Genomic DNA, 475,000 nt, shown 5'->3' on the forward strand with positions numbered 1-475,000 from the left:
CTCCTACCAAGCACCTTGAAAGTAGTCACAGACAATATGACTGTCTTGTGGTACATAAACAAGCGGGGGTGGAGGGTGGGGCAAGGTCTTACACTCTTTGCAGCCTAGCCATACAGACTTGGTCTGTTGCCTCATCTCTCCAAATCCACCTTCAAGCAGTTTACATTCCTTCAGCAGAGAATGCTATGGTAGGCACTCTCAGCAGAACTTTTGCACCCTCTCACGAATGGATGCTTCACAGAGAGATGTTCCTAGAACTTGTACACAAGTGAGGTATTCCTCAGACAGACCTGTTTGCCTCCTCCCAGAACAGTCAGGTGTCTCTGTTTTGTATTAAGGATGCACGTCCCCTGGCCTGGAAAGTGGACGCCTTCTCTTTCTCTTGGGCTGGGATGTATCTTTATGCCTCCCCCCCTTCACACTGATTCAGAAGGCCCTCCTGAAGATTCAGAGGGACAAACCAAAAATCCAGCTAGTGACTCCCTTCTGGACAAGACAGCATTATTTTCTCCTTCTTCATCTTCTAGCCAAGGGCAATTATCACAGGTTACCCCACCATCTAGACCTACTCACACAAGACAGGGGGTCCCTAATACACCCTCAGGTGAGCAGTCTCAGGCTCACTTTATGGGCGATAGGGTTCTGATCCCCTTCAGGCACCTATACTCAGAGGATGTACTCAATGTCCTGCATGAGGCCAGGAAATCCAGTACCAAGAGAAATTATGTGGCAAGATTCTCCGGGTGGTGTCATAAGAAAAAACAGGACCATTTATTCATGCCTGTACCCGTGGTCCTTTCTTACTTGTGTGAGCTTCTCCGTTCAGGACTAACATACTCTTCAGTCTGCCATTTCCACTCGTCTTCCTTTGGTACCTCCTGTGCCATCCAGATCGGAGGTTAAGTTCTTTGTAAAAGTGGTCCTCCATATCAGACCCCCGCAAACCAATGCCTCCTACACGGGACCTGAATTTTGTCCTGGAAAAACCCACTTTGCCCATTTTGAGCCAACTCACTCTGCTTCACTGAAGCTGTGTACCTGGAAAACAATAGTGCTGGTGGCCCTCACATCCGCCAGGTGGGTATCTGAAATCCAAGCCCTGATGGCCACCCCTCTTTACCTCATCTTCCATAAAGACAGGGTCTCCCTCAGGAGTAACACTTCCTTCATGCCTAAGGTGGTTAATGAGCTATCCTTGAATCAGACCATTAACTTTTCTGTCTTCTTCTTCTTCCCTCAACCTCAGAATTCCTGTGAAAGAACTCTACATTCCCTAGATGTCCACAGACAACTCTGGTATTATCTGGACAAGACCAAACTCATTAGATTGTCTGACCTCTCCTTTCACCCAAGGCCTTGGGGAAAGCAGTTTCTAAACAGACCGTCTTTTCATGGATATCTAAGGCTATCTCTGCATCCTACTCCTTTCATAGCAAAACCCTACCTGAAAGCGTGAGGGCTCATTCCACTAGAGCAGGTGTTCCCTCAGCTGCTTTCTTCAAGGGGGTAGACTACACTTCTATCATAGAAGCTGCTACCTTGGGTCATCAGTCCATACCTTTACCAGACATTACAAACTAGATTGGCTTCAAGGGCCAGAAGCAGTTTTGTTAGGTCCATTCTACATGGCCTAATAGACCAGTGACCTCCTCCCAGGCTCATACCTAAAGCTTTGGTACTCTCCCTACAGTAATGAATAATGCAACATGAGAATAGAAGGACATAGAATAGCTGTGCAAGAACTTACCATAACCTTTGATGTCCTTCTCTTCCATGCTGTAGTATTCAGTCCCACCCTCCTACCCCCTCTTTAGCCACCTGAGTGGACAGATTTCTCGCCATCTACCAAACCTCAGCATCAGGCATATGCTTCCAGGAGGCACCCTTTGGCTGGTATTACATGTGGGTCTGAAAAGCATCCTCCTTCCTCTTCATTGCTTCTATGGGTACTACTGTATGTGACAATCCATTCTGAAGTGGGTACGTGCAGACTTTTTTTATAACCAGCATTGGTTTATGGCTCTGACATCAAACATCGCACACACCGCTGCTCCTAAGACTTTGGTATACTGGCCAGATGCCTGGTGCTGCAGGCAGCAACCTCCTTACAGTAATGAATACTGCAACATGGAAGAGAAGGACATCTAAGGTTATGGTAAGTTCTTACACAACTATTCTATACTTCTTATAAGGTGGTTTCTGGTAAAAGAAAGAGGGATGCCTCTTTTCCTGCAGAGATTTAAGATTCTAAATCGGACAGGAAAATAAAGGGACAGATGCAGGGTTTTCTCCTCAGTTTTCTAATTCAGTCTCAGAGGAGATCTCAGTTTCTGATTCTCCCTCTGTGGTTTCTCTTTCACTGAGACTATTTCCAGAATGTGCCAGTGTTTTTAGTGGAAGAACACTGAGGTTTCTCAGTCCCTCAGGAAATAACTATGGGCTGTTACAGAGGGAATTACCAGAATCTGCAGCCATTCCTCCGTTTCTGTCAGCTTTGGGAGTATATGTGTGCCACAGGCTGCAGTTTATTTAATAGTCAGCCTGCTGTTCCTAATAATGCAGATAAAATGTGTAAAGTTCCTCACCCTTTTAAGTTTTTATCTACTTTTTCCAAACCTGACCCAGCAGCTATAGTTGTAGTTAATCCTACTGCTGCTAAACATTTGGTTATTTCCAGTTCTACTCTTTCTGGCAAAGATGGGAAGATTATGGGGAGATCTGTGGCTGAATGTGAAGTCAAGGTAGCATGTACTTGCTTTCTCCCATATATGGAACAGTTTTGAGGTACAAATGGTTGGTAGTGCTGTTTGTTTTTTTTTCCTTGCCCATTTTATAAAACAAAGTAAAACCTATTCAAATATTGCAAATGCAAGAACTTTACAAATATCCTATAAAATAAACTAGAACGGTCATTACATTCATGTGTAGCAGTTAAACACAGACTTTTCCAGAAGGTGCTCCTGACCTCCATTTTGATATTGTAATATAAGGAAGGAAAATTGACCAATAAAATTGCTAGTTATCTGTGCATCCGATGTTTTTTATTCATGGGAGAAAACTAGTGAAGGCTACTTAGACCTCACATTCCTTTACAGACTCTTCTCCAGTACAACGTTTTTGGATAGTCAAAACAAAAGAATGTAGTTTTCATGTAATCCAGTTACCAAACAGACACACACACACACACACACACACACACACACACACACACACACACACACACACATGTCTGCAGTGGATATAAAAAGTTTACACGCCCCTGTTAAAATGCCAGGTTTTTGTGATATAAAAAATGAGACCACAATAAATCATTTCAAAACTTTTCCCACCTTTAATGTGACCTATAACCTGTACAATTCATTTGAAAAACAAACAAATCTGTTAGAGGAAAAAAAAATAAAAAACGTACAATACACTGGTTGCATCAGTGTGCACACCCTTAAACTAATACTTTGTTGAAACCCCTTTTGATTTAATTACAGCATTACAGACTCTGTGACCGAGCTCAAAATAATTATTTCCTTAGTTACAACAGTTTGCTCCCCAACATTTCTGACAAAGTACTTTACATTCTCAAAAACATGTTACCAATTATTTCTTTCATTGCCATCACAACTCTAGCATTTGCTGTCTAATGGAGGAACAGTTCTCTGAAGTCTGCTTGGGGTATAAAAATTCCTCTACAAACACTTCCTTGCAAAATCTTTAAAAACAAATTTTCAAGATGCTATCTATGGAGTACCACCACCTGGACTATGATGGTGAATTTGTGCAACTCGGATCCAAAATGTAACTTTTGAAAAAGACTGCAGTGCAATATTTACAAATGGAATTTGAGAATGGCACACAGTCGTTTGATTGAAGAGGCCATAAAGTTACTACCCTAAAATGTGATAAAAAGTTAGAATCTTTCATATTTTTTATTGGAAACTGATTAAATATAAAATAGTGTCCTAACATAATTTTCACCTGATACCCATAACTCTGCCAGAACTTAAATTTTGAGTTTGAATTTTCACCATACAGTTTATGGACCACCACAATCTAAAATGTGATTCTGAATTTGTGCAACTCTGTTGCAAGATGCAGTTTATGAAAATAATTGCAAAATGACATTTACAAATAGAATTGCAGAATGGCATACAAGAGTTAAACAGAACTACCCTTAAGAGTCATACTATATTGGGAAAACAACTAGGAAGTTGAAAGAGCGTATAATAGAGCACAAATCTGAGATAAGGGCATGTGAGAACAATGCCTTATTTAAACATATTAATGTGCATGGTGTAGATCATAATTTTAGGTTTAGGGTGATTGATGATGTCTATGCATCCATTAGGGGAGGTGACATAGGAAATCTATTGGAAATAAGAGAGTTTGAATGGATCATTAGACTATCAGCTGACAGTCCACCTGGTCTGAATTCTGCTGTCTCTTTAAAGCCTGTATTGGCTAAAGTACAGCGTACTAAGATAAAGTGATAGGTATGATTATATTTTCCATATGTTTTTGTACATTTTATGTTATTATATGTATATAATGTATTGATGTTCTTCATCTCACATTGCTGCAGTCCTTACACTTGGGTAGTCCGCTGTCCTCGGTCGGCCCGAATATCAAAGTATAAGGCTGACGTCGGTCAAGGCGCATTTGACTGACATCAGGACGTCAGGGTACAAATGCGCATGACCGACGTCATATCCTCAGTCTTTTTTGCTGCATGGTCCGATGCAGAAGCAGCATTGCAAGTGCCGGTTGGCGTTCTGAGATTTTTCGATTTGAAGTTTCAGACCGAGTTCAAAGTTGGCTAAGTACCCGTTGGAATATTTTAGTTTTTCTTGCCTCAGTGATTTACCGGATGTCAGAAAAAGTCAATAATTGCATTTCTTGTGGGAAACAGATACCGCATAGAGATTATCATACTTTGTGTATTCCTTGCTTAGGGCCTGAGCACGACGTTGTTGGCTGTCGCTCTTGTGCTAGATTTAATAAACGCACTATAAAGAGAAGGTTGGATTGTGCAAGGTTAGTCTTTGGGAAGCGGTGTAATTATAAAATGCCGTCGGATGCTCCGCCCGCTTCTTCGAAGAAGCGCAAGGACAAGGCAGTTAAGCCTAGGCTAGAAGTACCATCTGTACCGGACGCCGGTTCTTTAGAGGTGTCGGTGGAGCCGGTGGCTCCAGCGGAGGTTTCTTTGTGTTCCCAGGGTGAGACCTTATTATTGCAAGATGTGGCCTCTCAGGAGGCAAGTCAGGCTGAGGGGCTTCTCAGGTTACTATACTCCCTTCCTAGGGTGGCTAGGCCCTCTCCTTCTGTTTCAAAGGCTTCTCCCAGGGGCAGGCCAGGTTTGGCTTCAGTTGGTGTTACCCCTAGCTCTTCAGGTACTGTGCCCAAGAAGCATATGCTTAAAATGGCAGAAGATTTGATTACTTTAATTAGGGGTTCTATGCCCCCTCCTGATAAGAGACCTAGGTTGGAGCCTGAGCTGGGGGGTTTTGAGCAGGTTTCGGATGTTTCAGAGTCTTCGGCTGAAGACTTGCAGGAGTACTCTCCTTATTCTGATTCTGATGTGGATAATTCTACTCCTTCTGCTTCTCCTCCTGAGGATTTTTCTTTTTCAGAAACTCTTCATTCCATGAGGGAGCATTTTAAGTGGGAAGGTCAGGACTTCTCGGATTCCAGGAAAAGGCTTAGGGAATTTTTGTTTTTACCCCAGCATAGGCCTTTGGCTATACCTCCTGTTTTGGATGTAGTAGAAGATGTTTTTACAGAGGCTTCTCTTAATCCTGATTCTTTGCCTCCTGCTCCTGTTAAGCGGATAGGTATTACAGGGTGCCTGAAGCTCATAAGTATCTTTTAAGAGTCCTAGGGCTGACCCAGAAACTGTTAGTCAGGGGCCTAAAGGTGTTAAGGCTTCTGTTGTTAAGAATCCGGTTCCTGCAGACAAAGAGGCTAGGGCCTTGGATAGATGGGGAAAGAAAGTTTATACTTCTTCCACTCTTGCTATGAGGGCTTTGAATTGCCAGTTTCACATGTTGAAATACCAGAACTATCTCCTTTCACAATTAAAGTCTAAGGTTGATGCTCTGGCAGTAGGTATTGATTGTAAGGAGTTGCAAGATTTAGTGCATGTTTCTGAACAGGTGGGTAAGCATTCTTTGCAATGTGGTTTTGATGCTGTACAGGCCTCATCTAGGGTGGCTGCCACTGGGTCAGTTCTTCGAGGCACGCCTGGCTAAGGGATCAAAATTTGTCTGAACATGTTAAAACAAGGATTTTAGATGCTCCTTTACAATCTGATGTGTTGTTTGGTCCTCCTGTTGAGTCAGTTTTAAAGAAAATGGAAGACAAGGCTAAGTCTATGCAGACTGTTAAAGATTTTTTGCAGGTCCAGCCTCCAAAGTTTAGTAGAAATTGGCCTACTAAGGGGTGGGCGTATCCTTCTTATGATTCCCAGTCTAGGGGTAGATCTAGGCGTGGTAGGGCAGAGCTCAGGGCTCTTTCAGGCCTAGAACAGGGAGTTCTCCTGCACAGTCTTCGGTGAGGGCAGGGGTCAGTCCTTTCGTAAACAGACCCAATGACCTACCTTTTCAGCTGCCAGAGCCTTCTCGTTTGGCAGCACCTTTGGGAGGAAGGTTGGCACTTTTCAAAGAAAATTGGGTTTAATTACCCAAGACAGATGGGTATTGGATATCATTCACCACGGTTACAGGTTTTATTTCCATACCTTGCCTCCTTTCAAAGGCATGCCAGACATTCCTCCTCAACAAAGAATAGAGGCTCACAAGCAAATTTCTCTGTTACTCCAAATAGGGGCCATACAGCCGGTCCCTCTGCCAGAAGTGGGCCTAGGATTTTATTCTCGCCTGTTCCTAGTACCAAAGAAGGGGAACACGTGGAGACCAATTTTGGATTTATCTACCCTCAACACTTATCTGGACATTCCCAAGTTCAAAATGTTGACGTTACAGCAGCTTTTACCTCTGCTGGGCAAAGATCATTGGATGGTAACTTTGGATCTCAAGGAGGCTTACCTTCATGTTCCTATCAGACTAAGTTGCAGGAAGTATCTGCGTTTTCGAGCTGGGACTTCTCACTATCAGTTCTCTGCATTGCCCTTTGGCTTATCTACTGCGCCCAGAGTATTCACGAAAGTTCTGGCTCCAGTGATAGCTTTCTTCAGGCTAAAAGGAATACGGATCTATCCTTATTTGGACGACTGCCTGATTCTGGCTCAAGGAAGGGAAGAGCTTCTTCATCATTTGGAATATGTGATAGCAGTGCTAAGATGCCTGGGGTATTCTGTGAACGAAATATAGTCCAGTCTAGTACCCTCTCAGGACATGTGCTTTCTGGGTGTGAGACTGAATACAGCATCCCAGATGGCCTTTTTAACCCCGGACAAACAAAAGAGTCTATCCCTTTACTTCCATCAGCTATCTCTTCAGTCCGGGCTGACTGCAAGGACAGTCCTTCAAGCCTTAGGGTTCATGGAATCTTGTATTCTGGTGCTTCCCAATGCCAAACTGCATATGAGGAAGCTGCAATGGTATCTCAAAATGTATGGACACAGCACTGCCAGGATCTAGACACTGTCATTCAAATAATACCTTGCATTCAAAAGGAATTTTTGTGGTGGGCTCAGGAATGTCACCTAAACAAGGGACTCTCTGTGACCCGGCCAGAGGCGAGTCAGATTTTAACGACAGATGCCTCAGACAAAGCTTGGGGAGCTCATCTAAATGGAAAGTGGATACAAGACAAGTGGCCTGCCAGACTACAACATCTACATATCAACCTGAAGGAGATGTTAGCAGTCCAGTTTGCATTGATAGCTTTCAAGAATTTACTTCTTCCAGGGCAGGTGTTGATTCTAACAGACAACACAACTGTCATGTGGTACATCAACAAGCAAGGGGAACGATTCTTATCCTCTATGCAGGCAAGCAATGATTTTGTGGGAGACTGCTCTCAGTTTACAGCTCAATCTTCAGGCAAGGTTTCTGCCAGGAGCACAGAACTCCTTAGCAGATGTGTTGAGCAGACGAATTATGGATCCCCACGAGTGGAAATTGGATCCTCATGTATTTCAGAAATTGACAGTGTCATGGGGAACTCCAGACATAGATCTGTTCGCTTCTCCACTAAACCATCAGCTGCCAAAGTTTTGCACAAAAGGTTTCATCCCACAGCTTGGAAAGTGGATGCTCTTTCTTTCAATTGGAGCAATCTTCATGTGTATGCCTTTCCTCCTCTGCCTCTCCTCCCAAAGGTACTTCTAAAGGTCAGACAGGACAAGCCAAGGATGATTTTAATAGCTCCAGATTGGCCTCGACAGCACTGGTACCCATTACTGAGAAGTCTGGTGCGGAAGCCTCCATGGCCTTTGCCTTCGATTCCACACCTGTTGTCACAGGAGGACAGCCATTTGCTGAATGTCAAACTTCACTCTCTTCACCTAACAGCCTGGCATATTCTGTTTTGAACCATAGAGGGTCTCAACTTCCACAACAAGTTTTGAATGTGATTTTGGAAGCTAGAAGGCCTAGTACAAGGAAAGTGTACGCAGATAAATGGAAGAGATTTTTATTTTGGAGTGCAGCAAAAGATTTTGATGTTTCTGAGCCTAATTTGAGTGTGGCTCTTCAATATCTTACTGAGTTACTGGACAAAGGTTTGTCTTTCTCTTCTATTAAGGTTCATGCTGCAGCAATTTCGGCTCACTATGATTGTGTCCCACCTTTGTTTTCTCATCCTTTGTTCAAGCAATTTCTTAGAGGGGCAAAGAATATAAGACCCCACGAAGAGCTCCTACTCCTGCTTGGGATCTCAATTTTGTGTTGGAGAAACTCACTCTACAACCTTTTGAGCCTGCAGCTACTTCTGAGTTGAAATATTTATCATGGAAGACTGCTTTTTTGTTGGCAATTACCTCTGCAAGAAGGGTTTCTGAATTGCAGGCCCTTATGGCAGTTGAGCCTTTCTTGATTTTCCATAAGGATAGGGTATCATTACGTACTAATCCTTCCTTTATGCCTAAGGTGGTTTCTAGTGTGGCTTTAAACCAAACTATTCATTTGCCTACTTTTTATGCAAATCCCCAAAATAAAGGGGAAAAGATTTTGCACACTTTAGATGTACACAGGCAGTTGCGTTATTATTTGGACAGAACTAAAGGGTTCAGGCAGTCTCAGCAGTTGTTTGTTTCTTTTGCTTTGAGTTCTCAGGGCAAGCCCGTGTCAAAACAAACTATTTCTAAGTGGATTGGGTTTTGCATTGCTTTCTGTTATTCCCATCATGGCAAGGAGGTTCCAGCTGGGATTAGGCCTCATTCCACTAGGGCTACTGCCACTTCAACAGCTTTTGAGGGGTGGCAACCAAGGATATTTTGGAGGCAGCTACTTGGAGTTCAGTGCATACTTTCTCTAGGCATTATCACCTGCCACTTTACTCTAAATCCAGGGCTGGTTTTGCCACTGCTATTTTGCAGGGCATGTTGGCAGCTCCTGCTTCCTTGTAATTAGCCATCCTCCCTTATCTCTGCTTTGGGATTCTACCCAAGTGTAAGGACTGCAGCAATGTGAGATGAAGAACATAGTACAGTTTTGTACCTACCATAAATGTAGATGTTCAAGATCCACATTGCTGCAGTCCAATTCCCTCCCTCCTTCCCTCTGCAGTTAGAGGTGGTTGTGTGGGTTGGGTTGTACATATTGTGTATATTGTATATTTTGTACATATAGTTAGTGCAAGGGTGGTTGGTTGGTTGTTTGCTGTCTTTTGGTTTTGACCTTTATTTTTAGGGTCTTCTGACATCTGGGGCAAGAAAAGACTGAGGATATGACGTCGGTCATGCGCATTTGTACCCTGACGTCCTGATGTCAGTCAAATGCGCCTTGACCGACGTCAGCCTTATACTTTGATATTCGGGCCGACCGAGGACAGCGGACTACCCAAGTGTAAGGACTGCAGCAATGTGGATCTTCGAACATCTACATTTATGGTAGGTACAAAACTGTACTTTTTAATTGATGATCATATGATGCTTGGGCTGCGCGTCATGTGATTCTCTATGACTCCTATTTAAACTGTTGTTTTTAATGAACCTGTATTAAGCATTGAGAAAGGGTGTATAACCTGAAAGCTTTGTGTTGTTATAAAGGTCTTTTTTGCTCAACATTGTTGTCATTCATTGGATTCATTGATACAGCTTTTTGTGCCTACGATTTGTGCCAGAGCATTTTTCTTTTCTTTTAAGCAACAAACTTATTTTCTCCAACAAACAATAACTGTAGAACATAGCTAATTAACAGTTGTCATAATTATTTTCCATTCGTTCATCTCTTATTTAATGTGGTGCAGTAACTACATCATTGGATGATAATCTTTCCTTTTTCATAATTCTAACACCTTACCCTTTCATATCAACTTCTTTTGGATCCATTTGTCCTTCTTAATATTGCAGATCCCGTTACTTATACTGTCTTCATATTATATAATTCAGTGCAAGTGTGACTATGGAGTCTGCTGTCTTGCAGGGGGGCAGACTAGCATTCCTGAGAACTTCTGTTTGATTCGGGTAATGCAGAACTGCATATTGATCTGTGTGGTGAGGTTAGCCTGTTAATTCTGCAATCACTTTCCACTTTTGTGGGTTTCTGTCTTTTGAGCAATGACATCAGTTCTGTAGGTATGAAAGCAATGGGATCCAAGCCTTTGTTTTCTTCAGGAGGCCATTTCTATGCAGTTTGCTCTATTGAGACGGATTTCCTAGCTCATCTATCTTGAAACTCCCAACTGTGTGTTTTTTTTGTAATTATCAAACCTGTATTCACAGTGAGCAAAACATACAGTTGTAGGCATAAAGTATGTTGTAGAGTCACATAAAGAACAAATAATATAGGGGTACATTTGACATCACTTTTTAGCACGTCATATAATCATACAAAATTCCACATGCCAAGACTTTACAATGAGTTGCAGTGCCAGAAAGAAAGAATAATCCCCAAAACCAAACTCGTTTCCATAAACATAGTCATTATATTAACTGCCAACCATGTGGAAACTTAAGAACATTATAAAAAGATCATCAATCGTATTTAGAATCAAATGAGTCCATTTTGCAACAGTCTTCTTTCAGTGAATAGAAAGTCTTTTATTTCAGTCTTGCAACAAGATTATTTCAGTTCTGTTTAATGTGTTTACATTAGTTAGAGTAATCAAAAATAAAAGACATAATAACATTAATCTTGCCTCGCCAGGTTCATTCATACATTCTCTGCAAGTCTTGTTTTAGTGGAACTCGCATGGGACATTCCTAAATTATATGGTAGAAATCATGTGGCATACTAGTGTTACACCTCCAAGAACTTGGCTTTACTATAGGCAACATTCCAGCAAGCCTGGGTAGAGTGCAGAAATGTTTAAACAAACATTGCCAACCAAAAAATGAAACCTTTAAGATTTGGTTGCATACCTTGAAATTACCATTTCTTTCTCCCATTTTTGCTGTGTTACCAATATATCAAGATCCATTTCTTGTACCACTCCAGATTTATAGGTCACTGAGTATCTTATACAAAGTGCTAATAACTTTGCCTATGTGGGTTTTGTTCCTGCAATGCCTCAAACCACCATCCATCCATAATGACCACCAGACCTCTTTCTAGACAGTATATAACCTGAGTTTTCTTAAAAGTAGCAACAATTAATCAAAGATTTCTGTAGAAAATACATTTCCATCTATAAATTCTGTAAATTGGTCTCACAGTAAAGGAATAGTACCCAGCATCAACTGTTCTTAATGTATCACTTTTGGAAAACTGTTTGAAATTCTTGTGATTTTCTGTATTCCCAATACCTTGGCTAGATTATTAGGAAACACATCTTCTAGCCATTCACCTATATTAGTCTTCTTAATCACCAGCTTAATCGGTGATATTTTAATAACTGTGCTAATTTGTTATTCGCATATTTTTAAATCAGAGAATGTAGTGCTGAAATTCTTCAAATAAGTTCTGTATAGGAATAATAGGGAAAATTCTGACACCACTATTGCTGAAATAGAAGTCTCCTACAGTACATTGCTACATTGAGCAGCCCATATAAAGGCATTGATGGTTAGATGCAGAGGACAAGGATTCCATTTCCACAAAACAACTTCAGGAGATACACACAGCATGATTTGTGAATAATGTGTGAAGATGTGTAAATTGTAGACTGAGGCAAGGAAACCACTGGTCAAATGTGTCGGGTATTTGCAGATCAGCCATATGGCTGGATTGCCATGAATGGTGGTTTGTTCCATGAGGCATTGTGCTGCTGATAGTGGCTTCTGGTGTGGCAGTAGTGATGTCAGCATTTTTTTTTGAAATTTCTATATAAATTGCTTTAAACACAGCAGGCTACAAATAATTGCACCATTTTGGAACTGAGGAGTATGCCCTGGGATTCAGAGAGATTCTGAGCCATAAGTGCTAATCTGCTAAAGTGGGTTGATAATTTAGAACAATGACAAGAAGTTGCAATTCAGGGACAGGATAAAGCTGCACAAGGAGCATCTCATTTGCAGCTGATTACCATGTCACTGAATCTAGCACATTGCAGTCAGTCCTGACAGTGCTAGTTTTCTCTCTAGCAGCCACTCATCTTGGTAGCATGGGCAACCTAACAAGCACACACATATCCGTACAGCTACAAGTCCTTCAGACACTCTTACAACCCCCCCCCCCCCACATACAGATATGCAAACAGAGATGACCATATGTATCTCCCACAAGGCACACGTCCAGGAAGACATGCACACACATCCATGCAGCTGTATTCACTCCCTTACAGACACACACTCGTGTGCGCGCACACACACATATACATACACACACACACACTCTGTATTGCCTACTTGTGCTTAATGTATGAATTAGTGCACACTATCTTGTACACATCTTTCCCTTTTTCCTTCTCACAAAAAATAATAGTAATGTGGTAGAGAGATTACGTGAATATCTCTATTATGTTATTCTGGTGTCAGCTCCATTTCCTGGGAGAGCTCTTGGGTAATTAATATTAGCTGCTCCACCAGCCTGCCTCACTTGGGATGCGGCTTCACCAGCAAGACTCCTGTCTGCTCTGTTTGCACTGTAGGCATAGGTCAGTAGTCTGAGAGCAGTCTGTGAAATGTTCAGGCTTAGCAGAATGTGGGAGTGAGGCTCTCTGAATCCCGGGGATGGTAATTATGTTCAGATTTTGAAATTCTAAATTACACAATTTGAAGAGTTAATGTGCTGTTTTAGTAAAAAGATTTTCAGTAGGTGTTTTTATATGGACATGGGAGGGGTGCTGCAACAGTGCCCATCTTACATGTGAATTGCTGCAACTCAGAGTTGAGCCCTCATCCCTATCTATTTTAATATTAGGCTTAAATATGTAATCATTTAAAACTTTGGGACTCCAGTATCATTATTCCAAATTCAGGACTTAATGGCCTTGAAGTACAGGAATGAATATGAAAGCTTGCTTACCTTCACATTGTTTATTTTGCATGATGCTTAATATAATAAGAATGAGATTACTTGTAGGCATAAAGAAAAAAAAAGAGCTGTCAGTGTTTGATAGTTAATGTAGAATTGTATTTCAGATTCACTACACGTTATTAACAGCAAAAATGATATTAGCTCTCTGTTTCTTATGGATGTTGTCTTATCTCTTTAGAGTACATCACTGAAGGTTGCAGAAGTTGGCAGGAATGTATAGAGCATTCATTATAGTTTAATAGTTACTGTTTTAAAATATCCATCCCTAGAATATGCTGTTTGTTTGTACTAAAAATAAAAATAAAATCAGGATCATAACCGAACTTCACTTAAGAAAAAGGTCGTAAAAGTCCCTAGCAGAATTCAGTAAACTAGTTGAAGAGTCCTGTAAGTAGCTACCCAAGTAAGTGGATTTGTGTGGAAGTGCATTTGTAAAGTACTGAGTAGTTCTACTATCAACTCACAAGTGACTGGTATTTAAAATGCATGATGAGATGGTGCATTTTTGTAGTAATATCTGAAATACATAAGAAAATTGTATATTTTGAACCACATTTAAGAAAGTTTCCCAGAAAACTTGATCATGCTGTAAGAGGTTGATGCACGTCAAAAAATTTTTGTTTATGTCCCATTTTCTTATAAAATCTTCTTTTTAGCTGTTAGAAAGACTGTATACAAAGAATTACATTTTTTAAATTTGTTTTGCAGGTCACATATTACAACCAAGCTAGCCCAGAGGTTCTTCCTTATATCACTACTGATATAGCAGGACTGTCATCTGGTTACTACACCACATTTGAAAGCTGCCTTAAATATATTGAAAGGAACAAGAATAATATCACATTATTCATGCAGGAGCATAAACTGTAAATACAACATTGCTGTTGAAAAGAACTGTGTGACGGAGTACGTACTTCTCAAGCCATAAGCCTTGGACTGAACTTTTATTCAGTAATGGATTTTATAAATAACATCTTCATACTTAGGGATCTTTTTGTGGGCTGCATTTGCCGTATGTCTCCTTTATAACTGTATGTAACCTGAGTTCAGTTATTTACTATAAGTTACAGGGTAGGCTAGTTAACTGCCATTTCTGTGAGCTGCACCTTACTTAGTAGCAGGTAGAGCGTTTCACTTTTGTGGTGCTCTTAGCCATACTCACTGTGTGCTGCAGTCAGCAGGGTCTTCAGAATAGAACCATAGGGCACTGATGCCACTGTGTGTGATAAAGGTTAATTTCTAGATTCTAGAGTCTTTAGAATGGGAGGTCTCGTTATGGATACCTTTTGTAGCTCTGTTTATGTATGTTTGTGCACTCTCTTTAAAGGTTGTTGCAATACAATGCCAGTACACTTTCTCTCGGGGCAATGATGTTATTCTTTAACAAATAAATTAATGTATAGGTGTCTCATGGTTAAGCAAAAGGTAAACAAATGCTATTCCAAGCCAGTTGCATTAAAACTAAGTGTGCATTCTTTCAGATGGAATAGTTTGAAGCTTCATATTTTGATGTCATTGGGACACTGTTTTGTTTCAAAGGCCAGTTGCTGTATACTGTTGAATTTGCAGCTGTATCTGCTGCAATAAAATGCAGCTGTGATGGCGTGACGAAATAAGCATGTTTTATCAAAGTTATAGTAAAGATGAAGACCAAAATAACTTTGAGGTTTTGATATTTCTTTGATTAAAATCTGCATGGGATGCATATTTGTTTTTTGGTAAGTAAAATCAACATGAAAATGTTTGCCTTGTGTGTAACTTTGAAAGCTTAAAATGGGCAAAACTTTGCGTCTAGTGACATGGGTACATAGTGTAGCTATTAAAAATTACCAGTGCATTCTCAGTCAGCTGGTATCTAAATAAGACATCAACCAGATGACCATCCAGCAGTAAACTCCTGAGTCATTTCATTTCTGAGACTATTGCAAGCCCTCCGTTGTTGTCATATCCCTAGCTTGGTCATACCTTTAAATATCCTGTAAAAGGAAGATGGTGGAAAGTTTTATTTTATATTATTCACTTAATTACATTACCAATCCCTTATTTTTCTCTGCTTGTTCAGTAACACAGGTTTTTATTTTATTTTGGTAGATGTGTCTTGTAATCGCTGTCATGTTTTTTTCTGTGTCATGTGTTAGCCATCTTGTTGGTTGATCAGCTAGTTTATTCCCATTGAGAAAGAGTCTATCAGAGGAGTCTGTCATCCAGACAGTCATCAAGATTATGTTATGCTTTTGTTTAAAAAAAAAAAAAAAGATTATGTTATGCTTTAACTCATAGCCTTGATGAATGAAGTGCTTGCAGTTCCGTGCTACAAGTATGTCTGCTTCCATGGATGTTGAGCTCTGGCTCTTACCTATGCTGCTTGGTGAGCACTCATACCTTGGCTGTTTAAGGTGCTTCACTGCAAAAGTCAGCCTCTGCTTGTTACAAGTTTTACAGAGGACTGGGCTGCCTCTCTCCCTTCTGGATGGATAGGCCAATGGCAGCGACTTACTCTCACCCTTCCCAGCCTGCTTTCCCAGTGCTCAGGCAGTCAGTCAGTCTTGGGCTGCCTAGATCACAGTTAGTAGTGTTATTCCTTTATGTTCTAGCGTGAGCTGTAATGTTGCGCAGGGCAGAGGAATGTTGAAATTCACATTGGCTTCTATTTATTAAGTCTTATCACCTCTGACAAAGGATGGTTGCTAACTAAAAGATACCACTGATACTCCATGAGAGGAGATGGTATAAACCATTGTCAAATGAAGTCCATTTTAGATGGCTCACTGACTCTGATGTAAAGAAGCAAGCATTTGCTGTAATGCTGTTTCTCATTGGGAGAATGGTGGCTGCAGCAAAAAAAAGTGTTGGTAGAAATCTTTTTTTTTTTTTTCGAACACCTGTATTGAATTATCACTCGTGACATGGGCAAATTTACATTCATATAAACATGATCAAACTATATTAACATAAACATTATACTTCACATATATTCTTATATATCATATAACTTAAATAATATTATATAAATTATTCAATTACTGTTTCTTGTTTTTAAAAAAAAATCTTCATTAAACCATTACTTACTACATAGGCAATCATACATTTATGTAAGTGAAAACAAACCACACCGACACAATCGTAATCACAAGCATTTTACATCACAAACCCTACTGACAGACACCCAGTTGCAAATGTTATATATTACTTATAATCTACCCAATCTTTCTCACTCAAACATTACATAGCGCATTTAAGTCCTGCTGCCTTTTAGGCTTCATTCCTCCCTTGTATGTACTGTTCCCACAATTCCCATTTTTTCCTATGTAGTTTGCTCCCACCCTTTTCTTAAGATCTCAGTTCCAGTTGTTTTATCTCCATTACTATATTCACTACTTCCAGTATGGTTGATTTATAGATTCATAGGTAGGTACTAGGCTATTGGTCCTAGGGCCTATATAAGCCTAGCCAAATGGTACCCTGGCTTTTACCACCCAAGAAAATTATTTTCCTGTGCCCCTGTCAAGCAGAGCCACAGAAGTGATCCTGGGGTGAATTTCCTATCTCCCATCAAATCATCAAGATTTTTCTTGAAGAGTGCTAATGAAGAGCTTTGTTTGATTAGATAGGTAGTTTGTTCCAGAGTATGGGAAGTTTCTGGGACATGAATCTATCTCTCCAGCATGACACTCTTCAGATGAGGATGGATCCTAGTTGTCATCTGACAGGAGGAGGGAGCTTAGCCAGCCCCTATGAGGATTCTGATGCTGAGAATCTATCGATATCCTCCCCCCCTCCCTCCCTTTCCTTTGTTGAGACTCTACTCTCTACACTCCATGAGAGCATTTTTCAATGGAAAGGATTCTCTGATTCTGATTCTAGAAAAGATAGGACCTTTTACATTTTGCCTCCCAACATAGGCCCTTAGCTATACTCCTGTTTTTGATGTAATAGATGATGTGTACACAATGATGTAGCCCCAGCCCCGACTCTCTCCTCGGCCCTGCCAAACCTGATAGATACTACAGGGTGCAGTTCTCATTTCCATCTGTATAAGGCCCATTCTGCAGATCCTCTCCCTCTGAGAGAGAGAGTCTAGAGCTGAGAGATGGGGGGAAGAAGGTATATACTTCTGCAACTCTTTCTGTCAGGGCATTAAATTGTACTTTCTGTTTACTGTGGTGACAAGGTTTAGTTCCCTAGAGTGTGTAGCTCAGAGGGATTGAGATTTCTTTACGTGGAGTATATCCAACAGCTCTGGGTTTGACATAGCTTTGTATGTTAGGCAGAGATCGCCTCTGAGTAGGCGATATGTGACAAAGTAAAACTGGAGTTTTTTGAGACTGTCTGCATAGGGCATCTGTTTGAGGCCAGTAATCCTCTTTGTGAGGTATTTCTGTGGCCTTTCCAGTTGTAGATGTCTTGTGAAGTACATATCAAAAGGGGCGCTGTGCTCTGTAATGGGTCTAGTGAGTGATGAGTAGGGGGGAACAATGACCTCTTTTTTTCCTGAATGAGAAACCTTTTGTGATGAGGTGTGCCACGTAGAATGTTATCCTGACTACTGTGGCGAAGTGATTATCAAAGGAGAGATTACTGTCCACCTGTGTCCCAAGGTCTCTTATCACACTTTCAGTGTTAAGTAGACTACCGCCTATGTTGCAGTTCATGGGTACAGAGCTTTTACCAAAAGGGATGATGATGCACTTTTTGTCATTGAGCTTGAGGCCATGACTTTGACACCAGACATCTGTCTCAGTGAGGCCCTTTTGTAGGATGTCCACATCGTTAGGAGTTTTGATTATGGCTCCTGGTTTGCAGTCATCTGCGAACTTTGTTAGACAAAGGCATTCTGTGTTAGCCTGTACTTCAGAGATGTGGATACCAAACAAGAGAGGACCTAGGACTAAACCCTGTGGTACTCCACTTGTCACTGGTCTGAAGTTGGATTTAGAGTCTGCTGCTTTCACAGTGTGGGTCCTGTCATTGAGTCAGTTAGCAACCCATCTTGTGACATAGGGATTTATACCTAGTTTAGTGAGTTTATCTATAGTTCCAAAGTGGGGGATGGTGTTGAAAGCCTTGGCGAGATCTAGATAGGCTGTGTGAACCACCTTACCCTCATCTATGGCTTTGGTGACCTCTTCAAAGAAGTCTATCAGGTTTAAGAGACATGATCTGCCTTTTACAGACCCAAACTGGTTAGGGTCCAGAGTTTGGAGCTTACCAATGTCATTGTTTATAAGTTCCATGATGATACATTTCATAGCCTGGCAGACCAGGCTCGTCATGCTAATGTGTCGGTAGTTCCCGGGGTCCGTGGTGGCTCCCCCTTTGTGGAGTGGGATAACCGTTGCTGTGCACCATTTAGTGGGTACAAAGCCTGAGGTGAGGCTATGATTGAACATGGTACTTACGTGGGGTGCCTGTTCATTCTGTAGTTCATGTAGAACGCAGCCTGGGACGTTGTCAGGTCCCATGGATACTGTGTTCTTGGCTTTGGAGAGTGTTTTTTTTACCTGTGCAGCTGTGATTACAGGAACTTTGCATTCTTCCGGTATAGAGATGGGCCCTTTAGAGGATGAGAGAGGGGTAAAGTTAGCACTGAACCTATCTGCCAGGATGTTGGCAATATTAGTTCTGTATATTTAGTGCCATTGGGCTGTAACTCAGAGCAGATCTGAGTGTTATCATTGAGATTCTTGACATAGCTATAGAATGCTTTGTGGTTGTCTTTAGAACCAGTGGCGATTTTGTTTTCGTAATTAACTTTGGAGGATTTTATGAGGGATCTCAGCTTCTTACTGAGGCTGACCACGGAGTTCCTCCAATCATGGGATTTTACTCTTTTTTGCAACAGTTTCTTTCTTCTGTTAGAGAGTTTTTTGTAGCAGGGGACCACCAGATTGGCTTCCTTTTTTTGGAGGATAGCATCTTGATTCTGTTAGGGATTGCAAGATCCATGCACTCATGTAAGTGCTTATAAAGTGCAATTGTATGGGATTCAGCAGTCGTACCTCTATGGTCCGTCAGCATGGGTGCCATGAAGTTTGCCACTTCAGTCTTAAGAAGCGTGAAGTTGGCTTTGGAGAAATTTTTTACGGTTGTTTCCGTAATGGGGGGTGGGGGTGGGATGTGAATGTCTAGGGTGATTTGCTTGTGATAGGATCTGACCAACAAGGAATTGACCTCTGGTGTGGAACACCGGTTGCCCATGTTGGTAATAACCAGGTCTAGGATATTTGGTGGAGGTGTGGATAAGTTGATCCAAGGCGTTGGAATTAATGAATTCCAGAAAACGTTGAGCACAAGAGTTGGTACATGAGTAGTTTTCCCAGTTAATGGTGGGGTAGTTGAAATCGCTCATTATTAGGGTGTTAGTTTGTACCCTAATATTTTCCAGTGTATCAAGAAATGAGGAGTGGGAATCCTGGGGCATGGTGGGGGATCTGTAGCAAGCTACAATTTGGATTGCGGTCTTGCCCAGAGTTAGTTACACTTGGATAATCTCGGATGGGTTATGCTGAGCAACTAGCCTGGAGGTGTGGATATCCTTAATGAATATGGACATGCTTCTGCCTTTAGTGTTTCGGTCCAGGTTAGGTGGGCCAAAAGGTGTGGTATGAATTATAGCCTGGTAATGCAGGGGTGCTCTCTGGAGCCTTGAACCAGGTCTCTGTCACTGCACAGATGTCGATGTTCTCCATTTTAAGGAGTGCCTCGAGTGAGTGCATTTTGAGGTTTAGACTTCTAGCATTAAGTAGCATTACCCTCAGATTTTGCTTGCTTGTACCTGTTATGGTGGTGAATTTGTCATTTGAATCTTGCCTAAAAAAGGCACTATAGGGGTGGCAAGAGCCTTAGCCAGTATCTGGAATCCCAAGGGCGACAGGTGCAGGCCATATCTGGCAAAGCATTGTGGTTTGTCGATCATGTCATCCCAGGCAGACAGATACTGGATCCCCTTAGAATGACACCAGAAACTTAGCCAATTGTTGAAGTCAATCATTTTGTCCTTGTACTCTGGTATCATTCTGGGTGATGGCAGGATGCTTCTCAGGGCTAGGGTCATGCCTGCCTGGGCTACAAGATCGGACAGCTCCTCCATGTCTCTCTTCATGTAGTCCAGGGAGGTACATCTCAGGTCATTCACACCAACATGGACAATGACAGAGTCATATTTGTACTTGTTGTGGAGTGACCTGAGTGCATGCGTTATGTGGCATAGCTTGGCAACTGACAGGCAGCTGACAGTAACTCTCTCCTTGTTTAGCCTGGTGAGTGGAACATCAGTGTGCCTGACTATAGAGTCACCTATGACTAGAGTGTTGGGTATGTTGTTTTGTCTTATGGGCTGTGGTTGAGAGGCACACTGAGTTTGTGGGCTGTGTGTCATTTGGGTTGTGTTGGGGGTGGAGGCTGCTTGCGTTTCTGCTTTGGAGGTCCCTGCTGCTTGGGTAGATTTTTTTTGAGAGCCTCCGAGAATGTAAGTGTGTGTTTTGTGTTTCTGTGTGTGTATTTTGGTGGTGTAGGTTTTGAGGGACTATCTGATGAGTGTGGTGTGGTGCAAGTGTTTACCTTCTCCTCTTGACTGTCTAATCCAGTCTTGGGTGAAGAGAGCTTTGCTTCCAGTTTGGCTGTATAAGTGCATCTCTCACAGGTTCTAGTGTTAGGTGGTAGGAAGAGATGGTAGTCTGTGTACATGAGGCAATTGCTGCATTGCCCCAAGATGCCCAGATTCATCAGGTAGACAGGAGAAAACACCGGGAGCTGACCCTTAGACATGCCTGGATAGGTGCTTATTTATTAAGTGCTAAAAACTGTTTTCCTTTAGACAAATGAGGAATGTTGAGTGCTATAGTAATTTGTAGCTTATTTAGTGCTTACAATGAGTTCTGAACAAGTGTTGAGCTCAAAGAAACAGATTTGAGTGCTGAAACTAGAAAACTGTCTAGTTCTAAGAAACAAAATTTAGCTAGAAGGCTTCCCTCCAACACAGAAAGGCTTGGGGGCTCAGAAGCTTACAATCAGTCCTGGATACAACAAATCTGTATCTGGACTAGACAACTTACAAGAAAGACAAAAAACAAGCTTAGAAAAAAAAAATATATATATATATCAGTTGTTTTTCATTTGTTTTGTTTCCTTGACTGATATTTAATACACAACAGTTTAGCAAAGCCTAGTCTGTCAGTAAAGCTTGGGCTACATTTAAAGTTATTTGGCTCCCTGCTAGAGTTTTAAAAACAAAAAATAAGTAAAGGAAATAATTGTATTTTCTTTGTTTGAGTCTACCCTTACTTTTTAGCCATTTAAATCTGCTTTCTGCAGTGTCTGTTAAGTTTTTCGTTTTATTTACTACATTGATTTCCTGTTTTGAGAAATCTTTAGGCCCAAAGTTTTCCCACCCGCACATTTGCTGTTGTGCTTTTTAAACTTTGTGGCTTTTGAGCTGCCAACCCCTGCTGTAAATGTAGCTTTAGAAGCCCCTCTGTTTGTTATCTCATCAACTCATTCTTTCGAGTACTGAAAGATAAAACTGGGAAGGATTTCCCCTTAGACCCTTAAAGCTCGTGGTAGATTTTGTTTCATATCATCCCACTCAGTCAGAGCACTCCAAGATATTTAGAGTGTTACTCCTTTCTTTTCAACATCTGGGACTTGACTACCAGTCGCTAGAGAGAGCTTGGGAACTGCTTTTCAGGAATAAGTTTGGTGTTTGTGCTTCTGTTTTACTCCTGGTGAGAGAAGGAGCAGAGGGACATTTTATTATTTCCTGAAGACTGCTGGTATATTTTCAAATTATTAATTGCATTTTTCTGCAATTTATCATATACATTATATTTGTGTTTCCTTGCCCTAATTGCTGCCAGTATGCTTTGTAATGACCTTTTACGTAATTGATGTTGTTTCCTTGCTTTATCTGTGCATTTCACTGATATTTTTACTAAACATGCGTCATCTATCACTGTTGCTGCTGTTGGCCTTGAAATTGCCTTCAGTAAGGGATTTCAAGGTCATTGTTTAAGTGGTTTGCTGTAGCATTACACTTATGAGATTCTTTTTACAGTGTTTTCACTTTAGGAGGACTGGGATTATTCAGTTTGTGGCACAGCTGGGATTATTCAGCTTGTGGCACAGGGTTTTTGTCTGGGCTGTCTGAGTTGGAAAACCCACAAAAGGGCTCAAAGTGTTGTTGTTTTATTTGCCAGAGGGCTTGGCAACTATTCCGTGCCTAACTGCTGATGAAACTGTACCATGTAAAGTATTAAGTATTGAGCAAGAACCTTGTGCACCAACAAGCTTAGAGCAATAGTTCGTACATCGCGTGACAATTCCATTAACTTTAGTAGAATTTAGTATTTTATAACTTAGTCTGCACCAGTAAAGCACTCTTAGTAACCTTCTATAAGCCCCAGTACATCACACCCTTGTAGCTCACCAATTAAAGGACTGGACAATATGCAATTTCCAAACTTCTCTGTAGTCAGCTTGGTGGATAAGGGTATCTTGAGACAATGTTGCAGTTTTCTCATATTTACTGACGGTCACTTAATCCTTAAAGTAATTGATATAGAATGTGAGAGGTACATGTACAGAATATCAGTGGAGGCTAAACTCTTTAATACAAGCACACAACAGGCTGTCAAAACCATGCATAGGAAGACCATCACAACAGCACAAACACACACACATAGCCCAACTTATGGTGACAGATTTAAAATGCAGTCTTCATAAACAACAAAAACCTCCTTGACCGCCCACTGGCAAAGTGTATCCTTAGCCAACCCAAAAGCAGTCAACAAGATCAACACTTAATACCTCACATGCAGCCACACTCTGTGAAGCCTTCAATACCAAGCCTATAAGGAAAGTGCAAACACTTCCCAGAACTCTGGTCATGGGGGACTCCATTGTAACGCATACTGATGCCCCTCTAACCAGGCTGAACAAGGAGAAGATAAGTTGCCTGCCTGTCTGGGCCAGGATCCACCAAATTACACACATACTCAAGTCATTATACCACAGGTACCAGTAGGATTCCATCATAGTCCGTGTAGATGTAAATGACCTGAGACACATCTCCCTGGACTATTTGAAGAGAGACATTATGGAGATCTTGGACTGTATGTCTTGGGCTGGTATGAGCCTAGCATTGTGCAGCATATTAACTTTACCAAGGATGATGCCACAATATGAACAAAATAAGATTGATTTTTAACAATTGGCTGAGTCTCTTGTGTCATTCCAAGGGGAATCCAATAATTGTCACCATGACAGGATATGGTTAACAGACCACATCCCCAGGAATGGTTTGCGCCTTTCCCCTCTAGGCTTTTGAATACTGGCTAAAACTTTGTCCCCTCTATGCAGCCTGTTTTTAGGCAATGTCAACATAATAAACTCAACTTAACTGAACCTCAAGCTGTTACTGCTCAATGCCAGGATGTTAATGCTTTTTAGCCCGGAGTTAGGTACTGCATCTGGGTCTGGGGTTTTCCATTTAAGAGCTTTTTTTTGTAAATTTTGTTTCAATCTCTCTGTCTGTTACTTCATCCCATTTCATACCCTGTACATTTGAACTTCTTACTGCTCTTATATTCATTCAGCATCTTGGTTATATTCTACAGGGTCTTCATAGGCATTTCTCCAAAATGTGTCTATTTCTTCTTTTTTTTGGTGGAATTTCTATTCCTTTTGTTTTGTTCATTCTTTTTTGGTGGTATTTCTATTCCTTTTGCTTTGTTTCCCAATTTTTGGATCATTAACAAATTGCTTATTTTGTACTTTTCTTATCTGTATATACTGTAAGTTTTCCTGCCTATGCTGATATCTTTAGTTTACTACTTGTAATAGCGTATGATAGATCCTGGTCTGTATGGATAAGATAGGATTCCTGTATGGATCTACTGATGAGAACTGCCTGGGGGTACCGCATTTGACATTGGGCTGCCAAATTTGCGCAACCTTTAACCCCCGGGCCCTGAGGGATAGGAGGAATAAGCTGATTCTGGCGGGTCTCCTGCCCGCAGAGTCAGCTTTCTCCTCCTCTCCCTCGGTGGCTACAGCTGCAGCTGCTCAGCCTGCTGTCACCTCTCCCCTGGCCAGGACTCAACCTCCCACTTCTTCCCAGAGAGAGACAGACTCTAAAAAAGAAAAGAGAGAGAGGAGAGAGAGAGAAAGGGAGAAAGAGAGGCATAGAAGCCACAAGCAGTGGGCTGATTCGGCCCCCTTGGCCCTGCCTGCCAAGCTGCTCTCCTCCACCCCAGAAGGTCTCCGGGCCTTCCTCCATTCTCCACGCTTCTCACCGGAGCTGGAGGAGGAGGCCCGACCATCTTCAGGGTCGTCGTGGCGGCCCTCCCAGCCAGCTTCAGCGGCCTCCTGTAGGTCGACCCGTAGCCTCTCTGACGCTGATATGGACTGGATGATGCGCCGTTTTCTCCAAACCCAACTGCAGATGGGAGTGCTGCTGCCTCCCCCCCTCCGGGGGGAGTTCAGCCCCACTTTTTGCCCCGATAGCTCCTTCTCTGATCCACTTTCAGGTTTCTGATCCGAGGAGTCTGAGTCAGGGAGTCGGCGCTGATGGTTATCTCTACCTCGACGCCGGCCATGCCCTGTAATTTGTCAGATCCTTTTCGGATCTGAGCTCACGGGGCTGAGAGCCATGCATTGGATCCAAGGGGGCCAGTGTGTTTTTGGCTCCATTTTGGTCGGAGCACACTTCCCTCTCGGGTCCGAGTGCTTTGGCTCCGACATTGATCCCCGCTGGATCCGAGGGTGTTAACCACGGAACCCAGAGAGATTGGTCCACCTTTGGCTTTCGATGTGGTGGAGAGGGTCCTCTCAAGAGGTTCGAGGCCCCCTGCTCTTTCTTCGGATTAGGCCCACACTCCCTTGCTGCTGGGCTTGTCTTCCATCATCCAGTCCCAGGGACAGCCTGCGTTGATGCCCCAGCCCGTTCCACTGGTGGAACATGACCCTGTTGGTGACCACTCCTCGGACAGTCCCACCGAGGAGGTCCCTCACAAACGTAAGTGTAAGAGGAGGCACTTGGACTCGCCTGAGTCCCTCATGGAGGACAATGATTTGGAGCAAGGGGAAGGTTCCCCCAGTCACCTCCCGAGGACGTCTCCTTTGGAGACATTATGGAAATGCTTCACCTAAAGGGGGGGGTGGTCAGCCCAAAAACCTTCCTCAGACAAGTCGGTGTTCCTGGAGGCGTTTGACACAGGCCCGTCTACCTCTTGGGTGTCCCCTACGGCCAACCTCCTGATTGACCTCATCACTACTAGGGCGTGGAAGGAACCGGACACTGTAGAGCCAATCCCCAGGAGGCCAGATAGGATTCTTAGTCTCCCTGTGGATAGGACGGCTTGGAGTAAGGGTTCCCCGGTAGATGCCATGGTGGTGGTGGCAGCCACCAAGAAGGAACTTGCCCGGAATAGTTCTTCGATCCATCCCCCTGATAAGGAGTCTCAGACAATGGATCATATTGGGAAGTGGTTGTTTGCTTCAGCTACCTTTTCCATAAGGGCGCTGAATTATTTGGTCCATGTAATTAGACTTCAGCGGGATCTGGTGAAAGAATACGCTGAGTCTCCCCCTGAGTCCATGTCGGCCGAGGACAAACGGACTTTCTCGGCTCGCATGGCCACTCTGAAATCTGTTTCAAACACGTCTATGTGGCTACTTTTCCATGCCACGGAGGGGGCCGCTAGAGCCAGCGGGTCCGGCATCACCTTAAGGCGTCACGCCTGGCTCCAGCTTTGTGACTTTGCGGAACCTTTCAAGGCGTCCTTTGTGAATGCACCCTTCGGTTCTACCCTGTTCGGGAAGACCGTCTGCGACACATTGGTTCAGAGCGAGAAAGACGGGAAGACGCTGTCTGCTGTTGGATTCCACTTCTCGGCTCTTCAAAGGTCCTTTTCCAGGAAGAGAGGACAAAAGAAGATGTGGTTCCGGAAGTCTCAGTAGACCTGTTACGCTCCGGACCCTTCGTCCTTCAGAGGCAAAGGGGGACAAGGTGGATGCTGGCCCAGAGGCAGAGGGGGGGCGAAAATTTTTGGGTCGCGGGAGCCTTTTGCTGACCGAGCCACACAGCAGCTCTCAGGGGTTGCCCGACTGCTCATCTCTGGAGGCAGTCGGGGGGCGTTTTTCAAAGCACTTGGCCCAATGGGAGTCCATCACAACAGATTGCTGGGTGCTTCGAATAATATCCAGAGGTTACTCAATCCCTTTCATAAACCTGCCTCCTCAGTCGAGGTGCCTCCCCGATGTACCACCCAGTCAGAGGGAGGCTGCAGCTTTAGTGGTAAAAAAAGCTGCTAGAAAAAAGAGCCATCCAGCACATGCCCTCAGGCCAATCCGGATTAGGCAATTACTCCAGGTACTTTTTGGTGCCAAAGAAGACGGGGGACTTAAGGCCGATCCTCGACCTTTCAACAATGAACCTCTTCATTGCCAAGGAGAAATTCCAGATGGTCACGCTTCAATCCATTCTGCCCCTGCTGCAGGAGAAGGATTGGATGTGCTTCATAGACCTCAAGGATGCATACTATCACATTCTCATGGACAGGCGATCCAGGAGGTTCCTCCACTTTCAGCTAGGGGCCAGTCATTACCAGTTCAGGGTCCTACCGTTTGGCCTCACCACAGCCCCCAGGGTGTTCACCAAGGTCATGGCAGTTGTAGCGGCCCATCTGAGACTTCAGGGAATACAGGTTTTTCCTTACCTAGATGACTGGCTCCTTACCGCCCCCACCAGGCATCTACTCTGCTTAGCCAGGGATTACTTCCTATTTCTAGCGTTCCAATTGGGGATCACCATAAACTTCAAAAAGTCATCCCTTCAACCAGTTCAAGTCTTGGAGTTCATAGGGGCCAGAATAGACACGCTTCAGACCAAGGCCTTCTTGACATCAGACAGACTTCGCAGTTTGACCTTGCATGTTTTAGCCTTTCTTCAGTCACCAGCCCCATCAGCGGAGTTAGTCCTGAGAGCTTTAGGGTCCATGGCAGCAGCAATCAATCTCGCGCCCTTAGCTCGCTTGCACATGAGGGTTCTGTAGTGGACTTTGCAGGTTCAGAGGTCCATCCTTCACCATCCGTTGGACTTACTGATTCCTTTCAGCAGAGTTTGAAGAAATTCCCTCATGTGGTGGCTCCAATCTCGAGAGCTTCGGGAAGGACGACCATTTGTTATGCCGCAACCCCAAGCCACGGTGACCACGGACACTTCTCGCCTTGGATGGGGGGGCATTACGCGGGCAGAACTGTCCAAGGTACGTGGACTCAGACAGAGACCATTCTGCATTTCAATTTTCTGGAGATGAGGGCGGTGCTTATAGCATTGCATCCCTTCATGCCTTTCTCCCTCCAGGAACTATTGCAATTCAGTCAGACAACATGTCAGTGGTGTGGTACATCAACAAACGGGGGGGGTGGACCAGGTCTTACCCTCTTTGCCGAGAGGCCATGAGAGTTTGGGATTGGGCAATATCCACCAACCATTTTCTGTTAGCAACGCACGTTCCGGGTCGGTCCAACATCCTAGCGGACAAACTGAGTCGAACTGTCCTCTCGCCTTACGAGTGGTCTCTGAATCCCTTAGTAACAAAACAGATCTTCCGCAAGTGGGGGTCAGCCTTGCTGCAATCTCTCCTCGTCACCTTCCAACGTGAAGTGTAGCGAGTTTTTCACTCTAATTCCCCCTCCGGGGGAAATCCTAGAGATGCTCTAGTTCATGCTTGGCCACCCGGACTTCTTTATGCTTATCCTCCTCTTCTGTTGATGACAAAATTCTTACAGAAAACTCGTCGGTTGGGGAACAAGATTATCCTCATAGCCCCATTCTGGCCTCGTCAAGGCTGGTTCCCGTGCCTGCGGTCTCATCTTATAGCTCTTCTCTGGATCTTGGATCCCATCCAGGATCTGATATCTCATCCTTCGGGATTGAAACCCCTGAATCTGGTCAATCTCAAGCTCTCAGCTTGGTTGATCCAGTTCCATTAGTTCCTAGGACTCCCGGTATCTAGTCTGCAGTTAGATCTATCCTGGTAGAAGCGCATAAGCCTTCTACCAGGAAAGTTTGCAATAGTAAATGGAAGCGGTTTTCCATTTGGGCGTCTCATAGGAATTTGGACCCTTTCACTGCTCCCATCCCAGTAGTGCTCGATTTCCTATCTCATATTTTTAGCAAGGGGCCAGTTCTTCTACTGTAAAGGTTCAAATGGCTGCCATCTCCCATTTTCACATTGGAGACAATCTCAATCCCCTCGCTTCCACCAAGATTTGTAAGACTTTTCTGAAAGGTATGTTTCTCTTGAGACCTCCTATTAGGAACTCCATCCCTCCATGGGATCTAACTTTGGTCCTTCAGGCTCTGACTGGACCACGTTTTGAACCTGCAGCTTCTGTTGATTTGAAATTCTTGTTCTGAAAAACTACCTTTTTGGTAGCTATTACCTCAACTAGAAGGGTGTTGGAGCTTCAGGCCCCCTCTGTATTAAAGCCCCGTATCTCCTTTTCCATAAGGACAGGGTCTCTCAGGACTAAACCATCTTTTCTACCTAAAGTGGCCTCCGAGGTGAACATCAATCAGTCCATTAATCTCCCAGTTTTTTTCCCTAACTATCGAAACAAAGGAGAGTACAAACTTCATTTGTTAGATGTTCATAGATAGTTACGTTTTTATTTACACACAACAGCTGCCTTCCACAAGTCTGATCAGCTCTTTGTTTCCTTTGCAAAGCCCTTCTTGGGTAAGCCAGTGCCGAAGGTGACTCTGGCCAGCTGGATTTCTAATTGCATTCTGCTCACATACAAGCTATCTGGCTGCCAGAGTCTATAGGGGTTCATGCTCATTCTACCTGCTCTATGGCTACATCTGCTGCATTCTGGTTGAGAGTTCCCTTGGATGACATTTGCTCTGTGGCTACTTGGGCATCCTCTCATACCTTTATCTCCCACTATAAATCGGATTTAGTGTCTAGAGGAAGGGCTTTTGGCTCTGCAGTGCTACGGAATATCCTTCCTTGAGGACCTCCCAAGTTTTTTGGTAGCTGGAGACTCAGTCCCACAGGTTGATGATCAAATGTACTCACCATAACATTCCATCTGGGTAGGTAACTTCATTTGTCAGCAACCGGCCCTCCCTCCTTCCCCCTAACCTGGTTCTTTGATTACCTGAACCCTAGGATGGGTTTTCAGGTAATTTGTTAATCATTAGATTAGGATTCTTCAGGTTGTTGTTTTGTTGTGAGGTTATATAGGTGGGCAAATGCGATTTGAGGATTGGAAGGAGGTAGCAGGGTATTATGGGTAAGAGGAAAGGAGCTTGGAGCTCGGATCTCTAGCTTGGAAAGCTGCCAGCTTGGATCCAGGTCGGATCCAGTACCCACAGGTTGATGATCAAATGAAGTTACCTACTCAAATGGAATGTTATGGTGAGTACATAACTTCTTTTTTTATGCAAAGAGCAATAAGAACAGGTTGCGCACATTAGTGGATGTTGGGTAAATGTTAATTGAATTACTGGATCTATTGAAAATTATAGTTTAAATGTAATGCTTTTTGGAACCAATGGCACTGCCACTACCTTACCCCTTGACAAAAATACAGAGAATTGCTGGAGAGTTCAGGATTCTCAACTTATTATGCATTTGCCGAGTTTTATAAAATTACACTAAATAGCTCTTTCCACTGAAAATTGACTGCTACAGGATGTGGTGAGGTAAGTTTAAATGAAAAAAATGGTGTACAATAAAAGAGTTGAATAGAAAAAACACTGGCATAGTGGTAGTTTTCTGTAGGGGAATAAAAGCAACTCTGGGAAGGTCACCAAAGGGCATAAATAATTAAAGGACCACTACGTGCTACTACACTTCTTTTCTCATTTCTGGAGTGTTTTTTCTCCCTATCTTTTGAATGTAGCATTATAGCATATGCTTTCTACTAGGGTAAATCATGATTTTGACTGTTTTTTTTTCATTCCCCGTTCTTAATCTCCGGTACTGTGAGCCATCTTTAAGCTTGAAAAGATCTCGCAGAGCTGTAGAGACTACATGGGCGCTCGAATAATTTGCTAATAACGCCCTTTATTATTTTTAACCTTTTCCTCAGTTGCTGCCCAAGGACCGCCCATAAACCGCCTTCCCCAGTCTTTTCGCCCAGGGAATGCCCGAACCATTAGCTATGCATGAGCCGTTTTCATAGCTGCTTCTGTTACCAGTAAAAATGATATGGTGACATACAGTGGAACAGCTCTATTCAGTGTCATTGCTGGACGAATTTGTTTTAATGAGGGATTGCTAACATACACAGTTCGTGAGTAAAGAGTTTTTTTTTTTTGTTTAGCTACAGGTACATGCATCACATTTTCTTTAGATTAGTTAATTTCCTGATAATGTGCAATGATATCATGCGATTCTGTAATGCGATTGATTGCACGCAGCTGTAGCATAATAACATGCTGAATCTGCTGCTGCATTGCGTTTCCTTACAGCCTATAGTCCTAGCATATGAAAAAGGCTTCTGAGAAGCTTTGCAACACGCCAGGTGTTATCCAGAGACTTTTTCCCACATATAAAACTGTTGCTGGTTTGATTTCTAATCGCATACTGTTATTCAGTATGTGGCTTCTTTTCCGCCCCAGTTCTGCAACCAATAATTATTTAAGTAAAGAAGGTAAGTGTATGGAGTACAGCGAGACTCCACCCCCACACATGAGTCTTAGACCATTTGAAGCTATAACCTTTTTTTGTCCAGTTTGAACCGATATCTTACTGAAATTCAAAGAAATATCAGGGAAGATTTTAGCTCATGCAATATTTGTTCCATTCAGTAATCAGAAATCCATCTCTGTCATCACCATGAAAAGAGAGTGGACAACAGATTTTTAACTAGAAGACTAACAAAGACAGTTTTTATGCTGGACTTTTATATGATTTGTGTAGCAAGGACTTTATGAGATTAAGTCCTTATTGAAAATCTTTATAGACTGTTGCAGTTAAGTATTTGGCAGCAGTTCTGTTTTAAGGCTAAACCAATAAAATATAGTGCTCTAAAACTGGCTCAAGATCTAGTTAATTTCTACAGTAGCACTATTTTTGTGTTTTAAGTACACCTATGAGCAAGTTTTTCTGCAACTTGTTTTCATCTGGGAAGCAAGATAGTTCTTCCCCTCCCCCACTCTATCATGATAATAAAGAGACACATAGAGAAACATAAAACCATATACAAATGCATGTCCAGTGTTAACACTTAGAATTATATTAGCTGAGGGAGCAAAGTGGTTTAGTTTATTAAGCCAACAGTATACAAAAAAAAATTCAAATGTTAGGCTACATGAGCTCCTGTTCTGTTAATATTAAATTGATGTATACAATACAGCCAGTAATTTCCCAAGGGAAGGTCAGGTACTCTTCAAACTTCAGCAGTTTTGTGTTTGTACCTGTCTGTTCGCCCCTGGAGATGTGTCACACCATTAACTTACTCTAGGTTATCAGTATGCAGAACAACAAGGCTTTTGTATTTCTTCCATTTGGCCAGCAGATTTTGAGTCAGTCTTGCCAAACTAATTTCATCTAACTTAAAAAGTCTCTTTTATGTTTTACTTTGTACATATGGAATGCAGACTGTATCTTTATTATATTTTATTTGAATAGGAATGTGGGCTGCCTCCGATAGTGTGATTCTCAGCCACTATCTAGTTACATAAATTAAAATACTGCAAACAGTGCCCTGTAGAAAACTGAATAAATCCAGATTTGTGTACTGCAAATGGGGGAGTTATTAATGATGACATTAACTGGTATCAGGAAAATCGGGGAAGGGCATTATTTTAGACAGCTGCATTTATATATATATATATATCTTGTGAAAAGCCTGGATTTTGGCAAAAGCATGAGCAGACCTAGTGTTGGAGGAAAAGAAATACAGATATTGGAGCTTATAAAAACTGGCTTTGCAGATACTGTGAAGCAAGTGAGAAGATATAGTCAAGAGCAGCTGAGATGAAGTTTAGTAAACCAGCGAAAAGTTAAATGATTGAAGAACAGTAAGTGTGCTACAGATGACTAGAGAGTCCTACAAATAACAGTTTATAAATGTTTGCAGTACTGTAACTAGGGTGGGGTGAAGGGTATAGCTGCACTGCATGCAAACAGTCAAGGTACAAACTTGGTAGTGCTGAAGAGATGGCAACAAGGCATGAGAGAAGTGCCAGTATTTTGATATTCTGTTGAAATTAATGCCTTTAATAGCTTAACTGTAACACTGAGCCTATTTTTAAGCATTCAGCTGTAGAAGATTGTTTTCTAACTTTTTGGTCCTCAACTTTGGGTTGGTGGGGGGTGCCATCCTGGAGGACTGCCCAGAGTACCAAATGGCCTAGCTACGGCTCTGAATGTGTGTACAGATTAACATCTGTACAGTTAGTAGAAACCAGTCATAGAGACAATAATACTCAGTTATTAATATTTAAAGAAGCTCATGACAAACCAACCAGTTTTGTTTTCCATTGTTTCTGTAGCCAGTGTAATCTGAGTGGAGTTTGTAGTGAAAAGAGGAGACCATATTCCAAAATGATGAATAGGAGCCCTTTATGAATTGCAAATTTTGCATCACTGCTCAGTGGTTGTGACATTCCGTAAGCAGCATAAATAAAGTCTGAAACTAAAGAGTGAGTCCTTTCAAGATTTAGATAAAACAGCTGTTGAAGTCATGGCAGAAGTCAAAATATTTGTAATTACCACCAGTTTTAGTTTTAATGAATGCAAGTGAAGACAGGCTTCTCAGTGCTTGGAAATTTTACTTATCATAGCAAAATATCAAAAATCATCAATTTGCTTTTATCTACATTTATAGTAGGCTATTTTGATAAAATTCCACCATTAGTAAGAGAGAAGGGAAGTGTTGACGGTGAGCATAAGCAATCACTACATTTGACTGATCAAGACCAGAGAAAGAACCAGATCATTTTTTGTAGAGATAAGTTGCTATAAGAATGTCAAGGGGAAAATAAGATAAAGAACATTGTAAACAGTAAAGAACCAAGGACTAGGACTTGAGGCATCCTCATGTGGATAGATACAAGCTTAAATGAGTAAATTAAGGTCTCCTAAATACATGTTGGGTCTAGAATATGTTATTAATGTTGAGATGGGATGTAAGTTGTACATGCCCAAAAGTTTCAAGCAGTTCTGCAAGTAGGATCAATGTAGCGATTCATTAATAGTTTCTGATTACATCCTTTTGCCCTTCTTTAGCAATAGGGGTGAAGTGAGCAATTTTCCAGAGCCGTCAGATGATGGCTTAATTTAAAGAGGATCTTACAAATAGCCACACCAGGGATGCTATCTGGTGGATGGCCACCTTCAGGATATTAATTGTGGAAGTCCACTTTCTCCAATGAGTTACATGTCCTTTTATAGTCAGTAATGGTTTCAAGACTGGACATTGCAAAGGAAGATAGAGAAGAATTTTGCAAGTTGTTGCAAGGTCCATTTGGGGCCTGCATAAGTAAGGGAGCTTATTGGGGTATCAAAGTAAGGGGCAAAGGTATTACTGATGAATTTATACCATATCTGGGTCATACATTCTTACCAGATTCCTCATTTAGCCATGTGCTTAGTTGTTACCAGAACTTTTTGCTATTGAAAAGGGATCATTATAGAAAGTCTCCTAAATGACTGCTTTTAACAGCTCTAACTAAGGTTTTATACTCCCTGCAAAAGGATTTATAAGAAAATAGAGTGAGTTTGACCCTGATGGTACAATAGACTAACCAGTGTCTGTCTCTTTCCAAGATCAGAACCTTGAATTGAGGTAAAAAAAACAATGCATTAAATAGGTTCATAGGTTAGTACTAGGCTAACTGCTCTTGCGAGCCATTTTAAGCCTAGCCAGTTATCCCCTGTGAGATTCAAACCCTGTATCTTGTGTTTGTAAGGCAAACACCTTAACCATTAGGCCACCCTCCCAACCCAAAAGGGCACTCCTCTCAAAGGAAATCACTCAGAAACATACACCCCCCCCCACACACACACACAAACACACACACTCAGCAATTGCAGGATTCAAACCCCTTTCTAACTATGTTATGATACTAGAAAAATACGCATCAACAGGACGCGCTATATGCCTTTTATCACAAGACTTCTTTTTTTTATAGCACAATGCATGTCTAGATTAGAGAACAGAAATTTCTGAAAGTAGGTAAGTGACTGGCCTCTGACAAGGGTCATCAGTTATAGAGACACTCTATGGTTACATTTATATACAAGAAGTCCTAAAGGTGTTTGAAGTTAAATTATCTAGATGTGACTAGACAAGGTGAAACTCTTTGTTCATTGTATTGATATATTGATCTCTATTATATCTGCTGGTCTAGTATGTTCATCATTTTAGCTTTAGGATGCACTGAGTAATGAAATGCAGAAATAAAAAGTGTATATCTTCATAACAATTGATGTCCAAGACATCCCTTTGTGTGAGCAGTTATAGGGATTCCCTCTGCTGATATCACAGTTCAGTACATTTCTGAAAATATTCTAGTGTTTGCATTCAAGGATCTCGCTTTGGTACATACAGAGAAATCAACTGTCAGGCTATCAGTGCACCCTTTCCCCAAGTTCCCAATTCAACTCCCATTTGTGGAGTCAGCTCAATCTGAAATAAATAAATAAGTACATAAACTGATAAACTTGCCCAACTTACAAAAAAATCCATCTGCAGTTACTGGATGAAGTAAACATTCAAACACAGTGGAGTGAGACGGTAGTAAGTCCATAATGTAGCTGGCCTTCTTTCAAATTAGTTGATGCATTTAGCAGCACAGGGGGCTACTTTCTGGAAATAATCCAAAACAGTACATATAGAACCCCCAGGAGGAAGGCTAAATGGTAGAGACTCAGCAGGCACAACCCTGACACATAAATTTGAAAAAAGGAGGTCTGCATTCCAAAATTGTGGTTAGTTAAGGTGGAAATGAAAATCAAGTGGTCATGGTACAAATGTCCTCAATGGATGCATTCTTGAAACAAACAATAAAAGCAGCCACATCACTAGTCCAGTGGCTTGTGACAACACAGTCTTGTGGCAAAAGACAAAGCAGTTAGTAAAGAAGACCTTGTCCAGGTGGATAAGTACTGTAAGCCTCTGTTTACCAAAGGAAACAAACAAGCAGTTTGTCTTTCTGAATTCAAGAAATCCCCTTCTGTTAGAACCTGAGCTGGCAGTACTCATCAAGAATGTGAAGGACTTATTCTCCCCAGGATACTACCATTGAAAACATAGGGAGCTGAATGACCGATCAAAGATTACTTTTAAGAGGAAATGCAAGTTAAGACAAGAGTACAGCCAGTCCTTTTGAAGGCCTTCCAAGGTTCTCTGCAACTAAGAACCTTTAGCTCAAAATCCAACAAGCATATATGATGACCACCAAGGAAGGCATCTTTCAAGAGGACAACTTCGGAACTGCCAAAACAAAGTGGAGCACATCCAACAGCTCAGGGTTTGACATGGCCTTGCATGTTAAGCAGAGATCGCCTCTGAGTAGACGATATGCCACAGAGTATAGCTGGAGTTTTTTTAGACGGTCAACATATGGCATCTGCTTTAGGCCTGTGATTCTTTTAGTGAGGTATTTCTGTGGCCTTTCCAGCTGTTGCAGATGTCTTGTGAGGTACATCCCAAATGGGGCATTATACTCTATAATGGGTCTAATGAGGGATGAGTACAGTGGGACAATGACCTCTTTTTTCTGGATGAAAAGCCCTTAGTGATGAGGTGTGCCGCGTGGAAGAATTTCCTGACTGCTGTGGCGATGTGGTTATCGAAAGTGAGACCACTGTCACCTGTGTCCCTAACTTTCTCATCACACTTTCGATGTTAAGTGTCCTGCCACCTATGTGGGAATTCATGGGTACATGTTTTTTTCCAAAAGGAATAACTATACATTTCTTGGCATTAAGCTTGTGCCCATGGCTCTGGCACCAGGCATCTGTTTCTGTAAGGCCCTTTTGTAGAATATCCACATCATTTGGGGATTCAATAATGGCTCCCAGTTTGCAGTCATCTAGTCATCTGTGAACTTTGTTAGCCAGAGTCTCTTAGTGTTGGCCTGTACTTCAGAGAAGTAGATGCCAAACAAGAGTGGTCCCAGGACTGAACCCTGAGGTACTCCACTTGTCACTTGTCTGGAGCTGGATTTGGAGTCCGCTACTTTTACAGTCTGGGTTCTGTCAGTAAGCCAGTTGGCAACCCATTGAGTGAAGTAGAGATTTATGCCCAGCTTAGTACGTTTATCTATGATTCCAGAGTGGGTGATGGTTTTGAAGGCCTTGGCGAGGTTCAGATAGGCTGTGTGGACCACCTTACCCTCGTCCACAGCTCTGGAGACTGATTTGAAGAAGTCAGTCAGATTCAGGAGACAAGATCAGCCCTTCACAAACCCAAACTGGGTGGGGTCCAGTGTTTGAAGGTTGCCAATGTCTTTGTTTATAAGTTCCCATGATAATGCGTTCCATGCCCTTGCAGATCAGGCTTGTTAGACTGATGGGACGATAGTTCCCGGGATCCAAGGTGGATCCTCCCTTGTGGAGCAGGATAACTGTAGCTGTGCGCCATTCAGTGGGCACGAAGCCTGAGGTGAGGCTATGATTAAACATGACACATAGATGAGGTGCTAGTTCATTTTGTAGTTCATGTAGTACACAACCTGGGATGTCATCTGGTCCCATGGATGCTGTATTCTTAGCTTTGGAGAGTGCGGTTTCTACCTATGTGGCCCTTATTATCGGAATTTGCCGATCTTTTGGTATTGAGATGGGCCCTTTAGGGGGTGAGGGGGGGTGAAGTTGGCACCAAATTGATCTGCCAGGATATTGGCAATATCCTTGGGATCAGTATATTTAATGCCATTCTGTTGTAGCTCAGAGCAGATCTGAGCATTGCCATTTAGATTCTTGACATAACTATAGAATGCCTTGTGGTTGTCTTTGGAATCTTTGGCAATTTTATTTTCGTAACTAGCTTTTGAGGATTTTATGAGGGATCTCAGCTTCTTGCTGAGGCTGGTGAGGGAGTTTTTTGCATCCTGGGATTTTCCTCTTTTCTGCAACAGTTTCTTCCTTTTGTTGTATAGTTTGTTTATAGCAGGGGGACCACTAGATTGGCTTCCTTTTTTTGAAGAAGAGCATCTTGGTTCTATTTGGGATGGCACGATTCATGCACAAGTGGATGTGCTCGTACAGTGCCTTAGTGTAGGATTCTGCAATCGCACTTCCAGATCCCGTCTGCGTGGGTGTTGTGAAGTTTGTCACTTCTGACTTCAGTAGCATGAAGTTGGCTTTGGAGAAGTTTTTTAAGGAGGTTTCCTTACTGGGGGGTGGGATGTGGATGTCAAGGGTGATTTGCATATGGTCAGACCTGACCAATGAGGGGGTGACCACTGGTGTGGAGCATCTATCTCCCATGTTGGTAATGACCAGGTCTAGGATATTGGAGCCCCTGGTGGGACAACGGATTAATTGATCCAGGGCGTTGGAATTTATGAATTCCAAGAACCGTTGGGAAAAGGAGTTGGTACCAGAGTAGTTTTCCCAATTAATGGCAGGGTAGTTGAAATCACCCAGTATTAGGGTGTTTGGTTGTATCTTAATATTTTCCAGTATGTTTAGAAAGGTGTAGTGAGAATCTTGGGGCATGGTGGGGGATCTGTTGCAAGCTACAATTTGGATTGCAGTCTTACCTAGTGTTAGTTGCATCTGGAGAATTTCAGATGCATTGTGTTGGGCAACTAGCCTGGAGGTGTGAATATCCTTGGTGAATATGGGCACTCCTCCACCTTTAGTGTTTCGGTCTTGGTTTTGTGGCCGAAAAGTGTGGTAAGAATTGTAGCCTGGTATTGCAGGGGTGCTCTCTGGAGTCTTGAACCAGGTCTCAGTTACTGCACAGATATCGATGTTCTCCATTTTTAGGAGTGCCTCAAGAGAGTGTATTTTGAAGTTTAGACTTCTAGCATTGAGTAGAATTACCTTCAGATTTTGCATGCTTGTATCTGCCTGAGGTAGACCATTTATACTTAAGTGACTGTGGCCAGGTTGATTGCGGACCTTAAAATTAAAGAACTGAAGTGTTTTAGACCATTGATAGAGTTTTATATTGCTATCTTTCTGTCTATAAAATACATTGTAAAGAAGTGTTGTCCATTACCATGACAAGCTCTCTTTAAAAGAAGTAATATTTCAGGGAGGTAACAGCCCATTTAATTGCAAGGCACTCTTTTTCAATCACTCAATATCTTTTCTCAGCATTGCTGGGCTTTCTGCTAAGGTAACTTATGGGATGTTCCTCCCCTTCGACCATTTGAGTTAATACACTTTGGAGATGTCATTATGTGTCGGAAACCATTTGCTGAACTCATAGACCATCAGTATTGGTAAGTTACTATTGCTGTAAAATTAACATGGTGCAAGAAATTCAAAATGTTTTGGATGTTTGGGAGATGTTTTTCTCAGTCTTCAGAGAATGTTATGACATCATGCATGTAGGCTGTAGCATATCTGGTATGGGATATTAGAGTCTTGTCCATCAAAAGCTGCAATGTCATAGATTCTTCAAGGAGTCTGAAAGGCAGAACACTATAGCAGACGAATCATCATGTGTGGAATTTACTATCTTTTCCTTTGCTTCTCAGGCTTAATAGAATTTGCTGCTAAACTTTGGTTAGCTACAAAGTGGATAGAAACCTAGTCTGACCAAACGTTTTAAATAGTTCATCCATTTTGAGCATATTAAGCCAGTTAAAGTTTGATACATTGTTCAGATTTTTAAATTCACTGCACAATCTTATACAGCCATCAGATTACAGAACCAGTAGTGCTGGATTCACTCAGTATGGGTTTCTTTTGTGATCCCAGATTTAATCATTTTCTGTACTTCTTCCCTACCTGCTTGTTGTTGGGATTATGGTTTCCAATGTGTATGTATATGTGTGTATATATATATATATATATATATATATATATATATATATATATATATATATATATATATATGTATGTGTGTATATATATATATATATATATATATATATATATATATATATATATATATATATATATGTGTTTATGTGTTTATATATATATATGAGGTAGAACCATATATATATATATATATATATATATATATATATATATATATATATATATGTGTGTGTATATAAAATTTACTTTTTCATCAAGCATAGTTTTTGTATTATGCTTGATTAAACTGGTCTCTAGGCAATTCTGAAAATATGTCCCTATTCACTTTGTTCTGAGATAATGTCTCCCTGTTTTGACTTCTGGACATGCTTACATTCTGCAAACATGAAGTTTCTTTCCAACATTTAGAACAGCTATGTGGTTTAACTAACCTGATTTCCTTTTTCTTAGCTGTCTTACGTAATTCACTTCATTTATTTTCTCTGCAATTCCACAATTTACTTCTTGCTCAACAAGAACCTTATTTTCGGGGTGGGGGGGGCACAAACATGTACATTTTCTCCTGGTTTTAATCCTGTAAGATAAGTACTTATGTTATATGCTCAGCGATTTGCCTCTTGTGTCCACTTTGTATGTTCTCTTACTATAGGCGATATAGTTCTCAGCCTGTTGGTGTTTCAGGTGTTGATTTGGCATCTTATTCGAGACTGCTACAACTAATGAACTCATCACCACTGAATTAGAGTCAGAGCAATGCACCACTAAGCCAAACCAACTCTAAATAAGCACCTCTGACAAGTTTTGAACTCAACGAATGTTATGACATCATGCATGTAATTCTGCAGCATATCTGGTATGGGATATTAGAGTCTTGTCCATCAGCTACTGCAGTATCATAGATTCTTCATGGAGACCAAAAGGCAGGACAATCTGTAGCAGAATAATCCATCATGTGTAGAATACACTATTTTTTCCTTTGCTTCTGAGGCTAACAGAATTTGTTGCTAACTTTTGGTTACCTGCAAAATGGATAGAAACCTAGTCTGAATTATGGCTCTAGAAGTTAAAATAAGTCAGGTTGAGATGGAAATGAACAACTTGGAAGATAGTTTTGTTCACAATGAGACTACATGCAGCAATTTAATTTTGCTGGACAAGATAATGTTTTCAAATGGAAAAAAGTCACGAGAGGTAAAATTACTGACTTTATAATTGCTATGATGTAGTTAACAGTCTTCCTTCTAAGGAATGGATTGTTTTGGACAATTTGAGTGATGAACAAAGTGATAATGTTCTAATTTAACTGATGTGCAGTTGGCTGTGCCTAATTTAGGAACTGAATTTATTCTTGCATTTTTTTGGCACTTTTACAGATTAGATATTGACTGCTTCAGACCTGCTAGAATGTTATGTTCAGCAGAGTATATTGAGGAAAAAAACATGTATTGGGCTAGTCCTTGTACAGTTTCTAGTATGGTTGAATTTAACAATTGTATTGAATATTTGTATTTTTTAGATAATTATTCAGTTTTATAGATTGAGGATGATACTGATAGTTTTTTTACTTGCCTTAACAATTGAGAGTGCTTATATTCCTAGTTTTTCAAATGATGGTGTTAAACCTTTGCATTTAGTGCAGAGCAAGATTTGGTTGGCTAATAGAAGTTAAAGGATATTGTTACCTCTCGTTCATACCAAAGGTGTGGTCCGAACAGAAAGGTTTCATAGTTGGTTGTCTTATCTTCTAAATGTTATGACTTAACTTGGCCCTCCGGTTGTCAGATGGATGACTCCTTGTCAGTTTGCCTTTGTGGGCAGAGAAAATTTGTATTTTAAAGTAACATGCTATAAGGAATCTTGTACAACACCTTCAAGAAGTGACAGTCCCATTGGTGATGATGTTGATTGTTAATGTTGGTGCTTGATTTTCATCTGGGATGTCTGTTGTGTAGAGTTTCCATGTTCTTGCAGTTTCCCCTAGAGTTTCTGGATTTCCTACTGCAATTTAAATATGTGTTTATTTCAGTTTCTAATTTTTCTAACTGTGGTGCATACTTGCCTTGTACTTTTGGAGCTTTGAGTTAGATGACTGCGAGGTTATAAAAGTAATTGAAGTTTAAGTTTTATTGAACTGGTCAGTAGTTAAAGTAGCAGGTTGCCTTTCTGTTGTTGTTGGCTGCTGTTGTTAGGGACTTCAACTTTATTTTCTTACTGTTAAGACTTGAGTAAGCCTGGAAACCACGAGTATAGTGGAAGGATTGAGTTGAATAAAGAGTTGCCTAAGTAATGCAAATAGTTATAACTGAAGGATTGGTTTGAAATGTAAAAATTAGCTAATGGTATTTATTTTCAAAGTTTATCGTACAATTGCTGGAAGGGAAGCTTCTGGATAACATTAAGCTGTACAGAGAAGAAGTTATTTGTTTCCAGAGGAGTGGAATAACTTGAGGGATTTGGCTGAACTGTTTCAAGTTGGTAGCCAAGGTCTATTTAGTTATTTATGTTTCTACAAATAAATGGACCATAACAGTTACAGTTTAGTGCATAAGGCTGGCATAATGTTTAAGGTGTTTACCTCACAGGCACAAGGTACATGTTTTGATTCTCACATGTGGTAATTGGCTAGGCTCACCAGGCAGTTAGCTAATCTAATTGATGAACCTATAGACTTCATGTTGTTAGAATTTCAGGATGTGTTAGCATGGATTTTAGGAAGGATATGAAGTCTGAAGCTCAAATTCATGTCTGCATGTAGTGAGTTCAATCGTCCCTCATCTTCTGGAAAACCACAAATTTTATGACGAAAAGACCAATAAATAGTATGCAGTAATCTGGATGTTCTGCAAACATCTGGACAGTGGAGTGGTTTGAAGGGGATAAAAAGGCTCCAAAATGGCAACAAATGTTAAATATTATTCTTATAGCAAAGTTGCTTGATTAACAGGATTTGTGTTGGCATGCATTTTCTGAATGACAAATGTGGGGTTTTTTTTGGCTTAGGGGAATAAGACTGATCTGTCACTAGCAGCAGTCAAGCGGTACCTCTTGACCTCCCAGCTCAAGAAATCTGTAAAAAGACAAAAATAAAGGGGGCACAAAGGCTCTAAAGCAGAATAACGTTTTAAATATTGCTCTTATAAGATTACAAAGTTCCTTGATTGACAGGATTTGTTTCTGAAATAAATACTCAAACTCAGTTGTATGTCATTATTTATTGACTTCACTCTACAATGACTGGAACAAACCACCCATTTTAGGAGTAAGCCCCCCCTCCAAAATTGAACTAAATATCCAGATTTTTTTTTTGTAATATTCTGGATGTAAAATACTTCCTCCAACACCATTTACATATATTACCTTATAGGTTCATAGGTGGTTACTAGTCTAGCAGCCCTAGAGCCTTTACAAGCTATGTTAATCATAAGTATCCCCATTTGTTCTTTTTTGGATAGCTCACAGAATAAATGTAAGAACAGAGCAGGTTTGTGATAGCACTGGGACCCCTATCATAACGGACATGAGTGCCACTCCAGGGATGAATTTGCAATCTCCCATTCGATTATCTAGGTTGCATTTGAATAGGACCTGCCCTTCTCTTATCTCTTTCTTCCTCCCTTTCTTTATAAATGATCTTCCTTTACCTGTTTCCTCTTCTTATACCCTCATTTCTCTTACATGTTTAAATTTTTTTTTCTTCTCCCTTTATAGTTTCCCTCCACCTCCCACGTCATTGTTGACGTTCTCTTATTCAAATATAAACCTTACTTTGAACCTTTTTCATTATGGAACCTATTTGTATTTGTCTTTTTTGTTGTTAAACTGCTTAATATCTCTGTAAGTATTACCTTACTCAGACCATTCTCTTAAATATGTAACCTATGTGTATTTTTCTTTTGATTTTGTTAATTGATAAATATTACTGTATACTGCATTTTAAATGTTTATCTGCTTGGAGCTTTTCTCCCCGGTCCTCCGCTGAAAATGGATACGTATCCAGTCAGACTTTCCCGGTTAACAAATGTAAAATAAATAAAATAAAATAAATGAAGCCATGGCTCTTCCCTGTGGTACATATGAGTTAATGTGTGGGCATAATCCTAAGTGTGAAGGTCCTGTGCAAAACAGCATTGAGATATATATGTATATGTATAATATGTGTGTGTATGTGCATATATATATATATATATATATATATATATATACACACACACACACACACGTCTGTGTGCATATACATATGCAGGTGTGCATAGGTATCTCTTTATATATGCGTGTGTCGGCGTGGCACAATTGACCAGGCCATGTGCAGATGTGGCCCAGGGGAAAACTCCAAAATCTAAATATGCACTATGTAATATATTATCAGTGAAATGTTATTGTTCAAGTAATAATCAGTGTCAGGCTATCAAATAAGACATCTGTATGCAGTTCTATAATAATTTTGTACAGTTAGTCTAAGAGAGATGCAAGTCATGAAAAAAACATTTCAACAGCAGTGTAAAATCAAAAAATAATACTCATTGAGGATTACAACAGATTGTTTTCCATATTTTTTATTAATCATATATACAGCCACAAAATGATACACTGAGTGAAAAGCCAACATAATGTACGCATGCTTTACTTATTAGCAAGTATTGTTCCTTTAAAAAAAGTTCATATGAAGCGATAGAAGTAATACATCATAGGCACTTGTGTATTAATTTACAGACACACACACACACACACACACACACACACACACACACACTTTTTATGTGCAATTTACTCAGGTTTAGACTCACTGGTCCTTGACTTCAGGAAGACAGGAGTGAACAGTTATTAAAAAAAAAAAAGAAAAAAATTGCTTTTATGTGATAAGATTTACTACAGGGGAGTACAGCACATTTCAGGATTGAGACAATTGTTTTGCACTTCCTCTACCTATGCCCAATATTGCTGTCTAGCTAATGGCTCACACAAAAATGTTAGCCGTCATTAAATGGCTGGTGTTGCCATGGTGGTATGCACGAGAGAAAAAAAATCTCATTAGAAAATCCTCAGATGTCAGCTACTGAGATATGTGGAGTGAGAGGTAAATACAAATAACGTTTGCACAGTCAGTAAGAAATGCTATTTTTTATTTTTTTTAACTGATGCATCATAATTGTGGAATCCTACAGGACATCAAGGGTTTGCCCTGAAATAGATGCCAGTCACCTCAAACCTATAGTTATAGAAAATGACAAAACTTGAGCAAGATAAGTTGTGGGTAATATGGTTTGTAACCAGGGAACTGCACCATTTCCATTTGCATCACCTCATTCTTCATAAAGGGCATTGTGTCTTTCCCACTAGAAAAATTGTTACTTGGTATTAGTGACTGTCAATTTGGGATGTTCTATAACTTACTCGGAATTACATAGAAAAACAGATCCACTTATTGGTGCATCAATTTCCCTAGATGTGAGATGGAAACTGTTTGCACTTGAGTCATTGGTCCTTCTACTTAGGCAGCACTAATTTGAAGAATGATTCTAGGACTTTGAACCACCACAGTTCTGCCCAAGGCAGAGTTCTTGGCATCTTATCTGCATTACCAAAACATAGGAATGAGGATTAGGACTCTTTTCTCATCTCTAGCTTCTTAGCAACTGTCTCACTGCAAACATCGGGTCAGTTGGGCTGCATCCTGATCTGAATATGAACTGCTCATTGCCCTTATTACATTGTACTACCCTGCGTATCCATTTATGAATCGCCCACAACTTTCATGTAAGGTGACAGCAGTATGATGCCTCTGTATGGATCACAGTTGTGGATGTCCCATTTGTTCTTGTTAACTGGCACAAGTAAGATTCTTTGACACTCACCTGGGGGTACGCCTTTCCCTCCACGCTGCTACAAGTAGCTTCAGGTGCCAATTCTCCCCTACCTCAGCCAGCATCTGTAAGATGTCCACTGTGACCTGTACAGAGCCTGCTGCTTTCCTTGACTTTATTTCCCTTAGTGAAAGTCTGACTTCTTCCAGGGTGGTATCCTGTTTGACTCTATCATAGCCTGTTTCTGGTGAAATACAGCATCTGTGGGGTTAATGTGATTGTTAAGCTGCTGTAAGTACTCCCACAGTCTGCCTTTGATGTCCTGCGGAATGATGAGCATGTTGTTTTGCCATCCCTTATGAAGTGTGTCTGTCAGTTTTCTTTATCTGGGTGTAGTGGTCTTGCAATTTGCTTTAGTGTCTTTGTGACAACTACAGAGTCTCTTTGCAGTAGCTGGTTGAGTGCCTCCAATGCCCTTTTCTGTGCTAATGCAACTGCTGTTTTACCTTCCTTGTTAGTCAACCTCCATTCCTTCCTAGCCTGCGTGGTTAATCCAATGTCCCACTCTTTCTGTACTCTGTATTTCTTTTGTGGAGATCCTTGACTGCTGCATTACACCACATGCTTTCCTTATGTACCTTATAGACATACATGGATAAGCCACAACTCTGTTCAGTAGTCCTGACACATGCTGGTTTAACGTGCTGCCATTCTTTCTGTAGACCTATTTCAACCATTCCTTAGGGAGGTAGAGGCATGACTGAATACTTGAACTGTCATAATTTATCTCCAGTCAACTTCCTGATCTTCACCATGGTCTCTGTTGACCTTAGCACCCTCTTTGTCCACTGCTTGCAGATGATTGTGGAAACCAGTGGCTTATGCTGCGGGCCACCTGTTTCATGGAGGAAGACTATACAATCTATGTTCATATCTCAGTACCCTTTCCTCACTAGGGGAACTTTACCTGATTTGGTATAGGCCACTCATGTACGTGAACTTGTGACTGTCTTTCTTAATGAAGCATGTTGTGGCTACTATCAAGCCATTTGCAAGACATATGTCTAGAATGGCCTCTCCATTATTCCTGTTGCCCCACCCATGTGGAGGCAGGCAGTCATGATTTCTTTTTCTGTCTGTCACGACATGTGCATTGAAGTCACCCATTATCTAAACCGATTCATGAAGTCCAGCTTTATGTAGTAGGTACTGCAAACTAATGTCTCGCTGAACTCTTTGGCTCACTGTCACAACTTGGCAGTGGGGCATAGGATGAGATTATGAGTACTGCACTCTTTGGCTCACTGTCACAACTCAGCATTGGGGCATAGGATGAGATTATGAGTACTGCACTCTGGCTCATTGTCACAACTCAGCAGTGGGACATAGAATGAGATTATGAGTACTGCACTATCATTACACTGGAGTATGATTGACATGAGTCTGTCACTTAGTCAAACAGTATCCCTCACTGCCTTCTGAACCCTTTCTCTTACCACAATTCACAGAGCATTTCTAGCCTATTCTCATACACAGAAGTAGAAAATTGTTATGGCTAGGCTTGTATAGGCCCTAGGGCCGATAGCCTAGTACCAACCTATGAACTGTGGAACCCAAGCCAAGTGCCTTGGCTGCACTGCCCTTCCATCTTGTCCTCTGGAAACAGTGGATGTCCATCCTCCTCCTCCATAGCATCATGTCATCCATTTCAAAACTGCGTCCTGTCAGTGAACCTACACTGAGTAGCAACTAACAGGTAATTTCTTTGCAGGTTCATTGGTTATGCATCCAGCTGTAGCTCAACACAGCTGCCAAAGATAACCCAGAATAGGGAACTACAGTCCGGACGGCCATTAGCTTATTCATGTAGGGCTGCTGAGTTTTATGGAAGTCACACAGCCAATAGAGGGCACATGGATGCTTTATGGAGTGCATTAAAACCTTACCATAATCTTTGTTTTTGGTAGTGGATAAACGCTAACAGGAGTAAGCAGTAAAATTCAGATTTAACACCTATTTTGATTGCACCAAAAAAGGGAGCATGGTGATGTCTTAAAAGGAAGAAATTTCTTGAAAATATAAACTGAGAGTAGAAGATGTTCTAAATGTGCAGTCAGTGAGAACTATACACATGACCAAGGGTCATATCTTTTCTCCCTAACTGTTCTTGCCCAGTTGTCATCAGTGATTAGAGACAATGATGCCAGGTTGTTAGACATGATTTGATGGACCTACAGTGATAGTGCAGAAGAAAGGGGTTTCCAGTGGTGCTTCATACAATTTTAGTAATGCTTTACAGGTGGCAAGTATGCACAAATGCACAGCAGTGGCTTCACTTCATCTAACATATTCCGGACAAGGCTTGCATGTCTATGTAGTCATTGTCAGGAAGAAGAATTTCTCATAAAGTGTGCATACCTGACATTTGACATTGTGCTATAAACTGTAACTGGAAGCCACAGTGATACTGCTATGTGGTCTAATGACTGCACTTTAGTATATTTCATAGTTGTGTGAACCTGCCACAGTGTGGTCTGAATAGTCGGTGTCAACCATAATGCCTGACATCCGTTTGTTGACGTGCATTACTTTATGTGATTTTCATGAACAGTCTGGAATTCCTGTAAGGAAACTTGTAATGTAAAGTCAGATGGTATAGTGGAATAGTAATTGCAGAAATATGGCTGTCCATTTGATTGTAGCTACTTTCTGGTGAGCTGTGTATGCTTAAATGTAACTGTTTGGTGACAGAAGAACCAGGTAATTACTGACATTGATTTTTACTTTTGGTTTAAAAACCTGTTTCCTAAATGACTCTGCTCATACCTCATCTGATGCTATTGTTAAGATTCCTGTGAATATGCTAAGCTGTTGTCTGTGACTTGGGGTTCCCACACATATGCATCACACCTCCTTCATCTTATGCTGCTCAACAGTCAATTGAAGTTACTCACTGAGGAGTCTTGATGCCTGCATAATGAATTCATCTCCTCAGCATGGTACCTGTTAGCTCAGCTTGCCCCTTCCTGTACTGAAAGCCAGAGACATTGTTATTCATCAGGCTTCACAGTTTATGCATTTGTAGATGGTAAGATAGCCGAAAGGTGTCTTATCAAACTTTAAAGAGTCTTTTATAACTTTGTGTTTATATAGTGCTGTTGCCATGCGCTGTTTGTACATTTGCTGGCTTGCCTGTACTTTGTTTCAGCTCAGCTATTTAAAACCCAAAGTTTGCCCTTTGCACCCTTTTTATTAATGAAGCCAAATTTACCCAGCCCTGTTACAAATATTAGTTGGTGTTTACACTTTTAACATCTCATTTGCGGTGTTTACACTTTTAACATCTCATTTGCTCTGTTGATCTTCCTTGGATAAAGGGCCTCTCATGCTTGATCCCTGCTGTAAGAACTAAATTCATGTAACAGTCACAATTACAGAAAAAAATGACTGTTTTGTAAACCATACTGTTAGAGGTAGTCTGGTTTACATAGCTTCCTGGAGAAAAGTGTTAATTTCTGTATATTGATGATTAGAAAAGCATGTTATGGCAACCTGCAAAAGAAAGCAATTTTGAGAGAAAGTAAGAACAGTGTGCACACTGCATGGAACAGTGAGAGTAGGCAGTGTACAGCATGAAGTAAAGAATATACCAAGTTGTTTCAAAAACATCACACCAGCAATGAATATGTGCACACAACAGCAGTAGTAACTGCAAATAGGACGACACATCAGTGACATGCCTTATGGGTAAAAATGCAGAGGACTGCAATTCTGTGTAAAGCAAATACGAGTATTCATTTTGGTTAGAGTATGAATTTGCAGTCATAGCCAAGTCTGTCAGTGGCGCAGATTGCTATCTGTGTATGTTACGGGCATGTTCAGAGGAATACATAAAAACCTTTACATTAGGGATTGCTAAAAGCATATTTCTACCATGACTTACTGTGAAAGAGCAATTCAGATGATAGCAGTAAGGAGAGAGGGAACAGTTTCAAAGGCACACCTGGCTGACTGCAATTAACTCTGATGTGTATTGTCATTCAAATTAGCTGAACCTTGCAGGGCAGGAAATGTGAAACTATTCTAAGTAAGAGTGGGAATATGGGAGGAGTAACTTGAGAATGAACTGTAACAGATCAAAGTTGAATGTCTAAATAAACTGTTATTTCAGCAATGAGCTGGCAGTTCCGGAAGATTTTTTCACAGAATGTGTAAGACAACGTAAGGAAACACATTTGTAAAAGGCACTGTGTGACAGTAAATGATACTTTTACTGAGGCCTGTCAAACTTAGCTGCTCTTTCCTATTTTTCCATTCTAAGTGAATGGAAGTTTTATATGACAGCCCAGCTATGGGCACTGTAATCTCAGAAACAGTGGTCTTACATCTTTAGAATAAAACAAACTCTCATCAGGATGTCTGCCCCCAGGAGGTCAGTCAGGGTTGCAAAAAGAATAAAATTAGTAGTAACTACTTCTGTCTGGTGCATACAGGTTTGCAATGAGCCAAACATAAGGAAAAGTTAAAAAAATATATCTTTTTCAATTTTTTTCCCGTAGTGGTCCTTTAACTGTTGAGGAAGCAAGATGAGAAAAGGATGATGTCCGATCATGGGACGTATTACTGCAATGAGGGCATTTTGCATTGAATAACAAAAAATGAAGAGGCAAGAGATCTGTGTTATTTAGAGATGCACTATTAGCTGGTATTGTAGAAATAAATTTTGTAGAAGTCTGGAATCTTTGGCACTCTCCCTTTATGGTAATTAATTTAGTCCATAAAACTAATAAAAGCCAGTGAAAAGTGACTGTGACAGTGCATCCCTGCAGAATACAGTACATAAACATTCCATGTGCTCTATATGTATTTTGCAGCTGTTGAGCTGGTTGTCTTACCCTACCTTAATTAAATCAAATAAATGGATAGTCAAATAGCCTCCTCTAAGCAATCAGAACAGTTACTTAAATAAAAGAGGTGTGAGAAAAGGTTCACTACCTACTACAGTAGAACAACACTATTGAATAAACATGGTCATTTACTGGCCTGTTTGCCTTCATAGGTGTGGCAGTTGTTTTAGCAGTTGTGGAAGTGAACACCATTCCTTTTGAGCAGGCTGCCTTAAAAAGAAAGAAATTTAAGAATGCATAAAGTTTTTATAACAGTGCTTTTACTACACCCCCTGCTAATCATATGTGTTATTCATCCTTTGGATGAGATGCTGAAGTTTGACCCCATCTGCCTGAGTTGGTGGTAGCTCAGGTAGATGTAAAAGATTGCAGTAGCACCTATCGAAAAGAGTGTTTTTTATTGATATATAAATTACATATTATTTACAAATCTCTATACATTAAAAACTTCAATTTAAGCATTCCGCCCTAACTCTTTTATTCACAACCATAACATTATTTTTTCCAAAATCTTTGTCAACGTCCATTTTCCATTGTATTTAATTTCATTTAGTCTCTCATTCAGTATAGTCCATGAAGCATAAAATATTACTCTGTCCATTTTCTACACTTCTTCCTGTTTTCGTGCACCATAATAACCAAATTCTATAATGCTCCAATAAAGTTTCCGCTATAGAATGAATCTGTTGAGATAGTAGTTTAATAATAAACTACAAAAACATACCGGTTTCTTCAAACGGTTCCTACTTTGCTTTTCAGTTACACACTTGCCAAAGAAGCAAGTTGGTCGGCAAAGGCACTTCTTGTTTGCTAATCTTCATATATCTATATCTCAACAGTTCTGCTTGAGACTTTTTGGTACAAATTCTATAATGTCCATATTTATTTTTCAAATTTTAACAAACTTTTCTCCCTATTATCTTTACATATTTCCTTCCACAAATTAACTCTTTCACATTTCAAAAACACATGCTCATTAGTCTTAAACTCTCCAGATTTGTTACGTATTCTATCTTGCTTTTTTTTTTGTACGGAATATTTGCCTTAACCAGCAATTTTCTAATAGACAATCTCCATAAAAATCATTATATTATTTAATATTTTTATAGTTATTATATCTCATTATGGATTTCTTCTTATCTGTTTCTAAATCTTTCCATGCATCAATGCAATAAAATGCTTTCATAATACTAAGTACCATTCCTTTCTATTTTTCTCACATATATTCTTTCTTATTTTTCATAACACAATTTTGTTTTGGTACTCTTTCATTTCTTCATTCACAATGCTTTTACTTAATTTTTAACTTCCATTCCTTCCTACAATTCTTTGTATTTATAATATAGTATTATTTCTATGAAGTTTTTATTTTCCTTCATAATTCCTTTTAGTACATTATATAAAATTAACGAGGCTACATGTACTGTTGGGTTTATTACCCAAACCTCCTTGCTCTTCTTTCATATATAGGATCTCTTTCTTCACTGGATTCAGTCTAGAGCCCCATATAAAAGAAAATATAATCATCATTAGTTCCTTTTCATACCTAATAGGAATCATATAGATGTTACCAATATAAGCAATTTTCCTATTGCCATGGTGTTCAATATGTGTGCTTTTTTCTATATGAAAATCTATATAAAGGAAAATAAAAACTTCATAGAAATGATACTATATTATTCATATTCAACAAATTATTAAGAAAACCCACCAAAAGCTAGGTATGCTGTATAGGAATAATCGCTTTCTCTCCAACTCTACCAGGCGAAATCTGGCCTCGACTTATCTTCTTCCTTCCTTATACGGAGCCCCTCTCCTAACCAACCTGTCCTCCTCTATCACCTCTAAACTAGAAAACTGCTACAACAAAATCTCTAAATTTGCCTCTAAGTCTAAAAATACCACCCATCACTGCCTAACCCTACAATCTGTGAATTGGCTTGAACTCCCAAACTACCTAGACTATCTCCAACTCACTACTGCATATAGACTCATATTTCACCCAACAAAATGTCTCGCTCTAACTAACATCCTTCCCCCTTATACACCCAACAGAGCTCTCAGATCTGAAAATCAGAACTTAATTACTATCCATAAACCTAAACGTCCTGCTGACCAACTTCTCCTATCTTTCTCACTAGGCAAAACATGGAATTCCCTTCCCTCCACACTAAGAACCATACTAAACTCAGAAAACTTCAAAACCCAACTATTCAAACACCTGTCCACTAAATGGAAATGTACCTGCCTTCAACCAACCTAATCAAAGGGGGTTCTATCTCTGGTTACCAAGCTCTGCAACTCTCATAGTTCTCTTCCTATGAGCCTATCTAAGCTTTCAACAATTTCTATAGCTCCTCTCTAAGCTCTAAACAACTCCTACAGCTACTCTCACATAGCCCAACCTTGTAAATATTGTAAATAGCATTCTACTGTTGATGTGTGTATGTAAAGCGTATTTACATTTTCTTAAAAGGTTTGTATGTAAACGCTTTCCACACCTAACACATCCGTTTTCCTCAAATGAAACTGTATGATCCCTACCTTCAACCTTAATAAATTTAACTATGCATGATATTGAATGCATGTATGAGTAACTATTCTACATAATATTATCTTTAATATTAACTATCAGTTGTATCTAAATTGTATAATGCATCTTGGAGCTTTTCTCCCCGGGCCTCCACTGAAAATGGGTCAGTTCGGCCCAGTGGACTTCCCCGGTAATCAAACTGCAAATAAATAAATAAATATGATTTCCAAAAATTAGTCATATCCTTTACTTCTTTGAGTACATTATCCCATTGTTGTCTATAGTCATTCCTTCCAAATGTTATTCCTAATATATCTGTATATTTTTCATTGAACTCAACACCTTCTATCATACCTTCAAAACCAAATCCTTTACTTTTCTCCTTATTTATACTTAAACCAATTTTTTTTAATTTATACTTAATTTTTCATTTACTTTTTCCATCCATACTTTGTTTTTAACAATTAATACATCATCTGCATAATTATACATTATTGGCAGTTGTACTTCCTTCAGCATTTTATATCCACCACTATTTGACATTTTATTAATTTCCCTCACTATCATTCATAACTAATGAGAACATGTTAATATATTTTAGAATTTCAATTCAATTCTTTCATTATTTAATTTTTCACCTCTATAAATTTGTTCTATGTTTTATTCTCTTTTAACAAGTAATTTCAATGCATATTCTTTCATTATTTTATATAGTCCTTCTTGCTGTCTTATTTGATTACCTTCCTTATTTTTTAATTCTCTTATTATTTTTCCTTATTTTATTATTTTACTCAAATATGATGCTATCTCTTCTTTCTTTCCTTGTAAACAATTTTTTTGCTTATATAACAAGTTAATTTTAATTTGATTCATTTTGTATATTTTCTTTTTCATAAAAGGATTTTTTTCTTCCCTAATAAGTCTCTAAATGTTTCTTGACTTAATATCTTATATTTCTCTTTTCTGTTCTTTATATATTCTAAAAACACTTTTTTTATATTTTTCTTTAAAATTAAGCCATCAAACAGTCCAATTCTAATAAAACTCTCTCGTATTCATGATTTTTCCATAATTCCATGTTCCTTTTTTTCTTCTAAATCTACTTCATTTTCATTAATTCTCTTTATTCATTTTCTTATTCGTATATATTATTAATTTTTCTGTACTTCAACCCATGTAGCCACATGATCTGAAAATCCAGCATACTTAATTTTCTTTTTTATAATTTATAAACTATCAGATATTAAATAGTCAGTGTCTGTCCTAATTTCATTCCTTTTATAGGTCCAGTGGTTATTCTCTCATATACTTTCCACTTCTCATAAGTTCTTTAACCATTTTAACATCACAATTGCTCTTATTTTCCTTAAATTACAGTTAAAATCACCACTATAATGTCCATATTTACACAAACATAATCAAGAATATTTTTAAACATCATTTTCTCTCTCTTTTTATTACATATGCATATAAAGCTGTAATTCTATACACATATGTTTTCCATGTCATGTCTATTACCGTAATTCATCCTAATTCCACTGTGGTTGCATCTAATATTTTAATGCTTTCTTGACATAATATACATATTCCCAAGCATGTTTATTTCCCCATGTTCCAAACTGCTGCACCTTTCCAAAGTTTTTCAGTTTGTGTTCTTTCTTCCTGTGTTAATAAGCTGATATCTTCTAAAACAATAATATGTGCATCTACTGCAGCACAACATTGTAATACACATATTCTCCTTTTAAGATTTTTCATACTGTTGACATTTAAAGCTAATATTTTCATCTTTTAAGAACAGTATAATAAACATTTTTCCCTTTCTTTTTTATTTTCTCTAAGCATTGTTTTTGAAATTTCTTTTCCTTTCTTTAACACTTTTCCCTATAGCGAGTTCTTCACTTGTCTCCTCTATTTCTTTTTCCTTGTTACTTTCTTTAACTTCATGTATAACCTCTTTATCAGTCACATCTTTTTGTAAATTTTCTTGTATAATGCATTCTTCAATCTCTTTCTCCTGTATAACTTCATTTTCTTGCACATTCATTTCATATTCTAGCCATGAATGACTAGTATTGCCATGTTTTACATTTTAAATTGCATTTGTTGCATTATGCTCTGTTTTACCACATAAATAACATCTTTTGTAGCACATTCATTGATTAAATGATAATTTTTTTTCCACAAAAATAAGTTTTTGGTTGACACCTGTATTTCACAAAATCCCTATTACCATGAACATTAATAATCCTAGGTACATGCATAGCATTATCATTTTCCATTTTCAGTATTACTCTACATTTTCATTTCCCAGTCCATAGTCCTCTTTCATCATATATTTTTGCTGTGTCCATTACTTCTTTACATATAGTTAACAAATGTTCTTTTGCTTCAACATCAGTTCTAAACTGGATCATTGTATTTTTTTGTCTGTAAAAAGCTTGCACCACACATTCTGACCATGGATAAATATTTTTCTTTGTCCATATGCACCCAAAATTTTTTCCATGACTTGCTCAGTCTCAAATAGCAAGTCACAAAAAGTCTCTTTATTAATTAAAATAAATGCTCTTACCTCTTTTGCTTTGACACCCAGAGGTGCTATGACAGAGTCCCAAACATCATACCTGTCCAAACTTTCTTCTTTTTTACTGCTCACACATACTGTATACTTCTTTTTTTATTTTTTCTTCCATTTTTGTTCCTTCTGCAACAGTCTGTGCATACGTTTTTGTCTCTGGAACTTTTAATGGCACAGTCTCTTCTTCTCCTTTTTCTTCTATTTTTTTTCCATGATGTCACTCCATGAAATTGTTGCTCCACTTTCTGGCTGACTTTGGTTTATCATTTCTTCCAAATAATCATCCTGTAATTATGCATTTTTCAGAGGTAAATCTCCTCTGAATTCATCTCTGTTACAGCTACAGTCTCCTTTTCCTCCAATGTCATTGGTTTTTCTGCACCCACATCATCAGAAAAAAACTTCTGGTAGTGATTCTACCATTTCATCTACATTTTCAGCAACTCTCACTCCAGTTTCAGCAAAAGCTGAATCAGCCATGTTTTCTCACTGTTCCTCCTGGCTGCCTCTGCCCCTGGACAGGAAACAAGAAGTCAGGATGTGTAACACACAAAGCCTTTAACCGACTACCAAGAGTAGGGGAAGTTCCCTGATGCTCTGACCAAATTTCCCCTTAGAAGTAAAAATACCACCTTGGGTTTTCCCTGAAAAGAGAGTACTAGCCTAGTGGGACTAATCCCATTAACAAAGGATAAATAAAAAAAAAAGTCTGAAACATATGCATCTAAAACGCTGTAATCTAGCAGCTCTATGTTTTAAAACACTCTATATGCAAATATTTCATTTACTTTTAGCTATCATAAAAATTATAATCTGTTTTCCCGTTCTCTACCTCTTTGAGATGTAATCACTTTGTCTAAAGAAAAAATAAAACTTTTTAAAGTTAGTATACAGTGTGAAGTGTTTTAAGTGTTACTATTTTTAATACAGTAGTTATGTTCAAAAACTGAAATTCTGTATTTGAGAGAAGAGCTAAAAGATTGACATTATCAGATGTCTATAGGCGTATGTATTAGTACCTTTTACCCATAAACTGAATCTTCCTCATAACTTCAAAAGAGACCATTTAGCTTTACAACCCCCATCAATGATTTTTAACAGGCATAGATATGTTACTGCCAAGTTGTTGGCTTTTAAAAAGAGAGCGTATTCTTCAAACTGCCAGACTAGCTAAGAAAATTATACCTTTGAACTCTCAAATTAGAACTGTAAAAACACAGCAAGCTGCCCAGGGTACCGACCCGATTCTGCTCACTCCTTCCGAAAAAAAGAGAAAGAAAAATCCTCCGTACAAATGATGTAGGAATTTAATCACAGACAGGAACACAATACAAATAACCAAAGCAGTGTCAGGGTTAAGCGCTTTCATCTAAGAATTTAGACTTCCTCAGAACCCTTAGCAAAAAAGCAGTTCAGTTATATACACATTTTGGCGCCAAAATTTTTAAAGCAGCACTATATGTAGATATAAAAAATGTAAAAAATGTATATATAATATATGTTAGAGCTGCCCGAATGTCTTCAACTAAATCAGTTATGATTATAGAATTGGAACTTATTAGATCAATGTTTCTGGATAGGGGCTATCCGAATGATATGTTGGGAGATATTATTTCATATGTCACACGTGAATGGGGTAATAAATTTTTCCCCATTTTAGGGAAAGGGGATTTAGTTAGGAAAATTTGTTCAACTTTTTCTATACAAACTTCAAGAGTTTGTGTTCTGACATATTCCCCTTTTGTACAATTTATCAAAAATATAATTTTTGAAAGTTGGAAAATTCTACAATCTGATAATGATTGTATGAATATTTTGGGTAATCAACCTAATTTTGTGTACATCAAAAATTTACTCGAATTAAAAAAGGTTCCAAGATTTAGTCCAGGTATTACTAAGAAATGTGGTCGGTGTGGTCAATGTTCATCCATTTTTGAAAGTAGTGGGGTTAGACTAGACAATTTTAATAAAACTTTTGTTAAGAGTTATGGTGGGGACTGTCAGACTCCCAGAGTGGTATATTTAGCAACATGTTCTAAATGCCCGGTGTTTTACATCGGCAAGACCGAGAGGCCATTTAGAAAACGCATTTATGAGCATTTATATAAAATTAAGAAGGGTGATGTTAAAAACGCTTTAGCCCACCATATTTCTTTATATGATAATACTCATTTTTTTAAGTTTTTAATTATTGATAGGGTTGACATTTACCCTTGTGGGGGGAACCGGAAAGTGGATTTAGCTAAAAAGGAGGCAATTTGGCAGTTTAGGACTAATGCCACTTGCCATCCAGGAGTAAATGATTTTATAAGTATAAAGCCTTTTTTATATACATAGGCAATATTCATATACATATTATATGTCAATATTTATATATATATGGTTGTGTTTATTATTGCAAGCATATGTTATTGTAAGCATATATATTATATATACATTTTTTACATTTTTTATATCTACATATAGTGCTGCTTTAAGAATTTTGGCGCCAAAATGTGTATATAACTGAACTGCTTTTTTTGCTAAGGGTTCTGAGGAATTCTAAATTCTTAGATGAAAGCGCTTAACCCTGACACTGCTTTGGTTATTTGTATTGTGTTCCTGTCTGTGATTAAATTCCTACATCATTTGTACGGAGGAATTTTCTTTCTCTTGTTTTCGGAAGGAGTGAGCAGAATCGGGTCGGTACCTTGGGCAGCTTGCTGTGTTTTTTGGTTGTGTACTCTTGGCTGATTTTACATTGTTGTTTCATGGCTAGCCCTTTGGTCGGGACTCCTGCTGTTCCAGTCCATGAGGAGATTGTTTCGCTTCGGGCGGAGCTTTCCGGGTTAAAGGATGAAGTAGCTCGCCTAATTGGTTTAGTTGAGCGTTCTTTGACGCTAACTAATGACTGTCATTCACGTAACTCAGCTAACGGAAGAACTGCTAATGCTCTAAGTATAGCTGAGGTTAATAACAATTTCTCTAGCCCTAGACTGCGTAATCACTCATTTTCAGGTGCAAGTGATCATTTTTTTAATTCCGAATGGTCAACAGGTTAACACCAAGGGGACACGCTCACCGCCGGAGGAATGTCTTGAACATCTTGACTTAAAAGAAGTGGCGTCTGGTAGAAATTTACTGGATAGGGATGAGGAGCGTGACTTCACATTTGATTTTAGTTTATTTCAAATACACGATGAGAACGAGAGATTGGGTGCTCGTTCTAAGAGACCTATGGCTACTAAAACATATACAGGTATGTGTCCTTCAGTAAAACAAACTATGGCGATTAATGCTGAAAAAACTATGGGGCAAGATGTACTTAATTCTTCTTCAGTTGTTATTAACCGTTGTAAAAATAAAAAGAAAGCAATTTATCCAGGGAAAGGCACTGGTGGGATTTCCACAAAGCTGGATACTTTGGATAATTTCCTAGATGACAACTTTGACTTTGGGGACAATACTGACAGGAGGACTGGTTTGGACACTAATAAAGGGGACAAAGTAGACATTAAACAAATGATTTTTGATCTTGGCAAAAAGTTGTTTACTATCAAATGTATCAAACTGGACAATGCATATTTGTCAAAATGCTTGGTTTTAAATATTGTTCCAAAGGGGCTTCGGTTTTTTAAACTACCCCTAGGAATTGACTATTCTGACAACGTCAAGCATAATTTTAATAATCTTTTTGATGGATTTGGTTATGAATACATGCGTTTATTGTTGAAAAATAATGATGAAAAACTGTCTAAATTGATTAACAAAGTGGAACAATTGGATTATGATGTTACACATGATCAATGTTTTTCTGAACGGTCTGATTTATACAACAAGCAATTTTATTCTGCGGAACAAAGGGTCAAGAATATATATTATAGGAAGTGTAGAAAAATTTCTAGGGATTTAGACAGTTATAACAATAAAAATGTTTACATTTGGCCCCAAGATAGGAAGGACATAGGTAGGAGGTTTAATTTTAATCAAAATTATGGGAGTAATAGGTACTGTGATGAGGACTCTAATTTTCAGGGGGGGCGCTTTTTTCCGGCCCCAAAGAAACGGTTACTGTCAAACAACAAGAGGTGGTAAAAAGTATTCAAAAAGTTGATGTTAATACTTGTCTAGTACGGACTTTATCAGATTTTTCTAATAAGGGTGAAAAACAGATTGTTTTTTCTCATTCTGGGTTTAACATCTTTAATTATGCTAGTATTGATATTACCCCTGATATGTTTAAACTTTTTTCTAAAGGTTTTAAATTTGTGCCTACTAATAAGATGAATTTAACTAATGTTATTAAGGATGTTAAACTATATTGTAGGCGCTTAAATTTGGCTATGTTTTTTAAAAATGACAACAATTGCCACTTGGATATTAACAGTAACCAATTGTCCCTAAATAAAAAAAGTACTTTTATACCTGCATACCACCCCAAGGTGGACCTTTTTGATCAAATGATATGTCAGGATATTTACAGACTTAATAGTATTAATAATCAGTTTTCCACCTTGAATAGTATAGATAATCTTACTAAGGATGAACGTGGATGTTTGGATTTTTTTCTATCTAATAATAACATCAGGGTTATGAAACCCGATAAGGGGGAGGTGTCTTTTTTAACAATGTGGACTATGTTAATGCCATGACTAAAATAGTGTTGGAATCAGGGAACTATGAAGTAGTTTCCCTTAATGAAATTAATATAGGGTATCGTAAAATTGACCTTGCCATTGAGGAATATTTACTTAACAACAGGATTTCTAAAGACATTTATGATTTTATTAAGGTTGATTTCCCTGTATTGGCAACCTTTTTTGGGATCCCTAAGGTCCACAAATGTGTTTCAAACCCGCCTTTTAGACCTATTGTTTCAGGTGGCAAATCTAAAACTTTCCCCATAGGTACTGTGATTGACCGGTGGACAAAACCCTTATATGAGAGAATTCCCCACCTTGTTAAAGACTCTTGGTCATTTTTGGGGAAATTATCACCTGAATTGTGGAACAAGGATTTAATATTTTTGACCATTGACGTCGTAGATTTGTTTTCATGTATTCCGAAAGAAATTGGTTTAAATTATTTTGAAAACAGTTTACGATCTATTTCAGATTTCACCTGGGATCGTATATGCCTATTGGTTGACATGATGTCTTTGGTCTTGGACCACAATTATATTAGTTTTGAAGGGGAATTTCATAGGCAAGTTCAAGGGGTAGCGATGGGTGCATCTTGTGCACCCATCTTTGCCAACCTAGTTATGTATGAGTGGGAGAAACAGTTTCTTTTTTCCTCCCCATACTTTTCTAAGATCACCTTTTATAGTAGATATCTGGATGATTTGTTTATTCTGTGGAATGGGCCTGTTACTGAGATTTCCGAATTTATGGATTATATCAATCAGACCACGGATTTTTTACGGTTTACTCATCAGTTTTCTGTCACAGGGATTGCCTACTTAGATACCTTTATTAGTCATTCAGTTAATGGGTTTGATTCTAGAATTTACCGAAAGAATACTTTTTCAAATAATTATTTACATTTTTCAAGTGACCATCCCAGGTACACTTTTAGGAACATATTCAAGGGGCAATGTGTTAGAGCTGCCCGAATGTCTTCAACTAAATCAGTTATGATTAAAGAATTGGAACTTATTAGATCTATGTTTCTGGATAGGGGCTATCTGAATGATATGTTGGGAGATATTATTTCATATGTCACACGTGAATGGGGTAATAATTTTTTCCCCATTTTAGGGAAAGGGGATTTAGTTAGGAAAAATTGTTCAACTTTTTCTATACAAACTTCAAGAGTTTGTGTTCTGACATATTCCCCTTTTGTACAATTTATCAAAAATATAATTTTTGAAAGTTGGAAAATTCTACAATCTGATAATGATTGTATGAATATTTTGGGTAATCAACCTAATTTTGTGTACAGAACAGGTCCTAACATCAAAAATGTACTCAAATTAAAAAAGGTTCCAAGATTTAGTCCAGGTATTACTAAGAAATGTGGTCGGTGTGGTCAATGTTCATCCATTTTTGAAAGTAGTGGGGTTAGACTAGACAATTTTAATAAAACTTTTGTTAAGAGTTATGGTGGGGACTGTCAGACTCCTAGAGTGGTATATTTAGCAACATGTTCTAAATGCCCGGCGTTTTACATCGGCAAGACCGAGAGGCCATTTAGAAAACGCATTTATATAAAATTAAGAAGGGTGATGTTAAAAACGCTTTAGCCCACCATATTTCTTTATATCCTTATATGATAATACTCATTTTTTTAAGTTTTTAATTATTGATAGGGTTGACATTTACCCTTGTGGGGGGAACTGGAAAGTGGATTTAGCTAAAAAGGAGGCAATTTGGCAGTTTAGGACTAATGCCACTTGCCATCCAGGGGTAAATGATTTTATAAGTATAAAGCCTTTTTTATATACATAGGCAATATTCATATTCATATACATATTATATGTCAATATTTATATATATGGTTGTGTTTATTATTGCAAGCATATGTTATTGTAAGCATATATATTATATATACATTTTTTACATTTTTTATATCTACATATAGTGCTGCTTTAAGAATTTTGGCGCCAAAATGTGTATATAACTGAACTGCTTTTCTTGCTAAGGGTTCTGAGGAAGTCTAAATTCTTAGATGAAAGCGCTTAACCCTGACACTGCTTTGGTTATTTGTATTGTGTTCCTGTCTGTGATTAAATTCCTACATCATTTGTACGGAGGATTTTTCTTTCTCTTTTTTTCGGAAGGAGTGAGCAGAATCGGGTCGGTACCTTGGGCAGTTTGCTGTGTTTTTGGTTTGTGTACTCTTGGCTGATTTTACGTTCAAATTAGAACTGTGACAGACTACTCTACTCTGTCTGTTGTTGAAAAAAGGAAACTACTGAGTTAAATAAGGAGAGAACTGATGAAAAAGGTATTAATGCATTTTGAAGTGAATAGCTGCACTATCATGGACGTAGACGGGAATAAAATGAGTTCAACTACCCTGGGGCTGCTAAAGCATATTTTAACTACTGATCCACCTGCAATTTCATCACAACATCTCCACCCAACTAGCATATCATAAGTGATGGTGAGTATGGTGTCCTTAATGGGACATGTATATTCACTCCAAAATCTTCCGCACTATCTTTTAAGGCGTATCCCTTGTCTTCCAAGGGTGTCAGATTACCCTCGCGTCTTAGTGCAGGCTTCCCCAGTCAGCTGCATTTTTCCATTCTTGTGAAGAACAGTTTCAAAAACTAATATTTGACACTGGAACTCTGATAAATCAGTTGACAAAATCATTACATAAAAAAAAAAAAAAAAAAAAAACCTCATACATGTCGTACTGAATTTTTTTGTCATGTTCTATTGCCATATTGTGTCTGCATAGCTGTTATACTGACAAGATGAAGTGATTTCTGTACTACTAGGCTGCTAGCAAGAAGGCAGTCCGTTATAACACCATACTCTTTGATCTAAACTAAGATACATACAATAACATGTCTAGCAGTTATCAGGAAAAGGTATGCTCAGATTTTCTCGTCATGTGCCCCCTTTGCTACCAGGAAAATTAAGTATAGTGTATCAGATTCTTAGATGTACTTTACAGGTTCATAGATTAGTACTAGGCTAACTGCCCTGTGGGCCATTTTAAGCCTACTGAATACCCCATGTGAGAATCAATCCTTGCACTTTGTGTCTTTGAACATTCTTAGAAAATCATCCTTGGTCATGTCACAAGCAAGTGCTCATGTACAGTACATTTGCATATTTGTATATATTTATATGTTATATTATTATATTTATGTATTTATTTATTTACATAGCTGTATTCTGTTATGCCATACCCAAATTTTGGATTAACCTTCCCCACTCTATAAGCTTCTTACCATCTATCTATCAGTTCAAGACTGCACTCAAGTCTTATTTAAAATTACACTGGCTCTGCCCATGCCCCTTTCCCGAGTAAAAAATCCTCATTCTCCAAATATTTTAAACTCTTATCTGTATGCTACAGTGCATTTGAGATCTAAGTTCTGATTTGGCAATATTATTACAATAAGTTCTATTTTTCTTACCCCTTCAAACTTTACATAATATATTCCTGTTTTATTGTATGGTTTTATTATTATAGCATATGTCTTAATTGTATATCATTATTTGTATATTTTTATTGCTCTGTAATTTACTGATGTTCTTCATCTCACATTGCTGCAGTCCTTACTTATGGGTAGTCCGCTGTCCTCGGTCGTGTCCGATATAAAAGTATTAGGCTGACATCGGGTCATGGGCGACAGCCCTGACATCAGAGCATCAGGGTATGAAATTTCGCTTTTGGAGTTTCAGACATACCAAGTTGGCTAAGTACGCTGGGGAGCATTTTTGTTTTTCTTGCCTCAGTTGTTGGATGTCAGAAAAAGTGAATAATTGTATTTCTTGTGGGAAGCAGATATTACCACGTTGGGTGTCGGTTTTGTGCTAGGTTTAATACTATTAAGAGAAGGCTAGATTGCGCTAGGTTAGTTTTTGGCAAACGGTGTAATTATAATATGCCAGATCCTCCGCGTAAAGACAAATCTGTAAAGCCTAGACAGGATGAGGTCCTTTAGAGACTGCAGTGGAACAGGTGGATCCGGCTGAAGTTTCTGTTGAGTCTCAGGGGGAAACCTTGATTTTACAGGATGTGGCATCACAGGAGTCAGGTCAGGCTGAAGGGGCCTCTCAGGTTACTATTCTCCCTTCTTTGCCTAAGGGGGTTAGGCCTTCTGCTACTGTTTCTAGGACTCCTTCTAAGGGCAGGACTGTTTTGCCTTCTTCTGGAGTTAGTTCTGGTTCTTCAGGGTCTGTACCTAAGAAGCATATGCTTAAAATGGCAGAAGATTTGATTTCTTTAATTAGAGGTTCCATGCCCCCTCCTGATAAGAGGCCCAGGGTAGAGCCAGAGTTGGAAAATTTGGAGCAGGCCTCAGATGTTTGAGTCTTCAGCTTAGGATATTCAAGATTTTCCTCCTTATTCGGATTCCGATGCAGAGGACTCTACTCCTTCTGCTTCCCCTCCAGAGGATTTTTCATTTTCAGAAACCTTACACTCTATGAGGGAACATTTTAAGTGGGAAGGACAGGATTACTCAGATTCCAGGAAGAGGCTTAGAGAGTTCTTGTTTTTACCACAGCACAGACCCTTGGCTATTCCTCCTGTTTTGGATGTTGTTCAGGATGTTTTTCGAGGCCTCATTTAATCCAGATTCTATGCCTCCTGCACCAGTTAAACCGGACAGGTATTATAGGGTACCTGAGGCTCATAAATACCTATATAAGAGTCCTAGGGCGGACCCAGAAACTATTAGTCAGGGGCCTAAGGGTGTTAGGGCTTCTGTTGTGAAGAATCCGGTTCCTCTAGATAAGGAAGCTAGAGCTTTGGACAGATGGGGTAAGAAGGTGTACACCTCTTCTACTTTGGCAATGAGGGCTTTAAATTGCCAGTTTCATATGTTGAAATATCAGAATTTCCTCCTTTCTCAGCTAAAATCTAAAGTGGATGCTTTGGCGGAGGGCATAGAGTGTAAAGAATTGCAAGATTTGGTGCATGTTTCTGAACAGGTGGGGAAACATTCTTTGCAGTGTGGCTTTGATGCTTTGCAGGCTTCTTCTTTAGTGGCTGCCACTGGTTCAGTTCTTCGTAGGCATGCCTGGCTGAAGGATCAGAATTTATCTGAACATGTTAAGTCTAGAATTCTGGATGCCCCTTTACAGTCCGAAGTGTTGTTTGGTCCTCCTGTGGAGTCTGTTTTGAAGAAAATGGAGGACAAGGCTAAGTCTATGCAGACTGTTAAAGATTTTTTGCAGGTTCAACCTCCTAAGTTTAGTAGAAATTGGCCTGTTAAGGGTGGTTCTTCTGATTCCCAGTCTAGGGGTAGATCTAGGCGTGGTAGGGGCAGAGCTCAGAGTACCTTTAGGCCTAGAACCTGGAGTTCGCCTGCTCAATCTGCTGGTGAGGGTAGGGGCCAGTCCTTTCGTAAACAGGCCCAATGACCTGCATTTTCTGCTGCCAGATTCTTCTTGCCTGGCAGCTCCTTTGGGAGGAAAGCTAGCTCTCTTCAAGCAAAATTGGTTTTTAGTCACCCAAGACAAATGGGTGTTGGACATTATAAACAAAGGGTACAAGTTTTATTTCCATACATTGCCTCCTTTCAAAGGTATGCCAGACATTCCTCCTCGGCAAAGGTTGGAGGCTCACAAACAGATTTCATTACTTCTTCACATGGGAGCCATACAGCCAGTACCTATTTCAGAAGTGGGTCTAGGGTTTTATTCCCGCCTGTTTCTAGTACCAAAGAATTTATCTCTCCTCAACACTTATTTGGACATTCCAAAGTTCAAAATGTTGACATTACAACAGCTTTTGCCTCTGCTGGGAAAAGATCACTGATGGTAAACTCTGGATCTAAAAGAGGCTTATCTTCATGTTCCTATCAGGCCCAGTTGCAGGAAATACCTGTTTGCTGAGCTGGAAATTTACATTATCAGTTCTCTGCATTGCCCTTTGGCTTATCTAGGGTGTTCACAAAGGTTCTGGCTCCAGTGATAGCCTTTTCAGGATGGAAGGAATACAAATTTATCCTTATTTGGACGATTGCCTGATTATTGCACAAGACAAGGACAAGCTTCTTCAGCATCTACGGTATGTGATGGTAGTGTTAAGATGCCTAGGGTATTCTGTGAACGAAACAAAGTCCAGTCTAGTACCCTCTCAAGACATGTGCTTTCTGGGTGTGAGACTGAATACAGCTTCCCAGATGGCCTTTTGACCCCGGACAAACAGAAAACTCTTTCACTTTATTTCCATCAAATGTCTCTACAGTCCAGGCTGACTGCAAGGACAGTCCTTCAAGCCTTGGGGTTCATGGCATCTTGTATTCTGGTGCTTCCCAATGCCAAATTGCATATGAGGAAGCTTCAATGGTATCTCAAAAATCTATGGACACAACACTGCCAGGATCTAGACACTGTCATTCAAATAATACCTTGCATTCAGAAGGAATTTTTGTGGTGGGCTCAGGAATGTCACCTAAACAAGGGACTCTCTGTGACCCGACCAGAGGCGAGTCAGATTCTAACGACGGATGCCTCGGACAAGGCTTGGGGAGCACACCTCAATGGGAAATGGGTGCAGGACATGTGGCCTGCCAGACTTCAACATTTGCATATCAACTTGAAGGAGATGTTAGCAGTACAATTTGCATTAATGGCTTTCAAGGATTTACTTCACCCAGGGCAGGTGTTGATTCTAACAGACAACACAACTGTCATGTGGTACATCAACAATCTTTGCAGACAAGCGATGATTTTGTGGGAAACAGCTCTCAGTTACAACCTCAATCTTCAGGCAAGATATCTACCAGGAGCACAGAACTCCTTAGCAGATGTATTGAGCAGACAAATAGTGGATCCTCACGAGTGGAAATTGGATCCTCAGGTATTTCAAAAGTTGACAGTGTCATGGGGAACTCCAGACATAGATCTGTTCGCTTCCCCACTAAATTACCAGTTGCCAAAGTTTTGCACAAAAGGTTTCATCCCACAGCTTGGAAGGTGGTCAGTTGGAACAATCTTCATGTATATGCCTTTCCACCTCTACCTCTTCTGCCCAAGGTTCTCTTGAAGGCCAGACAAGACAAGCCATCCATGATCCTGATAGCACCGGATTGGCCTCGACAACACTGGTACCCACTACTGAGGAGTTTGGTCCGAGAGCCTCCATGGCCTCTGCCTTTGATTCCACACATTTTGTCTCAGGAAGGCAATCACTTTCTCAATGTCAGAATTCAGTCTCTGCATCTAACAGCCTGGCATATTCTGTTTTAGATTCTGGAGGTTCTCAGCTTCCACAACAAGTTTTGAATGTTATTTTGGAGGCCAGGAGGCCTAGTACAAGGAAAGTTTATGCTGATAAATGGGGGAGATTTTTATTTGGAGCAAAGGGAAGGACTTTGATGTTTCCAAGCCTAATTTGAGTGCTTCCTTACAATATCTTACTGAGTTATTAGATAAAGGTTTGTCCTTCTCCTCCATAAAGGTTCATGCTGCAGCCATTTGTGACCCTCCTTTATTCTCTCATCCTTTGTTTAAGCAGTTTCTCAGAGGGGCAAAGAACATAAGACCCCACGTAGAGCTCCTACTCCTGCTTGGGATCTCAATTTTGTGTTGGAAAAGCTTACTCTACAACCTTTTGAGCCTGCAGGTTAAAGTATTTGTCATGGAAAACTGCTTTTTGGCCATTACTTCTGCAAGAAGGGTTTCTGAATTACAGGCCCTTATGGCAGTGGAGCCTTTCTTGATTTTTCATAAGGATAGGGTATCTTCTAATCCTTCCTTTATGCCTAAAGTGGTTTCTAGTGTGGCCTTAAACCAAACTATTCATTTACCTACTTTTTATGCAAATCCTCAAAATAAAGGGGAGAAGATTTTGCATACTTTGGATATTCACAGGCAGTTGCGTTATTATTTGAGCAGAACCAAGGAGTTCAGACAGTCTCAGCAGTTGTTTGTTTCTTTTGCTTTGGGTTCACAGGGTAAACCTGTTTCGAAACAAACTATTTCTAAATGGATTGGGTTTTGTATTTCTTTTTGTTATTCCCATCATGGTAAGGAGATTCCGACTGGGATCAGACCTCATTCCACTAGAGCTACTGCAACTTCTACTGCCTTTCTAAGGGGGGTAGCTACAAAGGATATTTTGGAAGCAGCCACTTGGAGTTCAGTACATACTTTTTCTAAACATTACCACCTTCCTCTTTATTCTAAGTCTAGGGCTGGATTTGCCACTGCTATTTTACAGGGCATTTTAGCAGCCCCTAATGCTTTATGATTTTTCCAACCTCCCTTCCCGTTTTTGCTTTGGGATTCTACCCATAAGTAAGGACTGCAGCAATGTGAGATGAAGAACATAGTACAGTTTTGTACCTACCATAAATGTAGATGTTCAAGATCCACATTGCTGCAGTCCAATCCCTCCTCCTCTTCCCCTCTGTAGCTTAGCATGGTTATATGGTTTGAGTGATGGCTGTTGGGGGCATATCTTTTGGGAAGGTACTCTGTTTTTTGGCTGTGGCCTTTCTTTTAGGGCCTTCTGACATCTGGGGCAAGAAAAGACTGAGGATATGACGCCGTCATGGGTATTCGCCGGGGTGAGGACAGCGGGCGGACCATAAGTAAGGACTGCAGCAATGTGGATCTTCAAACATCTACATTTATGGTAGGTACAAAACTGTACTTTTGTCATGGGCGGACACGATAGTGCAGCGGTTAGCGTTGTCGCCTCACAGCAAGAGGTTCTCCGGTTCAATCCTCAGCTGGGGTGCCTTCTGTGCGGAGTCTGCATTTCCTCCCTGTGGTTGTGTGGGTTTCCTCCGGGTGCTCCAGTTTCGTCCTACATCCCAAAGACTTGCTGTAGGTGGATTGGACACTCTAAATTGACCCTACACGTGTGTGTGTGTGTGTGTGTGTGTGTGTGTGTGTGTGTGTGTGTGTGTGTGTGCCTTCTGTGGAAGGTTGGGTGCTGGGCTGGCAACTCGACACCGTAAAACTCCACTGCCAATCATGAGCGGACAGATGATCTGCTGTGGCAACCCCTAACCGGGAAAAAGCCAGAAGAAGAAGAATTTACTGTTTGTCATGCTGACTACTGTAACACTATTTATATACTTGGAGCTTTTCTCCCCAGGCCTCCACTGAAGAAGGACCTGTGTCAAATCGGAATTTCCCAGTAAACAAATGTAAATAAATAAATAAATATTTAAGGATGTCTCTGCTATTACAGAAGTATCTTCTGTCAGTCTGACTTTTAATTGCAATTAGAAAAAGACGTGAAATCTGCTTAAAACTGGCGAATGTACATTACATAGTAATAATCTAATCACAAATGTTTAACAAAATTGTCTTGAGGTAGAATCATCTCCAAATGGCTCACAAAAGATATGTCTTTGTACTGTTTGCACTGAGGCTGCTATTACCAGTATTGGTACTAAAAGAAACCGATTAAGTTAATTATTTTGTATTTCTTGGAAATGACCTTCATCAAATTGTAATGGACTTTTTCTAACCATATTTATGTCTAATCATTCCCAACTAGACACCTGCAATAACTGTGTGATCTTTATACTCATCTCTTCAGGGTCACATGGGTCTGTTTTGTTTTTCTGTCCCTACTGACCTCTGTAGTAAACCATCTAAATCAACACCAGTCTGTGTATACAACTTACAGGCAGTTAATAACTGAAGCTTTATTTTGAAAGCAGCTTCTGGAAAAAAAAAGGTTTTGTCTACTCATTTTAGTAAGTATAGTTCACATATTTGGCACGAGGCAAGTTATTTAACTACTTCCTGATTCTTTCACAGTTTGCATGGTCTGAATGTCTAATTTGATTTTTTGAATTACCTTGAACATTTTTGTTTCATATATTAACAGTAACATTACAGTTGCATAAAATCAAGATTTTCTTATGTATACTGCCTAATGTACTTCTTTTTTGAAGAATTGTTAAAATATTGTGCTATTAGAACTCAGAGTGTTTTTGTGTATAATGTATTAGTTTACAGTCTTTCTGCTGTGTTTTTGTGTACAATGTATTATCATCAATGTATGCTTGTATTTTTGTGTGCAATGTATTATTTCATTGTATTATCACGGAGCTTTTCTCCCTGGGCCTCCACTGAAAACAGGCTTTCGAGCCCAGTGGACTTCCCCGGTTATCAAACTGGAAATAAATAAATAAATAAATAATTAAATATAAACCATTTGTGCAGTTGGATTTGTAAGCATAAGCTGTCATTTCTTAAGTAATTAGAAACCTGCGCTGTATGCTATCCAGGTTCCTATTACTAGATTGCAGGCACAATTTGTTGAAATGCATCTTGATCAAACCGAAAAGAGCGAAAATGCAAAATAGTGAAGTGCGATCTCAGAGTTGGTATATTTAAGTAGGGGGTGTGTGGTCGACACAGCCCCCCCCCCCCCCCCCACACACACACACACATTATGTAATGTTTTAAAGGGGTTTTTTTTGTTTTTTTTTATTTTGGAACAGTGAGCTGTTCTGGGGTTTTGATGTTGTAAGCTTTCGCTTACATGTTGTAGATTATTTATCGTTCGCTTTTGTAAGCATTCGATAATATAATATAGACCCATGTTATCCTGTCCTCAATTTCTTGCTAGCAATAAGAGTGAGGGAAGTTGCTTCAGTTAGGTATAAACTATAGAATTGTGATGAGTTGTTAATAGTTTGTTGTGTTATATACGTGCTTAAATAGGATAAATACTGTATATAACTTTAGCTCACAGAATTTAAGAGATGAGCAAGAGGCAGTTTTCTAAGTTCTAAAAGTATAGGCTGTAGAGTATTATTGCTGGAAGAAGTCATACTCAGAAAGGGAGCAGGGAGAAAGTGTTGCAGTAATTCTAAGAAGCTATTGACTACACTGTCGATGGTAAGGCACAGTGGATTTGTTACAGAGTAAGTATAGATCTGGTAAGATTCATTCTATTCAATGTGTATACCCTAATACAAACTGTACCTCATTTTCATTGCAGGGAACATGAGTCTAGCTTTAAAACTCAGGGCAAACCATATCATTGAAAAAACATCTTGTATAAGTAAAGTTTCAAAGAATATGTCTTTTGGATGTTTGGAGAACAATCAATCTGTACACCTGTGCTTTCACTTATTTTAATTGATACTCATTGCAGGAAAGCATATTAGGTTACTTCTTAGTCCTAAAGACTAAGTATCATAACATTCAGTTTATAGATATTCTGTTTCTTGTTTCAGGTCAAATTAACCTCTCTTTGAAGCTTATATAAGGGACATGACTGGATTTCCACTTTGGAGAGTAAATACTGCTTAAAGACCACGCTTCTTCATTTTTTTAAGATCAAGGGCTGACGGTCTTTGTATAGCAGGATCCATTTCATAATATTCCACCTCAAATTGCATGGGATTCACTCAGAATTGCTCTACAGTATTTCTGTGTTAAGAAGGCAGTATATGAATAGCAAAACACAAATACCAGGTTAACTGCTACAGAGGCTAATGTCTGTGTGAACTTGATAAAATGCACATTAAGAAATATTTTGAAATGAGCAGTTCATTATTCTCTTACATTAATCTGTTGGTCTCTGCATGGGTACAAGGAAATCAAGGACATTGCTAGCTGGTAGCATTAAGGCTGCACACTGACACAGACACATCCAAGGGTTGAAGGATAAATATGGACATCTCATGGAAATAAAAACAAAACAAAGCAAAAAAAAATATCACATTAGGGATACATTTTATTACAAAACTGTACTCCAATAATATGCTACCCATATTTTAGAAAACTGTAAAATATCTGTAGGGTATAAATCTGCCCAAGGTATACCTACAGCAAGATATTTCCATCTCAGTTTTGGGAAAGACTGGCAAGTTCAAACAACCCTAAAGAAGACCCCAAAAGGGCAAGCCTCTAATCCAGGTGTTTTTACTATATAACTGTATAAATCTGTGCAAGGTATGCTTCTGCTTTTCCTAACTAGCTACCTCCAAGACATATTTGAGACAGGTAAGATGCCACTCTTTAAACTTTCAGTTATCACTGTTGTTCCAAAATCCAGGTAAATGTCCTATTGACCAAGTAATTTACAGGCCTATCTCCTTACTATTAGCTAGCACTGTTTGCTAAAGTATTTGCTAACCGGTTAATATACATGCTACTTAAATCACAGACTGGTTTTGCACTGGGGATATGTTCTGCAGACTTTTAATACTGTACTGAGTTATTCTCAGAGCAACAATAATCAAAACTTCCCATCCCTAGCAGTTGCAGCTGATTTCAAAAATGTATTTATTTATTGACATTTGATGACGGGAAAGTCCATTGGGTCAGAAACCCATTTTCAGTGGAGGCCTGGGGAGAAAAGCACCAAATACAAATACAAGAAGTATATATGACCAAATTATATATACAGAAACATCCAAAGTTTTCATACATGTTGACAACGATTAAAATATATCGTGTAAAGTTATTCTACAGTATTATGACATGTAGAATATATGGGACTACTAACAAGTAGTACAGAGATTTACATAGTCTAGATAGGGTTAGTATAATACCTTCTAAATTAATAAACATAAGATGCATATCAAACACATTGACCCATTCTAGCCAGATAATGGCATTAAGAGAATCTAATATAAAGTAAGATTTTATTCAGAGGGAAAGATTATATTGGCATTGATAGGTGACATAATGTTGTGATGCATTGCACATCACTTAAGGTGGTCAATGCTTTTGCAGACTGGGGCATATCGGTTCATTAAGGGGATTTTTTAGAGTGAGCGTAAAGTTTTTTAAGTTATGTGATAGAGGGAGGAAGGCATTCCATAGTTTAGATACGGAGTATGAGTACAGGCATTGACCGTCCCTTTTATTTGGTTTGGAGACATGTAGGAGGAGTTTGTTTGTGGAACGAAGATTCCTGTTGGGGGTGTAAATCTGTAGGATAGAATGGAGTGAAGGGCATTTATTTGCATTGTATATTAGCTTATGGGCTAGTATTAGTTGGGTGTAATGAAGGAATTCAAGGCATTTTAAATCCTTAATGGCTTGAGAGTTTGATTTGATAGTCCAGTGGCAAATTTTGCTGTCTTATAGTAGCATGATTGTAGTTTATTACTTAGGGATGTCTGTAGGTTAGTAAAATTGAGAGAACTATAAAGAAGAGATGGGAGTAAGAGGGTACTTGCCAGCTTTATTTTTGTGGGTTTATCCATGTATGATTTCAGTCTATAGAGTTTGCCTAGTTTAAAGTGCGTTATTTTTATTGTGTTTAGAATATGTTGCTCAAAAGATAAATTATAGTTTTATAGTGATGCCTAATAATTTTGCTGACTTCTGATGCCTAATAATTTTGCTGAATTTACTACTTAAAATCTTTTCCTGTTGTGGGAGTAAATCATAAAGTCTTGTGGACTTGGTTTAGATGAAAACAGTAATATTTTAGATTTTTGGGGGTTTAGAAGTTGTGCATCATTTAGCCAAGTTTCTATGTTTGTAAAGGCTTTTTGTGTTATTGTTTGGAGGTCAGAGAAGTTATTGGAGGAGGATATAATAGAATCATCAGCATATTGAATGATACAACTTTGAAGAGAGACTGAATGAAGATCATTTATGAATACATTAAATTATTTTATTGACTATGTATCCTGATTGTTTATTTTGTCATTTCACTGATTGTTAGTGAGATAGTTAGAGAACTAGGTAAGGGTATGATGGGAGCATCCTAAATTTGCAAGTCGTTGAATTAGTTTAGGATGTGATACTGTGTCAAATGCTTTAGATAGGTCTAGCAAAAGTACACGTTAGTAGACCAGTATCCAAAGCCTTGTTCACAGCATCAGTAAAGGACAAAAAGGTTGTAATAGTACTGTATGCAGGTCGAAAACTATGTTGGGTAGGTGCAAGGAGATTGTTTTCACAGAGGTGCTTTAGTAGCTGACTTTGTATACATTTTTCTAGTATTTTAGATACTGGAGAGAGAATGGAAATGACAAGATAGCTTAAGTTGTTTATGGTTCTGCCGTTGTGCAGTGAGGTTATAAGGGATTTGAGACACTGTTTAGTGACCTTTTCTGTGAAAAAGTGCACCATTATATGGCTTCACAACCTTGTATTCAAAACTCTACTGCCTACGTTTGCTGTCATATAAAGGTCCTGTCTCCTTTCCCTCTAATTTGGGTCAAGAAGCAAGAAAAAGATGATCTGCATTTCAAAAATAAAACTTTGTTGATAGCTGCCTGATTATTGAATCTCACAGAATTATACTTTTTCAGTTTTAGAAAATAGATTTCAAAACTAATTTCACAAATACAGAGATGATATTCTTTTAAAAAGCTGATGAAACACTTCACCTCACTTCTGTCATCTTAGATATTCATATTAAAGTGCCTGAAAGGTAAATGAGAAACTTTTCGGTTTTATTCATGGCGTCATCTTAAATTATTTCATTTAGGCAAAATCAGGACCTTCAGTATGATGTTTTACCCAAAATATATGCCTTAAGGTACATAACTCTATTTCCATAAATCATGGTTAATACTTTACATAATTTTATTTTAAGTCTCACAGATCTCTCAGAAAATGCAGTATGGGGATATGAAATGGGGATTTGGTGCAACCAGACTTGATTTATATGCAGCAGCTTTACTGACACTTACCAGAAAAGATGCAAGAAAATATATATCAAGCTGCTTTTGTGGACAGCTTTGTTGGGCAACCCTTCCACCTGGTAGCTTTAAACATCATAAGGAATTCACAAGAAATGTGCAAAGTGGTATTACATTTTCTTCTAGGGCTACAGCTCGATTCATTCTAAACAGTAAATCCCCCTTAAGTCAGTATGACTTTTCCATGGCTTGCATATAAACAGAGATCTGATATTGTAAATCTTCATTCATTCCTTACTGATAGGACTTCGGTTCCATCCTCGGAACCGACGTGGCCTGTACCAAGCTCGCGCCAGCCCAAAAATTCTCAGCTAAGATCTACCCACAATGCCCCTCTCATAGTCTCTTCAGATCTCATTTTCCACATTCCTCGTTAGACATGCCAAGCCTTCTCTCAAGCTAAATGTAGCTTTTTTTTGTGGTTGTTTCTAGTTTGTGTCTTATTAGCCAGTTTTCTCATCTAAGGTTATTTCTCGTTTCTACTTTCTTCATTTCCTGACTAAACCCTACCCACTACCTTGGTAGTTATTTCATACCATTGTTGGTACTATTCCCTCTTCCCTACCTTAGTAGGCCCTTTTCTTACCTTTTTGGTATTTCTTAGTAACATTGTTGGTACTCCTTTCCTAGCTATCTGTATAAAAAAAAAAAAAGAGAGAGTTTTTTTTCACTATCCATTTATCTTCTTGTTTGGTAGATATAGTTTTATTGTATGGTAGGTACTAGTGTGTTATAATCTCAGATAAGGCCAAGCTTGGGTTCAAGCAGTGTGATAAGTGCGGGTGTAAGATACCTAACTCTGACGGTCATGCCCGGTGTGTTTATTGTTTGGGTGTTGACCACATTAACGTTTCTTGTGACATTTGTTCTAGTTTCAGCAACCATACTTTGGCTGAACGCAAGAACAAGCTTATTCTAAAGGGTATGCTGAAATCACCCTTTGTGGACACTGTTTCTGGGACAGAGGTCTCACCACCTCCTAAGCATAAGGATGTGAAAAAGCATATGGAGAAATGGAGTCTTTCGGTTCCGACATCCCCATCCTCCTCGGAACAGGGCTTCTCCCGCGCTGTTGATGCAGACAGCTTCGGCACCAGGGTCCCTGTCTTCTCCCTCAGTGCCGTCCTTGATTCTGACTCAGACTCTTACCACTGTACCAGCTTCAGCACCATCCTCCTCGGTGCCAACCTTGTTTATGACAGGCTCCGACCACTGTACCTGCATCAGCACCATCCCCAGCCATGGCGCTAATGTCTTACACAGTTCCATTGATAATGAAACCTTCAGTTCTAAAGATTGAGCACCTTCCCAGAACCAGGTATTCTCCCTCTTATGACCCATTTTGGAACAGCAATTTAGTCCATTCCTTGAGAGACCAGAATCTTCATCAGCAGCTTCCTTCAGATCCACCAGGAGTCTTTCAGAACAAGATGTAGTGAGGGTTGTGGACCAGCTTTTGGCAGCTAGAGGATTACCCACCTGGACTAGGTCTTCCCTTTTTCTTGGAACAGAAGTTCTCATGGTATATTCACCTGTCTATCCTCCACCAACCTCCTCCCAGGTCTCGGAGACTTCAGTACTGATGGCCATCCCAGTGCATTCTGTCTTGGCTCCGACAGCAGAGGCTTCCCTGTTGGGACCGATTACTCTTGGTGCCATGGCTCCTTTGGAACTGGTGCACTCTCAGAGCAGTGATTGGGCTGTCGGCACAGTGGCACCTAGTTTGGTGCTGATTTTTTCTGTGGCGCCGTCTACAGCCACAGCTTTCCCAGCAGCTACCAGTCCTCTCGGAGCTCCTCACCTGGAGGTGGGCTCCTTGGGGGCAGGGTGTGACCCCAGTTGCATGGTTGTCCTTCTCAGTTCTGGACTCCCATCCCTCCTTGGGCGGGCCTGCTTTCCAGGTGATGGAGAGGGTTCTTGCTTCAACAGGCTCACAGTTGGCACCATTGGCATCAGGACCAGAATGCCCCTCTAGAATGCAGCTGTCTCAATCTCCTACTCTGGGATCTCAAGCACGGGAGCCACAAGACCTTCCATTGAAGGGAACCCTTTCTCTGGAGTCCTCCTTAGAAGACCCCACTGGGGAGCCACCCCAGAAGAAACTTTGCAAGAGGAAGCATCTTGATTCCCCTGAGGAATCCATCACTGAAGACACCAATTATGATGAGGGAGCAGGGTCGCCACAGTCTCCCCCATAAGACATGTCATTTGGAGACATTCTCGAGATCCTCAAGCAGAGGGGAGACTAGAAGCCCTCCAACCCTTTAGAGGAATCTGTGTTCTTGCAGGCTTTCTGTGCTTGAACATCTACTTCCTGGGTGACCCCACCTGCGGATGAGCTCAATAGACTTATTGTGCAGCATCCCTGGAAGGCTCCGAACAACCTAGAAAATGTCCTCCGGCGGTCAGATAAAATTTTGTCTACTCCTGGAGACCAACCTAACTGGCCCAAACAACTGGTAGTTGATTCCATGGTCGTGGCGGCGGCCACCAAGAGGGAACTGGCAGAAGATAGTTCCACTGTTCATCCCCCGAACAGAGAGTCTCGGGCTATGGACAGACTGTGGAAGCAGACCTTTGCTTCAGCGATCTTTGCCATTCGGTTGCTGAATTACCTGGCACACTTTACTTACCTCCAAACAGAACTAATCTCAGAAATGTCTTCCTTTTTGGCAGGAGTACTGCCTGAGGAGGTGCATGATACTGTTGCCTCTCAGCTAGCTACCCTAGAATCTATCTCAAACTCCTCGATGCACTTGATTTCTCACACTACCGAGGGGGCAGCATGAGCAGCCGCATTGGGCATCATCATGAGACGGCATGCTTGGATGCATTTGTGTGACTTCATGGACACTTTTAAATCTTCCTTTGTCAACACGCCTGTTGACAAATCTTCCCTTTTTGATCCCAATGTAAGAGACACACTATCCGTAGTGAGAAGGACGAAAAGACCTTGTCTGCTGTGGGCATACGTTCGTTTTTCCACCCCCCCCCCCAGAGATCCTACAACAGGAATCAGAGGGGGAAGAAATTGTGGTTCAAGAAGTCCCAAGGATTTTTTCGTAAGACTGATGATGAGCAATCCCCCTGCGGCAGAGGGGGCAACTCATCCAGAAGATGGCCCTTTCGGGGCAGAGGGGGTCTGCACAACCAGACCGCTAAGGATTCCTTCTCTGGCCGACACTTCCTGCGCTCCTGAACAGCGGCCCAATTGTGGAAGCAGTCGGGATCGATTTTCTCTGCACCTACAGGCCTGGCAACTCATAACGGATGCATGGATGCAGAGAATTATATACAGAGGCTATCGTATCCCATTCAACCTTACTCCAAGACCTGTAAAACAAATCCCTGATGTTCCACCCAGTTAGAGAGAGGTTGCAGCCTTAGAAATCGAAAAGCTGCTAAGAAAAAGAGTCATCCAACCAGTCCCACCAGACCAAAGAGGATCCGGGTTTTACTCGAGGTTCTTTTTAGTGCCAAAAAAGACAGGGGACTGGAGACCAATCCTGGATCTCAGCTTTCCAAACAAATCAAACCTCAAAAATTCCAGATGGTCATGGTACAGTCCATTCTCCCCTTTCTGGGGAAGGACAACTGGATGTGCCCTACAGACCTCCAGGATGTGTATTACTACATAAAGATGGACAAATGCTCCTGGAGATTTTTCTGCTTCCAGCTGGGAGCCAGTCACTACCAGTTCAGAGTACAGCCCTTTGGTTTCTCAACAGCCCCCAGAGTGTTCACCAAATGTATGGCAGTTGTAGTAGCTCATCTCCGACTACAAGGATTCAAGGTGTTTCCATATCTAGACGATTGGCTTCTTACCCCCACGACCAGGAACCTTCTCATCCTCAGTCTCTCTTACACTCAAGGCCTTGCTCTTCGTCTAGGTATCACTATCAACATGGAGAAATCACACGTCTCCAACAAGAGCAGTGGAATTCATTGAAGCGATCTTTGACACAACGTCCTGTCAAGCTTCCCTTCCTCCTTACAGGCTTTCAAAAATAAGAAACCAGATTCAAGTCCTCCTTCTGCAGACATTTATACCAGCATGTCTTGTACTACAACTATTGGGCTCTATGGCAGCAACCATTACCTTAGTACCACTGGTGAAGTTGCACATGAGACTGTTGCAGTGGCTCCTTTCATCACAATGGTTGATCTTAACCTACACCCACCCACTCGACCACATGATACACCTTACAAACCTTTGCAAGAAAGACATGCTATGATGGTTGAAGTAAAAAAAAAATCTTTGGTGTCGACCGTTCTGTCTCCCCCAGACCAGGGCCATGGTGACCACACAGGGTTCTCTGTTATGGTGGGGGGGCATTTACAGGGAAAGACGATCCAAGGCACCTGGTCCCGCAAGGAGGCCAGTTTGCACATAAATGTCCTGGAATTGAGGGTAGTTCTCAGTGTTGCAAGCATTTCACACATCCCTCCCTTCTGGGACCATTGCAATTTAGTCGGACAACATGTCAGTCGTCTGGAACATCAGCAAACAAGGTGGAACCAGGTCTTATCCCCTGTGTCGGGAAGCCATGAGAATTTGGCATTGGGCGATGACTTCTAACCGCTTTCTCATAGTAATGCACATTCCCAGGAGTTCCAATCTTATTGCAGACAATCTGAGCAGGAACATTTTCATTTCTCATGAGTGGTCCCTCAATCTGACAATAGCAGCTCAAATCTTCCGCCGCTGGGGCAGGTCTTTCTGCAACCTGTTTGGTTCACCCCTAAACAACAAATGCAAAAGCTACTTTGTCCTGTTCCCCCCTCAGAGGGAGTCACCGAGGGATGCTCTGATGCATGATTGGCCCCTGGGTCTACTGTACGCCTTTCTCCCATTTACCCTGATCCTGAAATTTCTACAGAAAGCTCAAAGGTTGAGAAGCAAAGTGATCCTCATTGCCCCTTATTGGCCCCATCAAGTCTGGTTCCCATTCCTATGGCCTCACCTGATTCATAGCCCGTGGATCCTGGATCAGTCCCAAGGACTGCTGTTTCATCCTCTGGGACTGATTCACCCCAGTCTCCACAGCCTCAAGCTCACAGTTTGGTTTCTCCACTTCCATTGATTGCCAGGCTACGTGATATTTCATCCCGTGTTTGCAAGATCCTTCTGGCTTCGCACAAACCTTCCACCAGAAAAATTAATTCCAGTAAGTGGACTAGGTTCTCTAGATGGGCCAATTCAGAAGATCCTACAATACCTGACTACCCTGTTGCATGCAGGAGCTTCAGCATCGACAGTTGCAGTGCATTTAGCAGCTATTGCAAACTTTCACAATGGAATTGACAATTCATCTATGTCACACCGACTGCAAAACCTTCATGAAAGGAGTATTACATATTAAACCTGCTGTCAAGCCTTCTATAGACCTACGGGACTTGACTTTGGTGCTTCAGTCGTTAACAAGTCCTCCCTCTGAGCCTTCTAATTCCTGTGATATCAAATTTTTGTCTTGAAAAACTTTTCTAGTAGTCCTTACCTCAGCGAGAAGAGTATCTCAGTTGCAGGCCTTGAGTGTCAAGAGACCATACTTGAGTTTTCACAGGGAAAGAGTTTTTCTACGTACTGACCACGCCTTTTTGTCCAAGGTCATTTCTGTTTTTTCCACTAACCAATCTATTGACCTACCAGTTTTATTTTCCCACCATTCAAATAGAGGGGAATAGCTTCTGCATACCCTCAATGTTCATAGGCAACTTCGTTTCTACTTGGACAGAACTAAATCTTTCAGAAAAATGGATCAGTTGTTTGTGGCCTTTGCAGGACCCAGAATTGGTAAGCCTGTTTCCAAAATGACTTTATCTTCTTGGGTCAGAAACACCATTACTTTCATCTACCATCAAAACAAAGTGTCCTTGCCTTCCAAAATAAAGGCACACTCTACTAGATTGATGGCTACTTCAGTGGCCTTTCATTCTGGAGCCTCCACGGATGATATCTGCGCAGCAGCCACTAGAGCAAGACCTCATACCTTTATCACTCATTACAAATTGGATTTGGCCTCCAGGGGTCGAGCATCTTTTGGTTCTGTGGTGCTCAGGAATGTTCTTCCTTAGGACCATCCAGGACTCAAGTAGCTGGGGACTCTCGGTCCTATCAGTAAGGAATGAATGAAGATTTACAACATCAGATAAAGAATTATGTCTTACCATAATGTTCCATCTGTGTTGTAGATCATTCATTCATTACTTCCCGCCCTCCTTCCCCATGCCTGGACTCCTGGTGGACTTTAGGATCTCCTTATTAGTTAAGGTATCTGCTCAGACAGAACCTCCCAGTATCACTATTCTTATTTCTGTACTATAAGGGTGGGCAAACTTGATCCGAAGAGACTGAGAAGGGCATTGTCGGTAGGTCTTAGATGAGAGTTTTTTGGCTGACGCGAGCTTGGTACCGGCCATGTTGGTTCCAAGGACAGAACCGAAGTCCTATCAGTAATGAATGAATAAAGATCTACAACACAGATGGAATGTTATGGTAAGACATAACTTCTTTTTATGTTTACATTTTAGAAGAGGGCAAAAATAAAGAATATCTTTAAAGGGGTCTGTCTCTTTTATTCGAACAACTAAATGTTTAAAATTAAGTAGACTGAGCTGAAAACATAGAAACTCAAACGCTCAAAAACCAAATTAAAATAAAACCTGTTTTATGCATAGGGGTAAGCCTACTGCATCCCCAAGAATCTTTTGCATACCAGCTCTGAGATTGCACAACTTGAAAGGAAAGAATAAATGCCCATTCCTGCTTGTACCATGATTTCCTACAAACAGATGCTAGCATTCTTTGATTATTTTAGTCCTGCAGAAAACATATTCAATGTAGATTCATAGATACAAAGCATGCAGTCTAGTAGACCATTTCTGAGCTCAGCCCTTATTCCCAGTTGCTCCACAGCACTGTCCGGTTACATGACTTGCTCATGCTCGTGCAGTAGGCAAATGAAGACTAAGGGAATCAAGCCCAGTACCTCGGGAAGTAACTCATTAACAGCACATAGCCTTAATCTTCTGCACCATCCAAGTCTTTCAAATGTTCAACAAGAACAATGATTTCCTTTTAAAGAAATGCAGAACTGTGATTAGCATTTTATTAAACCTTTGCAGAGATAAAAAAAAAACAAGTTTGTGCGTATCTTAATCTGAGTCTAGGAAGAATGTGCAACTTTGAAATATCATTTACAAGTGGGAAACCAATAAGATATCCAATACTATGCAACAGGAGAGAACTGAGTGTATCAGTAGCTCAAACACAAAGTTCACAAAATTCCTCCCCAAAGAAATAAAAGTGTCACAAACATATAAGTTGTTATGAAAGGAATTTGATAAAGCTATTAGCAGAAGCTGGTATGTCTAAGTTGAGCAGAAAACATTGACAGTATGTCTCTAACAGCTGACCCAGTTGTTTGGAGTTTGGGAACTTATGTGAACAATGACCTAACTTTTGATCAACAAGTATCTATTGTAAGAAAGTCCTTATATATTGTACATCTTATAAACAAAGGGATTGCGTCTGGATCTACGAATGTCATTGTCCCCTTTACTCTGCCCTCACTAGGCCATAATGCCCCCTTTGGCATGTATCTGTCCAGACACATGTGACAACTGGGACCCACAGAGGTACCTTACTAAAAGGATCCAAAGCCTAGATAATGTGTTCTACATGGACTGACTCAAAGTCCTTTGACAGTACTCTGTATCCTACAGACTGCTAAGAGGTGACCTTAGTCTGGCATACAAGATGTCCTCTGACCCCTTACTGATGAATTTACTGCACATCACCAAGTCAAATGGCATCAGAAATATGTAGTCCAGGGATCTAAATCTCTTTCTCAACATCAACAGAACAGTTTGGAAGGACAGGTATATATCGCAGTGGATATTGCTGCTATGGAACAGACTCCCCATTCACATAAAACAAAGTTCATCCCTGTCCATTTTCAAGTGCAACTTAGATCTATGGATGAGAAACAGAAAATCTTCCCCAGGACTGCCCCCTATACTACTAATGGACAGATGCAGCTCCTAAATGCTTTATCTCATGCATGGGTCCCCTCAAATTATCTATGGTATGACCCTAGTTTTTCTCTTTAAGGGCATTGTATAATTATTGACCATAGGATGGGTAAGACCAATTTACAACCAAATGGAATATGTTATTTTGAGCACAAAAAGGGAAATTAAGTAGGCTTAAAATGGTCCTCAAGGGCAGCTAGCCTAGAATTACCTATGAACCTACTGCAACTAGAGAAAGTTATTTCCCTTTTCACAGCCATAAAAAATACTGCCAATGTTGTATGCGCTTAAAATATTCTACAAAGCATACTGAACCCCTGTTAAGTTACATATTGGAGGTTTAGCTCCTTTGCAGACTGCTTAGACTGTACCACATGTTTGGTGGCTAGTTTATTTCATAAAATATGGGTATGCTCCAAGGTTAAAATATTATGGAATAAGTTGATAGGATGGCTTCAGCATACCTACCTACATAATTTGAATGATACACAGGAATTTAGGATTTTCATGTAAGGCATTCATTGTTTCTGAGCATTATCCTGTATTGGTTTATTTTGCGTTTGTTTGTGATAAAGTATTGTTATTCAGAAACGGGTCCAATATTTATAAAGTATTTCAGTTCTTAACCTGCAGAGTCATGCAAATAAGTACATTTGTTATAAGCACTTTTCGCAAATTATTTGCATATGTGATGTTTGTCTTTATTGTGCTATTGCATTACTGAATATTAAATTAATTAATTATGTAAATTTATAATCATGCTTTTCATTAACATGTACTTGGTTAAAAAATACAATTATCTCTGGTCATACCATCAGATTCATCTATACTAAGCCTGTAACTGAGAGGATGCTACATGTAGCGATACACTGCATAAAGTAATGCAAGTCATTCTTGGGCATCTAAGTACCCCTAGTTCTGGAGAGTGGCAGATTAAGTAATAGCCCCAGTGATTTGCCTGTCGTGGATGTCAAAGTTTAAACTTCACCGTTTATATTATAAAAGGAATAAAGTCAGTTTTAAAGTTTACTTATTTTATATTATTCTTGCAGTTATGACACCATTCCCTTATGGTTCTGTACATGGGTAATATCAGAGCTGTAGTTAGATTATCCAGTGCCCTGGGAAGTCCCTGAGCTGGGGCACATAAAAAAGAAAAAAAAACTCCTCCAGTCTCTAAGACAGAAAACAGTAGTCTGCTTGAAACTGTAGAAAATTACTTGCTACAAAATGTAACATGGCTTACCTCAGCTGGAATGCATCCACAAAATGCTTTTTTTAGATGTGATTAATGAAAGAAACACAATGCTTTGCAAAGCTTCAGACACATGCTCCTAAGTTATGTAAATATTGTCCTTTCATAGTAAGTCAATAAACTGTTTAGTGGCCCAGCTTTGATGGAAATACTGTAATAGTAATAGTGTTCTGTATATGTTTGCGAAACTGCTGGTGTTTTACTCAGTCATGCCTAAAACAATGTTTTCTAAAAAGCAAGACAGAGTTTGATTCTAAGAGCAGTCTCTCTCAGAGGCCTTGGAGTGTAGAAGAGTGGACACCACAGTTAAGGTATGAAGTCTATTACAAAGCTGCTACAGAGTGCAACATGTGGAAACTGCTCGTGTAAAATAGGGCAATCTTTCTTGCACCTGCCACCTCACAAAATAGTTGAAAAGAGACCCACGTTGTGATCAGTAAGTTAATTAGTCATCGACACAGTTTCTGACTCCACAGTAATGCACATCAAATGATCTGAAAGCTGATTCACTGAGCTCTGTAGCAGAACTGCTAGAGCCAATGTTGCAAGTAACAACATTTTAAAAATTAAACTCTAGTTCCTATTAAAAAAAATGAATTTCTGAAACTCATTATTATGCATTTAAAGAGTTTTGATATGGATCTGAACCACTCACATCCTTGCTATTTGCATACTAATGCTGAGATCACTTTACTACAGAGATGGGGAAATACTGTGAAATACAGACATTTTGGAATTAAAGGTAATGTACACTTTTTTTTTGTTAATTTCTTTTTCCGGTAATTATGGCTCATCTTGTAAAGTGGCCGCTCTGGTTCTGAAATGCATAGTTTTTATTTTAGTTACTGCAACAAAACTATGCTTATTTAATATAGTTAGCACAAGCTTGGTGTACAGTATAACACAGATGTGACAATAATTGTTTACCATGAGTAATCACTTTTAGGAAGAATGCTAGAGTTTTGTGAATCATGTCAATGATGGCTCTACAGTTAAGGGCATTTGTGTTATCCATTGAATGGATTATTGCTGGAATAAAAGCTTTTGTTATATTCAGTGAATTAATGAAAATGTGATGGATTTGAAGATGATGTGAAAATGCTATGGTGCCAATGACAATATGACGAAGATGAAAATTTAGGTGATGAAAATGATGCCTTTTATGGTAAAGATGCGGTTAATGATGCAGTTGTGAAGGTGAACTATTATGGTTACATCTCTGTTAGTATACTGTATGTCAAACATTGTGCACTGCATAAAGATGCTTACCTTGTTCTGTTTTGCTTTTACTGGAATATAACTGCATTTATTTATTGATTGATTTTTGTCTGACTGACGGTGCTGCACATTTTTGCTGTATTCTGCTACAGACTACTGAAAATACCTACACACAACAAACTGTTCATTCACTCAGTTGAATCATCAGAAGTGAAATAACTTTATTTGTTTTAAACAGGAAACATCTTTATTGAATTATCACTTATGATATAGGTAACCACAGATGTGATTACTTATCTTGCTTCTACTGATCTATGTTTTGCATTTCCTGGAAAGAAAAATGAACTTACCACATTACCTTTAACTCCAAAATGTCTGTACTTGAAATATAGTTGGTTTAGATTTTGATTTCCATTTTCTAGTAATTGCTTTTTTAGGCAACCACCAGAATTAAAATTAACAAGGCCTTACTATGTCTAGGCAATTCAGATCCTGTATCTCAAAAAAAAAGAAAAAAATAATTTCCTTAGTTACACTTATTTGCTTGCCAAGTATTCCTGACAAAGGACTCTGTAGGGAATTTTTAAAGTCTGCCAACTCATTACACTCTGAGAACTTATGCTTCCAGGTATCTCTTTCCTCTCCATTACACCTCCAACATTTGACATTTATATGAGGAAAAATTCTTTGGAGTCAATTGTGGTATAAAAGTATCTATGCAAGTACTTCCAGGCAAAAAATCCTAAATCGTCTAGATTTTGTTACATATTTGGGAGCCATACCTATGTCCTTCAATTGTTTCTTTGTGAATTGCATGCCTAGTCTTTCTTCCCAATCTTTTCTAATCTCTTCTAATTGATTCCTGTAGTTGTTGTGTAATGTTTTATGTGTCCTACTAATTATCCCTTTTTAACAGCGCCTTCTGTTCTAGATTCAAGTAATTACTCAGCCAATGCAGGGCTTTCATTTAGTATTCCCCAACTCCTTTCTCTTTGTCTATACTCTGATATCAGTCCCTGATAAGGAAGGCAATCTCTAGCCTGCAGTCCAAATGTTTTCTTGGCCTCTTACTATTCCATTAACTTTCCCTCTCTGATTATTTCCAATAGCTTGATTCCTTTGCCAGCTTCCTTCAGTAAATTTCAACTCTCCCTTGCCTATTCTCTGTACCCCTAATTGCAGTCACCCCCATCAACAGAATCTCCTTTCCCCTCCAGTCCTATGTTGGCTTAGTTCTTAGTATATTTTCTGGTCCCTCATGGATATAATATTTTTTCTGTCTTTTTAATTTCTCCAAATCATTTGGGTTTCTAACACCATGACAGGAATGGACCCCATTCCTAAGTCAAAGCAGGATTAAAGTTCATGAAATTAGTATTGTTTCAATCTTTGATGTGAGCCAAAAGTGCTCTTTGCAGCACCTGCAATGTGCCCAATAATGGCTGCTCCTGTGATTCATATGGGGTTACATGTATTAGCAACATATCTAAATACGATTGTAGATTATTTTTTATAAGACCCGTTGGTCCTACTACTATTGGAACTGTCTAGATATCTTTCTTCCACATTGTTTCGTTTTTGCCTGCAGATTCTGATATTTTATGACTTTGTGTCTCTGTACGCAAGACACTATAGTCACTGGGTGTGGTGATTTCAGTGATCAATGCTACATTTGTCTTCTTTTCATGGACCACTATATCCGGTTTTCTAGCATCTAGCTTCTGAACTGTTGGAAATGGGTGATCCCATGTGATGTAAACTTCATCATTTTCTTTGATGCTTTGTGGCTCATGTTTCCAGTGTTTTTCAGCCACTTCAATACCATAATGTTTGTACATTCCCCAGTGCAACAGTCTTGCCACATTATTATCCCTTTCAGTGTACAATCCTTCTGCCATCAGTTTTTCACAACCAGCAACAAGGTGTGCAACTGTTTCCAATTTGGTTTTACAAAACCTGCATTTGTCTGTATCTCCCACATGTTCAATGGACTTTGTAAACCAGCATGTACATAGCCCACTATCTTGAGCTGCCAATATTAACCTTTCATCTCTTGGTTTGAATTTTCCCCTTCTTAACCATTCCTGCATTCGTTCCTGATCAATATGAGGTTCTTCCAGAAGTTTTCTATACTTGCAACTATATTTATACATTTTCCATATTTCTTGCCTTCTCGCCTGGTCCTTTGCCTTATATTCTTTCTTTAGTTTTTTTTTTTGCACATTCACTTGCTGCCTGATTTTTATCTAAATCTGATTTCTATTCCTGCTCCTGCTAGATTAAGCAGAGAAGTCATCTTAGATGTATTCTCCTCATGTTTCAAAGCTTTCACTATGTTTGGGTCTTGTTAGGTCAGCAGATATGTGTGGAGTCCCACAGTTGCAGATCTGTACATATAATCAATTTCAATGAGGCACACCCCTCCTTTGGAATGGAGAATATATGTTCTTGGTATGCACTGATTTTTATAAATCATTTGATGCGAATGAAGCATCCTTCTTTTTTACCTGTCTAATTTATCCAACACATTTTGGGACCAGTCAGTCACTGCAAAATTGTAAGTATGAGCAAACTGGTTTATAGCTTGGATTTTGTTCCTAGATGTCAATACTGTTTTCAGGATTAATTTAATTCTTATAAAGTATTCCTAAGTTTTATTCGCATTTGTTCATGTTTTATTTTTGATCCTTCATCAAGTCAATTCCCAAATATTTATACATTCCCTCTTGCTCAAGTTCTCTTATATCACATTCTTGTCCCAAACTGATGTTTCCTGGTGCTGCAATTTTCCTGCTGTAAAGGTTACTTTTGCACATTTATCAAGACCAAATGACATTCTTATATCATCTGAAAAAGTTTTGACAACTTGCAGTTGTGCTTTCAGTTCCTCATCTGATGAGCTATACAGTTTTAAACTATCGACAAAGAGAAGCTGAGAAGTCTTTACACTTTGTTGTTTTCTAGGAGCCAAATTATAGCCATGGCCTAAGCTGTTAAGTAGATGGTTTAATGGGTTAAGGGCAAGGCAGAATAGCAGTGGTGACAGAGTCACCCTGGAATATCCCCCTTTGATTTTTTATCCCTGGAATAATAATTTGTCCTTTATCATAGCTTTAATTGCAAAGTGGTCTACCACTGTTTCATGGTCACTGTAATATAATTGATCAGTGTAAAGTGTATCTTATACATTTTTAAGCACTCTTTTATCCATGAATGTGGGATACTATCAAATGCTTTTTTGTAGTCAATCCACGCCATACCTAGATTCTTCCCCTTTTTACAGTTCTCCTCTATGACTTTATTAAACAACAAATGATTCTTTGTTCCATATGACTTTCTTTTATTGCCATTTTGTTCTACTGCCATAATTGAGTTTTCTTCTAAATGACTATGAACTCTACGGCATTAATTCCCGTATGTAGTTTATACATCATTGGAAGGCAAGTTAGTAGTCTGTAATGTTTAGGGTAGCATGCAGGTTCACTCTTAAGTAGGAGCATTGTTTTTCCTGTTGTTAGCCAGGTTTGTGTCTGTTCAGGGTGCACGTATAAATAGTTCTTACTCATGGCAAAATTTTCATGCAAAGGTGCTAATACTTTTAACCAGTACTGAATCTGGGCCTGGGGGTTTCTAGTTAGAGGCTTTTCTTTATCAGTTATGAATTTAGCTGCACAGTAATTTTTATTTATTTTTATTTATTTATTTATTTAACATTTGTTGACCGGGAAAGTCCGACTAGGTTCCACAGAGCCTGTTTTCAGCGGAGGCCCGGGGAGAAATGCTCCAGATTTTATCCTGTAATGTATCCTGTTTACTTTTGCTACATCACATGGATCTCTATGGACAGCCCTAATTACTGTGTTCATTTCTTTTATCAAACTTTTGACTTTTGGGGTTTTATTAACCTTTTGTAGTCTATTTCTTTCATTGATCTATGTCTATCTGTCTCTAGTAAATCAAGCAACTCTTCTCTTAGCTTTTCTTCTAAACTGAGGGCAGAGTTTTTGTTTTCCATTTCCTGCGGGCATTATATAGAAAGTTCTATAGCATCTTCCTGTGGCATATTTCTTCAATTTCATCCTGTCCCATCCATTGTTCTGTCATATTGGAACTCATTAGCCTGTCACTCCTCAACATTGACTGCATCAGAGTTTCCACAGTTTCCTGTTCCTTCCCTTCCTGTCCAGCTTCAAATGAACATTTATACTGGTTTCCTGTGGAAAGTTCAAAAATATCTTCATGTGGCACCTGATCAATTGCTTCCCATTCCACTGATTTCCCCTTAATTTGGATATCCATTGCTCTGTCCTGTTGTGGTGCTTTCTGAATTAAATTTTCTACACAAAATCCTTCACTTTGCAGGTACTCCATAACCTCAGTTTCTGTTTCTTTAACTTCTCCATTACTAATCTCCTTTTCTACATTTCCTCTTTGTATTATTTTTTGTATTGTAAAGTTTTCCTTGTCCAGATTCCTTTGCCTGTATTTCTCTTCAAATATCTTTGGTGCTGCTTTTTTTGTGTTGGTTAGTTTTGCTTTCTCCTTTGCATAAATGTTATACCATACTAGATCTCTTTTTTTTTCCCATGCCCATATTTCTTCTTCAGATGTCTCCTGATCTTCCTGCTTCTCCTTACTTTGGGGACTCGCTCCATCATGCTGTGATGCAACCTGTGTTATACTTTCTGCACCAAATCATTCACTTTGCAGGGACTCCATAACTTCAACTTCTATTTTTTTAACTTCTACTTTACTAATCTTCTTTCTTACATTCCTTCTTTGTGATATTTTTCTTTATTGTGAAATTTTCCATATCTGGATGTCTTTGCCTGTATTTCTCTTCAAATATCTTTGGGGCTGGCTTCTTTATATTGATTAATTTGACTTTCTCCTTTGAGTAAATATTGCACCATATCAAAGCTCTCCTTCTTTCCCATATCCATATTTCTTTTTTATACTTTTCAAAAATATCTAGGTTTTGTTGTTTATATTTTTGCACTTCCTCAGATGCTTCTTTTTCCAAACATGTCAGAGTTTCTTCATCTATATACTGTTTTTCACAAATCTGTTGTAATTCATAAGTCATAATATTCTTTATGACTGTTGTTCTCCTTAAGGTTCTGCATCCAAAATCCCTTCCTTTCCTTATTTCTTGAATTACCTCCCACCCCGCTTCATCATCATCCCTTTCCACTTTGAATTGTAGCTTTCTGCTTGTGTTATGTATAAGAGCCTTAACTGCATAGCTCTAAGATATTCTTTCAAATTAGGTAATCCTAAAATTCCTTGTTCTATTCGGAGGTTCAGTTTATCACACTTGACTCTTGCCATCTTCCTCTCCAAAATAAAATCCATCAACTCTTTATTAATTACAATCTACAACTTCTCCTCTGGTTGATAAAAATATGCCTGACCTGTTTATAAAAGGCATGTAACATATTACCTTATAGCTGTAAGAATCAATTAGAGGAGGTTAGAAAAGGTTGAGAAGAGAGACTGGAAAGTCAGTTTACAAGTGAACAATGGGACGATATCTGTATGGTTCGCAGGTATGCAACAACGTCCAGAAGGTTTAGGAATTTTACTTGAAAGTGTTTGCATAGGTACATTTATACCCCAAGCAGACTTCAGAGAAATTGTCCTTGGGTACATACTACATAGTAAAGGCTGGCGGTGTGATGGAAAAGTCAGAGATAATTGGCAATGTGTCTTTTGGATGTGTGATGAGTGGACAGGTTTTAAAAATTCATTCCATAATACTTTATTAAAAGTGTTGGGGGAGAAATTGGTTGTAACTATGGAAAGTATTCTTTTGTGTTGAGAAAAAGGATCTGAATTGCCTAGGCCTTAGGCATATGTAGGCCTTACTGAGTTTAATGCTAATGGACCATAAATAAATAAATAAATACAATTCCTAGAAAACTGAAAAAATCTAGACCAACTGTAACTGAAGTGCTAAATACCATAAATAAGACAAAAAAACTGTAGGTGGGATCTTTAGAAAAGGGATGGAGCTAATTACATAGAAACAAATGGAAGTTGTGGGAAAAGTACATGCATAATAATGTTCAGGAGGAGGAGTGAGGTTTAAGGGACAGTAGGAATAGAGCAATTTATGTGATGTTGGAATGAATGATAATTATTAAAAATGCATGCTGCATTAAAAAAATGAGAAATACCACTAAGGTTGGTTTTCTTTTCTGTTGATGAATGTGTATGTGTCACTTTCACAACTGTGATGTAATAAAGATTTTTAAACAAGAATGTAGCATAAAATTTGCCTTGCCTGCATTTACTTAGGTTCGCCATGTGCTGGATGAATTACCTCTATTCTAAGTGCTGAACATCATCTTCACTGAGTAAATCCAAGACTTGAATTTATGGATGCAACTGTCTTGCTGGTCATACAAAGACTGTGTGAGCCCACCTTTTGTTCCTCTTGTTGGTCTGTGAGTGCTTAAGTGGATTTTATACTATCAATGGCTGTCAAGTTACCATTTCTTCTTGGATTTTCTCCTGATGTGTGCTTAATTTCCAGCCTTGTTTTGGGCTTTTTATTTTTTGCCTCTTGGCTATCACAGTCTCTCACATCACTTACATTGTTGGTAGGGTATAGAGCCTTCTTCAGGTCTGCAGTCATCAATATCAAAGAGTCATGAATATTTGATATGGAAGTTTCAAAGGGTAGTGTATCTAACCATTTAGGCACTGGAGATGCTTTTGAAGCCCAAACCACTCTTAGAGAGACCAGAAAACAGGCTGTTTGGTTCCCAAACAAAATGGGAGAAGTGCATTTTGCTAACTTCTCTGAATGAGAATGGTCTGGAATTGAGAGTGGGCCATCATCTTTGCTATTTTTAGATGATTGTCCTCATAATAATCAGATGTATTCATAGATACCATGAGTCACAGCTGTAGCCTCCTTTTGGAGATTTTGCCTCACAGGAGGTCTATGTTGTACTGAGGAGGAAATCTGCAAACTTATTTCTCTATAGTTTAAGAGAATGGAGTCTTACTCATGTTCTGCTGTTTTGAACAGGACTTTAATGTTAAGGCCATAGTCATGATTTTAATGAATTTCATTCATTGGATGAAACGTTAAACAAAATTTTCAAGCTCGGGTGGATGTAAAAGATCCTGCAGCACTTATGTAAAAGCATAGGGGAATGTCTCAGGTGCCCTAGCAAATTTTTCTTCTGAGTCAGTATGAATACTACCTTAGATCTGTCCTGAAACTTGGCTACAGACCTAGTGGAACTAGTTTGGTCTACAAAACATAAATGAAAATAACCGAGTAGAGAGAAATTCCTTTACAATCTGCCCCATCTCTCATCTGCTGGTTAAATTTCATCTGGAAGGTTCAATGTTTTTCTTGGCCTCCCTTGGGTAGCCAGAAAGAAGTACTGTTCAGATTGTAACTTTTCTGAGATTGTTCTGGTCCAAGTCTTGTAGGCTGTAGGGCCATGTCAAGATGAACATCTTCATTTTGGAGTGCAGCTGCTTCAGTATCTCTGTCTAGCTACTTGTCTCCTCAGAGAGATGTTGGAGATCTCAATAGGCTTTCAGAAAGTTCTTCACTTGGAGCACTTAGAAGGCCAAGTGGCAGAAGTTATGCATGTATGCAGAGCGATATCCTTTTCCTTTTCATTCTGTATTGCTCCATAATTTTCTGATTTGTATGAAGTATCTGTTAAAGCTTGTTCTGTTATTTTTCTTCTGTCAAAGTGTATGGTTCTGCTATCTTATAAACTGCATCTTAGTGGAGATCAACACCTGGTTGCAGACCAGACTGATAAAGCAGAATTTTCTGATGAAGTCTTGGTTATTAAAAAAAACACTAAATGCAGGATATCATTTGGTCTTTTTGTGTTTGTGAGATTATGAATGGATCCATCTTTTTTTTCCATTTTTTCAAACCAACTACTGTTTTTTTGAGATTTATTTGTAAACATGCATTGCAAATTTTCTTTTGTAAGTAAAAGGGAAGTGAAACAACCTTAAATATTTAATTATTTTTTTAGAAAACTTTGTTTTGTATGTCCACTAGAAAAATGTTAAAAAAACAAACCAATTTTTAAAAAACAAAAACAGAATGCATTGATGGGTTAGACAAAGACACTTGGAAATGGGTGCGGGGAGATCAGAGTAAGACAGTTATCTAATGATAATATGTCTACTACTTTGTCCACCTCAATGTAATTGTTTCCATTTGAGAACAGCTAGAACCTCTTGCAGAATCCATCTACTAAGTCATGTGATCTCTTTTCTATCAAAGGCATCAGTGGGTGGTTCTAATGGGTCTGTATTATTGTGTCAAAAGACATATTCGCCGAACATGTCTTAGTCAAAACAGAAGTATTGACCTGCTAAAATCCCGAACGGTCGAGTCAGAATTTTTTTTCCCAGGGGAAAAAAATACCTTCGCTGTACACAAATAAAAAACACACTTTCAAACCATACAACATGGGGGGCTTTGCCCCCCACACTCCCCTAACTAAATATATCAACCCTGAGATTGCACTACAATGGGGATAAGGGCAAATCCCAAATGACAGCGGAGTGATTTTTTCCCCCCCAGGAAAAAATTCACTGACTCAGCCATTCGCGATTTTAGCAGGTTGATATATTGGTGTTGACTGAGACATGTTTGGTGAACATGTCTTTCAACATGGTAATATAGACCCGGTCCTAATACCAAGGATTGCTTTATGGGTGACGTTTTAAGTTGACCTAATCTTTTTTGTTGTAGTATGATAGTGAATGGCTTCATGTTTCTGTAGAGGATTTGCAGCTTTTCTCTTTTTCTAGTTATTGCCTTTTTTGCTTCTATAGCAGCACAGCATGCAGTCTTTATGTTTGCCCACCTTCTTTTGTCATATAAGCCCAGTAAAATCAGCTGTGATATAATTCCATTCATAGAATAATAGTACAGATGATACTCAAAAACAAAATGCCACGGAATGCTAATAAGTGATCCAACACCTTTGGTTCGCTAAAATTCAGCAATAAGGCCAAACCTGTCCAAATAGTCAAAAAGAGATATTTGCAATAAAAACGTATAAATAATCCACAGTGATATTTTCTTCAGTCTTGAATGTAATGAAACAATTCTCCGACAATGCCAATACGATGAATGTTCCCCAAGAAAACAACACACGAGTGCCAGCTAAAAACTGATTTATTAGCATAACGTCAATTAAAACTGCTTGTACCTCTCCACACAATTCCGAGGTTAAGCAGATACAATGCTGAAGTGCATACTGATCAAACGAAATAAAATAAACTAAACATACATTGCACAATGCATTTGAAAATGCATTTTAAATAATATATTAAATGCGTTGTAAAATAACACGGACAAGATGTTACGGTTAAATGCTTTCACCCAAACCTCTTGGGCTTCTTCAGAACATCTTCATTGTGAGTTGTCCATCTTTTAAAACATCATTGGCGCCAAAAGCTAACTGACAAAATTTAAAGCAACAATGTATCCTAGTGTATTCCTTATAATTAATATACAACAAAGTAAACAAAACTGTACATTTCGCTCATTTGTATAGCCGTTGCAGTGACTTGTGTTATATTAAATACTGTATAACAATGCTAAACTAAACCATTTTGCATACACTAACAAAAAGAAAACATTCATAAATAATATTTTCAAGGGTCATGACGTGACCGCTGTAAAACTAGATATACTTCATGTATAAAGTAGTCCGTCTGCCAATTGTGCATGCCTAAATTTAGTAACCTCAAAAATAGTGCATACTGTAAATCCTTACAATAAAAGTTAATAAAAACTATATATATAATAAAAACTGTATATAAAACTGTATGTAACAGACTATGTATAAAACTTGTTGTTATTACTAAAATACTATACATCTGAAACACAGCTATATTACATTAAGATTGTTGCGGTCCACTTACTGCATACTCCATCAACTGTGTTGTAAATGGATCGCTCAAAAAATAAAACATGACTAGTCATTTCACAAATACAAACTGCAGAATAAGTGACTGAGCAATTTTCACCAATGTCATATCTGAATAATAACATAACAATGATAATTTTATATATATTGTCAACCACACGTGACCCAGTGTCTAATAACTGAAATACAAACTATGTATTTTATACTAAATAACTGTATAATAACTATATGTTAGCCTCAAGAATTGCCTTTAATGAAATATTATCATTAATTCCTGGTGGAGTGGTGGCATTAGTGTTTATTTGCCACCATGCTTCACGATAATTTAAAACTTTTTTAATATCTCTACCTCTGGGATCATTTTTAACCATATCCAACAACCCAAATTTAAAATGATGTTCATCACCATTGGTGTCTATATGTTTGAAAAGTGCACTCCTTTCATCCTTTTTCCTTATGTTATAAATATGTTCATATATATGCTTTTTTAGACTTTTCAGTTTTTCCCACGTAATAACTGAAACATTCTTGGCAAATGGCAATGTATACTACCATTTTAGTGTTACAATTCCCCTTCATAAACCTGATTTTTGATCTAAGGGTGTTGTTTAATATTATTTCCTTATTATCAATAATATAGCAGCACTAGCTACATGATCCACATTTTGTAGTATGTTGAATGACGTTCATAGATGTATCATTACTATATGTGTTTCCCATTTCTAATGATCGTTTAATATTGGCTCCCATCTTATACACTATACTTGGTTTGTCTCCTATTTTATTTCTTACTAAATAAAATGTACCAATAATTCTTAATAATTTATATAACATTTTCAGTTTGTGGATTGTACATCAAAATTAATGCCCTTCGCTTATCTTCATTTAGATATATATTTTTTTCCAACACTAAAATTACTTCCTTTAATAAATTTGTTACCTAATCCTAATAATGGTTTGTATTTGGCATTCCATAAGCTCAATACATATGTGTCCACATCGTCCAATAATTTTTGTGGATAACCCCTTTCAAAAAACATTGTATGTATGAGATTTATTTCATCTACTAGTGACGTGTACTCTGTAGTCATTCTCATAGCCCTTATACATTGACCTTTGTATATGTTCTTTTTTAATTTTTCAGGATGACAGCTTCCATATTGCCAAATAATCATTAAAAAAGGTTTCTTTTCTGTAGATTTTGGAATGTAATCTCCCTCCATCTGTGTATACTAGAGTGTCAAGGTAGGCCATGCTAACCTTGTTGTATGAATGTGTAAATTTCAAAAACTCACTACTGTGGTTGAGAAACTGAATAAACTCCAATAATCCTTATAATATAAATGTCATCCAAAAATCTAACGTAGTGAGCAATGTGCTCAAAATAAGGACTAGAAAAAAGAAGAGTCTTCCCAATCTTGCATGACCAGGTTGGCGTAAATAGGAGCACAGGCTGCTCCCATTGCCCACCCACCTGGTCTGCCGAAAATACTCTCCTTCATAATATATAAAATTGTTGTCCAAAATGATGTCCAGCATTTCCAATATTAAACTCACTTCATCCCATACAACTCCTGCATATTTCCTGATGCTGTTACCAAATGCTTTTAAACCTATAGTTTTAGGTATACAGGAAAAAAGATCAATGACATCAATTGTAACGAACATATATTCATTCTTCCATGTTTGTGTGGGGAAATTCCTCAAAAAATCCCAGGAATCTTTTACTAAATGGGATATATGATTGTAAATATGTTTCAATTTCACATCTATATATTTCCCCATAGTCTATGTTTTGGATCTACTTCCGGAAATAATGGGTCGAAATGGGGGGGGGGGGGTCAGTTATATTTTTGTGAATTTTCGGAATGCCAACAATAGTGGCCATTCTTGGACTCTTCACCTTTAAAAACTTATAAATATCTTTATCTATTCTACCATCAATTAAAAATTCCTCTATATAACTATCTATTCTCTGATATGCTATATTAATTTCATTCAAAGATGTAGTCACATAATTTTCTGATTCATATAGAATATGATGTATCTTATTACTATACTCTAAATTGTCGTATAATACAACCCCACCACCTTTATCCGGTTTCATGACCCTTATGTTGTTGTTAATCTGTAAATTCTTAAGTAACTCTCTTTCTTCTGGGGTTAAATTGTATTCCTGGGCAACTTGCTTGTGATCTTTGTACAATCTATAAATGTCTCTAGATACAATTTTTTCATAAATCTCTATAGTGGGATGTTGTACCGGTACAAATGTGCTTGGAACTTTAAGCTCTGATTCTCTATGTTGCACAATGGTACTGCTTGTATTACAAGAGGTTTTACTGAAAAAACAGATGGAGTCGATTACATTCCAAAATCTACAGTAAAGAAACCTTTTCCAATGATTATTTGGCATATGGAAGTGGTCATCCAGAAAACTTAAAAAAGAACATATACAAAGGTCAATGTATAAGGGCTATGAGAATGACTACAGAGTACACGTCCCTAGTAGATGAAATAAATCTCATACATACAATGTTTTTTGAAAGGGGTTATCCACAAAAATTATTGGACGACGTGGACACATATGTATTGAGCTTATGGAATACCAAATGTAAACCATTATTAGGATTAGGTAACGAATTTATTAAAGGAAGTAATTTTAGTGTTGGGAAAAATATATATCTAAATGAAGATAAGCGAAGGGCATTAATTTTGATGTACAATCCACAAACTGAAAATGTTATACAAATTAAGAATTATTGGTACATTTTATTTAGTGATGAGACAGTAAGAAATAAAATAGGAGACAAACCAAGTATAGTGTATAAGATGGGAGTCAATATTAAAAGATCATTAGAAATGGGAAGCACATATAGTAATGATATATCTATGAACGTCATTCAACATACTACAAAATGTGGATCATGTAGCCAGTGCTGCTATATTATTGATAATAAGGAAATAATATTAAACAACACCCTTAGATCAAAAATCAGGTTTATCAAGGGGAATTGTAACACTAAAATGGTAGTATACATCGCCATTTGCCAAGAATGTTTCAGTTATTACGTGGGAAAAACTGAAAGAAGTCTAAAAAAGCATATATATGAACATATTTACAACATAAGGAAAAAGAATGAAAGGAGTCTACTTTTCAAACATATAGACACCAGTGGTGATGAACATCATTTTAAATTTGGGTTGTTGGATATGGTTAAAAACGATCCCAGAGGTAGAGATATTAAAAAAGTTTTAAATTATCGTGAAGCATGGTGGCAAATATACACTGATGCCACCACTCCACCAGGACTTAATGATAATATTTCATTAAAGGCAATTCTTGAGGCTAACATATAGTTATTTAGTATAAAATACATAGTTTGTATTTCAGTTATTAGACACTGGGTCACGTGTGGTTGACAATATATATACAATTATATGTTATTATTCAGATATGACATTGGTGAGAATTGCTCAGCTCACTTATTCTGCAATTTGTATTTGTGAAATGACTAGTCATGTTTTATTTTTGAGCGATCCATTTACGACACAGTTGGAGTATGCAGTAAGTGGACCACAACAATCTTAATGTAATATAGCTGTGTTTCAGATGTATAGTATTTTAGTAATAACAAGTTTTATATATAGTCTGTTACATACAGCTTTATATACAGTTTTTATTATATATAGTTTTTTTATTAACTTTTATTGTAAGGATTTACAGTATGCACTATTTTTGAGGTTACTAAATTTAGGCATGCACAATTGGCAGACGGACTGCTTTATACATGAAGTATATCTAGTTTTACAGTGGTCACGCCATGACCCTTGAAAATATTATTTATGAATGTTTTCTTTTTGTTAGTGTATGCAAAATGGTTTAGTTTAGCATTGTTATACAGTATTTAATATAACACAAGTCTCTGCAATGGATATACAAATGAGCGAAATGTACAGACAGCTTTGTTTACTTTGCTGTATATTAATTATAAGGGATACACTAGGATACATTGTTGCTTTAAATTTTGGCAGTTAGATTTTGGTGCCAATGATGTTTTAAAAGATGGACAACTCACAATGGAGATGTTCTGAAGAAGCCCAAGAGGTTTGGGTGAAAGCGCTTAACCGTAACATCTTGTCCGTGTTATTTTACAACGCATTTAATATATTTTTTAAAACACATTTTCAAATGTATTGTGCAATGTATGTTTAGTTTTATTATTTTATTTCATTTGTTTATCAGTACGCACTTCAGCGTTGTATCTGCTTAACCTCGGAATTGTGTGGAGAGGTACAAGCAGTTTTAATTGACGTTACGCTAATAAATCAGTTTTTAGCCGGCACTCGTGTGTTGTTTTCTTGGGGAACATTCATCGTATTGGCATTGATGGGGAATTGTTTCATTATATTCAAGATTGAAGAAAATATCACTGTGGATTATTTATACGTTTTGATTGCAAGTATCTCTTTTTGACTATTTGGACTGGTTTGGCCTTATTGCTGAATTTTAGCAAACCAAAGGTGTTGGATCACTTACTGGCGCTCCGTGGCATTTTGTTTTTGAGTATAATTCCATTCATATTCACCCAGAACTCTCAAGTCATTCAGAAAATTTCCCACCTCAGCATCCTGCCCAAAAATATAGATCCACCCTTTTCTTGATGCTAGATCTTATAGTAAAGGACAGAGTTCCCTGAATAGTAAATGAGAGAAAACAAAACTGTGCATACATTGTCACAGAAAATAGTAACACAAGTCCAGTCTAGATGAGTCTAAGACTACCCTGCTTTGGTCTTCTGAGATTGCATACTTGAAGAAACACATCATCTGAAATATTCATGAAGGACTCTAGCCATTGCATAAAATGTTCCTTATTGGTACTGGCCCATTCCTAACTCTTAATGTAAATGTTACTAATAAGGTCACATTTTGCCTTTATATACTAATAAAAATGAGTTTGGGCATGATCTTATCTCATTGTTTCTTTCTGAAATATAGACATCTGAGGTGCACTCTCCTTCCTCAGCTGATGCCAGTAAATTAGACCCTTTTTTAAACAAGAAATATTTTATTAAATTGTCATGTATGACATAGGCAATCTTACAGTTATATAAATGAAAGTAAACCATAGTGACACAGTCTCAGTTGCAAATACTATATATTACAAACCATGCTGACAAAACTGTGGCTGCAAACATCATGTATCATGTTTAATATATCCAGTCATTGTCAGGCAAAATCTGGAACTCACTGCCCCCTGATATTACCTCAGCAAATTCTATCATTAAGTTTAAACAGCTACTAAAGGAACACCTATTTATCAATAGACGATGCCCATGCCTTCCCCCAGGTTGACCTTCTACACCTGCTTTTCCCTCAGATCTTTCTCTATCAACCTCCGCATATTAATTTACTGCATGTACTAGTTTTCTTAATACGCAAACCTCATCTACTAGGAGTTCTACTGCACTCCTGAAAGCTCTCTACTACTCACTGTACTCCCCCAACTCTTTCATACACCATCATATTCAAACAAAATATTGTACATTTACACATATCTATGGGTGAATTATACATACTCTCATTAATTCAAGTAGAAATTACTGGACGTACAACTAACGTGTCTTGCTACTACAGTCTGCAGCTAAAATATATATATTTTCTCTATATACTTCTAATATGTTAAGTTTTTGTACCTGGGCTCTGTATTTGTTAAATGACTCTGTATGTGTTTGCTTGCCTTTGTATATTTACAAACTTTGGAGCTTTCTCCCCGGGCCTCTGCTGAAAATGGACATTTATCCAGTCGGATTCACCCTGTCAACAAATGTAAAATAAATAAATAAAAATTACATAGCTCATTCAAATCCTGCCTTTTTTCAAACCTCATTCCTCTTCTGCATGTATTTATCCCAAATGTTCCTTTTTTCCTATGTAAATTGCTCCTACCCTTTTCTAAAGATCCCAGTTCCAGTTGCTTTATCTCTGTTACTATTTTTGCTACTTCTAGTAAAGTTGGTTTACACTTAGATTTCCATTTTCTAGTAATTGCTTTTGTGGCAGCCATCATAATTAGACTCAGCAAGGCTTTACTATGTGTAGGCAATTCAGATTCTGTATCATAGCTCAAAAAATCTTTTCCTAGTTACTCCAATTTGCTCAGCCAGCATTTCCAACAGAGCAGTATGCAAGGAATCATTAACGTCTGTCAACTCATTACACTTCCAGAAAATATGTTCCCAGTTGCCTCTTTCTTCCCCATCACACCTCCAACATTTGCTGTCTATCTGAGGAAGAATTCTTTGGAGTCTGCTTGGGGAGCAGTACAAGCTCACACTAATAAAGAAAAAACATCTCAACTAAGCTTTACAATATTCCTAACTGAATCTGATAGAATTATACTATTCTCTAGAAATTTACTTCATTAGAGCAACGCAGATGTGTGGTGAATGGGTCTTGTTGCAGTTGTCAGTTCCAAGACAGAATGCAGAATGCTTTGTCTCACTAAGGGACTTCTAAGCAAAGATCCTAAATCTTCTAGATTTTGTTACATATTTGGGAAGTTTTACTATCATAAATTCGAAAATCAGAAAAAAATGTGTCTGCATTTTCGAATTTATACATCGGAAATGAACATTTCCGAATTAACCTAAAGTCGAAAACAGCTGTGTATTGTCGAAAATGTCACTCGCGACATTTACGGCAATACACAGCACTCCCACCCGTTCCGTAACTACCTACTTACCTAGCCTAAACTCACAGTTATACAGGGGGGCAAGCCCCCTGCAGGGGCCCTGGGGGCTGTGCCCTCCACACCCCCCTACCTTAATATTCCAACTCCGAGATCGCACTACAGTGAGGAAAGGGATGTATTTCCCTAACCGCACTGTACCGCGGTCCCCTCACATGAGCGAACGTTAGAATTGCGAATGCACAGTCCATTCGCAATGGTAAAGTTCGCTCACATCACCTGCCAAAATATGAAGTATTCGAACATCTGTTGTTCGAATACTTCATAGCCGTGCAAGTGCACGTCGGCATTGTGATAGTAAACCATTTGGGAGACATACATATATCCTTCCATTGTTTCTTTGTGAACTGCTTATCCACTCTCTCTTCCCAATCTTTTCTAACCTTCTCTGATTGATTCTTATAGTTATTATGTAGTATTTTATATGCTCCACTAATTATTCATTTTTAATTACAGCTTCTGTTCTAAATTCTACTAAAAAGTCTACCAGTGCTATTCTTTCATTTAGGACCCCCTTGTTTCTTTCTCTTTGCTATACTCTGATGTCAATCCTTGATAGCAAAGGCAATCTCTAACCTGCAGTCCAAATAAATTGTTGACTTGGCATCTTCCCATTCTATCATCTTTTCTCCACAAAACTGCATTGATCCATATCTATCAATTTTGGAATCACTTTTGCCATTCCTTTAGCCCTTATAGACGTAAACACTTTATAGTCTTGATTTAGTATTGAAATGGGCCTGTATGAAGATGGATCTGATGCATCTTTGCCCTCTTTAGGTATTACAGATACTACCACTTTCTTCCAGGATGTTGGTAATTCTCCTCTTCTTAAAATGCTGTTAAACAAAACCTTCCAGATCTTTATCAGTTTTTCCCTCCTACCTTCCAAACTTCCACAGGAATACCATCCATTCCTGTGGACTTTCCTGTAGATCTGTAGGTTGTTTATACAACACCATTTTTATCTCATCTCCTCCTATCCTAACTGTTATAATTGAGCCTCCTCTGCCTCTAACCTTGGCATATTTAATTCTTCCATAAACATTTCCATTTGTACCTTTTCTTGATTTGCAGATTTTTCTGCTTTATAAAACTTTCACAGAATTTCCAAAATATTTATAATACTTCTATAAGAGCCTTTGTTATCTTCCTTGTTATAGGCTGCCTACACTTGGTCACAGCCCTTGCAATTTTTTTGTTGCCTGAGTCATTGTGCTAAAAGTTTTTATGCTCTAGAGTTATTATCGAAAACCATTTGCTTAACAGCAATCTTTCTAAACTCATACATATTATGAAGGTTGTGACAATCCTCCACGACCAGTAATCAAGGAGCCTCAATCCTCACCACTGGCAACAGTGGGGGACATTCACTGGGAAGATGACAAGTACACACACAGTATTTCCAGATGCAGCTCTCTGCATCAAGTGCAGTTTGACTTAAGAGCACACACGGACCACAGTCAATCTGGGGCAGGTTTCTCTGCCTTCCTCCAGATCCCCAGTAAGACTCCCCACTGGTGCAGCTATAGAGCTGAGATCTCAGCTGAGTGACCAAGCCAAGACCTCCAGCACCCTCTCTGTCCAACCAGTGGTTCATGTCCTTGCCCAAGTAGCTGACACACACACTCTTTGAGGTTTGATTTGCACACACACACACACACACACACACACACACACACACACACACACACACACACACACACACACCCTGGGAGAGGCTGGCACAGGTTTACTAGCTATGCTCCCTTCTGCCCAGACTATAAGGTAGTTATCACTGACACCAGTCACTCCTTATCAGCTACTTTAGGGCCCTTAACAAAGGGTGTCCAATCTTACTGTGTAATATTAATACTAATAGAAATGGTAGTTGGACCAAGAGCAAGGTTATTTATTAGGAGTAGCCCACACAGTGTCACCAAATAAATATGCAAGTACTCTTAGAACTTAAATATCTCTACACAGGTCAGCCACAATGAAAGGTTTAAATTTATTTAATAATAATAGAACAAGGCAATACTAAATATGTAATCACAGTGATGACAAAGTTCAAAACCACAGGAAATATTTAAAATAATGTAGCAGTACAAGCGCACACAAATAAACAAAAACATTGCAACTAAGCTTTACAATATTCCTGACTGAATCTAATAGAATTATACTGTTCTCTAGAAATTTACTTCATTAGAGCAACGCAGATGTGTGGTGAATGGGTCATGTTGAGACTGTCAGGTCCAAGACAGAATGCAGAATGCTCTGTCTCACTAAGGGACTTCTCAAATTAATATTTAAAATATTACTGCTGGGATAGCTTGCAGAATGACATAATTTCTTGTCATCTGACTTCTAGTTCCCAGGCTAAAACCCCTATTACTAGAAGCTGGCAACATTTAGCATCTACCTGTAAAAATATACAGATGAGGGCTTTTCATCAGATCTTTGGCAAATGCTGGAAGTCATAAAACAATTGCATTCCTTCATGCTTCAAAAATAGCAGTTAGTTCACTCCAAGGACAGTGCAGAAACCCTCCTAGAACAGACTTTGTGTCTCTAGCTGCATTGAAAACTTGAGAGATAGCTTTTTTATTGCATAGTCTATAAAGTAATTTAATTTCAGATATTTTTTCTAAAGTTTGCTGGACTGGAGTTAGCCCTCCAGTTTCTTGTGTTGACATATACATTTAAACAGTTACAATAATGCATGTACATTTCTGTTCTCATCCAGTAGGGTACTCTGTGGATACATTTTAAGCCCAAGAACTTTACAAAATACCTTTTCAACACACACATCTGTACAGTCAGTTTGATATACACATGACATACAGTTCTAATACATTTGTCACACAAGCATCTTATATAAATCATTTTGGTATTCACCAATGACATATAGTTGTATGCAAAATTCCAGCTAGCTGTGCTGGCAGTATCTCCTTTCATCACATAGGTAATCCCTTATTTTCTGTTTAGCATTCTGCAGTTGCTCTCCTTCTTGCTCTGTGAATTCCCCCCCTATTTTGCAAGACTTTAACATTTGCCAGTCCCTTTAAATAATTCTTGTTACTTCTCAACCATATCTCCCTTTCTTTTATTTCCACCCTATTTTTAAATTCCACTTTCATTTTATCCCACTCCCTGGCTATATTTTCAGTAGAAATTTCTATCTTCTCTAATAGTTCCTGAATAATTTCCACTACCCACTCCATACATTCCTCTCTTTTCAACGGATAGTTGGAAAAACACTAGTGCTTCATTTCTATTTCCTTACCTTGTGTTTTTATTTTAGTTATTATTGGCACATGATCTGAAGTAGTTATTGGGTGCATATCAAAACCTTAAATTAAATGCACGTGTTCCTGTAAAATATAAATTCTGTCTACCCTAGCCCATTTTTTGTATATTTGGGAATAATATGTAAATTCATTCCAAACTCCTAGTACTGAATTCACACCTTTCATGCCAAAACCCTCCTTTGTTATATTTCCCTTTCTGGGCCCTCCAGACACACCTTCTCTGTTACAAATAAAATTCCAGTCCCTACCTATAAGTAATATTCCTTGCTGAAAGCTGATTATTTCTCCCAGAATTTTCTTAAGCTCCATTATAGCATTTTTTGGTGGAGTATAAATACATGCCAGTGTAATCCTCCTCCCTTGCCAGTAGCTCCTTAGTACTACAAGTTTATCATTATTGTCTTTTTTATCCTCTTCTATTACTGTTGGAGCTCTTCTTGCAATTAATATAAGTACTCATGTTTTACTTTGCCCCAGGTGTTTCACTAAATAACCATGCTGAAAACCTTTCTTTATCAAATTCACATGTTCCATTCTTTCCGTGTGTGTTTTCTGTAACATAGCTATTTGCAGTCTACATTTTTTACTCTAGTTCATGGTCTGAAAGACCATTAACATTTAAAGACATTATAGAAAGACATATTCTTGAGGGATTATTATTCCCTCCTTTTATGTAGAACAGCTTTTTGTTAAATGTCTGGTTCCAGTTTTTGTATGACATGCTTGCACTGTTTGGCAGGATAATCTTTTATACAATTGTTTCTTGTCATCTCCATTTAAGCCTGTGTCACATCTTGCACAACTTTTTGTTTTACTGAAAACCCTCAAACAAAAATACACATACCCCAATACCCCCTAAAACCTATTAAGTTATAAACGTACAAAAGTGTGTACATCTTCAAATATTGAAGTTTTACTCTCCTAATGGGAACAAATGTTCCAAACTGACAAACACATACAGAGTTGAGCTAAAGAAAACGAAAGACTATCCATGCTAAGACTTAAGGTAGAGCCTGCATTTCTATTAGGTTTTGTCTGTCTTGCCTTATGTTTATAGCTCTCTCGGCCGGGAAAACACTTAAATGCTTTCAGAAAACATTTTCTTCAATCTATTTCTCTTTATCAAATTGTCTGCTAGAGACATGAGAACCAGATATAAAACTGTTTATTAGAATAAAAGCTTTATAATATTCAATACTCTTTCATTTATTTACTTTCTGTTAAAACTTGTTATTATATAAATTCAAAACAACAGCCACCAGGTACCAAAAGAAACTAGTAATACAATCCAAGGGACCACAGGACCAAGAATCAGCTGGAATTCTTTTAAAATCCAACTTTAAGCACAAAAGCACATAAACGCACACATTAAAACCAGCATTTTCGTTTGAATCACTTCATCAGATGTGGGTCAGAGAACAATTAATGCCTTTTATAATCCTCTAGGTCAATTATCCAATAAAAAACATCCAATTTAAAACATCATTGGTCCTCATGAATATTCTTAATTTTAATGAATAGACTTAATTTTAACTTTAACCACAAGAGTGTGCTAAAAACCATTTTACTTTTATTTTAACACAAATGGTTTTGTTTAAGTTACTTAAGTTATCCAAGATATTTAAGCATTTTATGGTTTTATAAATTCATGTGATGCATTTTTTAAGTTTGTAAAATGTATATCATGTTTTTTTTAATATTTATGAACATTTTATACAAAGTTTTATGATTAGTAGTGTTTTTTCTGCAAGCAAGGTTTTAACATGGATATTCATGAGGATTAATGATGTTTTAAATTGGATGTTTTTATTGGATAATTAACCTCCTAGAGGATTATAAAAGGCATTAACTGTTCTCTGACCCACATCTGATGAAGTGATTCAAAGGAAAACGCTGGTTTTAATGTGTGCGTTTATGTGCTTTTGTGCTTAAATTAAAGTTGGATTTTAAAAGAATTCCGGCTGATTGTTGGTCCTGTGGTGCCCTGGATTGTCTTGTTATTATATAAAGCTAATGGCCATAACCCAGTCATTCCCCTATGCAAGAATGAGAAAAAGCACACTAATTTTTCTTTTGTCATGGTATTTTAACCAGATCTTTTTTTAACATTGCAGTCCCCACATTTCTTAAATCTGAATTGGTCAAAAGAGAGAACGAAAAAAACAGAAACACCTATTTACATTAGTATCCCCATTACACATAAAAATAACTGAAAAAATGTAACTTATAACATGCACCATTTAAATGCTAATAAGAAATTTGTTTTACTTACAGTTAACTTTCTCCCTCATCTTCCCCTCTCTTGAGTAGTTTTCCTAACATTAATTACATGAAGTAGGACATATGATTGAGTCCCCTACAAGTTTAACAAAGTCCAAAAAATTCCAGTATTTCCAGATTTTCTTATTCTGTCCTGTTTCACAAACATAATTATTGATTTGTAGTCATACATTTGTCAATTTCCAAATTAGATGTAAACCACTGAAATTATCTTTGTTTTTTTAGCTAAAACAGGTTTAATGCTGATAGCACTATTTAAACCAGATTTTAACTCAGCCCCTAGTCTTAAGATACAATTATATTCGCTATGTTCGAAAACTTTGTCAATATCACCACCCCTAATATGTTCCTGTACTACATCTATTACTCTAAATCTAAACTCATGACTTTCATTATTGTCCAGAATATGTCTATTCAGGGCATTAGTTTGGATCTTCCTGCATATGTCATTGATTTACATTTGTTTATTAAAAGAACAACATTTATATATAATGTCTATTAATAATGGTCCTTGTTCAGTATGTTAATATTTAAAAAATCCAAAAACAATTCTCCTAAGAGTAGCTGTTGCAATTTGAATTACCAGTTCTTGTTGTCAGTTCTTGTAATAAAGCAGGAAAACAATTCTGGCAGAAAATAAACGTGCAGGCTCCAATTCTTTAAAACCACATCTTTGCATTCAAAAAGATCATTTAGGAAATGTTCTGTATTAAGTAGCAGTGTGTAGTCATAGTGATATCAAAGGTAGGACTGAAGAACTTGAGGCTAGGTGGATTATTATGTTGAGAGCTACCTATGGACATGGACTCAATGAGACCATTCCCATTAAGCCAGCCCTTAAGAAGAGGAAATTGCGTAGATAATTTATGGTGTACTTATTTTGTATACATGTATGTATGTTTATACATATGTATATGTATATATATTTTATATATATATTTTGTATTTTTAGGTATTCTTAAGAATCTTTCATGTATTCGTGTATTTTATTTTTACATTTGTGTGAAGTTTTAAATACATTCTTTTGGTAGTGGTATGACTTTAAAATGATAAGTCATGTGACCTTTTTAAAGTATTTAAACAGGTGTGTTTGATAAGAGAGTTAGTACAACTGATGAAGCTGTAGTGAAAGCGCTTGTGTCTCTCAATAAAGCATTGCTGGATGTGGTTTTAAAGAATTGGAGCCTGCACGTTTATTTTCTGCCAGAATTGTTTTCCTGCTTTATTACAAGAACTGACAACAAGAACTGGTAATTCAAATTGCAACAGCTACTCTTAGGAGAATTGTTTTTGGATTTTTTACATTTCTATTATATTGTCTCCAAGAGCTGAATAAGACTTGAGTGGCCATATTTTTTCTGTGACAATGTTAATATTTAAGTTTTTATTTGTTAACTGTTGTGTCTATTTTTAAATTATATTTAAACTGTGGCAGTTCTTTCAGGATTGTTAACACGGAGGAAGGGTTTCACCTGAAAGCTTTGCATTTGTTTGGCAGTCTGGCATTTCTTTAGTCACAGTTCTTTATTTGTTTTCTTTATTTGTCTAAAAGTTCTTCATTTTCTCTGACTTGGTTTGCCACAATTATCCATTTTTATATTTATTTACCTGTTTTTGGATCCATTGTGGGCGCTTAGCTGATTATAAGACAATGACACATCCTGTGATAGAACGATGATATCAGTCTTCAATAACTGTGATCCGTTCTTTTTATGACCTATTATCGAAAGCGGACGATCAACTTTTGAATTTGACCACTCCTGTTAGTGGAAATATGGAAGTTGTTGCCCAACAAACTTGACAATTTTGATAAATATATACTTTAGAGGAAGGTAGAAACCTATAAGAAGCTTCAGTGACAATGGCTAAGCTTTTTGGCTTATCTGAAACTTGGGTTTGTACTTTGTGTTTTACAAATTCTAAAATGCCAACATATACAAATACCTATCCAGAACTTCTGAAAAGATGGCAACAATTAAATTTAAGGTTAAGTGCAGATTCTATCTTACTCAGGAATGAGTTTTTTTTACTAGCATTCAAACCAGACTAATGGAGGATGTTACTAAACTGGTGAACTTGTAACCTTGCCATCATTTAAGCATTTGGTACATTTATATCAACAAATGATTAATAGGCTACAGACTTTAGATAAAAAAACTTGAATTTGTCAAGAAGCATAAGCTCTTGAGGGATACAAATGATTTCAAATGTGGTCACTTTTTGTGGCCAAAAGCCCCTAAACATATAAACCAACAGGGTACACCAAAAGGGGCAATGTATGAGTTAGATGGCATTACTATGGATCTAACAGATTCAGTAAATCAACAAGCACAATATGCACCTATAACCAATAAGAATGCATCTATTGAACCTCCACAACAGCCCCCTGCAGGAATATCCATGTTACCATTGGACAGTCCCATGTGAAATTCATTGGCTGAAGGTACATCCAATCAACATCTGCCTGCTGAAAATGTATCCAATCAAAGAGAGCCCAGTTGTTGTCAGGGATTGGTTAGTCAAGCCACCACTCATTCTATCAGGTCAAATGAAAGCCCTCATGGTCAGGAGGTTATTTTCAAGCCAACAGAGAAAGTTGAAATACGACCACAGAAGTATTCAAGGGGCCGATCATTACAGAGAGAAGGCTTGAATTGAATAGAGGAAACACAGCAATCCATGAATGCAAAGCAATTCAGTTTGTCAGAAATAACAGGACTGACAGCTATTATTAATTTGTCACATTACGAACTATCGGTAGCAAATATTAGCTTACTGAAAAAAGGACTTAGTTTTATTCCTAGCGGAACTGATACTATAGTTGATGCTTTGACAGATTTAAAGATTTTTACTAGAAATCTAAATTTGAAGTTAATTTTTAAGAATGTAAAGGGTGCGGAAAAAACTGTCTGTAAGAAGTCAAGCTGTTTTATTCCCAACAGCTGCCCCATTATCTCTGCCTTTCAGGATGTATGTGAACAAGAATTGAGAGCATTTTATGATGATACAGCTAAAAATAGGGTATATAACTTAACATTAGATGAGTATGAAGCTCTTAAACAGGTAGAATCTAATAATGATTTAATTATTAAGGAAGCCGATACAAGTGCTATTATAATTATGAATAAAACTGCTTATGTTGCTATTATGCACAAATTTTTATCTGAAGAAGACACTTTTAAGAAAATTAGCTTTTCAGATGTCAAAAATGCATAGCAGATGTTAATATAGTGATTTAAGAAACGCAAATTGACAAACGCAAATTGACAATGATATATCTATTGATTTGTTTAACATTTTTACTGCTTCATGCCGAACAATTCCACAGTTGTATGGAGTACCAAAAATACACAAGTCTCTGACCCACTCCCCCATGAGACTAGTTGTCTCGGGTAGGGGATGGGTCACAGAAGCTATATCGCTGTGTCTGCAAACTGTCAAGTAAATATCTTTCCCACTGTAGAAGTTATGTAAAGGATACAGGTGACTTTCTAACTAAGCTCTATGAGTGGCATTGCACTAACTCTGTAATTGATGTCCTGCTGGTTGCACTTGATATCAAATCCCTTTTTACAGTAATACCAAACAATTATGGCATTAATGCCATTTGTAATTTCCTTTGCATTAATACAGATATGCAAGCAAGAAATGTTGAAAATATTTGTCAACTTTTAGAGGTTATATTGGCTAAGAATGTTTTTATTTTTGAGAACCAACCATACTTGCATATTGCTGGCGTAGCCATGGGTACTCCCATGGCTAACAGCTGTGTGAATTTGGTGTTAAATCAATGGGAGAGTGAATTTATTTATAGTGACAAGAATGTTTTGAATGTTAATGTATTATTATATAGCATTTTGTGGACGACTGTTTTTTTGATTTGGAAAGGGAGTGAACAGGTGTTAAATGACTATGCTAAATACCTTGATAATTCTACAGATTTTCTTAAATTTAAGACAACCTGTTGTGCTGAATCTATTATTTATTTAGATGTGAGATTGGATAGGAAAGCTGTTCTAGATATGAGTGTTCATAGAAAGGAGGTACACATGAATTGATACACATACAGGCAAAGTATGCACACCCCACATATATTTAATAGAATTGTAAGAGGTCAGTTTGTTAGGGTTTATAGACTAAATACTAGAGAGGCTAAGAGTAAGGAACAAATGCAGGAGATGGCTTCAGAGTTTCAAGAAAAAGGTTATGATAAAGTAGCAGTAGAAACCACCTTTAATGAAGTTATTGATAGCAGGGGTAGTTCAGCTAGACCAGGAAGGATAGACTAGGAAGGATTTGTTCTGAAAGATACCCTATCTTTATGAAAAATGTAATAAGGTTGACTGACCATGAGTGCCTGTTCCTTAAAGATTCTTTTTGCAGATGCCAGAGCAATAAATAACACTGTTTTCCAAATTAAGAACTCAATTCAGTCTGAATATGGTTCAAATGGAAAAATTGTTAGAAAATGAGGATCTATGCGCAGACAAGCAGGAATGACTGAAAGACCATTCCTGAAAGAAGAGTAATAAAGGGTAGAGATAGTAACTCACACAACTATTCTGCAACTAGAGGAAAATGGGCCTTATAGGTTTTCTTGTTCTTACTATGGCATCAACTAAATTTTTTTCACTCACCTATACATTATTTTCTAGTAACAGGTTTCTTGGCCTCCTTTAATAATTGCAACCCATCCTCAGAAAATAGGTGCTTTAAAGGTATTAAAATGTTATCATCCAGTGACTGTTCTAGTGGCATAGAGGGATAAAGCCTTGAGTACAATCCAGGTGGCCCAGAGGGGCAATGAGGGATGAGCATTTTCATCCTGGGTGGAAAGGCAATTGTCAATGATGCTTCCTATGGGGAGCTTAGTCCAAAGAGAAGAGTTGTCCTCAGATGCACTTGATGAAAATGGGGGCAGGGAAAGTTAGTGGGTAAGGCATATAAAACCACCTCCCCAGATGAAAGCAGAGATAGCCAAGACCCTAGGACACCCATAGCATCCACAATCTGCCCAGTAATACAGAAGAAGTCTCGGGGCTGGGAGGATGGCTGGTAGTCCTGGCATGGACATGGAGCATTGGGGGCCAGGCTGGTAGGATGAGGTCATAGAGGACTCCCCAAAAAAATTCTATTATCCAGTCAGTTGAAGAGACGTCAGGTTGGAATGTATCGAACAACCTCTGTCTTGTTTGAGTAAGTCCAGTTTTGAGGAAACTTGTAATTGCCCTTGGCCATTTTCAAAAGAAGGAATAATCACTGTTGCCTAGGCTAAAAGAGAGTGGGTCAACATGATTATACTTGGGAAAGCCTTCTGAGTCTTTGCAATGATTGTGGAAATTAGCAGAAAGGGTAGAAAGGCATACAGGAACATTTCATGTCCATGGAAAGGAAAAGGCATTTGTGTTACAAGTCTGTCTGTTTGCTTGCAGCTTGCTGAGACTATTTATTTTGTGTCATGTAAAACAGTCCTGAATTGAAAAGAAAATTCTTAATAAACTTAGAGAAAGAAAGTTGAAAAATCTAGGCAACTCCCTGAATTAAAAATAAAGAAAAAGGAAAACGAATCCAGGCCAACACAGGTTTATTAACGAAACACAGACGAAGGTTTACCTAGGTTTCGTCCACATAGGACTTCTTCAGAATACTGAAGTCACAATTAAATACCATGTATATATATACAATGCCCATCAAACCAATTAAACAATTAAACAAAATTAATCAAATTTAAAGGTATACACATAGTCACTACATACTATAAAATGCTTACAATAGATAAATAGAATAAAAACAACTATTGAACATTCTATTTAATACTGCCTACTTAAATAAAAATATAAATATATAAATATAAATATATATAAATATATGAATAATGGTTACTAAAAATCTGTACAACAACTATAACAATGATAAATATATTATAACATAAAATGTTATATTAGTAAAAAATGTATATAAAAATGTGTACATGAAGATGTATGTATATGAGTGAAAATATATGTATAAATAAGGAAGTAATAAAAAATACAAAATACTAAATACATAATAATGTTTGCACTACCGCCCTAAAATATGTTTCAATTTAAGATAGGGCTTAATAGAACTAAACTCATTGATACCAGGATAATTGTGTGCATTTAATCTCAACTGCCACCTTAATTCACAAACATCCAAGTGAGCATCTGTAATCCTACCTTGGAGGTCAATCTTAACCTGCTGTAAAACACAAAACTTAAAAGAGTGACCAATATTATCAATTAAATGTATAGCTAGGGCATTAGTAGTTTTGTGATGCTAAATATCCAAAAGGTGTTCCCTTACCCTATCCTTAAAGCATCTACTAGTTTTTCCTACATAAAATGCTTCACAATCCTGGCACTTAGCAAGATATACCACATTATTAGTATGACAGTCAAAGTGACCTGTGACTGAAACAAAACACCTACCACATTTAAACGTGCCAGAAGGCCTGTTATTAGAGAACCTACTGGACATTGAACAACGTTCAAACATTCCTTAAATGAAAAATCCTTACGATAAATGAACGTAGGGTTGTTGTGAAAGTGTAACTTAAATTCATGGTCCATCTGTAGGAAAGAACCAAACTCTATTAACTATTTTCTTAATCATATCAGAATCCCCATTATATGTTGAAACAAACAATAACGGCTTAACGGTCAAAAACTGTGACCTGTTAGTTGATTCAGGTTTTTGATAATCAAACCCCCTTGCACCTATTATAGGTTGATAAAAACCTGCCTCCTTTTTACCTCTAATTTCATTAAAAACATTCTTACATAAACTCTCAGGATATCCTCTGTTCAAAAATAGAGAGATCATAAAATTTAATTCTTCCACAAATTCACTGAAATCACTAACCATTCAGGCTGCTCTAACCATTTGTCCCTTAATAATAGCCCTTTTCTGATGTTTAGGATGCCAACTATCAAACTGTAGGTAAGAATTAGAAAACGTTGGTTTCCGAAATATATTAGACTTAATTAACCCACTGTCTCTATCAATAGTTAATCTAACATCCAAATAAGTGATTGACTGTGTACTGAACTCATGGGTGAAATTCAAAAACCAAACAGTGTTATTTATGTGATGTAAAAATGCTTCCAACACCACATTATCACCTTCCCAAATGATAAATATATCATCCAAAAAGCGTGAATAAAATTTGACATACTTGTAAAACTCACTATAAAATAAATAGTGCTCTTCCCAAAAGGCCATGATGTAATTTGCATAAATCGGGGCGCAAGCTGCCCCCATGGCTACCCCAGTTTGCTGTTTGAAGTAATGTCCCTCAAAAAATAAAAAATTATTTTGAAGGACTATTTCCATCAACGTAACCATAACATTAATTTGTTCCTGTTCATACACTCCAGTTGCATATAATTGTTCTTCTAGCCAACTTAAACCCGTATCATGGGGTATAACCAAAAACAAATTACATACATCAATGGTTAAGAAACATATATTGTCACTAATGCCACATTCGTTAATCCTTTCCAAAAAATGCCATGAATCCTTTGTGATGTAGGGAAACTTGGTAATACCCAATTTCATATGATGGTCCAAATATTGACTAATAAAACATGCTTTACTTCATTTGCCGTCAACTATGGGTCTAAAACGCACATTATCCAATCCTTTATGAATTTTGGGAATCCCAAATATACCACTAACCACAGGGTGAGGGTTATTCATATACTCAAATTCAACTTCATTCAACTCACCCTGATATAGCATGTCTTCCAATAATAAATCTATTTTCCTATATGCGATATTGATTTTGTTAATACTTGTTTCCACGTAGTTGTCCTTCATCAACAGTGACATCATAATGCAAATGTAGTCGCTGTTATCAATAATCACAACTCTGTTGCCCTTATCTGGCTTCATTATTCTAATATTGTCAATACTATAAATATCTTGCAATACATCCTGCTCATTTTTAGTCAAATTCAAATGAATACTCCTCGTGTACTGTTTGAAGTGTTCCCTAATTTCAAATTCACACAGTCTGTCAAACAATGCTATCATGGGATTCAGGGGTGGGTTGAAAACACTAGGTTTAGAAATATCCCTACTATTTTGAGTGTTATCACAGTGGTTAGCTTTATCAAAAAATATATATCTGTAAGTTCATTTTCCTTGTGAATAATTTTAAATCAATAAGAGTTTCAACTAAATTACCTTTCCTACATGGGACAAAATTAAAACCCTTAGAAAAAAGATTGACATGTTCCGTACTAAAACTAGCACTTGAATAATTATATAGTTTAAAATCATGTGTATCATTAACCAAAATAATGGGATTACACAAAAGCCCATCCGTTGGCTCATTAAAACCAAAGTCAGCCAAATGAACATTATCAACAACACTAGCATTAAAATTTAAATAATTGTAAGTGTTAACATTAACTTCTGTCATTGCACAACCAAATAAATAATCCAAGGAACAATTGAGTGAAGCATTAGAAGGAATACTTTGGTTATTCACATCTAACTCATTTGATAACATTAGTATAGAGTCAGTGAGGGGAGACAACCCCATATGGGGGCCATGTTGCTGATTTAACTCAATATTGTCATTAATGGTAACACAATTGTCGTCAATGACAAAATCATAAGTACTTAAATTAGGTAAAGAGTCATACAATTGAATTTTGTCATCACCTAAACACTTAGAAAATGATGAAGATTCATAAATGTCTTGGGTGTCCATTATGTGATCCATACATGCATCGGACTCGAAGCTTAGATTGTTAATAAAATCACAACTTGTCAAATCACATTTCGGATGTGCAAAAATACACTTGCGACTGAACCCACAAGCATTCAGAGTACCTTCATGCCGCGCATGTCCAGCAACCACATCCCTAGTGGTGTCAACTGCTGAAATGACTCCCCCACTCACCTCACACTTTCCGCAATCCGAAATATCAGAATGACAGTCTGGACGACAATAGTTGTTAACAACTACGAATGATGTATTTGGCGTTAAAAACGCACCATGAAAAACGCTATTGTCTCTGGCTGACACATGTAGATTTCACTCATCCACACCGCCTAATGTTGTTATACCCGGATAGCAAAGGGAAAAATTTACCTGCGTGGCTTCCAAGCCCCTTGCTGAGCGTTGAACCCCTGGCGCCCAACTTTGGGTCGTGTCCCCAAACGTCCCACGTCGTTCTCGTCATTGGAGGATGGTTCCCTGTTCCGAATCCTCTTCGAACGCCTTACACCATCCTCTAAAGGGTATTCATCCTCGGAGCCACAACTAACTTCTGGATTAACCTCTGACATCATGATGCCACAAGCTTCCTTCGGATGATTGGATGTTCCTCCTCGAGTAGAATGTCGACGTAAATCCTTCTTAGATTTGGGGTAAACGCTACCAGCTTCGTAAATCTTCATATCCCTCTTAATTTTTTGTGATTTCTTGTTAAATATTGAAACACAACTATTGTCAATGTCCTTAATAATGTTAGTATAATTAGTGTAGTAGCGATCGAACAATAAATCTTGAACAATGCTTTCATTGATAGACAATCAGCAATAAATGCTTCAATCTTAATGTTGTTGTATTTGACCATTATATTCATAATGTCTAACCCAGTCTTATTGAAAAGATCATGTAATTCATCCAACATAGGTTTATTGCCATCAACCCCATTCGGGTATCTCCACACTCTCAGTCCTTTCGGTACCATCCCCAGCTCAATATTCCTAGTTAAATAGCTGTTTTCAAGCTGGGTTCTCTTCAGTTTAAACAATTTGTGCTCAAACTCTTTCAATAATTCAGCCAAAGTTTTACCAATAATAACATTATTTTGATTAATGGGTTCGCAGTCAGAAGCAAAATTAAAACTATTAGATTTCCAATAGGCAGTGTTAAGACCAATTGGCTGCTTGTTACCAATATCAAAGCGCACTTCCTTAACATTCCCATTAAACAATGGGGGAACATTACAATCAGTTGTAACCGGCACAGTACCTGTGTGAGGGGTTGCTTGAGTGAGTGGCAAGCCTAAACTCCCCAACGAAGGTGAAATAGATGTAGGCAAATGTCTCTCAGTAAGGCTTTTAATTTGAATGGAATGTTCCTCTAGTTGAACATTAATTCGTTGTAATAAATCCATAATGCTGGTCAAGGAACATTCGTTCTCCATAACAAAATCCAAACCAAGAACCAAACCTCCACAACGAACCAAAAATAAAGAAAAAGGAAAACGAATCCAGGCCAACACAGGTTTATTAACGAAACACAGACGAAGGTTTACCTAGGTTTCGTCCACATAGAACTTCTTCAGAATACTGAAGTCACAATTAAATACCATGTATATATATATACAATGCCCATCAAACCAATTAAACAATTAAACAAAATTAATCAAATTTAAAGGTATACACATAGTCATTACATACTATAAAATGCCTACAATAGATAAATAGAATAAAAACAACTATTGAACATTCTATTTAATACTGCCTACTTAACTAAATAAAAATATAAATATATAAATATAAATATATATAAATATATGAATAATGGTTACTAAAAATCTGTACAACTATAACAATGATAAATATATTATAACATAAAATGTTATATTAGTAAAAAATGTATATAAAAATGTGTACATGAAGATGTATGTATATGAGTGAAAATATATGTATAAATAAGGAAGTAATAAAAAATACAAAATACTAAATACATAATAATGTTTGCACTACCGCCCTAAAATATGTTTCAATTTAAGATAGGGCTTAATAGAACTAAACTCATTGATACCAGGATAATTGTGTGCATTTAATCTCCCTGAATTAACTTTACTCTTTCATCAAAACTTTTCAGGACTTCAGCAGCAGATGGGTCAAATAATACTTCTTTGTCAAGGGGAGAATTTAAAATCTCACATCTGATGTCAATTTTCATTCTATCCTCAACTGATGGATTCAGATCTGATCCGATTCAGCCATCGCTAAAGCTCATGGCAACCAAAAAAGTCTTGAGCTTCTCCCTTACCCATAATGCACCAACCGTAAGTTAACTCAGATCTTGCTTGCCACTTTACATGAAAGACATGGTTGACCATAGCTCTTGAGGTTTTGTTAGATAGGTGTTAATAATCTTTAAATCCAGATATTTTTCTATTTTCTCTTAAATTCTTAGTTTTTCCTATCCTTTTCCTTATTATACAGTTAGTACTTTTCAAAATACAAAGTACTATTGTTAGTATCTCTTCCCTACCTCCCTTTTTTGGACTATCATACAGTGCGTACCCTTAAATACTATTGTTAGTATTTACTTTCTTTCTACACTTTGTGTAGTTCATTTATCTAATATTGCTGGTAGTTTTTCTATTTCTTCTGTTTCTCCGGATATTAAAAAACATCTGTTCTTTATTAAATTTTGCCTGTTTTTATAGTATTTGCTATGGTAGAAAAAGGCCCCGGTGGGTTTAAAAAATGTGTTAAGTGTAGGCACAAACTTCTCATGTCTGATGCCCACACTATGTGTGTGTACTGTTTGGAACTGTTACATCTTCAGGAAGACTGCTTCATATGCCATGGATTCAACCCCAGGGCACATGTTGAATGGAAAAGCAAGCTTATTTTAAAATGCTTATTACCTTTTAACTTTGGAGAGGCTATATCTGGAAATCAATCTCACAAAACTAAACAATCAAAAACTTCTTCTCTGATACTTTCTACATGTTCCACAGTTCCGGAGCCATCCAAGAAAAGAGCCAAGATGGATCCAACCTCACCCTCGGATTCAAAAAAGAAAAAAATTGATGGACCCAACTTCCTCGGATCCAACAAAAAAGTGATAGGATCTGACTACTTCCAGCCCTACCACTTCAAGTGTTATTCACCTACCTAGAACAAAATACTTACCATCTGTGAATCCAGTGCCCTCAACTTTCTTGGAGTATCAGTGACCCAGATCCCCCTCCATTGTTTCCAACCATTCTTCCAGAAGTTTGATAGAGGAAGATGTGGAAAGAGTGGTGCAGAAGGTCTTCTTGGTGCAGAGTCAGATGGGTGTTTTACTGGCTCCTACCCATTTGAGTCAGGAGGTCCATTCTTTGACCACACCTCTACTACAGATTCCTCTTCTGATTCCTTCAAATGTCTCAGAGTCTCTGGATCTGAGTCATCCATTTCTGTCTGGCTCAGATCCAAAGATAGCAGTATCTTCTGATCCGAAGCTTACTCTGCATGCTCTGGTTCAGTCAGATCTGGAGAGGTCTCAGAGCCAAAGCTTCTCTGTCAGATCTGAGGTGTTGGAGTCAACTCCTAAGTTATCAAAGCTGTCTCTGCACCTCAGAATCATGGCACTGGATAGCACAGCTCTGGCTTCCACCTTGGGGAGAGATTGCTTTCAGAGAAGGGGAGGACAGTGATCCAAAAGCTTGTCTTTTCAGATCCAAGGTCTTCTCTTTTTCTAGGGCAGTCTGCCTTTAAGGCTGTAAAGAAAGTTTTGTCTGCCGCAGCAGAATGGATGGATCCATTCCCCATAGTTCTTCAGCCTTCTATCTTGATGTCTCTGCACTCCGAGCCTCATCAGTTTTTACCACAGGGATGGGCTACAGCCAGCCTAAGACCCCCCAGGCTTCCCAACAGGTATCTCAATTTCTTCTGATACCTTACCAGAGCATCCCTAGGAAGAAGACATGTAAGAGGAAGCACTTGAACTCCCCAGAGAAGTCAATCACAGAAGATACAGATTTCAATGAAGGTGAAGGGTCCCCACAGTCACCTCCTGAAGATGTCTCATTTGGAGACATCCTTGAGATCCTAAGACAGAGAGGTGGCTGGACACCCAGCAATCCTTCATCCAAGGAGTCTGTGTTCCTGGAGGCTTTTGGTACTGGCTGTCTACCTCCTTTGTTAGTCTGCCCACCAACAAGCTTATTGAGTTAGTCTCTCAGTGGGGATGGAAAGAACCTGACACAGCTGACCTCATACCTAAGAAACTGGACAAGATTATGGCACCACCTTTGGATAAGTAGTTTTGGTGCAAAGGGGTGCCTGTTAATGCCATGGTCATGGCAGCAGCCACCAAAAAGGAACTTGCTGAGGAAAGCTCCAATGTTCACTCCTCCTAACAGGGGGTCTGTGGTGATGGACAGGTTTGGGAAACATGTCTGTGCTTCAGTGACCTTTGCCTTAAGATCGCTGAATTATTTGGCACATTTTAAAAGATTACAGAGGGATTTGATTAAGGAGCTGTCAAATACCCTCTCAGAATCAATTTCTGCAGAGATCCAATCATCTGTGACTTTTCATTTGGCTACCCTGCAATCTGTTTCAAATTTTTCCATGAGGCAAATTTTGCATGAGGCCAAAGGAAGCTGAAGGGCAGTGGGTTCAGGCATTTCCTTGAGGAGACATGCCTGTATGTGCTTATGAGATTTTATTTGTCAATGCTGCTTTTGACAGCACTTCTTTGTTTGGCCCCAAATTGAAGGACACATTATCCAGGTGTGGGAAGGATGGAAAGATCCTATCTGCCATGGGCGTATGTTTTTGACTCCTCAAAAATCTTTGTTTAGGAATGAGTGAGGTGGTCAGAAGATGTGGTTCAAGAAATCCCAGGGTCTATTCCAGGACACACGTGGAGGAAGTTCCCCCAGGGGCAGAGGAGGGAACTCCAATGGTCAATGATGTCCCCACAGCAGAGGTGACCCACAAAACAAGGAGTACAGAGATCCTTTCTTTGACAAACCAAACCCTACCAGCGCTCCTGAAAGGAGGCCTGATTTCCCACCTCTGGAGGCAATCAGGGGTCAATTATCCCTGCACCAGAGAGCCTGGCTAAGCATAACAAAAGATACATGGGTGCAGAGGATTATTTCCAGAGGTTATATAATACCCTTTTCCCTCCCACCTCCAATCTCAAGAAAGATCCCGATGTTCCACCCAGTCAGAGGGAACAAGCAGCAATTCAAATGCAAAAGCTACTAGAAAAAAGAGTCATCCAAGAGGTCCCACCAGCCCAGATAGAATCCAGGACTTACTCAAGGTTCTTTTTAGTGCCAAAGAAGACAGGGGACTGGAGACCAGTTTCGGATCTCAGCAGCTTAAACAAGTCAAGTTTGATGCACCAGGTTTCAAATGGTCACAGTTCAGTCCATCCTCCCTTTTCTGGTCAAGGACGACTGGATGTGCTTGACAGACCTTCAGGATGCGTACTGCCACATAAAGATGAACAGATGATCCAGAATGTACTTATGCTTCTGGCTGGGAGCCAATCATTACCAATTCAAAATTCTGCCCTTTGGTCTCACCACAGCCCCCAGGGTGTTCGCCAAATGTGTGGCAGTATTAGCAGCTCACTTGAGCCTGCAAGGATTCTGGGTGTTTCCATATCTAGATGACTGGCTCATTACTGCCCCAACCAGGCATCAGTTAATAAGGGCAAGAGATCAGGTTTCCTAGATGTGTTCTCATCTGGGTATAACCATAAGCTACTACAAGTCTCAACTGAAACCAATTCACAATTTGGAATTCATACAAATACTGTTCAACACAAAGTCCATGATAGCTTCACTACCTCCCACAAGGGTTAAGACTATAAAATGACAGGTCAAAAAATTATCTGCAGTACCAAGATTTCAGCCTGCTTGGTCCTTCAAGCACTAGGATCAATATCAGTGGTAATAACACTAGTACCTTCAGCCAGACTTTACATGAGGATTCTACAGTGGATGTTAGCAGCACAGTGGTTGATAATTTACCAACCCATGTCAACACTAATATAAATCTCTCACATATGCAAGAACGATCTCAGGTGGTGGATGCAATCAGATCAGGTTCTACAAGGCAGACCGTAGTGACCACAGACACTTCCCAGTTGGGATGGGGGGGGTACTTTCTGGGGAAAACAGTCCAAGGCACTTGGTCACCCACAGAGGAGAATTTGCATCTCAATGTCCTAGGGATAAGAGCGGTGCTTTTAGAGTTGCAGGCCCTTCAAGATGGTTTCACTTTGGGGATGATTGCAATTCAAACAGACAATATGTTGGTAGTTGCTATATCAACAAACAAGGAGTGACCAGATCTTACCCCTTGTGTTGAGAAGAGCTCAGAGTGTGGCAATGGGCGATCTCATCCAACCCCTCTCTCATAGCAATGCACATTCCAGGGAAGTCCAGTGTTGTTTTTCACATCCCATTTTGCATCACAAAGTGGATTTTTCTTTTATTTATTATTCTTTCTCTGAGATTTGCTATGCATTTTATATTGTGAAAACTAACCGTTGCCTCAAGGACATAATACTTGAACATCTTAATGATATTAGGAAAGAAAAGCTTGATAATGCTTTAGCTCAACATGTCCATGATTTTAATAATAGCCATTGTTTTAATTTTTTTGTCTTAGAAAGAATTTCTGATAATGTACGTGTTGGTGATTTGAAGAATATAACTGAGGTTAGAGAATTACATTGGATTTTATATTTTAATACACATAAACCACCAGGTATTAATGCAAGTATCCCTTCCGCTCTGATAATAAATACCTACTACAAGTTTCTAGAGCAAAGAACTCAGCTGGGGAAGGCCTTTTCTCTAACTATACTGCTAAACTATGGAACACCCTCCCAACTGCTCTTGCTTCATGTTCCTCTTCAAGACGATTCAAAGCACTCCTAAAATCTCACCTATCAAAATCCTGGCTCTGCCCCTGCCTTCCCCCAGGCTAATCATCACCTAAACTCCAACCTCACTCACTACCCTTGTATAACTCAGCATGACTGCTCTCCAAACAAACAGTTAAAACTGTACCTTCACAAAAAGAATAATGTACACTCTCTCAGTATTTATCATATATTGTAAATACTACATGTGTGCTTACATCTCTACAGTAGGTAGTATGTATTTGAAATACAACATGTGTGCTTATATCTGTACTGCAAACTCAACAAAAACTATTATTGCTATAACTCGTATTCAATTATTTATTCACTGGTTAATTTTCAAATAATTCTCTGAATTGCTATTTAGGGTTGCCACCCCTCCGGTTTTTTTTCCGTTCTATCTGGAAATCAAACTGATTCTCCGGTAGTCTGTAAAACACTGTACAAACTTCGGTATTCTGTTTCAAAACGGAAATAGACTATCGGAGTTTGTAAATCGGCTGATTTACTATGCTTTTTTTTTTTTTTTTTTTTACAGAAAAGCATAGTAAATCAGCTGAAAGGAGGCAGCAGGAATGAAAAAAGGAGTTCCCCGCCGAGTGATGTCATCGTGATGTCACAAAACAGGCTTAATGTGGGCGGGAGAAGGGATGGGATGGGCGGGGTTACTGGTGAAGTGAGGGGTGTGGCTTTACTCCAGTTTTAGCCACGAAGGGCTCTTCTATGTATAAGTCAATGTATATACCAGAGTATATTAGACTGTATTGTAGATTTTGAAATTATCATTGTAAAACTTTGATCTTTTCTCCCTGGGCCTCCACTGAAAATGGGCACTTGCCCAGCTGGACCTTCACAGTAAACAAATGTAAAATAAAATAAAATAAAGTATCTCTTTAAAACCAGTCCTTAAGGCACATGTCTCTCCCACATTGACATGTAGGTTGCTGTTACATTTTTTAGGCGTAACTTTTAGTCTTACTTAGTTTTATTAAGTTTTTATATTATTTTTATTATATTTGTATGCGTATATACTTTATTGGTTGTTGAATAGTGAAGTTTTTGAGCTTTATTGGCACTTCACGTGACTTTGATTTATTATTTAAGTGTGCAGGAATTGAGTTTCACTAGGTCTAATGAAGCGGATGGTTGTTACTTTACCAACCCATGTCAACTCTAATATGAATCTCTCACATATACAAGAAACATGTCAGGTGGTGGATGCTATCAGATCAGGTTCTACAAGGCAGTCCATTCGATCCTCCTCAGCCCAAGGCCATAGTGACCACAGATGCTTCCCAGTTGGGGTGGGGGTGTACTTTCTGGGGAAAACAGTCCAAGGCACTTGGTCACCCAAAGAGGAGGATTTGCATATCAATGTCCTAGGGATGAGAGCGGTGCTTTTAGAGTTGCAGGCCCTTCAAGATGGTTTCCCTTTGGGGATGATTGCAATTCAGACAAACAATATGTTGGTAGTTTGCTACATCAACAAAAAAGGAAGGACCAGATCTTACCCCTTGTGTTAAGAAGAGCTCAGAGTGTGGCTATGGGCGATCTCATCCAACCCCTCTCACATAGCAATGCACATTCCAGGGAAGTCTAATGTTGTTTTTCACATCCCATTTTGCATAACAAAGTGGATTTTTCTTTTTATGCTGACTGTCATACTAAAACTGTTATTTATTATTCTTTCTCTGAGATTTGCTATGCATTTTATAATGAGAAAACTAACTGTTGCCTCAAGGCTGAATACTTGAACATCTTAATGATATTAGGAAAGAGAAGCTTGATAATGCTTTAGCTCAACATGTCCATGATTTTAATAATTGCCATTGTTTTCATTTTTTTGTCTTAGAAAGACTAAGAATATCTGATTGAGTGGCCATGGTGGGGCAGCAGTTAGCTTTGCTGCCTCACAGCAAGAGGTTCTCCAGTTCGATCCTTGGCTGGGGTGCGTTCTGTGTGGAGTCTGCATGTCCTCCCTGTGGTCGCGTGGGTTTCCTCCGGGTGCTCTGGTTTCATCCCACATCCCAAAGACATGCTATAGGTGGATTGAACACTCTAAACTGGCCCTAGGCATGAATGTGTGTGTGCCTTCTGTGGAAGGTTGGGCGCCGGGCTGGCAACTCGACACCGTAAAACTCCACTGCCAAACATGAGCAGACAGATGATCAGCTGTGGCAACCCCTAACCAGGAAAAAGCCAAAAGAAGAAGAAGAAAACATATCTGATAATGTACGTGGTGGTGATTTGAAGAATATAACTGAGGTTAGAGAATTACATTGGATTTTATATTTTAATACACATAAACCACCAGGTATTAATGCACGTTTCCCCGCCACTCTGATAATAAATACCTACTACAAGTTTCTAGAGCAAAGAACTCAGCTGGGGAAGGCCTTTTCTCTAACTATACTCCTAAACTATGGAACACCCTCCCAACTGCTCTTGCTTCATGTTCCTCTTCAAGACAATTCAAAGCACTCCTAAAATCTCACCTATCAAAATCCTGGCTCTGCCCCTGCCTTCCCCCAGGCTAACCATCACCTAAACTCCAACCTCTCTCTCACTACCCTTGTATAACTCAGCATGACTTCTCTCCAAACAGTTAACACTGTACCTTCACAAAAGGAATAATGTACACTCTCTCAATATTTATCATATATTGTAAATACTACATGTCTGCTTACATCTCTACAGTAGGTAGTATGTATTGGAAATACTACATGTGCTTATATCTGTACTGTAAACTCAACTAAAAGTATTATTGATATAACTTGTATTCAATTACTTATTCACTGGTTAATTTTCAAATAATTGTCTGAATTGCTATTCAATGTATAAGTCAATGTATATACCAGAGTATATTAGACTGTATTGTAGATTTTGAAATTATCGTTGTACAACTTTGAACTTTTCTCCCTGGGCCTCCACTGAAAATGGGCACTTGTCCAGCTGGACCTTCCCAGTAAACAAATGTAAAATAAAATAAAGTATCTCTTTAAAACAAGTCCTTAAGGCACGGTGTCTCCCACATTGACATGTAGGTTGCTGTTACATTTTTTTAGGCATAGTTTTTAGTCTTACTTAGTTTTATTAAGTTTTTGTATTATTTTTATTATATTTGTGTGCGTATATACTTTATTGGTTGTTGAATAGGGAAGTTTTTGAGCTTTATTGGCTCTTCACGTGACTTTGATTTATTATTTAAGTGTGTAGGAATTGAGTTTCACTAGGTCTAATGAAGCAGATGGTTGTTTGCTTCGTGAAAGCACTTACCTGATTTTACTGTTTTTACTATTAAACTAATTCTTACTTTTACATATATATATATATATATATATATATAGAGAGAGAGAGAGAGAGAGTTCCCCTTTATAATTGCGAAATACTGAAATCTTGAATTTCAGTATTTCGCGACCATAAAGGTAGATATTTAAAATGTCTAAAGTGCATAATCAAGAATTTGAATATTTCAAATTCGCAGTTATGGCTTTATGTTACATGACGTACGCTGTTTGGCTTGAATGTTGTTTAGCGTAGTGTATGGATTTATGTGGAATCTAAGGTAAGTGAGTGTTTTGTAAGGGTTTTGAGTTGGAGTTTGAGTGTATGTGAGATTGTTTGTAAGTTGTATGTGTGGGTTAGGGTAGGTAGGTGAACGTGTGCGTATGAGGGACTGTGGAATGTCTGGGTGTGAGTGTACTGTCCTTTACTGTTTGTGCAATCTCGGAGTTAGTATATATAAGTGGGGGGTGTAGCCCCCCTCATGGGGGTGCAGGGGGGATTGCCCCCTGCTTATGTGTAGTGTAAGTATGTGGATGTGTGGTGTTTTGTTTTTGTGTATTTATTTGTTTTGTAGTGTGTGTGTTGTGGTTTATGTGTGGTGTATGCTGTGTGTTCAGGATTTGTAGTTTCGGGAATGTGAAGATTCGGTATTTTAAGGTTTTGCCTTTATGGTCACGAAATACTGAAATTCGAGATTTCAGTATTTCACAATTATAAAGTGGAACCATACACACGTGTGTGTGTATATATATATATATATATATATATATATATATATATATATATATATATATATATATATTTTTTTTTTTTTTGGTATTTGCTCATTAAGTGATTTAGTATCCTTTACAACCGTGGCAACTGTTTCCGTTTTATTTTTTTCTGAACTCTGTTTTATCGGACGACTTTTACTTCTTGGCTGCTTTTTGTGTTTTACTATTTACTGGGTTTGTTGTGCCGCAGTAGCTGAAGGTATAACCGTCGAATTGGATTACAACCCACGTAATTTGAATAAGATGCAATACAATAATTTTAAACGGCTATTGGCTGTGGATGGGAATCCCCTTCTTGCTGCAGCGTATGGTAGTGAACAATCTGAGATTATTTCAGATATGAAAATCCCTCAGTCCTTGTTGTTTCATCTTGGAGATCTAGAGGATAAGCTTTTTAAGTTTAAATGTTTACAACTACAACAGCTACACTTGGAAGCTTCGCTGCTGTGATTCCTCAAGGTTTACAGATACTGAAAATGCCCTCGTATGGTGAAACTTTTCCCATTTTGTTAAAGCGGTGTCAAACTTAAAATATGCAGGTTAGTTTTGATTATATGCAATTACTTATTGATTTTTTTTTACTCCAACTGAAAGTCAGTTGTTGAGTGATATTAAAGCGCTACAAAAAGAGATTGTAGACACTTTTCCTCCTGATACTGTGGTTGTTAAACTAGATGAAGTATATGAGACCGTGTCTCATTTTGAGAAAAAGCTAATGGCTGTCAAATTTAAGAAACTACAATGGGACATTTCTGATTTCAGAAAGGGCTTTGTGTTTTAATGGCCGAAAGAACAGGTACAAGAGACTACAGTTGCAGCTGACTCTGTACAAGAGACAGCTGTACCTAAGATGAGTGAGACTGCAACTAATTTTTCTGTTATTACACAAACTCCACTCCACACACCTTCAGATAGAAACAACTCTGATCCAAAACAGTACCAAAACAGCAAAATCTTCAGAAGTCAGGAATCGAAAAACAGGAACCAAAGTCAGATCCAAAAGCAAATTCTTTATTCTCCAGCGCCTCGGTGTAACCACCTTTCAAGAGTATACATTCTCACTGAAAGAATGGATATATATATATATATATATATATATATATATATATATATATATATATATATATATACTCATAGCAATTAATTAAACAATTAATTAAACAATTATGTTCAAAAAAGTTTTAAAGCAGACACCTCCAGTTTATTTTATTATTCAGTCCACAGGGTGTCATTGTATTGTATTTCAAAATAAAAATACTTTCCTTATATTGTATGCTATATTTCAAAGCATTTTCATCATTACAAAGACATTTCACACTTTCTAAAACTGTTCCTGTTAAAAATGAAGCATCACTATTATGATAAACACTAAAATGTGTGGCAATAAATTTATTTTCCCTTTATGTCTTATGTCTCTAATGTGCTCACCTAACCTAATACAAAACTCTCTTTTAGTTTCACCTATATATATATATCCATTCTTTCAGTGAGAATGTATACTCTTGAAATGTGGTTACACTGAGGCGCTGGAGAATGAAGAATTTGCTTTTGGATCTGACTTTGGTTCCTGTTTTTCGATTCCTGACTTCTGAAGATTTTGCTGTTTTGGTACTGTTTTGGATCAGAGTTGTTTCTGTCTAATTTTTCTGTTATATCTGAAAAGCCTAATTCTGCTGAGAAACAGAGTGCTACTGTTACAGATAAAGCTGGAAATTGGATGTGGGCCTGAACACTAATATAGATAGTACGGGCCTACCAGTTTTACCAACCACCAGCAAAACACCAGTTACACCTATTGGCTCAAATACTAATACATCTTCTTTCTCTCTTCCTATGCCCCTTCCGACTACAAAAAACTTCAGGCAAGAGAGATCTCAAAGCCAATTGAGGTGAGGGAGGTTACAATACAGACAACAATCTGTATAAAGACAATCGAGGAAACATACGTGCAGCAGAAAATGAGGAATATGGTCTTTAATCTATCCTCTATCACACTCAGTTATGATGAGGTTGAGGTATTAAATAAAGGCCTTTCATTTATTCCTGCAGGGCGGTCTCACTTATCTGAAGTATTGATTGATTTAAGAATGTTTTCTAGGAATGTGTTGTTGTCCTTGATGGTTGGTAGCCAAGAGAAACACTCTAGTATTTTAAAAAAATCCTAGTACATTTATTCCTAACAGCCGTCCTGTGTTAGATACATTTGTTGCTGTCTGTGAAGAAGAGATATATGAGGTATAATGAATATAGACCATTATTTAACAACATGACATCTGGTGAATATGAAGCTTTACAGAGGTTGAAAAATTCATCTTTATTAGAGATATGTCCAGCCGACAAGGGGGAGGTGTTGTCATTATGGGCAGGTCCTCCTACCTTCAGGGTATGCATAAACTTCTGAGCAATGTTGAGACCTGTTTGCTTTTTCTAGAACACAAGTTACTTCTTTTATAGATAAAGTTTCTGTGTTTTTGTTTGATTTATTGGTTTCAGGCATGATCACAGAAGATCTTTATAGATAGTTTATTGTTGATCATCCAGTAATCCCAGTCCTTTATGGCTGCCCCAAGGTACACAAGAATATGGCTGAACCTCCACTATGACCTGTTCTTTCAAGTAGGGGTTGGGTCACTGAACCCCTGTCTATATATGTGGAGAAAGCACTACGTCCTATTGTGGATAATACTGAGACAGTCTTGAAAGATACAAAGGATTTTTTGACAGATCTTTATGAGAAAATCCTTTCTTTGACTGATGAGAATGTTCTGTTTGTCATTTTAGACATAGAATCCTTTTTCACTATCATTCCAAATGTTGACGGCATTGAGAGTATTAGGACCTTTCTATTGGGTACAAGGTTTTTCAAGAATGCAGATCGACGTGGTCTGCAGTTTACTTGAGATGATTTTAGAAAATAATGTTTTTTGTTTTGATGGTAATTTTTATTTACAGAAGATTGGTGTGGCTATGGGCACAGCTTGTGCCAATAGCTATGCCAACCTTGTATTGGCTAATTGGGAATTGAATTTTGTTTTGAAGAATAATGTTTTTGCTGAATATATTGTTTATTATAAATGGTTTGTGGACGATATAGTCCTGCTATGGAAAGGTCCACTCACCTTGTTTGAAAGCTTTATTGATTTTCTTCATTTCACTACTTCTTTTTTATGTTTCAGTGCTAATAGTTCTTACGATATCATAGAATTTTTGGATGTACTTGTATGTAGAGATATTTTGGGCTTTTTTAAGACCAAACTTTACAAAAAAAACATGTAAGAAGAACTCTCTTCTACATAGTAGAAGTATGCATCCTCGATATGTATATAAAAATGTGGTACGTGGTCAGGTTCTCAGGATCATGAGACTACATAGTGATGATTCTACATTAGAAAGTGCATTAGCCAAACTAAAACAGATTTTTTGTAGGGGATATGAGAGTTCTATGATTGATGAGAATATTGATATTTTAAGATCTGAAAGAAATGGGGTAGTGAAACCCTACTTCCCTGATGTTTCTAATTTAAAAAAAAAATTGTGAATCAGATAAATACATACAAGGAATGCCAGTTTCTATTGACCTATTGTAGTGATGTGAATCTGATATTTGATGATATTAGACATAACTGGAGTATTTTATGTACAGATGCAGAGTTAAGAAATAAGGGGGTGATGTACCTAATGTTTCTTTTTGTAATAATCTTTCACACCACAGACAGTTATGTTATAGGGGTTATAATCGGAGTAGACAGAATATTTTATCTGACTGTAAAGGAACTTTTCACTGCAGAAAATGCAAGTGTTGTCAATACTTATACTCTAATTGTTGTTTTTCACATCCCATTTTGCATCACAAAGTGGAGTTTTCTTTTTATGCTGATTGTCAGGCTAAAAATAAATAATTCTTTCTCTGAGATTTGCTATTCATTTTATATTGGGAAAACTAACCATTGCCTCAAGGACAGAACTTGAACATCTTAATGATATTAGGAAAGAGATGCTTGATAATGCTTTAGCTCAACATGTCCAGGATTTTAATAATAGTCATTGTTTTCGTTTTTTTTGTCTTAGAAAGCATATCTGATAATGTACGTTGTGGTGATTAAAAGAATATAACTGAGGTTAGAGAATTACATTGGATTTTATATTTTAATGCAACTAAACCACCAGGTATTAATGCAAGTATATCTTTAAAACCAATCCTAAGGCACGATCACTCCCACATTGACATGTAGGTTGCTGTTATATTTTTTATGCATAGTTTTTAGTCTTGCTTAGTTTTATTAAGTTTTTTTTATATTATTTTTTTATTGTATTTGTATGCATATATATTTTATTGGTTGTTGAACAGGGAAGTTTTTGAGCTTTATTGGCACTTTACGTGACTTTGATTTGTTATTTAAGTGTGTAGGAATTGAGTTTCACTAGGTCTGATAAATATATATATATATATATATATATATATATATTTTTTTTTTTTATAATATTATTAGTTTATTTTTTTTTTTATCTTTTCATTTTTTTTTTTTTTTGTATTTTTTTTTTTATTGGATGTTTTTTTTTTCTGGGCTCTTTTTTTGTGTTTTTTTTTTTTTTGTTTTATACTGGAGATGTTTAAGCTTGGGTTAAGTCCAATCAGATTCTTCACAACAAGAGAGTAGTTTCTTTTCAATTTTTTTCAGTCACAATTTTTGTCAGTGCTCAAAAATTATTTAAACAACAAATGAAGCAGCTAAATTTTCTTTAAACCTCCCAACAGAAGGGAATCCTAACTGCTGTACCTCTTGACGCGGAGGCAGCACTGCAGATGCTGATCCCCCACACTACCCTATGTGACTCCACCATTCCCGCATACAATCCAATTTGAAGAGCAAAAGTCACCAGCAAGAAGAGCAAAGTCATTTGATCCCTTATTTTCCTTTCTTTGGCTTCTTTTACTTCCTTTCTTTGGCTTTTGGTTTACCACCCTTGACTTCAGACCTCCTTCACTCACACCTGTTTCCTCAAAACAAAAGCCACCCACTGAACAAGGACAAAAATTTAATGTTGATAAAATTTAATGTTGTCACTTTTTACAGTTGACTTCTTTCTGACTTAAAGAAGATCAATCACAACTCCTTAAATACTCTTACAATACTCAAGCATAGCAGATGTGAAGCAGATGTGTGTTAAACACCAAATACATTTAAAGATCTCTTCTTCTGGTTGTGTGTCAGCTCTCTTTGTCACTTCTTAGTATAGTCTTTAGTAGTATTTTTCGATTGGGATTCAGTATGTTTCACTCCCTTTTCACCAGGCATAATCCATCCAAACATATCAAACCTCAGGCTGATGGCTTGGCTACTCCAATGCAGTTAATAGCCAGACAATCTGTGCTCTCTTCCCCTCTCTGACATATACTTCTATCTTCACAGAAACATTCAACACGTGAAATCTATCTACCTTTGTTACTCATTACAAATTGGGGATCGGATCCAAACCCATCAGCTGAGGAAGAATGAAAAAGGACAACACAGATGGAACATTATGGTAAGTACATAACCTTTTTTTTGTTATCTTCAGTTAAGCTTTGTGAATGTAACCATGCAAATGTCATAACCGAACCTGTAGCTGCTGCTCTTGATACGAATGAAAGATTGTTCATTGCCTGAGAAATAGAAGCAATTAAACAATTCAGAGAATTTTTATTCTCTGAAGAAGGAAGATTAATATTCAACTTCCTCATACTGTCAAAGGAAGCCAGCAGAAACCTTAACATGTGAAGTTAGCAGTTTAGAATTCTGAAGGTACAATTAGCAGAAAAGTGAACCTTTTCTCCACATCTATCAAAAACTTTCCCAGTCTTGCCGAAAGGAGTAGAATTAATATTTGTAACCTGTTTGACAGCAGAGGATTTTGTCAGAGAGATAGCTACAGGATCAGACTTGGGATTAGAAAATAAATATGTATGTGTCAGAGGTACCTTATATAATTGATCACACTTTTCTTTGAGGCAGGAGGTTGGCTGTCGGGTATACTGCAGGCTGCTAAGGAAATATCTTCAATGCTAGTAAAACAAGAGGAACAGCTGCAGGCTGAAGAAAACTCAGCTATAATAAAGCATAATAAATTTGCTGGGATACTGGAATTTCACTTTGTTCCACTGAAACAAATCTTTCATGTTGAAAATTGTTCCAGAAAAAGATAACTTTTCTGGGGAGGGGGGTTATGAAATAACACTCTTCAGAATTAGAATCACCTGCCTTGAGGAAAATTAACAGCTGAAACCTCCTCCCAGTCCAATCCCTGTTCTTTGGACTGGGAGTCACAATCACAAACAGTGGGAATTCTTTTTCTTCTACTAGACAGTGAGGAGTCAGACTTTAAGGAATTAAAGGCTTGAAATAAACCCTTAGCACAGTCTGCTAAATCTGCCTTGTCTATTGTCTATAGCCATGCAAACTAGGGAAGCCAAATGTTTAACTTTCTGTGGTTTGTTTTTTTTTTTTTTTTGTAGGAGACCTCCCCCCCACTACAAGCAGACTACTCAAGGTAGGGATACAACCCAGCAGTTGGGTATCTTAGCCTGGGTATGTGGTAAAACTTCATCTATCTCTTCCTGCAAGACTGACAAGTAGTTTTCCCATGCCCACAGAGGACTGTCCAACAGATGCAGATGACATGTTTAACCCTGGTCCATTGTGGCTTCCCAAGGAACTACACTAGACAGATCTAAGGAAAAAGATGCATGGTATGATGATCCAGCTTTGGACACAACAGATTCATTAGTTGCTGAGGCAGACAAGAAGCCTGCCTAAAGGACAGAAAGTCATCTTAGTATGTTGGGGGGGTAGAGGGAAGAACCACAGAGCTGGCATCCGATCCATGGTTCAGCCAGAGAAAGAGCCTGAAACATGGCTAACAAAGCCTGGAAGACTTGGTGAATCTCCTGACAGAAAAGAAAACCAGTGTTCTTTAAAAAATAATTTGTTTGCATTCTCCAAAAACACACTTTTCAGCCTATAACTACAATATGTTACACAACAGTTACATCATAAAACCGAGTTTTTACCAAGTTTTCCTCACAGAAATGAAAATGGAAGGTAAATTAAGTTTTTTGACAAAAAATGTCTTGTGACATTCCATGAATGATAAGTCCTTGTGAAAATAAATAATTTCCTTAAGAAATAATATAATTATACTTAAAATAATAGTTTTTGGTGTTTTTCCCCAGAAGGGTACTCATCTGCCCAGCCTTGAAGAAGTGTTAGCTGACCAGCAAAGTCTCAAAACCCACAAGAGGAGGGCACTTCAAATGGCAAGAAATCTCCAATATACCCTAACTACTGATTTTATGCATCTTCTCCTTGAGCCCTTTAGCAGTTAGGACACATTAGCGATGCCCTAAAGCATTGGGTACTGGCCAGTTGTCATATCACTGGCATTATAACCTACACAGCTTCAACTACTGCAACAGTGCTCTAATGATGAACATCACAAGTACTGAGGCGAGATGACACACTTGGCAAAATTGGACTGGAATCCAAGGCTGCGATCTGTCCATCAAATGACATTCAAAACCAACATGGGACTTTTGGACATCAACGCCAGCCTTTAGTTTAGGATCCAGAGCTCAGCAAATACAGTCCTTTAGTTATGCCATGTTTGCTAAGGCTGTTTCAGATGTTGCAGGACAGGTGGTGGTGCCACTGATTATGTGCCAGTACTCAAAGAGCTGGAGATGAAGAAATGTTGCTATTCCGACCTTATTTTCTTTTTTGCTCTTTCACAGGAGACTCAGGGATCAGAATGGAGAGATGATAAAATCAGCAAGCAAAGACATGTAGCATTGCTAGAGTTTAATTTATCCTCAAGTCTTGGTGAGTACCTTCACAAGGTGGACCCTGTTTTTACAAAATCTCACCAAGATGACACTAATGTACAGATAGTATTTTATATAGCATATATCATGGTCAGAAGTAGGCTAACAAAATAAGAAAAAGATAAATGTATGCACCAGTCTAGGATAAAAAAAAATGTCCAATCCTGGTAGGTGCACTGGTGGCAGGACTGGAAAAAAATGACAATGTGTAGAATCCTCAAGACACAGAAACATTCCTTAAATGAGGTGTTAGGCCAGACTCGGGGAGGATGGCCCCCTGATGTAGAAGGAAGTAGTAGTCCACAAAAAACACAAGCCATAAAGATAGTAAAATGAATTATTGAGGATAAAAAAGAAATTATACATTGTTACTATTTTGCAAGAAGCCCAGAATTTCTGGACAGAAGATTTATAAAAAGATTAAGAGAAAAATTAGAGGAAAGAAAAATAGTTGCACAAGAAAAAACTGTCAGAAGCTTCAAATACAAATTTGTGTTCATTAATGCAACAAAGTCATAGATTGTCTTCTGTGTGGAGGCATGCGTGAATGGGCGTGCCTTTGTTGAAAGTTGTGCGTCAGGGCTGGTAACTCGGCAAGTAAAAATCCACTACCAAACATTAGCGGACCGGAGTTCGCTGTGGCGACCCCTAACCGGGATAAGCCGAAAAGACACAATACAACAAAGTCATAGAAAACATTCTATAGACCAAGAAGCCTTGGGCCATTTGAAAAAAGAATCAACTGAGGAAGTGTACAAATATAAAGAACAAAATCTAGGGATTTTTGAAAGGTATAAAAAAGAAATCTAATATGGTGCAATATTTATGCAAAGAAGATAAATTAATCCGTACAAAAAAGCAGCTCCAAAGATATTTGAAGAGAAATATAGGCAAAGGGACCCAGCTATGGAAAATTTCACTATACAAAAAATAATATCACAAAGAGGGATTGTAAAACAGAAGATTACCAAAGCAGAAGTTAAAAAATAGAAGCTGAAGTTATGAATACCTGCAAAGTGAAGGATTTAGTGTAGAAGGTCTAACACAGGTTATGTCACAGCATGATGGAACAATAAATCCCCCAAGTACGGAGAAACAGGAGAAGTTGGAGACATCTGAAGAAGAAATATGGACATGGGAAAGAAAAAGAGATTTCATTTGGTGCAGTATTTATGCAAAGGAGAAAATAAAACTAATCAATACAAGAAAGCAGCACCAAAGAAATTTTGAAGAGAAATACAGGCAAAGGCATCCAGATATAAATAATTATACAATACAAAAAATAAGAAAACAAAGGGAAAGCAGAAAATAATATGAGTAATGGAAAAGGTATAGAAATAGGAACTGAAATTATGGATTACATGCAAAGTGAAGGATTTAGTGTAGAAAATCAAACTCTGTTGATATCACAGCATGACAGAATAATGAATCCCCATATTAAGGGGAAACCAGTGGAGCAGGAAGCATTTTATCATCTGCCATATGAAGAGAGTTTAGAGCCTTCAGTAGGAAACCAGTACAAAAGTTAAATTAAGAGTTGCACAGCAAGGGAAGGAAGAGGAAAAATGTGGCAACTCTGATGCCGTCAGTGTTGTGGAGTGATAGGCCAGTGGATTCCCATATGAAAGAGCAACAGATGATACAGGGTGAAGCTGAAGAGAATATGGCACAGGAAGATATTCTGGAACGTTTTGTAACATGCCAACAGGAAACAGAACAAAGAATGTTCCCTTAGTTTAGAAGAAAGTGGTCTAAGGGAAGAATTGCTTGATTTAATAGAAATGGATAGATATATTGGGATCAGTGAAAGAAACGGATTACAGAAAATCTGTAGGACCCAAAATGTTAGAAGTCTAATAAAATAAATGAACGCAATAATCAAGAGTGTTCATACAAATTCATGGAATATCACGGAAGTAAACAGGATATATTACTGTGCAGCTAAATTAATAACAGATGAAGTCTTACCACAAAAACACAGGGCAGTAAGGGAAAGGAAGGGGAGAAATCAAATGCTACCATGGAAGCATTGAAAAGAGAATACTATAAAGCAATTAAAAAGTGTTGCTGTTAGAAGAGTACAGAAGAGGGAACAGATCAACAAAAATACACAGAAAGATAGATATGATAAAAGCAATGGGCAGTATCAGAACAGACCAGGATATATAGCACACTATTGCAAACAATAAACTAAAGATATCAGCAGAGGCAGAAAAGCTTAGAAGATATGCAGATAAATATAAAGGAAAAGTACAAAATAAGCAATTTATTGATGACCAAACAAGTTTTATAGAGAATTGGGAAACAAGGCAAAAGGAATAAAAACACCACCACAAAAAAGAAGAAATAGACACATTTTGGAGAAGTATCTATGAAGAGCCTGTGGAACATAAAAAAGACGCTGAATGGATAGAAGAAGTAAAACAGGAAGTTCAAATGTACAGGATATGAAATGGGATGAAGTTAGAGCCAGAGAAATTGAAATAAAATTAAGAAAAGTTCCTAAATGGAAAACCCCAGGCCCAGATGCAGTACTTAACTTTTGGCTAAAAGTGTTAACATCTTTACATGCAGATTTAGCCATGAGTAAGAACTGTTTGCATGTGCACCAGGAACAGATTCCAGCCTGGTTAACAACAGGAACAATAGTATTCCTACTTAAGAGTGACCCTGCAAGATATGCTAAAAACTATAGACCAATAGCTTGCCTTCCATAAACTATACACTGGAATTCAAGCCAACAGAGTTTATAGTCATTTAGAAGAAAACTCAATCATGGTAATAAAACAAAAGGGTAACAAAAGAAAGTCATATGAAACAAAGGGTCATCTGTTGTTAAATAAACTTATAATGGAGAAGTTTAAAGAGGGGAAGAATCTAAGTATGGCATGAACAGGCTTAAAAAAAGCATTTGACCCTAGTGGCAGTATTGTGCAGTTAGAACTTGTCTGATTGAAGACTGCTGGAACAGGGCTCAGTTTTGAGCTTTTTTACTGGTTAATTGGGTAATTTGTTTAAATTAGTTTGCTCGTTTTCTATTGTTATATAAAAAATTGCACTTTATTCATCCGCTTTTACTGTATTTGTGTTTCTTCCTACTTTATTGCATTTATTCTGCTGCATTTATTACTGCTTGTTAGTAGCCTGATTAAATTGTAACTGTTATTCTAAGCCTTTGGTTGAAGCACTTGGGCTTCAGACCAGTTATTTTACATTAAGAAGGTTTGTGGTCTGCACTGTTGTGGCAGGACAGGTAGCTTACATCCTTCTAATTTGGGAGTTGCTGATTTAAGGCTTAGTGTCTGTTATTTTAAGAGTGTATTAATTCTGGTTTAAGCACTTGGACTTCAGGCCAGTTATTTTACATTAAGAAGATGTGGTCTGCACTCTTGTGGTGGAGATGGTAGATTCTGCCCTTCTGAGCTTGGAGTTTCTGGTTAAAGGCTTGTTGTGCCTGCTTATTTGAACTGTTTCTTTCTGAAATTGGTATGCCTTGTTTGCTGTAGCATAGACTACATTCAGACCTGCTGAATCTAGCTTGGTTTGTATAACTTGAGTACTAATCCAGCCCATCTTTTTTGGAGAAGATTCCCCTACACCCTAGTGGCAAGAGTGTGCAATTAGAACTTATCTGATCGAAGACTGCTGGAATGGGGCTCAGTTTTTAGCTTTTAATTGGTTAATTTGTTTAAATCAGTGTGCTTATTTGCTACTGTTATATTAAAAAAAAAATAAAAATACACTTTATGCAGCGCCACTTAGCTAGGGTTAAACTATTCCTGGCACCATAAAGTCTGCTCTTCAAATTTTCCCTTAGAGCTAGCCAGTTTTTTAGTTTTAGCACTCATATCTGTTTCTTTGAGCTCAGAACTTGTAAGCACTAAATAAGCTGCAAATTACTACAGCACTCAACTTTCCTCACTTGTCTAGAGGAAAACAGTTTTTAGTACTTAATAAATAAGCACCTTATCCAGGCATGTGTAAGGGTCAGCTCCCGGTGTTTTCTCCTGTCTACCTGATGAATCTGGGCATCATAGGGCAATGCAGCAATTGCCTCATGTATGCAGACAACTCTCTCCTCCTATCACCCAAAACTACAACCTGTGAGAAATGCATTTATATAGCCAAACTGGAAGCAAAGCTCTCTTCACCCAAGAGTGGACTAGACAGTCAAGAAGAGAAGGTAAACACTTGCACCACACCACACTCATCACATAGTCCCTCAAAACCTACACCACTGAAACACACACATAGCAGCACAAAAACACACACCTACATTCGTGGAGGCTCTTAATAAAAATCTGCTTAAGCAACAGAGACCTCCAAAGCAGAAACGCATGCAACCTCCACCTCCCAACACAACCCAAATAACACATAGCCCACAAACTCAGTGAGCCCCTCAACCACAGCCCATAAGGCATAACAACGTACCCAACACTCTATTCATAGGTGACTCTATAGTCAGGTACACTGATGTTCCACTCACCAGGCTAAACAAGGAGAAAGTTACTATCAGCTGCCTGCCGGGTGCCAGCATCCACCACATAATGCACACACTCAGGTCACTCTACAACAAGTACAAATATGACTCTGTCATTGTCCATGTTGGTGTGAATGACCTGAGACATACCTCCCTGGGCTACATGAAAAGAGACATGGAGGAGCTCTCCGATCTTGTAGTCCAGGCAGGTATAACCCTAGCCCTGAGCAGCATCCTGCCATCACCCAGAATGATACCACAGTACAAGGACAAAATGATTGACTTAAACAATTGGCTAAGTTTCTGGTGTCATTCTAAGGGCATCCAGTATCTGTCTGCCTGGGATTACATGATCGACAGACCAAGATGCTTTGCCAGAGATGGCCTGCACCTGTCGCCCTTGGGATTCCTGATACTGGCTAAGGCTCTTGCCACCCCTGTAGTGCCTTTTTTAGGCAAGGTTCAACTGACAAATTCACCACCATAACAGGTACAAGCAAGCAAAATCTGAGGGTAATGCTACTCAATGCTAGAAGTCTAAACCTCAAAATGCATTCACTGGAAGCACTCCTTAAAATGGAGAACATCGACATCTGTGCAGTGACAGAGACCTGGTTCAAGGCTTCAGCGAGCACCCTTGCATTACCAGGCTATAATTCATAACACACCTTTCGGCCACCTAACCTGGACTGAAACACTAAAGGTGGAGGCGTGTCCATATTCATTAAGGATATCCACACCTCCAGGCTAATTGCTCAGCATAATGCATCCGAGATTATCCAAGTGCAACTAACTCTGGGCAAGACTGCAATCCAAATTTTAACTTGCTACAGATCCCCTACCATGCCCCAGGATTCCCTTTCCTCATATCTTGATACACTGGAAAATATTAGGGTGCAACCCAACACCCTAATAATGGGCGATTTCAACTACCCCACCATTAACAGAGAAAACTACTCATGTACCAACTCTTTTGTTCAAAGTTTTCTGGAATTCATAAATTCCAACACCTTGGATCAACTTATCCACACCCCCACCACAGGCAGCAATCTCCTAGACCTGGTCATTACCAACATGGCTTACCAGTGTTCCATACCAGAGGTCAATTCCTTGTTGGTCAGATCCAACCACAAGCTAATCACCCTAAACATCCACATCCTGCCCCCACCCGCCATTGGGGAAACCACTGTAAAAGATTTCTCCAAAGCCAACTTCATGCTTCTTAAGAGAGAAGTTAAAAACTTCATGACACCCATGCAGATAGACAATAGAGGTACGACTGCTGAATCCTACACAAATGCACTTTATAAGCACTTACACGAGTGCATGGATCGTGCTATCCCTAACAGAACCAAATGCTATCCTCCAAAAAAAGGAAGCCAATATGGTGGTCCCCTGTCATAAACAAACTCTACAACAGAAGAAAGAAACTGTTGCAAAAAAGAGTAAAATCCCATGACTGGAAGAACTCCCTGGTCAGCCTCAGTAAGAAGCTTAGATCCCTCATAAAATCCTCCAAAGCTAGTTATGAAAACAAAATCGCCACTGATTCTAAAGACAACCCCAAAGCATTCTATAGCTATGTCAGGAATCTCAATGGCAACACTCAGATCTGCTCTGAGTTACAGCACAATGGCATTAAATATACAGAACCAACTGATATTGCCAACATCCTGGCAGATAGGTTCAGTGCTAACTTTACCCCCGTCACCCCCTAAAGAGCCCATCTCTATATCAGAAGAATGCAAAGTTCCTGGACTCATGGCTGCACAGGTAAAAAACCCTCTCTCCAAAGCCAAGAACACAGCATCCATGGGACCTGACAACAACCCAGGCTGCGTTCTACATGAACTACAGAATGAACTGGCACCCTACCTAAGCACCATGTTCAATCATAGCTTCACCTCCGGCTTTGTGCACACTGAATGGTGCACAGCAAGGGTTATCCCACTCCACAAAGGGGGAGCCAACACGGACCCCAGGAACTACTGCCCCATTAGCCTAACGAGCCTGGTCTGCAAGTCCATGGAACATATCTTCATGGATCTTATAAACAAAGACATTGGTAATCTCCAAACTCTGGACCCCACCCAGTTCGGGTTTGTAAAAGCCAGATCATGTCTCCTAAACTTGATTTGAAGCAGTTACCAAAGCCGTAGACGAGAGTAAGGTGGTTCACACAACCTATCTAGATCTCGCCAAGGTTTTGACACCACCCCCCACTCTGGAATTATAGATAAACTCACTAAACTAGGTATAAATCCCTATGTCACAAGATGGGTTGCCAACTGGCTCACTGACAGAACCCACACTGTGAAAGTAGCAGACTCCAAATCTGACTTCAGACCAATGACAAGTGGAGTACCACAGGGTTCAGTCCTGGGTCCTCTCCTGTTTGGTATCTACTTTTCTGAAGTACAGGCTAACACAGAAGGTCTTTGGCTAACGAAGTTTGCAGATGACTGCAAGCTAGGAGCCATAATTGAAACTCCTAATGATGTGGACATCCTACAAAAGGGTCTCACTGAGACAGATGCCTGGTGTCAAAGCCATGGCCTCATGCTCAATGCTAAAAAGTGCATTATCATCCCCTTTGGTAAAAACTCTGTACCCATGAGCTACCACATAGGTGACAGTCTACTTAACACCAAAAGTGTGATAAGACCTTGGGACACAGGTGGACATTAGTCTCTCCTTTGATAATCACATTGCCACAGTAGTCAGGAAGTCCTTCTACATGGCACACCTCATCACAAAAGGTTTCTCATCCAGGAAAAAAGAGGTCATTGTTCCCCTCTACTCATCACTCATTAGACCTATTATAGAATACAACGCCCCTGTTAGTATGTACCTCACAAGACATCTACAACTGGAAAGGCCGCAGAAATATCTTGCAAAGAGGATTACCAGCCTCAAACAGATGCCCTACACAGACCGTCTCAAAAAACTCCAGCTTTACTCCTTAGCATATCTTTAAGTGGAGCATGTCCAACAGCTCTGGGTTTGACATAGCTTTGTATGTTAGGCAGAGATTGCCTCTGAGTAGGTGTTGCATATCACCAACTCAGAGGCAATCTCTGCCTAACATACAAAGCTATGTCAAACCCAGAGCTATTGGACATGCTCCACTTAAAGAAATCCCAATCCCTCTGAGCTACACACTCTAGGGACCTAAACTTTGTCACCCCAATAAACAGAACATGCTGGAGGGATAGATTCCTGTCCTAGAGACTTTCCATACTCTTGAACAAACTACCTATCTATATCAAACAAAGCTCCTCATTAGCACTCTTCAAGAAAAATCTTGACAATTGGATGGGAAATAGGAAATTCATCCCGGGGATCACCTCTTTGGCTCTGCTCAACAGGGCACAGGAAAATAAATTTCTTGGGTTGTGAAAGCCAGGATACCTTTTTGGCTAGGCTTGTATAGGCCCTAGGGCTGATAGCCTAGTACTTACCTATGAATCTATGAACCAACATTCCATATTCATGGATAAAAAGAATGCTTACAAATGTGTAAGATACACCCTACATTGATCAGTTGCATTACAGTGAACATGAAACAGTGGCAAACCACTTTGCAGCTAAGCTATGATAAAGGACAAATTATTATCTCAGTGACAAAAATTCACATGGAGATATTCCAGGGATACTCTCTGTCACTACTGCTCTTTTGTCTTGCCCTTAACTCATTAAGCTGTCTACTTAACAGGTTAGGTCATGGTTACAATTTGGCTCCCAAGAAATAACAAAGTATAAAGACTTCTCATCTTCTCTTTGTGAATGATTTAAAACTTTATAGTTCATCATATGAGGAACTGAAAGCTCAGCTGCAAGTGGGCAATTCTCAGATAATATAAGAATGTCATTTGGTCTTGATAAATGTGGAAAAGCAACCTGTAAAGCAGGAAAGCTGCAGCACTGAGAAAATATCAGGCTGGGACAGGAATGTGATAAAAGAACTTGAGCAAGACGGAATGAATAAATATTTGGGAATTGATAAAGGATCAGCAATATAACATGAACAAATGCAAGTAAAACGTAGTAAGGAATATGTCAGAAGATGAAAATTAATACTGAAAACAGTAGTAAGATCTAGGAACAAAGTCCAAGCTATAAATCAATTTACCCTTCCTGTTATTTTGATGTGATTGACTAGCCCCAAAATATATTCGATCAGCTGGACAGGAAAGCAAGAAAAATGCTTCATGCTTATCAAATGATTTATAAAATCAGTGTATACCAAGATTATATATTCCCCATTCTGAAGGAGGTATGGGCCACCTTGAAATTGATTAAATGTATAGATCTGTAATCATACGACTATATATATCTACTAACCTCACACGATCCAATCCTAGTGAATGTTTTAAAACACGAAAACAAGTCTAACATGTCTTCTCTGCTTAGTTTAGCAAACGCATATTGGTATGAAGTGGGAATGGAAATCAAATCAGAAGTAGACAAAAATCAGGCAGCAACTTAATGTGCCAAAAAAGCAAATGATAGAATATTAGGTGAAGGAAAAGATTAGAAGTCAACTAATTTGGAAATTGAATAAATATAGTTACAAGTGCAGAAAACTCCTGGAGCGGCTAGAATCTCCATAGCCAATTCCCAGCTAATCTCCACCCTACTCTATGTATCCCCCATACTTACCAACCTTAGACAGTCAGACCTACACAAGCTGGATGCTTGTTACAACAAAATTGCTAAATTTGCCACTGGAACCTCCTACCGCAGCCATCATTGTATCTCCCTTAAAGAACTAAACTGGCTAGAACTCCCACAGCTTCTTCACTTTAATCAACTCACCCTCGCTCATAAACTTATTAACCACCCCCATAACATCCCTTCCCTTCAAACCCTTCTCCAACCCTATCACTCCATTAGACCCCCTAAGATCAAGCAACAAAAATCAACTCACTGTTATCAAACCCAACAACTCAGCAGGGTAAGCCATATTTTCATGTACCATATCTAAACTTTGGAACAATCTTCCACCCTCTATAACTACTCTACCTTCCAGCTGCCTTTTCAAGACTGTGCTCAAATTCCACCTAAATTTGCACTGGCTTTGTCCTTGTTCTAAACCAAACTAACCCCTCCCCCATCTAGACTCTTAACCCAACTATACTACCATCACTACTAACCACAGTCAGAATTAGCTAGTTGTCTTTACATACTTTAAAATCTTGTCTGACAACTTCGTTACTAATATTATAAACAACAAGAAACTATCTTAACTTGCAACATTTACTGTATATACTGTTGATAATCAATATCTTGTTATTGTATTAAAGCCAACAACCTGTAATGTTGTTTACTATTGCTGCAACTTTGTATCTCTATTTATCATATATATGATGTGGAGCTTTTCTCCCCGGGCATCTGCTGAAAAAGGACCTGCGTCCAGTCGGAATTTCCTGGTAAACAAATGTAAATAAAGAAATAAATGTCATTCAGGATCCAATGCAGGAATGGTTAAGGAGAAGTGAATTTAAACCAAAAGATGAAAGGTTAATATTGATAGCCCAGGATAGCAGACTACATACACAGTGGTTTACAAAGTTCATGGAACATGTTGGAGAAACAGACAAATGCAGGTTTTGTAAAACAGAATTGGAAACAGTTGCACATCTTGTTGCTGGATGTGATACACTAACGTCAGATGGCATCTATACTGAAAGGCATAATAATGTGGCAAGACTGTTGCATTGGGGATTGTGCAAACATTACATTATTGAAGTAGCAGAGAAGCATTGGAAACATGAGCCACAAAGCATCATAGAAAATAATGACGTTTATTTATATCACATGGGATCACCCTTTGCCAACAGTTCAAGAAGTAGATGTGAGACAACTAGATATTGTAGTCCATAAAATGAAGACAAAAGTAGCATTAATCATCGAAATTGGTACACCCAGTGATTACAGTGTCTTACGTACAGAGATACAAAGTCATATAATACCAAGATTTGCAGTCAGAAACGAGGACAGTGTAGAAGAAGGATACCCAGGCAGTTCCAATAGTAAATGAATAAACTAACTGCAAAACGTAGAACAATGGAAAAAACACTTGTAGGAAAAACCAGTTTAATACAAAGCAAAGCTTTCGGGCAGAACCCTTCTTCAATACTAATACATTCAAATCTACTAACTAAAAACTTATATACAGGTCTAAAATCACATGACCAGCAGCCAAATGAAATCATGTGATAACAAAACATAATATTAAAAACATTTAAAGATATATAAAAATATAAAATACACAGAAACAAAAAACAAAGGCAAAAAAATCAGCCTATGTTACTATTACGTAATTTAACTAATATAGGTTTTAAACTAACCATGCTATTGAGACCAGGTGGTGAATCAGCAGCCAGTCTCAGGATCCATTCAAATTCCTTATTTTCTAGATAATTATTAGTGTCACCACCCCTAGCATTAGGACAAATTATATCAATCACTCTAAATGCCTTTGTTTTTTGTTTCTGTGTATTTTATATTTTTATATATCTTTAAATGTTTTTAATATTATGTTTTGTTATCACATGATTTCATTTGGCTGCTGGTCATGTGATTTTAGACCTGTATATAAGTTTTTAGTTAGTAGATTTGAATGTATTAGTATTGAAGAAGGGTTCTGCCCGAAAGCTTTGCTTTGTATTAAACTGTTTTTTCCTACAAGTGTTTTTTCCATTGTTCTACGTTTTGCAGTTAGTTTGTTGCTGCTATTGGGAATACCTGCTTAGGTCTATCTCGCAGCCCTTAGCCTTATTATGGCAGTTTTAAAGGGTTCAAGTTCTCTTAGATCTCTTATTAACATCGAAACCAACCCACTGTTGAACTATACTGAAACAGTGAACTCCATTTGTATGGCTGAAACTGCTACTGACACTGAGAATATTGCTGAGTTTCATAGAGTTCTACAATTACTGGAAAGAAAAGTTACTGCCTTTAGGCGGCTGCAATGGCAACATTTCAGCTTCTTAGCTTATGTGGAGAAAGGTATTGTTCCACGTGGACTCCGAATCCTTAAAATGCCATCGTATGGCAATACCTTTCCTGAATTACTTAAATCATGGCAACAACTTAACATTAAGTTATCCTTGGATTGTATGTGCCTAATGAACGATTTCTTTGTCAAAATAGAAGAGGATTATAAAAATGAAATCTTTGTTTTGGAGAGTACCCTTGTGGAAATATCCGTGTTTTCTAAGGTTAATCACATTTACCAGCAAATGCTTGATAGACTACAAGCGTTTGATGTAAGAATGGAGGCTACTAAAAAACGGAAGCTTCAACGTGACATTGGTGATTTCCATAGAGGGCACATTTTCTCTTGGCCCAAATCAGAGAACCTTTTTAAAGTTAAGCATCATAATAATCCAGACAGAGAGGCATTAGACACTTTAGACACTTTTCATAACGATACACCAGTTATGAATGCTCCGATTACACAATCAATGAATGAGGCACCCCCAGCGTTGGCAGTTAGTGAGACAATCCAATTGACGTCAGATCTTTCAACTAAGAGTGCATGCTCTTCCACCGGACTAAGGAATAAGCATGATGGCGGCGATTCCGGCGTTACTGGAGCCGTAAAGAAAACACAGCAGCTTACCTTAAGTTTAACGCAAAAGCGTTTTCAACTGGAGCATCCAGAAACAGTGACAATTAGGTCCCCGAAGTCCAGAGGACCGTTAGTTACACAGGTCCCACAAGTCAATAAATGCAAGAATGAAAGCCCTTTAGGACTCAACAAAGTAAGTCGCAAGTAAATGTGGCACTGAATTTATCTACTTTAGAGCTACAACCTGCTCACTTTTCTCTTCTTAGTAAAGGTTTTAAATATGTACCATCTTGCAGTGATGATGTTGTCTCTGCTTTGATTGATCTAAAACTTTTTGTCCGCAATTTGAACTTAAGACTTTTATTTGGTAACTCTAGTATGTCTGGGGATAAATGTAAGCGACGCAGCGTTTTTATTCCAGTTAGTGTTCCAGTACTAAGGGCTTTTCGTGATATTTGTGAGTCCCAGATCAGAGAACTTTATTTACAACCCTTGAAGAAAAAGAACTATAATTTGAATTGGTCTGAGTATAAAGCTCTTAAAAGTCTGCAGTTTTCTGATAATATTGTCATTAAGCAAGCGGATAAAGGGGGCATGCCTGTCATAATGGATCGTGACAAATATTTATCAGCTGTTTCTTTGCTACTTGATGATGAGACTGCCTTTAAAGCTGTTACTTCCTTAGATGTAAAAAATGTGTCAGCTATGTGAATATGGTAATATATGATCTTCAGCTTAACGGTGATATTGATCTAGATCTCTTTCATTTTTTAACTGTACCATGTCCTTTAATACCCCACCTATATGGCATCCCTAAATTGCATAAATCTTTGGAGAATCCACCAATGAGACCTATAGTCTCTGGGGGGGGGGGGTTACAGAGCCGATATCTGTATACCTGCATAAACAGTTGCAACCTTATTTGTTTAAATGTAACACTATTTTGAAAGATACTTATGATTTATTATCCAAGCTACATGTATGGTATAATGATGTGAAAACAGAGTTAAGAACCAAGACATATTATCTGGTTACTCTTGATATTGTATCCCTATTTACAGTCATTCCTAATGACGATGGGATAGAACTTTTGAGAGAATTCTTGTCTTCTCAAACTAATCCTGATCATAAGTTTATTAGCAACATTTGCTGCCTTATGGATGTAGTACTGAACAACAATGTTTTTATGTTTAATAACTCCCTATTTCTTCAGCTCACAGGGGTTGCTATAGGCACTTCGGTGGCGAATACGTATGCCAATTTAGTTCTTTATCAATGGGAACAGAATTATTTGTTTAATGATAGGAATATGTTTGTCCACAATATCAGTTTTTACCAACGATTTGTAGATGACTGTTTTCTAATATGGAATGGTACATTGCATGATTTGAATGTTTTTGTTGATTATTTAAATTCTACAACTATTTGAAATTTAAAATGGAAGCGTCTGACAATATGATTTGTTTTCTAGATGTTAAGCTTGAATTGCAAGAAGGACTTTTAAATACTAGCGTTTATAGAAAGAATGTTAGCTGTTGTAAGTATCTACATTACAGTAGCATGCATGCACCGCATATTTTTAAGGGTGTAGTAAAATCACAATTTGCTAAAGTTAGTAGATTGACTACGGACGATGCTACATTTGTCTCACAGCTTGACGAAATGGTAAATGATTTTACATCTAGTGGCTATGATGTTCAATCACTTTTAAAATTTAAATTGGAAACATTGGAAGCTAGACAAACTTCATTGAAACCTACCTTCTTCGAAGGTATGGTTAATCCTTCTGTCTCTTTGAAGAATAGTAATAAGCATAATGAACCATCTTTGATTAGGTATATTACAACTTACAACAGAAGGTCTAATTCAATAAGACAAATTATTTCTAAGAACTGGTTAATTTTAATGGCATTGGATGAACTTAAGGTAATATTGGGCGATAGACCACACTTCACTTATAGAAACATGAAAACTATTAAGAGTCTATTATGTTACAAGGATTTCTATAAACCTAGGAGTCTGATAGCTACTGTAAAGCTTGGTACATTTCAGTGCTTTAATTGTGTTGTATATACTCATATTTTTGGTAATGGTAGCGACACTTTTATACACCCCATTAATGGCAAAATTTTTAATTTCAAAATTTCTGCGACGTGCAACACTTCGTTTGTTGTTTATTTGGCCACGTGCAATTCATGTACTTCATTTTACGTGGGTAAAACCACACGTAAGTTAAAGGAGCGTATTATTGATCACAACTCTGAAATTAGGAGATGTGATAAGAATGCATTATTTAAGCACATTAGCACTTGTGGCCGTGAGCATACTTTTAAATTTAGAGTGATATAATTTGTCCTAATGCTAGGGGTGGTGACACTAATAATTATCTAGAAACTAAGGAATTTGAATGGATCCTGAGACTGGCTGCTGATTCACCACCTGGTCTCAATAGCATGGTTAGTTTAAAACCTATATTAGTTAAATTACGTAATAGTAACATAGGCTGATTTTTTTGCCTTTGTTTTGTTTCTGTGTATTTTATATTTTTATATATCTTTAAATGTTTTTAATATTATGTTTTGTTATCACATGATTTCATTTGGCTGCTGGTCATGTGATTTTAGACCTGTATATAAGTTTTTAGTTAGTAGATTTGAATGTATTAGTATTGAAGAAGGGTTCTGCCCGAAAGCTTTGCTTTGTATTAAACTGTTTTTTCCTACAAGTGTTTTTTCCAGTTCCAATAGTAGTCAGAGCAATGGGTCTCATAAAAAAATAATTTACAGTCGTATTTAGATATGTTACCAACACATGTAACTCCATATGGATTGCAGAAGGAGACACTTCTGGGCACATTGTGGGTGCTGTAAAGAGCAGTTTTGGACAACATCAAAGATTGAAACAATACTAATTTCATGAACTTTAATCATACTTTGACTTGGGAATTGGGTCCATTCCCATAATGGTATTAGAAATGCAAAAGTCTTGGAGAAATTAAACCGAGACTTGGTGAAGAAATCTATCAGTGCTTATCAGTTCTGCACAATATACTGTCTGGAACAAAAGAGGGAGAAGTCTTCTGCCTCTTATGAACACAAAGGTATGCCTTTCTAATCAGATATGTGCCTAGATGATTTAAGCATGATTTGAAAAAAACAGGCAGATTTCCCTGCAGTCCTGAAAATCTTTTGCTAATTACTTGTATGTTGGCATTTGGAAAATTCCATTGCATGATACAGACATATTGGAATATTAAAGAACCATGGTCAGGAACTACCTTCAGGAGCTGGTGGAAATCCCAATGTCTGCACTGAACCTCCTGTGACTAATGACTTATAATAGAAAAATACCCAGTGTTACATGTCACTTGATAATAGAACATGGCATGAAGTAAAAAAAAAAAAAAGTTCTTCTAAACTTGGGACAAATTTCACAAAAAGCCCACAAGAGGATGACATTGTATCTTTGCAGGTGCAACTCGTTTACTTTTTTAGACAAAAAATGTGCAGATAAATATTCACTGTGGATTCATTGCTGGTAAGATTGCCATATTATATTTACTAGATGATCAAGTTCCAGAGGTCTCCAATTGAAGACACTGGAGAAGCCTGAGAGCACTTCATCCTTCCAAGCGTACCTCTCAACCTCTTAGCACAAGAAATCTGGACAAAGCCAAAACTAATGGGGGGAATAAAAGCCTAAAAATAGGAACACATTTTAAATATTGCTTTTATAAACTTATGCTAGATTAAAAGGTTTTGTGTTACCACACATTTTCTGAAGGAGGATTGAATTGTGAAATTGCAATGCTTATTATTATTTAGTGAATTTAGTCCTCATTGATTTGCCACAAAACCTCAAAATTAAGGAGAAATAGATAAAAAAAATCTGGACATTCTGTGAAAATCTAGACAGCTGAAAGGTGTTCTAAGAAATGTGTAATGCCTAACCCCTTCTGAGGACAGCTTAATTATGGTGGCTGCCAAAAAAACTAATTACTAGAAAGTGGAAATCAGAATTTAAACCAACTATATTAGAAGTAATGAATATAGTAACAGAGATAAAACAACTGGAATTGAAATCTTTAGAAAAGGGTAGGAGCAAAATTCATAGGAAAAATGTGAATTGTTGGAACAATAAGTAAAGGGGAGGAACGAGGTTTAAAAGACGGCAGGACTTAAATGAGCTATGTAATGTTTGACTGAAAATGATTGGGTAGATTATAAGTGCTGTATAATGTTTGCAACTGGAAATGTGTTAGTATGGTTTGTGATGTAAAATGCAATGAGGATTGTGTTGGTGTGGTTTGTTTTCATTTATATAAATGAATGATTGCTTATGTCCTACGTGATGGTTGAATAAAGATGTTTCTTGTTAAAAAAGGGGGGCAGGAATTGAATAATTTATGTAATGTTGCTTAGGTGATATGATATATAGCAATATATGTGAAATATAATGTTTATTAATATTAGTTTATTAATACAGTTTGATTACTTTTGTATAAATGTAAAATTGCCTATGTCACAAGCAATAATTCAATAAAGGTATGGTTAAAAAAAGGTAACCGATATTTCCAGAACTTTATATAAGTTTGGTGCAGCAAGTAGGTCAACAGTTTTGGATCTTTTGTTTACAGATGTATCTGGCTGAGCGTGTCCAGTACTGTAAGGGATTTTAAAGTAAAGATTATTGATGGGTGGTGTAATAGTCTTTGTTTGATGAGGTAATGTTGGAGACGATCACAATAATGTGTGAAAGAGGTCATAAGCTGGACAAGGTGACTTAAGTTTGACAAGCAGCTCAGATGGCAGATGAAGTTGACAAAATAATATGGGCAGTGCTCATTCTTGGGGACAGTGGTGTGGAACAGGCCACAGGAGGCCATTTTCCCTTAAAGATGGGACAGTGATATGGATTGCAGCCTGGGGGGGTTAGGTATTCAGCTCACCAAGGCACACCTTTATTATAGCATTCATGTGGGGCTCTGCAGTGATGCAGATCAGACTTCCCTCACTTAGTGGTGAGGTTAGGGTTATTATATATGCTGTTATAGCTAGAAGGCTGGGGGAGCACAAAAAGCCTTAATGCCTTCCTGAATGATGGCCCCTTTGAATGGTTGTTGTGGACACCCACCACAAATGAATGAGTGGACTCAAATGTGTTGGGGGGAGCTTTATGATTTCAGACCACTTAAGCATCACACAAATTAAAAATAGCAACTGAAGCAAAGAATGATTACAAGTCCTTCTTCAGTTATGTCAAAAAACAGACATAACTATCAATTCTACTCCAATCTTCTCCATAATGGAGCCTCTCACTCGACCCCCCTCCCAGCAAAAATAAAAACATTCTAAGCATATTTGTTAGTACATTTCCAGCAAATTTTTCACTTGGATCTGCCATCCACACTCAAACCATCCTAATGTCATCACCCCATCACTAAGGAACCCATTTTTAATGTACTCTCAAAACACTAAGGACACTTCCTCCTTGGGTCCAGACAATGTACTGGGTTGTCTAATATACAGTGTTAAGCATGCACTCATTGATCCCCTCCTCCAGCTGTTTAACCTAAGCCTTGCTAATGGTTATGTCCCTGAAAAATAGTGTACTCATGTAGTAATGCCCCTCCATAAAGATGAACCTACCATGGACCGCAGGAACTATAGACCAGCTTTTAGAGCCTTAACAGTAAAGTCATGTCATGGAGTGCATCATCACCAGCCTCATAAATCATGGAATCAGTAACCCGATTAATCTAGATCCACTGCAATTCAGCTTTGTGAAAGGCAGGTTCTGTCTGCTGAATCTTTTCAGCTTCTTCAAGAAAGTCACACAGGTAAATGGCAGTGATTATACCATCCATGCTATCTACTTTAATCTAGCTAAAGTATTTGATACCATGCCACATTATGGAAATGATTATAAGTAAATGGCCTTACACAAAAAGCTCTATGTGGTAAGACAGATGGCCAACTGTCTTAATGACAGAATGCACATTATCCAACTGGGTGAGGCAGACTAAAGGTGACCAGTGCTGTTTATAGGGGTCTCTGTTGTACTCCCTTCTGTTTGGCATCCATTATTCAGGTCTCCAAACTGATAATACTGATCTCTGGTTAGCAAAGTTTACCAACGACTGCAAGTTGGGAGTGGTTGTTAAATCCCCTTTCGATACATATATCCTCAAAAACAAACTAAATAAAGTCAGTTCTTGTTGCATTGAAAAAGGGCTCAAACTAAATGCCAAAAAGTAGTATGATTCCTGTCAGGAAGCAGAAACACTCTGCATCATACAACACTGAAGGGACCTCTTTACCATATAAATCAGGGATCTGGGCATATTGGTTATAGCTCCATCTCCTTTGGCCATCACATGGTGACTGTAGTTAGAAAATATTTCTACATTTTAAACTTAATTACTAGGGACATCTCTTAAAACCAAGGAAGTCATTGTCCATCTGTAGTCTGCCCTAATCAGACCTATTATTGCATATAATGCACCCTTCATCATGTATCTGGCTAGACTGTATTAAAAAAGTCAAAAAACACAGGTTTCTAACAAAAAATATCTCTGGGCTCAAACACTTTGGCTACCAGAAGAGATTGTTGCCCCCGTACTCAGTGTCAAACAGGCTCCTGAGGGGAGACATGTGCCTGACCTACTGGGCCCTTTGGGATCTACTTATTCTCAACTTCCTTTCCAGGACACATTAGATTATGCAGCCAACACTAGAAGCAGAGATCTAAATCTTCATCAGGAAAAAAATAAAACTAGATGGTGTGATATGATTATGACCCAGCGCCTCCTCTGCTCTGGAATAGACTCTGACAACATGAATTGCAGAATGATTCCTTGTCATCCTTCAGCCTGGTTTGGACAGTTGGATGTGTGCCCTTAAATGTACACCAGGACTTACAGGCATCATCCCCCTTTGCAAAGGGTAATATGGCCTGAGTGTGCACGTTGGAAAACTGTGCATAGCCTCTGGTCAGACTTGTCTTGTATATTCTATGATCCTAAGAGATTGTCCCACAATCCACTGTTCTGTCTTTCCACTATGCAAGAGTCCAGTTTCTTTGTCTTGGTTCTGCTTCCAACCCATCCAGGTTTTCTAGAAAATGTCTATGCTGGATCCAGTAAAAAGCCTTGGAAAAATCCAAGTAGACACACCTACCCATACTTGCTATCAAGTTCTACATGCCAGTCATAAAACTGGAAAAGGTTTGACTGACAGTTCTTTTTGGCCATAAACAGTTACTGTATGTTGTTTTGTAGAAAAGCAACCAACCTTTCCCTTGGAATTGTCTCCATGATCTCCCCTGCCACTGCTGTTAGGCCTATAAGCCAGTAGCCCTCTGCATCTTTTCAGCTTTCTCCCCTAAACATACACTGTACAAAGCTACCATACTTGTTGTATTAGTGAATAGTGATCTATTGCAGGTCTGCATCAGGGATCTGCCAGCACACTGATCGGAATTCTTGAGATCTCTGGAAGGCAGCTCACCAGATTCTTGTGATCTGCCATCCCTTTTCACCCCCCCCCCCCAGCTGGCATCTGTCTGCTGCTTTTTCCACTCTGGCTTGTTGCCCTCCTGCATGGCACCCTCTCCTTACATTCCTTTATGAAGTTCTGTGCTTTCTCCCAATCTTTCCTGATTGCCCTCTACTCTGCTGAGCCTAGCCAGGTCTGTTCTTCTCTTTCTTTTGTTCTTTTTTTTTTTTTTTTTTTTTTGCTATATACCTAAAACTTCTTTGTTCAGATTGTTGTCCTTTTTGTCAACTCCCTTTTGAGAAGCACATGTGCTGGCCTCACCTCTGTGGCAGTATTTCTGCTTGATTTCCTCTACTTTGCCTAGTTACATCTCTAGCCTTCCTCTCTAATGCTTATATGCCCTATCTTTTGCCCCAGTTGTTATCCTTGTATTTATGTGTAAGCACATTGTCCTTCTCTTAACTCCTTTTTGCCTGTTCTATTTCAGTTCCTTGTCCATAGCTTTCCGGCTCATTTCTATAGTTTGTTTATCCCATCAGTTTATCACAGGCCCCAACTCATTTTGATTGTTTCCTCATATCATCATAATTGACCCACCCAAAATCCCATATCATCATCTTTGCCTCTATGTTCTTACTGTATCCTCCCTAAAAAACTCAGAGGAATTACCTATACTGGCTTAAATTACCTTTACCTGGATATGCCCTGCTTCCATCCATCTTGGTTAGAACTGCATCCACAATTCTGTTTTTAATACAGTTCCATGCTAATTAGCTGAACCTCTAATTGTCTAAGACCCAGTCATCTCCCATTCTTCTGTTGTGGCGCTCAGAAATTCTCAGTTTTTTTCTGTCAGATGCAGATTCTCCATGAATATAGAAAGCTGCCTTTTACTCCACTTCTTTATTCTTTCTCCATTTTGTAAATCTCTTCCCTTGAAGGTACTGCATGGTATATTTGCAAACTGGTGGAGGATTATTACAAATCACTGCATGAACTAAGAAAAGGGATGGCTGACTTGTTGTTGCCAATGAAAAAAACCCATGGAATTTTGCATGGATTAATTACCCTGCTATCTTAACAGTAATATGTAAGATAAACTGGTATGGGTTCCACAGAGGGATAAGCTCACACTTTTCTTTAGGAGATTGAGCACAGCAGAAGATGGAGTAACAAACTCAAACAAATTAAAATGCCCACCAGAAATGGACTGAGAGACAAAGTTGCAAAGGACCAGAGAGGAGGTAGAGTTAAAGGGTCGCAGACAACATATGACATAAATGCACCTCTGGGGAAAAGAATTAAGAGGAATTAAAAGTTCATAAATTCATGTCAACAAGTTAAATGGGGTAGACAAGATCCTGGGCAGAGCAGATAATAGAAATGGAGGAAATATCATGATAAGAGAAAATCTGAGGGGAGAGCACAAAAAGATACAGTTAGAAGCAGAAGCAGGGACAGAGCTACAAGAAGAAGAAGATACCATGAAAAGAAGAGAGACTGCAACTGAAGCTTCAGGGAATTCAGATGAGATGCCCAGTGCTGGACAATGGAGGGCCTGAGCAGGCTGGACTGATCAAAGGAGGAGGGAAGAAATGTGGAAAATCAGACCATTGGAGGAGGTCAAGAGGAGGGAAGCCAACAAGAACTTGACAGCATTGCTATACAGGGAGAGAAGAAGAAGTGAAGAGCAGTGCAAGCCAAGAAAATGAGCGGATGCATTTAGTAAGCTCCGGCAGATGCCGGCATTGGGTCTTGACCCCATTGTCAACAGAACTAAGAAACAAAAGGTGTGGGGGACGGAGCAAAAGAGAATAAATGAGACAGAGGACTAATGGGTCTGTAAACATGGGGCACTATTCAAAAGTAAGTTTTTTTTTTAATGCACTGTGCTCTGATAATAACAGAAATGTACTGTGCAATGGGAGGGGCACAAATAAGCAGACTGCTGTAACATGGTCTTTCTTGCAATACATCATATTTTATAATGTTTGTATCTTCATATAAAAGTAAGCTTTCTCTTTGAATCAGTGGGCAAAAGTGCTGTGGTGTATCTGTGTGAAAAATGATGGAAGGAGAGAAAGGAATAATTATGAAAACACCAGTTTTAGGTTTGACTGCAATATATTAGAACATGGAATGTGTGAAACTGTCATAAAACTAGCATCAAATACAAAGATTATATTAGCGATTACGGGAAATGGGAGCCATAAACAAGCAAACAACAGATAGGTCCAAATCATGAAGGAGTGAATGCAAGAAGGGCAGGTTCAAAACAGAACTGGGAAAATAGGACAAGGGGAATGATCCAAGTCCAGAGGCATTCAAATTGCAGGCTCAATGGTGACAAATCCAGGTTTGAGGGTGGAGCCAAGTGCAGGCAAATGTCATAGGATGGAAGGTCCAGTTCGGCAGGGGAACCCAGGAAACAAGAGTCATTCAAAGGCAGTGATGAGTGGAGAGGAGGGGGTGCAAAACCAAAGAGGACAGAAAGGACTAAACAAAGACTGAAAGTGGTAACTTGGAACATAAGGGGGGTTTGGAAACAATCAAAAGGAAAAAAGTATGCAGCAGAATGAGTATGATACAAGGGGCTGTGGCACTACTCCAAGAGGCCAAACTAAAGGTAAAGAAGAACTGAAGATCATGACCCCACAGTATCCCAAGGGAAAACAAACAGTAAAGCAGGGAATGGCAAGAGGGACGTGGCCAGTCTTTTCAGAAAGGGATCACATGTATTGACTGAAAGGATGCTGAAAAGTGAGGAAGAGAGAGAGAGAGAGAGATCCTTTGGCCAGGATGAATAAATGGGAAGAGATGAACAAAAAGGAACCTGTATGTGCCCCTAACAAGGATACAGAGGATTTTTACAGTATATTCTTTGAAGAATGGGATCAGATAAAAAAGTTATGGAGAGGAAATCATTGTAGTGGACTTCTTTGTCAATTTGAGCCCAAGAAAGAGAGGCTGTTTGGCAAAAGATATCACAGTATAAAGAAAAAAGGAAACTTCAAAAAGATCATTAATGAAAGAGTGTGGAAGGATGTATGGAGGGAAAGACAACATAAAAAATACACATTTACAAGAAATTACTAGATTCACGGCAATAGGCTGGACAGGATACTTGGAAAAGAGGAATGACTACAAATGACAGAGGAGATAGAAATAACAGAGTGATACATATCAGACTATGCAGCAGCAAATTAGCAGCAGACAACCTCCCAAGTGAATACCTACAAATCGCAGCTGATGCTCTAGCCTACCCAGTATCCATCTTGATTAACCGATCTCTGTCAGAAAGTTACGTTCCCATACTATGGAAAGTATTACATATAATTCCCCTCCACAAAGGCGGCCCCTCCACAGAACTAACAAATTACCACCCCATAGCTATTCTTTCTCCACTCTCCAGAATACTAGAGAGATGCATTCACTCTCAGGTCTCAGACTACCTCTTTACTAACAACCTCCTTTCCAATACTCAGCATGGTTTCCATCCAAACGATAGCACCACCACTGCCTTACTCTCCTTTACTAACACTATACTTCAGCATAAAAACAATGACTATCTCTCCTCTGCTACATTCCTAGACCTATCTAAAGCATTTGACATGGTCCCACACAAACAACTCATCTCTGTCCTCAATAACCTATCCTTCTCTCAATCAGTCACCAACTGGTTTCAGAGTTACTTGTCTGACTGCCAACAATCCGTTGTATGGCAGAATGACATATCTCCCCAACTACCAGTCTCTATAGGGGTTCCCCAAGGATCCATCCTTAGACCCCTACTCTTCTCTATTTTCACCAATAATCTAGCCTCTGCCACCAAACATGGCACACTCCTACAATACGCAGATGACTCAACATCATCTGCTCAGCCCAGGCCCTACCCTTTTCCTCTGTTGAAACTTGGTTATCCGATGCCCAATTAATAGTCAACCCAAACAAAACTAAACTACTCATCTTCCAACCCACCAAACATACTCAAAACAACTCTCACTTTAATATCACAGCAAAAGACGCCACCACTCTACACCCAACAGAACACACCAAATTGCTAGGAGTAGAAATAGACAATAAACTAAAATTTGACATTCACATATCCATGACAATAAAAAAAGTCCACAAAAAACTAGGAGCATTATACAGAAATAAGCAACTTCTCACCAAAGCAGCAAAGATTTCAGTAGCAAATTCCCACCTTATCTCCACCCTACTTTATGCCTCTCCAGTATATACCAACCTAAGGCAATGTGATCTAAACAAGCTAGAGACCTGCTACAATAAAATTGCCAAATTCGCCACAGGGGCATCCTACCGTAGTCACCACTGTCTCTCACTTGCTGAACTGGGCTGGCTTGAACTCCCTCACCTCCTTCAATGGTATCAACTCACACTTGCCCACAAACTAGTAAACCATCCACTAAAAGTCCCATCCCTCCAGAATCTACTTCAACCCTATCGCACCACCAGACCACTAAGATCCAGCAACAAAAATCACTTGCAGGTCACTAAAGCCAATAACTCTGCTGGAGAAGCACTATTCTCTTGCGCCATAGCCAAATTATGGAACTCCCTCCCACCCACAATTACCTCTGTACCATCATGCACCCACTTCAAAACTTTACTAAAAACATGCTGGCTATGCCCTTGCAACTCCCCCTCTAATATCACCCACCCCCATCCACCCACTACCTTTCTTTCCACCCCACTAACTACCTTGATTATAGCAAGCTCAGATGCTCATAAGCCTAACTACTTATTATACAGCAGGAACTTCTTATTGTAACAAGTGCTAATGTCTGTTTATGTACTTCACAGATGATAAAGATTCTAGTTGTCTACTGATGTACTATGTTCTTCATCTGTAACTATGTTTGTAATTAATTGCTATGTTGATCGAATTGTTAATTGCTATCTAAATCTAATGTAACTACTGTCTGTATATTTTAACTGTGGAGCTTTTCTCCCCGGACCTCTGCTGAAAATGGACCTACGTCCAGTCTGACACTCCTGGTCAACAAATGTAAATAAATAAATTAAATAAATAAATATTAATACCACACGTGAGCCTGTCCTTTATTAACTCATCTTTCAAGTCACCAAACTGGCACGTTTTAGCCTTGTTTCTCAGATAAATTATATAAGCTGCAAAAGGTTCCCCTGATTTATGATCTCTCTAGTGTAATATTTGTCTGGGGTTGCACATTTCTCTGAACCTGCAATTCAAAAACTTGTGGTCTTCCCTTTGCTCAGCCTGTACAACAATACAATGGTTTTCACCTTCTCCTTCATACACAGCTGGTGGATACACAAATGAATGCTCACTTTCTATGGCCTCTGACCCAGCTAAGTTTAGCAAAATGAATGCCTCTGTGTGTGCATCTTTACCTGAATAAGCTGCTTGTATAAAAATATCATACTCTTGCTCAAATATTCTCCAATCCTCTGCAATATTCTGATCAAACATAAGAGGTAAGGGCTTTCAAAATCCGTCTGCTATATTAACGCATACTAGTGAAGGGGTTTTGCAAATAAGCACAAATACATACACACACACACACATATGCCAGAAATTTATGCCAGCACTTGTAACTTTGCTCAGTAGCACAACGAGCCTCTGTATAGCTGAACTTTGCGAAATAAGTCTCTCAGGCACTATAATACTCTTGAGATTACTGTATTGCATGAAATCACCTCTGATCAGTATAAGAAACATATCACAAAACTGCACGATACGAATGAACTTGGCAGGAGAAGCTCAAAGTCAATAACATTTCGAAGTAATGGAACTCTGCGAATAAACTTATTCAGAGAACAGTGAAACTTTCTCAAAATGGTGGTACCTTCCTCGGTAATTCTCTACAGTGCAAGGAACACTTTGTAATTGCGGCATTTTGCGAATAGACATACCCAGCACAAGAAACTTTTCGAAATGGCTATACTTTGACTGCACTTCATGAAACAGTCGCACTTTTCACACAAATAACTCTTTGAAATACATGCACAGTAACAAGCACACACTGTAAGCACTTTAACACACTTAGAGATAGTTTGAATAACTTTAGTTATGCCCTTGATACAATATGAAGCCGTAGTTATGCCAAAACACAGCACTTTGTCAAAAAACATGCAGTTGCCTTGCTTAATTTACACTTAATGTGCCCTTTTTTGCCCTTATTATATTCGTTTTGTTTGTTTAATCTCTTTTCATGCCCATTGTACTTTTCTTGTGCTTGTTTTACTCTAAACATGCCCCATTTTGTCTTAGGCATACTCGTCTCACGTTTAAACATGCCAGTTTTACTTTTCTGTTAATCGTTTCATCAAACACCTTTACTTTAAACATTTCCTTTAGTTAATAAGCCTTTTATGCCTCCCGCTTGTTTAATAGTGCATTTTGTGCCCTTGTAATGCCACGTTTTGTCCTTTTTATTAAAAAAGTAGTTTGTATGTATTCTCATTACCTTTGCTTCTTTTCTGGCTCTTTTTTGTGCTCGTTTCTCTTAGTTCACCTTCACTGCCATCTCTGCACCTCATTGATCTGAATCTTATTCTCTGCAATCCCAGTTCTGACACCATGTCACTCTCCTACTTTGGACACAATAGAAGAGTCTTTGTGGGTTCTGTTCAAGCAGCTTTATTTTATACAAACACATCACGATAGAAATTTACTGATTTTTTTTTTTTTGGAAATCTGAAAAAGAATATATGGAAAAGGACAAAATTCATGAGAATTTTGTATGTGGAATATAGGAAATAAAGATAAGTTTGACAGATAAAAGAAATGTGGGCAGTAAGACCAAAGTCAACAGATGTGAAGAGTGTAATAGCCAGAAACTGGAAAATAAGAGGCAAGTTCTGGAAAGGGGAGATAGACAGCAGCTTTCTAGATATTGTAATGAGAGGTATAAAACAAAGAAACTGAGAGGTGTAGAAGAAAAAGAAAAGGAATAATGGACAGAGGTGATAAGTAACAAAGTCAAAAGTGGGGTTGAGGGTGTGAAAGTAAATGAATACTAATGAGAAGAAGCGAATGGCTGAAAAAAGGTGCCATGCATGAGGATTGCACTGTCTATGATTGTGACTGGATAAGAAATGGGTAAGAAAAATAAATTCTTTATTAGAAAGAAAAAAGTGTGAGTGGGTTACTTCAAGTAGTATAAGCATCTAAACTGCAACTAGTGAAATAATCACAGGTAATATAAAGAAAGGTTAAGGTAAAACGGAAATTTACAAAATAAAATATTTTGCTTTAAAGAAATAAGTATCCTTGCTTGATCAGATAAGAAGTATGACTTTAGTGTATAGTTTTGACCTGGGAACTGGTATTTTCAGTGGGAATATGGATTATTTTATTTATTATTTATTTATTTAACATTTTTTTTACCGGGAAAGTCCGACTTGGAACAAAGCCGATTTTCAGCAGAGGCCCAGGGAGAAATGCTCCAGACATGTCTTTGTAACGTGGGAGGAAAGCAGAGCACCTAGAGGAAACCCACAAGAATGCAGGGAGGACATGCAGACTCCACAAAGAAGGTACTCCAGCCTAGAATTGAACTGCTGAACCTCTTGCTGTGAGGAGACAACGCTATTGCTGCACCACTGTGCCATCCGTTATGAATGTTTACCACTTTTATGATCAACATTTTTGGCCTGTGCCCTCTTGTATTAGTCAGGTAATATATAAGGGGAGGAAGTTAGGAAGCAATGTAAGGGGCTGGACTGGTAAAATATATAGTGGTGCATCATGTATGTGGAATGCATGTCTTGTGTGTTTATAATTAAACTGATTTTCATATTAAAATGTATTTTCAGAAAAAAATAGAGCATATCCTTCACACAGAGCTTCTCTCCAGTAGTCCTGTTATTGCTAACACCATGCCTTTTTCCCTTGTTCACTGCTACATTCAGTGATCATATTCCTTTCGACTTCCTCTCCTGGCAGCTGAAACCCATCTTTCTGGCCTTCCTTTCTTCCACCTCAACTGTCTTCTAGGAGAGGTCATTGGTACGTAGATGCATCACAACTTGTATTCAACCTTTCCTCTGGTTAAGCAGCTTGGATCACTCCTTTGAAATCTAAGTCTAAACCCCAGGATTATTTTCAGCATAATATAATCTCCAAATGTAAAATCAAAAAAATAGCTGGCAAAGGTGGTGGAATTGTTGTAATGGATGTATCTGACTACCTAGATGTGATGCATGTAATGTTAAGTGATGACTGCACTTATGTTAAACTAGATGTACAGAGACTAGAGAGATTAGTAGCTGACATCCATGGGAGAGTAGATCTTCTCATGGATGGGGTGATTAATGAAAAGCTTGTATGAGTATTTCATGGTAGAGAATGCAGTAGTACCAACAATTTATGGGCTTCCGAAGGTCCATAAAGATCCATCACATCCGCCTATGAGACCAATTGTGTCTGGTAGGGGTTGGGCTACGGAGCCTATGTCAATTTTTGTTGAAAAACAACTTTGTCCAGTCATAAATGAGATGGGGAATGTCTTAAAAGACACTCGAGATTTCCTCAGCAAGTTGTGTAGATGGTCCACGACAGACTTTAAAGAAGAGAGGATGCTAGTTATGTTAGATGTAGCTTCACTCTTTACTTGTATTCCAAATGATGAAGGTATTGATAGTGTCAGGAGGAGCTTGAATAGGGACCCTGCTTCTCGTAGTGATAAAGTCTATCTGGCACATTGCTAGAGCTTATTCTGGGACATAATGTATTTATGTTTGAGAGTGAATATTTTTTGCAACAAAAAGGAGTAGCAATGGGCATGGCATGTGCGAACAGTTACGCCAATTTGGTTCTGGCAGAATGGGAGCAGGAGAATGTTTTTTCTGACATTAACAGTTTCAAAAGTTCAATACTGTTTTATGGTCATTATGTGGATGATCTGTTTCTTGTTTGGGGGGACACAGAAAGAAGTTTAGATCAGTTTGTGTGTTATCTGAATAACCGCACTAGCTTTCTCCATTTTTCTTATGAATGCTCTACTGAGTCTATTTCGTTCTTGGATGTTATGGTAGTTAAGACTGCAGGAGGTCTGTACCCAAAACAGTTTGTTAAATCATGTAAGACCAACAATACAGTACATTCACGCAGTATGCACCCAAGACATGTCAAGCAGAATGTCCTTAGAGGACAATTTTTTAGAACGGCAAGACTGAATACAAGAGATAGCGATATGTATGACTCTTTTGATACACTTAGCAGTAATTTATTGGACAGAGGGTATAGTAGTGCAGAGATGGCGATAGCACAGAATGATGCAGTTATGCAAAGGGAGGCACGTACAAGACCCTACTTTGATTGTAGAGCAGAGGACATTACTCCCCATAATGAGGAGCGCTCTCACAAGATACGTATGAACCTTACATACTCAAAGGATTCATAGGTTCATAGGTTCATAGGGTAGTACTAGGCTAACTGCCTTTGCGAGCCATTTCAAGCCTAGCCAATTATCCCTTGTGAGACTCAAACCCTGCACCTTGTGTTTGTAAGGCAAACACCTTAACCATTAGGCCACCCTCCCAACCCTTATTCAGGATGTATATGTGAAATTATTAGAAAACATTGGAGAATTCTAACCTCTGATAAGTGTAAAGGGCTACTAGGAAACTCACCATCTTTTTGTTTTAAGAATTGCCCCTCATTAAAGAAAATGTTATGTTATAAACCCCCATCTGATGGTCAGAGGAGAGCCCCTAGCCAGAGGATAGGGACGTTCCCATGCCATCATTGTAGTGCATATAGCTATGTGGATTCAGATGACCAGTTTGTATACCCAGATACAGGACAGGTGTTTAGCATTAGATTACATGCTGACTGTAGTAATAAGAATATAATCTACTGTGCGTCATGTGTAGTTTGTCAAAGTTTTTACATTGGGAAGACCAACCGCTGTTTAAGAGAGAGAATTACAGAGCATGTTTATGGTATTAGCAAGCAAGATGTGAGGAATGCTTTATCAAAACATGTTATGTCAGCAGGGTGTGAACACTGGTTTAAGTTTATAGTTTTGGATATGTATATACCAGGCTTGAGAGGTGGTGATGTAAAAACTAAGACAGAATGTATTGAAATAAAATGGATGCATTTGCTTAAAGCCAATGAAGGTAAAGGGTTAAATGAAGTTATTCCAATTAGGCCTTTATTGAAATCATGTGACTTGAAACACTAGCCTGTGCATATAAAAATTCTCTGTGGATGCAGTATTTTATGGATCTGAAGAAGTACCTGTATGTACGAAAGCGCTTATCCTGTTTTTTTATTGTTTTGTTGTTTTTATTTAGTGTGTAAAGTTTTATTAAAATTCCTGTTTGTTCTACACTTCTGCCTGACCAGCTATTTTTTTGATTTTACATTTGGTTTTTGGTCTTTTGCTGGTTGCTCTTTTTATTTTGGACTTAATAATATAATCTCTCTTTTCTCCCTTGCCAAGACCCTTAATTCCCTTGGTGGCAGAGTCTATTAATTCCCTTGGTGGCAGAGTCTATGGTCACAGTTGCTGTCTTTTCTGCCCTCACACTGGCTGTCCTCTCATTTACTTCCTGCAACATGTCAAAACCCCTTCTATCTGCTTCTTTCCACCCCCTAATTCCATTGTACCTAGCCTGCCTCACTGGCTGTGTCACTTGTCTCTCTCTCAGTTTTCCACCTGATCATTTTCCATCCCTGTTGTAATATATGCCATTGACATTATGGCCTAGGTCATAGCTAAAAAGGGCCCACAGCGAGCCAGTTCACTTCACAGCTCTCAGATGTCTTGAGTTTTGCCTCATATTTTTATTCTACTCCCCATAAAATCTGAGTTTTTTTTCTGGAAAGTCACTGAAGATTGAGGTAATTAAATATTAGAGAATGGGTGACCTGTATATTGGCATCCTGATTATAGCACTAACGATCTCCCGCAGGGTGTTAATCTACAAGTAATGCCCACTGAAAAACGAGTCCAGCACTTCACAGCAGCATATTAAGCTGCCATAGAGCTCGGACTGAAACAAAGCTAAAGTCCGCTGTTATTTTACGCTCACTAAGCAGCACATTTGTTGTTTAGCAAGTGTAAAATAAAAAAAAAAGAAAATTAAAAAAAATTAGAAAAATGTGTGTGTGCGTGCATGAAAATGAGAATGAGATCAATCGAGCCATTATGTTACATTTGTTAATTAGCGCTTTTCCTGTTTAACGAGTGTAAAGGAAAGAAAAGTGTGTGCGTGTGCGTGTGTGTGTGTGTGTGTGTGTGTGTGTGTGTGTGTGTGTGTGTGTGTGTGTGTGTGGAGTGAGAATGATCGAGTAGTGGCAGCATTAGCAGTTAACAGGTTTGCATACCTGTCAACCTCTTAGTTTAAGAAATCTTAATAAAGCCTAAAATAAAGGTAGAGCAAAATTTCAAAAATAGGACAGATATTGCTATTATAAAGTTGCTTGAACAACAGAATTTATGTTAGGATGAATTTTCTGAAGGAAATAAAGACTGAAACTCAAATATGTGTCTTGAATATAGAACTGGAAAGAATGCTGCTGGAATTGATGGAAGCAAGACTTCACTTACCAGTTAACAAGAATCAACAATAGAAAGAATCCACATATTCGGTAGGTTAGGAGGTGCAACAGACAACAGTTGAGACACATATTAGCATGGGCCTGCACCGCAATAAACTTAAAGAAGAAATTATGAGATGTCAGTTTTGCAGACATTTTACTGCCAAAAGGGCACGAGTTTAATAATGGTTATGTGCATAATGCAAGTAGTCAGTTTGCTTACTTGCTGTCTTGAGTAGATTGCTGCCCCTGAGTGAGACAGGAGCTTTACACACACATTCATTCCAGAACCAAGTATTTTTTCACGTACTAAGGACCCTTACATTAGTCTATCCCCAATAGCCAGTAGCTAACCACACACTTTAGGAGTAAGGAACCAAAAAATAAAATAAATGTCTGGATAATTTTTTGAAAATGTTATATTTTGGATGTAAAATACACCCTCCTACACATTTACATATACTACAGCCAGTTTGAAACATTAGAGAGAGGAACTATTTTACATTAGAAATATATTAAAAAAATACTATAGTAATAAAAAAATAAATAAATAAAATATGTAAACCACACAGTTTTATAGACAACCAGTTCTCTAAGCCCAATAATGATCTCCAGGGTGTGTTACTGTGTAAATAATGCCCTTCCAGGGGTGTAGAGGCCCTCTGCTTGCAGCATCGGGTCTCATAACACCCCTGTGTAAGCACTACTTACACATAAAATCTCTTGTGCATTATTGCTTGCATGACAGACATTTGAGTTTCAGACTCATATCTTTTGGAAAATGTGTAAATGCAAAACCTGATGTCCTTCCATTTCAGTATCACAGTATTCATTACACTAGGGATCCCCTCCCAAGGGCAGCCCAATGTCTGGCCAGTATACCAAAGCCTTTAGGTTGCTTTAAAGTACGCCATTTATCACGTGTATGCTCCCTGTGTAGCATAGGTCATAGAAGTGATGTTCAGACATACCGTCCTCAGAACGTATTTGCTGCCGGTCCAAATGCCATCTCTTGATCATTGGTTTGGATGCCCATTCCATTGCTGGTTCACCAAGCCCTTTCAGATAAGTGCCCCATTGAGGTTTTGTTGTCTTATCTTTTTTTTACTATTTCATTGCTTGTGGGATTTCATGTTATCCAAGAAGGGAACATGCCTGTGTGGGAGACAGATTCCCCACAAAGACCATCACAAACTGTGTCTGTTTTGCACTGGTGCTTCACATGCCCATATGTCCTGTTCAGTCTGTCAGGTGTTTGTTCCCAAGACCTTCCATATTAGGCTTTCTTCTTTGACATTTTATCTTGAGAATCAAAGTCTTAAGCTTCTTGCTAAAGACACAATGGAGGGAACTTCACACTCCTGGGGACATCCGTCTGTGAAGAAGATAACGAAGAAATCTAAGCTGGAACCTTCTGCTGTACAGCCTCAGCTGGACTTCTCTCCCAAGGCAAGTGAAAGCCTGGAGGTTCACCCAGCTTCATCGTTGGATTCTTCTGCTGTGACCATGTTGGAGGCTGACAGGGCTCGTGACCTTAGGCATGTCTGAGGAGGCATTGCATTCGTCTGCATCGGATGTTCAGGAGGAAATGTGTCTGATTATCTCTGAGGTGCCTAGGAATGTTGCTCAAATTTTGGTCATTGAGGAAGTCCCAACTACACTTCTTGAATGTCATACTGGTCAGAGCCTTCTAAGTTTTATAAGACAGACATCCAATTAAACAAAAAGCAAAAAAATAAACATATTTTTCCAGCTTTTAAGGATCCACAGAGTGAATGGCAGTCCTTCACTCAGGGATTGTTTAGAACTTTGATGGCTTTAACACCTTCTCAGGGAGTTTCTGTCCCAGCCCCCCCTTGGTCCTCTACCCCCTTAAGAGACACAGAGAATGGGATTCCTCTGAGGAGGAGGCAGATTCAGATGAGGAATCCCTTGCTTACTCCTCCCAGATTCCATCAACTTTGAATTATGGATCTGAGGAAGAGGCATCTACTAGTCCTGATACTCCCTTTGAAGAGATTTATTTTGGGAACACAACCTCTAGAATGATGGAGTTCTTTAAATGAAATTGTGCTTAGGTTTCCAAAATACAAAAAAGGTATTATGAGCTTCTGCAGATGGATTCGACAAGACATGCTGTCCCTCCTGTTTTGGCTACTTTGTTGGATGCCTTTTCTAATGCCTCTAAAGCTCCAGATTGTCAGCCTCCTGCCCCCAAGAAACCTGATAGGTTCTATAGGGTACATGAAGATTGTAAATTCTTGTACAACTGTTCTTCTGCTGACCCCTCAGTGGTGTCTATAACGTCTGACAAGCAATCTCAATTGCTTCCTGTTTGGTTAAAGATTACTCAGGATTCCTAGGTTCTGTCCATTATCTGCCAGCATGGTCTGGAAGTCTCTTCCCCATTTTATGGGAATTCCTAAGCCCCCTCTGGAACAGCTGGCCTTCTTTCCGGGGTGCTTTGAGATCTTTTGATTCAGGGTACCATTCAGGAGGTGCCTGTGTCCCAAAATGGGAGGGAGTTTTACTCTAAGATGTTTCTAGTGCCCAGGAAAGAGGGTACTTGGAGACCAGTTATAGATCTCTCTCATCTAAACACTTTTCTGAAGGTGCTCTTCTTTCAAATGTTGTCTCTTCAGACTTTGTTCCCTCTTTTGCTTCCTCTGGCTTATATGGTGTGTTTGGATCTCAAAGATGCCTATCTCCTTATTACTGTTCATCCCCTTTTCAGGAAGTTTTTACATTTCTCTGTTGCTTCCAATCTGCATTTTTCCATTTCTCTTCTGCAAAGCCTGGGGTTCACTATAAATTTCAAAAAATTTTCTGACTTCTTCTCAGGACCATGTTTTTCTGGGGTGCAGGATCCACACTGTGCCTTTGCTGGCATCCCTGCCTCCTCCCAAGGCCTTAACTCTCAGCTCCTTTTTTTCAGACTCATCTTCCTCTGGCTTTAATCACAGCCAGGGAATTTCTCAGAGCTCTGGGGTTCATGGCCTCCACTATTCCTATCCTTCCTCTGGTCAAACTGCACATGAGAACGTTTTAGTGGTTTCTGAAGTCAAGTTTGGCTTTAACATGCTCATCCTCCCAACTTTGTACTTAATCTTCTGCCTTCTGTAAAGAAGGAACTTCACTGGTGGATTCAGTAGCTGTCTCTAAATCCAGGGCTCCATTTTCATCTCCCTCTTCCTTCTCAGGAGCTGTTTACAGATGCTTCAGACATGGGATGGGGAGCAGCATTTGGGTCCCTAAAGGTGCAGGGAGTTTGGTCACCTCATCAACAGAAAGAGCACTTCAATGTCAGAGGTGAGAGCTCTTCTGCTGGCTCTTCAGGCTTTTCCTCCTTTGTTCTCACCAGGACTGGGTGACAAGATCGCATCTTCTTTGCCAGTTGGCACTTATGGTGTGGGAACTAACTATTCAATATCAAGTGACTCTTCAGGCAGCTTACATTCCCTCAGGTCATAGCACTGTGGCAGACCCTCTGAGCAGGTCCATAACTCAATCCCACAAATGGATGCTTCACAGGGATATGTTTCTGGACATTGTCCACTAGTGGAGTACTCCTCAAAAAGATCTTTTTGCCTCCCCAGTGAACAGATAACTTCCTCTGTTTTGTGCCAGAGCCCAGGTCCTCTGGTTTGGAAGGTGGATGCCATATCTTTTTCTTGGAAGGGAATGTTCCTTTATGCTTTTCCTCCCATTCCCCTCATTCCAAAAGTCCTGTTCAAGATTCAGCAGGATGCTCCCAAAATCTTGTTGGTGACTCACTTTTGGCCGAGGCAGCACTGATTCCCTCTTCTTCTGCATTTAGCCAAGGGCAATCATCACACAAGACAAGGGATCTGTCATCCATCCCCACCTATCCACTCTTCAACTGACATTATTGGTGATAGGATTTTGATTCCACACAGACACCTTTTTCTGAGGACGTGCTTAAGGTCCTGCAGAAAGCCAGGAAAACTAATACCAGAAAATCCTACTTATCCAAATGGAATAGATTTTCTTTTTGGTGTCTTTTCATAACCTGGTTCCACTTTCTGTGGATGTTCCTTTGGTTCTCTCCTATCTGTGTGAATTGCTCAATGCTGGGTTGGCTTATTCTTCTATTAAGGCCCACTTATCGGCTATCTCTGCTTGTCTGCCTTTCTCTCATCCTTTAGTTTTTTAGATTTGAAGCTAACCAATTCCTTAAAGGCATACTTCATATTAGGCCTCCCAGGAAACCTGTTCCTCCTCTCTGGGATCTTAATTTTGTTTTTGGAAAAAAATTGACCCAGGCTCTTTTTGAGCCTGCAGCTTCAGCTTCCTTGCAGCACTGCTCTTGGAAGACTGTACTTTTGTTAGCCCTTACTTCTGCCAGACGGGTGTCTGAGTTTTAAGCCCTTATGGCTTGCCCTGCTTTTTTGGTGTTTCATAAGGACAGGGTGTCCTTGCATACTAATCCTTCTTTTATGCCCAAGGTGGTTAATGAGTTGTCCTTTAATCAGTCTATTCATTTGACCACTTTTCATTCTCCGCAAACTGCCAGTGATAAGGTTCTGCACATGTTGGATGTGCATAGACAACTCAGATTTTATTCTGATAAGACTAAGACTATTAGAAAATCTGATCAGCTCTTTGTTTCCTTTCATCTTAGGTCCTTAGGATTAGCTGTATCCAAGCAGACTATTTCTTCTTTGATCTCTAAAGCTATTTAATTTTGTTAATCCTTTCATGTTAAGAGCCTTCCTTATTCTGTCAGGGGTCATTCTACTAGAGCTATGTCTTCTTCTGGGGCTTTTTTCAAGGGTTTGGATACTACCTCTTTTCTTGAGGCAGCAAACTGGACTTCCATGCAAACATTTGCCAAGCACTACAAGTTGGATGGAATTTGCAGAGCTAAAGCTGGTTTTGCTAGGTCATCCTTCATGGCTTTCTAGAGGGCTCTGCTGGTCCTTCCTCCTTCCTGTCTTCTTCCTGATCTTTGCACTCTCCCTAATGTAATGAATATTGCAACAGTGAAATGTAAGGACATAGTACAGTTGTGTAAAATCTTATGATAATGGTAGATGTCCTTCTCTATACTGTTGCAGTATTCACTTCTACCCTCCTCCCCCTGGGTCCTTTTCTCTTCAGGATGTACTGGTTACCTCTTTTTTCCTTGGACTGGCATTCCTACTGGGGCTTTCAGTTCTGAGGATAGTACATTTGGACGTCATCTTTATGCCCTATGCTAAGCGAGGAGCATACATGTAACATATGGCGTACCTTAAATCAACCTAAAGGATTTGGTGCACTGGCCGGACGTTGGGCCTTCCTTGGCAGGGGATCCCTAGTGTAATGAACACTGCAACAGTGAAGATAAGGACATCTACTGTTATGGTAAGACTTTACATAACTGTACTTTATTCTAGCAACTTTGTCTAGAATTCTTCCACTAATAATTTGAGAGTTGTAGTTCACTTAGCAGGGTAACATATGAATAAATAAAAAAGGCAAAGCTGAAATAAAAAGGAATATGTGTCAGACTACATGCATCACTCAGAAGTGTGGACATTCTGATGTTTTGAAAGCACTTATTCTCAGAAAAAACAAAATATGCCAACTAATTAATCTCCTTATGACTGTGATATCAGTTTTGTAGGCAGTTAATTGCTAAAAGGCCACAAATCTTAGTATAATGCAAATAGTCAGTTTGCTTACTTAGTATCTTGAGTAGATTGCTGCCCCTGAGTGAGACAGGAGCTTTACACACATTCATTCCAGGCCAAATATTTCTTCATGTACTAAGGACTCTTAGATTAGTTACTTGCCTGGATTAAATTTTCTGAAAAAATCAGTACTTCTCTACTGTTGAGTTATTACCCTACTGCGATAGTTGAGTGAATGTTGTTTAAGTGCTATAACAGTCGAACAATGAATCAGTAACCTATGGTGCTAGAGCTGTTGTAGTAACATTTTAATAAATAAAATGAGGGGGGGTACAAAACAGTAGTATTTAGACTGTCTACAGACATGCTTTCTGAAACAATAATTAGTTATACATTATCCAAAACAATACAGTTTCTCTTCAGAATTACCTATTTTCATTCTTCTATTTGCTCTGTTACTGTTTTACATCTATATTGAAAATAGCTGTCTGGATAATATTGTCAAGCAGCCCTCACATATTTCACTCTGTTTTGGTCTGTTCACTAAGCTAGCAATGTTTGGTGTTAATCTGTTTTCTCACAAACAACACTGTTACCATAGCAGTTTCAGAAATTTCAAGATTCATTCATTCACTGGTTCCATAGGTAATGGCAAATGAAGTAGCGAGCAGTTGTTTTACCAAGTTGATTATTCCTTAAAAATAATGGCATTTGATTTTTAAATTTTTTAGTGAAACAAAGCTAATTATTTGTATTCAAGTTATACAGTTTATCATCATTTGTGGAAAGAAAAATAATGTAATACATCTCTTATTACTCTACTATCCAGAGTACCCTTGGCCTCTTAGTCTTGTATTATGAGTCATGTTTTTTTTTTCTTTTGTGGTAAAATAGAATACATGAATGAAGCAATAAGACACAGCACAAAGTGAGTTACCAGTCATTTGCCCATGACTCGTATTGTCATGAGATATAATTTAGTGACGTAAACGCATGCTAACTTGGCTTTAACCTGCTCTTTATTGCATTATTGTGGTTATAAAATAAACATATGTTTTGCATTTGTTTTGCCACTTCTTTTAGGTGAGAAGCATTTTTGGCCATATGTCTTGCTCTGAGTAATATGGTTAGAAGCTTTCAACATCCTTTTAGAAAACAGGCAGTAAATAATGGTGACAGACTATAGATATGACCTGGTAAAAACAGAGACTAAATATCTGCTTTTTAGTTCCGGTTCTCAAATAACATTCTAAAACTGTTACTAAAACACTTTCAAATTAAAAAAAAAAACATATGTATGTCATTCAAGAAGTTGTCAAGTCACATATGCCACTTTGTTGAGTCAGAATAATAAGAGATAGCAAGACATGCTTATTAATATAAAATATGATTAATCAGGAAAATGGGATGTTTGTATAGCACTGACTGCTTGAGACAGAGCCTTCTTGTGAAATATTTACTGAAGAAGTGTAATAAAATCATATGCTTTGACCAATATCTGTCTGCCTGGGATTACATGATCAACAGACCTCAATGTTTCACCAGAGATGGCCTGCACCTGTAACCCCAGGGATTCCGGATACTGGCCAAGGCTCTTTCCACCCGTATAGTGCCTTTTTTAGGCAATGTCCTGAAGACAAAATTACCACCGTAACAGCTACAAGCAAACAAAATCTGAGGGTTGTGCTACTCGACGCTAGAAGCCTAAATCTCAAAATGCATTCATTTGAAGCACTCCTTAAAATGGAGAACATCGACATCTGTGCAGTGACCGAGACCTGGTTCAAGGCTCCGGAGAACACCCCAGCACTACTAGGCTATAATTCATACCACACCTTTCGACTCCTAAACCTGGACCGAAGCACTAAAGGTGGTGGTGTCTCCATATTCATAAAAGATATGCACACCTCCAGACTAGTTGCCCAACATAACACATCAGAGATACTTCAAGTACAACTAACACTGGATAAAACTGCAATCAAGGTAGGAGCCTGCTATAGATCCCCATCATGTCCCAAGACTCCCACTCCATATTCCTAAACACACTGAAAAAATATTAGGGTACAACCCAATACCCTTATATTGGGAGACTTTAACTACCCCTCCATTAACTGGGAAAATTACTCATGTACCAACACACTTGCTCAACGTTTTCTGGAATTCATTAATTCCAACGCTCTGGACCAACTAATTCTTGCCCCCACTAGGGGTAGAAACATCCTTGACCTGGTCATTACTAACATTGGCGACCGTTGCTATACACCAGTAATCAACTCCTCCCTGATCAGATCTGACCACAAGCTAATCACCATGGATATCCACATCCCACCCTCACCCTCCAAAGGAAACCACCATAAAAAACTTCTCCAAAAGCCAATTTTGGGCTTCTAAAAACAGAGGTGGGTAACTTCATGACACTCATGCAAATGGAAAATAGGTGCCTGACTGCTGAATCATACACCAATGCACTGTACGAGCACATACACAAGTGCATGGAACGGGAGATACCAAACAGAACCAAGACGCTCTCCTCCAAAAAAAGGAAGTCAATCTGGTGGTCCCCCACCATAAACATACACTACAACAGAAGGAAAAAACTGTTCCAGAAAAGGGTGAATTCCCAAGACTGGAAAAACTCCCTTGTTAGCCTCAGCAAAAAACTGAGATCCATCATCAAATCCTCTAAAGCTAGCTATGAAAACAAAATTGCTACAGATTCTAAAGACAACCACAAGGCATTCTATACTTATGTCAAGAATCTACATGACAATACTCAGATCTGCTCTGAGTTACAGCACAATGGCAATATATATACAGAACCAACTGATATGTATCACAGCTACACAGATAAAAACCGCACTGTCTAAAGCCAAGAATACAGCTTCCATGGGACTTGATAATATCCCTGGCTGTGTTCTACATAGGTTCATAGATTAGTACTAGGCTGCCTGCCCTTGTGGGCTATTTTAAGCCTATCCAGTTACCCCATGTGAGAGTCAAACCATGCACCTTATGTTTGTAAGGCAAACACCTTAACCATTATGCCAACCTCCCACCCTCAAGTACAACTCTGTGTAGGTAAAACTCCTCTCCAAATTATCACCAGTTATAGGACCCCTGTCCATAAAGCAGGACACCCTCAAAGCCTACCTGGACCTCCTCGAGTCCCTCAATAGACCACCAAACACCCTGGTTTTGGGAAACTTCAACTGTCCATTAATAAATTGGTCTAACTACACCTGTACCAACTTGCCCAAAGATTCATGAAGTTTGTAAACTCTAACGCCCTGGTCCAGTTAGTGGACACCCCCACTAGGTGTTCAAAATTTTAGATCTATTACTTGCTAATATGAGTGATCATTGCACCACCCCAACTGTACAGTCATCTCTAGTATGATCGGACCACAGGTCAGTCACACTAGAAGTAACAATAGTGTTTAACCCTCCCCCAGCTGGAACTAGACTTTAAAAAAATTTCTGCAACGCAAACTATAATCTTTTATGAAACAATATTACTAGTTTCATTGCCCCTACCCTACTGCTGATAAGGATACCTATGCCGAGGTTTATACCAAAGCCTTGTATAAACACCTTCACAGGTGCCATCAACTCAGCTGTACCAGACAGGATAAAAGTAAGTTTCTCACGCAAAAACAAACCTGCTTGGTGGACATCCACCATAAACAGGCTATATAACAGGAGAAAAACTGCTGCTAAAAGCAGTAGGAGACTGTCTCCAAACTCAAAGGACTCTCTCCTTAGCCTAAATAAGCAAATAAGGCACTTAGTGAAAAAATCCAAAGCCAACTATGAATCTAAATTGTTCAGCCAAGGGTAACCATAAGGCATTATTTGGCTATGTCTGCAATTGCAAAAGAAAATCCCGGATTTGCACAGAACTTGTCGTAAATGGCACAACATATACTGAACCTGATAACATTGCTAACTTGCTGGCAGACAGGTTCAATGAGAACCCCCCACCCTGTCTCCGCCCAATATACTACAAGACATCCCTCCTACATGTCCTCCCCCAGAAATTTGTAAGGAACAGGTCCTTAAAGCCCTTTCCAAGGCTAAAAACACAGTCTCTATGGGACCAGACAACATCCTTGGCTGCATCCTAAATTACTTAAAGCAAGTGTTAGCTGTACCTCTGAGTACCCTCTTTAACCCTCTTTAACTACAGTTTAAGCACTGGGACTAGGTATGTTCCTGCAGATTGTAAAACTGCCATTGTCATTTCCCCAAATTAGACACCCAGTGAAAAAAATCCAAAGTCAGCTATAAATCTAAACTGTCCAACCTAGCCAAGGGTAACCACAAGGCATTCTTTGGGTACATCCGCAACCTCAAAGGAAAATCCCAGATTTGCACAAAACTTGTTGTAAATGGCACAACCTACACTGAACCCTGTGATATTGCTAACCTTCTGGCAGATAGTTTCACTGAGAACTTCTCCCACTGTCTCCACCCAATATACCACAAGAGATCCATCCTACATGTCCTCTCCTAGAAATCTCTAAGGAACAGGTTCTTAAAGCCCTTTCCAAAGCTAAAAACACGGCCTCTATGGGACCAGACAACATCCCTGGCTGTGTCTTATATTGCTTAAAGCAAGAGTTAGCTGTATCTCTGAGTACCCTCTTTAACCATGGTCTAAGCACTGGGTATGTTCCTGCAGACTGGACAACTGCCACTATCATCCCCCTCCACAAAGGGGGTTCCTCTGCTGACAGCAGTAGTTACAGACCCATAAGTCTGACTAGCCTCATATGCAAGGCCATGGAGGGAATCATCATGGACCTTATCAACAAGGATATAGGAGACCTCAAAACACTAGACCCATCCCAGTTTGGTTTGTCAAAGGGAGATCGTGCCTACTAAGCTTGGTGGACTTCTTTGAGACTATCATCAAAGCCCTAGATGAAGGCAAAACTGTGCATACTACATATTTAGATATAGTGAAGGCCTTTGAAACCATTCCCCACTCACGTATCATTGATAAACTTATCCAACTGTACATAAACCAGTACATAGTCAGGTGGGCTGCAAACTGGCTCACCGACAGAACACACACAGTTAAAATAGGGGACTGTTCATCCACCTTCAGACCAGTAACCAGTGGAGTACCGCAGGGCTCACTGCTGGGGTCCCTATTGTTTGGTATTTACTTTTCGAAAGTACAGGCCAAAACAAAGGTTGTGTAGCTAACAAAGTTTGCAGGTGATTGCAAACTGGGCTTGATCATTCAATCCCCTAGTGACACTGGCATCCTCCAGGATGGTCTTACTCAAACCAATGATTGGTGTCAACGTCATGGACTCAAGTTAAACACTAAAAAGTGCATCATCACCCCCCCCCCCCTTTGGCAAGGTAGACAGCCCTGCAAAGTACCACATTAAAAACAACACCTTAAGTACCCAATCCATATTAACAGATCTAGGCACACAGGTTGACAGGAACCTCTCCTTTGACCATCACGTTTTCACAATGGTAAGGAAAACCTTCTACATTGCCCATTCCATCAATAAGGACATTGCCTCCACAAAAAAGAGGTTATAACCACCCCTGCACTCCCTTATTAGACCAACTGTAGAGTACAATGCACATTTGGTATGTACCTCACCAGGCACCTCCAACAATTGAAGAGACCTCAGAGTTACTTTACAAAGAAAATTCAAGGTGTCCAACACCTGTCTTATGCTGACAGACAAAAATCCATGTCACTATACTTTGTGCGATACAGACTACTCAAGGGTGATCTTTGCCTAGTCTATAGGGCAACCGCAGATCCTACGTTGATGGAAATGCTACACATTAGCAAGACAAATTATACTTGCTGCACCCACTCTAGCAACCTCAACATGAGAAGTGACATTAACAGGACCAGCTGGCGAGACAGGTTCATCTCCCAGAGGCTCCCCCTACTCTGGTATAAGTTCCTAATCCTAGTAAAACAGAGTATATTACTTTTCCTGTGGCAGTGGCAACCTAGCATGTTAGAGAGACTAATGCTTAAAACCTTAATAAAAAAATGAAAAGCAGAGGATCAGGGGGCAGTGTGGCCCAAAAGTCCTACCTAATATAAATGGAAGGCAGTGTGCTTTCACAAAAATTAGCAGTGTGCTTCTTTAAGGGAAAGCTTCCTGGAGTAAGGTGAAGTTGCAACAACAACCTGGTATAAAGCATTGCTATACACTGCCATGCTCAAAATGTTGTTACAAGGGGAAATTAATTTCATTAACAAACAGGTCCAATGCACTCTTGAAAGTTGAACAGATTCAACCACCTTTGCCTAGACATATGTACCAGAAAGTTAAAATATGAAGACCTACAAGAGGTATCAAAGAATGACTTGTTACAGACAAATGAAATGGCATACTGCAGCACAACATTTTGTCACTGTTTGCAGAAGGTACAGTTGTGTAAAATCTTACCATAACAGTAAACATCTTTCTCTTCACTGTTGCAGTATTCTTTACCTTAAGGATCTCCTGCGAAGGACAGCCCAATGTCTTGACAGTATACCAAAGCCTTTAGTTTTTATAAGCATCCTACATCACACACATGCTCCCTGGGCAAGACGTACAGCATAAAGGTGAGATATCGATGCACACACTCAGAAATGAAAAAGCCCCAGGGGAAAAAGAATGCCCTTAGAGACAAGGATAACATGCACATCCAGAATGAGGAAAAAGGAAGAAGAAAACCAGCCCCTCTGCAAGGAGGGTAAGAAAGGTACAGGGCAAGAGGTAGAACAGAGGGGTTAGGAGGGAGGGAGCCAATACTGCAACAGTGAAAAGAAGAAGATCTACTATTACGGTAAGATTTGATACAACTGTACTGTGTCATTCCATATCACTTTTGCAGTATTCTTTACTTAAGGAAGAGTACTTGAGCTCACCAGGAAGCCTGGGAGGAGGAAGGCCCAAAAACACCCTCTACAAGCCCATGAAGGAAAAGCCTGCCCTGGCCGTGGAAATTTGAAAGAAAGACACAAAAGTTTTACCTAATCCCACAAATGCTCAAGAGTATCAGCTAACTGGGACCATTTCAGAAAGTGGCAAACAAAATCTGAGGTAATTAAGAGAGAGGGATTCTGGGTAGAGGTGAAGCTCAAGAGTTTTTGGTTGGCTCGAACTGTGGTAACGCCCGAGTCAGTTCTGATATTGCAGCCAAACCCATCTGTCAAGGATGGAATGAAGATTGACAACATCAGATTACAGGATTATGATCAGAAACCTGAACATGAATTACAAAGTGAACTGGCACCACACCTGAGTACCCTGTTCAATCACAGCCTCATTTCAGGCTTTGTTCCTACCAAATGGCACACTGCTATGGTCATCCCACTCCCAAAGGGGAAGTGACTACAGACCCTGGGAACTACCGCCCCATTAGTCTGACAAGTCTGATATGTAAGGCTATGAAGCACATTATCATGGACCTTATAAATAAGGACATAGAGAATCTCAAACCTCTGGACCCCACGCAGTTTGGGTTTGTGAAAGGTAGCTCATGCCTGCTCAACCTGATAGACTTCTTCGAATCTGTCACCAGAGCTGTGGATGATGGCAAGGTAGTTTACATAGCCTACCTAGATCTTGCCAAGGCCCTCAACACCATCCCTCACTCAAGAATCATAGATAAACTCACTAAACTAGGCATAAACCCCTATGTCATAAGATGGATTGCCAACTGGCTCACTGATAAAATCCACACTGTGAAAGTAGCAGTCTCCAAATCTGACTACCGACCCACAGGGATCGGTCCTAGTTCTTCTCTTGTTTAGCATCTACTTCTCTGAAGTTCAAGCCAACACAAAGGGACTCTGGCTGACCAAGTTCGCAGATGATTGCAAACTGGGAGCCATTATTGATTCTCCATGTGATGTAGACATTCTACAAAAAGACCCCACTGACACCAATGACTGGTGCCAGAACCATGGCCTTAAGCTCAATGGCAAAAAGTGCATTGTCATTCCCTTTGGAAAAAATTCAGTGCCTATGAACTACCACATAGGCAGTAGTCCACTAAACACAAAAGATGTGATAAGAGACCTGGGGACACAGGTTGACAACAATCTCTCCTTTGATAACCACATTGCCATTGTAGTCAGAAAGTCCTTCTGTGTGACACATCTCTTTACAAAAGGTTTCTCATCCAGGAAGAAAGAGGTCATAATCCCTCTCCTCATTAGACCTATTATAAAATACAATGCCCCATTCAGTGTGTACCTCACTAGACACCTACAACAACTGGAAGGCCACAAAATATCTCACTAAGAGGATCTTGGGCCTTGGACACATGCCCTATATGGATAGACTAAAAAAACCTCCAACTATACTCTATCTCTTATCGCCTACTTAGAGGCGATCTCTGCTTGACCTACAAAGCCATGTCTGACCCAGAGCTGCTAGATATGCTACACCTAAAGAAATCCCAATCCCCCCATGCCACACTCTCCAAGGACCTAAACCGCTTTACCACAATAAACAGAACATGCTGGAGGGACAGGTTCCAAACCCAGAGACTTCCCATACTCTGGAACAAACTTCCCATTCATGTCAAGCAGAGCACTTCACTGGCAGTCTTTAAGAGAAATCTTGACGAGTGGATGGGCAGTAGGAAGTTCACCCCAGGGATGACTTCAGTGGCCTTGCTTGACAATGGCACTGGGAACTAACTTTGGGCAGCATGATGCCAGAGAATCTTCTTGAGCTAGGCGTATATAGGCTCCAGGGCCATTAGCCTAGTACACACCTATGAACCTATTTGTTATGTCAGTCCCCAGTTTATCCAGTTTGCTTATTTTTCAGCAGTTGCATCCTGATGTGCAAATGTGTATAATGCTGGTATACTTAACTGCCAGCCAGTGCTGTAAGATGCTTTCTTTTTTTATTTCAAATACACTGTAGTATATATACATATGTATCTGTATCTATATTTAATATTTATAGGTTCCTAGGTAGGTACTAGGCTATCTGCCCGAAGGCATTTATAAGCCTAGTCAGAATATGTTGGCTTTCGCTGCCCCCTTATATTAGTTCCCCTGTGCCTCTGTCCAGCAGAGCCACTGAAGTGATCCCTGGAGTAAACTTTCTGTTTCCCATCCACTCGTCAAAGTTTCTCTTGAAGAGTGTTAGCAAGGAGCTCTGCCTAATGTAGATTGGAATCTTGTTGCAAAGCATGGGAAGTCTCTGGGACAGGAATCTATCCCTCCAGCATGTCCTATTTATTGTTGTGGTGAGGTTTAGATCCTTAGAGTGTGTGGCTCGAGGGGATAAGCTTTTCTTTAGGTGGAGCATGTTCATCAGTTCTGGGTTGGACATGGCCTTGTATGTCAGGCAGAAATCACCGCTGAGTAGGCGGTGTGCAACCAAGTACAACTGGAGTTTTTCAGTCGAGCTGCATAGGGCATCTGTTTGAGGCTAGTAATCCTCTTGGTGAGGTACTTCTGTGGTCTTTCCAGCTGTTGCAGGTGTCTTGTAAGATACATCCCAAATGGGGCGTTGTACTCTATGATGGGTCTGATGAGCGATGAGTAGAGGGGCACAATGATCTCTTTTGATCTGTATGCGAACCCTTTTGTGATAAGGTGGGCCATGTAGAAGGATTTTCTAACCACTTTGGCAATGTGATTATCAAAGGAGAGATTACTATCTACTTGGGTCCCCAGATCCCTTATTACATCTTCCGCATTTAGGGGACTACCACGTATGTGGTAGTTTGTGGGTACTTTGTTTTTTTCAAAGGGGATGACTATGCACTTTTTGGCATTTAGCTCAAGGCCATAATTTTGACATCAGGTATCCGTCTCAGTGAGACCCTTTTGGGGGATGTCTGTGTTAGCTGGAGAGTCAATTATAGCCCCTAGTTTGCAGTCATCTTTGAACTTGGTCAGCCATAGTCTTCCTGTGCTTGCCTGTACCTCTGAGAAATATATGCCGAACAGGAGGGGGTCCCAGGACTGAGCCCTGGGGAATGCCACTTGTAACCGGTTTAAAGTCAGACCTAGCTCCCGCAACTCTTACCATGTGGGTTCTGTCCGTGAGCCAGTTGGCAACCCATCTTGTGATGTAGGGGTTTATGTTCAGGCTGGTGAGCTTGTCTATAATACCAGAATGGGGAATGGTGTCGAAGGCCTTTGCGAGGTCTAGGTAGGCTGTGTGTACCACATTTCCCTCGTCTATAGCCTTGGTAACTGTCTCAAAGAAGTCCACCAGGTTTAGGAGGCATGATCTGCCCTTAACAAAGCCGAACTGGGTAGGGTCCAGTGTTTGCAGGTTCCCAATGTCTCTGTTAATGAGTTCCATGATGATGCACTCCATAGCCTTGCAGACCAAGCTAGTCAGGCTTATAGGGTGATAGTTCCTGGGGTCTGTTGTGGCTCCACCTTTGTGAAGCAGAATAACCATTGCTGTGCGCCACTCTATGGGTACGTAACCTGTGGAGAGGCTGAATTTGAATAGTGTGTTTAGGTGAGGGGTTAGTTCATCTTTGAGCTCGTGTAGGACGCAGCCTGGGACACTGTCCAGTCCCATTGATGCTGTGATTTTGGCTTTGGAGAGGGCTGTTTTAACCTGAGTGTCTGTGATTTCAGGGGCTATACATTCTTCTGGCATGGTTATGGGCCCTTTTGGGGGTGAGAGGGGGGTGAAGTTTGCACTGAACCTGTCTGCCAGGATGTTGGCAATATCGGTTGGTTTAGTGTATTTTGTGCCATTCTGCACTAACAGAACTAACAGAGCAGATCTGAGCATTGCCACTTAGATTCTTGACATAGCTAAAGAATGCCTTTTGGTTATCTTTGGAGTCCTTGGCAATTTTTTCTTTCGAAACTCGCCTTGGATGATTTTATGAGGGATCGTAGTTTCTTGCTGATACTGATCAGGGATGTCTTCCCTTCTTGGGATTTTACTCTTTTCTGTACTAGTTTCCTCCTCCTATTGTATAGCTTGTTTATGGCAGGAGTCCACTAGACTGGTTTCCTTTTCTTGGAGGAGTGAGTCTTTGTTTTGCTTGGGATAGCACGATCCATGCATTTTTGTAGGTGCCCGTAGAATGCATTAGTAAAGGCTTTTGCAGCTTGGACAACGTTATCCTTTAGCATGGGGGCTTTGAAACTTTCCACCTCAGTCTTAAGTAATGTGAAGTTTGCTTTTGAAAAGTTTTTCATGGTGGTTTCCTTGTCCAGGGGGTGGGGGCGGAATGTGGATATCCAAAGTGATTTGTTTATGGTCAGATCTAACCAGCGAGGGGTTGATCTCTGGTGTGGAGCACCGGTCACCCATGTTGGTGATGACCAGGTCCAATATGTTGTCACCTCTGGTGGGAGTGTTGACCAGTTGATCAAGGGTGTTTGAGTTTATGAATTCTAGGAAATGTTGGGCAAGGGAGTTAGTACTTGAGTAGCTCTCCCAGTTAATGTTTGGGTAATTGAAATCACCCAATATTAGGTTGTTTGGTAGGACCTTTATATTTCCCAGTGTTTCCAGAAATGCAGAATGGGGTTCCTGGGACATGGTGGGTGATCTGTACAATTTGAATTGCAGTTTGCCCATTGTTAGTTGCACATGGATGATCTCTGAAGCATCGTGCTGTGCCACTAACCTGGAGATGTGGGTATCCTTGATGAATATGGATACGCCCCCACCTTTTGTATTTTGGTTCGGGTTCTGTGGCCGAAATGTATGGCACGAGTTGTAGCCCGATAGTGCTGGGGTGTCTCTGGAGCCTTAAACTAGGTTTCTGTTACTGCACATATATCAATTTTCTCCATACTGAGGAGTGCCTCGAGTGTGTGCATTTTGAGGTTTAGACTTCTGGCATTGAGTAGCATTACCCTCAGTTTTTTGTTACTTGTGCTTTTTATGGTGGTGGGTTTGTCTTTTGAGCCTTGCCTAAAAAAGGCACTATAGGGGTGGCAAGAGCCTTGGCCAGTATTCGACAGCCTAATAGACAGGTGCAAGCCGTCTCTAGCGAAGCAGCCTGGGTTGTCGAGCATGTCATCCCAGGTGGACAGACACTGGATCCCCTTTGAATGACACCAGAAACTTAGCCAGTTGTTGAAATTGATCATTTTTTCTTTATACTGTGGTATCATTCTTGGTGAGGGCAGGATGCTACTCAGGGTCAGGGTCATACTGGCCTGGGCTACAAGATCAGAAAGCTCTTCCATGTCTCTTTTCATGTAGTCCAGGGAGGTATGGCTCAGGTCATTCACACCAACATGGACAATGACAGAGTCATATCTGTACTTGTTCTGGAGTGACCTGAGTTCTAGTGTTATGTGGCGGATCCTGCCACCCGACAGGCAGCTAATAGTAACCTTCTCCTTATTCAGCCTACTGAGTGAGACGTCAGTGTGCTTGACTATAGAGTCACCTATTGCTAGTATGTTGGGTATGTTATTTTGCCTTAAGGGCTGTGATTGCATGGCACACTGGTTTTGTGAAGTTTGTGTTTTATGATTTGTGTTGGGGGGTGGAGGTTGCTTGGATGTCTGCTTTGGAGGTCTCTGTTGCTTTTGCAGATTTTTATTTAGAGCCTCCGAGTATGTTTTCGTGTATTTATGTGTGTTTTTTGCCGGTGTTTGGCTGTATAATTGCATCTCTCTCATGTGTATATATATATATATATATATATATATATATATATATATATATATATATATATATATATAAAATGTTGTACTTGTTGCAGCATTGATCAGGTTATTTTGCATCACATCACACCTCTTGTGTTTTATCTGACAAATCTCACTCTGCTGTTCTGAAATGCTGCTGTTTACTGCCATCTGCTGGCTAGTTTTATAATGCAGTTTTCAGAACTCGGATGTAAAAGCTGTTGTCAATCAACACTTATTTGTTGGGAAGGTGCTTGTGAATTCTGCCTTGGGATGATTTGGCTGACCTGGTGCTTATTTGCTTGTTAAGTTGGTTCAGCGTCTGTGGCCCTGAGCTTCTACTTAATGTCTGTTGGACTTCTTACTTTGTTATCACTGAGGCATCTTGACTGTGCTTGGAGAATTTAGAGCATCTGTTGTGGACGTATGGCACTGAAATTTCATCTGCCCCCTTGCTCCTCTGTGATCACAGGCTAACTGATAGCTTTTTAGGTTGTGACAGAACTATGTACCTCTTAACTCGTGGCATGGGGGTTGTCGGTTTGTTGCCTGAAGGTTTGCATTGCCCCTTTCTAATGGAGCACCCAATCTTTCTGTTGTGTATCATCATTTTGTTGCTTCGATGATACTGTAACATTGTACTTTGGGTTTATGTCACTGTTTCTCCCAAATGTTACCTACCATTAACATCCCTGTGACCTGGCAGCACTGTTCTTCATTAAACTGCCTTCACTGACTGTTTCTTATGTCCTTTATGGATCAGTAGACTTGTGGCATTGAACATCACTAGTCTGCCCGTTACTTGTGATTCTCTGTTTCTCAGCTGAGCATTTTTGCGCATAACTTGTACTGGTAGCTGTGGATCTTTTTTTTTTTATGTTTCCAACTTGTCCTTGGATTTGTCTTCTTCTTGTATTGCTTGTGGTATATCCTGGCATCTTGGTCTTGTGCCTACTGCATGGTAGGAGTGCTGTTTAACATTAATATCTTTATTTAGTGACCCTGTTTTTGCTCGAAGTTTCTCCAACTAGATGAGACTATGCTAATTTGACTTTAGTGGACTCTTTTTGAAAGCACTTTAGCCTCTGTAGAGGCTTTCCTTATTTTTGCCAGGCAGTGTATCTTGATCTACAGTGTTGAATATACTTAAGCTTTGATGTTTGTGAAAAACTGCTGTATTCTGGTCCCACCTGTCTATCCTGAATAGTGAATTTATTGCCTTTTTCATACAAGCTGGACTTGTTTTAAGATTTCTTGTAATATGTTTGTGTTATTTAATTCTGTTTCATTTTATTTTAAGGTTAGACTGCTCCTATGATACTTTTAATTCCTTTAATTCTGTTTCATTTTAGTTTTTAGGTAAATTATTCACTATATTTGTTATGTTCTTCTAGATCTCAGATTTAGTTTGGATTTGGCCAGTTAGATAATACTGGTTTATTTATGTTATTTGTTATAGTTTTCAGGAGTATTAATTTAATTTTAGGTTCTTTAGGGTGGCCAGTTCTATTTCTTAGTCTAATTTACTTTTTATTAGTCCATATGCTTGGCTGTTTTCATCAATGTTTTTTTTTTTCTTTATTATTACTCAGCATGCAGGTTTTGCTTCCTATGAATTAGGGAATAATTGCTGCTTCTTGACCCTTTTGTATCTGGGTGACTACGCAATGGCAGATTTATGGCATGCAAAATACTTGGCCTATTGAAAAATGCTCAGAGCTGGTCATCATTTCACCATCATTGGGGTCCACAGGGGGTGAACTTCAGCTAATGCCAGTGCACCTTAACGTCTGCCATGTGGTAAGGCCACAGAGACCCAGCTCTATATCAGTTTTCTGCAATGTATCTGTAATTCTCTCTGTTCAAATGGGACCTGCTCTCCTGCAGGTTCAGCTGGAGTCCTCTATTTTAAAGCTTGATCAGTGCTCTGCAAGTCAGGTACTGCACTTGACCTGCTCCATGAGACTGACCTGCATCTACTGTATAATGGGAACCTGATTGGATGCTAACTATGGTCTAAGTATTGATCAGCAGTTATGCTCCTAGTGTTTTGAATTATGCACTGCCATTGGCTGAGGCAGAGTGAGGGGAGGGGTGTAATCTTTTGTCATACAGCTTTTGAAATTAAGAAGACAAAAGCCAGTGTTATTAATAACTTTTGAGTTTTTCTTGGGTGCGGGAGCAAACTATGGGTACCTGCTCATTTATCATCCAATTGGCAGTGCAGGGACATTTCTTCAGGAGTTCAGTGGTTCTGGGTGGCTTCACTACTATGGTTGATGTGGAGTTGGTAGCATTTGTAAAATAATTCTTCTGTTTAACAAAGGGATTCTAGTTTGCTGAAGTGGTTACCTCTGCTACCCTTTGCCATGACCACCGATTGTAGTTGGTCTTCATACTGGAGGTCCATACCAGTGGCCTGCTTATTGAATCAGAGAATTTTGTCATACTAATCTCTTTCAGTTCAAGACTGACATATATAAGGTAGACTCCATTGATCTGGGTCTGGCACAGTGCAGGAACATGAATCCGAAAACCCCAAATAGCACAATCCTTACGTTGCTCCAAAGCCTTTATGTTGGTAGCAGTGGGGATACCCTAGAGTTTGCTGAAGGTGAAAAATATGGCCTCTCTAGATTTCTTGACCCCACACAGGGCATGTTTTATTTTCCTCAAGCCATAACAGCCCTGGGTTGATCCTGAGCTTTGTGATTTGAGGAGGAATGGGTGAGTGTTGGAGTGCAGATGGTATCTTTCTGGCTCACTATAAATAATCATTATTTCTTCTGCCAGGCAAAATGTCAACATACTGGTCTTGGATGATCTCTGAAGTGATAAACCATCTTTGCTTTCACTTGGTTGAAAGACTGTGCAGCCTACATGACCTTGCTAAACAAAAATATTTTATATCTGAAGAATATGACCTGGATGTGTTTTTTTTTTCACCAGATTTGCCACTGTCAAGTTGGACCTTGTCAATAGTGTCCTAGTAAGGCAAATGGTTGAGATGTTTCTGTCTAAAATGACTTCACTATACCCAATTTTGATGAGTTCCTTTCTTTGGTCTTCTCCAGCCGCACAACTACTTGTGGTTTGGATCCCTACAGTATACTAGTTTTAGCCTATTGGCTGAACTGGGCCTATACCATAACCAGATCAACCCTGTCTTTCTACAAAAAAGGATATTTCCATCAATCTTAAAGGAGGCACTTACTGCTTCTATCTGAAAAATGTGGGTTTAAATGCTGGTGATTTTGGCAACTATAGACCGTTCTTAAACTTTCCTTTCTAGGTAAGTTTATGAAGAATGTAGTTTATGTGTACTGGATTGCTGTCTAGAAGAGAATAGTTTGCACAACACATTCTAGTCCCAATTTCATTCTAAGCATGGTACCAAAACAGTCTTTATGCAGGGTATTCACTGATCTCCTTATGGTGAGAAACAGGTGTCATTATTTTATCCTGATTCTTTTAGATCATTTATCATCCTTTTATAGAGGGGACCATGGGATTCTTTTTGACTGATTGCATTTTCAGTTGTGGTTGTGGATTGACTTACCTCCTATATTTTAGGCACACACATGCTTGGGATTAATTCCTCTGCGTACGTATAATGCTCCACAGGGTTCCATGTTAATCCCATTATTGCTTGTTGTATATATGCTTCCTTTTGGAGATATTATTAAAAGGGGAGGTTTATCTTAACATTATTATGCTGATGATAAGTAATTTTGCCTCTCCTTCCCTAACAATTCTTTGTCCATGATAATAAACTAGCTGAGAATATGAAATGTACCCCTGGCTGGATGGTTGATAACCATTTGATGCCTTCTTTCTCAAAGAGGGTTTCCATGGCAATATTTGCTTCCTTTTGGGAATTGTCTGCTCTGGTATTACTTCCCAACAGTATGGTGGGGACAAACTAAAATTTATGCTGAGAGTGTGAAATTTTGATGTTGTTCTTGATAACAGATTGACACTAAAGGACAAGATCTCTACCTGGTTTCACCTAAGGCATATCAACAGAATTAAGTACCTTATTTGAGCTGTAGAACTTCTTGTGGTGGTACATACCTTGGTCTCCTCCCATTTGGACTACTGCAGTGCAGTATACCTAGAGATACCCAACTCTGAACTTGACCAACTGCAGCTTGTTTTAAATATACAGCTTAGTTACTAATGGGGGCATCAGGTTATCAGCACACTACATCAGCTCTACACTGACAGCCAGCTTAACAGAAGATCATCCATAAAGTTCTGGTCATGGTGTATTTATCTCTGCATGACTTGGGTCCACCTACTTCTGAGATCATTTGAACTGGTGTTGATGTCCAGTGTCCTGCTGTCAGCCTTACAGGGGTATTGGTTTTGCAGGAGGGATGGTTTGAGAACTCTGCAACTTATGCCTTTGCCTTTTATGGTTTGTCCTTCTGGAATATGTTACCTTCCTGGCTGAGAGGTCCACCCACTAAATAGTTGGAAGGCCACCTTAAAGACTAATCTCTTGCATAGACTTTAGGTATCCTATCTCAGCCATGCTACTTTTACTCTTTGAAATCTGTACAATCTGTTATCTTCTTCATCTCTGTCCGACAGTTGTTTTAGGTCTTGTTTTATGTACCTATTGTTTTCAAATATTCTTTACCTGTGTCTGGTTATAAACACATTAATAAACTGAAGTTGAATGTGAATTGAACTACAACTGTGCCTCCAGACCTGGGCAATTTTCCCTTACCAATATTCACCAGCAGACCTTATTACATTAGAATAAGAAAACCTTTACAAACACGGGAAGGAAATCACCAGTAGTCACTTCTGATTGGACAAACAATTAAAGATTCTAATTAACAATTCATAAACAATGACTACTACCTTTTATTCAATAGGAGTTGAATAAATAAAATTTATAAAAATTTTATAAAATTGTAAAATGTTAAATACATGGTGTAAATACTGGATGGCAACTAATATTAAAATTCCATTAAAATGTTAATGCTCTTAACTTAAGGGCTCTTTAAGTGTGGTATGTGTCAACAGTGTTAATATATATGACAGATAATGAAGAATTATTTATCCCACATATAAATATGATTTTAAAAGGTACTTTTATAACTGTTTTGCTAAGGGGGTAGTATATTTAGCCTACTGCCTCTCCTGCTGGTCTTTTTATGTGGGGAGAACTGAATGAGCATTAAAACATAGAGTTTATGAACATTTGTAGGAGATGAGAAGAAAGATGGAAACTAATGCTCTATGTAGGCATGCTATTAAATGTATAGAGGCCAGATTTAAGTTTTGGGTGCTAGAACAGGTTATTTCACACAAAAGAGGTGGTCAGTGGGATACCAAATTAGAACACCAGGAGCTGATCTGGCAATTGCGTTTAAATGCCTGTTCATCTCCTGGAATAAATGAACATATATCCTTAGTTCCAGAAACATCGGCTCTGACTAATGAATTGAGCAATGGATTCTTTCCAGAGATAACATTGTGGACAGTATATTTGCATGATATTCTAATTTTAATATTGATCAATGGTTCAGTGTGGCAGATTTTGGTTCTACGCACCCTGGGGACAGCACGGTGTCATACAAAGGTATGTGTTTTAAACTGAAAGAGAAAATGGTGAGATACAAGTCTCATATGCTTGATAGCTTGTACCTAAAAGAGTGTACTGTTCAGAAACAAGTCCACAGAAGTTTGAGAGTTGTGAAATATCCTAATAACCAGCCAGGAAGTGATTTTCAACATGAACTTGTGGACATTTTAACAATTGTGGCATTCAGATTATGTATGCTGTTATTCGTAATAATGAAAGACTTTTGAGTGCGTTACACAATGACATTATTGTTTTAAATAAGCAAATACATGATGATTTATTATTTTCTCTCAATGAATACATGTAGATATTTTGGGATATTGAAATATGTAGATGATGTGGTAGAAATAATTAAGAAACACAAGCTTACTAAATTGGACAGGGATAAAAAAGAATAGGTTGAAGGGAGAGCCTACCAATTGCCTTCTGTTAATAAGAGGAGTTCAGCAGCACTGGAGGCTGCTGGAAACAATGCTATGCAGAACAATGATTTAGCCATTAATAATTCTATGAGTAGAGAGAATTTTCCTCTAGAGAGTATTGTTGATGACCAATTTGTAACCTTTGATCCTTTAGAATATCCCCCTTTGAGGAGGTCCGACCGAATCAAGAACCAAACTTCACATCCAACATACCACCAGGGAACATGGTCTTACAATGAAGGAGAGACCAAAAACAAAATCATGTGGTGAAAATGAAGGAAGAATAACTAACCAACTGCAACCCCTTATTTTTATGTGCCCCCTTTTACAATGGTAAAGAAAATGTTCTTGATTATCCTATAACTTCGGCTGGGGTCATTTATACTTTTGATAATTTTCACACATGTAATTATAATGATTTAGAATTAAATATAATTCACTTTTATATTTTTCATAAATGCTTTACTTTTGTGCCTACTAGGAAAGCAGACTTAAGTGAATCACTTCTTGATTTTAAATGTTTAGTAAGAAAGTTAAATTTGGAACTTTTATTTGGTCTTTCCCAAGTGGATTATTCCACTACTCTCCTTCATAGGAAAGGTACATTTAACCCACCTTTATATCCACTGTTATTACACTTTGAGACCCTTGCTGAAAATGATATTAGGACATACATAAAACCAATGGTATACTAGTAATTTAACTCAAGAAGAAAGTTTGGTTTTGAGAAACATAAGTAATAATAAAGATTTGAAAATTATGAAGCCGGACAAAGGGGGAGGTGTGGTTATTATGCAACGGTGGAACTATTCAGCTAAAATGCTTGAACTTCATAATAGTGATTTGGGGTATACCTAAGTTTTCCATAATGAAATTAACACAGCCTATAGAAAGATTGTTTTGGTCCTTGAAGATATTTTTTAGAAGGTACCATTGACAAAACACTTTGACTTTCTTAAGGTCACAAAGTCGGTAGTGCCTGGTATTTTTGGTATACCCAAGATTCATACAAATGTTGCAGACCCTGCTGTTTGACCAATAGTGTCTGCAGCAGGTTCTAAGAACAACCCCCTTGCGATATTTTTAGGCAGAAATCTTAAACCCGTTCTAGGACTATATGGTCATATTTTACTTTACTCTTGGGATTTTCTTACAAAAATGAGTAAACTAAAATATGATCCTAAATATTTATTCATCACTATTGATATAAAGGATTTGTTTTCTGTGATTCTACATTCTATTGACCCCCAATATTTTGAAGAAACCATAGTCACCTTTGATTTCCTGAGCAATAAGGATACTAGATTGGTGATAGAGAATATTAAAATGATACTTACCAACAATTTTGTGTTCTTCGAAGGTGAATATTATAAGCAAATGGATGTGGTAGCAATGAGTGCTGCTTGTGCCCCAGTATTTTCAATATTCTCCTATTATATTGGGAACAGCATTTTGTTTTTCCATCCATTTATCTTAAGAATATAGTATCTTACTTTTGTTATATGGATGATATATTTATTATTTGGGATGGACAGACTAATGAAATTGATGCCTTCATTTCCTTTATAAATACAATGGATTTCTTGTTTTTTAGTCACAATGTTGATACAGAAGATGCCCATTTTTTGGATATAAGGTTGATTAAGGATAGGGAAAATAACAGCTACAGCTTCAGGTTGTATAGAAAAGAGCACTTTTCTAATTCTTATCTATATTATATCAGTAATCATCCTTATCACCAAAAAAAAAATATTGTGAAGGGTCAAATGGTTCATTCATCCCGCATGACCTTTCTCCTCAATGATTTGGTGGATGAACTAGAGTTTATTGAGGGACTGTTTTTGTTAAGGAGCTACTTGAGGACTCTTACGGACCCCTTAAAGATGAAATACTAAAGGGCTGGGGTATTAAAGTTATGTCTTTGTTAAATATATGACAGGTACCCACATCAGGAATAACTTTGAACATTGCTGACCACACAGGGAAGAATGCAAAGGAAGTGAACAAAAATGGTCATTTCCTGGTTATAAACTATAAACAAGATATATGTGATATACAAAATTTATATCAAAATATTGTAATTTATTTTCTGAGATGCTGAATATCCCTAAGGTTTTTTCTAAGTCCTTGTTATATAGTTTTAAGAGAGGTTTTAACCTTAACAACATTTTAGAAACTGGTCCGATATTAGAATTACATCATAAGGTGAAAGGAGGAACCTTTAAGTATGGTATGTGTCAACAATGTTCATATATCACAGACAATGAAGAATTATTTATCCCACACATAAATATGACTTTTAAGAGGTACTACTTTTTTGCTAAGGGGGTAGTATATTTAGCCTACTGCCTCTCCTGCTGGTCTTTTTATGTGGTGAAAACTGAATGAGCATTAAAACACAAAGTTTACGAACATTTGTATGAGATAAGAAGAAAGATGAAAACTAATGCTCTTTTTAGGCATGCCATCAAATGTATAGAGGCCAGGTATAAATTTTAGGTGCTAGAACAGATTATTCCCCATGAAAGAGGTGGTTACTGGGAGACCAAATTAGAATATTGGGAGCTGATCCGGCAATTGTGTTTAATGCCTATATAACTACTGGATTAAATGATCATATATCTTTAGTTCCAGCCCTTAAGTTAAGAGCGTTAAAATTTTAATGGAATTTTAATATTAGTTGCCATCAAGTATTTAAATCATATAATGTAACATTTTAACAGTTTTATAAAAAATGTATACATTTTATTTATTCAACTCTTATTGAACATATTATTAAAAGGTAGTGTAATTGTTTATGAAGTGTTAATTAAAATCTTTAATTGTTTATGCAGTCAGAAGTCACTGCTGGTGAGTTATTTCCCCTGTTTGTAAAGTTTTTTTTATACCAGATGAAGTCTCCAGAGGTGAGATGAAAGCACTAAATCAATATATTTGTGTAGTTACTACATGAGGTGTTTGTACATTTTTGTACATGTTGCATGGTGGATTTAGGACTGCAACAGTTGCTGATGCATTCTGTTTTGGTTCTGAGTTTGTTGTATGTGCCTGAGCTTCAACATTGTTTTTGAGGACCTCATTACATCTTAGAATGCACATTTGCACAGAATGTGAGTTATGCAGAGTGTACAAAATAAAAGATAAAGTGTGAGTTTGACATTCTGTGTTCTGACTATTGTAATGTCAGACTATGTACTGTGCTGATGTCACATTAAACTAAATCTCAGTGTGCTACTATTGCTTTACATAATTCCATCTGCATGCATAAAACATGACCATGTTAAGCTATACTAAGAAATAATTGAGTGTATCTAAAATGCAATAGACTCTATGCTGATAAAGTGTATGTATATGCTTTTATTTATTACATTTTGATAACTGATCAAATACCTGTGGAGCTAGCCTATTTCCAGAGATGTATTTGCTTTTATTTATTACATTTTGATAACTGATCAAATACCTGTGGAGCTAGCCTATTTCCAGAGATGTCCTGGGAACTAGAAATTCAAGGGAGGAACATGTAAGGTGATTTCATCACTTGTGGTTATTCTCAGATCCAAGTAGAGTAACAAACCTAAACAGAAGTCATACAAATTCCATTAAGATGCAAATTTATAAATGTAAAAAGAGAAGTCATATAATTTTAGTAGTGTATTATAATATAATTTGAAGGATAAACATCTACAAATGTTCTATAAAATAAAGAAGTGTCTGAACAGTTCTTTCAGCAGAGAACTTAGGCCATCTGTTGTGTTTAATACATTGTCTCTGAATGGGGCAAACCATGTAGAGTTGTGCAAGAGGGAGAAACTGGAGATCCTTAGAACTTGTAATATACATGGAAAGTGGATGAAGAGAACTGGAGAAAAAAACTGAGAAGAATGTTAAGAGAAAGTCAGAATATCTATATGTTACCTTACAGACAAACAAATGGTATTGTTTGTAGGACTGTGTTTTAGAGCAAGGAGGGAGGAGATCTAGTGACAAAGAAAATGCAAGGCATGACTATTTACAGCATTTACACAGAGGACAGTCAGTTCTATCCTTCAAGTGTTGCACTAGGTATCCAGCAATACTCCTTTCAGTTTATTGCACTAAAGAGAAAATGGTCCTTTTGACATCATATCATTCCTGTAAAAGTTGTTATTCAGCCTGGCAAAAAAGGCTGCATGTGTCAAGTTGTCTTTCAGCTGTACTGAGAATATGGAGTAAGAAAAAAATTAGCAGTGCGGATATGCTAAAGATGGGGTGGTACATGTATTGTGGGGTAGGGTACATGCACGTACTGCTTGGTGAGAGAAGAGATAGAAATCATCAGTGCTGGAGCAAAATGCAGGAAAAGTCACAACTACTATATAAGCAAAGGAAAAATGATCACATGACAAAATCCTCAAAATAGTAATACTAATACTACTACTAATAATAATAGTAATCTTTGCAATATGTATATAAGCCTGCATATCTCAGGGACCCAGCCCCATGCTGGCTTTTAGTATGAGACACTGCTTCCTGGTGAGAGATAGAGAGAGACACAGGAGAGACAGAGTTACAGTATGTATGCAACATTCTTAAAAAAAGGTGCATTTTACAGTGCAACACTAGCAAAGTAAATATTTATGCAGGAACAATTTATATTCTCGGATGGTTTTAGCACAAAGCAAATGGTATCACTTTTGCTGTGCTTGGATAAAAACAAAATGACCAGAGGTTCCTAAGATGTGATAATGTCTTCAAAGAAAGTATTTAAATAATCCTGTGGAAGGTGATAGAACACTTTTTGGGGACCATAAGCTTGGATATCCAGTAAACCTTTAAATCCTTTATCAAAGGTGCCATCTTCATGTTCATGACCTATGGTTACACTGTAGCTGGGAGAGCTTTCTAACAACTTAAAAATGGGCTGCCATGACTTGTCAACAGCTGCAGCTTTCAGCTGAAATGATACCTCCTGCCAAACTCCACTGCAGAGGCTTAGCATATCCTCGACTAATGTATCTGTGTAACCTTGGGTTAGTGATTCAGCTGGCCAACCAATGGCTAGAGTAACAAAAGGAAATATTTTGTTGATGGTTCTCAAGAACTCTTTTCCTTCTATATATCCAGGAGCGGAGAATCGTCCATAGGACACATCCATGTTTATCCACACAGGGTTGTATAGGAGATTATCTCTGTATTTCTGTCTAAGAATATCAAGCGTTAGATTTAGTGCTAAAGGAGACTTGATATCAAGGTATAGTCCCCAAGACTCCTGAGATGCCAACAATATATCCAAAAATCTGTCTAAAGTAAGATCAGTGACAGATGTTGAGTTTACTACTGGTGTGGGTATGTCATATTTGTTTGATTGAAGACCAACTTTAAATGCTATAATGCCTCCATCATTATCTGCAAAAAGAAAAAAAAAGTTTTATATAAACAATTATCTGTAGCTTTAAATGTTTTATTATACAGCCTTCTTTTGTTTTCTTTTGTTCTGCCTTAAAAGCTGATACTGTTCTTTGAGAGCAGAGTGAATAACCGCTATGAAACTACATCATGCAATGGCCGTTGTAAACAACTTGCTTCAAACACTGGATTAGTTTAGGACATCAAAACATTTTCTAAGGTTTACAGCATGCTGAACTCTCTTAATTGCTCACTTACATTTGAACTCTATTTCAAACATAAGCTCGGTTATTCTCTTTGCTTTGTTTTTAGAACTGTAAATAGCATTTAGATTTATCCCATTTTTGTTTGTGCTGTTTAAAAAGCTCACTTTAGCTATATTACTGGAGGGAGAGGACTGCAAGGCCATACTGAACAGTAAATGCTGCATAAAACTCACAAAAATGTATAACTTATATGGTGATGTTAAAGCCCCAGTCCATACACACCAAGTTCAAAGTAGCACAAATTCCTGAATACATACTAGATTTTGTTGAGATATTTTGCTGCTTACTGACTGGGGTCATGTAGTTTCAAAACTGTCAGGGACTGAATTGGTCAGCATACTGCTCTAAGGTGGTTTCCACAGCGACTGTCATCTCACCTGCCATGAAATGTGGATGTACCTTGGAACAGTTTGATATATCAGTAACATGCTTATGACACTGCTGTAATATGTGGTTGTGGCCTCACGACTCATGCCATGGACCACAATGTGTAACACGTGGTCTAATATGAACTGGTTAGCACTCCCTTGCCCCTCTTAGCAGAGCCACAGTATAGTGGGTGTACACTCACTTGCCCCAACAGGTATCATCCATGTATCTTAAATGCCTGTAGCAAGACATAATTTTTGTCAGGCTTGAAACTTTCCAAACTCTGCAGTCCATCTAATCCTCTGCACATGCAGACACCAGTGAACATATGACACTGAGCTGGAGACTATATACTGCAGGGACCGGTAGGATGTCAGCTACCAACAAAGGGATTACATAGTTATACAATATATTTGAATACTGCAGCCCAGAAGATAGTCAGTTAAATGCATCCACCACAGCTCGGACACCAGGAATGATCTTTCTTCCGTTTATTTAACACAAAACAGTACACCATAAAACGAATTCCACAATATAACTAAGTTAACAGCTGTTGATGTTGGTTAAGCGCTTTCATCTGTAATATGACAGACTTCCTCAGAACCATGTTTAAACATAAAATAGTCCTATTTAAAGGAATTTTGGCGCCAATTATTCCCAAAACTTTTAATTCCATTTTAAAGGGCTATGCACTTTATCTGATCTGATTCGTATAGTATAACAGTATAACATTCAATTCTATACATCTGGTGGTTACCAATAGCATTATATAAACATTAATACAAATTCTAAATAAGTTCTGAATGCCATGTTAATACCAAGTATTAAAACAACAATATATAAGATATTTAATATTTAAACAGTGGATAGAGAGAAATCATCAACAAATTGACTACAAGAAAATCATGCCTTAAAAAATAAATAATAATGAAAAAAAGTGTTAAAATATGTGGTGTTGTATTTGATACCCTTTCTTCTCATAAGTTTAAAAAGACGGCTATTGACCGATCAAATTGTGATGTATGTCTTCAAAAATGTGTAAACATAGCCATTATAATAAATATATTCATGAATAAAAATGAAAAGCGACCATAATGGTAAAAACCGTAGTAATAAAAAATTAAAAAATCACAATTGTGGCTCTAACTCTAAATATAATCAGTACAAAAAGAATGGAATGATGTGACCTAATGGGATTACATAAAAACACAATGCATGTTTTAATTATAAAATGTAAAATATGAAGTATGAAATATGAAATGTAATGATGAAATGATGAGTGTAAGTGGGTAAATGTAACAATATGTGTATGAATGTAAATATATGTATGAGTGATATGTTAATAAATAATTAATTGTATATAAATAAATAAATATATGTATATATAAATTGATAAAATTGATGTGTATTAATATGGTAATAATATTAGATTGTGTTTGTATGTACAAGAATGTGAATACAATGGTATGAACATTAACAGTTGTGTGTAAATGGATATAAGGACAAAATAAGTGTGGTAGAACAGGTGTATAGGAGTGTATAATTGTTGTTAAAATACAAGTGAACCTATGCACCAATAAGTGTAATTGTAATGGATTTGCCATTGATAATATAAAATTAATATATAATTGACATGGTATAATAGTCTGTACAACCACTCAGTTCTCTCTATGGAAAGAATAAATATGTGAAACTGGTAGGAGGTAGTCTCATGAGTCCAACTGCAAAAAGGGTTTTATACTTATACAATCATTTAACCCAGGACTCGTTGTGGCATCACAAGATCTGCCATCTACTTTCTAATGCTGACAAACTTACTTTCCAATTCCCTCCACTAATTCCTACTTCAACTTGATCTATAATAGCGAAAAGGAAACTGTGAGTAGGACCTTTATCGGAAATGTGTTTACTCAATGCATTGTTGTTATTTTGCCTTTTTATTTTATATAAATGTTCGTATATCCTAGTTTTAAACTTCCTTTCGGTCTTACCGACATAGTAAGCCGAACAGGATATACATGTGGCAAGATAAACAACCCTCTGTGTGTTACAGTTAGTGAAACACTTGATACGTGTCTTGGTAACATTATTTAGTCTAATAATTTTGTTAGTATTAATATACTTGCATTGGTTGCATGAACCACATTTAGAGGTACCTTTGGTAGGTCTTTTATTTGCACTTCCCTGTTCCAATAAGTGCTTCAAATTGTGTGATGTTTTATACACTATTTTGGGACGGTTGCCTACACATCTACCCTCATTCCCTGATAGCATAAGAATGTCCCAATATCTATTTAGAACTTCCTTAACTATATTAGAATAAGGATTGAACCTAATCACACACACGTGCTTGTCACATAGTTCTTCCGATCTGTTTGTCTTAATAAAGGGAACACCTAATAGGGGTTGAAATTTTTTGCCCCACTCTTTCTTGACATAATCGCTGATGTTGTCTAACATACCTTTCGGATAACCTCGATTGACAAACATCTCGTAAATCCCCGCCAATTCCATTTCCATAACTTTTCTATTTGAAGACATACGAGCAGCGCAAATACACTGCCCTTTAAATACGTTACTGAATATGTGGGGTGGATGGCTGCTTTCTTAATTTAAATAATCGTTAGAGAAAGTTTTCTTTCTATAAATTTTGGACTCAAAATTTTTACCATTATTGCTAATATGTGTGTCCAAATATGAAATTCCCTCTAATTCAATGCAGTGTGTAAATTTTAAAAATTCCGTAGTGTTATTTATATAGTCCATAAATTTATGAATCTCCTCTATTGTACCATTCCACAATATAAACAAATTGTCTAAAAATCTAGTGTATAACACAATCTTGTTGAAGAATTCACTATTAAATATATACTCTGTCTCCCATTCCAGCATGACCATATTGGCATAAATCGGGGCACAAGACGCGCCCATGGCCACACCCTTGATTTGCCTAAAGAGTTCACCCTGAAATTGTAAGTAATTATAATCAAGGACCAACCCCATCATATCAACAGTTAAACTGATCCTATCCCAACTCAATGTAGAAAATTTGCATAAACTGTTATGAAAATATTCAAGACCTATATCTCTAGGTATGCTTGAAAAAAGGTCAATTACATCGATAGTGAGAAAAATTAAGTCCTTCCTCCATAAATCAAGGGTGAGTTTCCCCAATAAATCCCAAGAATCTTTTGTTAAATGGGTAACCTTCTGGTATACATGTTTTGTCCACTGGTCTATAGTTACCCCTATTTTAAAAGTCTTAGATTTAGATCCTGAAATAATCGGTCTAAAGGGAGGTTGTTCTAAACTTTTGTGGATTTTTGGTATACCTATAATGTTTGCCATTTTGGGAAATTCAACTCTAATGAATTGGTAAATTTCATTGGAAATTCGATTATCCAAAAGATATTCTTCAATGGCCAAATCAATTCTTTTGTGGCCTATATTAACTTGGTTGACTGAGATCAAGTTGAAGTAGGAATTAGTGGAGGGAATTGGAAAGTAAGTTTGTCAGCATTAGAAAGTAGATGGCAGATCTTATGTGATGCCACAACGAGTCCTGGGTTAAATGATTTTATAAGTATAAAACCCTTTTTGCAGTTGGACTCATGAGACTACCTCCTACCAGTTTCACATATTTATTCTTTCCATAGAGAGAACTGAGTGGTTGTACAGACTATTATACCATGTCAATTATATATTAATTTTATATTATCAATGGCGAATCCATTACAATTACACTTATTGGTGCATAGGCTCACTTGTATTTTAACAACAACAATTATACACTCCTATACACCTGTTCTACCACACTTATTTTGTCCTTATATCCATTTACACACAACTGTTAATGTTCATACCATTGTATTCACATTCTTGTACATACAAACACAATCTAATATTATTACCATATTAATACACATCAATTTTATCAATTTATATATACATATATTTATTTATTTATATACAATTAATTATTTATTAACATATCACTCATACATATATATACATTCATACACATATTGTCACATTTACCCACTTACAATCATCATTTCATCATTACATTTCATATTTCATACTTCATATTTTACATTTTATAATTAAAACATGCATTGTGTGTTTTATGTAATCCCATTAGGTCACATCATTCCATTCTTTTTGTACTGATTATATTTAGAGTTAGAGCCACAATTGTGATTTTTTAATTTTTTATTATTACGGTTTTTACCATTATGGTCGCTTTTCATTTTTATTCATAAATATATTTATTATAATGGCTATGTTTACACATTTTTGAAGACATACATCACAATTTGATCGGTCAATAGCCGTCTTTTTAAACTTATGAGAAGAAAGGGTATCAAATACAACACCACATATTTTAACACATTTTTTTCATTATTATTTATTTTTTAAGGCATGATTTTCTTGTAGTCAATTTGTTGATGATGTCTCTCTATCCACTGTTTAAATATTAAATATCTTATATATTGTTGTTTTAATACTTGGTATTAACATGGCATTCAGAACTTATTTAGAATTTGTATTAATGTTTATATAACGCTATTGGTAACCACCAGATGTATAGAATTGAATGTTATACTGTTATACTATACGAATCAGATCAGATAAAGTGCATAGCCCTTTAAAATGGAATTAAAAGTTTTGGGAATAATTGGCGCCAAAATTCCTTTAAATAGGACTATTTTATGTTTAAACATGGTTCTGAGGAAGTCTGTCATATTACAGATGAAAGCGCTTAACCAACATCAACAGCTGTTAACTTAGTTATATTGTGGAATACGTTTTATGGTGTACTGCTTTGTGTTAAATAAACGGAAGAAAGATCATTCCTGGTGTCCGAGCTGTGGTGGATGCGTTTAACTGACTTTATCTTCTGGGCTGCAGTTTCTTTAGTCGGATCTCTTGTTGAATATATTTGAATAGATAGCTACTGGGGCCTAGCCATACAATAGCTACAGGGACAGATATGGGAATACATACAGCAGATTTATTTGCTCCACGTTGGTGTGCATAAGCAGTCACCACATGGCTTACAACATCTGTAACAGACCTACAGGTATGTTTAGGCTGTGGCAGTCATCCCTGCTGCCAACATTATGGAACATCTTACTAAATGATGGCAACATGACCCTACCCTACTTCATTTAGGATGCACTTGTAGGCATAGGACTTCTGTACTCACTACCATAATCCACTATATTTATTATATAGGCCATATCCTCACCATCATAATGACAAGGATATGTGCGGGCAGCTGTTTCTGATATCATGAGTTACTTCATTGCCAGTGCAATCTGCAAACAATAGGCATGCAGGCACACATTGACATTGCAAGCTATTAGAAATGTAACATCTAGTGCAAGGGTGAACATTCTTAAGAAAGGACACATAGTGAGCTCATTAAATAATTTCATAGTAATGCACACCTTTTGGGATCTGTGTAACTGATGCTTTGTGCTATAGTTTTTGACACTGACTATGAAGGGCTTTCATAATTCAGGTGTAAATTAGACAAACAGGACTATACAGTATAATGAAAGAAATCATTTAGTGGTACTTACTGAAGCACTGTCTTAGCAGGCACTATTTGTTTTAGAGCTTTGCCCTAAACATTGCACCTACCTAATGCCAAAAAAAAAAAAATTGAGCTCTCTAATTTCATATCATCCACTGTCCTTTTTTGGGTAGGGGGATCTGTAAAACTGTTTATTGAAAAACTTTCTACATTCCAAGTTCCTGTAATGCATAGTTCACAAAGGAAATTACATGAATATTCAGCCTTTGATTTTTTTACAATAAATTATTTTTGCTTTTACCTTTAAATACTGACATCAGGTCACGGTCTTCATATAAGCTACTATACCACTTAATGTACATTGCATTCAGATCCTGAGGTTTAATGTAGTCAATTAAGTTTCCACCAGGATAAAATCTCCGTTTCCTTTTTTGTTTCACTAAAGGGTATAAAAACAGAAAGTTAGTATTTATGTCTTAAATCTTTTTTTTTTTTTTTTTTTTATAAAGATATAATGAATTCCCTCTGAAGGAAAGCAGTTATTTATCTCTAGTTCTATGACAGCCCTGTGACTGATTTAATTTATCCATTTACTCACAGCCCGATAATGTGCTGGATCCTACCTCCCTGAAATTAAAATTGCCAAGCTGTACTGCTTAGATATGTTTTTTTTTTTTGCTCTCTCTTCCCCAACTGGTAGTCACCTACATCAGCTCCTCACCTCATCCAGCAGACCAGCCTTAGCTTCTCATAGGCTCATGTCAGTTCACATCATCTAGGGCCAATGAGGAGCTCAAGGATGCTGATGCAGTATCATATTGGTCCTAGGGATTATCCCCTAAGCCCCCTCCCACCCCGCAGCAGCAGCTTTGTGAGGTAATCAATTTATGCCTTCAGGAGATGCATGCACACTTTGGCTCATGTGTAACATCTTGACCATGTGGTTCACCACATGAAGCACAGAGCCCACTATGCTCTTAAAACTGCAATTGCAGTGAAACTAGGCTGCCTGCCTCCCCTCAGGACGGTCGAGTCAATATCAGCCATACAGTCTTATTCTTCCCCCAATCTGGTCCCGCCAGCATCTGTGGCACTACTTGAGCCAGGGTCATCTGGGGTGCAGTATGGCCTTCATCCCTTTACAGCACAGGGACAGCCTGCTGCTTAGACAATAAGCCACTGATGTCCAACCTGTGGCAGCTGAGTTTAAACATGTGACACTGCTATGATAACGACAATTGTATAGAAACATTTGCTGAAAATTTAGTAAAGTATGGCAAACATTTCACTGACTTACATAAGACAACAAACATAATTGTTCTGTCAACAAAAGTAACAAAAGAATGCTTTCATGTATTTCTTTATATATATATATTTTATTTTGCTTTTGTTTACTGGGTTTGTTTAACTGGGTTTAGTTAAAATACCCTTTTCAGTGGAGGTGAGGGGAGAAAAGCTCCAACATATAACAAACATTTTTAAACATGTTTTCAGTAATATAAATGAACAGACATTCATTTGCTAATTAGACTGCATTCATATGAAATAAAGGCAACTATTCAGTATAAAAGATATTTATGCATTAGTAAGTATTGAACATTAAGTATTTGAAGGGGGTATTTAGTGGTTTTGTCAAATAGATAATAGATAGTGTGATTTGTGGTTAGACAATATGACAAGCTGAAGATCATAGTGGCATGTATTCTGGAGATACACAAGAGCAGATCCATTGATTTGATAGGTGAAGTTTTAGTTTTGTTTTAAATGTGTTTGCATTCTGAATGGATTTCATTGGTAGTGGGATGTGGTTCCATAGTTTAGCTACACTATTTCAGTATAGAGAGTTAACTGCAATACTAGATGATTTGGTTATAGTGAGTAATACTAATTTTCTAGAATGTAAAATTCTATGGGGAGTACTGTTGTATTAAGTTGTTATGGTCTGGGCTATTTTCTGGCTTATAGACACATCTGTGTATTGTAGTTTGCAGGGAAAGAGCTAGGTGATGTGGGCTAAGGAGTGTTGTTTCCTATTGTTAGAGTTTACTGCAAATTTGGTTATTTTATTATAGCATTTCTCAAATTTGGGCATTTGTACCTTGCTCATAGACTTACTTAAAAGCAACTCAATGATTATACCAGTAGAATAATGAGTATACATTTTAACTAAAACTACTTATGTCTAATATTTACACTACTTAAACTATTATATCGAAGGTTATATCCCATTTTTTAAATGTAATTTAACACGTCTTTTTTGTAAGCTGTAAATGCACTTTAAAGTCATTTCTCTATGCAGACAGTGTTAGGTAGCTTTGTAACTTTTAAATGTAAAGGCAGTTACTAAAAGACAGTACCTTAAGTATTACAGTGTAGCAAAGTGGTTTTCTTTACAGGCAAGTAAGCAGAGTTATTTCAAACACATTCCACATCCATTTGTTTAAAATTTTCCATAAGAGTGGTATATTCTTCTGTCCTGTAGTTCTTTGGAGCTGTAGCACTTGTTTAGCCTTCCAAATGTTGTTTTTGGATTAAAATATATGAAAAGAGTTGTCTCAGGCAGGATTTACTTTGAAGAGACACAGAAAGGTGAATTTTGCCTGGTCAGGTGTTTCCAAGGATATTTTTTCTTCTTTGTAATAAATTGTTAAAGTTGCAGGATATCTCATTTGGAAACTAATCTTATTTTCAATGAGGTAATTGCAGTATTTGATGAGTTTCTGTCGATTTTGTTTAATTTGTAAAGGAAGATCTTGAGTAATCATAATTTTATGCGCTCTCCATGTAACATTCTTTTTAATCTTATAAGCTGACAGTATCTGTTGAACATGTGCTGAATTAATCAGTCTGATATAGATTTGTCTAGTAAGATCACTTGTTTGTGTATGCTTTATAGCTCTGTGAGCTCTTTCGATCAGTATCTCATCCAGGAGATTTTTATTATCCAGAAGAGAGCTTAGTATTTCTTTTATTATTGGAATAAGTTGTGAATTATCAAAGCTCTCTGGAATACCTCTTATGATAAAATTATTTCTCCAGCTTCTATCTTCCAAGTCTAACATTTTTTGCTGTAATTATTTAATTATGGTGTCATTGGTTTGTGCTTTTTGTTGCAGTTCATTTATTTTTAGCTCATTGTCCATAATTTTAGCTTCATTTTGTTCAAGCCTAAGCACAATTTGGTCCAGAGTAGAGCCAAATGTAGTTAGCTTATGAGAGAAACCCTGCACTTCTGTTTGTAAAGGTTGTAAAGCAGTTTTCAGATTTTCCTGTGTTAAGGGTTGTTCCTGTTTTAATCTTTGAGACATTTTATCAGCTTCTTGTTGTTGCTTGTTAATTTTTTGCCTTTTAGAAGTGGTTTCTTTCTCAAGAGTAGTAATTGCTGACAGTTTGTTTTTTGTGATTACAGTTTCCATCCTTTCTGGCTGATTCTCCATTAATCTTGTATAGTTAGATTCCTAATAGTAGTGCAGAATTTTAAATGATAAGTCTTGTTATGAAAGTTGTTTTTCTTGTTACTTTCCTCTTATTAGGCCTGTTAGTCTTAAAGAATCCACACCATGCGGTTCAGGGCTCTGTTTCCAACAAGTAATTATTTTTCCTTCAGAATGAGAGAATCTTTGAAAAATAAAGATGAAACAAGTAAGTACTCGTATTTCTGCTTTAATCCATTGATGTTTGGTATACTTTTCCTAAGTGATGCTCTGGTTTGAAGTCAGATTACAGTATAGGAATGCAGGAGCTGCACTGTTAGTGTGCTTACAGGCTGTCCACCATTTTGGAATCCACAGTAAGTTTTAAACTTGAAGACAGCATTTATGTATCTCTCTTTTTAAGGGGTAAAAAATATTTAAATTTATCTGAGGAGCTAAACTCCAGTGACCACATAAAACAGAATAATGCTTATTGAAATCAAACAAAATTGAAGACATTAAAGGAAGAAGCTGTCTCTGTCATGACATGGTGCATCAAATTTGGGCATTTGTGAAACTTGAAGGTTAGTGAAGATTAGTGAAGATTACTGCTTTTTAATAGCCTCATTAATGGACATCAGTTCATTCCCTGCTACTGGTATGCCACCATCCTGGAAAACTGCATCTTGGTATTTTAATACAGGAATACATGTTGCAAAGAAAATTCATTGATATTTTCGTAACAAATGTAATCTCTGAAAAACATACATAACTAAAAAATGTATTGATTTAATCAAGAAAGTAGCCGAGTGTGTAGTGTACTTAATGAATGACCAGATAGTTCAAAAGGAGCCTGCCATTTGTGGTACTGATTACCAGATTGTAAGGTTACAGCCAGATCCTGAGAAAGATAACTGACATGAAGAAAGATGCTTGTAAGTGTAATCCTGTTCTAGGTATTGCTTTGGGAACTGTGGTTCCTGAGAGACTAGAAAACTATAGCAGAGGCTAGGAACAAAGGGGAATCTGAAAAGCAGCTAGATAGGAAATTATATGAGAAATACACTAGGTGAAGTGACAGCTTTGAAAATACTGTCAGCAGCAACATAAACAGCAGAATGCAAAACAAAGAGAAATCTGACCACTGCAGCAAGCAGAGGATGGTACTGCACCCTCTGCATGGGGCTTTAGTAAACAGGACAGTGAGTGGCTACATTGTGAATGTAGGTTAGCGTAATGCTGCCAGCTACTTCAGCATCAATGACTGGCTGCTCACCATATACATAAATACACGCCTAAGTATAGATGCACAGACGTATGCAGACATTCAGCTACAACACACACATACACACATGCAATGCATGCATGCACAGCGGTAACACAGGTGATACGGGACAGTTAGACTATGTAGATAGGTTAATCGGTTCATAGGTTGGTACTAGGGTATCAGCCCTAGGGCCTATGCAAGCCTAGCCATAACAATTCCCTGGATATTTCTTCCCACAATATTTACTTCTCTGGACCCCTGTCTAGCAGGGCGACTGACATGATCCCTGGGGTGAATTTCCTATCTCCCATCCAATCTAGATGGCAAAAAAGGACTCTGGGACAGTATCTACAGGTATGGGGGAACTTTGGGAAGTAGCTGATTATTAGACTATACGATTTGGTGAAGATCAGCTTTGCCAGTGATAGCTAAGAAATATGTGAATTTTGACAACAGTACATAAGAAAAATGCCTAAAAATGCTCAATCAAGAAAATACTGAATCATGGTATACATATTGCTTGGTGCTACCAAAGTACTTGTAAAAATAGCATAAATAGAAATTGCATTTTGGGTTAGAGGGTTCAAATTTAAGAGTGCAGCTTCAGGAAATTATATGTAACCTGTTAATATAATACTTTACTTTCATATTCTAGTTGAAGTTCAAGCAGAACATTCACTAAAGTCATATATAGAAATGTAGAACAAATCCCCAGTGTTTCTGAACATTAGGAATGTTTAATTCATACTGCAAAAGAAAAGAAGGCAGAAGAACTTACATGCAATTTCTTTGAACTGGGACAAAACAGGATCGTAAATGTCATAGTAAACCTGCTCAGGTCTGGTGTTGTCTCGTACAAACAGCAGATCTTCTATTGTGACAGGGTCTGTACTGCCTTGCCAGAGAGTCAAACTGTATCTAAAGATAGTTAAAAAAAAATCACATGACAGAGAGATCATGTATTTATGTTGATGAAATGTTCAGACAACAAACATTTTATTTTACCATCAAACAAACACAAAGTGTCAGGCTTTTAGAATTATACTTGAAATATCTATTCATTTTCACATATTTCTGTCAATGTAGATATTTTTATTGCAGTAAGGCAGTATTCACTGCACTCATTTACCTGAATTACAGATGCATATAAATCCATTTAATCTGAGAGCTGGTTCCCCAAATAAATTCCTCAGTCCTTGGTCCCAAACTGCGGGCATTCCTCCCTTCTTTTCGTAAAGATCATTGCTCTTACGCCATTTTCTGATCAGAACTAATAGCACATTAGAAGTATCTAGGAAAATACAGCTTCTATCTTTCTGGTCATATAACTTAATCTTTTCCTACCCTGCTTCTGTCTGCATAGCTTGCTCTGTCTTTACTTCTCATTTTGATTCTTTCAATATGCATACCTCTCAACTCAGCTGTCCAGATTTTCGCCTTATGTTTTTGGCCTGTTCCTCATAATTTGTTGGCTTTGTAACAAATCATTGAAGAATGAAGTCAGAAAATAATGACAAACATCTGAGTTTCAGAGTTCATAGTTTCATAAAATCCAGGCTAATCCAAAACCTGATTTCTATCAACTTTCTACGTTTATTAAAGCAATATTTAAAAATTATCCGTGTTTGCCACCCCCCCCCCATTATTCATGGCTTTGTCAAGATTTCTGAGGTATGTTAGCATGCCAACGTTGATATCCACTCTTTGTATAATGCATGTATGTATTGTGTTTTGTCATTCACTTGAAATATAATGTCATGTATCTATTGTCTTTATAGATTCAGTCCAACTATAATATTTACTATGTACATAGGATTTGTATATACTGCATTTTGTCATTCAGTCTGTAAATAATGTCATCTGCCTATTGTGTTTACCCTTGAGCTGAGACTGAAATAGATCCAATGGGATCAGCACTCTACTCTGGGTAGCAAATTAAAAATAAATAAATGTTCTGAGGTGCATGTTAGCAGTTTTTTCACACCCTTTTGATTCCGTGATGGTCTGAAATAGTCATGACTAAGGAATGAATTTCGGCCTTACTTTTCAATTTTGCTGTTTCCTGCATTCTTTCCACACACACTAATTGGAACAGACTGCATTATGATAACAGTTGTAGAAATAATTGAATTAAGCTATGTTTTTTCTAGATGTTCTGAAGGTGCATTTTAGAGTTCTTTTCCCCATCTATATGATTCAATGAAGTCCTGAAGAAAAATTATGGCTATTGAAAGATATTCAATCTTAACTCAACTTTGCTTCTTCCTGCATATTTTCATCACACCCTGATTGAGGCAGACTATGCCATAATAACAGATGAACAAATAACTAAATTAAACTGGGTGCCACCAGATTCCCCAGAAGGGATATTTTTTCTAGCTGTTCCGAGGTGCATTTTAGAGTTTTTTTCCCAAACTTTTGATTCAGTGATGTCCTAAACAAAAATAATGACCAAGGGAAGAAAATCAACTTCTCTGTATCCTTCTGGTTATAGACTGAGATGAAGGCAGAAATGGCCACAATCATATATTTTAAGTAGCTATATATATATAGGTTCATAGGTGTGTACTAGGCTAATGGCCCTGGAGCCTTTACAAGCCTAGCCCATAGGATTACCCTGGCATCATGCCACCTGACCTTAGTTCCCAGCACCTCTGTTGAGTAGAGCCACTGGAGTGATCCCCGGGGTGAATTTTCTATTTCCTATCCACTCATCAAGATTTCTTTTGAAGAGGGCCAGTGAGGCCCTCCGCTTTACATGTATGGGAAGTCTATTCCATACATGGTCAGTCTCTGGGTTATGAACCTGTCCCTCCATCTTGTTCTGTTGATTGTGGTAATGAGGTTGAGGTCTCTGGAGTGTGTAGTGCGGAGGGACTGAGATTTCTTTAGAAGTAGCATTTCTAATAGACCTGGGTCAGACATGGCTTTGCAATTCAAGCAGAGATCGCCTCTAAGTAGGCGATATGAGACAGAGAATAGTTGGAGTTTTTTGAGTCTGTCCACATAGGACAAGTTCCTAGGATCCTCTTTGTCAGGTACTTTTGTGGCCTCTCCAGTTGTTGCAGGTGTCTAGTGAAGTACATGCCAAATGGGGCATTGTACTCAATGATTGGCCTAATGAGGGAAAAGTAGAGGGAAACAATGACCTCTTTCTTCCTGGATGCAAAACCCTTAGTAATGAGATGTGCCACATAGAGGGACTTTCTGACCGCAGTGACAATGTCGTGCTCAAAAGAGAGGTTGCTGTCAACCTGTGTTCCCAGATCTCCTATGACGCCTTCTGTGTTCAGTGGACTACCATCGATGTGGTAATTTATGGGAACCGGGTTTTTCCCAAAAAGGATGAGGACACATTTTTTTGGTATTGAACTTAAAGCCATGGTTCTGACACCAGTCGTTGGTCTCAGTGAGGCCTTTCTGTAGGATGTCAACATCACTTGGGGAGTTAATTATGGCTCCCAACTTGCAATCATCTGTGAACTTTGTCAGCTAGAGTCCATTTGTGTTGGCCTGTACTTCAGAGAAGTAGATGCCAAACAAGAGAAGACCCAGAACTGAACCCTGTGGGACTCTACTTATGACTGGTCAGCAGTCTGACTTGGAGTTAGCTACCTTCACACTGTGGGTTCTATCTGTGAGCCAGTTTGCAACCCACCTAGTGATATAGGGGTTGATGCCTAGCCTAGTGAGTTTTTCTATGATTCCTGAGTGAGGAATGGTATCAAAGGCCTTGGCCAGATCAAGGTAGGCTGTATGAACCAGCTTGCCTTCATCCACAGCTCTGGTAACTGAATCAAAGAAGTTGACTAGGTTGAGCAGGCATGATCTACCCTTCACATAACCACACTGTGTGGGATCCATAGTTTGGAGATTCCCTATAGCCTTGTTTATTAGGTCCATGATGATGCATTCTATAGCTTTGCATAGCAGACTTGTCAGGCTAATGGGGTGATAGTTTGCAGGGTCTGTAGTCACTCCTCCTTTGTGGAGAGGGATGACTGTAGCAGTGTGCCATTCGGTAGGGACAAAGCCTGAGGTGAGGCTGTGATTGAACAGAACACACAGGTGAGGTGCCAGTTCACTCTGTAGTTCATGTAGCATACAGCCAGGGATATTGTCAGGTCCCATAGAAGCTGTATTTTTGGCCTTGGACAGTGCTATTTTAACCTGTGCAGCAGTAATACTGGGTGCCTGGTATTGTGATTGGTCCTTTAAGGGGGAGAGATGGGTAAAGTTGGCACTGAATCTGTTGGCCAGTATATTGGCAATATCTGTTGGCTCGGTATAGGAGGTGCCATTGTGCAACAGCTCTGAGCAAATCTGGGTATTGTTGTGGAGATTCCTTACATAACTATAGAAGGCCTTGTGGTTGTCTTCACTATCTGCTGCAATTCTGTTTTCATAGCTAGCTTTACAGGATTTGATGAGGGATCTCAACTTTTTGTTGGGGCTGATAAGGGAGTTTTTCCAGTCTTGGAACTTCACCTTATTCCGCATCAGTTTCCTCCTTCTGTTGTAGAATTTGTTTATGGTAGGGGACCACCAGATTGGCTTCCTTTTTTTTGGAGGAGAGTGTCTTGGTTATATTGTGTATGGCGAGATCCATGCATTTGTGTACGTGTTCGTACAGGGCATTAGTGTATGATTCAGTGGTCATGCAGCTGTTCTCCAATTGCATGGGTGCAGTGAAGTTAGCCATCTCTGTTTTTAGGAGCCCAAAGTTAGCTACCTCTGTTTTTAGGAGCCCAAAGTTAGCTTTGGAGAAGTTTTTTATGGTGGTTACCTTTGCAGGGGTGGGGGTGGGGGTGGGAGGTAGGTGGATTTCCAAGGTGATTAGTTTGTGGTCGGATCTAACCAGGGAGGCGTTGATTATTGGTATAGAGCAACGGTCGCCCATGTTAGTAATGACCAGGTCAAGGATGTTGCTACCTCTAGAGGGGGTAATAACCAGCTGGTCCAGGGGATTGGAATTAAAGATTTCCAGGAAACATTGGGCAAGTGTATTGGTACATGAGTAGTTTTCCCAGTTAATGGAGGGGTAGTTGAAGTTGCTCAGTATGAGTGTGTTAGGTTGGACCCTAATATTTTCGAGGGTGCTTAGGAACGTGGATTTGAGAGTCTTGGGACATGGTTGAGGACCTATAGCAGGCTACTACCTGAATCGCTGTCTTAACCAATGTTAGCTGCTCCTGAAGTATCTCTGATGTGTTATGTTGGGCTACCAGTCTGGAGGTGTGTGCATCCTTTATGAATATGGAAACACCACCGCCTTTGGAGCTTCGGTCCAAGTTCTGGGGCTGAAAGGTGTGGAATGAGTTATAGCCTGGTAGTGCAGGGGTGCTTTCTGCTGCCTTGAACCAAGTCTCAGTTAATGCACAAATGATGTTCTCCAGTTTAAGGAGTGCTTCGAGTGAGGGCATTTTGAGATTTAGACGTCTAGCACTGAGCAGCATGACCCTCAGATTGCATTTGTTTGTAGCTGTTACTATGGCAATTTGGTCTTTGGAACACTGTCTAAAAAAGGCACTATATGGGTGGCAAGAGTCTTGGCCAGTATCTGGAAGCCCAGGGGTGACAGATGCAGGCCATCTCTGGCAAAGCATCGAGGTCTGTCAATGATGTCATCCCAGGCAGACAGATACTGGATCCCCATAGAATGACACCAGAAACTTAGCCAATTGTTGAAATCAATCATTTTCTTCTTGTACTGTGGTATCATTCTGGGTGATGGTAGGAGGCTGCTCAGGGCTAGGGTTATACCCGCCTGGGCTACATAATCCTAGAGCTCCTCCATGTCTCTTTTCATGTAGTCCAGGGAGGTACATCTCAGGTCAATCACATCCATATGTACAATGACAGAATCATATTTGTACCTGTTGTTGAGAGACCTGAGTGTGTGCATTATGTGGCGGATCCTGGCACCTGACAGGCAGCTGACTTCTACTTTCTCCTTATTCAACCTAGTGTGCGTCACTATCGAGTCACCTATGACTAGTGTGTGGGGCATGTTGTTTTGCCTTAGGGGCTTTGGTTGAGTGGCACACTGTTTAGGAGAGTTATGTGTCTCGTGATTAGTGCTGTGTTGTGGTCGAGTGCATTTCTGTCTTGGAGGTCTCTGCTGTTTGGGTAGATTTTTATTGAGAGCCTCCACGAAGGTGGGTGTGTGGTTTGTGTTTTTATGTGAAGGCAGTGCTGGTGCATGTTCTGGAGGGCTATGTGTTCCATGTGATGTGGTGCAAGTGTTGTCTACCTTTAATAGCCAGTGTTTTAAATCAGATCTACCTGTTTGCTGAGCTGTTCTAAGCTGCCGAGAGACTGACACACACACACACACACACACACACACACACACACACGTGTGTGTGTGTATCTATATATATCTAGCTCTATCTATATATATATATATATATATATATATATATATATAAATATATATATATGGTTTCCTATGAAACCGTCGAATTGCCATTATGTCGAGTCTGAGAACATCGAGACTACTACATCGACAAGTAAAATCAGCGAAAATAAAAATCGTCGATTTTCAGAATGTCGAGATTAACGTAAGAACATAATATTGGTGTATTCTTGTTAATCCTGTACCATTCATAAATATACATTCTACTTAGTGTAACCTAAATAGAATAAACAACGCACTTCATATCCGGTATCTGCAGGCATTTAACAGGTGTGCAAATCAGTTACTGAACGTCAAAGTGCAATGGCGGAACAATTAATGTATTCTCCTGGTGTAATAGGTATGTTGTACACAGTTAGCAAATCTCAGCGAAACAAGGATATACTTACTATAGATGGATTTGTATATAATCTAGAGTGAGCTGTAAATGTTAAAAGATATTGGTGTTGCAAGCAGAAACATGTTAAGTGTAAAGGACGTTGTGTAACACTCTCTTTGTCTGATGGTGAAAAGTTATGTAAAAGTAATCTCCATAGCCATACTGGAGATCCAGCAGAGGTACAGCGTTATGAGATGTGCACTTATTTGAAAGAAAAGGCTCTAATGTCCCGTGATACACCATGTTTAATAGTAGATGATGTTATGGCTACTACTAGTTTAAATAGCATTACAAGTCTACCCAGTCGTAAAGCATTATTACAACAAGTGAGAAGAGTCCGACGAATACACAGTGCAGGGTCAAGTAGCAATTCTGTTACACTTTCTAACATTGACATATCCAGATTTGAGTTAAAGGAAGGTTGTTTCATCAGCAAAAGATTTGTAGATGAAGCTACAGAGTTGACAGTTCTCGTATTTACTACAGTGAAAAACCTGTCTGACTTGAGCAAATGCAAAATATGGTTAGTGGATGGAATATTTTTCTATAAGGGAGTAATTTGTAGACAGCTGTAAAGTTTGCACGGACTTGTGTCATTCAGTTCTAATAGTAGAACTCTTCCATTGTTGTATGCACTAATGCCTAGGAAGTCTTTAAAAAGCTATAACATTATGTGGCATTGTATATTGGCTATGTTGTCTGAGCTTAAGATTGTACCTGCTGTGAAGTTCGTTCAATGCGACTTTGAAAGTTTAAGTGTCATGTTTAATCACCTAAGTGTCATGTTTAATCATAGCCTCACCTCAGGTTTCGTGCCCACTGAGTGGCGCAGAGCTATAGTTATCCCAATCCACAAGGGGGGATCCACCTTGGATCCCGGAAACTACCGTCCCATCAGTCTGACAAGCCTTATCTGCAAGGCCATGGAGCGTATTATCATGGAACTTGTAAACAAAGACATTGGCAACCTTCAAACACTGGACCCCACCCAGTTTGGGTTTGTGAAGGGCCGATCTTGTCTCCTGAACCTGATTGACTTCTTTAAATCAGTCTCCAGAGCCATGGACAAGGGTAAGGTGGTCCACACAGCCTATCTAGACCTTGCCAAGGCCTTTGACACCATCCCCCACTCTGGAATCATAGATAAACTTACTAAGTTGGGCATTAATCCCTATGTCACCCAATGGGTTGCTAAATGGCTTACTGATAGAACCCACACTGTAAAAGTAGCCGACTCCAAATCCAGCTCCAGACAAGTGACAAGTGGAGTACCTCAGGGTTCAGTCCTGGGGCCGCTCTTGTTTGGCATCTACTTCTCTGAAGTACAGGTCAACACTAAGGGACTGTGGCTAACAAAGTTTGCAGATGACTGCAAACTGGGAGCCATTATTGAATCCCCAAATGATGTGGATACTCTACAAAAGGGCCTTACAGAAACAGATGCTTGGTGCCAGAGCCATGGGCTCAAGCTCAATGCCAAGAAATGTATTGTTATCCGCTTTGGGAAAAAACATGTATCCATGAAATACCATATAGGTGGCAGTACACTAAACACAGAAAGTGTGATAAGAGACTTAGGGACACAGGTGGACAGTGGTCTCACCTTCGATAACCACATCGCCACAACAGTCAGGAAATCCTTCTATGTGGCACACTTCATCACGAAGGGCTTTTCATCCAGAAAAAAGGAGGTCATTGTCCCACTGTACTCATCCCTCATTAGACCCATTATAGAATACAATGCCTCATTTGGTATGTACCTCTCAAGACATCTGCAACAACTGGAAAGGCCTCAGAAATACCTCACTAAAAGAATCACAGGCCTAAAGCAGATGCCCTATGCTGACCGCCTTAAAAAACTCCAGCTATACTCTGTCGCATATCGTCTACTCAGAGGCGATCTCTGCTTAACATACAAGGCCGTGTCAAACCCAGAGCTGTTGGACATGCTACACGCTCCAGGGATCTGAACCTTGCCATCACAATAAACAAAACATGTTGGAGGGATAGGTTCCTGACCCAGAGACTCCCCAGACTCTGGAATAGATTGCCCATACATGTCAAGCAGAGTGCCTCTTTGGACCTCTTCAAGAGGAACCTTGACGATTGGATGGGAGAAAGGAAATTCACCCCAGGGATCATGTCAGTCGCCCTGCTAGACAGGGGTCCAGGAAAGTAAATAATGTGGGAAGAAATATTCAGGGAATTGTTATGGCTAGGCTTGTATAGGCCCTAGGGCTGATAGCCTAGTACTAACCTATGAACTTATGAACCTATGAAATAGCCGCTATTAAAAGTATACGAATGAATCTGAATGGTATAATTCCTAAGGGATGTCTGTTTCATTTCAGCCAAAACATATGGCATAAATTACAAAATTTAGGATTGGCTGGATTGTATAATAGTTGTCAGCACTTTCAGATATGTGTTAAATCTCTAATTGCACTGCCATTTTTAAATGAAGAAGATGTACTATCCAGCTTTCATGTTTTGAGAGACTCATTCCCTGAAGAGGGACAACCTTTACTGAAATACTTCACAGAGTGGTATTTGTTAGGTAAGCCAAGGAAGTTCGCAGCTAGGAGTTCAGCATATATACGATTTCCTCCCCTGTTTCCCAAGGAATTCTGGAATGTTTCACAACTGAATTTGGAATTTCTTCCTCGTACGCAAAATAGTATTGAAGGATGGCATCATCGTTTGAAATGCCTATTGGGCACTCGTGCTACCGATTTATGTGTTCTATTGTGCACTTTGGCCCGGGAACAAAACAGAGTTGAGGAAGTACGTCTTCGTATGGAAGGAGGGTTTCCTCCATCACCAAAGAGAAGGAAGGTACTTCTACGGGAACAGCGTTTGCAAATGGTACTACAAAGTAAGGAGTCATACGATACTTTGGGATATTTGCATGCTATTGCTGGATTGCTGAAGTTGTAAGTAGAGGTCTACTGAAACGTTTGTAAATATGTATATAATGCTCATGGTGAACGTTTGACTTAAAAGTTTGTCAGAAACGCCGTGTTCAGGTGTACTTTTCGTTTGTTTATAATATATAACTGTCAACTTCAAGTGGATAACTTTGATGTGGCAATGCACGTTTTTCTTTGCAGTGTGATAAAACACTATTTGGATGTTTAATGAAAAAGTCTGCATTATGAAGAGACTGCTTCTGTTACTGTACTAGTTCAAAATACGGATATTAAGGGTATATCTACGATTAACGGACATCATTTTTGATTTACTATACGTACCTATACAAACTTAATGGGCGTGTTTGTTTTTCATTTCGATGTTTTGAAAGCCGACGGTTTTGATTTTCGATGTTTTCAAATTTCGATGTAGTAGTCTCAATGTTCTCAGACTCGACGTAATGGCAATTCGACGGTTTCATAGGAAACCATATATATATATATATATATATATATATATATATATATATATATATATATATATATATATATATATATATATATATATATAGGTCTATTTCAGTAGACTGAAAGTTCACTTGCCTGACACCAACTTCCCACCTCAGGTAAGTAACCGCTTGGCCATCCTGAAAAAATAGTAAAACTAAAGGAAAGTAAACCCACCCATATGGGGGGGGGGTGGCTTTGCCTCCCACACCTCCCTTTGTGGGTGGGTGGTTGGCATAATGGTTAAGGTGTTTACCTTACAGACACAAGGTACAGGGTTTGATTCTCACATGGGGTAATTGGCTAGGCTTAAAATGGCCCACAATGGCAGTTAGCTTAGTATTAATCTATGAACACGGACTCAGAATTTGTTTTTCACCACTGTTTTTTACACAAGAAGAACGTCTTGGAAACTTTTGAGTAGAATTAAGAAGCATTGTGCGGCTATATGAAACAAGGTTTTGAAGAATGTGTTGAGGAAACCTAGTTTGCACTGCACGGGGTTTCTTCAGTTTAGGTTTCTAGTGTTAGAGTAGGTGGATGTATTTTATGGGGACATTGACACCTTTATTGAAGTACGTGGACTGAAATGGCAGTTACTTTTAAGTGCAGATTCTTTCCCAGGACTTAATGAAACACTTAACATTAAAGGTTCCAGCCTTTGATCTCTGCTTTTCTGAGTCTCTGTGTGTTATTTTGAATTTGTCTTAACCACTTCTTGATTGCCTTTGATGTTTTATTACCATAGATAAACTTAACTCATAGGTAGCAAGGTGCTATTTACTTTTCAAACAAAGTTTTTACTATTTCTATTGGTTGCTTTCTTGTTCCAAAACAATACTTATTGAGCCTTACGCTGCTGCTTTCCTCATTATTCTTCATTTGACGTTCTTGGTAAGAATAAAGAATGAAAGTGGGCAACACAGGTTCTGCTATATTTATCTTGTCTGGTAGAACAAGTTCTTAGTGTGTGTACATATATATATATATATATATATATATATATATATATATATATATATATATATACACACACACACACACACACACACATACATACAGGATGCTTTCTCACCACTACACGCAAAGAGCAGATACTTTAATCTGTCGCTGTCAGACATATATAACAGCATACACCCCTTAAGCCCCCACTTTGTTGCCAAGTAAATAATATTGCTCCACAAAAAGAATAAATCCACGAACTTGCAAGCTAGTAATGCAAACTTTTTATTCCATAAAGTGCTTTTCGTCTGGCTGGATAGCTAGACTTCTTCAGATGCAATTAAATATTCAAAACACAGTATATAACATGAACATCAGTCAGCTGATCCACCCTACTAATTAGAACAGCTTATCAACACCAACCAATGCATAGACATATCCTCATAGCCTAAGGCAAAATGCCTTAAACACACATACCATGAATTATGTCTACTTCTAGATAAATTAATTAAAACCTACTAAAATATTTATTAATTTAAATCATAATCAGTGGTGGCTGGAGACTTCAAATCAAAGGGGGGCTGCAGGAGACAGCTGAATGGGTGGGGTCAATGGGGAGGGGTGTGGTCAGCTAGAAAGGGGAGGAGCTATGCTCAAAACCACAAAAACTGTAACTTTAATTAAATACTTTGCCCTGGGTGCCAAACCATCATTATGAGAGTCCAATCAAGACAAAATGAAGTGTAGAAGAAAAAAAATATTTCAATGCATTGGCTTCATGACAGCTTACTTAACATCTAGATGGAAACAAAAAGGTTGTGAGGCATGAAAAAATAAATTACTTTTTAAATACATAACTGGAATGCCAGTCAAAATCGAGTATAAGAAAAACAAGCAGCACTCAACTCAAACCACTTCTCCTTGCACTGCATTTCTAATTATAATTTATATTCAGCTTTATTAAAGTACCAAGTAACATGCTGAAAGTAGCAATCTCTATGATACCCCCACTTGTAAAAATGTTTCTTATCCAAAAAAGACCTGCTGCCTGACAACAACTATCTACTTGTTTCATGGGGAAAACATGATCAAAGTATAAAATGAAAAGCAAACAAGAAACAAGCTCAAATACATTGCTTAAAGGATTATTGTACAGGTAATGGACCACACATGACAGATTGACATTCTGATTGGTTTACAGGTAGAGCCTGCAAAGATGACTGCAAGTCTCCCACAAATGTAATGAACTTCTTAAAATAATGTAATCCTGTCCTGTATTACAAATACTGTCATATGCATTTCAATACCCAAGGCTTATACATTATCTAGTTATGTAAGTATTCTCTGCTTGGCAACAACAGACAGGCTTTCAATGTTGGCAATTCTTTAACAGTATGCTTATTAAAGCTTACTTGCATCTTACAATCTCAGACAAGCTTACCTGATGGTCATTAAAGCATTGCTACTTAAACACAGAGCAACAGGCACTTTCTGAGTAATAATAAGCATAAATCAACAGTATAAAAATATGACAGAAACCAGAACATTCTGCAAAATCAAGGACAGAATAAAAGTAGCTCTTGCATCTACCTTGGATGGGGGGATACTCTGCACATTTACACTGCATAACTGCTCCTTGCCTTGCTTGGACACATCCAGAGTCACTACATGGGGGAGTGGGGTGCAACAAGTATGTCACAATTTGAAATGTCTCTGGCTGACTGTGATGGCCCTGACACATTTGTCATACCTCTCAACCTCAGAACAAGAAATATGGACAGAGCCATACATAGAAGTGGGACAATAATCCAAAAATAAGGACAATTTTTAAATATTGCTCTTATAAACTTAGAAAGATAATAGAATAATAGGTCTTGCATTAGTATGAATTTTCTGAAAGGTATGAAATCTGAAACTCAAATGTCTGTCATTATTTTCCAATTCAGCCTTTAATGATTTGCCACAAATTTGCCAAAAAAAACACAATTTTATGAAAAATGAACCAAAAATGTGATGCAAAAATATAAAATAGCTACACAATACAGCTGGGAACCTGTCAAAGCAGGGACATTTTTTAATATTAGTACTGCTAACTTGAGCAGCTGGCAAAATAAAAGAATCTACATGCATTTCTGAAATAAAAGTAATCTATAACTCTGATTATTACAGTTGTTTCTTAATTGTAAGCCCTCCACACTTTCTTCCAAAATTGCCATTTTGTGGCAGAATTATTAGGGGAAGAGCAACATTATGAGCAAAAATCTGGAACAGTTGGGTGGTTTGGATATGCCTAATTCTATAAAGCAATTTATTTGCAAGTACCTCTCAACCTGTTAATGCAGGAAATCTGGACAAGGCCAAATATACTGGGGGAACATATAAACAGTACTATAAATTGTTGTATAAACTGAGACAATTGATGTCTTGCTTTAGTATGCATTTTTCTGAAGGTTATGAAGTCTGAAACTCAGTGTCTGTCATTATTTAGTGACTTAATTCCTAAATTATTTGCCAGAAAACCACACATTTTATGAGGAACAAACCAAAAATAAGAAGCAAAAATCTATTCATTCTGTGAAAATCTGGACAGATGAGAGGTATAGTTCAGCCCGGGCTGCCTTTGAGTTTGCCGCCCTTCCCCCTCACAAAATCATGGTCGAATGGAGCCTCCCCCCTGCAGCCATTTCAATGAACCATTGCTTGGCTATTTCACCCCATTTACCATAAACACTTATGTGCATACTGATTTACTTCTACGATGATTTGGACTTAATTTGAAAGTTTTATTTTGCATTTTACAGCACAAACACAAGACGTCTGCTAAATAAAGCAATGCAATCTCACAATGAAAACAGACTTAGCATTAAAACTTCTCTGCCCTTGAAACTCACATTCATTGAAACAGCACTGAAACCCACATTTAAAGAAAATACGTTTTGCCAGTGGCAGATAAAGATTAACTTTGGGCTGTTTTCAAATCCTAGGCCCCTTGCACACGAAACATACACGTGGTCTTTGATACGCCTTCCTGATTGTATTAAATTATATTCCTTGTACAATACATTAAAGTTGTTAGAGGGCGTTTTAAATTTGTTTTGAACATTTTTCCAGTAAACAATTAAACAAAATGCATGCACCAATAATGACAAAATCGCCCATTTCAGAAAATTTTTCCAGTAAACAATGAAACAAAATGCATGCACCAATAATGACAAAACTGCCCAATTCAGAACATTTCTATCATAAAAGTCTACTCAAACTTCTACGGTCCACCATTATCAGTAAATATGCACAATCTCTGAAGAATTAAAAGTCATCTAAATAATTCCACATTAAAGAAATCTGTAACTAATGAAGAGGTTGCTGCTAGCAAACAACTTTATATTTCATTGTTTCATCTACAACTAAAGTGCCTGTTGCCCTTGTGGAATAAATTGTGTCAGTTGCATTAAAAAAAGATAAGCTAGTAATATTGCAATAGGGAACGGATGGCAAACTGATAACAGGTTCATAGTTACTAGGTATCTTCACCAAAAAGGACTGCAGCATCCACCCCGTTTACAATACAGTACAGTATCCGCAATGCATCTACTTACTGTGAGAGTAGAACCCACAGCCTTCTGCATCAAAAGCAAGTGCATTACCTATTGTGCTATTAACAATGCAAGCAGATTTGGCATAAGCAGCACTAAACTTTTGTTCCCCTGCAGCTCTCAGCTTCTTGTAAAATTTACTTGACACTCAGCTGTATCCCTGAACTTTGCAGCACAAGAAATCTGGAAAAAGCCAAAATTTGGGGGGGGGGGGGCAAAAGACCAAAAAAACAGGGACACATTTTAAACATTGCTTGTATAATGTTATAAAGTTGTTAGAATAAAATGCTGTGTTACCACCATACATTTCACTGCCAAATATTGAACCCAGGACCCTGTGCAAAACTGTCAGAGCAACATACCACTATGCCAAATCTGTTTTATGAAAGAAAGGAAGACTAAAACTTAAATGGCTACCAGTTAGTGAATTCAGTTCTCACCATAGCTGTCAACATCATAGCACAAAACACCTGAACAAAGCCAATAATGGGGGAATACAGCCCCCAAACATATTCAGTGAGTTCAGTTATCACCATAGTTCTCAACCTTGCCACAAAAAACCTGGACGGAGCCAATAATGGGGGAATAAAGTCCCAAAAATAGTGACAAATATATATCCATTGAGGACACCAGAGCAAACCCACAAAAACACAAGGAGGACATGCAGACTCCACACACAAGGCACCCCAGCCAAGAATCAAACCAGCCAACCTGTAGCTGTTAGGCAACAATGGTACCACTGCACCACTGCACTACTGGCTGTATTAAGAAACAAAAATACAGAAACCACAGATTTTATGAGGAACAGAACAGAACAAATATGAGGCAAAAATCTGCAACTTTTTTACAAATGGTGGTGGGTAGGGAATTCAGGCTCTTGCTACTTGGGCCCAAGGTACAGGGTTCAAGCCTTATTCTCTACCCACCACCATAGAGCAGCTGGGGCATTACACATACACACAACCCCAACTTTGAAATGCATCATAGTAGGAGATTCACACACCTGCTTGACCTATCTGTCCCGTGAGAGCACCAGCCTTGTCCACCTGCCTCTGGACATTGCAGTCTGATCCCCTTCCAGTCTATGCAGTTTTAACTGCATAGACTGCTGGGAAAATTTGGACTTGCATGTTGCCTTCATAATCCAGACTCTGGATTCTGTGTGCATGCTCCAGACTGGTTCACCAGCAGTCTGAATATCGGGAAATACCACGAGCACGCATGAGTGATGTTTTGGGACTTGTGGTTTTCTTTTTTGTTGTATTTTCATGTTTTACAGCTGGGGGGCTGCAGTCCTGCAGTCCAATAGCACGAGCCGCCCCTAGTTGCGACTACTATTACTACTACAAATACTACCTCTACTACTACTACTACTACTAATAATAATACTGCTACTACTACTACTGCTGCAGTTTCACATTTTTTCATTCTACTTCAACTTCCTTTTTGGGTGTGTGGTGAAATTCTACTTAGAACGCTGTATACAGTTCTGGCAAAGTAATTCTTCATTGTGATGTCATTAAATCAGAAGTAAAACATTTCTAAATTTTAGCCAAAACAATATAAATAATTGTTAGTTAAAAAATGGCAAGACACCTTGGCAGAGCAACAGTCACTATTCCTGTTTCAGTTTTTTACTTACAGTTAGTGGAAAGCGAATTGGAATAAACGCCTCAGATAATTGATGGTAACCATCCAAATTGATAGCCAAAAGCAAGTTTGTGTTGGACAATAACTGTCTGTTAAGATAGCAGCTGTTAGAGTTTCACACCTTCTGCAAACAGTTTACTGTAAAATAGTCAGCGAAACACACCGGCTGTTTAGATCCCAGTAAAATTTTGAGTTAACAGGTCGGTTTTCACCTCACCAAACAGAAAATTGTTCCACAGTTAAACAACACAAGCTATTATGTGTTGAAGTTCGGTCTTCACCTCATTACAAATGGAAACAGCTGTCCAAAATGCACTTTTGAAAGGACCACACTGATATAATCTTGTAAATACGAACACTTTATTGACAAAAAACTGGCAAGCGCTTTCACCTTGTAGGCTTCCTAAGGCCAAACACATCACAGAGCTTTGACATATATATATACTTTAGGTCTGTGTGACATCACTTTCCTTGTGCTTGACTCACATTCAAATATTTAAAACAACACTAACTATATAAAAAATGTGTATAAAATGCAGAGTATAATGTTGGTCGACTATGATCAGCTCAACATATACTACTTAAAATCAATTGTATAATAATAAATAAAAATATATAAATATGAATATCATACTTTTATTCTAAATTTGAACACTCTCTGCTATGCTAAGATGGATTATTTAAGATGACATCAAGTGCATCTAACATAAAAGCGATTAATGCTGCTATATTAGTTTTAAAGAAAGCTGTATCACTTTATTTTTGAGATATAACCTAGAATCTAGGCATTGCTTTGATAAACTATTTCCAGCAAACTATATTTGTTTTTCTCATCAGAAGCACAATTAAGTGCAATCACTTGTATCTGGGTATCTAATATATGCTCAACTGAAGTGCCTTTATTTGAACTTGGGTATTTAACACATGTTCGACAGAAGTGTTTAATGTTAGTCCTGATATTTTGAAGCTTTACATTTCTTAAAATGCAACTGAGTGCAGGGTTTGTACTGACATGTTATGCCTAGAGAAGTATTTTAGTCAATTATCCATTAACATTGATTGGTTTTATAAGCTTGAGATTGTTTGCTTGGCACAGCTACTCCTACTTGGTACAAGTTTAACAGTAGGCTTTTATTTTGTTTTATAAGGTTTTATCTTTAAAAAAACGCTTACTTGATGTCATCTTAAATTGAATTAAATTAAATCTTCCCTGTTAAGGTCAGACCACAAAATGGTCTCCTTTGAAGTAAAAATAAAACCTGGACCCCCAGCTAAACCTGGAATATTCAGGGACTATTCTAAGGCTAACCTCCTGTTATTAAGTGAGAACCTAGCAAAATTTCAAGCCCCCATAAACCCTGAGAATACTACTGGCTGTTTAGAACTGTTCACAGAAACTCTGTACAAGCTGCATAGAGGCAGCTGTACCCACCAGGAAGAAGTACAAAACTAACTCAAAAAACAAACCACCTTGGTGGAATCACAAAATCAGTAGGCTGTATAACAGGAGGAAGAAAATCTTGGCAAAAATTAGGAGGTGCAGCACCCATCAGGATAAAAGCACACTCATCAGACTAAATAAACAACTCAGAGGACAAATAAAGTTTACTAAAGCCAAATTTGAGGTAAGTTTGGCCTCCCAGGCCAAGGACAACCACAAAGCATTCTTTAGCTATGTCCGCAACCTTACAGGCAATACAAAATTTAAATTTGGCCTCCCAGGCTAAGGACAACCACAAAGCATTCATTAGCTATGTCTGCAACCTTACAGGCAATACAAAATTGTGTGCAGAGCTCATTGTAAATGGAGCCCCCTGTACTGAGCAAGAAGATATAGCAAAACTCCTGGCTGATAAATTCAGCTCCAAATTTACCCCCCCCCAACCTTCCCTTATGAAGTGTCATCAAATATAACTCCCCCTACTATCACTAGGGAACAGGTCCTTAAGGCTCTCTCTAAGACCAAAAACACTGTATCAATGGGCCCAGACAATATCCCAGGATGCCTTCTAAATAGCATGGAACATGACCTATCAGAGCCTCCGGAATTTCTATTTAACTGTAACCTCCAAACAGGCTTCGTGCCCCATGAATGGAGAAAGGCAACAATCATCGCTCTGCACAAAGGTGGGCCATCTACAGACCCTGGAAATTACAGACCTATAAGTCTCACTAGTCTTACATGTAAAGCCATAGAAAGAATTATCATGGAGATGATCAACAGAAATATAGTAAACCTCCAAACACTGGACCCAACCCAGTTTGGTTTTGTCAAGGACAGATCATGCCTCCTCAGGCTGATGGACTTCTTTGAGAAAGTCGCCAAAGCAATGGATAAGGGCAAAATCGTTCACACTGCCTTGTTGACTGGGCAAAGCATTTGACACAATACTCCACTCAGGCATTGTTGACAAACTCAAGAGGTTAGGTACAAACCCATATGTTGCCCAGTGGATAGCCAACTGGCTCACTGACAGGACCCAGGAAGTTAGAATTGAGGAATCCACCTCTACAAAGAGGCCAGTCACAAGTGGAATCCCTACACATCCCTTAGAGTTGACCCAATAGTCAGGGCCCTAGGGGCTTACATAGATAGTAATCTAGCCTTTGATCACTGTGCATCTACAGTGGTGAGGAAATTGTTCTATGTTGCGCAACTTCTAAACAAATGTATGGCATCCAAGTCCAAAGAAGTCATTGTTCCACTGTATTTGGCATTCATCAGACCTATCATTGAGTATAGTATCCTCTTTGGTATGTACCTAACCAGGCATATCCAACAATTAAAACATCCATAGAGGTTCCTCACTAAAAGGATACATGGCATAAGTAAAATGTCCTATGCAGACTGCCTTAGCATATACAGGCCATTGTCAGACCCCACTCTGATGGATCTCCTGCATATACACAAAACAAACAGCACCAGAATTACCCTTTCTAAAGACTTAAACCTTGTCTGTGATATAAATATGACTTGCTGGAGAGATAGGTATGTGTCCCAGAGACTACCCAGTCTATAGAACAGGCTCCCCATCCATGTGAAGCAGAGTTCCTCCCTAACCCCGCTCAAGTGCAACTTGGACAATTGGCTGGGAAACCGGAAATTCATCCCTGGTTTGGCACCTATGCCCCTAATGAATACATGGTTCATCACCCAGAACCATGCTTACACTTATCAAGGGTATCAGAACTTGTCAGAGATTTGGGATGCATGGCTAGGCTTAAAAAGCCCTTGTGGTCATTAGCCTGGTAAACACCTATGAACGTATGAACCTATATGTGATCTGTAACTTGTTAAATCTGTTCCTGCTTATCTGGCATACTATTAGCTTTCATTTGTACATTTGGAAATGTTTCAATAAAATGATATTAAAAAAAAAGACCCAAAGCTAGAAATCTCTGTATAAGAGAGCCCATTCTTAAAAAGCTATGAAAACTTCATAAGCCAGTGTTCAATAAACAAGTTGCTACAGCTTATTAAAATGAAAGGAAAACACTACTTTAAGCTAAATCCCCAGACAAACAGGTGACTGAAATAAGCCATGTGGTTACTGAAACATCTTATAATTAGATTAATGAACACAATTTCATGACTCATGGTTTTCCAGGTCACCATGAAATTCATACCCTAGTCTTAGAGTACAGATATTTCATGTATCAAACTCTGTCCCTCCTAAAGAGTCCATATTCTTTCTTAATGTTAGGTCTGCATATCAGTATCGTAACAACACTTTTCTTGCCTACTGTACCAGATATTTCAAATATCACTACTCTACCTCTCTATCTACATTATCACCAAAATACCATCACTCTAATTGCATCATCAAATAGCTATCACCCATCTACTGGTATTAGCAAAGGCAGGAACTAATTTACATAAAGCAGACACATCCCTAGACTTGATTCCTATTAATAGCAGAATTCACTGTACTTTGCCCTGCTTAAAACACATTCAATAATAAATTACACTGAATATTAATTTAACAAACAGTTAAAACTAAAAGTACATCGTAAATCAAATATAAATATTTTCAATGCGAGTTTTCCCTCCTTAGAGAAAACTAAACTTCACAAAACTTCCCAATTTAAAACAACAAAATGTAATATGCAATCGGCTACTTTTAAAATAACAGTTGTGGATTTAAATAATAATAATAATAATAAAAATAGCAATAATAATTATTTCCATAGAAAATTACTCAAAATGCCATCTTGAATAATACTCAAATGTGAAAGAAAGCTTACTCTAGAGACGAATGAACTAGCCCTCACAACTGAAAAAGTATATAAATATGCTGAAAAATGCTTAATTAAAAAAAATTCTGCTCATTCCTTTCCCCAAATCATGCATACAGTGTCACATCCTGTCAGCCAAACAAATGCATGAAGAAGTAAAAATACTTACATTATGCAGGACCTAAATACTAAAATTCCCCTTAACTCATCTTTACCACCAAGCATGTCTGAGGGAGAATTTCTGCATACATCTGAGGACTCCCTCAGGCCAGGCGACATAAAAATTGATCATTGAAGTGACTACTGTGTCTTGCATACAGAGATAAAAAGTCATAAAATATCAGGATTTGAGATAGAAACGAGAGCAATATGGAAGAAAGATGCCCAGACAATTCCAACAGGAGTAGGAGCAACAGGTCTTATAAAAAATAATCTACAATTGTATTTAGGTATGTTACCAGTCTATGTAACCCCGTACGAATTGCAGAAGGAGTCATTACTGGGCACACTGTGGGTGCTGTGAAGAGCACTTTGGGCTGACATCAAAGACTGAAACAATACCAATTTCATGAACTTTAATCGTACTTTAACTTTGGAATGGGGTCTATTTCCGTCATAGTATTAGAAACCCAAAAGATTTGGAGAAATAAAAAAGTGCGACATAAAAACTATCACATTATCTCCAAGTCTCTTCTGTAGGCGCAAACAATTTCAAATTATCAGTTTAACTGCAACAGTGAAAACAAATTTTATAAGGTAAGAGAAATATATTCCTTACCTTTTAGTCTTTATTTTCCTTCTGAAGTTAACTGTGGCTTACATAACAATTTTTAGAGAAACTTAGCTTACTGTGCACCCTTTCTGTGTTCACAGATGCTCACACCAAGTGGATATACTTTTTGCACCTTCTACATGCATTTCATTTTTTACCTCTCCCCATCTTCCTCAGTGTACGTTTTCCAGTAGCTTTTTACACATATAATTAAATTTTTTTATTTTTTTATTAAAAACACTCACACTTCCACAGTGCTTGCCATATTTAAGAAACAGAATGCTTTGCTTTGCCCCTGGAGGTCATGCAAGAAGCAAGGACCAATTGGATTCTTAGAATCCAAATCACCAGTTGCATATCATCTCTGCCCCCTTTCCTCAGCACTTTGTTTTGGGGGCATATGTTTGGGATCCCATAGCAGTGTTCTCCCCTTTATCTTTACAGAGATGCATTTTGTTGACTGCTACAGGACCCCAGACAACAATTTAAGATTTTCAGCTGCCATGCAACAGCAGAGGAAGACCAAAGGATTTGCCACTCACCAGCCCACTCCAAGTGACTGATACGGGGTGCTTTTTTCAACAGGAGAGCGAAGACAGCCAACACAGATGATCTGAGGTTCACAGCAAACTTCAGGACCTGCCATTGGAAATAAAAGAACAGAGGCGGAGTGACAGCGGTACAGTAGAAAGTAAGTTTTTGCTTAGTGACTGACCTGCCAGGTTGTTATGTGGACATGTGTAGACATGTCCCAGTTTACTTACGAGAAAAGAATATTCTTTTAAAAGCTACATACTTCTGTGATTGCATTTCTTTTTACTTTACTTTTCAATGACTGTACCAGAGCCACTACTACTTGTCCTACCTCACTACATCATTCATTTTATTATTTATTTATTGTAAATAAACTTTATCTCCTTAGCTTACATTTACTTTCTTTATGTTCTGTAATACAATCTAACTGCAAATGATCGCATTACAGAACATAAACAAAAAATTTGTAGTGTTTTTTTTATCTCATTTTTTTTTTACTTTCACAAAGTCCAGCATACTATTTATTCCATATTCTGAAACAATGTACATAGTTGCCATGCTGATGCCAGGTTGCATATTATAAATAAATATGAAAAACTAAGCTCTTAGAGGTGGTTCCTAGGTTCATACTAGGCTATCTGCCCTAGGGCATTTATAAGCCTAGCCAGAGTGTGTTTGGCTTTCGCCACCCATTTTAAATTAATTTTGCTATGCCCTTTTTCGAGGTTAGTATACTGTGCCTCTGTCTAACAGTGACACAGAAGTGATACCCGGGGTAAACCTACGATCTCCCATCCACTCATCAAGATTCCTCTTGAAGAGAGTCAATGAGGGACTCTGCCTAACCTGGACTGGGATTTTATTCCAGAGTGAAGGGAGCCTCTGGGTTATGAATCTGTCCCTCCAGCATGTCCTATTTATTTCAGTGCTGAGGTTCAAGTCTCTCAAGCTTGTAGCTCGATGGGATTTGGATTTTCTGAGGTGCAGCATGGCCATTAATTCCGGGTTGGACATGGCTTTATACGTCAGGCACAGATCGCCTCTGAGCAGGCGGTATGCCACTGAGTAGAGTTGGAGTTTCTTTAACCGGGCAGCATATGGCATCTGTTTGAGCCCTTTGATCCTCTTGGTGAGGTACTTTTGGGGTATTTCCAGTTGCTGCAGGTGTCTGGTAAGGTACATCCCAAAAGGGGCATTGTACTCAATTATGGGCCTGATGAGGGATGAGTAAAGAGGCACGATGACCTCCCTTGATCTAGATGTGAATCCCTTCATGATTAGATGGGCTATATAAAATGTTATTCTAACCACTTTGGCCACATGGTTGTCAAATGAGAGACTACTATCAACTTGGGTCCCCAGGTCCCTAATTACTTCTTCTGTACTTAATGGATTACCACCTATGTGGTAATTTGTGGGCACTTTGTTTTTGCCAAAGGGGATGACTATACACTTTTTGGCGTTTAGCTTGAGGCCATGGCTCTGGCACCAGTTGTCTGTTTCTATGAGGCCCTTTTGGAGGATGCTTGTGTCGGCTGGAGAGTCGATTATGGTGCCCAGTTTGCAGTCATCTGCGAACTTGGTCAGCCACAGTCCTTCTGTGTTGGCCTGTACCTCCGAGAAATATATACCGAACAAGAGAGGTCCCAGGACTGAGCCTTGTGGGATGCCACTTGTAACTGGTTTGGAGTCTGACATGGCTCCAGCAATTCTAACCATGTGGGTTCTGTCCTTGAGCCAGTTTGCAACCCATCTAGTGACATAGGGGTTTATATTTAAGCTGGTGAGCTTATCTATAATGCCCAAGTGGGATATTGTATCCAAGGCTTTTGAGAGGTCCAGATAGGCTGTGTGGACCACCTTCCCCTCGTCAATGGCCTTGGTGACTGTTTCAAAGAAATCAACCAGGTTTAAGAGGCAGGATCTGCCCTTAACAAAGCTGAACTGGGTAGGATCCAGTGTCTGTAGGTCCCCAATATCTTTATTTATGAGGTCCATGATGATCCTTTCCATAGCTTTGCAGACCAAGCTAGTCAGGCTTATGGGGCGATAGTTTCCAGGATCCGTTGAGGCACCACCTTTGTGGAGAGGGACCACAGTTGCTGTACGCCACTCTTTGGGTACATATCCTGTAGTAAGGCTGAGATTGAACAGTAGTTTTATGTTTGGGTTTAGCTCTTCTTGGAGTTCATGTAGAATGCAGCCCCGGACACCATCTGGTCCCATTGATGCTGTGTTTTTTGCTTTGAAGAGGGCAGCTCTTACCTGAGCATCTGAGATGTTGGGGGGCAGCACTCTGCTGGGATAGATATTTGCCCTTTTGGTGGGGAGGGGTGGGAGAAGTTTGCGCTGAACCTGTCAGCTAGGATGTTGGCAATGTCTGTGGGTTCGGTGTATTTTTTGTCATTTTGGACTAATTCTGAACATATCTGGGAATTCCCACCCAGGTTCCTAACATAACTAAAGAAAGCCTTGTGATTATCCTTAGTGTCCTGTGCAATTTTTCCTCTCGAAGCTAGCCTTAGACGATTTTATGAGTGCCTGTAGTTTTTTGCTAATACTGATCAGAGATGCCTTCCCTTTTTGGGATTTTGCTCTATCATGTAGTAGCTTCCTCCTTCTATTGTATAGTTTGTTTATGGCTGGGGTCCACCAGACAGGACGTCTGCCTTTGGAGGATTGGGTCTTGGTTTTATTTGGGATTGCATGATCCATGCATTCCTGAAGGTGTTCATAGAATGTGTTTATAAAGGATTCTCCGGTCTGGGCTGTATTTTCCACAGGCCCGGGGGCTTTGAAGGATTCCACCTCTGTTTTGAGGAGTGTGAAATTTGCTTTAGAGAAGTTTTTCACTGTGGTTTTCAGGGCAGTGGGTGGAGTCGGGATGTGAATATCCAGTGAGATTAGTTTATGGTCTGATCTTACCAGTGAGGGATACACTTCTGGTCTGGAGTATAGAGTCCCCATGTTGGTGGTGATCAGGTCCAGTATGTTTTCCCCTCTTGTGTGAGTGGTAACAAGTTGTTCCATAGCATTTGAGTTTATAAATTCTAGGAACCTTTGGGCTAGGGTGTTGAAGCTAGAGTAATGCTCCCAGTCTATGTTTGGGTAGTTGAAGTTGCCCAATATAATGGTGTTTGGAGAGACCTTCATATTTTCCAGTGTTCTCAGGAAGGCCGAGTGGGGTTCCTGGGTTTGGGAGGGTGGTCTGTAGCAGGCTATAAACTGGAAGGCAGTTTTACCCACTGTTAGTTGCACATGGATAGTCTCTGATGCTTCGTGCTAATTATAGTTAGGCTGATAAAGGGATAATACTAGTAGTGATCAACCAGATATTTTGAGTAATATTTCTGCCCTCCTTACCATTAGTGTGGACTGGTCAGATGAGATGAAATACTTGGTTTGATGAGTAACTAATGCTTTTACAACATTGCTGGCCATGATAAATCAGGTATTCTGGACACTGTTTCTTGCTTTGTCTTTTGTATGTACAATTCAGATGGGACGGATTGCTGAGTGAGATAAACGCTATCACTACCTTTACAGTTATGCTGGCCAGGGCAACCAGACATTTTTGGGAACAATTTTTCAAGTTGTATTTGTGTATATAGTCACTCACCTATCCCTGCCTTTTTTTTCGGCTCTTACTTTTTTGTTACAACGTCCAGTAATATAAACGGGTTCTTTTACTGAATTACTCAGGTCTTTTCCTGACATTTGATAATTTCTCAGTGTTACAGTATGCTTGCACCTGGAATGTAGTGAATGCCTGCTCAACAGGTTATGTACAGCAATTATTACCTCTGTCTGAACATGCAGAACCTTGCAGTAGTCAAATGTAAGTCATTATCATATTTGCAGTAACTTTACAATATGTGCAGTTATATTATAACCCTGACTCAGTATTACCTGTCAGAAAAAAGCCTCACCAGCTGCCACTGTTATTCACATTACTAAAGATTGTTATAACATTGATAAATGTCCATGCTAGATATTGATTTGTGCCACTTTGGAGTCATGCAGAATGTTTTTATTTTCCAAATTTTTCCTTTTCTTTTTTTTTTTTCTCTTTGCTTGTATTGTAAGATAGTGATTAAAGTGTCTGTTGATTAGTCATGTCTTGTTTTTATTATATTTGGAATAAATGTAAGGGAACATGGTAAGGTAATAAGTACTTTGCCTTTATTTCAGAATACAAGGTACAGAGTTTGATTTTGGCCTCTGATATATGGCTAGGTTTATAATAGTCTGCAAACTGATAGCCTATTATTTACCTATGAGCAAGAGGTTCATATTTTTGTGAATTACTACAGGTGAAAATCATACCAAATAGTTTCCTGTATGACACACTCACTATATAATGTTTCTGTGCTGCTTTCTAACTGTTTCTGTGTAGGTTAGTAACATTATATCATTCTATGCTGTTGTGTTTTTCAGATGTACATTCAAGTAAAAGATAACCCATCTTGACATCACTCAATGAAGATGCCATCTGCTCCAGAGAAATCAAGCAAAATCTATTTGTTGGTAGAGGAAACAGTCTCCATTGGTAGTACCATAGGTTGATAGGTGTGTACTAGGCTAATGACCACAAGGGCCTTTTTAAGCTAGCCATGCATCCCAAATCTCTGACAATTTTGGTACCCTTGATAAGTGTAAGCAGGAGCTTGGGAAGTGAACCATTTACAAGCAGGGGCCTGGGAGAGTAACCATTTACAAGGTGTCTGTGTCCATTAGAGACAGGTGCCAAACCAGGGATGAATTTCCTGATTCCCATCCAATTATCCAAGGTACACTTGAATTAGGTTAGGGAGGAACTCTGCTTCACATGGATGGGGAGCCTGTACCAGAAGAGTAGTAGTCTCTAGGATACATACCCGTCTCTCCAGCAGGTCTGTTTATATCACAGACAAGGTTTAAGTCTTTAGAATGGGTAATTATGGTGCTCTTTTGCAGATATGCAGGAGGTCCAACAGAGTGGGGTCCAATAATGCCTTGAAATAATCCAGTTGCTGGTATTCCAGTGGAATGTGTTCTAATAGTACCTTGCAGATGTATACTGTACTTGCCACATTATAATTTTATACAGTGGGTCAGTCTTTTTGATGTTTAACAGCCAGGATCTTTCTTCTTTTTTGAAAGAGATAAAAATCTGAGTGGGTTTCAGGGAATACCATCTTAGTGGACTGTGCAAATCCATCTTATGTAAAATATGCTCTTCATTTTAACTTTGAGTGAAAAAGAAAAATAGCACTAAAATGGTCTAATTCAGAAATACTGCTGAGACTGGCTATGAAATAATTAATTTTCAGTTGCACCCTTTAGTTATGAAACAGTGTAAGGTAATTTGAACAAAGGGCTTGTATTTCTGACATTTTTCTCACTGAGGAAACCTCTAGAAATATGTGTTTTCCAATGACATTTTGCCTGTTGGTTAAAAGAGAAATCACATATTTTGTTTCTAGTAAAAACATCCAAGTTGCTGCTGGGGGTGAGGATTGTCTTTTTTGGTGGTCATAACAATAGGAAGTGCTTAAAAAAGGCCTTCAAAGATCGATCAGCTACATGAGTGTAGGGTGGGACAAGTAGAAACTATATAAATGGGAAACTTAATGGATAAGTATTTTAAGTTTAACTGAAGCAGGTGGTTCAGGTAGTCTAAAAAGACAGTTCCAATGGAACTAGGCATTTTAAAGCAATTACAGACAATTTTATTCCAGTTTTCAAAGTAATTCTTTTTTGTATTAGGTTGTCTTGCTTTCTTGAAGATGTATAGAACTTAAGGAGAAAAAAATCCCTATTAGGAACAAATTCCTACCCTCCAAAATGACAAGGTTCATGTCTTATGACAGGTATAATGCTTAGCTTTGTTGTGCTTAGCAAGAGGCATACAGGAAGAGTGGCCAGGTCCCCTAAAACAGGAAAGGTCATTACTTACTTACTGTAATTATACATCTTCATTAATGATCCACTTCAGCCACTAGATGTGCTACGCCACTAGATGTGCTACCACAAACACTAGCCAGATTAGCACTTTTAAAACTTTCTCAGGTTGTATCTCCTCCAACTCCCACTATATTCTATGCCTTAGCATAGAACCATTAAACTATCCTAGCCAAAGAGTTTTGTACTACCTTAATCTGTTTCAGTCACATTTAGAATACCCGTCCATAAAAATACTTGCTTGACGGTGACCCGTATGTTTATTGTTAAACATTTTGCACTTTCTATTCCACACAGGTAAAACAAAACTTCATCAGAACTAGTAATACATCATTTTCTGTTCCTTAAATAGCATATACCCCCAGCAGCAACAAACACTTCCAATTAGTACAGTACCCAAGAAAGTACCATCAGCTTGCAGTAATAAACACTTTCAAGATCTGTTGTCTATTTAAAAATATTAACAATGTTTCAAAAAATATATATTGATATAAATTCATTAAAAACAGTAAAACAAATATATTAATGAACCAATGTGCAGCATACCTTGTGGTCAACACGAACGTTGGAAATGTTTCACAGTCTGCCTGCCCTGGATGTGGACCTTACCATGACGTAACATGAACCAGTGTGAAGATGAAGACTACACCACAGAAGATGAGATTCCCTTTGCATATCTCTGTGAGAAGGCCATTGCCACTGATAAGGATGATGACCCTGTCCCAGTGGTTCCAGAAAGACCACTGTGATGTGCCAAAGCTGACTGGGCAAATGATGGTGAAATTATCTACTATAGTGAGGATGAGGTACCACTTGCACGCCTAAGGAATGTTGCCGTAGGCACCAATGGCCATCAAGCTCAATCTAATTTTTGACACAGAGGATGAATTGCCTCTATCAGTGTCCAAGAATGGGCGCTGTATCACTGACAAATCTATGAAGTACTCCATAGCCCACGTCAGTTCAAGTGCTGACAAGGATGATGATTTGCTTCATATTGTGCAAGCAGTCGAGAGTATGTGGATCGGGATGGAGAAAACCTACTAGATCCTAGTCTAAGTAACTGTTTGTCAAGGAAGGATATGATGGTGCTTCAGCAAAGAGTGTCTGTCAGTACTTCACTGAAAGTGCATATAATATGGTTGTTACTGTCAATGGTCATAGAGCACCATCTCTGAACCTTGCAATACATCCCATGTTCATAGTGTGCCAGGGTCTCCATTGAGGCATGTCGAGCACACCCACTGCATAAAACCGTCATGTGAGAAAAATGCCTCACAGCCATACATATTGATGACTTTGCAGGTCCAGTAGGCCCTGTAGCCATCTTGGGCCCAGATATCCCAGAGATGGACTTCATGAATTTGATGTCCTCAGAGGAGCTGCACTCCCTTATTGCCAATGAAACTAATTGCTATGCTGTGCAGAAGCAGGCCACAGCAGGCAAGATCAGTAAGTGGTGGTGTCCAGTATGTCCTAGAGACATACGCATATTTTTGGGCATTAGAATATACATGTTTATTGTACACATTCCAGAATACAGACTGTACTGGGAACAACACCATGTATATGGTCATTTCCCAATAGCTGAGCACAGTTTGAAAAAATTCAGCAGGATTTTCATTGCAATGACAACCACTTCAGCCTAACTCAGGGCTCCATGACAAGCTGTGTCACACATGACCCATACTGGATGCTGTACTTCTTGCCTGGAGGACACAGTACAATGTGCATCATGAGGTGTCAGTAGACAAAGGCATGGTTGGCTTCCGTGAACATTTGACATTCAGGCAGTTTATGGCTGGTAAGCCAGAGAGGTATGGTATTAAGGTATGTATGTGGGCAGACTCTCACAAGGGGTATGTACATGAATTGCAGGTGTACACTGGAAAGGCAGAGTACAATAATGAGGTTGGGCTGGCACACCTAGTTGTGGTAAACTTAGCTAGGGAAGTGATTGGCAAGAAGCATCATATTTACTTTGATAACTTTTTTTAATTCTGTCCTTGTGACATGGCACTTGCTGCAAGATGACCTATACTGCTACTGTGGAACCATGCACACCAATAGGCCAGGACGACATCTAACATTCAACAGACAGACCACTGGTAAAGCACTTTGTTTGTACTACAGGCAGTTACAGCATGGACCACTGTTTGCTAGTAAATAAAAGGATAGCAACCCAGTATTTCTGCTATCCACTAGTAGTACCCTAACCTTGTTAGTTTCTAGCACATGCAGGAGAAAGCACGATGGAACAAGGGCATCAGTGTTCTATCCACCAGCTGTAAAGATGTGCAACAGTTACATGAATGAAGTGAACTGAGCTGATCAGCTCAAGACACAGTACCCAAGTGCAAGAAAAGCCTGCAGATAGTAGCTGTTCATGTTCTGGTTCTAATAGGATGTGACCATAGTGAATGCTTTCATTATGTTCGGTGAGAGTAACAGCAATGCACTAGGTGTGTTATTCCTGTAACACAGTTGCAGTTTTGAAGGAACCTAGGGCTGCACCTCATTGCCAGTTTCAAGAAGAGGAAGAGGTGCACTGAGATTACTGGCCTAGAGCTTGTGAGCCCATATGAGCTTAGGTTACACTTCAGATTGAAATGATAGAAATTAAGATGCAGAAACTGTGCCCACAAGGGTGTAATGTGCTGACCCTTCATGGAGATGTCTTACCAAGATCAACCTGTACATTCAATGCTTTGACAAATGACATGGCCACAGAGATCTGGGCAATTGCCAACAGCAGAAAATGTACTGCTTGTCATGTAAGACAGAAGTAAAGATATGTATTCATACTTAAACATCATGCCCAGGATGACAGTAGTGTACTTGGAGACTCTCCAGCTCAGTCCTATTGTGCTGCAGTCCTGGATATGCATGATGTAATTAGGTCACAACAACACAGGACACATGCAAACAGAAAAAGGAAGGGTAAGGCATTTTGTTTTCACATGTGCCCCTTCAGTAGCACTCCTGCCACTCTACCATGAGGAAAAATATTTAGATCAGGCAAGACATGTTAGGTCATCTTCCCCCTGTGATGCCTTCTTCCCATTCCTGAAAGGATACATGTAAACAGAAAAAGGAAAGGTAAGGCAGACCACTGATACACAATGAAGTCATTAGACAGTGCCAGTTTCAGTAGTCTAGGTGGGCAGCTGGCACATGTATGGGACACTTTGGATCCCCTCGCTTGTCACTGAAGCCCCATGCCTGCCCTGCATTAATTAGTGGAGTGGAGTGGAGGTCATTACCCTGCTTTTTCTCTTTACATGTGCTCTTCTGTAGCCAACTGTTATTCCCTTTGGGAAAGTATTTAGGTCAGGGCAAGACATGTTAGGCAAGTTTACCCTTGTGATGCCATCTTTCCAGTCCTGAAAGGACATGTGGAAACAGAAAAAGCAGAGTTAAGACTTTTTATTTTCACATGCATCCTTTGTGTAGCACTCATGTCACTCCTCCTACAGGAAAAGTATTTAGGTCAGGGCAAGACACATTGGATTAATTTAAAAGTGATGCCTTCTTTCCATTCCTGAAAGGACACATGGAAACAGAAAAAACATGTACACTTTTTATAGATTTCCTGCCACTCTCCTTTCAGGAAAAGTATTTAGGACAAGAAAAGACATGTTAGGTTAGCTTCCCCCTTTGATTCCTTGTTTTCATTCCTGACAGGACACTTGCAAACAGAAAAAGCAGAGGTAAGGCAGACAATGAAGGATGTCATAAAACAGTGCTAGTCTTGGCAGTCTAAGCCGGCAGCCAGCACAGGTATGGGTCATTGATACTTCATGCCCGTCCTGGTTTAATTAGTGGACTGGAGTTCCTTACCATGCTTATTTCTCTTTAAACATGTCCTTTCTGTAGTCTCCTGTCACCCTCCCTTCAGATAAAATATTTTGGCAAGGGAAAAAAATGTTTCTTTTTACAGTGATCTGTGCCTACTGCCATTCTGATAAGACTGCGTGAGTTAGTGTTTTACTGGTTGGTAGGTACGTACCTCATATCATTTCAAATAATCAAACTTATTGTATTCAAAAGACTAACACTGTGCACAGGAGTGAAGATTCCAGCTGGCAACAAGGTCCATAGGTATTCATAGGTAAATACAAGGCTAACTGTCCTGAAGGGCTATTTTATGTCTAGCCACTAACCCAAGGTCAGGTAATGTATATTATGCACCTATATATGTAGTAAACCAATACATCTACTGAAGATCACCAGTAACCTATTTTCATTTCTTCCTTATGCAGGTGCTTCTACCTAGTGATAGTGGCATGGCTTTAAGAGAAGGGCAATGATAAGTAAGAGACAGAGAGAGTGAGAGAGAGAGAGAGAGAGACAGAGAGAGAGAGAGAGTGAGACAGAGAGAGAGAGAGAGAGAGAGAGAGAGAGAGAGAGAGAGACAGAGAGAGAGAGACAGTGAGAGACACAGAGTGAGAGACACAGAGTGAGAGACACAGTGAGAGAGACAGAGACAGAGAGACAGACAGAGAGACTGAGAGAGACACAGAGACTCAGAGAGAGAGAGAGAGACAGAGAGTGTGTGTGTGTGTGTGTGTGTGTGTGTGTGTGTGTGTGTGTGTGTGTGTGTGTGTGTGTGTGTGTGTGTGTCACCATTCCTACATTCTCAAGGCTGCCAGCCATGCCTCCAGAAGAGACAAATACTGTTATTTGAGCTTCCTCACGTCTAGCATGAATGTACACTGGATTGCAAGAAGAAGCATGCATTAGAGTGGACTACGATTAATGAATGAGAAGTGTTGCATCTACCCTGAGCCTGACATCATGGTGTTGCATCCTAGAAGGAATGATATCATCACTCACCCACTCAGAGAGCTAAGGTTTTGAATCAAAGCGATTTTTGTAAAGATGCAGTAATGGTAGCCTCATTGTCATATCATACCTTGCCAGCACTGGAATAATACAAACACCCAGCAGGCAGTGCACAAGGCCAGATGATTACAGAATGGGTTTATGCATGAATTGATGCACAGTTTCGGTGGATCAAAAACCAGCCGTAACAGCATCACTGCAGAAGATGGTCACCTTTTCAGAAGTGATGGACTTCACCTAAACAAAGATGACTGATATTCATAATGGCATGATTGCAGCAATGTAAGATATCCTGGTAACATGTACCCAATGCCCACAGATGGAAAACAACAGGGTGAATTGCCAATCTTTCTCTTCCTCTCTCTCTCTCTCTCTCTCTCCTTCTTCTTTCTCCTGTCTTCTTTTTCCCATTCTACCACTTCTGTTCCCATCCTCCTACCTCTCTTCTCTAACTTTCCAGGCACTCTCTCTACCCTCAGATAATCTCTCCTTTTTTCCAGACACTCTGTCTAACCCTAGATACTCTCTCTCCTTTCTTTCCACAACCCCACATTACCCTTACTTACACTCCCCTTGTATTCTCAAATACACAGACTCTATCTTTACTCCTGGCCTCTACCTAGCCTTTTATTGTTACTTCTTGATTGTTCATATTATTCATCTCTCCCTTTTGGTTCCTTCTTTCCTTCTACTTTATTTTTCACTCTTTTTCAAGCACTGCATTTTATGCTCTGCAATCTGCTTTAGTTGCAGTCTTGCCTGTCCTTTACCTAGTAATAACAGCCTATTGATTATTCTATGACCATGCAATTATTATGTCATTTGATCACATAACACTGTATCCAGTGCTATATATATTTTCTGATCTTAGAGCATATCCAATTAATGCAATGTATTTATTTTGGGTCTATATTAAATCAGTAAATGCTTAAAACAGTGAACGCTGATTTATCGACCCCATGTAAGCGAAAGCTTAAACATTACATAAAGTGGGGAGCTTCACCCCCCCACACCCCCTACTTAAATATACCAACTCCGAGATCTCACTACAGTGACGAAAATGGCAAAATAACCAAGGCGGCCAAGCGATTTCTTTCCCAGGGAAAGAATTTGCTTATATGCTGTTTTGGTATTTTGCCGTTTTGTACTTTCAAGTTCGATCAAAACGTATTCGAAATAATGCATCTTCGATCATATAATAGGGAACCTTTATTTCAACTAACATAAATAATATAAAAAGTATGTAACAAATGTGATATTGTTCTTTCTAAATGATTATATACTGCCTTTTGTTTTCTCCCCTGACACGTTTATGAATTATTACGCTGTTGAGTTTTTATCCCTGATTGTCCTTGTCACATATTTCTATATCATGTTTGATTGTGGAGTTTTTCTCCCAGAATCTCAGCTGAAAATTGTCTCTTTTATGGCCCAGTCAGACTTCCTCTGTAAACAAATGTCAAATAAAATAAATACATAAAATTGAGAACAGACTACTGCTGCAAGGAAAACTGTATTAAATTTTATGAAATAACATACCACAAACAGATACCATAGTTAGTGTTGGTTATGAAAATTATGATATATTTTTATACATTTGCAAATATCTCTGCTAGGAAACATGTCAACATGCTGACATTTTGAAGATGGTATCAATACTTACAACATGGTGAAAGAATTGCAACAGTATGTTACACAAGTGGATAGATAATGCCTTTTGTTGATGACTTAGGTTATGAAAATTCTGGTATTTTTTCATATTTTAATGAATAAATCTGCTAGGGAACATGAAAACATGCTGAATAGGGCCTCATTTTGAAGATGGTATCAGTACTTATGGTGAAATAACTGTATGCTTCACACATGTACTGCTATTACAGTTTATTTATGACTTGGGTTATGAAATTTACGATATGTTTTCATATTTCGGAATATAACTCTGCTAGGGAACATGTTGCCATGCTGAGTAAGATGGCATTTGAAGATGACATTTACACTTACCACACGGTGAAAGAATTTTAACTGTGCTGCACACATGTACAGATATGAAAGTTTGTTTATTACTTAGGATATGAAAGTTATGGTATTTTTCATATTTTGATGAATTACTCTCTAAGGAAAGATAGCAAGATGATAAGTAATGTATCACTTTGAAGCCACTATCAAAATGTACAACTTTCCTAGTTCATAGGTTCATAGGTAAGTACTAGTCTAGCTGCCCTTGTGGGCTATTTGCGTGGGGTTGAGCAAGGTTGTAGCACTATTTTAAGCTCAGCCAGCTTCACTTTCTGTGCTTGAACTAACCTATTCCATTTGGTTAGAGATTGGCCTTACCATCCCATGGTCAATAATTATGTATTACCCCTACTGAGAGTAACTAGGATCATACCATAGATAATTTGAGGGGATCCATGCATGGGATTAGGAACATTTAATGACATGAAATGTGAGTAGCACATACGGACAGTGAAAGCAGAAAAACGTACGTGCGTGCACACGCACACACACACACACACACACACACACACACACACACACCTTCTCTAAAACTACTTAAAAGTATCTACATAAGAAATGTAAAACAGCTGATACATACAGTACTGAGAAACATAAGTCTAAACTGCTATGATTTGGGGCCTCAGATTTAGACATGCTCCTTCTAAATTTCTGATTTTTTTCATAAAGTCTGACCTACTTAAGGGGTACATAACATATTACACAAACAAACAAATCACAAAGACTCCCTTCCACTAACTGTATGAGTCTAGAATGTAAAGAAAACAGAAGCTTTTTTGGTGGCTTGGGTATAATGTGTAAGGTTTTTGCCTCATAAACACGAGGTACAGGGTTTGATTCTGACCTTGGGTTGTTGGCTGGGCCTAAAATGGCCCTACAGGACAGTTAGCATGGTATTCACCTATGAACTTCTGTTACTTCTCTTTCTGACCCTCTGTTGTGTTTTTTAAAGCCAGTGCTATGATTTTTAATGCTTAGCAGTTGAGAGGTATGGACTGAGAAACATGTACAAGACAAATGTACATAATTGTACTGCAAGGTATATGCAAGATAAATTAATAAAAGTATATTACATTAAGTACAACAAAACAGGGAGCCCATTTAACCTGAATCTTTAAAACATGAGCATTTGTTTATCTTCTGGAGATTCTTCAGTGTGGTTTGAAAGCAAATCGGTTTCCTGTTTCCTAACACCTGCTGGAATGTGGTTCCTTAAAGAAGGGTCCTAGTGTAGTCCTAATCGGTTTCCTATAACGTTATCAAAAGATAATGTAATCGAACGGCCAAAACATCGAAACGGCCGCATTTCAAAATTTTTAATTGTGGGATCGTAGTGCAGTGAATATTGGGATATTTGCCCTTTCCTCACTGTAGTGCGATCTCAGAGTTGGAATATACATTTAGCGGGGTATGTGTGTGTGGGGGTGCATCCCCCCCCCCACAATAAAAGTTTTGAAATGCGGCCATTTCGATGTTTCGGCCATTCGATTACATTATCTTTCGATAACGTAATATGAACCCGTCCTAATCCAGTCAGAGCCTTTTCTCCAATGTTTATCACTGGTTTGAGTAAGCTTGGGATACTGTCAAAGTTTTCTCTAAGTGAGCAGATCTGTACCTTGAAAGGTAACTTTGTGATCAGTGGAAGAGCACTGTCAGAGTATGATTATTTCAAATAACATTGAGTTAAACAGGAATGATGGTCTGCTAGAGATGGGAGCCAAATGGGCCCTTGTATTAGATTACAGTGGTGTGTGCATGTGTGTTCATGTAGGGCATAGCAAGCAGGGCAAATCTGCATATTTAGTTCATGGCTATTTGTAGTCTATGAGCACTGGGACCAGGATGCCGAGCAAGAAGTGGGAGACCATATTCTATATTGGGGATGAGTACATTCTTAGCAACATCTTTACATGTGTTAGGGGAAAGAAGGTGGGAGAGTGTGTAACTAAGTTTCACTTGTGTGAAAGTTTTACTAAAGATCATGTTAGTGTGCTTTGTAAAGCTGAGCGGTGGGCCTCAGTAACCACTACACTACTAACCATTAGTGATCAGAAATGTTAAATAGCTGACCCATTGTAGAACTTGGATCCTTCCTTTACATCCCCCGAAAGTCAGACTGCAGTTCTATTATTATTTTTTTAATATTTTCTTTGCACGTTTGTGTTTGTTGTTTGAAGGCAAATTAATTTATATGTGGAAAATGCCTGAGCTGTGCTCTCAGAAAAGCATTTCTATGTACTGTATTGTCTTGTTTTAAAATCAATAAAGTGTTAAGAAAACACAGCAAATGTAACAGTTCAGCTCAGAACTGGGATGACTGACTAAAGAGAATCTTTTCTAAATTCTAAAAGATTTATACAGTTAACTAATATAGCAATTTCTGTTGGAAAAACAAGGCTGAATGTGCCCTGGAATGCAAAAAAAAAAATAGTGCAAGTGGTAGGTAAAATAATGTGCCCTGTGCCCAAGTGGGATAATTCAGAGATGCACAAAATACTGCATCCAGAAAACCATGCAAATGAGCATATAGTGAGATGGGGTCATATTGATTGCAAATGAGGGTAAACAATATGGCAGAATGATCAATAAATGTATGAAAATGGTACAGTGAGGCATGGTTTCTAGAGTAGCTGTCCCCAGAAAAGTCCTGGTGTTCCCAGAAAGAGACCACACAATCACGTTGGGGTATCTACAGCTTTAGCCCAAATGTATATGTATGAAGCCATCCTTGCAGCTGATAGATTTCATCACCTGCTGCACCACAGAGTCATTCCCCCACATGTCATCCCCTACATGACACAGTAATAGCAGACCACTAATGTGAACAGTGGCACCCATGCACGACCTGGTAGAGATGAGTCACCTTCATATGCAGGCTGATAGGCTGCATGGAATACCCATCCGTTTGGACATCATGGTACATGTAGCTTTGAGAATGTTGGCTACAGGGACCTTTGAGGGAGTGATGTGGCATGTCATATGTATATCTCAGGGACCTTTGAGGGAGTGATGTGGCATGTCATATGTATATCTCAGGGACCTTTGAGGGAGTGATGTGGCATGTCATATGTATATCTCAGGGACCTTTGAGGGAGTGATGTGGCATGTCATGTATATCTCAGGTGTATAACAGGCATGTGCCTCAAGGATACTACACCAGTTTTTGAAGTAATGCTACAGCATGAGGGGAAGCATATGTGATTTCCATACACCACAGAGGAGGGAAACAACATCATGCAGCTAATTTATAAAATAGCACATTCCCTGATATACTGGGTGCTACTGACTTAACCCACATTTCCATCAAGGCCCCACCTGAGGAATTTGGACAATCATATATTAACTGGGTCTGATTCCATTCTTAGCACTTGCAAGGTGGTCTGCAATGCATAAGGTATGGTATACAGTGTGTCAGTAAGCTATCTTGGCAGTGCCCACAGTTCCAACACCTGGATCATGTATGACTTATATCAGCGATCTTATTGATGATGCCAGATATGCCCCAGAGCCATGGTTAATGACAATAAAAAGAAATCCACTAACATGACAGAGAATGCATACAGCACTGCTCTGTCACAGACCTAAAACTTCACTGAGTGTGTGCTGGGACTCATTAAACCCATGTGCAATGTCTAGATGTCTTTGGTTGTGCAGTATTATATAGCATGTTGGTACACAAACAAATATAACAAGATGCTGGTATTCAGGAAGAGAATGTTCTGAATGGAGCAGTGAAGAGGTATGTTTTAGTAGCCCATAAAGGATTGGCTGCAGGGAATGAATATACATTGTGGTGGCAGGTGCAGTGTGCCATGGCACTGGCTAAAATGCCAGATTAGACATAACAAATAGTAACAATGATGCATGCAATGCTACAATCAAGCTATGCTATACACCATACATGGATTGACCACACTGTCATGATATACAAGTTAATCTGATAACAGAATACTGAGGGCATGACAGAGTTGTCATAATATGCAGAGTTAAGGAGACTCACCTTGAAAGGTGTCAGCAACAGTCATTGTGTGCAAATGTGTTTGTCTTGGTCTGGTGATTGTGGGGAGCCAGGTAGACTGGTTAGGAAGGTGGTATTGCTACTAGTATGGTGTACCATGGCAGAGATGTGTAGTGCTGATGGGTTTGTGTCAGTATGCATGGATACATCTCCAACGAAAGATGCTGAACTGTGCTGGGTTTTCATAGACAGGTCTAAGACACCCACAGTAGTTATTTGCTCTGACTGTGTCCAGTCCCATCCATGCTGGTAACCTCACTGGGGACTGTCAGTGGCATGATCTACAGCAAGCACAGTGGATTGAGTGCTCCTTTAGTGTGAAAGGTGGGATGTACTACTGGTGGTTTTGCTACATGCATCCCCTTTGCATCAGCATCTATGGTGTTCCACAGTGCCTTAACACTGGTTGTAGGTGTGGAGATTGTGGCAGTACTGGACCTAGACTGTGTTCTTACCCTCACATGGTAATCTTCACCACCAGAAATGGAAGATAACTCTCCATGAGAATGGTGATACCCATAATGTATGGCCACACGTGGACACCTGCAGCATGCATACTGTCTGTGGCAGCTTTCAAAAATGCTGCATAAATGGGCTAGGTTCTTTATAAGCTCATAGTACAGACCATGTACCATGTCAATGAGCTCTGCTAAGGCTGCAGTAGCATCTGCCTGTGACTGCATGATGGCTCTGCACATATGTAGTGTGGTGGCCATGGAAACACTCAGCTGAGGAGTGGAGCAAAACCTAAGGCATTTCTGGTCACTTGTATGCCAACTCATACTTCTCTCCTCACACTCAAAGGAGCTGTTAGAAACCAAGGATGTCTCTGCCTCAGGGAAGAGGATGCACCCTATGCAGATGTGCTAGCCAACTCCTGTCCTTCTATGTCATCCTGAGACCAAGAGCTAGGTTTCACAGGCCCAGGAGCAGTATCTAAGGAAGGGGAGGTGAAATGCTTGTTACAGTACTTGTGCCTAAAGCTGCCACCATGAACACAGACTGTGCTGCGCCATGGCAGCCATCATCGTCAAGCTCAGACAGTTCCCTGAAGACTCCCTAATGAAGTCTTGGGACTTGCAATCCTGAGTTCTTAAATACTGAACAAATACTGAAAATACAGGAGAAGGGTGAATCTCAAGCATTGCTCTTTTCCTTTACATTTGTTTTTTGCAAGGGGTGAGCCCCCCTGCACCCCTAGACTATTATATACTAACTGTGAGATCACCATACTTTGGAGAAAAGGGAATATTCTGAAAAATGGTAATCTCATAGTTAGCATATGTAGGTCTGGATTTTCAGACATTCAGTCAGCATGTTAGGGAACTTGACATTGCAGGTCTCAGCAATTCAAATGATTCCCTTTCATGACATCAGGCATGCCAATATCTAAAGCAGAGGGCCCCGATACTGAAGCACCCTTGAAAACATATAAAAACACCCATGTGTATTAATACAGCCTTCTCAAACAAATACTTGCATTCCAGTGAGGGTACAGTTAAAAAACAGAGTGGCATGCAAAATTTATAGGCCACATACCCTCTGCAGACCTGGTTTGCTGCTGAAGTTCTGATGTGACTGTAATAACAAAATGACCGTACTTATTAGGGATATAGGTCTGAGTCAGCCAGGTTACACTGCATGCTATATACGTCAGGTAATACTCACTTGGAGCATTGCCAACTGACACCTGAGGTAGTTGGAATAGTTCCACACCATGCTTGGATCCTCCACCAGGTATGAGGGACCTGTCAAGCTGTCCAGACAGAGATGAAGGAACTCATCCATATCAGTTAATGGTGAATTGGTCAATTGACCCACCACCAGCAATCACACCAATGGTCCTATCATGCTTAGTCATATGTGTGATTATGGCTAGGTACTGTGCTGACCTGTTCAACAAAGTCCTATGAGACACTTTGCCAAAAGGTCCAGTCTTTTTTATTGGTAAGGAGCACCTGCTAACCATGTTCATGAACAGCTACCGATAATGATGTCATTCTCTGTCTGGGATAACTTCTCTTTCTACTTCCTGTCATTATCAGGCATTTTACTGTGAAAATTTAAGGATACACACATGTAAACTAATGGCTGTTATGCCCCACCCACATCATACTACCCCACAATAAAGTCCAGTGTAAGTATGGGCTATAGTATAGTATATACTATATATAGTATGGGATAAAGGAGGCGGTATAGTGTTAATGGACAAGGATTTATATGTCATACAAATGGAGAAACTTTTACTTGATACGCATACATATCAATGCATTTCCAAGCCTACTGTTAACGCTATTATAGATAAAGTTTCTTTTTTAATTTTTGATTTACTAATCACGAATTTAATAGATGATTCACTTTTTAAGTATTTTAATGTGTATAAACCACTTGTTCCCAGGGTATATGGCCTACCAAAAATACACAAAAATTTGTTATCTCCACCCATGCATCCTATTGTTTCAGGCACTGGGTGGTGTACTGAACCTCTCTATTTATGTAGAGGGATGTTTACATGGTTTGTTGGCAAACTGCCATACAATATTGAAGGATACAAAGATGTTTTTACAAAGGCTTTATGATAGAATGGAAGGTGTTGATGTTAATGAGAATTTTGTCCTTGTTACATTAGACATTGAATCCTTATTCACTAGTATACCTAACACCTGGGGTGTTGACAGCGTTAGGGATTTTCTTTATGTGAATAAGTGTTTTACCAACACTAAGATACAGTTGATTTGTAGTCTCTTAGAGATTATCCTAGAGAACAACATTGTTATGTTCCAGGAGCAATTCTTTTTGCAGAAAGTTGGTGTGGCCATGGGCACTGCATGTGCAAATAACTACGCCAACTTGGCTTTGGTCAGCTGGGAAGAGCAAAATGTGTTGCCAAACAATAATCCATTCTTTGGACAAATACTTTTGTACGTCCGCTTTGTGGATGACGTGTTTATGCTGTGGAGAGGCTCTGGTATTGATTTGGCACAGTTTGTGGAATATTTGCATTCAACTACTGATTTTTTAAGGTTCACTTACCATAGTTCCAACACTGACATCAGTTTCCTTGATGTCCAGATTAGTAAATCTGTTTTAAATAGTCTTTGCAGTAATATTTATTTTAAACCCACTAGAAAAAATACTCTTTTGTACAAATCTAGTATGCGCCCTAGACACGTTCCTAGGAACGTGCTCAAGGGTCAGGTTTTTAGAACACTGCGACTGCATAGCAGAGATGAAGATGCAGTAGTTGCCCTATCTAATTTAAAAACAGAATTTTTACATAGGGGATACTCGCTTGCAGACATTGAACAGACTATCTCTACTGCCTGGAAGCTGAGAAGCACTAGATGTAAACCTTATTTTAATGCTGTTGACAATACAAGATATACTAACAGAACTAGTAATGATTTTAGAGTGGTGTTTCAGTTTTCCAGTAACATCAATCAATACTTAGATGTAGTCAAAAAGCATTGGTATTTGCTACAAGAAGTGCCTGGACTGGTAGACAAGGTCGGACATTCTCCTATTTTTAGTTTTAGAAATAATAAATCCCTTAAACAACATTTATGTCATGGTGAATTATCTAGAACTATTATTAGATCCAATCGGCATGGTACTTTTCCATGCAGGAATTGCAGTGCTTGTCAATTTATATATAGCAAAAATAAATATGTACTTCCTACTAGGAAATTTTCTTTGTACACTAATCAATACACTGATTGCAGATCTACAGATGTGGTCTATTATTGTTTTTGTGTACAATGTCCTGCTTTTTATGTAGGAAAAACAAATAGAATGTTTAAAGATCGTATTCTAGACCACCTAAGAGATATTAGTAATAATAAACCATCAAATGCTCTAGCCAATCATGTTATGTCCAATGGCCATTCTCATTCCTTTAAGTTCTTTGTTCTACAACATATTCATAGAAACCCCAGAGGTGGTGACATTGAGAATATCACAGAGGGACATGAACAGAAGTGGATTTTGAAACTTAATGCTGAAAAGTATCCTGGTTTGAATGCTACTACTTCCTTGGTCCCTTTTTTAAAGGCTAGACATCTCAAGCATTAAGATTAGCTAAGTTCTTTCAAAATTAGTCTAATGTATTTAACTATTAGTTTCCAAGTATTCTATTTAACTTTTTCCTACCTAGTATTTTTCCATGTTTTATAATGATTTTAAGTTTTTAAGTGCTTTCTCATGTATACTATTTGATTCCTTCTTGTACAATGTTTTTAAGCAATGTTTTTAAGCAATGCTTTTTTTAGTTTGAGCATGAGGCTTAATTATTTTTCACTGCTACTTAATCATTGTGTGATTTTTATTGATTAATTGGCATTTTAGAATCTCTATTTAAACCTGTGCATTTTTTTACTGTGGTGTCTGATGAAGCAACTTCGGTTGTGAAAGCGCTTAGCACTTTGTACTTTGCTGTGATTAAACGTTTGCTGTGTGTTATCTTGGTGCATTTTTTACTTTTTTCCTTCCTTTGGATTTATTTCTGCACCAAGGTTTTACCCAACACGGTTTCTTTGGTTTTCTGTAAGTATGGGTGATGTTACATTTCACCCAGGATTGTACATGTGGCACTACTACAGGTGTCTGCCATTTAGGAGCAGTCAAAATGACCTCATACGTCTGTCCCAGATACAGACGATAAATAGCAGCATCTACCTGCAAAGAAGATTCTACAGTAACAGACAAGGATTTTTTATTTATTTTTATTTTTATTTATTTATTTAACCTTTGTTGACCGGGAAAGTCCGACTAGGTTCCACAGATCCTGTTTTCAGCGGAGGCCTGGGAAGAAACACTCCAGAAGCATGTCCTTAGAATGTGGGAGGAAACCGGAGTACCCGGAAGAAACCCACACGAATGCAGGGAAAACATGCAAACTCCACACAGAAGGCACCCCAGCCGAGAATCGAACCGGAGAACCTCTTGCTGTGAGGCGACAACATTAACAGCTGCACCACTGCACTGCCCCAATGTCTGAAGCATGTCATGTGTTCTGTGTGTCAAGGGTCCACAACATCACATATACAGCCACCACCAAGACTATGTATTATATTCCTCTATAGCACTTCTGTCCATGTAACTTACAGTGTTACAGGGCATACCAATGCATCTGAAAGCCAGTTTATGCCATCTGTCCTGCCTATGCCATATATTGTTAATGAAAACACAGGCATGTATGTACCATGACCTTAGCCCACTGGAGTAAGACCCCTTGCCTTTGAGTGTGTGTGTGTGTGTGTGTGTGCAGCAGAACAATAGACCATGGTCTAATATCTACTGTGACCCACTTAGAGCCAGCTACAAGGACATATCAGCACAGCTACCCAACTCAGGCACACAGCAACATGGTGTAAATGCATTACAAAATATTTCTTCTATTCAGCCTAGACTTTATGATGAATTGCTTCAAAACAATTCCAGAAACAGAAAAAGAAAATGTGTTGCCCCCCCCCCCCCCAAGTCCCTGCTAAGCAATATCAGGACTGCATTGTTAGGCATGGCATTTAGCCCTCCAAACTCCCCCCAATGACCACTGAGTACCATAAAGGATGATTGGAAATGGAAAGTCCACCCAGCAATGAAAAATGTCATGTCACATAGGCAAATTTACTACATGGTCAGTTGCAATCAGAGTCCTTGAAAGTCTTCGAGACACAGACTAAAATTTCTTGCTCTCTCCTGACACCAGTAACCTAAGATGTTGTTTTTGTTGTTTTTCTTTGGCTTTTCCCGGTTAGGGGTTGCCACAGCAGAACTCTGGTCTGCTAATGATTGGCAGTCGATTTTTATGGTGCCGAGGTGCCAGCCCAATGCCCAACCATCAACGAAGGCACGCCCATTCAATGCATGTCTTTTGAACGCCCACTCGACAGCGGGGAGGACATGCAGACTCCACACAGAAGGCGCTCTAGCTGAGAATCGAACGGGAAAACCTCTTGCTGTGAGGCGACAATGCTACAGCTGCACCACCGAGGCTTACACCAGTAACCTAAGATATTGTATGAAAATAACCCTCATTGCCCAAACAACTACTAAGCAAGAGTGGCACTCTGATGATCCTTTTAAAATGCTATTTCCCTCTTCCCCTACTCCTCCTGATGCAGATGATATTGTTGGCAGTTGCTGATGAGGTTAAGGTTATGAGCATTAGCTCCTGTGGTACAGGGTTTGATTCCCTCAGCTCTCATTTGCCTCCTGTGTGTCCTTGAGCAAGTCACTTAGGCAATGCTCCTTGGTTGCCTCTGAAAAGGGGCTATGTGTCCAGTGGGCCTACTTGGTTAACAAATAGTACTGTTATTATTATGCACATCCATATAATACATATAACAACTCAGGGAAGTTAACACTGTGATTACCACAATTCCTATTCTAACCACAGTGCCTATATGCCCTTCATCCTACAAAATGTGTCAGACTTTGTGCTTTGACACTTAAAGTACAGTGGCAACACCCTAAATAGTATGCTGATGACTCGTGGCTGCATACATCTTTCTCAGTCAGTAGTCAGTTGTAGTCAACCCAGCCCCCACCTCAAAAGATACCCCATGTAACCCAAAAAACACTAGAGATTCACAGCTGATGTACAAAGGAAGTTTCACAACATGTGCAGGTAGTAATCCCCTGTATAGGTACCTTAGATGTAATTTTATTTAATGTTCAAAGCTGAAACAGCAGCAATTTCCGTAACTCAATGAGAAGAACAATAGCCATGGCTGTATTTATCATGCAGCTTTTGAGGTTCATACAATGACAGTTATGCTAATAAACCAGTTTCAGGTTAGTGTCTTGATCACAGTTTTATCACACTGCACACCTGCCCAAGGCTATGCTATGAGACTTGTCCTTGCTCTTACACTCATATGGTGACCTGCAGAATAAACTGCACATGCATGGGCAGTTCACTGACCACAGTGGGTGCATGTATAAATGTAAGTCATCATCATGGCCAATACAGATGCTAAAGAGCAGCACTGGCAGCAAATGTGGGTATTGCTGTGTGGTTACACTCATGCTACAATACTTTTCCCACCCAAACACCATCTTGCCATGCTATTCACCTACATAGTGGCAGTACATGCTATGCAGACTCAGTGCCCCTTATGTATCACATGTTGGCAGCAGCAGTAATGGTTCTTGACATAATAAGGGTCCCAGTATAAAGTGGCTCTCTGGCACAGATGCTGACTGCTGCAGCTGGCACCAACCACTCTGATGAGCAAGTGCAAGCACCACTACAGTAACCCTAAGAGGTGCCACATAGACCTTCTGTACCGATGTGAATAAATGGTCTGAGAGTGTTATTGAGTTGAATAGTAAGTGTTCATAACATGCTCCTTTAGTGTAATTTATTGCATAATTACAATGGCCCATGCAGGACATATTGTCACATGTCTTTTACTTTTCTGTACTGTTTATCAGTTTCTGAGCACACCAAGGAGAACAGGTTCCTGTTTTGAAAGTGTATGGAGCATCTCCCAGACAAAGGGGTAAGTAACACAAGTGTCATAATATAACCATATTTAGAAGTCATAACAAAAACATTTCTTTAAAGTATATTTTATACTTATGTTGTGCTTAATTGTAACACCCATAGGTTGCAATACTGTATACCTCTGGACACATCTTCACTGTCCATGCTGGCATTGGAACTGTCTCTCCCAGTTGACATGTTAGTGGTTTCTACACCTTCATGGTGGTGAACACATCTGAAACAGACTGTCCACACATCTATACATTCTACAGTACACTGCCACACATCCAAGGCTGTTCATTCATTAATGTGCTGTGGCCATTGTCACAGCCCTGATGGTCATACACCAAGCAGCATTCACATTTCCCATATTTGCCATGCACTGACTCACAAAATGTTGAAGTCTGTGCCACCTATACATGGCACACCCATGACATTCTGCCTTTATAACTACTCTGTTTTGTAGTAAAGCCTAGCTTACATCACGGTACTTGCCCATCATATACTGACAGATGTCCCTGGTACCAGCACTGTATTTTCTTCCTTTAGCAGATCATACTGGTGTAGTGAACATGTTGTCTTGCAAATTATGTACTAGTGGCCATTTCCACCAAGCACTCTTGTGTCTATTTCCATCATGATATGTCCATAAAGGTATGTCCACACACATTCAAAGGGCTCTATTCTCCTCCAGCACACTACCTACGTTACCCTCAAAGATACTCCTGAAGGCACTGGTAATATCCAATAGTGAATCACTGTACCCACATTCTGCAATAGGAACATATTTCCTGTTATGTCTTGTCATAATTATGCCCCCCTAGTATCACAGTATCACTGCATAGCTAACTGATGTTCAGTCTTTCTGCACTTACCTGTATGCCTGATAGTCAGATACAGATATGATAAAAATGCTTCTGTCTCTCTGTCTCTTTCTCCTTCTTAATTTGTATCTCACCTTTATATTTTTAGTTGGTTTGTTGTTTTATTTTTCTCTATTTCAGTTATTATTTATGCAGTGCTGGTCACAGCTGTGTCTGTAGTGCAGCAGCAGCAGTCTGCACACCATCTTCCTGCTCTCCCTTCTCCTGATAGGTCATCTGACTCCAGGCTTGTCTTTCCATGAGATAACATAGGTCATCCATTTGAGGTGACCTGGAAAGTTCCTTAGTAGCCTCTGGTGATAGATCACCAAAGGAGGGTGTTGTCGCACCCTCTGGTAACACCACTGATAGGTTCTAGTATGTTAGTAGGATGTGGAGTGGGTGTTGATGGTATTGGTGGACAGGCTGCTTGACACCCACACTGGCTGATTGGGGAATGTGCTTGTGTGGCTGTTAGAGTTGTACCACTGTCTGATATTTCCCAGAGTGGAAAATAAGGCAAGACCCAGTGCAGAGGTCAGTCACAGGGGGACTGACTTCTGCCTGGGTTTTGCCAGGTGCCACATGAAAGGGAGACTTCACCCCACCCTAACCTCAGTTGTGGTGTTCCCCATCCTCATTCTCCACTTACCTCCCCTCTTTATAATTCAAGTCTCCCCATCACCAATTGTCCTCCCTTTATCAGTAGGGGGTCTGTCCATTGTATCCTCGCCGAGTCAGCAACTCCCCTGTTTGGCCTTTGTCTATTTTTTATGTTTGTTTTTGTGCCCCCGCTTCCATTTTTCTACCCTACCCTCTTTCCTTCCCCTGCCTTTCTCTTACATCCTTCTCCCTCTGTCCTTCTTGAAAAGAAAAAAGGCACCTGTCCCTCCAGATTTTTACCATTTCTCCCCCACCCCTCCCACTCTTTCCTTTCATATGTCCTTCTGTATGTTCCTCTGCTTGCTATTCCCCCTTTCTAACTATGCTGTTCCCATTTCCTCCCCATTTATATGAATAAAACTGGCAGGAACTTTGTTGGGAGACACAAGTTATAGCTCTTAGCAGCACAGCATTGCCAGTATGGACACATAGATGCACAAGCATACTACAGCCTGCTATATGCATGTTACTAGTGTTTGCCTCTTCTGTAACTGCACTACGTCCCTCTGTTCACTGTCACTGTCATTTATGGTGGCACAAAATGACTGTAATTAAATTGATAATTACCTGAGAGCCATGTCACACTACTTGGCATAAAGTTAGCCATTGCATGGTTGTACTAGGCATGTGTCTAAATCCTCTGTTTATTCTTTCTGGCCTTGGTTACACCTGTTTTGAAATGTAGTTTAAAATAAAATTACAAGTGCTAACTTGCAAATAGTACAGAGGCCATTGCCACCTTTTGTATCAGTTTTCAGTTTGTGACTTGCTTTAGAGTTCAATTTAATTCTAAGTAGTTCCGTGAGCAGTTAATACTTGTGTGATAACATCTTAATGCAAGACTTCATGCACCTGACATTTGTCTTTTATAACTAGTAAAATAAGATTATTTGTTTTCTTACAAAACCTCCAACAGGTGGGTGTTAAATATTTGTTCACACCTTCTTTTATGCTTGCATATCAAAATCATGCACATATGTATGAGAGAGAGCATTTTTATGCACTGGAAAGATTTAAATTACTACTTATTTGGTTTTGTAAAGCATTTTTCAGAAAACAAACTCAGATAAAAATTACAACATTCAATCATTGATCTATATAATGACACATGGTATTTTGTGTTTTTTCGTTATCTGAGTTCCTACCTTTATATTTAGCAGAATGCTTACCTATCTGAAATGTTCAGGAGCCAGCTGAAATGAGGCCATGCTTGTCTGAGCATGACAGCACGGACCGGAAAGGTGACCCTCTGAGGCACATCTTTCACTAGCTCGTACATGTCGTGAATCATTTTTTCTGTATATGTCTTGTTGGGTGTTTGTTGTACATAAAGGGTTAACCAACCTGGAGAGACAGTAACATTTGGAAACTTTTCCTGTATTAGAGCTAGAAATCTGCACGAGGAAAAATAAAGCATTGAAAAAGTTATTATGTCAACCATTACTGTCAACAAAGACTCACAGACATTATACAAAGAAACACTCAAAAACCAAAACACTGTTTTTATGTTTGCAATATTCCACCAGACTACCTGTCACATGATATGGTACTTTCAAAATAAAAAAAAAATAGTTTAAAGTATTTGAAAAATGAGCAACATCTATGACCATTGCTACTCCAAACCTTGGGATAAGTATAAACAGGCATTCACTCCAGTTAATAATTTTTCCTTAACAGCAATGGTCATTTTAGCCTATGCAAATTTAGAAACTGCCTTGCTGACAGCTCCACCTATATATCAGCCATAGCACTACAAGTATTAAATGGGGAGTGGCCTACAGAAAGAAGACTTGTCATTACTTTGATGTTGTTGATTTAAAACTGTGAGAAAGAATCAAGGAGACAGCGTGCAACTAAACAAACAATAAAAATCCAAAAGAACAGGCACAGCCAAGTGGAGTAACCAGATAACAGATGACAAGTGCCAAACCACTCTTTATAAAATCACATTAACGCTCCACAAACACACTGTGTTTTTGTCCTTCTCTAACAGACTTCATCAGATGTAATGAAAGACACAATCACCAATACCTTTCAAGGAAACCAAAGGACAAAGAATAAGGAGAAGTGTATTTAACCAACCCATGCACCCTCAATTAAAAAACTTTGAGAGTATTGTGGAAAAAGAACTTAGGAGGACAATTCCTAAAATAGATGTGGTTTTAACCTTACTAAGAATGAGGGGAAGATATTGGATGATTTTAAGATGAACAAAAATGTAAGAGTGATGAAACTGGATAAGGGTGGGGGGACAGTAATTATGTACACAATATTATATGAGGCCAACATTTTAGATATCTTACGGGACACTGATACTTATACTAGGGTCTCGAAGAACGCAATCAATGTAGCATACAAAAAATAGATTTGGCTTTGAGTGATCTACTTATTGAAGGGTTATACTTACAATTACCTTAGGAATGATGGCCAAAGATACCTACAATATCTGATATCCCTAAAGTACATAAAGACAAAGCAAATCCTCCTTTAAGACCAATTGTATCAGCTAATGGGTCTAAAACTGCCCCATTAGCGAAATATTTGGACAAAAAATTAATGGTGATGTGGAGAACTGAGAAGGAGATCTTAAAGGACTCATGAGATTTTCTAGTGAGCGTTGAGCATGAACAATTTAACAAACAATTGCTTTTTGTAATAGTAGATATAAAAGACCTATTGTCAGTGATCCCACATAATTAAGGACTTGAATGGTTTGAGGAAGCTCTTGTGCAGAAGGGCAAAGGGAATCACAATGATTTTTGGGTTTGCTTATTACTCATGGAACTTGTGTTAAAAATAATTACATCTTTTTTGGAGGCAAAGTTTTTCAACAACTGAAAGGGGTAGCAATTTGGGCCAGTTGTGCACCTACATATGCTAACATTGTTTGGCCCTATGGGAAAGAAAGTTTATCTTTGACTCCAAATTTAAGACATGTTGGTCCCTGTATAGAAGGTTTTTAGACAACACATGTATCTTTTGGGTTGACACAGAAAATGGGAATTTATGGACTATTTAGAAAGTACAACACAATTTTTGAAGTTCACTTACAATGTTTCTCTTGACAGAATTAACTATTTGGATGTGACTTTTCACAAAACTAATACAGGTTTCAAATCCACAGTTTACAGGAAGGACATTTTTTCAAATTCCTACCTGCATTACAAAACTGCACACCCCTTACATCAGAAAAAAAAAGTATAATTAAGGGGGCAGTACATTCGGGCTTGTAGGATGACCTCCAACGATGATCAGAATGCTATAAATTGGAAAACTTATTTTTGGAAAGAGGATACCCCACTAGTTTAAACATGAAGTTAGGACTGAGGTTAATGGTCAAAGAAGTGACAGATTTTTTCCCACTCTATGGTAAAAAGGCTTTGTAATCAACCCTTGACAGGACTGGGTTAAAGGAAAATACATTTGACAGGGCCTTTGTTGTGGAATTTAATGGTGTCACACATTTGGTAAAAGAAGTTATCAAAAAAGAATGGGAAAGATTTATTGAATAAACTGATCTGGTTATTTTATGTCAAGATCCATTAAAAATGATATATAGGAAGACCCAGAATATAAAGGAGTTACTAGAATACAATAGTAGATGCACCAACAGAGGTAATAAAAAAAGAAAGGGTACATTTAAATGTGAGGCATGTTCCCAATGCCCCCACGTAATGAATTGTAAAAAGGTGTATATAAGTAGTAGGAGTACAGACGTAGTGGGAGTGATGTTTAATAATTGTAACACTTCAGGGGTGATATATCTGGCCATTTGTGACTCGTGAGGCACTCTATATTGGGAAAATGGAGTGTAAACTAAGAAGCACCTATGAACATTACTATGACATTGGGACTCAGAATGAAAAAAAATGCCTTATATAAGCACATTATGGTTTGTGTAGGTGCTAATTTTTCCTTTTTTGTCATTGAGAGGATACCAATGGATGTTAGAGGAGGGTCATGGAAGATGAGATTGGAATACAGGGAATTATTTTGGCAAATCAGTCTAGATTCTGGTAGATTCCCTGGCTTAAATGAAAATATCAGTATAGCTCCTGTACTTAGAATGAGGGCAGCAAAGTTATAAAACATCCCTGTATATAAATCAGAAATGTACTAGAAGTTTTTTAGATAGTAGAAGTCAGCTGGTAACCACTTAAACAGAAGTATCATACACTAAAGTTTGTACTGATTTTTTTTATGAAAATGTGTTTAATATAATTTTAAAAAATATATATATTTTAATATTATTTTTATTACATTTTTAATCGTTTAGGTGACTAACCTATACTAAGATTTATTGGATTTAATATCAGTTGTATTTTTGTAGGTGACCACTTGATGGAGCTTTTGACCATTGAAAAACTTCTCAATAATGCGTTAGTAAAAGCCTTTTAAATCCTATATGTTTCTTTAAAAATAGTACATTTAATTGAGGATAGAAAAATGTGTAGGGGCATTAACTAGTTTAAATAAATGATTTACACCTTTTTTTGTATTCAAATATAAATTTTTAAAGGGTTTTAATTTTAGTGAGTTTTTAAGTGAACACGTTGATTAAAAAAATGTTTTTATTGGCTAAGTAATACATATTTTAGGTATAAATTGGTATTGATGATTGTGTCTTTCATTACATCTGATGAAGTCTGTTAGAGAAAGATGAAAACACAGTATATTTGTGGAGTGTTACTGTGATTTAATGAGGAGTGGTTTGGCACTTATCTGTCGTCTGGTTGCTCTACTTGGCTGTGCCAGTTCTTTTGGATTTTTATTGATTTAAAACTGTACAGTTCATCAGATGAGGCTTTGAAAGCAGACCTGCAAGTGGTTAAAACTTTCACAGATGATATAAGAATCTCACTTGGTTTTGCTAAATGTGCAAAAAAGCAACATTTAAAGCAGGAAAGCTACAGCACCAAATAAATATCAATATGGGACAGGAATGTGATATAAAGGAACTTGGGACCTTGAGTAGGAGGGAATGTGTAAATATTTGGGAATTGATGAAGGATGAACAATAAAGCATAAACAAATGTAAACAAAACTCAGTAAGGAATATTTTAGTAACACTGACATCTAGGAACAAAGTCCAAGCTATAAACTGTTTTGCTCTTCCTGTTCTAACAGTTTTGGGGTGATTGATTGGCCCTAAAAGGTATTGGATCAGTTGGACAGGAAAACAAGAAAAATTCTTCACATTTATCATATGATATACAAAAGTCAGTGTATACCAAGATTATATATTCCTCATTCTGAAGAAGGTATGAGCCTCCTCAAAATGGATTACATGTACAGATCTGCAATCGTAAGACTGCATACATATCTGCTAACTTCATCAGATCCAAACATAGTGAAAGTTTTAAAACATAAGAAGAAATCTTAAGATGACTTCCCTGCTTAGTTTAGCAGAATCAGATCGGTATCAAGAGGGAATGGAAATCAAAACCAGAAATAGACAACTGAATGTGCAAAAAAAACAAAAAAACAAAAGAAAATGAGGAGAAGAATCAGATGAGAAGGCAAGAAACGTGGGAAAACATAAATACAGTTGCAAGTACAGAAAACTCTTGGAATAACCTTATGTTGATCAGGATCTGATGCTGGAATCCTTAAGGAGAGATGAATTTAAACCAAAAGATGAAAGGTTAATATTAGCGGCCCAGGATAGTGGACTACATACATGCTGGTTTATAAAGCCTATTGAACAGGTGGGAGAAACAGACAAATGCAGGTTCTGTAAAACAGAAATGGAAACAGTTGCACATCTTGTTGCTGGGTGTGATGCATTGATGGCAGATGGCCTGTATGCTGAAAGCATAATAATGTGGCAAGACTGTTGCACTGGGGATTGTGCAAACATTACAATATCAAAGTAGCTGAGAAGCACTGGAAACATGAGCCATAAAGCATTATAGAGAATGATGAAGTTTATATCATATGAGATCACCCATTATAAACAGTTCAGAAAATAAATGTTAGAAAACCAGCTATAGTAGTCCATGAAAAGAAGACAAAAGTAGTAGCATTGATCTGTGGTTACAGTGTCTTACATACAGAGAGACACAAATTCATAAAATACCAGGATATACAGGCAGAAACAAACATAATGTGGAAGAAGGATACCCATGCATTTCCAATAATAGTAAGAACAATGGATTGCATAAAAAATAATTTACAGTTGTATTTAGATATGCTACCGATACATGTAGCTTCATATGAATTACAGAAGGAGTAATTTCTGGGCACATTGCAGGTGCTGCAAAGAGCACTTTTGGCTAACAACAAAAATTGAAACAATACCAATTTCATGAACTTTAATCATACTTTGACTTAAGAATGGGGTGTGTTCCCATCATGGTACTAGAAACCTAAAAGACTTGGAAAGATTAAACTACGAGTGGCCCTATGCCTGCAGAGGGTCTATATTATAATCTCGAAGTCTGACAATATCGAATACGATATTGTCAACACGAGATTACTGAAAGCGGACTACATCGAATGTTTAAACGGAAAATCTCCATAGGGGGAGATTTCCATTTACTTCAGTGTAGTGCGTTCTTGGAGTTGGTATATTTAAGTAATGGGGGGTGTGGGAGGAAATGGAGAACTGGAAAAAGAAAAACTTTGCAAAATAAATTGTCAAGGTACTGTAGACACTGCTTTTGTAATTGTGAATCTATCTAGCCTTGTATTGTCCGATGAAATGTGCAATGTACTGAAAAAAGGTTGGGATTTTGTTCCCTCAAAAAGGACTGACAAGTGTGACACTACTAATTGTTTGAGGGATTATGTTAGAAAGTTGAATTTGAAGTTATTACTTCCTAACAATGCTGCTGATTCTAAGATCTTTTATAGGCCAAGTGTCTACAACCCCCCACTGATAAAAGAATTAGAGGTGTTTCAAATGGTTTGTGAGCAGCAAATCATTGAGATGTTTGATATCAAGTCCAAGTTTAACATTTTCAACCTTAGTTGGACCCAGAGGAAGTCATTATATGATTTATTAAATAATGATGCTGTTTTGGTTACAAAAGCTATCAAATGAAATGCTTTGGTAATTCTAAACAAGAATGATTATATTACTGAAATGGAAAATATGTTATCTGATGTGTCTTTTTACAAAAATACAGTCTTTGCAGAAGAAAAAAAATGTTTTTCTTTTATTGATGGCCAAATAGAAGAGTGTGCATAACTGATGATATCAGAAAGTTTCTGTATGTTCATTCTCCTAAAATGAGTCGTATCTTTGGTTTGCCCAAGTTACATAAAAACTTAGATATACCACCTATACGCCCTATTGTTGCCAGTAATGGCAGCAAAACTGAAGCCTTGGCTGTTTTGTGGCTAGGCATTTACAAGTAGTAGCCACTATGGGTTCATCTTATATAAAAGATTCATTTGAATTTAAGAATTTATTGGGTAACTTACTAGTGGAAGACAATGATATTCTTGTCACCCTTGATGTAAAATCATTGTATACTGCCATTCCTAAAGATGAGGGTATGGAGGTAGTTAGGCTTGAAATCTTGAATTCTAAGAAGTTTTCTTTCAATATGGTTGGCCTCCTTATAGAGATGTTAGATATTATTCTCAATTTTAATTTTTTTGAGTTTAATGGCAAGTTGTTCAGACAATTAAATGGAGTAGCGATGGGTGCCACTATGGCCTCTAGCTACGCCAATATTTTTATGCATGGATGGGAAAAGTGCCACATGTTTAAAAGTATTTATATGAAATACATGATGCTTTTTTAATCGGGAGGGGTGAAGTAAAAGTATTGGCAGAATTCTTGATTTATCTTAATAATGTTTGTTCTTTTCTTAAATTTACTTCTATTTATGATGTGGTGACTATTAATTATTTAGATCTCAATATTACCAAGGTGAATGGCAAGTTGGTAACAGCCATTCACAAGAAGGAGGTTCAAAACAATTTTTTTTGCACTATGATAGTATGCACCCCCAAAAAAACAAAACAAATATTGTGAAAGGTCAATTGACTAGAGTACATCATTTAACTGACGAAGATCATATGTTTAATAAGGAGTGCATGAGCTTATGTGAGAAATTTATCAGCAGAGGGTATCCAAAAAATGATGTAGAAATTTGCTTTATAGAAATTAAGAAGAGAAGTGATAGGGTAGCAGATTCAAAAAATAATGACACAAAAGATTTAAAAACTTCTATGCAAGTTACCAACAGCGTTGATGCTCATACTATGAAAAATATTGTAAAACACAATTGGAAATTTTTAAAGTGCAGTACTGAAGTGGGTCAAAAGGTGGGGGATGCCCCTGTTTTTGTGCAGAAAAAAGGTAAAAGTTTCAAAAACTTATTTCAGAGTAAGTTAAATAGTAAAGTGTTAAAATGCAATAACCCGGGAATGTACAAATGCTTAATGTGCAATTTATGTGATCTGTTGTTGACTGAGGTCAAGGACATCAACGTGGGTACTGCATGGGTGCATATAAAGGGCAGAGACACTTGCAAATCAAGATTTGTAGTGTATTTTGTTTGTATGTCATGTACTGCATTTTATGTGGGGCGAACAACAAGAGAATTAAGTAAAAGAATGTATGAGCACAAGTATGCTGTAAGTGTGCAAGATGATAAAAATGCTTTAAGTAAGCATTATAAGTTTAGAAAAGTGTCACGTCCCATTAGTAGTTAACCAGCAAGTTCACTTTATTGCTTGCTGATTAACTACTGTTGGGATGTGACACTTTTCTATCTGTGAACCATTTTTCATACTTGTCTGGTGATTGTCGGGGTTCACTGATTTACTTCATTTGGTGTTAAGCATTATAAGGACAACAAATGCAAAGCGAATTTTAAGTTTTGTGTTTTGGATGAAGTTTTGGATGCTGATAAGAAATTTGATGCAGAAGAAGAGTTGGGCTGGAAGGAATATGAATGGCAAGCGAAATTGAATGCTTGCCATCCACCTGGTTTGAATGATAGGAAGGAGTTTACTGCTCTCCTTAAAAGGAAAAAATTATGTCATGTGACATCATAAACCATGTGCATTTAATGAGTGTATTTTTGTAACACATTATACAGTCTGAAGAAGTCCTTGGTGGATGAAAGCGCTTACTGTGGATGTGCTGAATTAAAAGTTTTTGTCATTATTTTGGCTCTGGTTCGGTTTAATTTTATTTTCATCATTTATTCTGGCTTTTTGTTTGTTTTTTATTCAATGTTTTTAAATTACATTATCACTCCTGTCATAATGAGAAAAGTTTAGAGCATCTTTCAGGTGGAATGCAATCTTTTCTTCAGTGGATTCAGGCCCCATCATACAACACTGTGGGGATTTACCAGACTGAAGGGACAGGGTATCATGATTATTACTGTAGAGGCCCTTCACAGTGCTTCTTCAGTTTCATAACATCTGGTTTAATACTTTGAGCTCCTTGCAGATATAATCTTATGAGGAACTGCAAACCTAGGTTTAAGAAATACAAATACATTACTGGAAGAGACAAAATTAAAGAAAATGTCATAAATATATTTCTGCAATGAATATTTTCTCCACTGCTGCATGCTGACCAGCAAGCTGTCCACTATCAGTTGGCTCTCTCCTACCTAATAGGTGAGAGCTGATTGTGAGAACTGTTATTCAGGCAGGCATCAGGGGTTTTTTTTGTTTAGCCCTGTCAGTCCCTTCCACATGCCTGCAGTGTCCAAAGGGTGACATGCAAAGGACCTTGTGAGTGGTGTTCATGTCTCTGTGTTCACATAATTATGTCCCTGTTCCCTTGTAGACAGCAGATGTGTGTATTCACTGGGGAGTCTGTCACGGAGCATATGCCTTGATATGGACACCTGGTCTCTTCACTGTGGAGAAGTGAACAGACATAAGACTTGTCATTCCTCTCCTGTCCATACCAGCTCCAGCAGGTGCCATTGCCACTAACTGAACTCAGACTGCCTGAGTTACAATTAGGCCTTTCTCCCTCTGTACCACTGGAGCTGTCTGCCAGTTGTAAATGTTTAGGGAGATACTGGAATTTAGCAAAGCTTAAAGGCTCTGCCTGTAAAATTTGTGTATGTTGATATCTGTATTATTTCTAAGATGAGCAGTAATACTTAGCACTGCAATATTATGATCCCATGTGATAAACAAAAACAAATAAGATGCTTACCACCTAGCTAAACACTTTTGTAAAAATCTTTTGGGGGATGTTCAAATAAAATTACAAGAATTTTGAAAATATTGCAAGTTCTACTTTAACATCTTGGTCATAATGTGACAATATGCTGACATAAATACATACACAGACATGCAACTACACGTATAGCTATACATATATACAAGTATATGTATATGTGTGTGTGTATGCATGCAGTTCCATTTTGTATGTGATCCACAGAGTACCTCTATCTTCTGTGTACAAAAGTGAAACTGGACTTGTAAAATGTTTCTATCTCATAAGCATCACCACATGAACACTTTTGTGTTACTTTTCTCCAAACAACATAAGTGCATGTTTTATTTGTTGTGCAAACTGTGAGTTAGGGCAGAACCTACTAGTTTTCATCAGGAGCACAACCCCTTTCTCAAGACATAGTAAAATGATAGAATCTATCCATCTGTATGTCCTTATTCACTATTCCTTACTATGGTCAGTGCTGAGACCAGGAAAACTAATGCAAGATGGCTGACATCTCTACAAATGGGAGTATGTCATCTAATTTGTGTTTACATCCAAAGGATACTTGCATGCCTTTATACATCTGGCTTACAAATGTATTTTTAAATAGAATAGGCACTAGCTCCTCACTTTTTCTAGCTGTTTTTTTTCCAAGATGTACTTCATTTTTCCACCCAGTTAAAATGCTTACAACACTCAGACTGACTCCATCCTTCCTGGTGCATGATACAGCCAGTTAATTGTCAAAATCATACTGTCACACCTCATGCAGGTGCCTTGGCCCAAAAATAGCTAACTGGCTGATAGTGGATGAATTAAAGAATGCTGGGAGCAGACCTACTGAGAGATGAACCATGTAAACTGGTAACTAACTGTGACCATCAAGTTATCCAGCAAACACGTGGACAGACTGGGTAGAGCCAAGTGATTATTAGCCACCATCAAAGTGTTTCTCCACATAGTCTCTCTCCATCCATTACTAACTCATCACTTATGCCAGTGAATCCACTTACCTGGTTCCGTTCACAGTTGGTACAATCGTGGGCACGTTGGGGCCATGTACAATGTCAGCATTGATCCATACCGGTCTATTGATGTTAACTTGTGAAGCTGTTTTAACTAAGATATCCAATGAAGGAGCAACTGCCTTGATACTTTTAAAATCCAGTTTAATACCTGAATAAAGAGACATTTATTATAAGTTCATACATAGTGCTTTATACTGTAAATTTCCTATTACAAAAGTAACACTAATGCTGAAATATTATAGCAATTGTGGTTTATTATTTTTTATATTATATTTCCATTTAAAATTAATCATGACAAACAACAGAAACTCATATCTGATGCTAGGCAGAAAACCAGAAAAAAAACAAGCACCAGCAAAGCAGGGTACAAATAATTTAGTTTACCTCTTTCATCCAAAGTAAAAGGACTTCTTCAGAATAATTAGAATGCAATGAAATCACCCTTATAAAGAACAAAAAGTCTCACAATCACGACATACAAAATAGTCAGATGGCATTTAAAACAAATGATCTTCTCTCAGATATTAATAAACATAAATGAATAAATATACACAAAGCAACATATAAAGTGCATATAAAATACAATTTCATACCTTATGCCTCCTATCCTTTACAAAATATTTTATATTAATGGAATTATTCAGTCCTGGGAACATATCTGTTCTGTAGCATAATCTGCCACAAGGTTTCTTTCTGCTCCACTTTATTTTTCAGGTCTCCTTTTCTAAGATTAAACAGCATTCTATTCATCCCCAAAAAATAAAATTTCATTTGCTCTGGTTCACTCATAAGGTGCCTATACAAGCATAGTTATAATCTTTGCATTTGATCTCATATTCATGCTGTAAAACATGCTTCCTTAGACACCTGGTAGTTATGCCATCATAAAAAGTGTGGCTTTGTGAACACAAAGCAAAGTATGCCACCCTTTAGTTTTACTACGTAAAGCAATACTTGGGATGACATGCATTGTTTTAGATGGTAAATATATACTCTTGCTGTTCAAAATGAAATGGCAAGTGTTAGACATGCCACAATAAAAGGTCACATTGTTCTTTATTGCTAACCACAGGTATAATATAATTGAGAATATTTCGCAAAATATGTTTAATAGTGTTAGATTTTTATACATATATCCTGGTTGTTCACCAAGCACTTTTCTCAAATTAGAATTACCCATAATAATTTTCCAAATACCTTTATGAATGTGCCTAATAACATTACTATTAACTGACATATAAAATCTAAATAATTTTTTATGTGTTTGATTTTGCCATATTGCTCTCATTCCCCTCATCAAAATCGGGGGATATAATTTACTTCTATTTTTCAATAGCATAAGAGGCAATTTTCCTTAAATTTTCCATAACCTATCCTCTTTGTACAAATGGTTGAATAATATATTCTATTCCTTCTAAAAAGAAAAGAGTCCAAGCTAATTAATCTGAAGGCTTGATGCTGTTCTTCATAATCTTAGGATAGTTCCTGGTATTAAATAAATAATTAACAGCCATATCCTTTATATACATCTTATTTTCAACATTTTTTTCCTCTTAAGATGACCATCCCAACAATCACTAAAACCACATTATTAGCATATTGCTTACTGCTAGTATTTCTCCTACATTTCTAAAGCATTTAACTATCATTCCTATTCTAAAACTGCCTTATCTCACAGAACTCAGTGAGTATTGACTTACTGCAAACTTTAGGCTTATTGCTAAAATCGTGGAGAAAGTTTATAAAAAGAACTACTGGAACACAGCTCAAGATATGGCCTACAGACACATGCATGGCTGCTGAATTAGCTACAGTACACAGTACACAAGCAACAATATTCGGTGTAACTGATATTATTTTTACAGTCAAGGGAAAATTGCTTCTCACTGCTGCATGTTTTTGTTGATTTAGACAAGGTTTTTAAAAAGCTGACCAGTCTCTGTTACTAGTTAGACTACAGAGATGTGGTTTTGATGAAGATCATACTTTTGAGGTGAAGTTTGGAAAACACTACTCTGATCACGATAAGCCACATGCTCTTATACATCATTACTAGGCCCTACCCATTTATCTCTGTGCATTAATGATTTACTGTTCATCCTGCCCAGATTACAAATTATCCTTTACTCTGGTGATCTTATCCTCCTAAAAGAAGCTTAAACTACAGTTACAAAAGTGACTCCAGTAAAATTTAAACCATATTTGCTCCTGGCTTATTGATAACAAACATATTCCAACATTAACTATGCTGTTTGGCACATACCAAAAGTTTCTGCAAGCTTTTCTGCTCTTGATTAACTGGTGAGATGGCACACTAGTTGGATACATATACAGATATAAGTATTTAATCTTTTAGTTAGAGCAAAGTCTGTCTTTCAGAAAGCATAGAGAAACAATAGTAAGCTATCTAACACACACACACAGGGTCTATATTAGAACACTGAACATTCAAAATGTCAAGTGTTCTAATATTGAACCCTATGAATTGAAAATTCAAAACATCGAACAGTCAGAACAGCAAATTTTTTCCTAGGGATAAAATTTGCTGTTCCAAAACACATACACACAACACAAGCACACCAAACAAACAGCAATCTACACACATACACCTAAACTTACACCTAACCCTACACTAAACTATACATACACCACTAACTATCCACTTACCTTAACCTCACCCACGCCCTAACCCTAACTCACCTACCCCGCCCTAACCTTCATGTCCACACAATCGCACACTTACCTGACCCATGCCCTAACCCTAACTCACCTAACCTGCCCTAACCCTCACGTCCACACAATCGCACACTTACCTGAACCCGACCCGTAACTTTCCACCAGAGCGCTGAAAATACTGAAGCAACAGAAACGGACAGCTGAATTTTTTCCCTAGAAAAACAATTCAGTTTTCTGTTTATTTGATATTTTCAGCGTTCGCTGAAAATGAGTCGATATTAGAACACTCGACATTTTGAATGTTCTAATATAGACCCACATGCACGCACGCACACACACACACACACACACACACACACACACACACACACACACACACACACACAAAAACAAGACAAGCAACAGAATTTAGAATTAAGGTGCTTTGGGCCAAATATGTAATTGACATCAAGTCAAACTAAACAATCCATAATATAATAACTTATAGACAGTCAAACAATGAGTTGAACATGTGATAAGTCAAAGAAATATTGAAATTCAGAATCATCAATTCAGCACCAGGAGTAGTCATGTCTGCAGAGCCAGAAACCCTTGCTTGGAGGAGTGGCATGTTTAATGACATCATGATGTCTGCCATTCCTTTGTAATATTCCTGTTCTCCACTAGAAGTCATTCAGGAAGTAGAGCCCCATGAACTCTGCCCCTGGAATAGGACAGCAGGCTGCTGGATACTTCATCCTATCTCCCCTGGCTGACCCTGCCAGCTATATGGACCTGTTCCTGAACTCAGATCACCAGCTGCACAGACAGATACCCTGACTCTGTGCCATGGGGCTGGTATACACTCAGTCATTTAATACAATATACTCATTTGATTTATTATGCTTACAACAAAAGTTTATGTTTTGAATGTTGTCTGTATTGTTTCAAATATCTTGACTAATGTTCTTATTTACTCATTAAGTCATTCATTCATTATGATTAACTACTTAATCCATTTCAGGGTAGAGGAGGAATTCTATCCAGAAAATGTGGGCACAAGGCAGAAAAACTAATCCTAAATCATAGGACACATACACACACACACCAATTCATCTATGGAATAATTTTGGTGTATGGGAGGAAACTGGAGCATGCAGTCAAAATCCATATAGACAGGGGCAGGACATGAAGAGTCCACACAGAAGACACCCCAAATGAAAACTGAAATAGCAAACCAAGTGCTGTGAGCTACAACACTAACATTTCTGTACAATTGTATAATTCAGGACATCTTATGGTCTATCGTATGTTGGAAAAGGGTACAGGGAGCATTTCATTCATCCAGTAAGCAAACAATTGAATAAATAAATAATAAATTAATACACACAGAGACTTTCCATATTCTGGAACAAACTACCTATCAATATCAAACAAAGCTTCTCATTAGCACTCTTCAAGAAAAATCTTGATGATTGGATGGGAAATAGGAAATTCACTCTGGGGATCACCTCTGTGGCTCTGCTCGACAGGGGCACAGGTAAATAATTTTCTTGGGTGGCGAAAGCCAGGGTACCTTTTTGGCTAGGCTTGTATAGGCCTTAGGGCTGATAGCCTAGTACCTACCTATGAATCAGCTTAATAGAGAAGCATCCCTGTTAAATTCAACCTTTGACATAAAGTGAATTCATGTCTGGATGAAGTAATGGAATGATGCATGCATAACATGTCCATTTCCTCTAATTGTTATTATTTATTTTGAAAAAAATATTGAAATAAGTATTATTATACTATGGATTTATTTTAAGAAAGGTTTAACATATGTTTTTAAAATAAGTCCCTTGTCCCTTGTGTGATAGTCATCTTGTGGTATGGATAAATGCTGGCCATAGGTAAATCCTGCCATAGTCACACCTACTTATGATTTATTACTTAATTAAGGGGACTGTTGGATGTTTAGACAGGTTTGATCAGCAATGATTTAAACATGGTTACTTTCATACAATAGCTTTCATCTTTTATACTGAATAGTTTATTCACTAGGATGGCTGTTTGCTGGCGAGGAACAAATAGATCATGCAGACTTCTGATTCTTTAGAAGAATCATTGGTAGAGTACAGATTTAGGCTAGTAAAAAGTTAGTGGAATCTTTGAGGTGGGTCATTATTAGAGCTTTAAACAGGTTATGGCATGGTCTATCAACTGCTTGCTTAAAAGATAATTTTAGCAAAAAAACTGTTTAATCTAAAGCTAACACCATAGCCCTGTTCCACATTTCCATGCAGGGGGCTTCATGCCTACCCTCCTCACATAATATAATATCCTCTAAAACTGAGCAGCCTCAGAAGCAGTTTGTAAATTTCATTTAAATGGTCAATCATTCAGAAGGAACTCGTATGGCCTCATAGCACAGAGGGATAAAGCTTTTTCAGCACTCCAGACACCCTGGATTTGACTAAAAGTATGGGCACTGGAGGGAACAGACAGGGAAGGATATGAGTGAGTGGCTGATGCTTGTTACCCCATCCTGGGGGAGGGAGGCAGCCTAGGCTCACAGAAAAAGCAGCATCCAAAGCTGGGTGAGGTCCGAGAAGCAAGTAGTAAAGTACTTGGGTGTGAGATTCTGCATCAGTAGGAACATACATTTACCTCCCGTGGGCAGCAATTGCAAAGCTTGCAAGGCAGCTGTGGGTTGGGAAGGGGTTATGGCACACGCCCTAGCAGCAGTATGGGGTGGGAGGGGGCTAGGGTACACTCCTCGGAAGCAGTATGCAGTGGGAGGGGGTTAGGGCACACTCCCCCTGAAGCAGTATGGGGTGGGAGGGGATTAGGGTACACTCCCCGACTGTAGTATGGGATGGGCAAGGGTTAGGGTACACTCCCCAGCAGCAGTATGACCCTGAAACAGAGACCCTGGTCTCCTCACAGACCTCAGATATGGACCAGTTTGAGCCTGGGTGGGACTAAGCCAGTTCCAGCACATGCTCTGAATGGGGTGAGAAGTTGGTGGCACCTGATGGTGAGCTGCAGGGAGAGGAAGGAAAAAAAAAAAAAAATTGGTCAAAACACAATGGAGCATGTAAATTCACTTGAAATGCAGTATTTAATGGCATAAGAAAATATATAATAAATACGTAGTTATACTTTCAAGGCACTTGACTTGGGTGACTATAGCAGAGATGATGAATGGAAACATATTTTTTATATACTTCTGAGATGTTCCTTGGCTGGTAGTACATGATGCACTTAGGGTTAAATGTAGCCTTATACAAAAAATGTGGAATGATATATATCATCGGTGGGAAAATTGATCCTATATACTTATAGCAAACAGTTTGGAATGTATGAAAACAATAAATGGACATAAGAAATGGCACAATTTTTCAAATTTGTTTTGGTGTGGTTTTTCAGAATGATTTCATTCTACATGCTAATATGTTATTGTGTGCTTTCCAGCTATTTTTATGTTTCTTTTCTTGCATGCTAAGTCCAAGTATTATTTCCATATTTAGGAATAAACTAAACCAACATCATTAGGGGGATTTAAAAACACATTAGACATTATTGTGAAAGAAAAACAAGTACACAATGGGCAATAAATGAGAATGAAATACAATATTTGTTCATATTTTATTTTTGTATAGTTTTTACATGTTTTAATATGATGGCTGTTAACTGGCACAATAAATTTTAAGGATTATAATAATATGAAACATAAAAATACATTACATTAAACAAAATAATTGGAAACAAAACTGGAAATGTTAATAAGGAGAGTAAAAAATACATCTCAAATTACCTGACCTGTATAAATTATTATATAACCCAAACTCCTTAAAACACCATAAATAGTAGAAAAATAAATAATCTTGACTTTGACTGACTTCTAAAATAATTAGCCATTTATATTTTCAGTTTAGAAATATTTTCTTAAATTTTGAGTTAAACTTTAGCACATTAAGCATTGCTTTAGTAGAATTTAGTAAATAGATTAAAGCGTTACCCTGAAAACTTAACCAAATGGTTATGTAATAATTGACAGTTGCTACTATAACGATATAGCTATAGTGTAGGTGTGGGATATGTATGAATTTTCTCCTGCCTGCTGGTGTCTGGTCATGACACCTAAGTTCAAGTGACCAAATGCAGGAGGCATAAGTAAATCCATAAATCATGTATTACAGCTAATTTATTGGTCATTTTCCCAGTTTTTACAATTATAAGTAATAACAGCCGCGGTGGTACAGCGGTTGCATTGTTGCCTCACAGCAAGAGGCTCTCCCGTTCGATTCTCACCTAGTGTGTGTGTGGAGTCTGCATGTCCTTCCTGAGGTCGAGTGGCCTCCGAATAACATGCGTAAATGGGCGTGCCTTCGCTGAAGGTTGGGCGTCGGGCTGGCAACTTGGCACCATAAAAATCTACTGCCAATTATTAGTGGACCGGAGTTCCGCTGTGGCGTCCCCTTACCAGGAAAAGCCGAAAAGACAAACAAACATAAGTAATATTTCCAAGGTAATTAATTGAAAAAAGAGATTTAGTCTGTGTTCATGTTTTAGTTTGTTTTTATTTTTATAAATGTTATTGTGGTTATTCAGTGTAGGCTTATTTATTGATATCCATCTACAACCCCTTTTCCCATTTTTGCAGATGGGGTCAGGGTGTCACTTCAAAAGTGACAATCATCTTGAACCAAGGTTTACAGTGCCAGGCGACTAGCCCAACACTGTAGTTCTTCCATACAACACACTCACATATTGCTTTTAAATTAAGAAGTTCACACGCACAAGCATGTACACAGATACACATACACAGTGTGTGTGTGTGTTTATTAACTTATATTGATATGAAGAAATATTGAGTGTGCATGTTTCCTTATGTTTCTTTATATTTTTAAGTCTTCTGTTCCTTACTCATTGAGAAGACTTTATTTAGGACACTAGAATGTTTGCAAAGGACAAATTCCATTAAAGTCATTATGAAGCAGAATTTGTCAGTAGTAAAATGAAGATTCATTTAACTTTTTTTTTAAGAAACAAGTTATTGCAAGAAAACACAATTATTTATAGAAGATCTAATCATAAACACCTGCTTTACCAATGCCGACATTTTAGGCAGTAAATATCATGAACTTTCAAGATTAATAAAATTTGCTAAGCTGTCTATAATTGTAATTGGTTATGTCTGGGATTCTGACAACCTTTTACAGTTGGTGGTGTTCTTTTATTGATCAATGATTCTACATTTTTCAGCCTTGTTCTCATAACAGACTTCTAGAAACTGTAGCTCTTGACATCTTCAGACTTACTGTAGGAAAAAAACTATAAGCAATATCTCTCACATTTGGTCGCATTTCTATTATATAAACAATTTATTGTAATGGAAGATTTAAACTATTCTAAAGTGAATCGGAATAGGTTCATAGGTTTTTAGGTAAGTATTAGGCTGGCTACCCTTGCAGACTATTTTAAGCCTAGGCAGTTTCTGTTTTGGTGCTTGAATTAACCTTTCCCATTTGGTGTTAGATTGGCCTTACCCATCCAGTGATTGATAATTATATGTTACCCTAGTGGGATCAAACCATAGATAATTTTAAGGGATACATGCATAAGATAAAGCATTTATGAGCCACCTCTGTCCATTAGTAGTATGGGAGCAGTCCTGGAGTAAATGTTCTATTATCCATCCATAGCATCAAGTAGCTGTAGCACTTGAATCTGAACATAGATGAGTTTTGTTTACCATGGATGGGGAGTCTTTTCCAGAGCAATGGTATACTCTGCAAGAGACACCTGTCCCTTTAAACAGTACTATTGATGTTGCAAGAGAAGGTTAGATCCCTAGACTGAGTATTTCTGATGCTATTTCATTAGCTGATATGCAGTAGGTCCATCAGTATTGGGTCAGGGGATGCCTTTAATGCCAGACACAGGTCACCTCTTAGCAGTCTGTAGGATACCAAGTTTAGTGACAGTTTAGAATCTGTCCATGTATAACATATTGTTTAGGACGTATATCCTTTTAGTAAGGTAGCTCTGTGGACGTTCCAGTTGTTACATGTGTCTGGGCAGAAACATGCCATAGGAGGCATTATACTTGATGATTGGCGTAATGAGGTTTGAGTAAAGGGGGACAATGACATCCCTTGATCTATACACAATCATTTTGTTTGCAAGCTGTGCAATGTAGAAGGAGTTTCGTATGACAGTTGACACATGTTGGTCAGAAGTTAGGTATTGCCCACATATGTTCCCAAATCCTGAACAGCTGGGTCCTCTCTTTGGGGCATATTGTCAGTGTGGTAGTTCCCTAGGTAGATGACTTTTCAAAGGATAAAATGATGCATTTTTTGGCTTTTAGTTTCAGTCCATAGTTTTGGGAAAAGTTTTCTATTAGAGACAAGCCTTACTGCAGGATCTGCGGATTCAATGATTGTCCCTAGCTTGCAGTCATCTACAAACTTAGTCAACCAGTGTGTTTTGGTTTTGATTTTCACTTCAGAAACATAGATACTAAACTGGAGAAGTCCCAGAACTGAACGCTGGGAGACTCCACTAGTGAATGATCTCTCTGTGGAGGTAGCTTCCCCTATTTTGATCTCATGAGTCTTATCTATGAGCCAGTTAGCAATCCAGTGGTTGGTACAGGAGTTTATAGGGGTTTATTCCCAATTTATTTCACTTTTTCCTTATGCATGAGTTGGGGATTGTGTCAAAAGCTTTGGCTTGGTTGAGATATGTGCTGTGTGCCATTTTACCTTCATTTATTGCTTTAATCTTCTTTTCAAAAAAGTCCACCAGGTTGAATAAGCTTAACTTGCCCTTGACAAATCTGAAATGACATCAGTCCAGTGTTTAGAGGTTCCCTATGTCTTTACTGAATAGTGCAACGTATCTTTCCATGGCTTTGCTTATAAGGCTAGTCAGGATTATATGTATGTAATTGCCCTTATGCAGGAATATGACTGAGGTTGAACAGTGTTGTTGGATGGGAGTAAATTGTGCTTCATGCTATTTAAATTGTATCCAGCCATATAGTCAGGAGCCATAAATCACAACAAACCAGGAAGATCTTATTGAAGCTAGAGAACTTAGCTGGCAGATTAGGCTTAATTCCCCTAGCACCCCAGTTTTAAATGAAAGTCTTTCTATTAAAAGCATTCTTAAGTTGCGGTCTTATAATGTATAAATTATTTAATGACCATTTTTCTTATTTTAGGATTGTTAATATTTTTGATAAGTTTTTAATAGTTACATTTTATCAAGTATGCTTAGGTATTTTATGTCATAGAGTGTATTTGATTGGCTTATTTGTGATTTGTGTCACAGTGATTGACTTCTTGGTATTAAGTGTTCTGATTGACTCTCCAATGGTTTTATTCAAGGAAGGGAACTTTAAAATACTTGTGACTTTTATGTTGTATTTGATTCTGATAAAGTCTTATGTTATAAAGAGACAAACCTGCTTAATCAAATTTTTCTTTAATAAAGTATTTTCTGCACTTCCAGTGGTGCCATTTGTGTCCCAGCTTTCAATGGATTTTTAGTTATTCTTCAAGACCCATAAATGCAGTATTTTTTCATGTTTAATTGTGTTTTGGACTAGGTTTGTGTGAAAGCTGGGTGGCAAGATAGTTTCAGATGTATCGTGTGGGACGGATGGATGGGGGAGAGAGGAGTAAAGTTAGAGCTGAATTTGTTAGCAGTAAGGTTTGTTATATCTTCAGCTTCAGTGTAGGTAATATTGTTTACAGTCAGCTCATTTCATTGCTATTTTGTACTTCTGAGATTATGAAGATAATTAAAAATGCCTTTGAGCAACATTTTTTAGACCTGTTGTCTCTTCAAGGTTATACGCAGTTAATTAATGAGCCAACTTGGGATGAAAAGTATTTTAGATGTAATCATGACAAATTGTGAAAGGCTAATTAATAACATTTAGACTTGTAGGCTCTTCTGACCACAGCTCACTGACATGTGATCTAATTTCTCACCATCACACAACTTTATTTTTCACAAAAACATTTGATTTGAGCTGCTCCATTGGTTTAGAGGGATAAAGATCTGCCTACAGACCAGAAGTCCTGGGTTTGATTACTGGCTTGGGTGATTGATATAGTGGCAAGGAGGTATGGGAGTAGCCATTCCATGTAGTACCCATTCAATGTTTGAAGGAATTCATTACTGATGCTCCCTTAGGGTTGGCATGGTTCAAAGAAGGGGAGTTGACCTTGAATGAGTGGCAAGTGTGGGAGGTGGGGGAGGGAAATTTCAAAAAACCCTCCCAAGGAGAGAAACACAGATCGCCATGCTCCAGGATACCCTAAGGGTCCGTGACTGGCCCTAAGCAAGTCCAGGGGGTTGGAGACAAGCTGATAAACCCAGCATGGATGTTTGGCACTGAGGGGGTTGGCTGGTGATATGAAATGCAAAGGGGGACCAACAATGATTATCATTTTTTAAATTATGACATTATTAATGTTAGTTCAAGAATTAACTGGCAATAGTTTTCAAACTCTCACTCAATATGACACTGGATAGTCTAATTTAGGAAACATTTTGTCCAGTCCATGTCGGTCATTTAACTGTAGCCAAACAGAAGATGAAAAGGTCAAAGCTCCAATACCGGTGTTCCACAAAACTGATTGCACTCTATCAGAAAAATCCACATATTTTTCAATTATATCAAAAATATTCTATGAAAAGAAACAAATCAAAATTAAATAAAATAGCCAGAAAATGTAAATGTATACTGAATGGGGAAAAACAGATTGGTCAGCAGTTCTCAAAATAAAAACATATTTTCAAATACATTAATGATCAGACCCATACAAGAAACCATAAAAGATTTATAAACATCAGTGGTAAGATAACATATACAATCACAAAGAAATTGCTAAGAAATGCAATAAGTACTTTTTCACATTTAATGTAATCATCCCTTGCTCACAGATTATAGTACACTGCACCTATGGATTGCTCTCTATCTATCTATCTATAAAAAATATAATAAGCAAGCTATTCAAAATTACAGACTAATTAGTTTGACATCTCTGCTGAGTAAATGTTATGAAAGATTTCTTTCCACCTGTATACAATGCCTAAACTATGTGGACATTCATTAGTGTGGATTTAAACCCAAAAGGTCCACACTCCCTAATCTAGTGCACTTTTATCATGATGTTCCTCTAGTACTTGACTTGGGATTGAATGTAGGGTCTACTTATCTGGACCTTGCTAAAATATTTAGGTGTGTTACTACACCATACAATCATTAATACTATGATAAAGTATAGGTTTAATTCTTATTTGATCAACCGGATTTCAAAATGGCTTGAAGGTCATGTGCAGTGAGTAACCATTCAAGAGGTCTATTCCAACTTTCTGCCAGTACAAACAGGGTTATGTCCCTAGCCCTGTTTTATTTAGTCTTGTTTTTTCTACATTCCCTGTCTTGAGATCATTCTGGTCATAAATATACAGATGACTGCAAGATTGTTTTTTTGGATGTTGCTCAGCATGACTTTAAAATACTAAACAAATATTTACAAGATGTTTCATCATAGGCATCTTATATTGGTTTGGATTCCAAATGCAAACCCAAATGTCAGGTGATGTTTTTTTTGGTAAGCATATCTTAAGACCTAGTCATTTTAGATGGGTTAGTTTGGGAAGTGGTACATGAATATAAAGATCTAGGGTTGACAATTGCAAGTAACATATCCTTTGACAAACATGTTAGTAATCCATACCTCCTACCTAACATTTATGGAGTCCCTATGTATAAACCAGACATGATTCCCTTAGGAGACTTCAACTATCCCTCTATAAACTGGTAAACTTCATAAATACATACTGTTTGGACCAGTTAATTTGCATCCCAGTCAGAGGAGATAAAATCTTGCACTTGGTCCGTAGCAATATGAAGAAGCTGTGCTCCCCACCAACTGTAAACTCCTCCCTGGTCAAATCAGACCACAAGTCACTCACATTCACTCTAAGACTGAAGCCTGAATCTAATTTTTCACAATATCTTTGAAAAATCCATTTCCCAATAAACAAAGTTTCATTTAATCTTTCATTCCAAATAACCCATATTGCATAAAATAAATTCTTATCTACCATTCACGTATTCTTTCTTTTTCTTATAATATCCATACATAATCATATTCATATCTACATTGTTAATGTTATTAATATTCACACAAAAATTTTTCACACTTTTTCCAGAGTTTCGCCACTCTTTTACATTTGAAAAAGACATGCTCTGTTGCCTCTTCCTCCCCACAAAATAAACACAATCCTTCAATTTTCTTTTTATATGGCCTTACTGTTCAGCATATACTTCTCAGAAGTACAGGCAAACACAGGAGAACTATGGCTAACCAAGTTCGCTGATGACTGCAAACTGGGAGCCATAATTGACTCTCTGGCTGACACGGACATCCTCCAAAAGGGCCTTTCTGAGACGGACACCTGGTGTCAAAGTCATGGCCTCAAGCTAAATGCCAAAAAATGCATAGTCATCTCGTTTGGGAAAAACAAAACACCCACGAATTACTACATAGTTGGCAACCCCCTTAATACAGAAGAGTTAATAAGAGATCTGGGGACCCAGGTAGATAGTAATCTCTCCTTTGACAATCATATTGCCAAAGTAATTGGGAAATCCTTCTATGTGGCCCATCTAATTACTAAGGGGTTCGCATCTAGAAATAAAGAGGTTATAGTACCGTTCTACTCGTCACTCATCAGACTCATCATAAAGTACAATGCCCCATTTGAGATGTACCTCACAAGACACTTCCAACAGCTGGAAAGGCCACAAAAGTACCTCACCAAGAGGATTACTGGCCTCAAACATATGTCCTATGCAGCCTGACTGAAAAAACTCTGGCTCTACTCAGTGGCATATCGCTTACTCAGAGGTGATCTCTGCCTGACTTACAAAGCCATGTCCAACTCAGAATTGATGGACATGCTCCACCTAAAGAAATCCAAGTCACTGCGAGCCACGCGGGCTAGTGAGCTAAACCTCGCCACAACAATAAACAGAACATGCTGGAGGGATAGATTCCTGTCACAGAGATTCCCCATGCTTTGGAACAAAATTCCAAACTACATTAGGCAGAACCCCTCACTAACACTCTTCAAGAGAAACCTTGACGAGTGGATGGGTAACAGAAAATACACCCCTGGGATCACTTCATTGGCACTGCTTGACAGAGGATCAGTTAATTAATCAATGGGGCAGCGAAAGCCAACAAACTCTGGCTAGGGTTATAAATACCCTCGGGCAGATAGACTAGTACCTACCTATGAACCTATATTCCCCTTTACTGGTAACTTATTTATTAGCAGTCTCCATTGGAAATCCTGACAGTCTTCTGTCTTGGTATACCAGTTTTTCATTACTTTAATGGTTTCAATTACTTTTTCTGGTAATGGATTTACACAGTAATAGTGTTTCATCACATTATTATACAACGTCCTTCTATCTTACCCTATATCACCAGTTTTTATTTTCCAAGTAAGTATTTTTCTTGATAATTTTTTATTTTTTTATTTACATATTCTTTTTCTGTTTTTCTTATTCTGATCATCTTTCAGAACATTTTGTACATTCTCACTATTAATTTCTCTATCTGCCTTTACCTACTTTAATACTCTACACAAGTTCAAAGAAGCAGAATAAACAGATGGATTGAGTAACACCAGTCCCCTTTCATTTTCATTCATATACAACACACCTGTTTGCAATGGGTTTAATCATAAACCCCATATGAAAGAAAACACCAGTTGCACAAACTTCTTTTTATATTTTTCTGGGATCATATAAAAATTTGACATGTATGATATGTTTCATATTGATGCAGAATTCATCAGATAAACCTTTTTCCTGAATACATAGCTAGATATTCTCCACAGAAGACATATTTCTTTCATTTATTTTATCAAGCACTCTTGCTGCATCAGAATTACATCATTTTATCTTCTACAGTTTCTCTTCATTTAGTTCACCCTTTCCCCCAGCCTCTTGTTGTCTTTTGCAGTATATATTTTCTTCCCTTTCCCCTTCTTTTTCATTATTTACTGTTTGCCCTTGACAATCCATCCAAAAATGTCTTTGTTTTATGTAATCTACATTCAGGCACACACCTTTATGTCCTTTCATCCTGCACTAGTTACATTGTACCTTGTCACAATCATTAATTAAATGAGAAAAGTCTCTACAAAAGAAACATGATTTAGGCTGACCAGCATTGCCTACTGTTTCTCTATGACCAGCCACAAAAATAACACGTGGCAAGTGTTTCACAATGTTTTTGTCACAGTTCAAAACAGCTTCCAACACCCACCCTCTATTCCATAAGTTTCTTCCATTTCTAACTTTCACAATATTATCAATAGTTTCCCATAGACCTTGTGTGCCTTTTCTTAACATCTTCTTCTAGTTCATCAGTTCTAAACTGCAAAGTAACATTTTTTTAATATTTAAGTTACTACCAGAAAACAAATAATTGTTCCATGGATAAATGTACTACTTTCTGTTACACAATTCCAGAAATGTCATCATCAGTCCATCACTTTCAAATGTTAAATCACAAATAGTTTCTGTTCCAATGTATGTAAAAGACTTAATTTATTGTGCTTTAAAAGCCAGAACAGTTACCAAATTGTCCCACACATAATATCTGTAAACTACAGTGTCATTTTGTTCTTATTCTCACAGCTGGTCTTCTCATCTTTTTTTAAAACTGTTTTACTTGCAGTTTGTTGCTACTCTCCTTTTCTGCCTGCTGTCACTAATGCATGTTTTATTTATTTATTTATTTATGTATTTATTTATTTAATTTATTTGTCTTTCGTTAACCGGGGTAGTCCACTGGGTAAGTAGTCCATTTTCAGTGAAGACCCGAGGAGAAAAGCTCCACACAAGGATGCAAAAAAAAGTAAACAATACAATACTTTGAATACAATTAAAAAATATATACATTCATGCTATGTATGTGGAAAGAGTACAATAGATCAAGTATACATGAAAAATTCTAAAAAGACAACAGCTAAGATAACAGGAGGTACAAACCCATAGGTTAACAATGTCTTTTTAAAGAAAAAAAGACAAAAATGGGGTTAGAAGAAGGGATGAAGTATTAAATAGAGGGAAGGGAAATAAGGTTTACTAGAAGTCAGGAGTGTAAAGTGTGGGAAGGAGGGGGAGAGGTGTAGAAGAAAGAGAAAAGGATGTGAATTAGGTAGAGAAGTAGGTCAGCAGTACAACTGAGGAACTCCAGTGTTAGAATTAATAAGAGTTATTATTAGAATCATAAGCAGAAAAACATAGAATATGATGCAGAAACTGAAATAAATAAGAAGTTAGTAGGGTGGTGACAGATGCAGGTGGGAGAGTTAGCAAGATAATTCTTTAATTCTCTTTTGAAATGAAAAAAGTTTGGATACAACGTAAATTGGTAGGAAGGTTATTCCAAATTTGAGATATAGAACATTTGTAAAGTAGTCTGCCTGTTTTGTTAGGTCTATAGGTATCAAGTAGCTGTTGATCAGTCCTTGCTACGAAGATATCTGTAAAGGGATATGAGGGTACACAGGAATGGGCAAGCTGCAGGTTTGAAAAGCAAAGAATGAGTTATCTGAAGTTGTAAAAGTTGAGGAAATGCAAGACACTGAAGCTGTTTTAGGACAAGGCAGTGATGAAATTTATAAAGGAGGTTACAGGCAAATCTAGCTATCTGGTTGTAAGTTTGTACAAGTTTAGTTAAAAGATTTGTTTGAAGGTGGGTAAATATAGGGGAAGCATACAGCAGACAAGGGAGAAGGTATGCTCGAGCTATTAGCGTCCTTGAGGTAATGGATAGTAATTCTTTATTTCTATACAAAAGACCAAGTTTTTGATTGGTCTTTTTGATGGATTGTTGGATATGAAGGTCAAATTTCAGTTGATTGTCAATTGTGATAGCTAGAAGGTTGGTATGGGAGTTAGCTTGTATGACCGAGTTGTCTAGAGAAGAGAGAGTGAAGGTAGATTTAAGATTAGAAAATGATTTTGGAAGGAAAAGAAGAAGTTTGGTTTTCTGAGGATTAAGAATTAGCTGGTTATTGGTTAGCCAGTGTTCTATCATGTTGAAAAAGGTCTGAGTGAAGGAGAGAAGATCGGTAGGGTTGTCAGAGAGGGTAATGAGAGTAGAATCATCAACAAACTGGATCAGAGATGAAGTGCAGCAGGCAGAATGAAGATTGTTAATAAAAATATTAAAGAGAAGGGGGCCTAGAATGGATCCTTGGGGTACTCCTGTATGGATGGGTAAGAAAGGTAAACAGGTGGTCTGCCATCTGACAAATTGCTGTATGTTATTAAGATAGCTAGAGAACCAGAGAGTAGTAGATGCAGAGAGACTGAGTTCAGTTAGTTTAGAAAGAAGCTTAGGGTGGGAGATGGTATTAAATGCCGAGGTCAAGGAAAATGCATGACACTAGTTTATTGTTATCTCTAGCCTCTGCAATAGTTTGGGCGAAAGATAGAAGGGCTGTGGATGTACTGTGATGGGGCCTAAATCCATGTTGAGAGGGAGAGAGCAGGTTTTCCTGGAGCAGATATTTAAGAAGTTGTCTGTGAATGCATTTCTCCAGGATTTTTGAGAGAGGGGAAAGGATGGCTATATGTTGATAATTGGAAGGGTCAGTGCAGTTACCTCCTTTATGAAGTGGAATAGTATAACAGGATTTCCAAATGTCTGGGATAGAGGCTTCTTTGATAGAATGGTTGATAAGGATAGAAATAGGGTAAGCTAAAGAATTGGCATCAAGTTTGAGAAATGGGGGGGGTTGTCAAAGGAAGGGGAGCAAGGTTTAAGTTTCTATAGATGAGATTTTATATAAGCAGTGGAAACAGGTTGAAGGGAGAAGGCTGAGTGGAAGCAGGTGGTGGAGGGAGTGGGAGGTTGTGAACAGTTGATGTTGGGAGGGGTTAGCTTGTGGACAGAGTCAATGAAGTAATTATTTAATAGGGCGATTCTTTCAATGGCTGTTTTATTTGGGCAGCGGTTGGGTGTAGAAGGTTTCCCTGGATGAGTTAAATTATTCATAGTGTACCAAACTTTTTTAGGGTTTTTGGTGTGGGAATATTGACCTTCTTGATAGTTTTTTTTGTCTTGGACAATAAGTTTTTTGTTAAGGTTTCGTAGTTATTTGAATTTGAGGAAGAGAGATGGTGATTACACCCAGATTTACTGGACTATCTGCTGCCACTAAACCAGACTCTTTCTCAGTTTGATGCTGCTTTCTTGTTTTACTTTCTGTCACTGCTGCATAAGTTTTAACTGCTACATTCCCTGCTGCCTCATCACCTGGCTCCTTTTCCACATTACCAGCCTCAGCACTTCTGAAAAATTATCTGGCATCTCACCCCATGAAACAGCAAAACAGTTACCTGGATCATCCTGCTCGATTATTTTTAACAGAACATTATCTGCAACCCTTAGGTGGGTACTAGGCTATCTGCCCGAAGGCATTTATAAACCTAGCCAGAATGCATTGGCTTTCTCCATCCCCTTAGATTAGTTCCCTGTGCCTCTGTCCAGCAGAGCCACTGAAGTGATCCCCGAGGTAAACTTTCTGTTTCCCATCTACTCGTCAAGGTTTCTTTTGAAGAGTGTTAGCGAGGAGCTCTGCCTAATGTAGATTGGGATCTCGTTCCAAAGCATGGGAAGTCTCTGGGACAGGAATCTATCCCTCCAACACATCCTATTTATTGTTGTGGTGAGGTTTAGATCCCTAGAGCGTGTGGCTCGAGGGGATAAGGTTTTCTTTAGGTGGAGCATGTCCATCAATTCTGGGTTGGACATGGCCTTGTATGTCAGGCAGAGATCACCTCTGAGTAGGTGGTATGCAACTGAGTACAACTGGTGTTTCTTCATTCGAGCTGTTTGAGACCATTGATCCTCTTGGTGAGGTACTTCTGTGGTCTTTCCAGCTGTTGCAGGTGTCTTGTAAGGTTGTAAGGTACATCCCAAATGGAGCGTTGTACTCTAAGATGGGTCTGATGAGTGATGAGTAGAGGGGCACAATGACCTCTTTTGATCTGGATGCAAACCCTTTTGTGATTAGGTGGGCCACGTAGAAGGATTTTCTAACCACTTTGGCAATGTGATTATCAAAGGTGAGATTACTATCTACTTGGGTCCCCAGATCCCTTATTACGTCTTCCGTATTTAGGGGACTACCACATATGTGGTAGTTTGTGGGTACTTTCTTTTTTCCAAAGGGGATGACTATGCACTTTTTGGCATTTAGCTTGAGGCCATGATTTTGACACCAGGTATCCGTCTCAGTGAGACCCTTTTGGAGGATGTCTGTGCCGGAGAGTCAGTTATAGCCCCTAGTTTGCAGTCGTCTGCGAACTTGGTCAGCCATAGTTCTCCTGTGCTTGCCTGTACCTCTGAGAAGTATATGCCAAACAGGAGGGGTCCTAGGACTGAGCCCTGGGGAACACCACTTGTAACCGGTTTAGAGACAGACATAGCTCCCGCAACTCTCACCATGTGGGTTCTGTCCGTGAGCCAGTTGGCAACCCATCTTGTGATGTAGGGGTTTATGTTCAGCCTGGTAAGCTTGTCTATAATACCATAATGAGGAATGGTGTCAAAGGCCTTAGCAAGGTCTAGGTAGACTGTGTGTACCACCTTTCCCTCGTCTATAGCCTTGGTAACTGTCTCAAAGACGTCCACCAGGTTTAGGAGGCATGATCTGCCCTTAACAAAGCCGAACTGTGTAGGGTCCAGTGTTTGGAGGTTCCCAGTGTCTCTGTTAATGAGTTCCATGATGATGCACTCCATAGCCTTTCAGACCAAGCTAGTCAGGCTTATAGGGCGATAGTTCCCGGGGTCTGTTGTGTTTCTGACATCAGTTTATGCACCACTTCAACAAACGCTTCCACTGCATCATAACTACATAATTTTAACTTATGTATCACTAGCAAAGACACTTCATTCATTGAAAAATAACCCCCCCATATTCACCATATCAGACAAACACTGTTATCTTTATTCAAGGTCATTCCCATTTGTTTTAAACATGCATCCTGAGAAATCTACATTTTCCTCATCCATATTTTGTTCTTAGCAACTACAACTATATTGTCTGTGTATGTCAAAACAACTAGAATCACCACTTCATTTTGCATCACATATCTTGCATCTTTCATTTTATAAACTACTTTACTCACTATCACATTTATCACAAATGCAAATGATATTCCACTCATGGGACATCCTTGTCTTATACCACACTGAATGTATATCCCAACTAACAAACAAAATCAAAAAGTAAAAAGGTTACACAGACAAACCAAATAGTAAAAACTACAAAAAAACCTAGTCAGGCTAGAGTTTTCACTGTGTGATACCTTAAACCTACTGGAATAGAGACTCATGGGATATATGCAAATAACCCCTTAAGGACATCAAGGGTTTAAGCTATAAAAAACACCTCAGAACTTTACCTCAGTCCCATGTTACTCGCTGGGCAACAAGTTTGTGCAGTGAGCAGCATTTATGCATTTAATTAAAACTATTTAGGTCTATGATATCTTATTACAGCACCAGAGACTATTGCTGCTCAGAGAGCATCTGGTTTGGGTGCTGGGCAGCATTCCTGGTTTGGTTATCTGTAGATTACACCAAGTAAGCACCCTTCCCTCATCTGGTTACAAACACTCTCCACTCCTATCCCTTGCAAGTACACATTAGGACCTGCAAACATGGATGGGCACTTTCCTGCTATCTCTGCATCCAGCTTAGTGGACATGGGCATCCTGAGGCAATGTAGCAATTGCCTTATGTATACTGTCCAGCACTTAATTCTCAAACAGATAAACACTGTACATGAGAGCTGTAGTTACACATTGACACTGGAAGCTAGACTCTTTTATATACACAAAAAGCAACAAGCAGGTTGTCAGTGACTTATGCACAACACTTACCACACCCACAAAGGACCACATACATAGACCCACCTATGCAAAAGTGCTTATGTGTAACTTACCCAAGCCTAAAGTGCCTCTCAGGTGCAGTCCTCAGAAAACTTGAATGCACACAAACTAGACATTTCCCATCACAACACATAACACCACATCTTGTGGTGTTTCAACTACCAAGCCCATAAAGCTAAACACTCCACAGCCTAATATTCTGGTCATAGTAGACCACATTGTGAGACACACTGATGTCCCAGCTGGATAAAGAGAAGGTTACGGTTAAGCTGCCTGTCAGGGGCCAGGATCCATCAGATCACACAAGCAATCAGGTCACTTACGCTTAAGTATGAGTATGACTCAGTCACAGTCCATGTGGGTGTGAATGGCCTGAGACTTACATCCTTGGACTATATGAAGAAAGTGAGAGATATGCTTGAGCTCTCAGAATGTGTATCACAGGCAGGTATGAGCCTAGCATTGAGCAGGATTTTACCGTCTCCAAGGATGATGCCACAATACCAACAGAAAATGATCAACTTTAACAATTGCTTAGTTACTGGTGTCATTCCATAGGGGTCCAATATTTGTCAGCCTGGGAGAACATGGTTGATAGGCCACGCTGCTTTGCCAGGGATGGTCTTCACCTGTTACCTCTAGGCTTTCAGATATTGACCAAAACATTATCCATGCCTATAGTGCCTTCTTTAGGCATTACCAAACAGACAAACCTTCCAACATAATAAAAGCTACTCAGGGCAAGCCAAAGGTGTTACTGCTCAGTACTAGGAGTCTCAACAAGAAACTGCATCTCTTAGAAGCGCTCCTCAACCTGGAGAATCTGACATCTGTGCAGCTACTGAAACATGGTTCAAAGCCATGGAAAGCTATCCGGCAGTGCATGGCTATAATACATTTCATATGCTCCAACCATCCACTGAACATGAAACAGCAAACGGTGGAGGTGTATTTACCTACATAAAGGATAAACACACTTCAAGGCGAGTCAAACAATATGACATGTTTGAGCTACGGGATGGCACAGTGGTGCAGCGATAGCATTGTCTCCTCACAGCAAGAGGTTCTCCTGTTTGATTCTCAGCTGGGGCCTTCTGTGTGGAGTCTGCATGTCCTCCCTGCATTCGTGTGTTTTCTCTGGGTGCTCTGGTTTCTCCCATGTTACAAAGACATGCATCTGGAGCATTTCTCCCTGGGCCTCCACTAAAAACTGGCTCGTTCCAAGTCAGACTTTCCCGGTTAACAAATGTTAAATAAATAAATAAATACTCCATGTCCAGCTAACCATAGGAAAAAATCCATTACCATATCCGTGCTAGCTACAGGTCTCCCACCATGAATCAGGAAACCCATACATCATACCTAAAATTACTAGAATCACTAACCACCCAGTCCAGTACCATACTCTTGGGTGATTTTAACTATCCTCCATTACTTGAGAGGCATACACAACCACTAACATTCAGGCCCAAAGATTTCTTGACTTTATAAATTCAAACTTCCTGGAGCAGCTAGACTACACTTGCACTAGGGGAACAAATATCATAGATCTGGTACTCACCTGCCTGTGTGATATCCTCTCTGGTAAAATTGGATCACATAGTGGTCTCCCTTGAAATAAAGGTAAAACTAGTCCCCCCACCTAACCCCAAAACTTCAAGAACTTTTCTAAGGTAAATTACTCCCAATTAAGAGATGGCACAGCTAGTTTCTAAGCTCCCCCAAATCCAGAAAACACAGAAACCTATGCAGAGGCATACACAAAAGCCCCGTATGACCATATAAATGACTGCATAGAAATGTCAGTACCATACTGAAATAAAACGAGGTCAAACTGCAAAAGCAAGCCACCCTGGTGGACCCCTGATATTAATAGGTTGTACAACAAAAGAAAGAAAATCTTGTCAAGAAGTAAGAGTGAATGTGTGTAACTGAGCAAAAAGTCCCTCATTAGTCTAAACAATTGAATCAGGGAACTATTCAAGCCTCTGAAAGCAGACTTTGAGGTAAGAATAGCCTCCAATAGCCTCCAAAGCTAAAGGAAACCGTAAGGCATTTTTTTCCAGTTATGTCTGCAGTCTTAAGGGCAACACCCAGCTATGTGTGGAATTAGTTGTAGATGACATCACCTATACTCAGTCAGAAGATATAGCAAATCTGTTGGCCATCAAATTCAGCTCAAATTTCACATACTCATCACTCTCTGTTCTTCTCCAAGAAATACCCTCCACCACTCCACCACCAATTGTCACCAAAGAACAGGTTGCCACTGTGCCCTCTAAAGCTAAAAACACAGCTTCAGTGGGGTCTGACAATATACCAGGTCATCTCTTAAACAGCTTAAATCAGGATGTATTAAACCCATTAGGATCCCTGTTTAATCACAGCCTGTGGACTGGCTTTGTCCCGTTAGAGTGGAAGTCATCCCTCTGCATAAAGGGGGATTATCTACTGACCTGGGACATTGCAGAACAATAAGTTTGACTAATCTTATATTTAAGGCCATGGAAAAAATAATCACGAACCTGATAATGACAAAGGAAACCTCCAAACACTGGACCCAACCCAATTCGGCTTTGTCAAGGGCAGGTCATGACTACTGAATCTGGTGGATTTCTTTGAAAAAGTCACAAAGGCTACAGATAAGGGTAAAACACTATAAACAACCTTCGTCGACCTAGCCAATTGTCTCATGGACAGGACACATGGTTAAAGTGGGTGAATCCAGTTCCAGCAAGAAGCCAGTTACTAGTAGTGTTGCACAGGGCTTAGTGCTGGGACCACTCCTGTTCAGAATATACTTCTCTGAAGTCAAGGCTAATGTGGAAAACCTCTGGATGACAAAGTTTGCTCTTGACTGCAAGCTGGGGGCATTCACTGAATTCCCTTTTGATGCAGATATCCTTCAGGAGGGTCTAGATCAGACAAATGATTGTTAACAGAACCATGGTCTAAAACTAAATGTGAAAAAAATACGCCTCCAAATTGCAACATCAATAGCACACCCCTAGGAGTAGACTCAGAAGTGAGAGATCTAGGTACCTAGATAGTAGCCAGACTGCCATGTGTCCACAATGGTGAGGAAGTCCTTCTATGTGGCTCAATCTATAAGTAAAGGTATGGCATCCAGATCCAAAGGTATTTATAGTCCCGCTGTACTCAACCCTTATTAGATCAATAATCCAGTACAACGACCCATTTGGTATTTACTTGACTTGGCACTTACACCAACTAGAGTGACCTCAGAGGTTTTCTACAAAGAAAATATAGGGTGCAAACAACATATTCTATGCGGATAAACTAAAAGCTGTATCCCTTTACTCTGTCTCCTACTGACTATTAAGGGGTGACCTATGCCTGATTTGCAAGGAACTCACAAATCCAACCCTGACAGAGCTGCTACACATCTGCAAGTCAAACATAATGAGAGTCACCTGATCTGGAGATCTAAACTTAGTTAGCAACTCAAACAAGGCATGCTGGAGAGACAGATATGTGTCTCAGACATTGCCCCTTCTTTAGAACAGGCTTTCTATTCACATTAAGAACAGCTCCTCCCTGGCTCTTTTCAACCACAATTTAGATCAATGGATGGGGAATCGCAAATTCACATCTGGAGTAGCACCTATGCCCCTTATGGACAGGGGAAATGTATAAGATACCCGAGGCATAGGCAAATCTGCAGACCAACAAATTCAGCTAAAATTTCATCTCCCCATAGCTGCCAGTTCCTCTTCAGGAAATCCCTTCCCCCACTTCACCACCAGTTATCACCAAAGAACAGGTTGCCATTAGATGCCATTTATTGTGTAAAATTTGGTTATATTGGCTAGGCTTGTAAAGGCTCTTAAGCTGTTACCCTAGTAATCTCCTGTGAACCTATTAGCAATAAACTGAGAAGACAAATGCTTGTGAGGATGCATATAACATATTTGGGAATAGTACCAGCCCCCCAACCTCCCACCTCAAATTGGTAGTAACTTTCTGTGTATTCCCCTGGGTAAGATTAAGGCATAAATGCCCACAGTCATATTTCAAGATGCTGCTGCTGTTCCCATATTTATATACAGAAGGCCTCTTCAGCCTCTACCCTCAAAAAGAGAGCCATCTTCTCAGTACTCTTCTGATGGTAGACTGGGACAGAACTGGAAAAAAATAGAACATAACATACTTGCTGTCAGAAACGGTTTACTATTGAAAATGCAAACGGCACTTGGGCAACAGTTGGATAGTCGAACGTATAAGGTCGTAAACAAGGATGTCGAAGACAAAATAATCAACCTAGGAACGGTTTTAACATGGGTCGAGGTAGGTGTTCAGTATTATTCCCTACTACAAACATCTTCCCTACCTCGACCCATGTTAAAACCATTCCTAGATTGATTATTATGTCTTCGACATCCATGTTTACGACCTTATATGTTCGACTATCCGACTGTCGCCCAAGTGCCGTTCGCATTTTCAATAGTAAACCGTCAGAAACATATAGCATGCTTACTTATTCTCCCCAAAAGATAGCCACCCATATATGCATCAAATATCTGATTGTGAGGGAAAACAAAAAAAAAATTACTACAATAATAATTCCAACTTGTAACTACTAGGGGCAGTACAGTGCTCCTATATAAGCTATAGTGGCCCAAACACAAGAGATCGTGATCTCTAAGGTTTGGGAGAAATGTTAAAGAAATAATGACATTGGCCTCAGCCTCCTGCATGAGTACAGAGATCTGTGTACATCTGTGAGCAGGACTGGTTTTAAACTATGTGGGGTTTATGGCAGAGGTGATTACTAAGCCAGTGTCAAAATCCACTCACTCAGCCTTGATGTGTGCCAGCAGCCCCCAGAAGTTCTGACAGTCTGGCTTTCTGTGATACATTTTCCCTCCTTTTTTGACTGATGACAGTTAAACAGAGGAAATGACAACAGGGTCATTTACTTTCATCCAGACAACCCCCACTAAGCAGTTGTAGCCATGTGTATGTACAATTCATATGTCTGACTTTGATAAAAGAGGGCAACCTTATAATTTATTTCACCTTTGTTCCAAACAGTTGCCAACATTAAATACTGAACATTGCTTCACATATCACATTAGTCATGCAAAACCAAAATAGTAAGCAAACAGCAGCAGATAGCTAGTTGTATTTCTCTACAGAAGACAGCCACAGGCATTATACCTACTCTGTCTGTGCATATCAGGTGTCTGGTTAAGTAGTTCATCTTTTTTCACACAAATACTCACTAGTGCCAGACAGTGACTGTTTAAACTGAGCAAATGACAAGAAGGTCAGTTAGTTTCATCCAACTAACACCAAACTCAACAACCACCTAGCAGCTATAGCCAAAGTGTTTGATGGCTATGTAATATTATTTCACCTACACACATACCTCTCAACTGTCCAGATTTTTGTAGAGCATTTAGATTTTTGCCTCACATTTTTGGTCTGCTTCTCAAAAAAATTGTGGTTTTCTGGCAAATAACTAAGGATTGAAGTCACTAAATAATGACATAAATTTGAGTTTCAGACTCCATATCCTTCAGACAATCTATGCTAACACAAATTATATTGTTCTAGCAACTTTCTAAGTTTATAAGAGCAATATTTTAATCCTGTCCATATTTTTGGGACATTGTCCCCTTCTCCCATTATTTTACACAGATTTCTTGCTAAGAGGTTTTGACCTCCACAGTCCACACATACACTTTGCAAAACATTATAGTATTCCAATCCAAGTTGCTCTGCCGAAATCACAAAGTCAGATTAATATTTCCAAAAATATCTGGTGGATCACTGCTAACATGACTGTATATAGCAGTGCCTTTCCTCTCGTTTCAACCATCCACACAAAATAAGTCTGAAATAATTGCCAGAATATCTGGTTTATCAGTGCTGGTGTTATTGTAAAATTAGTAATAACACTTCTTTCACCAACACCATGCCATTCCCCTCCTCTCTGTCCAGTATTCTGCAGAATGCCCATACCTCTGTTCTGTGCCTCATTGCAGAAATAAAAGAAAAAAAATACAAACTTCTTTAGGTGCTTTAGTGTATACATTTGAACTTTGTGATGTCTATACTCATGTGATCTTGCAACGTTAAAGCTGAACATAACAAAACTTGACTTGAATATGAAGTCAGCTAGAGCACTGACACCCTTACTGCCACCCAAGCACTCGCTGTGCAGTGGACACTTTATTCTACTGCAAGGAAGCTTTATTTATTTCTGTAGTTTTTTTAAAAGTAAAGAAATATTACTCTAAGTTACTACCTAGTTATTTTGTACATATGGTCAGCCCTGCACACTGTCATAGGTTCATAGGTTCATACTAGGCTATCTGCCCAAGGGCATTTATAAGCCTAGCCAGAGTTGTGTGGCTTTCACCACCCCTTAGGTTGAAGAATACTATACCCATTAGTTTGCTGTGCCTCTGTCCAGCAGTGATACATTAATCTATCTACTAGTTTGATCACTAACAGAATCCCCTTATTGCTGTCTTCTATACAAATTGAGTCAGTTTAATTTTCTGATGAATTTGTTAAGCAGGTAAGCCCACTAGACATGCACCCCTTTTCATGGGTGGCCTAGCAGCATTGTCTGGTTAAGTGACTTACTCAGAATTAGTAAACTAAAGTAGAATTAATTCAACTCTGTATACTTTTGGAGGTAGAAAGCAGCTCATTATTACCTCAAAGCCTTAACCGTCTGCACTAACGTCTAGACTTTATTAATACTTTGAGCTATAGCATGGTTAATGAAAGAGTTACATCTCTTAAACTTAGTAGTACTGTGAAATAAAATAACATTCATCCATTCCAGTTCTACCATTGCATTGAAAAAATACTATCTGTATTGTGCAATACAGTAAATTACATAATAAAGAATGTTTTATTCTGAGAAACACCTTTCACTCTCTCTTTTATTCTCTCACTCATGCTGTCTCTTTTTTTCTTTTATTCCTTTACTCTTCCTTTCTCCTCTGTCAAATAACAGAAGAGATTCATGAAACCAGTCTGGGCACAGCCGTAAGAAGGGTCAGCATCAAAGCATACATTTTATCAAACAAGTCAGAAAAGCAAAAAACAAACAAACAAAATAAAATCAGGATGTACCTGGCAGTTTTCTCAAGCCACTGCCCACTCCATCACAGACAAGATGAAGAGGTACAACAGGCACCCACAATTCACAGCTTGCATGCAACTTGTCTAAATTAAAACACACATTTGTCAAAGTCCTCTGGGGGAAATGGGAAAATCTGGGTGAAGTTGCAGACAAATGCTCCTATAACACAGTTCTAGGTCATGATAACATTTGGCAAAACAGAAATCTATTTTTGTGTTGTGCATGTGAGGACTCTTAAGGTATACACTTGTATCTACTATAGCTGTTCTTGTTTCCAGTTTTGAGAACACCTATAATAAAGGCAAAACAGATTTGTTTGTTTTTCAATTGAATTGTACAGGTTATAGGTCACATTAAAGGTGGGAAAAGTTTTGAAATGATTTACTGAGGTCTCATTTTTTTATATCACAAAAACCTGGGATTTTAACAGAGGTGTGTAAACGTTTTATATCCACTGTATCTCTTAACTGCTAGTTTAGTTGTATCACATTGATTTTTACCATTGGTTTTAGCCTCACTGTTCTAAGATTTATTGTTTTGGTCATAAATTGTTTAAGGGTATAAACATTATTAAATAATTGAACAAAGTAAATACAAAAACTTCTTCTTCTTCTTTCAGCTTTTCCCAGTTAGGGGTCGCCACAGTGGATCACCTGTCTGCTCATGATTGGCAGTGGAGTTTTACAGTGTCGAGCTGCCAGCCCGGCGCCCAACCTTCCACAGAAGGTATACACACGCACGCACGCACTCATGCCTAGGGCCAATTTAGAGTATCCAATCCACCTACAGCATGTCTTTGGGATGTGGGAGAAAAACGGAGCACCCGGAGGAAACCCACGCAACCACAGGGAGGACATGCAGACTCCGCACAGAAAGGACTCCAGCCAAGGATTGAACCAGAGAGCCTCTTGTTGTGAGGCGGCAACGCTAACCGCTGCACCACCGCGGCCGCCCAAAGTAAATACAAAAACTCCTTGTCACTATTTACAAGAAGTCTAGTACATGAAGTCTGCTTGTTCTGAAAAAAAACATTGCTCCCCTTTTTTGACTTTTAACCATGATTTTTAATGGCTGGTGCTATCAATTTTGATGCTCAGTGTTTGACAGATATGCTTAAACATACAATGAGATGAAACAAAAAAATGAAACCAGTAAATAGGAATATTCACAGTATATGAGCTCAGAGTACAAATGTTTAAATCAAAATTGATAACAGCAGTGGTAAAATGTATTTATTTATATATATATTGATTCCCTTCATCACAGTGCAGAGCAGACTGGGAACGTTACCATTTTCCTCATTGTACTGGGATTTCTGTTTGTATTGTTTTATTGCAATTTTGAAGTTTCAAAACTTTGCTCTTATAGTCTCAACCATTTGCAGTTCAAAATTTTGAAACTTTGACCTTGTAAAATAGATCCTTAATTGTGTGTGTATATATATATATATATATATATATATATATATATATAAATATGTATATATATATATATATATATATATATATATATTTTTTTTTTTCTTTAATATCCTTTGTTGACTGGGTTAGTTCCACTCAGCTACTTGCCTGTTTTCAGGGGAGACCCTAGGGAGATTTATACTGCTACTAGTGAAAATGTTGGCCGGGAAACTTCCTCTACTCTTTTTGATAGGTGCCATCGGATCTTTTACATCCACCAGTTGGGATCTTGGCTTAATACAAAACAAAACCCAGCTGCTTTTAAACAATGACTTTCTGTTAGTCAAGTTAAGTCCCAAGTTGCCATGCAGGTACATCTGCATTAGGTATAAATTCAAGTCAATCCTTTGAGAAATACACACACACACACACCCTCATACCCACTGGCCCACCCACCCACACATACTCACTCAGACATAGATGAAACGCACTCTAACTCAATCAGGAAGCATCTCTTTATCCAGTTAGCAATTCAAAATCCTAATTTGAGCAGACTCCTAGAAACAATACAGCAATAATGGGGAACAATAAAAAAGTATCAGCCCCACTGAAACTAGTAGGATACTGTACTAGGTTGAAACTTAAAACTGAATCTTGCAGATTTGTCAGACTCCTTCCAAGAGATGATTGCTGCAGCATGGTAAGAACGTAGTTTTACACCCTGTTACCACATAATGAATCAGTCAGAAGTAAAGGCTTCTCATTACCTTAATATCAGCCGCTATCTAGCTACAAAAACTAACCACTCACTGTTTAATTCTTAAGAGACTCATCCAGATCAGGTTGGACTTGTACATTGGAAAGTCTATCCTTGCTCCTTCAAATCCATTCAAAAAGGCCACCAAAATAAGTAATCCATTTTATGGAAACAGGAGGAGTCTCACTGGAGGAAGTAGGAAAAACAAACTTTAGTGATGTGCATCTGGCCATACTGTCTGCCACTAACTTTCAATCGCAGCTCGAGGTGGCTGGCAGTGCAGGATCAAAATCAGAACTTGTTTTATGTAAATAGAGATGGCAGGACAGTATACTGATTTTGTGTTTGGATTCAGATATCCTGCTCAAATCAGGACATTGAGATCATTGACTGAAAAACAATATTTCCAGAGCAAAAACTGGATAGCAACATGTCCAAAACAAAAAGAAAAAAAAACCCTTTCTTCAGCAAGCTATGCGAAGCCATTGGTCACTAATTCCCTTTACATTAGTGAAAACATTGGTACCCTTCCACTGGCATCCACTTTTCAATAGTTGTAACAGATGATCTAACAAACCCCACCCCTCAAACTGTGATGTTTAGAAATAAAAATGGTAACTTTCATGCAGCGAGGCAACTTCCACTGCTCTCTGTCACTCCACCACCTCACTTTATACTTCCCTTTTATCTTACAGCACGAAACAAAAGACTAGTCCACTCTACTGTGCTGACTAGTGCTAATATTTTCTAACATGCAACAACTTGTGTCTGCTGCATTATTATATGAGAGTCAGTCAGACATTTTAGCATTTCTGAACCTCGTCAGTTTAAATAATGTATGCAGCTGCACATACTGTGTATGCCCTCCGGCCCAGTGATCATGGGCTGCTTCTGCTATAATAATTCAACAATCAACTGACTAACTTGCACAGGCTTTCTAGTAGTTCCTGTGTATGGCAAGGAGTAAAATCGATTGGCTAGGTGCAATGCATTACAGCTGGCCAATCAATTTGCAGAGTTTTTTTAAATTCTTGTCATCACACAGCAACAACCAGGAAGTCAACATCTTCCCCCAAAGGATGCCCTTTGGCAAGGGGCACTTCCCTATTTTATCACTAATTTATTTCCAATTTTTTACTAAATAAAGAAATTTAAAAATATAAATAAAATAGGAAAGACAATAAATAAAATTGGAAAGGCACACTTAGCCGATGTGTGCCCTAGATGGCTGCCTAGTTCGCCTATATGTAAGGCCTTTCCTGGTTGGAGGAACAAATATGTATCACAGAGAATTCCATTTCTTTGGTATCATCTTCCTCTCTTCATAAAACAAAGTAATTGTCTTACTTTATTCAAATGTAATCTGGGTGAATGGATGGAAAACCACAAATTCATTCCTTAAGTAGCACACTTGCCCCTTCTGGAAAGGGGTAACGTAAATATTCCTCTGTTCTAATTTATTTTGTATTTAAATTACAAAGGTACAAAAAACTTCAAGGGAATGAATGGCTAGTCTTCTAAAGCTCTTCTAAGGTCAATAGCCTAGTAAGAACCTATAAATCTATAACATCAGATGTAAGGCTTCAAGGCAGATAGGGTTAATGCTAAAGGCATTAAAATATGATTCAGATATGTTCATGGGTTAACACTAAAGGCATTAAAAGATTATTCAGATATGTTCATGTAGTATAAAACCTTCAACTTGATTTTTAAGGAGTCACTGTTTCTTAATGGCCTTAGGGCCTAAATGCTGGTTATTGAAAACATATAAACTTCTACTTCTATTATTAAATTGGATTACCTACTGCAGATATGTAGAACAGAAACAAAGTCTTCATAATTTTTTCCATTTGTGCTTTTCTTTATTTAGGTTTAGTTGCTGCTACCTTAAAATGATGTATATAGTAATTGTCTTCTAACAATTTCTAAACACAATTTTTAACACTGCATTTGTTTTCTTTTTGGGGATCTGGATACAGGTCACTACAATGTGTTATATGTGTGACCATTACACATGCTTGACCCTACCCATTTTGGCTTTGTCAAGGGGAGATCATGCCTGTTAAACTTGGTGGACTTCTTTGAGATAGTCACCAAAGCCATTGATGAGGACAAATCTGTGCATACCGCCTACCTAGACTTAACCAAGGCCTTTGACACAATCCCCCACTCAGGCATCATTGATAAACTCACCCATCTGGGTATCAACCCATATATTGTCAGGTGTGTTGCAAACTGGCTCACTGATAGAACTCATACAGTCAAAGTAGGGTACGCCACCTCCTCCAGCAGACCAATAACCAGTAGTCTTCCACAGGGATCAGTTCTGGGACCCCTACTGTTTGAAATCTACTTCTCCAAAATACAGGCAAAAAGTAAAGGATTGTGGTCGACAAAGTTTATTGATGACTGCAAACTGGGTGTGATCATGGAAACGCCTAGTGATGTCAACATCCTTCAAGAAGGTCTTATTTAGACTAATGGCTAGTACCAAAGTCATGGTCTTAAACTAAATGCAAAAAATGCATTATGTTTCTGCAAACTACCACGTCAATAGCAATACCCTAAACACACAGTCAGTAGTGAGAGATCTGGGCACACAGGTTGACAGCAACCTTAACTTCGATCACCATGTCTCCACAGTGGTAAGAAGTCCATTTTATATTGCTAATTTAATAAGTAAGGGCATTGACTCTAGAAAAAAAAGAGGTTATAACCGCCCCCCCCCCCCCTGTACTCTTCCCTCATCAGGCCAATAATAGAGTACAATGCCCCCTTGGAAAGTTCCTTTCCAAACACCTGCCGCAATTGGAGAGACCACAAAGGTTCCTTACAAAGAAAAATCAGGGTCTTCAAGATCTGTCCTATGTGGACAGACTGAAACCATTGTCACTTTACTCTGTGTCGTACAGACTGCTCAGAGGCAACCTGTGCCTTGTATATAGAGCAATCTCTGACCCAGCTTTAATGGAAATGCTGCACATTTGCAGGTCAAATGCACTTGGGTCACTCACTCAGAGGACCTTAACCTGGTATGTGACATCAACAGGACTTGCTGGAGAGACAGATTTGTCTCACAGAGGTTGCCCTACCTTTGGAACAAGCTTCCTATTTATGTTAAACAAAGCCCCTCGTTGGTGCTATTTAAGCGTAATTTGGACAACTGGATGGGTAACTGGAAATTCACCCTGGGAGTTACACCTGTGTCCCTCTTGGACAAGGGCAATAGGTGCTGATTTTAATGTCTGCTTGAACCAGACACCCTTGGCAACATGGGTTGAACTTGGCTAGGCTTGTAAGAGCCCTGGGGCCATTAACCTAGTAACCTCCTATGATCCCATTGATGAGCATCATGCTATTTAAAGCTACATTGTACTCACTGACTTATCCTTTTTCACTGTATTTTTATTCTTGATCTAATATTGTATGTGTGTGTAAGTGTTTATTAGCTGTGCCAGACTGCTATAATACAGTGCTTGGTAGATTCTATAGGCCGGGCGAATGAGTTGCTCTCTTCACCTGTGGAGCAAGAGATTTCTGGAGTTATGCATTGAATGGTTTCTGTTGGAGTTATACATTATTAGCCTCCAGTGTTAGCCATAGTTTCCTTGCATGTCATTAACTGTTTTCTTTTTTATTACTCTCAGCATTGAATAATAAACAACATATTCCTTGGTGGTGTGGGTAACACTGGATCTACCCATAGCTGATGTAGTTGAAAGCTGTGGGTAACTCTGCATTACCCACACCTGAATAGGTTAATTGTTATTATGCAATACCATTGCTGAAACAGAAATTGCTTATGTTTTTAAATAATGGCATTGTGTAATAGAACTTAATTGCTGTCCTGGCTTCTTACCATGCTGCAGTGCCCCAGGAGATCTAGACATGTACTGACAGACATACACCCATGCATATGAAGTCACTTTCATGGTACAGTACGTATGTTTTAGTGCATTTGGTGTTACTTTTTCATACGTCAGTTGTGCCTGTGCATGGATCCAGCTATAAATGTTAAGCTGCATTTACTCTCCTAATAAACTGACAGGAATTTTCAAAATTTTTTTAAAAGTTATGTGTCATTTAGCTTAGCGAGCATTAATGTGAGTGTATATGGGGGGAGTGAAATTTTAATTTAAAGTATGTGTGTGTCAAGTTTCATTTCCTTACTTTAGCAGTGCAGAGGTAATGGCATCTCTAGTGTTTTTTTAAGTAGCTACAGTCACAGTGATTTATATTAGTATTGTTGTTTTGGAACCAGACTTCTTCACATAAGCACATACTTGTGAACAACCAGTCATCATTCACATTTCTGAATGCTAATAACTTCATGGTGTAATAATCATCTTGGCATTGTGATTTTTAATAAACTAATTTTGAATTCCTGTACTTCACTAATAAGTATCATGGGATATTTAGCATTCAGCTGAACCACCACCAACTTAAGAATATGGGTATCCAGTTTTATAAGCTGAGGTAAGGCAGACTAACCTTTTTGTTCTATGCTGTAGCAGCAGTCTGGGATATGAATATGGATTCCACTTTTGGAATAGACAAGAAAACTGATAATAAAAGTGCTGCCCTCTGCTTGCCCTTTCAGTAAGTAACTGTATGTTGCTTCTCTTTCAGCCTCAAAAGTCATGCTAGCAACAGTCTTGCAGAAATGGTAAATAATATGCTAAATGCAACAGATGAACAAATACATAAACATGCTGCATGTTAAAAGATATTTAAACATTCATTACTTGGGCAATTGGTATGTTTGGTGAAACTATTAAAATAGATAAACATAGTGTTCTAAAAATCATACTGGGAAAATAAGGACAAGAAGAACAACTAATATTTATATACCATTTCCAGCAAAATGTGCAGTACAATTTTCCCAAATCCATTTTTATTATATTTATATTTTGAAGATACAAAATCATGTGTCATGTTACCACAGAAAGAAAAACTTAAACTGGAGAGCAGATTCCTTATTTTACTTTTTTAGAAAAGAGATGGCTCAGACATTTAAGCTTTGTGTACTTCTGCGGAGATGTCACATGAAAATTATTTGAACCAGTCTAATTGGTTGCTAATGGTCAAATGTAATTTATATACAAATAGGAAATCCAAATAAAACAGTAAACAGTTTGGGAGAATATACCATAGAAATGTGTTGTCTCTCTCGATCATATCAACACAAGATTCCTGACAGAGACCCAGTTTTCTGACTGTCAGGAAAAATCCTGACATGTGACAATCCAAGATATCAACTGTAGTATATTGTACATAACATCCAAGTACCTTAAATGATTTAACAACTTTAAGGAAAAATTACCCTAAGCTTCAAGAGAAGTAATTTAAATAAAAATGCATATGAAAAGCTTCTTCTAGCTTTGACCTTGGAAAGTAACTGAACTAAAGTATCTGTACTGGCATAGGGGATCAGAACAAAATGCACTTTGCAGTAGAATGCTTATTTTCACAACACCTGCTAGTTTCTTCTTCTTCTTCTTTAGGCTTTTCCCGGTTAGGGGTCGCCACAGCGGATCACCTGTCCGCTCATGATTGGCAGTGGAGTTTTACAGTGTTGAGTTGCCAGCCCGGCGCCCAACCTTCCACAGAAGGCACACACATGCACACACTCACACCTAGGGCCAATTTAGAGTGTCCAATCCACCTACAGCATGTCTTTGGGATGTGGGAGGAAACCGGAGCACCCGGAGGAAACCCACGCAACCACAGGGAGGACATGCAGACTCCGCACAGAAGGCACCCCAGCCGAGGATTGAACCAGATAACCTCTTGCTGTGAGGCAGCAACGCTAACCGCTGCACCACCGTTACAACACCTGCTAGTTTAAGCCCTTAATATTAAGAACTACATAAAACAAATGTCCTGTGTAGAAACTGAAGTGCTGGGGACAGACTTTTTGTACTCCTAGTATAAAAGGTGAGCGAACAACTTGTTGAGCTAATGTCAGTCCTTGTTTTTTTTACATAGCAAAAATTTTAGCAATGTTTATGTTCATTATTTATTTAGTTATTTGCAATTGTTTACCAGGGTGGTCTAACTGGATGCCCAGGGAGAAAAGCTATACAAACTGTAACATTGACAAAATATATACATTTTACCATTATTTATGGGGAAAAAAATGGCTACAGTTATATGCTTTGATTATAGAACTAAAAAAAAAGTTCTTAGACCATAGATACTGATGACTGTAACAAGGAAATAGTAAAGCATGTACATACCCAGTACAGACATGGAGTTCCATGAAGAAAAACATAGTCCTTCGAATGTTATTGTATATGCGCAGTTAGATTAGTACAGCCATTGCTACAGTTATATATCCAGAAGGAGATATTGCCGGAGTTTTGATCTAAAAGCCCTGGAGATGTTTGTAATGGAAGTGGGGGACTGTTGACCAAGGTTTTTCAGATGGTAGTTGAACAGTGTGAATCACCATGCCTGTAGTGGGAGTGCAAGGCTACAGGGAGGAGTTTACTGGCTGAACACAGAGAGTGGGTGTGGTTATATGTTTGTATGAGTGTTTTGGAGAAGGAGAAAATTGGATGTTGGAGGACTGCATGGGCAATACTGAATGTACAGAATTTTTAGACAGTTTTGGGGCTTTAGTAAGATGTGGTATGTATTTTATGAATGGCTGGATGCAAAATAGGATAAAGCAGCATGTTAACTTGAGATGTGGTTAGACAGGAGTATATGTTACCAAATGCTTGAAGTCAATTTTGAATTAGTTGGAGGGAGTAGGATACTTTTTCATCTTCTTCAGGCAATGATGCTTCAGTGTCTTCCACTTTAAGTCGTCTTTTTTTTTTATATTTTATTTGGCTTTATTTATTTTATTTATTTATTTTATTTAGTTTTAATGTTTGTAGTGCCACCTTTTTGTTTACATTGTGCATGTTGTGTTGTGTGTTGTAATGGCAGTGGCATGTGTGTGTTTCTGTCTAGAAGAGGTGCAGGCAATATCATTATGATTAGGACTTGCTAGCTTACCTTTCTTGGACTGAAGAACAGCATTCAGCCACTCCTGTAGAGTGTTGTCACTGTAGATATCAGGTGGATGGGCCATAATTGGTACCGTGGTTTCATTTACGGTATTAAGTCCTTCCAGGTTGACATCAGCTTCAAGCACCATCAAACTGCCTGTTAACAATTTAATATTATGTAAAAATAATATATTAAAGCAAAAATTAAAGCAAAACTAATTTCTTAAAATTTCTTATACAAAGCAGTACTTTTCTGCCCTGTTTAATTTTAAGTAACAGCATTAAGCCTTGCTTCTAACTCACAATTTTAAAAAGCATACAGTTTTCAAATCTGACACACCTTAAAAATATTCCTTAACTTTTCTCTTTATGCTAGAAATGGAAAAAATATTTGGTCAATTAAAGCATGTTAGCTCAATCTCTTCCACTACGCTTCTTCTGTACCTGAGTGATCAGGTCATCTATGTGCTGTTTTTACTAGATTTCTTAGTGGGATTCTTCATATCACATCCTGCACACTCGTTGTTAGTGTCTCATTGCTAATTGCCAGCTATTTATATATAACAGGCCTCCTAAATGCCAGTGGATGGCATAATGGTTAAGGTGTTTACCTTACAGACACAAGGTTCAGGGTTTGATTCTCACATGGGGTAATTGACTAGGCTTGAAGTGGCCCACAAGGGTAGTTAGCCTAGTACTAATCTATGAACCTATGAACCTGTTCCATGCCCAGTTCATCTTGGTGTGCATTTAACTAATAATCTACCTGCAAGTTCTTATCCCACATTAGAGTTGAGCCTAAGCCTAACCCATTTTAATGCAGTGCAGGCGCAGAAATGTGAGGTGCAATACGATGGGGACCAATGTCTACTGGATGAGGAAGTAGTCTTACATCTCTTCTAGCAACCTCTGTCACTCTGGTGGAACAAAACTGAAGTTTCTTTAGGAAATGAACAAGGATGACTAATACAGAACAATAAGATTAACTAAAACCAGGTTTATAAAGTAAATTAAAAACGTAAATTCCAAGACTTGCTTGCAAGACCATCTGCAAATAATTGTGATATAACATGTTCGACAGGAAAATATAGTAAAATCAACAATACTAAGGTTTATATCCAAACGTTTTATAACAGCAATCCTTAACAGAAGCTAATTCTGTCAAACAATGAACATTATAGCCATTATCTGAAAGTATGTGATCTGTGTAAAACAATAAACATTGATCATTACAAAAAGCTATAATGTCATTTTATAGCAGTAACATTATAAGTTTAGTTCCCAAATTCCTTACCTGCCCACACAAGTCTCTCACATATTTCTACACCCCATAAAATCAGCACACTGAGCTGTGCAGAGAATACAACAAAATCATACACACAGTTCAACAGCATGTGAATTCTGCTCTAAAATGTCTAGAGGCATGGAATAAATCAAGATGAACATGAAACACACACCACAAAAACATCTCAGCAGAGACACAGATTGTGTATAGAATACTCCAGCCTCAATACTTCATGGCATATGTTTTCTCCAATTTACACCTAACACCATTTCTAAAAGCCTGTAGCACAAAAATCTTCCCTTACAGAAGTTAAGAACCATTACAATGGGAAGGACATTCTGAAAAAAATATATTACAGTAAAGAATAATGGAGTCAATTTTAACTAAATAACTAACAAAAACAGGCCTGGTCAAGATATTCACTTCCTAACCAATAATGTCAGGCAACAATCAGTAATAGATTATATAAAGAGTATGACTATGCAGAAATATTTAATAGTGAAGGAATGCTGAAAATATTCTAAATTGTGCTGTGCATAGTCACCTGAGGGAGCATGTATGTCAACATTGCAGAAAAAAATATTTTAGATCAGGAGCAACGGATAGAAAAATAACTTTTAAAACAAGGAGAAGCCAAAGTAATAGATAAAAGTGAGTATGCCAAAATTTTGAGTAAGACCAATAGTCACCACCCAGAAGTTTGACAACCCAGAAGGGATCAAGCTTCATTCCCACAGCAGAAGAACAAAAATATTTAGCACATATCATGATCTGAATAGGTATAAATGTTTAATCTTTGGTATTAGCTGTGCTACTGAAATATTTCAAAACACAATCCATCAAGTTTTAGAGGACTCAGGACATACCAACTTAAATTTCAATTTTCTTTCCATTTTTGCTGTAAAGAGATTAGCTGGTAAGTAATTTGAAGTGTAAAACTAACAGACAGTGTAACATATAACAAATCAGGAGATGCAATGATATAATCCAAAGGACTGAGGAGTATAAATATAATTAAAAACTGTAACTAAGACATTAAAGTTCTTCCTTAAACTTAGAAATACCTTCCCAAGATGGTATTAATTGAGGGTTTTCAAAATAGATCTTTAGAGTCTCATGTCTGTATCACTGGAGTTACTTGATTAATAGAAAGAGGACAAGATGTTTAAAAAATCTGACAGATAAAGGCAAGGCTAACAACCACTCTTCTAACAATCTAAGTTGGTGTACCAGGCTTTAAGGAAACAGATGAGATTCAGAACTAAGAAGGTTAAAAGAAGGACTTTAAAACCTACCTAGCTGTAAATGGCAACCAGCCCAGATTCTGCTATACCAGAGTAATATGACATAACTTAAAAGGACCCATTAAATTTGTAGCCACACAAATTTGGACCTGGTGTAGCTGGGAAAGTTCAGTATCTGAGAGCCCTTAGTGTAGAGTCCTGCAATACTCTAGACATATTAGTGCAAGTACATTAATAACAATTTCCAGATCTGAGGATGGAATGCAAGTGATATTCTTCAGACTGATGTAAGGCGTCTTGACAAATGCTGCCATGTAATCCTTACATGACAACATATTGTTAAGAATTATGCCCACATTTTCCACCTTTGTCATACTCTGCAATTAACAGAATGAAGTCAAATACAGAGCCTGATAAGGATGAATCATGGCATATACTAACCTGAACTCCATCTTTGCCAGACTAAGTTAAAGTCAACTATTATTCTTAAAGATGAGGAGACAATCAAGATAATCTTATGAACAAGGAAAGTTGCACAGCTAATACTAAAAAAGGAAATGTACTGTTAAATATTGGATATCTATACTTTACATTACTAGCTTTAATGATCAACATAAACTCTGAACTATAAGTAAGCCAAAACAGAGCCTCACAGTATCTTGCACTTCAGCAGGGAATTTCCAGAGGTAGTAGTAACACATGAAACAATCCACATAGAGCAGCCAGAGAAATAGTAGGCAAACCATTCAACAGCTGTAGAAAAGAAGATCACAGTGGGTGTGAAAATGCTCTATTGTGTTATTACTATCTGTGGTGCAAATGCCACTGTAGATAAAGTAGGACAAAGATGAAGTATAATGTACGATCCCTCTTCCTCACATAACACTAACTTCACTGACAACAGAGTTTTCAGTACTTTATCCTTTTCTAAAACAAGACTACTACAGATCAAAGACATCATTCCATGTAAGATAAGAACACAGCTGAATATACAACAGTTTCTGTGTAATTTATACTACTTTTTCTATAAATTTATACTACAATGGAAGATAAGAAGTAAGTCAAACTTTTTCATAACAGTGTAGCTCAAAATATAAACCTTTAAGTCTGGGGGCTTGCAAATGCCTCCTTTAGTACACATAAGCTGTTACTGAAGTCTGCACAATCTGGCAAAAAAAATCACAACATGGCACTCAAGCAGGATTGGACAAGCTTTGTAGAGCGGATCCAACTCACCATTAACTGGTTAAGTTACTACAACATGCCCATAACTTCATCATAATCAAATGACTTAAATGTTAACCTGCAAAAGTGAAGGACATCTCAAATTATTGATGCACTCTGTGGTTGCTACAGAAGGAAAGGAATGTTTGACCAAAGCACTCTTAGCTGCAAAGAATTGGGCAACCTCCTCACATACTGATGAAATGAAATAACTAAGGATGACTGCATAACTAGTCAATTATTTAGAAGAGAATGACTGCAAGATTAAATGCAGCAGAAATCTCAGCAAGCAAGAGTATTGCCTTTTCACGTATGCTCTCTGGCTGCTATACAACATAATGAATGTTTATTCTAACCTGGTTATCTAATAAGTACAAAATCTGAAATGATGCCCTTCCCATCATACAGTACAGAGCTCCTGATCAAAACAACAATCTCTGGTCATGATAGTATCTGGCATATATATTTTGGGGAGATACTATGCAGGACTACAGTGACAGCTTGATTATAACAACAAGGAGTTCTGAATCACCAGTAGTGTCCTTCTTGTGGAGCTGGACCAGTAAGGGCATCAATATAGTACTAGTAACATTCCTTAAATCTTTACACTGGACCATGTAAATATTGAGTGGCAAATGTAGTGGTGGGTTCCCAGGGAAGTCTCTAGAGAATGATTTGTCTATGAGACTGCCTCCAACACCACTTTGGAGGTAATCACTTCCAGACGGAATATTATGTCTTATGAATTTCCATAAATGTGATTCACGGGGTTAACAAGTCATGTGAGGTCGATATTCTTCATAATCATAACATAACCAGGCATTGTAATTATCCATAATAATCCACCTTTGGATTTCACCTTCCCCTCCTAGACTGACTCTATCAGGAAGTCCATGAACTCTTGCAGACAGGTTCTAAGATAATGGTGGTTAGCAGATCAAGAGAAATCTTAAATGCTTTTCTTTCTGCATTTTGCCATACTCAGAATAGGTAGTAATTCTGCTGTCAATCTGGCCCATGTCATATAGGGTCCCTATTAGAACCACTTATTTTTCTTTTGGCTTTTCCCAGTTAGGGGTCACCACAGTGGATAACCTGTCCGCTCACGATTGGCAGTTGAGTTTTACTGTGTCGAGTTGCCAGCCCGGTGCCCAACCTTCCACAGAAGGCACATACACACATGCACTCATGCCTAGGGCTAATTTAGAGTATCCAGTCCACCTACAGCATGTCTTTGGGATGTGGGAGGAAACCACGAAAGTCTGAAAACTCGAATGGCTAAAAAGCCAAATATTCATGTACTTGAAATCAGTTTTCTGAGATTGCAGTACAGTGAAGATCGGAAACATTGCTCTTTTGTCACTGTAGTGTGATCTTGGAGTTGGTATATATAATTAGTGGGGGGTGTGGGGGGCTAAACTGATTTCAAGTACATGAATATTCAGCTTTTTAGCCGTTCGAGTTTTTAAACTTTCATGGTTCTAATAGGGACCTGTCATATATGGCTCAAAATTATATTTCCACACCATCTCAAACATTTCTCCCATCTTAAGCTCTAAATAAGTGAAACCCTGGAAGAATTAGCCATGTCCAAATGTGGGCCATAATTATCAACTAACCATGTGCCAATTCTAAACACCAAAGTCACAATGTGGAATAAGTCTGAAACCTGATTAAACTTGTTCCATAGAAAACTGGCATTAAACAGTAGAACTATAGACAGGGCTATGGGAGAGCAGTTTCCACCTAAAGTTTGAAGATGGGCAATTAATGTCACAGGTACCACACTAACTGAGATGTATTTATCCAGGTCAAGGTCCTCAAAACGTTGACTCTGTCTACCATACCTTATGAACCATAACTATGTCAAAACAGTAACAGGCCTGAAGGCAGAGTTATAGATAACTGAAAAGCATTGAGGCCAGGGTAATAAAAGGACCATGATCATAAAAAATAGCAATAATAAACCTTCAGATTAAGAGTACAGTACAGCAACATAATAAATCATATTTGAAGCTGAGGGAGGAGAGTACCAAAATGCCAGATGACTCTGTGATGTCTCCTATCTGGCCCAGCAAACAAGGAGCCTGAATCTTCACCACTGACACTGGAGAGGGACATTCACTTGGAACAAAAATAGATACACACTGTATTTCCAGATACATGTCTCTGTATCATGCACAGTTTCCCTTAAGAGTGCACAGGGAACCCACTCAGTACGGGATCTAGGTTTCTCTCTCTGTTTCCTTCCAGGTCCCCAGTAAGACTCCCCTCTGACACAACTACAGAATTGAGTCCTTCAGCTGAGTGTCCAAGCCAAGTCCTCCACCATTCTCTCTGTGAAACCAGTGGCTTGTGTCCCTGCTCCAAGCAGCTATCATACACATTCTTAGAGATTTGATTTATACACACACACACACACACATGCACACGCACGCACACACACACACACACACACACACACACACACACACACACACACACACACACACACACACCTGGAAAAGGCTGGCACAGATTTACTAGCTATGCCCCCTTCTGCCCAGACTATAAGGTAGTTACACTGCCATCAGGCACTCCAAAGCCAGCTACTGCAAGGCTGTTACCAGGGTACCCAATTATACTGAGTGAAATTAATATTAATACAAATGATAGTCTTTGACCAATGCAGTAAGGATTTCAGGAGTGGCCACAGAGTCACCAAATAGACATAAGTCCTCTCAAAGGTTAAAATATTCTCTAAAGGACCAGTCACAATGAAATGTTTAAATATATTTAATAATAAATTATAAAATAGCATGAAAATACTAAATATCAGTTTACAATAAACGCCAGAGTTTCAGTCACAAGAAATATTAAAATAACACAGATGAACAGATTCACACAGATACAGAAAAACAGTATTTAACTAATCTCACTATATTTTCCTGACTGATCTAAAGAATTACTGTTCCCTGGTCATTTATTAGAGCAAGGCAAGATGAAGTAGGTGAGGAGTCCTTCTTTGTCAGGTTCCAAAAACAGAGTGCCCTGAGACTTCAATCCCAGCTAGCATTAAAACATTATTTTAGTGAGGATTACAGAATGACATCACATACATCTGGTCATCTAATTTCTGGTTCCCATGCTACCATCTTGGTTAGAAGCTGCCAGGATTTAGCACATATGTACCAATAATAGACACACATAGAGCTTCCTAAGATCTATTGCAACTTCTGGAAGTCATAAAACCATAAACACTTCCACTCTTCCAGAGTAGTAATTAGTTCATCCCAAAGACAATACAGAAAGCATCCTAGTACAGACTTTTTGTCTCTGGCTGCATTGAGAACTGTAAGACACAATCTTTATGGCCTAAGTCAGGTAATTTAATTTCAAACAATTTTACAAAGTTAGCTGCAGCTCTACTGTGTTTAACCTCTTCTCTTCCATTATCCTCTGTTACAATATATTAATTTCAACAGTTACAATGCATACATTTAATCAGTTACTACATGTATGTATTTTTCTTTTTTGTCCAGCAGGACCCACTTCATTTTCAGCACAATCATGTGTACAATTCAGTTTGATATTCAAATAGTATATAGTTGTTTACTAGATTCCAGCTAGCTGTGCTGGCATATGTTACACATCCACTGCCCTACTTCTCCTGGCATAACTGGCAATGCCTCACATCATCACAGACTCTAAAAACAACGCACAGAATATAAAAAAATGGTGAATAATGCCGAAGCGGGAAAAATAAAAGCAGTATACAAGTTAAATTCCCATAGAACTTCAAAATAAATCCAGCAAGTTCAGCAATTTTACAAGTCCCATGAAAAGGCACATAGTTTTAAAAACAAGTCAATAGATTAAAAACAGTGAGACTTAGAGATTAGCAGCTCTATCTGTCTATATGTCTGTCTTTCTATCTAAACCATTGGATATCAGTTGAAAGATGGTGGAAACATTGGTAATAACAAAATAGTATATAGAAAAATACAAAGAGCATACAAAATACGTTTGAGATTTTTTTCCTTGATTGAAAGATAGTGGATTAATGATAAAAAATTGAATTCATAAAATATAACCTATAATTTTATGGGTTTATTTCTTTAAAAAAGATAATTTCACCATGCCTCAAAAGTTTGGAGCAGTTAAGCATGTGCAGTCATAAATATCATATAGTCATTTAGGCATACTATATTACAGTAGGGTATTTTTCAAGAGTATTCCCAAAAATTACTGTACCTCTGTATGTAAAACAAGAACTCATCTGATCTAGTGTTGATTCATTTGTGCATTCTAAGATAAGACAGGATGAAATCTAGTGCATTTGATGTACATTTAGATTTTTCAACACATTTACAACATAATTATCATTAAGACTTTCAAAAGGTCTTGGCAGGTCTATAAAAAAGGGTAGTACTTCACATGGAAGCATCAAAGGCTGTATACTCATTTACCAAGATAAGTGAAAACAAAGTAGATAAACCCTTTCTGAAGCCAAGTTGGTAATATTCTGTTTACAAATTGGCTTACAGTTAGATACTAGATCCACTAAAGCTTATCAAAATGTTTGATGAGGGACACCGTCTTGCAATTGATTTATAATTTTAGTTATATGTCTACCATCCTTTTATATAACAATGCATATGCTTTCTTTTACTCTTTAGAAATTTGATTGTAATACAAGTAAATTACTTAGACAAATTGAAAAGTAAAAGTTGAGTTTTATAAATCTGATATTAAGCTTGTCTCCTAAATATATGATTTCTTTTTATCACCTCATAAATATAAGACTGTTCTAATACAAAAAAGAAATTTCACCATTAAAAATAACATTTGTATTTATTTCTATATCCACACTATTGTCAAATACAATAAAATGCTTATTTAACTTAGTTACTATATCAGACTGTATATTTACCTTTCTTCCATCTTCTAAAGAGAGTTTATAATGCAACCTTGTTTTTTTTCCTCAATATTAAGTTTAAAGCATTATCTGTAAAGTTTCCTTGGACTATTTCAATTTTTTCCTAATACAATTGTTTCTAACCTATGCATAAATGTAACCACAACTTTTTTTTTATTGTAGCCAATCTTCCTGAGATCAGTGTAGAATACAGTTCTGATAAAATACATTTTTCTTTTCAAACTTCCATCTTAGTGTAGAGTTTTATGCACTTTCCTTGTGAATTAACTGCAACAGAGCCATCTAATGTATATGTTTAATTAACAAATTATTAAATACATTCATCTTTTCATCTACATCCTCGGGGAAGAAAAAAATAACTCTAACTTAATAAAATATTCAAACATAACTCAATTAAAGTCCTAAAATCCTTTCTGCAAAATACATTCATATCTTCATGACAGTTTTCAAACTCTACAGAGCAAATATTATGAAAATGGCCACTGTTAAATTATTTATAATGTCAGAGTGACCAGACTTACAACATACTGCTGTTTCCATTATAGTTTAATATGTCCAAGCAGTTACACTGCCTGAGTTACTTCAATTCTATTATAACATAGCTAGAAAAAAGTCTTTGCTTCTCATAAACTGTGTCATGCCTAGGATCAATGCATATTTGATCAAGACGGCTCTAAAAAAGAGCAAGCAATGTTCAGCTCATATATTCTTTTTGATAGCAACAGATGTTATTTTCTAGTGTCTGGTTTGCATGACTGATTCTTGTTCCATGTCATCTTTACATCAGTTGAAGTGTCTGTATTTTATTTCTTTCATTTCTGCATCTGAAGACTCACCAAAAAGTCCCTGTTAAAATATCAGTCTCTCTCTCTATGTTTCAGTCAGTCATAACAGGATGGCATTTTACTGTATCAGTTTAAGCCTAAGCCCACAACCACATGTCTTCACAAACAAGCTAAGCTAGACATGTTATTTTCATGAACCAATTTTAAACCACATATATGCACAGCTAAGCTAAACAAAGCATGCTTCATATTTCCTCAGAAATTTGTCTAGCTGATATCTGTCTGAGATAGCTGTTGCTAAGGATGTCATACTTTCTGTATTTATTTTTAACATGAATGTAATGTTACATCTGAAGGACTACACATCAGGATTGCAGCACCACTTTCTGTATTTATTTTTAACTTTGCAGTTCAAGCCTTGCATTTCTGCCTTTTAGAAAGAAACATTTATTTCAAACCTTGTTTTATTTCACAATTGTTTTGGGGAAAAATATTTTACTTTATATAATATCTATCAGTCACTAATAATTTTAAAAGAAATCTCACTGTATGAAACATTTACATTAAAAGTGAGAGTAGTCAGTGCTGGGGAGGAGGTAGGTGAATTATGGTGAAGGGAATAGTATAGGATGAAAATATGCACCTAATTTCTAAGAGTATTGCATGGTCCAACTTCAAACAACAGAGCTATTTAAATTTTTGCTTTTGTTTATGCAGAACTAAGGTGACTTAAGGAAGATGGGACAGGGTAACAATAGATACTTGATTCTGGAACCCAAAATTGATATATTATATGGGAAAATGAGTCCAATACTACTTGACAAACATCTTAAGAGAGTGAATGCATGCCCACAGCTTTGTAGAAAAATGGAGAATGAAGAAAATGGACAATAAAGTGTATGTTTTTTCCAGGCTGGAAAGTAGACGCATATTGGATGAAGTGAATTTTGATGATTGAGACAAAGGCTAGGAAAACAAGCAGGGTACATGTTATGAAGAAGTATTTTTCATGCCATGCCCCAGTTCACACACTGTGGGATGGAAGGACTAGTTGTTAGGATACATAAAGATCAAACCTGTGGAAATGGGAAGGAACTGACTCAGAAAGTTTGCTGAAGAATATATTATCAGAGGTTGTCGAGATAACACAGATACGCATAAAGGGGACATCTCCCCAATGGCTCATCAAGTGGCACACTTGCCTCTCGTGACTGGAAGTTCATAAGACTGGATTTTATAGCACCATACCAAGTATTTCCATTTCTGCAGCTGTAGTGTAACACTGAGTGGTGCTGCAATCCTGATGTGTAGTCCTTCAGATGTAACATTACATTCATGTTTTATTCACCTGTATTAATGGTAGCTTAGGTGGATGTTACAGGCCCAACAGTGCCTACTTCCCCATGTCCTGACTAAATTTCACTTAGCTTTATAAATATCACCTCAGATTTCTCTGAAACATCGGCAAAATGCCTGGTGGATTAAGCCTGGACAACAAAAGTAAATAAATAAAATTAAAATAAAGAGAATGGTGATATTACAAAGAAGAAGAAAAAGCAGAAAACGCAGTGGAAATAAAAAGGCAATTCATGATGGAATAAACTTGTTCAGTGAATAAAATGGAGATGACATGGACAGGGTTAAGATGGGAGAACAGTAAGGACATATGGGTCAAAGGTCAGTGGATCAGTTAATTACTGGTGCGGAAGCAGAACGAAGTGAGGAAAAATATAAGATTCATGATTCAGAAAAAGGGATTTACAATTTTCTGCAGAACATAGAACCTGCATGAGGCTAGGGGCTTTGAGGTGATAGCATAAGTTTGGATGAATAATAATAATAAGAAGCTATGAGAGGGGATTCTACAGCAGAAACAGAAGCAGTAAAGATGGAAGATGAAAGACTTGTAAGTAAAGTGTTAATCATCATGCCGTACCTGAACTGTGAGGAAGCCACTGACTTGGATGACTTACCTATTGGCTGTTACAAAGCAGTTGGAGTAGAAGTTGTACACATTCTTGTGGAAACATTCAGGAGAATTGCGGCCAATAGGGCATTGTCTAACACAGTGAAGGAGGTGGCTATGGTTGTTCTCCCTAGAAATAGTGGGAATATGAGTGACTCAAAGAACTAAAGACCTACGTTCATACTAAATACAGATGCTAAGCTATATAATAAAGTTCTAACAACCAGGTTGGACAGGTTTGTACCTGTATGATAATGGATATTCACACTTTCTTAAATGAAGTCAGATATGCCGACCACTTGATATTATTAGTGAATTATATTGAAATGGATGAGAGAAGGAATACATTTATGAGAAGCATTACCCTTTTACCTGCTTAACATAGAAAGTGTTTATTTCAAAATAATGTCTTTCTATTTCAACTGCTGGTAAAAGGAGGACTGGCGGAAACTACTTCAGTGGTGGCAGCTCTGTACAATACATTGGAGATGAGAATCATATTCAACAAGAATTTTCTAATGTTCTTTGGTAACAAATTTAGGTAATGATATGAAGAAAGACTGCCCATAGTCACTGATATTGCTTCTCCTGGTGATGATGGAGGGGTTTGTGAGCTGGATATGTATGTTCAGCGAGAGAGATTTGAACTGGTATAGAGCACATGATTTCAATATGCTTTCAGAAGGTTATAATCATTACAGATACAGTTACCTGGGGCACTAGAACATTTTAGAAGATTAAGTATTCAGAGTTGCAATATCACACAGAAACATCTGTCATTATATGAGTAAGAGAAACTGTAAGTGCCTGCTGTGGGTTAGTGGTATTAAGATGGGAGGGCCCAATACTTGGGCCTTCCAGTCTCAATGAGTGCAGTCCGTGTTAGGCAGTATAACTGTAGGAAGGGAAGAGTCAAGAACTGGAAGGTAGAAGGTGGAGAACAATTGGGGATTGTATCCAAAGATGTATACGGCTTTTCTGGTTGTACTGGATAAAGAGATATAAGGAATTCCACATAGAAACAAAGTGGAAGAAGGTGGCTGTGTAGTGCTTTTGAAGTAAGTACATGAGTAAGGATTAAGGTTATGCATACCAATGGAGTATCAAGACTTAATAATTGCGGTGTTGGGTTGTAAGGGAGATGTGGAAGTCAGGGTAAAGTGCTCCCCTTGTTTTTAAGATCATGATGTGTGTCTGCTTTGCCCAAGGTGATAATATCTTAATAGGGTCATGGGGTGTCTTGCAAAAAGCAGCATCTTGTCACAGTACTGTTTAGTCAATGAACTTCATAGGTAATGAAAAGTTTTACTTACCTAACACTGAAGACCCTCTTTGATGGGTTATGTGGTTGAGTTTATCCTCTCCACTATTCAACATTTGGTACATTTGGTTTATCTGTTCTAGCAATCAGCTTTTGTAATTCTGTTTTCTGGAAATTCCTGGCACAGACGAGTGAAAGTTGTTGTCTACACCTAGTAGATGGGCAACTGTTTTGGAGAATTTTGCTTGGGGGATCAGATAGGGTCTGTGCTTCCTCAAAGTAGGTCTATATTATCTGCTAATGCTGCTGCCTTGTTCTGGAAAGGGTGGAGGTTGCCTTCAAGTAGTGAAAACATGGTTCCCTACTGTTTTTCAATTTCTCTGGGGTACTTGAGGACTGGTAGAAATACACTCCCAGCCTCCACTTTGGGGAGTATCTTTCCAGTTGTTCATAAATCCTTTCCCCCTACTGGATAATCTCAGTTGTATTTCTACCCTGTTTGACTGCAGAAAGCAGCCCCTGGTGTCATGTAACCATGTAATGCATCATTGGGAGCTTAGGTTTCATCTCCTTGGATGTCACCAGCAGCACAGCTAGACGGAGTGACCCGAAGAGCAGAAATCACAAGCTGAGCTAGCACAAAGGTCTGTGTCCAAAGTTTTTGAGCTTGAGTGCTTCATTAACATTTGGTGGAGGTAACAGTTATAGTTGCAGGATTTCACCCATATAGACTGGTGTTGGATACTAGTGGCCTGGTGCAAACATTCTCCTCAAAGGTGTTGCTCTTTGTGCTTGAATGACCACTGGGAGACCTCACCTGGGCTTACTTTACTGTGTGTGCTGATTGCATTCTTGTGTGAACCATGGATGGTGAGTTCAGGGCTTCCTCATTGGATAGCTACTCAGGAGTTTCATGGGGAGGATGTTCTTTCTCAGACTGATGAAGCTTCATACTCCCACAGCTCATCCAGCTCCTCATGGGACATTGTCTCTTTAGGAATGTCCTAAAACACACAGAACTCATATTCACACTTAGACACAAGTTATTTTTAGGGCACATTTGTCGCTGTTTGTTCCTTCATCAGATGCAGTCTTTGTGGGTGTTATCATCAAATCCTGGAGGCATTATAACTCTCAGGCCCCAAGAGGTTCAGTGTAAGATAAATTTGTAGGTTCAGAGTAAGTACTTGGCAATCACTCTGCTTCCCATTATGAGCCTGTCTAATAACCTACATTCAAAGATTCCCTCCAGCCTCAAGGAGGGCAAGACAAGATAAACCAGGGGTTAAATATGAGGTCATTGTCACATTGTAATATGGACCAAGTCAACAGCATCAGAGAATAGTAAATAATCATATTATTGCAATAACTAGTGTGGTTTAAAGAAAAATTGGCACTATTCCTATCAGTACCCATCATATTGGGGGAATCAAAACTCTGTAACCCCTTAATATAATAGGGGTGTATTTGTTGTTATTTTCATTAAAGATCTATGTATAAAAATTATCTACCATTTTTTTTCTGGATAACCTCTTTTCAGAAGCATGGATTTCAACAAATTGAACTGATCAATGCATTCATTATTATCTGAGGTTAGTCTAGAAACTCTAATAAACTGACTCATCACAACTCCTCTTTTTAATGCAATGAATGGCTACTTTTAAAGTGCAAAACAGCATTGCAGAAGGTGAGCTTTCTATAAATGAAAGTTGTAAACCTAACACCATCACATTTTCTTCTACATCACAATAATGTATCTTCTCACTGTTAACATTGACAAGTAAACTTCAGGAATTTCGAAGTTGACTCCATCTCAGAAATAAATTTTACAAAGTTGGTCAGCATTACCAGCTCAGACCACAAATACATCATCCATGTACCTAAAATAATATTTGTAATACTGAAACAGATCAAGTTTAAAAAGAACCTGGTTTTCCCACCTAAGTAACAGAGCATTAACAAAAATGGGGGTGCAAGTCACCCACACAGGTAATCCTTGCAGCTGTTTAAAATACTCACCATCAAAACAAAAATGAAGTTATTGCAAAGAATCAGTTCCATAAAGTCAGAAATCAATGTAACGTCATTATCAGACAATACATTAAACTGTGCCACAACCTCACCAAACCAAGACAGCCCTAGTTCATGAGGAATAATAGTAAACATATTTTTGATGTCTAAGGTAACTAATAAACAATTACCAAATTCTGTAATATTCCTAAGTTTGTCCACAAGGTCCCATGAGTCACGGAGAACATGTGAAAAGTCATTGAACAACAACTTAAGTTTCCAGTCAACAAATTTCACAAAGAGCTCAGTAATAGAGCCTCCAGCAGCAACTATGGGTCTTAATGTTGGATTGGACAAGTTTGAATGGATCTTAGGAATTCTAACAAATTTTGGCATAACAGGAAATTGAACTTTAGGAAGCTGAATAAATCTAAAGAAATTGCGTTAAACAACAAAATCTCATCTACAAACACATTGCCAGCTCGATAAGCAGTGCTGATGTCATTCACAGACAACAATAAAGTCATTCTACTAGTATAATCTATAAGGTCCTTGATGGCCAAGCCCCCTGCCTTATCTGATTTCATACATCTTACACTTCCATTGAAAGTAATATTATTGAGAATAAGTATTTCTTCTTTTGTAAGATTATAAAATGTGTGTTTTCTCTTGGATTTCAGAAGGTCTCTGATTTCTTGTTCACAAGATTTCTCAAAATATTAATAACTGTAAGGGGAGATGGCAAGACTTTTCCATTTAAGGTTGTCACCAGAAAAATCAATGTCAATTTTCTCTCTCATTAAAACCTGAAAATTAAATTTCCTGGTATAATTTTTAAATCAAGTATGGTGTGTTGAAGATTGGCTCAACCAGAAGAAATGAAGGTGAAACCCTTCAAAAATATTTAATGGTGTTTAGGACAAGTGACAAATCTTCAGAAATTGTTGTTACCTGATTTTATGGGCAAACCTGTTCTTCTTCATCCTATTGTTGACTTTCCCACTGAACTCCTGGTTGCCCAGACCATCTGATCTCATTCTGTATATGTTTGCAAACCTCTCTGACCTTCTTGGTAGTGGTTTTCCTAAAGGGATGTCAGATGCAGTGTTTGATTCCTCATCAGGGCTCTCCGGGGGTCAAAATTACCTCTGGATCAAAGGAGGAGAGGGCGACTCTATGCAATATAGGGTAAGTGGTCTTGTTACGATACTCATTAGTTTCACACAGCAATTGTTTGTCTATTCTCCATTTAGTAGAAAGCATCTTGGAGTCTAGTTGCTGGAAAATATTATTAAAAGTAGGTTTGTACTGGGAAGAATTCAAGTTACCTGAAATAGAGCCAACTAACCTAGATATCTCTTCCTTAAGTTTATGAATACTTTGTTCATTCTCTTTAATGACCAACTGGAGTGCGTTCCAGCCCAGTCTTGTTGAAGAGGTCCAGAAGTTCCATGTGAAATGGAGAGTTTTCCTCAACTCTTTGAGGAAACTTCCAAAGATGTAAGCCCTTAGGAACATGCTGCCATTTAACACTTTCAGTGAAAAATAATTGTCCATCTTAAGTGATTTAAATTTAAATAGCACTTTATCCAACTGTTTAATCTGTTAGTCCATGGTAAGATAGTCACCATCAGAAGCTCTAATATATCTACTATCATCAGGGTAACTGAATTTATCCAACCATCTGTTAACATTCACAGCTTCAGTGAAATCACATTGAGAAAAAGACTGCTGGTTATTTCTTAAATCATTACCTTCTGAGTGTAAATGCTGCTCCAGTAAGCTCTTATTTCATTGGTCAGCAACCAGGTTAATAGAAGATCTTTCAGTAGCCATACTCTTTGAAATAACCTAAGATAGCTGCTGTATTAACATTGTTAAATTACCAACCAAGGCAGGCAGGCTGGAATTAGGGGTGTTATTGAGTAGCAAATCATCAGCAGCGGTGGTGCAGCGGTAGTGTTGTTGCCTCACAGCAAGAGGTTCTCCTGTTCGATTCTCGGCTGGAGTGCCTTCTGTGTAGAGTCTGCATGTCCTCCCCGTGGTCAAGTGGCGTTCAAAAGACATGTGTAGAATGGGCATGCCTTCGTTGAAGGTTGGGCGTCGAGCTGGCACCTCGGCACCCATAAAAAAAATCTACTGTCAATCATTAGTGGACTGAAGTTCCACTGTGGCGACCCCTAACTGGGAAAAGTCGAAAGAAGAACAACAATTGAGTAGCAAATCATCCAAGTATAATGCTGAAATAGTGGGGGTCAGTCAGAACAAACCAAACAGTAGTACCAAAAAACTGAATGAAGCAATGCACTCTGGAATGTAAAAAGTTAAATCACCAGGTGGCAGAGTAAGTGGAAAAATAATCTTTATTAAAAATGGTTTATCACTTTGTCTATTTAAAAAACATAGACATCTTTACAAGCATAAAAAACATGTAAACAAAGCAAGAACATTTAAAATCCTTAGCTTGTACACACCCACGCATTAAAACGTCTATCAATTACAATGTAGCTAAAGTCCCCGAAAAAGATTAAAGGTACAGTACATTATTTGCTGTAAAGGTGTCAGAATCTATCATAACATGAAAACAGACTAGAAACAAACCCAAATGTTAAAATAAAACAAAATTACAGTCTTGATGCTCTAAACTTTAATTCACTAGTGATAGATATGGCATCTTTGAGGCCAGGTGTATTGGATGCATCCAACTGTAACTGCCATAGCATTTCTTTATGCAACAATCGATTTTGCCAATCACCACCATAAACAGAAGGGATTATTTTCTCTGAAATAGGAAACTTAAACTTAAGAAAATTCCTACAAGAGATAGCATGACTGTCTAGGGCACTTTTATTTTCCTGTTTAACAATGCTGTAAATATGCTGGTAAATTCTTTTATTCAAAGGATTGTTGGTTTTACTGACATAAAATGCCAGACATGTATGGCATCTAGCCAGGTAAACAACCCTCTAAGATAAACAATTATATCTACCTTTCCGCATCCATTTTTGCACAACAGCCAACATTCCACCCCCAAAGTCTGTGTCAGTGTAAGAACACTGATTTCCCTGGCAACATTTGAAAGTGTTATGAAAACCATTATAAACTGGTCTTGCTAGTCTTTCTAAAATTGTCTTAATATTAGGTCTGTTTTTAAATGTGAAGTATGGGGTACTTCAAAGTGACACTTAAGGTCAGTGTCACATTGTAAAGTGTAAAATGTAAAATGGATCAATTTCTGCATAGAATGTTTTTGATGTTCACAGCATCCAAAGAATAATGTATAATCATACTGTTGCAACACCTGCTGTGCTTTAATGAAAAATTGACACCATTCCTATCGATACCCATCATATTGTGGGAATCAAAACTCTGTAACCCCTTAATAATAATGGGGGGGTGTATTTGTTGTTATTTTCATTAAAGATCTGTGTACAAAAAATGTCTACCATTGTTTCTGAATATCCTCTTTCCAGGAACATGGATTTCAACAAATTCAACTGATCAATGCATTCGTTGTCATCAGAGGTTAGTGTAGAAACTCTAATAAACTGACTCATCATGACCCCTCTCTTTTGATGTAATGGATGGCTTCTCTTAAAGTGCAAAAAAGCATTCAGAAGGTGGGCTTTCTATAAACGGAAGTTGTAAACTTAACACCATCACCTTTTCTAATTTCGGCATCCAAATAATGTATCTTCTCACTGTTAACATTGTAAGTAAACTTAACTCATTCACTCCCATAGAGCTCAGGAAGTTTACACTTTAACTTCCAATGGGCGGATTCTAAGCCTTTTGACAGAATCAAATTATGTCCTCACATTTCAAACAAATGTTTATGTCTCTGGAATCATATGTATTATTAAAGTAGTATAAATGGCAAGCACTTCAGCACAAACTATTTTTATAGTGGTAGCATTCTTTAGGTTCTAGGTCTTAAACCGAATTTTATAAGTCACAGCAAACACAGTAACTATTACATTTGTAATATTTTATAAACAACTTACAATATCTCAGCAACCACTCACGTTACACACATACTGTCAACATCACTTTATTTACCTGAGAGCTTTCATAGGAGGCTAAGGAGTTCTGTCTGTGTTATTTGGTTGTTGAGATATTTAGAAAAATGTGAAAATATCTATATAAACTAGTATCATAAAATCAACAGTTCATATCTATTTACCTGCACTAGACAGAGGTCAGATATTAATGTAGCTGAGTTTGCCATTGTGTACGCTTTAAGATGAAATCTTTTAAAATCTTGTACATAGTATGGTTTTAGAATCATTGATGCAAATATGAACAAGCAATATTTGACACCTAGAGGCATCAGTAGGACTTAAGTGCAGATGCACCTGGAGGCGTCACTCGGATGTAATAAGTTAAGGAATGTCGAAGTTGCTTCCGTCTCAGAAATAAATTTACAAAGTTGGTCAGCATTATGTCCAGACCACAAGTACATCATCCAGGTACTGAAAATAACATTTGCAGTACTGAAACAGATCAAGTTTAAAAAGAACCTGGGTCTTCCATCTAAGTAGCACAGCATTAACAAAAAGGGGGCCACAGGCGGCCCCCATAGCTACTCCTTGCAGCTATTTGAAATACTCTCCATTGAAAGATACAAACTTATTGCAAAGAATCAGTTCCATAAAGTCAGAAATCAAAGTAACATCATTATCAGACAATACGTTAAACTGTGCCACAACCTCACCAAACCAAGACAACCCTAGTTCATGAGGAATAACATTAAACAGATTTTTGATGTCTAAGGTAACTAATAAACAATTACCAAATTCTGTAATATTCCTAAGTTTGTCCACAAAGTCCCATGAGTCACGGAGAACATGTGAAAAGTCATTGAACAACAACTTAAGTTTCCAGTCAACAAATTTCACAAAGAGCTCAGTAATAGAGCCTCCAGCAGCAAATATGGGTCTTAATGTTGGATTGGACAAGTTTGACTGGATCTTAGAATTCCAAAAATTTTTGGAATAACAGGAAATTGAACTTTAAGGAAGTTGAATAAATCCAGAGAAATGTTGTCAAACAACAAAAGCTCATCTAAAAGCACATTGATAGCTCAATAAGCCATGTTGATCTCATTCACAGACACAACGTGGTACACAGACTCATCTGACAGCAATGAAGTCATTGTACTAGTATAATCCTTAAGGTCCATAATGACCAAACCCCCTCCCTTATCTGGTTTCATACATCCTACATTTCCATTGAAGGTAGTATTATTGAGAATAAGTCTTTCTTCTTTCATAAGAATATAAAACTTGTGTTTCCTCTTGGATTTCAGAAGGTCTCTGATTTCTCATTGACAAGATTTCACGAATATATTAATAATTGGATGTAAGGGAGTTGCAAGACTTTTCCATTTAAAATTGCCATCAGAAAAATCAATATCAATTTTGTCTCCCATTAAAACCTGAAAATTAAGTTTTCTAGTGAACATTTTAAATCAAGTATGGTGTATTCAAGATTGGCTCAACCAGAAGGAATGAAGGTAAAACCCTTCAAAACTAATTTGTGGTGTTTAGGACCAATTTTTCCTCATCAGGGCTCTCCTGGGGGTCAAAATTACCTCCAGATGGAAAGGAGGAGAGGGTGACTCTGTGCAACCTAGGGTAAGAGGTCTTGTTATGATACTCATTATCATCAAGCAGCAATTGTTTTTTCTTTTCTCTGTTTAGTAGAAAGCATCTTGGAGTCCACTTGCTAGGAAATATTATTAAAACAGGTTTGCACTTGGAAAAATTCAAGTTACCCAAAAAAGAGCCAACTAACGTAGATATCTCTTTCTTAAGGTTATGTATATGTCTTTCATTCTCTTTAATGGAAAAAACGTGTAAGTTCCAGCACGGTCTTGTCAAAGTGTTCCAGAAGTTCCATATGAAATAGAGAGTTTTCCTCAACTCCTTGAGGAAATTTCCAAAGACATTATTTTAGTGAGGATTACAGAATGACATCACATACATCTGGTCATCTAATTTCTGGTTCCCATGCTACCATCTTGGTTAGAAGCTGCCAGGATTTAGCACATATGTACCAATAATAGACACACATAGAGCTTCCTAAGATCTATTGCAACTTCTGGAAGTCATAAAACCATAAACACTTCCACTCTTCCAGAGTAGTAATTAGTTCATCCCAAAGACAATACAGAAAGCATCCTAGTACAGACTTTTTGTCTCTGGCTGCATTGAGAACTGTAAGACACAATCTTTATGGCCTAAGTCAGGTAATTTAATTTCAAACAATTTTACAAAGTTAGCTGCAGCTCTGCTGTGTTTAACCTCTTCTCTTCCATTATCCTCTGTTACAATATATTAATTTCAACAGTTACAATGCATACATTTAATCAGTTACTACATGTATGTATTTTTCTTTTTTGTCCAGCAGGACCCACTTCATTTTCAGCACAATCATGTGTACAATTCAGTTTGATATTCAAATAGTATATAGTTGTTTACTAGATTCCAGCTAGCTGTGCTGGCATATGTTACACATCCACTGCCCTACTTCTCCTGGCATAACTGGCAATGCCTCACATCATCACAGACTCTAAAAACAACGCACAGAATATAAAAAAATGGTGAATAATGCGAGCGGGAAAAATAAAAGCAGTATACAAGTTAAATTCCCATAGAACTTCAAAATAAATCCAGCAAGTTCAGCAATTTTACAAGTCCCATGAAAAGGCACATAGTTTTAAAAACAAGTCAATAGATTAAAAACAGTGAGACTTAGAGATTAGCAGCTCTATCTGTCTATATGTCTGTCTTTCTATCTAAACCATTGGATATCAGTTGAAAGATGGTGGAAACATTGGTAATAACAAAATAGTATATAGAAAAATACAAAGAGCATACAAAATACGTTTGAGATTTTTCCTTGATTGAAAGATAGTGGATTAATGATAAAAAATTGAATTCATAAAATATAACCTATAATTTTATGGGTTTATTTCTTTAAAAAAGATAATTTCACCATGCCTCAAAGTTTGGAGCAGTTAAGCATGTGCAGTCATAAATATCATATAGTCATTTAGGCATACTATATTACAGTAGGGTATTTTTCAAGAGTATTCCCAAAATTACTGTACCTCTGTATGTAAAACAAGAACTCATCTGATCTAGTGTTGATTCATTTGTGCATTCTAAGATAAGACAGGATGAAATCTAGTGCATTTGATGTACATTTAGATTTTTCAACACATTTACAACATAATTATCATTAAGACTTTCAAAAGGTCTTGGCAGGTCTATAAAAAAGGGTAGTACTTCACATGGAAGCATCAAAGGCTGTATACTCATTTACCAAGATAAGTGAAAACAAAGTAGATAAACCCTTTCTGAAGCCAAGTTGGTAATATTCTGTTTACAAATTGGCTTACAGTTAGATACTAGATCCACTAAAGCTTATCAAAATGTTTGATGAGGGACACCGTCTTGCAATTGATTTATAATTTTAGTTATATGTCTACCATCCTTTTATATAACAATGCATATGCTTTCTTTTACTCTTTAGAAATTTGATTGTAATACAAGTAAATTACTTAGACAAATTGAAAAGTAAAAGTTGAGTTTTATAAATCTGATATTAAGCTTGTCTCCTAAATATATGATTTCTTTTTATCACCTCATAAATATAAGACTGTTCTAATACAAAAAAGAAATTTCACCATTAAAAATAACATTTGTATTTATTTCTATATCCACACTATTGTCAAATACAATAAAATGCTTATTTAACTTAGTTACTATATCAGACTGTATATTTACCTTTCTTCCATCTTCTAAAGAGAGTTTATAATGCAACCTTGTTTTTTTTCCTCAATATTAAGTTTAAAGCATTATCTGTAAAGTTTCCTTGGACTATTTCAATTTTTTCCTAATACAATTGTTTCTAACCTATGCATAAATGTAACCACAACTTTTTTTTTATTGTAGCCAATCTTCCTGAGATCAGTGTAGAATACAGTTCTGATAAAATACATTTTCTTTTCAAACTTCCATCTTAGTGTAGAGTTTTATGCACTTTCCTTGTGAATTAACTGCAACAGAGCCATCTAATGTATATGTTTAATTAACAAATTATTAAATACATTCATCTTTTCATCTACATCCTCGGGGAAGAAAAAAATAACTCTAACTTAATAAAATATTCAAACATAACTCAATTAAAGTCCTAAAATCCTTTCTGCAAAATACATTCATATCTTCATGACAGTTTTCAAACTCTACAGAGCAAATATTATGAAAATGGCCACTGTTAAATTATTTATAATGTCAGAGTGACCAGACTTACAACATACTGCTGTTTCCATTATAGTTTAATATGTCCAAGCAGTTACACTGCCTGAGTTACTTCAATTCTATTATAACATAGCTAGAAAAAAGTCTTTGCTTCTCATAAACTGTGTCATGCCTAGGATCAATGCATATTTGATCAAGACGGCTCTAAAAAAGAGCAAGCAATGTTCAGCTCATATATTCTTTTTTGATAGCAACAGATGTTATTTTCTAGTGTCTGGTTTGCATGACTGATTCTTGTTCCATGTCATCTTTACATCAGTTGAAGTGTCTGTATTTTATTTCTTTCATTTCTGCATCTGAAGACTCACCAAAAAGTCCCTGTTAAAAATATCAGTCTCTCTCTCTATGTTTCAGTCAGTCATAACAGGATGGCATTTTACTGTATCAGTTTAAGCCTAAGCCCACAACCACATGTCTTCACAAACAAGCTAAGCTAGACATGTTATTTTCATGAACCAATTTTAAACCACATATATGCACAGCTAAGCTAAACAAAGCATGCTTCATATTTCCTCAGAAATTTGTCTAGCTGATATCTGTCTGAGATAGCTGTTGCTAAGGATGTCATACTTTCTGTATTTATTTTTAACATGAATGTAATGTTACATCTGAAGGACTACACATCAGGATTGCAGCACCACTTTCTGTATTTATTTTTAACTTTGCAGTTCAAGCCTTGCATTTCTGCCTTTTAGAAAGAAACATTTATTTCAAACCTTGTTTTATTTCACAATTGTTTTGGGGAAAAATATTTTACTTTATATAATATCTATCAGTCACTAATAATTTTAAAAGAAATCTCACTGTATGAAACATTTACATTAAAAGTGAGAGTAGTCAGTGCTGGGGAGGAGGTAGGTGAATTATGGTGAAGGGAATAGTATAGGATGAAAATATGCACCTAATTTCTAAGAGTATTGCATGGTCCAACTTCAAACAACAGAGCTATTTAAATTTTTGCTTTTGTTTATGCAGAACTAAGGTGACTTAAGGAAGATGGGACAGGGTAACAATAGATACTTGATTCTGGAACCCAAAATTGATATATTATATGGGAAAATGAGTCCAATACTACTTGACAAACATCTTAAGAGAGTGAATGCATGCCCACAGCTTTGTAGAAAAATGGAGAATGAAGAAAATGGACAATAAAGTGTATGTTTTTTCCAGGCTGGAAAGTAGACGCATATTGGATGAAGTGAATTTTGATGATTGAGACAAAGGCTAGGAAAACAAGCAGGGTACATGTTATGAAGAAGTATTTTTCATGCCATGCCCCAGTTCACACACTGTGGGATGGAAGGACTAGTTGTTAGGATACATAAAGATCAAACCTGTGGAAATGGGAAGGAACTGACTCAGAAAGTTTGCTGAAGAATATATTATCAGAGGTTGTCGAGATAACACAGATACGCATAAAGGGGACATCTCCCCAATGGCTCATCAAGTGGCACACTTGCCTCTCGTGACTGGAAGTTCATAAGACTGGATTTTATAGCACCATACCAAGTATTTCCATTTCTGCAGCTGTAGTGTAACACTGAGTGGTGCTGCAATCCTGATGTGTAGTCCTTCAGATGTAACATTACATTCATGTTTTATTCACCTGTATTAATGGTAGCTTAGGTGGATGTTACAGGCCCAACAGTGCCTACTTCCCCATGTCCTGACTAAATTTCACTTAGCTTTATAAATATCACCTCAGATTTCTCTGAAACATCGGCAAAATGCCTGGTGGATTAAGCCTGGACAACAAAAGTAAATAAATAAAATTAAAATAAAGAGAATGGTGATATTACAAAGAAGAAGAAAAAGCAGAAAACGCAGTGGAAATAAAAAGGCAATTCATGATGGAATAAACTTGTTCAGTGAATAAAATGGAGATGACATGGACAGGGTTAAGATGGGAGAACAGTAAGGACATATGGGTCAAAGGTCAGTGGATCAGTTAATTACTGGTGCGGAAGCAGAACGAAGTGAGGAAAAATATAAGATTCATGATTCAGAAAAAGGGATTTACAATTTTCTGCAGAACATAGAACCTGCATGAGGCTAGGGGCTTTGAGGTGATAGCATAAGTTTGGATGAATAATAATAATAAGAAGCTATGAGAGGATTCTACAGCAGAAACAGAAGCAGTAAAGATGGAAGATGAAAGACTTGTAAGTAAAGTGTTAATCATCATGCCGTACCTGAACTGTGAGGAAGCCACTGACTTGGATGACTTACCTATTGGCTGTTACAAAGCAGTTGGAGTAGAAGTTGTACACATTCTTGTGGAAACATTCAGGAGAATTGCGGCCAATAGGGCATTGTCTAACACAGTGAAGGAGGTGGCTATGGTTGTTCTCCTAGAAATAGTGGGAATATGAGTGACTCAAAGAACTAAAGACCTACGTTCATACTAAATACAGATGCTAAGCTATATAATAAAGTTCTAACAACCAGGTTGGACAGGTTTGTACCTGTATGATAATGGATATTCACACTTTCTTAAATGAAGTCAGATATGCCGACCACTTGATATTATTAGTGAATTATATTGAAATGGATGAGAGAAGGAATACATTTATGAGAAGCATTACCCTTTTACCTGCTTAACATAGAAAGTGTTTATTTCAAAATAATGTCTTTCTATTTCAACTGCTGGTAAAAGGAGGACTGGCGGAAACTACTTCAGTGGTGGCAGCTCTGTACAATACATTGGAGATGAGAATCATATTCAACAAGAATTTTCTAATGTTCTTTGGTAACAAATTTAGGTAATGATATGAAGAAAGACTGCCCATAGTCACTGATATTGCTTCTCCTGGTGATGATGGAGGGGTTTGTGAGCTGGATATGTATGTTCAGCGAGAGAGATTTGAACTGGTATAGAGCACATGATTTCAATATGCTTTCAGAAGGTTATAATCATTACAGATACAGTTACCTGGGGCACTAGAACATTTTAGAAGATTAAGTATTCAGAGTTGCAATATCACACAGAAACATCTGTCATTATATGAGTAAGAGAAACTGTAAGTGCCTGCTGTGGGTTAGTGGTATTAAGATGGGAGGGCCCAATACTTGGGCCTTCCAGTCTCAATGAGTGCAGTCCGTGTTAGGCAGTATAACTGTAGGAAGGGAAGAGTCAAGAACTGGAAGGTAGAAGGTGGAGAACAATTGGGGATTGTATCCAAAGATGTATACGGCTTTTCTGGTTGTACTGGATAAAGAGATATAAGGAATTCCACATAGAAACAAAGTGGAAGAAGGTGGCTGTGTAGTGCTTTTGAAGTAAGTACATGAGTAAGGATTAAGGTTATGCATACCAATGGAGTATCAAGACTTAATAATTGCGGTGTTGGGTTGTAAGGGAGATGTGGAAGTCAGGGTAAAGTGCTCCCTTGTTTTAAGATCATGATGTGTGTCTGCTTTGCCCAAGGTGATAATATCTTAATAGGGTCATGGGGTGTCTTGCAAAAAGCAGCATCTTGTCACAGTACTGTTTAGTCAATGAACTTCATAGGTAATGAAAAGTTTTACTTACCTAACACTGAAGACCCTCTTTGATGGGTTATGTGGTTGAGTTTATCCTCTCCACTATTCAACATTTGGTACATTTGGTTTATCTGTTCTAGCAATCAGCTTTTGTAATTCTGTTTTCTGGAAATTCCTGGCACAGACGAGTGAAAGTTGTTGTCTACACCTAGTAGATGGGCAACTGTTTTGGAGAATTTTGCTTGGGGGATCAGATAGGGTCTGTGCTTCCTCAAAGTAGGTCTATATTATCTGCTAATGCTGCTGCCTTGTTCTGGAAAGGGTGGAGGTTGCCTTCAAGTAGTGAAAACATGGTTCCCTACTGTTTTCAATTTCTCTGGGGTACTTGAGGACTGGTAGAAATACACTCCCAGCCTCCACTTTGGGAGTATCTTTCCAGTTGTTCATAAATCCTTTCCCCTACTGGATAATCTCAGTTGTATTTCTACCCTGTTTGACTGCAGAAAGCAGCCCTGGTGTCATGTAACCATGAAATGCATCATTGGGGGCTTAGGTTTAATCTCCTTGGTTTTCACCAGCACCACAGCTAGAGGGAGTCACCCTAAGAGCAGAAATCACAAGCTGAGCTAGCACAAAGGTCTGTGTCCAAAGTTTTTGAGCTTGAGTGCTTCATTAACATTTGGTGGAGGTAACAGTTATAGTTGCAGGATTTCACCCATATAGACTGGTGTTGGATACTAGTGGCCTGGTGCAAACATTCTCCTCAAAGGTGTTGCTCTTTGTGCTTGAATGACCACTGGGAGACCTCACCTGGGCTTACTTTACTGTGTGTGCTGATTGCATTCTTGTGTGAACCATGGATGGTGAGTTCAGGGCTTCCTCATTGGATAGCTACTCAGGAGTTTCATGGGAGGATGTTCTTTCTCAGACTGATGAAGCTTCATACTCCCACAGCTCATCCAGCTCCTCATGGGACATTGTCTCTTTAGGAATGTCCTAAAACACACAGAACTCATATTCACACTTAGACACAAGTTATTTTTAGGGCACATTTGTCGCTGTTTGTTCCTTCATCAGATGCAGTCTTTGTGGGTGTTATCATCAAATCCTGGAGGCATTATAACTCTCAGGCCCCAAGAGGTTCAGTGTAAGATAAATTTGTAGGTTCAGAGTAAGTACTTGGCAATCACTCTGCTTCCCATTATGAGCCTGTCTAATAACCTACATTCAAAGATTCCCTCCAGCCTCAAGGAGGGCAAGACAAGATAAACCAGGGGTTAAATATGAGGTCATTGTCACATTGTAATATGGACCAAGTCAACAGCATCAGAGAATAGTAAATAATCATATTATTGCAATAACTAGTGTGGTTTAAAGAAAAATTGGCACTATTCCTATCAGTACCCATCATATTGGGGGAATCAAAACTCTGTAACCCCTTAATATAATAGGGGTGTATTTGTTGTTATTTTCATTAAAGATCTATGTATAAAAATTATCTACCATTTTTTTTCTGGATAACCTCTTTTCAGAAGCATGGATTTCAACAAATTGAACTGATCAATGCATTCATTATTATCTGAGGTTAGTCTAGAAACTCTAATAAACTGACTCATCACAACTCCTCTTTTAATGCAATGAATGGCTACTTTTAAAGTGCAAAACAGCATTGCAGAAGGTGAGCTTTCTATAAATGAAAGTTGTAAACCTAACACCATCACATTTTCTTCTACATCACAATAATGTATCTTCTCACTGTTAACATTGACAAGTAAACTTCAGGAATTTCGAAGTTGACTCCATCTCAGAAATAAATTTTACAAAGTTGGTCAGCATTACCAGCTCAGACCACAAATACATCATCCATGTACCTAAAATAATATTTGTAATACTGAAACAGATCAAGTTTAAAAAGAACCTGGTTTTCCCACCTAAGTAACAGAGCATTAACAAAAATGGGGGTGCAAGTCACCCACACAGGTAATCCTTGCAGCTGTTTAAAATACTCACCATCAAAACAAAAATGAAGTTATTGCAAAGAATCAGTTCCATAAAGTCAGAAATCAATGTAACGTCATTATCAGACAATACATTAAACTGTGCCACAACCTCACCAAACCAAGACAGCCCTAGTTCATGAGGAATAATAGTAAACATATTTTTGATGTCTAAGGTAACTAATAAACAATTACCAAATTCTGTAATATTCCTAAGTTTGTCCACAAGGTCCCATGAGTCACGGAGAACATGTGAAAAGTCATTGAACAACAACTTAAGTTTCCAGTCAACAAATTTCACAAAGAGCTCAGTAATAGAGCCTCCAGCAGCAACTATGGGTCTTAATGTTGGATTGGACAAGTTTGAATGGATCTTAGGAATTCTAACAAATTTTGGCATAACAGGAAATTGAACTTTAGGGAAGCTGAATAAATCTAAAGAAATTGCGTTAAACAACAAAATCTCATCTACAAACACATTGCCAGCTCGATAAGCAGTGCTGATGTCATTCACAGACAACAATAAAGTCATTCTACTAGTATAATCTATAAGGTCCTTGATGGCCAAGCCCCCTGCCTTATCTGATTTCATACATCTTACACTTCCATTGAAAGTAATATTATTGAGAATAAGTATTTCTTCTTTTGTAAGATTATAAAATGTGTGTTTCCTCTTGGATTTCAGAAGTTCTCTGATTTCTCATTCACAAGATTTCTCAGATATGTTAATAACTGGATGTAAAGGGGGTTGCAAGACTTTTCCATTTAAAATTGTCACCAGAAAAATCAGTGTCAATTTTGTCTCCCATTAAAACCTGAAAATTAAGTTTCCTGGTGAACATTTTTAAATCAAATATAGTGTATTCAAGATTGGCTCAACCAGAAGAAATGAAGGTGAAACCCTTCAAAAATATTTAATGGTGTTTAGGACAAGTGACAAATCTTCAGAAATTGTTGTTACCTGATTTTATGGGCAAACCTGTTCTTCTTCATCCTATTGTTGACTTTCCCACTGAACTCCTGGTTGCCCAGACCATCTGATCTCATTCTGTATATGTTTGCAAACCTCTCTGACCTTCTTGGTAGTGGTTTTCCTAAAGGGATGTCAGATGCAGTGTTTGATTCCTCATCAGGGCTCTCCGGGGGTCAAAATTACCTCTGGATCAAAGGAGGAGAGGGCGACTCTATGCAATATAGGGTAAGTGGTCTTGTTACGATACTCATTAGTTTCACACAGCAATTGTTTGTCTATTCTCCATTTAGTAGAAAGCATCTTGGAGTCTAGTTGCTGGAAAATATTATTAAAAGTAGGTTTGTACTGGGAAGAATTCAAGTTACCTGAAATAGAGCCAACTAACCTAGATATCTCTTCCTTAAGTTTATGAATACTTTGTTCATTCTCTTTAATGACCAACTGGGTACGTTCCAGCCCAGTCTTGTTGAAGAGGTCCAGAAGTTCCATGTGAAATGGAGAGTTTTCCTCAACTCTTTGAGGAAACTTCCAAAGATGTAAGCCCTTAGGAACATGCTGCCATTTAACACTTTCAGTGAAAAATAATTGTCCATCTTAAGTGATTTAAATTTAAATAGCACTTTATCCAACTGTTTAATCTGTTAGTCCATGGTAAGATAGTCACCATCAGAAGCTCTAATATATCTACTATCATCAGGGTAACTGAATTTATCCAACCATCTGTTAACATTCACAGCTTCAGTGAAATCACATTGAGAAAAAGACTGCTGGTTATTTCTTAAATCATTACCTTCTGAGTGTAAATGCTGCTCCAGTAAGCTCTTATTTCATTGGTCAGCAACCAGGTTAATAGAAGATCTTTCAGTAGCCATACTCTTTGAAATAACCTAAGATAGCTGCTGTATTAACATTGTTAAATTACCAACCAAGGCAGGCAGGCTGGAATTAGGGGTGTTATTGAGTAGCAAATCATCAGCCGCGGTGGTGCAGCGGTAGTGTTGTTGCCTCACAGCAAGAGGTTCTCCTGTTCGATTCTCGGCTGGAGTGCCTTCTGTGTAGAGTCTGCATGTCCTCCCCGTGGTCAAGTGGCGTTCAAAAGACATGTGTAGAATGGGCATGCCTTCGTTGAAGGTTGGGCGTCGAGCTGGCACCTCGGCACCCATAAAAAAAATCTACTGTCAATCATTAGTGGACTGAAGTTCCACTGTGGCGACCCCTAACTGGGAAAAGTCGAAAGAAGAACAACAATTGAGTAGCAAATCATCCAAGTATAATGCTGAAATAGTGGGGGTCAGTCAGAACAAACCAAACAGTAGTACCAAAAAACTGAATGAAGCAATGCACTCTGGAATGTAAAAAGTTAAATCACCAGGTGGCAGAGTAAGTGGAAAAATAATCTTTATTAAAAATGGTTTATCACTTTGTCTATTTAAAAAACATAGACATCTTTACAAGCATAAAAAACATGTAAACAAAGCAAGAACATTTAAAATCCTTAGCTTGTACACACCCACGCATTAAAACGTCTATCAATTACAATGTAGCTAAAGTCCCCGAAAAAGATTAAAGGTACAGTACATTATTTGCTGTAAAGGTGTCAGAATCTATCATAACATGAAAACAGACTAGAAACAAACCCAAATGTTAAAATAAAACAAAATTACAGTCTTGATGCTCTAAACTTTAATTCACTAGTGATAGATATGGCATCTTTGAGGCCAGGTGTATTGGATGCATCCAACTGTAACTGCCATAGCATTTCTTTATGCAACAATTGATTTTGCCAATCACCACCATAAACAGAAGGGATTATTTTCTCTGAAATAGGAAACTTAAACTTAAGAAAATTCCTACAAGAGATAGCATGACTGTCTAGGGCACTTTTATTTTCCTGTTTAACAATGCTGTAAATATGCTGGTAAATTCTTTTATTCAAAGGATTGTTGGTTTTACTGACATAAAATGCCAGACATGTATGGCATCTAGCCAGGTAAACAACCCTCTAAGATAAACAATTATATCTACCTTTCCGCATCCATTTTTGCACAACAGCCAACATTCCACCCCCAAAGTCTGTGTCAGTGTAAGAACACTGATTTCCCTGGCAACATTTGAAAGTGTTATGAAAACCATTATAAACTGGTCTTGCTAGTCTTTCTAAAATTGTCTTAATATTAGGTCTGTTTTTAAATGTGAAGTATGGGGGTACTTCAAAGTGACACTTAAGGTCAGTGTCACATTGTAAAGTGTAAAATGTAAAATGGATCAATTTCTGCATAGAATGTTTTTGATGTTCACAGCATCCAAAGAATAATGTATAATCATACTGTTGCAACACCTGCTGTGCTTTAATGAAAAATTGACACCATTCCTATCGATACCCATCATATTGTGGGAATCAAAACTCTGTAACCCCTTAATAATAATGGGGGGGTGTATTTGTTGTTATTTTCATTAAAGATCTGTGTACAAAAAATGTCTACCATTGTTTCTGAATATCCTCTTTCCAGGAACATGGATTTCAACAAATTCAACTGATCAATGCATTCGTTGTCATCAGAGGTTAGTGTAGAAACTCTAATAAACTGACTCATCATGACCCCTCTCTTTTGATGTAATGGATGGCTTCTCTTAAAGCGCATCATGTAGTAGATAGTGGAGCTTTTCTCCTCGGGCCTCCACTGAAAATGGACATGTATCCAGCTGGACCAGCCCGGTTAACAAATGTAAAATAAATAAAATAAAATAAAAAAAGCATTCAGAAGGTGGGCTTTCTATAAACGGAAGTTGTAAACTTAACACCATCACCTTTTCTAATTTCGGCATCCAAATAATGTATCTTCTCACTGTTAACATTGTAAGTAAACTTAACTCATTCACTCCCATAGAGCTCAGGAAGTTTACACTTTAACTTCCAATGGGCGGATTCTAAGCCTTTTGACAGAATCAAATTATGTCCTCACATTTCAAACAAATGTTTATGTCTCTGGAATCATATGTATTATTAAAGTAGTATAAATGGCAAGCACTTCAGCACAAACTATTTTTATAGTGGTAGCATTCTTTAGGTTCTAGGTCTTAAACCGAATTTTATAAGTCACAGCAAACACAGTAACTATTACATTTGTAATATTTTATAAACAACTTACAATATCTCAGCAACCACTCACGTTACACACATACTGTCAACATCACTTTATTTACCTGAGAGCTTTCATAGGAGGCTAAGGAGTTCTGTCTGTGTTATTTGGTTGTTGAGATATTTAGAAAAATGTGAAAATATCTATATAAACTAGTATCATAAAATCAACAGTTCATATCTATTTACCTGCACTAGACAGAGGTCAGATATTAATGTAGCTGAGTTTGCCATTGTGTACGCTTTAAGATGAAATCTTTTAAAATCTTGTACATAGTATGGTTTTAGAATCATTGATGCAAATATGAACAAGCAATATTTGACACCTAGAGGCATCAGTAGGACTTAAGTGCAGATGCACCTGGAGGCGTCACTCGGATGTAATAAGTTAAGGAATGTCGAAGTTGCTTCCGTCTCAGAAATAAATTTACAAAGTTGGTCAGCATTATGTCCAGACCACAAGTACATCATCCAGGTACTGAAAATAACATTTGCAGTACTGAAACAGATCAAGTTTAAAAAGAACCTGGGTCTTCCATCTAAGTAGCACAGCATTAACAAAAAAGGGGCCACAGGCGGCCCCATAGCTACTCCTTGCAGCTATTTGAAATACTCTCCATTGAAAGATACAAACTTATTGCAAAGAATCAGTTCCATAAAGTCAGAAATCAAAGTAACATCATTATCAGACAATACGTTAAACTGTGCCACAACCTCACCAAACCAAGACAACCCTAGTTCATGAGGAATAACATTAAACAGATTTTTGATGTCTAAGGTAACTAATAAACAATTACCAAATTCTGTAATATTCCTAAGTTTGTCCACAAAGTCCCATGAGTCACGGAGAACATGTGAAAAGTCATTGAACAACAACTTAAGTTTCCAGTCAACAAATTTCACAAAGAGCTCAGTAATAGAGCCTCCAGCAGCAAATATGGGTCTTAATGTTGGATTGGACAAGTTTGACTGGATCTTAGAATTCCAAAAATTTTTGGAATAACAGGAAATTGAACTTTAAGGAAGTTGAATAAATCCAGAGAAATGTTGTCAAACAACAAAGCTCATCTAAAAGCACATTGATAGCTCAATAAGCCATGTTGATCTCATTCACAGACACAACGTGGTACACAGACTCATCTGACAGCAATGAAGTCATTGTACTAGTATAATCCTTAAGGTCCATAATGACCAAACCCCCTCCCTTATCTGGTTTCATACATCCTACATTTCCATTGAAGGTAGTATTATTGAGAATAAGTCTTTCTTCTTTCATAAGAATATAAAACTTGTGTTTCCTCTTGGATTTCAGAAGGTCTCTGATTTCTCATTGACAAGATTTCACGAATATATTAATAATTGGATGTAAGGGAGTTGCAAGACTTTTCCATTTAAAATTGCCATCAGAAAAATCAATATCAATTTTGTCTCCCATTAAAACCTGAAAATTAAGTTTTCTAGTGAACATTTTAAATCAAGTATGGTGTATTCAAGATTGGCTCAACCAGAAGGAATGAAGGTAAAACCCTTCAAAACTAATTTGTGGTGTTTAGGACCAATTTTTCCTCATCAGGGCTCTCCTGGGGGTCAAAATTACCTCCAGATGGAAAGGAGGAGAGGGTGACTCTGTGCAACCTAGGGTAAGAGGTCTTGTTATGATACTCATTATCATCAAGCAGCAATTGTTTTTTCTTTTCTCTGTTTAGTAGAAAGCATCTTGGAGTCCACTTGCTAGGAAATATTATTAAAACAGGTTTGCACTTGGAAAAATTCAAGTTACCCAAAAAAGAGCCAACTAACGTAGATATCTCTTTCTTAAGGTTATGTATATGTCTTTCATTCTCTTTAATGGAAAAAACGTGTAAGTTCCAGCACGGTCTTGTCAAAGTGTTCCAGAAGTTCCATATGAAATAGAGAGTTTTCCTCAACTCCTTGAGGAAATTTCCAAAGACATAAGCCCTTAGGAAGAGAGATAAATTATCATAGTACCATTTGGGAAGTTTGCTACCCTGGGTAACCATATCATCAGTAAAACACCCTCAAAAGTTGATTTAATAGTTAGGGTTCTGGGAGCTCATGTATATAGTAACCTAGACTTCGACCAACATGTGTCCAAAGTAGTAAGAAAATCCTTCTATGTTACTCAGCCTATAAGCAAGGGGGCCCAAAGAAGTCATCATACCACTGTACTCAGCCCTCATCAGGCCCATCATAGAGTATAATGCCGCCTTTGGCATGCACTTGACCAGACACATGCAGGAACTGGAACATCCAGAAAGGTTCCTTAGAAAAGGAATACAAGGAGTAAACACAGTGTCCAGTGCTAATTGCCTCAAATCCCACTTTCTTTATTCAGTATCATTCAGACATCTGACAGGTGACTTTTGCCTATTATACAAAGCATCCCTGGACCTCGTTTTTATTAGTCTTTTGCACATCCACAAAACAAACATTCTGGAGTGTTTCTCCCCGGGCCTCCGCTGAAAACAGGATCTGTGGAACCTAGTTGGACTTTCCCGGTCAACAAATGTTAAATAAAAAATAAATAAATAAATAAAAAAAACATTATCAGAACTACTAAATTAAAAGAGCTAAATTTTGCTTGCAACATATAGGACATGTTGGAGAGACAGGATGCTTTTCAGAGAATTCCCATTCTCTGGAACATGCTACCCATCCATGCAAAACAGAGTTCCTCTCTATCCCTACTTAAGCACAACTTGGTCCAGTGGCTGGGTAATCGGAAATTCCCCCCTGGTCTACTCCTATGTGTCTGATGGACAGAGAGAGTCAGTAAATCACCCCCTATAAATCAAATCTAAATCAAATGTTTGAGTCACATTTGGGTTGCATAACTAGGCTTTTAAGGGTTCTAGTGGTCGTTACCCTAGTATGCACCTATGAACCTATATATACTTCATCATTCTCTATAATGCTTTGTGGTTCAGGTTTACAATGCTTCCTAGCTACTTCTATACTGCAGTGTTTGCACAATCCCCAGTGTAACAGCCTTGCCACATTATTGTGCCCTTCAGTGTACAGGCCCTCTGCCATGAGCGTATCACACCCAGCAACAAGACATGTGACTGTTTCTAATTCTTCTTTATAGAACCTATATTTGTCGGTTTCTCCCACATGCTCAAAACCAGCATGTACATAGGCCACTATCCTGGGCTGCCATTATTAGCCTTTCATCGTTTGGTTTCAACTCACCTTTCCTTAACCAGTCCTATGTCAAATCCTGATCGACATGAAGTTGCTCCAGGAGATCACTATCCTTGTCACTATATTTATGGCTTTTCCATATTTCTTTCCTTTTTAACTGATCCTTCTCCTTATATGTGTGTGTATATATATATATATATATATATATATATATATATATATATATATATATATATTTATTTATTTTTTAGTGCATTCAGTTGCTATTTGATTTTGTCTACTTCTGGTTTGATTTTCATTCCTGCTTGCCACCTGAATGCTTCTGCTAAACTAAGTAGATAGAGAGGTCATATTAAACTTCCTCTCGTCATGTTTTAAAACATTCACTGTGGATATGATGAGGTCAGCAGATACGTAAGCTGTCCCATGACTGTAGATCTATACAAGTAATACATTTTGAGGAGGCCCATACCTCCTTCAGAGAGAGGAATGTATAATCTTGGTATAGACTGATTGTTTTCTATATCATTTGATAAGCATGAAGCATTTTTCTTGTTTTCCTGTCCAACTAATCCAATGTCTTTTGGGCCAGTCAATCACACCAAAACCATAAGTTAGAACAGGAACACTAAAGTGGTTTATAACTTGGACTTTATTCTTAGATGTCAACACTGTTATCAATATTAGTTGTAGTCATCTGGTGTATTCCTTACTGAGTTTTATTTGCATTTGTTCATGTTTTATTGCTGCTCCTTCATCAGTTATCAAATATTTATGCACTCTCTCTTACTCAAGTTCATTTATATCACATTCCTGTCCCAGACTGATATTTTCTTGGTACTGCAATTTTCCTGCTTTAAATGTTGCATTTGCACATTTATAAAGACCAAATAACGTTCTTATATCATCTGAGAAAGCTTTAACCAGTTGCAGATGTGCTTTTAACTCCTTATCTGAGAAACTATACAGTTTTAAGTCATCCATGAAAAGTAGATCAGAAATCTTTAATCAAGATTGTTTTCTGGGATCCAGATTGTAACCATGACCTAATCCATTAAGTAAACAGTTTAATGGGTTAAAGGCAAGACAAAACAGAAGTGGTGACAAAGAATCACCCTGGAATATAGGTTCATAGGTAGGTACTAGGCTATCGGCCCAAGGGCCTATACAAGCCTAGCCAAAAAAGTACCCTGGCTTTTGCCACCCAAGAAAATTATTTTCCTGTGCCACTGTCAAGCAGAGCCACAGAAGTGATCCCCGGGGTGAAGTTCCTATTTCCCATCCAATCATCAAGATTTTTCTTGAAGAGTGCAAATGAGGAGCTTTGTTTGATATAGATAAGTAATTTGTTCCAGAGTATGGGAAGTCTCTGGGACAGGAATCTATCCCTCCGGCATGTTCTGTTTATTGTGGTGACAAGTTTAGGTCCCTAGAGCGTGTAGCTCGGAGGGATTGGGATTTCTTTAAGTGGAGCATGTCCAACAGCTCTGGGTTTGACATAGCTTTGTATATTAGGCAGAGATCACCTCTGAGTAGGCGATATGCGATGGAGTAAAGCTGGAGTTTTTTGAGACAGTCTGCATAGGGCATCTGTTTGAGGCCAGTAATCCTCTTTGTGAGGTATTTCTGCGGCCTTTCCAGTTGTTGAAGATGTCTTGTGAGGTACATACCAAAAGGGGCGTTGTACTCTATAATGGGTGTAATGAGTGATGAGTAGAGGGGAACAATGACCTCTTTTTTTCTGGATGAGAAAACTTTTGTGATGAGGTATGCCATGTAGAAGGATTTCCTGACTACTGTGGCAATGTGATTATCAAAGGAGAGACTACTGTCCACCTGTGTCCAAGGTCTCATCACACTTTCTGTGTTAAGTGTACTACCGCTTATGTTGTAGTTCATGGGTACAGAGTTTTTACCAAAGAGCATGACAATGCACTTTTTGGCATTGAGCTTGAGGCCATGGCTTTGACACCAGGCATCTGTCTCAGTGAGGCCCTTTTGTAGGATGTCCACATTGTTAGGAGTTTCGATTATGGCTCCTAGTTTGCAGTCATCTGCGAACTTCGTTAGCCAAAGACCTTTTGTGTTAGCCTGTACATCAGAGAAGTAGATATCAAACAGGAGAGGACCCAGGACTGAACCCTGTGGTACTCCACTTGTCACTGGTCTGAAGTCAGATTTGGAGTCTGCTACTTTCACAGTGTAGGTTCTGTCAGTGAGCCAGTTGGCAAGCCATCTTGCGACATAGGGATTTATACCTAGTTTAGTGAGTTTATCTATAATTCCAGAGTGGGGGATGGTGTTGAAAGCCTTGGCAAGATCTAGATAGGCTGTGTGAACCACCTTACCCTCGTCTATGGCTTTGATGACTGCTTCAAAGAAGTCTATCAGGTTTAGGAGACATGATCTCCTTTTAAAAACCCGAACTGGGTGGGGTCCAGAGTTTGGAGATTACCAATGTCTTTGTTTATAAGTTCCATGATGATACAGTCCATGGCCTTGCAGACCAAGCTTGTCAGGCTAATGGGGCGGTAGTTCCCGGGGTCCATGGTGGCTCCCCCCCTTGTGGAATGGGATAACAGTTGCTGTGCGCCATTCAGCAGGCACAAAGCCTGAGGCAAGGCTATGATTGAACATGGTACTTAGGTGGGGTGCCAGTTCGTTCTGTAGCTCATGTAGAATGCAGCCTGGGATGTTGTCTGGTCCCATGGATGCTGTGTTCTTGGCTTTGGAGAGTGTGGTTTTTACCTGTGCAGCCGTGATTACAGGAACTTTGCATTCTTTCGGTATAGAGATGGGCCCTTTAGGGGGTGAGAGGGGGGGTAAAGTTAGCACTGAACCTATCTGCCAGGATGTTGGCAATATCAGTTGGGTCTGTATATTTAGTGCCATTGTGCTGTAACTCAGAGCAGATCTGAGTGTTGCCATTGTGATTATTGACATAGCTATAGAATGCTTTGTGGTTGTCTTTAGAATCAGTGGCGATTTTGTTTTCGTAACTAGCTTTGGAGGATTTTATCAGGAATCGCAGCTTCTTACTGAGGCTGACCAGGGAGCTCCGTCACTCATGGGATTTTACTCTCTTTTGCAACAGTTTCTTCCTTCTGTTGTACAGTTTATTTATGGCAGGGGACCACCAGATTGGCTTCCTTTTTTTTGAGGATAGCGTCTTGGTTCTGTTTGGGATAGCACAATCCATGCACTCATGTAAGTGCTTATAAAGTGCAATTGTGTAGGATTCAGTAGTCATAACTGTGTTGTCCATCTGCATGGGTGTCATGAAGTTCACCACTTCTCTCTTAAGAAGCATGAAGTTGACTTTGGAGAAATTTTTTACTGTGGTTTCATTAATGGGGGGGGGGGCAGGATGTGGATATCTAGGGGGATTAGCTTATGGTCAGAAAGAACCAATGAGTCGTTGACTTCAGGTGTGGAACACCAGTCACTCATGTTGGTAATGACTAGATGTAGGATATTGTTGCCCCTGGTGGGGGTGTAGATAAGTTGATCCAGGGCACTGGAGTTTATGAATTCCAGAAAGCGTTGAGCGAAGGAGTTGGTACATGTAGTTTTCCCATTTAATGGTGGGGTAGTTGAAATCGCCCATTATTAGGGTGTTTGGTTGAACCCTAATATTTTCCAGTACATCAAGAAAAGAGGAGTGGGAATCCTGGGGCATGGTGGGGGATCTGTAGCAAGCTACAATTTGGATTGCAGTTTTGCCCAGAGTTAGTTGCACTTGGATAATCTCAGATGCATTATGCTGAGCAACTAGCCTGGAGGTGTGGATATCCTTAATGAATATGGACACACCTCCGCCTTTGGTGTTCCGGTCCAGGTTACATTTAATTTTTATCCCTGGGATAATAATTTGCTCTTTGTCATGGCTTAACTGCATAGTATTTTGCCAGTCTTTCATGGTCACTGCAATGTAATTAAAGAACATCAGATGCATCTTATACAACTGGAAGCACTCCTTTATCCATGAACATGGGATGTTGTCAAATGCTTTTTTTGTAATCTATCCATACCATACTTACATTTTCCCCTTTTTGCAATACTCTGTTATAGCTTTATTTAGCAACAAATGATCCTTTGTTCAATATGACTTTCTTTTGTTACCCTTTGTTCTATTGTCATGATTGAGTTTTTTTTTCTAAATGACTATAAACTCTATCTGCATTAGTTCCAGTATATAGTATGTACATCGTCGGAAGGCAAGTTATGGTCTATAATTTTTAGGATGCCTTACAGGTTTACTCTTAAGGAGGAGTATCTTTTTTCCTGTTATTAACCAGCTTGGTGTCTGTTCAGGGTGTGCATATAAATAATTCTTACTCAGGGCTAAATCTTGTGTAAAGATTTATGTTAATACTTTTAGCAAGCTAGATATTACATCTGGGCCTGGAGTTTTCCAGTTAGGAGCTTTCTTAATTTTCTTTCAATTTCTCTGGTTGTTACTTCATCCCATTTCATATCCTGTACAGTTGAACTCTTTACTGTTTCTTTTAATTTTTCTATCCATTCCGTATCTTTGATATATTCCACATCACAGTCTTCATAAATATTTCTTATATATTTCTCCAAAGTGTGTATATTTCTTCTCTTTTGATGGTGTTTCCATTTCTTTTTTTTTTTTTTTTTGCTTTGTTTCTCAGTCCTCTATAAAATTGCTTATTTTGTACTTTTTCTTCATATTGATCTGCATATCTTCTAAGTTTTCCTCCCTGTGCTGAAATCTTTAGAGTTTTTTTTTTTTTTTTTTTTTTTTTGCAGTAGTGTATGATAGATCCTGGACTATTCTGATAGTGTGTGTTGCTTTTACCATGTCTACCTTTATAAGTATTTTTCTTGATCTGTTCCCTCTTCTATATTCTTCTAACAGTGACACTTCTTGTTTTAAGTGCTTTATAGTGTTCTCTATTCGATGCTTTCATGATGGCATTTTATTTCTTCCCTTCCTTTCCCTTACTATGCTTTGTTTTTGTGGTAAGACTTTATTTGCTACTAATTCAGCTGCACAGTAATATATATTACTTATTTATGTTATATCACATAAATTTCTGTTAATAGTCTTGATTACTGAGTTCATCTGTTTAATCAGAATTCTAACATTTTGTATCTTATTTTCTGTAATCTCTTTCTTTCATCGATATGCCTGTTGATCTCTGTTAAATCAAGCAACTCTTCATGTAGATAATTTTGTTCTAAACTGAGATCACATTCTTTGCTCTCTGTCTCCTGCGGTCATTCTACAGAAAGTTCCAGAGCATCTTCCTGTGACATATCCTGTTCGCTGCATCTTGCATCATCTGCTGCTTCTTCTTATGGGGAGTCATTGACCCATCCCGCTACAGCATTGCTTGTGTTAGAGTTGCCACTGTTTCCTGCTCCTTCCCTTGCTGTACAACTCCAACTGAATTTTTGTACTAGTTTCCTTCTGAAAGCTCCAGAGCATCATCATGTGGCAAGTGATCAGATGTCTCCAGCTCCATCTGTTTCTCCTTAAATTGGGGACTCATTGTTCCATCATGCTGTGACGTTAGCTGTGTTGGATTTTTTGCACTAAATCTTTCACTTCACAGGTAATCCATAACTTCACATTCAATTTATTTATTTAACTTCTACCTTACTAATCCTCTGTCCTACATTCCCTCATTTTTTTTTTTTATTTTTTGTATTATTTCTATATCTGGGTGCCTTTGCTTGTATTTGTCTTCAAATATCTTTGGAACTGCTTTTTTGTATTGATTAGTTTTGCTTTCTCCTTTGCATATATATTGCACCATATTAGATCTTTTTTTGTTTCCCATGTCCATGAGTCTTTTTTCATACATTTCTAATATCTCTGAGCTTTGTTCTTTATATTTTTACACTTCCTGTGTTGCTTCTTTTTCCAGGTACCCAAAGTTTCTTTATCTATGCAATGTTTTTCATGGATCTGTTGTATTAATGAATGCAAATTTGCATTTGACGCTTTTGACAGTTTTTCTTGTGCAATTATCTTTCCTCTAATTTCTTTCTTAATCTTTCTGAATATCTTTTATCTGGAAATTTTGGGTGTCTTACATAATAGTAATAGTACACAAGTTCTTCCTTATCCTCAATAGTCCACTTTGTCATTTTTATGGCTCTTTTATGACCTGTCAGTTTTTGTGGGCTACTACTTCCTTGTATATTGAGGCGGGTGTTCTGTGTGGTGTCTGAGATGTGTCTGTGACCGTGTAACTGTTTCTGTACACGTGCTATTTGGTTTTGTACTTTGGATTTTTTTATCATTCATAGCCTCCCACAACCCAAAGGGACCAACATATGTAAAGAATTTACTTCTTTAAGTACTATGATTTGAAGAATGAAGTTTTATGTCTTATATTTATAGTCATGTCAGTAGTTTTTGAGCTACTGGCTCCACCATGTTGCCAAAATCTGTCAAAATTTACACACAGCTCTCTTTTCAGTATTTCTGAACCTATTACTTCTAAATCATCATAGTTTGACATCCTTCCCTGTGGACTGAGTAGAGGAGTAGAGGCATAGGAGCATTGTGGTGGTTTCCAGGTAATCCAATCAGAGTTCCAGGAGCAAGATTGATGCTTAGGGGGTAGTCCAAACTAGTCAGCAGTCAGGATGGTTGTTTAAAGTGAGCATTGATATTTAGGTAGAACTTGAAATTGCCTGTTAATCGCAAGGGGCATCTGACACATGGCAGAATTGTGGCTTGTGAGGTCATGAGGGTTAGTAAGGTACTTCCAGTTTTGCCATCCTGGTTGGATTTATCTGTACAAGGGGTGGAGAGTGTGGGCAGGTTGCACACTGCTTTAACTATCTCTGATTTGCATAATGTCCCTGATTTGCCTTGTGGGGGCTTTCCTGGTATACTCCAATTTCCACCAGCCTCTTAGAAGCATGCTGCTTTACTGACTATTCTATTTTCAGTACATAAAGTAATGAATGCTGCTGCTGCTATAATGTCATGTTCTGGCCTTGTAATTTAACTGGTACTTAATTGAGGCTTATTGTTAGTCACGAATGCTAACTGTAAATGCTTCACATCTTTACTCAAAATAGGCAGGTTATGGGGGTACAGCTGTTTGGAGGAAGTAGGAGGCCCCTTTTTTACCTTGGTACCAGTCCTTAGAGACAAGAGAGGCTGACAAACAGGATGTGTCATTCAGGCTAGTCATTGAGGGTTAGAGCTACAAAACCATTGATTTGGCTGAGGTAGAGGCTTGCTTGAGGTAGCAGGGCAGGGAAGATAAGGGATTAGGCACACATGGGACTTTGGGGTGGGTCTCATGACTTTACATGGTTAGTTGCTTTCTGTATTTTCCATGTTGTAGTATGGTGAACACAGAGGAACTAAAGTACAGATTGATATTGCTTCACAGGCAGAGACTGTTTTTGAGGCACTGTCAAAACTGTATACAGCTGCAGAAGCTGCTTTGGATGTGCTGGCTACAGGGAGAAAGAAGCAGAGGGCCACAGAGGAGCACCCAGCAGCAGAGGTGTCTAGTGTCTATGGGAGAAGGAATTGCAAAAAAAAAGAAGTTGCTGTCAGTACTGAGTTGTCAGTGGTGCCCCAGCCACCTGTAGGAAATATTCAGGTTGTTACTGATTCTAAAGAGTAAAGTCAGGGAGAGTCCGCTGATTCGTATTTGCCTGTTTTTTTTTTTGTTTTTTTTTTTGCAAGATTTGATGCAAAAGGTAGGGTAAGACATCTGTAATCATTGAGGGTTACAGACAAGAATAAGGCTCTCGTGTCCTATTAGTGCAGGATGAAGTGGATTAGGATGAAGGTTTTGTGTGTCAGGGGCCTTCTTGGCAGTGGTTGGGGTTCCATCAGCTTCTGTTGGTGTAGTATTGTCTGGGTGGGGTAGGGAAGTCAGAGCAAGATGAACATGTTCTGGGTTTGCAGAGACTTCCTTCCTTTTTATCTGGGAAGCTGGAATGTTCATCACAGCTCATATCCCACCAGTGGTAAAGGAGAAGATTTATCAGGGTGAGTATGTAGACATATTTGATTTGATAGATGTGGATAGAGACCAGAGGATCACAGAGGTGGGAACTCCAGTTTTCCATGCTTTATCAGCATTAGGTAAGAGAAAACCTAATGAGTTTAGGGCCATATGATGGAAAAATTGGGTGCTGGATTTATTTCCTCAATGGTAGTTATCTTGAAAAAAGATTCCAAGCAAGGGCTTCCAATGCTGGCATATTTCTTACCTACAAGGGAAGTTCAGAGATCAAGGGGAGGTAATGCTATATTGTGGCATGACCAGCATTTTAGGAAATTAAAGGCGGTGAAAAAGTCTTTGTATTGAGAGCACAGGCATGCTGAAGATGGAGAGATCAGTAGTGGAGGCTAGGGTTAGCTCTGTGGAAGGGATGACCAAGGAAAGGAAGTGTTGGACCTTTAATACAGGGTGGTGTTCATGGCTATCTTGCAGGTTTTTTCATGATTGTTCCAACTGCAGGGATCACCATAGTATGATGAAGTGTTGGTGCAAGGAAGGGGAGGGGTGGATAAACATTGTGCATTCTGTTGGATACAAATAGGCTTCAGATGGAAGGGGTCCTAATAGTAAGAAGGTAGCAAATTTAGGAGAACAATAAGTGCAGGCAGTAGGTCAGCTCTTTTACTCCTCTATTAAGGTAGACATTCTGTGGGCATTGCAAGAGGGTTACCCAGACAGGGAAACAGTGCATGAGTTAGAACAGAATTTTTCAGTTAAATCAAGTATTGGGGAGTAGGGTGAAGTATGTTAAAGGCAAGGAGGACATTGCACAGGTGCTGTTAGACAAGGAACTGTTGGTAGGCAAGGTTTTAGGGCCTTTGGTCAGACCTTCATTTCAGAGCAATAGGCTCTCACTTTTGAGCTTGGTCCCCAAGAATAGACTAAGTGAATTCCACGTGATTCACCATTTCGCTTTCCCAAAAGGTCAGACTGTGAATGACCATAATGATAAAGGAGAAGTGATGGTAAAGTATACTTTGATGGATGATGTGGTTAGATTTATTTGAAAATTTAGAGACGTTGGCTAGCTAAGCTGGATCCTGAGACTGTGATTTGGTTATCTCCCATTCATAAATCCATGCCATTGGGCTGTGTGGTGGCTCCTCCTACTGTTCTGAAGTTCAGCATAGCACTGTATTGGCCCTGGCAAAAGCAGACATTTAGTCAAAGGGCAGTACATTACTTGACCGATTTTCCCTTCGTCAATGAGGGGCAAGAGGGAGATGAGGAGGGTTTCCAGCAGGGACGGATCCAGCACCAGGACCCGCTGGCTTGGAGGGGCCCCGCTGGCTGGGAGAGGGCCTGCTGGCCAGGGGGTTGCCACATTTACTTTTTTTTTACTTGAAAAAAATAAAAAATTGCATGTATTCTTTAGGAACACCCCCTGCATCAGTGCTTCCCAATCTGTGTTGACACACACACACCTGTTGTTGCTTGCTCTTCTTATATTCCACGTTCTGCATGTGGAATGCAACTACTGGACATTCTGTCTGCCTTTGAACAACCATCCTGCCTGCTTCCAAACAACTTCTGCAGAATTAAGTACATTTGGACAAAACATAGGTAAAGTGCACACACGTGTGAAATGACACATTTAGGAAGAGCAGGTTAGTTAATTTGCTCAGACTCAACCCTGTACCTTTGTTACAGAAGACAAGAAACTGAATCCTCTATATCCACTACCAGATTACTGAAACAAGTATGTGTTTCAGTGCATTTTCAAGGAAGTGTATTTCAGCACATTTTCAAGGAACTGCATTTCATTGCATTTGCAATGATTGAGTGCTTCAGTGCATTTTCAAGGAATTGTAAGCTTCAAGGAAAGAAAAGTTTATTGCTGCTCATGCTACGTTTGTTTTCAATGTGCAACTGTTTTGTTTGGCAAATGGTCATCACTGTTTGTGCTAGACCATTTGAAAGCAATGTCAGTAGCACAATAGATAGCATACTTGTTTTTGATGCAGAAAGCTGTGAGTTCTACTCCCACACCATGTAGATGAATTGCTGATACTGTGTTGTACTTTAAGGGGGTTGGGGGGTGCTGCAGTCCTGAGTGTGTTCTCCTTTGGATGTCTTGTAAATATGAACTTGTTGTCGGCTTGCCATCCATTTCCTATTGCAATATTACCGACTTACCAATTTTTTTGTTAATGTAACATAGGCAATTTATTCTTCAAGGACAGCAGGCACTGAATTTGTAAGTGAAACAATGAAATATAAAATTGTTTGCTAGTTGTAACCTCTTTATCAGTTACAGACTTCTTTAATGTGTACTTATTCAGATGACTTTTACTTCTGCAAAGATTGTGCATAGTGACTGATACTGGTTGATTGTAATGACAGACGTTTGAATGCCCTTTTATGGTTGAAATGTTCTGAAATAGGGTAATTATTGGTTCATACGTTCTGTTTCATCTCTTACTGGAAAAATAATCAAAACTGCAAATTATAACACATTCTAACAAGTGGTGCTGTATTATACAATGCATATAATCTAATACATTCAGGAAGGTGAATCAAAGAATACATGCATGCATGCATGGTTATAAAAATGTGTGCAAGGGGACTATGGTTTGAAAACAGCCCAAAGGTAAACTTAATCTGCCACTGGCCAGATGCATTTTCTTTGAATGTGGGTTTCAATGCCATTTTGATGAATGTGAGTTTCAAGGGCAGAGTAGTTTACTGTTAATGATGAATCTGTTTTCATTGTGAGACTGAAATATTTTGTTTGGCAAATGTCTCATTGTTTACTGCGGTGGTGGTGCTGCGGTAGCGTTGTCGCCCCACAGTTAAACATTGCCCGTTTGATTCTCAATTAGAGCGTCTTCTGTGTGGCGACATGCGTGAATGGGCGTTCCTTCGTTGAAGGTTGTGAGTTAGGCCTGGCAAGCCAGCACGTAAAAATCTACTGTCAATCATTAGCGGACCGGAGTTCCGCTGTGGCGACCCCTAACTGGGAAAAGCCAAAAGACACAAGCAAATGTCTCATTGTTTGTACTATACAATTTAAAATAAAAGTTTTAAATTAAAATAAAGTATATGTAATCATTGTAAAACTAAACAAGAAAATAGTATGCACACTGACAGGTTTGAACAGTGTTTATGGTAACTGGGGAGAAACAGCCAAGCAATGGGACACTGGAATGGCTGCCATGGAGGGGGATGCTGCTGTTGGGGAGGGGCCTAATTCATTACCCTCTCTAGGGCCCCATTTGACCATGATCTGGCTATGGCTTCCAGTGTTTCCTGGAACTGTATACTGAGTTGGGGGTGCTGCTAGCATGTGATAAACAGGAGGGGGCCAGTTCAAGCTTTAACCTTCCTGAATGTGGATCTTGATTTAAGCACTGGATTTTTTGGCTGTCTGATAATAAGTTGGTGAAGTTGCAGGATAAGATTTGGCGTTTTCTGGGTAAATCTAAAGTTAGGGTGAAAGACATTCACAGATGACTTGAGAATAAACATTCTACTACCAATGTACCAGAACAAAAAGGATATTCTCACAACTCTAGGCAGAATAGAGGTATTACATTCCTGTTACTCTGCATGAAGGTGCTGGAGAGGATGACTGATAAATGAATAAGCACAGAAGAAGAAATTAAGATGGGAAATGACCAGCTAGGATTGCGATCAGGATACAGCATAACCAGCTCAATGTTTCCAGTGAGACAAGTAGTGGAGAAGAAGCTACAGATGCGGAAAAAATCCAAATGGGCATTCCTAAATGTGGAGAAAGCAATGTTCCAAAAAAGATGATTTGGGCACTCATCAAATGGTTAAAAGTCCTGGAAACATTATCAGAATTAATGCAGACTATAAACAAGTACCCAAGGACACAAGTACGAACAGTGTTTACTCTCATTGAGAGGGGGAATGTGTGTGCATCATGGCTCAGCTTCGAGTCCACTGCTTTTCATACTGTTAATAGACTGACTACATTAGCAAACAGGTTGGAATGGACAGATCAACACAGCTGCTGTATGCACACAATGTGGAATTACAGGTAGACTCTGAGCAAGAACTTCAGCAAAGGATGGGGGAATGGAATGCAATACTGAAGGCATATGGGATGAAACTGAGTACGGGTAAGACAGTTGACATGAGGGAACTCAGAAGAAGCTAAAAACTGAGAAAGAAGGGAAAATAGTAGAACAGGTTAACAGCTTTAAGTATTTAGAAGAGATGGTTCAGGAAAAAGGAAGTCAGAATGAGGAGTTTACAGCTAGAACCAGAAAGGTTGCAGCACACTCGCACAGAGTGTTTTGGGTAGTATGTGCCAGAAGAATGCAAAAGAAGCTGAAAAGTAAGGTGTACAAAACAATGAAGCAACCATCACTTCTGTATGGTATAGGACCTGGGCAGAGAAGAGCAGTTGAGAAAGCTAGAGGTGATAGAGATGAACTGCCTATTATGAGTGGTAGGATGCATACTGTGGGACAAGCAAAGAAATGATGACATCAGAGCAGCTGCAATTGCAGAAAAGGGCAAAGAGAACTGTGGTAGTTCAGGCACATGTGCAGGAAGACAGAAGGCAATTTAATGAAGGAGCTTTAGAAGAGACAGGAAGAAGGAAAGTAAAAACAAGGATATCCAAAGAGAAGGATAGCGTGTGTGTAAGATAAGACCGTGAACTTTCAAGCATAACTGTCAAAGAAGGTAGGAGAATGGCTCTGAATCAAGATAGATGGTGACAACAAATGTGACACTAATTCCATGTAGAAAATAGGAAAAAGAGGGTTAATGCTGCTGCTGATTATAATGATAGGTTCATAGGTTCATACTAGGCTATCTGCCCTAGGGCATTTATAAGCCTAGCCAGAGTGTGTTTGGCTTTCGCCACCCATTTTAAATTAATTTTGCTATGCCCTTTTTCGAGGTTAGTATACTGTGCCTCTGTCTAACAGTGACACAGAAGTGATACCCGGGGTAAACCTACGATCCCCCATCCACTCATCAAGATTCCTCTTGAAGAGAGTCAATGAGGGACTCTGACTAACCTGGACTGGGATTTTATTCCAGAGTGAAGGGAGCCTCTGGGTTATGAATCTGTCCCTCCAGCATGTCCTATTTATTTCAGTGCTGAGGTTCAAGTCTCTCGAGCGTAGCTCGATGGGATTTGGATTTTCTGAGGTGCAGCATGTCCATTAATTCCAGGTTGGACATGGCTTTATACGTCAGGCACAGATCACCTCTGAGCAGGCGGTATGCCACTGAGTAGAGCTGGAGTTTCTTTAACCGGGCAGCATATGGCATCTGTTTGAGCCCTTTGATCCTCTTGGTGAGGTACTTTTGGGGTCTTTCCAGTTGCTGCAGGTGTCTGGTAAGGTACATCCCAAAAGGGGCATTGTACTCAATTATGGGCCTGATGAGGGATGAGTAAAGAGCCACGATGACCTCCCCTGATCTAGATGTGAATCCCTTCATGATTAGGTGGGCTATATAAAATGTTTTTCTAACCACTTTGGCCACGTGGTTGTCAAATGAGAGATTGCTATCAACTTGGGTCCCCAGGTCCCTAATTACTTATTCTGCACTTAATGGATTGCCACCTATGTGGTAATTTGTGGGCACTTTGTTTTTGCCAAAGGGGATGACTATACACTTTTTGGCGTTTAGCTTGAGGCCATGGCTCTGGCACCAGTTGTCTGTTTCTATGAGGCCCTTTTGGAGGATGCTTGTGTTGGCTGGAGAGTCGATTATAGCGCCCAGTTTGCAGTCATCTGCGAACTTGGTCAGCCACAGTCCTTCCATGTTGGCCTGTACCTCCGAGAAATATATACCGAACAGGAGAGGTCCCAGGACTGAGCCTTGTGGGACGCCACTTGTAACTGGTTTGGAGTCTGACATGGCTCCAGCAATTCTAACCATGTGGGTTATGTCCTTGAGCCAGTTTGCAACCCATCTAATGACATAGGGGTTTATATTTAAGCTGGTGAGCTTATCTATAATGCCCGAGTGGGGTATTGTATCGAAGGCTTTTGCGAGGTCCAGGTAGGCTGTGTGGACCACCTTCCCCTCGTCAATGGCCTTGGTGACTATTTCAAAGAAATCGACCAGGTTTAAGAGGCAGGATCTGCCCTTAACAAAGCCGAACTGGGTAGGATCCAGTGTCTGTAGGTCCCCAATATCTTTTTTATGAGGTCCATGATGATCCTTTCCATAGCTTTGCAGACCAAGCTAGTCAGGCTTATGGGGCGATAGTTTCCAGGATCCGTTGAGGCACCACCTTTGTGGAGAGGGACCACTGTTGCTGTACGCCACTCTTTGGGTACATATCCTGTGGTAAGGCTGAGATTGAACAGTAGTTTTATGTTTGGGTTTAGCTCTTCTTGGAGTTCATGTAGGACGCAGCCCGGGACACCGTCTGGTCCCATTGATGCTGTGTTTTTTGCTTTGGAGAGGGCGGCTCTTACCTGAGCATCTGAGATGTCAGGGGGGGCAGCACTCTGCTGGGATAGATATTTGCCCTTTTGGTGAGGGGGTGGGAGAAGTTGGCGCTGAACCTGTCAGCCAGGATGTTGGCAATGTCTGTGGGTTTGGTGTATTTTTTGTCATTTTGGACTAATTCTGAGCATATCTGGGAATTCCCACCCAGGTGCCTAACATAACTAAAGAAAGCCTTGTGATTATCCTTAGTGTCCTGTGCAATTTTTCTCTCGAAGCTGGCCTTAGACGATTTTATGAGTGCCCGTAGTTTTTTTGCTAACACTGATCAAAGATGCCTTCCCTTTTTGGAATTTTGCTCTATCATGTAGTAGCTTCCTCCTTCTGTTGTATAGTTTGTTTATGGCTGGGGTCCACCAGACAGGACATCTGCCTTTGGAGGATTGGGTCTTAGTTTTATTTGGGATTGCATGATCCATGCATTCCTGAAGGTGTTCATAGAATGCGTTTATAAAGGATTCTGCGGTCTGGGCCGTATTTTCCACAGGCCCGGGGGCTTTGAAGGATTCCACCTCGGTTTTGAGGAGTGTGAAATTTGCTTTAGAGAAGTTTTTCACTGTGGTTTTCTGGGCAGGGGGTGGAGTCGGGATGTGAATATCCAGTGAGATTAGTTTATGGTCTGATCTTACCAGTGAGGTATACACTTCTGGTCTGGAGCATAGAGTCCCCATGTTGGTGATGATCAGGTCCAGTATGTTTTCCCCTCTTGTGGGAGTGGTAACAAGTTGTTCCATAGCATTTGAGTTTGTAAATTCTAGGAACCTTTGAGCTAGGGTGTTGGAGCTAGAGTAATGCTCCCAGTCTATGTTTGGGTAGTTGAAGTCGCCCAATATAATGATGTTTGGAGAGACCTTCATATTTTCCAGTGTTCTCAGGAAGGCCGATTGGGGTTCCTGGGTTTGGGAGGGTGGTCTGTAGCAGGCTATAAACTGGAAGGCTGTTTTACCCACTGTTAGTTGCACATGGATAGTCTCTGATGCTTCGTGCTGTGCCACCAACCTGGTGGTGTGGGTATCTTTGACAAATATTGATACTCCCCCTCCTTTTCTGGTTCGGTCCAAGTTTTGGGGCCGAAAAGCATGTTATGAGGTATAACCTGGTAGTGCTGGGGTGCTCTCGGGAGCCTTGAACCAGGTTTCTGTTACTGCACAGATATCGATGTTCTCCATGCTAAGGAGAGTTTCGAGTGCATGCATCTTGAGGTTTAGACTTCTGGCGTTGAGTAGCATTACTCTTAGTTTCTTATCCCTTGTGATACCTATGGAGGTGGGTTTGTCTTTTGAGCCTTGCCTAAAAAAGGCACTATGGGCGTAGCAAGAGCCTTTGCCAATATCCAAAAGCCCAGGTGTGACAGGTGCAAGCCGTCCCTAGCGAAGCATCTTGGCCTGTCGAGCATGTCATCCCAGGCTGACAGGCATTGGATCCCCTTTGAATGACACCAATACTTAAGCCAATTGTTGAAATTGATCATCTTGTCTTCATATTGTGGCATCATTCTTGGTGAGGGTAAGATGCTACTCAAGGTCAGGGTCATACCGGCCTGGGCCACATGCTCAGAGAGCTCCTCTATGCCTCTTTTCATGTAGTCCAGGGAGGTACATCTCAGGTCATTCACACCAGCATGGACAATGACTGAGTTATATTTGTACTTGCCTTGGAGTGACCTGAGTGCTTGTGTTATGTGGCGGATCCTAGCTCCCGACAGGCAGCTCACCGTGACCTTCTCCTTGTTCAGCCTGGTGAGCGGGACGTCAGTGTGCCTGACGATAGAGTCACCTATTACAAGTGTATCAGGTGTGTTGTTTAGCCTTAAGGGCTTTGACTGTTCGGCACATTGGCTTTGTAAGCTATGTTTTGCACGTGTTTTGTTTTGGGGTAGCGGTTGCTTGGGTGTCTGCTTTGGAGGTCCCTGCTGCTTAGGCAGATTTTTATTTAGAGCCTCCGAGTATGTTTTTGTGTGTTTATGTGTTTGGTTTGCTGTCATGGTAGGTCTATGTGAGACTGGAATTGTAGTGAGTGTGGTTTCCTTCTCCTCCTGACAGGTTTCGCCAGTACTGACTTGAGAGAGCTTAGCCTCCAGTTTGGCTATATGTTTGCATCTCTCACATGTGCTGGAATTTGTTGGGAGGAGGAGAGGGTTGTCTGTGTACATGAGACAGTTGTAACACTGCCTCAAGATTCCCAGATTCACCAGCTGGACCGGAGAGGAGATTGACAACTGACCTTTGGACATGCTAGAATAGTATTGGGAATTCCTTTATAATTGAAAAAAAAAGGGCCAATGGGAAACAAGGTACTCAAGGGGAGTTTGTGAGGTTGTAGTGCTTTTAATTTTTTAGTGCTGACTTATATAATTGCTTTAGTGAGCAAGTGCCAGGTAACTTAAATGCAATGTGTTACAGGTAACTTAAATGCAAAAATGACAAACAGTAACTTTCTTTCAAGTGATACAAGGAAATAAGTACAGTAAGCAATGCAGATGTTACTAGGGATCCACAGAAGCGCTGAAAAGCCGCGTTTTAGGTGGAATTAGCATTTCAGGGAAATAACAAGCAAACAAGCATGCAAACAAAGCTAGATTCAGCAGGCCTGGATCTAGTCTATGCTACAGCAAACAAGGTGTACCAATTCCAGTAAGAAACAGTTCAAATATGCAGGCACTATAAGCCTTTAACCAGAAATTCCCAGCTCAGAAGGGCAGAGTCCAGCCTCTCCTCCCACAAGAGTGCAGACCACGAACCTTCTTAATCTAAAATAATTGGCCTGAAGCCCAAGTGCTTAAACCAGAACTAATACACTTTTAGAATAACAGACACTGAGCCCTCAATCATCACTTCCCAACTTAGAAGGATGTAAGCTACATGTCCTGCCACCACAGTGCAGTCCACAAACCTTCCTAATGTAAAACAACTGGTCTGAGCCCAAGTGCTTAATCCAAAAGACTTAGAATGATAGCTACACTTTAATCAAGTTACTACCAAGCAGTAATAAATACAATTGAATACTTTAAAGAATGCCTGGATTAGTGCTCAAGTTATACAAACAAAGCTAGATTCAGCAGGCCTGGATCTAGTCTATGCTACAGCAAACAAGGTGTACCAATTTAGTAAGAAGCAGTACAAATATGCAGGCACTATAAACCTTTAACCAGAAATTCCCAGCTCAGAATGGCAGAGTCCAGCCTCTCCTCCCACAAGAGTGCAGACCACGAACCCTCTTAATGTAAAATAACTGGCCTGAAGCCCAAGTGCTTAAACCAGAATTAATGAAAAAAATTGATGATAGATTTATTAGGTTTATTGAACTTTGCTTGTTAGGCAATAGGGTCTGGATGGTTATTCAGTAGGTCTGTCACTAACCTGGTCTGGCGAGATAAGTGTAAAGATCACAGTGTTACTGTGAGCCAGCAGGTCAAAGATGATCTAACTCTTTCAAATGCATTTTTGATGTTTTTAATGGTATGTCAATGTGGCAGGAGGATTGAGCCTTGGCACATGACCTACAGCTATATACAGATCCAGCTATGAATTTGGGCAAGCAATTAGTTTGTGATGTCTTAGCCATGTGACTGGCCTGCTAAGAGGAGGGATATTATGTTTTTGAAACTGATGCCAGTTTGGGCTGTCATAGCTGTGTGTCAAAAGAAGGAAGGCTGCAATGTGATTTCCTCTGGTAAAGAAGCAGTAGTTCATGTACTGTTGAGGAAATAAGTTAGGTCCAGTGTGGTGCAACTTTTCTTGAAGAAGTCAGTATTTTAATGGCACAAAATAAATTTATCATTTTCAGCTAAGAATACTCAGGGAAGGCTGAAAACGTTAGTTGATTGTCTGTTACATTTTCATTCTCACAGGTTTTGAGGTTTAGCCTCAGAAGCAAATAAGCATCCATCGGCTGTACCAGAGGAGGTCTAGAACACTGGCAGTTTTTCGTGAGGAGGTTAGTTATGCAATCTTGGGATATGGCTAAAGGGAAGGCATATTGTGCATCTCTGCTCGCTTTTTCATCTTTTGTGTAAGGTTTACTTTTACAGGACAGGATGTAGTTAGTAATGCTAATAGCCAGATATTGTGATGTACAGATGGGGATTAGGTGAGGCCATGAGGACAACAAGTGTCTAGGGTCTCTGGATTCCCAGGTGGTACATTAATTTTGAGAATGCTGAATGTCTGGGAAAGAATTAGAGGTATGTTTGTGGTCAAAAGACTTTAAATAGACATTTGTTTACGTTAGCGTTAAAGAGTTTGCAGGTGTTGGTTAATTCTCATTTGTATACTTTGTGACCAACTTCAGCTGTGTTTCTGCATGAAGAAACATTTCAGATCAGTAAATTTTTAGGGAGTCCCGTGGCCAGATTTACACATAACAGAGGAACCTGTTTTGATCTAGTTAGGTAATCTAAAACTGATCAGTCTAGCAAAGATCAGAAGGTGATGTTAAAAAAATAATGTTGGGAAGTTTTGTTTATCTCAATGGGTTGGGCTAAAACGTGGAGGAGTTTGTCATTATTAATCAGTGTAATTTAATTTTTTTTTCATTTTCAGGATGGGAGGCTGTTTAATACCACACATTTTGATCTGATCCTTTGACAGGCACAAATACATGTGAGAGATGCAACTATATAGCCAAACTGGAGGCTGAACTCTCTCAACTCAGGGCTGGCATGATCAGACAGGAGGAGATGGTAACCACACACACAACAAACCCAGTCCCACATAGACCTACCACAACTGCAAACCAAACACACAAAGACATACTCGGAGGCTCTAATAAAAAACTTACCAAAACAACAGAGGCTCCCAAAGCAGACATCCAAAAATCCACCACCTCAAAACAAAACACATGCAACACATACTTCAATAAATCAGTGTGTCAACCAATCACAGCCCTTAAGGCCAAACACCATGCCTGATACACTAGTAATAGGTGACTCTATAGTCAGACACACTGATGTCCCGCTTACCAGGCTGAACAAGGAGAGGGTGACTGTGAGCTGCCTATCGGGAGCTAGGATCCGCCACATAACACACGCACTCAGGTCACTCCAAAGCAAGTACAAGTATGACTCCGTCATTGTCCATGCTGGCGTGAATGACCTGAGACGTACCTCCCTGGACTACATGAAAAGAGACATAGAGGAGCTCTCCGATTATGTAGCCCAGGCTGGTATGACCCTGACCCTGAGCAGCATCTTGCCCTCACCAAGAATGATGCCACAATACAAAGACAAGATGATCAGCTTTAACAATTGGCTTAAGTACTGGTGCCATTCTAAGGGGATCCAATGTCTGTCTGCCTGGGATGACATGTTGGACAAGCCACGCTGCTTTGCAAGGGATGGCTTACACCTGTCACCACTGGGCTTCCGGATATTGGCTAAGGCTCTTGCCACCCCCATAGTGCCTTTTTTAGGCAAGGCTCAAAAGACAAACCCACCTCCTTAGAAAACAAAAATGGAAAAAAACTAAGGGTAATGCTGCTCAATGCCAGAAGTCTAAATCTCAAGATGCAGGCACTCGCACTCCTCAGCATGGAGAACATCAACATCTGTGCAGTAACTGAAACCTGGTTCAAGGCTCCTGAGAGCACCCCAGCGCTACCAGGCTATACCTCGTATCATGCTTTTCGGCCCCAAAACCCGGGCCGAACCACAAAGGGAGGGGGAGTGTCCATATTCAGCAAGGACACCCACACCTCCAGGTTAGTAGCAACACATGAAGCATCAGAGACCATACAGGTGCAACTAACCATCGGCAAAACTGCTATACAACTGGTAGCATGTTACAGACCACCCTCCCAATCTCAGGAACCCCACTCAGCCTTCCTGAAGACATTGGAGGATATGAATGTATCACAAAATACCATCATACTGGGAGACTTCAACTACCCAAACATAGATTGGGTACATTATTCTAGCCCTAACGTTCCTGGAATTCATAAATTCAAATGCACTGGAACAACTAGTCACCTCTCCCACTAGGGGAGATAATATACTAGACCTGATCATCACAAACATGGGGACAAAATGCTCCACACTGGTGGTATACCCCTCACTAGTGAGATCTGACCACAAACTAATCACCCTGGATATACATATCCCACCTCCACCCCCAGCACAATGCCCCATTTGGTATGTACCTCACCCGGCATTTGCAACAGCTGGAGAGACCACAAAAGTACCTCACCAAGAGGATCAAGGGTCTCCAACATATGTCTTATTCTGCCAGCTTCTCAAAAGCAGACTTCACTCTTCTTAAGACTGAGATGGTATCCTTTAAGCCCACTGGGCCAGTGGATACCACATCCCACAATGCCAAATCCTTCACAAATGCTTTCTGTGGACATCTCCAAGAATGCATGGATCATGCAATCCCAAATAAATCCAAGTCCCTCTCCACCAAAGGCAAGCGTCCTGTCTGGTGGACCTCAGCCATTAACAAATTGTATAACAAAAGAAGGAAGCTACTGCACGTCAGAGCAAAATCCCATAAAGGGAAGACATCTCTGATCAACATTAGCAGAAAACTACATTCTCTCATAAAAACATCCAAGGCCAGCTTTGAGAGAAAAATCGCTAAGGACACTAAAGATAACCACAAAGCCTTCTTCAGCTATGTTAGAAACCTGGGCAGAAACCCTCAGATATGCTCAGAGTTAGTTCACAACAAAAAATACACTGAACCCACAGATATTGCCAACATTCTGGCTGACAGGTTCAGTGCAAATTTCTCCCCTCCCTCACCCCCAAAAGAAGAAATACTTATCCCAGCTGAATGTAATCTCCCTGTCATCTCAGATGTCCAAGTGAGAACCGCTCTCAACAAAGCTATAAACACAGCATCAATGGGACCTCACGGTATCCCGGGTTGCGTGCTACGTGAACTCCAAGAGGAGCTAAACCCGCACATAAAAATGCTATTTAACCTTAGCCTTACTACAGGATATGTACCTGAACACTGGCGTACAGTAACAGTGGTCCCACTCCACAAAGGGGGTACCTCTACAGACCCTGGGAACTACCGCCCCATAAGCTTAACCAGCCTGGTCTGCAAAGCTATAGAAAGAATCATTATGGAACTCATAAATAGAGACATAGGGGACCTACAGACACTGGACCCCACCCAGTTCGGCTTTGTAAAGGGCAGATCCTGCCTTTTGAACCTGGTTGACTTTTTTGAAACAGTCACTAGAGCCATTGATGAGGGCAAAGCAGTCCATACAGCCTACCTGGACTTGGCTAAGGCCTTCGACACAATACCCCACTCAGGCATCATAGATAAGTTCAACAGCTTAAACGTAAACCCTTATGTCACTAGATGGGTTGCAAACTGGCTAAAGGACAGAACCCATAAAGTTAAAATCGCTGGAGCAATGTCAGTCTCAAAGCCAGTCACAAGTGGTGTCCCACAGGGATCTGTCCTGGGACCCCTCTTGTTCGGCATTTATTTCTCAGATGTTAAAGCAAACATGGGAGGGTTGTGGCTGACAAAGTTCGCAGATGACTGCAAACTAGGCGCCATAGTCGATACACCAGCGGACACATACATCCTACAAAAAGGCCTCACAGAAATGGACAACTGGTGCCTGAGTCACGGCCTTAAACTAAATGCCAAAAAATGTATAGTCATCCCCTTTGGGAAAAACAAAGTACCCACAAATTATCACATAAACAGCAACCCACTGAGTACGGAAAAAGTAATCAGAGACCTAGGGACCCAAGTCGACAGCGACCTCTCATTTGACACCCACGTTGCCAAAGTGGTTAGAAAAACATTCTACCTTGCACACCTCATCATGAAGGGATTCACATCCAGATCCAAGGATGTCATTGTACCCCTATACTCCTCCCTCATCAGACCCATGATTGAGTACAATGCCCCATTTGGTATGTACCTCACCCGGCATTTGCAACAGCTGGAGAGACCACAAAAGTACCTCACCAAGAGGATCAAGGGTCTCCAACATATGTCTTATTCTGCCAGACTAAAGAAACTTCAGCTCTATTCAGTAGCATACCGCCTGCTCAGAGGTGATCTCTGCCTGACATACAAGGCCATGTCCAATCAGGATCTGATGGACATGCTCCAGCTCAAAAAATCCAAATCCATCAGGACCACGAGAGCTAAAGACTTAAACCTCAGCACAAGTATGAATAGGACATGCTGGAGGGATAGATTCATAACCCAGAGGCTTCCCATGCTTTGGAACAAGATCCCAGTTCATATTAGGCAGAGCCCTCACTGACTCTCTTCAAGAGAAATCTTGATGAGTGGATGGGAGATCGTAAGTTTACCCCAGGGGTCACATCTGTGTCACTGCTAGACAGGGGCACAGTAAACTAATTCTATTATATAAGGGGACCTTCATTGTGTCACTACTAGACAGAGGCACAGTATTCTAAATTTATTCTGTACATTTTTGTACCATTTCATGGGGTGGCAAAAGCCACATCACTATGGCTAGGCTTACAAATGCCCCAGGGCAGATAGCCTAGTACTAAACTATGAAACTATGAAACTATGAAAGATATTCTTCTTATGCACTTAGCTTTTGAGGGTAAATTGACTGAGGTGACTAAAAGGACAGAATAGGAGATCATCTGATGCTTTTGTTTCCTATTTTAGATAGTTAAATTTAGTTGAGGTAACACTGAAGTTATAGTGAGATGTTAGTTATTGGTGTTTATTTTTTGTTTTGCAGAATGCAAGAAAGTATTGATCTCGGGGCACTTCTTTGTATTTTAGGCAGCCAAGATAGCAGCAGTTACACCAAATGGAGTATACCTTGGCCTTGCCTAAGTTGCTGGGATGTTATTTGGCAAAACTGCATAGGAATGTACTGGTGTCAACTGGTGTCTCTAGTGAACAAGATTCAGGCAGCCATTGATAACCCAAGTATTGAGCTGATTTGTTTATGGAGTAGTGACTTAGCTGAGGTCTCTTAAGTGTAGGCTATTGTCTTAAATAGTCAAGAATGTGATGTTAGTTCAATGGAGATTTCCTGGAGCAAATTTTGTTTGGTCATCTGTCATTACTACTATGATATTGAAAGGGGCTTTTAGAAGGGCAGCAAATGAGATTGGCAGAAAATTTATAATTCACTGGGTTGCTAGAGTGGCTTCATCCTTGGGGTTGCTGGTGCTTAAGCACTGGAATACAAACCCAGTGTACTTCAGGCAGGATGATGTGTATTTAAGTGATACAAGCCTTGACTTGTTTAATGCTCACCTTTTATTGCTATTGAAGGATTTAGTGGGTTCTTTTTCCAAACGCTATTGGGTAAGAATTAGATGTTGGATGAGGTAGGCTGTCTAAGTTTGGGATGGCATGGCAAGGAAAGGATGGGGGACAAGCTGCTTCTGTCAACAGCCAGGTGGGCAGAGACTCATCCCCTTTCCTGTTCCTGGGCTGAGTTGCTTGTTTGAGCTATTGGGATTAAACAGCTGAATAAACAGTTCAGTAAGTGTATACTGCTTCTGGTTATTGTAGTATTATGTGGGGTTGTTAGACTGAGTGGTCTCCGATGCTGCTATGGACTGTTATGTTTATTTCAGTGTAAATGGTATGTATATGCTACATGGTGTGGTTCTATTATATTGTTCTTATGCACTTAATTTGTGCTAATAAATGCTACAGTTTGACATAACATTTTGAGAATTGTTTATAATTCCTTAATTTATGAGACTTTCATTTAAATATTTTCTTTAATGTCGGTGCTGGTTTGTTAAAATTGGTTGCCTGTCAATTTGGTGTGCTTATTTGACAGTGGGAGACTGTGGATCATGGCCAAAAGGTTAGAAGTATAATTTCCTGATCTTTTCCTGCTCTCCTTTATTGTCACAGTATATCTTCATGTGGCTCGTTTTTCATATCACGTAGTGTTGTAACACATTTTCAAGTTATTTCTCATTTTATCCTTTTATTTGACTCGTATTTTATCTTATGCACATTATCTTTTATCAGTAATTTGTTTAACCTTGTGCTAGTAATTTCAGTAGTGTTACACACATCCACAGCTTTACATAAAATTAGGTATGTCTGGCTTAACAGCCTTCCCCTTTTTTATAATTTCTTGCACTACAAATTATTCTTACGTTTATTAAAGATTCAAGCAGCTCACCAGATTCATCATGACGGCTCTATCCTTCAACTCAGTAGCATAGGTTTGTAAAGACTCTATGGGATTGTGTGCCCTTTTAAAGACCAAATGGTGAACAAATGAGAAATACTTTCTATGCTCACAATAATTCCTTCATCTCTCTCTCACTGATGCTATCTTATATGTTTTTTCTTTGAGAAAAGTAGGCAGTTTTCCTGCAGAGAATGTAGCTCACTCTTCTGGGGATTCAGAAATGCTGTGTCCAAAATTTTGGCCAACTTGATTCTATTTACTGTGTGTTTGTGGCAAGCCACAAACCTCATTAAGAATATATGCAACTAGGCAAGTGTGTGTGAAAAGCAGATCCTCATCTAGGCTGCAGTAGGGACCTGTAGGCATGTTGGATCGAGTTGCATCCGTAGTTAAGTATGAGCAACAGCACAACTCACCCAGTGAGTGTGAGCCTTGATGGTCACTAGCATGTACCCGCTGGTCATAATGGCTGTGTGCTGACCTATTTTTTAACCCATGGATACAAATGCAGAGAAGATACTTGTGGAAGATAGTAAGGGAAGTATGCTTAAGGTAGGAGGGTAGAAAATGTAGTAGTGTGCCACAGAGGTGGTGACATAATGGGAGGTGTAATACAATGGGCAAGGGACATGATACTCAGACACAGATATCAATATCAAGTAAATGAAATTAAAACAGTTAAAAAGCAGGCATGATAGGTAGGGTACAGAAAAGTAACAAGATATATAGACCAAAAGCAGTAATTACATCAGCAGAGTGGGATCACTGTACCCGTACTATAATGCAGATGGCATGAAAACATCAGCAATACATCCTCTAGGGGCATTGAACCCTCAGCCCTTTCACATGTACTCTACAAAGTCCTTTGTTTACAAGCTGAGCCATAGAGATAGTCACACTGAATGTGTCAGTGAAGTACATAGTTTACGATTGTTACACATTTGCAGACTGAAAGCATAAAAGTCATAAAAAGGCATTCAGTTCTGAGGGTTATTAAATGCTCACCCCCTCTTCATTTATACTATACAAAGCACAACCACTGAAGCAGATAGCAGATTAGTGTCACATATTTGCAGACTGGAAGTGTAAAACTCAGAAACAGTATTCAACCATGAGGGGTACTGAACCTTCATCCCTCTTCATTTATACTCTACAATGGCAGCTGAGGCCAATATGTGCAGTAGATGATAGTGGTTGAACTTAATTGTTGCTAAGCAATTTGCAGTGGCATTTGTCATTATTTGTACATGCAAACTGACAATGCTCCTCATGGCCCATCGCACACAGGATAATCACAAAAGGTAAGTAATTTGGAAGCCCTACATGGGCATGTGTGAGGGGTGTTCATGTATTTTTTGACCAGATTAAAAGTTAAAAATGGGAGCTTTGAAAACAGATGAAAAATGGAAGCAAGCAGAGGATAGAAACAAAGGTGAGCAAATAAGGAATGAGCAGGATAGAGGTGGTGAAGGAGGCAAATACTTTTTTTTTTGTGGGACATATGCACATTTTATATTTATGAGGAGAAGGGTAAGTTGGAGAAGGAGGGAAGGGAAGGAAGAGGAAGATGAGAGGATTAGGTTTGGTAGCAGGGGAAGACAGACGTGACTGACAAGAGTGTGTGGTAACACAATGAGGGAGGGGGAACACAATGGTGAAGGAGACATCAGGCAAACAGAGGGAAGACAATGGTGAGAGGAAGCTGATCAATCAACAAGGTGGGCAAGTACAGGGGTTGAAGGATAGGATGGGGGGGGCTCGCAGCTGCAGACTCTGCCCGCTGTGGCCCGGTGGGAGATTACTCACCACCCTTTGTACTACCATCACTGGGCTCAGACTCAGTCTCAGATGGTGGAGCTAATGCTGGACAGGGATGTGACACAAACAGTCACCAGAAAGCTTCTCCAGTTGGTCAAGTCTGACACCCAGTCTCCTGTCTTTAACGTACCCCACAATTTCTGCATGCTGTCGATGAGGGATAAAGGTGTCACCTCTACTTCCACCAGTACTGGTGGTTACACAACTGTACCAGCATGCAGTGCAGGGCAGATTTGCTAGGTGCTTCTGGTAGTGACGATGGTGGTGGCGCTCTTACTATGGGGGACTTACAGGAATTGCTGGTGTGATGAGTGTAAGTCATTGTTTTGCTGTGTATAATAGTAAAAGAAAGAGAGAGAAACAAAATAATAAACAAAAAATATGTATGTAAAAGGTAGAAAGAGATAGAGAAAGAATTGTGACACGGGTAGAGGGGAGTACAAATACAATGAAAAAAACTAAAACTTATACTATGTTGAAAATGATACAATTAAACATAATATACTTGTTGGACCAAAAATCACTTATGAATTTAACATGGCGGTTAGTATTTAGAACTGAGAGGCGGACCTGAACTAACAACCATCATCACATGCAGTCTGACAGAGAATTAACATAATGCTCTGTTCAGACAGACAAACAGGTGTCTGTAGTCTGAGATACAGTAATGATGTCTGACACAAATGTACATATACAAAGAAGACATTGTGTTCAGGCATACATTCCACTCACAGGTGATATGCAAAGGAAACAGCCTTCTCTTTTATATTGAAACATGATCACTTAACAAATGACTATCTTACTTATTTACACTGTGTAATACTGCAGTCATAATAGTGAGACAGAAAAGTAAACCTTAAATATTTGTCTTGATAACACAATTGTGATGATGGGGGAGGGGTTTGAAGCCACAGGCAATCTTAACATCACCACCATCATCATCACAGCAGCATAGTATCATAGTAGAATACTAGGGTTCCTATTACGTGATCGAAGTTTTGAAACTTCGAACACGAGAATATCGAACTTGTCTGTTCGAAGTTTCAAAACTTCGAACATGGAAAAAAAAAATAAAACATGCAACAGTAAACTAACTGTTGCAAGCAGAGGGGCCCCCCTGCACCCCCCTCACCACCCGCTCTTTAAATTTACCAACTCCGAGATTGCACTACACTTTCTGCACTATGATGCGGTCTCTGCCTCACTGCATGAGGCTGGTGGCATGTAAGAAACCTATCACTTTTCTGACCTGGAAGGAAAAATTCAATTTTTCTTTTTTTACTTTCATGTGGAGTCCAATATGAAATGGTTTTCTTAGATTTTTTTTTTCAGTAAGCCTCTCTGATTCTAGCTCTGACCACCTTTTTCAGAAATCCTTTCTCCTCAACCTCCTGTCGTGTTCCATTATTTTTCATTCTATCTTAACGTTCATCTTCTTCTGATTTCTACCATTTTTGCTGTTACAGCTTTCTTGCCTATACTCCCACGTGCCTTCAATGTTGCTTTCCATTCCCCTGTCCTTTGCTGAAGTTCTTGCTCAGAGTCTGCCTATAATGCCCCATTGTCTGCATACAGCAACTTTGTTGATCTGTCCCCTCTGACCTGTTTGCCAATGTAGTGCATCATTATTATGAAAAACAGTGGGCTCAGAGCTAAACCCTGATGCACACCCACTCCCAATGAAAAAAAAAAAAAAACTTCTGTGAGGCTGAACACTGTTTGTATTTGTGTTATTGGGTCCTTGTACATAGCCTGCATTAATTCTACCAATGTTTCTTGGACTTTGAACCATCGCAGGACTGCCCAAATCAGCTTTCTTGGGACCTTGTCATATGTTTTCTGCAAGTCTAGGAATGCCCAGTTGGACTCTTTCCTCATCGCTTGGTAGTGCCACATCCTGATTTGAATGTGAACTGCTCATCTCCCATTGTAACTTTTATTATTCTGCACATTCATTAATCTGTCACTGCCTCCAGCACTTAAATGCAGTGTGACAGCAGTTTGATACCTCCATACTGCCCACAGTTATAAATGCCCCCTCTTGTTTGTGAACACTGGCACTAAAATACTTATTCTCCAGTCATCCGGGATACACATTTCTCTCTATACTGCTTTGCGTACCCTCAGGAGCCATTTCTCCCCTAACTCACCCAACATCTTGATCATATCTGCCGTCACTTCATCAGAACCCATGCCTCTCAATCTCTTACCACAAGAAATCTAGACAAAGCCTAAAATAATGGGGGAGGGGACAATGACCCAAAAATGGGAACAAATTTCAAATATTGCTCTTAGAAAGTTGTTAAGAATAACAGGTTTTATGTTAGCATGCATTTTTGGAGAATAGAAAGTCTAAAATTCAAATGTGCTTCATTATTTAGTGACTTCACACCTCAGTGATTTTCCAGAAACCACAAATTTTATGAGTAACAGACCAAAAATATGAGGCATGCTTGAGCTTGCTTATTTCATTTTCCTTACTGCTGTTCTTATTTCCTCTCATCTTGGTTCTTCTTCATAATTATCATGTAATGCAATATGTCAGATGCATCCGACAAAAACCTCCTGACTTTTCTTATTATGTCAAAAACAATACAATGTGCAGGATACCAACTGAGAAAATAAACACCAGGAAACAAAAATAAAAAAAAATCTGTTCCATACAAAGTAAGGCTCATACCACAATACTTAAAAGTTAACTCTGGAAATTTTTTTTCACCTTTTAAGTACTGTGGTGCCATGGTTACTCCATGTGGAATGGATTTCTTTTTTATTTATTATGTGCCTAATACAAACTGTCAGATGTATCCTAAGCACCCCAGTGTCAATCAGGCTGGCTTTTTTTACTCCAAGGCCCAAATACATGTCATCTTGCATTACAAGGCATCCTAAGCTTGTATGGTTGCAATCACATTAACAGGTAAGTACTTGGCAAAGAGCCCTGAGGTCTACTTCCAGGGCATATGTTGTACCACTGTTTGCCATACATAGTACTGTAACAATATGCCACTTCTGGGTTTTGCATCAAAAACAGGAGTCAGAACAGCGGGAAAAAGTAGAATCATTATTCATACTACAATTGATGCATAATGATCTGGTACAGTTTGTACCAGTTCCACAGACGCTTACTCCAGATGTTAAGAAAAAGGAAATTTTAGGATAGAAGACAAAATTCTTTTCAACATGTCCAACTTAAAAACATAGTCAAAATCAAGCATCTTTGGAAGTTGCTATTACAGTGGTACACATCACAATGCTTTGCCAATTTGATTGGCTTCTTATTCTTAAGGCTGTTGAGAACGAATGTCGGTCTGGCAGCTAGCATGGACAACTGCAGCCATATACAATAAGGATGCTTATACCATATTGCAACACTTATGTTTTACACATTATGAATAGATAGCCTCTGTGTTCGTTAAATCTCTGTCAAAGTCAGTGAAATGAGGTTTTTAACCCTGGCACCTGTAGTAGCCAGTATAAGTGAAAGGTTTCCTAAATCTTATACTCAGGCAGCGAAAGATTAGTGGAACTTTCAGTAGTTAAGTTAAAATTATCTGGCTTTTGTTGTGGTTGCTCTTTGTTCCTTTCTGCTTGTTTGGTAAGAGATCCTCCTCTGAGAACTGGGTCTGTCTTTATTATTTAGATTTTGTTCTGTTTTTGTTATACATTGCTTACTCTAATTTTACTGTCAGTTCATTGAAACCTGTGATATGTAATCAGATAATGTAAATATGAGGCTTGAAATTTGATTAGCTTGTCATATAAAATAATGCATACATGTTATAGTTATATGTTTTAGCAATGGCCTTGTGAGTGGTTACATGGCAAAAGATTTAGCTATAAGGGTCAGAGCTCTCATTTGGTCAAGAATCAGAGACAAAGCCACAAATAATGGGGTAAGAAAAAGTCCCAAAATCAGGAACAGTTTTAAAATATCAGTCTAATTCACTTAAAAGTTAGTAGAACAGCAGGTTTTGTATCAACATGCAGTTTCTGAAGTTTAAGAAGAATGACACCTCAATGTTTAGTACTGTTGATTGACTGTAATCCTAAGTGATTGACCAGAAAATCAAACATTTTGTGAGAGAGAGACGGCAAAAAATGAGTAGCAAAATCAGAAAAATTCTGCAAAATCATGGACAGCTGAGATGCATGACAGTTTATTTCTTCTTGTCATGGCTTGGAATATAGTTTCTCGTGTCTGCAGTGTCATTATTCTGTTTATTACAGATCAGCTTGCCTTCCCTCTGGAGCTTAATAGGAAGCTAAACATCATTACTGGATGAATGAGATATTCAGGTGAGATACATTTATTACAATGAAAAGTCTTACTTTAAATAGACTACTGAACTTATACTAAAAGAGGCAAAGCTGTAAACATTTTGCTTACTGAACAGTGAAAGACTGCATTAGCCTCATATTACTTGATCTACTTTACACTACCAGACAGACTGGTTTGCAAACAAAAGCCTGCATTGCAACATGCCTGGTCTGTAACCTGAAAATTCATTTAAAACAGTGCATAATACAGAAGATATTTATTAACATGTGCTCAAGCATTCAAGATGACAAAATGGATTACATGTTTTGTTCCTTCTTGATCCTTCATGGTACAGGCCCATCACTCTGATACCTGCCCATACTGGGTCTACCAACTGCTTCTTGCACCCCCACCCCCACCCAGACTTCAATCCCATGTTGCTGTGGCTGGTCTTGCAAGTAAGCATCAAGTGGCTTGCCATGTCTGTGCTTTTGTATGAGGGGGTGTTTACTTATGAACTATCCATTTCCCCCATGCCTTGCAGACCTTATGCCGGAGGGGGTGTGTGCAGTGAAGCTGTGCTACATGTCACCCAAACTCAGCAGCAGCTCAACCATGTCTTCACTCTGTTCCCCTCTTTAGGCACATCTATCAATGTGCCTTCCCCAAACTCGATCAGGAATTTGACAAGGTAGGAGCCCACCCACCCAAGGATCGTAATACCCATGCCTCAGTGCTGCTTCTGTCAGTCACAGAACCCACTAATCTAGCTTGGGTTGTAGTCAAGGCTTTATCCCTCTACACCCTGGAGCAGCTGACAAAATTGATTACTTAAAAAAATATGCAAGCTAGATCCTGCAGTCTCCAAGATACTACGGCTGTTTAATTTCTACTTTGGACAGTGAAAGCTGGATATCACTTTCTAAGCATCTCCATTTAGAAAGTGTCTTTTTTAATTTATGTGCAGCCAGTAGAGAATGCCTCCAACGCATGATGCGCACCAGCTCCTATGCACAGACAAACAGGTGCCACTATAGGTATGGCCTTATGAAGACCTTTGTTGGTACTGACCATTCATACCTGCCCGCAGCAGGGTGTGAGGGTGGGGGTTGCTACCACAATGCAGTAACCCTGGATCTGCATCTGTGAAAACTTACAAGATCTCAGATACTTCGTTTTTACCCCCCTAGCTGGCTCACTTACACTCATTGTGTTACATACACCTACCCTGTCTAAATCATAGAAGAAGGCATTTCTTCTGTGCTATTTGGCTAGGTACTAACTGCATGACCTTTTCTCCTTCCCATCACTTAAAGTGAAGGTACCTTTAGAATACCTGGTGCTGAAACAAATAAGCATATTAAAATGCAGAAAACAAATTGTACATTTAATGAAACTGGATAAAAAATGCAGTGTAGATCTTTCACGGGATGTTTAACTCAGAAGAAAAAGATATACTGAATGCAGCTTTACAAATCTGAAGAAATACATAAACGTGGTGGAATCTAACTTCAATAAATGGTTCAATATGAAAAAAATCTCTGCTTCTATTAGTGAATGATGAAACACCAGCCTAAAAATCATGACACCCTGAAATATCACAAAGAAAGACAAAAATAAGAAAAAAAGAAAATGGAACTGGATTCAGTGCAGTTCTAAGCAGATCCAAATATTCAGAATGCCGAGTTAAAATGTGGCTATTCTGTGTGAGTTTAGAAGGGATATGATTAAGTGCAATATACACTTAATAAACATATGTTGCTGATTACATACTAATAGTAACACAAGAATACAAAATGAATACTTTGTTAGTGTGACTGATTCAGTGTGTGTGTGTGTGTGTGTGTGTGTGTGTGTGTGTGTGTGTGTGTGTGTGTTTGTTTTGAAATGCAGAGGTGGCTTAAAGAAGTGAGGGACCCTTTCAACTCCTGCATTATCAGTACAAAGTCAGCTTCTTTGCTGTTCTGGGGATTCCATTTGCAGTCCTTGGTCTTTTGGTGGTCACCTGAATTAGCTAGTTTGATAATAGTTAAGTGATCCAGCCCAAAGAATAGTTTACATCTATGACACAGACCATGTGGTACAGTAATGGCTGCATAATGTGTAATATCAAGCTGCTAGTAGCCATGGGTACCAACAATTACAGTGTAAAGTATTTAAAACATCTGTACATGTGAATTGTAAATGTTTCAAAAGAGAAACATCTGCACATATGAATTTTAAAGGTTTCAAGTGCGGCATAAAGCTAAGAATACAGTAAGTATCAGATACAGTTAGCATTTACAATATAATATTTGTAGAATGAAAAGTCTATTGGTAATGTCACTCCAGCTGTGCTCTTATATACTGATCTGCGCAGGTTTGATATTTATGCTTCTTTGTAATATCGTAGCCTGTCTTGTTAAAAGGTCTCATGCCAGCTTGACATATGTACTGTTATGCTTAGGACAGCTATTTCACATTTTTGTAGATATTTACTTATAGTAAAAAAGTTATCTCACTATACTAACATAACTTAATTTACTTATAGTACAGTGATGCAGTAACTTATAAGGGGTCTATATTAGAAACGCTAAAGCTGACTTTCGTGAATACATGTTCATCGACATATAAATGTTGATGTACGAAAAGAGCGAACAACAAAAATAGCGAAAGTGAGAATGCCGAATGTATTTCCTCGGCCAGCAGGGTGATCATGGGGATGAGGAAATAAATCCTTTTCCCCACTGTAGTGCGGTCTCGGAGTTGGTATATTTAAGTAGGGGGGTGTGGGGGGTGCAGGGGGGCTTGCCTCCCTGCAAAAACATTTAGAAAATAGTTTTACTTTAGGTTTGTTCACTTAGGTTTACCTTACCTGTATGGTGCTGTTGCTTCTGGAAATACATTCGGCGTTCTCACTTTCACTTGTTTTGTAGTTCGCTGTTTTCATATTTCAACATTTATGTGTTGATGTACTTGTATTCACGAAAGTCAGCTTTCGCGTTTCTAATATAGACCCACTTATAAGGTTAAAAACCTTTGCTAACAAAGGAAACAATGAAAGAAGTTTCTTGCATAACAATGAACCATATTAAGAATAAGAGGTGTCTTTTTTAAAATGCTTCCAAGCACCAGATTTACTGAAAAATTAAAAAAAAAAACTTTGTTTCACCTCACATGCAAACACACACACACACACACAAACACCAAAAGTAGAATGCCTGCCATGTTCATTAACCATAGAGATACTCTAAGTTATATTAAACATAATATTCCTTAAGAAATAACGCACGTTTCAAAGTGTAAGAAAAATATGATCCACAAATGTTTATGTGTTCTACATGAGAAACTAAGTAACTATGCGAGGAAAGACATACACTTCTAGCAAATGTACTATTTCAGAGCATGCTGCAGTATATTGAAATGGGGGTCATTATTTACATTTCAGAAGTGCATGATAAAATATACTTCACTGGACCAGACAGACATTTTCATTATATGTTGAACATAAAGTAGTTCTGTATAAGCTCCTAAAGTGTTATTAAATGAAATCATGGAAAAATCTGCTTTAACCAGTGCTATGCCCTTTAGAATGCTTTATGCTGCTGAAGGACAAGTTAACGATGTTTTGTAGCTGACTGACCATATGCTCCATTTAAGCAAAAACAAATCCATAAAATTATTTTTCTAAGTACCTGAATATTCTAATGCAAGCAATTAGAGTAAACTTAATTTTGCCACAGCAGAGCAGATGAAAAGCATTATCAAACAGGCATACAGTATTGTTTCACTATAATATTGTAAATGTATTACACTTCCTTTAAGCTTAATTATATTCTACATTAACACAGTGTAATGCTAGGATGTATTACTGCACGCTCTGTTAACAGCTAATGTTCTGGTCTTTGGTGCAGGCTGGAGAAGTTGTTTGACCGCAACTGAGCTACAAAATATAAGTATTTTTTGATTATTTTAACAGATTACCGTTTTTATAATTTAATATATATAAAGCACTTTGTCTATTCAGAATCTTCAGAAATATTTTTCTGTTTAAAAACTTTCATAGCTTGTTGTCTTAGGCTATTGTATAAACTGAAACATTTACTCTGTGTAATTATCTCTTGGCTAGTGGGGGCTGGTTCTTTTGTGTTCTTGTAAAAAAAAGTTGTTGTTCTGGTCTTTGGTGCAGGCTGGAGAAGTTGTTTGACCGCAACTGAGCTACAAAATATAAGTATTTTTTGATTATTTTAACAGATTACTGTTTTTATAATTTAATATATATAAAGCACTTTGTCTATTCAGAATCTTCAGAAATATTTTTCTGTTTAAAACTTTCATAGCTTGTTGTCTTAGGCTATTGTATAAACTGAAACATTTACTCTGTGTAATTATCTCTTGGCTAGTGGGGCTGGTTCTTTTGTGTTCTTGTAAAAAAAAAGTTGTTGTTCTGGTCTTTGGTGCAGGCTGGAGAAGTTGTTTGACCGCAACTGAGCTACAAAATATAAGTATATTTTGATTATTTTAACAGATTACTGTTTTATAATTTAATATATATAAAGCACTTTGTCTATTCAGAATCTTCAGAAATATTTTTCTGTTTAAAAACTTTCATAGCTTGTTGTCTTAGGCTATTGTATAAACTGAAACATTTACTCTGTGTAATTATCTCTTGGCTAATGGGGCTGGTTCTTTTGTGTTCTTGTAAAAAAAAGTTGTTGTTCTGGTCTTTGGTGCAGGCTGGAGAAGTTGTTTGACCAACTGAGCTACAAAATATAAGTATTTTTGATTATTTTAACAGATTACTGTTTTTATAATTTAATATATATATAAAGCACTTTGTCTATTCAGAATCTTCAGAAATATTTTTCTGTTTAAAACTTTCATAGCTTGTTGTCTTAGGCTATTGTATAAACTGAAACATTTACTCTGTGTAATTATCTCTTGGCTAGTGGGGGCTGGTTCTTTTGTGTTCTTGTAAAAAAAGTTGTTGTTCTGGTCTTTGGTGCAGGCTGGAGAAGTTGTTTGACCAAGAACTGAGCTACAAAATATAAGTATTTTTGATTATTTTAACAGATTACTGTTTTTATAATTTAATATATATATAAAGCACTTTGTCTATTCAGAATCTTCAGAAATATTTTTCTGTTTAAAACTTTCATAGCTTGTTGTCTTAGGCTATTGTATAAACTGAAACATTTACTCTGTGGAATTAGCTCTTGTCTAGTGGGGCTGGTTCTTTTGTGTTCTTGTAAAAAAAGTTGTTGTTCTGGTCTTTGGTGCAGGCTGGAGAAGTTGTTTGACCGCAACTGAGCTACAAAATATAAGTATTTTTGATTATTTTAACAGATTACTGTTTTTATAATTTAATATATATAAAGCACTTTGTCTATTCAGAATCTTCAGAAATATTTTTCTGTTTAAAAACTTTCATAGCTTGTTGTCTTAGGCTATTGTATAAACTGAAACATTTACTCTGTGTAATTATCTCTTGGCTAATGGGGGCTGGTTCTTTTGTGTTCTTGTAAAAAAAAAGTTGTTGTTCTGGTCTTTGGTGCAGGCTGGAGAAGTTGTTTGACCGCAACTGAGCTACAAAATATAAGTATTTTTTGCTTATTTTAACAGATTACTGTTTTTATAATTTAATATATATAAAGCACTTTGTCTATTCAGAATCTTCAGAAATATTTTTCTGTTTAAAAACATTCATAGCTTGTTGTCTTAGGCTATTGTGTAAACTGAAACATTTACATTTTTTTTATTTTAACAGATTCTGTTTTATAATTTAATATATATAAAGCACTTTGTCTATTCATCTTCAGGAGAAATTTTTTTCTGTTTAAAACTTTCATAGCTTGTTGTCTTAGGCTATTGTATAAACTGAAACATTTACTCTGTGTAATTATCTCTTGGCTAGTGGGGGCTGGTTCTTTTGTGTTCTTGTAAAAAAGTTGTTGTTCTGGTCTTTGGTGCAGGCTGGAGAAGTTGTTTGACCGCAACTGAGCTACAAAATATAAGTATTTTTGATTATTTTAACAGATTACTGTTTTATAATTTAATATATATAAAGCACTTTGTCTATTCAGAATCTTCAGAAATATTTTTCTGTTTAAAAACTTTCATAGCTTGTTGTCTTAGGCTATTGTATAAACTGAAACATTTACTCTGTGTAATTATCTCTTGGCTAGTGGGGGCTGGTTCTTTTGTGTTCTTGTAAAAAAAGTTGTTGTTCTGGTCTTTGGTGCAGGCTGGAGAAGTTGTTTGACCACAACTGAGCTACAAAATATAAGTATTTTTTGATTATTTTAACAGATTACTGTTTTTATAATTTAATATATATAAAGCACTTTGTCTATTCAGAATCTTCAGAAATATTTTTCTGTTTAAAAACTTTCATAGCTTGTTGTCTTAGGCTATTGTATAAACTGAAACATTTACTCTGTGTAATTATCTCTTGGCTAATGGGGGCTGGTTCTTTTGTGTTCTTGTAAAAAAAAAGTTGTTGTTCTGGTCTTTGGTGCAGGCTGGAGAAGTTGTTTGACCGCAACTGAGCTACAAAATATAAGTAATTTTTGATTATTTTAACAGATTACTGTTTTTATAATTTAATATATATAAAGCACTTTGTCTATTCAGAATCTTCAGAAATATTTTTCTGTTTAAAACTTTCATAGCTTGTTGTCTTAGGCTATTGTATAAACTGAAACATTTACTCTGTGTAATTATCTCTTGGCTAGTGGGGGCTGGTTCTTTTGTGTTCTTGTAAAAAAAAAGTTGTTGTTCTGGTCTTTGGTGCAGGCTGGAGAAGTTGTTTGACCGCAACTGAGCTACAAAATATAAGTATTTTTTGATTATTTTAACAGATTACTGTTTTTATAATTTAATATATATATAAAGCACTTTGTCTATTCAGAATCTTCAGAAATATTTTTCTGTTTAAAAACTTTCATAGCTTGTTGTCTTAGGCTATTGTATAAACTGAAACATTTACTCTGTGTAATTATCTCTTGGCTAGTGGGGGCTGGTTCTTTTGTGTTCTTGTAAAAAAAAGTTGTTGTTCTGGTCTTTGGTGCAGGCTGGAGAAGTTGTTTGACCGCAACTGAGCTACAAAATATAAGTATTTTTTGATTATTTTAACAGATTACTGTTTTTATAATTTAATATATATAAAGCACTTTGTCTATTCAGAATCTTCAGAAATATTTTTCTGTTTAAAAACTTTCATAGCTTGTTGTCTTAGGCTATTGTATAAACTGAAACATTTACTCTGTGTAATTATCTCTTGGCTAGTGGGGGCTGGTTCTTTTGTGTTCTTGTAAAAAAAAAGTTGTTGTTCTGGTCTTTGGTGCAGGCTGGAGAAGTTGTTTGACCGCAACTGAGCTACAAAATATAAGTATTTTTTGATTATTTTAACAGATTACTGTTTTTATAATTTAATATATATATAAAGCACTTTGTCTATTCAGAATCTTCAGAAATATTTTTCTGTTTAAAAACTTTCATAGCTTGTTGTCTTAGGCTATTGTATAAACTGAAACATTTACTCTGTGTAATTATCTCTTGGCTAGTGGGGGCTGGTTCTTTTGTGTTCTTGTAAAAAAAAGTTGTTGTTCTGGTCTTTGGTGCAGGCTGGAGAAGTTGTTTGACCAATAACTGAGCTACAAAATATAAGTATTTTTGATTATTTTAACAGATTACTGTTTTATAATTTAATATATATAAAGCACTTTGTCTATTCAGAATCTTCAGAAATATTTTTCTGTTTAAAACTTTCATAGCTTGTTGTCTTAGGCTATTGTATAAACTGAAACATTTACTCTGTGTAATTATCTCTTGGCTAGTGGGGCTGGTTCTTTTGTGTTCTTGTAAAAAAAAAGTTGTTGTTCTGGTCTTTGGTGCAGGCTGGAGAAGTTGTTTGACCAACTGAGCTACAAAATATAAGTATTTTTTGATTATTTTAACAGATTACTGTTTTATAATTTAATATATATAAAGCACTTTGTCTATTCAGAATCTTCAGAAATATTTTTCTGTTTAAAACTTTCATAGCTTGTTGTCTTAGGCTATTGTATAAACTGAAACATTTACTCTGTGTAATTATCTCTTGGCTAGTGGGGGCTGGTTCTTTTGTGTTCTTGTAAAAAAAAAGTTGTTGTTCTGGTCTTTGGTGCAGGCTGGAGAAGTTGTTTGACCGCAACTGAGCTACAAAATATAAGTATTTTTGATTATTTTAACAGATTACTGTTTTTATAATTTAATATATATAAAGCACTTTGTCTATTCAGAATCTTCAGAAATATTTTTCTGTTTAAAAACTTTCATAGCTTGTTGTCTTAGGCTATTGTATAAACTGAAACATTTACTCTGTGTAATTATCTCTTGGCTAGTGGGGGCTGGTTCTTTTGTGTTCTTGTTAAAATATAGTTGTTGTTCTGGTCTTTGGTGCAGGCTGGAGAAGTTGTTTGACCGCAACTGAGCTACAAAATATAAGTATTTTTTGATTATTTTAACAGATTACTGTTTTTATAATTTAATATATATAAAGCACTTTGTCTATTCAGAATCTTCAGAAATATTTTTCTGTTTAAAAACTTTCATAGCTTGTTGTCTTAGGCTATTTTGTCCCACCCTCCCTCCCTGTTGGTGTCTTGCTCTTATACTTGGTGGCTTTGCAGTTGCCCGCCTACTGTGACACACCTCCCAGTCTAGTGTCATTAGCTCATTCTTCTTAATACAGAGAGAACATCTGATAAGGCCTTCTGTTCCTCCTTTTTACCTTTTCAAAAAGTAAAACAAAACTTTTTTTTCTTCTTCGCCTGAACCTTCTTGTGTTCTGACTGTCCTTCTCAAACATATTGGAAATATACAGTATATTTCAGAGCATTTGTTATAACTGTATTTGCTATAACTGATTTAAGTATTTTTTCTGGCTTTTGAATATTTACTGCTTAGCGACTGCATCTTAGCCTGTTTATACAGCTCTGCATTCTATTTAAACTGTTTTTGTGTTGATTAACTGTTTTGCACTCTTAAAAAGTTATTTGTTGCTTAATTTTACCTGTAGGCTAACACACTCAAGTGTGCTAGCCACTTAAAAGCATTTATAGCATTTACTGTCTGTTTTTTTTCCTTGTCTCTGTAAAAAAAAAAAAAAAAAAAAATCTCTTGTTTTCCCACCTTACTGAACTAGAGTAGTCCAGTTTCAGAGTTGCTGATCCCTGGGCTTTGTTTTTAGTTCCTGTTACTGATCCATTGCCTTATTAGGAAGGAGGGAAGTTTCTTTGCTTACCAGTGGGAGTGGGAAGCACTGAGCAGCCTCTTTGTCCGAATTGGTGAAGTTTCAGCCAGAAACTAGTAGTCTATTGGTCGTTTTGGGCCAATTCCTAGCTCCTTTCAGCCCCTGCTATAAAACACGCTAAACACGTGTTTTCCAGCTTGTACCAACTCTGCACAGATCCTCGTGGTGGCCTGCAGAGTGATCCAAGCAGCAGAGAGCTAAAAGAGTGACTTTCTACCAGATATAAGTATTTTTGTGGCTTTCCCACTGTTATTAAGCTAGCGACTGCATTTCGCCTGTTTTACTGCTACTTTAAGTGATTTCTGCATTTTACACTGTTTATTGCACTTTAAGTTACTAATTGTTGCAAATTGTTTCTGTAGGCTACACACTAAAGTGCTAGCCGATTTACAGCATTTATAGCATTTACTGTCTGTTTTTTCCTTATCTCTGTAATAAAACAAAAAATCTCTTGTTTTCCCACTTTACTGAACTAGAGTAGTCCAGTTTCAGAGTTGCTGATCCCTGGGCTTTGTTTTTAGTTCCTGTTACTGATCCATTGCCTTATTAGGAAGGAGGGAAGTTTCTTTGCTTACCAGTGGGAGTGGGAAGCACTGAGCGACCTTTTTGTCCGATTTGGTGAAGTTTCAGCCAGAAACTAGTAGTCCATTGGTCGTTTTGGGCCAATTCCTAGCTCCCTTCAGCCCCCTGCTATAAAACACGCTAAACTGTACTGCTGATCTAACCAGCATATCCTATAACTGAAAAGTTCATCTCTACTTGATTCCCAAGTAGACTATTCTCTATCTGTAAAGCCTAGCACTTACTCCTACAGTACTTGCACCTTGATAAAGCACTCTTATTATAGATAGTACCCCACCAGCCCAAAACCCACTTCCCGAGTCCTTTGAAAGTTCTTTATCTACTACTTCTAGTATGTCGAGGGATCAGTTGCTAGTGTCCTCTCCAGCTCAACTGGTGAACCTGGGAATATTGAGGCAATGTTACAATTGCCTCATGTACACAGACAATCCTCTCCTTCTCCCACAAAACACAAATACATGCGAGATGCAACTATACGGCCAAACTGGAGGCTGAGCTCTCTCAACATAGGACTGGCAAGACCAGACAGGAGGAGAAGGCAACCACACACAATACATACCCAGTCACACATGGTACCATCACAACTTCAAATCATACACATACTCACACAAAGACATACTCGGAGGCTCTGGTCAAACATTTACCAAAACAGCAGAGGCCACCAAAGCAGACACCCAAACAACTACCACCTCACGACCCAACACATGCAACACATAGACCACACAGTCAGAGTGTCAAACAGTCACAGCCCTTAAGGCCAAACAAAATGCCAGACACACTTGTCATTGGTGATTCCATAGTCAGACACACTGACGTCCCGCTCACCAGACTGAGTAAGGAGAAGGTCACAGTAAGCTGCCTGTCGGCGCTAGAATCCGCCACATAACGCAAGCACTCAGGTCTCTCAACAGCAGGTACAAGTACGACTCAGTCATTGTCCACGCTGGTGTCAATGACCTGAGACGCACCTCCTGGACTGCATGAAAAGGGACGCCGAGGAGCTCTCTGATTATGTAGCCCAGGCAGGTATGACCCTGACCTTGAGCAGTATCCTACCTTCACCTAGAATGATGCCACAATACAGTGATAAGATGATCAGCTTTAATAATTGGCTTAAATTCTGGTGTCATTCAAAGGGGATCCAATGTCTGTCTGCCTGGGATGACATGCTGGACAAGCCACGCTGCTTCAAGTGACGGCTTGCACCTGTCACCCTGGGCTTCCGGATATTGGCAAAGGCTCTTGCCACCCCATAGTGCCTTTTTAGGCAAGGCTCAAATTCTAAACCTACCACCCTAGAACACCAAAAGGAAAAAACTAAGGGTAATGCTGCTCAATGCCAGAAGTCTCAATCTCAAGATGCACGCACTCGAGGCCCTTCTCAATATGGAGAACATCGATGTCTGTGCTGTGACAGAAACCTGGTTCAAGGCTCCTGAGAGCACCCCAGCACTAACAGGTTTCACCTCATATCATACGTTCCGGCCCCAAAATCCGGACAACACCAAGAAAGGAGGGGTGTCCATATTCATAAAGGACACCCACACCTCAAGGTTGGTGGCAACGCACGATGCATCGGAGACCATCCAGGTGCAATTAACCATAGGCAAGACTGCTCTGCAATTTGTAGCATGTTACAGGCCACCCTCTCAAACTCAGGAACCTCACATGGCCTTCCTGAAAACATTGGAGGGGATAAATGTATCTCCAAACACCATCATACTAGGTGACTTCAACTACCCTAATATAGACTGGGAACACTACTCAAGCCCGAACACTCTAACCCAAAGATTTCTGGAGTTCATAAACTCAAATGCCATGGAACAACTAGTCACCATCCCCACAAGAGGTGAAAACATACTTGATCTCATCATCACGAACATGGGATCAAAATGTTCAACACCGGAAGTATACCCCTCACTGGTGAGATAAGATCATAAACTAATCTCGCTGGAGGTCCTCATCCCGCCCCCACCTGAAACAAAAAAGACCACAGTGAAAAACTTCTCAAAAGCCGATTTCACACTTCTAAAAACTAGTGTGGTCTCCTTTAAGGCCCCTGAGCCAGTGGTAAACATTACTCAAACCGCTGAATCACTTACAAATGCCTTCTACCAGCACCTACAGGACTGCATGGATCAGGCAATCCCAAACAAAACTAAGACTCTCTGTACCAAAGGCAAGCGTCCAGTCTGGTGGACCCCAGCCATAAACAAGCTCTACAACAAAAGGAGGAAGCTACTACAAGATAGAGCAAAATCCTTGAAAGGTAAGACACCTTTGATCATTATAAGTAAAAACTAAGAGCTCTCATAAAATCATCCAAGGCAAATTTTGAGAGAAAAATCGCCAAGGACTCTAAAGACAATCATAAGACCTTCTTTAGCTATGTTAGAAACCTAGGAGGAAACTCCCAGATATGCTCAGAATTAGTTCAAAATGATGTGAAAATTACTGAACCTACACACATTGCTAACATACTGGCTGACAGGTTCAGTGCAAACTTCTCCCCTCCCCAAAGGAGAGATATCTATTCCAGAGGATTGTAGCCCCCCCAAACATCTCCAACGCCCAGGTGAGAACTGCCCTCACTAAGGCAAAAAACACAGCATCCATGGGACCGGATGGTGTCCCCGGCTGTGTGCTTCATGAACTCAACGAGGAATTAAACCCACAGTTAGGACAGCTGTTTAATCTTAGCCTCACCTCAGGATACATACCCAAGGAGTGGCGACGCGACTGTGGTCCCACTTCATAAGGGCGGTGCCTCCACAGACCCTGGAAATTACCGCCCCATTAGCTTGACAAGCCTTATCTGCAAAGCCATGGAGAGGATCATAATGGAACTCATAAATAAAGACATAGGGAACTTGCAGACTTTGGATCCAACCCAGTTTGGCTTTGTCAAAGGCAGATCCTGCCTCTTAAACTTGGTTGACTTTTTCGAGACAGTCACCAAGGCCATTGATGAGGGAAAGGCAGTCCATACAGCCTACCTCAACCTGGCAAAGGCCTTGACACAATACCCCACTCAGGTATCATCGAAAAACTCATCAGCTTGAATGTAAACCCATACATCACAAGATGGGTTGCAAACTGGCTAAGCGACAGAACCCACAGGGTCAGAGTTGCTGGAGCCATGTCAGACTCAAAGCCTGTCACAAGTGGTGTCCCACAGGGCTCAGTCCTGGGTCCACTCTTGTTCGGCATCTACTTTTCTGAAGTACAAGCAAACACAGGAGGGTTATGGCTGACAAAGTTTGCAGATGACTGCAAACTGGGCGCCATAGTCGAAAACACATCTGACACAGATATCCCCCAGAAGGGCCTCACAGAAATGGATAACTGGTGCCAGAGCCATGGTCTGAAGTTAAACGCCAAAAAATGCATAGTCATACCCTTCGGGAAAAACAAGGTTACCCCTAGCTACCATATAGGTGACAATCCACTGAGCACAGAAAAAGTCATCAGGGATCTGGGGACCCAAGTTGACAGTAGTCTTTCGTTTGACACTCATGTTGCTAAAGTAGTTAGGAAAACCTTCTATATCGCCCACCTGATCATGAAGGGATTCACATCTAGATCAAGGGAGGTCATCGTCCCCCTGTACTCATCACTCATTAGACCTATGATTGAGTACAATGCCCGCTCGAATGTATCTGACCAGACACCTGATGCAGCTTGAAAGGCCCCAAAAGTTCCTCACCAAAAGGATAAAGGGTCTCAAAAATATGTCTTATGCTGCCCGACTGAAAGAACTCCAGCTTTATTCAGTCTCATACCGCTTGCTCAGAGGTGACCTGTGCCTGACATATAAGGCCATGTCAAACCCAGATTTGATGAATATGCTTCACCTCAAAAATCTAGATCCCTCAGAACCACAAGGGCGGGAGACTTAAACCTTGACACGGTTATAAATAGAACGTGCTGGAGGGACAGATTCATCACCCAGAGACTCCCTATGCTGTGGAACAAAATCCCGGTACATGTGAGGCAGAGCACCTCGCTGGCCTTGTTCAAGAGGAATCTTGACCAATGGATGGGAGATCGCAGATATACCCCAGGGATTACTTCAGTGTCACTGCTTGACAGAGGCACAGAAAAATGATAGGCATAGTTTTTATTCAAACTAAAGGGGTGGCGAAAGCCACATAACTATGGGCTAGGCTTATAAATGCCCTTGGGCAGATAGCCTAGTATGAACCTATGAACCTATGTATGAACTGTAATTGTGGACTCTAACAAAGTAATTTGGAAGTGAATGTTATGATTGTTAAATAAAAAATATGACTTAGTATGTCAGTGTCCATTTTGTTTTCTGGAAATAGAATACCATATTAAAACTGTTCTGTTTTCACAATTGTATATCCCTCTTAGTACTCATTAAATCTATCACAGCTTGCCAAGCTGTAGCAAAGTCAGTTGGCTCCCTGGGCAATGCCCAATACCCCCCATTTGGACCCTCACTCCCCATATGACATTGAGGACCACAAAGAAGTTCTCTCAGAGTTAGGAAAAAAAGTATTCTCAGGTTTAAAGACTATAGCAAGAGTAATAGCTCATGTGCTACATTTCACTATCATTTAGGCTTAAGTTAAGCAAAAAAAAAAAAAAAAACTATTATGTAGCTTTTGTACGTAATAACTCATTTCTGGTTTATTTTGTTTGCTTAATTTGATTTCTCAGCTGGGATAGAACTCTGATTAAGGTGGATCATTTTCAGGTTCAGCCCGATAGAAGATCATAGAAGAAGTTTGGATAATATTGTTGAATCAGTTATAAAATACTGTATAAGTTTAAGGTCTTATAACATAGGAATAACGCTGTAATCCTATATTAGTATGAAGCTGAAACATGAATGAATGAAGGAATGGATGAATGAATGATTAAAATAAATATAACTTGTGCTGACATAAAACAGTACAAATGAAACTTGAAAATAAACTTGACTAGTAAACAACTATTCAGTTGTTTGATTTACTGTTTAAAAACTATTGTAATGCCTTATTTACACTATTGCTATCATGTAAAGGGAGGGAGGAAGGAAAAAGTAGAACAAAGTATAAAAGGAATATGTAAAAATTAGTTTGTAGGTGATTATAAATATGAGGTGAGAACTGGAAGAGACAGAGAAGATATAGGGCTGGATTCACGATAGCTTGCACGGAGTCTAAGAGTAGAGTAAGACTCCATGCAGCCATCATGTCCGACGAGCGATCCAGGAACAGCCTGCAGGGGTGTGCAAGAGAGCTCCTAACATATCTCTTACACGGACAGGGCCGGGACATGCAAATTACCTCAATTGCAGCTGAAAGACATGCAAATGAGGTAGATTTTAGATTCAGGAAACCCGAACCTGTCCGAGTAAGAGTAGTGTTATCTGCAGAAATGTACTCAGTTGACAACTGAGTACCGTTCTGCAAATAGGAAAACAGAGCCATGACAGCTCAAAATAAAGGTTGCATCCAGTAGAGGAAGCATGCCAATGGCCAAATATATGGCCATTGGCAATGTTTCCTGATGCAAAATGAAAAAAAATGAATTTATTTTTTTTTGTCCGATTTCCGATGTTTAAGCGTAGCGCAGCGCTGCACTAAAGGGCTGTGCTCTAAAAACCAGAAAACTAATAATAAAAATCCACAAATGTGGATTTTATGTGAATTTGTAATGTACAATGCAAGGCAATGGCAGGCTGAAGACAACATGGCTACCGAGTAGGGGTTGCTAAGGGGGGAACCCAGTCTAAGAGATGTAACCAAGCATTAGTAGGCAATCCTATGCAAATGAGGGTAAGGATAATGAATCTACATAGCAAATGAGCACAGTCAGTGGAGTGTAAGACTAGGATAAGGGGAGTAACAGAGTAGGATATAGGTGACATCATGAGGGGGTATGTATGAAAGAAGCTAATCTCATTGGAGCAGAGTGGCATGTGTTAGCTGTCAGTTGCTCATCACTGGAAGAGGTGTGTCAGTAGGTATCCTAGCTAAAGTCAAGGAATAGAAGGTGCACACTGTGTCCGCCCCCCTGAGGGAATGGAAAGGGAAAAGGAAGCACAACAAACAGTAGGAAGTTAACCAGGGAGAGTCAGCAGAGCTAGCAGGTGGAAATAATCAGAATCAGGCAATCACACAGGCAGTACACAAACCCAGCCCAGCCCAGCACTTAAAACTCTGAAAACAACAGCCCATTATGTTTCTGTCAAGAGACACTGCAACACTGGAGTTAACTAAGAGAAGTGAAAACTTAAAAAGCTTAACTGACAAAAAAAATGTTAGTGGCTGCAGTTGCAAGCAGTGTCTACTGTTATTAATGTCAGTATTCATTGTGTAATACCCCACCTCTATACCTGACGGCAATACTTTCTAGAGGGAGTGAGACTGACACAGCTAACATACATTGCACAATCATGAACTTGCATAGAACATATTTAAGAGCTATGGCGTCTGCCCCACTCAGATATGCTAGTGTTTGTAGTGCCCTGATACTGTATGTGGTTTGTAAAGTGCCTCTGTAGCATTATTGTTTGCTAGAATGACTGCTTCTCTTATCACTGTCATGTAATGCAATTCCACAACACTGGCTTTTAAGGATTCACAGAACAGGCTTTGTCTAATGGCCTTTCTATTATTCCTTTACATTCCTTCATTGTAAGGAATGATATATTTATTACAGCATCAAATTATTTTATATCTGCTGTGGCTTAGTAATAATTTATGCAGTCTAGTGTGTCCAAGGTCTGGGGTTCGAGACTGACAGGGGTGTTTTATGTTGCAGACTACAAGCCTTTTAGCTACAAGTAAAACGTTGAATAAATCAACTATGGTAGTGGAACTCAGTCAGCAACATTCTGAAAGGTTACATTGGGCATGCTCACACACATAGGCCATGTCAGAGTATAGCAATGGTCCATACCTATCAGGCAGTTACAGGTGTCAACCCAGGAACCACACGCTATCCAGCAATCTGGCCTGTGCACACAGCTATATGACAATAGACACATATACAATATAGTCGAACCCTGTCATAATCACAGCTTTGGTGCAGATACCTAAGTTGTTCATAGAAAGTGGGGAAACGAAGACGATAAACACCTGCAAAGGGTATCATCAGTAAACAGGTGTGAATCCTGAACATTATCATAGGTGCAGAGTCTGATCCTAGGCTATCTGCCCTAGGGCATGTACACACCTAGACAGAGTGTGTCAGGCCTGTGCAACATGTCCAAGTTGAATACTGTACATGTGAAAAGTAGGTCACACAAGATAGCCCATATATGTACAGTCCATTGTGCATCTGTGTAGCAGGGACACAGAAGATATCCCATGGCCAAACATACAATCACCCATACACCTGTCCAGCTGACTCACACAGACCTATTGGACACCTTCCAACACACATGGCTCATTCCTGCAATTACTACAGATATTACTATGACCAGTCCGAAGATATCTGCAACCTACAGATGTGGCAGGTGAAAAAGAAACACCCAGTAAAGCATATAGCGCGCCGTGTTAATGCCTGTTTCTGTAGTGTCATAACATACCTAGCTAGGTAGGGGTTTGAAACCTGCAAATGTTGTGTGTATGTGTGTGTGTGTGTGTGTGGTGGGGGGGGTGTTGTGTATGTGTGTCGCATCCTTTGAGAGGAGTGGCCTTTTTGTAGACTGTAGACACAATGAAGGAGTTACAGTCTTATTTGGAAAGTCTGGTGATGTCAGCATCCTACAAGTATAGCAGGTGTAGACAGATGTCCAATAAAGCATATAGCGTGCCATGTTAATGCCTGTCTTTGTAGTCTCATTACATACCTTAGGTAGGGGTTTAAAACCTGCAAATGCTCAATGTGTGTGTATATGAGGGATGTTGTGCATGTGTGTCACATCCTTTGAGAGGAGTGGCCTTTTTGTAGACTGTAGACACAATGAAGGAGTAACAGTCTTCTTTGGAAAATCTGGTGATGTCAGCATCCTACAAATATAGCAGGTGTAGACAAATGCCCAGTAATGCATATAGTACGCCATGTTAATTCCTGTCTCTGTAGTATCATAACATACTTAGGTAGGGATTTGAAACTTACAAATGCTGAATGTGTGTGTATGGGGGGGTGTTGTGTATGTGTATGACATCCTTTGAGAAGAGTGGCCTTACTGTAGACACAATGAAGGAGTTACATTCTTCTTTGGAAAGTCTGGTGATGTCAGCATCCTACAAGTATAGCAGGTGTAGAAAAGTGCACAGTAAAGCATATAGCGTGCCGTGTTAATGCATGTCTCTGTAATATTATAACACATGTAGATAGGGGTTTGAATCCTGTAAGCGCTGACTGTGTGTTGGGGGATGTGTGTGAAATTCTGTTTGAAAGGAGTGGGCTTTTTGAAGACTGGGAAAACACACTAAAGATGTATATTCCTCTTTGGAAAGACTGATGATGTCACCACCCTAGAAATACAGACGGAGAAGGGAAACCACCCAGTAAAGCAAATAGCATGCTGTGCTAATGCATTTCCCTCTAGTGTCGTAATGTACTTAGGTAGGGGTTTGAATCCTGTAAGTGCTGACTCTGTGTGTGTCACTCTTGGACAATGCGGTGTGGGTTTTGCTTTTACTATGTTATGACATGTTATAATTACAACAGTAAGTGCATTGCACACATCAGCTATCTGCGTGGCAAATATATATGTGTACATGTTTCCTTAATCAGTACATAGGTGTGAAGCCTGCATACTACATGAATACATTTGTTACCATTGACAGGTTGTGCCGCTGTTTCTCAGATCGTAGGTCACATATGTATGTATGTGACAGGGCCATCCACTGTCGTGATCCGTGGCCAGGGTCATCTGTGCCACACACACCCATGACAGTTACTTAACAGTAGTGTGAGTGAGGGTATATGCCTGGGGTATATGTCAGACATGTTCATACACAACAACAACTGACAATAATAGGCAGTGTTTATAGGTGTACAACCACCTTGTGGATATGCATCCAGGCCTCTAATGTCTCATGTGACACACCTTGGGACTCCACAATACCTATGGATATGTGGATACCAAGGGACACATGACATAACATGAGGCTGTATGTACACATTGGTACCCAACATACATGTTGAGGGCTACCACCTATGTGGTACTGACGGGATAGTAAGTATAGTACATGTGTATGACTATGCCATAGTCGGCTTACTGCTATACAGCATGTATCAGATGACAGGCATCTGTCTGTATGATACCCTTGTGTAGGATATGTGTCACCACCCTAGAAATACAGACGGAGAAGGGAAACCACCCAGTAAAGCAAATAGCATGCTGTGCTAATGCATTTCCCTCTAGTGTCGTAATGTACTTAGGTAGGGGTTTGAATCCTGTAAGTGCTGACTCTGTGTGTGTCACTCTTGGACAATGCGGTGTGGGTTTTGCTTTTACTATGTTATGACATGTTATAATTACAACAGTAAGTGCATTGCACACATCAGCTATCTGCGTGGCAAATATATATGTGTACATGTTTCCTTAATCAGTACATAGGTGTGAAGCCTGCATACTACATGAATACATTTGTTACCATTGACAGGTTGTGCCGCTGTTTCTCAGATCGTAGGTCACATATGTATGTATGTGACAGGGCCATCCACTGTCGTGATCCGTGGCCAGGGTCATCTGTGCCACACACACCCATGACAGTTACTTAACAGTAGTGTGAGTGAGGGTATATGCCTGGGGTATATGTCAGACATGTTCATACACAACAACAACTGACAATAATAGGCAGTGTTTATAGGTGTACAACCACCTTGTGGATATGCATCCAGGCCTCTAATGTCTCATGTGACACACCTTGGGACTCCACAATACCTATGGATATGTGGATACCAAGGGACACATGACATAACATGAGGCTGTATGTACACATTGGTACCCAACATACATGTTGAGGGCTACCACCTATGTGGTACTGACGGGATAGTAAGTATAGTACATGTGTATGACTATGCCATAGTCGGCTTACTGCTATACAGCATGTATCAGATGACAGGCATCTGTCTGTATGATACCCTTGTGTAGGATATGTGTCCCTACAGTGCCCTGGTTGGCGTGGTGCGCACGTCCGCACAAACACATTGCACTGGCTAAAGCGCTGCTAAACTTTGGGCAACCCTATTTAGCTGGGTAAAGCACTGCTTAAATCTGGAGCCTTTAAAATATATATTTTCTTCAATAATAAATTGGCCATTTCACTGCTTTTTATAATATTTTAATCATATATGTCAGGTATTATTTCATATACTGATTTGGAACATAAAAAAAATAAATAAGAAGGGTAGTGGTGGGACTCAAACTGTGAATGCCTACTCTTTGGGCTAACGCTGTACCATTACACTATGGCTACTTGGCAGAATTTGAATAATTAGTTCTTATATGCTATTCACTGTCACAATTGCTAACTGTGGTTAGGCAATGGGCACACCCGCACACACATGCGCAAATATGACGCATACCTCTCAACTGTACAGATTTTCGCAGAATGTCCAAATTTTTGCCTTATATTTTTGGTCCATTTTTCATAAAATTGTGGCTTTCTGGCAAATTATTAAAGATTGAAGTTAGAAAATAATGACAGACATTTGAGTTTTAGACTTCATATCATACAGAACATGCATACAAATGCAAAACCTGTTATTCTATCAACTTTCTAATTTGTAAGAGCAATATTTAAAACATGTCCCTATTTTTTAATGACTTTGTCCAGATTTCTTATTCTAAGAGGTTGAGAGGTATGCGGGCAGCTATATTGTGGATTAAAAAAAGAAAATTAGTATTTTACGTTTTATAACTTTGACTGGGGTTTCCAGTGTCAGGGAGTGTGCTGTTGGGTGCAAGTACATTTGAGCGACCTTGCTCTTGTGTGCTGACATTGTGCTTTGTAACAACTTGCAGGGGTGTGAACATTTAGACTGCTCAGCAGTCGGACATGCCCCTGCTTTCATACTCAGTCTGTGTAAGAGTTACTGATGAGTCAGCGTGCCCTCATGAATATTCATGAATCGCTGATGTCATACTGTTCAACTGCAGCCTCCGTGTAAGACTTATTAAGTCTTACACGGAGGATTCGTGAATCCTGCCCATAATGATTTAAAATATTTCATGTGAAGTGTATAAGATTAGAAATGTATCATAGAGGAAGGGGAAGAGAAAGGCAAATGTGGAGTTCATGTAGCATGTACAAGCAGCTTCATCAAACACCTTTGCTAAACTGTAGCAAACAGATACACTGACTCCTTGCTACAGTTCCTAACACGCAAACATTGGCTGCCATTTAAGCAGACAAAGTAAATGATTATTGATATTGCTTGCAAGGAGCAATCTACAGCTCTTCTACACTACTGACCACTACACCTAACAACTTGTGTCTGAGACAGCTACCACCCTTACCTGCCCTTGCTGAGGCTGACATAAATAAATATTGTGAACTGCAATTAGAACTGAACAAGGTTATTCTGAATTTTAATTCTGCAAGATTTTATTTTCCTGAGTATGGTACAAAGTGTGCATACGGGTGTGGGGGGGGGGGGGTCAAACCTGTAGCTGAAACAAACAATTCCACTGTATACAGAAGTTATTAGCAGTGCATTTTGTAGAAAATTTAAAATGCTTTCAACATTCAAGCAATTAAGAAACAGAAATTTAATATAAGAGATAGAAGATCAGTGGTTGCACTTAACCTCATACCTATGAACTTGACTGAGTAATTGCTAGGTAATCATAGTTACCTTAACAGCAAAGCTTTAATGTAGCAGTCATGAGAACCATAACTGTATATGTTTAGTCTCAGGATTTTTTTTGTAGTACGTGGATAACATTGTGTAAGAAAAAAATTACTTAATTTGGGATTACATTTCTGCTGCATAATTTTGCACATTGCACTTTCCATTTTATTTTTGTGGTGAGAACTTCACAGTATTTATGTTTGCTGCCACAATGCATATGAAAGCTATTAATTGTTTTCATCATCCAGCAAACACAGCATGGCTGGCATAATCAGTTATAATGCACAGTTCTCAGCTGTTGCAAGGCCAGTCAGTGCACGATGGCGGTATTACTAGCTTTGCACTTTTACACTAGAGCCATAGATTTCAGAGAGCAGAGTTGCATCAATGTCCAAGTCCAGTGGGGTTTGCTTATAACTTGGTAACCTGCCTTCCAACATGCCATATGAAAGAAGTGCACAAGAAAGAGCCCTCTCCTCAGTAACCGGTGCATAGTGTATATATATACACACACACACACATATATATATATATATATATATATATATATATATATATATACATATATATGTAGGTTTACCTTTATATCGTCGATCAGATATGATCGAATGACCACATCGTCGAACCATTTCCGCGCACTCAGAACCACAAAACTTTTAAAAGGTTGAATAAATGTCGACTTTCAACATTCCCAGCTGCGCCACACCTCCACACCAGTGCTACCATGGGTCAAAAAGGGGGCGAGATTTAGCCATTCACATATGTGGTTTTCATCGTCTGCGACGTTCCCACTTCGGTGTTTGCAGAAGCAGGGTCGACAATATTGAGATCGGCATTGTAAAGGTAACCACTGATATATATATATATATATATATATATATATATATATATATATATATATATATACACACACACACACACACACACACACACACACATATATATATATATATATATATATATATATATATATATATATATATATACACACACACACACAAACACACATACTGTTTTCTCTTTTCTCCATTACTGTTGTTTTTCATATGTTTGTGGTATGCAGGGACTTGCCATCCCATGGGCTGTGTGAGGTCTTGCCCCCTTCAAAAAGCAAGTTTTACAAAATGTCTCATTGAGTGAAATGTTTAACCGGTTGTGCTTAACTGGGTTAATCTCCATCAGCTCATAACTCAGTGATATACTTGTGAAGTGATTCCAGGATAGATATGTAAAACAGGAAACACTTGCTTCAGAAAAAACACACCTGAGTTATAGGCTGACTTTTACAGTTCATTTATGTTAGTTTATTGTTGAGTTAGACATATGATGCATAAGGACCTGATTTCTGATGAAGCCAAGGATAGTACAACTCATTTTAAAATGTTGTGATATTTGTATTTATTATAATGCATTATTATTTTGCATATCTTTGTATTATCTTTAGTGTGATGTATTCCCACTTCTTTCCACCATCTTTGCCATGTGAATGTCACTTAAAATTTCAAAGGACTGCTTATAGTACTGCAACCAGACATAGCCAGTTAGCAATTCAGTTTTTCCTAGTTATGGGTTCTCATATATCTTTATTTTGTTTCCCAGTACTTTTTGTCAAGGTTTCATCTTAGGACACAGTCTGATGGGTTGTGTTTGGTACTCTTTTTTGGAAGACTTTCTTAATACTTCTAATACATCTTCCTAAGAACCACAGTGATTGCTTAAACATTTTATTATTTTATCATTTTATAACTTGATAACATTTTGTTTCTTTCATGGTTTCAAGTTTTGCCCCCCCCCCATTTTACTTCTTGCAGCATTACAAGCTGCAGGTCTGAAGTTTGATAACTGTTTTTGCATTAACATTTACTAGCTGACTGAACTGGAAAAGTGAGTGTTGGTGAATGCCAGATATCTATTCTTTTGTGTGGATTGAGGTGTGTGTGTGTGTGTGTGTGTGTGTGTATGTGTGTGTGTGTAGATTGGGGTGGCTTGACATAACCACTTGCATCTTGAGGCATGGTGCTTCACCAGGGTGTTCTAAGATGTGGCATTTTTATGGTGCAAAGTACCTCATAATTATATTTATTGCATTTGTTTACTAAGATTGTCTGAATGGGACATGCAAGACCCCTTTTCAGTGAATGCTTGGGGAAGAGAGCTCTGTAACAAGCAAAACAAAAACATTTATTTTTATCTACATCATGGCTGAGATTGCATGATAATAATTAGGCAAAAGATGCACCAGTTGAAACTTTTCAAAGTTACACACAGACAGACAAGCAGAATAAGCACATCCTACATAATGAACACATCTTACAATGAGGTAAAATTATTACAATACAGGCCGGAAATTCCAAAAGTAGTTTTCAATATCTGATGGATGCAAAGTGGCAACACTTTGATCATTACTAAGGCAAATGGGGGTAGAAGTATTTATGAATTAGTGTAAACTTGAAAGTTAAATGAGAGCGGAATATGTCCTCCCCCCCCCTTTTTCTTTCCCTTTCTATGTCTGCCTACCTTATTATTGCAGCTCATCACCAAAGCAATCAGCACTTGGAAAAGAGAAGTGTTTTATTTTACATTAATGTAGAAAAATTCAGCTCTTTAAACAAAAGGTAATTGAGCAGTTGTAAAGAAAACTCCATGTAACATTTGCCTAATAAAACTAATGTTTTAATACACATATCGAGATAACAGATATCCATCAACAAATTAACATATCTCAGATATCAACATTTAGACTTATTTAGAGCATATCTGAAGTAATAAAGAAATAATACCACTCCAATGCTTAAGAAGATGTGCAAAAGGGTATTAGAAGTTCCAGACTCATTTTGCACAGGAATAAAATACAATCCCTACTGTAAGTAGGATTCAGTGACCCCTCCCCCAAACTGTTTATGAAATACATTAGGAAAGGCATCTCACCAACGTTACTGTAAGAAACACATTTCAGAAATAGAAGTGCATGCTTGCCAACAGTTTCTCAGTGTGCCAGACTCTAATATGAACGTCACATTGATATATAGAATAACTGATATTTGTGCTCTGTACACATCTATCTATCTATCTATCTATCTGTCTATCTATCTATCTATCTATCTATCTATCTATCTATCTATCTAAGAAAATGGAAAATGCCTTCCAGAACTACAAAAACAAAAAATATAATAACTGCTCCACTGAACCAGAAACTGTTGAGAATTTTATTTAATAACAGCTTTTGTCCAATATACTTTAATTGGATTTCACCAGACTGTGCAGTGGATGACAGCACTTATTAAAAAAAAAAACTCAACAGTTTCTGCCTTGGTAGAGCTTTATTTTTATTTTACGTGCACATAAACACACTTACACACATCTCTATTTCTCTCTCTCTCTCTGTATATATATATATATATATATATATATATATATGTGTGTATGTGTGTGTGTGTGTGTGTGTGTGTGATATACGCACACATATGTATGTCCGAATGTGTGTGTGTGTGTGTGTGTGTGTGTGTGTGTGTGTGTGTGATATACGCACACATATGTATGTCCGAATGTGTGTGTGTGTGTGTGTGTGTGTGTGTGTGTGTGTATATATATATATATATATATATATATATATATATATATATGTATGTATTTATATATATATATATATATATATATAAGACTTGCTCTCATTGTAAGTGATTTACTTTGGTGTAAGGTCTACCTATAAAGATGGTAACTCTGAGGGTCAGATTCCAAAAGACCTGCTCTCAGCCTGTTCTCAGTGTAAGCGGTCAATTACACTAACAGCAAGTCTTTTGGAATTTGGCCCAATTTTTCATTCAAATGACAACTCACTGAATCATCAACCCCAAATAATCAAAACACAATCAGTAAAAAAAAACAATGTTTTATGTGGGGGGGCAAGCCCCCTGTACCACCCCCACAACCCTTGTTACTATGTACAACTCGCAAAACAGTGGAAAAAGGGCAAAAATTCCACTCCCACTGTGTAACAATCCTGAAAAATAAATGCTGGCATCCTGCGATGAACCACCATGTCTGTAAGACCATATTCCTAACTAAACATTCAAAGTAATACATGTATAATAAAACAGATGCTTCATTGGACCCCACTCTGATGGACCTCCTGCATTTCCCCAAACAAACCAGAATGACCTTTTCTAAAGACATAAACCTTGCCCATGATGTAAGCAGGACCTGCTGGAGAGACAGGTATGTATCCCAGAGACTGCCCCTTCTCTGGAACAGGTTCCCCATCCATGTGAAACACAGTTACTCCATAACCCCATTCAAGCATAATTTGGACAGTTGGATGAGGAACAGGAAATTCATCCCTGGTTTGGCATCTATGTGTCTAATGGACACAGGCAGCCTGTAAATTGTTCATCTCCCAGGCCTCTTCTTGGAAATGTTTCATCTCCTAAGTCCCTGCTTACACTACCAAGGGTATCAGAACTTGTCAGAGATTTAGGTTCATAGGTTCATAGATTAGTACTAGGCTAACTGCCCTTGCGAGCCATTTTTTTAAGCCTAGCCAGTTATCCCTTGTGAGACTCAAACACTGCACCTTGTGTTTGTAAGGCAAACACCTTAACCATTAGGCATGGCTTGGCTTAAAAAGGCCCCAATGATTGTTAGGTTATTACACAACTATGAACCTATGATCACTGAACCCACCCACCCACACACACACACACACACACACATATATATATATATATATATATATATACACACACACACACACACACAGTGAGATACAGATATGTGTGTGTGTGTGTGTGTGTGTGTGTAAAATATGTTTTATGTAGTAAAACAGGTTTTTGTGCTCTTTGTGTGTATGCATATGTACACATGTGGGTGTGTGTGTGTGTGTGTGTGTGTGTGTGTGTGTGTGTGTGTGTGTGTGTGTGTGTGTGTGTGTGTGTGTGTGTGTGTGTGTGCATGTGTGCATGTGTGTTTATACTGTACCATTGCCCCATGGTTGCCTTTATATTAGAGTAGCAGCAGCAGATTTAAATGGATGGTAACATGTAAAACTGATCAAAGTTTTATTTGTACGCTTGTGTTGTAAGGTTGGTTGGGCAATCCATAGCAGCCCAGAAAACTCTTCTTTTTTAGTGCACCTGTATAATAGCTGTGATATAGATCAGTTTCTGTACACAGCCTTGCTATTCATATCTTAGCTGTTGTTTGGCTCTTGTTCATGCTGAGTTGATTGTATTTATGTACAATGTACACCAGATACCGATCAGAAATGCAGTAATCATTTCTAAAGCCCTAACAATTATGCTTAAATTAGGTAGTGACCTTTTCCCTGTATTTGTTTATGTATTGTCCCATGTAATATGAACCATGCCTCTCAGTCTTCCATTATATATATATTTAAAAAGCAGCAGGTGTAACAGTTGCACAATCCTTTTAAATGAAGTTAGCAACTCCCAGTTTAACAAAGAGTTTTGTACACAGAAGAGGTAAAGAAGCTGTGCCAGTCAACACTACAGTTCTCATTTGAGACTTGTGAATTGCTCAAGAGATTTAACTTTCTTCAGAGTTGAAGCAATGAGGGTTTGGGGTGGGGGTGTTGTCTCTGGCAGAAAAATATATGTCTGTATTTTCATTCTGTGACACTGCCTTTTCATTATAACAGTATTTTCAGGGATACAGCTTCAGTGAGGTAGGATTCAGAGTGTTCCACTTTGGTGAACAGCTCTGCAGTCAGCAGGTTCGAAGGAACTATATACATTTCTGCATCTTACTTGAACTGACTTGCTTTTCATTTTCATCAAATTAGACCTTAAAATATCCCATTTTGTTTTCCTAACAGTGAAAGTGCATTTACTTCCAAATATGTTGTTCTTTTCAATTTATTTGGATATTATCAATCTTGTTTACTTAGTTACTACATTTTTCAGTAAAATTAACATAGATTATATTTTCAGGCATATTGGTATTTGTAGATGAAAAATGTTTTGTTGCTTAGCATTATGTGCTAAAATGTTGTCAATGTAGTATCCAAATGAGTTTGCCAATAGTCAGGATCCTTGTATCTTTCTAGAGATGTGCTAGTAACTGTCTTGGATAGGCAATTTAATTGTTGAATATAGTTCACCCCATTTATGTAAAGTGATAAAAAGTCCTAAACAGCCTCATAACATTTAGCAATTTGTAAAGTTCCCACAAAGGGCAAACTAAGGCCAGCTAACAATAAGCCAGTATCTTAGAAAAAAATGTATTGATTTTGAAATTAGATTATTTTAATAAGATCAAAATCAGTCATCATATACCCTCCAAATAATTATTGTTTATTTAGCTAATTCTCCCTTTTTATGCTGGTTTCCCATTACTGAAAGATTATACTTCCTGTTAAAGTTATAAACATTGAAGCTACTAAATGCAAAGGGCTGTTATCCATTATTTAACAAGCTTAACATATGAACCTTCCCATACTTGCTGTAGAATTAAAATGATACATTGTTACTTGATAAGTGAAAAGGCTTTCTTACAAATGTCACCTGCTTGCTTGAATGCCCTACCACAAAACATTAGATGTGCTATAGATTACACACTATTATCTCTTTGACCCATACAAATATACTTACTTCTATGACCAAAGCTAAACTTAAATTCATGCCCTTAACACTTTGATGAATATCCTAAACTTAACTTCATACCATTTACCCCCGTTAACATTACCATCAAATGATGGGCTATATCAGTGCTGCTATTATTACTATGAGCCTGTTATGGACTGTTTCTAGAAGTTTTTCCTTTATTTCTTATCACTGATCTTGCGTCTTTAGGTTATCTACTGATTCTTATTAATGTGGATGACATGAGCTGAAAAACTCTTTACACAATTGGATATGTAGGCAGATGTGTTATCTATTACTATTCAGGTTGTAGGGAAAGTTATTGCTAACCAAATGAAATTATTTTTATTGAACTTGGGGGGAAAAAAGCCCCAAGTACACACACACACGAGCATGCACACTCTCTAATTTTCAAGTATCGCTTCTCCCTGATAACCATCTTATTAATCACAAAAACACTACTTAATCAAAGCAGGGAAAACGAAATTTAAGAACAACATACTTTACAGTTTTTCTAGTCACAAGATGTAAGCTGTCTTTATGTTTTTCATATTCTATTATGCAACTGTAAAATAAATATTTCTTGCTTAAAATAGGCAGGAATCTACTTGTTTTCTAATGTATAGCTAAACTAAAGTGGAAACAGAAAAAAAGCAGCCAAGGGAAGACAGAAACCAACTTTGCAATTCAGTTTGGAATGCCATTTCATTTAACATGAAAATAGGGGGACTTTTTGAATTCAAAACCTTGAGTGACCTTCCTGGATTTAAAACTGCTGTTTCACAGACCCTAATCATGTTTCTTACTTTCATTTATTTAATGTAAAGGTGCCTGTGTACCTCTGTACTTCCACTTGGTTCAGGAGACCCATGTTTTTTCTTTAGCTCTAGTGACCCAGCCTTCCTAGGCTTGGAGGCAAGGAGAGCAGAAATACAAAGCTCATGTTCAACTGAGACTTTGCTGGAATACTTAAAGGCTTTCTCCACATAAGCTGGTTGACTGACCTCGTGATCTGGATACTGAAGCAGGGGACAGACAGTAGTGACACCCCAAAATTTATCTCAGAGGGGATTACTAAGGGTATAGCTATGACTATCAAAAAGGCAATCCATAAACTTACCCACAGCACAAGATGTTCAGAGTAAGGTGTTTGTTTTTCTCAAGTATAGCAAAGATTGCCTGTCCTGCTGGTTGCTTGCCAGATTAGAGAAGTGCTTTGAACAAACATAGGGAGTGAGGATTTTACCATGAGTTGCTACATATAATGTTTACATAGTAACTGTGATTGCTAAGGCAGGAGCAGTCCATTAGAAACCAGACAAAGGAGGAAGAGCAAGAGATCACAGGAAGTGTACAAGGTATGGGGCCATCACATGCTTTGGTTAGTTTGACAAGTTTCTAGAAGGATGAGAGTGACACTAGCAGATGAAATTAGGAAGCTATTGGAAATACTTGGTACAAGATTAATGATGCAGCCAGAATGGAGTTCACAAAAGTTATGGAGGGCTAAAACCAAGCTCAGACCATTTCAGAGGTAAACATTTTATATAGATAATAAAAGCACATAGAACAGAACAGCAGAAACACAGAAAGACAGAAACTGAAACAGGAAAAAGGAAAGGGTTGTGATGTACCTGGAAGTAAGAAAAGAATGAATGGGCGTGCAGGTAAAGATGGGATATTAAACATATAATTTTAACAGCAAGCCAAAGAGAAATTTTCACAAGGGGTCCGAGGAAAGCAGGAAGACTACCACTTATGGGAGTGCAGGAGCAGTGAACCAGCAAGCTAAAATGGAGAACTGATATATAGTGACAAAAATATGCGTGGAAACAAATGAAGCAAAGGTTTGAGGGAGATAGAGGAAAGCAGCGTTGAAGAAGGAGGTGTACTACTAATAGAAGATTCTAGTCTAACAGGAGGTCAGCTGGGGAAGTAATCAACTTTAATTGAGTTACCATGGAAGAAAACTTTCACAGCACTCATTTTGCAAGACAGAGCAACTGTTATGAAAAGTATTCAGGAAGTGAAAGGGAATCCCCGCTTGACTGTTTGTATAAAGGCTGATGATCCAGCTAATGGCACACCAGAAAAAAAAACATACTTGAGAAAACTGAAGCTTGAGAATTGCTGTAGAAAAGTGACTAGATGGGTGACCTTATTGGAAATGTGTGTGCCGTGAAGGAGTATTGCAAGAAATGAAACAATTGTGCTGTTCAGTGAGTGGCTGATGGTATGGTGCGGAGAGTAGAGCAACAACGTTCCTGATCGGAATAGACCCTATGTGTCATGTGACATACTGAACCAAAGTGAAGGATGTCAGCAAATTCAGAAAGCTGGACTAGAATAGAATAAAGAACAAGACTTACTTTAAAATAACATGGGGGGGGGGCAAGAAGCATTCATGCATAAGTGGGAGTAGGTACATAAGGACTTCAAACAAAGACAAAGAAAACCAAGCAATAAAGGAAATGGGTAGTAAAGCATGAGTGGAGCTTGATACTGCAAAGTGCTGGGAGACTTGGAAACAGAATCAATATGCTACTTATCAGTGGTGCAGGGAAAAGAAAATACGTGTAGACTGTATGGAGGATGGAATATGATGCCAGCAGGTTCTAGGGTGTGTGAAAATGGTACAGAGCAAGGGAAGTGGAGATGTGATTGTTTATATGTAAACTGATTAAGTGAATGACAATGAAATAAAAAAGAGAACACTGATATGCTAGCCCTAATAGATAGAAGGTGGGCAGGAGACCCAAGGGGTTAACTGTGGAATACAGGCTGAGTAATAGGATTAAATGATATACTAAGAGTAGCAGCATTACAGTCAATGGGAAACCATAGTTTTCTAGGGATAACCTGGGCTATGCCTACCTCTATGGGAAGAAAAGTCAGGCAAATGGTGAAAGCAAGGCATGAACAGAAGGGGAGGACCCCAATATCTTTGCTTTAGATAAGTATGAAGGAGAACAAGTATGTGAACTACTTGTCAGCAATGATAAGGTCACAATATGGATTCTGATCTTCCCTGATATAGTAATGAGACAGGAAACAGACAGCAGATGTACAGCAAATGGCTACAGTAGGAAACCTGTGGGAGTGACTTAAGGAAGGGAGAGCAATATGCAATGTCAGAAGAAAACAAAGTGGAAAAGAAGTCAACAGTCTGAGATATAGGGCTTATAACTGAAAACAGAAGCCATATATTTTCAAAGTAAGCAGCATCCGTATTTTGTCTAGTTGTGATGCAAAAATATGTTTTGAAGATGAATTAAAGTATTAAAGCATATATATATATATATATATCTCTGGGGGTCTATATTAGTTTGCTGAAATGTCTTTTCAGCGAACATTTATTCGCTGACCCATGTTTAGTAAAAATCACTTCTGCAATTTGCTGAATAATCCTAGGGCAAAGAAATACTTGCTCTGTAGCGCAATGGATGCACATCTAGCTAAATCAAACCCATCCCCCCTAACTATATATACCAACTCCAAGATCGCACTACAGTGAAAAAAATGGTAAAGTTGTGTCATTGGCCAACTACATCTTTGCCCTTGGAATATTCAGCAAATCGTAGAAGTGATTTTCAGTGAATAGGGGTTGATGAGTACGTGTTCACTGGAAAGACATTTTAGCGAACTAATATAGGCTCATCTAAGGATGGTTTGTTTGTTTCAGATAGACCACAGTCATTCTGTAATGCTTCTAGTCTTTGCCTCCATCAATATTTTCCATAATATAATGTAGTTTCAGTTATGAAATGTTGCCTATCTGCTGATATACACTGAGATATAGAGTTAACTGGGACAGCACTATGTAATTTAGGAACACTACAGGGATATAGGTTACACTTAAAAGTTTGTAGACTGACATCAGTACCTCTATCCAGTTAGGGCATTACATAAAATCCCCTGCACAGACAACAGAGTAAACAGTACAAGTAGAAGCACTTTTCCATGCTTCCCTATCCACTTCCCAACCCGCCTGTGGCTGAGGCAGTTCCAGCCTTGGGGATGATTACCAAGGACACTGACGCTAGGAACAGTAGGAGCAGAAAGCAGCAGATGGTCATTTGGAAGGTAAATGATGGTGGGGGGGGGGCAAAAAAATGAACACAATGCCACTAAACTGCAGCCTGAGTACTGAGTACTGAGTACTATATAATGGTATGGAGAGGCTGGAAAACAGTCCATGTGCCCAGAACAATGCATTGTTTACCCCACTGCACATTTCTTGGCTCATACCTAAAATGCACTTTCATGGAGAATTTGAAATATCCCAAATGGCACCTGTAATGCCTGTGCTGTGGTGTGGCAGCTTCCAAGAGTTTTATCACAAATGCAACAGTGGATGACATATGAGTACTGAGGATGAGTGCTTTCTTGCAGTAGTACGACACCCCTCCTCCCATGCATCAACTAATCAACTATGTGCAAAGCAGTAACAGATTTCTAAGAGACACTGCAAGTCATGCAGCTGCTGTGTGTCATGTGTAATGTATTTTATTAGAAAACTGATTTATGGTATATTTAAGCGAAGCATTGACTTACATACCTGGCCAAATAGCCCATTATATTCACACGATACACTGCAGAACATGTATAAAGACAATACTGTAAATGCATAGGATTATATTTACTGTCATGAAATCTGAGCACAGTTGGTCCTGTGGTGCCATAAATAAGGTATCCTAATGTAGTTCTGCAACCTAGTAATGCCAGCGTATGTAATAATTTTACTAAACAAGTTAATCAGTACATTAATAAAGCATTACTGTAAGGTACTGTGAAATTAGGGTAGAGCTACTCATATTAGGATGAAAGTAATGCTATCCTATGATGTTTTTTTTTTATGTAGATCTGGTATTCCCAAGATGAGTAACATGATATTAGAAAACTGCAACACCTTTCACTCCACAGGTATCAAGTGGAGTAGCACAGAAGTGGCATAAGTGTGCACCAGGTGTGCTTTCTTTGTGTTTTTCCCCTTGCAGATCACATCCAAGACACATGCATTATTAGTGCACTGCATTGGGACAGCACAGTGGTGCGGAGGTTAGAACTGTTGTCTTACAGCACTTGGTTTTCTAATTCAGTGCTTGGATGTGCCATCTTTGCAGAGTCCACATATCCCCTCTGTGTACATTTGGATTTTCAGGGGGTACACCAGTATTCCTCAGCATCTCAAAGACATGTCATAGATGAAATATTGATCCTCCAAACTACCCATAGATCTGCATGTCATGTGTGAATGTGTGCCTATGCATCCAGTTATAGACTGGCGTCCTATCCAAGATTAGTTTCTCTGTTTTGCAACCCCTGTGTTTCAATACAGGAACACTGCACAGTAATCCTGAACTAGATTAAGTAAGTAATCAAAGAATCGATGGTTTAATTATAGTTAATGGGTCAGAAGCAGTATCTTCCTGGCATTTTGGTGAAATGTATGAAAGAGTCTGGAAATGGTAGCATTTGAATGTCCTGGGTGTGAAAGACATAGATTACAGATTATCCTAAAAAGTGATTTTAAGAGCAGTACCTTGCATATATATTTTTTGTGATAATGAAACATCAAATTTAGAACTCACTAGCATCATGATGTATCCATTTCCATATATAAAGCTCCAAAATATCACAGATGAAATATAATGCATTCATATAATGTACAATTTACAATTACTTTAAAAGTCACTCCTTACTCTATTTGTCAAATATTATTTTATTTTTTATAGATTTTCAGATAATTTCTATGAGGAAATTGTAAAAAAGCTCTTTGTGTCATATAGCATGCAAGGGGAACCTAAAAAAACTGTAAAAGTACAGAAAAATGTCTATAGCATTATGCACATTGATTTCAAATGAGCAGAGCACGTTTTTTAGACAGAGAATTTAAATAGGTGTATTGATAAGGCATTCCTATCTTTACCAAATATTTAAAAACAAACAGTTTTCTTGTAATACCCATATAAATAAATTATATAACAAGAGAAAGACATTACTGAATGCTTATAAGATGTCTTATTCTACTTTTCTTAACAGCACACTTAAACTAGTAAAGAGAAGGGAACCATTTGGAAGCCCAAAGGAGAATATGAAATTAAAATATCCTCTAATCTAAACCCAAAACTAACTACAAATCTTTCTTTAACTATGCCAGGAATTTAGGAAGTAATTCCCAACAATGTTCAGAATTTGGTAGGAGAGCCATAGGATGAGGAAGTAAGAGGGAACTATATATATATATATATATATATATATATATATATATATATATAGATAGATTTACTATCATTACCTTGAAGTGAACTTCATCGACTCATGACTGGTGATACATCGGAGTATTGTTTCAAAGGGGCTAATGATCGAACGTAGACTTAGTGAACCTACATCCCCAAACACAGAAAGGCACATGAACTCCAACGGTCACATTTTTATAACAGCAAATTTCAAACCATCAGTATTAACATGGTTCAAAATGGGGGTGTAAAAACATTCTCACTTTCAAAAATATGGTTTGGTGACGTGCATGACCAATGAAGTGCACTTCAAGGTAATGATAGTAAAGCATATAAATATATTGGTTTACTATCATAATGTCAATGTTCAAAATAAAATCCTACCTAAAAAATCGAAGCAGATGATCGAAACGGAATGTCAAGAAGGTCAGAATTTTGCAAACATACCTCCTTAAGCGAATTTGACCTTTCTTGACAGCCGTAGACTGCAGTCAAACACTGCATACCACGTGATGAAACTATTTAGTGGGGGGACAAAACCCCCTGCACCCCCCCGCAGATTAAATATTCCAACTCTGAGATTGCACTACAGTGGGGAAAAGGGCATACTTCCTGATCCGCACTGTACCACAATCTCTTTTTATAAGGCCATCCACATATGTGAGAATGCACAATGCATTTGCTAAACCAACACTCGCACAAATGATGATTTGGCAACATGGGTTCAGCCAATCAAAATTTGACATCCCGTGGTCATAGAACCTTTACTCAGAATTTTGATTGTGAACCATATGTTCAGAGCTAGTCTACAATAATACTGCCTCCCCACTCTGACCCAAAGGAATAGCTAATATCCTAGCTGAAAAATTTAGTGCAGTGATTACTCCATCTACACTTAGAGCTGTTCCACATACCCCCCTCACACTCAAAGCCACCTCCTTTAATAACTACAGAACAAGTTATCTCAGCACTCTCAAAAGATAATACCTCAACAGAGGACCCAGATAACATACCAGAATGCCTGATTATCAGAGTCAAAGTGGCCTATCTGAGCCCATGCTAAACTTCTTTAATCTAAGCCTCTCCACTGCTTACATTCCTGAAGCCTGGAAGAGAGCCATTGCTATGCCTGGTAATTATAGACCCATTAGTCTTGCTAACCTCATATGCAAAGTTACTGAATGTATCTTCTCACACCTTGTTAATCTGGACATTGAAAACCCATTAATCCAGAATGCTCAGGAATTCTGCTTTGTCTGAGGAAAGCAGCCTTTTTAACTTTATTAATTTCTTTGAAAAAGACACAGAAAAGTAGATAGTAGTTATACAGTGCAAACAACATATTTGGATCTAGCCAATGCCTTCAGCACTATTCCCTCTACAGGCATTATTATCAAATTGCAAATTTGTAAATTTGAATATAAATCCTTATATTGTTCAGTGGAGAGCTAATTGGTTATCTGAAAGAACTCATTTGGTTAGAGTTGCAGGAGCCACTTCCAAAAGCAAAAAAAAAAAAAAAAAAAAAAAAGTTTCCAGTGATATAACACAGGGCTCAGTATCTGGTCCTTTTCTATTTAGCATTTATGTCTCAGATCTTAAGTCCAACACTCCTGACCAATGGTTGTCTAAGTGTGTAGATGACTGCAAATTGGAAATTATCATTTGTTCTTCCACTGACTCACAATTTCTCCAACATGGTTAGACCATGTTAACAGTTGGTACAAGGACAGCAGTCTGAAATTAAATGTGAAAAAATGTAGTATAGTTAATTTTGGTAAACAAAACAATTTTTCCATACCATATAGGTGACATGCCTCTCCAATCAGATTCTGCTGTAAGAGATCTAGACACTCTTGTAGATTATTATTTATCTTTTGACCATTGTGTCACTGCAGTAGTTGGGAAAGGCTTATATCTGGCTCTAATTTTTAAAGGCACCTCTTCTAGATCTGAATAGGGCCTAACCTTTACTCATATCTTGTGAGAGATATTATTGAATACAATACCTCTTTTGGTATGTATTTGTCTAAATATACAACTCAACTTGAGAGACCTCAGAGTTTCCTAATTAAAAAGATCAGTGGCCTTAAAAATCAGTTATCAGGGCAGAGGTAGCCCTCTCTCTGTGCTCACTTTCTTATAAATTCCACCATGGGGATCTTTATCAAGTTATTCATACCATGAAATATCCAACCCTATTTGATCTTATATCCTTTGCAGACTAGATGGTTCCTCCAATACCAGGTTCAAGGAACTAAATCTATTAACTTTTCAATCTCAGTTCTCCTGCCATCCCTCCTGTCTGCATTATCTGTATTCAGCAAACTGCATGCTAACAAAATATCTAAACAGAGCAGACCTATTATAAAATTGTCAAACTTGCTGCTAACTTGCCATCTAGAACTCATCACTGCAATGCGTTAAAACAACTGAACTAGCTTAAACCCCAAAACATCCTAAAACTGAACCAATTAAAGCAAGCCAACAAAACAGTACACACCTCAGGTAAGTGCCCCTTACCAGCATCAGTAATGACATAATACTTTCCCTGCTGTTCACTTAGGTTCGCTGACAAATTCCTAATTACCACTATCTCAAGAAATAACTCATGGTGAAGCACTCTCCATCTGTATTGAGACTTTGGACTCTCTTCCCCATAATGCTGTTTAACATCAATACCATATCTCAGTTTAAAGCATCACTTAGATCTCACCTCATGCACATCTGAATATGCCATTGAATACCTTCTCCAGGACTGGTTATCCACTCCTACTTCATGTTTACTATTGCTGGTTATCATCAATCTGTCACTGTCTCACTCCTCAGTCCTCATTGACTCACACCCTCTCTAGCACTTCAGTTTAGTTTCTCACTCTCATACTTTCTCACACTTCTACTGAATCACATATCCCACCTTCTTCCTTTCATTACATTTACTCTCCTATATCAATATGTAACAAATTTACTTCCCCTTTCTTGGTATCCACTCTCTTACCTTCTGTCCTTTTCTTTCTGCCTCACACTTCTACTATTATCACTCATATCTCTCCATCTTCTCCTCATTATATTAACTCTCAACATTTCTTACTTCTCTAATATAACTTTCATTCTCCCCTTCTTTCCCCTCCCCTACTTATCACTTCCTATCTCTTCCTCTTCTACACTAAATTTATACCTTGCTGGTTTATGCCTTCTTAATGTTTATTTTTGCTGCAATCCTCTGAATAATATCTTCTTTCCTTTTATCTCTAAATTTTATTTAAATTACTTTGTATATTTTTCCTAAGCTGCATTTTAATGACCTTGTTTCATATGTAGTCTATTATGTTTGTAATACCACGATGTTTATTTGATTTATTCTGTTTGAATGTTAAAAATGTAATTATTGATATTGACTGTTAATATTGGGGTTGGCATAATGGTTAAGGTATTTACATTTCAGACACAAAGTTTTATTCTTACCTTTTAGGGAAATTGGTTAGGCTTAAAATGGCCCACAAGGGCAGCTAGCCTAGTACTTACATATGAACCTATTTATTAAACTTCTCTGGAGATTTTGTCCCAGGGTCTCCGCTAAAAATGGGCTTTGCCCAGTCGGACTTTTCCAGTAAACAAAAGCAAATAAATAAACAAATAAATAATAAAATCTTCATAAACAAATAAATAAGACATGTTGGCATAATAGATGCATATCCCAATGAGTTTCCCACCTCTGGAACAAACTTCCTGTACATGTCAAGCAGAGCAGCACCCATGTCACCTTCAAAGTAAACATAGATAATTGAATGGGCTGTCCCAAAATCTCCCCATGATTTTCTAGCACTGTTGTTCTTGAGGCTGGATGGTACTTTTAATATAGATTATTGCCTAGGCTTTTAAGGATCTTCAGACTGCTTGCCTAGTACTTGCTTATGAACCTATGAATCTAGGGGCAAAGTACTTTTATCCCCTATATAAGGCAGCGGGGAAGTCCATGACTCTCATGCAGTGCAGTACAAGATGAGCAGTCGTGCAACCTGTCACACATTGACATCACACCTAGCTCTACATCTCTGAAAATACGGCAAACAGGATGCATACATATCAAAGCTGAAACTTTGTGCCTTTCCTTCCACTAATACTGTGCAAAATTACCACAATATGGCTGAAAAATGCTATTTTAATGGCATTCTCTAATTTTAAAATATAATATAAATTAATAAAATATAGAGATGGAATTTTCTAAAATATGGTAGCCCTGATAAGTGCCAGCTTTTATAGTTTGTATTTAATTTAATAAGTAGTCTAAGATGCCACAATATATGAGTCACTACACCCATCACAGCAACCCCTGCAGGCAATTTTTATCAGTAAAATACAGTTGCCTCTTCAAAAAATAAAATGAATGGTATCCTTTATTTTTTTATTTATCTTGGCTTATTAAAATGGCTATATGTTTTCAAGTCATTAATATTACATGATTTTCAAAAAGCACTTCTTTACAATGAGCTACATGCTGCCCCGCTGCTGAAAAAAATTGTTAGTCAGACTTAGAGTTCAGAACAGTAGCGTAGCTAGAGTTTGTGTTGCCCAGGGCTGACTTTGGGTTTGCTGCCCCCTCTCACAAAATAAAACATAATACACATCATAGTTATACAAAAAGTGAAAATGACATCTAGAAAAACAAATAAGAAAGACTTTTTTAAATATAATTTTGAATAATTATTAATTACAACACAATCTATCTGCAGTGGTTGTGCTGCGGTAGCGTTGTCGCCTCACAGTTAGACGTTGCCCGTTCGATTCTCAGTTAGAGCGTCTTCTGTGTAGCGATATGCGTGAATGGGAGTTCCTTCATTGAAGATTGTGTGTTAGGCCCAGCAAGCCAGTACATAAAAATCTACTGCCAATCATTAGCGGACCGGAGTTCCGCTGTGGCGACCCCTAACCGGGAAAAGCCGAAAGACACAAACATTAATTACAACAATCTACAATTATATTTTTCTTGTTTTTCTGTTAGCAAAGCCATTGACGATGTGATATGGGTGCCCACCAGGGCAGTGCACCTATGTCTATAGGAAAAAAATGCCCACATAACCTCTATATCACTAACAGCCTGACCTAGTTCTCATAAAGAGTTAAGATCTTGTTCTTACTTTGTAAATCTAAAGCTACAAGACAATACCAAGCAAAACCTTTCCTAAACCTCGAAGTACTTAAAAGTTACAATAAGCACAAATATTAAAAAATGCAAATTAATACAGTAATACATCTACCATATTTGAACATTATTCCCTGCAGCCCCACCCCACAAAAAAAATAAACCACATGCATATCAAAAAGCACATTTTGTACACTAAAAGTAAATATAATACAATGCATTGAAATAGTAAATACTCATTAAAATATTTAAACAATTCTCAACTAATCTCTATATAAAGTTGCACACAATGGCTTCCAGAATGATTGCAAACCATGCAAGAAATCTAGACCAAAACAGAAAATAACTAACTTACACAAGTAAAAAGGTACTAAAACATATAACAGAAGTTTAGAAATAAAGACCTAAAAGGAAATCAAAAAAGGAAAATTATTATTAAAATGAATAATTATTATTAAAATGAATAAGAACAATTCTAAAAGGAAAATGTGTAAAAAGCATTAATATTTCACACAAAATATACAACTGCAATAAAGTTATAATGCACTAAAGCATATGTATGTATTCTCTCTAATGAACATACCTGGTGCTACAGCTGTACCCAATACACAAAAGTTAAAAAAAAACTAAAAAAAAAACGCCATGCACATATAAATATATTTGTAGAAATACAGAACTTCAGAAACATGTTCCATGTAGTACCCCAGCATCTGTCATCCTGAGTCAGTCTTATATACAGTCTGTACCAAATAGTGTTGCATGATAGATAAGATCCCTATTTCACTGAAAACTTTTTCTGCCTTTCTGACCATCATTATCTGGTCAATATATTTCATATGACTCACTTCTGAGGACATAAAAGTACACAAATGTGCACTTAGTCTGCAATTTAGTCTCAGACCTGTATGGTCTAAGTGATTTGGCCAGGAGTACAACACTCCAAATATCATCCTAAGATCACTAGAACAAGCAAGCCTTTCCAGCATGACAAGGTACTGCTATATGGAGAGTAGAAAGCTGTAGATAAGTAATGGTCTGTAATAACATTTAAAGGAGATGTATACCTGTTGTGAAGTTGGTACTATGCACAAATGCTTCCTGTTTATGACTTCTAATGAAGCACAAAAGTTATAGGGGTTGCAAACTTATCTGCTGCATACTGCTCAACCTCTTAGCACAACAAATCTGGACAAAGCCTAAAATAAGGGGACAAAGGTCCAAAATAGCAACAAAAGTATTGCTCTTCTAAGATTAGAAAGTTGCTAGACTAACCAGTCTTGTGTTAGCAGCTTGTAGAAAATATGTTATATAATCCAACATTTTCTACAACTTTTAATTAATTTCTCCCCTAATGCTTCTATATATATATATATATATATATATATATATATATATATATATATATACACACACACACACACACACACACACACACACACACACACACATGCGCGCACACACACAAAGGCTTTTGTTGTCCATTAATTGCTTCTTACTGCCTTCCCTGTTCATCTGATTCATCATGGCTATTATTTGTACTGAAATCCCATACAGACTCTTTAGATTCTAATGGGAGTCTCTCTCTGCTCATATTACTCTTACAACATTTGTTCTTTATTCTGCTTTATTTGTATCTCCCCTTAAGCTTAGTTACATTGTTTTCTCTCATTCTCTACTCCAAACATAATGAATCTTTTACTAAAATGCTGCTTATTAAAATAAATCACTTAAAGTACCTCACTTTTTGTATATTCTTCTTCCTGGGTTTCCCGCTATTTTTCCCATATCCACAAACTAGGTGTGTGACTGCGACTGTGTGGTGTCTGCTCAAAAACTCCTGCTCAACAGTCAAAGGGTAGGCTGCTGCATGCGTGTGTCATGGTGTGCAAATCAGCCAAACGGAAAGCCACCATGGCACCACCTGACTTTCACCTTTCCACACCAGGTCAAAAAAAAAAAAAAAAAACCTGCAAACTGCAACTGGAGCACCAGCTTCTCATTTATTAAAAAGTGCTACCTGGGTTGGACCGCCTCTCTCACCCCCACTCGCAGCTATTACCACTGGTTCAGAACAAAGAGGAGATAAAACTTTCTACAACAGAAGTGAATGTCAGAAAATCTTTTAACACACTATTTCTGTAAATGACAGATCTACTTTTTATCATAGCTTACTTTGCTATACATTCCAGTTTTCAGACAGACAGATTGACAAACAAATAAAGCCTTTGCCAGATATGTACGGTCTTAATGAATAAAAAATCACTTCAACACAACTTTCCATATACCATGTAGCTGCAGCAGAGTTTCAAAATTAACAATATGCATTCAAATTAGTTCTCATTCTGTAGCACCTACTGCAGGCTCCAGTTAGTTTCAGCTATACATGTTTAACTATGTTTTAACACAGTTTACCCACCTTTGACAAGGGAAAAGTGACTGTTGTTTCCTTTGTGGCTGCTACAATCAAACTTCTGTGCAGTAAAAGTAGATTGAGGATATGAAACAAAAGAATGTTGACAGCAATTGCAAAGTGCTTGTGACAATAAGCTTTGTAAAGTAGTAGACAGGGGGAGACAGTAATTTAAGAAGTGCCTTGAGGGTTCCCTTTTTGTGTTTGAGTTTCAACTCCTCCTTTATTATCTGTTTAATTGTGCTTTTTTTGCTTCCTCTGTGTTGTAACAATATTTTTGCCCTGAAATTCAACGAGTTTATGCTGACATTTCTAATGTTTAAAATGATATGAGTTCCTCTGAACTACAGTGACTCCAGGGAGAGAATAATAAAGTACAATGTGTGCCTGTGAGCATTTTGGGGGGGGGGAGGACAAAGTTTCCCTCATGAGGTCACAGGGGCAGAGATGGATTATGGTTAAATGGAGGCCTTGGCAGGGATTTTGATGAGGGTTCCCGGCCATTCCATTATCCCATTATTTGGCTGTCTATCTGCAGTTACATAAACACTATTCCAAGCTGTTACTGTGCATAATATTTTCCTCTTTATTTCTACAATGATTAAAGAGACTTGGATTTAATTTTAAACCTTCATTTCAAATTTTATAGCACAAACATTGATAGCTATTTGCTAAACAAAACAGTCCCACATTAAAAGCAGACTTAGCATGAGTAACAGTAAACTTCTCTCTTAAAACTCACATTCATTGAAAATGCATTGAAACTCATCTTCATTGAAGTTGCTTCTGGCCACTGGTGGAGTAAGTGCAACTGAGCCCTAGGCTGGTTTCAAACCGTGGGTTCCCTACACACATATTTAGGACCATGCATAAATACATGTGTTCTTTTAGACCATGCATAAATTAATGTGCTATTTTATTCACCTTCCTAGTTGTTTTAAATTGTATTTATGGTTTAATACAGCTGTGTCTGTTAGAATGCATTTTAAATTTGTAGTTTTGACTATTTTGTCCTTTACACAGTGAAACAAAATGCATGAATCAATAATATAAAAAGTACCCATTCAGAACATTTCAACCATAAAAGGCCATTCAAACTGCTGCCATTGTCAAGTATGTACACATCACATATCTGACTGTGATAAAAATGGCCACAGTAAAGTATTCCAGTTTACTTTATACAAATATATACTACTCCTGCAAAGATAGCCTAATGATTTTTAACTTTACAAGCTCAGCATGGTCAGTCATTTTTATCCAAAGACATTCCCCAAGCCCAGTAATTATAGCTACATTGTTGACTACTTCCTTCTCAGATCACCAAAGTCACATATTTTTAATTTGATTCACACAAACACACAGTAGCTAATGTATTCCAACTTAATTCACACACACACTCTCATATTGAAAACAGACTTGGCATGAAAAAGAGTAAACTTTTCTTTCCTTGAAAGTCACATTTAGTGAAAATACATCTGGCAATGCATTACCCTACAAGAGATTTGCTGAGATTCATATTCAAGTATCATATAGTGAAGTACTAATTAGAGTCATTGTGAAGGGTGTATAATTCAAAAAATAAATGTGTAATTCATTTGTTAACAGCCTGGGACAGCCCACTGGACACAAGTGTTGTCCCTTTTCAGGAGCAGCCTAGGAGTTCTGTCTAGTGACATAACTTGGCAAAGTCACACAGAAAATGAACAAAGGCTAAGGAACTCAAACCATGTAATACAGAAAGCAGTTCTTTAACAGCTCATAGCCTTACTCATCTTATCAAGTCCTAGACAAACTTATAAACCAAGCATAGTGCATTTCACACCTATTTGCCTGCAAAAATCAAGCTAAATTAAACATATATTCATAGTTAAAATATCAGCATTAAACTCATAATTTTTATGTTGTCCATTTATACACAGCTAAATAATTAGACTGTCAACATTCAACAGAACAAGAACACCAAAGATCACATCCAAAGAATATAAGGTATACGACGGTGTTCCTGTTTACAACCACAAGTTTCTTTCCTTTACACCATAACTACTGGTTCATGGCATAGGTAGGTAGTTACTAGGCTTGCAGCCCAGGGACCACTGAGGAGCCTAGCCTAAATTTCCAGTTGTCCCAAAGCACTGTCTGGTTAAGTAACTTATTCAAGGACAGGCCATAAATATGAGACAAAATCAGAGATGTTCTGCAAAACAGGACACATAACAGCAGACTACTCTAAATTTCTTAAAAAGTCAGCAGGACACAACAGATTTTGTATTAACCTGTAATTTGTGAACCACAAAAACTATGGAACTGTAATGACTAATGCTGATTGACTATAATTCAGTGATTTACCAAACAAACAAACAAAAGGAGTTAATGGATGTCTGGCAGTTAGACAATGCCCCCTATATCAACCACTTTACACAGACAGACACACATACTCTATTAGTAGAAATAGGTGCCTTGCTCCAGAGCCATTCATCAAGTCTGGTATCTCGATAACCAAATCCCCATCACCCAAAAATAGCATCTGTACTCTGTGCAACATTCCGTGCATCAAGTCAGCTGTATTAATACTTTAGTATTCAAATCCTACTGCCAAATGCTCCAGTTTCAGTTATTGTCCCAAACTGTGTGTGCAAAGGCTGAGCAGCAGGAAAGTCATGTGCATATACACCAAGTCTCTGTCGTTGCTCAGTGCATATGCCAAGCAGGATATTCATAGTTGTTTTTTATTTAATGAATCAGTTGCAATAACACAGAACATTCAGACTTTTTAATTTAGTGATTTGCATGTTTTTTTTTTTTTTTTTTGCAGCCTGTATTGAGTTGATACTTTAAACTATCAAAAGTAAGCCATCTCAGTGGGTTCTTATGGGAAGCAGGGAAGGAACAGTAAAAGTTGTATCAACTTTTTTTTATTTGCCTAATTTCTGATGACAGTTAAAATCTGGTCATTTTGCTTGGATTGCTATAAATGTTGATTATCCATTGTTGTTTTAATGGAGAGAGGTGTGTCCTTGGTTTGTAAAATGGACATTTCCTTTCTTGGTTAGATGGGGAGGTGCTTTGTAATGATTCCATGTATTTGCATTTGTGTGCATTTTGAGGAATGTTTACACTTTGGATACTTTGCTTTGTTTTTCTGAGATTGGATTAGTTGCTTTTGATTTTTTTTAACTCTGACATGACTTTTTTTTGGCTTAATCATGTAAGAATTTGATAGGAGTAGAAGATAAATGTAAAAAGATTGCGAACAAAATAAAAGTAAAAAAGGCATGTTCTTTTGCATATATTTGTGCTCTGCAAAGTGCAACTACTCTTGCTATACTCAGTGTCCTTTGTGCTGGTATATGTTTCTGTTGGTTGTTTTCAGGGTTAAATAAATAAATAAAATATTATAACTTGCTTTGTCAAGAAATGAAACACTCCAAAAGTCTTTACATAATCAATTTCTTATATAAAGAAATTAAACATGACTGATGAGAACAAATGGAGTAAAACTAAGGAAATGACAGGTTTACTCTCAAATAATTGTTTTCTGGTGACAATTTCTGTGGAAGGCTGCTCTGGAAAAATCTGATCAAATTATGCCTTCAAATATTAAATAAAGACAGGTATAAGCAGTTTGCCCTACTGTTCTATTTGTGGGTATGAGCACATTTTGATTTCCTATTACAGTAGATGGATATAAGAAGGTTAGGTATATGGAAGTCTTAGATATAAATAATGAAAATTAGATATGACCGGCTTATTACAAAAAATGATAAACATTTGTCTGAAAATAACCCTGCACACAATTTGTTTCTCATTCCACAAGAAAAGCAACAGTTTTTGTTTTAGGTTAACCATGCAATGTCTTTTTAACAATTTCTGTGGTATTTGAACTTTAGAAGAACAAAAGTCCACTTTACCACATTGTTGAAATGAATTTTTTCAATCTGCACCTTTTTTATCCTAGTCAAAATGTATTTAATATGTTGTGTTTTTTAATTAAATTATTCTAATATATTCATGGTGTTATTGCAATATTAGCATAACAGACCTTTTTTAGTGATGTAGGTGTGACCACACCCACTCAGGGTGTCGATTTAGGTGGGAACATCACCACCTGTGCAGTCCTGCCCCTGGAGTGAACTTTCTTGGATTAAGTTGTACATTTGGACTTTTTTTATTTAATGACTGTACTGTAATCCAACCATTCAGACTTCTCTCATTTTTTTTACTTTAATGCTGTGTGGCTGGGCCCCCAGCCAGAACTGGGCTCTAGGCAGCTGCTTAGGTCACTTTGTCCTGCATGAAAATCATTGTCCCAAGCTATATTTCTATCTAATCCCCAGGCTTTGTTTTTTGAATGACTTCTTAATCAGTGCAAAGTGATGTATGGTTTGTTTGGGTAGCTAAAGATTAAAGTATCATTTGTTAGTGTGGAGCAATCTGCTTTCTAATGTCAGGAATGTCGGCATCCTACCACAGTGATTGTTATTATACCCACAGTGAGGTATCACATAAGCAATCATGATTTTCTCAAACACACAACACAGACACTTGCATATACACTCACAAACACATAAACACACATACACACAGAAATACCACAACCACAACAAACACTACAGAAGCTGTACTTATCCATCATGTCTGCTTTATTGCATTGAGCAGTAATTAAATAAATTGCTGATTCTGCTTCTTTATGTCATGTTTATTACAAGTAATTGCTATGGCATTAATACTGATGATTATTTGTTTAATGCTGGTGGCAGAGTGATGCAACTGCTAGTGTTTTTGCCTCACAATGTTTGATTGTTGAGTTTGATTCTGGTGTAAAGTGAACTTTTGCATGATCTTACAACTCCTCCTAGACCTCAGACATGCATGTCAGTATGTAGATGGGTGATGTCAAAAATTGCCCATAGTTGTATGTGCAGTGCGCATTTGTGTAAGTCATTTGAAGGACTGATATCTTATCCATGGCTTGTCCTCTGCCTGATATGCTTACACTATGAGTCACTGAATTACTATTTTTCAAGGAAGCAGCTCTCCAAAAATACCTTGTCATAAATCAATGCAATGAAAACATTAATGGCAAATGTTTTTTTTTTTTTGGAGGAGTAATCAACCTGTCCCTGCATTCCCATATATATATACACCAACTCCATGGATGCACAAGGATGAAAAAGAAAGAGATCTCCCAAAAGAAGGGAATCACTGCTGATACACACTCAAAAAACACACTGGCAGTATTTTCTATGGAAAACAGCAACTGTGGAGTTCAACTTTTCTCAGCAGCACTCAAGCACTTACTGAGTTTGTTCCTCATAGAGTCTGATCTTGCACAGTAGTAGAAAAGCCACCTTTATTCTCATTGCTTGGCAGTGAAGGATCTGGTTTGCCCATAACCCTCAAATAACATAGTGTACAGGAGATAAAAGAATGAATGATTTAACTGCTATTTACACCTTGGTTCTTGTTGTTTTATTAATCAATTATGTTGGAGACATGTTTTACAGCTTTTGCTATGTGACATAAAGTACTGGCTGCTTGGACCATTTCTCTCAGGATCTACTCTAAAACTGGTCTTGACTAGTACTGAAAAACATTGGCAAACTAACATATTTATTCACGTAAATTCTGCTAGCTGGAGAAGCTTTTGAAACCAGTAGCTCTAATGCTTCTGTTTTACTACAAATAATTGCTTAATGGGACATCTTGCAAATATCATTCATGTTGCAGTCTAAATGCATGCCTCTTACTCCTGTGTATTCGTTATCATAATGATGTGATAATATTGCTCCCATTAGCTCACACAGATAAACGTCAGAAGAAATGCTACCATGCACTAGACTACAAATAATGTCTTGTGCCATGACTTGCTCTTCTCTGATAATTCTCTAAATTTTCCCATGCAGAATATGCAGTTAAACTCAATAAACAAGAAAATAGTGACTTACTGTCTAGAGCTGCTTGCATTTCAGCCTTTTTGTTGGCAGCATGGTACCACGTGACTAGTAAGCCATCCATCTTATCAATGCGTCCCAGCTTTTGCAAGTACTCCAGCATATCCCCTCCAGTTTCAAAAGAAATCACAGGATCTAAAGGAAGATAAACAATGCAAGGTCAGATATTATCACCTCCATATGACATGACAGAAGTTTACTTCTTTTCTTAATTAATGCCCTTTAAAAGTTAAAGTTGACTCATTATATTTAACACTGAATAGTCATGCAAGTAACGTAAAGCCGCGGTGGTACAGTGGTAGCGTTGTTGCCTCACAGCAAGAGGTTCTCCTGTTCAATTCTTGGATGGAGTGCCTTCTGTGTGGAGTCTGCATGTCCTCCCCATGGTCGAGTGGCCTCCGAAAGACATGAGTGAATGGGCATGCCTTCGCTGAAGGTTGGGCATCGGGCTGGCAACTTGGCACCATAAAATTCTACTGCCAATCATTAGCGGACCAGAGATCTGCTGTTACGACCCCTAACCAGGAAAACACAAACAAACAGTCATGCAAGTAACATGGAAACTTTGTTGTGATAGAAGTAATATTGTAGAGTGTTTTTCCTCCCCCAAAGTGCACTAAATATTAAATGATTATTATATCTTAGAACATATGCAAATTTTAAATGCTATGCCTCATTAGTAAATAGACTGATATATTGTAATACATTTAAGTACCTGAATTAAGAAAAATGAATAACTCCAGTGCCTGAGAAAGAAAGTTCCCAGTTAAAGTAACTAAGTCTGTGCTGTGAAATATGTATAGACTTGTAAAATACATTCAAATCTTTTGTAGTTATGGTTTCTTTACAAATTAAATATACTTCACAGTCTATATTTAGGCAGTGTCATATTATTATAGTACTTGCATATTAAAATATTTGAAGCTAAAGCTAATTGAAGTAAACTGCAAAGTGTTAGAGTAATAAAAGAGAAACTAAGAAAAGCACTTTAAAAAATCAAGGAAAGTAGACACTACACTTTTCCCAGGGGAGTGGTCCATCTTCCTGAATGCCAGTCCCCATACATTTAATTGTATTATGGAAACATTGTTATAAAAATGTATAAATTGAAATATAGATGTAGATGAACTGACAGAGTAACTCCCCACAGTTGAGCTATAAAGATACCTTCCATGTAATAAACATTGTATGGATCCTTCCTTTCTCTTGTCACAATTACTAGTCTTCCCCTTATTTTTTTCGAATTATTCCAGTTCAGTGGCTTTACTACAAGCTCTCAAGTCCAAAGCGCTTGAACACTCCCGTCTGGAGGCCAGGGATACAAGAGTCTTGCAGTTTGTGTAGGCTGCCACTCATGCTTGAACTGGAATATGAGTTTGGGCAGGAAACTGCTGCACCTTACCCAAACCAATTATTTGAGTTCAAGCAAGGTAAGTCTGATACCTTGGAATATGGAGCAGGATTTTAAGCTTAGGGAGCAAGAATGGAGTTTTAGGATTAGAGAGCACACAGGGAACTTTAGGGTTAGGGAGGGGGAGTTTTAGGGTAAGGGAGCGAGAATTCGGGTTGAGAACTGGGTGGAATGTTTAGGGTTAGACTGAGGGTGTTGGTGCAGCTACATAGTTTTATATGGTTGGATGTTGGGAGGGATACATAGAAATGGGAAATCAAGCTAGTGGAAGTTCAAAGACTTGCTTTTTCAAGCAAGTTGCAATTAGCACGTGTGACAAGCAACTAGCACCTGTAATAGACCTCACTTCAAATCTCTTCATTCCTTCTACTAAAACACTAACCAGTGTTTCCTTATCTTTTATTATCCTTTCTTTTCTCCTAGCTATTTGCCCTGCTTCTTTTCAGTGACTTTCTTCATATTATTTCTACTTGTTCTTTTGTTAATACACAATAGCTTAAACAACACTATTAATGGTATTCATGTGGTCAGTACAAAGTATCAGCTACTGACTAAATTTGAACACTCATTTCTCCATGAATTACTTTCATTGTATATGCTTCTCAGTTCAAATACTGCATTACATATTGTCTGTATTACTAACTGCATTTTAAATATGGCTATGTATGGAAATGTTTTCTAGGACTTTGGGGCTCTGCTGAAAAAGGGCTACAAATAATTACTGGTAGATAGTTGCAAGGAGTGCAGTAGAATTAATGAAGTTCATACCTGTTATTCAATCTGCAGCAAGGCTAGCCATCCGGTGGTGTAAGCCTTGACTCTAGATAATTGTCACTGTTGAAGTGGCACCTCGACCCCATGTGCAAAAATGGGAAGGGGGGTTGAGGATGGATACCTGTTATTCCGTGCTGCATCTTAACATCCCAGCAGCATACTTTGCTTATGAGACATATTTTGATAATTGTGTGCGTAAGTGTGTGTGTACGTATGTTGTTGTATATGCATGTGTATGTATGTATGTATGTATGTTGGGACATACAATTATTCGTGTAAATTAACCCAGTATTACTGTAATTACACCTGTATAAGTTATGTTGCATCCAGTTGATTTTACTGTCACTGGACATGCTTGAAAATTGCCACTGGATGAGGTTCATAAGTATATGAACAATTCCGTAAGTCCACACAAAGTGGTATAACAGAGAATAAATCAGAAAAATAATTGCCAGCTCCCAAAAAATGTGCTTCATTAATAGTTACTGGTATTTACACAGACACACATAGCATCGCATGGAGTAGCTAAACAAAAGAAAGTAGTATCAAAATGAGAACAGAATGAGTGTACGTAATGGTGTCATTAACCTGGGGAACATTACACAACAGAATAAATGCTTGCATCGATTAACTAATTATAGAAATGGGTTGTGGTGCATTCTAAAAAGGTATGCACTAATGAAAGGATGAAGGAAAACGAAATGGGTGTAGCAGCTCAAATACTGTATATACTCTGGCGATGGTAAATAGAAGGAGTGCTGTAGCTGTAGTATTTCATACCCATCTATGTGATCACAATGTCAGTGATTTTGGGTCTATATTGAATCAGCGAATGCTTAAAAAAGTGAACGCTGATTCATCAACCCTATTTCAGCAAACGCTAAAAATGCCGAACACTCGGAACAGCAAATTTTTTCACAGGGAAAAAAATCGCTGGGCCGGTTTTGGGAGATTGGCATTTCCTCCACTGTGGTGCAATCTCTGCATTGGTATATTTAAGTAGGGGGTGTGGGGGATGAAGCCCCCCACATTAAATACTGTTTCAAGTCTTTTTTTTTTTTTTTTTTTTTTTTTTTGTGGAACAGCGATTTTTTTCCCAGGGAAAAAAAATCGCTGTTCCGGGTGTTCGGCATTTTCAGCATTCACTGAACTAGGGTCGATGAATAAGCGTTCGCTTATTTAATATAGACCCGTGATTTTGTATGTGACAGACCACAGTATTTTGATCAGGAGCTCCTTAACAGAAACAAGATAGACAGAGCAATGATAAATATCATCTGTGACAAGGGCCATGTAGACCTGATAATAAATTACCTCAAAGAATGTCCATATTGAGCAGATTAGTATTGCATTCCATATTCTGGGTACAGGGACAGCCCGACAGGCACTAGGTTATATGCTGCATACATTCCAGTCACTATATTTGGTACTGAATGTAGTCCTCAGCTGCCCTCTTTTTGTACAGTTTATGATGTCTATATACTGCAAACTTTGGTGATGACATCTTTCTGATGTTCCCAGCATGGCCCATGTTATGTGCAAAAACATGTATTTGGCATCCTCAGGAGGATGTTTATGTACATGAATGATGCAGAGGGGTGTGATCCAGGATTCAGCTGTATAGAATCTATGGAGTTCCAGGTCATTCACATTTTTACATTAAAGTGTAACATAACAATATTAGAATATACACAATAAGTAATCATGTACTTTTTTTACTCATTTAAAATGAATATAATCTCTTATAACTCCTAATTCTTAATAAATCTCAAGAAAAAATCCATTTTTTGCACTTAGTAGTCATGTCATATAAAGCTTTAACGTTGATTTACACAAACTTACTGCATTTTAAACAGACTTCTTATATTTGCATTTCTCTTTGTTTATTGCTTGTGTATTTTGTTTAAGCTTGTCGCTTTTCAACATATTCATGTCATGGTTATTCCTACTATATTGATGGTATTAGTATATTTTGCATGTTCTGTTCATAACCTGAATGACATGCCGATTTTTTCTAATACTGAACTTCCCCCCTTTTTATCTCATAAGCCATAGACTGAAAATCTATTAATTCTTCTGCTTATGGGATATAATTCCATCTGATAACAGTCTGACATCAAATTAAGTTTATTTAACACATTTGTTCTATTTAATTCAGTAATGTCATCATCCACAGTTGGGGTTAGATGTCTTTCTCATTCTATGGTTCACTTTGTTTATTGCATGTCCTATACATATTCTCACTTAACTTGTGTTACTCGTCTTCAGCAGGGAAGCAACAGGTGAAATCATGGTGCTGGTTCTGTTATTTTGTTAATAATATCCAGTTTCTTATACTTGCAACTCCTCTTCAGTGATCTGTCTTAGATGAAATGGTACTTTTCTATGTGATTTAGTTATTTATTATGCAGGTTGTATCCATTTGTAACTTGAACCGTTAGCTTTTCACACTTAGAAAATCACTGTTGTTTTTCTCCCATTTATTTGCATCTCTGCTTGAAAATAACTTTTCACTGGTAATGAAAACCAAGTTATATGTAAATACATTTGCAGAAGCATGTTGTAACAAAGACTGTGATTTTATTTATTTATTTGTTGATTGGGTTAGTCCCATTAGGTTAGTAGCCTTTTTCAGGGGAGACCTGAGGTGGTATTTATACTATGAGAAGAAACTTGGCCAGGACTTCTGGAAACTCCCCCTACTCATCATTGTTGCAGATGGGACCCATTTTGCAGGAGCACTTCCTGTTTCCATTCCAGGTGCAGAGGCAGCCTGGAGAAACAGGGAGGCAGATGGAGAGAGAATGAGGTTATGGAGTGATGAGAGGAATGGATGAGAAAGCAAATATAGATGCTGGAGAATGTGTGCAAGATTCTGAGGAAATGTTTCAAAGAAGTCTGTTTGATGGAGATAAAACAGCAAATGATGGATGTATAACCACAACTCTGCAGTCAGGAAGGCTGCAGGAATATTTACTTAAAGAAATGGTGATGCAGAGTGAGACAGAAAAAGAAGAAGGTGTTTCTTGGGGGTGACATTATGGAGAAAATACAAAAGGAGGATGCAGAGACAATCCTAAAGAATAGTGTTGAGATGGAAAAGAAAACATATGCAAAGAAAGTAAAAGAAGGCAGAAGAAAATGAAAAACAGAAGTATGTGGTAAGGACTCAAAATAAAGAAGACAAAGAAATGAACAGATATGAAGTGCTTGACAGTTTAATAGCTCCTTTGGGTGTAAAAGCAAATGAGGTAAGAGCATTTATTCTTATTACCAAACAGACATTTTGTAACATTATATTTGAGACAGTTTTTTCAATGGAAAACATTCTTGGAGAATTTTAAAAAAGGAACAGTGTAACCCAAGGAATCTTTATGTGACAAAAGCATTTAACATGAAAACAAACCAGAAAATGTATGCACAATTTTCAAACAGAGGTAGAAGGACAGATTTTGAAAGAACATTTGAAAGTTAAGTAAAGAAGTACTAGACATTGCAAACGTTTAAGATAAAAAGGGTTTATGGACTGGTATCTGGGATTGTAATATTCTGTAAAAAAATAGGACAAAAAAGTATACATATACCAAGTATGATAAATGTGGAGAGGATATGGGGTATTGTAAAATACTGGATATAACCCAAAACATGTTTTTTTTTTTTTTTTTTTTTTTTGTGGAAATGAAGAACATTTGATAAGTAATTGTGACAAAAGAAAATGTTATATTTGTGGGAAAATGGGACATGATGCAAAAAGTGTGAATTGAACTATTACCATCCCCCACTCTGGAATTATAGATAAACTCACTAAACTGGGCATAAATCCCTATGTCACAAGATGGGTGGCCAACTGGCTCACTGACAGAACCCACACAGTAAAAGTAGCCATCTCCAAGTCCGACTTCAGACCAATGATGAGTGGAGTACCACTGGGTTCGGTCATGGGTCTTCTCCTGTTCAGCATCTACTTCTCTGAAGTGCAGGTCAACACAGAAGGTCTTTGGCTAACAAAGTTCACAGATGACTGCCAACTGGGAGCCATAACAGAATCAACTAATGATGTAGACATTCTACAAAAGGGCCTCACAGAGACAGATGCTTGGTGTCAAAGTCATGGCCTCAAGCTCAATGCCAAGAAGTGCATTGTCATCCCCTTTGGGAAAAACTCGGTACCCATGAACTACCACATAAGCAGTAGCTCACTAAACACTGAAAGTGTGATAAGAGGCCGCAGGACATGGGTGGACAGTAGTCTGTCCTTTGATAACCACATCGCCACAGTAGTCAGGAAATCTTTCTACGTGGCATACCTCATCACAAAAGGGTTCTCCTCTAGAAATAAGGAGGTCATTGTTTTTCTCTACTCATCCCTCATCAGACCCATTATAGAGTACAATGCCCCATTTGGCATGTACCTCACAAGACACCTACAACAACTGGAAAGGCCACAGAAATACCTCACTAAGAGGTTTACCAGCCTCAAACAGATGCCATACACAGACTGTCTCAAAAAACTCCAGTTCTACTCCATCGCATATCACCTACTCAGACATGTCTAACATACAAAGCTATGTCAAATACAGAGCTGTTGGACATGTTACACTTAAAGAAATCCCAATCTCTCTGAATCACATGCTCCAGGGACCTAAACCTTGTCATCACAATAAACAGAACATGCTGGAGGGATAGATTCCTGTCTCAGAGACTTCCCATACTCTGGAACAAAGTACCCATTCATGTCAAGCAAAGCTCCTCATTGGCCCTCTTTAAGAAAAATATTGACGACTGGATGGGAAATAGAAAATTCACCCCGGGGATTACTTCTGCGGCACTACTTGACAGGGGCACAGGAAAATAATTTTCTTGGGTGGTGAAAGCCAGGGAACTTTTTTGACTAGGCTTATATAGGCCCCAGGGCTGATAGCCTAGTACCTACCTATGAACCTATGAACAAATGCAACATAATTGGACATTTATGGATGGATTGCAAAAATGAAAACAAACGTAAGGCAAATGAAAAAGAGAAGAAAATGAAAAATGAAGCCATTTTCGAAGTAGAAATATAAGAAAAAAATTAGATGAGAAAAAATAATAAAGGAGACATAGAAAAAGGTTCTGAAATAAGTGATAAAGAGGACATAAACTGGGAGGTAGTAAAATAAAAAAAAACTGTATTGGTAATAGGGTAAAAAACAGAAAAAGTACATTTAAAGAGATAAGTAGAAAAGACAAAGAAAGGAAATGGATGAAAAAGAATATATACAGCTGATGATTCAGGGTTGGTATAAAAGTTAAGGTGTTTGACTCACAGACACAAGATACAGTGTTTGATTCTCACCTTTGGCAGGGAAATAGACTAGGCTTAGAATGGCCTAAATAGATTATTTTATAGTATCAGAAGGTTTAGTTATAGGAGAAGGGGAGGTAGTTGAAACAGAATTTTCTGATCATCTTACAATATGTCTAGAGTTAAAGAAAAACAAGGATTATATAAAATAGGCAAAGGAAGAAAAAGGATAAATGAAAAAGCATGGAATGAAGAAGGAAAGAGTTTAACAATACAGTTATGGAAAGACCATATTACTATGAGAACATTTTATAAACATTGATCTAAATGGTATCAAGCTACTTAAGCAGATTAGAAAAGGGAAGATTGTGGTATAATGAGAGAAATAAAAATGTAAAATGAGAAATACAAAGAACTCAGGAAAAGATTAGGAATAGTGTAGTACAGTATGTAAAAGAAAAGTTTAAAGAAAAAAGAAAATTGTGAAAAAACACAGAAAGTAAAAAGGTTAACAGGAAAAGAACATAAAGAGTTGGAAAAGGAGATTTCTTTAAAGGAGTTTGATAAAGTATTAGGATAAGTAAATATAGATTTGGCTGCAGGACCATATGGAATGAGGTATGATATATATAAAAAATTAAGGGATTGGCAAAAAATATTTTAAAGATTTTGAATGAATGGTTAGATACAGGTTTTATGTAGTTGAATACTTAAATTCATATTGAAGAAGGAAGACAGAAGACAATTAAAAACTGAAGACTGATAGTATTGAATAATAATGATTATAAGATGTTTATGAAAACAATACAAAAGAGATTTGAAACTAAAATAGAAAATATTATGGAAGATAGCTATATAGTATGACGGGGAAGGATTGTTAAAATTATTAATAATAATTAGAAAAAAATGTGGATGATATTAAAAATGGAAAAGAAGAAGTGAAAATCATGATAGGAGACCTTGATAAGGCATTTGAAACAACTGGACATGAAATCTTGTGGGTAATAGAATATAATACAAGTGAGAAAGTTAGGAAATTATGTATGTCAGTGTATAATAATAATAAAGTAAAAATACTTGTAAATGTCTTATTAAGCTAAGAGGTACATATGAAGAGTGGTATAAGGTGGTGATGTTATGAATGTGATAGCATGTTAAATAAATCAGAAAATGAAGGGGGAAGGGTATATAACACCTGAAGGGTTAAGAATTCCAGTTCAGTTAGCATATGCAGATGACATTATAATTGCAAAAAACAAAATTTGGATAAAAGAAGTAAAATTTGAACAAATGAGTTTCTAGAGGTGATAAGTGATAGGGATGGCTTTAAATAAAGAAAAAAAAAATAACTGTTTATGTGATGTAGTAAAGATAGGGGGTATATATTTTATTATGAATGAAATTTCTGCGTTAGGTATACAATTTGTGAATAAAGATATAAGTAAAATTTAATGTGAAGAAACAATAGAAGTAATAAAACAAGCCTGACTTTTCTGGAGAACATATAAATTATTATTCAGAAAAAATGGCTTATTTGATAAATTCACTACTGATAGGAAAATAGCATACTTAGCAAGTGTATTTCTGTTCCCAACAGTATTTGAAAAGGAATTATTGTAGAAACTGTTTTCATTTGTATGTGTTTCTAGATTAACCCCAGTAAAAAGAGAAGTTATCTATGTAAAGAAAGAGGAAGGAGGTTTGAGGATAATTAACCCAGTGGTATATGATGCTACATTAAATTTGTACAAAGTGTTAAAGTGGATAAATGAACAAGATGAGAGATTAGTGGTAAAACTGTATAAGTATGATAAATGGTGGGGTATGGTAAAAAATAGTAAAGAGAAAATGAATGGATAAATGAAAAAAATAGAATGGTAGCAAGAAATAAATTGTAGATATAAACATTGATGATATACAAAAATAGGAAAGTATGGTATAAGAATGTAATAATAAAACATTACTATGTAAAACCATGGGAAAATCTAACGGATAAAAAAATCTATAAAAATAAGAAGTAAACGGTATAATCATAGAGTAGAATGTCAAGATTTTTGTGGAGACTGGTAATAGGTAAGTTGCTAATAAAAACAAAATATGTCATCTAAATAGAAGTGATAAATATGTTTACATTGTTAAGCAAAAGAAACTATGGAATGTATATTTTTGAAATGTAAAAGTAAAATGTTATGGGAAAAACTATGTAAAGAAGATTTTTTTAAGACATAAATGTAGTAGATAAAATAAACATGGATATGATTAAATATGGATATTATATGAAAAGAAGTAAATAATATGTTAAAAAATTGATAAAAAGTTGTTTTATGTGACATGGAAGGAAAGAATAAATTAAATTATGTTTAATGGTAAATGGATTTTAGCAATAATATTAAGTAAGATCAAATGGTGGTTATGGATAAAGGAGTGGCATTCTAATAGGGATGAAAATTTAGTATGATTGTAAAGGAAATTATGAATATGTATAAATAGATTTGCATATCTATATATTTGTACATTTGTAAATATGTTGTACATAACAGCTCTTTTGTATATAAATAAAGGGTCCTTACTCTTTTTGATAAGTGCTGTGGGATCTTTTACATCCATCTGAATCACCACTCATCCAAAAGACAGCACACTCAGGAGTACAGTACCCCCATTATGCTTCACTGCATTTTCACAATTGATTTAGGTGGTGTGGGAGTAGTACCCACAGCCTTCTGCACCAAAGGTAAGTGTGCTTCCTGTTGCACCACTGCCACTGACTTTAATTTGGATATGTAACTCATTATATTAAATGAGGAAACTGAATCTATCAGCATTTTCTCATCTGTGCTCATTATTCTTAAAAAACACCTCAGTTATTTTCACCACTATAAATTTTATAAACTTGATTTTTATAGCTTTCTCACTCTCCTGTTCATCAGTTTGTTTTTTATCTTTTCCATGACAGGATACTATTCTATGTGTGTGTGTGTGACCCTCTGTGGTAACTGAAATGATAATATGCATCATGCTTGTAGCGTTTTATATTTTGTCTTGAATTTTACATGTTTCTTTTGATTCATTGTTTAGCTTTTGACAATTTTTGTTTAATTTTAATTGAACTGATGTTTTTCACTTGCTGACTTCTGTTTGGTTGCCTGTACTTCAAACATTTATAATGATCTGGCAAAATCAAAAACATTTTCTGAAGCTATTTTTTTTTTGATCGGCTATGTGAGGATTAATTACTGCCAAGATTGACAATAGCTGACAAGCATATAGATATAGATATATGTGTGTGTGTGTGTGTGTGTGTGTGTGTGTGTGTGTGTGTGTGTGTGTGTGTGTGTGTGTATATGCACACATCTTGGTGTCTTATCCTGGATTACATCCACAATGTTGTGCCACTGCATGCCAGGATAAACTCTGCCTCTCTAGTGATTATGAACTTGGTAAAGTGCATCAAGTGAATGAATAAATTAATGACTGATAGATGGTTTCATTTTTACCTTGAAGTGCTAACATATGTTATACTTCAAATCTTTTGGTACTTTGCTTTTGTCATCTTGGTAGTATAAGAAGTTTTTGTGATGTAGACTAATTAACATAACACATATATAATTAGTCATTTTTGTATAGTAAGCATTTTCATGTTTAGTAATAGAGTTATATATTCATGTATGCTACCATTATTTTTTTTTCTTTGTTAGTCAACTGATCACTAGGACCTTTATCAAGTCGTATCCTAATTGAAATAGAAAATAAAGGAAAATGAAAGAAACACAATGTTAGGCTTAATTTGCAGTGCAGAGACAAAAGAAAAAAATACACAAAGACTTATTACTGTTATATTAAGTAAAGCACACCCATATGACCTTGTCCAGTCACAGACCTACCTGATTTAGCATTGTCTTACTGGAATATTCACATTTAAGTAGCATAACTACATTTGCATTCTTCAGTACTGTAGATAGATAACTAATAGAGAGTGAATGATATTGCAATTTCTCTGCATCTCTCATAAATAAGCAAATTTTGTTTTGCACAGGGTACAGTCTCTGCAAGCTGCAGGTAGAGCATGCATATAGAACATGCAGTACATACAACAGACCTGGAATTATAAACACTTTTCTATGGGCCTTCTTTAACTCTCTAGTTATTAAATTTGCAACTGTATGTATTACATTTCCAACTCTATGTAGTATTATATATGTAGTCAGGGAAAGTTCAGTGCTGGATCAAAGAAGAGATTAGAGTACTTTTACTTTTGAAGTAATTCAGGACAGCTCACATCTGGTCCAGATTTGTTCAAGAAATCTGTGTGAGAGATAACATTGATTTGGTGTTGTACACACTGACATTTAGTCCTGAGTGCAGTAAACCTTGACACAGTGCTGTTAAAGTGTGTTGGTATCTGAGGGTGAGCTACAAAGGACCCAAAATGTATCATCAGCATACAGTAACATTTTAATATTTGCAAGATGTATTGCTGTGTAGGTAATGAGAAAGATAAACACCAGGGAGACAAGGAAAGAGCTTTGTAGTACATTAAATCATAGGAGGTATAACTGAGCTTAGCAGTCAACTATGATTAAATAAAATTATCAATTGTTCAAATGATTTGAGAACCAGTTTAGTGTTGTCCTCAAACCATGCAATGAAAGATCAGCTAATATTTTTTTTATTATTAACTACTCAAAGTCCCTGGACTACTCTACCAGGACAGCACCAATCAATTCACATAAGTGCATTGCTAAAGAAGTTGATGGTGAAAGACAGCAATGCTGCTGAAATGTTTCCCCTTTTTTCTTAACCTTGCTCATTACCAAGTAATACAAGCCTCATTATGTGGGAATTAACCCCAAGTGCAACTAATCTTAGGTAAAGTCCAATATCATAGCCTTGCTAGCTATAGGTCCCCATCTATAGCCCAAGATGACTATACTACATACTTGAATGCAATGGAATCACTCACAATTCAGTCCAACACCATATTCATGGGTGATTTCAGAAAGCGGGGATATATACACAACCACTAACATGCAGGCTCAAAGATTCTTGGAGTTTGTCAATGCAAACACCCTGGAACATCTAGTGTGCATACCTACTAGGGGTGCAAATGTCCTGGATATGGTAATCACAAATATGAGGGAACATTGCACCCCTTTGTATAATGTTCTCGCTGGTCAGATCAGATCATAAAATTTGTCACCCTTGAAATAAATATAAAGGCTAAACTCCCAGCAAACACCAAAACCTTTAAGAACTTTTCCAGTGCTAGCTATCTCCTTTTAAGTGATGGTATAGCTAATTCCCAAGCCCTGCCAAACTCAGAGAACACTGTAACTTATGTAGACATGTTTACAGAAATCCTGTAAAAGCATGTAAATAACTGCATAGAAACAGCAGTATTAAACCAAAATAAACATAGGACTAACTCCAAAAACAAGCTGCCTTGATGGAGCCCCAGTATAAATAGGCTGTACAACAAAAAATAGAAAATCCTGTCCAAAAATAGGAAGAGCTATGCCCAAAAGACAAAAAACTCCCTCATCAGTCTCAACAAGCAACTCAGGGAACTAATCAAGTCCACCAAAGCCAACTTTGAGGCAAACACAGCTTCTCAGGCTAATGATAACCATAAGGCATTTTCAGTTATGTATGCAACATTAAAGGCAACACCAACAGTGTGCTGAACAAATAGTAAATGGAACTTCCTATACCAAACCAAGGGATACAATAAATTTGTTGGGCAATAAATTTAGCTCCAATTTTGTCCCCCATCACCCCCAGTCCCTCCCAGGAAGTACTCTCTACCATTTCTCCCCTAGCTATCACTAAAGAACAGGTCCTCTCTGCACTCTTTAGAGTTAAAACACTGCATCAATGGGTCCTGATAATATCCCAGGATGACTTGAAACATGAACTTTCAGGCCCACTACTCTATTCAGCCATAGCCTTCAGACAGGCTTCATCCCTAGGGAATGGTGGACTGCAACAGTCATCCTTCTACACAAAGGCAGAGCATCAATAGACCCAGGGAACAACAAACTAGTCTTATATGCAAGGCCATGGAAAGAATTATAATGGACCTGATAAACAAAGATAAAAAGATAAAAACTCTTGAAACACTGGACCTATGTCAGTTTGGTTTCAGCAAGGGCAGGAGATGTCTACTAAACTTGGTGGACTTCGAATAGGTCACTAGAACTATAGATGCGGGAAAAGCAGTGCTTACAGCTTACCTTGACCTGGAAAAGGCAGTTAACACAATACGTCACTCAGGTATTATAGACAAACTCACAAATTTAGGCATTAATCCTTATGTCAAAAGGGCTCAGAGATAGGACACATGAAGTTATGGTGGGGGAATCCATCTCCAACAAGAGGCCTGTTACTAGTGGTGACCCACAGAGCTTGGTACTGGGATATCTCCTGTTTGTTATATATGGCTCTGAAATCAAGGCCAATGTAGAAGGCCTTTGGCTGACCAACTTTGTTGATGACTGCAAGATGGGTGCAATCAATGAATCCCCCAAAGAGGTAGATATCCTCCAGGATGGTCTGACACAGAAAAATGACTTATGCTAAATCCACTGCCTAACATTCAATGCAGAAAAATGCATAATTATACCCTTTGGGAAGATGACCACCCCTGAAAATTACAACATTGATAACACTCCCCTAAGAGAGAGGTAAGGAACTCAGGTTGAAGCAACCTGAACATGTCCATGACAGTGAGAAGATCCTTCATTGTGGCTCAATGCATAAGTAAGGGCATGGCATACAAAACTAAGGAGACAATTTTCCCACCATACGCAGCACTTATTAGACAATAATCAAGAATAATTCACCCTTCAGCATGTACCTGACTAGACACTTGCAACAAATGGAGCAGCCACAGAGGTTCCTCACTAAAAGAATACAGGATGTAAGTAATATGTCCTACACAGCCCACCTCAAAGTCCTGTCCCTGTACTCAGTCTCCTACAGACTAATGAGAGGCAATCTATGCCTAACCTACAAGGCGTTCTCTGATCCAGCCCTAATGGATCTGCTTCACATTCACAAAACAAACAACACTAGAAATACATGATCTAATGATCCTCATCTGTGACATAAAACATGTTGGAGGGACAGGTATGTGTCTCAGAGATTACCCATTCTCTGGAACAGACTCCCCTTTCATGTGAAACAAAGCTCTTCCCTAAGCCTATACAAATGTAATTTGGATCAATGGATGAGAAATCTCAAATTCGCCCCTGACTTGTTGCCTGTGGGCCTTATGGACAAGGGCAGTTTTTTGATGCCCTAAGGCACAGGCATATACCAAAGCTATTTTAGCCCATGGGCATTGATAATTGGGAAAACTGGGGCATGAATGTTTAGGCTTAGCCTATTAATCTACTATGATCCTATAGACACATGGCTACAGCATTAGATATGTATGATATGTAGATATGTATAACATCTTTAATACTATGGTAGCGACACACAGTAATTTCTTCCTTTATTTACCTTGATATGGTGCTTAGAAATGTAAAGGAAGTGACATAATGTAACACAGATATAAAATGTGGTTTTTAAAAAAATGGATTGTTTTTTTCTCTGAGGAAGCTTCCACATAGCGGTGGAGAAAACGTTGTTCTTCAAATAAAGAGCGTTTAACTGCAAGCCCTTATTGGTTTTGAGGGTCTGGATTTTGTATGATCCTATAGACACATGGCTACAGCATTTTGTCTATTGGTGCAAGACGTGATACAGGTTTGTAATGCCAAGATTTGACAAGAGCTATTTTCCAAAGTACAGCAAAGTGCAGGAAAGATTCCAGGTGTTAGTGAGGTGTTAATTTCTCCTTTACGTAAGATAGTGAAAGGATGATATACTTTGAAGAACTTCAGACAAAGACCATCTGACTCAATGTTTCAAAGTTTTGGATTTCTCTCAATCATTAATTTATTTCAAATAAAGAGACTTCATTAGAAGAAAGTTATTGGATAAGCTGAATATTCTTTCTACTAATGAGTAAGGAATTTCCTTAGGAAGCTGCATTCCTGGCTGAGTTTTGAAGCAAACACTTTGCAAATGTTTCTGCAGTCCTTTTTTTATTCAATTTCACATTGACCTCTGTTGGTCCTGATAATGGAGTGATTCTGTTTAGCCTTTTTTACCTAGGTTATCATTTCTTTCCAGAAACATGTGGTGTTTGATAACAGGCACCACCTGTCTTTGAGAAATGTTGCTTTAGTTTTATTAGTCAGCCTTTTTGCATTTCTGATGTTGCAATACTGGTCAAAGTATGAATGCAGACTGCTACATATGTATTGTTGCCAGACTAATTTACATCAGCCATGACTTGTTTTAATTCTGTAGTAATCCATAGGGCTGTCCCTCCTTTTACTGTTTTATTCTTAAAGGTAGATTTAGCTTGTAAAGTCAACAGAATACTAAGTAGGCATTAGAAGTCAGTTTCACTGCCAGACTAATTTGTTACACACAACTGGTCCGCTTCTGGGTATTTGACAGCTGCTCTTGGAAGTCCTGTCAGAAATACTACCACCTGACTAAAGATTTTGCTCCTGATACATTTGTGTTATCTAAGAAATATTACTTTTTCTGCAAAAATCAATAAGTACTGATGATTTAGTAAGTGCTGGACTGCATCTATTAGTAACATTTATAATATACTTTCCATTTCTTGTATTTGGTATGGTAGGCACTGTAAATAAGTAGGAAAAAGCAGGTTCTTTCATGTTGTGGGATATTATATTGTTCTTAGGTTTTCCAGTGCTAGTTAAAGTTGCCCATTAATATAACATTTTTAAACAGTGGATATGAACCTGTATTGGTGACAACCTCATTTAGGGCCTTCAGAGTTGTAGGAGGTTGTTTGGGCTGGCGTAGTGTATTGGTAGAGCACCAGACTCCTAAATACAGGTATGTGAGTTTGAGGACTGTGGGCACAATTTATCATTTTTGGGTTGGGTGTCAGTGTGACGACCCACCATTGGCAACAGTGGAGGACATGCACTGGTAGGATCACAGGTACACACACAGTATTTCCAGATGCAGCTCTCTGCATCAAGTGCAATTTTTCTTAAGAGCACACAGAGACCACAGTCAGTCTGGGGCTGGTTTCTCCCTCTTTCTCCAGATCCCCAATAAGACTCCCCACTGGCACAGCTACAGAGTTGAGATCTCAGCTGAGTGGTCAAGCCAAGACCTCCAGCACCCTCTCTGTCCAACCAGTGCTTTGTGTCTCTGCCCAAGTAGCTGACAAACATACTCTTTGAGGTTTGATTTACACACACACACCTGAGAAAGGCTGGCACAGGTTTACTAGATATGCCCCCTTCTGCCCAGCTTATAAGGTAGTTACTACTGCCACCAGTTAACTCCTTATCAGTCACTAAAAGGCCCTTAACAAAGGGTATTCAATCTTACTGTGTAATATTAATATTAATATTAATATTAATATTAATATTAATACAAATGCTAGTTTGACCAAGAACAAGGCTATTAGGAGTGGCCCACACAGTGTCACCAGATAAATATGCAAGTACTCGCGAAGCTTAAATATCTCTAGACAGATCAGCCACAATGAAAGGTTTAAATATATTTAATAATAAAAGAACAAGAAAATAGCATATATTCACAGTGACATCAGAGTTCAAAATCACAGGAAATATTTAAAACAACATTGCAGGACAGTCTCAAATAAATAAAGAAACATATCTAAACTAAGCTTCAGTATATTCCTGACTGAATCTAAGAGAATTACTATACCCTAGTTAACTTACTTAATTGGAGCAAGGCAGATGTTGTGGTAAATGGTTCTTGTCAGGTCCAAGACATAATACGAAATGCTCTGTCTCTCTAACATACTTTTCAAATTACTATCTCAAATATTACTGCTAGGATAGCTTGCAGAATGACATCATTTCTTGTCATCTGACCCTATCCCAGGTGAACCCCCCACTGCTGGAAGCTGGCAGTATTTAGCATCTACCTGTGAAAATACATAGACCTCAGATCTTTGGCAGATGATGGAAGTCATAAAACAATCACATTCCTCCGCATTTCAAGTCTAGCAATTATTTCACCCTAAAGACAATACAGAAAGCTCCCTAGTACAGCCATTGTCTCTAGTTCATTGAAAATTGAAAAATACTGTATTTTATTGTGTAGCCATAAAGTAATTTAATTTCAACTATTTTTCTGAAGTTAATCTCCTGTATTCCAGTTTCTACTGGTTAAAATATATACATTTAAACAGTTACAATAGTGTATGTACATTTCTGGTCTATTCCAGCAGGGGACAATGTGGTTTCAGTTTAAGCACAAGCACTTTATAAAATACCTTTTTAACACACATCTGTACAAACCAGTTTGTTATACACATGACATACAGTTCAAATACAGTTGTAACACAAGCATCTTATATAGATCATGTTGCTATACACAAATGACGTATAATTATTTACAAAATTCCAGATAGCTGTTCTGGCAGTATCCCCTTTATCACAGTCAGTATAATGGTCGAGGGGTTTACCTCAAGGACACAGTACAGGGTTTGATTCTTATCTTTGAGGGAAATTGGCTAGGACCTCAAAATTTGTTTGCTGATGTACATTCACAGATTTTGCATATGAGATTAGTCAGACTTATGGGCCCGTAGCCCATTGGGTCTGTTGATGGCTCATCCTTGTAAAGAGCGATGACTATTGCATTTCTCCATTCACATGACACAAAGCCTGTCTGGAGGCTGTAGTCAAAAATAACTCCAGTGGTTCCAATAGGTCATGTTTTGGGGTAGTTAGGAGGCATACTAGAATGCTGTCAGGACCCACTGATGCACTGTTTATTGCCTTAGAGAGCACATCTAGAACCTGCTTCTTGCTGATAGTTGGGGTGAGATATAGTTTGACAGTATTTCTTGGGGGCAGTTGGGGAGTGTGTGTGTGTGTGTGTGTGTGTGTGAGGGGACAAAATTAGAGCTGCATTTTTGGCCAGCAAATTTGCTGTATTTTCCTGCTCTGTGTGGATGTTCCCATTTACAATCAGTTCTGGACATTGCTACCTGCCGCACAAAGGAATGTGCAGTTTTGCACACTTCTGTATGTTGCTTTTGAGGTTTCAGGCATAGCTAAAGAAAGCCTTTTGATTATCCTTTACCTGGAAGGATAAATTGACTTCAAATTTGGCTTTAGTAGACTTAATTTGCCCTGTTAGTTGTTTGTTTAGATTGATGAGAATGTGTTTGTCATGCTGGGTGTAGCACTTCCTAATCTTGGCTATTACCTTTTTCTTTTGTTGTTCTTTTGTTTATGTTTGGATTCCACCAGGGTGGCTTGTTTTTTTAATTAGTTCTGGGTTTATTTTAGGTAGGCACAGTTGTGTCTATCATACCTCTCAACCACATAGTGCAAGAAATCTGGATAAGCCTGACTATATTGATGGACAAAGGCCCACAAATAGGGACATATTTTAAATATTGCTCTTATAAACTCGGAAAGTTGCTAGAGTAAAAAGATTTGTTTTAACATGCATTTACTGAAGGATTTGAAGTCTGAAACTCAAATGTGTGTCATTATTTAGTAACTTCAATCCTCAGATCATCCCAGTGATTTGCCAGAAAACTACCAATTTTATGAGGAACAGCCCAGAAATATGTGCCAAAAATCTGGACATTCTGTGAAAATTTGGACAGTTCAGAGGTATGGCACGCATTTATTGGAATGATTGTACAAAGTTTCTGTGAACAATTTCGCATAGGTAGCTGTGTTTGCAGAGTTTGGAAGGCTTAAAATACTAATAGTTTATCACTTAGTAATACGTTTGTCTTGGCCAATTGATTAGTCCCTCAAAATATCCAGATGTCTGTTATGCCATCTTTCATTGCTAGTTGCTTTTTGAGACATAACACTTAAATTCTTTACAGAGGCATTCACACAAGTATGAATTCAAATTCCTATGTACTAATCACAGAAAGTCAACAAAAACTGGAGAAAATAACAGAAAAAATGAAACATAATCTGTATTATAGCAATTACTGTCTAAGGGTTGTATGCTTGGTGTGTGAATGTGTGCACTGGGGAGTGGTTAATGTTATGTCCTGGCTTTGTCCCTGCTCCTTATCTGGGACATAGCCTCTCCTAACATACCTCATCACCTTCTTATATCTCCCATTAAAGCACTAAATCACTGAACCAGCTTATCCCCTTCTAATACTTCACTTTATTATAGTACTTAAACTACTATACCTACTTCTAATTTAGCACAACCAAATTACCATTTCATTGCTACTTCTCTATTAACACTTTAACTTGCTTACCCCATGTAATATTTCACTCTAATGTATTTCTTAAATTACTCCTCCACCTTTCCATCTGTAAATTCTAAATACAATGCTATATATTAATGGTTGTGAATATCAACACACACACACACACACGCACACCTGGGAAAGGATGGCACAGATTCACCAGCTATACCCGGTCTGCCACCAGAAAATTCCGAAGCCAGCTACTCTAAGGCTCTTACATGGGTACCCAATTATATTGAGTAAAATTAATACTAATACAAATGGTAGTGTTTGACCAATGCAGCAAGGCTTTCAGGAGCAGCCACAGTTTCAAGAAATAAATATAAGTATTCTCAAAGGTTAAAATATTCTCTAAAAGACCAGCCACAATGAAAAGTTTACATATATTTAATGATAAGTAATAAAAGAACATGAAAATACTAAACATCTACTTACAATAAACAGCAGAGTTTGAATCACAGGAAATATTAAAAATAACACAGATGGATAGGTTCACACAAATACAGAAAAACAGTACTTAACTAATCTCACTATATTTTCCTGACTAATCTAAATGATTACTATTCCCTGGTTACTTACTAAAGTAAGGCAAGATGAAGTGTGTGAATGATTCTTCTTTGTCAGATATCAAAAACAGGCTGCTGAATGCTAAGTGACATTTCTCACTAATATATTAATATCATTTCAGTTCTGGTTATAAAATGACATTACATCTGATCATCTGACTCTGGTTCCCACACTATCCCCTTTACTAGAAACTGAACTAGAATCCAGCACATATGTGCTACAATACACACAAGTAGAGCTTTGCTAAGGTGTGTTACAGCATCTGGAAGCTATAAAACCATTCCAAAAGCTTCCACCCTTGATACAATCTTTATGACCTAAACCAGGTAATTTAACTTCAGGCTATCTTTCAAAGTTAGCTGGACTGAAATTAGCCTCTTCTTTTCCAGTATCCTCTGTTACAATATATTAATTTCAACAGTTACAATACAGTCTGGCATACAAGTATAGTTCCTTTCTGTCCAGCAGGACCCACTGTTGGTACATTTTTAACACAAGCAGCTTTAAAAATAAATGTTCAAAACAACCACCTGTACAAATCAGTTTGATATACAAATGACATATAATTCTTTACAAAACCTCAGCTAGCTATGCTGGTATATGTTACACAACCAATGCTTTACTTCTCCTGACATTACTGTTAATACCTCACATCATCACATCTCTCCCCCCTTTGAAGACTCAAGCTAGTTTTTCAAGTGACCCTTGAGAAACATGGCTTGAGGGACATGAGCCTGTCTGGGAACACATTAATCCATACTCTGTCTTGACAGCCATCTGCATTGGCATTGCTGACCCCACTATAGTGCTGCACTATCATATCATATGCCTGTAACCCTAGGCTCCACTTAATAACTTGGTATTTTGCTGGCCGGCTCAATGTAGTCATGTTAAGGGATTGTGATCTGTAACTACAGTGAGTTTCCTTACATACAGATAGGATTTCTGCAGTGCCCATATTATAGCTAGACATTCTTTTTCTACAGCTGCATAACATTCCTTCCTGGGTTGGAGTCTATGGCTGAGACATACAACTGGGTGCTCTTCTCCCTCTGAGGAAACCTGGTTGAGTACAGCCCTTACCCCATGGCTCAAAACATACACTTGCACAACAAATTATTTGCTGTAATCTGGACTGGCTAACACAGGGTATCCTCCCAATGCCCCTTTAAGCTTTTGGCATGCCTGCTCATAGGCTCGGGTACAAAATACTTTATCTGTCCTGTTTTTCCTCATCAGATCTATGAGGGGAGCAGCTGTTGTACTATAATTGCAAACAAACTTCCTATATTACCCCGCTGTTCCCACGAATGTCCTCACCTGATTTTTGGAAACAGGTGCAGGCCACACCTGAATATCTTCCACTTTGGCATGTTCTGACCTGATCTTGCCACTCCCCACTCTATGCCTCACGTAGGAGACCTCTGCCATACCTACCTGACACTTACTGGGCTTAATGGCCAACCCTGCCTTTTGCAGTCTGCCCAGAACCTCCTTGACATGCTGAAGGTGCTCATGCCAGGAATGGCTGTAGATGGCAATATCATCCAGGTAAGCAAGGGCATAATCTCCTGCTTCTGGTAGGATATGTTCTCCCAGCCTCTGGAAGGTTGTTGGGACATTTTTTATCCCAAAGGGCATCTGTGTGAACCTGTATAATCCAAAAGGAGTCACAAACAAAAGCCAACCTCTCTCTAACAGTGGGAGTCCAAGGCACCTCCCAGTAGCCCGTGGTCAGATCAATAGTGGTCAGATACTTAGCCCCACCAGCTGCTCTAAGACTTCATCTGTCCTAGGCCTGAGGTAAGCATCTGACTCTGTGTGGCTATTTAGTTTATTGTAGTCCACACAGAACCTGGTGTAGCCATCTTTCTAGGGTACCAGCACCACTGGGGAGGCCCAGAGACTGCTAGACTCCTGGATTACTCCCAATTCCAACATTTAATGTATTTCCTCCTTCAGAGTCTGTCTGACTCACTCAGGCACCCTGTAAGAGGCCTGCATGATACATCTTTGGGGTCCTGTAGCCACATGGTGCTGCACCAGGTGGGTGCACCCAGGTTACCAGTGAACATCTTCCCAAACTGCTGTAATACTATTCAGATTTCTCAAACCTGGGTAGGTAATAGCCAGTGGGACATTGCTACCCCTTTCACTGAGGTGTCGGTCCAAGCCTCACTGAGATCAGTCACCAGATCCCCCTCAGACTCCTCCTACCATCCATTGAAGATACTCAGCTCAAGTGAATCCCTATCATGGTAAGGCCTCATCATGTTAACATGGTACAATTTGTGCCCCTGCTTCCTGCCTAGCAGGTTTACCATACAGTTAACATCAGTGACCTTCCTTACCACTTTGAAAAGTCCCTCCCAAGCTGCTGCAGCTTACTGTGTTTGACAGAAATGAGCACCATAACTCGCTGTCCCACAGCATACTCTCTAGCTCGAGCATTCCTGTCATACTAGACCTTTATGTGCTGTTCTACTCCTGACAGGTTCTCCTGGGCCAAGTCCATGAGCTCTCTAAGCCTTGTCCTGAAGTTTAGGACATATGCCACAACAGACTCCTTGGGGAATTCACACTCACCCTCCTACACATCATGAATCAAATCTAAACGCCCCCTCACACTATGCCCATACAGTAACTCAAAGGGGGAAAAACCTGTGGATTTTCTGGGGTACCTCTCTGTATGCAAACAGCAGATGGGGCAAATATTTGTCCCACTCGATCTTAATTTGGTCTGTAAATGCCCATAACATAGTCTTTAGTGTAGCATTTAATCTCTCCACAAGACTATTATTCTGGGAGTGGTAGGGGGTGGTCTTTAGGTGCTTCACCCCACAGCACTCCCACAGACAAGCCAGCAGGTCTGACATGAAATTGGCACCTCAGTCAGTCAGTATTTCTCTCAGAAAACCTACCATGCTGAAAATCTCTAACAAAGCATTTGCCACCGTCATTGCCTTGATGGAGGACAGAGCCACCACCTTAGGTTATCTAGTAGCATAATCTACTACCACCAAGATATACTTCTTCCCTGTGGAACTTGAGGGACTCAAAAGCCGCACAATATCCATAGCTACCCTCAGAAATGGCTCCTCAATCAGAGGCAAAGGCATCAAAGAAGCTTTGACCTTGTCTTCTGCTTTGCCTACTTTTTGACACGGCTCAGAGGTCCTGCAGTACCCTGTTACATCCCTTGCAATCCCAGGCCAATAAAAGTTCTGCATAATATGTCTCCTGGTATGCTTTATGCCCATATGACCTGCAAAAGGACTGTCATGGGCTATAGCTAGAAGTGCCAGACATTAGACTCTGGGGACTACCAACTGCTGAATTACCTCACCCTAGCCCCCTCTCATGGGTCCATTCTCTATATAGTAACCCTTTGTTCCACTATACAGACTCCCCTTTTCCTCCTTGAGAATCAGGTGCCTCCTTAGCTACCCCTTCCATTGAAGTGTCAGTTGAGCCTCACTAAGGAGATTTCTGGACCATTCCTCATAAAATTGGTGGTTTTCTAGCAAATCACTAGGATGATCTGAGGATTAAAGTTACTAAATAATGGCACACATTTGAGTTTTAGTCAAATCCTCAAGCTTCTTAGTGTAGTCTCCAAGGGCTGAACCTATCTCAACTCTACCTTTGTGATCTTTCCCAGCATCAGTGCCTCACTGTCAGCCTGGGTACTTACACTCACCTCTACCCTTGCAGTCACTCTGTCCAAGAGAACATATGTACCTACCAGCAGCTGTGGCTTACATTCAGGCTCACTGCTACAGGGTAGCACCTTCCTGAAAGAGCCACGTCACCAGGCCTGGCTTCAGGTGTGGTGTCTGCCTGGGTCTCCCCAAGGATACCAGCCCAACATGCCTGTCTCCAAGCCTGACTGTGTGTAACTGTATGCACACAAGGTACTGCATTATCAAAATCATTCCCTATCAAGACATCTGCAGAAATATCCTGAAACACACCTACTTGCACGCTTACTTTTCCATCCTCCCAGTTAAGGTGAATCCTGGCCAAAGGCATTTGGAATGGGGTCCCTCCTAAAGCTCTGACTGTAGTGTACTGCCCAAACAAGTATTGCTTATTTTTAACCACTGCAGGTTTCACAATGATTATATCAGAGGTTGTGTCTGTCTTAGCAGTGGCCTGTCTTCCATCCACTAAGATAGGATATAATCTCTGGTGATAGTCTGGCACCCCTGTTGTCTCCAAACAACTTACCACTGACATACTGTTATTCCCACTTGCTGGCTCCCCCACTTTTTGTTCTCCACCTTGTTTCCATGGACATCTGTATGCTACATGGTCCCTCTGGTTACATTTAAAACATCTAAACCTTGATCCTGGCCATGTATCTGAACTAGTGGCTTCCCCTGTTACTGGTGGACTTTCTTAGGGTGGTTTAGGCAGCCCAGCATGGGTTCCCTTATATCCATGTGTAGCACTGGGTATCCCCTTCTTGTGCAGTGATGTCCTGCTTGCTAAGTAGAGATCTCCTTTTCCCCAGCTCATCTGTAGAGTTACACTCCCAGTCTGGCAACTAGATACTCATGTCCTCAGGCAAAGTGCTAAGGGCTTGTTCCCTCACCAAAAGGTCTGCCAGCCTTTTAAAAGTTGTGACCTGACACCCACTCACCTACATATGAAAAATAAGTGCTTAACTCAGCAATATAACCACATACACTTTCATCTGCCTTGTGTCTATGCTCACAATTTTTTTTTCTGTAAGCTTCAGATATTAACTTAAACATTCCAATAAATATTGTTTTATTTTATCATAGAATAAACAATCAGTATCAGTCAATTTAAAAACAGCAGTTACAGCTTTATCATAAAATAAGGGGGTCAGGAACTGTACTCACAGCCCTTGGTCAGCATTGCAATGTTTACATACTCTTTCAAATATATGAATACAACTATCAAAATGATCATCCTTTGTAAACTTTGGAAGAAATTTACTGGCCTTTATTGCTTCTGGGGTTCAGTTATTCCCTTCCCCATTACCTCTATGACACTGAAGAAGAGTCAGCATCTTCCTCTCATGTTGACACTACTTCTCATTTTCTGCAGCCTCTAAACACCACAGTCTCTCATCTTCTTCGACCTACAAATGCCATAGTTTCTCTGATGATTCTAATTCCATCTGCTTTTCCTTTTTTTTGGCCTCCAAACACTGCAGTCTCTCCACTTATTCTAATTCCAAATGTTTGCCCCCCAGTTCAAGTCTGTTTAACTCCAGACAGATTTATAAGTCCTCTGAGAAAAGGTGAACTGTTCTGTTTTTGAAGACTGCACATTGCCATCACTAGACTGGTTGTCTGTCTGTGCTGTAGCTGTGATTAAGGCTGCAATAATTTCCTCTTTAGTCAGGTTGGCATGCCACAGTCCCTTGGATTCACACACCTTGGCCAACTGGTTCTTTGTCAGCTTGCCATCATCCTCTGCTGACATCTTTGCCTTCTTTCCCTGACTAAACTAAGCTAACAGAAACTGCTGTGAAAATGAAACTCTATATGTTTACCTTGTGGCTGCCAAGAGTACACACACCTTCAGTGATAAATGCCTACTAGCTACAGAAGTTCAATTAATATCCCACCACTGCTTATCAATATGAGGTGTCCCTCCTCTGGACCAGTAATCAAGGAGCCTGAATTCTCACTACTGACACTAGTGAGGGACGTTCACTTGAAACAAAAATAGATACACACAATATGTCCACATGCAAATCTCTGCACCAAGCACAGTTTCCATTAAGAGCACACAAGGAACACACTCAGCCCTAGGACTGGGTTTCTTTTGCTCTCTCTCTCTCCAGGCCCCAAATTAGACTCTCCACTAAAACATCTGTTCGGTTGAGTTCTCAGCTGACTGTTTCAAGCCAAGACCTCCACCACCCTCTCTGTGAAATCAATGCTCTGTGTCCCTGCTCCAAGTAGCTGACACACGCACACACACGCACACACACACACACACACACACACACACACACACACACACACACACACACACACACACACACACTTTGAGATTTGATTTCCACACACATACACACACATGCACGTGGGCATGTGTGCATGCATGCATGCATGTCTGCCTGGGAAAGGCTGGCACAGCTTCACCAGCTATACCCCCTCTGCCTAGACTATAAGGTAGCTACTGCCACCAGAACACTCGAAAGCCAGCTAAGGCTCTTATAGGATACCCAATTATACTGAGTAAAAGTAATACTAACACAAATGGTAGTGTTTGCCCAATGCAGCAAGACTTTCAGGAATGGCCACAGTATCAACAAATAAATATAAGTAATCTCAAAGGTTAAAATATTCTCTAAAAAGACCAGCCACAATGAAAAGTTTAAATATATTTAATAATAAATAATAAAAGAACATGAAAATACTAGATATCTATTTACAATAAACACCAGAGTTTGAATCACAGGAAATATTAAAAATAACACAGATGGATAGGTTCACACAGATACAGAAAAACAGTACTTAACTAATCTCACTATATTTTCCTGACTAATCTAAAGAATTACTGTTCTCTGGTTACTTACTAAAGCAACACAAGATGAAGTGGGTGAGTGATCCTTCTTTGTCAGGTTTCAAAAACAGACTTCCCTTAGACTTATGTCTCATCTAGTATTAAAACATAACTTCAGTGCTGGATTACAGAATGACATCACATACATCTGGTCTTCTGACTCTGGTTACCATACTATCCCCTTGACTGGAACCTGAACCAGAATCTAGCACATGGGTGTTACCATATACACAGATATAGCTTTGCTGAGATGTGTTATAGCATCTGGAAGCTATAAAACCATTCTAAAACTTTCACCCTTCCAGAGTAGCATTTTGTTCACCCCTAAGGACAATACAGTATTATTCCTACCCTGGTTTTCACAGACATTTATTTTCTGGCTGCAATAAGAACTGTAAGATACAGTCTTTATGGCCTAAACCAGGTAAATTAATTTTAGACTATTTTTCAAAATTAGCTGGACTGAGAGATTAAGCTCTTCTCTTCCAGTATACTCTGTTACCATATATTCATTTCAACAGTTACAATACAGAATTACATGCAGGTGTATTTTTTTTCTATCCAGCAGGACCCAATGTTGGTAAATTTTTAACACAAGCAGCTTTACAAACACATTTTTCAACACAAGCATTTGTACAAATCAACTTGATATACAAATGGCATATAATTCTTTACAAAACTCCAGCTAGCTATGCTGGCATATGTTACACATCCACCATCCTACTTCTCCTGGCATACCTAGCAATACCTCACATCATCACAGGTCTCACCAAGTAAATTGCCTGTTTTCATTAAGTCCTGGGGAGAAAAGCTCCATGACTGAAATGCTAGTATAGGATTTGTTTCAGGTGAAGCAAATAGAACAGACTATACACATCTACTCTGTGCTTCTACACAATTTTAAATCATTGAAAAGATAATTATACAATCAATATTTGGTAGACAAATCAGGTACCTGTTATTTAATTGACCATCCTAAATGTCGAGTATTGGAAGATTGAATGGGGAAGTTCGAAAAATAGAAATGTCGAAGCCACGGAAATTTGAATTCTTTCCCAGGGAAGACTGTTTCCACGGCTTCAACATTTTCTGTACTGTGGTGCCAAAGTTATGGATTGGGTTAAGGTAAGTGTGTGAGTGTGACGGATGTTGGGGTTAGGATGCAAGTAAGGTAAGTGTGCGAAAGTGACAGACATTAGGGTTAGGGGGTGGGTAAGGTAAATGTGCGATAGTGATGGACTTTAGGGTTAGAGCGCAGGTAAGGTAAGTGTGCGATAGTGACAGACTTTAGGGTTAGGGCGTGGGTAATGTAAATGTGCGATAGTGACAGACTTTAGGGTTAGGGTGCAGGTAAGGTAAGTGTGCGATAGTGACAGACTTTAGGGTTAGGGCACGGGTAAGGTAAGTGTGCGATAGTGATGGACTTTAGGCTTAGGGTGCGGGTAAGGTAAGTGTGCGATAGTGACGGATCTTAGGGTTAGGGCTTGGGTTAAGGTTAGTGCATAGATAGTTGTGTATGTAAGGTGTAGTGTAGGTTTATTAGGTTTTTGGTGTGCTTGTGTTGTGTGTGTGTGTTTTTTGGAACAGCAAATTTTTTCCCTGGGAAAGAATTCGCTGTTCTGAGGTTTCATTGTTGTCATATTTCGAACTCCCAAATTTGAACATATGGTGTTCAAAATTTTGGAAGTTCGATTATATGACATAGACCCGACAAATCATGCAGAAGTATTTTCAGTAGAATGCAGTTTTCTTGTCAAGCTAGAGACAATCTATAGCTGTCAGGTGCATTGAACGTACATTTCCCTAGAATACAGTTTTCTTCTCTAGACTAAAAATCCTATATAAATATGCAGATAATTAGATAACAGGTTAGTGGAATGGTAGACATGTAAACTGAGTATTTTAGGTAGGAAGAGAGATGGCTAGGTAAGATAGGAGTAGAACATGCATGCTTGTAGATGGTGTAGGTCCTCAAAAAGTAGATAATTATATGAGGATATGTATTTAGGAATGTTTTCCATTAGTTTGCATCACTCCTTAAGGCTGAAACAGAACCATTTAGCCATTATATATGTATTTTTAGCTTCAGTTGTTAAAGTTTTGAGTTATGCTCTAGGAGGATGGAGCTCTGTAGTTTGGCTGTATGTACTGTGTGTAGTAAATCCCCATAGCAATTATTTGATTAGTGGTAGAGATTCAATGTGTGTCTTGACATTTAAGTTGTTTTCTGTGTCTGAATTTCATATTTGATGGTGTGTATAGCTGGAAATTGTTATGGTTATATAGGATGTTATTACCTGTTTTTAGCTGGAGATAATTCAATATTTTGTGGAGTTTCAGCCAACTGAGAGTTGGATGGTTAAACAGTGATGGGATTTTTGAGGTACATTGGCCTATTTTAACAACATGATGAGAACCTTATGGTTAGTCAGCAGACAGTTGATGAATGCTCAGAATGTCAAAACTTTAAAGCAACTGTCCATATCCAGAAAGCTAATTTCAGGTTCTGAATTATTAATAAATTGGTCAATCAATCAATCAATTTATATAACAGATGATGAACCATTAACTCATCACCAATTAAAATGACAAAAAAAAACAAGTGTAGTGTTTTAATACTGAATTAGTCAACATTCTGTCACTGTAGGCAAGGTAGGAGCCCTATAGTCATGACTTGGAGGTGCATGTAAAATCTCATATAAAATGTGAACATATTATGGTTTAATATAAATTACTGTAATTTCAAACATAAACTAATATATAAATGAAATGTGCCTCAAGGCTGAGATGACTTGAAATGTTTGAAAGTGTTTCCAGTTTGAAGTATTTGTTTTTTTATTGCTTATTTGCTCTGTACTGGTTTTTATTCATTTAACAAATTGCTTTCAACTGATTCTTGCTTTTGTTTGCTCACATTTTTTTATTATTTAATATTAAAAAGCAATTGAATAATGGTGTATTTAATGTAATTACCAATAACAATATTATAATCATAAAAAATCAACTTGAAAAACTACATACAATATGTACAGTATGCCTGAAGAAATTTTGTGGAAACTCTTAGTAACATTCCAAGCAAAACAAAATCAGTGCAACAAAATATATAAGTAATATATGTGAACAAATAATTGTATAAAGCAAGTTCAAGAGGCAAATTTCTGCTGAAATATGTCAATGAGAGATATTACATTTGACCAAGGATTCTTGCTAAATATTTTAGGGTATGTCTTGCTTTCTTTTATGTTAGTCTCTGTGATGGCTGTTTCCTTTAAAGAAGACAAAAAAATCTTCAAATGGTGGTATTAAAGTTGTTCTCCATCTCTTGGTAATGTTTTCCTTGTTGCCACCAAGATAGTACACAGCAAAAGGAGATTCTCATTATTCATTTTGTAGCTTTCATTTATATAAAACAAACTTAAAAACTTAGTTAATGAAAAAGGGTCAAAACATAAAGCTTGCATAGTCTTCAGTAAAATTCCAAAAGGATTTAAAGAAGGTCAGTCCTAAAAGATATGTATTTACAGATTCATAGATTAGTACTAGGCTGATTGCCCTTGCGAGCCATTTTAAGCCTAGCCAGTTATCCCTTGTGAGACTCAAACCTTGCACCTTATGTTTCTCAGGCAAACACCTTAACCATTAGGCCATCCTCGTAATCCTGTTTTTGTGTTACATGTTTGAGTAAATCTCCAGCATTCTATACTACTATTTTTATTTATTTTAGCATTCTATTTGGTGTTAAAAGTGATCTATATAAGACTTTCAAAGTAAATATACACCACTGGTGAGACCAAGATGTATTCCTAATGGAACTGGATATTAGTAATTTATTTTTGGCATTTAGGGAAGTGTTGTGGCCTAGTGTAATTTGTTTCCAAAGCTTAATATTTAAATTCTTATAGTATTTAGTGAGGATTTTATAACAGTTAGATATTATGTTATTTACTATTGATTTATTATATACTATTACATAAAAGAGTTGAATTAATTTAGGACTTTGTTTATAATATGAGTGAGCAACAGTTAAAATGTTATCTTGTGCCTGTAAATTTACAGACTGTAGAAATAACCAGTCTTAGGAATCTAAGCCAAGTTCATTTATAAGTCATGATCCTTTTACTTTCAAATCTTTCAAACATTGTTGCCAACAAAGAAAGTTCTAAGATTCCCAGACTGTAGAATCATGAGTCTGGATTTTATTAAAAAATACAAAACTTTTGTTATGTTAAATGGTATGATTGTGTTAAGACAACGTTTCAAATCTATTTTGCTAATAATTATATTTCTACATATTTTCAAAATGTGATTCATAAAGGTAGATGATGGAAAGGTAGGATAATTATATTGTATATAATTAAATATTTATTGCCAAATTAATTTATGTTGATCAATATAATTAATAGCTATTAAAAATTCAGTACTTGTGTTAAGGAGAGCAAAATATAAAGTTTTCCAGTTTGAATTGTAATTGGGGTAAATCCAATTCAATATGATTTTAATTACCATTGATTTAACATAAGTATCTATATCAGCTAAATTAATTCCCCTCGAAATCTATGGTTTAATATGGTGTAGTCAGTCTATTCTTGGTTTGTTTGGAAATCAAAGAAATTTTAGTAATAGATTGTTAATTTGTTTAATGTGTGCTCTATCTGGAAAGAGGGACAAAGATTGTATTATATACATTTTATGGGCAAAGGATCATTTTTATTAGCCGCAGTCTATCGGTTTCCTATTATATGTTTGAAGATGCAAACTTTCGAATGGGTCTTTATCGAACTTAAAAGAACAAAAATTTAAAACAGTGAAAGGGCATATGAGCGATTTCCTTCTCTTTGAAAGAAATCACTGGCCACCTCCATTACTTTGCTGTTTTCCCCACTGTAGTGCGATCTCAGAGTTGGTATAATTAGTTGGGGGGTGGGGGCACAGCCTTTCACATTGGGGGGTGTGGGGTTGAAGCCCCCCACTTTGTTCTGTTTGTAGTGATATTTTTTTTTTATTGGGGCAAGCGATTTCTTTCACAGGGAAAGAAATCGCTTATATGCCCTTTCTCTGTTTTACATTTTTCTTCTTTTAAGTTTGATAAAGACGCATTTGACGGTTTGTGTCTTCGAAGATATAATAGGGACCCCAGTCTATCACCAAAAGATGTTATAGTTTTGTTTCATTTAGTGGTTAGTTGTAAAATACTTTCTATTTTTTTATCATTTGTATTTCTTATTTCATTAATGGACTGCATTAAAGTTATGCCCAAATATTCTAATGAGGTTACTTGTTTACCTATATTATTGTTTTTATGTACTTGTAATTTATTTTTTTTATTAAAAAGAAATATTTAGATGTTATGATATCAAAGACTTGAACATAGATAAATCTTGAAATAAAATGTATACTTAAGGGGTGAAGTGCCTCCAAAACAAAGTTATAAGTCCAGTAAAAAAAAAAAAGAGATTAGAAGCACACCACGACAATCAAAGCCAACTTAAAAAGCTGATGTATCCTTTATTTGTAGAAAGTAAGCGCTTTCACGCCTCACAGGGCGCTTCTTCAGACTTTAATGAAAATAAAAAGTAAAAAACTCCCTTATATCTCTACTTAACTCTTTCCTCAAGTCATTGAAATCTCTGAATGTTAATTAGCTAATTAATTCTAATTTACAGCATTTAATTTCCTTGTCTTTAGAGACTTCACACGTCCACATATATATTCATATATACTTATATATATATATATATATATATATATATGTATTTTTTATGTATCATATATATATATATATATATATTTTTTATATATATTTTTTATACATACTTATTCACACACACACACACACACACATATATATATATATATATATATATATATATATATATATATATATATATACTTTCACACACTTATATATTTACACATAATATCGAGGTATAGATTGAGTCACATATAAGTATACAGATATGGATATGTATATGTATGTATTTTTTACATTTTCATATTTATATGTTTATGTATTTTTATATTTTTATGTTTCTATATAAATTTTTTATGTATGTCTGTTTGTGTATAGGTACATCATGTGTATGAATATATTTTATTAATATTTTATTATTATTTTTAGAAACTCACAGTAGACTGCCAGTTTTATTAGACAATTCTATCAGTCAACAACTGTCTTTATAAAGATCTATCTAAATTAAATGCTGTAAATTAGAATTAATTAGAATTAATTAGCTAATTAACATTCAGAGATTTCATTGGCTTGAGAAAGAGTTAAGTAGAGATATAAGGGAGTTTTTTACTTTTTATTTTCATTAAAGTCTGAAGAAGCACCCTGTGAGGTGTGAAAGCACTTACTTTCTACAAATAAAGGATACATCAGCTAAAAGACTTGAACATGACTAAAATTTTTGAAAGTGGAAGCTAATTATGAACTGGGAAGAGTTAGCAATACAGCATTAACAAATAACATAATTTTGGAATTATAATTTTTGTCTATGCCTTTGATATTTGAGTTAGACTGAACAGAGATTGTGAGGATTTCAATAGCTTTAGCAAATAAGATAGGTGTAAGAGGGCAACCTTGTTTTGTAACCTTACTTATAGGGATATATTCAGATGTGAAGGGATCTTGTTTAGCATAAGCTTTATTATTTCTACAAATATTCTTTAGAAGTGAGAAGAAACAGATTAGAAAATCAAATAGCTCTAAAACTTTAAATAAATAATTCCAATATAGAGAATCAAAGGCTTTCTCAATATCTTGACTAATAAGAAGATTTTCATTTTTTTAATATTTAGAAAGTCTATAAGAGTCAATAATATTTTAATATTATCATGAATTTGTCTTTTTAATAAAAAAAAACAGTCCAAATTAATTATCTTAGATATGAGTTATTTTACTCTGTCTGAATTTACATGAAAATTTTATAATCATTGTTTAGAAGTGATATGGGCCTATATGAGGAATACAGTTGAGGATTCTTGTTTTCTTTCAGTATGGGTATAATTAATGAGTTTTTTTACATGAAGGAGGGATAATTTCATGACTTTGAATTGTCATTAATGTTTTATGAGAAAATGAAATTATAAATGGTGAAAATAATTTGTATATTTCTACTATTATTCCATCTATACCTGGAGCTTTGTTAGATTGCCATCTATACCTGGAGCTTTGTTAGACTGAGCTGCTTGATTTTTATCTAACATCTCTTTACTGGAGATTCACTTATATAAATTAGCTTTTTGTTCAGGGGATCTTCTTAATGAGTAAAGGATCCAATTTTAGTTATGGAATACTGCCATCATTTCCAGATTTTTGGCTTAGAAATATATTGTGATGTCTAAAAGTATCAAGAATATCACCAATATTTACATATAACTTACTATTTTTTATATTTTATCTCCAAAATATTATTGCTTTTTGATTGCATTTTAATACATTTGGATAGGTTATGCATATGTTCGGGTGACATGGCATGTGAGGCAATTTTTATTTTTTCCAAGGTCAGGGCTGTTTTATGTGTTAGAATATCTGAGTATCTTTTATTTAAATTTTCTATTTCTTTTAATAAATATTTATTTTTCCATTTTATATTTAGCTTTAACATTCTGTAGTTATGACTGGATGTTTGTTAGTTCTGATTTTTATTCTTTTAATTTTTGTTTATATCAGGTTAATGTTCACCAAAGGTACAAGCTTTTAGTGAATCCCATATCATGACTGTATTGGTTCCATCCATATTGTTTGTTTGTAGATAAGTGGTGAAGCCATTCTTTTGTTGATGTGGATGTATGCTTGGGGTCATTGTTGTGTTGAAAGGTGAAATTCCTCTTCATCTTTCTAGCAGACACCTGAAGGTTTTGGGCTAAAAGTGACTGGTATATATGGAACTGTTCATAATTCCCTCCACATTGACTAAAGCCCCAGTTCCAACTGAAGAAAAGCAACCCCAAAGCATGATACTGCCAACACCATGATTCACTGTGGGGATGGTGTTCTTTTGGTGATGTGAAGTGTTGTTTTTGCACCAAACGTACCTTTTGGAATTGTGGTCAAAAAGTTCAACCTTGGTCTCATCAGACCATAACATATTTTCCCACATGCTTTTGGGAGATAGTTTTGCAAATTTTAACCAGGCCTGGATTTTTTTGTGTGTAAGGAAAAAGTTTCCGTCTTGCAATCCTAGCCCATAGTCCAGACATATGGAGAATACTGGAGATTGTTGTCACATGTAGTACACAACCAGTACTTGCCAGATATAACTGCAGCTCCTTCAGTGTTGCTGTAGGTCTATTGGCCAGTTTTCATCTTGTCTTTTCATCAATTTTGGAGGGACATCAAGTTCTTTGCAACGTCACTGTTGTCCCATATTTTCTCCACTTTTTAATGACTGTCTTTACTGTGTTCCATGGTATATCCAATGCTGTGGAAATTTTTTTGTACCCCTCTCCTGACTGATACCTTTCATAAATGAGATCCCTTTGATGCTTTGCAAGCTCTCTGCGAACCACAGCTTTTGCTGTAGCAGGCAACTGAGTAAATGTCAGGAAAATCCTACTTGGACAGCTAAACTTTATTCGGGGTTAATCAGTGTCTCATTAATTGAAGGCAGGTGTGTACCCAAGAAGACTGAATGTTGTAATTAAACCCAAGGGTGCTACAACAAAGTATTAGTTTAAGGGTGTGCACACTTATCCAACCAGCTTATTGTATGTTTTTTTATTTTTTTATATATTTTTTCCACTAACAGATTTGATTGTTTTTCAATTGAATTGTACATGTTATAGGTCACATTAAAGGTGAGAAAAGTTTTGAAATTATTTATTGTGGTCTCATTTTTTTATATCACAAAAACCTGGCATTTGAACAGGGGTGTGTACACTTTTTATATCCATTGTATCTCTGGGGCCTATGTGTAAGTGCCAAGAAAGCATGTAGCTGAAGAGTGATCCCTGGTGTCTAGTGTTCCTCTCCTGATCGCTATGTTTAAGTGCCATTAAGGTATGAAATGAAGGGTTCTCCCTGGTGTCTGGTGTTTTCCCCTGGTAGCTAGTAGTCCCTCTACCCATGTAGTTGTAGTTCTCCTTTGCAGCTAGTATTCCCCCAGTGACCACACAGTTACAGTTCTGCCTGGTGTCTAGTGCTTTCTGTGACTCATTGCTGCATGCTTTGCTCATTAATCTAGGGGTGTGTGGAAGTATGATAGCCACCCAAGCCACACACACACACACACACACACACACACACACACACACACACACACACACACACACACAGTTGAGAAGTAGAAGAATTAATGGAAATGAAACAGTGAAGTAGTGACAGATCTGTACCTGCTTGCTCATCTATAGTGAAATTTGTGGCAGGGTGGACAACCAGTATTTCAGAAATCCAGTCAGCCTAAATGGCAGACTTAATAAAAATTAAACCATGGGAGATCTGTACCTGTTTGTTCATCCATACAGAAATCCATGGCAGGGCAAGCAAAAGGCATTGCAAAAATCTGGGCAAAGTAAGAGAGAGCAATAATGAAGCAAAATGAAAATAAAAAGCAGCAGAAACTGCATACTAATTGCTTTTCATTTTCAGCTTCAGCTGTCTCTTTCAATGGCTCAAAATCTGAGCTAGTGAGAGAGACTGAAGGATATATCACACCGGGGGCAGTATGTTTTTGCTCTAGTTTACTGAAGAATGAAAGTGCTAAATATTTGATTAAAAAACAGTGATTTTACACAGGCCAGCATTTTATTTGGTTCTTGTTTTTATTTATATCATATGTTGTTTGTGTTTTCTAAACATTTTATCAGCAGGACAGGCCCCCCTGTCAGCAATGGGCCCTAGGAACCTGCTTAGTTTGCCTTGTGCTGGATCCAGCCCTGACCCATATTTATTTAATTTTTTATTTATGGTTTAAAAGAGAAAATGAGCATTGTTTAATGAATAACATATTACTTGAGATTCTGATAACAAAGTTACGTGAGGTATGGACATTTGGTATTTCCAATACCTAAATGGAAGGCTGAGTATGTGGGTGGGGATAGAGAGAGATGTCAAAATGTTTTGATTTTTTTGCTTAGGTAACTAGTATTACTACTACTACTAGCAGTACTAATATTTAATAGTAATAATTGTAGTAGTGGCACACAACACACATTTTGTTTCAGTTTTCATCATCAGATGATTAGGTACCTGCCAGTGCCCTAAACTAAATGAATGAACTACAGATTCTACAGCACCAAAGTCTTAATATTATACAATAAAAGGCACACAGTGGTCCAATAGTAGCAGATATACATTGTCACTTCATTCCCAATCGTTTACACTTCAAGCCATTTCAAAAACTAGACTGAGACCTGTTTTTTGAACTGTGATGAGTGCATACTTAGTATATTCCTTCTTTTTTCTTGACATTCAGAGAAGGGTTACTTTATTAATTTTGTGGGAAACATGAAACATTATGGAACTCATACCTCTCATCTTCTTTCCTGAAGAATTCTGGGCCAAGCCAAAAATAATATGGGGGAACAAAGGCCCAAAATCATATACATTATTTAAATATTAACTTAATTAATTTAAAAAAGTTAATAAAATATTTTCATCAACATGTACTTTCAAAACAATAATGAAACTCTAATGCCTGCCAATACCGATTGACTGTAGTCCTTAATTATTTACTAGACAATCAAATATTTTACAAGGGACAAGGCACACTTTTTAGGCCAAATCGGGGACATTATGCAAATTTTGCTTCAGGTGAAGATGATTGGAGAAGCATATTATTTTATTATACGAATAGTGTGGTTCAAGGAAAGGAATGACAGAAGTCACTTTCGTCACAGAACAAAATCAGCAATATGTTTTTAGACTAAGTTCTGTAATGCCACTATAATCTCACTGTCTGAAGCTAGTTTTTGCACAGATCTGATTATTTTGTATGAATAGAAGTTCTGGATTTACATGGGCAGCATTCGTTTGCCACAAAGTATGACTTGGCATACATTTAATGCAGTGCACTGCTTAGAAAAAAACAAACACTCTGGATGTACAAATGTATTTGATCCCTTTTTCTTTGTATTTAGCATTATTCTCTGCTTCAAACAGTTCTTTCAGCTGCCACCAGCAGTCACTCATCTTTCTTAGCTCTGTCAGCAGTACATATTCACAACCATCCAGGCAGGTCTAGTTTTTATGCAATACAATCTTTATGTCACAACAAGAACATAAAAAGGATGCAAGGCTTTAGACTGTAGCATTACATTTTTTTACTCATTGAGTCATTTATTTTCTGAGTGCTTTATCCAGTTTCAGGGTCACAGGTAAGACCAAGATTTCCCCAGCCCTCATTGGGTACAAGGCAGCAAAGCTAATGTTGGATAGGATGTCATTCTATAAAAGAAAGTACATACACATATGCACGCGCAGGTACACACACACACACACACACACACACACACACACACACACACACACACACACACACACAAATCAACCTTTAAGAGTAGAAATAAACTATTGTTTTAAAGACAATTTTCCCCGTAAGATAATATTATTGCCACCATCTTTAACATTTTTGGAACAACATCGCTGCACTCTGGTGTCTCTGATTTATAAGGTTGCTTAGTACTTCTGTTCTATTTTCTTTACTCTGTACCTATATTACTTTAGCCTCTCTCTCTTATCATGTGTAATTGGAATTTATATTTCTCCACCAATTAGTCAGTTAATGAAGAGGACCTTAAAATAAACCCTGAATGAAACTGTTCTTGATAACATTCCTTTGGCCAGTACCTTTGCTGTTACACATGCCTGTTACTTCTAATTTTGAAATATACTCCATTAGGTCAAACTCACACATTTCTGTCTCGCCTCTGTGTTCCTGTCCCATTTGAATCTATTTCTCTTGTACACTCAGCCTGCTAGATTGCTTTAACTCATTCAGTTGCATTTGCTTTAATTTTTTATAACTTGTATATGTTCATGAGCAAAAGTCTGAACATTAATCATTTACAGAGTGTTTTTTTAAGACAAATTCCAGAGTGACTGCCATAATATACCTCAAGAGTATATTCCATTTGTTTTATAAAAAGCAGAGCTATAAACCACTACATTTATCATGTTGTTAAAGTTTCCAAGTTTCGATATCAGTTTTAATTCTCATGAAATCTTCATCCTGTTTATTAGTTACTGAACATGATTTACTTTCTGAAGGGGCATTCCTGTATTCAAATCCCATCAAAAGTTGCTAAATAGTTATTTCCTTCCACTGCTTTCATTTGAGAAGACATAAGATGTTTAACCCTGGGTGGCAGTATAGCATACACAGACCCTTTTTTAACGTTGATGGTTATACAGTAAGAATCTTTCTTTGAAACATGCAACAAAGTAATTATATCTATGCTAAAAGTAAAGTCCTTTAGGTCTGTTGATTGATTAAAAGTGTACAGGTATTTTCTCAACAAATATTTTACAGTGTTATTTCGTTTAAGTACTTTTGTAATTATCTACTTCTAATCTTATTGTGGTTCTCCGTATTTACATCTGATAGGGACAGTTATTTGCTATTGCATTGTTTGTTTTTTTGTATAACAAATCTAGTACTACCAATATCCACTGATGATCACACACATATCAAACGATTGCTGTTCCTCCACTTCCTTGACACAGCAGGTATCTTCAAATGTATCCCACCTCTCACTACTGGATGCTACATATAAACAGCAGGGCACCATATACATATTCATACTACACACTGTATATCCCTTTCTACACAAACACAAACTTGAGAATGACTGACCTGGATTTGTGGCCTTGGTTGTGAACACAGCAACCAAGATTATGGCAATGCCAATTAGACCTGCTACCAAAGTTGCACTGATGGCTGTAGTGGTACATCCCATTTTGGATCCATGCGTTCTTCTGTCTTGTTCTATTTCCATTTTGCCTCAGTTCCAGCACCTCAGGTGCTGCACTCACTAATAAAGATGCCCCACACTTCCCTGCTACGTGGATGAGGTGAGATATTTTTGTATACTCCCTAGCATTTTTCTCTATTAACAGATCAAGTTGTGAATGTGCACTGCCCCTTTATATTCAGGAGAGAAGTCTTTGTTGCTTGCAGTCTCATTTTTCACATGCAGTTTTCAAAAGCATAAGAATAAAGGGCAATGCACTGGTTGTTTCCAAGTTAAAGTGTAGCAGAGTTTTCCTCTGATATCAGATGACATTCTGTAGTTAAAAATATCATGCAACCATCTAAGGGAACCAGATCTTGTTAATAACATGTAGAAAGCTAACCATTAACGTACTGCTTTTATTTGCCTCACTTAATATTTTATTTTTTTTCTTTAAGCAGAGGCAGCAATAAATTGGAATCAGAGTTCATCTGAGTACAAGGCAAATAAACTGTACAATATATGAGGCATTTGCCAACTAATAAAAAAATAAGTAAAATAAAATAAAAATATAAATGTAGGGACCTACTGGCAAGTTAATCTATGCTATGAGAGTCTTGTTTTATGTACTTATTTGCCTCTCCTCTGTTGGCTGGCTAAGCAGGATGGCCAAGTGTAAAAACAATGCAATGAATCACATTAAGATAGATTATACATGAATATAGAAAACACTATATGGCTTGGCAGTACAATAAAAATATAGTCAAAGTAAAGATTATAGAGCATAACTGATAAGATTACTTAATGCATTTATATTTGCCTATGCTTTTTCACACTCTGTTGCCTTGCAGTATAAAGGGACAAAGTAAGGAAAATTACTGAATTCAGAGGTGATGTACTTTGTCTGAATCTTTTTGCGCATATTTATTGTATTTATTTTGAAAGCTTATAAATGATAATAATAAAATCAAAGGAAGCTCTTAGAAAGTACTTATGCTTATTTTTAGTCTTACTAATTACTGACTTGGAATGACAGATTATATGTGAAAGAAACACAAATTAATGAGAACTAAACTCGTAATGACACAACATTGCTGTGATGATCAGTTTCCCCATCCCTGATATCTTGAATCATCCCTGAAATTGCTTCAGACAATTAATTGTTTAGTGTACGAGTCCTGCAACTTAGTGAGGGCCATTGGTAGATTATTATAGGGATACTTTATTGCAGCACTGAGCTTAAAGGAGCACAAGTGTGTCTCAAGAAAAAGACATTAAACAAACAGAACACTGTCTTTCTCACTTCCATTTCAATTCTAGAATGAAAATAAAGTGAACTGTGACACTAGAATTATACTGAAATGATGCAGTAGAATGCATGTATATATATTGTCTATCTTCTTTTTTTTATTTATTCTAAGCATTGCATTCTTACCATCAGAGCATTCCAATATAAATAATAACTAAATGGAGCCCTGGGAAAACTAAATCTGCCATTTATTTGTTTTATGTAAAATACAGATCTGCACACACACATGTGTACGTGTACAGTAAATAGACAGTACACTGCTTCCTGTCTTAGATATGCAGGATGCACTTAAGCATTAACATTCGGTTACAGCTGAAAGTACACACCTTTAAACATGCATATAACATTACAGTACTCTTCAGTTTTGAGCTCCACAGTGGTAATGGATTTTAGTATCAAATTTCAAAACTTTCCAGTTCACAATATACAGCCCCCATGAAGGTTCCAGTCCTGAAGGATTATGTTCAAGTGCTCAGGACCATGTCTCAGGGCTGTAGTGGGCTAAAGCATAGCTCGGATAGGGCTGTAATGTGGAGTTGCCTCCTATTTCGAGAATTCCATCTAAATGACTGCTGATTCAACACCCATGCTTTCTAGAATTTAAGATCTTGATTAGTTATCCATCCATTCCTGGTTATGGTTATCCCATCCGTCTCTGGGTACAGAACTGGTCATCCATCCTTTTAGGGGGTATGACTTTATAATTCCATCTTTCCTGGAATATGCACTTTGTTATCTAATTTCCCATCAAAGCTCAGCCATCTTGTAATGGACATTACACATTTAAGTAGGTGATACTTCCCATGTGGACTACACATAATCTTTACATGCTCTTTCCCATTTCCCAGCAACTGTTCATGTAAGAAAGTTGTGGATATTTGATAGACCATTTCATCCAAACTTGGTAACCTACACCAAGCTGTCCAATCTTAGAGTAGGCTTTACTAACTAAATGTATACCGGCAGTATGGCTGCCTGCATGAGTCGGGTATGGGGGCCTGTCTTCCACACTGAGCAGGGCTTTAATTCTATTTATTTACTTATTTATTTTTTCTTTCTTATTGAAATGGTCCATTTCATTGAATTTGCAGTTGGAGAAGGTCAGTTGTCTACATGTTAAGACAATGATTTATGTGGTACCAGAGGGGTAATTTCTTCTACATTTTATACAAATGCACTGAACACTATATATCAGAGAAATTTCAAGCTGTGAAATGTTTCATGCTTGTACCTTTGCAAGGTGCTTGTTGCTAACAAATGTTTCCAGAAGATACAGTTTCATTTTAATGATACAATGTATCTTTTCTGGTGGCACGTTAGACATAATAGAGAAATTCACTTAGATATAGTACAGGCTTATCATTAACAGGCAGTCTATTGTGCAGACAAATAACACTTTTCAAGCTATAACTTATTTAAATAGTACTGTTATTTTTTACATGATCTGCCACAGACCTAGATGACTACTTGGATCATCAGTAAGAGCCAGAGTGAAAAAGAACACCTGAACCGTGCCCAAACTAGGTTTCATATGTCCTGTTTGAGGCACTGTTCAATAAACCATCAATATGGAACTGCATATTAAATAGTTTCATAAATAACTCAGAGACATCTTCTATAGGGCCAGATAACATATCAGGCTGCTTTCTGACCAGCCTAAAAACTGGACCTATCAACCCCCCTACAGAGGCTATTCAATGTCTCCAAACAGACTTTGTGCCGAATGACTGGAGGACAGAAACACTCATCCCCCTGTACAAAGGTGTGGCATTGACAGACCTGGGTAATTATAGACCTATAAGTCTGATTAGCCTCATGTGTAAGGCAACGGAGAGGATCATTACAGCATTAATAAGTAAGGAACAGACTCTTGATCCAAGCCAGTTAGGTTTTGTTAAAAGCTGATCCTGCCTACTTAACATGGTCCACTTCTTCAAAAAGGTTAGTGAAATAAGGGATGAGGGGAAATCAGTACACACCATAGATCTAGATTTTGAAAATATGTTCAACACCATCTCACACTCAGGTATTGGTGATTAGCTGTCCCAGCTAAATATTAATCCTTATGTAACTCATTGGTTGGTAAAGTGGCTCAGAAATAGAAACCAGGAAATTATGGGTGGATCTACCTCCCCTAAAAGACCTGCCATAAATGGTGTATCCCAGGGTTCAGTGCTTAGACCACTCCTCTTTGACATTTACTTCTTGGTGGTTAAAGTTAATGTTAAGGGTTTATGGCTATGTTTGCAGATGACTGTAAACTTGGTACCATCATAAATTCTCCAGAGGGCACCAAGGTCCTCCAAGAGGGCTTTTCCCCAAAAATAGCTGGTGTTATAACCATAGACTGAAACTAAATGCCACAAAATGTATAACAGTCTAATTTGGCAAGCATGAAGCTCCCTGTAGCTATCACATCAAAAAACACACCTGAAAATCAATTTGGTACTTAGGGACTTAGGAAACTATGCGGACAACAAACTGTGCTTCGATCACCATGTAGCCACTACTGCAAGAAGATCCTTTCCCAGTGTGTATCTTACTAGTAAACATATGGCATCTAAGTCCATGGATGTGATCATTCCAATGTATTTGGCATGTATTAGGTTGATTTTTGAATATAATGCTCCCTTTGATATGTACCTAATACAAATTAAATGACCACAACTCTTTCTTACTGAGAAAATCAAAGGCCTAAATCATAAAAACTCTCAAAGCCTTATCCTTCTTCTCAGTGTTATACTGACTACTGAGGAGCAACTTATGACCCACATACAGAGCCTCAACAGACCCTATCCTCTCTGATCTATCACACATCCACAAGTGTGATGGTGGAATAATAACTTGCTCAAGAGATCTTAATCTGCTCCCCAACATAAATAGAACAAGTCTGTAGGATAGATATGTATCTCAGAGAATACCTTGTCTTTATGATTGAGTTTCTCTCCACATAAAGCAAAGTACTTCCCTAACTCTATTCAAACATAATCAGGATGAATGGAAGGGAAACCACAAATTCATCCCGGTTTAACACCCTTGCCCCTTATGGATAGGGGTAATATGTAAATCTTTAGCCTAGCTCTGGGTTATTCATACTTAAACTACAAGGGCTAAAACTTCATGGGAATGCAGGGCCAAGCTTTTAAAGAAACTCCTGCATCAATAGCCTAGTAAGTACTTATGAACCTATGAACCTATTATGCATTCAACTTCATCAGCCTCTGCATCAACCCAGTATTCACACCTCCAAAAAGAACTATTTGCATTGCTGCAGCTTTGTTCTCAGGGGAAAGAACTTCCAGGAGGTCTATAGTTAGCAGCTTTCTGAAAACATTCTCTGATTAATTGTCAAATGTACCCCCTTGACCACTGAATCCCTTTTTTCTAGTTAAATAAAAAAAAAAATAACATACTTTTCTAAGTCCTCTCTCATTTTTTACAGAGTTTGAATTTTGTTTGCCAAAAAGTATTATCATTGTTTTCAAAACAGCTACATTGCAAACTAGTAAGGGATTGTTTAGAACAGTTGTGGAGAAATTGAGCAATAAGAATAAACATTTTTAAATAATTATACACATTTTTTATCATAAATTTGCAGCACCCTGTGAAAAAGGCATTCATATTTTAGCAAGGAGCATCTTTCAAGTTATCAGACCTCTTCCTACTACAAATTCATCAGCACTGTTTGTCAGCATATCATCATCTGCAGAAAAAAAACCCTTGTGTTGCCTTCACTTAAGTCATTGTGCACAGTATCACTATCTACAGCTCAGACATACATGCTGATTATCCCCCTTGTTACTCCACAGCACTTCTTCTCACTTACAAAGTTCTCAAACAGCTCTCTTTCTACACTCATGCCAGTCATTTCACTTGACTGGCCTTTTCATTTTCTTTGCCTTTTTCTCTTTCCAGTTTTGCAGCCAAAATCTTGGAACTCATGGGCATGTGGTCCACGGTATTTTGTTGCATTCATACAAAGCAAGTGTTATTACTGATTATTACACAAAGCTAGATGGAAAGTTGGCACTGCGCTTTATTTGTTTGGAAAATGTCAGACAGTTGGCCTTCGCAGACCTGTGCTCATATGTGCAGTTGTGTATAGATATGCAACACTAATATACTTTGCATTCTGGCAGTTTACTTCAATGAGTTAAAGTTAAAGCAACATCCTGTACTTTGTTTTTTTTTAGCACCCAGTTTCAGACTGTGCCCCTGAGTAAGACATTTAATAAAATAATGCTCCCAGGTTGTGCTGGTTAACAAATGAAAAAAAAACAATATTCTAAAAAAAAATCTTTGTCTAATGAACTGAGTTTACCACAATGTACAGTGGTTATCCATATTATTAATTTATTTTTTTAACTCAAGAATCTCTTTACTGAAAAATGGGTCTGCGTGTGTGTGTGTGTGTGTGTGTGTGTGTGTGTGTGTGTGTGTGTGTGTGTGTCTGTGTGTTTTAGTGCACAAAGTTGTTGTGTATGCTGGGAGACTGGGGTGTAGGATGACACATTTTACTGTCAAAATATTCTATTTCATGTAATGTTGAAGAATCCATTCAAAAATGCAGTTTGCATGTAATGAACATTAACATGCTAACAGTGATGGTTCTGCTACCTAAAATGAGCTTCTGTCTGTTGAAACATATCAGAAATGGGGAGAGTATGCTCCTAGGTAGATAGTTTTTTTCTAGGACTTAGCACCCAGAAGGTAAGTTGAGAAAAGGGCAAGGATGGGAAATATAAACAGGACTTTAGCTGGATGAGGAAATTATCTTTGAAAGGAAGGAGGCTAAGCAGGTAATGATCAGATTATCACCCTGAAAGACACGCGGGATCAAAGAGCAGCTTGTAAAATGAAAGTTAAGAAGATAGGGTAAGGCCAGAAATATAGTCAGCTCCTTTTATAAGGGGTAACAAAAATTCTGTCTTATTGTGCAGGAATAATTGTTTTGTCAATGTTTTCCTGTGGAGAGACAAATTCACAGATGAGATGATGTATGGGTTCATCTAACTTAGTAAATAAGGAGAATTGTAATGGATGCCACATATTCAGTGATTTGTGTGTGTGTGTGTGTGTGTGTGTGTGTGTGTGTGTGTGTGTGTGTGTGTGTGTGTGTGTGTTTGTGAGACAGAGATAAAACTCAAGAACATTATTAAAAATAACAGCAAGCATTTTCACTTTTATGCAGAACTTTTTTCAGACTGAACACCTGTTTTGCTAAGTATTATAAGAAGAACTAAGGCATATGTTGCATGTACAGCCAGTGAGCCAGTCAATTAAAATAAGACACAAATGTATAAAACATACTACATGCATATGTACATATGTAAAATAAAGTCAAGGATTTATAAACACAATTAATAACACCGGCAACACGTAAACACATAAATGTATGACTAATGATGTAAATAATAAAGAAAACATGAAATGTAACTTGCAATTATTGTGGAGCTTTTCTCCCCAGGCCTCCACTGAAAACGGGCTCTCCTTGGCACAGTGGACTTCCCTGGTTATCAAACTTAAATAAATAAATAAATAAGAAGTTTCAGCATTAGGACAAATTAAAACAAATAAGACAAAGCAATACTTAAATCAATGTTTAAGATTTCTACTCTTTAGATTTGCCCTAAAAAGCTTGTAAACCCAAATACTTGTAAAAAAAAAAAAACTTTATTTTTTTTAAGTTTTTGACTATGTACCTCAATGTTTTTACTATGTACCTCAATGACTGTCTACTGTACTGTCTAAAACTGTTAACGTCTAACCTATTATGTATTAAAATCAATTGTATGTTCTGTATTTTGTTCTCTCATGTACTGCATTCTATTATACTGTGGAGCTTTTCTCCCCAGGCCTTCACTGAAAATGGACCTGTATCCAGTCGAACTTTCCCGGTAAACAAATGTAAATAAATAAATAAAATAGTGTAATTTTAAAACTAAAAACTTCATAAAGTCTTGGGGACCTGCAGGAACCTAATAAGACCTGACAGTAATATTTTTGCCACCTTCTTCATCCAAGCTAACTTTGCAGGTCTGTCCTGCATTAATAACTGAATACTACTGTAATACCAGTTTTATTACCATATCTATGTGGTGACTATAAAGAAATTATGAGGAAAGGACAAGCAGTTCTGCATGCCTGAATTATAAGGATGTATATGGAGGAGAAAAATTTGAACAAGGAGGTGACAGCAATGACCATATAATGTGACAGAATTATGATGGCCTAGATCAGAAACGACTAGGAACCTGGGCCTTGGGTGCTATGTATTATCTGGTTAAGCTGCACAGAGATATTTCAGCATTATTCATGTACTGTTCTTAATCCATATGAGGTTACATGTAACATGGTAGCGATGCAGAACAATGAAATAGGGCAGCATGTGGTTGAAGATAATAGTATGAGTTGTCTTATCAAGGAGAATGGTAGTGGTGCACAATGCATAATGCGCTGTATTAGGGTTTGCAATAGACCTAGGTCAGAGCTGTCATCACTAAGTGGTTTACCTAATATAGCCCTTGCAAATCTGAGTCCACTGTTATTACTTGCCTTCTTACTCCAAGATATGTTAGTGTAAAAGTTATGAGAAATAATGGGGAAACATGGCATAACTTGAAGTCAAAGACCATCATCCTGCAGAAGATTAATCTCTCCAAAATATTTTGTGGAAATATGCCTGGCAGGGATTTGGCCTCTGTTAACCATGACTCAGGCCAACTGTAGCTTGATGAACCATGCCTAATCTGATACCTATCACCTGCCATAATGTTGGTGACCACAGTGGCACCTGTAGAAAGTGTATGCAGCTAGCCGAAACCAAAGTCTCATGACAGCATGTTCAGAATATTACATATCAAGTCACTGGTGATTTACCTGTAGTTTTAGGCACATGTGCTCAGACTGGACATGTGCACCCTGGTTTTATATTTTTGAGACACTGGATGGGAGGAACAAACATTGGCATCCCACTGACGTCCATCATACATGACTCAGTTAATTTCTATGGTGTGGAGATATCAGTTAGGAGATGGGTACCAATGAAAGCACTTTAAAGCATTATCCATGAAATATAATACCTTATTGTTATAATGTAAACATTACTTCTTTACAATAAGCAATTATAATAAAATGAAAAAAATCTCAAAGCGTTTTCAGTGAGGAATTCATAGAAATGAATAGAAGTTTTATGATAGACAAGGCTGCTTGATCCTCACAGTCTGTTCCATTAACAGAGCCAGGGTGATGGAAGAGGGGCAACATGCCTGGATGCAAAGTATTGGGGGGGTTGCTGGGATCAGATGAGCCACATCTCTCTTTACTGCAATACCAGCTTTTAAAAGATGGTGTTGCATTTGCTGTAAAACTTGAGCACTGCAGTCCATGTGCTGTCTAAACTGCAGTTTAAAAGTAAAAAAAATAAAAGAAAATCTCTTTCTTTAACTAAATCCTGAGCACTGTAGCAATCCATGCAGATGTGGAATAAACTGTAGCAACTGTTTGGTAAATTAGTGGCAAGCAGTTTGCTACAATTTAACTTCTTTTTTTAATAAAATGTGTAGAAGGAGGGTTGGGGGCAGGGCACAGAAATGGGACGTGAATTGCTGTGGGAGGAGGGTTGTGCCTCTGGCCACCTGGTACATGTGTCAGCAGAGAGAACGGACTTTATTTTTGTTTTTTTTTTTTAATGCATTTTGGTGGAAGAGCTGGGGGGGGGGTGTTGATCTACCTGTGTGATAAACTGATCGCTACAATGCAGTGATTGGCTTATTACGGTAAAGAGTTTTTTTTTTCAATGGAAGAGCTTAGGGTATACATGGATGCAACTGTAATAAGCTAATAGGCTTATTACAGTGAAAAAAAATTTTTTTTTTTTTGCTCTTCACTGGACTAGAAGCTAAGGGGGTGTGGATGTAACTATAATAAGGCAATCACTTTTTTTTTTCTCTTTAGCTGAAGAGCTGAGAGGGGTAGGGCACTGGTATATGTTACCAACACAGGGTGCTGGTTATCTATTCATTGTTTATTATTTAAACAACAGGTTTGCTTAAGTAATAGCTTATTCCTCACATGAACTGTCTTAATGCATTGGCACAAGTATATCTTTAAGAAGGGTATTCAAATAATTTACCACCATTCCTGTAAAATACTACTTCTTCCTATGTTCCCTGATCTGCTCACCTTGTATCACCAGACTGTGTCCTTTTATTACCATCGATCTCTGTTTCTGAAAGATAATGCCATTACAGATTTGATCGATTCCAATGCAGAAGTTAAACTTTTTAGTATGATCTTGTTCCCATTTCCTTATTTCAGAATATTAAAAACAAAAAACAAAAAACTTATACCATAGACAACCTAGGAAAAGTGAAGTAAATGCTTTCATGTTTCATGTATCAGATTTCTTCAGAACAATAAATACAAGTCAAATTTCCACCATTCATACAATTCAGTACATTTCGTTTTAATTACTTTAAACCATAAACACTTTCAAGTCTCATTTAACTTCAACAAACAATTAATATTCATGTACAGCATCTAGCCTAATTTGCCAAATTAACTCCTTCTTTAAAACAGTGAGTTTAAATCTCCACAAGAAAAGTGGTTGAATTCAGAAACATTACAGCGAAATGTATATGAGTTGTACAGTATGTAGTAGCCATTTCTGATTCAGAGGCAGCCCTACTGTAGTGCTGCAATATGAAAATGTGCAGTACCACAGTGAGCTGTCTCCTTAGCTATGCTACAAGCTAATGAGGTAGTCCGTGGGGGGAGGGGTGCATGCTAATTAGCCATGTGCTCTCCTCTCAGAACTGCCTGTGGTAAGGCAGCTCCTGGTGGCTCTCGACAATGAACACAACCAAATAGCCGTGTTCACCCATCATAATAGAGGTAAGTGCTAGGGAGTTTGGTCAGGTATTGTTGGAGGTTATGAGTGTGCGTGCATGTGAGCGGTTGCATGTGTGAGTGTATGTGTGTATGCCTGGGAGGTAGCACTAAGACGGTTAGGGAGAGGGTAGGTGCAGTGCGTGCGTGTGTGTGTGTGTGTGTGTGTGTGTGTGTGTGTGTGTGTGTGTGTGTGTGTGTGTGTGTGTGTGTGCGTGTGTGTGTGTTTTCATAAGTTCATAGGGAAGTACTAGACTATCTGCCATTGCAGGACATTTTCAAAGGGAAGTACTAGGCTATCTGCCATGGCAGGACATTTTAAGCCTAGACAGTTTTACTTTAAAGGTGAGAATTAAACTCGGCTTTTTTGAGGGTTGGCCTAATGATTAAGGTATTTACTTCACAGACAGAAGGTACAGGGTTTATTTTCACCTCTGAAGGGAAATTGGCTTGGTTTATAATGGCCTGCAAGGGAAGCTAGCCTAGTACTTTTGGGTCTACATTAATTCGCTGAAATGTGATTTCAGCAAACACTGAATCATCGACCCCTATCCAGTGAAAATCGCTTCAGTGATTCACTGAATTTACCAAGGGCAAGTAAATACTTGCCCTACAGCACAATGGACCAACATCTAAGTAAATTGAACCCACCCAAGTGGGTTTGCCCCCCACACCCCACAATGTGGAGGACTGCACCCCCCACACCCCCTGGACTGCACCCCCCACACCCCCCAACTATATATACCAACTCCAAGATTGCACTACAGTGGAGAAAAGGTCAAAGTTGTGTAGTTGGCCAACTACTTCTTTGCCCTTGGTAAACTCAGTGAATCACTGAAGCGATTTTTGCTGGATAGGGGTCGATGATTAGGTGTTCGCTGAAATCACATTTTGTTGAACTAATATAGACCCGTGCCTTCCTATGGAGTGAGGAGTTGCATAATGGTTAAAGTCTTTACCTCATAGGTACAAGGTACAGAGGCTGATTCTGACATTTTGTTTTTGGCTAGGCTCGTAATAGTCAGCAGACTGATAGCCTAGTAATACCTAGGAATCTATGAACCTAAATCCTGTAGCTTGTGTCTGTTAGGTAAACACCTGAACCATTATGGCATCACTCAACAGTATTCTCTTTACCTCAAAATTAATTATGGGTCCCCTAAGTATTTATTTATTTACTGGGGTATAGCACTGATCACCATAGACCTTTTTCAGACATAGCTTGCTGTAGACAATGGAGCCTGAGGGAATCAGTCCTTGCACTACTGGACCACAGGAAACAGCTCATTAACAGCTCCTTAATCCCATGTGCCAACTGCCAGATTTACAAAATTGTTGAGGAAGCCTCTCCTGATGTAAATGACTACATCAAGTCTGTTAGATAAGCAAGTCCTACCAAGCACTAGAGTCACACACACACACACACACACACACACACACACACACACACACACACACACACACACACACACACACACACACACACACACACACACCTACCTATTTAATGGATAAACTCACAAAGGCACTGGTCACCATGGATAAAATCTTACACTTCTTTAATAAAACAAAAGACAAGCACTTTCAGACTCCTGGTCCTTCTTCGGGTCTATAAAAATACATACATTTCCAAACCTTATTTAAAGCACTAGTTGACCAGTCACTTCAATGCATCAATTTCTGCCCTCAAAGGGCAGGCTTAATAGATACACAAACATTATAACTGCTGTGGCCAAAGGAACAGCTTAAGCAAACACTGGAAATGCAATTCAGGAACATGATTATCAGCAATTAGGAATGATATCATTATCAACGAAATGTGCATGTCTCTGGCTTACATGGTGTTGTTACTAGTGATGATCAGTACTTTCCTGCAGTAGTCACCTCTGGTAGCCCATCATCACACTTACCAAGGTACCACCCTTATTCACTTACACACACACACACACACACACACACACACACACACACACACACACACACACACACACACACACACACACACACGCTCCTGAAAGCACTCAGATATCTGCAGACATGCACACATGCTGCCACAAACATACACACACACTGCCACAAACATATACACACACACACACACACACACACACACACACACACACACACACACCCTACCACTACCCCTCCACTCAAATCCCTGACAATTATCTGCAACATGGTCTCACCCACATACCTCTTAACCTCTTAGAACAAGAAATCAGAAGAAAGCCATAAATAACGGGGGACAAAGGACCAAAAATAGGGACATATTTTTAAATATAGCTTTTACAAACTTAGAAAGTTGGTTAAATAACAGGTTTTACATTAACATGCATTTTCTGAAGGGTATGAAGTTTGAAACTCAAATGTCTGTCATTATTTTCTGACTTCAAACCTCAATAATTTACCAATGATTTGGCAGAAAACCACAATTTTATAGAAATAGACCAAAAATATGAGGCAAAAATCTGGACATTCTGCAAAAATCTGTACAGTTGAGAGGTATGCACCATTAGATTTAATGGGTGAACATGGCATTTTGGGCAAGTTATTTAACATGCTTGGCCATGTTAAATGTGTAAATGTCTTCCTGCAGGCATTTACAGGGGAGAGCACATGGCTAATTAGGATAGGCCACTTCCTCCTTAATTTCTGATTAGCATTTAGCATGGTCATGGAAACAGCCATGTAGAATCACTGCCTGTGGGCCTGTCTATGAATCAGAAAGGACTACCACCAGTGGTTTCTACCCATTGATGGGCTTACCACTGGCAGTAGTTCTTCTAAATGCCAGCCATGCTCTTCCAGAACTAAGCCATGTTCTCTTATACATCTTTGTTGCAACAGCCCCAAAGCAGTACAGAGCTATCCTAAGTCCAATGGCAGCAGTTATTCAGTACAGTAAAATGCCTTGCTAGGTCTGGTACTTAGAATGCTTAGATAATGGAAATCCATAAAGTCTGCAGTTCAAAGATCAAACAATTATGCTTGCACTGCTACATACCGTAGCTCAGGACAAAGCTAGTGCTATACTTTGTGAAGGATATTGAGACTGGATATGACTTGCTTTTATGCATAACTTGTATGGTGAGGACAACCTCCCTGAGAGATGCCCAGAGCTGTAACAGAGGAAGTCCAAGCAAGTGTGAAAATATGACATATTTAAAATGTTAAGTATTCAGTATCGTTTTTACATGGGATCAGTCTAAATTCAGAAGAGCCTTAGTCAATGAATATGTACATCTGATCATAAATAAATAGCAAAAGAATAATATCTTGTCGTCTTTGTTAGTTCAAGTGTGTGTGTGTGTGTGTGTGTGTGTGTGTGTGTGTGTGTGTGTGTGTGTGTGTGTGTGTGTGTGTGTATGTACGTGCGCGTGTGTTGCTGTGGTAGTGGTGCACTTCTGTATGTGTTTTTTTGCACTGGGGAGCCTAAAGTTACTTTTTGATGTGCAGGGGTGATTCAAAGAGTTTTCTGTGGTTTGAGGGATGCTCACTGTAACAAGTGGGAAGAACTAAAACAATGCAATTTAAAATTTTTCAGTAAAATGAGTGAGTTGGACTAGTAAATTCAGAAATTAGCTGTTTCTAACAAAACAGCCTTTAAGGTTCATAACTACATATTAGGCCAACTGCCCTTGTGGGAAATTTTAAGCCTAGAAAATTTCCCTTGCAAAGGTGAGAATCAAACCCTGAATCTTGTGACTGTGAGGTAAACAGCTTAACCATTATATCAACTCCACACTTTTAAAAAAGTATATGCTTTCAGCCTACTTCTTTATGAGGGAACTGCAGGTTGAGTGCATATATAGAATTTCAGTTTATTTTATTTGTTACACCTCCATAAAACTCTTTGATGCTACTACAGAAATACTGATTAAGTGACCTTGGACAATAGCACAGCACACATATACTTTATTATCATGACCTAGTTGCTCTGTAGGAATTTATAACGTAATATCTTAAGGTGTGAACGTGAGTTTGATATCGTTCTGCACCAGATGATCAGAAATGATAACTGTCTTCTGCAGCAATGCATATTTTCACATACCAGAGCAAACAAGATAATAGTTTAGATATGAACTTTATGAAAATTGTTTTGATTTATTAACACTGGGTAGAAGGGGGGTAAGCTAATAGGGAATAAAAATTATATGAGGGACCTTTCTTCTTAGCATTTTTGTATACATGAGATAATTGCATCATAGTCTTGCTACAGTTTTTCAAATGAAACTAATGTTCTTTCCAACCTGAGGACTGTTGTTTCTTTATGTTGTATTCCCTGGTATTGGGTTCCTATTATAACATCAACATTACAGAACCCCTAGTTTTAAGTACATTGTAACAGAAAATAATGCACTTTCAGTTGAAAAGTCATATCTGTTATAAACTTATGGGCTTGAAGTATAAATAAGAGTACATGAAGGTCATAATATATTTAAAATCATCATATAAACCCTTAGTAGTTAATAATCTTCCCAGAAAACCAAGAAATGTCATGCATCTTACTTGCTATTTAAATTGTAATATGTATATTATAGAAAAATATATTCTAAAAAACGTTTCATGTTAATTTTTACAGCTTTATGTTTTTTTTTTTGCAGGCAGACAATGTTAGTGGAAGATTGATAAAATGATCTATCTTCTTTAATAAGCTTTGAACCCTTTTTCTTTTCATTAAAATACATCATTGTACTAAATTCTTAAAGTATTATTAAAGTTTATTCATGTGAATAGCAAAGGTAGATGCATACAAGTATTTTCCTGTTTGTTATCCTAAAGGTTATCCTGCTTATTTCCTGAAATCTTGAAATTCTAATTGGACTTCATTGCCTGAGGCAATGCAGCAATTGCCTCATGTACACTGACAAACCACTTCTACTAGTCCACACAAATTCATTATGTGAGAGATGCATCTACATCAAGAACCTAGAATCCAGGCTATCTCGCTCACCAGTCACTCCATCTGATACTAAGCAGGCTGTCAGTATGCGCACCTCACCTTGTGCACCTACCAAACTAACAACACATAAACCTACATATACAGAGGTTCTTACAAGACGCTTACCTAAACATCAGGGCCCTCTCAAACACAAACACAAGCACGCTTCACACAATACATCTGCAGAACATAGTACTCATAACATATCACACACCAGTGTCTCACCAGTCAAGCCCCTAAGGCATAACACAAAAACAAACATCTCAGTCATAGGCGACTCAATTGTGAGACACACAGATATACCTCTCACCACACTGGGTAAGGAAAAGGTCACAGTCAGTTGTCTGTCAGGTGCCAAGATCTGCCACATCACACAGGCACTCAAGTCTCTCAACAACTGGCACTGTTATGACTCTGTCATAGTCCATGCTGACGTGAATGACTTAAGATGTACCTCACTGGACTATATGAAGAGAAACATGACTGAGGTCTCAGATTATGTGTCTCAGGCAGGTATGTCCCTAGCCTTAAGCAGTATTTTACCTCTGCTTAGGATGATACCTCAATATAAACAAAATGATTGACTTCAACAATTGACTTAGTTTCTGGTGTCATTCAAAGGGGATCCAGTATCTGTCAGCCTGGGATGATATGGTCGACAGACCTCAATGCTTTGCCAGAGATGGCCTTCATCTGTCACCCCACGAATTTCGGTTACTGGCTAAGGCTCTTGCCATCCCCACCATGCCTTTTTAGGTAACGTCACAAGAACAAAATTCCTGTCATAAAAATACTCTTTAAAAACGACTTAAGGATTATGTTGGTAAATGCTAGGAGTCTAAACCAGAAACTGCATTTACTGGAAGCAGTTTTTACCCTGAAAGATGCTGACATTTGTGCAGTCGCTGAGACCTGGTTTAATGCTGCAGAGAGCACACCAATCAGCTATACCAGGTTACATTTCCTTCCAAACCTTCAGACCACAAACTGAAGGTATGAGAACTAAAGGAGGTGGTGTATCAATATTCATTAAAGATAAATACACGTAGAGTGGTTAAACAGCATAATTCCCTTGAATTACTTCTGGTGCAATTGACTGTAGGTAAGACCCCTCTAAAGGTCATTGGCAGCTATAGGACCCCCTACATGAATCAGGACATCCACTCAGAGGATCTACTTGAGTCAATCAAGATACAACCAAATACCCTAGTTTTGGGTGACTTTAATTACCCGTCCATAGACTGGGTAAATTATACATGTTCTAACTCACTTGCCCAAAGGTTCCTGGACTTTGTTAACTCTAATTCCCTGGACCAGCTGCTTGACACACCCACAAGGGGCTCAAACATCCTGGACCTGGTGCTCACCAACATGGAGGACTGCTGCACTACTCCCAGTGTGTGGCCATCCCTGGTAAGATCTGACCACAAATCAGTCTCGCTAGAAGTAACTAACACAAGACCCCCCTCCCCCAGCAACAACTAGACTAAAATACTTCTCTAAGGCCAATTACAACCTCTTATGTAACAGGATAAATAGCTTCCTAACCCCTCCCCCCCACTGATGGAACAGACACCTAAGCTGAGTTATACACCAATGCTTTATACAATCACCTGTACAACTCTATTGACTCTGCTGTACCTAATAGAACCAAACCAAGATCTTCAAGGAAAAACAAACCTGCTTGGTGGACAACTGCCATTAACAGGCTATATAACAGGAGAAATAAATTGCTGTCTAAGAGTAGAAAGGAATGGTCTTAGAACTGGAAACACTCCCACCCCAACTTAAACAAGCAAATAAGACTCCTAGTGAAGTCCTCCAAAGCTAACTACAAATCCAAATTAGTTTCTCTAATTAAGGATAACCACAAGGCATTTTTTAATTACATCCGTAACCTCAAAGGTAAGCTCCAGATTTGCAATGAACTCATAGTTAATGGTACCTGTGGATATAGCAAACCTGCTGGATGACAGGTTCAGTGAAAACTTCACTCCCCTGTCTCTACCACATATAATCCAAAGCATAGCTAACACCTGTCCCCAGCACCGTATCGCTGAGGAGCAGATCTTAAATGCCTTCTCCAAGGCCAAAACCACAGCTTGTATGGGACCAGACAACATCCCAGGCTGGGTTCTCTATGGGTTAAGACAGGCATTATAATCACCACTGAGCACATTTTTCAATCACAACTAGAGCACTGGCTTCATCCTAGTGGAATGAAAAACAGCTATCATTATCCATTTGCACAAAGGGGGTGCATCCACAGATCTTGGTAACTATAAACCCATTAGCCTGACCAGCCTTATCTGCAAGGCCATGGAATGAATTATCAAGGACCCTATTAACAAAGACATAGGAAATCTCCAAATGCTCAACCCCCCCCCCATTTGGCTTTGTCAAGGGAAAATCATGCCTATTAAACTTGGTGGACTTCTTTGAGGCAGTTACCAAAGCCCTAGACAATGGCAAATTGGTGCAAATGGCCTACTTAGACTTAGCCATGGCCTTTGACACAATCGCCCACTCAGGCTTCATTGATAAACTCAACCCAAATATTGTCAGGTGGGTTGCAAACTGTCTCACTGATAGAACTCATATGGTCAAAATAGGGGAATCCATCTAAAGAAAAGAAATGGGGAAGATAGGAAAGTGGTGAAATGGGAAGCAAGCAGGGGTTAAAACAAAGTAAAAGCAGGGCAGGAATGTGCAGGAGGGATGTAGGAAAGAACCATAGCTATCCATTTCTTCAACAGTAAAAAATTATCATATTTTCAGAATATTAGTTGAATTTGGACTGTCACCTCCAGAGAGAGAGAGAGAGAGGAGTAACCACAACACAATCATGTTATATAGCCAATTGGACTGAATCAAGTTTGTCGAGATGACAAATTTGCAAAATGGAGAGCTATGTATGGGTCAATTTTTTAGGTGGGACAGGTGCCCCCTTTTTTTTGAGAGAGAGGAATGTTGGGGAAGGGATGTAGGTATATCTGGGTCAGGTAGGTTGGAGAGGTGAGGAAGCAATCACAGACAGGACATACAAGACAAGACACTGGGATGGTAAAGGACACAGGAGGTGAGAGAATACCATGGTTGGGGTGAGGGTGGGGACATCGAGGACCCATGGACATCAAGCTGAGTAACAGTGACAGAGGAACAAGGTGAGGACTTGATTCTCACT

General features: G+C 38.3%; 2 protein-coding genes across 6 annotated transcripts in view; one reads left to right on the plus strand and one right to left on the minus strand.

Annotated features, from left to right (window-relative positions):
* Positions 1-15,191, plus strand: part of ACOT11 (acyl-CoA thioesterase 11) — a 506,836-nt gene extending 491,645 nt beyond the window's left edge. For all 5 annotated transcript variants that reach the window (XM_044085489.1, XM_044085490.1, XM_044085491.1 and 2 more), the window contains one exon: positions 14,241-15,191. In XM_044085489.1, coding sequence (XP_043941424.1) covers positions 14,241-14,402 — 162 coding nt within the window. In that variant the 3' untranslated portion in view covers positions 14,403-15,191. The remainder of the gene's footprint in view (positions 1-14,240) is intronic.
* Positions 15,192-193,743: 178,552 nt separating this feature from the next.
* FAM151A (family with sequence similarity 151 member A) lies at positions 193,744-456,939 on the minus strand. Its single transcript, XM_044085494.1, has 8 exons — positions 456,580-456,939; positions 416,882-417,022; positions 302,482-302,631; positions 265,517-265,679; positions 255,520-255,744; positions 207,349-207,488; positions 202,192-202,329; positions 193,744-195,713 (listed from the first exon to the last, which is right to left on the minus strand). The coding sequence occupies exons 1-8, from the start codon at positions 456,719-456,721 to the stop codon at positions 195,040-195,042; spliced, it is 1,773 nt and encodes a 590-aa protein (XP_043941429.1). The 5' UTR covers positions 456,722-456,939; the 3' UTR covers positions 193,744-195,039.
* Positions 456,940-475,000: the final 18,061 nt, after the last annotated feature.

The sequence above is a fragment of the Protopterus annectens genome, chromosome 10.part0 (assembly GCF_019279795.1).
Source record: "Protopterus annectens isolate FY-2018-M chromosome 10.part0, PAN1.0, whole genome shotgun sequence".
Lineage (NCBI taxonomy): Eukaryota > Metazoa > Chordata > Ceratodontiformes > Protopteridae > Protopterus > Protopterus annectens.

What these genes read in the sequence shown, in the direction of transcription:
- FAM151A (XM_044085494.1), bottom strand. Translation starts at nt 456,721, where the DNA reads ATGGAAATAGAACAAGACAGAAGAACGCATGGATCCAAAATGGGATGT. An exon ending in CCAACTGTGAACGGAACCAG is followed by an intron (nt 255,745 to 265,516) that starts GTAAGTGGATTC and finishes TTCCTCGTGCAG; the next exon opens with ATTTCTAGCTCTAATACAGG. An exon ending in CCTGATGTCAGTATTTAAAG is followed by an intron (nt 195,714 to 202,191) that starts GTAAAAGCAAAA and finishes TTCTTTTTGCAG; the next exon opens with ATAATGATGGAGGCATTATA.